This window comes from Homo sapiens, chromosome X (assembly GCF_000001405.40).
Source record: "Homo sapiens chromosome X, GRCh38.p14 Primary Assembly".
In the NCBI taxonomy this organism is placed as follows: domain Eukaryota; kingdom Metazoa; phylum Chordata; class Mammalia; order Primates; family Hominidae; genus Homo; species Homo sapiens.
In genome coordinates this window covers 76559366-77136081 of record NC_000023.11, presented here as the reverse complement: position 1 = coordinate 77136081, position 576716 = coordinate 76559366, and the positions used below count along the sequence as shown (strand labels likewise).

The window sequence follows — 576716 nt, the reverse complement described above, 5'->3', positions numbered from 1 at the left end:
GACCATCGAGACTAGGAAGAAACTGCATCAACTAATGAGCAAAATAACCAGCTAACATCATAATGACAGGATCAAATTCACATGTAACAATATTAACTTTAAATGTAAATGGACTAAATGCTCCAATTAAAAGACACAGACTGACAAATTGGATAAAGAGTCAAGACCCATCAGTGTGCTGTATTCAGGAAACCCATCTCACGTGTAGAGACACACATAGGCTCAAAATGAAAGGATGGAGGAAGATCTACCAAGCAAATGGAAAACAAAAAAAGGCAGGGGTTGCAATCCTAGTTTGGGATAAAACAGACTTTAAACCAACAAAGATCAAAAGAGACAAAGAAGGTCATTACATAATGGTAAAGGGATCAATTCAACAAGAAGAGCTAACTATCCTAATTATATATGCACCCAATACAGGAGCACCCAGATTCATAAAGCAAGTCCTGAGTGACCCACAAAGAGACTTAGACTCCCACACATTAATATTGGGAGACTCTAACACTCCAGTGTCAACATTAGACAGATCAACGAGACAGAAGGTTAATAAGGATACCCAGGAATTGAACTCAGCTCTACACCAAGCAGACCCAATAGACATCTACAGAACTCTCCACCCCAAATCAACAGAATATACATTTTTTCAGCACCACACCACACCTATTCCAAAATTGACCACATAGTTGGAAGTAAAGCTCTCTTCAGCAAATGTAAAAGAACAGAAATAATAACAAACTGTCTCTCAGACCACAGTGCAATCAAACTACAACTCAGGATTAAGAAACTCACTCAAAACCACTCAACTACACGGAAACTGAACAACCTGATCCTGAATGACTACTGGGTACATAACGAAATGAAGACAGAAATAAAGATGTTCTTTGAAACCAATGAGAACAAAGACACAACATACCAGAATCTCTGGGACACATTCAAAGCAGTATGTAGAGGGAAATTTATAGCACTAAATGCCCACAAGAGAAAGCAGGAAAATCCAAAATTGACACCCTAACATCAAAATTAAAAGAACTAGAAAAGTAAGAGCAAACACATTCAAAAGCTAGCAGAAGGCAAGAAATAACTAAAATCAGAGCAGAACTGAAGGAAATAGAGACACAAAAAACCCTTCAAAAAATCAATGAATCCAGGAGCTGGTTTTTTGAAAGGATCAACAAAATTGATAGACCGCTAGCAAGACTAATAAAAAAAGAGAGAAGAATCAAATAGACACAATAAAAAATGATAAAGGGGATATCACCACCGATCCCACAGAAATACAAACTACCATCAGAGAATGCTATAAACACCTCTATGCAAATAAACTAGAAAATCTAGAAGAAATGGATAAATTCCTCAACACATACACCCTCTGAAGACTAAACCAGGAAGAAGTTGAATTTCTGAATAGACCAATAACAGGTTCTGAAATTGTGGCAATAATCAATAGCTTACCAACAAACAAGAGTCCAGGACCAGATGGATTCACAGCCGAATTCTACCAGAGGTATAAGGAGGAAATGGTACCATTCCTTCTGAAACTATTTCAACCAATAGAAAAAGAGGGAATCCTCCCTAACTTATTTTATGAGGCCAGCATCATCCTGATACCAAAGCCAGGCAGAGACACAACCAAAAAAAGAGAATTTTAGACCAATATCCTTGATGAACATTGATGCAAAAATCCTCAATAAAATACTGGCAAACCGAATCCAGCAGCACATCAAAAAGCTTATCCACCATGATCAAGTGGGCTTCATCCCTGGGATGCAAGGCTGGTTCAATATACGCAAATCAATAAATGTAATCCAGCATATAAACAGAACCAACGACAAAAACCACATGATTATCTCAACAGATGCAGAAAAGGCCATTGATGAAATTCAACAACACTTCATGCTAAAAACTCTCAATAAATTAGGTATTGATTGGATGTATCTCAAAATAATAAGAGCTATCTATTACAAACCCACAACCAAGATCATACTCAATAGGCAAAAACTGGAAGCATTCCCTTTGAAAACTGGCAGAAGACAGGGATGCCCTCTCTCACCACTCCTATTCAACATAGTGTTGGAAGTTCTGGCCAGGGCAATCAGGCAGGAGAAGGAAATAAAAGGCATTCAATTAGGAAAACAGGAAGTCAAATTGTCCCTGTTTGCAGATGACGTGATTGCATATCTAGAAAATCCCATTGTCTCAGCTCAAAATCTCCTTAAGCTGATAAGCAACTTCAGCAAAGTCTCAGGATACAAAATCAATGTGCAAAGATCACAAGCATTCTTATACACCAATAACAGACAAACAGAGAGCCAAATCATGAGTGAACTCCCATTCACAATTGCTTCAAAGAGAATAAAATACCTAGGAATCCAACTTATAAGGGATGTGAAGGACCTCTTCAAGGAGAACTACAGACCAGTGCTCAATGAAATAAAAGAGGATACAAACAAATGGAAGAATATTCCATGCTTATGGATAGGAATAATCAATATCATGAAAATGTCCATACTGCCCAAGGTAATTTATAGATTTGATGCCATCCCCATCAAGCTACCAATGACTTTCTTCACAGAATTGGAAAAAACTACTTTAAAGTTCATATGGAACCAACAAAGAGCGTGCATTGCCAAGTCAATCCTAAGCCAAGAAAACAAAGCTGGAGGCATCACGCTACTGGACTTCAAACTATACTACAAGGCTCCAGTAACCAAAACAGCATGGTACTGGTACAAAAACAGAGATATAGACCAATGAAACAGAACAGAGTCCTCAGAAATAATGCCGCATGTCTACAACCATCTGGTCTTTGACAAACCTGACAAAAACAAGAAATGGGGAAAGATTCCGTATTTAATAAATTGTGGGAAAACTGGTTAGCTATATGTAGAAAGCTGAAACTGGATCCCTTCCTTACACCTTATACAAAAATTAATTCAAGATGGATTAAAGACTTCAATGTCAGACTTGAAACCATAAAAACCCTAGAAGAGAACCTAGACAATACCATTCAGGACATAGTCATGGGCAAGGACTGCATGTCTGAAACACCAAAAGCAATGGCAACAAAAGCCAAAATCGACAAATGGGACCTAATTCAACTAAAGAGCTTCTGCACAGCAAAAGAAACTACCATCAGAGTGAACAGGCAACCTACAGAATGGGAGAAAATTTTCGCAACCTACTCATCTGACAAAGGGCTAATACCCGGAATCTGCAATGAACTCCAATAAATTTGCAAGAAAAAAAACAAACAACCCCATCAAAAAGTGGGCAAAGGATATGAACAGACACTTCTCAAAAGAAGTCATTTATGTAGCCAAAGACACATGAAAAAATGCTCATCATCACTGGCCATCAGAGAAATGCAAATCAAAACCACAATGAGATACCATCTCACACCAGTTAGAATGGCGATCATGAAAAAGTCGGGAAACAACAGGTGCTGGAGAGGATGTGGAGAAACAGGAACACTTTTACACTGTTGGTGGGACTGTAAACTAGTTCAACCATTGTGGAAGTCAGTGTGGCGATTCCTCAGGGATCTAGAACTAGAAATACCATTTGACACAGCCATCCCATTGCTGGGTATATACCCAAAAGATTATAAAACATACTTCTGTGAAGACACATGCACACGTTATGTTTATTGCGGCACTATTCACAATAGCAAAGACTTGGAACCAACCAAAATGTCCAACAGCGGTAGGCTGGATTAAGAAAATGTGGCACATATACACCATGGAATACTATGCAGCCATAAAAAATGATGAGTTCATATCCTTCGTAGGGACATGGATGAAGCTGGAAACCATCATTCTCAGCAAACTATCGCAAGGACAAAAAACCAAACACCACATGTTCTCAGTCATAAGTGGGAATTGAACAATGAGAACACATGGACACAGGAAGGGGAACATCACACACCAGGGCCTGTCATGGGGTGGCGGAGGGGAGAGGGATAACATTAGGAGATATACCTAATGTTAAATGACGAGTTACTGTGTGCAGCACACCAACATGGCACATGTATACATATGTAACTAACCTGCCTGTTGTGCACAAGTACCCTAAAACTTCAAGTATAATAAAATAAAAAATAAAATAAAAAAAGAACTTTTTTTCTTTCAACTTTTACTTTAGGTTCAGTGGGTACATGTGTATTCTTGTTACATGGGTACATTGTATATCACTGGGGTTTGGTGTACAGATAATTTTGTCACTCAGGTAGTGAGCATTCTACCTGGTTGATTGTTTTTCATTCCTCACCCTCCTCCCACCCTACACCATCAAGTGACACTTGATGTCTATTGTTCCCTTCTTTGTTTCCATATGTACCCAATGTTTAGCTCCCACTTATAAGTGAGAATCTGCAGTATTTGATTTTCTATTCCTTTGTTAATTCATGTAGGATAATGGCCTCCAGCTGCATCCACATAGCCTCAGAGGACATAATCTCCTTTTTTTTCTTTGGCTGGGTAGTATTTCATATTGTATATACACCACATTTTCTTCATCTGGTCCACTGTTGATGGACATCTAGGTTGATTCCCTGTCTTTGGTATTGTGAAAGGTGCTACAATGAACATATGCATGTATGTGCCTTTAAGGCAGAACAATTTATATTGCTTTGGGTATATATCCAATAATGGGATTGCTGGGTTGAATGGTACTTCTGTTATAAGTTCTTCAAGATATGTACAAACTGCTTTCCACAGTGGCTGAACTCATTTATATTCCCACTAGCAGTAATGTGTGTTCCTTTTTTCCTGCAACCTCACTAACATCTCTTATTTTTTACTTTTTATTAATAGCCATTCTGAGGGTTGTGAGATGGTATCTCATTGTGGTTTTGATCTATATTTCTCTAGCGGTTAGCGATGTTGCACATTTTTTACACGCTTGCTGGTGGCATGTATGTCTTCTTTTGAGAAGTGTTTGTCCATGTCCTTTGCCCAGTTTTTATTTTTAAAAAATGTGTACATTATGTTTATCTTCTCTGTAAGAATCATACATTTTATTTTATCATTTCATTAGGTTTTTGGGAAACATTTGGTGTTTGGTTACATGAATAAGTTCTTTAATGGTGATTTCTGAGATTTTGGTGCACCTGTCACCCAAGCATTGCACACTCTACCCAATGTGTAGTCTTTTATCCCTCACCTCCCTTTCACCCAAAGTATATTGCATCATTCTTATGCCTTTGTGTCCACATACCTTAGCTTCTACTTATATGTGAGAACATACTATGTTTGGTTTTCCATTCCTGAGTTACTTCACTTAGAATAATGGTCTCCAATTCCAGTCAGGTTGCTGTAAATGCCATTATTTCCTTCCTTTTATGGCTAAGTAGTATTCCATGGTGTATATATATATATAACATATATATAATATATATGTTATATAATATATGTATATATTATATATAATATATATGTTATATAATACATATGTATATATTATATATGTTATATAATATATATGTATATATTATATATATAGATACATCACATTTTCTTTATCCACTCATTGAATGATGGTAATTTGCTTTGCCCATTTTTAAATGAGGTTATTTGTTTTTTGCTTGTTGAATTGTTTAAGTTTCTTATAGATGTTGGATATTAGAACTTTGTCAGATGCATAGTTCGCAAATATTTTCTCTAATTCTGTAGGTTGTCTGTTTACTCTGTTGATAGTTTATTTTGCTGTGCAGAAGCTTTTAAGTTTAATTACATCCCATTTGTCAATTTTTGTTTTTGCTGCAATTGCCTTTGGTGCCTTCATAATGAAATCTTTGCCGTTGCCTATGTTCTGAATGGTATTGCCTGGGCTGTCTTCCAGGGTTTTTATAGTTTTGGTATTTACACTTCAGTCTTTAATCCATCTTGAGTTGATTTTTGTATATGGTGTAAGAAATGGGTCCAGTTTCAATCTTCTGCATATGGCTGGGCAGTTATCCCACCAACATTTATTGAATAGGGAGCCCTTGTTCCCATTGCTTGTTATTGTCAACTTTGGCAAAGGTCAGATCCCTTTATTTGTGTGGCTTTATTTTTGGGTTCCCTAACCTGTTCCTTTGGTGTATGTGCCTGCTTTTGTACCAGAACTATGCTGTTTTGGCTACTGTAGCTTTGCAGTATAGTTTGAAGTTGGTGTGATGCCTCCAGCTTTGTTCTTTTTGCTTATGATTGCTTTGGCTATTCAGGCTCTTTTTTGGTTTCATATAAATTTTAAAATAGTTTTTTTCTAATTCTGTGAAAACTGTTGTTGATGCCAGGAATGAGTCCTGGTGCTTAAAAACCCAGGCCATGGTTCCCAGCTTCCTCCCTTTTCAGTCCAAGGTCTGCATCGTCCTGCCATCCACTCTCAATGCCTTAATTCCTAAGATCTGCTTGGAGTGTGCTGGTATTCTTGATGGTCTGGTCTGTCAGTGGGTGAAGCTCTTTCTGTCTGCATTTACTCAGACATCTCGGCATCTCCAGTCCACTGGAGCAGAAGCCCAGGAGTAGAGCCTGACTGGAACCAGTACTGATGGAAACATTTAAATTATCATTAGTAAATTTATGAAAGTTCAGTGTGAATGAGCTCAAAAACTTCAGGGGCCCAGTTTTGTTCGGGAGAGGTATCCAAGTCTAAGAACTCTTCACTAAGCCCTAGGTCCTGAGATGTTCTCCTATGTTTTATTGTAAAATTTTAGAGTTTTATATTGTACATGACTTATTTTGAGTTAATTTTTATATATGGTATGAGGTTCAGATGAAAGTTTTTTTTTTGTCTATGCATATGCAATTGCTCCAGCACAATTTGTAAAAAGACTTTTCTTTCACTATTGAATTCTTTTCATACCTGTATGTATTACTTCCTTCTCATGCTGCTATGAAGAAGTACCCAAGACTGGGTGATTTACAAAGGAAAGAGGTTTAATCAATTCACAGTTCCACAGGGCTGGGAAGACCTCAGGAAACTTACAATCATGGTGAAAGAGGAAGCAAACACATCCTTCTTCACAGGGCGGCAGCAAGAAATGCCAAGCAAAAAGGGGAAAAGCCCTTTATAAAACCATCAGATCTTGTGAGAACTCACTCACTATCATGAGAACAACATGAGGGTAACCAACCCTCATGATTCATTTACCTCCCATTTGTTCCTTCCCACAAGTGGGGATTATGAGAACTACAACTCAAGATAAGATTTGGGTGGGGACACAGCCAAACCCTATCACTTTGTGAAATATCAGTTGACTATACTTGTGTTGATCTATTTCTGGTTCTCTATTCTGTTCCATTGATCCATGTGTCTACTATTCCACCAATGCACTTAGTGTTGATTATTATAACTATATAATAAGTGTTAAAATCAGGTAATAATTCTTTCCACTTTTTTCTTCTTTTTGAAAATCAGTTTTAGGTATTCTAGTTCCTTTGCCTTTCCATAGAGTTCACGAATAAGTCTCCATACACCAATAAAAAATTTTGCTGGTTTTTGATAAAGATTGTATTAAATATGTTGCATTAGTCAGGGTTTCTAGAGGGACAGCACTAATAGGAGATATATATGTATATATATATATAATATATATCTTATTAGTTTATTAAGTATTAACTTACATGATCACAAGTTCCCACAATAGGCTGTCTGCAAGCTTGAGGAGCAAGGAGAGCCAGTCCGAGTCTTAAAACTGAAGAACTTGGAGTCTGATGTTCAAGGGCAGGAAGCATCCAGCATGGGAGAAAGATATGGGCTAGGAGGCTAGGCCAGTCTTCCTCCTTCCCTTTATTTTTCTGCCTGCTTTAAATTTGCTGGCAGCTGATGAGATTGTGCCCACCAGGTTAAAAGTGGGTCTGCCCTCCCCAGTCCACTGACTCAAATGTTAATGTGCTTTGGCAACACCCTCACAGACACACCCAGGGGACTAATACTTTGTATCCTTCAATCCAATCAAGTTGACACTCAGTATTAACAATCACATGTCCACCTCTTGTCAACTTGAACCCATACACATTTCCTGAGATTATACATAATCTTCAAATAAAGACAATAATAAGGCCATAGTTACCCCTAACATAACACAACTATCCTTCGCACAACCAGTAATGCATCATTTTCCAACCCAGATACTATTACATAAAGTTAACAATACTTAAATACTGATATGAAGTCAATAAATCTTACATCACATGATAAAGGAATAGGAAATAAAATCAAGATATTTTCTTAGTACAAGTGTATACATGCACAAACATGTTTTTAACAAAAGAAGGAAATACTCATGACAGTTGCAGTCCACGTTTCTGCATCTGGTCACGTGATCATAGCTGGAATTGATGACTACCTTCTTCTACTACCCATTCTGCATTCCCTTTGCCTTCAGCAAGCACCTCAGCAGGTCCTGGGTTTTTTCCTATTGAAGTGACCCAAACCTTTATTCCTGAGGGGTCTGGACCATTTGCAGTCCTGCCTGGATTGGGCTGTTGTAGTTTCCCATTGACCTTAATCACAGGGCATGGTAATACTAAGAGATGTCCTAATGGATATCCTGTATTCCATGCATACTCCTCCTTACCTCCATTGTGGAGTAGTAGACTGATTTTATCTTGGTGGTCTCAGTCAATAACCTCAGCCAACAGTGTAAATCCCTTCTTAGCCTATTGACTTAAAGGTAGGAGCCCAAAGTGGCCAGGTGGTAAACTTAATTTACAGTTTAATGGAATCGTTGTTGTGTCTTCTGGTGGCAGCATTCTTCTCTCTGGAAAGAAGACCTCTAGGCCAGCAGAATGTAATGTCGCGGGAACAGGAAGCAAACATTTTGCTAGTGAATCACTAGGGGTAACGGTGAGTGGTTCCACTTCCACGTCCACCCCTTGATTCCTGGACCTGTGAATCCTGGCTATGGGAGAAACAGTAACATATATTGAACGCTGATTCGGAGCATACATGGTCTTCTGGAGAGCTTTGCCCCAGCCCCGCAAAGTCACCTAGTTGGCATTGTACTTGTGATTTCAAAAGGCCATTCCACCATTCTATCAATTCAGCTGTTTCAGGATGATGGGGAACATGGTAAGAACAGTGAATTCCATGAGCAGGAGCCCACTGCCTCACTTGTTTAGCCATAAAGTCAGTGCCTTGGTCAGAGGCAATGCTGTGTGGAATACCATGATGGTGGATAAGACATTCAGTGGGTCCATGGATGGTGGTCTTGGCAGAAGCATTGCATGCAATATAGGCAAACCCATATTTGGAGTAAGTGTCTATTCCAGTGAGGACAAACCTCTGCTCTTTCCATAATGGAAGAGGTCCAGTATAATCAACCTGCCACCAGGTAGCTGGCTGATCACCCAGAGGAATGGTGCCATATCAAAGGCTCAGTATTGGTCTCTGATGCTGGCAAATTGGGCACTCAGCAGTGGCCATAGCTAGGTTAGCCTTGGTGAGTGAATGTCGATGTTGCTGAGCCCATGCATAACTTCCATTCCTGCCGCCATGGCCACTTTGTTTATGGGCCCATTGGGTGATGACAGGGGTGGCTGGGGAAAGAGGCTGAGTGGTGTCCACAGAACGGGTCATCCTATCCACTTGATTATTAAAATCCTCCTCTGCTGAGATCACCTGTTGGTGAGCACTCATATGGGATATGAATATCTTTACAGTTTTTGACCACTCAGAGAGGTTCATCCACATGCCTTTCCCCAAATTTCTTTGTCACCGATTTTCCAATCATGCTTCCTCCAAGTCCCTTATCAACCAGCCAAACCATTGGCTACAGCCCGTGAATCAATATATAATAGCACATCTGGCCATTTCTGCTTCCATGCAAAGTGCACAACCAGGTACACTGCTCGAAGTTCTGCCCACTGGGAAGATGTCCCTTCACTGCTGCCCTTCAGGGATGTCCTAGAAAGAGACTCTAGTGCTGCAGCTGTCCACTTTCAGCTGGTGTCTGCATATGGTGCAGAACCATCTGTGAACCAGACCCTAGTCTTTTCTTCCTCTGCCAACTGATCATAGGGAACTCCCCATAAGGTCACTGGTGCAGGCTGGGGGAGAGAAGGAAGGGTGGCAGGAGTGGAGACCAGGGGCATTTGAGCCACTTCCTCATGTAACTTACTTGGGCTTTCAGGACCTGCTGGAGCCCGATCATGTATATACCACTTCCATTTGATGATGGAATGCTACTGTGCATAGCCAACTTGTGGCTAGATGGTTCAGTAAGCATTCAGTTCATGATAGGCAGTTCAGTTCACAAGGTGACTTGATGATCCATAGTCAAATGTTCAGTTTCCATCAAAGCCCAGTAACAGGCCAAGAGCTGTCTCTCAAAAGGAGAGTAGTTTTCTGCAGAAGATGGCAGGGCCTTGCTTCAAAATCCTACAGGTCTCTGCTGTGATTCACCTATGGGAGCCTGCCAAAGGCTCCAAACAGCATCTCTATCTGCCACCAACAACTCAAACACCATTGGATCTGCTGGGTAATATGTCCCAAGTGGCAGAGCAGCTTGCACAGCAGCCTGGACCTGTTGCAGAGTCTTCTCCTATTCCCGACCCCACTCAAATCTGGCAGCCTTTTGGGTCACTCGATAAATGGGTCAGAGTAACACACTCAACTGAGGAATGTGTTGTCTCCAAAATCCAAATAGGCCCACCAGGTGTTGTACCTCTTTCTTGGATGGAGGAGGGGCCAAATGCAGTAACTTATCCTTCATCTTAGAAGGAATATCTCAACAGGTCCCACAGCACTGGAACCATAGAAAATTTTACTGAGGTAGAAGGTCCCTGAATTTTAGTCAGATTTTTTTCCCCACATCTGTCATGCAAATGTCTCACCAATAAGTCCAGTGTGTTTGCTACTTCTTGCTCACTGGATCCAATCAGTATGTCATCAGTGTAATGGACCAGTGTGATATCTTGCAGAAGCAAAAAGCGATCAAGGTCCCTCCTAATAAGATTATGACACAAAGCAGGAGAGTGGATGTACCCCTGAGGTGGGACAGTAAAGGTATATTGCTGGCCTTGCCAGCTGAAGGCAAATTGATTTTGGTGGGACTTATGGGCATTAATGGAGAAAAAGTCATTTGCCAAGTCAATGGCTGCATACCAGTTACCAGGAGATGTGTTAATTTGCTCAAGCAATGAAGCCACATCTGTTACAGCAGCTTCAATTGGAGTCACAACTTGATTAAGGTTATGATAATCCACTGTCATTCTCCAAGATTTATCTGTCTTCTGCACCGGCCAGATGGGAGTGTTGAATTGGCATGTGGTGGGAATCACCACCCCTGCCTCTTTCAAGTCTTTGATGGTGGCACTAATTTCTGCAGTCCCTCCAGGGATGGAATATTGTTTTTAATTTATTATTTCTCTAGGTAGAGGCAGCTCTAATTGCTTCCCTTTGGCCTTTCCCATCATAGTAGCTCTCACCAGTCAGGGAGCCAATATGGGGGTTCTACCAGCTGCTAAGTATGTCTGTGCCAATTATACATTCTGGCATTGGGGAAATAACTGCAGGATGAGTCCGGGTACCCACTGGATCCACTGTATGTCGGATCTGACCTAAAACTCCATTAATTACCTGACCTCCATAACCCCTATTTTATTTTATTTTTATTTTTTTTCTTGGTACCAACTCTTTTATATATATATGTATATATTTATTATGCTTTAAGTTCTAGGGTACATGTGCACAACCTGCAGGTTTGTTACATATGTATACATGTGCCATGTTGGTGTGCTGCACCCGTTAACTCATCATTTACATTAGGTATACCTCCTAATGCTATCCCTCCCCCCTCCCTCCACCCCACAACAGGCCCTGGTGTGTGATGTTCCCCTTCCTGTGTCCAAGTTTTCTCATTGTTCAGTTCCCACCTATGGGTGGGAACATGCGGTGTTTGGTTTTTTGTCGTTGCGATAGTTTTCTAGAATGATGGTTTCCAGCTTCATCCATGTCCCTACAAAGGACATGAACTCATCCTTTTTTATGGCTGCATAGTATTCCATGGTGTATATGTGCCACATTTTCTTAATCCAGTCTATCGTTGTTGGACATTTTGGTTGGTTCCAAGTCTTTGCTATTGTGAATAGTGCCACAATAAACATACGTGTGCATGTGTCTTTATAGCAGCATGACTTATAATCCTTTGGGTATATACCCAGTAATGGGATGCATAAGCCCCTGTTTTAACTGGAGGACCACAATGATGTTTTGGGTCCGCCGGAATCAATGTCAGCTCAGAGCCTGTGTCCAGCAGTCTCTGAAATGTCTGATTATTTCCCTTTCCCCAGTGCACAGTTATCCAGGTAAAAGGCTGGAAGTGTTCTTGGGGAAGAATGGGAGAAATATTCAATGCATAAATTGTCGGTAATGTAGTTGGGTCCTTCCTCAAAGGGACCCAGCCTCCGCTTCATTCAAAGAATTCTGCTTCTGTAAACTGGCTCAAGTCGAAATAGATTGAGGGACCATGATTTTCTATTTTTATAATTCAAATTAGTCTTTTGTCCATTTGACCTAGAAGTTTGCTGCTTATATAAATTAAGTAGAAATGCAGTAGGTTTCCTATCAGTTTCACTTCTAGGGACACCGTGATTAATTAGCCAATGCCAGAGCTCTATAGGAGTCAGAGTATTCTGATTGCCGCTTTGTCTCTGCTGTCCATTACAGTACCTATGGCCACCTTGCATTTGATGATTGACTGCTGCCACTTGGTTCCTGCCCCCTCAGGATCCAATTATTCCCATTGTACTTAAATTTTATAGTTGACTATGGTTCCCACCGTTAGATCTGAAATTCAGAGAAGAGTAATTAAAGGGCCCTTCAAAGATGCAAGTGTTGCTCTCACAAATATATTTCACAAGGCATTGGACAAGGGCATATCTTCTGGACCCTCCCAGCTGAGATGACTATGTCTAAAGTGACTAGTCCACTCCACCATCCCAATCTCCCTAAGCCTTTTGATCCCCTTCTCTACATTAAACCAAGGGAGACCAGGCATTATCATTATCAACTCACTCACAGTGGGCCATCTTTTAATCCATATTTCGGCTAACCAAGCAAATCAACTATTAGAACCTTTTTTTAACTCCACAAGCTGCAACATTAAATGCAGAGTCTCTACTTAGTGGGACCAAATCAATAAATTCAGCCTGATTCAACTCTATGTTTCTTCTACCATTATCCCACACCCTTAATATCCATTCCCATTCTTGTTCTCTGTATTTCTGTTTATATAAATTAGAGAACTCAAACAGTTATTTTCAAGTGTAGTGCACCTCCTCATGGGTCACATGCTCAACCTCACCTCTAGGGTCTTGCAAGGACTTTAGTCTAGTTATAAGTCTAGAAGCAAACAGGGATGATGGGGGTGGCTTCTGAAGAGAATCGACATCATTTTGCGTGGCAGCTGCCTCAGGAGAGGCCATCACTGTTGCCTCAGGCAGCGATAGATTTATCTCCTCAGATAAAGGTGGAAAGGCTGATGGCAGCATGGGTTAGGGAGGGGATGTTGTCATTACTGGGGATGGGGAAGATATTCCTTCTGGCAAAAAAGTTTCTTCAGAGTTTACAAACTCAGTGTCTCCATCTTCATCACGGTCCTCCCACACGTCCCCATTCCAAGTTGCAGTGTCCCATTCTTTTCCAATCAATGCCCTCACTTTAACAGTAGACACGTGGCGAGGCTGTGCATGCACCTTTCATTACAGGTCAGCCACTCTCATGATGAGAGCTTGTGTTTGTTTTTCCACAATTTCAGCTCTGTCTCTTCAGGTGATGACTCTCACTGAGAGCAATCTTAGCAGATTTGAGGCTCAGGATCTGCTTCTGAAGCTGGGAGACAGAATCTCTGAGTTCATCATTTTCTTTCATCACTTTGTCCACCGGAGCAACCAACCAGCTTCATTATGTTCCTTGGTTCTCCACATATAGTCAAAGGTATTATGAATAGAGTCACTAAACATTTTGCCTCTCCTGAGTGGTGAATCAGGAGTGTCAAAGGCATATATATATATATATATATATATATATATATATATATATACACACACACATATATATATATATACACATATATATATACACACATATACTCATATATGTGTATATATATACACATATATATGTATATATATACACATATATGTATATATATACACATATATGTGTATATATATGTGTATATATATGTGTATATATATGTGTATATATATGCACATATATGAGTTTATAAAGTTTTAGCTTACATGATCACAAGGTGTCACAATAGACTGTTTGCAAGCTTGAGGAGCAAGGAGAGCCAGTAGAAGTCTCAAAACTGAAGAACCTGGAGTCTGATGTTTGAGGGCAGGAAACATCCACCACAGGAGAAAGATGGCAGGGCCAGTAAAAAGCTCATGCTGATTGACATGTGGGACACCCAGTTTTGGGCAGGAACTGACACAGGAACTGTTGAACTACAGAGCTGAGAGAAGAATCTTGGCAGACTTACTGCAAAGGAGATAATGTGCTAATTTATTTTGAGGAATCCTGGCCAACACACTTTGCTATACTGCAGGCCATTCCAGTTGGATTTGGCAGAGAATTATCCAATAGAAAACACATAGGTAGCAGAGATTAGAAAATGTCACTATCAGGTCCCCCCTGTCCTTGTCAAGCTTGGCTGTGTGGCATGTTGAAGTCTGGTTACTTTAAGAAAACGAATAGCTATAGGGCTGTGAGATATTTTTTGGGACCTGCAAATGGAGGTTAGGAGCTATTTCTTCTTTGCCTAGAGTGCACCTAGAGTGTTTAGGCTGAGCTTTCTTCCTCTTTTTTTTCTTCTTGATCTTAAACTCTAAGTCCTCAAGGTATGTTAGAGCTTGACTTTAGAGACCTCCTGGTCTAATCACCTTTCCTTGCTTTTCCTTTCCTTCCACTTTCTTGGCTCACCCTCACCTCAATTTTAAAGATGAGGAAAATAAACCACATAGAAGGAAAGAAAGTACTGTATATTAGATGATACATCCAGTGAGTGGAAGAACTGGGACTAGAAGCCATGTCACCAGACTATTTGTGCCATATTCTTTCTACTACAGTGCTGCCTCCAATATTTTCTCAACTGAATACCAACTGAGATACTTGCTTTTTTTTTCCTCCAGACATTTTTCTCTCACTTCATTTGTGCTTATGACAAATCAGTAGCAAACCCACTGTGTGGGCTTAGGTCCATCTAGAGCAGAGGTGAAGAACCATTCATGTCAAGGGCTGTTGACATGGAAAAAACATGGACTCAACAAAAAAATCAATAAAATTCAGTATTAGTGAAAAGTAACCTAGTTTTTACTACTAAAAGCAAAACAAAATATCTAAGGCATGCAACTCGTTCATTTTTCAAGCTAGAGACCAGGAGCATAAAATTTTATTTAATAAACATGTCGTGGTAGTGAAAATATAACATCTGCTTTTGACAAGTCAAAGGGTATATTATTTTTCCTACCAATTTTTTTTGAAGAAGAAGTTTTAAAGAGCCAATCTGGATTTTTAAAGCAAGGTAAATGTTTCTAGATTTTTTTTTTTTTTTTAAAATGCGTTCTATTTTCAACCTGAGGACTAGAACTGCATGTATTCTTGAAATCTTTTCTGTTGTTCATTATTCTTGATGAAAAGCCCTTATTTTCTTCTCTGAAATGTGGGGGTGCAATTGAAAGGTGCTATTCCCTTTCACAAAGAAAGGACCATATATTTCTATGGTATTATATCTTTTGTATTCTTTAAGATAGCATTGCTAAAGATATTTATAGTTGTATTATACTCCTATGCCTTGGGTGTTTATTATTAAGAGGGTATTGGAGTAGATGATATATAGATAAGTTCTGGGCCATGTTAGTGAGTTTGAGGTTCCCCACTGTAGGAACAATGAGACAAAATACTGCCTGTTGTTCTTTGGAGGTAGTTCTATTTGCAATCCCTGAAAAGCAATGTTTTGTAGCTGTTATTCTTACCTATCCTGACTCCCTTTTTGAATTACACTGGAAAGTGAAAGAGATTATGTAAATGTGGGGGAAAGAAGACTGAGGCTGGGAAGTGTGTTGTAAGAAATACCTTTGTTCTTTGACAAGATGAATTGGTGATAGTCTAAGGGATTGTGTTCCTATTCCCAGATCTCATCTTCCCTACCTCCCACCCCTAAAACATACACACACACACACACACACACACACACACACACCCAGGCTTCCCGGAAGGGCTTAAAACAACACCATTTAGTCCAATAGTCCAAAGTCTTGTTAGCAAAGAAGAATCCCTTGAGTAGATAAACCTGTGTGGCTGTGCATTTTTATCATGCTTTGCTTCTAGGTGGAGATTCTTAGGCTCTACCTTTTCCCAGGGTGCCATTCCACAGGCAAAACTCTAGTTTTACTCTGTAGATACGCTGATCTGATGAATACCTTCTTCTAGAAGAAACGAGCCTGTTGCATAGTAAGCTAATCAAAAGATGAAGAAAAGGGTTTGCATTTCTAAAGGACTCTCCTGTCATTGCAGTAGTAATATGTCCTGGGCTTTAGAAAGAGACCAATTTTGTTGGAAGACTGACTCAGATAGTAAGGAATATTCCTTATTAGCTTGTGTGACTTAAAAAAATAACTTACCTTCTCTGATATCATTTTACTTGTATATAATATGAATATAATTGACCACGTTACAGGGATTGTTACTCTGGTATAGTCAATACTGAGTAACTTGGAGTTTATAATTATTAATATTTCCATCTGTGCATAAGAGTGCATGAATGACCAATGGTTATCACAATCTCCTTTTTTGTCTCCCAAAACTTGTTCATACGCAAGTGAACTTGTAAAAATCTCTAACTGACTTTACTGCCTATTCCTCTTGAAGCTTTTCTAGTGATTTGGCCTTAATCGAGGAATTTAGCAGATGTGCTTACCTTTTCTGTGAAATGCCGGTCAAGCTCCCAGGTCTTTACTGAGTACACACTATGTAGCTAGCCTGCGCATACAGTCCACATCATTTGGAATATTCAGAGATACCAAAGAGTGAAAATATGTTATCAAATGTCTGCCTAGTTCCCGTGTGTAGAGGGTAAGTAGACCTTTCCTTTGGAGGGTTGAGGAGTGGCTCTGTTAAAAGTGGAGACTTTGGTCTGCGACAGTCTGGCTAGGGAGTCTGAGCAGATGATGTCACTTCTTAAGTGAGTTATTTCCAAACATTGCTGTCTGTCAAAATCTGAGGGACTTTCCAAACATAGTGAAACAGAATCTCTGAGAGTAAGATTTGGCATCTGTATTATTAACAAGCCCACTAGATAATTCTTATTTAGCCAACACTGAGACCAGAGTTTGTGAGAGCAGGGTTTCATGGTTAATCATAGAGATGGAGGTGTAATTTCTTCATGAAAGCAAGACAGAGATGGGTGCATAGGAGGAACAGTATACTCCAAATGGAAAAGGCTTTGAGGTTAGTGTCTTTGGGGTCTGAGCAAAAGACAATGATTCAGTATGAACTAAAATGTTGAGCCATTGATGTTGGTTCCTGATGAGAACAGGGAGATCTGAGAGGGAATGAATCACATTTCTTAGCTACAAAGGGAAGATCTTTTAATTGTTTGCCAAAGCCTTACCTTTATCTTCTCCTTAAACTGAAGAGCTGCATGGAACTTGGTCGCTTCTTTTTTAGTTGATTAAAACCTCCTCTATCTAAGTTGACGATATAGGTTGAAAACTCTCTGCCCTTGATTCTTTCATGAGGAGCGCATATTCAGCTGCAAATCTAGGCTCTGGCCATGTTGATGGTCACTTTCTTTCACCGTAGCTCTAAGGGTCTTGTTTTGTTTTTCTGTGTGTTCTTTCCCTAAATTGGGTACATAATTCTGCTTGGTATAGGTGTGTGTCTTAGTCTGCTAGGGATACTATAACAAAATACCTTTGACTTGATAATTTATAGACAACAGAAATTTATTGCTCACAGTTCGGGAGGCTGGGAGGTCCAAGATCAAGGCATCAGCAGATTCCGTTTGTTGAAGGCTTGCTCTCTGCACCAAAGATAGCACTTTTTGGTGTGTTCTCACATGACAGAAGGAAGGGTCAAGGTAGTTTGCTCCAGCCTCTTTTATAAGAGCACTAATCCCATTTATGGGGATGAAGACCTCATGACTTACTTCCCCGAAGCTCCACTTGTTAATACTATCACCTCAAGCATTAGGTTTCAACATGTGAATTTTGGGAGACATCAACATTCAGACACTAGAAGTGAGCTTAGGAGTATTCTTTCATCTAAAATAAAATCTGAGGAATTGCTTTTAGGTACTCAATGACCTACTTGTCCATGAGTGACCATTAGAAGTGTCTGGAACCAAAACGGCATGCTGCTAAAATAATTATACAACGCTGCATATTAGTGCTTGAGAAAATTCCCATTTCAATAAGGCCTATAGCACTGTCCACAATCCCACTAATTAAGATGTCCAGTATTGGAATTTCTCAAACCTTGAATCCTATCCTGCAGAATAACTGAGGGGTAGATACAGAGGGAACACTGCAGTCAAATGCACATGTCAGTGGTAACTAGTGCTTTGACTCTCTAAATCATGATGTATTGTTCTACTCTGGGGAACTGAGCTAGACTCTGTTTGAGCTTTAAAGATTGTTTACCTGGGCTAGTGGTTCTCAAACTTGAGTATGCATCAGAATTATCTGAGGAGTTCGCTAAAACACAGATTTCTGGGTGCCACCTCCAGAGTTCTGATTCAGTAGGTCTGGCAGTGGCTGAGGATTTGTATCTCCAAAGTTCTCAGGTGACACTGATTTTATTAGCTTGGGTAACCAATATTGAGAACCATGGGCCTAGGCTATAAAAAAGGTGGAGTGGCTTGCTCATTCATCTCTTTTTCTCAGGAACATACTATAGACTTCTCTATATTGAACCATTGTCAGTACTGTGAGGCAAGGATTGAAACATCAAATGAGAAGCCTTCTCCCTTAACTGCCTGTCCTAGGCCTCCTTTCTCTCTGGTCCTGCTGGGTTATTCAAAGGTGGTGGTGTTGATGGGGCTTTTTCTAAGCAACCCTGGACCAATTTTATTGTAAAAATCATATGAGAGGGAAGAAAGAGAAAGAATCCAACTTAATAATATCCTAAGGAAGACAGAATTTTGAATCTTCATGCCCCTACAATGGAAAGCTACAATCCCTACTAACAAGGTCTCCTTGACCCACATCAGAGCTGTTTTTCTTTTGGATATTGGAAAGAATGATGGTTGGTTCTCAAATAAAGATGGGAATGTGGGGCCAATCATTTGCTACGTTTTATTTATTCTCTGTTAATTCAAATGGCTTTCAGCTAGGTCTGTGATCAGCCAAATTTGTTGCTGTCCCATTGAGGGAAGCGATCAGCATTATCTCAGGAAAATCTTTCTTGTAGCTCATGAGACTACTTTCTATTCCTCAGTTTTGCTTTGTCAATCCACCTGGGACCAATGGAATCTGTAAGACAGTCCTTTAAGGCATTTTACTAACATATTATTTAATGTTGGGCTTCAGAAGACACTGTATAAGAATAGTCCTGAGGAGGTGGAGCAAGATGGCTGAATAGAAGCCTCCACCAATGAAACAACAAATTTGACAACTATCTAAACAAAAAACCACCTTTATAATAACTAAAAATGGAGTGAGTGATCATAGTACCTGGTTTTAACTTCATATCATTGAAAGAGGCACTGAAAGGAGTGGAAAAGACAGTCTTGAATTGCCAACACCACCCATCCCACACCCCCCAGGAGCATCTATATGGCAGGATAATCTGTGCACTTGGGGGAGGGAGAGTGCAGCAATTGTGGGATTTTCCATAGGAACTCAATGCTGCCAACACCAGGCAGAACTCAGTTGATGTTCATGGAGGTAGCATTTAGACCAGCTCTAGCCAGTGGAAAAATATTCATCCCATTGGTAGGAGCTTGAGTTAATCCCCCAGGAGCAATTATGTGGCAGGGGAGAGAATCTGTGTACTTGGGGGAGGGAGAGTGTACTAATTGTGGAATTTTGCATAGGAACTCAGTGCTGCCAACCCTAGGCATAACTCAGCTGATGCTCACAGAGGTAGCATTTAGACCAGCCCTAGTCAGAGGAAAATGCTCATCCTAGTTGTCAGAGCTTGAGTTTGAGCCAGCCTTGCCACCTTGGACTAAAGTACCCTGAGGTTCTAAATAAACTTGAATGGCAGTGTAGGCCACAAGGACTGCAATTCCTTGCCAAGTCCTGGTGAGTGCTGTGTTCATCTTGGAGCCAGCGGACTTAGGGGGCACATGACCTATTGAGACACCAGCTGGTGTGGGTAAGGAAGTGCTTTTACCACTCCTTCCCCAACCCCAGGCAGCACAGCTTGGAACTCCAAAAGAGACTCCTTCCTTCCACTTGAGGAAAGGAGAGAAAAGAGTAAAGAAGACTTTGTTTTGAAACTTGGATATCAACACAGCCACAGTGAAGGATAGGGCGCCAGGCAGAGTTGTGAGGCCCTCATTTCAGGCCCTAGCTCCAGGATGGCATTGCTAGACACACCTTGTGCCAGAAGAGAACTCACTGCCCTGAAGGAAAGGACCTAGTTCTGGAAGGATTCATCACCTGCTGACTAAAGAGCCCTTGAACCCTGAATAATCAGCAGTGATAACCAGGTAGCACATGCCCTGGGCCTTGAGGGAGATCCTGAGATGTGCTGGTTTCAGGTGTGACCCTGTATATTCACAACTGTGGTGGCTATAAGAGACTCCTTCTGCTTGAGAAAAGGAGAGGGAAGAATAAAGAGTACTTTGTCTTATAGCTTAGGTATTAGCTCAACCATAGTTAGGAAGGGCATCAAGCAGGCTGTTGGGGTCCCTGACTCCAGGTCTTGGCTCTCAGATGACATTTTTGGATCTACCCTGGGCCATAGGAGAGCCCACTGCCTTGAAGGATAAGTCTCTGGCCAGGTTGCATTCACCACAAACTGACTAAAGAGCCACTTGGCCTTAAGTGAACATCAACAGTACACTCTCAGTTCTCCCTGTAGGCCTGTGGTGGTGGTGGACATGGGGAGAGACTCCTCTGCCTGGGAAAAGGGGAGGGAAGAGTGGGAAAAACTTTCTCTTGTGGTTTTGCTGCCAGCTCAGCTGCAGTAGAATACAGCACCAGGTAGATGTCTAAGGTTTCTGACTCCAGGCCCTGGTTCTCAGACAACATGTATTCCCCAGTTTCTCCTGGAGGACCTCGCTACCCTGAAGGAAAGGCCACAAGACTGGCTGGTTTCATTACCTGCTGATAGTAGGGCCTTGGGTACTTCAGTGAACACAGTGGGCTTTGGGTGAGACTCAGTGCTGTGCTGGCTTCAGGTTTGTCACAGTGCAGTTTCATGGTGGTGGCAACAGGGGTGCTGTGACACAATTTCCCCAGCTCCAGGAAGCTCAGCACAGAGAGAGACTCTATTCATTTGGGAGAAAGTAAGAGAAGAGAACAAGAGTTTCTTCCTGGTAATCCAGAGAATTCTTATGGATCTTTTGCAAGATCATCAAGGCAACACCTCTATGAGTCTGAAAGAATCACAGTGTTACTGGGATTGGCATGCCCTCTAAAGCAGATACAGCTTAGATCACAACACCCAGGTACCTTCAAATACCTGAAAAGCCTTCCCAATAAGGATGGATACAAATAAACCCAGACTGTGAAGAGTACAATAAATACCTAATTCTTCAGTATCCAGACATTGATGAACATCCATTAGCATTTAAGGCCGTCCAAAAAAATGTGACCTCACCAAATGAACTAAATAAGGCATCAGGGACCAATCCCAGAAAGATAGAGATATGTGATGTTTCAGACAGAATTCAAAATAGCTGTTTTGAGGAAACTCAAAGAAATGCAAGATAACCCAGAGAGAAATTCAAAATCTTTTTTTTCTAATTTGATTGTACTGTGGTCTGAGAGACTGTTATGATTTCAGTTATTTTGCATTTGCTAAGGAGTGCTTTACTTCCAATCACGGGATCTATTTTAGAGTAAGGACCATGTGGTGATGAGAAGAATGTATATTGTGTTATTTTTGTGTGGAGTGTTCTGTAGATATCTCTCAGGTCCATTTGATCCAGTGCTGAGTTCAGGTCCTGAATGTCTTTGTAATTTTCTATCTTGATGATCTGTCTAATATTGTCAGTGGGATGTTAAAGTCTCTCACTAGTGTTATGTCGGAGTCTAAGTCTCTTTGAAGTTCTCTAAAAACTTGCTTTATGAATCTCAGTGCTCCCCTGTTGGGTGGATATATATTAGGATAGTTAGCTCTCCTTGTTGAATTGAACACTTTACCATTATTTAATGCCTTTCTTTGTATCTTTTCATCTTTGTTTGTTTAAAGTCTGTTTTGCCAGAAACTAGGATTGCAACGCCTGCTTTTTTCTGTTTTCCACTTGCTTGGTAGATTTTTCTCCATCCTTTTATTTTGAGCCTATGTATGTCATTGTATGTGAGATGAGTCTCTGGAAGACAGTATACCAATGGGTCTTGTTTTTTTTTTATCCAGCTTTCCACTCTGTCTTTCCCTGGGTCCATTTAAATTTAAGGTTAGTATTGATATGTGGGGATTTGATCTTATCATGATGTTAGCTGGTCATTTTGCACGCTTGTTTATGTGATTGATTTACAGTGTCACTGGTCTTGTGTACTTCATTGTGTTTTTGCAGTGGCTGCTAACAGTCTTTTCTTTCCATATTTAGTGCTTACTTCAGGAGCTCTTGTAAGTCAGGTCTGACGGTAACCAGTTCTCTCAGCTTTTGCTTTTCTGAAAATAATTTTATTTATCCTTCACTTATGAAGCTGAGTTTGGCCAGATATAAAATTTTGGGTTGGAATTTATTTTCTCTAAGGATGTTGACTATTGGCCCCCTATCTCTTCTGGCTTACAGGGATTCAGCTGAGAGGCCCACTGTTAGTCTGATAAGCCTCCCTTTGTAGGTTACCTGGCCTTCCTCTCTGTCTTTCGTTAACACTTTTATTTCATTTTGATCTTGGAGTATCTGATGATTATGTGTCTTGGGGAGGATCTTCTCGTGGAGTATTTTACTGGGATTCTCTGCATTTTCTGAATTTGAGTGTTGGCCTCACTAGCTAGGTTGAGGAAGTTGTCATGGATGTTATCCTAAAATATATTTTTCAAGTAGTTTTCATGCTCCCCATCTCTTTCAAGTACATCAATCAGTCATAGATTCAGTATCTTTACATAATCCTGTATTTCTTGGAGGTTTTGTTCATTCATTTTCATACTTTTTTATGTATTTTTATCTGCCTGTCTTATTTCAGAAATTCAATCTACACTTTCTGAGGTTTCTTCCTCCACTTGATCTATTCTGCTATTAATATTTGTGATTTCATTATGTAATTCTTTTAGTGTATTTTTCAGCTCTATCAGGTCAGTTACATTCTTCTCTATACCGGCTATTTTGTCTGTCAGCTCCTGCAATGTTTTATCATGATTTTTAGCTTTCTTGCTTTGGGTTACAACATAGTCCTGTAGCTCAATGAACTTCATCCCAATCTACATTCTGAATTCTACTTCTGTTATTTTAGCCATCTCAGCCTCAGCCCAGTTATGATCTTTTGCTGGACAGATAATGTCATTTGGAGGAAAGAAGACACTCTGCGCTGACTCTTTCTCATCTTTGTGGGCTTATCTACCTTCAGTCTTTGAGGTTGCTGATCTTTGGATTTATTTTTTTGTAATTTTAACAGTCTGGCCCCTTTTTCATATGGTTGCTGCAGTATGTTGGGATCCACTCCAGTCTCTAGTTGCCTCAGATTTTTCAGTACTTGGAGGTATCACCAGTGAAGGCTGTGAAACAGCAAAGGTGGCAACTTTACCCTTCCTCTGGGAGTTTTGTCCAGGGAGTTACAGATCTTTTGCTAGCCGGAATGCACTGGTGGGAGGTGGCTGGAGACCCTGGATGTAAGGTCTCACCCAGTCAGGACTTGGTTAAAAATGTAGTCTGGTCACATTTTCATAGAGCAGCTGTGCTGTGCTGGGGTTCCTCTTTAGCCCCTGGTCACCACGGACACTCTGAAGCCCAATGGCTGGGCCAGCTAAGTCAACCAAAAGCAAAGATGATGGTCTGCCTCTCCTCTTGGGAGCTCCATCCCAGGGAGGCCTGAAACCTCTGTCAGCTGAAGAACACCAGTGGAGGTAGTCAGAGACCCTCATTTGGAGGCTCCAATCAGTGAAGCGGAATGGTGTCAGGAATCTGCTTAAAAAGCAATCTGGCCATGTTTTCATGGGGCCACTGTACTGTTCTGGGGTACTGCTTCCATGCCTGTTTGATTTGGGCTCTCCAAAGCCCAAAGGCTGAAACTGCTATCTCACCCAAACACCAAAGATGGCAGCTTGCCCCTCCCACTGGGAGTTCTGTCTCAGGGAGTTTTTGAATTTCTGTAGGCCAGATGACACCGGCAGGGGTGGCTGGAGGCCCTGGTTGGGAGGTTCTGCCCAGTGAGGAGGAGCTGGTTCAGGGACCTGCTTAAAGAAGCAGTGTGACCACACTTTCATAGAGCAGCTGTGCTGTGCTGGGGTATCACTTCTGCCCCAATTGTCTTTGGCTCTCCAAAGCCTGCAGGTTGGAATTGCTAAGTCACCCAAATGGCAAAGAGGGTGGCCCACCCCTCCCTCTGGAAACTCTGTCCCAGGGAATTTGAAATCTCTGTCAGCTGGAGAACACTGGCAGGGTTAACTTGAGGCCCCAGTTGGAAGGTCCTGCCTGGTGAGGAGACATAGATTGGGGACCCAATTAAAGAAGCAGTCTTGCCACGTTTTGTTAGAGTAGTTGTGCTGTACTGGGGGATCTTTTTCACCCCTGTTCAGCTTGGGCTCTCCAAAGCCTGCAGCCTGGAATGGATAAGTTGCTCAAACAATAAAGATAATGGCTCACCCATTCCCCTGGGAGCTCTGTACCAGGAAGATGCAACACTGCTACTGGTGGCTGGCTGGAATTCCAAGCCAGTGGGTCTTATCTTGTGAGGTGCCATGGAAGTGGGTACCACAGACCGTTGCTGCACTCAACCCCTTGAATTCAGCCTCTTTCCTAGGGTTGTGTAAAGAAGTCTAACTTCCCTCTTTGCTGGTGTTGCAGTTCCTTTTCCTGGAAGTCCAGGGCCAGAATATCTAAAGCTCTGGAGTTTTCATGTGTGCCTGAGCAGATGCTCTGCTGATACTCCATGTAGTTCTGTGTGTCAGACTGAAGGTCCTGGAGATGTTTGTTCACGAGGGAACCTCCTGACTCAAGGGTTGCAAATATCCATGGGATAAGAGTAGTTTCCTAGATTGCACATTCACTCATCACTTCCTGGGATGGGAGAGGTTCCCTTGGCTCCATGTCGCTCCTGGGTGGGCTGTCATTCCGCCTTGCCTTTCTCTGTTCTCTATGGGTCGAGTTGTGTCCTTGATTAGTACCAATGTAAGTACCTGGATGTTTCTGTTGAAGGAGCTGTGTTTACTTTCCCTTTTCATTCCTCTCTGTGAGAGCCACAAGCCTAAGATTCTTCTAGTCAGCCATCTGGGCCACTGTCCACTTCTTTATTCCTGTATATTTTAAAATAAATAAAAGAGTGAAATTAGATTGTTCGTAACACAAAAAATAAATGCTTAAGATGATAAGTACCTCATTTACCTTCATGTGATTATAACACTTTGTATATCTGTATCAAAATATCTGATATACCCCATAAATATATACACCTACTGGGTACAAAAAAGAATATTTCTTCAATTACATTTACTTCAAAGCTACCTTGTATACTTAGTCAGAAAGTGACATTTAGTGTATTGTATTATACATATTTATTCAACCAAACTTGCTAATTAGTTATTCAACATGCACAATATAATAGCATCAATATAGCCTAAGCCATAAAATGCCAGCACTATATAATGCCCCCCATTTTGTCCATCACATTGTAAAATGTATTTATATATCTTCATTTCATTTATTTATTTTCATTCATATATTTTTCCAGCTGTATTGAGGTATGAGTGACACGGATATTATATATTTAAGATGTATGAAATAATTTTTAATATGCATATATTGTATGAAATAATCACATTAATCTAATTAAATTATCCATCACCTCGATAAGTTATCATTTTAAAAATCATTAATTTTTACATTTTAAAACTTAAAGTATAGCTGACAAATAAAAATTGTACATATTTATGGTGTAAAATGTAATGTTCTCATGTATGTATACATTGTGAAATTGCTACATGAAACTAATTAACATTTTATCACCTCACATCTTTATTTTTTGTTGTAGTAACATTTAAGATCTACTCTCTTAACAATTATCAAGTGTACAACGCATTATTATTAACTATAGTCCCCATGCTGTAATAAAGATCGCCTGAACTTATTCATCCTAACTGAAACTTTGCACCGTTTAAGCAACATCTCCTCATCACCCAACCTCACTCCTACCTGCTGACAACCAGCATCCTACCCTCTGCTTTCATATATTTGATTTTCATTAGATTTCACATGTAAGTGAGACCATGCAGTATGTATGTTTCTGTATCTGGCTTATTTCACTTAGCATAAACGTCTCCAGTTTCAATTTTTTGTTGCAAATAGCAGAATTTCATTCTTTTTAAAGGCTGAATAATATCCTATTGTATTTATATAACACATTTTCTTTATCTGTTTATCTGTTGACAGACACATAGGTTCTTTCACATCTTGGTTATTATAAATAATCCTGCAATAAACATGGGAGTGCAGACATCTCTCCAAGATAGTGATCTTATTTCCTTTTAATGTATACCTGAAAGTGGGATTCCTGGATTATAAGGTAATTCTATTTATAATTTTTTTTGGGAAGCTCTGTACTGCTTTCCATAATGGCTGTACCTCTTTACACGCTCATCAACAGTGCATAAGGGTCCCCTTTTCTCTACATTCTTGCCAACTGTTATCCTTGGACATTTTTTTGATAACAGCCATTCTAACAGGTTAAGAGGTGATATCTCATTGTGGATTTTGATTTGCAATTCCCTGATGATTAATGATGCTGAGCATCTTTTCTTATACCTGTTGGTCATATTTATGACTATTTTGGAAAAATGCCTGTTTGGGTCTTTTGCTTATTTTAAAATTGGGTTATTTATTTATTATGCTATTTAATTGCCTGAGTTCCTGACGTATTTTGAATATTAACTCCTTACTGTATATATGGCTTGCAAATATTTTCTTTCATTCCATAGGTTGCCTTTTTCATTTTGTTGGTTGTTTCTTTTGTTGAGCAGAAACTTTTTGGTTTGATGTAGTTTCACTTGTCTATTTTTACTTTTGTTTGTTTTGCTTCTGATGTTATATTAAAAAATTATTTCTAAGAGCAATGTCAAGGAGATTTTTCCCTATGATTTTTTTTCAAGGAGTTTTTACAGTTTTAGGTCTTAGGTTTAAACTTTTAATCCAGTTTGAGTTAATTTTTGTGTATAGAGTAAGATAAATGTCCAGTTTTATTCTATTGCAAGTGGATATTCAGTTTTCTCAGTACAATTTATTGAAGAGACTATCTTTTATCCACTCTATATTTTTGGCATCTTTTTCAAAGATTATTTGACCACATATGAGTCAATTTATTTCTGGTCTTCTTATTCTGTTTCACTGATCTGTATGTGTGCTTTTAACCACTACCATACTGTTTCAATTACTATAACTTTGTAATATAGTTTGAAATCAGAACTATGATGCCTCCAGCCTTTTTCCTTCTTGCTCAAGATTGCTTTAGCTACTTGGTAGTGATCATAATTCCATACAAATTTTAGGACTGATTTTTCTGCTTCTGTAATAATTGCCATTGGAATTTTGATAGGAATTGCATTGAATCTGTAGTGTGCTTTGGGAAGTATGGATTTTTGATACTATTGATTTTTCTGAACTATGAACATGAGATATCTTTTTATTCATTTGTGCCTTCAATTTTATCAATTATAGTTTTCATTGTACAGGTCTTTTACTTCCTTGGTTTATTTCTAAATATTTTATTATTTTGGATGTTTTTGGAAATAAGATTATTTTCTTAATTTCTTTTTTGGATGCTTGTTAGTGTATATGAACACACCTTATTTTTGTATGTTAATTTTGTATCCCACAACTTTACTGAGTTGGTGGGTCTGTTTTTGAGTTTACTGAGTGAGTTTGGTGGAGTCTGTTGCACTTTCTACATGTAATATCACAGCATCTGCAAACAGACACCTTTACTTCTTTCTGTCAGTTTTGGATGCCATTTATTTATTTTTCTTGACTAATTGCGCTGGACAGCACTTTTAATATTGTGTTGAATACAAGTGACCAGAGTAGGCCTCTTTATCTTGCCCCTGATCTTAGAGGAAATTATTTCAGTTTTAAATTTTTGAGTATAATTTTACCTTTGGGCTTTGATATATGGCCTTTATCTACTGAGGTACATTGCTTCTATACCTATTTTGTTGAGTTTTGTTTTATTATGAAAGGATGTCTTATTTTGTCATTTTTTTCTGCATTTATTGAGATGATTATGTGACTTTTACCCTTATTCTTTTTTTGTTTGTTTGTTTTTGAGATGGAGTCTCACTCTGTTGCTGAGGTTGGAGTGCAGCTGTGTGATCTTGGCTTTCTGTAACCTCTGCCTCCTGGGCTCAAGCAATTCTCCCATCTCAGCCTCCTAAGTAGTTTCAACTACAGATACATGCCACCAAGCCTGGCTAATTTTTGTATTTTTAGTAGAGATGAGGTTTCACCATGTTGCCCATGGTGGTCTTGAACCCCTGAACTTAAGCAATCCACCCACCTCAGCCTCCAAAAATGCTGATATTACAAGTGTCAGCCACTGTGCCCAGCCTAATTTTTATCCTTATTCTGTTAATATGGTGTATCACATTTATAAATTTGAATCTGTCAAGTCATTTTCAATCCCAGGAACAAATCTTACTTGAGTATGTTTTATAATCCTTTTAATATGCTGCTGAATGTCATTTGCTATGTTTTTTTTTTAAGGACTTTTATGTTTATGTTTGTCAGGGATATTGGCTTGCTATTTTTTATAGTGTTATTTTCTATTTTTGGTATGGAGGTAATATTGGCCTTGTAAGATGAGTTTGGAAGTGTTTCTACCTCTTCACTTTATTTGGGAGAGTTTGAGAGAACTCAATATTAGTATTAGGTATTCCTTAAATGTTTGGTAAAATTAACCAGTGAAGTGATTTTGTCTTGGGTTTACTTTGTTGGGATATTTTTGAGTACTGTTTTAATCTTACCTGTCATTTGTTTTTTCAGATTATTTAATTCTTCATGATTCAGTCTTGGTGAATTGTCTGTTTCTAGTAATTTATCCATTTCTTCTAGGTTCTTTGATATATTGGCATATAATTATTCATACTAGACTCTAATGTTTCTTTTTATTTTTGTGGTATCAATTATAATATCTCCTCTTCATTTTCATTTTATTTATTTGAGTCTTATCTCTTTTTAAATTCTAGCTAAAGTTTGTTAATTTTATGTTGAGTCTTATCTCTTTTTTTTACTGTAGCTAAAGTTTGCTAATTTTATGTTTTCCAAAAATCAACTCTTAGTTTATTGATCTTTTCTATTGTTTCTCTAGTTATTATTTTAACTTGCTTCTGTTCTGATCTTTGTTGTTTTCTTCATTTTGTTATGTTTGGGCCTAGTTTGTTCTTTTTTTAGCTCTTTGAGGAGTAAGTTATTTTTGAGTTCTTTATTTTTCTTAATGTCAGCATGTATTTCTATAAACTTTCATCTTATAACTGCTTATGCTACATCCCATAAGTTTTGATTTGGTATGTTTCTATTTTTGTTTGTCTCAGGATATTTTTTAATTCTACTTTTGATTTATTTGACTCATTGGTTGTTCAGGAACATGTTGAATTTTTACATTTTTGTGATTTTTTTGCTTCTCATCGATTTCTAGTTTTATATCATTTTAGTCATAAAGGATACTTGATATAATTTCAGTCTCTTTAGATTTGTTAGGACTTGTTTTGTGTCCCAACATATAATCAATCCTGAGAATGTTCTGTGTGTGCCGCAAATAATATGTCTTCTGTTGTTGTTGGATGGAATATTTTCTATATGTTGGGTGTATTTGGTCTACAATGTTCAATTTTACTGTTTCCTCATTGATTTTTTTTCTTGAAGATCTGTTCATTGCTAAAAGTGAAGTATTGAAGCCTCCTACTATTATTGTACTGCAGTCCAGCTCCCCCTTCAGATCTATTAATATTTGCTTAATATATTTCAGTGCTCTGATGTTAGGTGCATATTTGCCTCTTGTGACAATTTTTGTCTTAAAGTCTATTTAGTCTGATGGAGGTATAGCTATCTCTCCTCTCTTTGATTACCATTTGCATAGCATATCCTTTTCCATCTCTTAAATTTCAGCCTATTTGTATTCTTACAAGTGAAGCAAGTCTCTTGTAGTCAGCATAGAGTTGGGTCCTGCTTTTTGCTTTTAAATATCTTTCAAGCCACTATAAATCTTTATATTGGAGAACTTAATTTATATACATTTGAAGTGCTTATTGATAGGTAAGGACTTACTATTGCTATTTTGTTGTTTTATAGTTTTTTCCCCTCTCTTGCTGTCTTCCTTTGTGATTTGATACCTTTTATTTTGCTGCTATACATTGACTTATTTATCTTTTATGTATCACTATAGGTTTATGAATATTGGTTACCATGAAGCTTACATAAAGGATCTTATAGTTGTAACAATCTACTTTATGCTGATAACAGCTTAACTTATTTTTTTTTGCTTTTTGATTGCCTGCTTAGGATTTTAACAGCTTAATTTTTATCACATACAAAAACTCAATACTTTTATGTCTCCCTTCACATTTTATGTTATTGATATCATAAATAACATAACATACAACATCAGTAACAATGTTACATCAGGAGTTTACATTTTTCATATTATGCATCCTTTGTCAAGTTATTGTAAATAAAATTATTTTTAATACTTTTGTCATTTAACCTATGCAGTAGCATTGATAGTGATTTTCACACCACCATTAGGTATAGGGAATTCTGAATTTGAGTGTATACTTATCTTTATCAGTGTGTTTCATACTATCATATGTTTTTATATAACTAGTTGGTGTTGTTTCAATTTAGCTTGAATAACTCTTTTTAGCATATTATGTAAGGCAGCTCTACTGGTGATGAACTCCCTCAGGTTTTGTTTGTCTGGGAAAGTCTTTATATCTCCCTCATTTTGTAAGGCAGATTTAACAGGTTATGTATTATTGGTTTGCAAGCTTTTCTTTTCTCTTTCAACACTTTTAACATATTATTCTACTCTCTCCTGATCTGTAGTGTTTCTGCTGAGAAATTTTCTAGTAGTCTTACAGGGATTTTCTTGTATGTGACTAGTGTCTTTTCTCTTGCTCCTTTCAAAATATTCACTTTGAATGCATATGCACTGCTGCTTGGAATGTAAATTAGTCCAACCACTGTGGAAAACAGTTTGGTGATTTCTAAAATAATTTAGAAGTACCATTTGACTCAGAAATCCCATTACTGGTTATGTACTCTAAAGAATATAAATCATTTTATCATAAAGACACATGCACACATATGTTCACTGCAGCACTATTAACAATAAGAAAGACATGGAATCAACCTGGATTCCCATTAATAGTAGACTCAACAAAGAAAACGTGATACATTTACACCACAGAATATTATGCAACCATAAAAAGAATGAAATAATGCCATTTGCAGCAACATGAATGCAGCTGGAAGTCATTATCCAAAGTGAATTAATGTAGGAATGAAAAACCAAATACTGCATGTTCTTACTTGTAAGAGAGAGACATTGGGAGCTAACCATTGGGTACACAGGGACACAAGAAAGGAAACAATAGACACCAGTACCTACTTAGGGATGGAGGGTGGAAGGAGGGTGAGGATCAAAAAATTACCAAACAGGTACTATGCCCATTACCTGGATGACAGAATAATCTGTACACCAAACCCCCATGACAGGCAGTTTACCTATGCAACAAACCTGCACATGAACCCCCTGAACCTAAGCTAAAACATGGAAAGACAAAAACAAAACAAAATAATATGTTTCTTTTATTATAATTTGATAATAATGTGTCTCAACAAAGTCCTCTTTGGGTTGCACTTATTTATACACTTTCAGATTCATGTATGTACCTGGATGTCACTTCTCAGATTTGGGAAGATTTTAGCCATTATTTCTTTCAATAAGCTTTTGCCTCTTTCCCTATCTTTTCTGTCAATCACTCCTATAATCTAAAAATTAGTTCTCTTGATGGTGCCCATCATTTCTATAGGCCTCCTTCTTTCTTTTTCATTCCTCTTCTTATTGGATAACTTCAAATGACCTATCTTTGAGTTTACAGATTCTTTCTGTGGAAAGATTTTTTCTTTGTGCAGTTTTTTGAGGCTTGAAATCTGTGGGTTTCATCATAGAATAATCTAACTTGAGCTTTTCCTTAAGAAATACCCAATGCTGACACTTGGAGGTGGAGCCAAGATGGCCAAAGAGAAACAGCTCCAGTCTACAGCTCCCAGCATGAGTGACACAGAAGATGGGTGATTTCTGCATTTCCAACTGAGGTACTGGGTTCATCTCACAGGGGAGTGTCCGACAGCAGGTGCAGGACAGTGGGTGCAGTGCACTGAGCATGAGCCAAAGCAGGGTGAGGCATTACCTCACCCAGGAAGCATAAGGGGTCAGGGAATTCCCTTTCCTAGTCAAAGAAAGAGGTGACAGATGGCACCCAGAAAATAGGGTCACTCCCACCCTAATACTGCACTTTTCCAATGGTCTTAGCAAACAGCACACCAGGAGATTATATCCCGTGCATGGCTCGAGGGTCCTACTCCCAAGGAGCCTCACTCATTACTAGCACAGCTGTCTGAGATCAAACTGCAAGATGGCAGCGAGGCTGGGGGAGGGGCACCTGTCATTGCCGAGGCTTGAGGAGGTAAACAGAGGACTGGAAGCTTGAACTGGGTGGAGTCCACTGCAGCTCAAGGAGGCCTGACTGCCTCTGTAGACTCCACCTCTAGGGGCAGGGCATAGCCAAACAAAAGGCAACAGAAACCTCTGCAGACTTAAATGTCAGTGTCTGACAGCTTTGAAGAGAGTAGTGTTTCTCCCAGCATGCAGCTTGAGATCTGAGAATGGACAGATTGCCTCCTCAACTGGGTCCCTGAGCCTGAGTAGCCTAACTGGGAGGCATCCCCCAATAGGGGCAGACTGACACCTCACAGGGCCAGGTACTCCTCTGAGACAAAACCTCCAGAGGAACGATCAGGCAACAACATTTGCTGTTCACCAATGTCTGCTGCTCGACAGCCTCCACTGCTGATAGCCAGGCAAACAGGGTCTGGAGTGGACCTCTGGCAAACTCCAACAGACCTGCAGCTAAGGGTCCTGACTGTTAGAAGGAAAACTAACAAACAAGAAATCCACACCAAAACACCATCTGTACAGCACCATCATCAAAGACCAAAGGTAGATAAAACCACAAAGATGGGGAAAAAACAGAGCAGAAAAACTGGAAACTCTAAAAATCAGAGCACCTGTCCCCCTCCAAAGGAATGCAGCTCCTCACCAGCAACAGAACAAAGCTGGACAGAGAATGACTTTGATGAGTTGAGAAAAGAAGGCTTCAGATGATCAAACTCCTCCAAGCTAAAGGAGGAAGTTTGAACCCATGGCAGAGAAGTTAAAAACCTTCAAAAAACAATAGACGAATGGCTAACTAGAATAACCAATGCAGAGAAGTCCTTAAAGGACCTGATGGAGCTGAAAACCAAGGCACAAGAACTATGAGACAAATGCACAAGCCTCAGTAGCCAATTTGATCAACTGGAAGAAAGGGTATCAGTGATGGAAGATCAAATCAATGAAATGAAGCAAGAAGAGAAGTTTAGAGAAAAAAGAATAAGAAGAAATGAACAAAGCCTCCAAGAAATATGGAACTATGTGAAAAGACCAAATCTACGTCTGATTGGTGTACCTGAAAGTGATGGGGAGAATGGAACCAAATTGGAAAACACTCTGCAGGATATTATCCAGGAGAACTTCCCCAATCTTGCAAGGCAGGCCAACATTCAAATTGAGGAAAGACAGAGAATGCCACAAAGATACTCCTTGAGAAGAGCAACTCCAAGACACATAATTTTCAGATTCACCAAAGTTGAAATGAAGGAAAAAATGTTAAGGGCAGCCAGAGAGAAAGGTCGGGTTACCCACAAAGGGAAGCCCATCAGACTAACAGCTGATGTCTCAGCAGAAACTCTACAAGCCAGAAGAGAGTGGGGTCCCATATTCAACATTCTTAAAGAAAAGAATTTTCAACCCAGAATTTCATATCCAGCCAAACTAAGCTTCATAAGTGAAGGAGAAATAAAATACTTTACAGACAAGCAAATGCTGGGAGATTTTGCCACCAACAGGCCTGCCCTAAAAGAGCTCCTGAAGGAAGCACTAAACACGGAAAGGAACAACCAGTATCAGCCACTGCAAAAACATGCTAAATTGTAAAGACCATCAAGCCTAGGAAGAAACTGCCTCAACTAATGAGCAAAATAATCAGCTAACATCATAATGACAGGATCAAATTCACACATAACAATGTTAACCTTAAATGTAAATGGGCTAAATATCTACAACTATCTGATCTTTGACAAACCTGACAAAAACAAGAAATGGGGAAAGAATTTCCTATTTAATAAATGGTGCTGGGAAAACTGGCTAGCCATATGTAGAAAGCTGAAACCGGATCCCTTCCTTACACCTTATACAAAAATTAATTCAAGATGGATTAAAGACTTACATGTTAGACCTAAAACCATAAAAATCCTAGAAGAAAACCTAGGCAATACCATTGAGGACATAGGCACGGGCAAGGACTTCATGTCTAAAACACCAAAAGCAATGGCAACAAAAGCCAAAATTGACAAATCGGATCTAATTCAACTAAAGAGCTTCTGCACAGCAAAAGAAACTACCAACAGAGTGAACAGGCAACCAACAGAATGGCAGAAAATTTTTGCAATCTACTCATCTGACAAAGGGCTAATATCCACAATCTACAATGAACTCCAACAAATTTACAAGAAAAAACAAAGAACCCCATCAAAAAGTGGGCAAAGGATATGAACAGATACTTCTCAAAAGAAGACATTTATGTAGCCAAAAGACACATGAAAAAATGCTCATCATTACTGGCCATCAGAGAAATGCCAATCAAAACCACAATGAGATACCATCTCACATCGGTTAGAATGGCGATCATTAAAAAGTCAGGAAACAACAGGTGCTGGAGAGGATGTGGAGAAACAGGAACACTTTTACACTGTTGGTGGGACTGGAAACTAGTTCAACCCTTGTGGAAGTCAGTGTGGGGATTCCTCAGGGATCTAGAACTAGAAATACCATTTGACCCAGCCATCCCATTACTGGGTATATACCCAAAGGATTATAAATCATGCTGCTATAAAGACACATGCACACATATGTTTATTGTGGCACTATTCACAATAGCAAAGACTTAGAACCAACCCAAAAGTCCAACAATGAAAGACTGGATTAAGAAAATGTGGCACATATACACCATGGAATACTATGTAGCCATAAAAAACGATGAGTTCATGTCCTTTGTAGGGACATGGATGATGCTGGAAACCATCATTCTCAGCAAACTATCGAAGGACAAAAAACAAAACACCACATGTTGTCACTCATAGGTGGGAATTGAACAATGAGAACACATGGACACAGGAAGGGGAACATCACACACCAGGGCCTGTTGTGGAGTGGGGGGAGGGGGGAGGGATATCATTAGGAGATATACCTAATGCTAAATGACGAGTTAATGGGTGCAGCACACCAACATGGCACAGGTATACATGTGTAACAAACCTGCACGTTGTGCACATGTACCCTAAAGCTTAAAGTATAATAAAAAAATAAAAATAAAAGTAAACTGAAAAAAAAAGAAAAAAAAAAGGAAATACTCAATGTCAGTACCTAACATCTTTCTTTATGGATGAGTCAAATTCTCCACATAAATCTCTCAAAATCTCCTGTCTTATGAAAAATGTCTCATTCTATTATTTAACTGGATTTTTGGAAGGAGATGAAGGTAAATGTATTTACTCCTTCATCTTTACCCAGAAGGGAAAATTGGTATATTTATAAGCATGTTGATGGGCAGTGGTATTCTCTTTACCACTGGACACGTTCTGTAATTTTTAATACTTCCAGGAAAAACATAAACTTATCCTTTTGAAATGGTCAATGATAGTGTCTGGGAATGGGTTGAAGATGTTGTGTATACCTTAGCTGGTAATAGCTGAATGACAAGGCTTGCTTCTAGCATTACTAGAAAGAGAATACAACCTGTGTTTCTAACCAGCAGAGGACAAATAATAAAAGCAAAGAATGAATGAAGTCCGGTGGATTACTTTCTCTTCGGACCTTGTGAACATTTGTAATGCTTGTACTTTGTGCATTGTTGTTCCCTAGACAAATAATTGGTCTGAATGAGAACTTAACCTAGGTAGATAGGAATCCATTCAACAAATATTTATTGCATTCCTACTTTGTATTTATTTTCCAAAGAAATAGTTATTGTATACTTACATATGCCAGGCACCATTCTAGGCCATGGAGATATAATAATAAAGATATCAAAATTATGCCTTTATGGCAGTTACTAAGTGCTAGACACTGTTCTAGTGGTAGGGAATACAATGTTGAACAAGATTTACACCGTCCTTATTCTTGCATAGTGTAAATTCTAGTTTGTTATGGGAGCACACTGATAATAAACAAGGAAAAAATGTTAATGATCAACGTTAAGGTTAAAGAAAACAAGATGATATGATATAGAGTACCTAGTTGACATTAAGCTGAGATCCAAATGACAAGAAAACTCAGCTAAGTGAAATCTAGCGGAGGTACCTTTACAGACAGAGGGAACAACTACAGTGAGTGTCACATGTAAGTGGGACAGAGAGGCCAGTATGGAGGAAGCATAGTGATAAAGAGAGAGTGACATGAGATGAAATGGGTAGGGACAGATTATGTAGGGTCTAGTTAATTGTATTAAAATGTTTAATGTTATTCTGAGAATAGTATTAAGCTATTGGACATCTTTAAATAAAAAATTAAATGATCCAAGTTATATTTTAAAAGAATGACTGACAGCTCTTGGAGAATAGTGGGGCAAGAATATATGCAGGGAGACATATGAGAAGGCTGTTGTGGTAATCTAGGTAAGAAAAATAATTTTTGTAAAGTGTTAGCAGTGGATATAGAGGGAAGTAGTTGGATTTGGGATATGTCTTCAAGGATTAATTTATAGCAAAATCTTATGAATCAGATGTAACCCATATGAAAAGTAAAGAATCAAGGATGACTCCTTTTTTGCCTTATTTCCTGACATGGGTAAAACTTGAGGAGGGGCAAGTTTTGTGTGTTTGGTGGGGGGAACAAGAGTTCTGTGTTGGAAACATTGAGTTTGAGATGGCTATTGAAGGTGCAAGTGGTGAGGTCAATTAAGTAGTTGAATATACCAGTCTGTATTTAGAAATATAGTTAAAATATACAACTCACCCTTATATAGTTGGTCTATATAAAGCCAAAGGATTGGATAAGGTTTTCTGGGAAGAGAATGTGAATAAACAAGAGAAGTATCCTGGGACCATACCTGAGGACATACCGACATTTAGACATGGAGCAAAGAAAGAGAAACTAGTAAAGAAAAATGAAAAGGAGATGCAAGGGAATTAGGAGAAGACCAGGTGAACATGGTGCCAAGAAGATGAGAACAAAATACTTCAGGAAAAAGAATAGAGATTAACCATATAGAAGACCAGAGGTTTCTACCCATTAGTACTATGGATGCCATTAGTGATTTTGAGTAATTTTAGTAGAATTTTGGAAACATAAGCCCAGTTCGAGTGGGTTAAGTTTAGAAACAGAGGTAAGAAAGTAGGAGACAGTGACTTTAGACAATACTTTGAAGAAATTTTCCTGTGATAATGAGCAGAAAATTTGGGCAGTAACAGAAAGTGTGCTGGGTCTTGAGAGGGTTCATTTTTTTTTCTTGTTTGTGTACTGGTGGGAAGGAACCACTAGGGAAGAATAAATTGGTTATGCAGGAAAGAAAGCTCAGATTACAGAAGATCTCAAGCTAGAAAAAAACTTGAGGACTTCAGATAGACCATTAAAAAATCCTTTGGGGTTTCCCTGTATTCAGCCCATGCCATGATTTCTTTCATTATTCTACTCCTTTTACCTCGGCACCTCTAATTTTCATAATAAAGAACACGGCAGTCCTGCTCCGTAATTTCTACCAGGCCTGAAGTATAATCACTGCTTTTGACTTGCTCAACCAACTTTTTAGTACTGCAAACTTTACAAAGTGGGTCCTTTTGGGGCTAACAGTGTTATCTGTGGACTTTTAAGAGGGTGTCCTAAATCAGATACAGGCACTGTCGACATAGATTTATGACATGTGGTCTCTATAATGTTCTACATGTGCATTTAAGCCTTACATATTTTGTGACCTAATAAAGAGATAGTCATTTAAATGATAATAATACTAATTACCATTTACTGGGTGGTTACCATGTGCCAGAAACTATGTTGAGTTATATATGCATCATATATATATATATCTACAACAAATTTAATATATATATATGGATATATACATATATATATGGATATATATATATACATATATATATATATATATGTATATATATATATATATCCCTACAACAAATTTAATACATTGGTACTTATATTAGTCCATTTTCACACAGCTATAAAGATACAAACTAATACAGGTAATTTATAAACAAAAGAGGCTTGACTCACAGTTCTACGTGGCTGGGAAGGCCTCATAAATCTTACAATCAGGGCAGAAGGCAAAGAAGAAGCAAGGCATCCTTACGAGGTGGCAGGAGAGAGAGAGAACGAAGGGAAAAGCGCCCATTTTAAATCCTTAGATCTCGTGAGAACTCACTATCATAAGAAGAGCATGGGGGAAATCATACCCATGATCTAATCACATCCCACCAGGTTCTTTCCTTGATACATGGGGATTAAAATTCGAGATGAGCTTTGGGTGGGGACACAGAGCCAAACCATGTCATTCTGCCCCTAGCCACTCCCAAATCTCACGTCTTTTTCACATTTCAAAATCAATCATGGGTTCTCAACGTTCCCCAAAATCTTAACAAATTCCAGCATTAACTCTAAAGTTCAAGTTCAAAGTCTCATCTAAGACAAGGCAAGTTCCTTCCACCTATGAGCATGCAAAATCAAAAACAAGTTAGTTACTTCCAAAATACAATAAAGGTACAGGCATTGGGTAAATGTTCCCATTGCAAATGGGAAAAATTGGCCAAAACAAAGGGGCCATACGCCCCTTGCAAGTCTGAAACCTGGCTGGGCAGGCATTAAATCTTAAAGCTCCAAAATCTCCTTTGATTCCATGTCTCACATCCAGGGTATGTTGATGCAAGGAGTGGGCTCTTACAGCCTTGGGCAGCTCTGCTTCTATGGCTCTGCAGGGTATAGCCCCTGTGGCTGCTTTCATGGGCTGGTGTTGAGTACCTGCAGCTTTTCCAGGAGCATGGTGAAAGCTGTCAGTGGATCTACTTTTCCAGCCCTCTTCTCACAGCTCCACTAGGCAGTGCCCTACCTGTGGAGTCTCTCCAACTCCACATTTCCCTTCCACACTGTCCTAGCAGAGGTTCTCCATGAGGGTTCTCCCCTTGCAGCAGACTTCCGCCTGGACATCTGAGCATTTCCATACATCCTCTGAAATCTAGGCAGAGGCTCCCAAAGCTCAACCCTTGTCTTCTGTGCACCTGCAGGCACAACACCAAATGGTGGTTACCAAGGCTTGGGGCTTGCGTGCTCTGAAGCAATGGGCTGAGCTGTACCTTGGTCCCTTTCAGCCATAACTGTAGCTGGAGTGGCTGTGACTCAGGGCACTGAGTCCTGAGGTTGTACAAAACCATTTCTCTGTCATATAATATCAGTACTATTATTGTTTCCATTTTACAAATCAGAAAACTGGTATATACCTCAGCTTAGTGTGCCACACCTTACACTGTGTAATACAAGAAAACTTTTCGGTTTGACTATGAAATTTATGTACTTAATTGCTGAAATATCTTCCTTTATTTATTCTAAGGGACTGACTAGGCTCAGCACACTCATGGCAATTCAAATCCTTAACTAAATTTGAAAAATGCAAATTTGATCAGGCCATTGTTATGATTTTGGTACAGACTATCTCCCCCTAGATTATTGTGATGGGCTCCCAACAAATTAATACATATTAGAGCTTCATATGTCACTAAACCCCAAGAGTTCGAACATTTCTTTGGAGTCTCATAAGATTTTGGAAAAATCACCTTATAGTTCTTCGATTTGACTAACAAAACCCTTTTGAAAATGCTATAGATAACTGGTCTTTTTTTTTTTCTGCTTTAAAGCAAAAAAGTTTATTTCTTGCTCACTCACATTTGTGTTCACTGCAGGTAAACTGTGTCTTCGTGGACTTTATCTCATGACCCAGGCTGAAGGAGCAGCCTCCGTCTGGAATATTTCTTTTTTTTTTTTTTTAATCATACTTTAAGTTTTAGGGTACATGTGCGCAATGTGCAGGTTAGTTACATATGTATACATGTGCCATGTTGGTGTGCTGCACCCATTAACTCGTCATTTAACATTAGGTATATCTCCTAATGATATCCCTCCCCCCTCCCTCCACCCCACAACAGGCCCCGGTGTGTGATGTTCCCTTTCCTGTGTCCATGTGTTCTCATTGTTCAATTCCCACCTATGAGTGACAACATGTGGTATTTAGCTTTTTGTCCTTGTGATAGTTTGCTGAGAATGATGGTTTCCAGCATCATCCATGTCCCTACAAAGGACATGAACTCATCATTTTTTATTGCTGCATAGTATTCCATGGTGCATATGTGCCACATTATCTTAATCCAGTCTATCATTGTTGGACATTTGGTTTGGTTCCAAGTCTTTGCTATTGTGAATAGTGCCGCAATAAACATATGTGTGCATGTGTCTTTATAGTAGCATGATTTATAATCCTTTGGGTATATACCCAGTAATGGGATGGCTGGGTCAAATGGTATTTCTAGTTCTAGATCCCTGAGGAATCGCCACACTGACTTCCACAATGGTTGAACTAGTTTCCAGTCCCACCAACAGTGTAAAAGTGTTCCTATTTCTCCACATCCTCTCCAGCACCTGTTGTTTCCTGGCATTTTAATCATCGCCATTCTAACTGGTGTGAGATGGTATCTCATTGTGGTTTTGATTGGCATTTCTCTGATGGCCAGTAATGATGAGCATTTTTTCATGTGTCTTTTGGCTGTATAAAAGTATTCTTTTGAGAAGTATCTGTTCATATCCTTCGCCCACTTTTTGATGGGGTTGTTTTTTTCTTGTAAATTTGTTGGAGTTCATTGTAGATTGTGGATATTAGCCCTTTGTCAGGTGAGTAGATTGCAAAAATTGTCTGCCATTCTGTAGATTGCCAGTTCACTCTGATGGAAGTTTCTTTTCCTGTGCAGAAGCTCTTTAGTTTAGTTAGATCCCATTTGTCAATTTTGTCTTTTGTTGCCATTGCTTTTGGTGTTTTAGACATGAAGTCCTTGCCCATGCCTACGTCCTGAATGGTATTGCCTAGGTTTTCTTCTAGGGTTTTTATGGTTTTAGGTCTAACATGTAAGTCTTTAATCCATCTTGAATTAATTTTCGTATAAGGTGTAAGGAAGGGATCCAGTTTCAGCTTTCTACCTATGGCTAGCCAGTTTTCCCAGCAACATTTACTAAATAGGGAATCCTTTCCCCATTTCTTGTTTTTGTCAGGTTTGTCAAAGATCAGATAGTTGTAGATAAGCAGCATTATTTCTGAGGGCTCTGTTCTGTTCTATTGGTCTATATCTCTGTTTTGGTACCAGTACCATGCTGTTTTGGTTACGTAGCCTGTAGCATAGTTTGAAGTCAGGTAGCATGATGCCTCCAGCTTTGTTCTTATGGTTTAGGATTGACTTGGCAATGTGGGCTATTTTTTGGTTCCATATGAACTTTAAAGTAGTTTTTCCCAATTCTGTGAAGAAAGTCATTGGTAGCTTGATGGGGATGGCATTGAATCTATAAATTAACTTGGGCAGTATGGCCATTTTCACGATATTGATTCTTCCTACCCATGAGCATGAAATATTCGTCCATTTGTTTGTATCCTCTTTTATTTCATTGAGGAGTGGTTTGTAGTTCTCCTTGAAGAGGTCCTTCACATCCCTTGTAAGTTGGATTCCTAGGTATTTTATTCTCTTTGAAGCAATTGTGAAGGGGAATTCACTCATGATTTGGCTGTCTGTTTGTTGTTGATGTATAAGAATGCTTGTGGTTTTTGTACGTTGATTTTGTATCCTGAGACTTTCCTGAAGCTGCCTATTAGCTTAAGGAGATTTTGGGCTGAAACAGTGGGGTTTTCTAAATATACAATCATGTCATCTGGAAACAGGGACAGTTTGACTTCCTCTTTTCCTAATTGAATACCCTTTATTTCCTTCTCCTGCCTAATTGCCCTGGCCAGAACTTCCAACACTATGTTGAATAGGAGTGGTGAGAGAGGGCATCCCTGTCTTGTGCCAGTTTTCAAAGGGAATGTTTCCAGTTTTTTTCCATTCAGTATGATATTGGCTGTGGGTTTGTCATAGATAGCTCTTGTTCTTTTGAGATACGTCCCATCAATACCTAATTTATTGAGAGTTTTTAGCATGAAGGGTTGTTAAATTTTGTCAAAGGCGTTTTCTGGATCTATTGAGATAATCATGTGGTTTTTGTCTTTGGTTCTCTTTATGTGCTGGATTACATTTATTGATTTGCATATGTTGAACCAGCTTTGCATCCCAGGGATGAAGACCACTTGATCATGGTGGATAAGCTTTTTGATGTGCTGCTGGATTCAGTTTGCCAGTATTTTATTGAGGATTTTTGCATCGATGTTCATCAGGGATATTGGTCTAAAATTCTCTTTTTTTGTGTGTGTGTCCCTGCCAGGCTTTGGTATCAGGATGATGCTGGCCTCATAAAATGAGTTTGGGAGAATTCCCTCTTTTTCCATTGATTGGAATAGTTTCAGAAGGAATGGTATCAGCTCATCCTTGTACCTGTGGTAGAATTCGGCTGTGAATCCATCTGGTCCTGGACTTTTTTTGGTTGGTAAGCTATTTATTATTGCCCTAATTTCAGAACCTGTTATTGGTCTATTCTGAGGTTCTACTTCTTCTTATTTTAGTCTTGAGAGGGTGTATGTGTCAAGGAATTTATCCATTTCCTCTAGATTTTCTAGTTTATTTGGGTGGAGGTGTTTATAGTATTCTCTGATGGTAGTTTTTATTTCTGTGGGATCAGTGGTGATATCCTCTTTATCATTTTTTATTGTGTCTATTTGATTCTTCTCTCTTTTCTTCTTTATTAGTTTTGCTAGTGGTCTATGAATTTTGTTGATCTTTTCACAAAACCAGCTCCTGGATTCATTGATTTTTTGAAGGGTTTTTTGTGTCTCTATTTCCTTCAGTACTGCTCTGATCTTAGTTATTTCTTGCCTTCTACTAGCTTTTGAATGTGTTTGCTCTTGCTTCTCTAGTTCTTTTAATTGTGATGGTACTGTGTCAATTTTAGATCTTTCCTGCTTTCTGTTGTGGGCATTTAGTGCTACAAATTTCCTTCTACACACTGCTTTGAATGTGTCCCAGATATTCTGGTATGTTGTGTCTTTGTTCTCCTTGGTTTCAAAGAGCATCTTTGTTTCTGCCTTCATTTTATTATGTACCCAGTAGTCATTCAGGAGCAGGTTGTTCAGTTTCCATGTAGTTGAGCAGTTTTGAGTGAGTTTCTTAATGCTGACTCCTAGTTTGATTTCACTGTGGTCTGAGAGACAGTTTGTTATAATTTCTGTTGTTTTATATTTGCTGAGGAGTGCTTTACTTCTAACTATGTGGTCAATTTTGGAATAAGTGTGGAGTGGTGCTGAGAAGAATGTATATTTTGTTGATTTGGGCTGGAAAGTTCTGTAGATGTCTATTAGGTCTGCTTGGGGCAGAGCTGAGTTCAGTTCCTGGATATCCTTGTTAACTTTCTATCTCATTAATCTGTCTAATGTTGATAGTGGAGTGGTAAATTCTGCCCTTATTATTGTGTGGGAGTCTAAGTCTCTTTGTATGTCTCTAAGGACTTTCTTTATGAAACTGGGTGCTCCTGTATTGGGTGTATATATATTTAGGATAGTTAGCTCTTCTTGTTGAATTGATCCCTTTACCATTATGTAGTGGCCTTCTTTGTCTCTTTTGATCTTTGTAGGCTTAAAGTCTGTTTTATCGGAGACTAGGATTGCAACCCCTGCCTTTTTTGTTTTCCATTTGTTTGGTAGATCTTCCTCCATCCCTTTATTTTGAGCCTATGTGTGTCTCTGCATGTGAGATGGGTTTCCTGAATACAGCACACTGATGGGTCTTGACTCTTTATCCAATTTGCCAGTCTGTGTCTTTTAATTGGAGCATTTAGCCCATTGACATTTAAGGTTAATACTGTTATGTGTGAATTTGATCCTGTCATTATGATGTTAGCTGGTTGTTATGCTCATTAGTTGATGTAGTTTCTTCCTAGCCTCGATGGTCTTGCAATTTGGCATGATTTTGCAGCGGCTGATACTCGTTCCTTTCCATGTTTAATGCTTCCTTCAGGAGCTCTTTTAGGGCAGTCCTGGTGGTGACAAAATCTCTCAGCATTTGGTTGTCTGTAAAGTATTTTATTTCTCCTTCACTTATGAAGCTTAGTTTGGCTGGATATGAAATTCTGGGTTGAAAATTCTTTTCTTTAAGAATGTTGAATATGGGACCCCACTGTCTTCTGGCTTGTAGAGTTTCTGCCAAGAGATCCGCTATTAATCTGATGGGCTTCCCTTTGTGGGTAACCCGACCTTTCCCTCTGGCTGCCCTTAACATTTTTTCCTTCATTTCAACGTTGGTGAATCTGACAATTATGTGTCTTGGAGTTTCTCTTTTTGAAGAGTATCTTTGTGGCATTCTCTGTATTTCCTCAATTTGAATGTTGGCCTGCCTTGCTAGATTGGGGAAGTTCTCCTGGATAATATCCTGCAGAGTGTTTTCCAACTTGGTTCCATTCTCCCTGTTCCTTTCAGGTACACCAATCAGACGTAGATTTGGTCTTTTCACATAGTCCCATATTTCTTGGAGGCTTTGTTTGTTTCTTTTTATTCTTTGTTCTCTAAACTTCTCTTCTTGCTTCATTTCATTCATTTGATCTTCCATCACTGATAACCTTGCTTCCAGTTGATCGAATTGGCTACTGAGGCTTGTGCATTTGTCACGTAGTTCTCGTGCCATGGTTTTCAGCTCCATCAGGTCCCTTAAGGAATTCTCTGCATTGGTTATTCTAGTTAGCCATTCATCTAATTTTTTTTCAAGGTTTTCAACTTCGTTGCCATGGGTTCGAATTTTCTCCTTTAGATCAGAGAAGTTTGATCACCTGAAGCCTTCTTATCTCAACTCATCAAAGTCATTCTCTGTCCAGCTTTGTTCCATTGCTGGTGAGGAGCTGTGTTCCTTTGGAGGAGGAGAGATCCTCTGATTTTTAGTTTCCAGTTTTTCTGCTCTCTTTTTTCCCCATCTTTGTGGTTTTATCTACCTTTGGTCTTTGAAGATGGTGCTGTACAGATGGGGTTTTGGTGTGGATGCCCTTTTTGTTAGTTTGTTTTCCTTCTAACAGTCAAGACCCTCAGCTGTAGGTCTGTTGGAGTTTGCCGATGGTCCACTCCAGACTCTTTTTGCCTGGGTATCAGCAGCAGAGGCTGCAGAACAGCAGATATTGGTGAACAGCAAATGTTGCTGCCTGATCGTTCCTCTGGAAGTTTTGTCTCAGAGGAGTACCTGGCTGGGTGAGGTGTCAGTCTGCCCTTAATGGAGGGTGCCTCCCAGTTAGGCTACTCGGGGGTCAGAGACCCACTTGAGGAGGCAGTCTGTCCATTCTCAGATCTCCAGCTGCATGCTGGGAGAGCCACTACTTTCCTCAAAGCTCTCAGACAGGGGCGTTTAAGTTTGCAGGGGTTTCTGCTGCCTTTTGTTTGGCTATGCCCTGCCCCCAGAGGTTGAGTCTATAGAGGCGGGCAGGCCTTCTTGAGCTGCTGTGGGCTCCACCCAGTTGGAGCTTTCAGGCCACTTTGTTTACCTACTCAAGCCTGAGCTATGTCAGTGGCCCCTCCCCCATCCTCACTGCTGCCTTGCAGTTTGATCTCAAACTGCTGTGCTAGCAATGAGTGAGGCTCTGTGGGCGTAGGACCCTCAGAGCCAGGCGTGGGATGTAATCTCCTGGTGTGCCGTTTGCTGAGACCATTGGAAAAGTGCAGTATTAGGGTGGGAGTGACCCGATTTTCCAGGTGCCATCTGTCACCCCTTTCTTTGACTAGGAAAGGGAATTCCCTGACCCCTTGCACTTCCCAGGTGAGGCAATGCCTCACCCTGCTTTGGCTCATGCTCGGTGCACTGGCCCCACTGTCCTTCACCCACTTTCTGACACTCCTCAGTGAGATGAACCCAGTACCTCCATTGGAAATGCGGAAATCTCCCACCGTCTGCGTCACTCATGCTGGGAGCTGTAGACTGGAGCTGTTCCTATTTGGCCATCTTGGCTCCACCCCCGAAAACTGGTCTTTTAAGTTGTCTCCTGAAGTCTGGGAAGGTAAAGAACTGGCTCCAGCTTAATTTTAATTGCTTTTTGCTTAGTATCAATTCTTGATGCAAATTTAGCTGGCATTCCTTGGCTATTTGACACCTGACTGTAGCATGTTTCTAAGTAAAAATTCACTCCAGTGTTTTACCACAGAGACGTATATTTTGGCTTCTCTATTTCCACCTCCTGGAAGGGGGCAGCCCTCCCTCAGTTAGATAGCTAGATAACTAGCAGCTAGAGGGCAAAATCCTTTTAGTGGTAGAGCAGACTATTCACATAAGTTACGGACAAGTAAGTAGCCCATTCAGTTATAGGTTAATCAGGAAGAATTCTTCACCTGAGCAGATGGAAACATTTTTAGGCCCTAGTTCCCTTTATAGCTCCAGGTATAACTCAGACTGAAAAGCTGTTAGATATAGTGTAACTAGAACTAAGCTATGTAGCTGGGCAAATTCTCTATGCCTCTGTCATATTGGGAGTGCTGATGCGACAAATATGTGGTGGAGAGAAAGGAAAGAGATCAGTCAAGGTAGTCAAGCAGTAAGACATTTTGCTTCCAGAGTTATAAGAAATGTTATTGATCAGGATGAAAGGCAGATTAGACAAGGATTAAGTATGAAGGGATAGAAGTTGAAGGCAAGAAATGAGCAATGAATATTGCTTTTCACCCATTGTTGGATTTTACAATGGCCTCTGGCTAAGTCCAAAAAACAGTGGTCCAGTTACACAGCTGAGCTTCCCTGATGTTTCCATTATCTTTTTTTTTTTTCCTGGTGGATTCTCTTCTCAGGCTCTGTGGGCTGGGTGACCTCCTGTCCTCTGTCCCCAGGCTTAAGAATCTTCGAGCAGACAAAATGGAACATTTATATGCAAGTTTGGTGACATAAATCAAGTGAGGAAAAGTCCATTTTCATGTGGTCATTGTGTCAACTGTTATTATTTCAGTTCAGCCTGGCCACATATATAAATCTCCTTTAAGAAACCAGAAAAGGAATATGTGAAATAACATTTCTAGTATGCATGGTCACTTGCTTCTATTAATAATTACTACTTGTAAAGCCTGGAAATGCTTAAGTTGTTCATATTTTTTGAGCGATTGACTGGCTCTTTTATTTATACATACAAGAAAAAAAGCCAAGTGGAGAGAGGAAATCATCTGTTGCTGCAGAAACATGAAAGTCACATTTTTGGCACTGTTCCCTGGTTGACGTAATTCTGGGGAATGTGCTAAAGGCCATGATTTTCCAGAGGGAGCAAATATTGTTTCATGACTGGCTGTTTGTGGGCACTTTTTGTCCCCCTCTGAAGTCAGGCCAAAACCAAGCTGGGGCTCTTTCTGCCTTGTTTGTCGGTACAGGTCAAGCCCACTTTGAAGCAGAAGTCTAAAATATTTGCTGGTCATTGTGCTCAACCACACCCTATGCCCTTTTATACCTTCTGAATCTTTTCTCCAGGGCCCTCTAAGCTGCTTGGCCTTTGCACAGGCTGCTGGGAAGGTTGCTTTTTCCCTGCTGTGTGGAAACACTAAGGGCTGCCAGTGATGTGTGTGTATGTAAGGGCCGTTCCTGAGCTGACTCCTTAGGTAGACCACAGCACAGTGTGGATTGGGATTTGGACCTAGTTGTTCTCATTCTCTCTTACATCCTAAATGGTCCAAAGCAAAATGGGCTACAGGTCCCAATGCCGTCTGTGAGTAGGCCGTATCCCTATCCGTTCATCTCTTACCCAGCCCAGTCTTCATGCTCCTATATGGAGCTGCCAAGAGACCCTGTAGTAGCTGCTTGTTATGGTCTTCAGGACTTTACTTGGATCCATTTGTCATAAAAGAAAGAAGCCTTTGTATCATGAAATTGGCTGGCAGTTCAGTCTGCGTCCCACAGGGTCATGCCTGGGTTCTCACTAGTTCCCCCACCTCCTCAACATATAGGTAGTCTCATGAAATTTAGGATAATTCCCACCTCTATGCCTTTACTCCAACGATAATGAACACTTGTTTTGCTATGTCCCTTGTACAAAAGTAATTGTTATCCCCCAATCTTGCTCTCATTCAGTTCAAGCCTCTCTGCTAAGTGTTTAAGACCCTCCAAGATTTGACTCTAACTTTTATCTCCTACTGTTTCTAACACATCCTTTACCTTATTTATAGCCATTTGTTCATTTCAGAAATGAAAAGCTAATTCAGAATTATTAGTGCTATAATAGAGGCATTTATAACAAGCATAGAGATGGCCTAAAGGAAGATGTAATCAGTTTTTTTCTGGGGAGTCAGAGAAGACTTCACAAATGATATGATGCTTAAAGCTGAGTCGTAAAGGTTCAAAAGTTGTCCATCAGAAAAACATGGTCCATTGAGGAGGGGAAGAGTAATTTTCTGAGTAATTTTCTGAGCAGGGCCCTGATCCTTGTCTTGGGGGACGGTGACTAGAGCTTTTCTTGTAGCCTCATTATCCCTGCATTCTGCCATAAGTTTGAATGGGGCTGACCACACCAGGAGCTCACGCTCAGAGAAAGGAGTGTAGCTCAGAATAACATCTCATAGAGCATCTTCAGTAAGGAACAAGTAGATAATGTGAGAGACAAACTCACCTGTCCAATCCCAAAAAATGGACTTAGATACCTGGGGAACAGCGAAAGCGAGATTTTTAATGACGATCTTGCAAGATTGGGTGTCTCATGACACCCAGCACAGTTTCAACAAGCAATTTATCCCCTAGTGTGCAAGTCCCTCCTCTGGTTCCTTATAGACCGAGTACTATGGGGTTACAATCTTCCCGGACGTTGTCTATTGATTGTAGGGTAAGGGGTTTCATGTGATTTTTTTAGGGTTGTCTTGCTGCATTTTGTTGCAGCCCACAGTGCATTGCAATCCTAGTTAGCTCTGGGGCTCTTCAGATATTTGACTTATGACCTAAGTAGCTGGGCAGGTTGATAAGAACAGACAAAATGAGCTATTTTGCAGGCTAGTAAACTTTCATCTTAGACTAAACTTCTTCGGTTTGGGTGAAGGCAACTAAGTGGGGGGAAGAAGGGGGAGGCCGATGAGCAGGCATCAGCTATCCAAGCAGGGGCCTAACATATCCTGTTTCTTCTGTAGTTTGCTGACCTAAGCCAATTCAAGGCATTTTGTCTTGGAAACGGAGCACCGTATACATTATTTCCTTCAATTTCCTCCTGTTTTTCTTTTTACTCCTATTGGTTCTATTTCCACACTTATTTTTGTGTTCTTTCATTTTTAAATTTATTAGTTACTCCTTTAGGGACTCCTATTGAGTTAATATAAATGTTGGGATTGAAAGAATTTGTTAGATCTCTCCAACTTCAGTGGCCATGTGGATTCTCAGGGATTTTATAGAATGCCAAGGTGAATGGAATGGAGCTAAGGCACAAGTCCCAGTCCAATTGGGTGGTAACAGGTCATGGAGGTTCCTCTTCCCACAATGCCAGCAGACGTTAGCTTGGGGTATATAAAAAGCCGAGTAGTTGCCTTTGTTTTACTCACCAGTAACATTTAGAATGTGGGTCCAAGTTGAGAATTTTCCCATGGGCTTATTGAACTCTGCCCCCTGCCTAGATAGGAAAGAAGAATGGTTCACATTCTCTATGGAGAATGAGGGGATTGCTCTAGGATCTGACCTCAGTAAGGCAGGAAACAACAATAATAAAATTTGCAAGTCCCATTTCCCCATGCATCTCTGTCCTGGTGTAGAGCCAACATGCCACACATTCCTCTGGGATTGGTATCCCTTCCTAGGGGAAACGGAACTACCTGTACCTGAGGCCGCCCAAGAGAGCATGCATAACAGTTGCTCTTATTAAGAGCTAGTACTGAAAATTTGACCCATTCAATCCAGGCGTTTACATCCCCATATCCAGTCTCAATTTCTAAAGTCTGCTTCAAGTCAGTTATTTTAATTATATTTACTCTCTTAGGGTCATTGTCTGGTGGATTAAAGGAAGTAGAGGGACCGGGAGTTATAATAATCCTGGGTGGGCTTGGGATGGAGTTGGTGACTAGCCTAAGAGCTAACCATGCTACAGGATCCTTTCCTGAGATATCTGTTCCTAATCTATACCTTCAAGGTTCCTGGTCTATAGTAGCTGGGTTGTTTATGGTAATTAACATATGATTGCATTTTAAATTACTACAGTTATGTAGTATAGGGCCCTTATACAAATATATTTTGTTCTTTAAGGGTTTGTTTTTGGAAGAATGACTTACCCAGCCTCAAAATTGGGTGGTCCACCAGACCTCATTCCAGCTAGAACAGGTCTTTCCCCAATAGTGACAAATTTCAGGACATAGATATTTGTTTGCTTGTGACAGCTGCCTTTGGTTCCCTAAATTCCCACAAAGTAAGACTTGGCAGGCATTAAATTATATAGTTTGGGGGCGGAGTAGAGGTCTTAGTTATGTTGACTATTAGTTTGATTGTATATTCCTTACTTTCTACCCCTAGTACTGGGCTCTATTCAATACTTAGGTTTTCTTTTACCCCTTGTGTTAGGATTAATCCTAACCATATCCACCCCCAATGATGAACCCTGCTTATAGCTTCTTTTTAGGTTTTTCTTAGAGCTAGCTTTAAGTGTTTCTTAGGTGATTTATACACTCCACATTCACCCTTTTCCCTTTCTTCCAGGGGTTCTTTTACCAGGGTTTTGACCCGTAGGTAATATGTTCACCCCCATTCAGCTGTTTGTACGGCTGTCTCAGTGATTAGATGCACTTGATAGGGACCTTCCCAGCTTGGGTGGAGCATATCTTCTTTCTAAGTTTTAATTAGCACCGAGTCACCAGGCTGGAAATGGTGTACTGTGAACTGAAGAGGCGGGGTTTGAGTTAGAAGTCCTTTTTTTTTTGAGACTGTCTCTCTCTGTCATCCAGGCTGGAGTGCAGTGGTGCAATCTCGGCTCACTGCACCTCTGCCTCCTGGATTCAAGTGCTTTGCCTGCCTCTGCCTTCCAAGTAGTTGGGGTTACAGGTACCCACCACCACACCCACCTAATTTTTGTATTTTTGGTAGAGACGGGAATTCATCATGTTGGTAAGGCTGGTCTCAAACTCCTGACCTCAGATGATTCGCCAGCCTTGGCCTCCCAAAGTGCTGGGATTACAGGCATGAGCCACCTTGCCTGGTCTTAGAAGTTCTTTTAACCTAAGAAATGACAGGGTGGAGGATATGGCCAGTATATAATGTCTTAAAAAGTGATCTTTTGTTTCCATAGTAGGAAGGTCAGTAGTCCTACCTAAATATGGGAGTTCATATAATAACTTGTAAGGGAACAATCCCCTAGTCTTTCCTTGGGGATGTCCTAATCCTAAAGAGTGCTATTGGGAGACATTTGGTCTAAGGCATTTTAGTTTCTAAGATTAGTTTAGTAATATGCTTTTTGAGAGTTTGATTTATTCTTTTGACTTTTCCAGAGGAAGGGAGATGCCAAGGGGAGTGGTAATTCCATCTAATGTGTAAACTTTTCATAATTCCCCTTAGCACACTTGAGGCAAAATGGCTCCCACTGTCTGAATCAATATTTTCTACCAGGCCAAATCTGGGTATAATTTGTTCTAAGATTATTTTGACCACATTCCTGGTGGTGGCAGTTAGGAGGGGGAAGACCTCCACCCAGCCAGAGAGGTGGTGTATCATTACCAGTAGATACTTTAGTCTCCCTATTTTGGACATTTCTGTAAAATCTACTTAAACGCTTTGAAATGGCCTTAACCCAGGAGGTCTCCCTCCAGTAGTCTGTTTTCTAACTATCTTTTTGTTTATTTTCTGGCAGGTCCCACAACCCCCACACACTTGTTTAGCAAGGGTATAAATCCCTTTACAGCCATAATTCTTGAGTATTGCATTACACATGGCCTGGGGACCTCAATGACTTCCCTTATGCAGTATGGACATCCGTTCTGTCATTATGGCTTTTCTTGTCATTCCTCTCCCGTCAGGGAGCATTCACCTCCCATCTTCAGGTTGAATGGCCCCTATCTTGCCCAGCTGTTCCTCCTCCTCTTTAGAAAATTGGGGTTTTAATACCACTTTAGGGATATCTGGGATTAGGCTAAACAGTCTAACTTCTTCCTCCAGGGAGGCTGGCTTGGCAGCTTCATCTTCAAGCCTGTTCCCACAGCTTCTATAGTGTTTCCTTTCTGATGGCCATTTACATGAACTATGGCTATCTACGCTGGAAGCAGGAGGCTTTCTAAAACTTGTTTGACCAGCTCCCCATGTACCAATTCTTTTCCCTGCTACTTATGTATGCCCTGTTTTGTCCAGATCTTTCCAAAGGTGTGTACTACTACATAGGCATATTGGAAATTAGTATATATAGTAACTTCTTGGCCTTTTAGGAGCTTTGGGGCCTTGTTAAGAACATGTAATTCACAGGTTTGTGCTCACCAGTTATTGGGTAATTTACTTTTTTCACATAAGGATTGTTTGTCTTTATTAATGACAACATAGCTATTGTGTCTTTTACCATGTATTACTTGGGATGACCCATTCACAAGCAGCCTCATCCCATTACATAGTGGAGTTTCTTTAAGGTCTGTTTTAATTTTAGTTTGATGTTCTATGACATTTAAACAATTATGTTTTGATACCTTCTTATCCTCCTCTTCTTTCCATAAGAAACCAGCTGGATTTAGGTTAGGAACCTCCCCAGGGCCCACTGACTCCAGGAGGAACTTGGGGAGGCAAGGGACTGACCAGCAGGCATCCCAGGATGCCTTGGACCAAACCCAGCTGGGTCTGGCTCTGAGCCAAGAGCTGCTGGTTTGAAGAGCTACCAGCCTGTGGTGACTCCCCTGACAGGCACTCTTATCAGCAAAGGCATCCCTGGCTCTGCCTGCCCTTCCTTTTTTTTTGCTTTGAATCCACCATCCATCTTTCTGGCAGACTGAGAGCTGCACTGTTAATATTCCATGCCACCCCTGATGGTGACCCAGCAACTGCAAAGGGTCTCCAGTTTGTCCCACTCTGGGAGGTGACTCAGTGACTTTTCCTCCTCTTCAGCTGCAAGGATCCTCCCCCAGCCCAGCCAGGCTCTGGGAAACAGAACTTTCATAGATCCCACTTAAGGCATTTTGGCTGATATCTCCCCAACACAGGCCCTCTCTACTTCAGGGATGGCAAACTGACATCGTCATTTGTCTGTATTGGGTTTTAAAGGTTTTTGAACTGATTACCAGCATTTAAAAATCCAATTTCCTGCTCTTCCTCTTGCTTCAGTCATGTAAGACATGCCTTCATCCTTTTTGCCTTATGTCATGATTTCTGTTGATTGATTTTTAAATATTGATCCAACCTTCCATCTGCAAAGACCAGCTCAGTCGGGGAGACCCTAACCCAGCGGCACTAGAGGAATTAAAGACACACACACAGAAATATAGAGGTGTGAAGTGGGAAATCAGGGCCCTCACAGCCTTCAGAGCTGAGAGCCCTGAACAAAGATTTGCCCACATATTTATTAACAGCAAGCTAGTCATTAGCATTGTTTCTATAGATATTAAATTAACTAAAAGTATCCCTTATGGGAAACGAAGGGATGGGCCAAATTAAAGTAATAGGTTGGGCTAGTTAACTGCAATAGAAGCATGTCCTTAAGGCACAGATCACTCATGCTTTTGTTTGTGGCTTAAAAATGCCTTTAAGAGGTTTTCCACCCTGGGCGGGCCAGGTGTTCCTTGACCTCATTCTGGTAAACCCACAACCTTCCAGTGTGGGCGTTATGGCCATCATGAACATGATACAGTGCTGCAGAGATTTTGTTTATGGCCAGTTTTGTGGCCAGTTTATGGCCAGATTTTGGGGGGGGCCTGTTCCCTACATGTCCCCCTTATTTGATTTGCAAAGCGATAAAAGCAAAGGCAGCTTTGTCATGGTGAGCTACTTCTCACAGGAGTCAGGATCCACATCTGCAGACTATACAAAGACAAACAACACAGATTAAAAGCACAATCATCATTGAAATTACAGAGCTTCCAAGTATTTTTATCCATTTTAATGGGTTACTAGCTGCTAATCTGTCTGCAGCTCCTTTAAACACTCCAGTTCCTGGCATTAAGGCCATGTGTGCTTGAGATGTTTTAAATATTTGTTCTTCTAATTTTGCCATATCCAAAAACAAGTTTGTAGTGTGTCCTTCTAGATACTTTTTTATTCTTTCCCAAATTTTGATCTTATTAAGAGCTATTAATAGTTTCCACAAATCCTTCATGTTTACCTCCTACAATAAGCCATATCATTTGAGGTTGAGGTGCCACTATACTGCCATGGTTTCAGATAATAGGAACTTTTGCCATACTTCTTATCATTTCTACCATCTGACCATTTTGTTTAGATCAGCTGAGCATAGTGTGGCCATGGCATGCAGACTGAGAGGTGCAATTTAGGTTAAACATCCCTTTAGGGGACCAATCAATAAAGATTCCATAGGAATCGTTATGCAGCCCCTCTGCCTGTTCTGTAAAGCAATCTTCCTAAACAAGTACATTCATTATTTCTGGCCAGGTTCTATTTTGTTTACAAATAGGTTTTTTAAGGTGGTATGCCTCAATTATAGGAACAAATTTATTAGGGTAAATACTGAGATCAGAAAGCATGTGTAACTGTGTCATAGAGTGATTATATTCAGGCATTATTACCATCCAGGATTGATATATATGCCCAGTAAGTATAATTGTTCTCTGTGTCAGCCCTTGTTGAAGGAATACTCATGGCAGGGTGATAACTGCTATCATAGCTACCATTAAATTACTCATTGTGACTGGTTGTCCTGCTTTTCTCAGGTTTTCTTCCACAATCTGTGACAGCTTCGTGATCTCTCCCCAGGTGGGTGGCTGTGTTAAACGGGTGTTGCTCGTGAAAGCTGGGGTCTTCCTCAACGTCAGTCTTGACATGGCTTCAACTGAGGGGTCCTCGGGATCCTCCCAGAATCTGGCTCATGATAAGGTTTCATTTGTCTTGATGGTATCCAAATTGGCTGTTGATTTTGGCCTGGAGAAACACAAGCATAATCTCTACCCCAAGTTATGATTTTACCTATTTTCCAACTTTTTGTTATTGGATCTCTCCACCAAATCAGTTGTTCTGCTTCTGTCTTTGCAGCTGGTTTCTGTAGATGCTGTTCAGCTGCTGATAGCATCTGGCTTTTGGGCAGGCTCAAAAAATATAAAGTTAATAATGCTAGATTCAGTTGCATCTGTGGGGTTCCATATTCTCTATTTCCCCCTTTCTGCTTTTGCAACTGCTGTTTTAGGGAAATATTCATTCTTCCCACTATGGCTTGTCCTTGAGAATTGTATGGGATACCAGTAATGTGTTTAATATTTGACATACAGAAAAATGTAGCTAGAGCTTGGCTTGTGCTCTCCATTGTTGTAATAAATATCTCCCCCATAAATTTATAGGTACAGAAGTTATGATTGGTTGAATAGTTCCAGGTGGTCTGTTAGGCCCTTCACAATGCAAAATATAACTACTGTGATACACTTTAGGGGCTTTACCAACTCCAACTATGTTAAATTGAGTGGTTGAATTGGCCACATGGACAGCCAGTGCTGTAGAGAAATGATTGAAATGTCCACTCCCGTATCTACCAAACCTTTAAATTTCTTTCCCTGAATAGTTATTTCACAGACAGGACATTTATCAATAATTTGATGTACCCAGTAAGCTGCTTTGCCTTGTTTATTTGTGATTCAAAATCCTCCTGTTCATTTAATTTCACTTTTCCCATTCCCACATATGGCACAATCAGGAGCTGTGCTGTGCACTCTCCTGGCTCTGTTTTCCAGGGAACAGAAGTAGATATAATGATTTGAATTTCCCCATTATAATCTGAATCAATGACTCCTCTATGTATTTGTACCCCTTTTAAACTTAAACTAGACCTGCCTAGAAGTAATCCTATTGTCCCCACTGGCAAGGGTCCACAGACTTCTGTTGGGACCTTTTTCAGGGGTTCCCCAGGCAGAAGACTCACAACTTTTGTGCAGCATAAATCTACTGTGGCACTACTGGCTGAGGCGGGGGACAGACATCGTACAGGGGTGAGGGAATGGCCTCAGCTGGAAATGCCCCAGTTTGGAACAGGGCCCAGGACGGGCCCCTCATGACGTTTCCTGAAATCAGGTTCCCTTCTTTATCAAACTTAGAGTGCACTGATTAGCCCAATGTTTTTCTTTTTCACATTTTGGACATACTTCAGGCTCAGCAGTTTTCACTTTTCCCCTATCTGGTGGCCTGACTCACTGATTTTTTCTACATTCTTTTTTAGTATGAATAGCTTGTTTGAATTCTTTGAGTAATTTAAAAGGAAAAGCCTCAAATGTAGCTATAATATTTCCCTGTTGATCTGGGGAGTGTATTCTAACAGGGAATTGCCATGCTCTAAATCACCCTCTCTTCTACAGTCACTGGAGCAACTACTTTTGGCCCAGTGTCCTCTGGAAAAGAAAGATCTGGAGGGTCAGGCCACTCTTTTTCTTCAAAATAATAATGAGGGGGTGCAGAAGGGTAGGGATGAACCTCTCCCTCCTTTGCCGCTTTAGCTTTAGCTGGCAAATAAACCTGGTCTGTAACCTCTTCTGTTACTTCATTATACTCTCCTTCCTCCTCATAATCAGTGTGAAAAAGTTCCAAGGTGGAACCAACCACAGCCCACACTTGTCCCATTGTTACCCTGATGCTTCTGAGCTCCCCTTCTTTTTTTTTTTTTTTTTCGATATGGTGTCTTGCTCTGTCACCCAGGCTGGAGTGCAGTGGTGCAATCTTGGCTCACTGCAAGCTCCGCCTCCTGGGTTCACAACATTCTCCTGCCTCAGCCTCCCAAGTAGCTGGGATTACAGGTGCCTGCCACCACGCCTGGCTAATTTTTTGTATTTTTAGTAGAGAGGGGGTTTCACCATGTTAGTCAGGATGGTCTTGATCTCCTGACCTCGTGATCTGCCCACCTCAGCCTCCCAAAGTGCCAAACTCCCCTTCTTACTCACCACAGGGATTGCTTTAAGAGTACTCAGGTGTCCTCTAGCTAGTTCCATGTTCTCCAACCATCCCTCTGGCAAACCTTTGACCTGGATTTGAGTCCCCATGATGGATGCCATTTGCTGATACCAGCTCAGTCGGGGAGACCCTAACCCAGCGGCACTAGAGGAATTAAAGACACACACACAGAAATATAGAGGTGTGAAGTGGGAAATCAGGGCCCTCACAGCCTTCAGAGCTCAGAGCCCTGAACAGAGATTTACCCACGTATTTATTAACAGCAAGCCAGTCATTAGCATTGCTTCTATAGATATTTGGTTAACTAAAAGTATCCCTTATGGAAAATGAAGGGATGGGCCAAATTAAAGGAATAGGTTGGGCTAGTTAACTGCAGCAGGAGCAGATTGCTCATGCTATTGTTTGTGGCTTAAGAATGTCTTTAAGCAATTTTCCGCCCTGGGTGGGCCAGGTGTTCCTTGCCCTCATTCTGGTAAACCCACAACCTTCCAGTGTGGGCATTATGGCCATCATGAATGTGTGACAGTGCTGCAGAAATTTTGTTTATGGCCAGTTTTGGGGCCAGTTTATGGCCAGATTTTGGGGGACCTGTTCCCAACATCCTTCTCTGGAATGAACCTCACTTGGTCATGGGTGGGGCCAAGATGGCCAACCAGAAGCTGCAGTGTTCAGAGACTCCCATCAAAAAAAACCTTAATAAGCATGTGAATGTTTCACTGGCAACCAAAGTATCTAGGTTCTCTCATCAAAATTGACTAGAAAGCTGGCATGAAACATGGAGAGAAGGAAGAGCATTGTGGTGTGGTGGCTCACTTGAGAACCACATGGGGAAGGGGAACCCCCTCCCCCCAGCCAAGGGAGGTGGTGAGTGAGTGCACTACCCAGTCAGGAAAATTGCTTTTTCCACGGAACTGTGCAACCCATGGATTGGAAGATCCCACCCATGAACCCATGCCACCATGGTTTAGTGTCCCGTGACCTATTGTCCCAATCTGTGTAAGAATGCACAGATTCTTACAGCCTCTCAGCTGGAATCTGCTAAAATATACCAAACTCCTGTGGGGAGGGACCCTAGCCTGTGACCAGCACAGGCTGCAGCTGCCAGTTGTCTAAGCCCTTTGAGCTCCTTGGGGGAGGGGCAGCAGCCAGCACTGGGACTGGCAACTGCCTAACACGTTAGGCTCACTGGGTGGGGGAAGGGTGGCACCCACTTCTATAACTCCAGGCTGTGCTTTTCCCCTGCTAGAGCCAGGGAGGCTGGATTGCTTGGCCCTAAGGCTTGTCCCCACAGCCCAGCAAACAGGCTGTGGCAGTCTGTGGCCAGAGTGACTCTTCAGGCCCAACCCTGACCCATCCTCCCTCAATGGGTGAGCCTTCCTGGCAGAATCTTCAATAACTCCAGCCAGAGGCTCAGGGACAGAATTTGGATCTCAATGGGCCTGAGCCCCTAGAGGGAGGGGTGGCTGCAGTCTGTGCAGATGAGCAGACTTAGCCTATCCTCCTAGTAGTTCTGAGAAATCTAGACAGCCCAGATGAGTGAGTTTCCCCATAGAGAAACAGATCCTTTCCACTGAGGGAAAAGATGCTTCATTAAATGGGTCCTGCTCCCTGTGCCACCCAATGGGGTTACACACTTTAACAGGGGTTGTCAGACGACCTATATAGAAGAAATCCTACTGGCATCAGTTTGGTGCCCCTCAAGGTCAGAGGTTTCACAAGAAGGAGGAGGCATCCATCATTGCTTCTCTCCAGCCTCCTTGAGTGACATCTCCAAGCATGAGCGTGAATCAGATGAACAGAGCCTGAGGTGAACCCCCAGCCAACTGCAGCAGCCCTACAGAAGAGGGACCTAACTATTGAAAGAAAAACAAACAAGCAGAAAGTGACAAAAACAACATCAACAACAAGAACAACAACAACAACAAAAAGACTCCCACAAAAATTCCATCCAAGGGATAGCAACCTCAAAGACCAAAACTAGACGAACTCATGAGTATGAGAAAGAATCAATGAGAAAATTCTGAAAACACAAAAGGCCAGAATGCCTGTTCTCTTCTTAATGATTGCAACATCCCTCCATCAGGGGCACAGAACTGGGTGGAAAATCAGATGGATGAACGGACAGAAGTAGGCTTCAGAAGATGGGTAATAAAAAAACTATGATGAACTAAAGGAGCATGTTCTAACCCAATGCAAATAAGCTAAGAACATTGATAAAAGGTTAGTGGAATTGCTAACTAGAATAACCAGTTTAGAGAGGTACATACATGACTTAATGGAGCTGAAAAACACAGCATGATAACTTTGTGAAGCATACACAAGAATCAACAGCCACATCAACCTAGTAGAAGAAAGGATATCAGAGTTTGAAGACCACCTTACTGAAGTAAGAAGTGCAGAGAGTAATAGAGAAAAAAAGAATGAAAAAAATTGAACAAAGCCTCCAAGAAATATGGGACTTCATAAAAAGACTGAACTTACGATTGATTGGAGTAACAGAAGGAGATGGGGAGAATGTAAACAAGCTGGAAAACACACTTCAGGATGTTATCCAGGAGAACTTCCCCAGCCTAGCCAGACAGACCAACATGCACATTCAGGAAATACAGAGAACACCATTAAGATACTCCATGAGATGATCTACCCCAAGACACATAATCATCAGATTCTCCAAGGTTGAAATCAAATAAAAACTGTTAAGGGCAGCTAGAGAGAAAGGCCAGGTCACCTCCAAAGGGAAGCCCATCAAACTAACGGTGGACTTCTCTGCAGAAACTACAAGCCAGAAGAGATTGGGGGCTAATATTCAACAATTAAAGAAAATAATTTCCAACCTAGAATTTCATATCCAGCCAAACTAAGCTTCATAAACAAAGGAGAAATAAAATCCTTTCCAGACAAGCAAATGCTGAGGTATTTTGTTACCACCAGGCCTGCCCTGCAAGAGATCCTGAAAGAAGCACTAAATGTGGAAAGAAAAAACCTGTACCAGCCACTGCAAAAACACACCAAAATATAAAGACCAATGACTCTACGAAGAAACTGCATCAAATAGTGTGCAAAATAACCAAATAGCAGCAGGATGATGGCATCAAATTCACACATAACAATACTAACTTTAAATGTAAATGGGGTAAATGCCATAATTAAAAGACACAGAGTGGCAAACTGGATAAAAGAGTCAAGACCCATCAGTGTGTTGTATTCAGGAGACCCATTTTACATGCAGAGACACACACAGGCTCAAAATAAAGGGATGGAAGAATATTTACCAAGCAAATGAAAAGCAAAAAAACAGCAGTGGTTGCAATCCTAGGTCCTGATGAAACACACTTTAAAACAACAAAGATAAAAAAAAAAAGGAAGGCATTATATAATGGTAAAGGGAAGAATTTGACAAGAAAAGCTGACTATTCTAAATATGTATAAGCACCCAATACAGGAACACCCAGATTCACAAAACAAGTTCTTAGAGACCTACAAAGAGACTTAGTCTCCTACACAATAATAGTGAGAGATGTCTACAGAACTCTGAACCCCAAATCAGCAGAACATATTCTTCTCAGTGCTACATGGCACTTATTCTAAAATCGACCACATAATTTGAAGTAAAACACTCCTCAGTAAATGCAAAAAACTGAAGTTATAACAGTCTCTCAGACCACAGTGCAATCAAATTAGAACTCAGTATTTAAAAACTCACTCAAAACCACACAATTTAATGAAAATTGAAAAACCTGCTCTTGTTTGACTCATGGATAAATAATGAAATTAAGGCAGAAATCAAGGAGTTCTTTGAAACCAATGAGAACAAAGAGACAACATACCCCTATATCTGGGACACAACTAAAGCAGTGTTAAGAGGGAAATTTATAGCACTAAATATTCAATCAGAAAGCTAGAAACATCTCATATTGACACCCTAACATCACAATTAAAAGTGCTAGAGAGGCAAAAGCAAACTAATCCAAAAGCTAGCAGAAGACAGGAAATAACCAAGATCAGAAAAGAATTGAAGGAGATAGAGACATAAAAAACTCTAAAAAAATCAACGAATTCAGGAGCTAGTTTTTTAAATTAACAAAATAGATAGACTGCTGGCTAGATTAGTAAAGAAGAAGGGAGAGAAGAATCAAATATACACAGTAAACATTGATAAAGGGGATATCACCACTGACTGCACAAAAATACAAATTACCATCGGAGAATACTATAAACACCTCTATGCAAATAAACCAGAAAATGAATAAGAAATGGATAAATTCCTGGACTCATACACCCTTCCAAGACTAAACCAGGAAGAAGAAGTTGAATCCTTGAATAAACCAATAACAAGCTCTGAAATTGAGGCAGTAATTAATAGCCTACCACACACACAAAAAAAAAACACCCACAACCAGATGGATTCACAGCTGAATTCTACCAGAAATACAAAGAGAAGTTGGTACCTTTCCTTCTGAAACTATTACAAACAATTGAAAAGAAAGGACTCCTCCCTAACTCATTTTATGAGGCCAGCATCATCCTGATACCAAAGCCTGACACAGACACAACAAAAAAAATTTCAGGCCAATATCCCTGATGAACATCGATGCAAAAATCCTCAATAAAATACTGGCAAACTGAATCCAGCAGCACATCAAAAACTTATCCACCATGATCAAGTCAGCTTCATCTCTGGGATACAAGACTTGTTCAACATATGCAAATCAATAAACATAATCCATTACATAAACAGAACCAAAGACAAAAACCACATAATTATCTCAAGAGATGCAGAAAAAACCTTTGATAAAATTCAATATCCCTTCATGTTAAAAACTCTCAATAAACTAGGTATTGATGGAATGTATCTCAAAATAATAAGAGCTATTTATGACAAACCCACCTTGTCTATATTATATTGAATGGGCAAAAGCTGGAAACATTCCCTTTGAAAACTGGTACAAGACAAGTATGCTCTCTCTCACCACTCCTATTCAAGATAGTATTGGAAGTTCTGCCCAGGGCAATCAGGGAAGAGAAAGAAATAAAAGATATTCAAATAGGAAGAGGGGAAGTTAAGTTGTCTCTGCAGATGACATACTTTTATATTTAGGAAATTGTATCATCTCAGCCCAAAAACTTCTTGAACTGATAAACAACTTCAGCAAAGTTTCAGGATATGAAATCAATGTGCCAAAATCACAAGAATTACTTTACACCCACAATAGGCAAATAGAGAGCCAAATCATTAATGAACTCCCCTTTACAATCACTACAAAGATAATAAAATACCTAGAAATACAGCTAACGAGGGATGTAAAGGAATTCTTCATGGAGAACTACAACCCACTGCTCAAGGAAATAAGGGAGGACACTAACAAATGGAAAAACATTCCATCCTCATAAATAGAATCAATATTGTGAAAGTGGCCATATTGCTCAAAGTAATTTATAAATTCAACACTATTCCCATCAAACTACCACTGACATTGTTCACAGAATTAGAAAAAATTACTTTAAATTTTATACAGAATCAAAGAAGGCCCCACATAGCCAAGACAATCCTAAGCAAAAGGAACAAAGCAGGAGGCATCACACTACCTGAATTCAAACTATACTACAAGACTACAGTAACCAAAACAGTATGGTACTGGTACCAAAACAGATGTATAGACCAGTGGAGCAGAATGGAGACCTCAGAAATAGCACCACACATCTACAATCATCTGATCTTCAACAAACCTGACAAAAAAAAGAAATGGGAAAAGGATCTACTATTCAATAAATGGTGCTGGGAACACTTGCTAGCCATATGCAGAAAGCAGAAACTGGACCCCTTCCTTACACCTTATACAAAAATTTTCTCAAGATGGATTAAAGACATAAATGTAAAACACAAAACCATTAAAAAAAGCTAGAAGAAAACCTAGGCAATACCATTCAGGACATAGGCATGGGCAAAGACTTAATTACAAAAACACCAAAGTCATTGCAACAAAAGTCAAAATTGACAAATAGGATCTAATTAAATAAAAAGCTTCTGTACAGCAAAAGAAACCAGCATCAGAGTGAACAGGCAACCTACAGAGTGGGAGAAAACTTTTGCAATCTACCTATCTGACAAAGGTCTAATATCCAGTATTTACAAGGAACTTAAACATGTTTACAAGAAAAAAAAACAACTCCATCAACAAGTGGGCAAAGGATATGAATTGATACTTCTCAAAAGAAAACACGTGGCCAACGATCATATGAACAAAAGCTCAACATCACTGATCATCAGAGAAATGCAAATAAAAACCACAATGAGATGCCATCTCACATTGGTCAGAATAGCGATTATTAAAAATTTAGGAAACAATAGATGCTGGAGAGGCTATGTAGAAATAGGATCACTTTTACACTGTTGGTTGGAATGTAAATTAGTTCAGCCATTGTGGAAGACAGTGCGGCGATTCCTCAAGGATCTAGAACCAGAAATACCATTTGACCCAGCAATTCCATTACTAGGTATATATCCAAAGGAATATAAATCATTCTACTATAAAGACACATGGACATGTATGTTTACTGCAGTACTATTTACAATAGCAAAGACATGGAACCAACCCACATGCCCATCAGTGATAGACTGGATAATTAAAATGTGGTCCATATACACCATGATATACTGTGTAGAAATAAAAAGGAATGAGATTATATTTTTTTGCAGGGACATGGATGAAGCTGGAAGCCATTATCCTTAGCAAACTAACACAGGAACAGAAAACCAAACACCACATGTTCTCACTCATAAGTGGGAGTTGAACATTGAGAACACATGGACACAGAGAGGGGCACAACACACACCAGGGCTAGTTGGGGGATGGGGATGAGGGGTGGAAACTTAGAGGATTGGTCATTAGGTGCAGCAAACCACCATGGCACATGTATACCTATGTAACAAACCTGCACATGCTGCATGTGTAACTGCCACTTTTTTTTTAGAAGAAATAAAGAAAAAAAATCCAATTTCACATAAAACATCAGAACTCTGGCCTCTGACAAAGCATGCAATTTGGTAACACAGGGCCATTACTGTAGAAACAGTTGAGCAGCCATGGCCCCTCTTCAGGGTGTGCCCTCTTCAGTTAGCCACAGTCCCCACACAGCCCTGCAGCCCTCCTCATCATTTGCCGGTTCTATACTCACTTGTTTACAACAGTAGTTCTGATCTTCCCTGTGTAGCTCTCCAGCCCCTCTGCAGCCTTAGTGACAGCTTCCCCTGGTGGATTTACAGCCTCTCAGTAAAACAACAAAACCTTAACGGTCATCTTATCGGTTTACCCTTTCATAACCTGAATCCTCTCTATTTACCTCCTGACATACAGCCATCTAGTCTTTGCTGTAGGCAGCCTACTATTCCTCAAGCAGCCTGATTCTACACTCTCCTCCACATCCCTTTCTCACTTGCATCCTCCAGTTCTCTGGCTCTGTCTCTCCTCAGTGGCCATGCTCCACCCTTTCCCTGCACCTCCTTGTTGCTTGAGCCTCTAGATCCTTTTCTCAGCCCTGCCAGCCTCTCTGCATCCTCTCACTTCCTCTTGTACTCTTTCTTCCTTTTACATTATCTCTCTCCCCAGTCTCACCTTCTGTGTCTCTCTTTGATCTCTGTCTTTCCCAGTCTCTCTCTTGCTCATTTTCTTTTTCTATCTCTCTCTGTCAACCCCTGTTTTCTTTCTCCCTTAGTTAGTTTCTTCCTCTTTTTGTCTCTGGGCACCTGGCTCCTCCCATCTGTCTGCAAAGACAGACAGCTCTGCCGAAATGACAAAGGTTCAGCAGCAGCTTTTATTAACAGCTTTCTCACACTGTCCACTTTTATCTCAACTGTCTGGTCCAGCTCTGCAGCTTCTGCCAGCCCCATGCCTGCAGCTGCATGGCCAGCTCTCCGCTGCTTTCAGGATCAGCAGCTTACCTCTTTCTCTCTCTGTCCTCTGTGTTTGCCGTTTCCTCCTCTTTCTCTTTCCAATTTCCTTTTTTACTTTTTCTTTTTCTTTCTTTCTCAGTTTCTCTTTTCTTTCTTCTTACAAAAACCTTTTGGGCTTCCCTCAGTAATTCTTAATCGGTTTTTCATTCCATCAATCAATCTTTTGCAGTTTCTTAGTAACATTAGACCAGCTTTCAGTCACAAAATTAACCTTTAAAAGGCCTTGCCTTACTTGGTCCTCTGCATCTAATCCTGAATATTTTCTCATTTGATCTCTGAGCCTCTGCAGAAAGGCAGAGGGAGTCTCCTCTTTTTCTTGTTGGGTCTCAAATGCTTTTGAGACATTTTGTGTCCTAGGAGTGGACTTTTTAATCTTTTAAATCATTGGTTTCCTTAGGTTCTGCATTTGGGCCCGATCTCTGGGGTTATTGTTATCCCATCTGGGATTCACATTTGGGAATTTCTACTTAGCTGGCAGGACTCCTTGCCTCAGAGGATGCTGCCTCTCCCAAATGGTTATGGTTGTCCTTCTAATCATTCCCCTCTCTTCCCCAGTAAACAGAATATTCACGATTGACATCATCTCATTCCAAGTATAAAAATTGGGTCCTAAAAACTGATTTATCTGCTCTGCTAAACTGAGGGGATTTTCCAAGAGTGGCCTCACTTCCTTTTTTCAAGTTCCTAACCTCACTACTTGTTACTCAAAAATCCAACTTCTCCCTGTCCCATAGGGCCTTCTCTAAGAGGGTACATGTTAGATACCTGCGGTTTAGAAGGAATAGGGAAATTTGTAATGTCCTTCTTATATTGTTCTAATTCTTTCCTCAAGTTTGGAAAAGGATTTAAGAAAGCATTGGGTTTAGCTCCTTCATGACCCCCAGATTCCTGTTTCTCTGACCTTTCTGATGCCCTCCGATCTCCCTGTCCTCTACTTTGTGAGATGTATGGGGGGAGGGAGAAAGTATGTTGGAGACTCCAGGGCTTTATATTGTGTGAGGGCTTTTTACTATGCTCTTTTTCTTTCTTTTTAAGGGGGAACATGGGGGTTAATTCACTAATCCAGCAAAGAGCATAACCCATCTCCTCTTGTGAGGATGGGGTTTTAGTATTCACATAGAGAATTAAAGCTTGGCACACCCAATCCTCATCTGAGCCAAACTCAGGCCAAAAGACCAAGGGCTGATGAATGGGCTTTTTGGGCCAGATAAAACAGCAATATTTTATCATCTTTTGCTTTTTCTTGTCCCTGGTTTGAGGATTATCCCTTCGAATCTGCAACATTCTCCTCAATGGACTATCTGGGAGAATGTCAGAGGGGGTCTTTTTAGTTCCCTCTTTCCTTTGTTCCCTTAGGCCTAGAATTCCTGTTTCCCAATTTTTTGTTAGTCTCTGTGTCTGAGTCTTTCCCTGTGTAATCAGCCCCCCTAACTGGAGGTTTCTTGCACACCCTGAAACCTCCAAGAATGCCCAACCACCAAGGCAGTACTTATAGTCCAATTTTCCTACCTTGGCTCATGCACGAGGTTGCCTGGTTGCCATGGCACCTGCTTTTCTCCAGGTGTCACTTTCGTTATTTCCTGAATAACAGCCTTGGCTTTTTCTATGGCTTCTATGGGGGGCTGGCACACCTGGGCAGAGTGGGCCACCTAAATTGGCTGGGACGCATCTCCCCTCTCAGTCGGAGTCTCACTCCACAAAGGCAGAGAGATCCCCATATGGCCCACCAGGTTGTGAGAAACAAACTCATCCATCCAAACCCAAAGAAAGGACTCAGAGAGACTCCGAGAACAGTGAAAGCGAGACTTTTAATGATTATCTTGCAAGATTGGGTGTCTGATGAGCAGGTAGACCCAGCACAGTTTCAACAAGCAATTTATCTCCTAGTGTGCAGGTCTCTCTCCCGGTTCCTCATAGGCTGAGTACTATGGGGTCACAATCTTCCCAGATGTCGTCTATTGATTGTTGGGTAGGGGCTTCAGGTGTTTTTTTTTGGGGGGGGGTGTTGTCTAGCTGCATTTTGTTGCAGCCCACAATGCATTGCAATCCTAGCTAGCTCAGGGGCTCTTCAAGTATTTGACTTGTGACCTAAGTAGCTGGGCAGGCTGATAAGGACAGAAAAAATGAACTATTTTGCAGGCCAGTAAACTTCCATCTTAGACTAAACTTCTTTGGTTCAGGTGAAGGCAACTAAGGTGGAGGGAATGGGGAGGTCGGCAAGCAGGCATTGGCTATCCAAGCAGGGGTGTAGTATATCCTGTTTCTTCTGTAGTTTGCTGACCTAAGCCAATTCAAGGCACTTTGTCTTGGAAATGGATCACTGTATACATTATTTCTTTTAGCAAATGTCTAGATCATTTATATTACTGATGAGGAATCTGAAACCCTAAAAGGTGAAGGGAACTGTCCAAGGCCACACAGCTAGTTAGTAGCAGAAGTAGACAGACTCTTGAACTCTCATTCCAGTGACCTTTTTACTAGGCTGCTTTGTGGCCTTAGCATGTCCCAATTGCCCCTTTTATCTCCTGTGAGGAATCCCACGAACCTCAATTCACTCACAGTGGTTCCCTTTTGATTCTAGACAACAATATTTATTGCCACTAGCTGTGTGATTATTGCCATTCTCTGTGTGACTTTAGGAAAATTACATTTCTTCTCTGGACCTTAGTTCTTAGTTTCTCCATCTAAAATGAGTGGGAGTTAACTAATAGATTTTTATATATAAGCCTTATCAAGAGGAGCACAGAGCCACTAATTTTCATAGTAGCTTCACTTGTTTGTACAATTGTTGTAGTGAAGTACAGGAATCTGAACTATCCTGCTAGAAAGTGGTGAAAAAACATAGTGGGCACTGAGACTCTGAAGGCTTCCTACTGGCTTAGGAACAGATACATTTTCCCAGTGCAACCATCTTATTTTTAATGTGATGAAACTGAGACCTGAGCTGGGAGTGGGAGTAATTTTCACAGAATGTTAGTGAGGCTTTGGGTCTAGAACCTAGGTCTTCTGACTCTAAGCCCAGTACTTTCCATGCACCCATACTGCTTCACTGAGCTGGGTATGTCCTGTTGAGGGCAGTTCCAAAAGGATTAAAAGCTCAGGAATCTGCTACAAATAGAGTACAGTTTTAAGATAGGCCAGAGTGTTTGCAGATGGCCATTATGAGGGAGGAGGGTTTAAAGCTTTGAGGGAAGGGGGTTGCAGTTGTCTCCACACACCCCATCTGAGTCTTTTGGAGATTTCCTTGGGCCTAAGCCCCAAGATGTGTGGGGGCTCAGGGACTCTTTATTCTCACTTTCTTCCATTCTAGTTGCTTCCTGATCATACTGTCTCTCTTCTCATAACTGCCTCCATTCCTAGCCCACCTCCTTCTACTCTCAGATATCATCAATCTCTGGGCTGGTTTACCTGTTTTTTATTAACATCCTTCATAGTCACTTCTTATTTATTTATTTAAAAAGCCTACAACACCCAGTATTCCCAGGAGGTCTCTCATCCAAGTACTAAACAGACCTGACCCTGCTTGGTTTCAGATATCAGACAAGATTGGGCACATCCAGGGTAGTACGGCCATAGACCATAGTTACTTTATTTTTTATTTTGTATTTTTTTTTTAGTATTTATTGATCATTCTTGGGTGTTTCTCAGAGAGGGGGATGTGGCAGGGTCATAGGATAATAGTGGACAGAAGGTCAGCAGATAAATACGTGAACAAAGGTCTCTGGTTTTCCCAGGCAGAGGTCCCTGCGGCCTTAACGGAGCATGCTGCCTTCAAGCATCTATTTAAAAAAGCACATCTTGCACCGCCCTTAATCCATTTAACCCTGAGTTGACACAGCACATGTTTCAGAGAGCATGGGGTTGGGGGTAAGGTTATAGATTAACAGCATCCCAAGGCAGAAGAATTTTTCTTAGTACAGAACAAAATGGAGTCTCCTATGTCTACTTCTTTCTACACAGACACAGTAACAATCTGATCTCTCTTTCTTTTCCCCAAATTTCCCCCTTTTCTTTTTGACAAAACAGCCATCGTCTTCATGGCCCTTTCTCGATGGTCGCTGTCTCTTCGGAACTGTTGGGTACACCTGCAGAAAGGCTGTCACTTCACACTTGGAAGATTGAACAGCAGCCAGGCAGAGGCGCTCCTCATTTCCCAGACAGGGTGGCGGCCGGGCAGAGGCACTCCTCACATCCCAGATGGGGCGGCCAGGCAGAGGCACTCCTCACTTCCCAGACGGGGTGGCCGGGCGACCATAGTTACTTTAAAAGGAGCAAAACATCTCACAAACCACTTTTGCATTTGCTTTTATTTCATGCTGTTTGGAATTAATTGATTTTGTGCTCTCCCAGAATGCTCTGGTGGAGAAAGGAGACAACTAAAGGCCAGCTTCTTTTTTGGAAAATAACTTAGCTTCTAGTTTTGGAACCCTGAGGAATTTGACCCAGTGGGTATATATCCAAAGGATTATAAATCATGCTGCTATAAAGACACACTCACAGTTATGTTTATTGCGGCACTATTCACAATAGCAAAGACTTGGAACCAACCCAAATGTCCAACAATGATAGACTGGATTAAGAAAATGTGGCACATATTCACCATGGAATACTATACAGCCATAAAAAAGGATGAGTTCATGTCCTTTGTAGGGACATGGATGAAGCTGGAAACCATCATTCTCAGCAAACTATCACAAGGACAAAAAACCAAGCACTGCATGTTCTTACTCATAGGTGGGAATTGAACAATGAGAACACATGGACACAGGAAGGGGAACATGACACACCGGGGCCTGTTGTGGGGTGGGGGGAGGGGGGAGGGATAGCATCAGGAGATATACCTAATGTTAAATGACGAGTTAATGGGTGCAGCACAGCAACATGGCACGTGTATACATGTGTAACTAACCTGCACATTGTGCACATGTACCCTAAAACTTAAAGTATAACTAAAAAAAAGAAAAAAAAAAGAAAAAAAAAGAACTTAGCTTATACCATATAGTCAACCTCTCATTGTCATTGTACTTACCAACAACTTTTATTCTTTGGGTTGGTTCAAATGGCCTCCAAGTTATTGGTGTTTCTTCCCTGTGGGTGGAGCAGGTGCTCTTTTTGGAAGGTGGAAGGGATCAGGAGTTTAGTTTTGGACATGTTGAATTGAAGTCTATTCAACATCTAAATGGAAATATTGAATCGGAAATTGCATATATGAATCTAGAATCTGGAAACAGTTTTGGCTGGAGATATAATTTTTGAGTGTTTGGCAAATAGACGGCATTTTATGCTGTCAGAACAGATGAGATAAATTAGGGACTAAGTGTATAGAGAAAAGAGAGTTCTGCAAAACTTCTCAGACAAATCCTATGCGAATGGTATAGAACTGCCATTGCTATGGTTATGTCCTACTTTATTTGTGGGATATTGATGTGTAAAGAGCACTGACTGGGGAGTCAGCACATCTAGGTTCCTCTCCTGGTTCTGGCTCTGAGTTGATATGCCACCTTGAATCTGACCTTTATCTTCTTTGGTCCTCAGTTTTCACATCTATAAAGTGAGGGACTTTGCTTTCTGCCAGTGACTTTCAATATTTTTAAAAGTGGAGAAACCCATTAAAAATGAAATTCATTTAGTTTCTCTGGTTGGAAAAGCAGATTGAGTAGATGGGGGAGGGTGTGGAAGCTCAGGCCACCTCAGAGTCATCCTCTGAATCAGTTCTAGAACCCCATGACACCAAGGAATGCAGTTTGATTCTCAACTTGGTTCTCTAGCTCCTTTTAGTTCTGATATTCTGTAGTTTGAGGGTTCCCTTGGCATCAGTTTATTGATCCAATTTGCTGATCAGTTTGCTGATCCAGGGGGTCAGCAAATATTTTCTGCAAAGGGCAGTATGGTAAATATATGAGCTTTGTGGGCCATTATGTGTCTCTCATCACTGCTGCTGCCTTGTCTTCCTCCACCCATTCTACTCCTCCTCCTCCACCTCCTAAAATTCTACTAAAAGTGTAAATAACCATTCTTAGCTCATAGGCATTACAAAACAAGGACTTAGACAAAATTCAACCTGTGGGCCATAAGTTGTCAATTCCTAGATAATCTATGGTGTGACCCAAGAACTAAGACCCCTGTACACATGACCAGGTGCACAGTGGGGAGAGTGTAGACCATCCTTGATCCCCAATAAGACCTGTGTATAGCCTGTAGTTTCCAAGCTATTCCTGGATGGGCCTGGAGATGGAGTAGGTGCAGTTCACTGGTGGACTCTGAGCCTCAGGCCCCTCTGGGACTATGCTTGAAGCAACCTAATGCCCCTCCCCCACAATCTCCTTGGCTGAGCTGGGCCATTTCATGGGCACATAGCCTTAGGGAAGGCACAGCTATTTACAGTGGCCCAAACTGTCTTGGGGCCAGGAAGTGGCTCTTGGTTTTCCACACAGCTGGGAGAAGGGAGGGGCAAATGGGATCATACAAATATCAGACTCCAGGCAAAGAAGAGAGGAGACCTAATTGCTATCAGACGTCTCCACAGAGCAATAACACTGCCACCTGGTTATGAGTATCTTAGTTTTGCAGAATACAAAGAGCTTTTCCAGACAGCATGTAATTTGTCTTCACAGCACCACTGGGAGGGAAGAAAGAAAAGGAGGAGGTTTAGCTGTGGTAGTGAAAAAGGACCTCTGGCTTAAGAGTCAGGAGTCACAGCTTGGTCACTGACTTGTGAGGTAACCTTGGAGAACCCTCTTCCTCTTTCTGTGACTCACTGGTAACGTGGACCAGTAAAGTAAGATAATAAGATTGGATCAGATCAGTGGTTCTCAATGTGTGATCCTCAGAGCAGCAGCAGCAGAGTCACCTGCAAACTTTTTAGAAATGCCAATTCTCAAGCTTTATCCCATACCAAGTGAATCAGATGCTCTGGGAGTGGGGTCCAGAAATGTATGTTTTAACAAATGCTCCAGGCAAGGTGAGCCACTGGACTGAAATCATCTAATGCCTTTGTAGCTTTGATTATCTGAATGTGTAAGATAACAAATGTACAAATACATTTTAAATCACACCCTAAATATTTCAGGGATGATGGTGGTGATGATGAGGATGATAAAATGATGTTGCTGTTGACTGTGCCATACCTTAGCAGCCAGGTTCCTACTCTATGCCTACCCTGCCCACCTGTCATGGCACTGCGCTCCATCACTGCCAGCTGGGCAGGACAGCTCCCTTCATTCCTCATCCCCTATGGAGTTTCTCTCAAAGCCTATAAGATAGAGAGATATCCTCAGGAGGGAGCTTATACATGGTATGAATAGGTAAGCTAGATAAGGCAAGCTCTTCCAGATGGTTGACAGAGAGGAAGTCACAAGATGACTCTTTAACAGCCAGTAAATAGACACAGCTAGTGTTAGAGATTAAAGGGAAGTGAATTCTCACTGTGGGCTGGGGAGTTGTGGCATTTGAAAGAATTCCTAGTATTAGTGGTGGTGGTAGGGTCTTGAGTTAGGTCTTGAAGTATGGGGAAGATTTAAACACTTTTCAGGAAGGCAAGAGAATGTTAGAAGAAGTGAATGTAAAGGAGAAGGCGCAGTGGCAGAAAAAAGCATGTGACCTCAGCATACTATAGTCTTAAATATGGAAGGAGCCTTACATTTATCAAAAATTCTGGGTGATTATGTGGGTGTTGGCTGTAACTCCAGTCATTTTTTTCCACTCTGGAAAACATATTTTTTAAAAATTGAATATGGTTGACATTATATGGAGAATCTAGAAGTCACTCAAAAAACATTTATACTTTAATTTAGTAACAAATTGATTTTGACACACTTCCTAAGTAATGTAAATACTCCCCAAATTATAGTTGAATGAATTACTTATATAAAGTCATAGAGAAAGTCAATGAATGAGCTGGGACTGAAACCCAGTTCTTCTGACTTCTGGTCTAGTATGTTTCCCTTGTAATCTGTATTTGCTCTGAGGCTTCTGGAATGAAGCAGTTTGGTGAAAATACAAAGGTACAGCTGGAAGGAGACTAAGGCATGACTATAGAGAACTTGGAATGCCAAGCTGAAGCTTTTGAATTATTTCCTGTAGGTAATGAGATGCTGTTGAAGATTCTGCAGCTGAGGTGTGGCACCATCTACAATTTAGGAAGATTATTCTAATGGAGGTAGGCAGCAGTACCTGACAGACTGGAGTGGGAAAGTACTTGGAGAGAGTAAAGCAACTAATAAGTAGCCCCAGATGTGGGTGGAAATGACACAGACCTGCTCCCCTTTTCCATGCCATGTGTGCATTTATATTTTTAACGGAAGAAATGATTTAGCTGAAAAATCCAGCTTTTCTTCTGGGATTTCAGCCATTAGTGATGGGGATATGTGGGAGCTGGAGCCTTCCTGCCCTGGAATATAATGCTGTGGATTTCTCCTCCCTGGACTACACTCAGACGAGCCCTTGCTAAAGCGCAGTGCTGCTCTCTGGTTTCATTTTGCACTTAAGTTTCTATGGGATATGAGTCCAGTGGCCAAAGTTTAGGGAGTACAGAGCTCCGCCCTTTACTTCTCTCACAAAGCCCCAGGCCCTGGGAGACTGCTTGTACATGTCATCATGCCAGTTTCATCACCTAGTCTGCTCCAAGAAACCCTAGCTACAACAAAGGGCCTTACAGTTCACAGCTTCTAAGGCTCACTTATAATCTCATTTGGTTTTCACAACAGTATTGTGAGGTGGGCAAGACTTATACTCATAATTTAATGGAATGAAACTGAATACCAGGGTCAGCTAAGTAAACTGTCATGCAGCCCAGTGAGTGGCACAGCTCACTTCTTCTGCCTTCCAGGCAATATTCCATGCACCCTTTTGTGTTGTTGGGGTTGTGGTGGTCATTTTTATGAGCATACCAAAAGTTGTCTCAGATTTCTGACAGGGCATGGAAGGAAAAAGTCAGGAGGCAAGATTTCTCTTTATTTCCAGTCCAGGTCCTTTGCCTCAATATCATATTGCCTCCCTTGACCTTGGTGAAAAAACCCTTGGCCCTGCCTGCCCACATCCTTGTGCCCTCCCCCTGTCTGATGCCAGTGATACTCTAGGTGAGAATGTGTCACCTTAGTCTGCAGTTTCCTTTTTACAATTTTCCCCTTTGTGTTGGGTCTCTGGAGCAAGGGTGCAACCAAGGGGCCCCCCTTCCCTGGGCTACTCTAAGTGGTGAGGCTCACAATCCCAGATCTTCCTTGGGCAGTATAAAAAGTCAGTCATTAACTCAGAGACCAGGTCAGCACTACACACAGATAGCTTTTAAAATATGGATGGCACAGGGTCTTTGGCTTAAGCTGCTTTGGCTGATCTTTTCTAGGACTCTGACTGTGTCTTCAGTGTGAGCCAAAGGCAACACCAACCAGAGTAGCATCAGCCTGCCTTTCAGAGTTCATACAATGTCATGCTGTCTAGATTTTCATCATGAATGTTCCCAAGACTCAAATGCAAAGGGAATTGAGTTGATTTCAACTGGAAAATATTCCTGCCATCTCAACATTCTCTGGAATAACCTGCTTGCAGCTGTCATGGGGCGGCCCCCTCCCTGCAGTGCATGGTTCTTCCAAGGCTCAAGCTCCAGGGATTTGGAGGGAAAAAGGAGGAGAGGACCAGATTCTGTACTGCCACCCTCTCCAAGCCTGGGTGGTGCTTACATTTTTCTGGCCTTGAATTGGATCTCTGTGGTTGGGGTCGGAGGTAGGGAAGAGGGGCTCATGGAACAGGACCCTGCTGGGTGGATCCCTGCTTGCAGCTGGTTGTATTTCTTTAATTGATTGGCTTCCAATAGGAAGAAGTCATCTTCTGATGAAGAAGCAGATTTCCTTGGACAGAGACTCTAGCTGGCTAGGTTGCAGGAGAAGTGGGTTTAGGTCCTGGATCTGCCATCAACTTGCATTTTGGCTTTAGGCAAGTCAGCCATCACCTCTCTGTATTTCAGCTTCTTCCCTTTAAAGTGGAACTACTAATACCTGCCGTTCACATATATGGAGTAAGAACAGAGTGTGAGGGACATTGATGAATGTGCTAGAGGAAATGAAGGAATATCAGGAATGTATTCTTACCTCTCTTCCTGACCCAGGGAACTAAACTAGTTGTACTTCTTTCCTTTCACACTGTCCCATGGTGTTGGCAGAATATCAGGTGATATAGTTTAGATATTTTTCCCCTCCAAATCTCATGTTGAAATTTGATCCCCAATGTTGGAGGTGGGGCCTAGTGGGAAGTATTTGAGTCATAGGGATAGATCCTTTATGAAGGGCTTTGTGCCATCCTTGCACTAATAAATGAGTTCTTTGTTAGTTCCTGCAAGAACTGATTGTTAAAAAGAGCCTGGCACCTCCCTCCTCTTTCTCTTCCTTCCTCTCACCATGTAACATGCTGGCTTCTCTCTGCTTTTCCTTCAGGTTTCAGACATGGCCCAGGTTGAGGTATGAAAGGACAAAGCCAGGAGACCACATTTCTCTTTATTTCCAGTCCAGGGTCCCTCCCTCAATATAAGTGGAGGATTCCTGAGGCCCTCACCAGAAGCAGATGCTGGTGCCATTCTTCTTGTACAGCCTGCTGAAGTGTGAGACACATAAAACTCTTTTTAAAAATAAATTACCCAGTCTCAAGTATTCCTTTACAGCAATGAAAAGTCAACTAAGACAGCAGGGTATGGGAAACTCTCCAGAGATTTAAATGGTCAGAAGGCAAGGGGAAACATGGTTGTAAAAGTGGTAACATAACCTGGAATGAAAGTGAGGATACCCTAAAATCTTATTAGGGAAATGATTACAGCCAGCTGGAAACAAAGTCCTGTGATAATGAGAAACTAGATATTGGAATTAGAGGTGAAAGCTAGGGTGCCATGAAGGTGGAGAGTGCTGCCAAGCTCCCACCACTCTTGCATTCTGAGCACTTAAAGACTTAGCACCATGTGGATGGCACCAAGACTTACTCTATGTGCCCTCTGGAGCAGTGGCCCAAGCAGTACCTGAGAACATTTAAGCCGTAATTAAAGACCCAGTGATTGGGATTTGGGGAGGAGTGTCCCAAGGTGGTACAGGTCAGTAGTGTCCCAGGCTGTTCTCCTGAAGCCATTCTGTCCTCTATGGTCTCTGGGTCTGTGATGGGAGCAGTGGCTTTGAAGATCTCTGAAATGCCTTTTGGACCTTTCCCCTATTGTCTTAACTATCAGCATCTGGCTCCCTTTTATCTATCATATAGTAAGTGGTTACTCAGCAGCACCTTTGGATTTGTCTCTTGAAAATGCTCTTCTTTCTGGCCAGACATAGTGCTCATGCCTGTAATCTTAACACTTTGGGAGGCTGAGACAGGTGGATCATTTCAGGTCAGGAGTTTGAGACCAGTCTGGCCAACATGGTAAAACCCAATCTCTACTAAAAATACAAATACAAAAAATTAGACTGGTGTGGTGGTGGGTGCCTGTAATCCCAGCTACTTGGGAAGCTGAGACAGGAGAATCACTTGAACCCTGAAGGCAGAGGTTGCAGTGAGCTGAGATTGCACCACTTAACTGCAGCCTACGTGAAAGAATGAAACTCCATCTCAAAAGAAAAAAGAAAGAAAAAGGAAAAGAAAGAAAGAAAATGCTCTTTCCATCTCTACCAAATGGCCAGCCTGCAATTTTTTTAATTTTTGAGATTCTGCTTCCGTTTTAATTATAAATTCCAATTTTAGATTATCCTCTTGCTTCTATATGTGACTGTAAGCTGCTAAAAGCAACCACACCATTTCTGGAACACTTGGATGCTTAGAAATATCTTTTGACAGATCTCCTAGGTCATTACTCTTGTTTGTCCTTCCGCAAAGCCCTAGGGCACGGACACAATGCAGCCAAGTTCTTTGCTAAGGTGTAGCATGGATAACCTTTGCTCTAGTTCCAAATAAGTTCCTCATTTCCATCTGAGACTTTGTCAGCATGGCCTTTACTATCTGTATTTCCATTAGCATTTTGGTCACGACTACATAACCAATCTAAAAGAAGTTCCTGGTCTTCCTGTCTTATTCTGAGTCCTCCAAACTCTTTCAACCTGTGCCCATTACCCAGTTCCAAAGCTATTTGCCCATTTTCAGGTACCTTTATAGTAATAACCCACTCTTGGTACCAATTTTCTCTCTTAGTCTGTGTTGCTGTAAAGAAATACCTGAAGCTGTGCAATTTATTAAAAAACAGGTTTATTTGGCTCATGGTTCTGCAGGTTGTACAAAAAACATGGTACCATCATCTGCTTCTGGTGAGAGCTTCAGGCTGCTTCCAATCATGGCAGAAGGATAAGGGGAGCCAGCATGTTCAGGGATCACATAGTGAAAAACAAGCAAGAGAAAGAGAGATGAGACATTCCAGGCTCTTTTTAACAACCAATTTTCATGGGAATGAATAGAACAGAAAGTTACTCATTACTGCGAGGACAGCACCAAGCCATTCATGAGAGATCTTCCCCCATGACCCAAACATCTCCCATTAGGCACCACTTCCAAAATTGGGAATCAAATTTTAACATGAGCTTTGGTTGGTCAAATATTCAAACTGTAGCAGATGGCTTAAGAAAGTACAGCTTTTCTGTGAGATCTGAGAGCTCATATCCTCCCAGGAGTAGAGTAAGGTGCTTATTCTTTACAAGAACTCTTTTATGAATCTTTGTTTTAAAAAAAAAAGAAAGAAAAGAAAACCTGGGAGAGTCTGATTGGACTAGGTTTCATGTTTTCTGTTGAGCACATGCTTACTTTTGCAGTGACGGTAAGCCCATGGGTTATCTTCTGGCCTGGTTCATAGCACTTTGTATGTTGGAAAGAGCATTCATAGCCCTTCTTTCACTTGAGTTGTCCAATATTGTGAAGAGAAATAGGACCAGATTTATCATATTTATTTGACACATAAAGATACTGATGCTTAGCAAGATAAAGTGATGGAGAAGAGCCCCTAGTTATTAAATGATAACATCAGGCTGATAATTGAACAAATTTGGACAGCATGCTTTCCTCCTTTCCCGCTATTTCCAGTCTACTGTCAAGTCTGGATGATTCCCTTTCCTCTGTTGTTCTGTTTTTTTTTTTTGTATAAATTTAGGGAGTATAATACAGTTTTGATATAGGGATATACTGTTAGTGGTGACCTCTAGGCTTTTAGTGTAACCATCACATGAATAGTGTACATTATACCGTTAGTAATTTCTTATCCCTCAACACCTCTCACCCTTCCAAGTCTCCAATGTCTACTATTCCACACTCTATGTCCATGTGTGCACATTATCTATTAATGGCAAAAACTGCACTTACATTTGCACCAACCTATATAGCCCCTGATTATAAGTGAAAAAATGTGGTATCTGACTTTCTGTTTCTAAGTTGTTCACTTAAAATAATGGCCACTAGTTCCATCTGTGTTTCTGCAAAAACCATTATTTTATTCTTTTTTATGACTGAGTAGTATTTCATGGTATACATATACTACATTTTCTTTATCTAATCCTCCATTGATGGACACTTAGTTTGATTTCATATCTTTGCTATTGTGAATAGTGCTGTGATAAACATGTGAGTGCAGATACCTTTTTGATATAATAATTTGTTTTCCTTTTGGTAGATACCCAGTAGTGGGATTGCTGGACGAAATGGTAGTTCTATTTTTAGTTCTTTGAGAAATCCCCATATAGTTTTCCATAGAGGTTGTGCTAATTTACATTTCCCCCAACAGTGTGTAAATGTTCCCTTTTCTCTGCATCTTTGTCAACATCTGTTGTTTTTTGGCTTTTTAATAATAGCTATTCTGACTGTGTACCTACCTTGTCTTAATCAGTCTACTTTTCTCCATCATCATTGTCACTGTGTCCCAAGCCCTTCAATCCACCCTTCAATCTATTTTCCATGCAGCAGTCAGAATAGTCTTTCTAATATGTAAAGCTGGTCATGACACTCTCCTATTTATTACATTTCCAGTTGCTCTTAGGATAAAGAACAATCTCTTGAACCCAGCCTATACATCTCCACATGGTATTACTAACTTAGCTCTCCACCCCTATCTCTTTCCATCCCTCCTTTGCATTCTTCTGTTCAATAACTTTGACATTTTTAAGGTTTTTGAAGATTCTTGGCTTTCTTCTGACTCCAATCTGTGCACTTCCTGTTCCCTCTGCATACCATGCTCTATTCCCCACTCCTCTTCACTTGGCAACCTTTTACTTGTCCTTCAAGACCTATCTCCAGCATTGCCTTCTCAGGGAAATTTTCACTGAAATTTCTTTCTACCCAAGCTGAGTTAAGTGTTCCTTCTCTGAACTTCCATGATACCCAGAACTTCTTATTAATATAGCTGTTATTATGCCATATTATAATCATCCATTGATATGTATTTTCCAGTAGATTGTGAGTACCATGAGATCAAGAGCCATGTCAATTTTAACTGTCAACAATTCCTCAGCAGCTAGCATAGGGTGTGGTGCAAAATGGATGCTTATAGGTATTTCTTGATTAATTGGATGAATGAGTGCATGAAGAAATGTGAGAATAAATGAATGATGAATACCATGTCACCCACCCTGCACCCTAGTGTTTTTTCTACTTGGAAGCAACATATTGGAATAAAAAGATAGTCATTTCGCCTTCTGGTTATCATTCTCAGTGAATATTTAGGGCACGTTTACTAGTAATAGGGCCTTAATCTTGGAGGAAGAGGCCTGGCATCTGTTGTGTGCCAGGCACACCCCTAAACTATCCACATACAATGCATTCATTCACCAGTTAAATCTTTAGTACCTACCCTATGCCAGTGGAAACTATGATTATCCTTATTTTATGGATTAGGAAACTGAAGATCAGAGAGGCTAAGTCATTTGCCAAAGACCACACAACCATTAAGTGGTAAAGCTGGGATTTAAGTGGTAAAGCTGGGATTTAAGTGGTAAAGCTCAGAAGCTGGGATTTGAATCTAACCTTGGGTGATTCTAAAACATACCTGCTGTATTGAACTAACCCAGACTATGGTTACTTGAGAACAAGATCTGTTCCCTATTCTCTGCATTATAGGATACCCAACAAAAGATTAACACTTAAATAATGATGTTATCAATGACTCATTAAGGCAATAGCTTTTCAGCAGTTCATAGATTTACAGAATGGAACAAATTTCTATGCACTGCCTTATCTTAGTCCTCTTCTCCTGGCAGCTGAAATAGAAATTTGTAATAGAGGCCAGTACAGAAAAAAAGGCTAGTATAATGGAAATTCCATGTTTGAACCCTATCTTAGGGGGCAGCTGCAGAGGAAAGGCTGGGGCTGCCTTTCTCAGAGCTTGGCTATAAGGATCCGACTGAGATTTTCTCTTATTATAATAATGACTCTCGGTTGTATAAGGAAATACAGTTTACAGATAATTTTTATATCTCTTATTGTATTTGAAACTTAGAACTTCATTTGATGGGTGAAGAAACAGGCTCAAAGATACCGTGTCGCTTGGTTAAGGTAACACAAAACTGGGATTTATAGGTTTCTCAACTCTAAAAAAGACTACACAAATAGAAGGACTTAATTTTATTGGGCTTATAATAATTTGCTGGGAAGAGAGGCTGGGCTGTTTCTCACAGCTATATGTGTGTTAGAAGACAAGTAGTGGAAGAGTCAGGCTGTAGACTGCTTGTAAACCAAGCATGAGTTTTTTACTTTCTTTGCTGTGTGAGGTATAGTCTGCTACCTGCTCAATATTAGTTCATCTATTCTGTAGTAATGAAAATTTTAACTGAATGCAAGGCAGCCCAGCTCAGGACTGTGTTTCCAAGCCTCTGTTGCAGCTAGGTGTTACCATTTGACTATGTTCTGGCCAGTGCCAGTGATGTTTACAACTTTTGCATTGCCTTTCTTTACTTCCTCTTTTTTTAAAAAATAAATTTGTTGTTTTTATTTAAGATATACAACAAGATGTAATAAGATATATGGTTACTATAGTGGAACAAATTAACCTATCCATCATCTAACGTAGTTACTCATTTCCCCCTCTACCCCTGGTAAGAACAGCTATAATCTATTCATTTAGCTAAAGTACTGAATAAAATACACTATTATTAATTATAGTCCTCATGTTGTACATTAGATCTTTCAAATTATTCATCCTACATATTTGCTACTTTGTATCCTTTGATCTACATCTCCCTATTTCCTACTTCTTTCTCACCCTGGTAACCACTGTTTTATTCTATATCTCTATATACTTGACCTATTTTTTTAATCACACATATAAATGAGATTATGCAATATTCTTCTTTCTGTGTCTGGCTTATTTTACTTAGCATAATGTCCTCCAGGTCCATCCATGTTGTGGGAAATGGCAGGATCTTCTCCTTTATTAAGGCTGAATGATACTCCATTGTATATGTACAGCCATGTATTACTTAATGATGGGAATACATTCTGATAAATGTGTTGTTAGGTGATTTCATCATTGTGGGGACAACATAGAGTGTACTTTCACAAACCTAGATGGTGTAATCTACTATACACTTAAGCTATATTGTATAACTTATTGTTCCTAGGCCATACACATGTACAGCCTGGAAGTGTACTGAGTACTGTAGGCAATTGTTACACAATAGTGTTTGTGTATCTAAACATAGAAAAGTACAGTAAAAGTAAGGTATTAAAGTCTTATGGGACCACCATTGTATATACAGTTCATTGTTGATCAAAAGTCCATTATGCAATGCATAACTGTATACCACAGTTTCTTTATTCATTTGTCCGCTGATGGATACCTAGGTTGTTTTTATATCTTGGCTATTGTGAATAATGCTGCAATGAACATGAAAGCGCAGACATCTTTATGAAGTTGTGATTTCACTTCCTTTTGGTATGTACCCAGAATAAGGATTGCTGGGTCATATGGCAGTTCTAATTTTATTTATTTAGGAACCTCCATACTATTTTCCTTAATAGCTGCACCAATTTACATTCCCACCAGTGGTATACAAGAGTTCCCGTTTCTCCATATCCTCACCAACACTTGTTATTGCTTGTCTTTTTGAAAATAGCTATCCTTATGGGTGTGTGGATTTGATTTGCATTTCCTTGATAATGAATAATAGTGAGCATCTTTTCATGTACCTGTTGACCATTTCTATGTCGTCTTTGGAAAAATGTCTATTTAAGTTCTTTGCCCATTTTAAAATTTGGTTATATATTGTCTATTGAGTTGCATGTGTTCTTTATAAATCATGACTATTAACCTCATTTTACTTATGGTTTACAAATATTTCTCTTCAAATATATAGGTTGCCCTTTCATTTTTTTGGCTGTTTTTGATGCTATGCAGAAGGTTAGTTTGATATAGACCTATTTATTTATTTTTGTTTTGTAGCTTCAGATTTTGGTGTGATATCCAAGAAATTGTTGCCAAGACCAATGTCAAGGAGATTTTCTCCTATGTTTTCTTCTAAGAATTTTATGGTTTCAGGTCTCACATTTAGGTCTCTTATCCATTTTGAATTAACTTTTGTATATGGTGAGTGATAAAGGTTTAATTTCATTTTTTTTGTGTATGGAAATCCAGTTTTCTCAGCACCATTTATTGTAGAGACTATCCTTTTCTCATTGTGTCTTTTGGGTGCCCTTGTTGAAATTAGTTGATGATTTTTTAAAATTTATTTCTGGTCTCTCTATTTTATTCCACTGATCTATGTGTCTGTTTTTATACAAGTACCACATTGTTTTGATTATTACAATTTTGTAATATAACTTGAAATCAGGAAGTGTGATGCCTCCAACTTCGTTTTTTCTTCTTAAAATTATTTTGGCTATTTGAAGTCTTTTGTGTTGTGGCTCCATTTGAATTTTAGGATTGCTTTTCCTATTTCTGTGAGGAATGCCATTGGAATGTTGATACAGATTGCATTGAATTTTTATATTGCTTTAGGTAGTATAAACATTTTAACAATATTTCTTCTTTTGATCATTGAGTATGGAATATAATTACATCTAATTGCATCCTCTTCAATTTATTTTATTAATGTTTGTTTTTCTTTATTTTATTTATTATTATTATACTTTAAGTTTTAGGGTACACGTGCACTATGTGCAGGTTAGTTACATATGTATACATGTGCCATGCTGGTGTGCTGCACCCACTAAGCCGTCATCTAGCATTAGGTATCTCTCCCAATGCTATCCCTCCCCCTCCCCCCACCCCACAACAGTCCCCAGAGTGTGATGTTCCCCTTCTGTGTCCATGTGTTCTCATTTTTCAATTCCCACCTATGAGTGAGAATATGCAGTGTTTGGTTTTTTGTTCTTGTGATAGTTTACTGAGAATGATGATTTCCAGTTTCATCCATGTCCCTTCAAAGGACATGAACTCATCATTTCTTATGGCTGCATAGTATTCCATGGTGTATATGTGCCACATTTTCTTAATCCAGTCTATCATTGTTGGACATTTGGGTTGGTTCCAAGTCTTTGCTATTGTGAATAATGCCACAATAAACATAAGTGTGCATGTGTCTTTATAGCAGCATGATTTATAGTCCTTTGGGTATATACCCAGTAATGGGATGGCTGGGTCAAACGGTATTTCTAGTTCTAGATCCCTGAGGAATGGCCACACTGACTTCCACAATGGTTGAACTAGTTTACAGGCCCACCAACAGTGTAAAACTGTTCCTATTTCTCCACATCCTCTCCAGCACCTGTTGTTTCCTGACTTTTTAATGATTGCCATTCTAATTGGTGTGAGACAGTATCTCATTGTGGTTTTGATTTGCATTTCTCTGATGGCCAGTGATGATGAGCATCTTTTCATGTGTTTTCTGGCTGCATAAATGTCTCCTTTTGAGAAGTGTCTGTTCGTGTCCTTCACCCACTTTTTGACGGGGTTGTTTGTTTTTTTTCTTGTAAATTTGTTTGAGTTCATTGTAGATTCTGAATATTAGCCCTTTGTCAGATGAGTAGGTTGCGAAAATTTTCTCCCATTTTGTAGGTTGCCTGTTCACTCTGATGGTAGTTTCTTTTGCTGTGCAGAAGCTCTTTAGTTTAATTAGATCCCATGTGTCAATTTTGGCTTTTGTTGCCATTGCTTTTGGTGTTTTAGACATGAAGTCCTTGCCCATGCCTATGTCCTGAATGGTAATGCCTAGGTTTTCTTCTAGGGTTTTTATGATTTCAGGTCTAACGTTTAAGTCTTTAATCCAACTTGAATTGATTTTTGTATAAGGTGTAAGGAAGGGATCCAGTTTCAGCTTTGTACCTATGGCTAGCCAGTTTTCCCAGCATCATTTATTAAATAGGGAATCCCTTCCCCTTTGCTTGCTTTTCTCAGGTTTGTCAAAGATCAGGTAGTTGTAGATATGCAGCGTTATTTCTGAGGGCTCTGTTCTGTTCCATTGATCTATATCTCTGTTTTGGTACCAGTACCATGCTGTTTTGGTTACTGTAGCCTTGTAGTATAGTTTGAAGTCGGGTAGTGTGATGCCTCCAGCTTGTTTCTTTTGGCTTAGGATTGACTTGGTGATGTGGGCTCTTTTATGGTTCCATATGAACTTTAAAGTAGTTTTTTCCAATTCTGTAGAAAGTCATTGGTAGCTTGATGGGGATGGCATTGAATCTATAAATTCCCTTGGGCAGTATGGCCATTTTCACAATATTGATTCTTCCTACCCATGAGCATGGAATATTCTTCCATTTGTTTGTATCCTCTTTTATTTCCTTGAGCAGTGGTTTGTAGTTCTCCTTGAAGAGGTCCTTCACATCCTTGTAAGTTGGATTCCAAGGTATTTTATTCTCTTTGAAGCAATTGTGAATGGGAGTTCCCTCATGATTTGGCTCTCTGTTTGTCTGTTGTTCGTGTATAAGAATGCTTGTGATTTTTGTACATTGATTTTGTATCCTGAGACTTTGCTGAAGTTGCTTATCAGCTTAAGGAGATTTTGGGTTGAGACAATGGAGTTTTCTAGATATACAATCATGTCATCTGCAAACAGGGACAATTTGACTTCCTCTTTTCCTAATTGAATAACTTTTATTTCCTTCTCCTGCCTAATTGCCCTGGCCAGAACTTCCAACACTATGTTGAATAGGAGTGGTGAGAGAGGGCATCCCTGTCTTGTGCCAGTTTTCAAAGGGAATGCTTCCAGTTTCTGCCCATTCAGTATGATATTGGCTGTGCATTTGCCATAGCTAGCTCTTATTATTTTGAGATACATCCCATCAATTCCTAATTTATTGAGAGTTTTTAACATGAAGCGTGTTGAATTTTGTCAAAGGCCTTTTCTGCATCTATTGAGATAATCACGTGGTTTTTGTCTTTGGCTCTGTTTATATGCTGGATTACATTTATTGATTTGTGTATATTGAACCAGCCTTGCATCCCAGGGATGAAGCCCACTTGATCATGTTGGATAAGCTTTTTGATGTGCTGCTGAATTCAGTTTGCCAGTATTTTATTGAGGATTTTTGCATCAATGTTCATCAAGGATATTGGTCTAACATTCTCTTTTTTGGTTGTGTCTCTGCCTGGCTTTGGTATCAGGATGATGCTGGCCTCATAAAATGAGTTAGGGAGGATTCCCTCCTTTTCTATTGACTGGAATAGTTTCAGAAGGAATGGTACCAGTTCCTCCTTGTACCTCTGGTAGAATTCAGCTGTGAATCCATCTGGTCCTGGACTCTTTTTGGTTGGTAAGCTATTGATTATTGCCATAATTTCAGATCCTGTTATTGGTTTATTCAGAGATTCAACTTCTTCCTGGTTTAGTCTTGGGAGAGTGTATTTGTCCAGGAATTTATCCATTTCTTCTAGATTTTCTAGTTTATTTGCATAGAGGTGTTTGTAGTATTCTCTGATGGTAGTTTGTATTTCTGTAGGATTGGTGGTGATATCCCCTTTATCATTTTTTATTGCGTCTATTTGATTCTTCTCTCTTTTTTTCTTTATTTGTCTTGCTAGCGGTCTATCAATTTTGTTGATCCTTTCAAAAAACCAGCTCCTGGATTCGTTAATTTTTTGAAGGGTTTTTTTGTGTCTCTATTTCCTTCAGTTCTGCTCTGATTTTAGTTATTTCTTGCCTTCTGCTAGCTTTTGAATGTGTTTGCTCTTGCTTTTCTAGTTCTTTTAATTGTGTTGCTAGGTTGTCAATTTTGGATCTTTCCTGCTTTCTCTTGTGGGCATTTAGTGCTATAAATTTCCCTCTACACACTGCTTTGAATGTGTCCCAGAGATTCTGGTATGTTGTGTCTTTGTTCTCGTTGGTTTCAAAGAACATCTTTATTTCTGCCTTCATTTTGTTATGTACCCAGTAGTCATTCAGGAGCAGGTTGTTCAGTTTCCATGTAGTTGAGCGGTTTTGAGTGAGATTCTTAATCCTGAGTTCTAGTTTGATTGCACTGTGGTCTGAGAGATAGTTTGTTATAATTTCTGTTGTTTTACATTTGGTGAAGAGAGCTTTACTTCCAAGTATGTGGTCAGTTTTGGAATAGGTGTGGTGTGGTGCTGAAAAAAATGTATATTCTGTTGATTTGGGGTGGAGAGTTCTGTAGATGTCTTTTAGGTCCTCTTGGTGCAGAGCTGATTTCAATTCCTGGGTATCCTTGTTGACTTTCTGTCTCATTGATCTGTCTAATGTTGACAGTGGGGTGTTAAAGTCTCCCATTATTAATGTGTGGGAGTCTAAGTCTCTTTGTAGGTCACTCAGGACTTGCTTTATGAATCTGGGTGCTCCTGTATTGGGTGCATATATATTTAGGATAGTTAGCTCTTCTTGTTGAATTGGTCCCTTTACCGTTAAGTAATGGCTTTCTTTGTCTCTTTTGATCTTTGTTGGTTTAAAGTCTGTTTTATCAGAGACTAGGATTGCAACCCCTGCCTTTTTTTGTTTTCCATTTGCTTGGTAGATCTTCCTCCATCCTTTTATTTTGAGCCTATGTGTGTCTCTGCACGTGAGATGGGTTTCCTGAATACAGCACACTTATGGGTCTTGACTCTTTATCCAATTTGCCAGTCTGTGTCTTTTAATTGGAGCATTTAGTCCATTTACATTTAAATTTAATATTGTTATGTATGAATTTGATCCTGTCATTGTGATGTTAGCTTGTTAGTTTGCTCATTAGTTGATGCAGTTTCTTCCTAGTCTCAATGGTCTTTCCATTTTGGCATGATTTTGCAGTGGCTGGTACCGGTTGTTCCTTTCCTTGTTTAGGGCTTCCTTCAGGAGCTCTTGTCAGTCAGGCCTGGTGGTGACAAAATCAGCATTTGCTTTTCTGTAAAGGATTTTATTTCTCCTTCACTTATGAAGCTTAGTTTGGTTGGATATGAAATTCTGGGTTGAAAATTCTTTTCTTTAAGAATGTTGAATACAGGCCCCCACTCTCTTCTGGCTTGTAGAGTTTCTGCAGAGAGATCTGCTGTTAGTCTGATGGGCTTCCCTTTGAGGGTAACCCGACCTTACTCTCTGGCTGCCCTTAACATTTTTTCCTTCATTTCAACTTTGGTGAATCTGACAATTATGTGTCTTGGAGTTGCTCTTCTCGAGGAGTATCTTTGTGGCGTTCTCTGTATTTCCTGAATCTGAATGTTGGCCTGCCTTGCTAGATTGGGGAAGTTCTCCTGGATAATATCCTGCAGAGTGTTTTCCAACTTGGTTCCATTCTCCCCGTCACTTTCAGATACACCAATCAGAGGTAGATTTGGTCTTTTCACATAGTCCGATATTTCTTGGAGGCTTTGATCATTTCTTTTTATTCTTTTTTCTCTAAACTTCCCTTCTCACTTCATTTAATTCATTTCATCTTCCATCGCTGAAACCGTTTCTTCCAGTTGATCACATCGGCTCCTGAGGCATCTGCATTCTTCATGTAGTTCTCGAGCCTTGGTTTTCAGCTCCATCAGCTCCTTTAAGCACTCCTCTGTTTTGGTTATTCTAGTTATACATTCTTCTAAACTTTTTTCAGAATTTTCAACTTCTTTGCCTTTGTTTTGAATGTCCTCCCATAGCTCGGAGTAATTTGATCGTCTGAAGCCTTCTTCTCTCAGCTCGTCAAGGTCATTCTCGGTCCACCTTTGTTCTGTTGCTAGTGAGGAGCTGCGTTCCTTTGGAGGAGGAGAGGGGCTCTGCTTTTTAGAGTTTCCAGTTTTTCCTGCTCTGTTTTTTCCCCATCTTTGTGGTTTTATCTACTTTTGGTCTTTGATGATGGTGATGTACAGATAGGTTTTTGGTGTGGATGTCCTTTCTGTTTGTTAGTTTTCCTTCTAACACACAGGACCCTTAGCTGCAGGTCTGTTGGAGTACTGTGCCGTGTGAGGTGTCAGTCTGCCCTTGCTGTGGGGTGCCTCCCAGTTAGGCTGCTCGGGGGTCAGGGGTCAGGGACCCACTTGAGGAGGCAGTCTGCTCATTCTCAGATTTCCAGCTGCGTGCTGGAAGAACCACTGCTTTCTTCAAAGCTGTCAGACAGGGACATTTAAGTCTGCAGAGGTTACTGCTGTCTTTTTGTTTGTCTGTACCCTGCCCCCAGAGGTGGAGCCTACCGAGGCAGGCAGGCCTCCTTGAGCTGTGGTGGGCTCCACCCAGTTGGAGCTTCCCGGCTGCTTTGTTTACCTAAGCAAGCCTGGGCATTGGCGGGCGCCCCTCCCCCAGCCTGGCTGCCGCCTTGCAGTTTGATCTCAGACTGCTGTGCTAGTAATTAGCGAGACTGCGAGGGCGTAGGACCCTCTGAGCCAGGTGCCAGATATAATCTCGTGGTGCGCCGTGTTTTAAGCCGGTCGGAAAAGCGCAGTATTCGGGTGGGAGTGACCCGATTTTCCAGGTGCCATCTGTCACCACTTTCTTTGACTAGGAAAGGGAACTCCCTGACCCCTTGGGCTTCCCGAGAGAGGGAATGCCTCGCCCTGCTTCGGCTGGCGCACGGTGCGCGCATTCACTGACCTGCGCCCACTGTCTGGCACTCCCTAGTGAGATGAACCCGGTACTTCAGATGGAAATGCAGAAATCACCGGTCTTCTGCGTTGCTCACGCTGGGAGCTGTAGACCGGAGCTGTTCCTATTTGGCCATCTTGGCTCCTCCCCCTATTTTATTAATGTTTTGTAGTTTTCAGTGTACAGGTTTTTTACCTCCTTGGATAAATTTACTTGTAAGTATTCTATTTTCTTTGATGTTATTGTAAATGGGATTGGTTTCTTGGTTTTCTTTTCAGTTAATTCCTTATGTGTATACAAATGCCACAGATTTTTGTATGTTGATTTTATATCCTGCAACTTTGCTGAATTTGTTTATTAGATCTAATAGTTTTTTGGTGGCGTCTTTGGGGGTTTCTACATATATGATCATGTCATCTTCAAATGGAGATAATTTTCCTTCTTTCTTTCTGATTTGTTTTTTTAGGTCTTATTTTTGTCTATTTGCTCTTGATAGCACTCCCACTAGTATGCTGAATAGAAGTGGCAAAAGTGGCCATCCTTGTTTTGCATCAGGTAGCAGAGGAAAGAAAGGCTTTTAGTTTCTCCTCATTGATTATGATGTTAGCTGTGGGTTTTTCATAAATGGCCTTTATTATGCTGAGGAATTTTCCTTCCATATCTAAACTGTTAAGGGTCTTTGTCAGTAAAGAATATTAAACTTTGTTGAACACTTTTTATGTCAATTGATGATCATGCTGTTTTTGTCTTTCAGTCTGTTGATGTGATGCAACACATTGATTGATTTGCATGTATTAAACCAGCTGTGCATACCAGGGTAAATCCCACTTGATCACGATGTATAATCTTTTTGATGTGCTGTTTAATTCAGTATGCTAACATGGTATTAAGGATTTCTGCATCGACGTTTATAAGAAATATTGGCCTTTAGTGTTCTTTCATTGTGTTGTCTTTGTCTGGCTTAGGTTTCAATGTTATGCTGGCCTTATAAGATGTGTTGGGAAGCATTCTCTCCAACAATACTTTTTTGAGGAGTTTAAGAAATATTAGTATTAATTCTTCTCTGAATTGTTGGTGGATTTCAGCTGTAAAACCATCTGGTCCAGGGCTTCTCTTTGAGGGGAGGTTTACAATTAATATTACAATCTCTTTGCTAGTGGTTTATTCAGGCTTTCTGTTTCTTCCTGATTCAACCTTGATAGGTTGTATTTTTTCTAGAAATTTATACATTTTCTGTAGGTTATCAGATTTTTTGGCATATAATTGTTTATGACAGCTTCATATAACCCTTTTTCATTTGCCCAGCTGAGATCAGAAGGACCATATGACCCTTTATATTTCTAATTTGTTTGTTGTAATTTATCCACTTTCTGTTAGTTTGTTCTTGTTTTTCTATTTCCATGAGACGTAAGGTTTGGCTATTTAGTTGAGATCTTCTCTTTTTAAATGAAGACACTTATCACTATAAATTTCCCTCCTAGAACTGCTTTTGCTGCATCTATAGGTTTTGGCATGTTATGTTTCCATTGTCATTTTTCTCAAGGTTTTAAAAATTTCCCTTTTGATTTCCTTCTTGACACATTTGTTAATCAGGAGCATTTTTTTAATTTTTACGCATTAGTGAATTTTCCAAAATTGTTACTGATTTCTAGTTTTCTGTCATTGTGGTGGGAAACAGTATGTGATACAATTTTGATCTTCTTAAATTTGTTAAGACTTGTTTTGTGACATACTATACGGTCTTTCAAGGGGAATGTAACATATACACTAGAGAAGAATATGTATTCTGCTGCATTTGGATAGAAGGTTTTGTATATATCCTTTAGGTCCATTTTGTCTAAAGCGCAGTTTACTTTCAGCAGTTCCTTATTAATTTTATGTCTGGTTAATCTGTTCATTGTTGAAAGTGGGGTATTAATGCCCCCCAATATTATTGTATTGATATCTATTTTTTCTTTATGTTCATTAATGTTTGCTTTATATACTTAGGTGTTCTAATGTTGAGTGGATCTACATGTACAGTTGTTATATTTTCTTGATGAATTGAGCCCTGTATCATTAAATAATGACCATGTTTTTTTTGACAGTTTTTGAATTGAAGTCTATTTTACTATAGCCACTTCTACCCTCATTTGATTATCATTGTCATGGAATATCTTTTTCCATCCCTTCACTTTCAGCCTATGTCCTTAAGGCTAACGTAGATCTCTTGTGGGCAGCATATAGTTAGTTGCGTCTTGTTTCTTTAAGTCCATTCAGCCACTCTATATCTTTTGATTGGAGAATTTAACTCATTGACATTCAGAGTAATTGACATGTAAGGACTTACTACTGTCATTTTGTTAACTATTTTCTGCTTGTTTTGTAGAACCTTTGTTTCTTCTCCTGTTGTTTATCTTTGTGATTTGGTTATTTTCTGTAGTGCTGTTTTGATTCCTTTCATTAAATTTTTTGTGTATATGCTATAGTTTTTGCTTTATGGTTACCACGAGGCTTACATAAAATATCTTATAGTTATAATAGAATATTTTGCAGCAATAACAACTTAACTTCAGTAGCATACAAAAATTCTAGAATGTTACCTTCCGCCTGATAATTTGTCATTTTGGTGCCAGAGTTTATATGTTTTTGTATTATATATTTCTTTTTTAAAATTTTATCTTATTATTTTAATTTTTAAATTTCTATTTTAGGCTCAGGGCTACATACGCAGGTTTGTTATATCACTAAATTGTATGTCATAAAGGTTTGGTGTGCAGATTATTTCATCACCCAGGTATTAAGTATAGTACCCAATAGGTAGCTTTTCAATCCACTTCCTCCCCCCACATTCCAGCCTCAAGTAAACCCTGGTGTCTGTTTTTTCCTTCTTTGTGTCCATGTGTACTCAATGTTTAGCTCCCACTTAAAAGTGAGAACATGTGATATTTGGTTTTCTGTTTCTGCATAGGTTTGCTTAGGGCAATAGCCTTTAGCTCCATCTATGTTGCTGCAAAGGACATGATCTCATTATTCTTTCTTATGGCTGGATAAAGAAATATAGCACATTTTCTTTATCCAGACCACCGGTAATGGGCAGTTAGGTTGATTCCACGACTTTGTTATTGTGAATAGTGCTGCAATGAACATGTGTCTTTATGGCAGAAGGATTTTTATGGTAGAAAGATTTTTATTCCTTTGGATATATACCCAATAATGGGATTGCTGGGTCAATGGTACTTCTGTTTTTACGTCTCTGAGAAACCAACATCCTGCTATCCACAATGGTTGAATTAATTTACATTCTCACCAGCACTGTATAAGCCTACCTATGTTTCTACAGCCTCACCAGCATCTGCTATTTTTTGACTTTTAATAGTAGTCGTTCTGACTGGTATGAGATACCATCTAATTGTGGTTTTGAATTGCACTTCCCTAATGATTAGTGATGTTAAGCATTTTTTCATATGCTTGTTGGCCACATGTATGTCTTCTTTTGAAAAGTGTCTGCTCACATCCTTTGCCCACTTTTTAGTGGGATTGTTTGTTTTTTGCTTGTTAATTCATTTAAGTATCTTATAGATTCTGGATGTCAGATCTTTGTCAGACTTGTAGTTTGCAAATATTTTCTCCCATTCCGTATGTTGTCTACTTACTCTGTTGATAGCTTATTTTGTTGTGAGGAAATTTTTTTTAGTTTAGTTAGATCCCTTTTATCAATTTTTGTTTTGTTGAAATTACTTTTGGCAACCCATCATAAAATCTTTGCCAGGTCCTATGTCTAGAATGGTATTGCCTAGGTTAGCTTTCAGGGTTTCTATATTTGTAGGTTTTACATTTAAGTCTTAAACCCATTTGAGTTGATTTTTATATATGATGTAATGAAGGAGACCAGCTTTAATATTCTGCCTGTGGCTAGCCAGTTATCCCAGTACAATTCATTGAATAGTGAGCCCTTTCCCCATTGCTTGTTTATATAAACTTTATGAAAGTTCAGCTGGTTTTATGTGTGTAGCTTTATTTCTGGGATATCTATTCTGTTCCATTGTTCTGTGTGTCTGTTTGTGCACTGGTACTATGCTATTTTGGTTACTTTAGCCTTGTAATATAGTTTGAAGTCAGGTAATGTTATACTTTCAGCTTTGTTCTTTTTGCTTAGGATTTCTTCGGCTATTCAGGCTCTTTTTTTAGTTCCATATGAATTTTAAAATAGTTTTTTCAATTGCTAAAAATGACATTGGTAGTTTGATAGGAACAGTGTCAAATCCATAGATTGCTCTGGTCAGTATGGCCATTTTAACAATATTGATTCTTCCAATCCATAAATATAGAATGTTTTTCCATTTGTTTGTGTCATCTCTGATTTCTTTGAGCACTGTTTTGTAATTCTCATTGTAGAGATCTTTCACCTCCCTGGTTAGCTATATTTCTAGGTATTTTATTCATTTTATCATGATTATTAGTTGGATTGCATTTTTGATTTTGCTGTCAGCTTAGAGATTGTTCGTTGAAAGAAATGCTATGGAGTTTTGTATATTCATTTTGTAGCCTGGAACTTTGCTGGAATTGGTTATCAGATCTAGGAGCTTTTGAGTGAAGACTGTGAGATTTACCTGGTGTAGAATCATGTTGTCTGCAAAAAGAGATAGTTTGACTTCCTCTCTTCCTATTTGGGTGCCTTTTATTTCTTTCCTTTGTGTGATCGCTCTGGCAAGGGCTTCCAGTACTATGTTGAATAACAGTTGTGAGAATGGGCATCCTTGTTTTATTACAGGTCTCAAGGGGAATGCTTCCAGTGTTTTGCTCATTCAGTATGATGTTGACTATGGGTTTGTCATACATGGCTCTTATTATTTTGAGATATGTTTCTTCAATGCCTAGTTTGTTGATGGCTTTTAAAATGAATACATGTTGAATTTCATTGAAATCCTTTTCTATATCTATTGAGATAATCATGTTTATATTTTTAGTTCAGTTTATGTGGTGAGTTACATCTATTTATTTGTGTATGTTGAACGAAACTTACACCCCAAGGATAAAGCCTTCCTGATCTTGGAGGCTTAGATTTTTTCATGTTTTGCTGGAGTTGTTTTGCTAATATTTTATTGAGTATTTCTGCACCTATGTTCATCAATAATATTGGCCTAAACTTGTTTTGTTGTGCCTCTGCCAGGTTTTGGTATCAGGATTCTGCTGGCCTCATAGAATGAGTAAGGGAGGAGTCCCTCCTCAATTTTATGAAAGAGTTTCGGTAGGAATTGTTTCAGTTTTTCTCTACATGTCTGGTAGGATTTGGCTGTGAACCCATCTGGTATTGAGCTTTTCCTGGTTGGTAGGCTTTTTATTATTGATTCAGTTTTGGACCTTGATATTGGTCTGTCTGGGGATTCAATTTCCCCTTGGTTTTATTATGGAAAATTATATGTTTTAAGAAATGTGTCCATTTTAAGGTTTTCTAGTTTGTGTGCATAAAGCTATTCACACTACTTCTTAGGAGTTTTTTTTTTGTATTTCTGTGTGATCAGAAACACTTTGTCATTTGTGATTGTGTTTATTTGGATCTTCTTTTGTTTTTCCTTATTATTCTAGCTAACAATCTATCAATCTTATGTATTCTTTCAGAATACTAGTTCTTGGATTTGTTGACCCTTTTTTCATTATACTTTAAGTTTTAGGGTACATGTGCACAATGTGCAGGTTTCTTACATATATATACATGTGCCATGTTAGTGTGCTGCACCCATTAACTCGTCATTTAACATTAGGTATATCTCCTAATGCTATCCCTCCCCCCTCCCCCCACCTCACAACAGGCCCCTGTGTGTGATGTTCCCGTTCCTGTGTCCATGTGTTCTCATTGTTCAATTCCCACCTATGAGTGAGAACATGTGGTGTCTGGCTTTTTGTCCTTGTGATAGTTTGCTGAGAATGATGGTTTCCAGCTTCATCCATGTCCCTACAAAGGACATGAACTCATCATTTTTTATGGCTGCATAGTATTCCATGGTGTATATGTGCCACATTTTCTTAATCCAGTCTATCATTGATGGACATTTGGGTTAGTTCCAAGTCTTTGCTATTGTAAATAGTGCCATAATAAACATACGTGTGCATGTGTCTTTATAGCAGCATGATTTATAATCTTTTGGGCATATACCCAGTAATGGGATGGCTGGGTCAAATGGTATTTCTAGTTCTAGATCCCTGAGGAATCGCCACACTGACTTCCACAATGGTTGAACTAGTTTACAGTCCCACCAACAGTGTAAAAGTGTTCCTACTTCTCCACATCTTCTCCAGCACCTGTTGTTTCCTGACTTTTTAATGATCGCCATTCTAACTGGTGTGAGATGGTATCTCATTGTGGTTTTGATTTGCATTTGTCTGATGGCCAGTGATGATGAGCAGTTTTTCATGTGTCTTTTGGCTGCATAAATGTCTTCTTTTGAGAAGTGTCTGTTCATATCCTTCACCCACTTTTTGATGGGGTTTTTTGTTTTTTTCTTGTAAATTTGTTGGAGTTCATTGCAGATTCTGGATATTAGCCCTTTGTCAGATGAGTAGATTGCAAAAATTTTCTCCCATTCTGTAGGTTGCCTGTTCACTCTGCTGGTAGTTTCTTTTGCTGTGCAGATGCTCTTTAGTTTAATTAGATCCCATTTGTCAATTTTGTCTTTTGTTGTCATTGCTTTTGGTGTTTTAGACATGAAGTCCTTGCACATGCCTATGTCCTGAATGGTATTGACTACGTTTTCTTCTAGGGTTTTCATGGTTTTAGGTCTAACATTTAAGTCTTTAATCCATCTTGAATTAATTTTTGTATAAGGTGTGAGGAAGGGATCCAGTTTCAGCTTTCTACATCTGGCTAGCGAGTTTTCCCAGCAACATTTATTAAATAGGGTATCCTTTCCCCATTTCTTGTTTTTGTCAGGTTTGTCAAAGATCAGATGGTTGTAGACATGCGGCATTATTTCTGAGGGCTCTGTTCTGTTCCATTGGTCTATATCTCTGTTTTGGTATCAATACCATGCTGTTTTGGTTACTGTAGCCTTGTAGCATACTTTGAAGTCAGGTGGCGTGATGCCTCCAGCTTTGTTCTTTTGGCTTAGGATTGACTTGGCAATGCGGGCTCTTTTTTGGTTCCATATGAACTTTAAAGTAGTTTTTTCCTATTCTGTGAAGAAAGTCGTTGGTAGCTTGATGCGGATGGCATTGAATCTATAAATTACCTTCGACTGTATCACCATTTTCACGATATTGATTCTTCCTACCCAGGAGCATGGAATGGTTTTCTATTTGTTTGTATCCTCTTTTATTTCATTGAGCAGTGGTTTGTAGTTCTTGAAGAGGTCCTTCATATCCCTTGTAAGTTGGATTCCTAGGTATTTTATTCCCTTTGAAGCAATTGTGAATAGGAGTTCAATCATGATTTGGCTCTCTGTTTGTCTGTTATTGGTGTATAAGAATGCTTGTGATTTTTGCATATTGATTTTTTATCCTGAAACTTTGCTGAAGTTGCCTATCAGCTTAAGGAGATTTGGGGCTGAGACGATGGGGTTTTCTAGATATACAATCATGTCATCTGCAAACAGGGACAATTTGACTGCCTTTTTTCCTAATTGAATACCCTTTATTTCCTTCTCCTGCCTGATTGCCCTGGCCAGAACTTCCAACACTATGTTGAATAGGAGTGGTGAGAGAGGGCATCCCTCTCTTGTGCCTGTTTTCAAAGTGAATGCTTCCAGTTTTTGCCCATTCAGTATGATAATGGCTGTGGTTTTGTCATAGATAGCTCTTATTATTTTGAGATACGTCCCATCAATACCTAATTTATTCAGAGTTTTTAGCATGAAGCGTTGGATTTGTTGAACTTCTGTATTTTTTTTGTTTTTGTTTTTGTTTTTTTTGCCTCTCAGTTTCTTTTAGTTGTGCTCTGAGTTTGGATATTTCTTGTCTTCTGCTAGCTTTGGGATTAGTTTGCACTTGCTTCTCTAGTTCCTTTTAGTGTGAAGTTAGGTTTCTAATTTGTGATCTTTCTAAGTTTTTGATGTTGGCGCTTAGTGCTATAAATTTCCCTCTTCACACTGCTTTAGTTGAGTTGCAGAGATTCTGGTATGTTGAATCGTTGTTCTTGTCAGTTTCAAAGAATTTCTTGATTTCTGCTCTAATTTCATTTCTTATCCAAAAATCACTCAGGAGCAGATTGTTTAATTCCCATGTAATTGTATGCTTCTGAGTGATTTTCTTAGTATTAATTTCTATTTTTATTGTGCTGTACTCTGTGTGTGAGTGCCATATAATTTTTCTATTTTTGAATTTGCTGAAGGTTGTTTTATGGCTTATTATGTGGTCAATTTTAGAGTTTGTGCCATGTGCAGATGCAAAGAATGTAATTTCTGTTATGTTTGCATGTATAGTTCTGTAGATGTCTGTTAAGCCCATTTGGTCTAATGTTGATTTCTGGCCCCGAATATTTTTGTTGGATTTCTCCTCGATTATCTTTCTAATAATGTTAGTGAGGAGTTGAAGTCCCCCACTATTACTGTGTGATTATCTAAGTCTGTTTGTATGTCTATAATAACTTGCTTTATGAATATGGGTGCTCCTGTGTTGGGTGCATACATATTTAGGATAGTTAGGTTTTCTTGTTGAATTGAAATTTTTACCATTATGTAATGCCCTTCCTTGTCTTTTTTGATCATTGTTGGTTTAAAGTCTATTTTTCCTGAAATTAGAATAGCAACACCTGCCTTTTCCTGCTTTCTGCTTTCTGTTTACTTGGTAGATTTTTCTCTGTTCCTTTAATTTAAACCTATGCATGTCATTACATACAAGATGGGTCTTTTCTAAACAGTTGGATCTTGATTCTTTAACCAACTTGCACTCTGTGGCTTTTAATTTAAAGTATCTAGCCCATTTACATTCAAGGTTCATATTAATATGTGCAGGTTTGATTCTGTCATCATGTTGTTAGCTGGTTATTATGCAGACTTGTTTGTATGGTTGCTTAAGATGTGCACTGCAAAAACACATTTAGGTACATAGAACATTGTCAATATACCATAGACAATTACCTATGTACCTAAGTGTGATTTCTAGTGACCAGTAATGGCCTTTCCTTTCCATATTTAGCACTCCCTTCAGGACCTCTTGTAAGACGGGTCTGGTGGTAACAAATTATCTTAGCATTTGCTTATCTGAAAAGGATTTTATTTCTCTTTTGCTTATGAAGCTTAGCTTGGCTGGATATGAAATTCTTAGTTGAAATTTTTTTTCTTCAAGAATGCTGAATATAGGACCCCTGTCTCTTCTGGCTTTTCACATTTCTGCTAAAAGTTCTGCTGTTAGCCTGATGAAGCACCCTTTGTACATAACCTGCGCCTTCTTGCTAGCTGCATTTAACATTTTTCCTTTTATTTCTTCGTTGGAGAATCTGAGGACTATGTGTCTTCAGTGTTGCAGGAAGTCAGGGACCCTGATTGGAGAGACTGGCTGGAGCCATGGCAGAATAACATAAATTGTGAAGATTTCATCTTAAATGGACATTAATGAGTTCCCAAATAATACTTTTATAATTTCTTATGTCTATCTTTACTTTAGTCTCTTAATCCTGTTATCTTTGTAAGCTTAGGATGTACATCACCTCAAGACCATTGTGATAATTGTGTTAACTGTACAAATAAATTGATTGCAAAACGTGTGTTTGAACAATATGAAATCAGTGCACCTTGAAAAAGAACAGAATAACAGCGATTTTTAGGGAACAAGGGAAGACAACCATAAGCTCTGACTGACTTCGAGGTTGGGTAAAAAAGCCATATTTTTATTCTTTCAGAGAGCCTATAAACGTATGTGCAAGTAGGAAAAAATCACTAAATTATTTTCCTAGCAAGGAATATTAATATTAATATCCTGGGAAAGGAATGCATTCTTGGGGGAGGTCTATAAACGGCCACTCTGGGAATGTCTGTCTTATGCAGTTGAGATAAGGACTGAGATATGCCCTGGTCTCCTGCAGAACCCTCAGACTTACTAGGGTGGGGAAAAACTCCACCCTGGTAAATTTGTGGTCAGACCAGTTCTCTGCTCTTGAATCCTGTTTTCTGTTGTTTAAGATGTTTATCAAGACAATACATGCACCGCTGAACATAGACCCTTATCAGTGGCTCTGCTTTTGCCCAGCCCAGCTGTAAATTTCTTCTCTTTGTACTGTCTCTCTTTATTTCTCAGCCAGCCGACACTTATGGAAAATAGAAAGAACCTACATTGAAATATTGGGGGTGGGTTCCCCTAATATTGGGGATGCTAATACTGGTCTTGTATAGTATTTCATGGCAGTTATCTGCATTTCCTGAATTTCCATGTTGGCCTCTAGTGAGGTTGGGGAAGTTTTCATACATTATATCCCAAAATATGTTTTCCAAGTTGCTTGCTTTCTCTCTGTCTCTTTCTGGGATGTCAATGAGTCGTAGATTTGGTCTCTTTACATAATCCCAAACTTCTCAGAAGTTTTCTTCATTCTTATTTATTTTTACTTTTTTCTCTTTCTTTCTTTCTTTCTTTCTTTCTTTCTCTCTTCTTCTTTTTTTTTTTTTTGACAGAGTCTTGCTCTGTCACACAGGCTAGAGTGCAGTGGCACGATCTCAGCTCTCTGCAAGCTCCACCTCCCGGATTCAAGCAATTCACCTGCCTCAGCCTCCTGAGTAGCTGGGATTACAGGTGCACACTACAATGCCTGGCTAATCTTTGTATTTTCAGTAGAGACAGCATTTCACCATGTTGGTCAGGATGATCTCAAACTCCTGACCTTGTGTTCTGCCCACCTCAGCCTCCCAAAGTGCTGGGATTACAGGCTTGAACCACCAGGCTTGGCCTGTTTTTCTCTTTATTTTTGTCTGGCTGATTTATTTTGGAGAATCAGTCTTTGACCTCTGAGATTCTTTCCTCAACTTGGTTGAAATGAGATTTTCAGCTCTTTCAGATCAGTTTGGTTCTCTCTTATAATGGTCCTTTTGTCTTTTATCTCCATCTTTTTATTGAATTCCTTAGAATTTTTGGAATTTGTTTTGACTTTCTCCTGAAGTTTGATGATCTTCATTCGTATTCATGTTGTGAATTCTATCTCTGATATTTCAGCCATGCCATCCTTAAGAACTATTGCTGGGGAACTAGTGCTGTCATTTGCAGATAAGGCCAGCTTTTTGAGTTGCTGCAGTTCTTGCACTGGTTTTTCCTCATCTGTGTGGGCTGATGTTTTTTTAATCATTGCAGTTGGTATTCTTTTGGTGAATTTTTTTTTGCTTTTATAATCTTTGATATCCTTTGGATTTTGATCATGGTATAAGGTGGATTCGTTCAACAGGCTTTGATTTTAATTTGGTACTGGGTCTTGGAGGAAACCCTTCCTATTAGTGTCTTTCTATTAATGTCTCCATGCCCATTTTTCTTTTTTTGGATACTTTGGGCCACAGAGCTCCCTCAGGCAGTGGTTACAATTGGCAAACAGGCCATATATATTTGATGATTCAGCTCTAATCTGCTGTCTACATGCTTCCCAAAAGAACATGGGGTTGCACCTGCCTGCAGAATTTAGACAGAAGTGGTACACTTGGGTTGGATGCTCTAGTGCTTTGGGCCCATTGGGCTACCAGAGGCAGGGGTGAGTGGAGTTACCTGCCCTGCCTCCTGGGTGTTTTCATGACAATATAAATCTGCACTCCTCATCAAATTCAGGAAGAAGAGTGACCACTGGCCTGGAACCTCTAGCAGGAATGGCTTATCTTTTTATGATAGATGGGGGTGATAGGGGTCACCCACCCTACCATTTGGGTGCTTCTTGGGACAACAGTAGGCTGCACCTTCTGGCTGAGTTTACACAGAAATAGGACCACTGAGCCAGAAGCTTTAGCAGGCTTTGCCCACTTGGCTAGCGGTGATGAGGATCAGTTTCCTGGGACAACAGGAGGCTGTGCTTCGGGCTCAGTTGACACAGAACTGGAACCACTGGGCCAGAAGCTCTACCAGGCATTGCTCACCTGGCTACCAGTGTTGACAGTGGGTGGGGTCACCTGCCCTGCCATCCAGGTGTTTCCCTGGACAACAGGAGGCCGTGCTGTCTGCCTGAGTTCACATGGAGATGGGACCACCGGTCTGGAAGCTCTAGCAGGCATTGCTCACCTGGCTACCAGTGGCAGGGGTGGGTGGGGTCAACCACCCTGCCATCTAGGTATTTCCTGGGACAACAAGAGTCTCCACCGTCTGGCTGAGTTCACACAGAAGCAGGCCCACTGGGCTGGAAGCTCTAGTAGTTGTTGTTTGCCTGGCTACCTGGGGCAGGGATCAGTGGGGACTCCTGCTCTGCTGTCTGGGTGTTTCCTGGGAAAGCAGGAGGCTGAGCTCTCTGGCTGAGTTTACACAGAAGTGGGATTGCTGGGCTGGAAGCTGTAGCAGATATTGTCTTACTGGCTACCAGGGGCATGGGTAGGTGGGGTTTCCTGTCCTGACATCTAAGTGCTTCCCAGGAAAACAGGAGACTGTGACCACCAACTGAGTCTACACAGAAGTGGGTCCACTGGAATGGAAAATCTAGAAGGCATCATTGCCTTGTTATCAGTGGTGGGGGTGGATAATGTTGCCCACCCTGCCTTCTTGGTGTTTCCTGGTACAATATGAGGCTGAACCCTCTCGCTGAGTTCACAAAGAAGCTCAATCGCTGGGCTGGAAGCTCTAACAGGTGTTGCCCACTTAGCTACCAGTTGTGGCAATGGGGGGGGGGGTCACCTGCTTTGCTGTCCAAGTGCTTCCTGGTATCACAAGAGGCTGCATCTGCTGACTGAGTCCACACAGAAGTGAGACTGTTGGACTGGAAGCTCTAGCAGGTATTGCTGCCTGGCTAGCAGTGCTAAGGATGGGTGGGGTCACTCATCTTGCCATCAGGGTGTTTTCTGGGACAACAGGAGGCTGTGCCCTCCTGCTTAGTTCACACGGAAGTGGAAACACTGGGCTGTAACTTCTAGCAGGTGTTACTCACCTGACTACCAGTGATGCAGGTGGGTAGAGTTGCTTTTCCTGTTGTCTGTGTACTTCTCAGGACAACAGGAGGCTGTGACTGCCAGCTGAATTCAGGCAGAAGCTGGACCACTGGGCTGGAAGTTGGTGCTGAAGGCCTGACTGGCAGGGGTGGAGGGGTGGGTGGAGCAATCTTACTACTCCCAGTACTGTGATTGCAGCCTCTATTGGGACTATGGTGCTGGTACTGGTCTGCTCTGGGGCCCAAGACTTATAGAGATTCCCTTGCACTTGAAAGTTGCCTCTGCAAAACATCCAGGTGGCTCTCTGCCTCAGTCTAGAAATGCAGTGGGGAGTGTGCAGGGGTCCAGAGGGATTCTCCCATTCCTAGTCTTGTACTGGTCCCTCTGAAGAGTGTGACTCCTCTAGGGGACTCTCATTCACTCACCCTTTCCCATGCTGGAGAGGTTCTCCTGGCTCCGTGCTGAGCCCAGAGAGGCTGGAGACCAGCTTCACTCCTCTCTGCTCTCTTTGTCCTATTGCTGCCTTGATGGATTCTGATGTGGTTTCTCAGATGATTGGCTGGCAGGATCAGTGTTATTTAGCCATTTTGTTTCCTCTCTGTGAGAGTGGCATACATGAGCTGCTATAGTCTGCCATCTTGGCCTCTCCTCCTTGTATTATGTATTTCTTAAGAAGTTATTGTAGCTATCATATTTGACTGTTTTGACTTTTAACCTTTATACTAGAGATTTATCTGATGTACAGAGCACTCTAACAGTATTGGAGTATTCCAGATTTGACTATATATTTACCTTTATCAGTGAATGTTATAGTTTTGTGCTTTCATGTTAGTAATTAGCGTCCTTTGGTTTCCAGTTTAAGAACTTCCTGCTGCATTTCTTGTAAAGAAGGTCTAGTGGTGGTGAATTCTCTCAACTTTTGCTTGTCTGGGAAAGAATATTTCTCCTTTATTTTGGAATAACAGCTTTGCTGGGTATAGTATTTTTGGCTGTCAGTTTATCTTTCATGACTTTGAGTTTATCATTTTATTCTCTCTTGGCCTATAAGGATTTCTGCTGAGAAATTTGCTTAGAATCTAATAAGGATTTCCCTATATGTCGCTTGACACTTTCCTCTTGCTGCTTTTAAAATTCTGTCTTTAAGATGGTGAATAGGAACAGCTCTGGTCTGTAGCTTCCAGTGAGATGAACACAGAAGGTAGATGATTTCTGCATTTCTAACTGAAATACCTGGTTCATCTCACTGGGATTGGTTAGACAGTGGGTGCAGCCCATGGAGGGTGAGCAGAAGCAGGATGGGGTGTCACCTCACCTGGGAAGTGCAAGGGGTTGGGGAACTCCCACCCCTAGCCAAGGGAAGCCATGAGGGACTCTGCCATGAGGGACAGTGCTATCCAGCCCAGATACTACACTTTTCCCAGTTTTTGCAACCAGCAGACCAGGAGATTCCCTTGGGTGGCTACACCACCAGGGCACTGGTGGAGGGAGGGGCGTCTGCCATTACTGAAGCATGAGTAGGCAGTTTTCCTTTCACAGTGTAAACAAAGCCACCTGGAAGTTCAGACTGTGCAGAGCCCACTGCAGGGTGGCATAGTCACTGTAGCCAGACTGCCTCTCTAGATTCCTCCTCTCTGGGCAGGGCATCTCTGAAAGAAAAGCAGCAACCCGGTCAGGCACTTGTAGATAAAACTCCCATCTCCCTGGGACAGAGCACCTGAGGGAAGGGATGGCTGTGAGCGCAGCTTCCAGACTCAAGCATCCCTGCCTGCTGAATCTGAAAAGAGCAGTGGATCTCCCAGAACAGCACTTCAGCTCTGCTAAGGGATGTAGTGTCTCCTCAGGTGGGTCCCTGACTCCCATGCCTCCTGACTGGGAGACACCTCCCAGCAGGTGTGGACAGACACCTCATACAGAAGAGCTCCAGCTGGCATCTGGTGGGTGCCCCTGTGGGACAAATCTTCCAGAGGAAGAAGCAGGCAGGAATCTTTGCTGTTCTGCAGCATCTGCTGGTGATACCCAGGAAAACGGGGTCTGGAGTGGACCTCCAGCAAACTCCAGCTGACCTGCAGAAGAGAGGCCTGACTGTTGGAAGAAAAACTAACAAACAGAAAGCAATAATATCAACATCAACAATGAGTATGCCCACACAAAAACTCCATCCAAAGGTCACCAGCATCAAAGATCAAAGTGAGATAAATCCATGAAGATGAGAAAAAAAAAGCACAAAAATGTTGAAAATTCCAAAAACCAGAATGCCTCTTCTCCCCCTAAGGATCACAACTCCTCACCAGCAATGGAACAAAACTGGATGGAGAATGTGTTTGATGAATTGAAATAAGTAGGCTTCAGAAGGTGAGTAACAAAAAACTCCGAGCTAAAGAAGCATGTTCTAACCCGATACAAGGAAGCTAAGAACTTTGATAAAAGGTTACAGGAACTGGCAACTAGAATAAGCAGTTTAAAAAGAATATAAATGACCTGATGTGGCAAAAACAGAGCACAAGAACTTTGTGAAGCATACACAAGTATCAATAGCCAAATTGATCAAGCAGAAGAAAGAATATCAGATATTGAAGATCAACTTAATGAAATAAAGCATGAAGACAAGATTAGAGAAAAAAGAATGAAAAGGAACAAACAAAGCCTCCAAGAAATATGAGATTACATGAAAAGACCAAACCTATGATTGACTGGTGTACCTGAAAGTGACAGGGAGAATGGAACCAAGTTGGAAAACACAGTTCAAAATATTATCCAGGAGAACTTCCCCAACCTAGCAAGGCAGGCCAACATTCAAATTCAGGAAATAGAGAACACAACTAATATACTCCTCAAAAAGATCAACCCTAAGGCACATAATTGTCAGATTCATCAAAGTTGAAGTGAAGGAAAAAATGTTGAGGGAAGCCAGAGAAAAGTTCAGGTTACCCACAAAGGGAAGCCCATTGGACTAATAGTGAATGTCTCTGCTGAAACCCTACAAATCAGAAGTTAGTGGGGGCCAATATTCAACATTCTTAAAGAAAAGAATTTTCAACACAGAATTTCATATCCAGCCAAACTAAGCTTCATAAGTGAAGGAGAAATAAAATCGTTTACAGACAAGCAAATACTGAGGGATTTTGTCTCCACCAGGCCTGCCCTAAAAGAGCTCCTGAGGGAAACATTAAATATAAAAACAAACAAACAAACAAACCAAAAACCAGTACCAGCAACTGCAAAAAACACACCAAAATATAAAGACCAATGACACTATGAAACAACTGCATCAACTAATGTGCAAAATAATCAGCTAGCATCATGATGACAAGATCAAATTCACCCATAACAATATTAACTTTAAATGTAAATGGGCTAAATGCCCCAATTAAAGACAGAGACTGGTTAATTGGATAAAGAGTCAAGACCCATTGGTGTGCTGTATTCAGGAGACCCATCTCACGTGCAAAGACACACATAGGCTCAAAACAAAGGGATGGAGGAATATTTACCAAGCAAATAGAAAGAAAAAAAAGCAGGGGTTGCAATCCTAGTCTCTGATAAAACATACTTTAAACAAGCAAAGGTCAAAAAGGACAAAGAAGGGCATTACATAATGGTAAAGGGATCAATGTAACAAGAAGAGCTAACTATCCTAAATATATATGCACCCAATACAACAGCACCAAGATTCATAAAGCAAGTTCTTAGAAACCTACAAAGATACTTAAGACTCCCAGACAATAATAGTGGGAGAATTTAACACCTCACTGTTAATATTAGACAGATCAACGAGACAGAATTTTTTTTTTTTTTGAGATGCAGTCTTGCTCTGTCACCCATGTTGGAGTGCAGTGGTGCGATCTCAGCTCACTGCAACATTTGCCTCCTGGGTTCAAGTGATTCTCCTGCTTCAGCCTCCTGAGTAGCTTGGATTACAGGTGTGTACCACCACACCAGGCTAATTTTTGTATTTTCAGTAGAGACAAGGTTTCACCATGTTGGTCAGGCTGGCCTCGAACACCTGACCTCATGATCCACCAGCCTCAGCCTTCCAAAGTGCTGGGTTTACAGGCATGAGCCACTGCACCCAGCCTAGAAAATTAACAGCAATATTCAGGACTTGAACTCAGCTCTGGACCAAGTGGACCTAATAGACATCTACAACACTCTCCATCCCAAAGCAACAGAATATGCTTTCTTGTCAGCACCATGTAGCACTTATTCTAAAATTGACCACATAATTGGAAGTAAAACTCTCCCCAGCAAATGCAAAATAATGGAAATCAAAAGAGACAGTGTCTCAGACCACAGTGCAATCAAATTAGAACTCAGGATTAAGAAACTCCATCAAAACCACACAACACACACACCACACAACAATTAAGGCAGAAATAAATAAGTTCTTTGAAACCAATGAGAACAAAGACATAATGTACCAGAATCTCTGCAACATAGCTAAAGCAGTGTTTAGAGGGAAATTTAGGGCACTAAATGCCCACATGAGAAAGTGGGAAAGATCTAAAATCAACAACTTAATATCACAAAAGAACTAGAGAAGCAAGAGCAAACACATTCAAAAGCTGGCAGAGGACAAAATATAACTAAGATCAAAGTAAACTGAAAGTGCTAGAGTCACGAAAAACTATTCGAAACTTCAATGAATATTTGTTTTTTTTTGAAAAGATTAACAAAATACGTAGACTGCTAGCCAGACTAATAAAAAAGAAAAGAGAGAAGAATCAAATAGACAAAATAAAAAATGATAAAAATAAAAACTGATCCCATGTAAATAAAATCTTCTATCAGAGAATATTATAAACACCTCTACATAAATAAACTAGAAAATCTCAAAGAAATGGATAAATTCCTGGACACATACAACCTCCCAAGACTAATCCAGGAGGAATTCGAATCCCCGAATAGACCAATTACAAGTTCTGCAACTGAGGCAGTAATTGATAGCCTACCAACCAAAAACGCCCAGGACCAGATGGAGTCACAGACGAATTCTACCAGAGGTACAAAGAGGAGCTGGTACCATTCTTTCTGAAACTATTCCAAACAATAGAAAAAGAGAGACTCCTCCTTAACTCAATTTATGAGGCCAGCATTATCCTGATACTAAAACCTGGAAGAGACACAACAAAAAAAGAAAATTTCAGGCCAATACCGCCTGATGAACATCGAAGTGAATATCCTCAATAAAATACTGGCAAACCACATCTAGCAGCATATCAAAAACGTATCCCCCAAGATCAAGTCAGCTTCATCCGTGGGATGCAAGGTTGGTTTAATATATGCAAATCAATAAACATAATCCATCATATACACAGAACCAATGACAAAAATCACTTGATTATCTCAATAGATGCAGAAAAAACCTTCCATAAAATTCAACACCCTTCATGCTAAAAACACTCAATAAACTAGGTATTGATGCACATATCTCAAAATAATAAGAGGTTCAGGATGTTGAAGCTGCAGTGAGCCATGGTTGCACCACTGTAATTCAGCTTGAGTGACAGAGGGGATCCTGTCTCAAAAAAAGGAAGAGGCAGAAAAAACTTCAGGGTTTTGAGCCTGGCAAATTGGTGATTCATCTACCAAAGATAATAAAGTAACTTGGGTGTTTTAGACCACATCTCCTCCTAGCATACAAACCGTCTTTTAAATGTGTCCAAGGCTAAAAAATGATGACATGATACAAATGATGTCTTTGAGCTGTGGAAATATATAGGATCCATAGGTGAAAATGATGAACCTATGAGAGAAATGAGTGTGCAAACCTAGATGAAACAAGGCAGCTTGATTACAGCAGAAAAGGATGGAGAGGATAATTAGGACACCTGGATTTGGACCACAAACTTGGTTTGTTACTGGGCAACTTTTTCTCTCTCTTTGTCCCAGTATTCTTATCTAAGAATGAGAATACTCATTTGGACAACTAATACTTGGTTGAGTAGATGCTCTGTGGCACACTGAGCTATGGAAAACGCTGTCAGGGGCTATTGAGGTAGAGATGCAGGGAGGAAAAGCAGCCAGGTCTATTGACTACTCCTCTGTTTTATCTAAATCAATCAGAAAACTACCTGGTATTTGGGTGTCTGCCAGTTCAGATCCTTTGTGACTCTGCTTGCCTGGCGACAGCACTGGGGAACTCTGCTCACCTTTCTTTATAGTCTATTGAAGAATTTTTGGTGGTTCCTTGAGTGATATGGGTGTCACAAGGATGAGTAAAAATTAAAGGGAGAGAGTTGTAGCCTGTGGCATTGGGAGTTTTCTCTTAGTGACAATACAGAGTGCGAATGATGACTCCTCAGGCTTGGAGGTTGGGTTGGAGGAACTTCTGCTGTGCTGATTATTGAACATTGGTCCTTTCCAATTGGGCCAATCTCAAATATTGCTAATATTTTCCACTTGTTTAGTCTTGGCTTGCAGGCTTAAATGTTGCAGAACTATCAGGCTTTAGTTAGCATGTCAGGGCTGCCCTATCTATCCATAGGAATAGAGCAACACATATGGGCTACCACATATAATGGTCTTTTGAGTTGACAGTCAATTCATCAGTGTGATTTTATCATGCCAGGCTGTCTTAAACTGTTACCAGTTCCTTTTCTCTAGTTGCTTGTGAAAAATAGGGGATAGGTAGGTCAAGAATCAGGAATAATAATTCCTTACCTCTGTATTCTACATTGTGTCTTACATAGTGTTCTTTAATCCAGGCTCTCAGCTGAGTTTCACAAGAATCCTGTGGAGTTTATAGGGCTTGGATTGTTACTCTCATGTGAGAGATAAAGACTCTATCTCTTTATCCTGTAACGTTTGTTTCAAGCTTCACCTCCTTTATGATAATTTCATCCACATACTTGATCCTGTCACTGCTCACCAACCACAGTACTTAAACTCTATATTCTGTGTGTAGCCACTTATTATTTTTTTATACTCTATTGTAGATATTTGTGTACCCTAAAAAAGCCATCATCATCTCTAACATAGCTCCGTAACTAGTTTCCTTGCTCCAACTCTTATTGCCCTCCCTACTACAGTCTATTTTGAAGACAGAAACTAGTTTGCTTCTTTGAGAAACAAGTCAGATGATGTCACTTCCTGTGAGCTAAACCTTGTAATAGTTCCCAATCTCACTCAGAATAAAATCTGAAGTCTTAACAGTGGCTTACAGGGCCTTTTCATGTTCTTTAGCCTGACTGGTATCTGTCTGACTTCCTCTCTTATTACTCCCCTTGCTAGCTCTGCTCCAACTACATTAGCCTCTTTGTTTTTTCTGGAATACATCTAGTACATTCTTTCTCAAGGCTTCTGTACTTTCTGTTCCTTCTGCTTAAATTATCTTTTCCCAATATCTACAGGGCTGGCTCTCTCACTTCTCTTATGTCTCTAATCAATGTAACTTTATAAAAGGTGTCTTTTTTTATTACTGTATGTAAGATAGTTAGATATACCTTAGCACTCCCTTTTCTTCTTGCTCTGTGATATGGTTTGGCTGTGTCTCCACCAAAATTTCATCATGGATTGTAGTTCCGATAATCCCCATGTATCAAGGGATTTACCTGGTTAGAAGTAATTGAATCATGAGGGCAGTTATCCCCATGCTGCTGTTCTCATGATAGTGAGTTCTCTAATATCTGACGGTTTTATAAGGGGCTTTCCCCCCTTTTGCTGGGCACTTCTCCTAGCTGCTGCCATGTGAAGAAGGACCTGTTTGCTTATCCTTTGACCATGATTGCAGGTTTCCTGAGGCCTCCCCAGCCATGCTGAACTATGAGTCAATTAAACATCTTTTCTGTGTCAATTACCCAGTCTCAGATATGTCTTTACTAGTAGCACGAGGATGGAATAATACATTAAATTGGCACCAGGAGTGGGGTGCTGCTGTAAAGATACCTGAAAATGTGAAAGTGACTTTGGAACTGAGTAGCAGGCAGAGATTGGAATAATTTGGAGGGCTCATAAGAAGATAGAAAAATGTGGGAAAGTTTGGAACTTCGTAGAGACTTGGGGGGCTCAGAAGACAGGAAGATGTGGGAAAGTTTGGAACTTCCTAGAGACTTAAATGGCTTTAACCAAAATGCTGATAGTGATATGGATAATAAGATACAGGCTGAGGTGGTTCAGATGGAGATGAGGAATTTGTTGGGAACTGGAGTAAAGATCACTCTTGCTATGCAAACAGATTGGTGGCATTTTCCCCCTGCCTCAGAGATCTGTGAAACTTGGAACTTGAGAGAGATGATTTAGGGTATCTGGCAGAAGAAATTTCTAAGTGGCAAAGCATTCAAGAGCAAGAAGAGAAGAAAAGTTTGGAAAATTTGCAGCCTGGTGATACAATAGAAAAGAAAAACCCATTTTCTGGGTAGAAATTCAAGCCAGTTGCAGAAATTTGCATAAGTAATGAGGAGCCAAATGTTAATCACCAAGACAATGGGGAAAATGTCTCCAGGGCATGTCAGAGACCTTCATGTCAGCTCCTCCCGTCACAGGCCCTGTGGCCTAGGAGGAAAAAATGGTTTAATGGGCCAGGCCCAGGACATCCCTGCTCTATACAGCCTTAGGACATGATGTTCTGCATACCAGCTGCTTCAGCTCCAGCTGTGGCTAAAAGGGGCCAATGTACAGCTCAGGCTGTTGCTTCAGAGGGTGCAAGCCACAAGCCTTGGTGGCTTACATGTGGTGTTGGGCCTGTGAGTGCACAGAAGTCAAGAATTGAGGTTTGGGAACCTCTGCCCCAGTTTCAGAGGATGTACAGAAATGCCTGGATCTCCAAGCAGAAGTTTGCTACAGGGTGAAGTCCTTATGGAGGACGTATGCTAGGGCAGTGCAGAAGGGAAATGTGGGATTGGAGACCCCACACAGAGTCCCCACTGGGGCACTGCCTAGTAGAGCTATGAGAAGAGGGCCACCATCCTCCAGACTCCAGAATGGTAAATCCACTGACAACTTGCATTGTGCATCCAGAAAGGCCAAAGACACTCAATGCCAGCCTGTGAAGGCAGCTAGGAGGGGGGATTTACTCTGCAAAGCCACAGGGGTGGTATGGCCCAAGGCTGTGGGAGCCCACCTCTCACATCAGCATGACCTGGATGTGAGACATGGATTCAAGGGAAATCATTTGAGAGCTTCAAGATTTGACTTCCCTGCTGGATTTTGGACTTGCATGAGGCCTTTATCTCCTTTGTTTTGGCCAATTTTATTCCATTTAGAATGGGCGTATTTGCCCAATGTTTGTACTCCCACTCTATCTAGGAAGTCACTAACTTGCTTTTGATTTTACATCTTTGATTTTAACTTGCTTTTGATCTCATCAGCCCTAGGCTCATAGGCAGAAGAGACTTGCCTTGTCTCAGGTGGGACTTTGGAGTCTGGCTTTTGAGTTAATGCCAGAATGAGTTAAGGCCTTGGGGGACTGTTGGGAAGGCATGATTGTGTTTTGAAATATGAGGACATGAGATTTGGGAGGGGCTGGGGTGGAATGATATAGTTTGGCTGTGTCCACACCCAAATGTCATCATGAATTGTAGTTCCCATAATTCCCATGTGTCGTGGGAGGGACCCAGTGGGAGGTAATTGAATCATGTGGCCATTATCCCCATGCTGCTGTTCTCATGATAGTGAGTGAGTTCTCATGAGATCTGATGGTTAAATAAAGGGCTTTTCCCCCTTTAGCTTGGTTCTTCTCCTTGCTGCCACCATGTGAAGGACATGTTTGCTTCCCCTTCCACTACAATTGTAAGTTTCCTGAAGCCTCCATAGCCATGCTGAACTGTGAGTCAATTAAACCTCTTTCCTTTATAAATTACCCAGTCTCAAGCATGTCTTTATTAGCAATGTGAGAACGGACTAATTCACTCTGCTTTTTTTGTTTTCCATTGCATTCACTGACATATTATGATTTTGCTTGTTTATTTGATTATAGTCTACCTTTCCTTACTAGAACATAAGCACTTGAGAATAAGGACTTTGTTTTGTTCAAGGTTACATTTTGAGTCTCCAGAACAGTGTTTGACATATAGTAGACATTCAGAAATTCTGTTGGAAAAATAAACAACTCCATAAAATACTTGAGGACAAGCACTGTTCAATGTCCCCTATTCATGTTCCTCATGCTAAACACACTTGCCTTAATCAAACAATGGAACTTAAAACAGAAAGACCCCTTAGAGACCTTGGAGTCTGCCTTCCTCAGTTAATAGATAGTAAAGCTGGATGGAAGCGTATTGCCCAGGGTCATACAGAAAGTTGTTGGCAGAGTCAGAATAAGAATCCAAATCATCTAACTCTAGCTCCACAACTTTTTCTATGCCATGCTAGACTCACAAATTAGTCTTATTTCCCAACTACAGGGCACAGGTAAGGCATTGTTAATCTGGAGAAGTAAGCGCTGGGAAAATTAATGTGGAGGTGGGAGGTTTTTGCTTTCCCACAAACAAGAGTTTCTCTGAACATTTTCTCTGGTTTTGGAGTGCAATAACAACTGTAATAAATATCACACAAACACTTGACCTCTTAAATCATAAAAAACATCATCACTCAATAAATCAATTAACAAGTCTTTTTAAGTACCTAACATGTGCCTAAACCTGTGCTACTTGCCTAGGAAGCTCTGAAGATGTTCAGCCCTGTTTCTTGGTCTGTAGGAGCAATCTAACAATGGAGGTAAGGCTCACCAGCCTGAAACAAGCATATACCAAATTGTGAGATACAGACAATAAACACTGTTGAGAAGAGTGGGAAACCATAAGAGGCTGACAAAGAAGTACCAGAAGACATTATGTGGGAAAGGAGACATCTTTGCACCTATTTCACAGGGTATTCCTGTCAGTGCTTTTTGTCTTCTTTCATTCAGAAGTGTTCATTTGCATCCATGGACCTGACCCTATCTCCATGTTTCTCTAGGGAAGGGTGATGCATTTGATGCAGTTACCAGGTCTCTTCCTTTCTCTTCCCCACACCCCACAATGAGATCTACGCTCAGTTCAATACATGTTTACTGAGCACCCCGTGGATACTAGGAACTGAGCAAGGGGCTTGGAATTTAAAGAAAACAAGATGAATAAGGTATGGTCATTTATTTCGAGTAGGTCAGAGTCTAATAGGACAGATATACACAGAGGTTTACAACATAATTTAGTATTTTTAGGAAAATTAGTTTATTTATATTCATCTTTATTTAAAAATGGATTTAAAGTGTCAAATACAGCAAGTTCTGCTTATGAGAAAAAATTGTTATCAGAACCCAGATGAGAGATGGAATGATGCAGAGAGTCAACGAAAACTTCTCAGACTAGGTGATATTTAAATTGAACTTAGATGATAATTAGAAATTTTCTAGAAACTCAGGAGTTGAGGGTGTGGGCAGAGGGAGGCATTCTAGATGAATGAAACAGTACACAAAGGTGGGAATTGCCTACCTGCCTGGGAAATTGCTAGTTGTTCTGTGCCTGAAGCCGGAATAAAAAATGCCTGCATGATCACCACTATAAGTTCCTCCCATGCCCATCAGAAATTGCTAATCAGGCATAATCTTTCTTCCCAATAAGCCTGGATATGACTTAGAATCATTCAAAACAGAGAACCGCAAATGGCTATTTGTAGTCAATTTGAATTGATCCATAAGATGAAACATATTTACCATCCTTGGCTGATCTGTAATGCCTTTAAAGTTACAGATTTTCAGGAAATAGAATCTGGTTGAGAATCTATGTCTTTAACAAACTATCCCCACCCCCTTGACCATGATTCTGATGTAGTGAGTTCATGGGCCTGTATTTTGTAGCTACTATGGTGTATCATGTTGCTGAATTTAGATTTTTCTCCTATGACCAGAAATGTTAAATCAGGGTAGGGTAAGTATTTTAGAAAGCTGTACTTGGCAATAACGTGGAGTATAGGCTGGAGGAATGAAAGACCGGTGGCAGAGAAACTGCTTAGTATGTAACTATAATGTTTCAGGCAAGAGATGACAGGTACCTAGGAGGAGAAGATAAATTGGAGAGACATTAACTGAGAGAGATGATAGAAAAGTAGTAATTGCCAGAAGCCAAGTGCTTTCAGAAGAACATGAAAGAAGGAGAAACAATTTGTAGGTGAAAGAAGGAATTTGGTATATAAGGAAAAATTTATAAAGGTAGAATTTGAGCCAGGCCTTGAAAGATAGTTAGCACTTGACATTAGGAAAAGTGTAGAAGGCCATTTAAGACCTCTGTACCAGCAAGAGGAATGATCTAAAGGTAGAAAAGTCATAAGGCATGTATGAAGAGCAATGAGTAGTTCGATTTGGCAGGCTTGGTTTGGCATTCAAAGGTGACATTTTTGCTATCATCATCTCTGTTCCTAGATGACTTCTTTCACTATCCAGCTTGCAGGTGCTCAGGAAACATAAATTGGTGTTAATATTAACTAAAGTGTGGCTCTCATCTGCAAGAACACCGTTCTAGAGTTGATTCTAAGAGGCTTTTGGTTTCTGTGCAGTTCTGGGTTGTTCCTACTGCCATTTGCCCACCTTGAACACTGCTGAAGGAGGTGGACTAAGGAAGGATAAAAGTTGTTTATTATTTAATGGAGGAAGCAGAATAGGTTTATTGCCACAAAAAAACTCCACAGGGAACATCCAGTATGTGAAATGGCAATCTCTGCAAAGCTCTGAAGGAATCCCCACTTATCCCTAGGCAAAAATAATTATGGAAAAAAACCCTCCTTCAATTAAGTTATGTTATAAATACACTTTTTCACAAGACATTACATTCACAAAGTACATTTATAATTGTCTTTATTGTGAGGGTGAAGAAACTAAGGTTCAAAGAGCTTACAGGCTTTGAGAAAGGACAATTGGCAAGTAATTCACTAAGATAGGCTCAAATCAACGTATTCTACCACCATCTCCAAATCCCACATGTTTCTATGGCAGGAGGAGGTATCAAGTACCAATTGGCATCAAATCTACCTCACTATTTTAAGGGAGACTTGACAATAATTAATTTCAAGAAACACTTTCTGAGCATTTATTCTGTTTTCGGTATATGGTAGGCCCACAGAATGCAGAGACTGAGACAACAAAATTCTTGTCCTCAAGGGCTCACAGTCTAGCGGGCAACACAGACACATATAGAAATAATCACAAGCCAATATGAGAAATGCTAATAGAAGAATGTGCTAAGTACTGTGAAAGTTCAGAAGAAGAGGAAATTATTGTACAGAAAGAAACTTGCTTTGAAGAAGGCCAAAGCCCTCTGTTAACACAATTAAATTCCTGTGATAGAATTGTAGGCTTGCAGATGGGACACAAAGGAGAGAATGGAATGGGTATGTTTTTGGGGCCTTCCTTAAAATACCATTGTACTACTCTGATTGGTTGCCAGCTTTGTGGTGGCCATGATTGTACTGCTACTCTCTGTCTGGGCTGGGTTCAGTGGGGCCCATGGTTTGTCTCAGCAACCTCTGCATTGATTTCTGCCAGGTCTGGTACAGGGTGTTGGATGCTGGAACAGCAGACTGGGTATTGCCATTTGTAGTTGTTCTGCCCATGCCTAGGGCTAAAATGGGACAAGTCTCTGGGCTGTCAGAATTTATAGTAAGAATGGGACCTATCTAGCATCATTCTGCCTGCCAGAGGAAAGAGAACTGAACTAACGTTGATTGAATGCTTAATGTTTCATTTTAGTTCAGAGCAACACACACTTATGGATGGTCTCCTGTGTGTTAGGCATTTTATAAGGCACCACAGTTTTACCTTATAGTGGGAAAAACATTAGGTAAAGAAGTATCTGTAAATAAATAACCCACAGTGATATACCATACAGTAAAGTTATATATAATGAGCTATGATACCCAAATAATGGAGCAATAAATTGTGTTTGGGGTTTAGAACATGCTTCAGTGGGGAATCAGCATTGGAACAGGGCTCTTATGGCTGAGTATACCAAGCATGGTGCTAGGTGCTTTAGGAAAGTAGCTTATTCAGGTTGCTTTGGTTGCAAATTACAGAAAACTCAAACTGATCAGAACAAAACAGAGGAATATTGGCTCATGTAACAGAAAAGTCCAGCGGTTGGACAGGTTTCAAGTATGGTTCAGTCATGACTCTGGCACCTTTCCTCTGTGATTCTCTTGATTCTGCCCTGCTTTGTATGTTGTCCTTGTTCTCAGGCTGAATTCCCTCAGGGTAATAAGAGAGAAACCAGTGGCAATTGGGGCTGATACTTTCTCTTTTATATTCAGTGAGATAAAAGACACTGCTTATCACACCAGAAAATAAAAGTGAACCTTGGGGATACAGAAAAACTAAAATTTAGAGTAAAATTATACTAACCATGGGGGATCTCCCAGGAATTAGTTCAAAAGCAGTTGAACGGTTGAAATAGCTTGGTGGGAATCCCAATTTCAGCTTCTGTTTCATATTTATTTAATTCTTAGTTTTAAATGGCATCCCTTTTATATACATTTTATAGTATATGTATTGATTAAGAGACAAATAAATTTTGGATTTCTAGACTAGTAATACTATTTCCGTAACACAAACATCACTTGTCCTATCAAGGCATTCTTTACAGCCTGCATATTCAATGAGCATGGTGTGCAAAGCTAATTATGGGAAAGCAGTATTATGAATGTTTTAGGAGTACAGTCCCTGGAGTCTACCATATCTATGTTTTCATCTCTGCTTTGCCATCATTTAGATGTGTACATTGGACAAATTACTTTATCTTTTGGAGCTTTAGTTTCTTTATCTACAAAATGCAAACAATATTAAGACCTACCTCATAATGTTGGAGAATTACATGAGTAATCCATGTAATCCATATAGCAAATATTCCCAAAGTTTCTTGGTTCACTGTGCCCTTAGTGTTTTCGTATTTTTTTCACAGCATCCCTAAGCCAAAAGAAATATAGAAATATACAACAGCTCTGTTTATTGAGTAATTAGGTGGAAAAAGCTTAATAGTAGTAGTTCACAGGCATCCAACAGATGTTAATATGTTTCCCTCAAAAATTTAAAATATCTTGCAGTACCTCTGCAAATTGCTTATGGCACGCTGGGGTGCCTTGGTGACAAGTTTGGGAATAGAACATTGCCAGGCATGTAGGTGGGGTTAATTATGGGGTATTTATTACTATTATTGTGAAATGTCTATGATTATTATTAGAGGGGACCTGTGTACTGAAGAGATAGCTTATAGTTTGAATCAGATGTTGACTATCTCTGATGAAGGATGTCTTTCTGTTTGATAGTAATCCTTTCTAGTCCCAGGTATCTTCTAAGTCAGTAACAACTCGTCCCAGTTTGGGAGAGGGGAATATTTTCTATGGATACAGACAAGACAATTTCATTCCCAAGGCAGTACCATTTTCTAGCTTTGCCACCATCAAAATTTTCCCACCTTCCTAATTGCACTCATTAGCCTAAAGTTGCTCTTTCAGAAGAAACTTCGGTATGTTCAATAAAAAATTCTTCCCTTTGTCTCTGCCTGGCCTTTCCCACTGTGCTTTTCTTTACCCATCCTTCTCTTCCTCTCTCCATGTTCCTCTCAGTCAGTTTCTGAAACCTGGCCCCTGACCTCTCATGATGAAGGGAGGCTGGCTACTTAATTCAAGAAGAATAATTCATTGGACTCTGTTTTGAGTCTTACCTTGGCCTGTGAACCAGCAAGAACAGTGGGTACTGATAGTTCATTCCTGCACACCTCCTTCCTTTCTCCTAAGGAAACAGAGAGAAGCAATTTCAACAGTGACTCCAGAAGGTGGCCTGTTGTCTTTGGCACCCTTGAGAGGCTGAGGGGATTGGAGGTGGGGGATGTGCTGAATCTCTAACTCTTAGCAATTGAGGCCAAAAGATCTTTGACTTTTTCCTAGAGGCTAGAGGTGACTTCAGTTCTTTTTGGTTGTTTAGACTCACCAAAGGGAAATCTGATGTCTGAGGAATGAGAAGGAATAAAATAGCAAACCTGTCCATGCACTGTTGACTCTGGGCCTCCTTGGTGCTGCCCGGCAAAGGTTGGGAGCAGCTGGCTGGCTTTCAGCTCTGGCCGGCGACATTTGCTTTGGCCATTGTGGGGAAAGAGCACTTTGTGGAAAGCCAGCCTTCCCAGCCAAGGGCCTATTTTCATCCTGAGTCTGTTGAGTCCAGCCTGAAGGCTGGGTCCAACATCAACAGAGGCCATGGAAAATGGGACTGGATACCTGGCAATCAGAACTGTGGGCTTTGTCTTTCTGACCATGACATTCATCCCTGAGCCTATGAAAGCAGGAATGATGGGGAGCCAGAGACTTTGTGGCATTAGGGCCAGAAAGAGCTATATGCTCTTTGTGTAGTCATTGTAGCCCAGGCCTGGCTGGGATACATCACTAGACCTCACCTCTTCACAGCCTACTTAGTTGAGAAAGGTGAGTGTGTAACGAGAGCAGACACAGCTCCCAAAGTGCCTGAGGTTCCCTAAGTGGGGCCTCCCTACACTGAGAGACCACTAAATCATTGGATCAATATCCTTCCCAACTAGCCAGATCCCATGGGAACACGGAAAAGTCTCAGTTATAATTCTTTTCCTCTGGGGTCTCAAGGTTTTTCTGGGGAAACAGGCCATTTTCACAAAGAGATACTTTCAATATTAGTAAGGGTATAAGTTAGGACCATGTGAGTGGTACAAAGAAGTCCTGAAGGAGTTCAGAGGAGGGCAAGAACCCTGCGGGAGGTATGGTTGAATTGGGTCCTGAAAATGAGTAGGAATCAGAGAAAGATGTGACAAGATGTTCTTATCACATCTCTTATGCCTTCTAAAGCAGAAATCCTTTGAAATTGACCCAATATACATCTTTCATTTACTGTAGGAGCCTGACCTCCAACCAGATTGCGTTCAGACTAGGGTAGCTGTATTGAGATGGTTTTGAACCTGAGTGACCAGAATGACCTGAACTTCTCAAACCAGTGCAACTTGTGTAGAACCAAGATAGAACTAGAATGATATCTAGAAGCATGAATCATCCTCATCAGGTCCTGCTTTTACCCTGTCAATCGACCCTATCACAACCTGAAACTCAATAGTGGCTCTTCTCTTGCTTTCAGGATGGCCAAGAAAATGTATTTTGTGCTCAAGGTCTTTAACAGTCTGACCCAAACCTTCACTTCCAGCTGTTCTTTATTCTTAGAGACTCCCTCTCTCCACACAAGCTAAATCTCTTCCTTATCCCTTGGAGACCATGGGAAATGACTTGAAGTTATTCAAGGTCTTGGAGGACCTTGGCACACATCTCCTTCCTCCCTTTGAGGATTTGGGATTCTCTGTGAGGTCTCTTAACTCTCTGTCATATATCTACTATCCCCATTACATTCTTACTTAAGCAGAGTCCTGTTGAAAACTGCTATTTTGTTGCTTTAGATCTGTGGTCAGCAAACTTACTCTGGAAAGGGCCACATAGTAAAATACTTTGGGCTTTGAGAGCCATAATGTCTACTACCACTCAACTACTACTACTAAACTCTGCTGTGGTAGCAAGAAAGCAGCCATAGATAATATGTAAATGAATGAGCATGGCTGTATTCCAACAAAACTTTATTCATGGACTGAAATTTCAATTTCATAAAATTTTTTATGTCACAAAATGTTATTCTTTTTTTATTTTTTCAACTATTTAAAAATGTAAAAACCATTCTTAGCTCATGTTCTCTACAAAAATAGGCAGTGAGTTGGGTATGGCCTGTAAGCCCTAGTTTGCCAACCCCTGCTCTAGAAGACAGGATTCAGACTTCTGGGTGAAATCCATAGGGAAGAAATTTGGGGCTCACAATTTTTAAAAATGACTAGAGTTATAGGAAAATGGAATAGGTTGTCCAGGAACTACTACTTTTTTCCAACTACTACTTTTTCACGTAAAGTATTCAAGCACCACTGGTTAGGGATGTCATAGGAGGACTCAGAAGTCTTATGTAGAACTGGGCTTGATGTTTTCTAAGTTTATAGGACTGTACTTTTGTCAAAGTGTTGCTTCTTCCACATAGCCATCATTCGCCAATTACTTTACTGTCTCCCTTTTATTTTCGAAGGTCTGTGAATTTGTCTTCCACTTCTCCCCACCTAGCATTTGATGTCATCATCTCACTTTGTTCCCCACTTTTTTCATTTATGTACATCTTATTTCCCTTCCAGTAACCCAGGGGTTAATGTCAAAAGGGCAAGGTTCATCCAGCAGCTGCCGCACTGTTGCCTAGCAACCATTAGGGGCAGCTGAGAATTACTGCACAAGCCTTTGTGGGAACATGGTCTGACCCAACCATCAGAGGGGAGAGTAAAGAACAAATGATAATAATAATATATATAAACACGCTTTATTAAATATAAAAGCAGGATTTGATTCTGTCTTACAGAACACCATATTCTTGTTTACTTCTCCTATAAAGAATTTATGTTTGCTTTAAGAAATTTCAGCTTCTTTTTGCTCCCCTCTCTTTCACAGTGGTTTAGTCCTGCTACTTAGAACAGCATCCCTTAGTCATCAATCCTCCACAGGGGTCTGACTCTGTCTTACACACTACTAGACCCTTTACGATCTCACTCTTCCTCTTCTTTTCCTTCCCTCTCCCAGAGTGGTTTGATGGCTCCTTATCGACAAGCATCCCCATTCAGCTCCATATGCATCTCAGTGGTTTGATCCTGTCTGGCGAGCATCAGCATCTTTCCTCCTCCTGTCTCACACCAGTGATTTGATCCTGCGTTATTGAGCATCAGTTTATTTTAGTCCTTCCCCCGGGGTCCACAGTAGTTTGATCCTACCTCTCGGACTATTAGGTCCTTTCTTATCCCCCCTCCAGCACCACCACCACAAATGGTATGATCCTTAGCATCAGGTCCTTTTTGTCCCCTCCTTGCTGGTCTTCTAAGCAGATTGAAGCAGCTTCATCTCATTCCTGGTTCATCCTGATTCCCTCAGTGGCTTGCTCCTGCATTAGTAATGTAAAACTGGCCCAAAAGGGTTTAAAATTGTCAGAAGTTGATCTTGATCAGTTCAAATATTTTTTGACAAAGAAAATCAGTTCTGGTCAGTTCAAATCTATTTTGACCAGTTTAAACCAATTCTGCAGAACTCGAGCCTGTGGTCGGTAAACCCAGGAAGATGGCTGAAGACTATGCTGATTCAAGCCAAAGCAAGGAATCAGGTACTTAACAGAAGTTGATACTCAGCTGAGAACCAGGATAGAAAACAGATCAAATAAGAAGACAGGAAAATACAGGGGCCAGGGTTTGTTGAGGGGAGATTCAAAAGAGGCTAGTTGCTAGTTGCACCCAAAGTTGGGCTTTTTTTTTTTTTGTGTGAGATATGAGAGGCCATTTTGAGGAGGTAATGCAGAGTTTTGGGCTCTGCCTTGGTTTGTCTGGGAAGCAGTATGTGACCTCACAGCATCCAGTAATTTCATCTGGCTGGAGCTGAGACTAGGTTGTATGTGGCCCCAGTGATTCCTGGCTCTGCATGCCAGCTCCTGAAGGCATTCTTTGTGTCTGGTCTCACTTCAGGCCAAAGTTAACGGAATACCAAACCGTGAATGAAAACTTTTCCATCTTTTTAACTGTAGACGGTCATAATGCTGTGTAGCTGTTTAGGGATGCTATTTAGGGTAGAAGGAGGGATTGGTAAATCTTGAAGAAAAGAGCTAATTATAATAGGTAAGGCAGGAAGTGAATGAGTCAGCTAATTAGAATTGAGTTGAGGAGTATACCTTGCGATGTTTTAGAGAGCTGTGTAAGAGAAAATGGTAGGCTTAGAACAGTATCTAATCTCTCATGTGCAAGACTGGCTACCTAGTTCCTTGTCGTTTGTGGGCTGAGGTAGAAATTGGCCTGCGTTATCTGGATTTCTCCCATGTGGTTGCCTTTCTGTCCTTTGTTGGGACTGCAATGTGAAGGGTAGGGGCTGACAAACATGGAGAATGAAGAATGAATTTTCATAGATTGCAGCATTTCTAATTTGTGCACAATCTCTGCAGTGAGACACTGGGCCAGATGCTTTGATAACGACTGACATAATGCTGCAAGATTGAAGGTGGGGTTGGAGCTCTGTTTGGTGCAATATATGTCAGCATCTTTTCTGCAGATGGATGAGGCTCTATGGCTGTATACCTGAAAGGTTAAAAAGAAAGGTTCTTCAGCATGGCATAGAAACTTGGTTGCCTGGAAAGGAAACTTACTCTTTTGTGAGATAACTTGGCTTAGGAACTTGTGAGTTGAAAGATGTCTTTTAGGAAGATGGCTTCAGTTAGCCACTGCCTGTTTCTTGACAGGGAGGATGTCAGGCATTTTAATCAAGGCAGTTGAATGGCACTTCGAAATGCTGAGGTAGAAAACAGAGCAGATGATTTGGAGTCAGAGTAGAGAGACTTTGACTCCTAGTTCTACTATTTGATATGTGGACTTTGAGCAAATTAACCTCACAGAGACTTGCTTTCCTTACCTGTAAAATAAAGTTAATATTATCTGTCCTAAAAGATAAGAAGCCTAGCGTTTCATGCCTTGTGGTGCAAAATAGCTGTTATTTAACTTTTTTTGATCAAACTAGATTGTGTGACAGAGATAATTATTGTATACGTGTGGAGGAATAATACATAATTAAGTTTGATGAAGATAATTAATTTTTAATTTTCCAGCAGTGTTTCCCTCAAATGAAGCTACTTAACTGTTCTGATAAACAAAGGAGAAAGTGCTCATTGAAGTATTTATTACTATTATTATTATTTTTTAATTTTATTATTATTATAACACCGCATGTTCTCACTCATAGGTGGGAATTGAACAATGAGAACACATGGACACAGGAAGGGGAACATCACACACTGGGGATCATTGAAGTATTTTATAAACCACAAAGCACAATATAGATGTGGGAAATTTTTGTTTTTATAATAATATGTCGATTACTATTAACGTGTCACTTAGAAAAGCCATAGCATACAATGTTTTCCAATGTTACAGACTTATAGATTTCTCTGGTTCCAGATTCAGTTCTTGTCCTACTTCAGCTTCCACTTTTGGCCACCAGAAGTCCTGAGATATGACATGCAAACCACAGTGACCCAAGGTGGGGGTTGGGAGATAGGGATATCATGATATGAGTGTGAACAGAGAGCTATGGGTATGAACAGGGTGGAGTATCACAATCTGTCCTGCAGCCATAGACATCTTGGAATTATCTTATTGCAAGGCAAATCTGGATTACCTTACCTGGATTCTGTCACCATTACTGAAAACAGCAGGATCAGGTAACGTTGCAACAGGAAGGGAAATGATGTGGGCCTTCAAAAATGTGGAGGTCTTGATTCTGCCATTCATAGTTGGGGCGGTAGGGGGTGAATGGGAGTCAGACAATACAGTAGAGCCTCAGCTTGAAAAAATTAAATTTTAATATATTTGTGGCTATAACAGCCCCTCAGGGGCTGTGTCCTGTACTCAGATTTGTGGGCTGGGAAACGTGGCCTTTTTGGATATGGTCTTTTAACGAATAGTTGCAGGTAGGTAATGACTATAGTTTACTTACGTTGCAGAAAGGAACATGACAAAAATGTTTATTTTTGTGACACCCTGGTGAACAAGATGGAGGAAACATAAGCTAGAACATTATTCCTTTAGTTGGAGTCTGAAAGGTTTTTTTTAAGTACTACTTATATTGAGCACTTATTACATACCAGGCATTGTGCTAAGTACTTTATATGTATTAGTCATTTAGTCCTCATAACAGCCCTAGGAGTTGTATATTATTAGCTCCAACACACAGATGAAGAAACCATTTACAAAAGTTGCTAATTATTTATTCTATGTTTCCCTGGGGTAGGAATTCTTAAAAAGGGCAAGAGATGAGGGCACATTCTCTGAGAGATTTATCAGAGTCACTTGGATAAAGGTTTCTCCAAGCCACACAGGCTTTTCCCCTAATTTTAGTTTTCCTCTAAGGAGTCCTGCCCCTCCTTGGGTATTGCTGGTGTTTTGTGAGCTATTGTGATTAATGTAAATCGATGGTGGAAAGGTCTATCAGGTATACTGAGGTAGGAGAAAATTGTGCTTCACTGTTGCAAAGAGAAGTCCTTGGTGGTGAGCTGTAGGGCTCTGTACCTGACTTTGTCTTGGTTTCAACATTTTAATTAATGGCTTGGATGGAGATGCAAGAACAGTATACTCATTGAGTGTTAAGAGAGAACTGTAAAAGGGAGGGTAAATATATACGATGGGTGATAGAACCAGGAATCCAAGAATGTACTAAATTGCAAAGATGGTCCAAAAATAACAAAATAAATTTGATAAGAAAAAATGTGGTATCTTGCACCAGTTTCATAAAACAAATTAAAAATTAAAAAAATAGCAACTCTACAGGATGGGTCTATGTTTAATATGGCTGCCGAAAAAGTTAACGGAAATTGAGGCTGCATTAATAGTAGTATAGTATCTAGAATGCAGGAGGTGATTATTTCCTTTGTTGCTGAGTTTGTAGAACCATACCTCAAGTATTTTGCTCAGATATGGCAGTTATCTTTTAAAAAGGAACACAGACAAAATAGAGATTAAGAAGAGAAGCCTTGAGGGTGGAGTGGGGGCAGGGTTACTGTCTTCCAGTTTCTACAGGGTTGTCATGAGAAAGAGAATTTTATTTGTAAAGTTTGACTCCAAGAGACAGAATTAAGATTATTGGGTGGAAGTTACAACAGAGCTGATTGAAGATGAAATGGGCTGTGTTAAAAGGGACTGAGTTCCCTGTCACAGGAAGCATTTAAGCAGATGCTTGCTGACTACATGTTATGACTTTAAGTTTGCTATAAGAACTCAAATGCAGCCTGAATTGCTACAGTTAAGTAAATTAAGAATCACCATGAGTGGCATTTCTTCAGATTTTTTTTTTTTTTTGATCTTGCTCCATTGTCCAGGCTGGAGTGCAGTGGTGGCGTAATTATAGCTCAGTGCAGCCTTGAACTCCTGGGCTCGAGCTATCATCCTGCCTCAGCCTCCTGAGTAGCTGGGACTACAGGCACATGCCACCACACCTGGCTAAATGTTCTTTGGTTGATACGGGGGGCGATGATCAAAAAATGTATAGATTAGACCTTGATAATAACTAGTGAATCCAAGGAAACACTGGCATGGTCCATTGAAGGATGACAATGAAGGAAGAAAACATTTATTAAGTACCTAGTATATGCCTGGTGCTCTTCCACACATTATTTCTTAATTTTTGCAATAATCAGGTGAATTACGTTTTATTAATCTCTCTTTTGCAGATGAGAAAACTAAGGGTCAGAGAGATTAAGTGACATGTCCAAGGTCATGCAGCTAGTAAGTGACTTTGTGGGGCACATATCAGAACCCTCTGTGGGGAAATATGTCATAGAATTTTCACTTTTACCTGATTACTTCTCCAGTTGAATAAAGAGCTGGTATTGCCAGAGGTGAGTCAGGGCTGTGTGGACAAGTGCGTCATGCTGGGCTGGGTGCCTGGAGTAGATGAGAATATCATGAAGATATATGATCAGCCTTTAGTCCAGCGGGTCCTGGAGAATGGTGTTGGAATGCAGCTGAGCTATTACACAGGCTGAATGGCATGAGCATTTATTCATAATGTCTGTACCTTATACAGAACTCTGTCTTCCATAGACTCTCATAATGGCACAGCTGTAAGAGAATGTAGAGATCTTTTTTAAATATCAGGGAAAATGTGATCCAAAGAGTGGAAGGGACTTCTCCAGCTTCTTCCACTTCATAATTTTGCCCCTGATTTTCCAGGGATTTATTTTTTAAAAAGTAATCCAGAAAATTTAGAATTCAAGCTTCTTAGAGCAGGAAGGATCAATTCCCCAGTGAAACTTGTTACTCTGTTTCAGAGCTACAAGATATATATGTAATGTTCTGGGTTTTTTTTCTCCCTAATATTATAAAAGGCAGTATAACAAAAATGGAAAGAACATAAGCTTCAGAGTCAGACAGATTTGGTTTAATTTCTTTACTGGGACCCAGGGGAAATTCTTCAACTTCGTTGAGCCTCAGATTCTTCATTTGTGAAAATAGGAAGAATAGTTTTATTTCAGTCAAGTAGAGTTTGAGGTTCCTGTGGAAAATCCACTTGGAGAGATCTAGGGAAGGCTGAAACTCCAGAGAATGATCCCATCTGGATACATAGATTTGAGAATCAATAGCCAAGGAGGAATTATATAAAACCATGAGCATAAATTACATAATAGTTGTACATATTTATGGGGTACATGTGATGTTTTTATACAAGCATATGATATATAATGATCAAATCAGGGTAATTAGGGAATCCATATCCTCAATAATTTATTATTTATTTGTGTTAGGAACATTCCAATTTCACTGTTTTAGTTATTTTGAAATATACAATAAATTATTGTTAACCATAGGCACCCTATTGTGCTACTGAACACTAGCTCTTATTCCTTCTATCTAACTATATCTTTGTATCCATTAACCAACCCATCTCTATCCCCTGACTTCCTACTACTCTTTCCAGCCTCTGGTAACTGTCATTCTACTCTGTATCTCCATGAGTTCTTTTTTTTAGCTTCCACATATGAGTGAGAACATGTAATATTTGTGTTTTTGTGTGGCTTAAATAAGGTGTCTTTAAACAGAAACACACATAAACAAAGATTGTGTTTTGATGGGTTGATGGAAATGTGACCAGAGGCTCACAGGAGCCTAACTATGTATTTCTCCAGGAGCAGTGGTTCAGTATTCATTAATTCAGTGTTTGTAGTGGCTTTATAAAACATAGCAACTGTGAATAATAAGAATCAACTGCATATAATAATTATAATCTAACATGTTGATTATATCAAAATACATATAACTAGTAAGAAAAACAGAAGATCTCAATAAAAATGGGCAAAGGAGATGTATAAGTAATTAACAGAACAGGAAAAACAAACCATGTATATTAACATTATTGAAAAACTCTTGTCCGGGCGTGGCGTCTCATGCCTGTAATCCCAGCACTTTGGGAGGCCGAGGCGGGCGGATCTCCTGAGGTCAGAGGTTCCAGACCACCCTGGCCAACATGGTGAAAACCTGCCTCTACTAAAAATAAAAAAAATTAACTGGACATGGTGGTGGGCTCCTGTAATCCCAGCTCCTCAGAAGGCTGAGGCAGGAGAATAGCTTGGACCCAGGAGGCGGGGGTTGCAGTGAGCCGAGATCGTGCCATTGCACTCCAGCCTGGGTGACAGAGTGAGACTCCATCTCAAAAAAAAAAAAAAAAAAAAAAAAAAGGAAAAGGAAAAGAAAAACTAATAATGGCATGTCATTTTTGTCACCTATCAAATTAGAAAAAAATAGAAAAGATAATAGTCTATGCTGGTGAGAGTGCAATGAGGTGGTCATTCTTGTACAGTGCCAGTGGATTAGATTGGTACATCATTTTTGGAAGTAGTTTGATGTTATCTATCAACATGTCTAAACATAAAGATTCAGATAAATAGAGATTCAGGTAAAGATTTACATACCTTCAAATAACATTATTTGTAAAAACAAAAATGGGAATAAAAAGAAAAATGCCCCAAAATAGGGGAACAAATATATTACGGATGGAAACAAGATGAGAGACTTACAAAACTATTAAAAAATATTTTAAAGAAAAGTTAATGACATGGGAAAATGTTCATGATTTAATTGAAATGAATCAGATTATGATATAGATAATAAAAATTAAAATATGCCAAAATCATTTATACAAAAGTAAATTAACCTGAAAATAAATAAGTTTATTCAAGATTAAAGTATATTTTATTTTATATGTCCTTAATTGTTAACCAGAAACTAGGGGGTCTAGGGGATACCCTTACCTGCTGTTTGGTAACCATCACTTTAACCTTACTCAATTAGGCATATTTTAGGAGGTGGGACAATGGGTTTTGTCAGAACGAGGATTTGGGTGTCACTCTCTCACTCCCCATCCCATGTCTTCCTTTGTCTCCCCTCTCCTCCCTCCCTTCCCTCCACATTTTGTAATGCAGAGAAAGGTAAGATTCATTAAGACTTGGGTGAAAAGAGTTAACATGGGCAGAATCCTGGAAGACTTCAAGAAGAAGGTGGAATTCAAACGGAGTCCTGAAGAATAGGTAAGGTTTTTCTAGGGGAAAAATATAGGTTAGATCATAACCTTTTTAGTTTCTACATGTCAATGATACTACCCTAGACTATAAAGGCAATGCCTTTGAGAGGTACTAAGAGTGGTTTTCCTTTGGGACAGCTGTATTTGGAATTTTCTAGTGCCTTTCCTCAGAGTTCAGGTAAGTTTTCATATTCTGAAGCTCTGATCTTGGGATCAATATAGGATAGATATAGAAAAATTTCAAGAATTCGACGTTGTTTTGATAAACCAAGTATGTAATATGGGGAGTGGATTAAGGTTGATGGGGTGGTGGGGTGGTATAGTGGCTGGGAGGTATTGGGGAGAAGAGAAAGGAACAAATATTTGTTGAGCCTGCTAATTGTTACCATGCTTATTTAATTTTACCAAATGTACCTAACAACCATATGAAGAAGGCAGTTACTTCAATTTTGAAGATAAGAAGTCACGAGGGCCTAATGGAGGCTGGGGTAGTGAAAGTGGTGAGGAGTAGATGTATGTGACTTATATTTTCAAAACAAAATTGAAAATAGCAGTGGCAGGTGTGGAGGGAATGTTAATTGGCTTAATTGTGATGTACAGAAAACCATTTTAGAAAACTAAACTCTGGTTAGTAACAGATTTCCTGCCAATGTTCAGAGGCTTTGAGCCTGGGTCATCTTGGGAGGATGGAAAGGCTATTAATGGAGGTGGGGACTTAAGAGGAAGAGTATGTTGGAGGGAAGATGATATTCCCTAATTCTTCAAAGCCTCTTCTGTGCTTGTCAGTTCACACTGCCCTTCTTATTGTGCTCTACCATATTGTATAGGCACTCCATATATGTAAATATTTACAAATGCATCTTTGGGAGGATACATAAGAAACTTTTAACAGTGATTGCCTCTAGAAAAGGGAACTTGGTGGGATTGGGAAGAACCCTTACTTTCATTTTGCATTTTTTGAACTATGTATCATATACATGTGTTACCTACTTAAAAAAAAGAATATTATAAAGCAGATGAAAAATAAAATAGAAAAACCTAATACCTCTCCAATACATTTCCATATTCTGCACTTTAATCACAAAATTCTTCTGCATCCTGTGCCCTTACTTGTCCATGAAACCCTTCCCTGACCATTCTAATTCATATCCTAGCCTTTCTGACTATTTGGTGTGGGAATGAATGGGAAGAAGGAAATGGGACTAGAAAGTTCAGACTATTCTTGCAGAAGATTAGTGGAGAAAGGAAGGATATTAGGTAATGTGAAACCTTGGAGTCCAGGGAGGTTTTCTAATTTAGGTCTTTCCTTATTTGTGACTAGGAGAGATATTTGCACCTGTCTAATAGGTGTAGGGGGAAAGACTGGAGAGAGGGGAGAGAAGTTGAAGACAAAGGAAATGGAGAGGTTGTAAACGGGTTTACCAAAACCTATCAGCCATGTTGGGATAGAGTTGCAAATGAATGTATTTCTAGAGAACTGCTCAGAAATGGTTCTGAAAGCCTGAAAAGCTCTCTGTAAGGAACCAGATTTCAGAACAGGCCTCTCTCTGGCCATTTCCTACAGCAACTCTTCACAATTAGTCCTTTTGGGTCTGCTGAGTTCTATCAAGCAATCATTCAACAAATGTTGAATGACCATTATGAGTAAAGTCACGGCACGGGACAGGGATTGTATGGCTTAATTAAATATACTGACTTGACATTCACAAAGGAAAGAAAGGTTCTGTGAGAAAAAGTTGCTTAAATATAGGTTTTGAGATGGATTCAAGTCCACAGAACCAATACAGTGCTTGGTTCCTAGTAGGTGTCCAGTAAGTGTTTGTGACATAATTTGTTTATTGAGGACCTCCTATCAATCAAGCACTGTGCTAGGCTCTGGGACTACATAGATAAGTTATTCAACATCCTACATTTTGAGGTACTTAGGCCTAGTGGTGGTTACAGTAGAGTGATTAATATTTTGACAAAGGTACAAACGGGTAGGAGAGGATCTACCCCAGAAACAGAACCAGATTTCAGTGTGTTGAGGGGTGAAAAGGAAAAGAGTAAGTGAAGATGGTGAATGTAAATGGTTCTTTAAAAGTTTTTAAACTGTTCTTAAACTGCTTTTAAAAAGCTTGGTTAGAAAGAAAAGGAGAGACAGGGCAACAAACAGAGAAAGAGATAAGGTGGAGGGACTGTTTCTTAAATGATGGGAGGTTTCAGCATATTGTTGTGCAGAGGACAAAGAACCATTGGAGAGGGAAGGAGTGAAGATTCGAAGTTAGGACAGTGATTGATGAAAAGAGATGTCTGAATATATAGGAAGAGATGGAAGAGAAAGTTGGCCAGGAACTCCTGAAGAAGTTATCATGTGGTGCCAATAACTCTCCTGAAGAAGGAAACCATAAATTTTCAGGTGGTACCAGGTCAAAATGTGGTTAAAACTAGAGAAAAGAAAATGGTTGCAATAATAGATTATAGAGCCTAGGCAAGTCAGAAAAAATAATTAGGATGGACTGATAAACTGACAGAAACCAGGAGCCCATAGAATAGGAGTAGTATGGGCAAGGAAGTAAAAGCCCTCACTGGAAAATAAAAGTAGCTGAAGAGTAGGGTATACGAATTTAAGATTTCAGAAGTAGAGCTGTTCTGGATGATGAAAAGACCCTGCATGGGCCATGGATGTGGATAAATGAAGTGTAGAAAAAGTCACTGGAATTGAGTCAAGCAAGTGAGGCTTTATGGTTAATCCCCATGGAAGCCCCTCTGTGATGGTACAAAGATTTGTACCAGAAGTCGAATGTTCAATTTATGTTTGTGAGAAACCAGGAAGTAAAGAGATGTCAGTGATGAGACTCTTTGGTAGGGAAATGCTAGTTGTCTTAGTTGTCATTCACCCACCCTCCCAAATAAAGAGACAGGTGAGAGAAGGTGTGCTGCATATCTGTGAACTTGGCTTCCCCTTCTCTAAGAGCTTCAAAGGGAATGAGATGGCAGACTCAGGCTGCTTAGGGAGTTTAATCTGTGAATGTGTAGTTCAGCCTGTCCTAGTGGTACCAGCTGCATGCAGATGTAGCCAGCAAGATAAGGCAGTTCAATGTCTGCGGCTAGCTGGAAACATGTAACTCCTCAGAAGTGGTGAGAGGTGTAGGAATGAAGAGGAACTGAATCACACAAAGGAGATGAAAACAACACGTCTGGGCTGAGTAATTCTGCAGAAAGTGTGGTGAGCTGGCGGTCTGTCCATGTATTTCCATGGTCTTTACAAGAATAGTAGTGAGTAATAACATATGAAACAGTTTATCACTGATGCTTTGAGATGAACATCAGGCAGAGAAGCCAAGTTTTCCATGTGTCTAGGAGAGCTTTTGAGGTACAATTTTGGCTACCAACTGGCTCCACAGTTTAGATCTTGGTGGGGAAAATATTCTAGAAGAAGAGTAGTGACAGCAACTCCCATCTTTGGAGGTACCTGTGAAGAAAACCCAGAGAAAATAGGGAATAGCTTCAGGAAGCCCTAAGCTGTCCTCTTTCACAATAGCAACAATAATAGTGATGATGACAACAGCTGAAACTTATGTAGCACTTACTCTATGCCAGGCACTGTTTTAAGCACTTTATTCATATTATTTCTTTCAGTGCTTAAAATAATCCTGTGAGGTAGGTACTAATATCCTAATTTTCCTAAGAGAACGATACTTTGTTACAATTCCCAGGATCCCCTCCTACTTACCCCTACCTACTATGGCTTGGCTTCTGAGTATGTAACATAGAGGTAGAGGCCAGTGGCCTGGCTGAATCTTTGAAGATGATTTTGGTCACATGGTAAAGACCATGCCACGGGAATCTGGTGTTGTTCTGAAGTAAACCTGACAGACAGAGAAGCCTTCACAAAGGTTTTATAAGATCCAAAATTATAATTATGGTGTGTGTGTGTTTCTAAATGTAGATTAGATTATCTCTGGTATCACAAAGTAACACAAGGAACTTTTAACAGTGTTTTCTTCTAGCAAAGTTAACTGACTTTCAAACTGTATATAGCCTTTTGAATATGTTAGAATTGTTTACCATGTGCATGCATTTCCCTTTCAAAATCTAAAACAAAACAAAAACCTCCAAACAAATGTTAAAAAAGAATAAATTTCCAAATAATCTTTTGAAAACTCCATTTCCTCATCTTCCCATTTTCCCCTGTCTCACTCCTATACTTATGACAGGACTTTGGATAGAGGAAAGAAACTTAGCAGGAGCGAAGCTTGCTGCTGCAATTTTTGCCATGTTTTCTGGGAAGTCATATTGCATCCTGTAACATTCCAAATAAGCCCATAACAAACCTCAAAAGTGTACATTCTCAATTTTATATTCCAAATAGTATAACATCGTGAATATGTCCATAACAAACCTCAATAGTGTACATTCTATACTTTATATTCCAAATAGAGAAACAGAGAGACTTTTGCAGCCATTTCTATCTATTTTTATTTGAATGGAGGTTATAACCAGGTTTGAATTCTAGTGAGTGTTTGCTTAACTGAAACATTCCATTCCAATTAGCCCGAGCGACTTAAAGCAAAGAAAACCATCAAGTAGAAGTCTGGCCTTTCAAAAGAATTTTCTGTACCCTTGGAATTCATTGCAAATTCTGTTTTAATATTAGACACACTTATGCTACATGCACTGGCTTAGTTTTGCCTGTGCTCCTTCATCTTTGCCAATACCATCTTGCATCTTCCCTTCAAGGTCATGTGCCAGTCCTCCTAACAGTGAAATTATTTTCCTGGTTCAACTTTCCCACACAGTCCAGAGCCTCTCTCTATTCCCAGCTCAAACTCTTCCTCTCATTTCTGTTTGTCTGAGGGAACCGTTTATTATAGTTAAGTTTCAAGGTGAATTAAAAAATCTCTAAGGTCACCTCCTGCTCTATAATCTCTGGTTCACTTGAAGGAACTATTTCACATTCCAAAGGCAAACCTCCCTCTATTGGTTCTCCTCTACCTTCCTTATGATTTATTGTCAAGGGTTGAATATACTTCTTTTTCCAGGGACAGCCCTGGGAATTCACACACCTTAAACCAAAGAAATGGATTGTTAACATTAACAGTGAAATGTCTAGTCTCAAAGAGGCTGATGTTCAGGTGGAAGCCTTCATAGTGTCCCTCACATCCATCCACCCTTGTAAACAGCTGTTCTTCCCCTGCCCTAAGTAAGGAATAGATCAAAAAAACAAAACTCCATCCTTCTTGTGGAGCCTCCCTTGATATTCCTCCACATCTCAATATTATCTTTGCACTTTTGAGGTTATCTGCTAAAGCAGGCTTGCTTGGTCTGGTTACTGTGTAGATTACAGCCACATTGTTAAAAAGGCCTCCAACACCTGGGCCATTTGAAGCCCTTGTGGGTTCTTCTGGCTCCAGGTCCCTGGTTGGGGATTTCATCTTATGTATTTGTACTGCCCCAAAACTAGTTGTTGCTGGCCTCAGAATCAGATTGAGAATTCTGGGAAAATTAAATCCTTATGCTTTGCCCTAAGGCAAAACACTCCCTTTTATTATCTTAAGTGCCCGATTTCCATTAATCGCTTTATTTTTCTGGGTGAAAATTAATACCATATTTAAGGAAGATAAAGTCACATGGTCTCCAGTACCAATATCAAACATTGAGTGCTACATAGTGGGAAGTAAGAGACAGGAAGAATAGCTCTGCTCTCTAAGGCTAAGGTCCTGGACCTGTAGCACTATTCCAACTTAGGCTAGGTTAGAAGAGATCCCTTGCTTGGAAAGTTGGAACACACGCACGCATGCACGTACACCCTTCCCCGACCCCCGCCCCCCACATAAAATTGTCTCAGGCTTCTCTTCTAAACAGATGACATGACAACAAAAGGGAGAAGTAGAGGGCTCTGGTAGGATCTGGAATGATGTCTTCTCCTCTTCTTAGTCCTAAGGGTGATCCAGCTATGTCCTAGCTCATAAAGTCTGCTTGGCCTTGGTGTCAACCTTAATTGACAGCAATGGCAAAAGCCCACAGATGACTGAGTCACATAATCAGAAAGATGCTCTAGAGGTTATTTAATTGACCCCATTCTTCTTTCCTCTGCCCTTAGCTCCCATGAAGGATTATACCTAAAACAAGCTCTTACCTGCAGAACTTGTCAGGAAAGGCTGTAGGATTATTATTTTCATTGCCACTCAGGGAAAGTGGAGTCCAAAAAAAGCAAAGTAATTGGCAACTCAGCTTTACTTGCCAGCCTGGCTGCACATGGGATTAGGTTTGGAATGTCAACTTTCCAGAAAACATACATGGACAGAGAGAAAACAAGAAGAGAGTGAGGACAGAATGGGGCCTTCAAATAAGCCATCCAAGTTGTGAAGCTTCTGGTGTCTCCCTGCTGCTTTCTATCTATAAGAAAATTTCACTTCTGACAAAGTCTCCCTCCCCAAGGTCTCTAGGCCCCCAATCACTTCTTACTCATGGTTCTCAGTAGATCTCTGAGCTTTGAGGCAAAAAGCTTGTGGATGAGTGCACACACATATGTCCACTTTGTAGGACACTTCTTCAGTCATAACCAGAGAAAGTAATTTTTAAAAAAAAATTCTTCTAAAAATTGGGATACATATGCAGAATGTGCAGGTTTATTAAATAGGTATATGTATGCCACGGTGGTTTGCTGCACCTATTGACCCATCCTCTAAGATCCCTCCCCTCGCCCCCCACCTCCTAACAGGCCTTGGTGTGTGTTATTCCCCTCTCTGTGACCATGTGTCCTCCATGTTCAACTCCCATTTATGAGTGAGAACATGCATTATTTGGTTTTCTTTTCCTGTGTTAGTTTGCTAAGGATGATGGCTTCCAGCAAGATCCATGTTCCTGCAAAGGGCATGATCTCATTCTTTTTTATGGCTGCATAGTATTCCATGGTGTGTATGTACCACATTTTCTTTATCCATTCTAACATTGATGTGCATTTGGGTTGGTTCCATGTCTTTGCTATTGTAAATAGTGCTGCAATATACATACATGTCTATGTGTCTTTATAGTAGAATGATTTACATTCCTTTGGGTATATGCCCAGTAATGGGATTGCTGGGTCAAATAATATTTCTGGTTCTAGATCCTTGAGGAATTGCCCCACTGTCTTCCACAATAGTTGAACTAATTTACATTCCCACCAACAGTGTAAAAGTGTTCCTTTTTCTCCACAGCCTCGCCAGCATCTCGTTTCCTAACTTTTTAATAATCGCCATTCTAACTAGCTGAGATGGTATATCATTGTGATTTTGATTTGCATTTCTCTGATGATCAGTGATGTTAAGCTTTTTTGTTCATGTTTTTCGGCTGTGATGCTAGTTTCCTTTGCTGTGCAGAAGCTCTTTAATTAGATCCCATTTGTCCCATTTTTCAATTTTGACTTTTGTTGCCATTGCTTTTGGCATGCCCTGTATGGTATTGCCTAGATTTTCTTCTAGGGTTTTTATGGTTTTGGGTTTTACATTTAAGTCTTTAATTCATCTTGAGTTAATTTTTCTATAAGGTGTAAGGAAGGGGTCCAGTTTCTGTTTTCTGAATATGGCTAGCCAGTTTTCCCAGCACCATTTACTGAATAGGAGATTCTTTCCTCATTGCTTGTTTTTGTCATGTTTGTCAAAGATCAGATGGCTTTAGAAGTGTGGTGTTATTTCTGGGATCTCTGTTCTGTTCCATTGGTCTATATGTCTGTTTTGGTACCAGTACCATGCTGTTTTGGTTACTGTAGACTTATAGTATAGTTTGAAGTCAGGTAGTGTGATGCCTCCAGCTTTGTTTTTTTGTTCTTCTTAGGATTGTCTTGGCTCTATGGGGACTTCTTAGATTCCGTATGAAATTTAAGGGAGATCTGGCAAGAAGGCCGAATAGGACAACTCCAGTCTGCATCTCCCAGCGAGACCAATGCAGAAGGAGGTGATTTCTGTATCTCCAACTGAGGTACCCGGTTCATCTCATTGGAACTGGTTAGGTAGTGGGTGCAGTCCACACAGGGTAAGCAGAAGTAGGGTGGGGCATTATTTCACCTGGGAAATTCAAGGGTCCATGGACCTCACTCCCCAAGCCAAGGGAAGTGTGAGGGACTGTGCTGTCTGGTTGAGATACTATACTTTTCCCATGGTTTTTGCAACCCACAGACCAGAAGATCCCCTCATGTGCCTACACCACCAGGGCCCTGGGTTTCAAGCACAAAACTGGGTGACTGTTTGGGCAGACACTGAGCTAGCTGCAGGAGTTTTTTTTGTTTTGTTTTTCCCCCAGTGGCACTTGGAACCCCAGTGAGACAGAACCATTCACTCCCCTGGAAAGGGGGCTGAAACCAGGGAGCCAAGTGGTCTTGCTCAGGAGGTCCCACTCCCACAGAGCCTAGCAAGCTAAGAACCACTGACTTGAAATTCTCTCTGCCAGCACAGCAGTCTGAACTTGACCTGGGGTAATCACTCTTAGTGGAGGGAGGGGCGTCCACCATTACTGAGGCTTGAGTAGGCGATTATCCCCCAACAGTGTTAAGAAGGCTGGGAAGTTCGGACCAGGTGGATCTCACCACAGTGCAGCAAAGGGGCCATGGACAGACTGCCTCTCTAGAGTCCTCCTCACTGGGCAAGGCATCTCTGAAAGAAAGGCAACAGCCCCAGTCAGGGGCTTATAGATAAAACTCCCATCTCCCTGGGACAGAGTAACTAGGGGAAGGTGCGGCTGTGGGCACAGCTTCAGCAGACTTAAACATTCCTGCCTGCGGGCTCTGAGGAGAACAGTGGATCTCTCAGTGCAACGCATGACCTCTGCTAAGGGACATACTCCCTCCTCAAGTGGATCCCTGACCCCTGTGCCTCCTGACTGGAAGACATCTCCCAGCAAGAGTTGACAGACACCTCATACAGAAGAGCTCTGGCTGGCATTGGGCAGGCGCTTCTCTGGGAGGAAGCTTCTAGAAGAAAGAGGAGGCAGTAATCTTTGCTGTTCTGCAGCCCCTGCTGGTGATAGCCAAGCAAACAGGGTCTGGAGTGGACCTCCAGCAAACTCCAGCAGAATAGGGGCCTGACTGTTAGAAGGAAAACTAACAAACAGAAAGCAATAACATCAACATCAACAAAAAGGACCCCCATACAAAAACCCCATCCAAGGAACATTAGCATCAAAGATCAAAGGTAGATAAACTCATGAAGCTGAGGAAAAACCAGCACAAAAATGCTGAAAATTCCCCAAACCAGAATGCCTCTTCTCCTTCAAATGATTGCAACTCCTCTCCAGCAAGGACACAAAACTGGATGGAGAATGAGTTTGATGAATTGACAGAAGTAGGCTTCAGAAGGTGGGTAATAACAAACTCCTCTGAGCTAAAGTAGCATGTTTTAACACAATTCAAGGAAGGTAAGAACCTTGATAAAAAGGTTCTTGTAACCTTTTTGAGAAAAAGTTTCCTGTAGGAACTGCTAGCTAGAATAACCAGTTTAGAGAAGAACATAAATGACCTGATGGAGCTGAAAAACACAGCATGAGAACTTCATGAAGCATACACAAATATCAATAGCTGAATCAATCAAGTGGAAGAAAGGATATCAGAGATTGAAGATCAACTTAACAATTTAAAGTGTGAAGACAAGATTAGAGAAAAAAGAATGAAATGGAATGAACAAAGCCTTCAAGAAATATGAGATGGTGTGAAAAGACCAAACTAACAATTGATTGGTGTACCTGAAAGTGACGGGGAGAATGAAACCAAGTTGGAAAATATACTTCAGGATATTATCCAACAGAAGTTCCCCAACTTAGCAAGACAGGCAAACAGTCAAATTCAGGAAATACAGAGAACACCACTAAGATACTTTTCAAGAATAGCAACCCCAAGACACATAATAGTCAGATTCTCCAAGGTTAAAACAAAGGAAAAAATGTTAAGGGCAGCCAGAGAGAAAGGTCAGATTATCTACAAAGGGAAGCGCAACAGACTAACAGCAGATCTCTCTGCAGAAACCCTACAAGCTAGAAGAGAGTGGGAGCCAATATTCAACATTCTTAAGGAAAAGAATTTTCAACCAAGATTTCATATCCAGCCAAACTAAGCTTCATAATGAGAGGTGACAGCGTGCTGGCAGTCCTCATAGCCCTCACTCACTCTTGGTGCCTCCTCTGCCTGGGCTCCCACTTTGGTGGCACTTGAGGAGCCCTTCAGCCCACCACTGCAGTGTGGGAGCCCCTTTCTGGGCTGGCCAAGGCCAGAGCCAGCTCCCTCAGCTTGCAGGGAGGTGTGAAGGGAGAGGCACGAGTGGGAACTGGGGCTGCGCATGGTGCTTGTGGGCCAGCTGGAATTCTGGGTGGGTGTGGGTTTGGCAGACCCCACACTCAGAGCAGCCCCAGGCAATGAGGGGCTTAGCACCCAGGCCAGCAGCTTCAGAGGGTGTACTGGGTCCCCCAGCAGTGCCAGCCCACTGGAACTGCGCTCGATTTCTTGGCGGGCCTTAGTTGCCTTCCCGCGGGGCAGGGCTCAGGACCTGCAGCCTGCCATGCCTGAGTCTCCCACTCCCTCTGTGGGCTCCTGTGTGGCCTGAGCCTCCCCGATGAGCACCACCCCCTGCTCCACAGCACCCAGTCCCATCCACAACCCAAGGTCTGAGGAGTGCGGGTGCATGGCACAAGACTGGCAGGCAGTTCCACCTGCAGCCCCAGTGCGGGATCCACTGGGTGAAGCCAGCTGGGCTCCTGAGTCTGGTGGGGACATGGAGAACCTTTATGTCTAGCTCAGGGATTGTAAATACACCAATCAGCACTCTGTATCTAGCTCAAGGTTTGTAAACACACCAATCAGCACCCTGTGTCTAGCTCAGGGTTTGTGAAAGCACCAATTGACACTCTGTATCTAGCTACTCTGGTGATGACATGGAGAACACTTATGTCTAGCTCAGGGATTGTAAATACACCAATCGGCACTCTGTATCTAGCTCAAGGTTTGTAAACACACCAATCAGCACCCTGTGACTAGCTCAGGGTTTGTGAATGCACCGATCGACACTCTGTATCTAGCTACTCTGGTGGGGCCTTGGAGAACCTTTTTGTCGACACTCTGTATCTAGCTAATCTGGTGGGGAGGTGGAGAACCTTTGTGTCAAGCTCAGGGATTGTAAATGCACCAATCAGCACCCTGTCAAAACAGACCACTCGGCTCTACCAATCAGCAGGATGTGGGTGGGGCCAGATAAGAGAATAAAAGCAGGCTGCCCGAGCCAGCAGTGGCAACCTGCTCGGGTCCCCTTCCACACTGTGGAAGCTTTGTTCTTTCTCTGTTTGCAATAAATCTTGCTGCTACTCAATCTTTGGGCCCACACTGCCTTTATGAGCTGTAACACTCACTGCGAAGGTCTGCAACTTCACTCCTAAAGCCAGTGAGACCACGAACCCACCGGGAGGAAAGAACAGCTCCAGATGCACCACCTTAAGAGCTGTAACACTCACCGCGAAGGTCTGCAGCTTCACTCCTGAGCCGGTGAGACCACGAACCCCACCAGAAGGAAGAAACTCCGAACGCATCCGAACATCAGAAGGAACAAACTCCAGACATGCCGCCTTTAAGAACTGTAACACTCACCGCGACGGTCCACGGCTTCATACTTGAAGTCAGTGAGACCAAGAACCCACCAATTCCGGACACAATAAGAGAAGGAGAAATAAAATCCTCTACAGACAATCAAACGCTGAGGGATTTTGTCACCATCAGGCCTGCCTTACAAGAGCTCCTGAAGGAAGCACTAAATATGGAAAGAAAAAACCAGTGCCAGCAACTGCAAAAACACACCAAAATAAAAAGACCAATGACACTATGAAGAGACTACATCAACTAATATGCAAAATAACCTGTTATTATCATGAAGACAGGAGAAAATTCACGCATAACAATATTAGCCTTAAATGTAAATGAGCTAAATGCCCCAATTAAAAGATACAGACTGGCAAATTGGATAAAGAGTCAAGACCCATCGGTGTACTGTATTCAGGAGACCAATCTCACGTACATAGGCTCAAAAGAAAGGGATTGAAGAATATTTACCGAGCAAATGGAAAGCAGAAAAAAGCAGGGGTTGCAATCCTAATCTCTGACAAAACAGATTTTAAACCAACAAAGATAAAAGAAGACAAAGAAGGGCATTACATGATGGTTAAAGAATCAATGCAATAAGAAGAGCTAACTATTCTACATATATATGCACCCAATACAGGAGCACCCAGATTCATAAAAAAAGTTCTTGGAGACCTACAAAGAGATTTAGATTCCCACACAATAATTGTTGGAGACTGTAACACTCTACTGTCAATATTAGACAGATCAACGAAACAGAAAATTAGCAAAGATATTCAGGTCTTTAACTCAGCTCTGGACCAAGCGGACCTAATAGAGATCTACAGAACTTGCCACCCCAAATCAACAGAATATACATTCTTCTAAGCACCACATCACACTTATTCTAAAATTGACCACATAATTGGAAGTAAAATGCTCCTCAGCAAATGCAAAAGAACGGAAATCATAACAAACAGTTTCTGAGACCACAGTGCAATCAAATTAGAACTCAAGATTAAGAAACTCACTCAAAACTGCACAACTACATGGAAATTGAACAACGTGCTCCTGAATGACTACTCAGTAACTAACGAAATTAAAACAGAAATAAAGAACTTCTTTGAAACCAATGAGAACCAAGAGACAACATGCCAGAATCTCTGGGACACAGCTAAAGCAGTGTTAAGAAGGAAATTTGTAGCACTTCATGCTCTCAACAGAAAGCTAGAAAAATCTAAATTCATCAACCTAGCAACACAATGAAAAGAACTAGAGATTCAAGAGCAACCAAATTCAAAAGGTAGCAGAAAATGGAAGCTATTTATGACAAACACATAGCCAATATCATACTGAGTGGGCAAAACCTGGAAGCATTCCCTGTGAAATCTGGCACAAGACAATGATGCCCTCTCTCACCATTCCTGTTCAACATAGTATTGGAAGTACTGTCCAGGGCAATTAGGCAAGATAAAGAAATAAAGCATATTGAAATAGAAAGAGAGAAGTCAAATTATCTCTGTTTGCAAATGACATGATTGTATATTTAGGAAAACCCACCATCTCACTCCAAAAACTTCTTAAGCTGATAAGCAACTTCAGCAAAGTCTCAGGATACAAAACCAATGTGCAAAAATCACGAGCATTCCTATACATCAATATTAGACAAACAGAGGGCCAAATCACGAGTGAGCTCCCATTCACAATTGCTACAAAGAGAATAAAGTACGTAGGAATACAACTTATAAAAAAAGTGAAGGACCTGTTCAAAGAAAACTACAAACCACTGCACAAGGAAATAAGAGAGGACACAAACAAATGAAAAAACATTCCATGCTCATGGATAGGAAGAACGGATAATGTGAAAATGGCCATGCCACCCAAAGTAATTTATAGATTCAATGCTATTCCCATGAATCTACTGTTGACTTTCTTCACACAATTAGAAAAACTATTTTAAATTTCATATGGAACCAAAAAAAGAGCCCGTATAGCCAAGACAATTCTAAGCAAAATTAACAAAGCTGGAGGCATCATGCTACCTGATTTCAAACAATACTACCAGACTACAATAACCAAAAAGGCATGGTACTGGCACTAATTAGATATAAAGACTAATGGAGCAGAGCAGAGGCCTCAGAAATAACACCACACATCTACAACCATTTGATATTTGACAAACCTGACAAAAACAAGCAATGGGGAAAGGGTTACCTATTTAATAAATGATGCTGGGAAAATTGGCTAGCCATATGCAGAAACAGAAACTGGCCCCTTCCTTACACATTATACAAAAATGAACTCAAGATGGATTAAAGACTTAAACATAAAACCTAGAGCCATAAAAACCCTGGAAGAAAACCTAGGCAATACCATTCAGGACATAGGCATGAGAAAAGACTTCATGATTAAAACTTCAAAAGCAATTGCAACAAAAGCCAAAATTTACAAATGGGATTTAATTAAACTGAAGAGCTTCTGCACAGCAAAAGAAACTATCGTCAGAGTCAATTGGCAACTTACAGAATGGGAGAATATTTTTGCAATCCATCTGACAATGGTGTACTATCCAGAATCTACAAGGAACTTCAACAAATGTACAAGAAAAAGACAACCTCATCAAAAAGTGGGTGAAGGGTATGAACAGACACTTCTCAAAAGAAGGCATTTATGCGGCCAGTAAACGTATGAAAAAAGCTCATCATTACTGATCATTAGAGAAATGCAAATCAAAACCACAATTAGATACCATCTCATGCCTATTAGAATGGCGATCATTACAAAGTCAGGAAACAATGGATGCTGGAGAAAATTTGGAGAAATAGGAACGCTTTTACTCTGTTGGTGAAAGTGTAAATTAGTTTAACCATTGTGGTAGACAGTGTGGTGATTCCTTAAGGATCTAGAACCAGAAATACCATTTGACCCAGCAATCTCTTTACTGGGTACCTACTCAATAAATTATAAATCATTCTACTATAAAGACACATACATATGTATGTTTACTGCAGCACTATTTACAATAGCAAAGACTTGGAACCAACCCAAATGACCATCGATGATAGACTGGATAAAGAAAATTTGTCACATATACACCATGGAATACTATACAGTCATAAAAAGAATGAGTTCATGTCCTTTGCAGGGACATGGATGAAGCTGGAAACCATCATTCTCAGCAAACTAACACAGGGACAGAAAATCAAACACTGCCTGTTCTCACTCATAAGTGAGAGTGGAACAAAGAGAACAAATGGACACAAGGAGTTGAACATCACACACCAGGGCCTGTCAGGGGGTGGGGGCCAAGGGGAGGGAGAGCATTAGGACAAATAACTAATGCATACGGAGCTTAAAACCTAGATGACAGGTTGATGGGTGTAGCAAACCACCATGGCACATGTATACCTATGTAACAAACCTGTACGTTCTGCATATGTATCCCAGAACTTAAAATTAAAAAAATAGAAATTTAAAATAGTCTTTTCTAATTCTGTGAAGAATGTCAATGGTAGTTTGATGGGAATAGCATTTAATCTGTAAATTACTTTGGGCAGTATGGTCAAAATATTGCATGAGGATGGAATATTTTTCCATTCGTTTGTGTCCTCTCTTATTTCCTTGAGTGGTGGTTTGTAGTTCTCCTTGAAGAGGCCCTTCACATCCCTTGTTAGCTGTGTTCCTAAGTATTTTAGTCTCTTTGTAGCTATTGTGAATTGGAGTTCATTCATGATTTGGCTCTCTCCTTGTCTATTGGTGGTGTAAAGGAATTCTTGTGATTTTTGCACATTGGTTTTGTATCCTGAGACTTTGCTGAAGTTGCTTATCAGTTCAATAAGTTTTGGACTGAGATGATGGGGTTTTCTAAATATAAAATAATGTCATCTGCAAACAGAGACAACTTGAATTCCTCTGTTCCTATTTGAATACCTTTATTTCTTTCTCTTGCCTGACTGCCCCGGCAAGAACTTCCAATCCTATATTGAATATGAGTATTGAGAGAAGACATCATTGTCTTGTACCGGTTTTCAAAAGGAATGCGTCCAGCTTTTATCCATTCAATGTGATATTGGCTGTGTGTTTGTCATAAATAGCTCTTATTATTTTGAGATATGTTTCATTAATACTTAGTTCATTGAGTTTTTTTTTTTTTAGATGGAGTCTCGTTCTGTTGCCCAGGCTGGAGTGCAGTGGTGTGATCTTGGCTCACTGCAAGCTCCGCCTCCTGGGTTCCTGCCATTCTCCTGCCTCAGCCTCCCAAGTAGCTGGGACTAGAGGCACCCGCCACCACGCCTGGCTAATTTTTTGTATTTTTTAGTAGAGATCGGGTTTCACCATGTTAGCCAAGATGGTCTTGATCTCCTGACCTCGTGATCCACCTGCCTCGGCTTCCCAAAGTGCTGGGATTACAGGCGTGAGCCACCACCCCCAGCCGAGAATTTTTAATATGAAGGAATGTTGAATTTGATTGAAGGCCCTTTTCTGCACCTATAGAGATAATCATGTGGTTTTTGTCTTTGGTTCTGTTTATGTGATGGATTACGTTTGATTTCAATATGTTGAACCATCCTTTTATCCCAGGAATGAAGCCAATTTGATCCTGATGGATAGGTTTTTTGATGTGCTGCTGGATTCAGTTTGCCAGTATTTTACTGAGGATTTCACATTGATGTTCATCAAGGATATTGGCCTGAAGTTTTCTTTTTTTGTTGTGTCTCTTCCCGGTTTTGTTATCAGGATGATGGTGGCTTCATAAAATGAATTAAGGAGCCTCTCCTTTTCAATTTTTTTGGGGTAGTTTCAGATGGAATGGTACCAGCTCCTCTTTGTATTTCTGGTAGAATTCAGATGTGAATCTGTCTGGTTCTGGGCTTTTTTTGGTTGGTAGGCTACTAATTACTGCCTGAATTTCAGAATTGTTATTCGTCTATGAAAGGATTCTACTTTTTCCTGGTTTAGTCTTGGTAGGTCGTATGCATCCAGGAATTTATCCATTTCTTCTGGATTTTCCATTTTATTTGTTTAGAGGTGTTTATAGTATTCTCAGATGGTCGTTTGTATTTCTGTGGGGTCAGTGATGATATCTGCTTTATCATTTTTTATTGTCTCTGTTTGATTCTTCTCTCTTCTTCTTCTTTATTAGTCTATCTAGTGATCTATTTTGTTAATTTTTCAAAAAACCAGCACCTAGATCCATTGATTTTTGAAGGGTTTTTCATGTCTTTATCTCCTTCAGTTCTTCTATGATCTTAGTTATTTCTTGTCTTCTGCTAGCTTTTGGATTAGTTTGCCCTTGCCTCTCTAGCTCTTTTATTTGTGATGTTACAGTGTCGATTTGAGATCTTCATTCTGATGTGGGCATTTAGTGCTATAAATTTTCCTCTTAACACTGCTTTAGCTGTGTCCCAGAGATTCTGGTAGGTTGTCTCTTTGTTCTCATTGGTTTCAAATAACTTCTTGATTTCTGCCTTAATTTCGTTATTTACCCAGGAGCCATTCAGGAGCAAGTTGTTCAATTTCCATTAAATTGTGTGGTTTTGAGTGAGTTTCTTAATCCCAAGTTCTAATTTGATTGTACTGTGGTCCGAGAGATTGTTTGCTATTATTTCAGTTCTTTTGCATTTGCTAAGGAACATTTTACTTCCAGTTATGTGTTGGATTTTATAATAAGTGCCATGTGGCACTGAGAAAAATGTATATTCTGTCGATTTGGGGTAGAGAGTTCTGTAAACGTCTTCTAGTTCCAGTTGATCCAGAGCTGAGTTCAAGTCCTGAATGTACTTGTTAATTTTCTGTCTTGTTGATCTGTCCAACACTGAGAGTGGGGTGTTAACATCTCTGGCTATTATTGTGTGGGAGTCTAAGTCTCTTTGTAGGCCTCCAAGAACTTGTTTTATGAGTCTGGGTGCACCTTTTTTGGGTGCATATATATTTAGAATAATTAGCTCTTCTTGCTGAATTGTTCCCTTTACCATTATGTAATTCTTTTTTTTCTCTTTTTTGTTCTTTGTTGGTTTAAAGTCTGTTTTATCAGAGACTAGGTTTGCAACCCCTGCTTTTTCATGTTTCCATTTGCTTGGTAAATTTTCCTCCTTCTCTTTATTTTGAGCCTGTGTGTGTCTTTGTATGTGAGATGGGTCTCCTGAGTTCAGCACACCAATGGGTCTTGACTCCTTATCCAAATTGCCAGTCTGTGTTTTTTAATTGGGGCATTTATCCCATTTATTTAAGGTTAGTACTATTATGTGTGAATTTTTTCCTGTCATCATGATGCTATTTATTTATTTTGCACACTAGTTGATGCAATTTCTTCATAGTGTCATTGGTCGTTATATTTTGGTGTGTTTTTGCAGGGGCTGTATTGGTTTTTCCTCTCCATATTTAGGGGCTCTTGCAGGGTAGGCCTGGTTGTAACAAAATTCCTCAGTCTTTGCTTGTCTGGAAAGCATTTTATTTATCCTTTACCTATGAAGCTTAGTTTGGCTGGATATAAACTTCTGGGTTGAAAATTCTTTTCTTTAAGAATGTTGAATATTGGCCCCCAATCTCTTCTGGATTGTAGAGTTTCTGCTGAGAAGTCCACTGTTAATCTAATGGGCTTCCCTTTGTAGGTAACCTGGCCTTTCTGTCTGGCTACCCTTAACAGTTTTTCCTTCATTTTGGCCTTAGAAAATCTGATGATTATGTGTCTCGGGGTTGAACTTCTCATGGAGTATCTTAATGGTGTTCTCTATGTTTCCTGAATTTGTATGTTGGCCTGTCTGGCTAGGCTGGGGAAGATATCCTGGACAATATCCTGAAGTATGTCTTCCAGCTTGTTTCCACTGTCCCCATCTCTTTCTGGTACTCTGATCAATCATAGGTCTGGTCGTTTTATGAATTTCCATATCTTTTGGAGGCTTTGTTCATTCCTTTTCATTCTTTTTTCTCTATTCTTGTCTGCATGTCTTATTTCAGTAAGGTGGTCTTCAAACTCTGATATCCTTTCTTCCACTTGGTCAGTTCAGCTGTTGATACTTGTGTATGCTTCACAAAGTTCTTGTGCTATGTTTTTCAGCCCCATAAGGTCATTTATATTCCTCTCTAAACTGGTTATTCTAGTTAGCAATTCCTTTAACCTTTTATCAAGGTTCTTAGCTTATTTGCATTGGGTTAGAACTTGCTCCTTTAGGTCAGTGTAATTTTTTATTGCTCATCTTCTGAAGCCTACTTCTGCCAATTTGTCCATCTGATTCTCCATCCAGTTCTGCACCCTTGATGGAAAGACACTGTGATAATTTGGAGAGAAGAGACACTTTGTTCTTTTGGATTTTCAGCATTTTTTCGTTGATTATTTCTCATCTTCCTGAGTTTTTTTTTATTTTTGGTCTTTGAGGCCGATGCTTGGATGAGGTTTTTGTTGGGGCCTTTTTTGCTGTTGTTGATGATGCTGTTACTGTAGCTTTCTGCTTGTTTCTTTTTTCTTGCAATAGTCAAGTCCCTCTTCTATAGGGCTGCTGCAGTTTGCTGGGGCTTCACTTCAGGCCCTATTCATCTGATTTGCTCCTGAGCCTGGAGATGTCACTCAAGGAGGCTGGAGAACAGCAAAGATGGTTGCCTGCTCCTTCTTCTGGGACCTCTGACCTCGAGGGGCACCAACCTTATGCCAGTAGGATTGCTCATGTGTAGAGTGTCTACAACCTCTGTTGGAAGATCTCAGCCAGTTTGATGGCATGGGGAGCAGGACCCATTTAACAAAGCACTTTGTCTCTTGGTGGAGAGTGTGCACTTCACTGGGGAGTAACCCATTCGTCTGGGCTTCCTGGATTCCTCAGAACTACCAGGAGGAGAGGCCGTCTGCTGGTCTGCAGAGACTGCAGCCACCTCTCCCACTAGGGGATCAGGCCTAGGGAGATCCAAATTCTGTCCCTGAGCCTCTGGCTGGAGTTATTAGAGATACTGCAGGGAAGCCCCACCCAATGAGGAAGGATGAGTCAGATTTAGGCCTGAAGAGGCACTCTGGCTGCAGACTGCACAATCAGTGTGTTGAGCTGTAGGGACAAGTCTTGGGACCAAGCACTCCAGCCCCTCTGGCTCCAGCAGGGGAGAAGCACAGCCTGGAGCTATAGAAATGGGTACTGCCCTTCCCCACTCCCAGGGAGCTTAGCGTGTTAGGCAGTTGTGAGTCCCAGTGCTGGCTGCTGCCCCTCCCCCAAGGAGCTCAAATAGCTTAGACAGCAGGCAGCCACAGTTGGTGCTGGTAACCCCTCCCCCGGGGAGTTCAATAGGTTTTAGCAGATTCCAGCTGGGAGGTTGTAAGAATCTGCACGTTCTGGGGTTGGGACGTTAGGCCCTGGTGGCATGGTTTTGCGAGTGGGTTCTTATGATCCATGGGTTGCACAATTTCATGGAAAAAGCACAGTTTTCCTGGCTTGGTAGCACGCTCACTCACTGCCTCCCTTGACTGTGGGGAAGGGGTTCCCCTTCCCTGTGTGGCTCTCAGGTGGGCCACCACACCACACTGTTCTGCCTTCTCTCCATGAGTCACATCAGCCTTCTAGTCAACTTTGATGAGAGAACCTGGATACCTTGGTTGCTGGTGAAGGATTCATATGCTTATTATGGTTTGTTTTGAAGGGAGCCTCTGAAAGCAGCTGCTTCTAGTCAGACATATTGGCCCGATGGAGGAGGTAATTTTAATGGGATGTTTCTATGTAAGCAGGGTATTAAATGTCTGATTACTGCTTTGGCATTCCAGCCAATTTTCAGTATAATGTCTATGGCTACTGGTAGAACAGAGTTGTCAAGGAAGGTAGAAGACCCTCAGAAGTTACCACATTAGGTCCTTTGATCATTCCTGGGAGGAAATACAGAGCTTTACAAGAGTGCTATGAAATCCAGTAGGCGACCAACAATATTGGCAGTCATGCTGAGAAGGGGGAATGAGGGTATATTTTTATTTTTGGATGTTTACTTTGTTTCACTAGGTATGCAGCATATACCAGTTATGCAGAATATATTTTAATATTGTCACAAGGAAAATGTCACGTAAAAAGAAAAAATATAAAAAGAATGTTGGTAAGGAGAAAATTATTTTAAAAACATAGGTGGAAAAGTAAAAGGATAAGAAAAAGGAAATGAGAAAATATTAAAGCAAACAAAGGAGAGAAAAGAGGAAGAGGAGGGAAAATGGAAGAAAAATGGAAACAAATAAGGAAACAAACAAATGTAAAAGAAGAGAAAGAAATACTTTTCAAAAGTTAGAGGAGTTGAAAAAATATAAGGAAGGGGGCATGTTAAAGGAACACAGGAGCTGACCTGAATGGAATCCCAATCTCAAAGCTGGACCAGTTGGAGCAGCAAAATAAATAATGTGGTACCGGATTCTAAATCATTTTTATAGATACTCTCCCAAAAGATGGATCTTAATCTCAGTCATCCTAAGCATGGAGCAGACTTAGTAACTTGATCCAAAAAGCACATCATGCAAAGGGGGAAAAGTAACTTTATAGTAAAGAAACTTGGCAAACACACCTCAGCCGAGTGATAAGATTAACATCAATAGTGATAAATCATGTCGATAGTATGTACTCTTGTTTTAATGTGATGAGAAGAGCACTTCACCTCTGTAGTTTTCCTCTCCAAAACACATTACCTCAGTGTAATTATGAGATAACCATTGGAAAAATCCCATTGTAAGGACATTCTATAAAACACTTGACTAGTACGCCTCAAAACTGTTAAGGTCATCAAAAACAAGGAAAGTCTGAGAAGCTCTCCAAACCAAGAGCAGTCTAAGGAAACATGACAACTAAATGTAATATGGTATCCTATATGAGATCCTGGAACAGAAAAAAAAATTAGTTAAAAACAAAAACAAAAAAATGAATAAAATATAGACTTTAATTAAAAATTGTGTATCAAAATTGGTTCATTAATTGTAACAAATACATTAAAGTAATCTCATACTAACCATACTAATGTAAGATGTTAATAATAAGGGAAACTGGGTGTTGAATATATGGGAACCCACTGTACTGTCTTTGCATCTTTTTTGTAAGTTTAAAACTATTCTAAAATAAAAATACTATTTAAAAATGAAAAGACAAAAAGTGAAAAATGACAGACAAATAAGAAGAGACAAAAGGATTTTAAAAATTAAAAAAATAGCATAGAAAAAGGGAAAATTTTTTTTTAATTTCATTTGATTATTATTATACTTTAAATTCTAGGGTACATGTGCACAATGTGCAGATTTGTTATATATGTATACATGTGCCATGCTGGTGTGCTGCACCCATTAACTCGTCATTTAGCATTAGGTATGTCTCCTAATGCTATCCCTCCCCCCTTCCCCCACCCCACAACAGTCCCCAGAGTATGATGTTCCCCTTCCTGTGTCCACGTGTTCTCATTGTTCAATTCCCATCTATAAGTGAGAACATGCGGTGTTTGGTTTTTCATCCTTGCGATAGTTTACTGAGAATGATGATTTCCAATTTCATCCATGTCCCTACAAAGGACATGAACTCATCATTTTTTATGGCTGCACAGTATTCCATGGTGTATATGTGCCACATTTTCTTTTTTTTTCTTTTTTTTTTAGTGAGCACCAGCAGCACCTGAATTTATTCAAAACACGAAGATATCATGAGATCGTACTGACATTCCCAGTTCAAACTTACCTGTATATGGATTTTATTTTATTTCTTTGGTTTTATAAAGGTATCTCTCTGTTTACACTAAAATTCTGACACCTTAGCAATATGCACATAATTAATGAACTTGCTTATTTTTTATATAAGACTTTTAAAATGTAATAAGACTTTCAAACAAAATTTAAGATTGCTTGGCATCACTACTTGTGCTTTGAAAGTGTTGATGAAGGATAGTCAGTGAAATAACTCTATTCACTATGTAATGACCTCACTTTGTTTCCAATTATCATTTATCTTGGGATTTTTAAATTTTACTTATTTATTTATTTATTTTTTAGTATTATACTTTAAGTTTTAGGGTACATGTGCACAATGTGCAGGTTAGTTACATATGTATACATGTGCCTTGCTGGTGCGCTGCACCCACTAACTCGTCATCTAGCATTAGGTATATCTCCCAATGCTATCCCTCCCCCCTTCCCCCACCCCACAACAGTCCCCAGAGTGTGATGTTCCCCTTCCTGTGTCCATGTGTTCTCATTGTTCAATTCCCACCTATGAGTGAGAATATGCAGTGTTTGGTTTTTTGTTCTTGTGATAGTTTACTGAGAATGATGATTTCCAATTTCATCCATGTCCCTACAAAGGACATGAACTCATCATTTTTTATGGCTGCATAGTATTCCATGGTGTATATATGCCACATTTTCTTAATCCAGTCTATCATTGTTGGACATTTGGGTTGGTTCCAAGTCTTTGCTATTGTGAATAATTCTTCAATAAACATACGTGTGCATGTGCCTTTATAGCAGCATGATTTATAGTCCTTTGGGTATATACCCAGTAATGGGATGGCTGGGTCAAATGGTATTTCTAGTTCTAGATCCCTGAGGAATCACCACACAGACTTCCACAATGGTTGAACTAGTTTACAGTCCCACCAACAGTGTAAAAGTGTTCCTATTTCTCCACATCCTCTCCAGCACCTGTTGTTTCCTGACTTTTTAATGATTGCCATTCTAACTGGTGTGAGATGGTATCTCATTGTGGTTTTGATTTGCATTTCTCTGATGGCCCATGATGGTGAGCATTTTTTCATGTGTTTTTTGGCTGCATAAATGTCTTCTTTTGAGAAGTGTCTGTTCATGTCCTTCGCCCACTTTTTGATGGGGTTGTTTGTTTTTTTCTTGTAAATTTGTTTGAGTTCATTGTAGATTCTGGATATTAGCCCTTTGTCAGATGAGTAGGTTGTGAAAATTTTCTCCCATTTTGTAGGTTGCCTGTTCACTCTGATGGTAGTTTCTTTTACTGTGCAGAAGCTCTTTAGTTTAATTAGATCCCATTTGTCAATTTTGGCTTTTGCTGCCATTGCTTTTGGTGTCTTAGACATGAAGTCCTTGCCTGTGCCTATGTCCTGAATGGTAATGCCTAGGTTTCCTTCTAGGGTTTCTATGGTTTTAGGTCTGACGTTTAAGTCTTTAATCCATCTCTAATTAATTTTTGTATAAGGTGTAAGAAAAGCATCCAGTTTCAGCTTTCTACATATGGCTAGCCAGTTTTCCCAGCACCATTTATTAAATAGGGAATCCTTTCCCCATTGCTTGTTTTTCTCAGGTTTGTCAAAGATCAGATAGTTGTAGATATGTGGTGTTATTTCTGAGGGCTCTGTTCTGTTCCATTGATCTATATCTCTGTTTTGGTACCAGTACTATGCTGTTTCAGTTACTGTAGACTTGTAGTATAGTTTGAAGTCAGGTAGCGTGATGCCTCCAGCTTTGTTCTTTTGGCTTAGGATTGACTTGGTGATGCGGGCTCTTTTTTGGTTCCATATGAACTTTAAAGTAGTTTTTTCCAATTCTGTGCAGAAAGTCATTGGTAGCTTGATGGGGATGGCATTGAATCTATAAATTCCCTCGGGCAGTATGGCCATTTTCACGATATTGATTCTTCCTACACATGAGCATGGAATGTTCTTCCATTTCTTTGTGTCCTCTTTGATTTCATTGAGCAGTGGTTTGTAGTTCTCCTTGAAGAGGTCATTCACGTCCCTTGTAAGTTGGATTCCTAGGTATTTTATTCTCTTTGAAGCAATTGTGAATGGGAGTTCACTCACGATTTGGCTCTCTGTTTGTCTGTTATTGGAGTATAGGAATGCTTGTGATTTTTGCACATTGACTTTGTATCCTGAGACTTTGCTGAAGTTGCCTATCAGCTTAAGGAGATTTTGGGCTGAGACAATGGGGTTTTCTAGATATACAATCATGTCATCTGCCAACAGGGACAATTTGACTTCCTCTTTTCCTGATTGAATACCCTTTATTTCCTTCTCCCGCCTCATTGCCCTGGCCAGAACTTCCAACACTGTGTTGAAAAGGAGTGGTGAGAGAGGGCATCACTCTCTTGTGCCAGTTTTCAAAGAGAATGCTTCCAGTTTCTGCCCATTCAGTATGATATTGGCTGTGGGCTTGTCATAGATAGCTCTTATTATTTTGAGATATGTCCCATCAATGCCTAATTTATTGAGAGTTTTTAGCATGAAGGGTTGTTGAATTTTGTCAAAGGCCTTTTCTGCGTCTGTTGAGATAATCATGTGGTTTTTGTCTTTGGCTCTGTTTATATGCTGGATTACATTTATTGATTTGTGTATATTGAACCAGCCTTGCATCCCAGGGATGAAGTCCACTTGATCATGGTGGATAAGCTTTTTGATGTGCTGCTGGATTTGGTTTGCCTGTATTTTATTGAGGATTTTTGCATCAATGTTCATCAAGGATATTGGTCTAAAATTCTCTTTTTTGGTTGTGTCTCTGCCCAGCTTTGGTATCAGCATGATGCTGGCCTCTTAAAATGAGTTAGGGAGGATTCCCTCTTTTTCTATTGATTGGAATAGTTTCAGAAAGAATGGTTCCAGTTCCTCCTTGTACCTCTGGTAGAATTCGGCTGTGAATCCATCTCGTCCTGGACTCTTTTTCGTTGGTAAGCTATTGATTATTGCCACAATTTCAGAGCCTGTTATTGGTCTATTCAGAGATTCAACTTCTTCCTGGTTTAGTCTTGGGAGGGTGTATGTGTCCAGGAATTTATCCATTTCTTCTAGATTTTCCTGTTTATTTGCGTAGAGCTGTTTGTAGTATTCTCTGATGGTAGTTTGTATTTCTGTGGGATTGGTGGTGATATCCCCTTTATCATTTTTTATTACATCTATTTGATTCTTCTCTCTTTTTTTCTTTATTAGTCTTGCTAGTGGTCTATCAATTTTGTTGATCTTTTCAAAAAACCAGTTCCTGGATTCATTAATTTTTTGAAGGGTTTTTTTTTGTCTCTATTTCCTTCAGTTCTGCTCTGGTTTTAGTTATTTCTTGCCTTCTGCTAGCTTTGGAATGTGTTTGCTCTTGCTTTTCTAGTTCTTGCAATTGTGATGTTAGGGTGTCAATTTCGGATCTTCCCTGCTTTCTCTTGTGGGCATTTAGTGCTATAAATTTCCCTCTACACACTGCTTTGAATGTGTCCCAGAGGTTCTGGTATGTTGTGTGTTTGTTCTCATTGGTTTCAAAGAACATCTTTATTTCTGCCTTCTTTTCGTTATGTACCCAGTAGTCATTCAGGAGCAGGTTGTTCAGTTTCCATGTAGTTGAGTGATTTTGAGTGAGTTTCTTAATCCTGAGTTCTAGTTTGATTGCACTGTGGTCTGAGGGACAGTTTGTTATAATTTCTTTTCTTTTACATTTGCTGAGGAGAGCTTTACTTCCAACTATGTGGTCAGTTTTGGAATAGGTGTGGTGTTGTGTTGAAATAAATCTATATTCTGTTGATTTGGGGTGGAGAGCTCTGTAGATGTCTATTAGGTCCACTTGGTGTAGAGCTGAGTTCAATTCCTGGGTGTCCTTGTTAACTTTCTGTCTCGTTGATCTGTCTAATGTTGACAGTGGAGTGTTGAAGTCTCCCACTATTATTGTGTGGGAGTCTAAGTCTCTTTGTAGGTCACTCAGGACTTGCTTTATGAATCTGGGTGCTCCTATATTGGATGCATGTATATTTAGAATAGTTATCTCTTCTTGTTGAATTTATTCCTTTACCATTATGTAGTGGTCTTCTTTGTCTCTTTTGATCTTTGTTGGTTTAAAGTCTGTTTTATCAGAGACTAGGATTGCAACCCCTGCCTTTTTTTGTTTTCCATTTGCTTGGTAGATCTTCCTCCATTCTTTTATTTTGAGCCCATATGTGTCTCTGCACGTGAGATTGGTTTCCTGAATATAGCACACTGATGGGTCTTGACTCTTTATCCAATTTGCTAGACTGTGTCTTTTAATTGGAGCATTTAGTCCACTTACATTTAAAGTTAATATTGTTATGTGTGAATTTGATCGTATCATTATGATTTTAGCTGGTTATTTTGGTCGTTAGTTGATGCAGTTTCTTCCTAGCCTCGATGGTCTTTACTATTTGGCATGATTTTGCAGTGGCTGGTACCGGTTGTTCCTTTCCATGTTTAGTGCTTCCTTCAGGAACTCTTTTAAGGCAGGCCTGGTGGTGACAAAATCTCTCAGCATTTGCTTGTCTGTAAAGTATTTTATTTCTCCTTCACTTATGAAGCTTAGTTTGGCTGGATATGAAATTCTGGGTTGAAAATTCTTTTCTTTAAGAATGTTGAATATTGGCCCCCACTCTCTTCTGGCTTGTAGAGTTTCTGCCAAGAGATCTGCTGTTAGTCTGATGGGCTTCCCTTTGAGGGTAACCCGACCTTTCTCTCTGGCTGCCCTTAACATTTTTTCCTTCATTTCAACTTTGGTGAATCTGACAATTATGTGTCTTGGAGTTGCTCTTCTTGAGGGTATCTTTGTGGCATTCTCTGTATTTTCTGAATCTAAATGTTGGCCTCCCTTACTAGATTGGGGAAGTGCTCCTGGATAATATCCTGTAGAGTGTTTTCCAACTTGGTTCCATTCTCCCCGTCACTTTCAGGTACACCAATCAGATGTAGATTTGGTCTTTTCACATAGTCCCATATTTCTTGGAGGCTTTGTTCATTTCTTGTTATTCTTTTTTCTCTAAACTTCCCTTCTCGCTTCATTTCATTCATTTAATCTTCCATCACTGATACCCTTTCTTCCAGTTGATCGCATCAGCTCCTGAGGCTTCTGCATTCTTCAAGTAGTTCTTGAGCCTTGGCTTTCAGCTCCATCAACTCCTTTAAGCACTTCTCTGTATTGGTTATTCTAGTTATACATTCGTCTAAATTTTTTTCAAAGTTTTAACTTCTTTGCCTTTAGTTTGAATTTCCTCCTGTAGCTCGGAGTAGTTTGATCATCTGAAGCCTTCTTCTCTCAACTTGTCAAAGTCATTCTCCATCCAGCTTTGTTCCATTTCTGATGAGGAACTGCATTCCTTTGGAGGAGGAGAGTTGCTCTGCTTTTTAGAGTTTCCAGTTTTTCTGCTCTGTTTTTTCCCCATCTTTGTGATTTTATCTACTTTTGGTCTTTGATGATGGTGATGTACAGATGGGTTTTTGGTGTGGATGTCCTTTCTGTTTGTTAGTTTTCCTTCTAACAGACAGGACTCTCAGCTGCAGGTCTGTTGGAGTTTGCTAGAGGTCCACTCCAGACCCTGTTTGCCTGGGCATCAGCAGTGGTGGCTGCAGAACAGTGGATTTTCGTGTACTGTGAATGGTGCTGTCTCATCGTTCCTCTGGATGTTTTGTCTCAGAGGAGTACCCGGCCGTGTGAGGTGTCACTCTGCTGCTACTGGGGGGTGCCTCCCAGTTAGGCTGCTCAGGGGTCAGTAGTCAGGGACCCACTTGAGGAGGCAGTCTGCCCGTTCTCAGATCTCCAGCTGCATGCTGGGAGAACCACTGCTCTCTTCAAAGCTGTCAGACAGGGACATTTAAGTCTGCAGAGGTTACTGCTGTCTTTTTGTTTGTCTGTACCCTGCCCCCAGAGGTGGAGCCTACAGAGGCAGGCAGGCCTCCTTGAGCTGTGGTGGGCTCCACCCAGTTTGAGCTTCCCAGCTGCATTGTTTACTTAAGCAAGCCTGGGCAATGGTGGGCGCCCCTCCCCTAGCCTGGCTGCCACCTTGCTGTTTGACCTCAGACTGCTGTGCTAGCAATCAGGGAGACTCCGTGGGCATAGGACCCTCCAAGGAAGGTGTGGGATATAATCTCCTGGTGCACCGTTTTTACAGCCCGTCCGAAAAGCACAGTATTATGGTGGGAGTGACCCGATTTTCCAGGTGCCGTCTGCCACCCATTTCTTGGACTAGGAAAGGGAACTCCCTGACCTCTTGCACTTCCCAAGTGAGGCAATGCTTCATCCTGCTTCGGCTCACGCATGGTGCACTGCACCCACTGTCCCTTGCCCACTGTCTGGCACTCCCTAGTGAGATGAACCTGGTACCTCAGATGGAAATGCAGAAATCACCTGTCTTCTGTGTCGCTCACGCTGTGAGCTGTAGACCAGAGCTGTTCGTCTTCGGCCATCTTGGCTCAGGAATCTTAAAGTCTTAAATTCTAAAAAAAATCTGAAAACTCCGAACAAAAACCCTAAAAAACAAGAAAAACAATTAAAACCCAAATAAAGAAAGAAAGCATGGATAATAAAAAATACAGAAAAGAAAAAAAAAAACAAGCAAACAAGAGGAAGAATTTCAAAAATGGAAAATATAAAATAAAAGCGCCAAACAAAAAAGAAACAAAACAAACACAAAACTCACACAACACACAAAACAACAAAGCAAAAAGAGAATCCCAAACTGCCAAATCCCAAATCACAAAAATTTAAAACAAATCCCTGAAAACAGAAAAGGGAGCTGTCCTAAAAACACAAAAACAACAACAAAAGAAAACATGGAGAAATGAGAGGAAGGAAAGGCAAAAGAATCATCATCAACAACAATAACAAAGAAAAAAAATACCCCAACACTAAAAAGGATAATAAGAAAAAAAATCCAATAGACTAAAAGCAGAAGAGAAAGAAAAAAAGAAGAAGAAAAGAAAAAGCAAAGGAAAGGGAAAAATTCAATACATTGTTTTAAAGTTTGGGAGAGATTAAAAATGATCTGCTTTCTTTGGGTAGGTGTATGGAGTGGGATAGAGGTACCCACAAAGTGTGACTGTCCACAGCACATGGCCTTTGGGAGCTGTTGGAAGGAACGCAAAGAGCATGTTATTGTAACATAGGCAGACAGCTATTTAAGTGGCTTATTACCACCATATTAGCTTTTTCCTATGTGAGTCCAGGAAGCTGATTGTTTTACCCTGAGACCCTGAGCTCTGTTTTATTATTTGAGGGTCTGAGAGATAAACATCTACTGATGTGCCAGATCCAAGATCTGTATTGGGCTTGTGCCTGTTCAGATAGAGATACTGGTTTCTTTTTCAAACGTTATTGTTATGAATAAAGGCAGTTTTCTAGTTGGTCCACTGCTAAGTGACTATGCAGTTCCTTCCTATACTCTGCTGAGTCAGGACCCTGACAGTTGCTAACCACCAACTAACCAGGAGCCAGGAGGCCGTCTTTGCCATCTGCTTTTAAATGATTCCTGCCCACCTAAAGGGGTAAAGAAATGGAGATTATCCCAAACAGTCAGAATCCCAAATAGCAGCAATCCCAAATAATGAAAGTTCCAAATAGCAGGAATCTCAAAAGCATTTGGGTTTGGCTTTATAACATATTATGTGGTGTTTTTGGTTAGTATTATTTGCTTTAACTTTAAAATTCTGTTCAGTTTAGGATGATGCTAAAATCCTTTTAGATAATCAGATTGAGTCTTGATTGAGTGGTGGAAGGTGGTGGTGACTAGGATGAAATATGTGTCTTAGATAATCCATAAGCAAAGTAGTCTCAACGAAGACCATTGAAAGTTTTATGATAATGATGATACCTGGGCATGCATTTTGATACACAAGTACACTCCTCTGGCGTTCGTCTAACTAGAAGTGGTAGCAACAGATAGCTACAGCAATAGGACTGTTGGGGCACTTATCTCCCACAAATCACATCAGTGGGTGGCCAGGAGCCAGAGACATTTATACTCCCAGTAATCTTGTAATCCTCTTGGTCCTGGAGCCTGATGTTTCTTTGGCCTGGCAGCTAGAATTGTGATGCTGCACACAAGCATCTAGACAGCACATACCACAATATCGTTGCCCAGCTGATGGGTCATACCCAGAAACTGAGTTAACATGCATACAGAGTAAACATGTGGGCTCAACGAAGGATTATGAGATCTAGAATGAAGTTCTAGGATTTATTCCTGGCTCAATCCCCTATGTACCATGTGATCTTGGGCAAGTCACTTAACCTCTCTAAGCTTCTTTTATACAATGTACTTACCTCACAGAAATTGGGTGTCTGTTGCTTTTTTCCTCAAGATGAAAATTTGAATTAAGCCACAAAGGATAAATATAAATAGGTAATGGAAGAGCTATTGCTTATTAAATTAGGGTATTACAATAATTTGAAGTTGCTATAACAAAAAATAGGTATTGATCACAAGCCAGTTTGTTTCTCCATGTTCTGTCATGTGCTTCTTTTCTTTTTTTGGTTTATCCTCCAGCCCACATCCCAGCTAAACCAGTGTGTTTCTCGAATCTATGGGCTCAAGTGATGCTCCCGCCTCAGCCTCCCAAATAGCTGGGACTACAGATGCACACAATCACACCTGGCTCAAACCAGTTTTTTTCTAGTGCATTGTTCACCATGTAACACTTTTAAGTGGCATATTCAGTGGGTTCAAAAACTCTTAAGGTCAGAAGAGAAATTGGGTTGAGTGGTGATATTCTGCCTAATGGCAGGAGATTGGACTAGACTAGTGATACAAGACTTATGGTTTTCACATGCCAAATATTTTCCAAAAAATATCAAGGTGTCATATAAGGCTGCTAATTTATTATTTTGCTAATTAAGGACATCATAAAGCAACAGCTACTCTCTGTGATTTTCATCATTTCAAAAAAGAAGTATTTTCACATCAAGAAATAAGAAAAGACATAGTCTCAAAATTAAAAATAGTCAAAAGTTTTTAACTTTTTAAAGCAATCACCACATAGTTCTTATTTTGCTCATTTTTCATTTGGACCAGTGAAAATTTCATTATGAATTGATATTTAGGAACCACCCAACTAGATTTGGGTTCTATTCTTCACTCTGCCACTAACTTACTGTGTAACATGTTTTGGCCATGTTTCTTCCTAATTTGGGGCCTCATTTTTCTCATCTCTACAATGGGACAATTAGGTTAAAGGAGATTTAAAGGTTTTTTTTTTTTTTCCAGCTCTAGTGTTCAGGATACTGTGACTTTTAGAGGTTTTTTTTAGTCCTTGGAATCTGAATTTGTGCTGGAAAAAAAGAGACTTTACTTATAATTACAGACCCCAAATCAAGTAGCAGGTGATTCACATTCCTGGCATGCACATTGCAGACAGCATTTGTATCAGCCATGATGCAAGACATCAGGATTTTTCCTTTTTATATTCTTTACATTTTGTGAGGGAGAGTTACTTCTTGGAGATCAAGTTGTCACTTCTCTAACATTCCCTATGATCATTTCTTTTACTGTTTTACTTCATGTTTACTCCAAAATCATACAAACCCAAAACCTCCAGGCCATCCTCTGGTGTGTGTGTGTGTCTGTTTGGGCTTGGTTGCTATAGAAAGATTTTTACTTCTTGTCTCTTTCCTCTCCCGTCTGCCCCAATCCCCTAATATGCACTTTCCACGAATCCTTCCCTATTTATTTTTTCTTTCTTTTTTTTCCCTTTAGACAGAAAGCGTGACCTCAGCTGTTGGCATGGTCCATAAATGGCATTATCTAAATTCTTGGCAAAATCTCAATTGGGGAATGCTGGGCTTCAGTTAGTTCTAGGTAGCTAGAGGGAATATAAAATTAATTAGCAACATAATTTTGGGCTTTACCTGCCCTGTAAAAGTGCACTAGTGTTTGTACTAGAAAGCATGTTCTGGCCAAAATCCTACCCTGCTGTTTTAAGAAGAATTGGAGTTTAAATGAGACATTTTGAGCAAAGTGGTCATTTTATTGGCAACCCCAGCTTCATTAGTCCTGGGCAAAAAATGCAAGAGTAAATTCAGGACTTTAAGGCTACTGTCTTGAAGTTAAAGAAGAGTTCATTCTGCACTTGTCTTAAGAGGCCCTAAATCTCCAAAGATGAAGTTCTGCTTCCTTGCCTCCAGTTCTGCCTCCAGTGTCTCTCTTCATAGATTGTTTTCTTGGCATCTGTTTATGTGATATCTGAAGAGTGGTTCACTGTAAAGAAAAAATAAACATGGTATTCATGAAGTAGCCCAAATTATAGTGCTTTTAAAAATTGAATTTATTTTAAAATAAGTGATACAGCCCAAAATCCAATTTTGAATTTAGTTCCTCCGGTTGTTGACTGTTAAGGATGATACATTGTTTTGTTTCTGGGAAGGCTTGAGCTGAGGCCATTTCCATGTGATCCACAGCTTGCCCATTCCCCTGCTTGCCTTCCCACTCCAGCCTTCTTCATTGCCCTAGCACTGGGCCTTCACAGCCTGGGGTAGAGGGAGTGTGGCACACTGTACTTCTGGATTCTTCCAGCTGTACTCTCACTGGGGAAAAATCAACTTTGAAGAAAAGCTGGGGACCTGCCAAAGAACTGAAAAGAGGTTATTAAAAATGGTATTTTTCAAACCACGAATGATGTTTTGCTAGCAGAGGGTAACAGGTTACTTGGAATCTGAACTGCTTTGGGTTTTGGATTAAATTGCAAAGTTGGCTGAGATTTCAGACCCCCAGGGTCCTGAGGGCTGAGGGCACAATTGAGAGCAGATTAGATGCTGGCTGCATCTATACAATACCAACCAGCTAGTTAAAAATGGATAATTCACTAGAATCTATTTCTTTAGTGTCATGAACACAAAAACATAAAGTTTGAGTTTAGCCTTGTTCTTTTTTTGATATAGTTTTATTTATTTGGGTTTATTTTACTAAATTCATAATAGAATATATTTTGAGTATGGAAATAGCCTGTATTTTTATTGTAAGGATCATATTGTTTACGTTTTCACTATATTACCCCTCCTATTTCTACCCCCAACAGTTTTTAGTGGTGATGATTCTATATTAAGGAAAAAAAAGAGTTATATAGATTCTTTAGTAGGTCACTATCTTATTCTACTCTCCCAATTGTTTTCCCTACTAAACTATGACAGTACCTGAAATTTTACAAATAGCATTTTAACCTTTTGTTCATTCAGGTACCTAAAGGAGTTTTGATTTTCAAGACTCTTCATTTTAATCTTTGTTTGTAGTTTATCTAGCTCTTTTGCATCATCTCTTCTGGATCATAGTTGATAACCCCACAGCATGAAAGAGCTTTCTGTCCTTGTGTCCTACTGTTAGGTTTTTAGAGGTGTTTCCTTCTATCTGTCCTCAAGAACTTTCCCAGCCTCATGTTCCATGATTCCCTTCCATTAGATCATTTGCTGTTCCCTTAACATGGTTGGATGCATTACCTGAGCTCTGAGCACTGGCTGTGGTGGTCTTGAGCTGTGTTCTCTGGGATACCTCCTGTTCATATGGTAAGGTTTGCTAGGTAAAATTCTTAGGGAAAAGCTTACCTTATTATCAGCTCATAAACTGGCATTTATGGCTTGGAAACCTGCAGTTTTGAGTTGTTCTTGCTTTGAGCATGACTACCTGGATTTTTGTTGTGGGCATAGTCTTGAATTGCCTACTCTTCTTTCTCCTTTCCAGGGCTAGGAGATCCCCAAGAGAAATGGCTTGGGGAAGCTATGGCCAAACCCTGTTGAGATGGATGGAGGTTGGGAATGGGGTGGACAATAACTTTCCGAGTATCTAATCCCATTTGAGTGTTTTCCAGATTCAGAATCCCAGAAGTTACTTAATCTCCTAGGCTGTTAGATATCTTCTAGTTAAACCTCCCCATTTTTATGATGAGGAAACCAAGGTTGGAGTAGGAATTTCACCAAGGTCACATAGCTTGCAAGTGAGAGAACTGGGATGAGAGCCTTGAACTGTGGAATATGTTGTCTAATGTTATAGTTATTAATAGTAATCAATGGTGCTAGAGTCATTCCCTGGCCATTTGAACTCCCAAGCAACTCTTTCCACTCTTCCTCCCATTCTACTTGATAAGAGAAATGCTAACTGACAAAATAGTAAGAACACAGAAAATACCAACACAGGTGTTAGAAATTTTTAGGTCTTGATAAGAGAAATGCTAACTGACAAAATAGTAAGAACACAGAAAATACCAAAACAGGTGTTATAACTTTTTAGGCCTTGATATTTCAGCTACATCATCTTAGGCCCTGCCCTGCCTCCCACAGCCCCCCTCCCCATAAGATATCTGAGGTGGGAGCTCTTTACTGTCCAGGGTAGTCCATGGAGGGAAGGTGAGAGAATTTTTCTGCCTCCAAGGAAGACCAATACTGGCTTAAGACCAGCTTTCCTGATTTTCTCCCAGGCGGACTCCACAATAGATGGGGGTAGGAGAGACGTAATTAGCCCAGACTGTTTTTATTTGGTCTCAGTTTAGGAGATCAGAGGTCCTGAAAGAGAATTGAAAACACTTCTTTCTTTGGATTCCTGGGGCTGTGTAGGGGGAGGTTGGGCCCCCACTTGGCACAGAGTTTGTTACAACATTCAAAAAAAGCTCCAATATTGTTGCCCAAGGCTGAATGGAAAGTTTTCCTTCCAGTCAGGGCCGACTCCTAAACTCCAAGCTTCTTAAGCCTCTGATTAGCAGACACCTGCCACCAAGGAGACCAGCAAACAATAAAGCTGTGAGGGGCTGCTCCTGATCAGCATTAACAGAGCCTGGATGGGAGGAGTAAAATGATGTGACACCTCTGCCTGATCCTGAAGGACACAAAAACTCAGCACATTTTGCTGAGATTTAAAAAATCTTTCTTTGAATCTGTTGAAAGTAGTGTTTTCTGTTTTTGACTCATTCACATATACTGAACTTATAAAAGTTTCACTTTCTCAAATGCCACTGTGTCCAAAGAGTTAACCCATGTCTTCCATTTTTCATTTAGGGTGAGAATGCTAACCATCTCACCTTTTATCATCTCTTATTCAAAATGTTTTAAAGAGACTAGAGGTAGAAAGATTGCTATATTACTAATGACCACTTCAGGTTAATTTTTAGCTTAAAAGAAGGTGTTTGAAGAAAGTTATGATGAATTCAAAGGAAAAAAGAATAATGACTCACAAACAGGAACTTCAGACATACTGGGATGACTAGAGCTTTTCTAGAACCCTCAGCAACTTGCCTGCATATGAGACTATCTCTGGAAATAAGCCTCCTTTCATCAGCATAAATAACTATTTAAAATATTAATGGTTATTATTTATACCCATGTACTTTCAAAACATATTTTGGATTGCTAAGAGTAAGGATTTTTATCTGATGGGAGGTCATTGCAAAGAGGCTCCTTCTGCAACTGGCCCTGATGAGGTATTTACCCAGAGCAAAGCACATTGGCCTAGTTGTCTTGGTGATAGACAACTTGGCAGCAAGAGCTGTCTGCACAGCTCTGAGGTGGGGTTGAGCTGTCTGTAATGTCTCCATTCAAGTTTGGCTAATTGAAATCAGGAAGAAAAATTAATGTAGAAAGAAGGCAAAAAAATTACATCTCCAGTCGAGTTTTGCATGCCTGTAAATATGCTGGGTTAAAAAAAAGGTTTGGGGAGTTCCTGTTCTGTCATTTTTACTATGTTATTATTATACCTGAGCTGGCACATTAGCCTCCATGACAGGATTAGCAGCTGTGGCAACATGCCAGTCTCCTAAGGACCGCAAATGAAGTTGAGCTGTGTCACTATCCATACTTCATCAGCATAGTATCTGAAGAAGAGAGAAAGTAAGAAACATGTCTCTGGAAGTGACTCTGCTAATATCCAGCTAATAATGTTATATATTTAGCCAGGAAAGCAAGCTCAGGCCCAAAGGAACCAAGACAGAGGCCCTTAACTTCAAGTCTATGAAACCCTAGAAATCATAAGCAAAAAAATTTTTGTGTGTATATGCATATGTGCATTTTTCTGGAGTCCTTAGCTTTGATCAGATTCTCTAAGGATGTGGAATCCTCAAAAAGTTAAGAACCACTGCTACATAGATTCAGATTTACAGGCTTTGATCCAGTTATTTCCTCCAGGTTTTTAAGTATCGAGTGACAGGAGAATGGTGGAATCTTATATATTCGTCATGTAGACCCATTAGCAAGACATGCTGTAGTTTATGATAGTTGAGTGTGGAGATTATTTAGCATTTTATTCGTTAAGTAAAATAAAAGCATAATATTAATCTTTATTCTTTCTTAGATATGCTGTAGTATATTATGTAGAGTAAGGGTTAAAGAAATATAAACACATATGTACACATTTAAAATTTTCTTATCTATTTTTGTTGCTATTTAATCCTGTCTTCATTGCTTTATCTCTTGCTTCCATGCAGTATTGAAAGGCTTGTATCCACTTCTCCCTTTTATAAAGTCACTGTGCATCTTTATGTAGCTGTTGACATTAGTGGAGTCTCATTTGATGACAGTTTTCATCCTGATGATGTTCTTAGTTATTACTAGTTAATCAATCTCTTTTATTCTGGTATTCTATGTTTTCCAGTTCAGCCACCATCTCCTACTACCAAAAATCTAAAGCAAGACATTTTGACTTTGTCATTTCAATGAAACTGTTCCAACTAGGAGCAGTTACTATTGTTTTAAACTTCTCAGTTTTTGTGTGTAGCACACAGCTCTATCTAACTCCAATACTATTTAGTAGAGTTTTTCACTTTCTCCTGTATTAATTTCTTGCTTTAAAAAAATTGACATGTCTTTTATAATTAGGAAAAAAGAAAATTTAAAATACATATATATTGAGACAACTAGGCTAACTTCTAGGGAGTTATCAATTAAGCTTTTGAAAACCCTCAATTAAAGGAGCAGTATGATAGCAAATATATGTATTTTACTGAGATGCCCGAGATTACTGTGAGACATTTAACTGAAGATTTCCTGTACAGTCTGGATCTCAGAATAGGATATTATAATGTGGCTTGAATATCTTATCTCTCCAACATCTCTGATGTTTAGGGAAAAATCAGAATATTTGAAGGGTATATTAAGATACATGTAAATTCTCAGAATGAGAAGATAGTTTACTGAGTATGATTGTTGGCCACTTATGAGGTGACCAAGGGTGGTCAACACACAATTCTTGGTAAATGAAAAGTATAAATATGCCAAATCCCCACTCTATCCCTGAACCTCTCCTTCTTATAAAGACTAGCATTATGGTGAGTCTTGGGAGTGGGGTAAGGTAAGGTGTTTTACACATTATAGGTAATTTATAAAACAGCTGAAAGTGTAATGACATTTTTTTTTTTTTTAGGCCTCATCAAAATGACTGGGTTAAGGTAACCGGGTCAAAAAGTTCTTGGTATCAGAATGATTGTATAGCAATCTGAATTGATGCTCAGCTCAAGTGCTGTCTCTTTCAGGGGACTTTCCAAGATATCCCGAGTCACAATTAACTGCTCTCCTTCTACTCTCATAGTCCTTATTCTGGTACTGCATTGCAGCACTTATTTTAGATTTCAGTACACTGTATGTACAACTGATTCTTCTTATTATTTCATAAGCTTTTTGAGAGCATTAACTATGTCTTAGTGTCTTAGTCATCATTGCTGGCTACAAAGTACCTTTTATTAATTAATTAATTTGGTTATCAAATATTATTAAATGCATATTTATGCCAGATATTCTAGTGCTGGGATCTTAAGATGAAAATACATAATTCTTGCCCTCAAAGAGCCTAGAGTTTGACATAGTAGGAGCTTAAGACATATTGAACTACTACATTTTTCTGGATTCTTCTATTATTTTTGCTTAGAATAGAAAAAGATAATTGTATAAGGAAGTTTCCATTTTTCTAATTCCTGTGTCCTTCTGAAGAACATGCCATTTTTCTTTTTTAATCATTTCAAATAAACACTTTTGAAATACAGAAGTTTCTTCACAGCTACTACATTTCTTCACAGCTACTACATTTCTTTTGGGTGCCTGCATGTGCCCTAAATTTAAAGCATTTAGTGTGAAATCTTATTATTTAAATCTTAACTGGAAATCATAATACACTGGAATGGGAGGTAGGTTAGAGTCAACAAAGAACATATTCTAGAGAATCTTTAAATGTTGCAGTGACTGTACCAGGTAGATATGTGGTATGTGTATGGTAGGAGGAAGGGGAAGTGAGTGTGTAAGATAATCTGATTAAGTCAAGTTGGGTCTCCAACTTTATGAAGTCTTCTGGAATTAATGAGAGGAGAGGTGAAGACTCCCTTGGTATCACATTATTGAAACAGAAAAATATTTCTACTAGTTCTATCTTACTGCTATGGTAAAGAGTATGACCTGAATGCATATATCTTAGTGGTTGTTCACATCTTTCATTTAATGTTTTGATCTCATTTGTGTATATATATATATTTTCCTATAACTATATATTTGGCTCAACTTAGACTATGAGCTACCAGTGAGCATGCCTAAGCCTATGTAAATTTTGGTCCAATACCCCTGTGTGGTAAGTTTCTTACTAAATGCTTTTTGGTGCTACTGATTATGCAGATAGTGATTTATGGAATGTTATATTAAGAATGAAAACTGATTAAAGTCTTTCTCACAGTGAAGTGGAAAAATCTGCATCAGTATTTTAATGTGTGAATAACACATCTAAAAATGTTCCCATGGTCCATCTTGAGTATATCATGTTAACAATAAGTTACTATTTGCGATTTTATTTTCCATAAATTATCTCTTAATTCAGGGGTTTCTCTGAGTTTGCTTTGGCTTGGCACATTTAACATATACCAGAAAAAAGGGCAAATTCTTATGTTACATGTGAGAATCTTTCAGGAGCTCTGTGCCCCCTCCCCCAAGTATTTCTGTCTATTCTTATCAGTTTATTTAATGGAGTGAATATAATCTGTTAAATATGCTTGCTTGATAGATTAAATAAATTGATAGAACTGACAAGTAGTTATACTGAATTAATTAGTTGTGAGGCAGAACTGACCTAGTAGACTGAATTATCTATTTGAATGAACTAGTATTTTGCATTGGCTAGCAGAACGTTTCCTTGACCAAATTGATTTAATTTTGTTAGATCGACTTGAAAAATTAATTCAACTGTTTGTATAACTAAATCAACTCTCTCGTTGCTAGAGACATCTAATTTGCTTAATTAAAATGGTTTATTTGATGGCCCATGTTAACCATAAGCAAAGTTGAAAAGAGTTGCAGAATTGGACGTATTCATCTTCTGGGACTGTAGAAGTTCAAAAGGAATGATTCTGAATTGAAAGTCTGAGTTTTGGGCTTGCAGTATGCCTCATATTTTCTATCTAGGCCTATTAACTCTTCCTAGAGAGGTCCATTGGACTGATGAATTGGAGTTTCAAGCTACACTCCTCTTTTGGGAGATTGCAGTTTTCCAAGAGCAATATGAGTTCTCTGTTGGGCACTGGCTCATTCCTGGAACCAGATGAAAAATTCAGAATTAGTTATTGGGAATTGTGTGTGATCTGAAGAAGCAACTGAAATCACTCATTTTAAAAATAACATTAGAAATAAATGTGTCAGAGGAGGGTAGAGAAAACACATACTAAAAATACACTTAGAATTTTCTGTAAGCATCATAAATTCTACTTTAACAGACTGCTGGAAATCAAGATGATGCTATCCTATCTGCTGGGAGATGAGTGACTGGTATGGGGATGAGGCAATCAGAATTATGCTGGCAGAGTGAACTCTCATCTTTGGATCTCATCTTTGGATTAGTTTTGGCAGAGGAAGCCGTTTGATGCATCCCTTTCCCTTTCCAGGTTTATTCTTCCAGCATTTAAAATAGGACTTAAATTTCTTTCATCTGTTTAAAATCACCCCTAGCTCCCACCCTGCCTTCAATTTACTTTTTTAAGTTCTCTTTTATTTTGAGACATGGCAAAAATCTTGTATCCCTGTGAGTCCGTGGCTTTATGATCAATAAGGGCTACTGATTGAACCTACCCTGTAAATTCAAATGTGTAAAGTCAAACACATTTACTTTCTGTGTACATCCCTTCCCGTTTCTTCTTGACTTCCTTTCCAGATCAAATTCTCTATGATATCTTCTTAACTGGACTTGGGAAAGTTTCATGATATACTCCTCACTGAGCTGGCTCAAGGGAGCTGGGCTACTCTATTTACAACTCTAAGAAGCAATAAACATAAAAAGTATGTGAAAGTTCTCCCCACCCTTTCATTCTTTGGAGCTGTTATGATTCAAGAGGGCTCTAACAATTGGTTTTCCCATCAGGCAGGAGGCCAGTGGGGCCAGAGAAGTTCAGTATGGATTTACTTGGAAACAGGTTTTGGGGAACCCCTTTATCACGCCTACTTGGGGGGAGTTGGCTCTCACATTTTTCATGGAAATATATAAACTTGGAACTGTCCCTGGTTACTGGAGCAAATTCACAGCTTCCAAATAAATAAAAATGTATTCAATCTTGATTACCAGGTGGCATACCTTAAGTGTTTGGAAAGTTCTCAAGAGTTGGCCATATATATTACATTTTAGGGTTGAGGATAGAATTTAGAGGCAAGTCCATCTCTGAGCATGCTAGGGTTTAGCTCTTAGGGCTTGGGCAGCCATCAGATATGTATAGCTGATATCTTTACTTGATGGATAATTTGACAGTCACTGCCACAATCAAGTTACAGATAACTGGAATAAAATGCCTAACATTTGTTGAGTATCTACTAAGTGCCAGGTAATATTCTAATTATTTTACATAAATTTACTCATTTATTCTTCAACACAACCCAAAGAAATAAGTACAATTATTATCTCTACTTTACAGATAAAGAAAGTGAGGAAAAGATAGTGCCTGATCGCAGGTGGCTGAGTCAAGATTTAAATCCAGCCAATCTGACTCTAGACTTAGTACAATTCATAGAAATTATTATTATAACTACCACTTTACATTGATAACATTTGCTTATTATAACACTTGTGCACATGGGTATTTATATATACCCTATCTCAGAGGTCCCTAACCTCTGGGCCATGAACTAAACTGGTACCGGTTCGTGGCCTGTTAGGAACTGGGCTGCACAGGAGGAGGTGAGTGGTGAGCGAGCAAGCATTACCATCTGAGCTCTGCCTCATGTCAGATCAGCCGCATTAGATTCTCACACGAGTGTGAACCCTATTGTGAACTGCACATGCAAGGGATCTGGGTTGTGTGCTCCTTATGAGAATCTAACTAATACTTGATGATCTGAGGTGGAACAATTTCATCCTGAACCCATTCCCCACTCCCTTGTCCGTGGAAAAATTGTCTTCCACGAAACTGGTCCTTGGTGCCAAAAAGGTTGGGGACCACTGCCCTATCTTATTCCAGAAAGTATATCAGCTTAGAACACTATGTCAGGTATAAAGTACAGGTGATATTATTTTTCTTTTATGAATAAAGACACAGGCATATATACATTCAAATAAATAGCAGGACTCCCAGGAAAAGAACCTGAGTTTACTAACTCATAAAGAGACATATGGAATTGTTTATTTGACAAATGTTTATAAGGGATGAAAATAATTAAATGTGTAGTAGCATTCCAGTGTCATTGGAGTGGTCTGGTACATAGATAATATTTTGTAAGTATTAGGACACGCTGTTTGGGGAACCGATGCCATACAGATAAATTAGACAAAATCTTTATCCTAAAAAAAACTTATGGTGTAGTCAGAGAGTTAACCATGGTTATAATAGTATAACTCATGATATGGTGAGAGATGAGGCAGGCAGAGAGCAAGTCATGGATGACTGTATACTATGCTTAAGAGATTCAGGATTTTGTCCCCAAAGCAATGCGGACCTATTTAACTAGGGCAGTAATCTGATTATATTTGTGGGAAAGTTTACTCTGATAGAAGTATAGAGAGTACATTGGAAAAAGATGAGATTAGAAGCTTTCAACCTTGACTAATTTTTGATTTTGTTTTATGTAGTTCATATATGTCTTCTATTTGCTAATTTTTTGATTCATTCAAACATTTCATTGGGTATCCACTATATTTGTTAGGTATAATGGAAATATAAATGTAAAGAACTGCCCTCAAAGATCCCACAACACACCTCGAGGGGCATTCATTATGGACATACATTTGACAATACAACCTCTGAAATGTTTAGTTGTCCTATAAACACCAAGCATACATTTGACAATACAACCTCTGAAATGTTTAGTTGTCCTATAAACACAGTGTTAGGAAAGCACAAATTGGAGTGTCAATAGGGTTATTGAATTGTAAGAGTTCCTTGAGGAAACATGACTGTGTCTTTTGATTTCCTGTATCCATTGAAAACAGCGTAGATTCACAGCTAAAACTAAATAAAAATGTGTTGTTGTTGTTGTTGTTATTCAGGGTCTAGTATTTCCACCAACAGTGAGCCCTATAGTGGCAGCTCAGGGCTTAGGTCTGTTACGCTTCCTTCTCATCTTAGTCAACTCTTTTCACCTCTTGGTAAAGTTATGTATATGAAATCATAAATAAAAATACTTTTATGGATCACCCTCCTCTTCCTAATGCAACATGCGTAGTAATTGGAAATATTCAGTAACACATTAGATAAGACCCTACTTTAGATACCCAAATTTAAGCCTTTTTTTTTTTTTTGGTTTTGAAAGCCTTGCTAGACAGGGTTTCATGCCACATAAACTCAGAACCATTGACACCCAAAAGAACAGGCTTTGAGAGTCAAGTTCCTTTTTTGTAATATCAAGATGATATCCAGTAGAGGAATTGCAGCTGGACACAGAGAGAACTAGATTCACTGATTTAGTAATAGCCCTTTGGGAAGTCTTTGGAGGACTTAGACTTCAAAGAAATCTGCTCAAAATTTATGCTGGAAGCTTTTCAGTCACATCTTGTACTGGAAAAAGACTGTTGGTTATGGACAACTGCTTTTGTTTTCCACTGATTCACAGGCATTCACAATAGGGCTGCAACTTGTGACTCCAGCTTGCCTTTAATTTATGGCCAAATAGTGATGACTGACCTTAAATATATTTTTCAAATGTTCAGATATGAACATTTTGTCATATCCTGGGTTTCCTTGCAAGATAATGAGGTTGGTAAAAATGCAGTAGGAGTGAACATCTGTGGCAGAGGTCAAGTTTGCTATTTTTTAAAATACTATTTTTCTTCTACATGTGTTTATCTGATTTCCCCAGCACCATTTGTTGAATAGAGTGTCTTCTCCCCAGTGCATGTTTTTGTCTGCATTGTTGAAGATCAGTTGGCAATAAGTATTTGACTTTCTGGGTTCTCTATTCTGTTTCATTGGTCTATATGTCTACATTTATACTAGTAACATGCTGTTTTGGTTACTATAGCTTGGTAGTATAATTTGAAGTCAGGTAATTTTAATGCCTCCAGATTTGTTCTTTTTACTTAGGATTAGTTTGGCAATTTGGGCTCTTTTTTCACTCTCTGTGAATTTTAGGGTCTTTTTTTTTCTAATTCTGTGAAAAACAGTGTTGGTATTTTGATGGAAATTGTATTGAATCTGTAGATTGCTTTGATCATTATGGTCATTTTCATGATATTGACTCTTTTAATCCATCTCTCACTACATGTAGAAATTAACCCAAGATGGATTGAAGACTTAAACTTTAAACCACAGAAATTCTAGAAGAAAATCTAGAAAAAACACTTCTGGACATTGCCACAGGCAAAGAATTTATAACGAAGTCCCCAAAAGCAAATGCAACAAAAACAGCAATAAATAAATGGGACCTAATTAAACTAAAAAGCTTCTGCACAGCAAAAGAAATAAAAAGAAGGTAAACAGACAACCTACAAAATGGGAGAAAATATCTGCAAACTATGCATCTGAAAGAGGATTAATATGCAGAATCTCAAACAAAGCAGCAAGAGAAATCAATCCCATTAAAAAACAGGCAAATGACATGAACAGACATTCCTCACAAGAAGATATACAAATGGCCAACAGACATATGAAAAAATACTCAATATAACTAATCATCAGGGAAATACAAATTAAAACCACAATGAGAAAACCACCTTACCTGAGCCAGAATGGCCATTATTAAACACCCAAAAACAATAAATGTTGGCATGAATGTGTTAATGAGGGAATGCTTATAAACTGCTAGTGGGAATAGAAATTAGTACAACCTTTATGGAAAACAGTATGGATAATTTTCAAAAAACTAAAAGTAAATCTACCTTTTGATTTAACAATCCCACTACTGGATATCTACTCAAAAGAAAAAAAAAGTCTTTATATAAAAAAGACACCTGCACACATATTTTTATTGCAGCACAATTCACAATTGGAAAGATATGGAATCAACCGAAGTTTCCATCAACTGAAGAGTGGATAAAGAAAATATGGTATATATACAGCATGGAATACTACTCATCCATAAAAAATAATCTAATAGTGTATTTTGCAGCAACTTGGATTGAATTGGAGGACATTATCCTAAGTGAAGTAACTCAGGAATAGAAAACTAAATACCTCATGTTCTTACTTATAAGTAGGAGATAAGCTATGAGTATGCAAAGGCATACGGACTGGTATAATGGACACTGGAGACACAGAAGGAGAGAAGGTGAGAGGAGGGTGAGTGATGAAAAACTTGTTGGGTACAATGTACACCATTCAGGTGATGGGGTTACTAAAATTCCAGATTTCATCACTGTACAATTTATCCATGTAATCAAAAACCACTTGTACCCCTAAAGCTAATGAAATTTTAAAAATATAAAAAAATATTATTTTAAGGCCCACTCTTAGCTGGGGAGCCTCAAGTGGTCAAATTGTGGTTGGTCTTTTCTGAATTAATTTATATTTAATTGAGGAGAAGTAGTTTCCATTTCTCATACATAATTATAAAAGGAAGTTTAGTTGGCTGACCGGAGCCCTTAGAAGCAGATATTTTTCTTCTTATTCTGTCTCACCACTTTTACTCATGTTGTACCTCAAATTTGGAATGCCATTTTATTCTCCTCTCAATTAATAAAAATCCTATTCATGCTTCAGGGCAGGATTCAATTTTGGCTTGATTATGAAGCCTTTCTTGGTCATTCTAAAACATGATGCTCTCTCCAAACCTGTGGAATCGATCGTACACATTACAGTATTTGCTTTAATCTTTAGGAAAAAAAACTTTTAAAGAAATTCCCCATTTATGGCATACCTACTATATGTGAGATTCTATGGGAAATATAAAACTGTCAACAGAGTCTTACAACATATACATGGGCATAGCTACTTATTTGGACTTGAGTCAAAACCATAATAATGGAGCAGCATAAATGTTTTAATTGTAGCTTCAACAAAGAGGTAGATGTTGATGGTGAAGCATGGGCGGTTTTGACCTGAGACTAGGTAAAGTGTGGAGTGAAGGGGATTCAAAACAAAGCAGGACAGACTTGAAAACTTGCTAGGACTAGGGATTCTAAGAGGAAGCTAAAGGGCACAGAGGTGAAAACAGATGGAAATGGAAAAAACAAGAACTTGTATGTTAAGGCAACTGATACTTCTGTGTCTACTCCAGCATGTAAAGCATTTGGAATTTATCATTCCCATCCTCATAATGAGGAAAGAAGAAGAAATGAAAAATCAGCAACTCTTCTCAGATGAATCAGAGAGCTGAGGTCACAGGGAAAACCACGATTCCCTAAATTGAGCACATAGGCAGCTAAAGAGAACCACAGCTTACTGAAGCAGAAGCTCAGGAGCAGAAATTACCACTGGAGCCAGTATCAGGGTAGAAAAACAAACTGTAATTGAAAAATTGCTGGAGGCATGGTGTGGACAAGCTTGATAGTAAAAACTCCAGAAGAGGGCAGTTTTAGAGGAGCCCTCACATTTTCATGAATTTTATCTCCAGGAGCCCTACTACGTTCTATAGTGAAGATCTGAGAATAGTCTTCTTGTGCTTTCTGCAAGTGGATGGGGGAAGTAGCTATCTTGAAATGCACCTGGAGCATTCTTCTCTCTGTGAAAAGGTCTGCCTGCAAAGGAAGCTATTCTACCAGAGACTAAATGGTTGGAGTTCTATGAGAGTCTAGCTGACCTGGGGGAAGGAAAATACCCAACTCCAGTCCCTTTATCCTTCCTGTCTTGCCTGAAGAAGAAAAAAGCTGAGAAGTGCTTGTGAAGGTCACAGTCCTGGGGCACAGGCTCATTAAAGGCTAAAGCCTAATTATAAGACTATAGAATACTTCCCACCATATCTGTAAGGTTCCTGTATAACAACAGGGGAGTATAACTGAAATAACTGCATGTCTCAGATCTTATTTGAGAAGTCTGTAGGAAAACCCAAAGGCAACTAAGAGGAATAATTTTAACCTTCAACATCTACAGCTATTGAAAACAGTAAACACAGTCTAATCTCTAGCCAGATAAACATAAAATCTCACACTAAAAGCTTATCTACCTCAGTTCCTTTTACCAACTACATCATGTCTAACTAACAAAAACAAAAAACTACAGAAGCATACAAAATGACAAAAAACACAGATTGAAGAGACAGGGTAAACACCAGATTCAAACTTAGATGTAACAAAGATGTTGAGATTATAGGGCTGGGAATTTAAATGAAATAGAATATGCTAAGGAATTTAATGGAAAAAGTGGATAACATGGAAGAACAGATAGGTAATATAAGCAGAGAGGTGGAAACTCTTGGAAATAATAAAAAGGAAATGGTAGAAATCAAAACCACTATAACAGAAATGAAGAAATATAGATAGACTCATTAATAGGACAGAGCAAAGAAAAAAAATAATGAGCTTGAAGAAATGTCAAGAGAGATGGCCAAAACTGAAATGAAGAGAAAATTAAAAACAAAAGAGGCAGAATGGAATACACAAGAACTGTGGAACAATTACAAAACGTGCAACATTTACATAATGCAAACATCAGAAGGATAAGAGAGAAACAGAAAAAATATTTCAAGTAATAATGGCTGGGGACTTTCCAAAACTAACGAAAGGCACCAAACCACAGATGTAGGGAGCTCAGTGAATACGAAGCAGGATAAATACAAAAAAAAAAAAAAAAATCAGTTTTTTAGGCAGATCGGAATCAAACTACAAAAAATCAAAGACAAAGGAAAAATCTTGAAATAATGAAATATTTAAAGTATTGAAAGAAAAAAAAACCCATGGACATAGAATTCTGCACCCAGTGAAATTACACTTCAAAACTGAAAAAGTACTTTCTTGGACAAACAAAAATGAAGGGAATTTGTCACCAGTTAACCTGCCTTGTGAGTGTGAGAAATGTTAAATAAGTTCTTCAGAAAGAGGGAAAATAATACAGGTCAGAAACTTGGATCTACATAAAGATAGGAAGAACATTAATAAAAGAATAAATGAAGGTAAAATAAGATTTATTTTTGTATTCTTAGTTTAGCTAATAAATAAATAGCAACATTGCAATTGAAGATTATATATTATGGGCCAAGCACAGTTGCTCATGCCTATAATCCCAGCACTTTGGTAGGCTGAGGCGGGTGGATCACAAGGTCAGGAGTTTAAGACCAGACTGACCAACATGGTGAAACCCTGTCTCTACCAAAAAAATTACAAAAATTAGCCAGTCATGGTGGCATGTGCCTGTAATCCCAGCTACTCAGGAGGCTGGGGCAGGAGTATCACTTGAACCTGGGAGGTGGAGGTTGCAGTGAGCCGGGATTGTGCCATTGCACTCCAACCTGGGCAACAGAGCGAGACTCTGTCTCAAAAAAAATTAAATTAAAATAAATAAATTGTTTAAGCTCTGTTATGCGATATTTGTACTACCCATGAAATGGTACAGTGTTATTTAAAAGTATACTTAGATTAGTTGTAAATGTATATTGTGAATTCTAGGGCAACAAATAAAATCAGTGAAAAAATAAGTATAACATATGCTAGGAAAAGAGATAGAAAGGAATCATATAAAGTGCTCATTTAAAACCAGAAAGAGCAGTAAAAAGGAGGAAAAAAAATAAAGAAAGGCAAAAGATAGAAAAACAGTAAAAAATGTGGTAGATATTAAACCAACAATATAAATAGTCACTTTGAATGTCAATAGTATAACTATCCCAAATAAAAGTCAGAGACTGTCAGAGTGGATAACAGAAGAAGACTCCAACTATATGTTATCTACAGGAAACCCACTTTATTTATAAATACACAGATAGATAAAAAGTAAAGGGATAGAGAAAGATACCATGCTACCACTAATCAAAAGAAAGCTGAATGGAGAGTGGGCAAGATGGCTGACTAGATGCAGCCAGGAGGAACATCTGCCACTGAGGAACCAGGATATCAGGACTGGTGCACTCCAACTTGATCTTTGGAGGCAAGGCATTGAGAGTGGACAGAGGGAGGACACAGATGCTGGGTTAAAGGGAGAGGAAGCTAAAAACCTTTCACGGGGCTACTGCACACCAGGACTCATTCCTAGCTCTCAATGTCTCCTGGGAAAAGGGTAAGTTGAACAGGCAAGGAGAGATATCCTGTCTCCACAGATCTCTGGAATCCTGGCAGCAGGAAATCCCATGACCCAATGGATACTCGAGCTGGCAGGCAAAGCTGCTTAGAGAGATGAGAGGGACAGGACTCTAACCTGTGAAGAGCTCAGGGGGTTTGTTGTGAGAACATTTGCAGTGGAGCATGGCCTGGGATGCCCATTTCTAAAGGCTCACCATGCTCCCCTAGGAGACTTTAGCCTTAGGGAAATGATTGGACTTGAGCAGAACAGGACAATCTTACCTGTAGGATGGGGTCAGTCCAACATCAGCACCCCCGTCTGCTGTTATTTTCCAGGGCCTCAGCCAAGCCATGCCTACTTGCAATGCATCCTCAGATGCCCAATGTCAGTGCCTCCTGGGGGCCCTGAACATAGATCCTGACTGGCAAACCACGCCTGACCTTCAGAGAGCTCCAGCAGAGTGACCGCCATCAATGCATAGCAGCTCACCTGTACCCTCCCCCTACTGAAGCCTCCCCTGTACCACTTTGCCAACACACATTCACGCATGGCCACCCCTCATTACTTTACTGGTGCATGAGCACATGGACCTCACTACTCCTCCCTGGATGGTGCATGTTCGCACATGCACCCCAGCACACAACTGCTGATGGTGTGAGGGCAGCACACCACCCCCTGCTGCACTGGCATTGTGAACCTGAATGCACACAGAAAGTCCAGTGCCCCCCAACCCTGTGCCACCACTGCTGCCAATGTGAACCCATGTATGAAGGCTAGTCCCATGTTGCCAAAGCCAATGGCATGAAGGCATGCATAGAGGCTGCCAGCCCTGCACTCACTAGCACCCTGTCCCAGTGCTGATGCTGCCACTTGGGTGAATGCATGCACAGAGACCACCAACAGTCCCACCACCCATACCATGACACCAATACTGCCTGTGTGAATGTGCAAACAGCAGCCATCAGTGGCCTTGGCCCCCCATGCCACCACTGTTGTCACCGTGAACATCACAGAATCTGGCAGCACTATGTTCACCAACACCCTGCTCCACCTGATGAGTGTGGACCCCACTGTGTTTCTACTGCTGGCATGTGTGAAAGATCACAGCCAGCATCTGATGAAGCACTTTGGCTGGCAGCACCCATTAGAGTGTTGTGGCCAGCAGTTGGAGACCACCATGGCCACTCCCCAAGAACAGCAGGTTTCTAATTTCAAGGGGCCAGAGAACAAAATGGTGGGCCTAAAAGCAGCCCCCTAGAGTGAGGTCACACAGCCCAGGTGTGCTGAACTGAGCCTTGGCCCCCTAAAATCTTTCAGAAATGAAGCCACTCAATGGAATCCATGTTATAACACAATAGAAACCCCAAGAACATAAAAGAAGATACAAAAAATAAAAAAGACAGCAAATTGAAAGATGAAAGGAACATCAGCCCACACAGATGAGAAAGAACCAGTGCAAAATTCTGGCAATTCTAAAATCCACAGAGTCTTCTTACCTCAAAATGACCACACTAGTTCCCCAGCAATGTTTCTTAACCAGGCTGAAATATCTGGAATGACAGAAATAGGATTCAGAATGTGTATAGGAACAAAGATCATTCAGGAAAAAGTAGAAACCCAATCCAAGGGTTCTAAGGAATAAAATAAAATGATACAGAGAATGAAAGATAAAATGGTCATCTTAAGAAGTAACTAAATTTATCTAATAGAACTGAAAAACTCACTTGAAGAGTTTCAGAATGCAATCAAAAGCATTAGCAACAGGATTAAGCAAGGTGAGAAATGAATCTCAGAGCTTGAAGACCAGTTCTCTGAAATAACTGTCAGAAAAAAAATGAAGAAAAAAGACTTAAATAAGAATGAAGAAAACCTCTGAAACATCCCTAAAAGAGAGTGAGAAAAAGTAAGCAACTTGGAAAACATGTATGAGAATATCGTCCATGAAAATTTAGCCAACCTGTCTAGAGAGGCCAGCTTCAAATTCAGAAAATGCAGAGACCCTCTGCAAAATACTTCACAAGACAGCCATCTGCAAGACACGTAGTCATCAAATTCTCCAAGGTAAAAATGTAAAAGGCAGTTAGAGAGAAGGGGCAAGGCATTTACAAAGGGAAACCCTTCAGGCTAACAGCATGCCTTTCAGCAGAAACCATACAAACCAGAAGATATTGGGGGACTATGTTCAACACTCTTATTTATTTATTTATTTATTTATTTGTAAATGTGTTTTTTAATTATATTTTAAATTCTAAGGCACATGTGCACAACGTGCAGGTTTGTTACATATGTATACGTGTGCCATGTTGGTGTGCTGCACCCGTTAAGTCGTCATTTACATTAGCTATATCTCCTAATGCTATTACTCCACCCTCCTCCACACCATGGCGGGCCCTGGTGTGTGATGTTCCTCACCCTGTGTCCAGGTGTTCTCATTGTTAAATTCCCACCTATGAATGAGAACATCTGGTGTTTGGTTTTCTGTCCTTGCCATAGTTTGCTCAGAATGATGGTTTCCAGCTTCATTCATCTCCCTACAGAAACAAGAACTCATCTTTTTTAAGGCCGCATAGTATTCCATGGTGTATATGTGCCACATTTTCTTAATCCAGTCTATAATTGATGGACATTTGCGTTCGTTCCAAGTCTTTGCTATAGTGAATAGTGCCACAATAAACATACGTGTGCATGTGTCTTTCTGGTAGCATGATTTATAATCCTTTGGGTATATACCCAGTAATGGGATGGCTGGCTCAAATGGTATTTCTAGTTCTAGATCCTTGAGGAATCACCACACAGTCTTCCACAATGGTTGAACTAGTTTACAGTCCCATCAACAGTGTAAAGGTATTCCTATTTCTCCACATCCACTCCAGCACCTGTTGTTTCCTGACTTTTTAATGATCGCCATTCTAACTGGTGTGAGATGGTATCTCATTGTGGTTTTGATTTGCATTTGTCTGATGGCCAGTGATGATGAGCATTTTTTCATGTGTCTTTTGGCTGCATAAATTGTCTTCTTTTGAGAAGTGTCTGTTCATATCCTTTGCCCACTTTTTGATGGGGTTGTTTGATTTTTTCTTGTAAATTTGTTTAATTTCTTTGTAGATTCTGGATATTAGCCCTTTGTCAGACGGGCAGATTGTAAAAATTTTCTCCCATTCTGTAGGTTGCCTGTTCCCTCTGATGGTAGTTTCTTTTGCTGTGCAGAAGCTCTTTAGTTTAATTAAATCCCATTTGTCAATTTTGGCTTTTGTTGCCATTGATCTTGGTGTTTTAGATATGAAGTCCTTGCCCATGCCTATGTCCTGAATGGTATTGCCTTGGTTTTCTTCTAGGGTTTTTATGGTTTTAGGTCTAACATGTAAGTCTTTAATCCATCTTGAATTAATTGTTGTATAAGGTGTAAGGAAGGGATCCAGTTTGAGATTTCTACATATGGCTAGCCAGTTTTCCCAGCACCATTTATTAAATAGGGAATCCTTTCCCCATTGCTTGTTTTTCTCAGGTTTGTCAAAGATCAGATTGTTGTAGATGTGTGGTGTTATTTCTGAGGGCTCTCTTCTGTTCCATTGGTCTACATCTCTGCTTTGGTACCAGTACCATGCTGTTTTGGTTACTGTAGCCTTGTAGTATAGTTTGAAGGCAGGTAGCATGATGCCTCCAGCTTTGTTCTTTTGGCTTAGGATTGTCTTGACAATGCAAGATCTTTTTTGATTCCATATGAACTTTAAAGTAGTTTTTTCCAGTTCTGTGAAGAAAGTCATTCGTAGCTTGATGGGGATGGCATTTAATCTATAAATTACCTTGGGCAGTATGGCCATTTTCACGATATTGTTTCTTCCTATCCATGAGCATGGAATGTTCTTCCATTTGTTTGTGCCCTCTTTTATTTCATTGAGCAGTGGTTTGTAGTTCTCCTTGAAGAGGTCCGTCACATCCCTTGTAAGTTGGATTCCTAGGTATTTTATTCTCTTTGAAGCAATTGTGAATGGGAGTTCACCCATGATTTGGCTCTTTGTTTGTCTGTTACTGGTGTAAATGAATGCTTGTGATTTTTGCACATTGATTTTGTATCCTGAGACTTTGCTGAAGTTGCTTATCAGCTTAAGGAGATTTTGGGCTGAGACAATGGGGTTTTCTAGATATACAATCATGTCATCTGCAAACAGGGACAATTTGACTTCCTCTTTTCCTAATTGAATACACTTTGTTTTTTCTCCTGCCTAATTGCCCTGGCCAGAATTTCCAACACTATGTTGAATAGGAGTGGTGAGAGAGGGCATCCCGGTCTTGTGCCAGTTTTCAAAGGGAATGCTTCCAGTTTTTGCCCATTCAGTATGATATTGGCTGTGGGTTTGTCATAAATAGCTCTTATTATTTTGAGATACATCACATCAATACCTAGTTTATTGAGAGTTTTTAGCATGAAGGGCTGCTGAATTTTGTCAAAGGCCTTTTCTGCATCTATTGAGATAATCAGGTCTTTGGTTCTGCTTATATGATCGATTGCGTTTATTGATTTGTGTATGTTGAAGCAGCCTTGCATCCCAGGGATGAAGCTAACCTGATCGTTGTAGATAAGCTTTTGATGTGCTGCTGGATTTGGTTTGCCTGTATTTTATTGAGGATTTTTGCATTGATGTTCATCAGGTATATTGGTCTAAAATTCTATTTTTTGTGTGTATGTCTCCGCCAGGCTTTGGTATCAGGATGATGCTGGCCTCATAAAATGAGATAGGGAGGATTCCCTCTTTTTCTATTGATTGGAATAGTTTCAGAAGGAATGCTACCAGCTCCTCTTTTTACCTCTGGTAATATTCAGCTGTGATTCTGTCTGGTCCTGGGCTTTCTTTGGTTAGTAGGCTATTAATTATTGCCTCAATTTCAGAGCCTGTTATTGGTCTATTAAGGGATTCAAATTCTTTCTGTTTTAGTCTTGAGAGGGTGTATGTGTCCAGGAATTTATCCAGTTCTTCTAGATTTTCTAGTTTATTTGCATAGAGGTGTTTATAGTATTCTCTGATGGTAGTTTTATTTCTGTGGGATAGGTAGTGATATCCCCTTTATCATTTTTTATTGGGTCTATTTCATTCTTCTCTCTTTTCTTCTTTATTGGTCTTGCTAGTGGTCTATCAATTTTGTTATATTTTCAAGAAACCAGCTCCTGGGTTCATTGATTTTTTGAAGGTTTTTTTTGTGTCTCTATCTCCTTCATTTCTGCTCTGATCTTAGTTATTTCTTGCCTTCTGCCAGCTTTTGAATGTGTTTCCTCTTGCTTCTCTAGTTATTTTAATTGTGATGTTAGGGTGTCAATTTTAGATCTTTCCTACTTTCTCTTGTGGGCATTTAGTTCTATAAATTTCCCTCTACACACTGCTTTAGATGTGTCTCAGAGATTATGGTATGTTGTGTCTTTTTTCTCATTGGTTTCAAATAGCATCTTTATTTCTGCCTTCATTTCGTTATGTACCCAATAGTCATCCAGGAGCATGTTGTTCAGTTTCCATGTAGTTGAGCAGTTTTGAGTGTGTTTCTTAATCTTGAGTTCTAGTTTGATTGCACTGTGGTCTGAAGACAGTTTGTTATAATTTCTGTTCTTTTACATTTGTTGAGGACTGCTTTACTTCCAACTATGTGGTCAATTTTGGAATAAGTGTGATGTGGTGCTGAGAAGAATGTATATTTTGTTGATTTGGGGTGGAGAGTTCTGTAGATGTCTATTAGGTCTTCTTGATGCAGGGCTGAGTTCAATCCCTGGATATCCTTGTTAACTTTCTGCCTTGTTGATCTGTCTAATGTTGACAGTGGGGTGTTAAAGTCTTCCATTGTTGTGTGGGACTCTAAGTCTCTTTGTAGGTCTCTAAGGGCTTGCTTTTTTGAATCTGGGTGCTCCTGTATTGGGTGCATATATATGTTTAGGATAGTCAGCTCTTCTTGTTGAATAGATCCCTTTATCATTATGTAATGGCCTTCTTTGTCTCTTTTGATCTTTGTTGGTTTAAAGTCTGTTTTATCAGAGACTAGGATTGCCACCCTGCTTTTTTTTTGTTTTCCATTTGCTTGGTAGATCTTCCTCCATCCCTTTATTTTGAGCCTGTGTGTGTCTCTGCACATGGGATGGGTTTCCTGAATACAGCACACTGATGGGTCTTGACTCTTTATCCAGTTTTCCAGTCTGTGTCTTTTAATTGGAGCATTTAGCCCATTTACATTTAAGGTTAATATTATTATGTGTGAATTTGGTCCTGTCATTATGATGTTAGCTGGTGATTTTGCTTATTAGTGCCTGCAGTTTCTTCCTAGCATTGATGGACTTTACAATTTGGCATGCTTTGCAGTGGCTGGTATCAGTTGTTCCTTTCCATGTTTAGTTAGTCTGTTGGGCTGTTAGTCTGATGGGCTTCCCTTTGTAGGTAACCTGACCTTTCTCTCTGGCTGCCCTTAACATTTTTTCTTTCATTTCAACTTTGTGGAATCTGACAATTATGTGTCTTGGAGTTGCTCTTCTTGAGGAGTATCTTTGTGGGGTTCTCTGTATTTTCTGAATTTCAATGTTGGCCTGCCTTGCAGGTTGGGGAAGTTCTCCTGGATACTTCCTGAAGAGTGTTTTCCAACTTGTTTCCATTCTCCCGATCACTTTCAGGTACACCAATCAGACCTAGATTTGGTCTTTTCACATAATCCCACATTTCTTGGAGGCTTTGTTCATTCTTTTTACTCTTTTTTCTCTAAACTTCTCTTCTTGCTTCATTCCATTCATTTGATCTTCAAGCACTGATACACTTTCTTCCACTTGATCAAATCAGCTACTGAAGCTCGTGCATGTGTCACGTAGTTCTCGTGCCATGGTTTTCAGCTCCATCAAGTCATTGAAAGTCTTCTCTATGCTGTTTATTCTAGTCAGTCATTCATCTAATCTTTTTTCAAGGTTTTTAGCTTCTTTGCAATGGGTTCGAACATCCTCCTTTAGCTCAGAGAAGTTTGTTATTACCGATCGTCTGAAGCCTTCTTCTCTCAACTCATCAAAGTCCTTCTCCATCCAGCTTTGTTCCATTACTGGCGAGGAGCTGCACTACTTTTGAGGAGAAGAGGCACTCTGGTTTTTAGAATTTTCAGCTGTTCTGCTCTGTTTTCTCCCCATCTTTGTGGTTTTATCCACCTTGGTCCTTGATGATGGTGATGTACAGATGGGGTTTTGGTGTGGATGTCCTTTCTGTTTGTTAGTTTTCCTTCTAACAGTCAGGACCCTCAGCTGCATGTCTGTTGGAGTTTGCTGGAAGTCCACTCCAGATCCCATTTGCCTGAGTTGCACCAGCAGGGGCTGCAGGACAGCAAATATTGCTGCCTGATCCTTCCTCTGGAAGCTTTGTCTCAGAGGGGCACCCAGCTGTATGAGGTGTCAGTCAGCCCCTATTTGGAGGTGTTTCCCAGTTAGGCTACATGGGGGTCATGGACCCACTTGAGTAGGCAGTCTGTCCATTCTCAGATCTCAAACTCCATGCTGGGAGAACTACTACTTTCTTCAGAGCTGTCAGACAGGGACATTTAAGTCTGCAGAAGTTTCTGCTACCTTTTGTTCAGCTATACCCTGCCCCTGAGGTGGAGTCTGCAGAGGCAGGCAGGCCTCCTTGAGCTGCAGTGGGCTCCACCCAGTTCAAGCTTCCTGGCCTCTTTGTTTACCTACTTAAGCCTCAGCAATGGTGGACTCCCCTCCACCAGCCTTGCTGCACCTTGCAGTTCGATCTCAGACTGCTGTGCTAGCAGTGAGTGAGACTCCATGGGTGTGGGTCACTCTGAACCATGCTCAGGATATAATCTCCTGGTGTGCCATTTGCTAAGACTATTGGAAAAGCACAGTATTAAGGTGGGAGTTTCCCGATTTTCCAGGTACCATCTGTCACGGCTACCCTTGGCTAGGAAAGGGAATTCCCTGACCCCTTGCACTTCTTGGTGAGGCAATTCCCCGTGCTGCTCCATGGGCTGCACCCACTGTCTGACAAGCCCCAGTGAGATGAACCCACTACCTCAGTTCGAAATGCACAAATCACCTGTCTTCCACATCACTCATGCTGGGAGCTGTAGACTGGAGCTGTTCCTATTCAGCCATCTTGGAACCTCCCCCCCTCAACACTCTTAAATGAAATGAATTTCAACCAAGAATTTCATATCCAGCCAAACTAAACTTCATAAATGAAGAAGAAATAAGATGTTTTTAAGATAAACAAATTTTGAGGGAATTTATTACCACCAGACTTGCCTTACAGGAGGTCCGGAAGGGAGTGTTAAATACCGAAAAGAAAGACTGTTACTGGCCACTACAAAATCACACTGAAATATATAGACCAGTGAAACTATAAAGCAACCACACAAACAGGTCTGCATAATCACCAGCTAACAGCATGATGACAAGGTCAAATTTGCAAATATCAATGCTAACCTTGAATGCAAACAGGGAAAACACCCCACTTAAAAGGCAAAGAGTGATAAGTTGAAAAAAGAAGCAAGACCCAATGGTATGCTGTCTCACATGCATTGACACCCATAGGCTCAAAGTAAACGGATGGAAAAAAAAATCTACCAAGCAAACAGAACACAGAAAGCAGTAGGGCTTGCTATTTTAATTTTAGACAAAACAAAGTTTAAACCAAGAAAGATCAAAAAAGACAAAGAAAGGCATTACATAATGGTAAAGGGCTCATTTCAACAAGAAGAATGAGCTAGCCTAAATATATATGCATCCAATACAGGACCACCTATATTAATAAGTAAGTTCCTAGAGACCTAGGAAGAGATTCAGATAACCACATGATAATAGTGTTGGACTTCACCTCTCCACTGACAGTATTAGAAACATAATCAGAGTCAAAAACTCACAAAAATAAAGCATACCAGAATCTCTGGGACACAGCTACGGCAGTGTTAAGAGGACAGTTTATAGCACTAAACACCCAAATCGAAAAGTTAGTAATATGTCAAATTAAAAACCTAACATAACACCTAGTGGAGGTAGAGAAACTAAAGGAAATCAATCCCAAAGATAGAATACAATAAATAAAAATCAGAGCTGAACTGAAGGAAATTGAGATGTAAAAAAAAAAAATACAAAAGATAAACAAATTCAGGAGTTGGTTTTTTGAAATAATAAGATAGGTAGATCAGTAGCTAGACTAATAAAGAAAAAATTAGAGAAGATCCAAATAATAAGATAGATAGACCACTAGCTAGACTAATAAAGAAAAAAAGAAAATATCTAAATAAACATAATTAAAAATGAAAGAGAAGATGTTACCACTAACCCCACATAAGTACAAAAAAAAAAACCCTCAGAGACCACTACATAAACCTCTATGTACACAAGCTAGAAAATCTAGAAGAAATGAATAAATTCCTGGGAACATACAACTTTCCAAGCTTGAACCAAGAAGAAATTGAATCCCTGAAAAGAACAATAATGAGTTCCGAAATTGAATCAGTATAAAGTAGCTTACCAACCAGAAAAAGCCCAATGCTAGAGAGATTCACAGCTGAATTCTACCAGATTTATAAAGAAGAGCTTGTAGAATTTCTATCAAAACTATTCAAAATAATGGAAGAGGAGGGATTCATTCCTAACTCATTCTGTGAGGCCAGCATCATCCTGATACTAAAACCTAGCAGACACAGACACACACACACACACACACACACACACACACACACACACACACACACACAGAGAGAAAAATTCTGGCCAATATCTCTGATGAATGTATGTGCAAAAATCCTCAACAAAGTAATAGCAGGCTGAATCCATCAACGCATCTAAAAGGTAATCCATCATAATCAACTAGGCTATCCCTGTGATCCAAGACTGATTCAACATATGCAAATCAATAAATATGATTTGTCACATAAAGAGAATTAAAAACAAAAAACAAATGATTATCTCAACAGATGCAAAATAATCTCCTGATAAAACTTAATATCACTTCATGTTGAAAACCCCTCAACAAACTAGGCATTGAAGGAGGAATATACTTCAACATAACAAGAGCCATCTATAGTAAACCCACAGCCAATACGATACTGAATGAGAAAAATCTTGAAACATTCTGCTTGAAACCCAGAACAACACAAATATGCCCACTCTCACCAATACTATTCAATATAGTACTGAAAGTCCTAGCCAGTACAATCAGACAAGAGAAAGAAGTAAAAAGCATCCGAATAGAAAGAGAGGAAGTCAGACAGTCCCAGTTTGCATATAATATGATTTTATACCTAGAAATCTCTGCCCAAGAGATCCTTGGTATGATAACCAATTTCAGCAAAGTTTCAGAATATAAAATCAGTATACAAAAATCATTAGCATTTCTATACACCAACAATATTCAAGTTGAGTCAAATTAAGAATGCAATGTCTAAGTCTTTAATCCATCTTGAATTGATTTTTGTATAAGGTGTAAGGAAGGGATCCAGTTTCAGCTTTCTACATATGGCTAGCCAGTTTTCCCAGCACCATTTATTAAATAGGGAATCCTTTCCCCATTACTTGTTTTTCTCAGGTTTGTCAAAGATCAGATAGTTGTAGATATGCGGCGTTATTTCTGAGGGCTCTGTTCTGTTCCATTGATCTACATCTGGATCAATGCTGGTACCAGTACCATGCTGTTTTGGTTACTGTAGCCTTGTAGTATAGTTTGAAGTCAGGTAGTGTGATGCCTCCAGCTTTGTTCTTTTGGCTTAGGATTGACTTGATGATGTGGGCTCTTTTTTGGTTCCATATGAACTTTAAAGTAGTTTTTTCCAATTCTGTGAAGAAAGGCATTGGTAGCTTGATGGGGATGGCATTGAATCTGTAAATTACCTTGGGCAGTATGGCCATTTTCACGATATTGATTCTTCCTACTCATGAGCATGGAATGTTCTTCCATTTGTTTGTATCCTCTTTTATGTCATTGAGCAGTGGTTTGTAGTTCTCCTTGAAGAGGTCCTTCACATCCCTTGTAAGTTGGATTCCTAGGTATTTTATTCTCTTTGAAGCAATTGTGAATGGGAGTTCACTCATGATTTGGCTCTCTGTTTGTCTGTTGTTGGTGTATAAGAATGCTTGTGATTTTTGTACATTGATTTTGTATCCTGAGACTTTGCTGAAGTTGCCTATCAGCTTAAGGAGATTTTGGGCTGAGACAATGGGGTTTTCTAGATATACAATCATGTCGTCTGCAAACAGGGACAATTTGACTTCCTCTTTTCCTAATTGAATGCCCTTTATTTCCTTCTCCTGCCTAATTGCCCTGGCCAGAACTTCCAACACTATGTTGAATAAGAGTGGTGAGAGAGGGCATCCCTGTCTTGTGCCAGTTTTCAAAGGGAATGCTTCCAGTTTTTGCCCATTCAGTATGATATTGGTTGTGGGTTTGTCATAGATAGCTCTTATTATTTTGAAATACGTCCCATCAATACCTAGTTTATTGAGAGTTTTTAGCATGAAGAGTTGTTGAATTTTGTGAAAGGCCTTTTCTGCATCTATTGAGATAATCATGTGGTTTTTGTCTTTGGCTCTGTTTATATGCTGGATTACATTTATTGATTTGTGTATATTGAACCAGCCTTGCATCCCAGGGATGTAGCCCACTTGATCATGGTGGATAAGCTTTTTGATGTGCTGCTGGATTCAGTTTGCCAGTATTTTATTGAGGATTTTTGCATCAATGTTCATCAAGGATATTGGTCTAACATTCTCTTTTTTGGTTGTATCTTTGCCAGGCTTTGGTATCAGAATGATGCTGGCCTCATAAAATGAGTTAGGGAGGATTCCCTCTTTTTCTATTGATTGGAATAGTTTCAGAAGGAATGGTACCAGCTCCTCCTTGTATCTCTTGTAGAATTCGGCTGTTAATCCATCAGGTCCTGGACTCTTTTTGTTGGTAAGCTATTGATTATTGCCACAATTTCAGATCCTGTTATTGGTCTATTCAGAGATTCAAATTCTTCCTGGTTTAGTCTTGGGAGAGTGTATGTGTCGAGGAATTTATCCATTTCTTCTAGATTTTCTATTTTATTTGCGTAGTGGTGTTTGTATTATTCTCTGATGGTAGTTTGTATTTCTGTGGGATCGGTGGTGATATCCCCTTTATCATTTTTTATTGCATCTATTTGATTCTTCTCTCTTTTTTTCTTTATTAGTCTTGCTAGTGGTCTATCTATTTTGTTGATCCTTTCCAAAAACCAGCTCCTGGATTCATTAATTTTTTGAAGGTTTTTTTGTGTCTCTATTTCCTTCAGTTCTGCTCTGATTTTAGTTATTTCTTGCCTTCTGCTAGCTTTTGAATGTGTTTGCTCTTGCTTTTCTAGTTCTTTTAATTGTGATGTTAGGGTGTCAATTTTGGATCTTTCCTGCTTTCTCTTGTGGGCATTTAGTGCTATAAATTTCTCTCTACACACTGCTTTGAATGTGTCCCAGGGATTCTGGTATGTTGTGTCTTTGTTCTCGTTGGTTTCAAAGAACACCTTTATTTCTGCCTTCATTTCGTTATGTACCCAGTAGTCATTCAGGAGCAGGTTGTTCAGTTTCCATGTAGTTGAGCGGTTTTGAGTGAGTTTCTTAATCCTGAGTTCTAGTTTGATTGCACTTAGACCTAAAACCATAAAAACCCTAGAAGAAAACCTAGGCAATACCATTCAGGACATAGACATGGGCAAGGTCTTCATGTCTAAAACACCAAAAGCAATAGCAACAAAAGACAAAATTGACTAATGGGATCTAATTAAACTAAAGAGCTTCTGTACAGCAAAAGAAACTACCATCAGAGTGAACAGGCAACCTACAAAATGGGAGAAAATTTTTGCAACCTACTCATCTGACAAAGGGCTAATATCCAGAATCTACAATGAACTCAAACAAATTTAGAAGAAAAAAACAAACAACCCCATCAAAAATTGGGCAAAGGACATGAACAGACACTTCTCAAAAGAAGACATTTATGCAGCCAAAAAGCACATGAAAAAATGCTCATCATCACTGGCTATCAGAGATATGAAAATCAAAACCACAATGAGATACCATCTCACACCAGTTAGAATGGCAATCATTAAAAAGTCAGGAAACTACAGGTGCTGGAGAGGATGTGGAGAAATAGGAACACTTTTACACTGTTGGTGGGACTGTAAACTAGTTCAACCATTGTGGAAGTCAGTGTGGCCATTCCTCAGGGATCTAGAACTAGAAATACCATTTGACCCAGCCATCTCATTACTGGGTATATACCCAAAGGGCTATAAATCTTGCTGCTATAAAGACACATGCACACGTATGTTTATTGTGGCACTATTCACAATAGCAAAGACTTGGAACCAACCCAAATGTCCATCAATGATAGACTGGATTAAGAAACTGTGGCACATATACAATATGGAACACTATGCAGCCATAAAAAATGATGAGTTCATGTCCTTTGTAGGGACATGGATGAAATTGGAAATCATCATTCTCAGTAAACTATCGCAAGAACAAAAAACCAAACACCACATATTCTCACTCATGGGTGGGAATTGAACAATGAGATCACATGGACACAGGAAGGGGAACATCACACTCTGGGGACTGTTGTGGGGTGGGGGGAGGGGGAGGGATAGCATTGGGAGATATACCTAATGCTAGATGGTGAGTTAGTGGGTGCAGCGCACCAGTGTGGCACATGTATGCATATGTAACTAACCTGCCCAATGTGCACATATACCCTAAAACTTAAAGTATAATAATAAGAGAAAAAAAAAAGAATGCAATGTCATTCACAAAAGCCAGAAAAAGAATAAAATACCTAGGAATACATCTGACCAGGGAGGTGAAAGATCTCTACAATGAGAATTATAAAACATTGCTCAAAGAAATCAGAGATGACACAAAGAAATGGAAAAACATTCCATGTTCATGGATTGCAAGAATCAGTATTTTTAAAATGGCCTCACTGCCCAAAGCAATTTACAGATGCAATGCTATTCTCATCAAGCTATCAAAGACATTCTTCACAAAACTAGAAAATTGTATTTTAAAATTCATAGGAAACCAAAAAAAGTGCTCAAAAGTCCAATGTAATGGTAAGCAAAAAATCCAATGCCAGCCACATCACTTTACCTGACTTCAAACTATACTACAATGCTTTGATAACCAAAACAGTATGGTACTGGTGAAAAACAGACACATAGAGCAAAGGAATAGAATAGAGGAAAGGCCCAGAAATAATGGCACACACCTAAAATAATGTAATCTTTGACAAAAAAAAATAAGCAATGGGGAAAGAACTCCCTGTTCAATAAATGTTGCTGGGATAACTCGCTAGACATATGAAGAATACAGAAACTGGACCCCTTATTTATACCATATACAAAAAATAACTCAAAGTGACTTTGGTGTAAAACCTAAAACTATAAAAATCCTGAAGGATAATCTAAGAAATACCATTTGGGATATAGGACCTAGCAAAGATTTCATGATAAAGATGCCAGAAGCAACTGCAACAAACCAGAATTTGACAAATGGGACGTAATTTACTGAAAGAGCTTCTGCAGAGCAATAGAAGCTATCAACAGAGTAAGCAGATAACATAGAGAACAGGAGAAAATATTTGCAAACTATGCATCCAACAAAGGTCTAATATCCACAATCTATAAAGAACGAAAACAAATTAACAAGTAGACACCAAACAATCCCTTTAAAAAGTGGGCCAAGGACATGAACAAACACTTCTCAAAAGAAGACATACATGCGGCCAATAAACATGAAAAAATGCTCAACATCACTAACCATTAGATAAATGCAATTCAAAACCACAATGAGATATCATCTCACATCAGTCAGAATGGCTGTTATTGCAAAGTCAAAAATAACAGTTGTTTGCAAGGTTGTGGAGAAAAAGGAATGCTTATAGACTGCTGGTGGGAATGGAAATTTGTTCAGCCATTGTGGAAAGCAGTTTGGTGATTTCTCAAAGTACTCACAGAAGAATTACCATTCGACCTATTATTGGGTATATACCAAAAGGAATATAAATTGTTCTACCATAAAGACACATGCATGCATATTTTCATTGAAACACTATTCACAAAAGCAAAGACATGAAATCAACCTAAATGCTCATCAATGCTAAACTGGATTTTAAAAATGTGGTACAAATATATCATGGAATACTACACAGTCATATGCAAGAATTAGATCATGTTCTTTGTAGCAAGAAAGATGGAGCTGTAGGCCATTATCCTAAGCGAACTGACATATTACACAGGAACAGAAAATAAAATACTTTATGTTCTCACTTATAAGTGGTAGATAAACATTGAGTACATATGGACACAAAGAAAGGAACAGACACTGGGCCTACCTGAGCATGGAGGGGGGATGAAGGTGAAAACCGAAAAACTAGCTATGGACTATTATGCTTATTACCTAGGTAATAAAATAATATGTACATCAAACAAAGCCCTGTGATATGCGATTTACCTATATAACAAACTTGCCCATGTTCCCCTAAATCTAAAATAAAAGTTAAAAAAAAGTAAGTAAAAATAAGGACAGAGTAGCAACATTAATTTCAGAATAAGCAGATTCAGAACAAGGAAAATTAACAAGGATAAAGAGAGGCATTAATAATATAACATTACAAGGGTTCACTTCTTCATAAAGACATAAAAATCCTTACGTATATGCATAAAAACAAAGAACGTGAGGCAAACACTTATAGCACTGCAAGGAAAAATTGAGAAGCCCACTGTTATATTGGCAGATTTCAACCCCTGTGTATTAGTTCTTGACAGATCTATAAGGCAGAAAATCAGCAAGAAGATCAGTGAGCTGAATAGCTCCATCAATCAATTGGATCCAATTGACATCTATAGAATACTTCGTTCAACAACAGTAAAATATACTTTCTTTTTTTTTAATGATACTTTAAGTACTGGGATACATGTGCAGAATGTGCAGGTTTGTTACCTAGGTATACAAGTGCCATGGTGGTTTGCTGCACCCATCAGCCCATCTATTCTAATGCTATCCTCCCCCCGCTCTCCACCCTTCTGACAAGTCCTGGTGTGTGATGTTCCCCTTTCTGTGTCCATGTGTTCTCATTGTTCAACTCCCACTTATGAGTGAGAACATGAGGCGTTTGGTTTTCTGTTCCTCTGTTAGTTTGCTGAGAATGATGGTTTCCAGCTTCATTCACGTCCCTGCAAAGGACATGAAATCATTCTTTTTTATGGATGCATAGTATTCCATGGTGTATATGTGCCACATTTTCTTTTTCCAGTCTATCATTGATGGGCATTTGGGTTTGTTCCAAGTCTTAGCCATTGTAAATAGTGCTGCAATAAATACATGTGCTTGTGTCTTTATAGTAGATTAATTTATCATCCTTTGGATATATGCCCAGTAATGGGATTGCTGGGTCAAAAGGTATTTCTGATTCTATATCCTTGAGGAATCTCCACACTGTCTTCCACAATGGTTGAACTAATTTCTATTCCCAGCAACAGTGTGAAAGCATTACTATTTCTCCACATCCTCTCCAGCATCTGTTGTTTCCTGAATTTTTAATGATCACCATTCTAACTGGTGTGAGATAATATCTCATTGTGGTTTTGATTTACATTTTTCTAATGACAGTGATGATGAGCTTTTTTTCATATGTTTGTTGGCCATACAAATGTCTTATTTTTAGAAGTGCCTGTTCATATTCTTCACCCACTTTTTGAAGGGGTTTTCTTAATTGTAAATTTGTTGAAGTTCCTTGTAGATTCTGGATATTAGCCCTTTGTCAATTGCAAAAATTTTCTCCCACTGTGTACGTTGCCTGTTCAGTCTAATAAAAGTTTCTTTCACTGTGCAGAAGCTCTATAGTTTAATTAGATCTCATATTGTCTATTTTGGCTTTTGTTGCAATTGCTTTTGGTGTTTTAGTCATTAAGTCTTTGCCCATGCCTATGTTCTAAACGGACTACCTAAGTTTTCTTCTAGACTTTTTATGGTTTTAGGCCTTACATTTAAGTGTTTAATCCATCTTGAGTTAATTTTTGTAAAAGGTGTAAGGAAGGGGTCCAGTTTCAGTTTTCTGCATATGGCTAGCCAGTTTTCCCAACACCATTTATTAACTAGGGAATCATTTCCCCATTGCTTTTTTTGTATAGTTTGCCAAAGATCAGATGGTTATAGATTTGTGGCATTATTTCTGAGGCCTCTGTTTTGTTCTATTGGTCTATATATCTGTTTTGGTACTATTACCATGCTGTTTTGGTTACTGTAGCCTTGTAGCGTAGTTTGAAGTCAAGTAACCTGATGCCTCCAGCTTTGTTCTTTATGCTTAGGATTGTCTTGGCTATATGGGCTCTTATTGGTTGTGTATGAAATTTAAAGTAGTTTTTTCTAATTCTGTGAAGAAAGTCAATGGCAGCTTGATGGAAGTAGCATTGAATCAATAAAGTACTTTGGGCAGTATGGCCATATTCACTATATTGATTCTTCATATCCATGAACATGAAATATTTTTTCATTTGCTTGTGTCCTCTCATTTCCTTGAGCAGTGGTTTGTAGTTCTCTTTGAAGAAGTTCTTCACATCCCTTGTAAGTTGTATTCCTAGGTATTTTATGCTCTTTGTAGCAATTGTGAATGGGAGTTCACTCATGATTTGGCTCTCTGTTTGTCTGTTATTGGTGTACAAGGATCCTTGCGATTTTTGCACATTGATTTTGTATCCTGAGACTTTGCTGAAGTTGCTTATCAGCTTAAGGAGTTTTTGGGCTGAGGTAATGACGTCTTCTAAATATACAATTATGCTATCTGAAAACAGAGACAATTTGACTTTCTCTCTTCCTATTTGAATAAATTTTATTTATTTCTCTTGCCTGATTGCCTTGGCCAGAACTTCCAATACTATGTTGAATAGGAGTGGTGAGAGAGGGTATCTTTGTGTTGTGCCAGTTTTCACAGGCAATGCTTCCAGTTTTGCCCATTCAGTATGATATTGGCTGTGTGTTTGTCATAAATAGTTCTTATTACTTTGAGATATGTTTCATCAGAACCTAGTTTATTGAGAGTTTTTAGTATGAAGGGGTGTTGAATTTTATTGAAGGTTTCTTCTACATATATTGAGATAATCACGTGTTTTTTCCATTGGTTCTGTTTATGTGATGGATGACGTTTATTGATTTGTGTATGTTGAATCAGCCTTGCATCCAAGGCATGAAGCCGACTTGATAGTGGTGGATAAGTTTTTTGATGTGCTGCTGGATTTGGTTTGCCAGTATTTTATTGAAGATTTTCTCATTGATGTTCATCAGGGATATTGGCCTAAAATTTTCTTTTTTTATTGTGTCTCTGCCAGGTTTTGGTATCAGGATGATGCTGGCCTCATAAAATGAGTTAGAGAGGAGTCCTTCTTTTTCCATTTTTTGGAATAGGTTTTACAGAAAAAAACATATGATTTATCTCAATAGATGCAGAAAAGGCATTTGACAAAATTCAACAACTCTTCATGCTAAAAACTCTCAATAAATTAGGTATTGATGGGACATATCTCAAAATAATAAGAGCTATCTATGACAATCCCACAGCCAATATCATACTGAATGTTCAAAAACTGGAAGGATTCTCTTTGAAAACTGGCACAAGACAGGGATGGCCTCTCTCACCACTCCTATTCAACATAGTGTTGGAAGTTCTGGCCAGGGCAATCAGGCAGGAGAAGGAAATAAAGGGTATTCAATTAGGAAAAGAAGAAGTCAAATTGTCCCTGTTTGCAGATGACATGATTGCATATCTAAAAAACCCTATCATCTCAGCCCAAAATCTCCTTAAGCTGATAGGCAACATCAGCAAAGTCTCAGGATACAAAATCAATGTACAAAAATCACAAGGATTCTTATACACCAATAACAGGCAAACAGAGAGCCAAATCATGAGTGAACTCCCATTCACAATTGCTTCAAAGAATAAAATACCTAGGAATCTAACTTACAAGGGATGTGAAGGACCTCTTCATGGAGAACTACAAACCACTGCTCAATGAAATAAAAGAGGATACAAAGAAATGGAAGAACATTCCATGCTCATGGGTAGGAAGAATCAATATTGTGAAAATGGCCATACTGCCCAAGGTAATTTACAGATTCAATGCCATCCCTATCAAGCTACCAATGACTTTCTTCACACAGTTGGAAAAAACTACTTTAAAGTTCATATGGAACCAACAAAGAGCCTGCATCGCCAAGTCAATCCTAAGCCAAAAGAAGAACGCTGGAGGCATCATGCTACCTGACTTCAAGCTATACTACAAGGCTACAGTAATCAAAACAGCATGGTACTGGTACCAAAACAGAGATATAGACCACTGGAACAGAACAGAGCCCTCAGGAATAACACCGCATATCTACAAACATCTGATCTTTGACAAACCTGACAAAAACAAGAAATGGGGAAATGATTTCCTATTTAATAAATGGTGCTGGGAAAACTGGCTAGCCAGATGTAGAAAGCTCAAACTGGATCTCTTCGTTACACCTTATACAAAAATTAATTCAACACGGATTAAAGACTTAAATGTTAGACGTGTAACCATAAAAACCCTAGAAGAAAACCTAGGCAATACCATTCAGGACATAGGCATGGACAAGGACTTCATGTCTAAAACACCAAAAGCAATGGCAACAAAAGACAAAATTGACAAATGGGATCTAATTAAACTAAAGAGCTTCTACACAGCAAAAGAAACTACCATCAGAGTGAACAGGCAACCTACAGAATGGGAGAAAATTTTTGCAATCTACTCATCTGACCAAGGGCTAATATCCACAATCTGCAATGAACTCCAACAAATTTACAAGAAAAAAACAAACAACCCCATCAACAAGTGGGTGAAGGATATGAGCAGACACTTCTTAAAAGAAGATATTTATGCAGCCAAAAGACACATGAAAAATGTTGATCGTCACTGGCCATCAGAGAAATGCATATCAAAACCACAATGAGATACCATCTCACACCAGTTAGAATGATGATCATTAAAAAGTCAGGAAACTACAGGTGCTGGAGAGGATGTGGAGAAATAGGAACACTTTTACACTGTTGGTGGGACTGTAAACTAGTTCAACCATTGTGGAAGTCAGTGTGGCGATTCCTCAGGGATCTAGAACTAGAAATACCATTTCACCCAGCCATCCCATTACTGGATATATACCCAAAGGGCTATAAATCTTGCTGCTATAAAGGCACATGCACACATATGTTTATTGTGGCATTATTCACAATAGCAAAGACTTGGAACCAAGCCAGATGTCCAACAATGATAGACTGGATTAAGAAAATGTGGCACATATACACCATGGAATGTTATGCAGCCATAAAAAATGAAGAGTTCATGTCCTTTGTAGGGACATGGATGAAGCTGGAAACCTTCATTCTCAGCAAGCTATCGCAGGGATGAAAAACCAAACACTGCATGTTCTCACTCATAGGTGGGAATTGAACAATGAGAACACATGGACACAGGAAGGGGAACATCACACACTGGGGCCTGTTGTGGGGTGGGGGGAGGGGGGAGGGATAGCATTAGGAGATATACCTAATGTTAAATGACGAGTTAATGGGTTCAGCACACCAACATGGCACATGTATGCATATGTAACTAACCTGCACATTGTGCACGTGTACCCTAAAACTTAAAGTATAATAAAAAAATAGAAAAGGAAATGGTACCAGCTCCTCTTTGTACCTCTGGTAGAATTCGGCTGTGAATCCGTCTGCTCCTGGGCTTTTTCTGGTTGGTAGGTTGTTAATTACTGCCTCAATTTCAGAACTTTTTATTGGTCTATTCAGGAATTCGACTTTTTCCTAGTTTAGTCTTGGGAGGGTGTATGTTTTCAGGAATATATCCAATTCTTCTAGATTTTCTAGTTTATTTGCCTAGGGGTGTTTATAGTATTCTCTGATGGTAGTTTTTATTTCTGTGAAATCAGTGGTGATCCCCCCGTTATCAATTTTTATTTTGTCTATTTGATTCTTCTCTCTCTTCTTCTTTATTAGCCTGGCTAGGGGTATATCTACTTTGTTAATCTTTCATAAAAACAGCTCCTGGATTCATTTAGTTTTTGAAGTTATTTTGGTGTCTCTATCTCCTTCATTTCTGCTCTGATCTTAGTTATTTCTTGTCTTCTGCTAGATTTTGAATTTGGTTGCTTTTGCTTCTCTAGTTCTTTTATTTGTGATGTTAGGGTGTTGATTTTAGATCTTTCATGCTTTCTCATGTGAGCATTTAGTGCTATAAATTTCCCTCTAAACAGTGCTATAGATATGTTCCAGAGATTCTGGTATGTTGTGTCTTTGTTGTCATTGATTTCAAGAAACTTAATTTCTGCAGTAATTTCTTTATTTACCCAGTAGTCATTCAAGAGCAGATTGTTCAGTTTCCACGTAATTTTATGGTTTTGAGTGGGTTTCTTAATCCTGGGTTCTAATTTGATTGCACTGTGGTCTGAGAGACTGTTTGTTATGATTTCTATTCTTTTGCATTTGCTGAGGAGTGTTTTACTTCCAATTATGTGGTCAATTTTAAAATAAGTGCAATGTGGTGTTGAGAACAATGTATATTACATTGATTTGGGGTGGAGTGTTCTGTAGATGTCTATTAGGACTGTTTGGTCCAGAGCTGAGTTGAAGTCCTTAATATCCTTGCTAATTTTCTGTCTTGTTGATCTGTCTAATATTAACAGTGGGGTGTTAAAATCTCCCAGTATTATTATGTGGGAGTCTAAGTCTCTTTCTAGGTCTCTAAGGACTTGCTTTATGAATCTGGGTGCTCCTGTATTGGGTGCATATATATTTAAGATAGTTAGCTCTTCTTATTGTGCTGATTGCTTTACCATTATGTAATGCTCTTCTTTGTCTTTGTTATCTTTGTTGGTTTGAAGTCTGTTTTATCAGAGACTAGGATTGCAGTCCTTGCTTTTTTTTTTTCGCTTTCCATTTTCTTGGTAAATATTCCTCCATTTCTTTGGTTTTAGCCTATGTGTGTCTGCACGTGAGATGGGTCTCCTCAACAAAGCACACCAATGGGTCTTGACTCTTAATCCAATTTGCCAGTATGTGTCTTCTAACTGGGGCATTTAGCACGTTTACATTTAAGTTTAATATTGTTATATGTGAATTTGATCCTGTCATTATGATACTAGCTGGTTATTTTGCTCATTAGTTGATGCAGTTTCTTTATAGTGTCGAGGATCTTTACAATTTGGTGTGTTTTTTCAGTGGCTGGTACCAGTTTTTCCTATTCAAATTTAAAGCTTTCTTCTGGACCTCTTGTAAGGTGGGCCTGGTGGTGACAAAAATCTCTCAGCATTTGCTTCTCTGTAAAGGATTTTATTTCTCCTTCGCTTATGAAGCTTAGTTTGCCAGGATATGATACTCTGGGTTGAAAATTCTTTTAAGAATGTTGAATATTGGCCATTACTCTTTTCTGGCTTTTAGGGTTTCTGCAGAGAAATCCACTGTTAATCTGATGGACTTCCCTTTGTGGGTAACCTGACCTTTTTCCCTGGCTGCCCTTAACATTTTTTCCTTCATTTCAACCTTGGTGAATCTGAAAATTATATGTCTTGGGGTTGTTCTTGTCAAGGAGTATCTTTGGGGTGTTCTCTGTATTTTTTGAATTCGAATGTTGGTCTGTCTTGCTAGGTTGGGGAAGTTCTCCTGGATTTTATCCTGAAGAGTATTTTCCAACTTGGTTCCATCCTCCCTGCCACTTTCAGGTACACCAATCAAATGTAGATTTGGTCTTTTCACATAGTCTCATATTTCCTGGAGGCTTGGTTCATTCCTTTTCATTCTTTTTTTCTCTAATTTTGCCTTCACAGTTTATTTCATTAAGTTGATCTTCCATCTCTGATATCTTTTTGTCTGCTTGATCAATTCGGTTACGGATATTTGTGTATGCTTCACGAAGTTCTAGTGCTGTGTCTTTCAGCTTCATCAGGTCATTTATGTTCAATAAACTGTTGTTCCAGTTAGCAATTCCTTTAACCTTTTTTCAAGGTTTTTAGCTTCCTTGCATTTTTTTAGAACATGCTCCTTTAGCTCAGAGGAGTTTCTCATTACCTTCCTTCTGAAGCCTACTTCTGTCAATTCATCAAACTCATTCTCTGTTCAGTTTTATGTCCTTGCTAGAGAGGAGTTGTGATCTTTTGGAGGAGAAGAGGCATTCTGATTTTTGGGATTTTCAGTCTTTTGCACTGGTTTTTCATCATCTTTGTGGATTTATCTACCTTTGGTCTTTGATGTTGGTGACCTTCGAATGGGGTTTCTGTATGAACGTCCTTTTTGTTGATGTTGATGCTATTCTTTTCTGTTTGTTAGTTTTCCTTCTAACAGTCAGGCCTCTCTGCTCTAGGTCTGCTGGAGTTTGCTGGAGGTGTACTCCAGACCCTGTTTACTTTGGTATCACCAGCAGATGCTGCAGAACAGCAAAGATTCCTGCCTGTTTCTTCCTCTGGAAACTTTGTCCCAGAGGGGCACCCACCAGTTGCCAGCTAGAGCTCTCCTGTATGAAGTGTCTGTCAACCCCTGCTGGGAGGTGTCTCCCAGTCAGGAGGCACAAGGGTCAGGGACCCACTTGAGGAGGCAGTCTGTCCCTTAGCAGAGCTCAAATGCTGTGCTGGGAGATCTGCTGCTCTCCTCAGAGCCAGCTGGCAGGAATATTTAAGTCTCCTGAAGCTGCACCCATAGCCGACCCTTCACACAGGTGATCTGTCCCAGCGAGATGGGAGTTTCATTTATAAGCCCCTGACAGGGGCTGCTGCCTTTCTTTCAGAGATGCCCTGCCCAGAGAGGAGGAATCTGGAGAGGTAGTCTGGCTACAGTGGCTTTGTGGAGCTGCAGTGGGCTCTGCCCAGTTCAAAACTCCTGGTGGCTTTGTGTACACTGTGAGGGGAAAACAGCCTACTCAAGCCTCAGTAATGGCAGATGCCCCTCCCCACACCAACCTTGAGTGTCCCAAGTTGACTTCAGACTGTTGTGCTGGCAGCAAGAATTTCAAGCCAGTGGATCTTAGCTTGGTGGGCTTTGTGGGGGTGGGATCCGCTGAGCTAGACCACTTGGCTCCCTGGCTTCAGCTCCCTTTCCAGGGGAGTGAACAGTTCTGTTTCACTGGCATTCAAGGGGCCATTGGGTTATGAAACAAACTCCTGCAGCTAGCTCAGTGTCTTCCCAAAAGGCCACCCAGTTTTATGCTTGAAACCCAGGACCCTGGTGGCATAGGCACCTGAGGTAATCTCCTGGTCTACAGGTTGTGAAAACCATGGGAAATGCATAGTATCTGGGCCAGAATGTGCTGTTCCTCCTGGCACAGTCTCTCACAGCTTCCCTTGGCAAGGGGAGAGAGTTCCACAACCCCTTGCACTTCCTGGGTAAGGCAACACCCAACCCTGCTTCAGCTTGCCATCCATGGGCTGCACCCACTGTCTAACCAGTCCCAATGAGATGAGCCAGATACCTCAGTTGGAAGTGCAGAAATCACCTGCCTTCTGAGTTGATCTCATTGGGTGCTGCAGACCAAAGCTGTTCCTATTCGGTCATCTTGCCAGCCACCTTGAATATACTTTCTTCTCTAGCTCACATTTGGTCACACTTCAGGCATAAAAGGCACCATAACAAACTTAAAAAATATATAAATTATACAATGTCTTCTCTTAGATAATAATAGAATCAAACTAGAAATAAATAACAGAATGATAGAAAACTTCAAAATACTTAGAGATTAAACAACTCACTTCTACTTGTTATTATACTTTAAGTTCTGAGATACATGTGCAGAACATGCAGGTTTGTTACATAGGTATACACATGCCATGGTGGTTTGTTGCACCCATCAACCCATCATCTACGTTAGGTTTTTCTCCTAATGTTATCCCTCCTCTAGACCCCCACCCCCCAACATGCCCCAGTGTGTGATGTTCCCCTCCTTGCGTCCATGTGTTCTCATTGTTCAACTCCCACTTATGAGTGAGAACATGTGTTTGATTTTCTGATCCTGTGTTAATGTGCTGAGAATGATGGTTTCTGGGTTCATCCATGTCCCTGCAAGGGACATGAACTCATCCTTTTTTATGGCTGCATAGTATTCCATGGTGAATATGTGCCACATTTTCTTTATCCAGTCTATCATTGATGGGCTTTGGGGTTGGTTCCAACTCTTTGCTGTTGTGAATAGTCCTGCAATAAACACACGTGTGCATGTGTCTTTATAATAGAATGATTTGTAATTCTTTGTGTAAAAGTCATGAAACAACAGATGCTGGAGTGGATGTGGAGAAATAGGAATGCTTTTACACTGTTGGTGGGAGTGTAAATTAGTTCAACCACTGTGGAAGACAGTGTGGTGATTCCTCAAGGATCTAGAACAAAACACTTCTAAATAACACATAGGTTGAATAAGAGCTCTGGAGAATAAGAGCTCTGAGAAATTTAAAAATATTTTGCATCAGATTAAGATGAAAATATAGCACATCAAGTTTTGTTGCATACAGCCAAGGCAGTCATTAGAGGGAAATGTATGGCACTTAATGTGTATATTAGAAAATAATGATCTAAAATTAGTCATCTGAGCTTCCACCTTAAAAGACTATAAAATGATTAGGTTTAGTCCAAAGAACCATAAGCAATAAAATAATAAAAGAGTAGAAATCAACAGAGAATATCAATAAAGCTAAATGTTTCTTTGAAAAGATTAACAAAATTGATAAACCTCTAGTGAGGTTAGCTGAGAAAAAAGAGAGAAGGCCGGGTTCGGTGGCTCACGCCTGCAATCCCAGCACCTTGGGAGGCTGAGGTGGGTGGATCACGAGGTCAGGGGTTCGAGACCAGCCTGATCAACATGGTGAAACCCTGTCTCTACTAAAAATTTACAAATTAGCCAGGTTTGGTGGTGCACGCCTGTAATCCCAGCTACTCAGGAGGCTGAGGCAGGAGAATCTCTTGAACCCGGGAGGTGGAAGTTGCAGTGAGCCACGATTGTGCCACTGTACTCCAGCCTGGGCGACAGAGTGAGACTCCATCTCAAAAAAAAAAAAAAAAGAGAGAGAGAGAAAGAGAGAAAATATCTAAAATGAAACAGGTACCATTACTATTAATCCCATAAATATTAATAGGGTAACCAAGGAATATTATGAACAGCTCTATGACCACAAATTTGATAACCTATTTGAAATGGGACAATTCATTGAAAGACAAAAATCTACCAAAACTCACACAAGGAGAAATAGATAATCTTAATAGGCATGTGTCTATTAAATAAATTGAATTAATAATTAATAACCTTCCCAAACAGAAAGTATCAGACCCAGATAGGTTCACTGGTGAATTCTGCCAAACCCTTAAATATTTTTTTAACCAATTATCTACAAATTCTCCCAAATAAAAAATAGAAACAGAAGGAGCAATTCTTAACTCATTTTATAAGGCAACATAATATAATACAAAGAACGCAAGACCAGGGGCTAACAGTTCTGAGTTCTAGTCTTGACTTCTATTACTTACTAGTATGTGAAAATCACTAAACCTCTTTGAGATTCAGTTTATCTTTTAATCAGCGAAGTATGGTTAATAATACTGTTACGAACTGAATTATATCTCCTCAATCCCCAAATTCATATGTTGAAGCTGTAACCTCAGTGTGACTGTATTCGGAGATAGAACCTTTAGGGATATAATTAAGGTTAAATGAGGTCATAATGGTGGGGCCCTAATGCCCCCCTGGTGTCATTATAAGAAGAGGAAGAGAAACCAGAGGTTGCTCTCTTTCTCTTCGTGCGTGCACAGAGGAAAGGCCGTGTGAGAACACAGTGAGAAGGTGATATTTATAAGCCAGGAAGATAGTCCTTATGCAAAATCAACCCTGACATCTTGACCTTGGACTTCTAGACTCCAGAACCATGAGAAAACAAGTATTTGTTGTTTAAGCCATCGAGTACATGGTATTTTGCTCAATCTGAGTTGTATTACAGTCTAAAGAGCAGATCTTCTAAGCTTGGGCGGTGGCAGTGGAATATACTGACATGTGGGGTGCCCCTGGTTTGAAGATTTTATTTGTATGTTGCTCTTTAGGTCTCATTTAGGACCCGAATTAAAGACTAGAACATATTTTGTTCAACCTCCTCTCCATTTTGCCATTCTTCCCTCTTTAACTCCAAGGTATTCAAACTATATACTCTCTGCTTTTTTCCCCCCAAGAGGCATTATCCAGGCACCAAAAACAGAGATGGAAAGAGACAGGTTTAATCCAAAGCACCAGTTTCCATTACTTTAAGCTGCCTCAATGATTTTTCTGATGGAGTATAATTCCTCACACTTGGTCTGAAGCCCAAGATATATGCAATACTTCAATCAAATTGCTTGCAACATATTGGAGTGAGTGCCTGGGAACGATGAGTTCCTCAAATATATTTTTTAAGAAAGGCTGAATACTTAATATACAGGCACTGAACTAAAGGAGGAACGGTTTTCAAAGTTTCTACATTGTGGGGAGTTACCCCAATGTTGAAGTTGTTCGGTTTTGCATGGCACACAAAGGTGTAGAGTCATAGCCTATGTCAGAAATTATAGATTCGAGGAGCTTCATTTCAAGCCCTCAATATTCTTGCTCTGGCTTCCTATTGCATTCTAATCTTCTATTACATTCACTCTTTTATCACTCTTTTAGTAGAGTGTCATATACATGTATTTGAGTGATTGCATCGTATTTGATGGCCACATGCTAGGCCCCAGAGATAGACAGATGAATCTATACAGGCCTTTCTCTTTTTTCAAAATTTTGGGAATGTAAGTCTCTCTATTGCTTTCCAGGCTGTAGTTCAGCAGCTATTCACAGGCACTATCGCAGTACACTGCAACCTTGAACTTCTGGGCTCAAGAGTTCCTCCTGCCTCATCCTCCTGAGTAGCTAGGAATACAGGCATGTACCACCATGTCTGGCTCTACAGTTCCTTCTCTTTTTTTTATTTTTTAATTTTATTATTATTCTACTTTAAGTTTTACGGTACATGTGCAAAATGTGCAGGTTAGTTACATATGTATACATCTGCCATGCTGGTGTGCTGCACCCATTAACTCGTCATTTAGCATTAGGTGTATCTCCTAATGCTATCCCTCCCCCCTCCCCCGACCCCACAACAGTCCCCAGAGTGTGATGTTCCCCTTCCTGTGTCCATGTGTTCTCATTGTTCAATTCCCACCTATGAGTGAGAACATGCAGTGTTTGGTTTTTTGTCCTTGCTATAGTTTGCTGAGAATGATGATTTCCAATTTTGTCCATGTCCCTACAAAGGACATGAACTCATCACTTTTTATGGCTGCATAGTATTCCATGGTGTATATGTGCCACATTTTCTTAATCCAGTCTATCATTTTTGGACACTTGAGTTGGTTCCAAGTCTTTGCTATTGTGAATAGTGCCACACTAAACATATGTGTGCATGTGTCTTTATAGCAACATGATTTGTAATCCTTTGGGTATATACCCAGTAATGGGATGGCTGGGTCAAATGGTATTTCAAGTTCTAGATCCCTGAGGAATCGCCACACTGACTTCCAAAATGGTTGAACTAGTTTACAGTCCCACCAACAGTGTAAAAGTGTTACTATTTCCCACATCCTCTCCACATCTGTTGTTTCCTGATTTTTTAATCATCGCCATTCTAACTGGTGTGAGATGGTATCTCACTGTCGTTTTGATTTGCACTTCTCTGATGGCCAGTGATGATGAGCATTTTTTCATGTGCTTTTTGGCTGCATAAATGTCTTCTTTTAAGAAGTGTCTGCTCATTTCCTTCACCCACTTTTTGATGGGGTTGTTTATTTTTTTCTTGTAAATTTGTTTGAGTTCATTGTAGATTCTGGATATTAGCCCTTTGTCAGATGAGTAGATTGCAAAAATTTTCTCCCATTTTGTAGGTTGCTAGTTCACTCTGATGGTAGTTTCTTTTGCTGTGTAGAAGCTCTTTAGTTTAATTAGATCTCATTTGTCAATTTTGGCTTTTGTTGCCATTGCTTTTGGTGTTTTAGACATGAAGACCTTGCCCATGCCTATGTCCTGAATGGTAATGCCTAAGTTTTCTTCTAGGGTTTTTATGGTTTTAGGTCTAACGTTTAAGTCTTTAATCCAACTTGAATTGATTTTTGTATAAGGTGTAAGGAAGGGATCCAGTTTCAGCTTTCTACATCTGGCTAGCCAGTTTTCCCAGCACCATTTATTAAATAGGGAATCCTTTCCCCATTTCTTGTTTTTCTCAGGTATGTCAAAGATCAGATAGTTGTAGATATGCAGCGTTATTTCTGAGGGCTCTGTTCTGTTCCATTGATATATATCTCTGTTTTGGTACCAGTATCATGCTGTTTTGGTTACTGTAGTCTTGTAGTATAGTTTGAAGTCAGGTAGCGTGATGCCTCCAGCTTTGTTTTTTGGCTTAGGATTGACTTGGCGATGCGGGCTCTTTTTTGGTTCCATGTGAACTTTAAAGTAGTTTTTTCCAAGTCTATGAAGAAAGTCATTGGTAGCTTGATGGGGATGGTATTGAATCTATAAATAACCTTGGTCCGTATGGCCATTTTCACAATATTGATTATTCCTACCCATGAGCATGGAATGTTCTTCCATTTGTTTGTATCCTCTTTTATTTCATTGAGCAGTGGTTTGTAGTTCTCCTTGAAGAGGTCCTTCGTGTCCCTTGTAAGTTGGATTCCTAGGTATTTTATTGTGTTTGAAGCAATTGTGAATGGGAGTTTCCTCATGATTTTGATCTCTGTTTGTCTGTTGTTGGTGTATAAGAATGCTTGTGATTTTTGTACATTGATTTTGTATCCTGAGACTTTGCTGAAGTTGCCTATCATCTTAAGGAGATTTTGGGCTGAGACAATGGGGTTTTCTAGATATACAATCATGTCATCTGCAAACAAGAACAATTTGACTTCCTCTTTTCCTAATTGAATACCCTTTATTTCCTTCTCCTGCCTGATTGCCCTGGCCAGAAATTCCAACACTATGTTGAATAGGAGTGGTGAGAAAGGGCATCCCGGTCTTGTGCCAGTTTTCAAAGGGAATGCTTCCAGTTTTTGCCCTTTCAGTATGATATTGGTTGTGGGTTTGTCATAGATAGCTCTTATTATTTTGAGATACGACCCATCAATACCTAATTTATTGAGAGTTTTTAGCATGAAGAGTTGTTGAATTTTTAAAAGGCCTTTTCTGCATCTATTGAGATAATCATGTGGTTTTTGTCTTTAGTTCTCTTTATATGCTGGATTACATTTATTGATTGGTGTATGTTGAACCAGCCTTGCATCCCAGGGATGACGCCCACTTGATCATGGTGGATAAGCTTTTTGATGTGCAGCTGAATACGGTTTGCCAGTATTTTATTGAGGATTTTTGCGTCAATGTTCATCAAGGACAGTGGTCTAAAATTCTCTTTTTTGGTTGTGTCTCTGCCCAGCTTTGGTATCAGGATGATGCTGGCCTCATAAAATGAATTAGGGAGGATTCCCTCTTTTTCTGTTGATTGGAAAAATTTCAGAAGGAATGGTACCAGCTCCTCCTTGTATCTCTTGTAGAATTCGGCTGTGAATCCATCAGGTCCTGGACTCTTTTTGTTGGTAAGCTATTGATTATTGCCACAATTTCAGAGCCTGTTATTGGTCTATTCAGAGATTCAACTTCTTCCTGGTTTAATCTTGGGAGGGTGTATGTGTCAAAGAATTTATCCATTTCTTCTAGATTTTCTAGTTTATTAGCATAGAGGTGTTTGTAGTGTTCTCTGATGGTAGTTTGTATTTCTGTGGGATTGGTGGTGATATCCCTTTTATCATTTTTTATTGCGTCTATTTGATTCTTCTCTCTTTTCTTCTTTATTAGTCTTGCTAATGGTCTATCAATTTTTTTGACCCTTTCAGAAAACCAGCTCCTGGATTCATTAATTTTTTGAAGGGTTTTTTGTGTCTCTATCTCCTTCAGTTCTGCTCTGATTTTAGTTATTTCTTGCCTTCTGCTAGCTTTTGAATGTGTTTGCTCTTGCTTTTCTAGTTCTTTTAATGGTGATGTTAGCGTGTCAATTTTGGATCTTTCTTGCTTTCTCTTGTGGGCATTTAGTGGTATTAATTTCCCTCTACACACTGCTTTGAATGTGTCCCAGAGATTCTGCTATGTTGTGTCTTTGTTCTCGTTGGTTTCAAAGAACATCTTTATTTCTGCCATCATTTCAATATGTACCCAATAGTCATTCAGGAGTAGGTTGTTCAGTTTCCATGTAGTTGAGTGATTTTGAGTGAGTTTCTTAATCCTGAGTTCTAGTTTGATTGCACTGTGGTCTGACAGTTTGTTATAATTTCTGTTCTTTTACATTTGCTGAGGAGAGCTTTACTTCCAACTATGTGGTCAATTTTGGAATAGGTGTGGTGTGGTGCTGAAAAAAATGTATATTCTGTTGATTTGGGGTGGAGAGTTCTGTAGATGCCTATTAGTTCCACTTTGTGCAGAGCTGAGTTCAATTCGTGGATATCCTTGTTAACTTTCTGTCTCATTGATCTGTCTAATATTGACAGTGGGGTGTTAAAGTCTCCCTCATTATTGTGTGGGTGTCTAAGTCTCTTTGTAGGTCACTGAGGGCTTGCTTTATGAATCTGGGTGCTCCTGTATTGTGTGCATATATATTTAGGATAGTCAGCTCTTCTTGTCGAATTGATCGCTTTACCATTTTGTAATGGCCTTCTTTGTCTCTTTTGATCTTTGTTGGTTTAAAGTCTGTTTTATCAGAGACTAGGATTGCAACCCCTGTCTTTTTTGTTTTCCTTTTGCTTGGTAGATCTTCCTCCATCCTTTTATTTTGAGCCTGTGTGTGTCTCTGCACATGAGATGGGTTTCCTGAATACAGCACACTGATGGGTCTTGACTCTTTATCCAAATTGCCAGTCTGTGTCTTTTAATTGGAGCATTTAGTCCATTTACATTTAAAGTTAATACTGTTATGTGTGAATTTGATCCTGTCATTATGATGTTAGCTGGTTATTTTGCTCGTTAGTTGATGCAGTTTCTTCCTAGCCTTGATGGTCTTTACAATTTGGCATGATTTTGCAGTGGCTGGTACTGGTTTTTCCTTTCCATGTTTAGTGCTTCCTTCAGGAGGTCTTTTAGGGCAGGCCTGGTGGTGACAAAATCTCTCAGCATTTGCTTGTCTGTAAAGTATTTTATTTCTCCTTCACTTATGAAGCTTAGTTTGGCTGGATATGAAATTCTGGGTTGAAAATTCTTTTCTTTAAGAATGTTGAATATTGGCCCCCACTCTCTTCTGGCTTATAGAGTTTCTGCCGAGAGATCCGCTGTTAGTCTGATGGACTTCCCTTTGTGGGTAACTCGAGCTTTCTCTCTGGCTGCCCTTAACATTTTTTTCTCCATTTCAACTTTGGTAAATCTGACAATTTTGTGTCTTGGAGTTGCTCTTCTTGAGGGGTATCTTTGTGGTGTTCTCTGTATTTCCTGAATCTGAATGTTGGCCTGCCTTGCTAGATTGGGGAAGTTCTCCTGGATAATATCCTGCAGAGTGTTTTCCAACTTGGTTCCATTATCCCCGTCACTTTCAGGTACACCAATCAGACATAGATTTGGTCTTTTTACATAGTCCTATATATTTCTTGGAGGCTTTGTTCGTTTCTTTTTATTCCTTTTTCTCTAAAGTTCCCTTCTCACTTCATTTCATTCATTTCATCTTCCATCACTGATACCCTTTCTTCCAGTTGATCGCATCGGCTCCTGAGGCTTCTGCATTCTTCACGTAGTTCTTGAGCCTTGGCTTTCAGCTCCATTGGCTCCTTTAAGCACTTCTCTGTATTGGTTATTCTAGTTATACAGTCGTCTTAATTTTTTTCAAAGTTTTTAACTTCTTTGCCTTTGGTTTGAATTTCCTCCTGTGGCTCGGATTCGTTTGATCGTCTGAAGCCTTCTTCTCTCAACTTGTCAAAGTCATTCTCCATCCAGCTTTGTTCCATTGCTCGTGAGGAGCTGCATTCCTTTGGAGGAGGAGAGTTGCTCTGCTTTTTAGAGTTTCCAGTTTTTCTGCTCTGTTTTTTCCCCATCTTTGTGGTTTTATCTACTTTTGGTCTTTGATGATGGTGATGTATAGATGGGTTTTTGGTGTGGATGTCCTTTCTGTTTGTTAATTTTCCTTCTAACAGACAGGACCCTCAGCTGCAGGTCTGTTGGAGTTTGCTAGAGGTCCACTCCAGACCCTGTTTGCCTGGGTATCAGCAGCGGTGCCTGCAGAACAGCGAATTTTCATGAACCGCAAATGCTGCTGTCTGATCATTCCTCTGGAAATTTTGTCTCAGAGGAGTACATGGCCGTATGAGGTGTCAGTCTGCCCCTACTGGGGGGTGCCTCCCAGTTAGGCTACTCGGGTTCAGGGGTCAGGGACCCACTTGAGGAGGCTGTCTGCCCATTCTCAGATCTCCAGCTGCATGCTGGGAGAACCACTGCTCTCTTCAAAGCTGTCAGTCAGGGACATTTAAGTCTGCAGAGGTTATGGCTGTCTTTTTGTTTGTCTGTGCCCTGCCCCCAGTGGTGGAGCCTACAGAGGCAGGCAGGCAGATCTCCTTGAGCTGTGGTGGGCTCCACCCAGTTTAAGCTTCCTGGCTGCTTTGTTTACCTAAGGAAGCCTTGGCAATGGCGGGCGCCCCTCCCCCAACCTCGCTACCGCCTTGCAGTTTGATCTCAGACTGCTGTGCTAGCAATCAGCGAGACTCCATGAGTGTAGGACTCTCTGAGCCAGGTGCGCGATATAATCTCCTGGTGCATCATTTTTTAAGCCCATTGGAAAAGTGCAGTATTAGGGTGGGAGTGACCCAATTTCCCAGGTGCTGTCTGTCACCCCTTTCTTTGAATAGGAAAGGGAACTCCCTGACCCCTTGCACTTCCCAAGTAAGGCAATGTCTCGCCGTGCTTCAGCTCGTGCACAGTGCACTGCACCCACTGTCCTGCACCCACTGTCTGGCACTCCCTAGTGAGATGAACCCAGTACCTCAGATGGAAATGCAGAAATCACCCGTCTTCCGCATCGCTCATGCTGTGAGCTGTAGACCAGAGCTGTTGCTATTCAGCCATCTTGGCTGCCAGCCTATGGGTCCTTCTTTAAGCAGCTTACAAGCTAATAGTCTCAGAGGGGAAAATTTTAAAGTGTCATGCATGATGAATAGAACTATAGAAGCTTGCTCCACATAAAGAAACCATACATGAGGGAATGGGGTCCACCCCTGCTCCATTTCTGACCACTAATTTCTCTAACAGCCTTGGGAGGCAGTACAAAACAGAAAATGGATCTTTTTCATGGGAAGTGTAAATTTTGGGTTCTAAGTCTTCTGTTGTATTGATTTTGATCAAGTCACTTCTTGTAGCATATACAAATGTAATATTATTTTCTTTCTTTACCATAGGGAAGGAGTTTAACAAACTTTAAGGAATGAGATATGCCCATCAATACTTTTTCTCCCAGTAGTGAGTCTCTGCCCCTGAGCAGGAGGTTTGGTCTTTTCAACAATTTAAAAAAAAAAAAAATCATGGAAAGCAGGAAAACATGGAAAGCAGGAAGTGTGCTGACATTTCAGCAGGATGGATGTGTGCAAAGGTCTTAAGTTTTAGGCATCTGAGAATGAAATTCTGGGAATAACAGGTACCCAGGTTTCACCTGTGTTTCCCCTTGATGTCCCATTTGACGCTAAGACACTTGCTGTAACAGAGGTGTAGATGTTTCAGCTGAGAAGAGGAAAAGATACTTGGGTGAGGGGAGGGAGTGATGCTGCTATATAGCACGGAAATTTGAGATGATGGGCATTGGGGGCTCCATACTTTTGCACTGTGTCCTCTTAATGGCGAGCCCCATTTCTCTAGGGATTTCCAAGGCCAAGGGCAGGAAGGAGATGTGAAGAAGGAGAGGAGGGGCTGTTGCCCAAATGGAAGTTTGGAGATCAGGATACCTGGATTCTAGTCCTAGTTCTGCCATTGACTTGCTGTGTAACCTTTGGCAAGCCATTTCTTAGGTCTGGTCCTCAGTTTCTTTATATGGAAAAAAGTGGTTCAATTTATTGATCTCCAAGGTTCTGACTCACTCTGACCTTCGATACTTTTGTGTCCTCAAGTTCTTTAGAGAGGAAGCAAATATCAAGACTGTTAGGCATCCTAACCTGGAAGTTATATAATATAGAATAATTTTAATAAACAATTTTAGAGTACAAAAACATGAGGTATGTGGCCGGGTGCAGTGGCTCACGACTGTAATCCCAGCACTTTGGGAGGCTGAGGCAGGCTAATCACTAGGTCAGGAGATCGAGACCATCCTGGTTAACACGGTGAAACCCCGTCTCTACTAAAAATATAAAAAAATTAGCCAGGTGTGGTGGCGGGCGCCTGTAGTCCCAGCTACTCAGGAGGCTGAGGCAGGACAACGGCATGAAGCTGGGAGGTGAAACTTGCAGTGAACAGACATGGTGCCACTGTACTGCAGCCTGGGCGACAGAGTGAGATTCCGTCTAAGGAAGAAAAAATAAAGAGGTATGCTTTGTGTTACTAGTTTTCTACTCTATGCACTTCCCAGAGTTTCCAGGATAAATACTCTGTCCTTTTGTCCCTAGAAACAATCCAAATATCTGGAAAATTGCAATGTTTCACCATTCCAATTACATCTCCAAAATTGCCCCATTCAATCAAAAAGGACTTCAGAATATCAAAGTTTTTTTTTTTTTCAACAGGAGTCAATGAACAATTTTTGCTTCAGAAACTAGAGTCGCCATAATTCTGTAGCACTTATCTGATCTTTTCTTTCTAGGTTTTCCTCATGTATATCAATTTCTTTATCAGTATAAATAATTATCAAAGCAATTGAAAGTTTGATCAATGTAATCAGTATGGATCACTTATTACTCATAAATGACATGTGCTTGGGAATATGAAGAACCAGTCTTAAAATTATACATTTACAATAAATGCTTGGAGTAGACAAAGAGGTCAACTAGGTTTCTCCACTGTAAGGTTCTGAAGATAATTAGAGAGCAGAAAAATTTGGGAAGTGGGGAGGACTAGCAACAAACAGGGAGAAGCTGGAAGTTTCAAATAGCCTTTGTATGTGGTCTTCACTTGTAGGGACTGGAAATTAGCAGGTTTGGACTTAGGTGAAGGATTGCGCAAGTGATGCCTGCCTGAAATTTTATCTTTAGCCCAAATCTCTATCCTCAGAATTTCACAGTGCCTGTTCTATCTCTCGATTTGACACCTCAAACTCATTTATCTTCCCTCCCAGACCCCTTTCCTTCTGTTACTGGCACCACTATTTTTTCCTGATCACTAAGAATAATAATCTTGGCAATATCTCTGAATCTTCCATTGCCCTGCTAAATCCAGTCAGTTGCCAAGTTCTATGGATATTCCTTTATAATCTTTCTCACAATCAGCAACCCCTTTCCATACTTACTGCCACCACTCTCATTTAGGCCTTCATGACTTCCCATTCTAAATACTATATTAACATATCTCATCCATTCCCTTTAAACCTTGTCATCTTCAATCAATAAAAATCTGCAGAAGCCTTTAGCTTAGTTTCTTTTTCTACCCTTAGTATTAGACCAAGTGTATGGGGAGATTACATTGTCAATTTTCAGTGGTATGGGTGCATTTTGCATAGAGGGAGGTAGAGAAAGAATAGCATTCTCAGTTACAAGGAACAGCATCAACTTGTGCAATTTCCTGGAATAGTTGGAGGCAATTTCAGAAGTACAAAGTAGCCTAGTGAAAGATTCTCCCGTACTTACATTAGTGTCAAACTTTGAAACACTCCCATTGTATATTTTACCTGCTAATTTGAACGTTAAAACAGACCTGACACCTATAATTTTCCTATGACAACAACCCCATAAGATTTAATCTTCTTTGCTTCTTTTATTAGATACTTATATCAGCTGAATGTTTTTCTGTTGCTTTTTGTCCTCTAGCCTCATCTGATCCATCTCACAGATGTTGGGGATTCAGGGATTTCCCTTAGGTTTAAGTATCTCCCATCATTACCAGCATTGGCCTCTTCCCACAGTCATGTTCCCATCAATCACATGGACTTGGCCACATGGCAGCTTTGCTGAAGGGCCCTGCAGCCATCTCCCACAAACCCTTGCCAAGAGGTGACATTCAATCTATCCACAGAGAATATTTCCATTCTGCCAAAACTGTAAAACTGTCTGGGATTGTAGTACCTTCCAGTTATGTGCACTAGGAGGCACCTTTTAAAGACATTAATCAGTTCCCTAATGATTTCATGGTACAGCAGGTGGAGCTCAGGTGACTTGTGGCAGGAAAGTAAGGCCACAGCAATGCTGGCCTAGTGGTTTAAGGTCAGAGCCCCTGAAACTCTTAAGTCACAAGGCAAGAAAAGTCCACTGGGCATTTCTGGGACCTGTCCCAAAGATGAGAGAATATCCTAAATACTAGGAGAACACAAATGTCCTAGTTGTCAGGTGAAGGATGCCCCCTAAATGGGGCTTATAGGATTACTCAGCCTATTACTGATCTCAGCCCCATCATTCTAGGGCTGCCATCTCCTCAGTGGGCCTTCTTGGCTGGATCTAGAAGCATCTCTGGAGGGCTTGCCCAGTGTCTCAGGCACGTACAATACTTCCACCTAACTCAAACCACATGCAGAAAGATTATGTCATACTTGGCATTTAACCAGTTGAGAAAGGCATCAGAGGGTGTCCAGACTTCAACTTGTTTGAACAAATGTTCAAAAAACATTTCTAAGGGGATATTCCAGAAAAACATACCCACTTAAGCTCTTAAAACAGATGGTCATTCTCTAGGATTGTGTTGCTTTTCAGCCATTATTATTGAGTGCTGTAAGTGATACCAAATCACTTTAAAGTTTGAATTATGATGGCTCTTCAGATTTTTCTTGCAGGTTTATTGTGGGTTAGGAGAAGGATGTGGCAGAGAGCAGTACACAATGCTGAGAAAGAAACATATTGTTGTACTTCAGAGTCTGGGCTTCAGAGTTGGGCAGGTAAAGGCTTAGATCCCTGACTAACTGGGTGACTTAACTTCTTCAAACCTCAGTTTCTTTATTTATAAAATTAAGATAATAACATTGCTTACTTGATGGGTTTGTGAAAGGAACTAAAAGAGATATCACATATAAAGGGTCACCATACTGCATGCTATGTAGTAGTAGTAGTACTGTTGCTGCTGCTATTTCTAATACAGGCAGTGGGGGCTATTCCCAAATTAGATGGAGAGTTGAAGAGGGCCTCAGGGTCATGATTTTCTAGCCTAAGAAGAAGGTGGTCAGACCATGGAGAAAGATTCCAGGACTGCAATTTTAGCTTGGAAAAGGGTAAATGCCAGAGCATGCAGGGACCTGATATTTGATTTTCCTCATCTGAGAACGAAGCTCTTCTTCCCTTCATTAGTTTGCTATGTGCCCTAGCTCAAGCCACTGTAGATCTCTGGGTTTCAGTTCCCACACTTGAAAACAAAACCCTATGGCATGTATTTGCAAGCTAGCTGGCCTAAACCAGTCTTAATCTGTGAATGGAACATGGCATATGCAAACTCGTCCACAAGGGACATGATATTAGTCTCTGAAGGCACTAAGCTAATCTAATCAGCTCCTAATCCAGAGATATGCTATAGCCATCACCAGCCATCATCATCATCTTTGTTAACAACAGCCAAGCAGTGATATCTTGGGCTCATTGCCAGAAGGAAGCATGTTCTTACTTTCAATATAGCCATCATGTTGGTATTTCACGTTGTAAAATGTTAGATTTTTAAATATGTATCATATGTTTGGACTTATGGTTGTACAACTCAATAAGAAGTTTTATAACTTTCTTTAAAAAGGACTGAATCAAAATTTTCTTTGCACTTACATTCTTTCATTTACTTTATGTAGTCTTCTACACATGCGTCTTAAAAAATACAGTATAGTTATTTGGCTATTACCTATGCTGTATTACATTTTTTATAGATAATCAATTATCTGGTTATATGTCAGGCCTGCAGAAATAGTGCCTTCTGATTTGATGCCAGTGTATGATCAAGTTCCTTGCCTTTTAACTAGTATTTATGTTATAGGCAGAATGTTAAATCAGGAATTTTAAACAATTCCTAGACAATATGTATAATGTTCATAAGTCATTCCTAGAAATTGTTCATAATGCCTGTAACATATATGCAAATAACAAGATGCCTGAAATACATAGGAAACCTTCAAGATGCTAACTGGCCATCTCTATGACATCTTTGGATTGCAACATTTGTTTTAGCAATTCTACTTATTTGTCTGTTTATATGTCTACATATTAATCATAATTCTAGTAATAATAATGCTACTTAATTTTTATAGCTCTCACAAATTCCTGAATTTTTACTAGCTGTTTGGTGATTCAGGGCTTTGAACACGCTCATTTTAAGAGGCACTAGAAATAAAAGAAACCAACAAACAGATATAAAGGGAAGCTTGTTTATCAGATCCTCTAAAGCCCCATCCAAATTTTCTTATTCCTGTTCACAAGCTTTAGCTCAAGCTTCCTTTCCTTTTCCCTACCTTACTCGACTCCATGTAAGCAGTTTTTAATATCCTAACTCCTCCAAGTTTTCCTAGGCTACTCAAAAGAAACCCAATAAATTGTACCAACCTCCTCTGTGTCAACATGAAACTTCCTTGCCTTTCCCTGCTCACCTCCCTGTTAATGGGCCTGAGTATGCACATGGTGTAATTGTTTTATCTATATATTTGATTCCCATCTGTATTTATCTTATTTTCATTTACTATTTTGAAATGATCTACACATTGGTTTATGTCAACATTGTCTATTATAGGTTATCTCTATATAATCATCCCCGACAATTTGGAGATGAAGAAGAAAAATGTTGAATTAGTTTAGCCTTTGAGAGTTAAGATCATATTGCATCACCGACTGGAATTCTTTTCTCTCTCAGGCTGGAGTATCTCCAGTCCATTCCAACAATTAAGCCATTTTGGTTAACTTCTGATTGACTAATGTAACTGGACCATCTCAGGAAGCCCAGTAAAATGAGGCCAGGGAATGAGCTAGCAACATGGGATGTGGAACCAAGGGGTAAACCTCTGATTTATTAGGCAGGGCCTTCTAACAATTGACATCAGAATCTATTATAGGTGCCAAGGAATTGACTGATGTTGTAAGATGCTGTTGAGCAATATTTGACAGTCATATAAATGGGTGCTTAAACCTGCTCAGATGAGAAACCTCACTCCCATTTTCATCTCTACTGTATCCAGAGATGACTCAACTGTCAGGGACCAGCTCAGATGTCTTTTCTTTGTGAAACTCCTCTAGTTGCTTTGGGTCAGACTGGCCTATCTTTTATTTTTTTTCTTTTTTCTTTTTTCTTTTTTATTTTTTTTGAGACGGAGTCTCATTCTGTCGCCCAGGCTGGAGTGCAATGGCACGATCTCTGCTTCCCGGGTTCACGCCATTCTCCTGCCTCAGGCTCCCAAATAGCTGGGACTACAGACGCCCGCCACCATGTGCGGCTAATTTTTTGTATTTTTAGTAGACACGGAGTTTCACCGTGTTAGCCAGGATGGTCTCGATCTCCTGACCTCGTGATCTGCCAGCCTTGGCCTCCCAAAGTGCTGGGATTACAGGCTTGAGCCACCGCGCTGGCCTGGCCCATCTTTAAAAAAAAAATAACAAAAAACTCCTCCAGCCCTTTAAGTTCATTTTGTCTCTAGCACTGAGTTTTGCCAATCTAATTATATACTGTATATACTTTTTATGTATGATAGTTTCATGTATGATTTTTTCACCTATGGTGACCATATTTTCCAAACTAAAAGTTGGAATACATTATCTGAAAATGTAGGTAGCCTATTTGAAATTAATAGTGCCTTGGAAAATGGATGCTCCTTCCCCTCTGTGTGCCTCACCTACTAAATATTCAATATTGGCTGCTATTGATGATACAAGGATAAAGAATGATGCAAGGTGGTATCTACTAAGTGTCAAGTGAAGGACACTAATATACTTTGGACTTTTTAGTACAGAGAACCATTGACCAAATACGTTGCTACTATGCTTGAGGAATGATGCATTGATTCTGAAAAAGAAAAGAAATATGGTGTGGGAAGGGAATAATGGCAACAAAAATACTAGTAGCGAGAGATATTACGTAAGAAACATGTCATATAAAACATCATATGAGGATAGTCTAAAAAGATGGGTGCTTGTTATTCAGAAAGACAAAAGTAAAAGGGGTATCACTGAAGTCTGTAAAAGGGTGGATCAGGTGGACTTGGATTTGTTTACTGGACTAGCTATATTCCTGAATACCAAAATTTCAAGTAAATTTAGGAAAATGAAAGGGGTGATGAGCACTTGGAATTTGTTATTTTGAGAAGTGGTAAAGGCTGAGAATATAGCTTAGGAGAAGAGTTTAGTTTTATTTAAGGCAAGGATATTAAACTGTTTTTATTCATTAACCTTTTAGCTGAATTAGTTAAGAAGGTAACTGGTTAATCCATTTTAGACAAGAAAGCAGTCATTTTATTTGGAGTCAGCTCTGATGATAGCAACAAGAAGAAATGTCTTTTTTTATTATTATACTTTAAGTTTTAGGCTACATGTGCACAATGTGCAGGTTAGTTACATATGTATACATGTGCCATGCTGGTGTGCTGCACCCATTAACTCGTCATTTAGCATTAGGTATATCTCCTAATGCTATACCTCCCTCCTCCCCCCACCCCCATGTCTTGCAGTGAGGGTAAGATAAATGTGGAGAAAATTATTAAAGAACAGCAATCAGGAATCAGCTTAGGGGATAACTTTCCTGCATACCTTAATTACCCTTAAGAGTAGCACAGCATAGTACAGTGATTCATTTTTATAATAGTAACCTTGAAACATTAAGGCAAATTTAGATTACATTCCATGTACTCAGTTCATGTGTACTTCATGGTTTTTAAAAATAGGACTCCAAGAAATTGTTTCTAATCAAATTGGAAACCTCATCACAACACCTTGGATGTTTTCATATCGAGAAAGAGGACTATAAGGTACAAATGATTTCCAAACATAGGAAGGAGTTATTTTTTTTAAGATTAACAGTCCAGTTGATGGAAGGCAAGATAGTATATTCCTGCTAGTAAAGCCGATTGAACTTTGAAAGGTCACAAACAAAAACTTATTTACATAGTACTGTTTTGACCCTTCTGCCAAATGCTAATAGCATTTTTTTTGGCAATTCAGGGAAATTAGAGAGCTCTGAAGTTCCAGCAGAGAGAGAGCAATCGTTATAGATATTCTTTAGATTGGATATCATCAACAAATACCAGAGTCCTTAGGAAAGCATTTTCAAATCTATTTTCTCTACTGAACAGTGCTCATGACTAATGGGCCCAAGGGACGGTGGCATTTGGAGGCCGTCATTCACTATGACAGCCTGCAAGCCAGCCACAGAGTAGGTGGTGGTATGCCAACAAAAACTGAAAGGAGGAGAGAAACACTTTTCGTTATGTAGCAAACCACTGGGTAAATTTAAGATTTATTGGAAAAGTTGGTTTTATTCCTTTTTCTCAGGAGGGTAAGCCATGCTTCTCATTATACCTAGCTTGGTAAATGATCTTTGGCATCAATGGTTTGTCCTGTATTTTTCACCAGTAATCCGGTCTACTAGATGTTAAGCTCATTGAAAGTAATGTTTATATCTGATTTTATCCTCTCTCCCCATTCATCCACCTTCCCCTCCACCTACCCAGCCACAATAGTGCCCTGCACATATTAACAGTTGCATAATTATTGCTAAAATAATAAATTTATTAAACAGTTTGTTAACTGCTATTAGCATATAAATAGAGTGTTATTAAACTGTAAGGGTTGGGGCACAAATGATCCCATCACCCAGGTACTTAGCATAGTATTCAGTAGATAGTTTTACAGCTCTTCCCTACCTCCCTCACTCCCACCTCTTGAAATTCTCATTGTCTATTATTGCCATCTTTATGTCCATGAGTGCTCAATGTTTCACTCCCATTTATAAGTGAGACCATGGGGAGTTAGGTTCTCTGTTCCTACATTAATTTGTTTAGGATAAAGGTGCATTCATGTTGCTGCAAAAGACATTATTTCCTTCTTTTTAAAATAGCCTCATAGTATTCCATGGTAGATATGTACCATATTTTCTTTAACCAGTTCATCATTGATGGGCACCTACGTTGGTCCTATCTTTCTGCTACTGTGAATAGTGTGGCAATAAACATATGACTGCATGTGTCTTTTTGGTATAATGATCTATTTTTCTTTGGATATATAGCCAGTAATCGGATTGCTGGGTCAAATGATAGTTCTGTTTTAAGTTATTTGGCAAATATCCAAACTGCTTCCCACAGTGACTGAACTAATTTAAATTCCCACCAATAGTGTATAAGTGTTTCCTTTTCTCTGCAGCCTCACTGGCATCTGTTATTTTTTGACTTTTCAGTAATAGCCATTCTGATTGGTGTGAGATGCTATCTCATTGAGGTTTTGACTTGCACTTCTCTGATGGTTAGTGATATAAAACATTTTTTTGTGTGTTTGTTGGTGGCTTGTGTGTCTTCTTTTAAGAAGTGTCTGTTCATGTCTTTTGCCTACTTTTTAATAGGGTTTTCTTTGTTATTGTTGTTGTTGAAATGTTTAAGTTCTTTATAGATTCTGGATATTAGACCCTTGTCAGGATGCATAATTCGCAAATATTTTATCTCATTGGGTAAATTTTCTGTTCACTCGATTGATGATTCCTATTGTTGTGCAGAAGCTCTTTAGTTTAATTAGGTCTCACTTGTCAATTTATGTTTTCTTTGCAATTGCTATTGAGGGCCTAGTCACAGACACTTTCTCAAGACCAATGCCTAGAATGGTAGTTCCTAGGTTTTCTTCTAGATTCTTATAACTTGAGGTTTTACATTTAAACCTCTAATCTAGTTTGAGTTAATTTTTGTATATGGTGAAAGGTAGGGGACCACGTTTAATTTCTGCATATGGCTAGCCAGCTATCCCAGAACCACTTATTGAATAAGGAATCCTTTCCTCATTGCTTGTTTTTGTTGACTTTGTCGAGGATCATATGGCTGCAGGTGTGTAGCTTTACTTCTGGGTTCTCAATTCTGTTCCATTGGCTTATGTGTCCATTTTCATACCAGTACCATGCTGTTTTGGCTACTTATAGTTTGAAGTCAGCTAATGTGATGTGACTGGCTTTGTTCTTTTTGCTTAGGATGGCTTTGACTATTTGTGCTCTTTTTTTGATTCCATATACATTTTAGAATAATGTTTTCTAATTCTGTGAAAAATGACATTGGTAGTTTGATAGAAATAGCGTTGAATCTTTAAATTGCTTTGGGCGGTATGGCAATTTAGTGATATTGATTCTTCCGATACATGAGCATGAAATGATTTTTGATTTTTTCATACCATCTATGATTACTTTGAGCAATGTTTCATAATTCTCATTGTAGAGATCTTTCATCTTCCTGGTTAGGTGTATTTCTAGATATTTTAATCTTTTCGTGGCTATTAGGAATGGTATTGTATTCTTGATTTGGCTCTCAGTTTTGACATTATTGGTGTATGGGAATGGTACTGAGTTTTATACATTGATTTTGTGTTCTGAAACATTGCTGAAGTTGGTTATCAGATCTAGGAGCTCTTGAACAAAGACTATGGGTTTTTCTAGATAGAAAATCATATTAACTGCAAAGAGAGAGAGAGAGTTTGATTTCCTCTCTTCCTATCTGGAGGCCTTTGATTTCTTTTTCTTGTCTGATTGCTCTGGCTACAACTTCCAGTACTATGTTGAATAGGGTTGGTGAGAGTGGGACATCCTTGTCTTGTTCCACTTCTCAAGAAGGAATAGTTCTAGCTTTGCCTGTTAAGTATGACATTGGCTGTGGGTTTGTCATAGATGGCACTTATTATTTTGAAGTATGTTCCTTCAATGCCTAGTTTTTTGAGGGGTTTTAACATAATGACATGTTGAATTTTATTGAAAGCCTTTTCTGCATCTATTGAAAAACGTTTTTTTTTGTTGTTGTTTTTTTTTGTTTTTGTTTTTTTTTTTTTTTTTTTTGAGACAGAGTGTTGCTCTGTTGCCAAGCTGGGGTGCAGTGGTGCAATCTTGGCTCACTGTGATCTCCACCTCCCGGGTTCAAGTGATTCTCCTTCCTCAGCCTTCCAAGTAGTTGGGACTACAGGCACACTCCACAATGCCCAGGGCTTTTTTTTTCGTATTTTTAGTAGAGACAGGGTTTCACCACATTGGCCAGGATGGTCTCGGTCTCTTGACCTCATGATCCACCCGCCTTGGCCTCCCAAAGTGCTGGGATTACAGGCATGAGCCACCACTCCTGGCCAATGTTTTTAGTTCTCTTTATTTGGTGAATCATATTCATTGGTCTGTGTATGTTGAACTAACCTTGTATTGCAAGAATAAGGCCTACTTGATCTTGGTGGATTAGGTTCTTGATGTGCTGCTGGATTCAGTTTGATAATATATTGTTGAGGAGTTTTGCACCTATATTCATTAGAGATATTGCCCTGAAGTTTTCTTTTTTTTGTTTTATGTCTGCCAGATTTTAGTTTCAGAATGATGATGGCCTCATAGAATGAGTTAGGGAGAAGTCTTTTCTCCTCAATGTTTTTTGGAATAATTTCAGTAGGATTGGTACCAGCTCTTCTTTATATGTTTCTTAGAATTTGTCTGTGAATCCATCTGGTCCAGGGTTTTTTTCTTGTTGATAGGCTTTTTATTACTGATTCAGTTTCAGAACTCATTATTGGTCAGTTCAGGGTTTCAGTTTCTTCCTGGTTCAATCTTGGAAGGTTGTAAGTTTCAAGAATTTATCTATTTTTTCCATATTTTCTAGTTTGTGTGCATAGAGGTGTTTGTAATAATGTCTAAGGGTTTTACAACCCCATTATAAAGTGGGGCAAAGGACATGAACAGACACTTCTTTTTTTATTGTACTTTAAGTTCTAGGGTACATGTATACAACATGTAGATTTGTTGAATAGATATACATGTGCCATTTTGGTTTGCTGCACCCATCAACTCGTCATTTACATCAGGTATTTCTCCTAATGCTGTCCCTCTCCGAGTCCTCTACCCCCTGAAGGCCCCAGTGTGTGATGTTCCCCTTCCTGTGTCCATGTGTTCTCATTGTTCAATTCCCACCTATAAGTGAAAACATGTGGTGTTTGATTTTCTGTTCTTGTGATAGTTTGCTGAGAATGATGATTTCCAGATTCATCCATGACCCTGCAAAATACATGAACTCATCCTTTTTTATGGCTGCATAGTATTCCATGGTGTATATGTGCCACATTTTCTCAATCCAGTCTATCATTGATGGACATTTGGGTTGGTTCCAAGTCTTTGCTATTGTGAATAGTGCCACAATAAACATATGTGTGCATGGAACACACACTTCTTAAAACAAGACATTTATGCTGCCAACAAACATATGAAAAAAAGCTCAACATCACTGATCATTAAATGGAAATCAGAGCCACAATGAGATACCATTTCATGCCAGTCAGAATGGCAATTATTAAAAAGTCAAGAAATAACAGATGCTGGCACAGCTGTGAAGAAATAGGAACGCTTTTACAGTGTTGGTGGGAATGTTAATTAGTTTAACCATTGTGGGAGACAGTGTGGCAATTCTTCAAATACCTAGAGGCAGAAATACCATTTGACCCAGCAATCCCATTACTGCATATATACCCAAAGGAATAAAAATCATTGTATTATAAAGAGACATGCATGCTTATGTTCACTGCAGCACTATTCACAATAGCAAAGACATGGAATCAACCCAAATGCCCACCAATGATAGACAAGATAAAGAAAATGTGGTACACATATACCATGGAATACTATGCAGCCATAAAAAAGAATGAGATCATGTTCTTTGCAGGGACATGGATGGATCCTGAAGCCATTATCCTCAGCAAACTAACACAGGGACAGAAAACCAAACACCACATATTTTCACTTCTACGTTGAAGCTGAACAATGAGTACATATGGACACAGGGAGGGGAACAACACACATTGGGGTCTCTGGGGGTGAGGTTGGGGGTTAGAGAGTATCAGGATAAATAGCTAATGCATGCATGGCTTAATACCTGGGTTTGCTGCAATTGATTGGTGTAGCAAATCACCATGGCACATGTTTACCTATGTAATAAACCTGCACATCCTGCACATGTATCCTGGAACTTAAAATTAAATTAAATTTTAAAAAGACAAAAAAATCTCTAAGCGTTTTTATACTTCTATGGGGTTGGTGGTAATGTCCATTTGTCATTTCTGATTGTGTTTATTTGGATTCTCTCTCTCTCTTTTCTTGATTTGTTTAGCAGTTGCTCTATTAATCTTATTTGTTCTTTCACAGAAGCAACTTTTGATTTCATTTATGTTTTGTGTGGTTTTTCTTGTCTCAATTTCATTGAGTTTAGCTCTGATTTTGGTCAGTTTTTTTCTGTTAGGTTTGAATTACTTTTCCCTTGTTATTCTAGTTCCTCTATTTATGAGTTTAGGCTGTTAATTAGAGATCTTTCTAACTTTTTCATGTGGGCATTTAACAGTACAAAGTTTCCTCTTAATATTGCTTTTTCTGTGTCCCAGAGATTTTGTTATGTTGTATCTTCATTGTCATTAGTTTTAATGAATTTCTTGATTTCTGCTTTAATTTTATTGTTTATCCAGAAGTCATTCAGGAGCAGATTGTTTAATTTCAATGTCATTGTATAGTTTTGAGACACCTTCTTAGTATTGATTTGTTTTTATTGTGGTGTGGTCTAAGAGTATGGCTGGTATGATTTTAGTTTTTTTGAATTTTTTGAGAATTGTTTTATGGCTAAAAATGTGGTCAATTTTAGAGTATGTGCCATGTGCATATGAGAAAATATATATATTCTGTTGTTGGGCAGAGTGTTTGGTAGGTGTCTGTTAGGCTCATTTGGTCAAGTGTCAAGTTTAGGTTTTAAATATCTTTGTTAATTTTCTGCCTTGATGATCCATCTAGTAATGTCAGTGAGGTATATATATTTAGGTTAGTTAAGTCTTCTTGTTGAAATGAACACTTTATAATTATCTAATGCCCTTACTTGTCTTTTTTTGATTATTGTTAGTTTGAAGTCTGTTTTGTCTGAAATTAGAATAGCAATCCCCACTCTTTTTGTTTTCTATTTGCTTGGTAGACTATTTTTTTTTTTTGACACAAAGTCTCACTCTATCCCCCAGGCTGGAGTGCACTGGTATGAACTCGGCTCACTGCAACCTCCACCTCCTGAGTTCAAGAGATTCTGCTCAGCCTCCTGAGTAGCTGGGATTACAGGCACATGCCACCATGCCTGGCTAATTTTTGTATTTTTAGTAGAGATGAGGTTTCACCATTTTGGCCAGGCTGGTCTTGAACTCTTGACCTCAGGTGATCCACCCACCTCAGCCTCCCAAAGTGCTGGAATTATACAGGTGTTAGCCACTGCAGCTGGCCTTGGTAGACTTTTTTTCCATCTCTTTACTTTGAGCCTATGGGTATCATTGTATGAGAGATAGGTCTCTTGAAGACAACATACAGTTAAGTCTTGCTTCTTTATCCAGCTTGTCATCTGCTTTTAAGTGTGGGCATTTAGTCCATTTACATTCAAGGTGAATATTGGTATGTGCAGCTTTCATCCAGTCATCATGTTTTCAGCTGGTTGTTATGTAAACTTGATTGTGTAGTTGCTTTCTATTGTCAATGGTCTGTGTACACTAAGTGTGCTTCTTTGTTGGCTGGCAATCGTCTTTCATTTTCAGGTTTAGCACTCCTTAAGGACCTCTTGTAAGGCAGATCTCATGGTAAAGAGCTTCCTTAGCATTTGCTTGTCAGAAAAGGATCTTATTTCTCCTTCACTTATAAGGCTTAGTTCAGCTGGATATGAAATTTTTGGTTGGAATTTCTTTTCTTTAAGAATGGTAAATGTAGGCTCCCAATGTCTTCTGGCTTGTAGGGTTTCTGCTGAAAGCTCTGCTGTTAGCCTGATGTGATTCTCATTGTAAGTGACCTGCCCCTTCTCTCTAGCTGCCCTTAATATTCTTTATTTCATGTTGACCTTCGAGAGTCTGATGACTATGTGTCTTGGGGATAGTCATCTTGTAGGGTATCTCACAGGGGATCTTTGTATTTCCTGAATTTGAATGTTGACCTCTGTAGTGAAGTTGGGGAAATTTTTGGGGACTATATCCTCAAATATATTTTCTAAGTTACTTGTTCTTTCTCCTTCTTGTTCATGGATGCCAATGAGTCACAGATTTATTTTTTTTCATATAATCCTGTATTTCTCGGAAGTTCTGTTCATTCTTTTCTTTACAAAAAAATATTTTTTCTTTATTTTTTGTATAACTGAGTTGATTGAAGGAACCAGTCTTTGAGCTTGAGATTATTTCCTCAGCTAGGTCCATTCCTCTATTAATACTTCTGATCATATTATAAAATTCTTATAGTAGGTTTTTATTAGCTCTATCAGTTCAGTCTTGTTCTTTCTTAAAATGACTATTTTATCTTTAAGCTTGTGAATCATTTTATGGGGCTCCTTAGATTCCTTGGATTTGGTTTTGACTTTCCCTTGAATCTTGAAAGTCTTCATTCTTATCCAGATTCTGAATTCTATGTATATTATTTTAGCCATTTCAGCCTGGTTAACCATCATTGCTTTGGAACTAGTGTGGTCATTTGGAAGTAAAGAGACACTCTGGCTTTTTGCATGCCAGAGTTCTTGTGCTGGTTCTTTCTCATCTGTGTTGGCTGATAGTCCTTTAATCTGAAATTAATGTCCTTTGGATGGTTTTTTTGCTTTTATATTCTTTGATGCCCTTGAGGGTTTGATTGTTGTATTAGGTGAGTTAAATAGACTTGCTTAATTTCTGGAAGATTTCAGGGGGCCAAGGCTCATCTCAGCACTCCTTGGCTGAATGCGCTAACACTGGGGTGCTGGTTCCAAGCCCACAGCTTTGTTCCCTGGCTCCTTGAGGTTAAGAAACTGCTGCACAGGAGGGCCTGAGGTGTTTCTGGTCCAGTGGTAACAACACTTTGATGGGGGAGTTCCAGTTAGTGAACTTAATCAGGGCATTGGCCGCAGAGTTCACATTCACATGTACGTGCCAAAAGCAGTGGTGGTATGGCATGGCGCATGTATGTTGGTGGCAGTGGGCCGCCTGGGGAGGTGAGGCAGTCACACTTATGTGCACATATGTGTGCCAGCAGGAGCAGTGGTGATGCAGAGTGTACATGCATGCTGGAGGTTGCAGTGCAGTGGTATCTGTGCACTTGGCCATGCCAGCCATGGCTGTAGTAGTGTAGCAGGGGACATGTGCATCAGCAGGGAAGTGGTGTCTGTGGGCTTGAGGTAGATGTCTCTGCATATGCACATTAATGCTGGTGTGTTGAGGCTTTTTATGATGAATGGATATTAGATTTTATCGAAAGCTTTTCTGCATCTATTGAGATGATTATATAGTTTTTGTTTTTAATTCTGTTTATGTAGTGAATCATATTTATTGATATGTTAAACCAACCTTGCATTCAAGGAATAAAGCCTACTTGATTGGGATGAATTAGCATATTGATGTGCTGCTGGATTCAGTTTGCTCATATTTTGTTGAGGATTTTTACATCTCTCTTTTCAGGAATGTTTTGGATCCATGCTCAGCCCCACAGGGGTAGACAAAGATGGGCAGGGCTGGACTGGGAAGGCCCTCCTATAGGTGTCCCAGTGGCAGGCACAACTACCAGCACCAAGGGAGGGTCCAGTGGGTAGCCACCATGCACCCAAATGTATGCCAAGGTGTGGATCTGGGAAATCTCCTTAGTCCCAATTTCTCTTTCTGGCAAGGGGAGGGTGGCCTAAACTCCTAATCCAGGAGAATGGGTGTTCCAGATGTCTGGAGATATGACTGGGCATGGAGCATAGAGTGCTCTGCTACATCACACTCTTCACAGGAATGGTTGGGTGGTTCAGGCTGCTGATCCAGGTGAGTGGGTGCTCTGAATGCCTGGAGACCTGCCTGGGCATGGAACAGAAGGGCCCCACTTCAACACAGACTCTGCATATGAAGGGTGAGACAGCTCAAGATCATGATTTTGGTGAATGAGTACTCCAAATGTCTGGAGATATGGTGGACATAAAGCAGAGAGGGCCTCCCTGCACCTGGACCTCTGCACATGAAATTTTGGGCAGCTCAGGCTGCCAATTCAAGTGAGCAGATGCTTTGCATGCCTGTATATCTGCCTGGGCATGGAGCAGAGAGGGTCCTATTGTACCAGGATTTCTGCACTGAGAGGGTGGGGCAGGTCTGGCTGCTATTCTATGTGAGTGGGTGCTCTGAATTCCTGGAGATCTGCCTGGGCATGGAGCAGAGAGGTCTCCACTGTACCATGATCTATGCACAGGAAGGGTGGGCTGGCTCAGGCTGCTAGTCCAAGAGAACAGGTACTGTGAGAGCCTGAAGATCTTTCAGGGCATGAAGTAGAAATGAACCTCTTGCACTCAAATATTTGCACAGGAAAGATGGGGTGACTCAGGCTGCTAGTCTATGTAAGCAGTTGTTCTGAAGTCCTGGATTTCTGCCTGGTTATGGAGTTGAGAGTGCCCCATTGCACAATAATCACAGGAGAGCAGCCCGGGGTACCCAGAGATGACACAAACAGACCATTTCTGGGTTGCCAGGCTGGCTCTGGCTGAAAGACTCATTACCCAGGAGAAAACATGGCTGTAGCAGCTCTCCTCTCTCCCCAGGCCTGTAGTAGGGGATAGCATAACTCCAGTGCCGACTGCTGAAGCACTTTCTACAGCTTTGTCTGTGGAGACCCCTACCCTGCTCCAGAGAAAGTGCTCCAATTTCTGGCCTAAAATTAAACGGCCTGCATGGCCATGCTGCTGAGTCAACAATGATCGATTGACTTACTATGTACCCAGATTAAAAATGGCATCCTGCTCTTGATCCCAGGTCTGGGAAAATGCCTGACATTTTTCCTGGTGTCTTTCCCTGTCAGCATCTCCAAGCCTCTCCCCAAATTAGCTCCAGGGCTTGGGAGAAACAAAGTGTTCTCCCTTGGCCTTGGTTTCTCATATCTGCAGTGGAAAAGTGAGTCACAGAAGGGAACCTCTCTGTCCCTCTCACATACTGGGGTTTCACTCACTTTTATCAACTGGACACCATCATAGGGGCTTTCCTCTACATTCTCCTCCTGGCATGTGGTGTGTTCTTCATGATTTTGGTAGATTCCCATTTTCCTTCTTGAATTAAAGCTCACAGAATTGATCATTATGCACTATTTTTCTATTTCCAAGTGGCTGAGCCATTCTAAAAGACTCTAATATGCCATTCTTGGAAAAAAACAGGATGTACTTTATGATAGAAGCAAGAACAGAAAATATGGTCCATGAAATGAGAGTTCTAATCGAAAGATTCATGAAAATCTCTCTGGAAGTCCTGCAAGTCTTTTGCTAAAGCCTAGTCCTGCCTTGTTAGTAGGGAATGACAAATTAATCCTTTATCAAAAAACCAAGAGCTTAATGTTATTTAAATCAGACTTTTTGACTCACTTGAAATATTTCTGGGGGACTTCTTTATGCTCAATTTTGTGTTACTTCAAGTGAAAGCTAGCTTAGAAACCTTAGTAGAACCAAGAACTTCCTGAATCTTCAACTATTATTGCTTAGTGGGTCCTATGCCTCTTTTGAGCCCAGCAAAGAACTGGAAATTATAGGAGACAGAAAAAGGTGTAAGGCTTTGTATTTGCCCTGGGAAGGCTTAAGGAAGAGCCACGTGGTTATCTCGATATTGCTTTCCTGCAAAGTACCACTCATCTTTCTCTGCCCCATTCCTTATTTTCTCATTCCATTCTCATTTTCTTCTTGGAGGAGAAATTCAGGCTCTCATCACCTTCTGTTTAGATTTCTGCAATAACTTCCCAAAAAGCTTCTCTGCTTCTAGGCTGCTCTCCTAAAATCTATGCTTTACATTGTAGCCAGAGGTTTTGTCCTAAAGCACAGATGTGATCATTTCACACCCTAGTTTACAAATCCTCAGTGGTTATCCATTGCTTATGGATTAATTTCTAACACTGGGAATAGCATTCAGTGCCTTTCACAGTGTGAACCTAAACTACTTTAGGTTGAACTCCCACCATATAAATGATCCTCTAGCCTCATCCAACTACTCCTTATTTTTTCAATACAGCACATTCTTACATACTGGTATATTACTTTATATATTTTACTCTTTACCTGGAATGTCCTTCTCTATCATTTGCTACCTGGAAAAATCCTACTTGTCCTTTCTGAAGTTTTTTTCAATGTTCCTAGGTGAAGTGAAGAGCTTATATTCATAGTCAGCTTTGTTCATAAACAGCCAAAATAGCCTTTGTGGTGTAACCTGAAGCCTGTTTGGAAGGTCTCCATCATTGGCAATTCATAAAATTTAAGTCTGAAAGAAACCTTAAAGTAAGCTGATTGAAACCCTTTCATAGCAATGAATGGTCTCCAAAATAGAAAGGAAAATAACTTCTTCACATTTGCACTGTTTGTGTTAAGTCCTTCTGGGTAAATCAGTGACAGACTTTCATTCTGTTTTCCACTTTGATCACATTGTCTTTTGTGATGGACCAAAGTTGCTTTCCAGAATTGTCAATGTAGTTACATTCTCTAGTTTTGTGTTTGTCATTGCCTTCTTCCAGCATCTTTTAAAATGCAATAATCCATGAAGGAATATCATCCTAAGTCTTTTGTGCTTCAATCTAAATATAGTTATATTTTATATATATACATATATTTTATATATATACATATATTTTATATATATGTATGATATATTTATCAGATCAATTTCTTCTGCAACAGGAGGCATTAGCAGCAGCATGTGAGTATATAGGATAAAATGGGAATGAAAGACAACTTGGACCAACATCATGATTTTGATCCTGAATAATATCCCACTGAGAAACCAAGGAATGAATAGGCACAGGAAGATTAGAATTTAAGAGGTGAAATGTGGCATTTTCATCAGTTTCTGAATTCTGTTGTCACAAAAATACTCTATAGATTCTAGTACTGTGCCGGTACTAGAAGTATTCAGGGAAGGCCTTCATTTTTTATTTTATTTTATTTAAATTTTTATTTTTTTAATTTTTGGGTAAATATTAAGTGTATATATTTATGCATTACTGAGATAAATTGATACAAGCATGCAATGCATGACAATAACATCAGGGTAAATAGAGTATCCATCACCTCAAGTATTTATCTTTTGTGTCTCAAAAATTCCAATTATACTTTTTTAGTTACTTAAAAATGTACAATTAAGTTTTTTTTTTTTTTTTTGGGACAGAGTCTTGCTCTTTCACCCAGGCTAGAGTGCAGTGGCATAAACTCAGCTCACTACACCCTCTGCCTACCAAGTTCAAGCAATTCTCATGCCTCAGCCACCCAAGTAGCAGGGATTATAGGTGTGAGCCACCATGCCTGTCTAATTTTGGTATTTTTAGTAGAGATGGGGTTTTGCCCTGTTGGCCAGGCTGGTCTTGAACTCCTGGACTCAAGCAATCCACCAGCCTCAGCCTCCCAAAATTAAGTTATTTTTATTATAGTCACCCTGCTGTGCTGGCAAGTACTACTTCTTATTTATTTTTTCTATTTTCTGTACCCATTAACCATCTGCCCATCCCCAATACTTTGCTACCCAACTACCCTTCCCAGCTGCTGGTAACAGTCCATCTACTCTCTACCCCCAAGAGTTCAACTGTTTTAATTTTTGGCTCTCACAGATAAATAAGAACATGCTATGTCTGTCTTTCTGTACATGGTTTATTTCACTTAACATAATGATCTCCAGCTTTATCCATGTTGTTGCAAATGACAGGATCTCATTCTTTTTTATGGCTGAATACTACTCCATGGTATATAAGTACCACATTTTCTTTATCCATATGTGTGTTGATGGACACTTAGGTTGCCTCCAAATCTTGGCTATTGTGAATAGTGCTGCAATAAACAAGTGAGTGTAGATATCTCTTTGATATACTGATTTTCTTTCTTTTAGGTTGATACTTGGAAGTGGGATTGCTAGATGGTATGGTAGCTCTACTTTTAGTTTTTTGAGGAATCTCCAAACTGTTCCCCATAGTGGTTGTAGTGATTTACCTTTCCACCAACAGTGTAGAAGGGTTTCCTTTCCTCCACGTCCTCACCAGAATTTGGTATTGCCTGTTTTTTGGATAAAGGCCATTTTAACTGGGATGAGGTGATATCTTATTGTAGTTCTGATTTGCATTTATCTGTTGATCAATGATGCTGAACACCTTTTCATATACCTGTTGGCAAGTTGTATGTTATCTATTGAGAAATGTATATTCAGATCTTTTGCCAAATTTTTGATGGAATTATTAGATGTTTTCCTATAGAGTTGTTTGAGCTCCTTATATATTCTGATTATAAATCCCTGGTCAGATGAGTAGTTTCCAAATACTTTCTCTCATTCTGTGTGTTGTCTCTTCACACTGCTGATTGTTTCCTTTAATGTGCAGAAGTTTTTGACTTGATGTGATCCCATTTGTCCATTTTTACTTTGGTTACCCGTGTCTGTGGAGTATTACTCAGAAAATCATTGCTCACTGCAATGTCTCAGAGAGTTTTCCCAGTGTTTTCTTGTGGTAGTTTCATAGTTTGAGGTCTCAGATTTAAGTCTTTAATCTTTTTTTATTTGACTTTTGCATATGGTAAGATATAAAGGTGTAGTTTCATTCTTCCACACATAGATATCCAGTTTTCCCAGCACCATTTATTGAAGAGACTGTTCTTTCCACAATATATGTTCTTAGAATATTTGTTGAAAATGAGTTCACTGTATATGTATGGATTTATTTCTGGGTTCTCTATTCTGCTCCATTCGACTATGTGTCTGTTTTTATGCTAGTACTATGCTGTTTTGCTTGCTATAGCTCTAGTAAAATTTGAAATCAGGTAATGTGATTCCTCCAGTTTTGTTCTTTTTGCTTAGAATAGCTTTAGCTATTCTGAGTCTATTGTGGTTCCATATAAATTTGAGGATATTTTTCTCCATTTCTGTGAAGAATGTCATTGGTATTTTGATAGGAATTGCATTGAATCAATAGATTGCTTTGTGTAGTATGGACATTTAAAAATATTAATTCTTCCAATTCATAAACATGGAATATCTTTTAGTTTTTTGTGTAGTCTTCAATCCTTTTGAACAATGTTTATAGTTTTTATTATAGAGATCATTCACATCTTTGGTTAAGTTAATTTCTATGTATTTAATCTTATTGGTGACTATTGTAAATAGAAATACTTTTTAACATTTTCTCAGTTTGTTCACTGTTGGAATATAGAAATGGTACTGATTGTTGTATGTTTATATTGTAACCTGCCATTTTACTGAATTTGTTTATCAGTTCTAATACTTTTTTAGTGGAGTCTTTAGGTTTTCCAAATAAAATATCATATTATCTGCAAACAGAAGTAATTCAAATTTTTTCTTTTACTTCTTTTTTTAAACTTTTGTTTCAGTTTTTGGGGTACAGATGAATTTTTTTATTATTCTTTAAGTTTTAGGGTACATGTGCACAACGTGCAGGTTAGTTACATGTGCCATGTTGGTGTGCTGCACCCCTTAACTCATCATTTAACATTAGGTGTATCTCCTAATGCTAAATGCTAGCCCTCCCCTCCACCCCTCCCCACAACAGGCCCCAGTGTGTGATGTTCCCCTTCCTGTGTCCATGTGTTCTCATTGTTCCATTCCCACCTATGAGTGAGAACATGTGGTGTTTGGTTTTTTGTCCTTACGATGGTTTGCTGAGAATGATGGTTTCCACCTTCATCCAACTCTATACAAAGGGCATGAACTCATCATTTTTTATGGCTGCATAGTATTCCATGGTGTATAAGTGCCACATTTTTTATTTATTATACTTTAAGTTTTAGGGTACATGTGCAAAATGTGCATATTTCTTACATATGTATACATGTGCCATGTTGGTGTGCTGCACCCATTAACTCGTCATTTAGCATTAGGTATATCTCCTAATGCTATCCCTCCCCCTCCTCCCACCCCACAACAGGCCCCAGTGTGTGAAGTTCCCCTTCCTGTGTCCATGTGTTCTCATTGTTCAATTCCCACCTATGAGTGAGAACATGCGGTGTTTGGTTTTTTGTCCTTGAGATAGTTTGCTGAGAATGATGGTTTCCAGCTTCATCCATGTCCCTCCAAAGGAAATGAACTCATCCTTTTTTATGGCTGCATAGTATTCCATGGTGTATATGTGCCACATTTTCTTAATCCAGTCTATCAGTGTTGGACATTTGGCTTGATTCCAAGTCTTTGCTATTGTGAATAGCGCCACAATAAACATACATGTGCATGTGTCTTTATAGCAGCATGATTTATAATCCTTTGCGTATATACCCAGTAATGGGATGGCTGGGTCAAATGGAATTTCTAGTTCTACATCCCTGAAGAATCGCCACACTGTCTTCCACAAAGGGCGAACTAGTTTACAGTCTCACCAACAGTGTAAAAGTGTTCCTATTTCTCCACATCCTCTCCAGCACCTGTTGTTTCCTGAGTTTTTAATGATCGCCATTCTAACTGGTGTGAGATGGTATCTCATTGTGGTTTTGATTTGCATTTCTCTGATGGCCAGTGATGATGAGCATTTTTTCATGTGTCTTTTGGCTGCATAAATGTCTTCTTTTGAGAAGTGTCTGTTCATGTCCTTTGCCCACTTGTTGATGGTGTTGTTTTTTTCTTGTAAATTTGTTTGAGTTCATTGTAGATTCTGGATGTTAGCCCTTAGTCAGATGAGTAGATTGCAAAAATGTTCTCCCATTCTGTAGGTTGCCTGTTCACTCTGATGGTAGTTTCTTTTGCTGTGCAGAAGCTCTTTAGTTTAATTAGATCCCATTTGTCAATTTTGGCTTTTGTTGTCATTGTTTTTCGTGTTTTAGACATGAAGTCCCTGCCCATGCCTATGTCCTGAATGGTATTGCCTATGTTTTCTTCTAGGGTTTTTATGGTTTTAGGTCTAACATTTAAGTCTTTAATCCATCTTGAATTAACTTTTGTATAAGGTGTAAAGAAGGGATCCAGTTTCAGCTTTCTACATATGGCTAGCCAGTTTTCCCAGCACCATTTATTAAATAGGGAATCCTTTCCCCATTGCTTGTTTTTCTCAGGTTTGTCAAAGATCAGATAGTTGTAGATGTGTGGCATTATTTCTGAGGATTCTGTTCTGTTCCATTGGTCTATATCTCTGTTTTGGTACCAGTACCATGCTGTTTTGGTTACTGTAGCCTTGTAGTACAGTTTGAAGTCAGGTACTGTGATGCCTCCAGCTTTGTTCTTTGGCTTAGGATTGACTTGACGATGCGGGCTCTTTTTTGGTTCCATATGAACTTTAAAGTAGTTTTTTCCAATTCTGTGAAGAAAGTCATTGGTAGCTTGATGGGGATGGCATTTAATCTATAAATTACCTTAAGCAGTATGGTCATTTTCACGATATTGATTCTTCCTACCCATGAGCATGGAATGTTCTTCCATTTCTTTGTGTCCTCTTTGATTTCATTGAGCAGTGGTTTGTAGTTCTCCTTGAAGAGGTCCCTCACGTCCCTTGTATGTTGGATTCCTAGGTATTTTACTCTCTTTGAAGCAATTGTGAATGGGAGTTCACTCGTGATTTGGCTCTCTGTTTGTCTGTTATTGGTGTATAAGAATGCTTGTGATTTTTGTACATTGATTTTGTATCCTGAGACTTTGCTGAAGTTGCTTATCAGCTTAAGAAGATTTTGGGCTGAGACGATGGGGTTTTCTAGATATACAATCATGTCATCTGCAAACAGGGACAGTTTGACTTCCTCTTTTCTTAACTGAATACCCTTTGTTTCTTTCTCCTGCCTGATTGTCCTGGCCAGAACTTCCAAAACTATGTTGAATAGGAGTGGTGAGAAAGGGCATCCCTTTCTTGTGCCAGTTTTCAAAGGGGATGCTTCCAGTTTTTGCCCATTCAGTATGATATTGGCTGTGGGTTTGTCACAAATAGCTCTTATTATTCTGTCTCATTGATCTGTCTAATATTGACAGTGGGGTGTTAAAGTCTCCCATTATTATTGTTTGGGAGTCTAAGTCTCTTTCTACGTCTCTAGGGACTTGCTTTATGAATCTGGGTGCTCCTGTATTGGGTGCATATATATTTAGGATAGTTAGCTCTTCCTGTTGAATTGATCCCTTTACCATTATGTAATGTCCTTCTTTGTCTCTTTTGATCTTTTTTGGTTTAAAACCTGTTCTGCATTTAGGGCCTAAAGGTAGAAGACAAGTTACCTCCTTGAGCCAACTGCCTGCATTTCTGGACTTCATCAAGTAGGGTTGCTTTATGTGAACTATGACTTTGGAAAAAACTTGATCATTCCATGTAGATTTTAGTGTGAGGACAAGAAATAAAACTCTTAATAAAACAATTAGGAATTTAAAAAAAAACCTGTTTTATCAGAGACTAGGATTGCAACCTCTGCCTTTTTCTGTTTTCCATTTGCTTGGTAGATCTTCCTCTGTCCCTTTATTTTGAGCCTATGTGTGTCTCTGCACGTGAGATGGGTTTCCTGAATACAGCACACTGATGGGTCTTGACTCTTTATCCAATTTACCATTGTGTGTCTTTTAATTGGAGCATTTAGCCCATTTACATTTAAGGTTAGTATTGTTATGTGTGAATTTGATCCTGTCATTATGATGTTAGCTGGTTATTTTGCTTGTTAGTTGATGCAGTTTCTTCCTAGCCTCGATGATCTTTGCAATTTGGCATGTTTTTGCAGAAGCCGGTACCAGTCATTCCTTTCCATGTTTAGTGCTTCATTCAGGAGCTCTTTTAGGGCAGGCCTGGTGGTGACAAAATCTGTTAGCATTTGCTTGTCTGTAAAGTATTTTATTTCTCCTTCACTTATGAAGCTTAGTTTGGCTGGATATGAAATTCTGGGTTGAAAATTCTTTTCTTTAAGAATGTTGAATATTTGCCCCACTCTCTTCTGGCTTGTAGAATTTCTGCCGAGAGATCCGCTGTTAGTCTTTTTTTTTTTTTTTTTTTTTTTTTGAGACGGAGTCTCTCTCTGTCGCCCAGGCTGGAGTGCAGTGGCGCGATCTCGGCTCACTGCAAGCTCCGCCTCCCGGGTTCACGCCACTCACCTGCCTCAGCCTCCCAAGTAGCTGGGACTACAGGCGCCCGCCACCACGCCCGGCTAATTTTTTGTATTTTTAGTAGAGACGGGGTTTCACCATGTTAGCCAGGATTGTCTCGATCTCCTGACCTCATGATCCACCCGCCTCGGCCTCCCAAAGTGCTGGGATTACAGGTGTGAGCCATCACGCCCGGCCCGCTGTTAGTCTTATGGGCTTCCCTTTGTGGGTAACCCGACCTTTCTCTCTGGCTGCCCTTAACATTTTTTCCTTCATTTCAACTTTGGTGAATCTGAAAATTATGTGTCTTGGAGTTGCTCTTCTCGAAGAGTATCTTTGTGGTATTCTCTGTATTTCCTGAATCTGAATGTTGGCCTGCCTTGCTAGATTGGGGAAATTCTCCTGAATAATCTGTGGCATAGTGTTTTCCAACTTCGTTCCATTCTCCCCGTCACTTTCAGGTACACCAATCAGACGTAGATTTGGTCTTTTCACATAGTCCCATATTTCTTGAAGGCTTTGTTCATTTCTTTCTATTCTTTTTTCTCTAAATTTCTCTTCTCACTTCATTTCTTTCGTTTGATCTTCCATCACTGATACCCTTTCTTCCAGTTGATCGAATCAGCTACTGAGGCTTGTGCATTCGTCACGTAGTTCTCGTGCCTTGGTTTTCATCTCCATCAGGTCCTTTAAGGACTTCTCTGCATTGGTTATTCTAGTTAGCCGTTCATCTAATCTTTTTTCAAGGTTTTTAACTTCTTTGCCATAGGTTGGAGCTTCCACCTTTAGCATGGAGTAGTTTGATTGTCTGAAGCCTTCTTCTCTCAACTCGTCAAAGTCATTCTCCATCCAGCTGTGTTCCATTGCTGGTGAGGAGCTGTGTTCCTTTGGAGGAGGAGACACACTCTGATTTTTAGACTTTTCAGTTTTTCTGCTCTGTTTTTTCCCCATCTTTATGGTTTTATCTACCTTTGGTCTTTGATCATGGTGACATACAGATGGGGTTTTGGTGTGGATCTCCTTTCTGCTTGTTAGTTTTCTTTCTAACAGTCAGGACCCTCAGCTGCAGGCCTGTTGGAGTTCGCTGGAGGTCCATTCCAGAGCCTGTTTGCCTGGGTATCAGCAGCGGAGCCTGCAGAACAGCAGATGTTGGTGAACAGCAAATGTTGCTTCCTGATCGGTCCTCTGGAAGTTTGATCTCAGAGGAGTACCCTGCCATGTGAGGTGTCTGTCTGCCCCTATTGGGGGGTGCCTCCCTTTTAGGCTACTTGGGGGTCAGGGACCCACTTGAGGAGGCAGTCTGTCCATTCTCAGATTTCCGGCTGTGTGCTGGGGGAACCGCTACTATCTTCAAAGCTGTCAGACAGGGACATTTACGTCTGCAGAGGTTTCTACTGCCTTTTGTTTGGCTATGCCCTGCCTGCAGAGTTGGAGTCTATGGAGGCAGGCAGGCCTCCTTGAGCTGCAGTGGGCTACACCCAGTTCAAGCTTCCCAGCCACTTTGTTTACCTCCTCAAGCCTCAGCAATTGCCTGCGCTCCTCCCCCAACCTCACTGCTGCCTTGCAGTTTGATCTTGGACTGCTTTCTAGCAATGAGTGAGGCTCCGTGGGCGTAGGACCCTCTTAGCCAGGCCCAGGATATAATCTAGTGTGCCGTTTTCTAAGACCATCAGAAAAGCGCAGTATTAGGGTGGGAGTGACCTGATTTTCCAGGTGCCATCTGTCCTTGGCTAGGAAAGGGAATTCCCTGACCCCTTGTGCTTCCCAGGTGAGGTGATGCCTTGTCCTGCTTTGGCTCAGGCTTGGTACACTGCACTCACTGTCCTGCGCCCACTGTCCAACAATTCCCAGTGAGATGAGCCCAGTACCTCAGTTGGAAATGCAAAAATCATTTGTCTTCTGTGTCGCTCATGCTGGGAGCTGTAGACTGGAGCTGTTCCTATTCAGCCATCTTGGCTCCACCCCCCGAATGTTTGTTATACTGGTAAAATCGTGTCATGGACGTTTGTTATAAGTATAATTTCATCACCCAGGTATTAAGCCTAGTACCCAATGGTTATTTTTTCTTGTCCTCTCCCTCCTTCTACCCTCCACCCACAAGTAAACCCAGGTGTCCATTGTTTCTTTCTTTGTATTAGTGAGTTTTCATCATTTAGCTCCCACTTATAAGAACATGCAGTATTTATTTTTCTGTTCCTGTTTTAGTTTGCTAAGAATAACAGCCTCCAGCTCCATTCATGTTCCCCTAAAAGACATGATCTCATTTTTTTTAATGGCTGAAGAGTATTCCGTGGTGTATATGTACCACATTTTCTTTATCCAGTCTGTCATTGATGGACACTTAGGTTGATTTTATGTCTTTACTATTGTGAATAGTGCTGCAATAAACATTCATGTTCATGTGTCTTTATGGTAGAATGATTTATATTCCTCTGAATATATAAACCCAATAATGGAATTGCTGAATTGAATGGTGGTTCTGCATTTAGCTCTTTGAGGAATCACTATACTACTTTCCACGATGATTGAACTAATTTATGCTCCACTACCTGTATATAAGTGTTACTTTTCTCCACAACCTCACCAACAGCTGTTTTTTTTTAACTTTTTAATAATAGCCATTGTGACAGGTGTGAGATGCTATCTTATTGTGGTTTTGATTTGCATTTCTCTAATGATCCGTGATATTGAGCTTTTTAAAATATAGTTATTGGCCACATATATGACTTCTTTTGAAAAGTGTCAGTTCATGTTGTTTGCCTACTTTTTAATGGGGTTGTTTAGTTTTCTCCAGTAAATTTGTTTAAGTTCCTTATAGATGCTGGATATTAGACCTTTGTCAGATGCATAGTTTACAGATATTTTTCCCATTCTGTATGTTTTCTGTTTACTCTGTGGAGAGTTTATTTTGCTGTGCAGAATCTCTTAAGTTTAATTAGATTCCATTTGTCCATTTTTGCTTTTGTTTAGATTGCTTTTGGTGTTTTTGTCATGAAATCATTGCCTGTTCTTATGTCCAGGATGGTATCGCCTAGGTTATCTTCCAGGATTTTTATAGCTTTGGATTTTACATTTAAGTATTGAATACATCTGCAGTTGATTATTGTATATGGCGTAAGAAAGGGGTCCAGCTTCAATTTTCTGCATATGGCTAGCCAGTTATCCCAGCATGATTTATTGAATACGGAGTCTATCCTCCATTGCTTGTTTTTGTCAGCTTTGTCGAAGATCAGATGGTCATAGGTGTGTGGCCTTATTTCTGGGCTCTCTATTCTGTTCCATTGGTCTGTGTGCCTGCTTTTGTACAAGTACAATGCTGTTGAAGTTACTGTAGCCTTGTTGTATAGTTTGAAGTCAAGTAGTGTGATGCCTCCAGCTTTGTGCTTTTTGCTTAGGATTGCCTTGGCAATTCAGTCTCTTTTTGGGTTGCATGTAAATTTTAAAATATTTTTTTCTAGTTCTGTGAAGAATGTCAGTGGTAGTTTGATAGGAATAGCATTGAATACGTCAACTGCTTTGGGCAGTATGGCCATTTTAATATTGATTCTTCGTATCTGTGAGCCTGGGATGCTTTTCCATTTGTTTGTGCCTTCTATGTTTTCTATGTTTTTGTTTTTGTTTTGTTTTGTTTTTTTAGCTGTGTTTTAAATTCCCATTGTAGAGGTCTTTCACCTCCTGGTTAGCTGTATTTCTATATATTTTATTATTTTTTTGGCAGCTGTGAATTGAATAGCCTTCCTGATTTGGTTCTCATCTTGGCTGTCATTGGTGCATAGGAATCCTAGTAATTTTTGTACATTGACTTTGTATCCTGAAATTTTGCTGAAGTTGTTTATCAGCTGAAGTAGCTTTTGAGCCAAGACTATGGGGTTTTCTTGATATAGAATTATGTCATCTAGAAACACGGATATTTTGATTTCCTCTTTTTCTATTTGGATATCCTTTATTTCTTTCTCTTGCCTTACTGCTCTGGCTAGGACTTCCAATATTATCTTGAATAGGAGTGGTGAGAGAGCATCTTTGTATTGTGCCAGTTTTCAAGGGGAACACTGCCATCTTTTGCCCATTCAGTATGATGTTGGCAATGACTTTGACATAGATAGCTCTTATTATTTTGAGGATGTTCCTTCAATACCTAATTTATTGAGAGTTTTTAATGTTAACGGATGTTGAATTCTATAGAAAGCCTTTCTGCATCTATTGAGATAATCAGGTAGTTCTGTTTATGTAATGAAACACATTTATTGATTTGCATATGTTGAACCAAACTTGCATCCTGGGGATGAAGCCTACTTGATCATGGTGGATTAGATTTTGATGTGCTGAAGAATTCAGTTTGCCAGTATTTGGTTGAGGATGTTTACATTGCTGTTCCTCAAGCATATTTGATGGGCTTTCTTTTGTGTGTGAGTGTCTCTGCCAGGTTTTGGTATCAGGAAGATTCTGGACTCATATAACGAGTTGGGGAGGACTCCTCAATTTTGGGGGGATAGTTTCAGTAGGAATGGTACCAGCTCTTTGTACATCTAGTAGAATTTGGCTGTGAATCCATCAGGTCCTGGGATTTTTTTGTTTTTTTTTGGTTGGGAGAGTATTTATTACTGATTTAATTTTGGAGCTCATTATAGATCTGTTCCGGAAATGAATTTCTTCCTGCTTCAATCTTGGAAGCATGTAGGTGTCCAGGAATTTATTTATCTTTTCTAGGTTTCCCAGTTTGTGTGCATTGCATTGTTCATGGTACTTGCAGATGGTTATTTTTATTTCTGTGGAATCAGTGGCAACATCCTTTTTGTGGTTTCTCTTTGTGTTAATCTCATCTTGAATTGTCATCCTCACATGTTAAGAGAAGGACCTGGTGGGAGGGGATTGGATCATAATGGCAGTTTCTCCCATGCTGTTCTCATAATAGAGAGTGAGTTCTCATGAGATCTGATGCCTTTAAAGTGCTTGGCAGTTTCCTACCCTATCTTCTGCCACTATGTTAAGAAGATCGTTGCTTCTCCTTCACCTTTTGCCATAATTGCAAGTTTCCTAAATTCCTCCAGATAAATGGAACTGTCACTCAATTAAATAATTTTTCTTCATAAATTACAAAGTCTCAGGCAGTTCTTTTTTTATTATTATACCTTAAGATCTAGGGTATATGTTCACAATGCGCAGGTTGGTTACATGTGTATACATGTGTCATGTTGGTTTGCTGCACTAATCAACTTGTCATTTACATTAGGTATTTCCCCTAATGCTATCCGTCCCTCAGCCCCTGACCCCCCAACAGGCCCCAGTGTGTGATGTTCCCTGCCCTGTGTCCAAGTGTTCTCATTGTTCAGTTCCCGCCTATGAGTGAGAACATGTGGTGTTTGGTTGTCTGTCCTTGTGATAGTTTGCTGAGAATGATGGTTTCCAGCTTTATCCATGTCCCTGCAAAGTAGATGAACTCATCCTTTTTTATGGCTACATACTATTCCATGGTGTATATGTGCCACATTGTCTTTATCCAGTGTATCATTGATGGGCATTTGGGTTGGATCCAAGTCTTTGCTATTGTGAACAGTGCTGCAAAAAACATATGTGTGCATGTGTCTTTATAGTAGCATGATTTATAATCCTTTGGGTATATACCCAGTAATGAGATTGCTGGGTCAAATGGTATTTCTAGTTCTACATCCTTGAGGAAACACCACACTGTCTTCCACAATGGTTGAACTAATTTACACTCCCACCAACAGTTTAAAAGTATTCCTATTTCTCCACATCCTCTCCAGCATCTGTTATTTTGTGATTTTTTTTTTTTACCAGTAAGTTGATTTTATTGAGGTTTTCAGATTTTCTCTTCCTCTTTAGTTTTCTGCAGTTTCTTTATTTTTTAAACTTTTAATTGTTATACTTTAAGTTCTAGGGTACATGTGCACAACGTACGGGTTTGTTACATAGGTATACATGGGCCATGTTGGTTCACTGCACCCATCAACTCGTCATTTACATCAGGTATTTCTCCTGATGCAATGCCTCCCCCAACCCCCACCCCTGACAGGCCCCTGTGTGTGATGTTCCCCGCCTTGTGTTCAAGTGTTTTCATTGTTCAATTCCCACCCACCTAAGAGTGAGAATATGCAGTGTTTGGTTTTCTGTTTTTGTGATAGTTTGCTGAGAATGATGGTTTCCAGCTTTATCCATGTCCCTGCAAAGGACATGGACTCATCATTTTTTATGGCTGCATAGTATTCCATGGTGTATATGTGCCAGATTTTCTTAATCCAGTCTATCATTGATGGGCATTTGGGTTGGTTCCAAGTCTTTGCTATTGTGAATAGTGTCACAATAACCATGCGTGTGCAGGTGTTGCATGATTTATCATCCTTTGGGTATATGCCCAGTAATGAGATTGCTGGGTCAAATGGTATTTCTAGTTCTAGATCCTTGAGGAATCACCACACTGTCTTCCACAGTAGTTGAACTAGTTTACTGTCCCACCAACAATGTAAAAGTGTTCCTATTTCTCCACATCCTCTCCAGCATCTGTTTTTTCCCAACTTTTTAATGATCGTCATTCTAACTGGCATGAGATGGTATCTCATTGTGGTTTTGATTTGCATTTCTCTGATGACCAGTGATGATGAGCATTTTTTCATGTGTCTGTTGACTGCACAATTATCTTCTTTTGAGAAGTGTCTGTTCATATCTTTTGCCCATTTTTGAAGGGTTTTTTTTGTTTTTTTGTAAATTTGTTATGTTCTTTGTAGATTCTGGATATTAGTCCTTTGTCAGATGGGTAGATTGCAAAAATTTTCTCCCATTTTGTAGGTTGCCTGTTCACTCTAATGGTAGTTTCTTTTGCCATGTAAAAGCTCTTTAGTTTAATTACATCCCATTTGTCAATTTTGGCTTTTGTTGCCATTGTATTTGGTGTTTTAGTCATGAAGTTTTTTCCATGACCATGTACTGAATGGTATTGCCTAGATTTTCTGCTGGGGTTTTTACGAGTTTAGGCCTTACATTTAAATTTTTAATGCATTTTGAGTTAATTTTTTTATAAGGTGTAAGGAAGGGATCCAGTTTCAGTTTTCTATGTATGGCTAGCCAGTTTTCCCAGCACCATTTATCAAATAGGGAATCCTTTCCCCATTGCTTGTTTTTGTCAGGTTTGTCAATGATCAGATGGTTGTAGATGTGTGGTGTTATTTCTGAGGGCTCTTTTCTGTTCCATTGGTCTATATATCTGTTTTGGTACCATAACCATGCTGTTTTGCTTACTGTAGCCTTGTAGTGTAGTTCAAAGTCAGGTAGCGTGATGCCTCCAGCTTTGTTCTTCTGGCTTAGGATTGACTTGGCTATGCAGGCTCTTTTTGGTTCCATATGAACTTTAAAGTAGTTCTTTCCAATTCTGTGAAGAAAGTCATCATTAGCTTGATGAGGATAGCATTGAATCTATAAATTACTTTGGGCAGTATGGCCATTTTCACGATATTGATTCTTCCTATCCATGAGGATGGAATGTTCTTCCATTTTTTTTTTGTCCTCTTTTATTTTGTTGAGCAATGCTTTGTAGTTCTCCTTGAAGAGGTCCTTCACATCCATTGTAAGTTGGATTCCTAGGTATTTTATTCTCTTTGTAGCAATTGTGAATGGGAGTTCACTCATGATTAGGCTCTCTGTCTGTCTATTATTGGTGTATAGGAATACTTGTGAGTTTTGCACATAGATTTTGTATGCTGAGACTGCTGAAGTTGCTTACCAGCTTAAGGAGATTTTAGGCTGAGATGATGGGGTTTTCTAAATATACAATCATGTCATCTGCAAACAGGGACAATTTGATTCCTCTTTTCCCATTTGAATACCCTTTATTTCTTTCTCTTTCCTCATTAACCTGCCCAGAAATTCCAGCACTGTGTTGCATAGGAGTGGTGAGAGAGGGCGTCCTTGTCTTGTGCTGGTTTTCAAAGGGAATGCTTCCAGTTTTTGCCCATTCAGTATGATATTGGTTGTGGGTTTGTCATAAATAGCTCTTATTATTTGAGATGTGTTCCATCAATACCTAGTTTATTGAGAGTTTTTAGCATGAAGCGATGTTGAATTTTGTTGAAGGCCTTTTCTGCATCTATTGAGATAATCATGTGTTTTTTTGTTGTTGTTGGTTCGGTTTGTGATGGATTATGTTTATTGATTTGTGTAGGTTGAACCAGCCTTGCGTCCAAGGATTGAAGCACACTTGATCATGGTGGATAAGCTTTTTGTTGTGCTGCTGAATTCAGTTTTCCAGTTATTTTATTGAGGATTTTCACATCAATGTTCATTAGGGATATTGGTCTAAAATTCTCTTTTTTTGTTGTGTCTCTGCCAGGCTTTGGTATCAGGATGATGCTGGCCTCATAAAATGAGTTAGGCAGGATTCTCTCTTTTTATGTTGTTTGGAATAGTTTCAGAAGGAATGGTACCAGCTCCTCTTTTTACCTCTGGTAGCATTCAACTGTGAATATGTCTGGTCCTGGACTTTTTTTGTTTGGTAGGCTATTAAGTATTACCTCAATTTCACAGCTTATTATTGGTCTATTCAGAGATTCAACTTCTTGCTGGTTTAGTCTTGGGAGGATGTGTGTGTCCAGGAAGTTACCCATGTCTTCTAGATTTTCTAGTTTATTTGTGTAGAGATGTTTATAGTATTCTCTGATGGTAGTTTGTGCTTCTGTGGGATCAGTGGTGATGTCCCCATTATCATTTTTCATTGTGCCTATTTGACTCTTATCTCTTTTCTGCTTTATCAGTCTTGCTGGTGGTCTATCAATTTCGTTGATCTATTCAAAGAAAAGCAGCTCAAGTATTCATTGATTTTTTGAGTTTTTTTGTGTCTCTATCTCCTTCAGTTCTGCTGTGATCTTAGTTTTTTCTTCCCTTCTGCTAGCTTTTGAATGTGTGTGCTCTTGCTTCTCTAGTTCTTTTGTGATGTTAGAGTGTCAAGTTTAGATCTTTCTTGCTTTCTCTTGTGAGCATTTAGTGCTATAAATTTCTCTCTAAACACTGCTTTAAATGTGTCCCAGAGATTCTGGTACACTGTGTCTTTTTTCTCATTGGTTTCAAAGAACATCTTTATTTTTGCCTTAATTTCATTATGTACCCAGTAGCCACTCAGGAGCAGGTTGTTCAGTTTCATGTAGTTGTGTGGTTTTGAATTAGTTTCTTAATCCTTAGTTCTAATTTGATTGCACTGTGTTCTGAGAGGCAGTTTGTTATTATTTCTGTTCTTTTACATTTCCTGAGGAGTGCTTTATTTCCAAAAATGTGGTCAATTTTAGAATACGTGTGATGTGGTGCTGAGAACAATGTATATTCCTTTGATTTGGGGTGGAGAGTTCTGTAGATGTCTATCAGGTCAGCGTGGTGCAGAGCTGAGTTCAAGTCCTGGATATCCTTGTTAAACTTCTGTCTCATTGATCTGTCTAATATTGACAGTGGGGTGTTAAATTCTCCCATTGTTATTGTGTGGGAGTCTAAGTCTCTTTCTAGGTTTCTAAGGACCTGCTTAATGAATCTGGGTGCTCCTGTATTGGATGAATATATATATTTAGGATAGTTAGCTCTTCTTGTTAAACTGATCCCTTACCATTATATAGTGGCCTTCTTTGTCTCTTTTGATCTTTGTTGCTTTAAAGTCTCTTTTATTAGAGAGTAGGATTGCAACCCCTGCTTTTTTTTGTTTTCCATTTGCTTGGTAGATCTTCCTCCATCCCTTTATTTTGAGGCTACACGTGTCTCTGCATGTGAGAGGGGTTTCCTGAATACAGCATACTGATGGGTCTCGACTTTTTATGCAATTTGCCAGTCTGTGTCTTTTTTTTTTTTTATTATACTTTAAGTTTTAGGGTACATGTGCACAATGTGCAGTGCAGGTTTCTTACCTATGTATACATGTGCCATGTTGGTGTGCTGCACCCATTAAGTCGTCATTTAGCATTAGGTATATCTCCTAATGCTATCCCTACTCCTCCCCCAACCCGAAAACAGGACCCGGAGTGTGATGTTCCCCTTCCTGTGCCCATGTGTTCTCATTGTTCAATTCCCATCGATGAGTGGGAACATGCGGTGTTTGGTTTTTATCCTTGCGATAGTTTGCAGAGAATGATGGTTTCCAGTTTCATCCATGTCCCTACAAAGGACATGAACTCATCATTTTCTATGACTGCATAGTATTCCATGGTGTATATGTGCCACATTTTCTTAATCCAGTCTATCGTTGTTGGACATTTGGGTTGGTTCCAAGTCTTTGCCATTGTGAATAGTGCCGCAATAAACATACGTGTGCATGTATTTTTATGGCAGCATGATTTATAATCCTTTGGGTATATACTCAGTAATGGGATGGTTGGGTCAAATGGAATTTCTGGTTCTAGATCCCTGAGGAATCGCCACACTGACTTCCACAATGGTTGAACTAGTTTGCAGTCCCACCAACAGTGTAAAAGTGTTCCTATTTCTCCACATCCTCTCCAGCACCTGTTGTTTCCTGAGTTTTTAACGATCGCCATTCTAACTGATGTGACATGGTATCTCATTGTGGTTTTGATTTGCATTTCTCTGATGGCCAGTGACGATGAGCATTTTTTCATGTGTTTTTTTGGCTGCATAAATGTCTTCTTTTGAGAAGTGTCTGTTCGTATCCTTTGCCCACTTTTTGATGGGGTTGTTTGTTTTTTTCTTGTAAGTTTGTTTGAGTTCTTTGTAGTTTCTGGATATTAGCCCTTTGCCAGATGAGTAGGTTGCGAAAATTTTCTCCCATTTTGTAGGTTGCCTGTTCACTCTGATGGTAGTTTCTTTTGCTGTGCAGAAGCTCTTTAGTTGAATTAGATCCCATTTGTCAATTTTGGCTTTTGTTGCCATCGCTTTTGGTGTTTTAGATATGAAGTCCTTGCACATGCCTATGTCCTGAATGGTATTACCTAGGTTTTCTTCTAGGGTTTTTATGGTTTTAGGTCTAACATGTAAGTCTTTAATCCATCTTGAATTAATTTTTGTATAAGGTGTAAGGAAGGGATCCAGTTTCAGCTTTCTACATCTGGCTAGCCAGTTTTCCCAGCACCATTTATTAAATAGGGAATCCTTTCCCCATTTCTTGTTTTTGTCAGGTTTGTCAAAGATCAGATAGTTGTAGATATGTGGCATTATTTCTGAGGGCTCTGTTCTGTTCCTTTGATCTGTATCTCTGTTTTGGTAGCAGTACCATGCTGTTTTGGTTACTGTAACCTTGTAGCATAGTTTGAAGTCAGCTAGTGTGATGCCTCTGGATTTGTTCTTGTGGCTTAGGATAGACTCGGTGTTGAGGGCTCTTTTTTGGTTCCATATGAACTTTAAAGTAGTTTTTCCAATTCTGTGAAGAAAGTCATTGGTAGCTTGATGGGGATGGCATTGAATCTATAAATTACCTTGGGCTGTACGGCCATTTTCACCATATTGATTCTTCCTAACCATGAGCATGGAATGTTCTTCCATTTGCTTGTATCCTCTTTTATTTCATTGAGCAGTGGTTTGTAGTTCTCCTTGAAGAGGTCCTTCATGTCCCTTGTAAGTTGGATTCCTAGGTATTTTATTCTCTTTGAAGCAATTGTGAATGGGAGTTCACTCATGATTTGGCTCTCTGATTGTCTCTTATTGGTGTATAAGAATGCTTGTGATTTTTGTACATTGGTTTTGTATCCTGAGACTTTGCTGAAGTTGCTTATCAGCTTAAGGAGATTTTGGGCTGAGACAATGGGGTTTTCTAGATATACAATCATGTCGTCTGCAAACAGGGACAATTTGACTTCCTCTTTTCCTAATTGAATACCCTTTATTTCCTTCTCCTGCCTAATTGCCCTCGCCAGAACTTCCAACACTATGTTGAATAGGAGTGGTGAGAGAGGGCATCCCTGTTTTGTGCCAGTTTTCAAAGGGAATGCTTCCAGTTTTTGCCCATTCAGTGTGATATTGGCTGTGGGTTTGTCATAGATAGCTGTTATTATTTTGAGATACGTCCCATCAATACCTAATTTATTGAGAGTTTTTAGCATGAAGGGTTTTTGAATTTTGTCAAAGGTCTTTTCTGCATCTATTGAGATACTCACGTGGTTTTTGTCTTTGGTTCTGTTTATATGATGGATTACATTTATTGATTTGCATATGGTGAACCAGCCTTGCATACCAGGAATGAAGCCCACTTGACCATGGTGGATAAGCTTTTTGATGTGCTGCTAGATTCGGTTTGCCAGTATTTTATTGAGTATTTTTGCATTAATGTTCATCAAGGATAGTGGTCTAAAATTCTCTTTTTTGGTTTTTCTCTGCCAGGCTTTGGTATCAGGATGATGCTGGCCTCATAAAATGAGTTAGGGAGGATTCTCTCTTTTTCTATTGATTGGAATAGTTTCAGAAAGAATGGTACCAATTCCTCCTTGTACCTCTTGTAGAATTTGGCTGTGAATCCATGTGGTCCTGGACTCTTTTTGGTTGTTAAGCTATTGATTATTGCCACAATTTCAGAGCCTGTTATTGGTCTATTCAGAGATTCAATTTCTTCCTGGTTTAGTCTTGGGAGGGGGTATGTGTCGAGGAATTTATCCATTTCTTCTAGATTTTCTACTTTATTTGCATAGAGGTGTTTATAGTATTCTCTGATGGTAGTTTGTATTTCTGTGCGATTGGTGGTGATATCCCCTTTATCATTTTTTATTGTGTCTATTTGATTCTTCTCTCTTTTCTTCTTTATTAGTCTTGCTAGTGGTATGTCAATTTTGTTGAACCTTTCGAAAAACCAGCTCCTGGATTCATTAATTTTTTGAAGGGTTTTTTGTGTCTCTATTTCCTTCAGTTCTGCTCTGATTTTAGTTATTTCTTGCCTTCTGCTAGCTTTTGAATGTGTTTGCTCTTGCTTTTCTAGTTCTTTTAATTGTGATGTTAGGGTGTCAATTTTGGATCTTTCTTCCTTTCTCTTATGGGCATTTAGTGCTATAAATTTCCCTCTACACACTGCTTTGAATGTGTCCCAGAGATTCTGTTATGTTGTGTCTTTGTTCTCGTTGGTTTCAAAGAACATCTTTATTTCTGCCTTCATTTCGTTATGTACCCAGTAGTCATTCAGAAGCAAGTTCTTCAGTTTCTATGTAGTTGAGCAGTTTTAAGTGAGTTTCTTAATCCTGTGTTCTAGTTTGATTGCACTGTGTTCTGAGAGACAGTTTGCTATAATTTCTGTTCTTTTACATTTGCTGAGGAGTGCTTTACTTCCAACGGTGTGGTCAAGTTTGGAATAGGTGTGGTGTGGTGCTGAAAAAAATGTATTTTCTGTTGATTTGAGGTGGAGAGTTCTGTAGATGTCTATTAGGTCTGCTTGGTGCGGAGCTGAGTTCAATTCCTGGGTATCCTTGTTAACTTTCTGTCTCGTTGATCTGTCTAATGTTGACAGTGGGGTGTTAAAGTCTCCCATTATTATTTTGTGGGTGTCTAAGTCTCTTTGTATGTCACTGGGGACTTGCTTTATGAATCTGGATGCTCCCATATTGGGTGCATATATATTTAGGATATTTAGCTCTTCTTGTTGAATTGATCCCTTTACCATTATGTAATGGCCTTCTTTGTCTCTTTTGAACTTTGTTGGTTTAAAGTCTCTTTTATCAGAGACTAGGATTGCAACCCCTGCCTTTTTTGTTTTCCGTTTGGTTGGTAGATCTTCCTCCATCCCTTTGTTTTCAGCCTATGTGTGTCTCTGCACGTGAGATGGGTTTCCTGAATACAGCACACTGATGCATCTTGACTCTTTATCCAATTTGCCAGTCTGTGTCTTTTAGTTGGAGCAGTTAGCCCTTTTACATTTAAAGTTAATATTGTTATGTGTGAATTTGGTCCTCTCATTATGATATTAGGTGGTTATTTTGCTCTTTAGTTGGTGCAGTTTCTTCCTAGCCTTGATGGTGTTCACATTTTGGCATGTTTTCCCATTGGCTGGTACCAGTTGTTCTTTTCCATGTTTAGTGCTTCCTTCAAGAGCTCTTTTAGGGCAGGCCTGGTGGTGACAAAATCTGTTAGCATTTGCTTGTCTGTAAAGTATTTTATTTCTCCTTCACTTATGAAGCTTAGTTTGGCTGGATATGAAATTCTGGGTTGAAAATTCTTTTCTTTAAGAATGTGGAATATTGGTCCCCACTCTCTTCTGGCTTGTAGAGTTTCTGCCAAGAGATCCGCGGTTACTCTGATGGGCTTCCCTTTGTGGGTTACCTGACCTTTCTCTCTGGCTGCCCTTAACATTTTTTCCTTCATTTCAACTTTGGTGAATCTGACAATTATGTGTCTTGGAGTTGCTCTTCTCGAAGAGTATCTTTGTGGTGTTCTCTGTATTTCCTGAATCTGAATGTTGGCTGCCTTGCTAGATTGGGGAAGCTCTCCTGGATAATATCTTGCAGAGTGTTTTCCAACTTGGATCCATTCTCCCTTTGACTTTCAGGTACACCAATCAGACGTAGATTTGGTCTTTTCACATAGTCCCATATTTCCTGGAGGCTTTGTTCATTTCCTTTTATTCTTTTTTCTCTGAACTTCCCTTCTCACTTCATTTTATTCATTTCATCTTCCATCACTGATACCCTTTCTTCCAGTTGATCACATCGGCTCCTGAGGCTTCTGCATTCTTCACGTAGTTCTCGAGCCTTGGCTTTCAGCTCCATCAGCTCCTTTAAGGACTTCTCTGCATTGGTCATTCTAGTTATCCATTTGTCTATTTTTTTTTCAAAGTTTTTAACTTCTTTGCCATTGGTTTGAATTTCCTCCTGTAGCTCAGAGTAGTTGGGTTGTCTGAAGCCTTCTCTCAACTCATCAAAGTGATTCTCTGTCCAGCTTTGTTCCATTGCTGGTGAGGAGCTGCATTCCTTTGGAGGAGGAGAGGCGCTCTGCTTTTTAGAGTTTCCAGTTTTTCTGCTCTGTTTTTTCCCCATCTTTGTGGTTTTATCTACTTTTGGTCTTTGATGGTGTGATGTACAGATGGGTTTTTGGTGTGGATGTCCTTTCTGTTTGTTAGTTTTCCTTCTAATAGACAGGACCCTCAGCTGCAGGTCTGTTGGAGTTTGCTAGAGGTCCACTCCACACCCTGTTTGCCTGGGTATCATCAGCGGTGGTTGTAGAACAGCGGATATTGTGACCCACAAATGCTGCTGCCTGATCGTTCCTCTGGAAGTTTTGTCTCAGAAGTGTACCCGGCCGTGTGAGGTGTCCATCTGCCCCTACTTGGGGATGCCTCCCAGTTAGGCTGCTCGGGGTTTGAGGACCCATTTGAGGAGGCAGTCTGCCATTTCTCAGATCTCCAGCTGTGTGCTGGGAGAACCACTACTCTCTTCAAAGCTGTCAGACAGGGACATTTAAGTCTGCAGAGGTTACTGCTGTCTTTTTGGTTGTCTGTGCCCTGCCCCCAGAGATGGAGCCTGCAGAGGCAGGCAGGCCTCCTTGAGCTGTGGTGGGCTCCACCCAGTTCGAGCTTCCTGGCTGCTTTGTTTACCTAATCAAGCCTGGGCAATCACAGGTGCCCCTCCCCCAGCCTCACTGCTGCCTTGCAGTTTGATCTCAGACTGTTGTGCTAGCAATCAGAAAGACTTCTTGGGCGTAGGACCCTCCAAGCTAGGTGCGGGATATAATCTCCTGGTGTACCGTTTTTTAAGCCTGTTGGAAAAGCACAGTATTAAGGTGGGAGTGACATGATTTTCCAGGTGCCATCTGTCACTCCTTTCTTTGACTAGGAAAGGGAACTCCCTGACCCCTTGCGCTTCCAGAGTGAGGCAGTGTCTTGCCCTGCTTTGGCTCATGCACAGTGCACTGCACCCACTGTCCTTCACCCACTGTCTGGCACTTCCTAGTGAGATGAACCCGGTACCTCAGATGGAAATGCAGAAATCACTGGTCTTCTGTGTCGCTCACACTGGGAGCTGTAGACCGGAGCTGTTCCTATTTGGCCATCTTGGCTCCACCCGAGTTTGTGTCTTTTAATTGGAGCATTTAGCCCATTTACATTTAAGGTTAATATTGTTATGTGTGAATTTGATCCTGTCATTATGATGTTAGCTGGTTATTTTTCTCGTTAGTTGATGCAGTTTCTTCACAGCATCGATGGTCATTACAATTTGGCATGTTTTTGCTGTGGCTGGTACCAGTTGTTTTTTTTACCATGTTTAGTGCTTCCTTCAGGAGCTCTTGTAGGGCAGGCCTGGAGGTGACAAAATCTCTCAGCATTTGCTTGTCTTTAAAGGATTTTATTTCTCCTTCAGTTATGAAGCTTAGTTTGTCTGGATATGAAATTCTGTGTTGAAAATTCTTTTATTTAAGAATGTTGAATATTGGCTCCCACTCTCTTCTGGCTTGTAGAGTTTCTGCCGAGAGATCCGCTGTTAGTCTCATGGGCTTCCCTTTGTGGGTAACCCAACATTTCTCTCTGGCTGCCCTTAAAATTTTTTCCTTAATTTCAACTTTGGTGAATCTGACAATTATGTGTCTTGGAGTTGCTCTTCTCGAGGAGTATCTTTGTGGTATTCTCTGTATTTCCTGAATTGGAATGTTAGCCTGCCTTTCTAGGTTGGGGGTGTTCTCCTGGATAATATTCTGCAGAATGTTTTCCAAGTTTGTTGCATTCTCCCCATCACTTTCAGGTTCACCAATCAAACTTAGATTTGGTCTTTTCACATAGTTCCCTATTTCTTGGAGTCTTTGTTCATTTCTTTTTACTCTTTTTTCTCTAAACTTCTCTTCTTGTTTCATTTCATTCATTTGATCTTCAATCACTAATACCCTTTCTTCCACTTGATTGAATTGGCTGCTGAATCTTGTGCATGTGTTACGTAGCTCTCATGCCATGGTTTTCAGCTCCATCGGGTCATTTAAGGTCTTCTCTGTGCTGGTTATTCTAGTTAGCCATTAGTCTAATCTTTTTTCAAGATTTTTAGCTTCCTTGTGATGGGTTTGGACATCCCCCTTTAGCTCGGAGAAGTTTGTTATTACCGATCTTCTGAAGCCTACTTCGGTCAACTCGTCAAAATCATTCTCCATCCAGCTTTGTTCCATTGCTGGTGAGGAGCTGTGCTCCTTTGGAAGAGAAGATGTGCTCTGGTTTTTAGAATTTTCAGCTTTTCAGCTCTGGTTTCTCCCCACCTTTGTGGTTTTATCTACCTTTGGTCTTTAATGTTTGTGACCTACAGATTGGGTTTTGGTGTGGATGTCTTTTTTGTTGATGTTGGTGCTATTCCTTTCTGTTTCTTAGTTTTTCTTCTAACAGTCAGGTCCCTCAGCTGCAGGTCTGTTAAAATTTGCTGGAGGTCCACTTCAGACTCTGTTTGCCTGGGAACCACCAGCAGAGTCTGCAGAACAGCAAATATTACAGAACAGCAGATATTGCTGCCTGATCCTTCCTCTGGAAGATTTGTCTCAGAGGTGCACCCACCTGTGTGAAGTGTCTGTTTGCCCCTACTGGGAGATGTCTCCCAGTTAGGCTATACTGGGGTCAGGGACCCACTTGAGAAGGCAGTCTGTTTTCTCTCAGAGCTCAAAGCCCATGCTGGGAGAACTGCTGATCTCTTCAGAGCTGTCACACAGGGATGTTTAAGTCTACAGAAGTTTCTGCTGCCTTTTGTTCAGCTATGCCCTGCCCCCAGAGGTGTAGTTTGTAGAAGCAGTAGGCTTTGATGAACTGTGGTGGGCTTCACCTTGTTTGAGCTCCCTGGCTGCTTTGTTTACCTACTCAAGCCTCAGCAATTGCGGACGCCCTTTCCCCCTGCCAGGCTTCTGCCTTGCAGGTCAATCTGAGACTGCTGCACTAGCAGTGTGCAAGGCTCCATGGACGTGGTACCCACCGAACCAGGCATGCGGGAGAACCTCCTTGTCTGCTGGTTGCCTAGACCATGGGAATAACACAGTATTTGGGCAGGAGTGTCCAGTTTTTTCAGGTGTAGTCTGTCACGGCTTTCTTTGGCTAGGAAAGGGAAATTCCCCAATCCCTTGAGCTTCCCAGGTGAGGCGATGCTTTGCCCTGCTTTGGCTCACCCTCCATGGTCTGCATCCACTGTCCAACCAGTCCCAATAGGATAAACCAGTTGCCTCAGTTGGAAATGCAGAAATCACCCTTCTTCTATGTTGATCACGCTGGGAAATGCAGACTGCATCTCTACCTATTTGGCCATCTTGGCTCCAGTTTCTCAGGCAGTTCTTTATTGCAGTTTGAAAATGGACTAATACAGAAAATTGGTACTAGGAGTGGGGTATTACTATAAAAATACCCCAAAATGTAAAAGTAACTTTGGAACTTAGAAATGGGTGGAGGTTGGAACATTTTGGATGACTCAAAAGACTGGAAGATGTGGGAAATATCAGTACTTCCTAGAGACTTGTTGAATGGTTTTGATCAAAATGCTAATAGTAATATGGACAATAAAGTTCAGGCTGAGGCCATCTCAGATTGAGATGAGAAACTTATTGGGAATTGGAGCAAAGGTAACTCTTCTATACTTTAGCAAAGACTGGCAGCATTTTGCCATAGAGATTTGTGGAACTTTGAACTTGGGAGAGATAATTTAGGGTATCTGGTGGAATAAATTTCTAATCTGCAAAGCATTCAAGAGGTGACCTGGCTAATTCTGAAAGCATACAGTGCTGTGCATTCACAAAAGATTATCTGAAATTGGAACTTTTATTTAAAAAGGAAACAGGGCATAAAGTTTTGGTAGTTCCCAGGCTACCACATGGAAAGCCTGACCATGTGGTAGACAAGAAAACCCATTTTTCTGGGGAGAAATTTAAGCCAGCTGCAAAAATTTTCATAAGTAACAAGGAGCTGAATGTTAATCACCAAGACAATGGGGAAAATGTCTCCAGATCATTTCAGAGATCATGGCAGCCCCTCCAATACAGGCTCAGAGACCTGGGATAAAGAAATGGTTTAGTGCCCCAGGCCCAGGGTGCCACTGCTCTGTACAGCCTCAGGACAGGGTGCTCTACATGCCAGCCACTCCAGCTCCAGTCATTGGTAAAAGGGGCCAACGTACAGCTCAGGTTGTTTCTTCAGAGAGTTCAAGCCCCAAGCCTTGTTGGTTTACATGTGGTGTTGGGCTTGTGAGTGTGCAGAAGATAAGAATTGAGCCTTGGGATCCTCTGCCTAGATTTTAAAGGATGTATGGAAATGCCTGAATGTTCAGGCAGAATTCCGTTGCAGGATCAGAGCCCTCATGAGGAAACTTTGCTAGGGCAATGCAGAGGGGATATGGGGGTTGGAGCTCCCACAAAGAATCCCCACTTCCACTGGGGCACTGCCTAATCGAGCAGTGAGAAGAGGACCACCATCCTCCAGACCGCAGAATGGTAGAGTCACTGACAGCTTGCACCATGCCCCTGGAAAATATGCAGGACTCAACACTTCCCATGAAAGCAGCCACAGGGGCTGTACCTTGCAAATCCACAGGGCTGGAGCTGCCCAATGCCTTGGGTGTACACCCCTTGCATCAGCATGCCCTGAATCTGAGAAATTGAATCAAAGGAGATTATTATAAAGTGCTAAGATATAATGTCTGCCCTTCTGGGTTTTGGACTTGCATGGGCCTTGTTGCCCCTTTGCTTTGGTAAATTTCTCCCTTTTGGAATGGGAGCATTTACTCAATGTTTGTGCTCCCATTATGTCTTGCAAGTAACTAACTCGTTTTTTATTTTACAGGCTTATGGGTGGAAAGGACTTGCCTTGTCTCAGATGAAGATTTTGCACTTGGATGTTTGAGTTAATACTGGAATGAGTTAGGCCTTTGAGGACTGTTGGAAAGGCATGATTGGTTTTAAAATGTAAAAATAACATTAGATTTTGGAGGAGCCAGAGGCCAAATGATATGCTTTAGCTCTGTGTCCCCACCCAAATTTTATCTCAAATTGTAATCCCCACATGTTGAGGGAGAAACCTGATGGGATGTTTCCCCCATGCTGTGTTCATAAAAGTGAGTATGTTCTCACAAGATTTGATGCTTTAAATGTGTTTGGCAGTCCCTTTCAATCCTGCCACCATGTGAAAAGTCCTTGTTTCCCTTTCGCCTTCTACCATGATTATGTTTCTTGAGGCCTCCCCAGCACGTGGAACTGAGTCAACTAAACCTTTTTTGCTTCATAAATTACCCAGTCTCAGGCAGCTCTTTATAGCAGCGTGAAAACAGACTAATAGAGAAAATGATCTTCTGTTTTATCTTCTTTCTTAGTCTAGCTACTAGCCCATCTATATTATGAGTTTTTCAAAAAAACAACTCCCGTATTCATTGATTTTTTGAATGTTTTTTCATTCTCCATCTCCTTCAGTTTAGCTCTAATTTTGGTGATTTCTTGTCTTCTTCTAGCTTTGGGGTTGATTTGTTCTTGCTTCTCTAATGCTTTCAGTTGTGATGGTAGGTCATTTAAGTTGAGATCTTTCTAAGTTTTTGATGTGGATATTTAGTGCTATTAATTTTTCTCGTAACACTGCCTTAGCTGTGTCCTAGAGATTCTGGTATGTTTTGTCTTTATACTCATTACTTTCAAAGAACTTTTTGATTTCTGCCTTAATTTTATTATTTACCCAAAAATCATTCAGAAGCATGTCGTTTCATTTCCATGTAATTTCATGGTTTTGAGTTACTTTCTTAGTCTCAACTTCTTTTTTTATTGAGCTGTGCTCTGAGTGTGCATTTATTATGATTTTGGTTCTTTTGTATTTGCTGAGGATTTTTTTTATTCCCAATTATGTGGTTGATTTTAGAGCATATGCCATGTGGCTATGAGAAGAATGTATTTTTTATTTTTTTGGTTTGAGAGTTCTGTAAATGTCTATTAGATCCACTTGATCCAATGTTAAGTTCAGGTCCTGAATATATTTGTTAATTATCTGCTTCACTAATTTGTCTAATACTGTCAGTGGAGTGTTGAAGTCTCCCACTATTTTTGTGTGGGACTCTATGTCTTTTTGTAAATCTCTAAGAACTTGCTTTATGTAGCTGAGTACTCCTGTGTTAAGTACATATGTATTTAGAATAGTTAGATCTTCTTGCTGAATTGAACTCTTTACCATTATGTAAGCCTCTTTTTGTCTTTTTTGATCTTTGTTGGTTTAAAATCTGTTTTATCTGAAATTAGGATTGCAACTCTTGCTTTTTTCTGTTTTCTATTTGCTTGGTAGATTTTCCTTCATCCCTTTATTTTGAGCCTAGGATTTCATTACATGTGAGTTGAGTCTCTTGAAGAGAGCATACCAGTGGTCTTGGTTCTTTATGCAACTTGTTACCCTGTGCCTTTTACTTGGGGGCATTTGGCCCATTTATATACAAGGTTAGTATTGATATGTGTGGATTTGATATTGTCATCGTGTTGTTAGCTGGTAATTATCTGGCTTACTTGTGTGGTTGCTTTTATTTAAGTGTGTTTTTGTATGATCTGGTAGTGGTCTCTTCTTTCTATATTTAGTGCTTTGTTCAATATCTCTTGTAAGCCAGGTATGGTGGTAATGAACTTCCTCGATATTTGCTTATCTAAGAAGCATCTTATTTCTCCTTTGCTTAGCAAGCTTAGTTTGGCTGCATATGAAATTCTTGGTTGAAAACTTTTGACTTTAAGAATGTTGAATATAGGACCCCAATCTTCTCTGGCATGTAGGGTTTCATTCAGTAGAGTGGTTCACTGTTAGCCTGGTGGGGTTCCCTTTGTAGGTGACCTGCTCTTTTTCTCTTGCTGACTTTAGCATATTTTCATTTTGACCTTGGAAAATCTGATGATTATGTGTCTGGGGATGATCTTTTGTAGAATCTTGCAGGAATTCTCTGCATTTTCTGAATTTGACTGTTGGCCTCTCTAGTAAGGTTAGGAAAGTTTTCATGGACAATATTCTAAAATGTGTTTTCCAAGCTATTTGCATTTTCCCCTCCCTTTCAGAGATGCCAGTAATTCATAGATATGACATATTTACATAATCTCATACTTCTCAGAGTTTTTGTTTGTTTCTTTCTTTTTCTTTTTGTCTGATTGTTTTATTTCAGAGAGCCAGTTTTCAAGTTCTGAGATTAGTTCCTCTAGTTGGTCTATTATGCTACTAATATTTATGGTAGCATTGTAAAGATTTTGTATTGTATTATTCAGCTCTGTCATGTCCATCAGGTTTTTTTTTTTTTTTTAATATACTGACTGTTTCATTCTTCAGCTCCTGTATCATTTTATTGGGATTCTTGGTTTCCTTAAATTAGGTTTTGCCATTCTACTGAATCTTGATGATCTTTCTTCCTATCCATATTCTGAATTTAATTTCTGTCATTTCAGTAAGCTTAGCTTGGTTAACAGCTCTTGTTGGAGAACTGGTGCAATCATTTGGAGGACACACAACACTCTGGCCATTTGAGTTACTGCAGTTCTTGCGTTGGTTGTTTCTCATCTCTGCATGTGAGTGTTCTTTCAACTGCAGTGTAGATTGAGTACAGTCAATAGACTGCTTTTTTTGGATGTTTTCACAGGTATGAGGCTTTGTGCAAGATGTTTATTTGAAGCTGACTTTTTGTCTTTGGTTTCAGAGGGGGTATATTAATGAGGTATTTTTGGTGTTGAAGCTTTGGGGTATGATCCAGTAGGTGGTACTAGGCATATTTGTCAGTTGGTAGACTTCTGCTCTGTTGTATAGTTTTTCTATGTTGCATAAGATCTGCAGCTGTTTTCGCTCTCAATGCTCTGAAATTGTGGGTTCTTCTCCCCATTTAGTGCTGGCTGTAGATTATGGCTCGGCATGCCTGGTCTGCCCAATGCAACTCTAAGGCAATCTCAGGGTTTATGTGTTTTTTCTCCCAACTTCAAGGCAGCAGAAGGGACCTTAGTAGTGATTGTGGCCATGGGTCTTTTGCTTGTCTCCCAGAGGCATTACCCCAGAAAGATGCAGGTCAGCAATTTCCCAGTACAATCAGCCCAGGATGGAAGATCTGTGCTGTGGGTCCCAAGCTGGGTGTTTCCTGTGTGGTGGCAAGCAGGTGGAGGAGAGGTGGGTGGACCTGTGGGAAATGTACTAGCCTCTTCTTGTGTCTACTGCAGGTTGTTGGTGGTGTGGATAAGGCACTTAGGGCCTTTGCTCCTTTGTTAGTCTGGGAATAACAAGGGAGTTTCACTGCAGAGGCAGTGGCAGAGAGGCTTTCACTTGCCCCTCGGACCTCTGTCTAGGTAGTTGCAGAGCTGCTACTGGCTTGATAGCTCTGGCACAGGGTGACTGGAGGCCTAGACTGGAGGACCTGTCCAGTGAGGAGACATGGGAACGGGCACCCACATAACAGTCTGGTTACTTTTCCATAGTACTGCTGTGGTATGGTGGCGGTCTGATCCTGTCCCTAGTTACCTCGGATTTTTCAGTGCCACCTCCCTAGGTGGGAAAGGTTCCCCTGGCTCCACATTGCTCTTGGGTGAGCCATCAGTTTTTCTTTCTTTTCTCCATTCTCCATGGGTCAGGCTGTTTTCTTGATTAGTTCCACTCTGTGGACCTAAATGTTTCAGTTAAAAGTGTCTATTAACTCACCCCTTCCATTCCTCTTCATGACAGCAGTGCACGCTAGCTGCTTCTAGTTGGCCATCTTGGCCAGCAGCTTCTTCCTTTTCAATTTGGATATCCTTTTTTTCTTTCTTTTTTCTGATTGCTCTAGTTAGGTCTTCCAGTATTATGTTGAATAACAGAAGCAAAAGTGGGCATCCTTGTCGTGTTCCAGATCTTAGAGGAAAGGATTTCAGTTTTTCCCCATTCAGTATGATACTAACTGCGACTGTCATACATGGCTTTTATTATGTTGAGGTATGTTCCTTCAATCACATTTTTTTTTTTTTTTTTTTTTTGAGACGGAGTCTCACTCTGTCGCCCAGGCCGGACTGCGGACTGCAGTGGCGCAATCTCGGCTCACTGCAAGCTCCGCTTCCTGGGTTCACGCCATTCTCCTGCCTCAGCCTCCCGAGTAGCTGGGACTACAGGCGCCCGCCACCGCGCCCGGCTAATTTTTTGTATTTTTAGTAGAGACGGGGTTTCACCTTGTTAGCCAGGATGGTCTCGATCTCCTGACCTCATGATCCACCCGCCTCGGCCTCCCAAAGTGTTGGGATTACAGGCGTGAGCCACCGCGCCCGGCCTCAATCACATTTTATGAGGGTTTTTTTCATGAAGGGATATGAAATTGCATCAAATGGTTTTTCAGCATCAATTTAAATAATCATATGGTTTTGTCCTTCATTCTGTTTCTATGATGTATCACACTGATAGATTTGTGTATATTGAACTATTCTTGCCTCCCTGGCATAAATCCTACTTGGTCATGATGAATGATCTTTTTAATGTGTTGTTGAATTTGTTTTGCTAGTATTTTGTTGAGGATTTTTGCACCAATATTGATCAGAGATACTAGCCTGTAGTTTTCTTTTTTTGATGTGTCTTTGTCTGATTTTTTAAAATCAGGTTAATACTGGCCTTGTAGAATGAGTTTGGAAGTATTCTCTCCTTTTTTATTTTTCAGAATAGTTTGAGTAGGATTGCTATTAGTTCTTCTTTCAATGTTTGGAAGAATTCAGAAGCAAAACTGTCAGTCTCTAGTCTTTGCCAGAAGACTTTTTATTATGGCTTTGATCTTGTTACTTGTTATGGATCATTTCAGGCTTTCGATTTCTTCCTCGTTCAATCTTGGTAGGTAGTATTTGTCTTGGAATTTATGCATTCCTTCTAGAGCTTTTAGTTTATTGACAAATAGTTGTTCATAGTAGCCACTAATGATCCTTTGAATTGCTGCAGTATTAGTTGTAATGTGTCCTTTTTCATCTTTAATTCTATTTATTTAGGTCAGCTGTCTTGTTTTATTTGCCTGGCTAATGATTTGTCAGTTTTATTTAAAGTTTCAAAAATCAACTTTTTGTTTCATTGTTTTTTTTGTTTTCTTCATTTCAATTTCATTTATTTTTGCTTTGATTTTTGTTTCATTTCTTCTACTAATTTTGGTTTGGTTTGCTCTTGCATTTCTAATTCTTTAAGATGCATTGTTAAGTTGCTTATTTATTTATTTTATTTTAAGTTCTGGGGTACATATGCAGAACATGCAGGTTTGTTACATAGGTATACATGTACCATGGTTGTTTGGTGCACCTATTATCTCGTCATCTAGGTTTTAAGCCCTCCATGCATTAGGTATTTGTCCTAATGTTCTTTGCCCTCCCATCTGCTGACAGGCCCTGGTGTGTGATGTTTCCCTCCCTGTGTCCATGCATTTTCATTGTTCAACTCCCACTTATGAGTGAGAACATGTGATGTTTGCATCTCTGTTCCTGTGATAGTGTGCTGAGAATGATGGCTTCCAAGTTCATACGTGTCCCTGCAAAGTACATGGACTCATTCTTTTTTATGGCTATATAGTATTCCATGGTATATATGTGCCACATTTCTTTATCCAGTCTACCATTGATGGGCATTTTGGTTGGTTCCAAGTCTTTGCTATTGTAAATAGTGCTGCAATAAACATACATGTACATGTGTCTTTATAATAGAATGATTTAAAATCCTTTGGGTATATACCCACTAATGGGATTGCGGGGTCAAATGGTATTTCTGGTTCTAGATCCTTGAGGAATCACAACACTGTCTTCCACAATGGTTGAACTAATTGACATTCCCAGCAACAGTGCAAAAGTGTTCCTCTTTTTACATAGCCTCTCCAGCATCTGTTGTTTCTTGACTTAATGGTCACAATTCTAACTGGCATGAGATGGTATCTCATTGTGGTTTTGATTTGCATTTCTCTAATAAGCAGTGATGATGAGATTTTTTTTCATATGCTTGTTGGCCACATAAATGTCTTCTTTTGAGAAGCATCTGTTCATATCCTTTCCCCACTCTTTGATGGGCTTGTTTGATTTTTTTTCTTGTAAATTTGTTTAAGTTCCTTGTAGATTCTGGATATTAGACCTTTTTCAGATGAGTATATAGCAAAAATTTTCTCCCATTCTGTAGGATGCCTGTTCACTCTAATGATAGTTTCTTTTGCTTTGCAGAAGCTCTTTAGTTTTATTAGATCCCATTTGTCAATTTTTGCTTTTGATGCAATTGCTTTTGGTGTTTTAGTAATGAAGTCTTTACCCATGCCTGTCTTAAATGGTATTGCCTAGGTTTTCTTCTAGGGTTTTTATAGTTTTGGGTCTTACATTTAAGTCTTTAATTCATCTTGAGTTAATTTTTCTATAAGGTGTAAGGAAGGGGTCCAGTTTCAGTTGTCTGCATTTGGCCAGCCAGTTTTCCGAGCACCTTTTATTAAATATGGAATCCTTTCCCCGTTGCTTCTTTTTGTTTGGTTTGTCCAAGATCAGATGGTGTTAGGTGTGTGGTGTTACTTCTGAGGTCTCTGTTCTGTTCCATTGGTTTGTATATCTGTTTTGGTACCAGTACCATGCTGTTTTGGTTACTGTAGCCTTGTAGTATAGTTTGAAGTCAGGTAGCGTGATGCTTCCAGCTTTGTTTGTTTGTTTGTTTTTGCTTAGAATTGTCTTGGCTATGCAGGCTCTTTTTTTGGTTCCCTATGAAACTTAAAGTAGTTTTTTCTAATTCTGTGTAGAAAATCAATTATAGCTTGAAGGGAATAGCATTGAATCTATAATTGACTTTGGGCAATATGGCCATTTTTATTGATTCTTCCTATCCATGAGCACGGAATGCTTTTCTACTTGTTTGTGTCCTCTTTTATTTCCTTGAGCAGTGGTTTGTAGTTCTCCTTGAAGAGATCCTTCACATCCTTTGTAAGTTGTATTCTAGATTTTTTATTCTCTTTGTAGCAATTGTGAATGGGAGTTCACTCATGACTTGGCTCTTTGCTTGTCTATTATTGGTGTACAGGAATGCTTGTGATTTTTGCACATTGATTTTGTATCCTGAGACTTTGCTGAAGTTGCTTATCACCTTAAGGAATTTTTGGGCTTAGGCGATGGGGTTTTCTAAGAATACAATCATGTATTTTGCAAACAGAGACAATATGACTTCCTCTCTTCCTGTTTAAATATGCTTTGTTTCTTTCTTTTGCCTGATTGCCCTGGCCAGAACTTCCAAAACTATGTTGAATAGGAGTGGTGAGAAAGGACATCTTTTTCTTGTGCTGGTTTTAAAGGAAATGCTTCCAGTTTTGCCCATTCAGTATGATATTGGCTATGGGTTTGTCATAAATCGCTCTCATTATTTTGGGATACATTCCATCAATACCTAGGTTTTTGAGAGTTTTAGTATGAAGGATGTTGAATTATATCAAAGGCCTTTTCTGCATCTATTGAGATAATCGTATGGTTTTTGTCTTTGGTTCTGTTTATGTTATGGATTACATTTATTGATGTGCATATGTTGAACCAGCCTTGCATCCCAGGGATGAAACCGACTTGATCGTGGTGAATAAGCTTTTTGTTGTGCTGCTGGATTTGGTTTGCCAGTATTTTATTGAGGATTTTTGCATCAATGTTCATTAGGGATATTGGCCTGAAATTTTTTTCTTTGTTGTGTCATTGCCAGGTTTTGGTATCAGGAAGATGCTGGCCTCATAAAATGAGTTAGGGAAGAGTCTCTCTTTTTCTGTTGTTTGGAATAGTTTGAAAAGGAATGGCATCATTTCGTCTTTATACCTCTGGTAGAATTCAGCTGTGAATTCGTTGGTCCTGGGCTTTTTTTGGTTGGTAGGCTAATAATTACTGTCTCAATTTCAGAACTTTTTTTTTTTTTTTTTTTTTTTTTTTTTTTTGAGACGGAGTCTCGCTCTGTCGCCCAGGCCAGACTGCGGACTGCAGTGGCGCAATCTCGGCTCACTGCAAGCTCCGCTTCCCGGGTTCACGCCATTCTCCTGCCTCAGCCTCCCGAGTAGCTGGGACTACAGGCGCCCGCCACCGTGCCCGGCTAATTTTTTGTATTTTTAGTAGAGACGGGGTTTCACCTTGTTAGCCAGGATGGTCTCAATCTCCTGACCTCATGATCCACCCGCCTCGGCCTCCCAAATTTTCAGAACTTTTTATTGGTCTATTCAGGAATTTGACTTCTTTCTGGTTATTTCTTACAAGGGTTATGTGTCCAGGAATTTATCCATTTATTTTAGATTTCCTAGTTTATTTTCATAGAGGTGTTTATGGTATTCTCTGATGGTAGTTTGTATTTCTGTGGGATCAATGGCAATATCCCTTTTATCATTTTTATTGTGTGTATTTATTCTTCTCTCTTTTCTTCTTTATTATTCTAGCAGTAATCTGTCTATTTTGTTATTATTTTTTTTTGTCAAAAAAGCAGCTCCTGGATTGATTGATTTTTTGAAGGGTCTTTGCTGTCTCTATCTCCTTCAGTTCTGCTCTGATCTTAGTTATTTCTTGTCTTCTGCTAGCTTTTGAATTTGTTTTTCTAATTCTTTAAGATGCATTGTTAGATTGTTTATTTAAATTTTTCACATAGGCACTTACGTCTACAAACTTCCCTCTTAGTACTACTTTAGCTGTGTCCCATAGGTTGTATGTTGTGTTTTCCTTATCATTTGTATCACAAAATGTTTCAATTTCTTTCTTAATTTCTTCCTTGACTCACTGGTTATTCAGAAGTATACTGTTTAATTTTTATCTATTTGTATAGTTTCCAAAATTCCTCTTGTTATTGCTTTCTAGCTTTATTCCACTGTGATCAGAGAAGATGCTTGATATTATTTTCATACCTTTTGAATGTTTTATAACTTGTTTTGTGACCTAACTATGATCTATTCTTGATAATAATTCATGTGCTGAGAAAGAGAATGTGTATTCTGTAGCTATTGGATAAAATGTTCTGTAAATATTTGTTAGATTCATTTGGTCTCTGGTGAAGATTAAATTCAATGTTTCTTCTTAAATTTCATGTCTAGAAGATCTATTTAGTGCTGAAATGGGGTGTTAAACTCTCCAGCTATTACTCTATTGGAGCCTATTTCTGTCTTTAGCTCTGATAATATTTGCTTTATATATCTTTGTGCTCCAATGTTGGGTGCATATATATTTATAATTGTTATATCCTCTTACTGAATTTATTCCTTTATCATAATACAGTGTGCTTCTTTGTCTCTTCCTGCATTTTTTGTCTTGAAATTTAGTTTGTATAGGTATAGCTTCTTTTGCTTTTTTGGTTTCCAGCGGCATGTAATTTTTTTTTCATCCCTTTATTTTCAGTCTATCTGTGTATTTGTATGTGGAGTGTGTTTCTTACAGTCAACAGATTATTGGGTGTTGTTATTTTATCTATTCAGCCTATCTATGTATTTTTTCTGAGGGCTTAGTCCATTTACAGTCAATGTTATTTTTGATACGTAAGGACTTAACTCCTACCATTCTTTTATTTGTTTTCTGGTTGTTTTGTGGTCTTCTTTCTTTCCTTTATTCCTGTCTTCTTTTAGTGAAGGTGATTTTCTCAGGTGAAATAATTTAATTACTTGCTTTCTTAAATCCATTCTGTGACTTATATTTGAGGTTACCATGAGGCTTGGAAATACCATTTTATAATGTTATTTTAAGCTGATAACATATGGAAGGCCTTTAAAGAGAAGTCATCAAATTGGAGAAATTTAAAAACAGTTATTGAATGATAACCAGAATCAGACAAATAGAATCTAGGACTTCTTGATGGATGAAGGCAGCTTGGGGCTCTAGGGATAGGGAGATTGACTTACTGCCTACTAAGGTCTGAGAGGAAGGAGGGGAATATGATAATATCCCACAAATACAAGAAATTGAGAAGAATTCTTTGGACTGGTAACAGGGAAGTAATTGAGACAAATAATATAAAATTAATAAGAGTTGGTAGAATATATAATGACAAGTTAGAACAGATCTTAGCAAACAGAAGTAATTAATGATGGTATTATCATTTCCTGGGAGAAGTTAGATAATCTGGGACTTGACGCAAGCCCAAGGACATAAAGCACAGCATAGAAGTATGTTGGGAATAAACCTGAGGAGTTCTAGCTCAGGTGACAGAATGGGTATTTTTAAAGTTAGAACTTCAGGACTCAGGAAGCCTTAGCATATCTGCTCCTCAGTCTTTTAGATTTTATGGAAATAGCACTGATGTGAGGCAAATGGTAACTATGAAGTGAAGGGTAAAATTATTGGTAGATGTTGTCTTTGGGTTGAATGTTTTCCAGATCTCGAGGTAGAGAAACCACCAATGGTGATTGTGTAAATATAGAAATAACTAAATCTTGATATATTTTCTTTATTTCCATTCAAGATATTTTCTTTGTCGTTAGATTTTCCAGAAGTTTAATTATAATGTTTGTTGACATGCATTACTTTGGGTTTTTCTATTTGGGATTTGCTCAGCTTTTAAAATCTGTGCATTTAGGTCTTTCAATAAATATGAGACATCTTAAACTCTACTCTTTCTCTTCTTCTTCTGGAACCTAATGATATAAATGTTTGATCTTTTACTATTGTCCCACGAGTCCCCAAGACTCTATTCATTTCCCCCCCCCAGTCTATTTCTTCTCTTTTGTTCATGTTGGTTAAATTCTATTGATATTTTCTCAAGTTTAGTGATTCTACCCTCTGACACCTATGCTTGATTACTGAGCCTATCCAGTGAGTTTTTAAAATATTTTCTGTTTTTCTATTTTCAGTTCTATGATTTTCATTTGGTTTTTATTATGATTTTTATTTATTTGCTTAGGTTTTATGTGTCTTCTTGTATCTCAAGAGAATTTATTGTGCTTGTTAAACTATTTTATGATATTAAATCCTTATTCCTTCAAAATCTTCATCAGATGATTCCAACATCTGATTCATTTTGGTGTTGATATCAGTTGATTGTCTTTTCTCATCCAAGTTGTAGTTTTCCTTTTTCTTGGTAAGACAGGTAGCTTTTTATTGCATGCTGGACATTTAATCTATTATGTTAGCAGATTCTGTGTCTTGTTTATATTTTTTTTATTTTAGCAGGTAGTTAGCTTGTTTAGGTTTAGCACACAAGACCTACTTGCTTACTTTTGTAAGCTGTGGTTTTAATGGAAGTCTAATTTCCTGAACATTTTCAGTCCTATTCTGATCTGCTTGGTTTACCTTATACTGCTGGATCTCCCACTGGTCTCAGCCAGTGCTGCTTGAAGTGGCAGAAGAGGCTTCCCCAGGCAGGTCTATCTGGTGCTTCTAAATAGGAGAATACAATTTCTGGACTGTGGGGATGGAGAGTGCTTCCTACTCAGGTTCTTGTGTTTGGATCCTTTTGTCAGTAGCACCCAGGCACTCAGTTCACTTGGTGATGTTGGGAATTTCAGACCCTTCAGAGAAAGCAACTTTCCCTGGCCACTTGCTATCAGTGGAGAGATTAATCCACTTTTCCTGTGGTGCTGTTGTTGCCCGGTGTTACAGGCAGGATTCTGTGTGATCTGGGAGAGAAATTAACCTATCTGCACCACCTTCTGGTGTTAAGTTAGGGGTAAGAAAATGCCATGCCGGATTACTTTCTCTTAGTGGTGTGATGTAAGGCACCTTACATTGTGTTATTCCTACAATCCTGTGGTTCCCTAACAAGTTCTACTTTTCTTAGTTTTCACTTGCTAGTCTCAATGTACCTAGTGGGGAAAGGGAGAAAGATGTGATTCTATGCTATCTTGTATGGATAGGAAGTCATATATATATATATATATATATATATATATATATATATATATTCCTCTTATACTTTTCTTATACTTTTACTTGTTCAAAGAATGGCAACATCAAAATGCCTAGAGTGTTGGACTGACTTTGGCTGAGGATCAGTGCAATATAAAGTAGATCTTGAGAATATGTGATAGTTTTAACTAAAAGGTTATGGAATTTACATGAGGAATAGAAATTGACTGGGTAGCTATATCTTGTTTCCAGGGTAGTAAGATTCCTTAGAGAGTATTGTTTCCATATAGTCATTTATGTAAGTCCTTAAAACTTTGGAGGACTAATTGGAAGTCAGCCTACATTGCTCTGAGTACCTGAGACAATTGCACACAATAAGGAAAGTTGTGGAAAGAGGCAGAGAGCAAGAAGTCCTTGGAGTTTGACCTGTAGTTGGCATACAAGCTAGTATTCAGATGAAGTTCATTGCAATGCTGTATAAGACCTCAGCCCTAATGAGAAAGGCTACCTAGTTATTGTAGCTAGTGTTGCTCAAGTGTGATGTTTGTGTGCTTTGCTTGGTTGTCAATTTGAAATTAACATGTTCTGGACAAGTATACTAAACACTGCAGAAAACAGAGTTTCCAAGTTCGCTCTGAAACAGAATATGGATCATCGGGTCTCCAAGGTGTCCTCTAGCTTTAGATTCCCAAGACACTTGGGGGAAGTGACCATTTTAGTCAGTTGTCATTTTGAGTCACCCTCTCAAAAGCTTTATGTTTTTGAAGGAGCCATGACATAGCTAGCAAGGTAGAACTTAATTGGCATTGCTGTTCTGGCATGGCTACTTTTTCTCTCTGGGGTCTCCTAACTGGACTTTGTACGCTACTGTGCATCTTTTTATTTTATTGTATTTTATTTTATTTTTTTGGTTTTCAGACAGCATAGTCTGGAATTCCACCTTGACTTATCTTTGTCCGTCATGAAGTTTAAAGTATGGTATCCAGAAATAAAAACAATGATCTCAAGTATAGTCTTAACAACTCAGATTAGAGTGGAACAATCATCTCCCTCATTCTGAATATTATGCTTCTGTTAATGTAACCTAATTTTCTTGACAGCCTGCTAACTCATTCTGAACTTAAAAAACTAACTGGGCCTTAGTCTGAAAAGTCTGTGCTATTGCAAAGTTGTATCTTTCCAGTTCTATCTTTGTACTATCTTTTTTTAAAGCTACATGCATTGTCTGAGCTATCTCTATCTCTATCTCTATCTCTCTCCATCTCTCTATCTCTCTCTATCTCCATCTCTATCTCTATCTCTAATGTTCCAAGCATTTGGGAACTGTGTGGAAATTTTTGACACAAATATTAAGCTCCAAGACATAAAGCAGTTCCTTGCACTGTCTCTCTGACAGGCAATTAGTGAAAATGTTTTTTAAAAAGTTAGTTATTGATCTGTTTTTCCTATTTTCCATACCTCATCCTTCACTTCTAGCCTTCAAATTTACTGTTTGTGCAATAAAGACAGTAGCTGGAATCCCCTACCTTCAGTTTCTATGCACCTGTTTACCATGAGCCTTCAGCTTTTTTCCCTGCTGAGCCTGCTCAAAACCATGAAAGAGTTTGCCGTAATTACCTTCTTGGCCAAGAACAACAGAGACAGTTATTCCAGATAAGGCAGAGACTAATGGGAACTTTGGCTCCAAGATGTAAGTAAATTACTTAAGGAGTCATCAGGGATAAGCATCCTGGAGCCAACCCTTAGCAAGCTCTTACTAGAGGCTCACCCCATCTAAGAGGTCATCAGAAGGATGAGTCGAGGGGAACTAATACAGTGTGATTAAGTGTTTCTGAACCCCAAACCTAAGCCCAGGCAGACAGACCATCTAAAGGAAATTGGGTTTTGTTGGTATCGAAGAAAGATGTGGGTTTGACCAGAGGACGAACTTCTTGGTTATGGAATGAGTAAGGGAGGACAAAACCTTCTTCTGTAAGCCTTTAGCAATAGGTTAGCATTTGTACATATGGCAGGTATTTTATTTTCTAGTGCTCTATGCTTAATTGGCAGGCAGAGGGAAGATATACACCTGAGAATTTTGTGACAGATGGATCAGTTTCTTTGTGATTTCTCTGGTGGAATATATCCAAGAAGTCAGATTCTTTTCTGCAAACCTGTCATTATATTATTTGGGTCAGGAGAGAAGTGTTAGATTGTATGTTGTCTTCCTTTTGTCACTCCCTTCTTGAAATAGATGTATACCCTCTGTTCATGCACTGTTCACTCTCTTCCATCCTCTCCCCAGTACTCACACTTTTTGCCCTCATTTATCCCATGTGATGTGAAACAGATCTGACCGATGTGTTCTTTTAAGATGATATCTTCCACAGAAACCTTACCACAGAATTCATTGGCCAGGTAGCCTCTCTGTCCCATTTGCTGGCAGAGTTATTGAGGTTTGCAGCATTACCATCCACTTGAGACTGAATTCTACCTTCAAGGTAGAATTGGGAAGCAACTTTTCTTAGCAGAAATACTGCTGACAGCCTAGGCATTAGGAAACACACATTGATGGGAAATTGAGGTGGGAAATCATCGTGGGAGAAATAGTATGTTCTTATGTTTTGAAATGATTGCAAAGACTCACTTTTCCCAAAAGGTAGATTCTTCTACTTCTTGGATTGTTAAATTGTGGAGATGGCAGTGACAGTGGGGGGTGAAGGTAGGATGAGTAACACTTTTGGAGCATAAAGCTCAAAAGCTCAGTAGAAATGTTACATTTTTTCCACTTTATATCTTGTTAAGACTGTATTTAAGATACCAAAAAATCAAAATTATCCCAAGAAACTTCCCCTAGAACATTTTATATTGTACTATCTTGTGAAGAAATCTAACAAAAATTCAAGTTTAGTCTCTCCATCTCTCCTTTATGAAAAAATTGTGGCTTTTGCTTTTTCTTCCTATGGTGGGATAAGTTTCTCTGAGTTTAAGGGAAATATAGAGTCCCCAAATAGACTCCAATTTTATTTCCTTACTTTTTGCTTACTGCCTTTCATTTTAGGTTAGTAGAGACATCCTGGGAATACTATTTAATAACCATAAATGATGTGGGAACAAGAGTAAAGTGATTAAGAGTCTAAATTCTCAAAATAAATTGAGTTCAAACCTTGGCTCAGCAACTCACTACCTTTTTAATTATGGATGTCAGTTAATCTCCCTACCCCTTATTTTCCTCATCTATAAAGTAGAGATAATAACATCTATCTGTTAGAATTATGGTGTGGATTAAATCTCTCTCTCTCTCTTTCTCTCTCTCTCTCTCTCTCTCTCTCTATATATATATATATATATATATAATCTTAGATCAGTGATACAATACTATATATCAGTGATACTATACTCTCTATATATATAATCTTAGATCAGTGATACTACACATGATTGCAGTCATCAAAGTTGGATGCAGCTCTGCTTGGAGGTAGGAAATGGATAGTGTGACTTCTGAAAACCCTTTCAAATGAAGAATTATAGGTCTCTTAGAAAAATTTACGCATTTATATCCAATAATGCTCCTAGAGATTTATTTAATAAGAATTATTCGGTAGTGATACCTCTGTGAATGCCTCAAATATTTCAACACTATCCACTTCAGGGCCTGCAGCATTGTAAGTTATATGCTTATTGCGATGATGAATAAGTGAATTACTGAATGTCATATACTATACATTCTATCAGCTATAAGAATTTACAAAAATCTCTTTTAAGTGCCAGGATATTCTGATATTTGTGAGGAAACATGATATGAGATATATACTATGTGGTCTAGAGAAATAGCACCCAACCAGGAAGAATAAACTCTAGGTTTCAGTTTCAGCTCTGCTGTCTTAGTTGAGTCACTGCATTTCTTAGGTCCTCATTACTCTAGTCTGTAAAATGAGGCTATTAGTACTTTAAATACACCTCTGTCAATAATGTCTTCTTATTCCTGTGGGTAGGTCAGGTCCTACTAATTCCTTTTTACAGGTGGGTAATTTTTTTAAGCCAGTCTGTGGGCAGAAAAGTGTGTGTAAATTCATGGTAGATGGCTTAGACCTGATGTATGAAGATCTGGAGGTTCAGTCAGTTATTATTAAGCATCAGAATAAGACTAAGTGTCTGAAATATAAAGGTCAGATTCATACAGGCCTGGTGGTAAAAAATTTAGGGATGTCTTGCAAACATAGAAAAATTACTAAACATTGCCCAAATTTGACAAATTCTGGAAACCTAGTGAATTTTTTAAATCTAGTTTAAGTACAAGTCCTTTGTCAGATATATAGTTTGCAAGTAATTTTTCCAGATATAAGGTTCTTGGCTGTGTTAGTCTGCCAGGGCTGCCATAAAAAAATACCACAGACTGAGTGGCTTAAACAATAGAAATATATTTTCTCATAGTTCTGGAAGCTGGAAGTCCATGATCAAGGTGACAGCAGGGTTGGTTTCTCCCAAGGCCTTTCTTTGGCTTGCAGATTGCCATTTTCTCATTGTGCCCACACATGGTCTTTTATCTGTATGTGCATACTCCTGGTGTTTCTTCTTCTTCTTATAAGGACAGCAGTAGTGTTGGGTTAGGGCCCCCCATGACCCATTTAACTTTAATTACTTCCTTAAAGACCCTATCACTAAGTACATTCACATTGGTGTTAGGACTTCAACATACAAATTTTAGGAGATACAGTTAATTCCATAACATTCTGCCTTCTGTGTCCCTCAAATTTATGTCCTTTTAACATGTAAAATATGTTTACCCTATCCCAACAGCCCCCAAAGTCTTAAGTTATTCCAGCATCAATTCTAAGTCCCAAATCTCATCTACATATCATCTAAATCAGGTATAGTTGAAATTCAAGGTATGATTTATCTTAAGGCAAAATGCCTCTCCAGCTGTGGACCTGTGAAACCAGACAAGTTATATGCTTCCAAAATACAATGGAGGACAAATACAAAATAGACATTCTAATTGCAAAAGGGAGAGATCAGAAAAAAGGAAAGAAATGTTGGTTCCAAGCAAGTCTAATACCTAGTAAGGCAAATTTTATTTAGGTCTCAAGAAAAATCCTCTTTGGCTTGATGCTTTGCCTTCTGGGCCCACTGGGGTGGCAGTGTTTTCTTTTCCTTAGGCAATTGCCCTGACCCCTTAGCTTTGTGTGCTGGGGCTGAGAATCTGGGTGGCAGCCTTGTCCTTGAAACCCTGGGTTGAGGCAGGTGATCCTCTGAAACTGAGGATGTGGCCCCACCCTCTGAAACAGGATGAGACACCCTTGACTCTTGGAATTGTGCTCTCCGGGCCTGTGGAGAAAATGGCAGCCCTACTGATTTCTGAATCACCTTTGGAGTCATTTTTCCTTTTCTTGAAGGATAATGAACACTTGCCCCTGAATAGCTGTATTCTTCCATTCTGTAGAATTCAAGAAATCTAGCAGCCTTTCTTCATTTTGTCCTGCCTCTGTTCCCTTTAGCAGTGTTTCTGGTAGTATGACCCCATAATCTCTTTATCCAGTGATAGTCCAGCCACCCTCTAGGTATTCTTTCCAGAACATAATCTCTCACTTCTTGCAATATAAACTGGCCAATAATTTTTCAAGTCTTTAGCTTCTGTCCCTTTTTGCTTAACAATTTCTTCTTCAATTCATTTCTCACCTCTTGCATTTTACTATAATTATTAAGGAGAAATCAGACCATAACTTCAACAGTTTGCTTATAAATCTCCTCAGTTAAATATTTAAGGTCATCCTTCATGAATTCTACCTTCCACAAAACACTAGAAGACAATGAAGCTAAGTTCTCTGCCACTTTATAGTAAAGAACACCTTTCCTTCAGTGTCCAACAGCATGTTTCTCATTTCCACATGTGACCTCACCAGAATAATTTTTAATATCCAGATTCCTACCAACAATTTCTCCATGACAATCTAGGCTTTTTCTAACACAAGCTTCAAAATTCTTCCATCTTCTTCTCATTACCCAGTTCCAAAGCCATTTCTACATTTTTAGTATTTGTTACAGCAGTACCCAATTCATTGTACCTTAATCTGCAATAGTCTGGGCTGCCATAACAAAATGTTTAAGGTAGTTTTTGCTATGGCAGCCAAAGCAGACTAATGAAGACATTTAGCTTCAGAATGTCTATTTGGTTCCTTTATATAATTTTAGTCTTTTTATTCATATTGTCATTTTGTTTATATATGGTTTATTTCTGTGCCTCAAACAACAGAAATGTATTGTTTTCACAGCTTCAAAGGCTGAAAGTCCAAGATCAATATGCCAGCAATGGTGCTTTCTCCTGAAGCCTTCTTTCTTGGATTACAAATGGCCATCTTATTGCTGTGTTCGCACATGGCCTTTTCTTTCTGCGTGCACATTGCTGGTATTTCTTCCTCTTATTATGAGGACATTAATCCTATTGGATTAGCTCCTTCATTATCAAATTTAAACATAATTACTTCCTTAAAGACCTTATATCTCTAAATAAAGTCACTTCAGCAGTTAGGGCTTCAACATATAAATTTGGGGAGAACACAATCCAGTCCATAATACTGCTTTAAATTCCCCCCCCAGCTTTTTAAATATATAATCCAACTGCTTTGAGGACTCCAGTTTCAGATGAGAAATAAGCTGTTAATCTTATTTTGTATCCCTTGTATGTGATGAATTACTTCTCTCCTGCTGCTTTCAAGATTCTTCTTTGGTTTTTGACAATTCGACTATAATATGTCTTGTGGATCTCCATTTGAATTTTTCCTTCTTGGTGTTTTTGAGTGTCTTGGATGTGTTGTTTCATATCTTTCACCAAATTTGGAAGTTTTTGTCTATGACTGCTATGATTTCTTCAAATAATCTTTCTGCATTGCTTTCTCTTCTCCTTTCACTATTGATATAATATGTATGTTGGTCTGCTTGATGGACTCCCACAAGTTCCTTAGGTTCTGTTAACTTTACTTCATTTTTTTTTCCTTTCTGTCCCTCAGACTGGATAATTTCAATTGTCTTATCTTCAAGCTTAATCATTTTTGTCTCCTTATTAAAATCTGCTGTGGGTCCTTTCTAGTAATTATTTAATTTCTGTCATGGTACATTTAGCTTCAGAATGTTAAGTTGGTTCCCTTTTATAATTTCAGTTTTTTAATTCATATTCACATTTTGTTCATATATGACATTTTTGGTTTACTTTAGTTCTTTGTCTCTGATTTCCTTTAGCCTTTGAGTATACTGAAGACAATTAATTTAAAGTCTTTTCCTAGTAAGTTCAATGCTTGGGCTTCCTCAGGAACAGTTTCTTTGAATTAATTTTTTTCCTTTGAATGGGCCATACTTTCCTGTTTCTTTGCATGCTTTGTGGTTTTGTGTTGAATATGGGGCATTCAAATGTCATAATCTGGTAACTCTTGATTTCAGATTTTTCTTATTCCCTAGGGTATGTTGTTTTCAGTTGTTGAAAGCTTAGCTTGTGTTCAACCTGTGTTGTGGCTGGGTTTTCCTTGAACTTCAGTAGCTTGGATGGGGGTGGGGGGGAAGGCCAGGCATGGTGGCTTATGCCTGTAATCCCAGCATTTTGGGAGGCTGAGGTGGGTGAATCATGAGGTCAGGAGTTCGAGACCAGCCTGGCCAACATGGTGAAACCCCATCTCTACTAAAAATACAAAAAATTAGCTGGGTGTGGTGGCGGGCACCTGTAATCCCAGCTACTAGGGAGGCTGAGGCAGGAGAATCACTTGAACCCAGGAGATGGAGGTTGCAGTGAGCCAAGATCATACCATTGCACTCCAGACTGGGTAACAATGTGAGACTCTGTCTAGAAAATCAAACAAACAAACAAACAAAAAACCCGCCTTTCCCAGTCTTTGCAGGTTGACTTTATTCCAGGCCCTTCTTTTATATTTAGCCAGGACATTTATAATTTTGCCTAAGCCTTCACTTCCTTACTTCCCTGAGCATATAGATAAGCCAGTGGTGAAAACTTAAGAGTCTTTTGAGGTCTTTTCTGAGCATGTTTCCTATCCTGGGTGAGTATGTGGGGTTTCTAAATTCCTTAGTATACCATGAGTGCTCTTTAACACCCTCATTTCCCAAAGAAACTTTCTCCATGGCTTTTACTCCCAGCTATGGGTGACATATTGTTTTCCTCATCTGTAATCTTTTGCTCTATGATTTTCTGAGTTTTTCAATTGCCTTACAACGTTTTTGAGCAGGCCTGCCCCTTTTCTGCTCCAAGTGCGTTCCCAGTTAGGTGACACAGAGTCAGTTGCCTTGTGCATTTCCCTAGGCAGTTTAGGATAGAGAAACAATTATTTTTGAGAAAAGCCTGCTTGGCTCCCTCTGGAAACAGGGACCAAGGTCCCACACTGGGAATATGGGCACTCAACTTTAAGACTGTGGCCAATCTTGGTAAGGCAGCAGAGAGCTGCTGAGAGGTGAGAGAAAAAGCAAGTAAAAATGACACAGTTTTTCTATTATTTTTAAGTTGCCTTTTTCTTGACTCAGCATTTGCTTAGTTGATATAAACTTTTGTTATCCAGAGTTCTAACAGTTAGTTTGTGAGTTTTTCCTCATTGTTTCTGTAGAGGGATGGGAGTTCAGAGCTGCCTACTTGCCATTTTGCTGACATCATTCTCATTCTGTTATTTAACTAATGCATTTAGACTATTTGCATTAAATAATTATTAAAATGCAAGAGCTTATATTTACCATTTTTTGTTTCTCCATTTTATTTTTCTGTCATACTGTGAGTTACATGAATATTTTTAGAAATCCATTTTTACTTTTCTTTGGTGTTATTGTATGTATGCCTTTGAATGACTTTTTTAGTGGTGGCTCTTAGTACATTATATATACCCAACTTAACACAGTTTACTGGTGTCTATATTTCACAAACACTAGTGAAACATAAAAAATTGTACCTCCTTTTATATACTTTTCTCTCCCTCATTTATAATTTAATTGTCTTAAATAGTTAATCTACATTTATTGAAAAGCATATCAATGTTATTGTAATATTTTGCTTCAGCTGTCAAACATAATGAAGAAGACTTACCATGAGATGTTTTCCACAGCCAGAACTGCACTAATCATGAATAATATCCTCTGCATTCTTTCCTTACCAACTATTTTTGCTTTTGTCATAAAAAATGTCTTCTACATTCAGGTTTTATCTAGCTATCTATGCTCTGCCCAAGAAAGAAAGCTTTCAACTCCGCTTCTACCACAGAGGTAATCTTATATAGGTTATAAAGGAAGTTTACTATTTTCATATTCTCATCATCTTTATTTATTGTAGTCTATATGGTTTGGCTGTGTCTCCACCCAAATCTCATCTTGAATTGTAGCTCCCATAATTCCCATGTGTTGTGGGAGGGAGCTGGTGGGAGATAATTGAACCATGGGGGTGGTTTTCCCATACTGTTCTCATGGTGGTGAATAAGTCTCATGAGATCTGATGGTTTTAGAAGGAGAAATCCCTTTTGCTTGGCTCTCATTCTCTCCTGTCTGCTGCCATGTAAGACTCGACTTTCACCTTCCACCATGACTGTGAGGCCTCCCCAGCCATGCAGAATTGTGAGTCAATTAAACCTCTTTCCTTTATAAACTACCCAGTTTCAGGTATGTCTTTATTAGCAGTGTGAGAATAGAGTAATGGAGTAAATTGGCACTAGGGGTGGGGCACTGCTGTAGAGATACCCAAAAATCTGGAAGTCACTTTGGAACTGGGTAACAGGTAGAGGTTGAAGCAGTTTGGAAGGCTCAGAAGAAGATAGAAAAGTGTGGGAAAGTTTGGAACTTCCTAAGACCTGGAGGGCTCAGAAGACAGGAAGGTGTGGGAAAGTTTGAAACTTCCTAGAGACTTGTTGAATGGCTTTGACCAAAATGCTAATAGTGATATGGACAATAAAATCCTGGCTGAAGTGGTCTCAGATGGAGAAGAGGAACTTGTTAGGAACAGGAGTAAAGGTCACTTTTGCTATGCAAAAAGACCGGCACCATTTTTCTTCTATCCTAGAGATCTGTAGAACTTTGAACTTGACAGAGATAATTTAGGGTATCTGGCAGAAGAAATCTCTAAGCAGCAAAGCGTTCAAGAGGAAGCAGAGCATAAAATTTTGGAAAATTTGCAGTCCAACAATGTGATAGAAAAGAAAACCCCATTTTCTGGGGAGAAATTCAAGCTGGCTGCAAAAATTTGCATAAGTAATGAGGAGCCAAATGTTAATCACCAAGACAATGGGGAAAATGTCTCCAGGGTATGTCAGAGACCTTCACAGCAGCCCTTTCTATCACAGGCCTGGAGGCCTAGGAGGGAAAAATGGTTTTGTGGGCTGGGCCCAGGGCCTTATTGCTCTATGCAACCTCAGGACGTGGTGCCCTGCATCCCAGCTGCTTCAGCTCCAGCACTGGCTAAAATGGGTCAATGTACAGCTTAGGCCATTACTTCAGAACGTGCAAGCCCCAAGACTTGGTGGCTTACATGTGGTGTTGGGCCTGCGGGTGCACAGAAGTCAAGAATTGAGGTTTGGGAACCTCCACCTAGATTTCAGAGGATGTATGTAAATGTCTGTATGTCTGGGCAGCAGTTTGCTGAAGTGGTGGGGCTCTTATGGAGAACCTCTGCTAGGGCAGTGCAGAAGGGAAATCAGGGTCAGTGTCCCCCTCCTACAGTCCCCAATGTGGCACTGCCTAGTGGAGCTGTGAAAAGAGGGCCACCATCCTCCAGACCCCAGAATGGTATATCAACCAACAGCTTGCACTGTGCACCTGGAAAAACTGCAGACACTCAATGCTACCCCTTGAAAGCAGCCAAGAGTTGGGCTACACCCTGCAAAGCCACAGGGGTAGAGCTGCCCAAGAAAATGGGAACCCACCTCTTGCATCAGCATGACCTGGATGTGAGACATGGAGTCAAAGGAGATCATTTTGGAGCTTTAAGATTTGACTGCCCCAGCGGATTTTGGACTTTCATGGGGCCTGTAGCCCCTTCATTTGGGTCATTTCTCCCATTTGGAATGGGCATATTTGTCCAATGCCTATACCTCCATTGTATCTAGGAAGTAACTAACTGGCTTTCGATTTTACAGGCTCACAGTCAGAAGGGACTTGCCTTGTCTTGGATAAGACTTTGGACTGTGAACTTTTGATTTAATGCGGAAATGAGTTAAGATTTTGAGGACTATTGGGAAGGCATTATTGGATTTAAAATGTGAGGACATGTGATTTTGGAGTGACCAGGGGTGAAATAACATGCTTTGGTTGTATCCTCATTCAAATCTCATCTTGAATTGTAGCTCCCATAATTCCCACATGTTGTGGGAGGGACCCAGTCAGAGATAATTGAATCATAGAGGTGGTTTCCCCCATACTGTTTTTGTGGTAGTGAATAAAACTCATGAGATCTCATGATTTTGGAAGGGGAAACCCCTTTTGCTTGGCTTTCATTGTCTTTTGTGTGCTGCCATGTAATATGTGCCTTTTGCCTTCCACTATGATTGTGAGGCCTTCCCAGCTATGTGGAATTGTGAGTCAATTAAACCTCTTTCCTTTATAAATTACCCAGTCTCGGATATACCTTTTTTTTTTTTTCGATGGATTCTCACTATGTCACCCAGGCTGGAGTGCAGTGGCAAGATCTCGGCTCACCACAACCTCCACCTCTCAGGCTCAAGTGATTCTCCTGCTGCAGCCTCCCAAGTAGCTGGGATTACAGGTGCCCACCACCGCCCCCAGCTAGATTTTTGTGTGTGTGTTTTTAGTAGAGACAAGTACACCATGTTGGCCAGGCTGGTTTTGAACTCCTGACTTCAGGTGATCTGCCCACCTCAGCCTCCCAAAGTGCTGGGATTACAGGCGTGAGCCACCACCCCTGGCCGGATATGTCTTTATTAGCAGCATGAGAACAGACTAATACAATAGTCAAGATAAAAATTTTCCGATTACATGTCTTCTACAGCTGTATTTATTTTGGTCACAAAAGAAGCCTTCAATATCAATGTCTTCCCAAGTTATAGCTGCCTCTAATTCATAATATAGCTGCCTCTAATTCATAAAAAAAAGACAGGGATAAAAATAATAATAATATTTAACTTATGGAGTTATTTTCAAGGTTAAATACATTAATGTATGTAAAATACCTAAAATGCACAGTAAATGCTAGAAGTGTCATCTAGTATTATTTTTGCATATTACATATTAATGCGAATCAATAAGAGAAAGAAAATATATAAAGAGCTCAAGCTATAAGTGCTTTTGTTCATGAATAGTTGTTCAACCTCCCATGACTACAATAACCATGGGTACATTTTTATTTTTATTTTTATTTATTTATCTACTTATTTATGTATTTTTGAGACAGGGTCTTGCTCTGTCACCCAGGCTGGAGTGCAAGGGCACTATCTCAGCTCACTGCAACCTCTGCCTCCCAGGTTCAAGCGATTCTCCTGCCTCAGCCTCCCAAATAGTTGGGATTACAGGCATGTGCTACCACGCCCAGGTAATTTTGTATTTTTAGTAGAGATGGAGTTTCACCGTGTTGGCCAGGTTGCTCGTGAACTCCTGACCTTAGATGATCCTCCTGACTCTGACTTCCAAAGTGCTGGGATTACAGGCATAAGCCACCACACCCAGTCCATGGATACATTTTTTAATGAAAAATCTTCCCTGTTGTTCCTTGAATTGGCCATGGCTATCTTGCTTAGGAAAAAAGTCTTTCACCTCTTTGTCAGCACCACTGGTGATGCTTTATTAACAAAAGATGTTTGCTTTCTAGTCCACAGTAGCTGTTTCTCCTGGTTCATAAAATAAATCTTTGATCTCCCAAATTGAGCTAACCATAGCTTCATAAAGTAAATCTTCCATCAACCTGTTTGCACTTCTTACATGGCTACTTTGTTCTAGAAAAAACTTTCCTCCTCACCTTGCTTCTCCAGCAACTGTGTCTACTTTGCTCATGAACAAGACTATCGTCTCTTTGTTGGCATTGCCCATGGCCAATTTGATCACAAAAGAAGTCTTCAAGTTTCAGTTTGGTTACTTTTCTTCATGAAATAAGCATCTGTGCTTCATTTTTCTGCATCTGTGTCAGTCATGGCTGCATTGATTATAAAATGTCTCCCATCTTTTTCTCTGTCCTGTTAATGGTTATGTTGTGTATAAAACAAATCATCTAACTCCATGGCTACCATGTTCATGGGAAGTATACTCTTTCATCTCCTTTACAGCATAGACCATGGCTACTTCATTTATGAAGAAAGTCGTCCACCATTATGGGATCCCCAGATCTCACACCTTGACTTCTGTGCCTAGTTTTTATCCTTTGTTTCTACTGCATATTTAAATCTTGCTGGTGAAAGTCCTGCATATCAACATCTTTCTGTCTATAGTCAAACACCTGTAGACTAATTACCAGATCATTTCTATTAAACCAGATACTAGAATATGACTGCTGCTATGACTCTTAGTGATAATCCAGCTGGGTTATCTATTTTGCTATTCTGATATTTCCATAAAAATAAATTTTATTATGTATATTGGAGGTTTACAACATGTTATGGGAAACATATAGATAGTAAAATGGTTGCTATAGTGAAACAACTTATCTGTTATCTCACATAGTTTTCTTTTTGTGACAGAAGGAGCTGAAATCTACTTATTTAACAAAATCTCAAGTTTTTCCCCCCAAGATGATGGATTAGAGGCTTTTAGCTTGCTACAGCCACTTGTACATGGGAAAGTAGTGCATAAAGATCAACTCTGTGAGTTTTAATTCAAGAAGGAAGATAGGAGTCCATGGAATCATGAAAGACTCCCCAGATCCTAAGGAGTAGAATGCCAGCAAACAGCCCCTGTGATGGTGTGAAGCTGATAAAAGTGAGTGAAAACCTAGTACAAGAGAGAGGCAGAGAGTCTCTCTCTAAGACTAATTTTTCCACTGGAGAGCCAAGCAACCCAGGCTGAGGGAAGACACCTTGTTTCTCCCAAGCCTTGGAATGGATGTGGAGAAAGGCTTGGAGATAGTATGAGAGAAAGACACTGGTAAAAGCTGTAGACATTTTCCCAGACCTAGGACCAAGAGAAGGATGCCATTTTAAAATCCAGGCACATACAAACTCAGCCATTTTTCTGGTGACCTGGCAGCATGGCCACAAAAGCATGTTAGTCTCAGGCCAGAGATTGGTAAGCCTGCTCTGGAGTTGGATAGAGACCTCCATAGCCAGAACTGGTGACAGTGCCTCATCAGTGGGTGCTGAAATTGTGCTCTCCCCCATCAAAATCTTAAGGTGGGAGGAGAGCTGCTACAGCTGCAGTTTTTCCTGGGTGGCAAGACTTGCAGTCAGGGCCAGCTTGGCAACCTGGAACGTGTCTGTATGTGCAATTGCTGGGTGCCCCAACCTGCTCCCCTGAGATTGTGGTGCAGGGTGACCCTCTATACTTCATGCTGAGGCAGATGTCCAGGCATTCAGAGCACCCATTTACCTTGTTCAGCAGCCTGAACCACCCCACTTTTCCTGGGCATACATGACGATACAGTGAGGCTTCCTACACTCCATACTCAGACAGATCTTCAAGCATTTGGAGCACTTCCTCATCTGATTCAACAGTCTGTCCCACCCCACCTTCCTGTGCAGAAATGTTGGTGCAGGGAGGCCCTGTCTGCTTCATGCACAGGCAGATCTCCAGGCATTCAGACCACCAGATTTCCTGGATCAGCTTGAGCTGTCTCATCTTTTCTGTGCAGAGATCCTGGTGCAGGGGGGCTCTCTCTGCTACATTCCCAGGCAGATCTACAGGCATTCAGAGCAACTGCTTGCCTGGTTCAGCAGCCTGAGTCACCCCCACCCCTCCTACACAGAGTTCTTGGTGCAGGGGGCCTTCTGAGATCCATGTACAGGAAGATCTCTAGGCATTCAGAGCAACCACTCATTTGGTTCAGCAACCTGAGCCACCAGACCCTTCCTGAGCATAGATTATGGTGCAGTGGGGCTCTCTACACTCCACATGCAGGCAGATCTCCAGGTGTTCAGAGTACTTGCTTGCCTGCTTCAGCACTAAATTGCCCTACTCCTATTGTGCAGAGATCTTGGTGCAGGGGAACTCTCTGCTCCACACCCACACAACTCTTTAGGCATCTAGAGCACCCACTCTCTTGGATGAGGAGTTTAGGCCACCCTCCAACCCCATGCAGAGAAGTTGGGGCTGAGGAGGTTTCCCAGCTCCACACCTAGGCACACCTCAGGGCACTAGGTTGTCTTCCACTGGATTCTTCCTCGGTGCTGGCAATTGTGCCCACCATCAGAGGATCTGTAAGCAGACCTACCTGGCCCAGGCCCACTCAGCATGGCTCTGCCCCATGAGTTGTGCAGAGAATTCAGAACGCTATGCATTCCATGCATCAGCCCATTTTCTGAGGCAACAGAGAGCTACTCCCAGCAAATTAGGATCAAGTAAATACCCAGTCGCACTGGCTGTAGCTGGCTCGTACCTATAAGCGCCATCTACTGGCTTGTAGGTCACTCTGCACAGCTCAATACAAAACCTGCCAAAAAAGTTCATAGGGCTATAGAAGCAAACCAAATGACCATACCCAGCATTCTGTATAGTCACACCACCTAGGGAGGAAGAGAAAGGAAAGGTAAGGAACAACCCAATAATATTATAGGGAAAGAAAGAAAAGAAAAAACCCTACCCTTATGAAAATAATTACAAAAATTAGAAGTGCCAGGGTCTCCAGATGAGAAGGAACCAGCACAAGAATTGTGACACCATAAAAAATCTGAATGCAGTGACACAACCAAAGGATTGCTTAGTTCTCTAGCTATGGCTCCTAATAAAAATGAAAACTCAGAAATGACAGACAAATAATTCAAAGCATGGATTGTGATATGGCTTGGATCTGTGTCCCCACCCAAATCTTATGTTCAATTGCATTCCTCACTGTTGAAACTTGGACCTGGAGGGAAGTGATTGGATCATGGGGGTGGTTTCTAATGGTTTAACACCACTCCCTGGGGGCTGTTCTCATGATAGTGAGTGATTTTTCACAAGATCTGGTTGTTTGAAAGTGTGTAACACCACCCCCCTCTCTCTGTTCCTCCTGCTCTGGCCATGTGAAGATGTGCCTGCTTCTCTTTCAACTTTTGCCATAATTGTAAGTTTCCTGAGGCCTCCCCAGTCATGCTTTCTATACAGCCTGCAGAATTATGAGCCAATTAACCTTCTTTTCTTTATAAATTCCCCAGTGTCCGGTATTTTTTATAGCAGAGTGAGAATGGACTAATACAGAAAATTGGTACTGAGAGTGGAGTTTGCTATAGTTACCTGAAAATGTGAAAGTAGCTTTGGAACTGGGTAATGGGCAGAGTTTGGAAGAGTGTGGAAGGCTCAGAAGAAGAAAGGAAGACAAAGGGAAATTTGGAACTTCCTAGAGAGAATGGGAAAAATTCCTTGAAGGCATTTCAGAGGGCTTTGAGGCAAACCCTTGCATCACAGGCCCAGAAACCTAGGAGGGAATAATGTTCTGCACCATTCCGCATTGCTCTGAACAACCTCAGGACATAGCTGTCTGCATCCTAGCCAATCCAGATCCAGCCATGGCTAAAATGGCCCTAGATAAAGCTTAGGCTACTGCTTCAGAGCATGCAAGCCATAAGCCTTGGCAGCTTTCACATGGTGTTAAGCTTCCAGGTACACACAGCACAAGAGTCGAGGCGTGGGAGCCTCTGCCTAGATTTCAGAGGTTGTATGAAAAAGCCTGGATGTCCAGGCAGAGGCCTGCTGCAGAGGTGGAACTCTCATGGAGAACCTCTACTAAAGCAATGTGAAGGAAAAATGAGGGGTTGGAGCCTGCACACAGAGTCCCCACTGGGGTAGTGCCTAGTGAAGCTGTGAGAAGGGGGGCCACTATTTTGGAAACCCCAGAATGGTAGATCCACTGACAGCTTGCATCATGTACCTGGAAAAGCTGTAGGCACTCAGTGCCAACCTGTGAAAGCAGCTGTTGTGCCTATACCTTGCAAAGCCTCAGGGGTGGAGATTACCAAGGCCTTGGGAGCCCACCTCTTGCATCAGTGTACCCTGGATGTGAAGCATAGAGTCAAAGGAGATTATTTTGGAGCTTTAAGACTTAATGACTGTCCTGCTGGATTTCAGACTTGCATGGGGCCTGTAGCCCCTGCCTTTTGGTCAATATCTTTCTTTTGGAATGGGAATACTCAACCAATGCCTATATCCTCAATGTACTTGTGAAGTGACTAACATGAGTTTGATTTTAAAGGTTCATAGGTGGAAGAGACTTTCTTTGCCCCAAATGAAACTTTGAACTGCGGACTTTTGAGTTAATCCTGGAATGAGTTAAGACTTTGGGGAAGGCATGATTGTATTTTTCTTTTTTTTTTTATTAATTTTTTTTTAATTTATTATTATTATACTTTAAGTTTTAGGGGATATGTGCACAATGTGCAGGTTAGTTACATATGTATACATGTGCCATGCTGGTGCGCTGCACCCACTAACTCGTCATCTAGCATTAGGTATATCTCCCAATGCTATCCCTTCACCCTTCCCCCACCCCACAACAGTCCCCAGAGAGTGATGTTCCCCATCCTGTGTCCATGTGTTCTCATTGTTCAATTCCCACCTATGAGTGAGAATATGCAGTCTTTGGCTTTTTGTTCTTGTGATAGTTTACTGAGAATGATGATTTCCAATTTCATCCATGTCCCTACAAAGGCCGTGAACTCATCATTTTTTATAGCTGCATAGTATTCCATGTTGTATATGTGCCACATTTTCTTAATCCAGTCTATCATTGTTGGACATTTGGGTTAGTTCCAAGTCTTTGCTATTGTGAATAATGCCACAATAAACATAAGTGTGCATGTGTCTTTATAGCAGCATGATTTATAGTCCTTTGGGTATATACCCAGTAATGGGATGGCTGGGTCAAATGGTATTTCTAGTTCCAGATCCCTGAGGAATCGCCACACTGACTTCTACAATGGTTGAACTAGTTTACAGTCCCACCAACAGTGTAAAAGTGTTCCTATTTCTCCACATCCTCTCCAGCACCTGTTGTTTCCTGACTTTTTAATGATTGCCATTCTAATTGGTGTGAGATGGTATCTCATTGTGGTTTTGATTTGCATTTCTCTGATGGCCAGTGATGGTGAGCATTTTTTCATGTGTTTTTTGGCTGCATAAATGTCTTCTTTTGAGAAGTATCTGTTCATGTCCTTCACCCACTTTTTGATGGGGTTGTTTGTTTTTTTCTTGTAAATTTGTTTGAGTTCATTGCAGATTCTGGATATTAGCCCTTTGTGAGATGATTAGGTTGCGAAAATTTTCTCCCATTTTGTAGGTTGCCTGTTCACTCTGATGGTAGTTTCTCTTGCTGTCCAGAAGCTCTTTAGTTTAATTAGATCTCATTTGTCAAGTTTGGCTTTTGTTGCCATTGCTTTTGGTGTTTTAGACATGAAGTCCTTGCCCGTGCCTATGACCTGAATGGTAATGCCTAGGTTTTCTTCAGAGTTTTTATGGTTCTAGGTCTAACATTTAAGTCTTTAATCCATCTTGAATTGATTTTTGCATAAGGTGTAAGAAAGGGATCCAGTTTCAGCTTTCTACATATGGCTAGACATTTTTCCCAGCACCATTTATTAAATAGGGAATTCCCCATTTCTTGTTTTTGTCAGGTTTGTCAAAGATCAGATAGTTGTAGATATGTGGCGTTATTTCTGAGGGCTCTGTTCTGTTCCATTGATCTATATCTCTGTTTTGGTACCAGTACCATGCTGTTTTGGTTACTGTAGCCTTGTTTTCTTCCTTTTTTTTTTCCTTTTTTTTATTATTATTATACTTGAAGTTTTAGGGTACATGTGCACAATGTGCAGGTTAGTTACATATGTATACATGTGCCATGCTGGTGCGCTGCACCCACTAACTCGTCATCTACCATTAGGTATATCTCCCAATGCTATCCCTCCCCCCTCTCCCCACCCCACAACAGTCCCCAGAGTGTGATGTTCCCCTTCCTGTGTCCATGTGTTCTCATTGTTCAATTCCCATCTATGAGTGAGAATATGTGGTGTTTGGTTTTTTGTTCTAGCAATAGTTTACTGAGAATGATGATTTCCAATTTCATCCATGTCCCTGCAAAGGAGATGAACTCATCCTTTTTTATGGCTGCATAACATTCCATGGTGTATATGTGCCACATTTTCTTAATCCAGTGTATCATTGTTGGACATTTGGGTTGGTTCCAAGTCTTTGCTATTGTGAATAATGCTGCAATAAACATACGTGTGCATGTGTCTTTAAAGCAGCTAGATTTATAGTCCTTTGGGTATATACCCAGTAATGGGATGGCTGGGTCAAATGGTATTTCTAGTTCCAGATCCCTGATGAATCACCACACTGACTCCCACAGTGGTTGAACTAGTTTAGAGTCCCACCAACAGTGTAAAAGTGTTCCTATTTCTCCACATCCTCTCCAGCACTTGTTGTTTCCTGACTTTTTAATGATTGCCATTCTAACTGGTGTGAGATGGTATCTCATTGTGGTTTTGATTTGCATTTCTCTGATGGCCAGTGATGGTGAGCATTTTTTCATGTGTTTTTTGGCTGCGTAAATGTCTTCTTTTGAGAAGTGTCTGTTCATGTCCTTCGCCCACTTTTTGATGGGGTTGTTTGTTTTTTCCTTGTAAATTTGTTTGAGTTCATTGTAGATTCTGGATATTAGCCCTTTGTCAGATGAGTAGGTTGTGAAAATTTTCTCCCATTTTGTAGGTTGCCTGTTCACTCTGATGGTAGTTTCTCTTGCTGTCCAGAAGCTCTTTAGTTTAATTAGATCCCATTTGTCAATTTTGGCTTTTGTTGTCATTGCTTTTGGTGTTTTAGACATGAAGTCCTTGCCCATGCCTATGTCCTGAATGGTAATTCCTAGGTTTTCTTCTAGGGTTTTTATGGTTTTAGGTCTAACGTTTAAGTCTTTAATCCATCTTGAATTGATTTTTGTATAAGGTGTAAGGAAGGGATCCAGTTTGAGCTTTCTACATCTGGCTAGCCAGTTTTCCCAGCACCATTTATTAAATAGGGAATCCTTTCCCCATTGCTTGTTTTTCTCAGGTTTGTCAAAGATCAGATAGTTGTAGATATGCGGCATTATTTCTGAGGGCTCTGTTCTGTTCCATTGATCTATATCTCTGTTTTGGTACCAGTACCATGCTGTTTTGGTTACTGTAGCCTTGTAATATAGTTTGAAGTCAGGTAGTGTGATGCCTCCGGCTTTGTTCTTTTGGCTTAAGATTGACATGGCGATGAGGGCTCTTTTTTGGTTCCATAAGAACTTTAAAGTAGTTTTTTCCAATTCTGTGAAGCAAGTCACTGGTAGCTTGATAGGGATGGCATTGAATCTATAAATTACCTTGGGCAGTATGGCCATTTTCACGATATTGATTCTTCCTACCCATGAGCATGGAATGTTCTTCCATTTGTCTGTATCCTCTTTTATTTCGCTGAGCAGTGGTTTGTAGTTATCCTTGAAGAGGTCCTTCACATCCCTTGTAAGTTGGATACCTAGGTATTTTATTCTCTTTGAAGCAATTGTGAATGGGAGTTCACTCATGATTTGGCTCACTGTTTGTCTGTTGTTGGTGTATAAGTATGCTTGTGATTTTTGCACACTGATTTTGTATCCTGAGACTTTGCTGAAATTGCTTATCAGCTTAAGGAGATTTTGGGCTGAGACAATGTGGTTTTCTAGATATACAAGCATGTCGTCTGCAAACAGGGATAATTTGACTTCCTCTTTTCCTAATTGAATACCCTTTATTTCCTTCTGCTGCCTAATTGGTCTGACCAGAACTTCCAACACTATGTTGAATAGGAGTGGTGAGAGAGGGCATCCCTGTCTTCTGCCAGTTTTCAAAGGGAATGCTTCCAGTTTTTGCCCATTCAGTATGATATTGGCTGTGGGTTTGTCATAGATAGTTCTTATTATTTTGAGATATGTCACATCAATACCTAATTTATTGAGAGTTTTTAGCATGAAGGGTTGTTGAATTTTGTGAAAGGCCTTTTCTGCATCTATTGAGATAATTATGTGGTTTTTGTCTTTGGTTCTGTTTATATGCTGGATTACATTTATTGATTTGCGTATACTGAGCCAGCCTTGCATCCCAGGGATGAAGCCCACTTGATCATGGTGGATAAGCTTTTTGATGTGCTGCTGGATTCGGTTTGCCAGTATTTTATTGAGGATTTTTGCATCAATGTTCATCAAGGATATTGGTGTAAAATTATATTTTTTTTGTTGTGTCTCTGTCCGGCTTTGGTATCATGATGTTGCTGGCCTCAAAAAATGAGTTAGGGAGGATTCCCTCTTTTTCTATTGATTGGAATAGTTTCAGAAGGAATGGTACCAGTTCCTCCTTGTACCTCTGGTAGAATTCGGCTGTGAATCCATCTGGTCCTGGACTCTTTTTGGTTGGTAAGCTATTGATTATTGCCACAATTTCAGATCCTGTTATTGGTCTATTCAGAGATTCAACTTCTTCCCGGTTTAGTCTTGGGAGAGTCTGTATGTCGAGGAATTTATACATTTCTTCTAGATTTTCTAGTTTATTTGCATAGAGGTATTTGTAGTATTCCCTGATGGTAGTTTGTATTTCTGTGGGATCGGTGGTGATATCCTCTTTATCATTTTTTATTGTGCCTATTTGATTCTTCCCTCTTTTTTTTTTTATTAGTCTTGCTAGCGGTCTATCAATTTTGTTGATCCTTTCAAAGATCCAGCTCCTGGATTCATTAATTTTTTGAAGGGTTTTTTGTGTCTCTATTTCCTTCAGTTCTGCTCTGATTTTAGTTATTTCTTGCCTTCTGCTAGCTTTTGAATGTGTTTGCTCTTGCTTTTCTAGTTCTTTTAATTGTGATGTTAGGGTGTCAATTTTGGATCTTTCCTGCTTTCTCCTGTGGGCATTTAGTGCTACAAATTTCCCTCTACACACTGCTTTGAATGTGTCCCAGAGATTCTGGTATGTTGTGTCTTTGTTCTCTTTGGTTTCAAGGAACATCTTTATTTCTGCCTTTCTTTCGTCGTGTACCTATCGCGGGGCCTGCCCTGATAATCACGTAGGTTCTTTTCTGTTTTCCTAAGCGTCGACTGGCTTGAGAAATAAAAGGACAGAGTACAAAAGAGAGAAATTTTAAAGCTGGGTGTCCGGGGGAGACATCACACTTTGGTAGGATCCGTGATGCCCCACAAACCACAAAACCAGTAAGTTTTTATTAGGGAGTTTCAAAAGGGGAGGGAGTATATGAATAGGTGTGGGTGACAGATATCAAGTATTTAACAGTGTAATAGAATATCACAAGGCAAGTGGAGACAGGGCGAGATCACAGGACCACAGGACCGAAGTTAAATTAAAATTGCTTATGAAGTTTTGTCACCATTGTCATTTATAACATCTTATCAGGAAACAGGGTTTTGAGAACAACTGGTCTGACCAAAGTTTATTAGGTGGGAATTTCCTCCCCCTAATAAGCCTGGGAGCGCTATGGGAGACTGGAGTTTATTTCATCTCTGCAATCTCGACCATAAGAGACAGGTACACCCCGGGGGGTCCAGTTCAGAGACCTACCCCTAGGTGCTCATTCTCTTTCTCAGGGACGTTCTATGCTGAGAAAGGGAATTCAGCGATATTTCTCCCATTTGCTTTTGAAAGAAGAGAAATATGGCTCTGTTCTGCCCAGCTCACCGGCGGTCAGAGTTTAAGGTTATCTCTCTTATTCCCTGAACAACTGGTGTTATCCTGTTCTTTTTTCAGGGTGCCCACATTTCATATTGCTCAAACACACATGCTGTACAATTTGTGTAGTAAACGCAATTATTACAGGGTCCTGAGACGATATACATCCTTCTCGGCTGACAGGATTAAGAGATTAAAATAAAGACAGGCATAGGAAATCACAAGGGTATTGATTTGGGAAGTGATAAGTGTATATGTAATCTTTACAATTTATGTTTAGAGATTGCAGTGAAGACAGGCATAAGAAATTACAAAAGTATTAATTTGGGGAACTAATAAATGTCGATAAAATCTTCACAATCTACGTTGTTCTGCCATGGCTTCAGCCGGTCCCTCCGTTTGGGGTCCCCGACTTCCCGCAACATGTACCCAGTAGTCATTCAGGAGCAGGTTGTTCAGTTTTCATGTAGTTAAGCGGTTTTGACTGAGATTCTTAATCCTGAGTTCTAGTTTGATTGCACTGTGGTCTGAGAGATAGTTTGTTATGATTTCTGTTTTTTTACATTTGCTGAGGAGAGCTTTACTTCCAACTATGTGGTCAATTTTGGAATAGGTGTGATGTGGTGCTGAAAAAAATGTATATTCTCTTGATTTGGGGTGGAGAGTTCTGTAGATGTCTATTAGGTCCTCTTGGTGCAAAGCTGAGTTCAATTCCTGGGTATCCTTGTTGACTTTCTGTCTCATTGATCTGTCTAATGTTGACATTGGGGTGTTAAAGTCTCCCATTATTAATGTGTGGGAGTCTAAGTCTCTTTGTAGGTCGCTCAGGACTTGCTTTATGAATCTGGGTGCTCCTGTATTGGGTGCATATATATTTAGGATAGTTAGCTCTTCTTATTGAATTGATCCCTTTACCATTATGTAATGGCCTTCTTTGTCTCTTTTGATCTTTGTTGGTTTAAAGTCTGTTTAATCAGAGACTAGGATTGCAACCCCTGCTTTTTTTTGTTTTCCATTTGCTTGGTAGATCTTCCTCTATCCTTTTATTTTGAGCCTATATGTGTCTCTGCACGTGAGATGGGTTTCCTGAATACAGCATACTGATGGGTCTTGACTCTTTATCTAATTTGCCAGTCTGTGTCTTTTAATTGGAGCATTTACTCCATTTACATTTAAAGTTAATATTGTTATGTGCGAATTTGATGCTGTCATTATGATGTTAGCTGGTTATTTTGCTAATTAGTTGATGCAGTTTATTCCTAGTCTCGATGGTCTTTACATTTTGGCATGATTTTGCAGCGGCTGGTATTGGTTGTTCCTTTCCACGGTTAGCACTTCCTTCAGGAGCTCTTTTAGGGCAGGCCTGGTGGTGACAAAATCTCTCAGCATTTGCTTGTCTGTAAAGTATTTTATTTCTCCTTCACTTATGAAGCTTAGTTTGGCTGGATATGAAATTCTGGGTTGAAAATTCTTTTCTTTAAGGATGTTGAATATTGGCCCCCACTCTCTTCTGGCTTTTAGAGTTTCTGCCGAGAGATCCACTGTTAGTCTCATGGGCTTCCCTTTGTGCGTAACCCAACCTTTCTCTCTGCCTGCCCTTAACATTTTTTCCTTCATTTCAACTTTGGTAAATCTGACAATTATGTGTCTTGGAGTTGCTCTTCTCAAGGAGTATCTTTGTGGTGTTCTCTGTATTTCCTGAATCTGAATGTTGGCCTGCCTTCCTAGATTGGGGAAGTTCTCCTGGATAATATCCTGCAGAGTGTTTTCCAACTTGGTTCCATTCTCCCCGTCACTTTCAGATACACCAATCAGACGTAGATTTGGTCTTTTCACATAGTCCCATATTTCTTGGAGGCTTTGCTCGTTTCTTTTTATTCTTTTTTCTCTAAACTTCCCTTCTCGCTTCATTTCATTCACTTCATCTTCCATCACTGATACCCTTTCTTCCAGTTGATTGCATTGGCTCCTGCGGCTTCTGCATTCTTCACGTAGTGCTAGAGCCTTGGTTTTCAGCTCCATCAGCTCCTTTAAGCACTCCTCTGTTTTGGTTATTCTAGTTATACATTCTTCTAAACTTTTTTCAAAGTTTTCAACTTCTTTGCCTTTGGTTTGAATTTCCTCCTGTAGCTCGGAGTAATTTGATCGTCTGAAGCCTTCTTCTCTCAGCTCGTCAAAGTTATTCTCCGTCCAGCTTTGTTCCGTTGCTGGTGAGGAACTGCGTTCCTTTGGAGGGGGAGAGGCGCTCTGTTTTTTAGACTTTCCCTATCTTTGTGGTTTTATCTACTTTTGGTTTTTGATGATGGTGATGCACTGATGGTTTTTTGGTGTGGATGTCCTTTCTGTTTGTTAGTTTTCCTTCTAACAGACAGGACCCTCAGTTGCAGGTCTGTTGGAGTACTGTGCCGTGTGAGTTGTCAGTCTGCCCCTTCTGGGGGGTGCCTCCCAGTTAGGCTGCTCAGGTGTCAGGGGTCAGGGACCCACTTGAGGAGGCTGTCTGCCCATTCTCAGATCTCCAGCTGCGTGCTGGGAGAACCACTGCTCTCTTCAAAGCTGTCAGACAGGGACATTTAAGTCTGCAGAGGTTACTGCTGTCTTTTTGTTTGTCTGTGCCCTGCCCCACAGCCGGAGCCTACAGAGGCAGGCAGGCCTCCTTGAGCTGTGGTGGGCTCCACCCTGTTCAAGCGTCTGTGCTGCTTTGTTTACCTAAGCAAGCCTGGGCAATGGCGGGCGCCCCTCCCCCAGCCTCGCTGCGGCCTTGCAGCCTGATCTCAGACTGCTGTGCTAGCAATCAGCGAGACTCCGTGGGCGCAGGACCCTCCAAGCCAGGTGGGGGACACAATCTCCTGGTGCGCTGTTCTTTAAGCTCGTCGGAAAAGCGCAGTATTCGGGTGGGAGTGATCCGATTTTCCAGGTGCCATCTGTCACCCCTTTCTTTGACTAGGAAAGGGAACTCCCTGACCCCTTGGGCTTCCCGAGTGAGGCAATGCCTCACCCTGCTTCGGCTCGAGCATGGTGTCTGCACCCACTGACCTGCGCCCACTGTCTGGCACTCCCCAGTGAGATGAACCGGGTACCTCAGATGGAAATGCAGAAATCATTCGTCCTCTGCGTCGCTCACGCTGGGAGCTGTATACCAGAGCTGATTCCACTCAGCCATCTTCTATTTAACTCATGATTGTATTTTTCAATGTGAGAAGAACATGAGATTTTGGAGGGGCCCAGGGTGGAATGATATGGTTTGGATGTGTGTCTCTACCTGAATCTCATTTTCAACTGTAATCCTCACTGTTGTTGGTGAGGCATGGTGGAAGGTGATTGGATCATAGAGGTAATTTCCCTCATGTTGTTCTCATGATAGTGAGTGAGTTCTCACAAGATCTGATGGTTTTATAAGAGTTGACAGTTCCATCTATTCACACATACTCTCTCTCACCTTTTGCCATGCAATACATACCTCTTCTCCTTCTGCCATGGTTGTAAGTTTCCTGAGGCCTTCCCAGCCATTCAGAACTGTGAAGCAATTAAACCTTTTCTAAAATAAATTACCCAGTGATATGGTTTGGCTGTGTCCCCCCGAAATCTCATTTTGAATTGTAGTTCCCATATTACCCACATGTCATGAGGTGGGGCTGGTGGGAAGTAATTTAATCATCATGGGTTGTTACCCTCATGTGGTTATCATGACAGTGAGTGAGTTTTCATGAAAGCTGATGGTTTTATAAGGGGCTTTCTCCCTTTGCTTGGCACTTGTTTTTGCTGCTGCCAAGTGAAGAAGGACGTGTTTGTTTTCCCTTCCTCCATGATTATAAGTTTCCTGAGGCCTCCCAAGCTATGCTGAACTTGAGTCCATTACACCTCTTTTCTTTATAAATTAACCATTCTCGGGTATGCGTTTTATTAGCAGAATCAGAATGGACTAATACAGTAAATTGTTACCACAGACAGTGGGGCGCTGCTATAAGGACACCCAAAATGTGGAAGTGACTTTGGAACTGGGTAACAGGCAAAGGTTGGAACTGTTTGAAGGGCTCACAAGAAGAGAGGAAAAGGTGGGAAAGTTTGGAACTTCCTGGAGAATTAGAGGGCTCAGAAGACAGGAAGATGTGGGAAAGTTTGGAACTTATTAGAGACTTGTTGAATAGCTTTAACCAAAATGCTGATAGTGATATGGACAATAAAGTCCAGGCTGAGGTAGTCGCAGATGGAGATGAGAAACTTGTTGGAAACTGGAGCAAAGGTGACTCTTGTTATCTTTTAGCAGAGAGACTGGCAGCATTTTTCCCCTGCCCTAGAGATCTGTGGAACTTTGAACTTGAGGAAGATGATTTAGGGTATCTGGTGGAAGAAATATCTAAGCAGCAAAGCATTCAAGTGGAAGCAGAGCATAAAAGTTTGAAAAATTTGCAACCTGATGATACAATAGACAAGAAAAAACCCACTTTTTTGAAATAAATTCAAGTCTGTTGCAGAAATATGCATAATTAACAAGAAGCTGAATGTTAATCACCAAGACAATGAGGAAAATATCTCTAGGGTATGTCAGAGACCTTCAGAGCAGCCTCTCCAATCACAGGCCTAGAGGTCTAGGAGGAAAAAAATCATTTTGTAGACTGGGCCCAGGGCGCCCCTTCTCTATGTAACCTCATGACCTGGTGCCCTGTGTACCAGTTGCTTCGGCTCCAGCCATGTCTATAACGGCCAATGTACAGCTCAGGCCTTTGCTTCAGAGGGTTCAAGCCCCAAGCCTTGGCAGCTTACATGTGATGTTGGTCCTGTGGTTGCACAGAAATCAAGAATTGATGTTTGGGGAACTCTGCATAGATTTCAGAGGATGCAAAGGAATGCCTGAATGTCTGTACAGAAGTTTGCTGCAGGAGTGGAGCCCTCATGAAGAACCTCTGCTAGGGCAATATGGAAGAAAAGTTTGGAGCCCCCACACAGAGTCTCCACTGGGGCACTGCCTAGTGGAGCTGTGAGAAGAGGGCCACTGTCCTCCATACCTCAGAATGGTAGATTCACTGACAGCTTTCACCATGCACGTGTAAAAGCCACAGATAATGACAGGCTGTTAAAGCAGCTGGGATGGGAGCTGTACCCTGCAAAGCCACAGGGGTGGAGCTCCTTAAGACTGTGGCACTTCACTTCTTGCATCGGCGTGCCCTAGGTGTGAGACATGGAGTCAAAGGAGATGATTTCAGAGCTTTAAGATTTAATGACTGCCTCACTGGATTTCCGACTTGCATGGGGACTGTAGCTCCTTTGTTCTGGCAAATTTCTTTCTTTTGAAATAGGAGCATTTATTCAATGCCTGTACCTCCATTGTGTCTTGGAAGTAACTAACTTGCTTTTGATTTTACAGGCTCCTAGATGAAAGGGTCTTGTCTTGTCTCAGATGAGACTTTGGATTTAGATTTTTGAGTTAATGCTGAAATGAGTTAAGACTTTGGGGGACTATTGGGAAGGCATGATTGGTTTTGAAATTGAAGACATGAGATTGAGAGGGGCAAGGAGCAGAATTATACGGTTAAGCTTTGTGTCCCCAACCCAGTTTCATCCTAAATTGTAGTCCTGATAATCCCCACATGTCATAAAGGGGACCCGGTGGGACATAATTTAATCATTGGGGTGGCCACCCTCATGCTGTTCTCATGATAGTGAGTGAGTTCTCACGAGATCTGATGGTTTTATAAAAGGCTTTTTCCCCTTTTGCTTAGCAATTCTTTTGCTGCCGCCATGTGAAAAAGGATGTGTTTGTTTCCCCTTTCCTTATGATTTTAAGTTTCCTGAGGGCTCTCCAGCCATGCTGAACTGTGAGTCAATTAGATCTCTTTTTTATATATATTACTGAGTTTCAGGTATGTCTTTATTAGCAGCATCAGAATGGACTAATACACCCAGTCTTTTGTATCTCTTTATAGCAATGTGAAAATGGACTAATACAATGGCGTTGGTTTCTAATGGTTTAACACTATCACCCTGAGTGCTGTTCTCCTAACAGTGAGTGAGTTCTCATAATATTTGGTTGTTTTAAATATGTGTAGTACCTTGCTCCCTTCTGTTTCTCCTGGCTGGCCATGTGAAGATGTGCCTGCTTTTCCCTTACCTTCTGCAATGATTTTATGTTTCTGAGGCCTCCCTAGCCATCCTTTATGTACAGCCTGCAGAATTATGGGCTAGTTAAACCTCTTTTCTTTATAAATTACCCAATCTCGGGTATTTCTTTATGGCAGTGCAAAAATGTGCTAATACAGATGGCAAGGAAACTCAAAGAGATTCTAGACATAGTTGAAAATCAACACACAAAAAAACTTCTAAAGCAATACAGGAAATAAAGCAGAGATCAATATCTTTAAAAGAAGTAAACCAGTGCTTCTGGAATTGAAGCACTCATTTAGGAAATTTCAAAAATACATTGGAAAGCTTTATCATTTGCCTGAATGAAGCAGAAGAAAGAATAATACAGTTTGAAGAACAGTCTTCTGGACTAAACAAGTCAGATGGAAATAAAGAAAAAAAGGCTTTCCTTTTATCATTTAAATTTAACTTTTATTTTAAGTTCAGGGGTACATGTTGTGTGGGTTTGTTATATAGGTAAATTTGTGTCATATGTGTTTGTTGTACAGATTATTTCATCATCCAGATATTAAGTTTAGTACTCATTAGATTTTTTCCTGATTCCACCCTTTGATAGGCCACAGTGTGTGTTGTTTTCCTCTATGTGTCCATGCATTCTCATCATGTAGCTTTCACTTATAAGTGAGAACATGTGGTATTTGGTTTCATGTTTCTGCATTTGTTTGTTAAGAATAATTACCCGGGCTCCATCCATGTTCCTGCAAAGGGCATAATCTCATTCTTGAAAAAAGAAATTTTAAAAATGAACAAAGCTTTTGAGAAACATGTGATTATGTAAAATGACCAAAGATACAAATTATTGGCTCTCCTGAGAGTGATAGAGAAAAAGTAAACAACCTGGAAAACATGTTTGAGGAAATAATTTAAGAAAAATTTCTTAATCTTGCTAGAGAGATAGATATCCAGATACAAAACGTCTGGTGGAGAACGCCTGCAAGATACTACACAAAATGAACATCACCAAGCTATATAGTCACCAGACTGTCCAAGATCAATGCTAAAGAAAAGAAAAATCTTAAAGGCAGCTAGAGAAAAAGGTCAGATCACATACAAAGGGAACATCATCAGGCTAACAGTGAACTTCTCAGCAGAAACCTTACAAGCCAGAAGACATTTGGGGGCCTACTTTTAGTATTATTAGAAAAAAATAAACCAGGAATTTTTATAACCTGCCAAACTAAGCTTCATAAGTGAAGGAGAAATAAAATATTTTCCAGACAAGCTACTGCTAAAATAATTTATTACACTAAACCAGCCATACAGGAGATTCTTAAGGGAGTTCTAAACATGGAAATAAAAGAGCAATACCTGCTATGACAAAACCATATTTAAGTACATAGCTCACAGATTCTATAAAGCAACTATACAATAGAAACTACAAAGGAACTAGCTAACCACTTTATGATAAAATCAAAGCATCACATATGAATATTAACCTTGAATGTAAACAGTCTAAATGTCCCATGTAAATGGCGCAGAGTGGCAAACTGCATTAAAAAGTGACCCAATTATCTGCTGTCTTCAGGAGACCCATCTCATTTACCAACAACCATAGGCTCAAAGTAAAAGGTTGGAGAAGGATTTACCAGCCAAACAGAAAACAAATAAGCACAGGAGTGTTATTCTTATATGAGATAAAACAGGCTTTAAACCAACAACAGTAAAAAAGAACAAAGAAGGGCATTAAATAATGGTAACAGGTTCAATTCTCTAAGAAGTTTTATCTATTTTAATATATCTCTACCCAACTTTGGAGCACACAGTTTTATAAACCAAGTACTTCCAGACCTACCAAAGACTTAGGTAGCCACACAATAATAGTGAGGGACTTTAACACCCCCATTAACAGCATTAGGGAGATCATTGAGGAAGAAAATTAACAAATAAATTCTTTAGTTAAATTCAACACTTGGCCACTTGGACCTAATAGATATCTGCAGAATAATCCACCCATCAACCACAAAATATATATTCATGTCATTCACACACTGAACATACTCCAAAATCAACCACATGCTCAGCAACAAAGTAGGTCTCAATTTAATTGAAAAAAAAAAAAAAAAAAACAAAATGAAACCAACCATACTCTAAGACCACAGTAGAATAAAAATAGAAATCAATATCAAGGGGATCTTGGAAACTACAGAATTACATGGAAATTTTAAAAACTTGCTCCTGAATGACTTTTGGGAAAACAACAAATTTAAGGTAGAAATTAGAACATTCTTTGAAATTAATGAAAACGGAGACACAACATTCCAAAATCTGTGGGATACAACAAAAGCAGTGTTAAGAGAAAAGTGTATAGCGATAAATGCCTACCTCAGAAAGGCTTCTCAAATTACCAATCTAACATAAAACTTAGAAGAACTACAAAAACAATAACAAATTAACCCCAAAGCAGGTAGAAACAAAGAAATAACTAAAATCAGAGCAGAACTGAACAAAATTGAGTCCCAAAAATCCATACAAAGGGTCAACAAAACCAAAAATTGGTTTTTTGAAAGAATAAACAAGATGAATAGACTACTAGCTAGATTGACAGAGAAAGAAAAGAGCCAAATAAGCACAATCAGAAATCACAAAGGTGATATTACCACTGATCCCAGAGAAATACTGAAAATTCTTAGAAACTATGATGGGCACCTCTATGTATCTAAACTAGAACATGTAAAGGAAATTGATAAATTCCTGGTAACAAAGTTTCCCAATATTGAATCAGGAAGAAATTGACATCCTGAACAGACTAATATCGAGTTCCAAAATTGAATCAGTAAAAATAAAAATAAAAAACATACCAACCAACCAAACAACAACAACAACAATGAAAAACTCCAGACCAGGTGATTTCAGAGTTGAATTCTGCCAGACATACAAAGGAGAGATGGGACCAAGTCTACCTAAGCTATACATAAAAATCAAGGAGGAGGGACTCCTTCTTGACTTATTCTATAAAGCCAGCATTACTCTAATACCAATACCTGGCAAAAACATAAAAGGGGGAAAAAAACTAGGCCACTATTCCTGATGAACATAGACACAAAAATCCTCAACAAAATATTAGCAAACCATATCCAGGAGCACATCAAAAAGTTAATTCACCATGTTCAAGTAGGCTTTATTGCAGTGATACAAGGAAATTGTTTCAAAATACACAAATCAATAAATGGGATTCATCATATAAACAGAATTAAAAACAAAGACTATATGATCATCTCAATAGGCTTGGAAAAAGCTTTTGATAAAATCCAACATCCATTCATGGGAAAAACCCTCAACAAACTAGGAATGAAAGGAACATACCTCAAAATAATAAGCATCACTTATGACAAACCCACAGCCAACATTGTACTGAATCGGCAAAAATTGGAAGCCTTACTTTGACAACTGGAACAAGACAAGGGTTCCCACTCTCAATACTCCTATTTAGCATAGTACCGGAAGTCCTACCAGAGCAGTCAGGCAAGAGAAAGAAATAAAATGTATCTGAATAGGAAAAGAAGAATAAAAATACTGTTTTTCATGAACAATGTAATTCCATACCTAGAAAAGCCCGTAGTCTCTGCCCAAAAGCACCTAGAACTTATAAATAACTTCATCAAAGTTTCAGGAAACAAAATCTAGGCATAAAAATCAGTAACATTTGCATACACCCATAATGTACATGCTGAGAACCAAATCCAGAATGCAATCCCATTTACAGTCCTACAAAAAAGTAAAATACATAAAAATACATGTTACCAAGGAAGTAAAACATCTCTACAAGGAGAACTAAGAAACACTGCTAAAAGAAATCATAGATTACACAAACAAATGGAAAAATATTCTATACTCATGGATTGGAAGAATCAATATCATTGAACTAGCCATACTGCCCAAAGCAATGTACGGAATTAATGTTATTCCTACAAAAATACCATTAAAATTCTTCACAGAACTAGAAAAAGTATTTTAAAATTCATATGGAACCAATAAATAGCCTGAATAGCCAAAGCAATCCTAAGCAAAAGGAACAAAGCTGGAGGCATCATATTACCTGACTTCAAACTCTACTATAAGGCTATAGTAACCAAACCAGTATGGTACTGGTACAAAAACAGTCATATAGACCAATGGAACAGAATACAGAACCTAGAAATAAAGCCAACCATTTCCACTCATGTGATCTTTGACAAAGTCGATCAATATAGGTAATCATGAAAGGACCCATTATTCAATAAATGGTGCTAGATAGCCACATGCAGAACAATGAAACCAGATCATTAACTTTAACCATATACAAAAACTAACTCAAGATGGTTTAAAGATTAAAATGTGTGACCTCAAACTATAAGAATCCTAGAAGAAAACTTAGGAAACACCATTCTGGACATCAGCCTTGGGAGAGAATTTATGACTAAATCCTCAAATGCAATTGCAACAAAAACAAAATTGACAAGTGAGACCTGATTAAGCTAAAGAGATTTTGTACAGCAAAAGAAACTATCAAAAGAATAAACAGACAACCTACAGAATGGAAAAAATATTCACAAACTATGCTTAAGGCAAAGGGGTAATATCCAGAATCCATAAGATGCTTAAACAATTGATGAACCAATAATAATAATAATAATAATAATAAATAATAATGACATACAATTGGCCAATAAACATATGACAAAATGCTCTGTATCATTAATCATCAGAGAAATGCAAATCAAAATCACAATTAGATATCATTTCACACCAGTCAGGATGATTATTATTTAAAAAATGAAGAAACAACAGATGTTGGTGAGACTGCAGAGAAAAGGTAATGCTTATACTCTTTTGGTGGAAATGTAAATCAGTTCATCCACTGTGGAAAGCAGTTTGGAGATTTATCAAGGAACTTAAAACTGAACTGCCATTTGACCCAACAATCCCATTACTTTGTGTATATCCAAAAGAAAACAAACCATTGTCCCAAAGAAAGACACATGCATTTGTATGTTCATTGCAGCACTAGTCACAACAGCAGAAACATGGAATCAACCTAGGTGCCCATCAATGGTGGATTGGAAAAAGAAATGTGAAATATGTGTATATATATATATATATATATATATATATATATATATATAGAGAGAGAGAGAGAGAGAGAGAGAGAGAGATCTATATCTATATATCTATATATATAGATATAGAGATCCATATATATAGATATAGAGATCTATATATATATATACACACACACATCTCACATATATATCTATATATGCACCATGTAGTGCTACTCAGTCCTAAAAGGAATAAAATCATGTCCTTTAGAGCAAGGTGCATGGAGTTGGTGGCTTTTTTTTTAAGTAAATAAACTCACGAAGAGAAAACCAAATACTGCATGATCTCTATTATAAGTGGTAGTAAATATTGGGTACTCATGAACATATTAATGGCAACAGTAGAAACTGGGACTACTAGAAGGGAGACTGAGAGGGAAAGCCAGGGTTGAAAAACTGTCTACTGGGCACTATGCTGAGTAACGGGGTGATGGGATCATCTGCACCCCAAACCTCAGCATTCTGCAATATACCCAGGTGACAAACCTGCAGAAGTAACCCCTGAATCTAAAATAAAATTTAAAAATTAAAGAAATAAAAATTCCAAATGCAATAAAATTCAAGTCATTTTTGAGGGCCTCCCATAAGTCATAGAATAATGTGAAAATTTCACTTCTAATATGAGGTTATAGAAAATAAATAAATAAATACTGAAAAAGTATATAAAAGCCTTATGTGGTGCTTAAATAATGGGGTTATCAATAAAATAAGCATTATCTATGTCTGCTTATTACACTTGAAATCTGGTGGCTCTGTGGTTTCTGTATTAACCTTGGGTGAGAAGTTTTTTTTTAATTGGAAAATGAAATATTCTGTAGTTATCCACTGGTTTTGGTTCTAACTCCTCTGAGGCAATACAGCACAAAGAATTTGACTCTGTTTTTGAAATGGAGTAGGACAAAATACATCGAGAAGGAAAACCCTGAAAATTAATGACTTAATACATTATACTGCTACACATGTGAAACTTAGAGCTGTTGAGTAGACATTTCAGTGATACCCATACGTTAATCTCCCCAGATCTCTGCAATGTCTCCTTTTATGGTTACTACTTTGTTCTAATCTACAAAGCTGAGCCCAAATCCACAGAGATGGGCCTTACTCAATGTGATGGTCATTTTTTATATGTCAAGTTGGCTGGGCTGCAGTTCCCCATTATTCAATCAAACACCAATTGCTGCTGTAAAGGTGTTTTGTATATGTGATTAAAGTCCACAGTCAGTTAACTTTAAGTAAAGGAGGCTATCCTAGGTAATCTGGAAGACTCTTATCTACTTAGTTAGAAGGCCCTAAGAAAAGAGTGGAAGATTCCCTGAAGAAAAATAAATTTTGCCTGTGGATAATAGCCTCACATTGTGCCCAACAGGTTTCGTCTATCCTTCCTGATTATCTGCGCTCTGGATGTTTTATTTGACTAGCCAGATCTCACAGTCATGTAAGCCAATTCCTTACAACAAACCTCTTAATATATATCTTACATGTATTATTATTTATAATACCTCTATGTCTCTACATTTATTATCTATAAAATAGTCTTTACCACTTAAAAAGTATTATATAATCCTGTTCCCATTCTTCCCAGGCATACCTGATGGATTCAGAGATAGATACACCTAATTCAAACAAGGGCCAATCAGATTCTGTCTCTTGTAAGGTTGTAATTTTGAACTCAGACATAGGGAGGCCAAAAGTAGGTAACTGAATCACTTTCATGGCAATGTATTAGAAGGAAGACTCAGCAACTCCTATTGCTAAGGTCCCAGAGCTTCTGTGGTACCTCCAATTCTGTACATTTATATTTTTTTTGCTTAAGTAAGATAAAGTTGATGTCTGATTTTTGTAACCTGACAATTATAAAGAAAGGTACATGGGAGTACCTGGAGTAGTATGACTCTTGGTAGTATTTTTTTTCTTACCACAGTATAAAGTATTAGCTCTCCCTGATGTTCTCCACTGTAATTCTGGCTTACATATAAATATAATTAAAACTAAATACCTAAGGCCAGAAGTGGTGGCTCATGCCTGTAATCCCAGCACTTTGGGATTGCCAAAGCAGGTGGATCACCTGACATCAGGAGTTCGAGACCAGTTTGACCAACATGGAGAAACCCCATCTCTACTAAAAATACAAAATTAGCTGGGCGTGGTGGCATGCGCCTATAATCCCAGCTACTCAGGAGGCTGAGGCAGGTGAATCACTTGAACCAGGGAGGGAGAGGTTGCAGTGAGCTGAGATTGTGCCATTGCACTCCATCCTGGGCAACAAGAGTGAAACTCTGTCTCAAAAAATATATACTAAATATCTAAAGAATAATATAAATAATCAGAGTAAAAATAAATAGAACTCCAGAAAACAATTACAGGATTTCCTAATGAATATTAGAAGATATCCAGAAGGAATATGTGACTATGGATTTTAAAGATTCTCTACCAAGAGAAGCAAAACATAATTTTGGATTGGGCTGACACTAGAGACATCTCATTCAATATGCTAGCCAGGCCTCAGGCTAAGGTTCTCATGGTTTTCTGAGTTGGCTGATGCAAAACAGGTTCAGAGATGGCTACTCTAGCTGCCACTGAAGGAATAAGAATGAGTTCATATATTACAGGACAAGAAAACATAGTGAAACAAGTAACACCAAGGGTCCATCCCTCAAAAGAAATGCAAAATAATTGAGCAAGAATCTGTCAAAGCCAACTTTTTAAGAGCTCAGGAAAATAATCAAAGTTTAACAACAACCAAGAAAAACTGGATCAAGAAAAAGACAACTTATAAATGGGATAAAAGCTTTACAGCATTTTTAATTGCCCTTACCCTAATGCCTCCCCAGATAAGCTATAGTCTTGGAGTGAGCAATATGCATTTCCAGTATAATTTCTTGTTCCTGGTTCCTGAGAAAACAGAATAGATCTTATTCTAAAATAATTCTGTTTTTCTGTCTTGACCCGCCTGGGGGCTAGCTGAAGGACTGATGCAAGGGACTCATCTCTGCATCATCTATGTAGTAACCTTCTCAATAAGGAAACGTGGCTATGCAGAGAACATTTCTAAAAAGCATTGCAAGCCAAATGAACAACCTGCTGCCACCTCTGGCAAAACATTAGTGGACATTGTTAAAGAAAAATAATTCATGATACCTGTTGAACACAGTAAAGCATATTTTATTCAAGAGGACCACAAAAATGGGGTATTGTAGTAGATGAGAGAGATTGAACTCAAATCCAAATACAACAAGTGGAGATTTATAGCCAAGAAGCAGGATGGAGATCAGTGGATGGAATATTATTAAGAAGAAACATTATGGGTAAGGAAGATTTTGGCCATATTGAGTTGACAAGATTATTACTGAAGCCACGTCAGAGTGATAAGTTATTGGGAATGAGGGATAATGAATTTGATAACATATCAAGGGTGAGGAATTTTTGCTAAACTGATCCAGCAGTATTTTTGCTGTGAACTAAGCAGGCAAAGACACTAGACTAAGTACAGAGCCTAAGGTTAGGGAATAGTCAGAAAGAGGACTCAGAGAAGCCCAACTCAAATTTTATCAAAGGATAGAGTTCTTACCTTTGTCAAAATAATCAATAGACATGTTGAAAGCTTGTAAGGAAAAGCTGGGGAGAGTTTCTGTGGGAAGTTAAGGCATTCTAAAGCATGCACATATATTTGGAAAGCTAGAAAGATACAAATATACCAAAGGCAGGACACAGCTCACAATACAGCTTAAGAAGACTCTAAGCTTTCCACCTTTGGCTGATCTCTAGGCTCAGCACAAACAGCAGGGTAAGGATAAGGTAGAGTTGCAAACAGCTTGGTTAAGTGTTGAAGGAGTGCCCCAACACAAAGCGAATCTGCAATACGTGAGAGATTTTTTTTCTTTCTTTTTCTTTAAATACATACACTCAAGGAAATCTCTGTTAAGAAAATAAAAAAAAGAAAAACACTAGCTGACCACAAGGTATAAGGAAAGAGACTTCAGAGACCACATGGACACTACAAAAATAGTTTAGAAAAGCCACTAAACAAACAACCACAGCCCACAGTGAGCAAGAAAAACAAACCCCGAAGCAGGGACATATCTAATTTTCAGAATTCCCATATTATAATCTTTAAAATGTTGAGATGCTATCAAAAATTATGAGTCATGAAAATAAGAAAGTATAACCTATGCACAGAACATTTTAACTAAAATGTCCCTGAGGAGGTCCAGACACACTGGATTTATTCCACAAAGATTAGTAACTCTCCTGTTTTATATACGCACAAAGAGCTAAAAGAAACCAGGAAAATGATGTCTCAATAAATGTAGAATATCAATAAAGAAATAGAAATTATAAAAAGGAACTGAAGTTCTGAAATTGAAAAGTACAATAAGTGAAAAGACAAAAAATCAGTAGACAAGCTCAGCAGCAGACCTGACCATGCAAAAGAAAGAAACAGCATATTTGAAGATAGGACTACTGAAAATTATCCAATTTGAGGAGCAGAAAGAAAAAAGAATGAAGAAAAATGAACAGAGTTTAAAAGACCAGTGGAACATCATCAAGTGTGCCAAAAAGCACACAATGGAAGTTTCAGGAGAGGAGAAAGAGAAAGGGAAAGCAAAAATGTTTTAAGAAATAATGACCAAAGCCTTCCCAAATTTAAAAAGTAGTGATGAATCTACTATTCCAAGAAGCTCAATGAATCCCAAGAAGGATACATTAAAAAATATTAGGTTGGTGCAAATGTAATTGCGGTTTTTGCATTGTTGGAATTTGCTGTTTGATATTTGAATACATTCTTAAATAAATGTGGTATGTTATACATCATTTTAATGGGCTTTTCTCATTTTATTTTTTGCCAATAATTTATTACTTGCTGTTTATTTTATGTTTATTTTAGACAATGTAAATGATGTTAGACAAAAACCAAATTTGAGTAATTTAATTATTTGGATTCAAAATGGGGTCGTAAAGCAGCAGAGACAACTTGAAAAATCATCAATGGATTTGGCCCAGGAACGTCTAACAACTGTACAGTACAGTGGTGGTTCAAGAAGTTTTACAAGGAGACAAGAAACCTGAAGTTGAGGAGCTCAGTGGCTGTCCATCAGAAGTTGACAATGACCAACTGAGAAAAATTATCGAAGCTGATCCTCTTACAACTGCATGACGAGTTGTTGAAGAACTCAACGTTGGTCATTCTACAGCGGTTTGGCATTTGATGAAAACAGGAATAGTGAAAAAGCTCAGTAAATAGGTGCCTTATGAGCTGAGCGAAAATCCAAAAAATGGTCCTTTTAAAGTGTCGTCTTGTCTTATTCTATGCAACAACAATGAACCATTTCTCAATCGGATTGTGATGTGTGACAAAAAGTGGATTTTATACAGCAACCAGTGATGACCAGCTCAGTGGTTGGACTGAGAAGAAGCTTCAAACCACTTCCCAAAGCCAAACTTGCACAAAAAAAGTCACGGTCACTCTTTGGTGGTATGCTGCCTGTCTGATTTACTATAGCTTCTTGAATTCTGGCAAAACTATTACGTGTGAGAAGTATGCTCAGCAATTCAATGAGATGCACCAAAAACTGCAACACCTGCAGCTGGCATTGGTCAACAGAAAGGGTCCAATATTTCTCCACAACAACACCTGACCACATGTCACACAACTAACTTTTCAAAAGTCGAACAAATTAGTCTACAAAATTCTGCCTCATCCACCATATTCACCTGACCTCTTGCCAACTGACTGCCACTTCTTCAAGCATCTCGACAGCTTTTGGCAGGGAAAAATGCTTCCATAACTTGTAGGATGCAGAAAATTCTTCCCAAGAGTTGATCAAATACTGAAGCATGGATTTTTACAGGAATAAACAAACTTATTTCTCATTGGCAAAAATATGTTGATTGTAATGGTTCCTATTTTCATTAGTAAAGATGCATTTGGGCCTGGTTGTAGTAATTTAAAGTTCATGACCTAAAACCACAATTACTTTTGCAGCAAACTAATATACATACACCAAGACACATTGAATTTTTTTTGAGACAGAGTATCACTCTCTTGCACAGGCTGGAGTGCAGTAGCTGCAATCATGGCAAACTGCAGCCTCCACCTTTCTGGGCTCAGATTATCCTCCTACTTCAGCCTCCCAAATAGCTGGGACTACAGGCATGCACAGCCATGCCCAGTTAATTTTTGTATTTTTTTTTTTGGTAGAGACAGGGTCGCCCTATGTTGCTCAGGCTGGTCTCAAATTCCTGGGCTCAAATGATTCATCTACTTCAGCCTCCCAAAGTGCTGGGATTACAGGCATGAGCTCCCATACCTGGCTGACACACTGAATCTTAAAAGCAGCAAGAGAGAAGTAACTTACCACATAAAAGGGATCCTCAATAAGATTAACAACCAATATCATGAAAAACCATGGAGGACAGAAGGAAATGTGATAGCATAATTACAGTGCTGAAGGAAAAACAAAAACATGTGAACCAAGAATTTCATTTATAGCAAAATTTCCTTCAAAAAATGAAGAAATTGAAACATCCCAGATAAACAAAAGCTGATGGAATCTGTCAGTAGTACACTCACCCTAAAAGAAATGCTGAAGAGAGTCCCTCTGGCTGAAATGAGAGGGTACTGGATAATAACTTTAAGACATACAAGAAATTGGGTAAAATTATTATAGCTACCTAGGTAAACATAAAAGTATTATTGTATTATATAGTATTATTTGCATTATTGGTTTGTAATGCTGCTTTTTCTCACATATGACATTTTTTTGAGACAGAACCTTACTCTGTCACCCATCAAGAGATGCTCCTACCTCAGCTTCACAAGTAGCTGGGGCTATGGACATAAATCATCATGCCCAGCTATTTTTAAAAAATTGTAGAGATGGGGTGTTACTATGTTACTCAGGCTTTTCTCAAACTCCTGAGCTCAAGTGATCCCCTGCTTCAGCCTCCCTAAGTGCTGGGATTTCAGGCACACAATGGTTTTAAAAAGAAATGCATAAAATAATAATTATCAATGTATGTTAACGGATAACCAATGTAAAAATGGTAAAAACTTTTTATGACAACATTGCAAAAAGAGGAATGGAGCTCTATAGGAGCAGAGTTTTTGTATGCAATTAAAGCAAAGGTGGTATTAATTCAAAATATATTGTTATAAATCTAATTGTATATTTATTTGTTATATATTACACATATATACTACAAAAATAATTGTAACCCCCAAGGCAATTGTTAAGAAAATAACTAAAATATGCACTAAAGTAAATGAGAAAGGAATTAAATGGGACTCTACAATGAAATACAAAGAGAGGCAGTAATGGAGGAAATGAAGGAACAAGAAAGATATAAGACATATAGAAAACCAATAAAAAATAGGCAGAATTCCTTCCTTATGAATAATTACTTTAAAAGTAAATGGATACCACATCACACCCATTAGGATGGCTACTACGATATTTAACCATATATGTCAACTTAACTGGGCAACAGGGAAACCAGATATTTGGTCAAACAGTATTCTGTGTTTCTGTGAAGGTGTTTTTAGATTAAGGTAGCATTTCAACCAGTAGACTGAGTAAAAAAGATTGCCCTCAATAATGTGAGGAAGCTCATACACTTAATTGAAGACCCAAATAGAACAAAAAGGCTGACTCTTCACTGAGCAAGAGAGAATTCTTTCTGCCTGATGGACTTCTAACTGAGACAATTACTTTATTCCTTCTTCAGAATTGAAGTAAAACACTGGATATTCCTGGGTCTAGAGTCTGCCAGCCTTTAGACTGGAACTAAACCATTGGCTCTTCTGGGTCTGCAGATTGCTAATGCAGCCTGTAGATCTTAGGACTGGCCATCCATAATTGCATGAGCCAATTCCTTATGATCTTATAATAAATCATATATAAATAAACAAATAAATCATATATATAATACATATGATTATATATATAATTTTATATATTATATAATTGTATGTTTATATAATTATATAAATTATATAAAATTTATAAAATTTTAATTATATATACATAAAAAATTCAGGGTTCTCCAGAGAAACAGAACCAATCATCTATGTATGTATGTATGTATATATATATCTATCTGAATAATACAGCCACTATCTTGAAAACAAGGCAGAAAACAAGTGGTGGTGAGGATGTGAGGAAATTGGAACCCTTGTGCACTGTAGACTGGAATGTAAAATGGTGTGACCAGTATGAGAAACAGTATGGTGATTTTTAAAAAATATTTAAAAATTTTGCCATATGATTCAGCAATTCCACTTTTGGATATACACTCAGAAAAATGGAAAGCAGAGTCTCAAAGAGACGTACAGGGTCTCAAAGAGGTGTACTATTTGATGTTTTAATATATGTATACATTGTGAAATGATTACCAATATCAAACTAATAAGCATATCCATCACCTCCTATAGTTACCATTTTTTATGGTGATAAATTAAGGGACTCATTTTAGATACAAAGGCACAAATACATTAAAAGTGAAAGGATCAAAATGATATTTCATATAAATAGTAACAAAGTGAGAGTTGGGATGGATTTATTAATATCTGAAAAAATAGACAGATCAAAAGCTGTTAAAAGAGATAAAGAAAACATATAGGTATATAGATGATAGATAGATAGATACATAGATAGATAGATAGATGGATAGATAGATAGATTGATCAATCCACCAAGAAGATACAATAATTATAAACATATGCACACAAAAAATCAAGGACTAAAATATATAAAGCAAACTGATTGAACTAGAGGGTGAAAAACACACTTCTAAAATATTTGGAGACTTTAATATTCCAATTTCAATAATGAACAGAATAACTACACAAAAGATAATTAAAAAAATAGTGGACTTGAACAACACTGTAAGCCAACTAGACCTAACAGACACATACAGGATATTCTCCTCAACAATACTGAAATACGTGTTTTCCTCAACTTCACATGTAACATTCTTCTGGATAGATCATATGTTAGGTCACAAAATAAATCTGAATGAATTTAAAAAATTGAAATAGCACCAACCACAATGGAGTGAAATTAGATATCAATAATGGAAGAACATTTCCGAAATTCACAAATATGTAGAAGTTAACACACCCACAAATAATCAATGGTTCTATGAAGAAATCATAAGGGAAATTACAAATACTTTGAGATAAATGACAATAAAACCTCAACATAACAAAACTTATGGGATACAGTGAAAGCAGTCCTTAGAGGAAAATTCATAGTTGTAGATGCTTACATTAAAAAAGAAATAAAAACTTTGTGCCAGCAAGATGGTAGAATAGGACTTACTGGCACTCATCCCCTATCAGAAACATCAATTTGCAAAATCATCCATGCACACACACAAAAAAAACCTTCCTTCACAAGAGCTAAGGAAACTAGGTGAAATATTATAGTATCTGGATATAGCACAGAAATAAGAAAAGATGGGTGGGGTGCAGTGGCTCATTCCTGTAATCCCAGCACTTTGGGAGGCCGAGGCAGGTGGATCACCTGAGGTCAGGAGTTCGAGACCTGCAGGGAGACCCCCTGAAACTATTTCTATGGAATAAAAGATGAAATGCTCCTGATTATTGTAAATACAAAATTGCATGCAGGATTGTGTAAAGACAATGCCAGGTTGGACTGCCAGAACGAGCCAACAGCGCGTGATGTGCTTCCCCCTGCAGAGAGCCTATGAATGGACGTGCAGCCAGGGAGGTTTCACATCACCAAGATTCCTATCCCAGAAAAGCAGATGTTCATAGCTCTGGGAATGGAATGCGACCCTTGTGGAAAGCCTATAAACGGATGTATGGGGGACGCCTGTCCATGTGGATAAGATAGGGCTATAAACACCCTCATCTTGCCACGGCTCTTCTAGGCCTCTTTAGGGTTAAAGCATACTCCCTTCTGAGAATTTCTGGTCTAACCAGTTGTCTAGCTTCAAGTCCTGTTTCCATGGATTATTTGTAACCAGATTTTGTTGCAGTTGTTACTGCTGATTAATATCTTGCTAATCATAGGTTATGGAAAGACTGTGTTTCTGTTCTAAGGCTGTGTTAGAAATTACTGATGCACACACTATATTGTAAATTCTTACCTCTGTATACTGTACTTCTACATACAAATGTACTGTACTTCTACATAGAAATGTTATGTTAAAGAATTACTTCATCCCCATGTGACCATCTCACCTCATAATCAAATGACCCTAAATCCCTCACTAGCCTACCGCCGCCCTCACTAAGCTTAATAATAAATGCTGGTATATCCAGTGCATTGTTGGCACCGTGGGACCAGAAGGCAGTGACCCCCCCTGGACCCAGCTTTCACTATCTTTTGTGTGTCTATTATTTCTCATCCTGCCGATCTGCCTAGGAGCAGAGAGAGAGCCCCGTTGCATTGTGGGCTGCTGGCCAGATCCCTCAATAGAGACAAGCCTGGCCAACATGGTAAAACCTCGTCTCTACTAAAAATAAAAAAAATTAGCTGGGTGTCGTTGTTGGTGCCTGTAATCCTAGCTACTTGGGAGGCTGGAGCAGGAGGATCGCTTGAACCCAAGAGGTGGAGATTGCAGTGAGACAAGATCGCATCATTGCACTCCAGCCTGGGCAAGAAGAATGAGACTCCATTTCAAAAAACAAAACAAAAAAAAAAATAGAAAAATAAATGATGCATTGAAAAGAATAGGAAGGACAGTTTGCATTACCTGCATCCCCCCCATCCCCAAGCAGAGCAAGACTCCTTTAAAAAAGAAAAATAAAAAGAAATGATGCATTGAAAAGAATAGGAAGGACAGTTTTACATTATCTGCATCAGCCCACCGCCAATTCCAGGTGGCACATTGTGGACAGAGATACCGTCTGTTTGGAGAAAGGAGAAGGAAGTGAGCACAGAACATTGCCTTGACCCCACTAAGAGGCACATCCCAGTAAAATTCAGCACCTAGCAGGATCCTACAGCCCTACACTCCAGGCCAGTGCTCTAGGACTTATTCTCTAGGCCTGCCATGGCACCGGTGGGATTCTGTAGCCCTAGGCTCCAGACCTGTGTGGTGAGCTAGGACTTTGTGCTGCCCCAGGGTCAAGGTAACCCCAGTACCCCTAGGCTCTGGACTGGCCAAGGCACTGGGCCAGCACCAGTAGCCCTAGGCTTTAAGCCTGACCTCTTGCCAGGCCAGGCTCCATAGACAGACTCCAGGTCTGCCTCAGGGCCAGGCTGGGCCAAGCATCCCTGGGTTCTGGACTACACTCATGTGCTGGGCTGACACTTATGGCAACAGGCTTTAGGCCCTTACCAGCACCAGGATGCAACCCAAATCTCTATGTATCAGCCAGAACACATGGAACTAGCTTTCAAGATGACCCCTGCAGACACAGGCTTTAGGCACACCCATTGCCAGGCCAGCTTGTGGTTCCAGGCTCCAGGACCAACTCAGGTTTCAGATCACTCTAGAGCCGGGTCTGCCCACAGAGGCCCAGGCTTCAGGTCATTGGGCTTCCAAAGAGAGTAGGGAAGGACAAAGGGATAAAAGCCTTATTTAAAGAAGTAATAGCAGAAAACTCTCCAATCTGGGGGAAAGACATAAATACCCAGGTAAGGAAGACGTCACCAATCAGATCCAACCCAAATAATACTACCCCAAGACATATTAAAATCAAACTGTCAAAAATCAAGGACAAAGAATTATCATATGACATATATATTATAAGAACTACTGTGTGAGTCAGTAATCCCACCACCAGGCAAGTATCCAAAAGAAAGGAAATCAGTGTATTGAAGAGATATGTGCATTCTTATGTTTATTGCATCACTATTCACAATATCCAAAATATGGAATCAACCTAAGTACCTATCAATGAATGGATAAAAAAGTGGTACATTTACACAATGGGAAAAATAAAATCATGTCATTTGCAGCAATATGGATGGTACTCTAGGTCATTTTGTTAAGTGAAATAGGTCAGGCACAAAAAGACAAATATCGCATGTTCTCACTCATATGTAGGAGCCGAAAAAGTTGATCTAATAAAGGCAGGGAGTGGAAAAATAGATACTAGAATCTGAGAAGTGTGTGTGGGTTAGAAGAATGAAGATAAGTTGGTTAATGGGTAGAAACATACAGTTAGATAGAAAGAATAATTTCAAATGTTCAATAGCAGAGTAGGGTGACTATAGTTAACAACAATGGATTGTATACTTTAAAATACGTAGAAGAGAGGACTTGAAATGTTCCCAAAACATAGAATGATAAAAATTCAAGGTGATGGATACCCTAAATACACTAAATTGATCATTAAATTGTATGCACATATAAAATATTACAAATATTTTATAAATGTGTATGCATATTATGTAACCATAAAAATTTAAAATAAAAAAATTGTAGTCAGCATGGGCTTTGACATTCCAGGGTTGGCAAGTGTGGGAGATGTTGATCACAAGAAACAAAATTTTAGTTAGATAGGAAGAATAAGTTCAAGATATTTATTGTACAACAAGGTGACTATAGTTAATAACAATATATTGTATTGCTGAAAATTGCTAAAATAATTTTAAGTGTTTACCCCACAAAAAATGACAAGTATATGAGGTAACATATATGTTAAGTAGCTCAATTTAGCCATTTTATGGTATATACATGTTTCAAAACATCATATTGTATGCAATAAACATATCATTTTATTTTTCAATTAAAAAATCACCTTAATCAACAAAACTCAAACTACTTTATGCCATAAAGTACTAGAAAAAAGAAAAAACCTCAAATACAATGAAAGGAAGGAAATAAAGATTACAGCAGAGATAAGTGAAATAACAAACAGAAAAACAATGGATAAAATTAATAAAATCAAAATTGGTTATTTGAAAAAATCTATAAATTGAAAAATCTTGAGCTATATTAACTAAAACTTAAGTAGACTCAAGTTAGTAAAACCAGAATTTAATGTGGGGACTTTACTACTAAAGTTACAGAAATAAAAATGATTATGAGAGTATACTATTATAAAAACAATTGTATCCCAACAAACTAGATAGCATAGATGAAATGAAAAAATTTAGATAAACACACAAACTATACAATTAATTCAAGAAGAAATAGGGAATTGGAACAGACTTATAACAAGTAAAGAGATAAAATCATTAATTAAAAGCCTCCTAACAACAACAACAAAAACCCAGGACCATATCACTTCACTTATGAATGCTACCAATCATTTAAAGAGGAATTATGATCCATCCTTCTAAATTTTTTCAACAATTAGAAGAGAAGAAAACACTCCTTAACTAATTCCATTTGGCCAGCATGACCCTGATATCAAAGCCAGACAAAAATATCACATGAAAACCACAGAGAAATATTTTATAAATGTAGTTGTAAACATCCTCAACAAAATTTTAACAAATTCAGCATCATATTAAAGGAATTATATACATCATGATCAAGGGGATTTATCCCAGAAATTCAAGGGTGGCTCATAATATAAAAAAAATCAATGTCATACAGTATGTAAGTAGAATTAATGGGAAAAGCCACGTATAATGAACTCCACTGATGGAGAAAAAACTCTTGGCAACATCCATTACTTATTTATGATAAAAACACATAGCAAATTAGAAATATAAGGGAACTTCCTCAACCAGATAAAGGGCCTTTATGAGAAATTCACAACTAACATCACAGTCAACGTGAAGGATTGAAAGCTTCCTCTCTAAAATTAGGAACAATACATGCATGTCTATTTTTACCATTTTAATTCAAGTACCTGGAAGACCTAGCCAGATCAATCACAAATGAAAAATACCATCATTCAAATTGGAAAGGAAAAAATAAATCTATTTTGTTTGCAGATGTTATGAACTTATACATAGAAAATCTTGAAGAATCTACAAAAAAGTTATTAGAGCTAATAAATTCAATAAAGTTGTAGGATTCAATAAACACACAAAAATTTGATGTATTTTATACACTTACAGTGAGAAATTCTAAAATAAAATTAAGGAAAAAATAATTTATAATAGCATTCAAAAGAATAAAATACCTAGGAATAAATTTCACCAAGCTGATAAAAGACTTGTAAACTAAAAACTGCAAAACAATGCTGAAAGGAATTTAACAAATTCTAAATAAATGGAGATATATCCAGTATTTATGTATTGGAAGACTTAACATTGTTAGGTTGGCAATACCACCGAAAGTGATCTAAAGATTCAAAGATATCCTTATTAAAATTCCAATATCCTTTTTGTTTTTCTGCAGAAATGGAAAAGCCAGTTCTCAAATTGATATGGAATTGCAGTGGCTGTAACAAGTCCAAACAATATTGAAAAAAAAAAAAGAATAAAGTTGGAGGACCCATACTTCTGATTTTCAGACTTACTAAAAAGCTACAATGATCAAAAGAGTATCATATTGGCATATGGATAGACACATAGACTAATGGAATAGAATTGAGAGTGCAGAAATATGCCCATATATCAATGGCCAAATGATTTTTGACAAAGATTCCAAGGTCATTCAATGGGGAATCTATAATGAACTCAAACAAATTTACAAGAAAAAAACAAACAACCCCATCAAAAAGTGGGTGAAGGACATGAACAGACACTTCTCAAAAGAAGACATTTATGCAGCCAAAAAACACATGAAAAAATGCTCACCATCACTGGCCATCAGAGAAATGCAAATCAAAACCACAATGAGATATCATCTCACACCAGTTAGAATGGCAATCATTAAAAAGTCAGGAAACAACAGGTGCTGGAGAGGATGTGCAGAAATAGGAAAACTTTTACACTGTTGGTGGGACCATAAACTAGTTCAACCATTGTGGAAGTCAGTGTGGCGATTCCTCAGGGATCTAGAACTAGAAATACCATTTGACCCAGCCATCCCATTACTGGGTATATACCCAAAGGGCTATAAATCATGCTGCTATAAAGACACATGCACACGTATGTTTATTGCAGCACTATTCACAATAGCAAAGACTTGGAACCAACCCAAATGTCCAACAATGATAGACTGGATTAAGAAAATGTGGCACATATACACCATGGAATACTATGCAGCCATAAAAAAGGATGAGTTCATGTCCTTTGTAGGGACATGGATGAAATTGGAAATCATCATTCTCAGTAAACTATCACAATGACAAAAACCAAACACCATATGTTCTCACTTGTAGGTGGGAATTGAACAATGAGAACACATGGACACAGGAAGGGGAACATCACACTCTGGAGACTGTTGTGGGGTGGGGGTAGGGATAGCATTAGGAGATATACCTAATGCTAAATGAGTTAATGGGTGCAGCACATCAGCATGACACATGTATACATATGTAACTAACCTGCACATTGTGCACATGTACCCTAAAACTTAAAGTATAATAATAATAAAATTTTAAAAAGAAAATTAAAAATGCTTAAAATGAAAAAAAAAAAAGAAATGTCTCTTCAACCAATGGTGCTGGGATAACTTGCTATCCACATAAAAAAAGAATGAAGCTGGAGCCTTAACTCACACTACATAACAAAATTAACTAAAAACAAATCAACAATCTAAATTTAAGAGCCAAACCTCTGTATATACCTTTGTATTAGTCAGGATTTACCAGAGACACAGAACCAATAGAATATGTGTACATATACAGAAAAAAATTATTTTAAAAAATTGGCTCATGTAATAATGGAGGCTAGCAAGTCCAAAATTTGAAGGGCGGACTGGCAAGCTGGATACTCAGGGAAGAGCTAATGTTTCAGTTCAACACCAAAGGCCATCAGACTGGAGACTAAAGAAAGAGCCGATGTTGCAGCTCAAGTCCAATGTATGTCTGTTGCAGAATTTCCTCCTACTCAGAAGAGGTTAGAGTTTTGTTCTACTCTCTTTTAACTCATAGCATGAGCCCACTCACATTATAGAGGGCAATCTTCTTTACTTAAAGCCCATCAATTTAAATGGTAACTTCATCCAAAAACACTCACAAAGAAACATCCAAAATAATGTTTTACCACACATCCTGGCACTGTGGCCCAGCCAGGTTGACACATAGAATTAACCATCACAATCTCTTAGAAGAAAATATAGAAGTAAATTTTTATGACCTTGTATTTGGCAATGAATTATTAGGTATGACACCAAAAGCAAAAAGAACAAAAAATAAATAAATCGCACTGCTTCAAAATTAAAACTTCTGTGCATCAAAGAATATTTTCAACACAATGAAAAGATAACCCATAGAAAGGGAGGAAAATTTTTCAAATCACATATCTGATAAGGATCTAGTATTTAGGATATATTAAGAATTCTTAGCATTCAACAACAGAAAGATAAACAACCCAATTAAAATTGGCAAAGGACTTGACCAAATATTTCTCCAAAGAAGATCTGTAAATGGCCACTAGAACATGAAAAGATGCTTCATATCACTATTTATCAGGGAAATGCAAATCAAAACCACAAAGAGATACTACATCACACCAACTAGGTTGGCTATAATTTGGAAAAAGGAAAATAGGTGCTGGTGAGGATGTGGAGAAATTGGAACTCATACGTTGCTGGTAACAATGTTATATGGTTCAATTACTGTGGAAAATAGCATGGCGGTTTCACAAAAATTTAAACATGATTACCATATGACTCAGCAATTTCACTCCTAGGTGTATGTCCACAAGAATTAAAAACAAGCACTCAAATACTTGTACACTAGTTCATAGCAGTTAAAAGTGAAAGAAGACCCAAACGTTTATTAATGGATAAATGAATAAATAAATGTGGTATATTCATATAATGAAATAATATTAGCTGTAAAATGAACTGAATTATTCATACTGGCTAAAACATGCATGAACCTTGAAAGCATTATGCTAAGTGAAAGAAGAGCAAAGTCACATCTTGTATTATTTTATTTATATAAAATATCCACAATAGGTAAATCTATAAAGACAGAAAGAAGATTGGTGGTCATCGGGGTGTGCAAGTAGTAAGAAATTGGATATACCTGCTTAAATGAGTGCAGGAGTATATTTTGGGGGTGACAAAATGTTTTCAAACTTGATATAAGTGGTGATTGCACAACGCTGTGAATTAACTAAATGCCACCACGTGGTAAACTTTAAAATGGTTAATTTTATATTATGTGAATTTTACCTTAATAAAATAAAAATATTGGAGGAGGATGAGATTGGCTCTATTATGGGTCCTGTTCACCTGTCTACCTTTATTTTGTACTTCCTAGGGCCTAGAAGATTCTACTTTGTACTTTTCTTTCTCTTATATTATATTTAGATTGATGAAGGAAAACCAACCAATGTCTTTGAAAGGTGCTCCCTCAGCCTTTCTTTCCAGGTCAAGGATGTTGGTGAAAGGGGCTGCAACTCCAATAGAATCACTTATCTCAGTGAGAATAAAGTTATTTTGAATGAATAGAGTTGATGAATTGAATGAGGGGGAGCATGAATTAGGTTTAGAAAGGAACTAAGTTTTATTTGGAGTAAATGGGCTTATGAAGCTGCCATTTAAGAAGATGGGAAAGACTGGAGAGAATAAAGTTCAGTGGCAAAACTTCTAGAGTCCTCTTTAGGCCATGTTAAATTGAGATGCCTACAAAACAGTACAGATATAGAGAATTGAGTGTGTGACATACCTACTGCCAGTTAGAGAAGATTTCTCAGAACTCTGTCTTCATAACCTTGATGTGCTCTTGGATCCTGAAATAATTTATTCATCAGTCAGTCAGTGAGTATGTGTCAGATGTTGTGTTAGTCTATGAATATGCAGAGATCAAAAAATCCCTGTCCTCAAGGAGCTGATGGAGTGGAGTAGGGAGAGGTAGACAAAAGGGCCAATTATTTAAAAAGCACAATACAACCTACAAGAGAATTAAGTATAAAATGCTGTTGGAGCATAGGGAAAGAAGTACTGAATCATGTCTCCAGGAGTCTGACAAGTATTCACAGAGGAGGTAACGTTAGTGCACAGTAAAGGTTTTTCTCGGGTCATGCTTTCTCCCCTTGGAACGTGTAGTAAAAAAACATGATTACTGAGAGAAGTTATTGGAACCCAGGCTCAATCTTTTGACTCAGAATTCCTAGGGCTGTGACCCCAGAAGCTTCTCCAGTTATTCTGATGCAGTCAGGTTTGGGAAACACTAGTTGTTATAGTGATAGATAGATGGGAAGGGCATTCCACATGGGATATAGCATGTGTAGAAGAAATAACTTGGAGAATGACATCCATGGTATAGGGGAAAGTTGAATTTGTATAAAACCCAGAGTATATCTGGTCAATTAACAGTAGATAAAGAGAGAATGATAGAATGGGACTCAGTTGCAAATAAGATATGTCAGGGAGGCTGTTTGGAGCTCAGGAGAAAGGTCTTAGTTAAAGATTTCAATTTGAGAGTCATCTGCAGAGAGATGGTGTTTAGTTTAAATCCATGGGTGTAGATTGGATTACTTAGATGGAGAGTATAGCCAGAGAGGAAAAGAGGGCCAAGGAAGGGGCCTGGGCTACTTGATATTTAGAAGTTGAGTGGAGAAGGAAGAAGTAGCAAATGAGTCAGAGAAAGAAAAGTTAGTGGTGTAGAAGGAAATCCATGAGAGTATGGTGTCACAGAAGCTAAGAGGAGAGTAATTTAATGAGAAGGTAGTGGAAAATTGTGTTAAATTACATTAGCAGGTTAAGCAAGAGGAGAATTTGAAAATTAAATTTGGTCATATGAAAGAAAGTGAGAACTTTACAAGAGCAATTTCACTGGAGTGTTGCGGTTGAAAGCCTAATTGGTGTCATTTTGAGATAGTGGGAGGAGATTATAGACAGTATGTAACAACAACCCATTCAAGAAACTTTGAATTGGAGAGTGAGATAGGGATTAGAAGGAGAAGGTAGGGGGAACAAGAAAGTGGATGTCGTTTTTTTCCTTTTTGAGGTAGAATCTCACTCTGTTGCCCAGGCTGGAGTGCAGTGGTGCAATCTTGGCTCAATGCAACCTCCACCTTTTGGATTCAAGCGATTCTCCTGCCTCAGCCTCCCGAGTAGGTGGGATTACATGCATGCATCACCACACCTGGCTAATTTTTGTATTTTTAGTGGTGATGGGGTTTCACCATGTTGGCCAGGCTGGTCTCTAACTCCTGACCTCAAGTGATCTGCCCACCTTGCCTTCCCAAATTGCTGGGATTGCAGGTGTGAACCACCACACCTGGCCTAGAAAGTAGATGTCTTCTAAAGATGTAAGATATTTATGATAATGAGAATGATATGGTAGAGATGAAGAAATTGATGATGCAACTGAAATGGAGGATAATTGTAGGAGTATAGCTTATGGGAAAGTTTGAGGCATTGATATCTACAGCACAAGTGGAGGGGTTGCCCTTAGAAATAGTGATTCTTTTCTTACTGTAACTACCCTTCCCAGCTTCTAGTAACCATCCTTTTATTTTCGATTTCAATTGTTTTGAACTTTAGTTATCACAAATAAGCAAGAACATGTGATATTTCTCTTTCTGTGCCTGGCTTATTTCACATAACATAATGACCTCCAGTTCCATCCATGTTGTGGCAAATGACAGGATCTCATTCTTTTTTATGACTGAATGGCAATTCATTGTGTATATGCACAAAACTTTCTTTTTCCATTCATCTGTTGATGGACACTTAGGTTGCTTCCAAATTTGGGCTATTGCAAACAGTGCTGCAACAAACATGGGGGCACAAATGTCTTTTCAATATATTGATTCCCTTTCTTTTGGATATATACCCAGCAGTGGGATGAATGCTGGATGGTATGATAGCTCCAGTTTTAGTTATTTCGAGGAACTTCCAAACTGTTCTTCATAGTGGTTGTACTAACTTACACTCTCACCAACAATATACGAGGGTTCCCTTTTCTCCACATCTTTGCCAGCATCTGTTATTGCATGTCTTTATAAGCCATTTTAACTGAGGTGAGATGATATCTCATTGTAGTTTTGATTTGCATTTCACTGATGATCATTGATATTGAACATCTATTCATATGCCTATTTGCGATGTGTTCTTTTGAGAAATATCTATTCAAATCTTTTGCTCATTTTTTATATTGGATTATTAGATTATTTTTCTGTAGAGTTGTTTGAGCTCCTTATATATTCTGATTATTAATCCCTGGTCAGATGGATAGTTTGCAAATATTTTCTCTCATTCTGTGGGTTGTTTCTTCACTTTGTTCATTGTTTACTTTGCTGTGCAGAAAATTTATAACTCAATGTGCTCCCATTTTTCCATTTTTGCTTTGGTTGCCTGTGCTTGTTGGATATTACTTAAGAAATTTTTGCCAAGACCAATGCCTTGAAGGTTTTCTCCAATGTTTTGTTGTAGTGGTTAAATAGTTTGAGGTATTAGATTTAAGGCTTTAATCCATTTTGGTTTGATTTTTGTATATGGCAAGAGATAGGTGTCTAGGTTTATTCTTCAGCATATGGATTCATAGCACCATTTATTGCAGAGACTTTTTCCCCAGTCTATGTTTCTGTCACCTTTGTCAGAAATGATTTCACTACAGGTGTGTGGATTTGTTCGTGGATTCTCTATTCTGTTCCATTGGTCTATGATGAGTCTGTTTTTATGCCAGTACAATGTTGTTTTGCTTACAGCTCTATAGTAAAATCTGAAATCAGGTAGCTCTATAGGTCTATAGTAGAATTCGAAATCAGGTAATGTGATTTCTCCAGTTTTGTTCTTTTTGCTTAGGATAACTTTGGCTATTAGGGGTCTTTTGTGGTTCCGTATAAATTTGGGGATTTTTTTTTTCTATTTTTGTGAAGGATGGCATTGGTATTTTGATAGGGGTTGCATTATACTCTAGATTTGTTTGGGTACTATATTTTAACAATATTGATTCTTCAAATTCCTAAACATGAAATATCTTTCCATTTTTTGTTGTCCTCTTCAATTTCTTTCACCAATGTTTTATAGTTTTATTATAGATATTTTTCACTTCTTTGGTCAATTCCTAGATATTTAATTTTATTTGTGGCTATTGTAAATGAGATTACTTTTTTGATTTCTTTTTTCAGATTGTTCAATATTAGCATATAGAAATGGCAAATATAAATGCCACGAATTTCTGTATGTTAATTTTGTATCCTGCAACTTTACTGAATTCATCAGTTTGAATAGGTTTTTGGTGGAGTCTTTAAGATGTGAGATGATATCAAATGCAAACAAGGATAATTTGACATCATCCTTTCCAATCTGGATGCCCTTTCTTTCTTTCTCTTTTCTGGTTGCTCGAGCTAGGACATTCAGTACTATGTTGAATAACAGTGGTGGAAATCATTGTCATGTTCCAGATCTTATAGAAAAGTCTTTTAGTTTTTCCCCATTCAATATGGCACTTGTTGTTGGTCTGTCATACATGGCTTTTATTATGTTGAGGTATGTTAATTGTATTACATTAGTTGATTTGTGCATATTGAATCATTCTTGTATTCTTGGGATAAATACCACTTGATCATGATAAAATGATCTTTTTAATATATTGCTGAGTTTGATTTACTATTATTTTGTTGAGGATTTTTGCATCAATAATGATTAGAGGTATTGATCTGTAGATTTCTATTTTTGATGTGTTTTTGTCTGGTTTTCGTATCAAGGTAAAACTGGCCTCACAGAATGAGTTTCGAAGTATGCTCTTCTGTATTTCTCGCAATATTTTGGATAGGATTGGTGTTAGTTTTCACTTAAATATTTGGTAAAAATTCAACAGTGAAGCCGTGGCACCCTGGGCTTTCTTTTACTGAGAGACTTTTTATGACAGCTTTGAGCTCATTACTTGCTATTGGTCTATTCAGATTTTGGATTTCTTCCTGGTTCAATCTTGGTAGGTTGCATGTGTCTAGGATTTTGTTTGTTTCTTCTAGACTTTCCAATTTATTGACATATAGTTGGTTATGGTAATCACTAATGATCCTTTAAATTTTCATAGTATCAGTTGTAATGTCTCCTTTTTCATCTCTGGTTGTATTTTTGGATCTTCTCTCTTTTTTATTAGTCTGGCTTAAGGTTTGTCAGTTTTGTTTATCCTTGCAAAAAGTCAATTTTTTGCTTTATTAATATTTTATTTTTTTGTTTCCATTTGATTTATTTCTGCTCCGATATTTAGCATTTAATTTCTTCTACTAATTTTGGGTTTGGTTTCCTTTTGCTTTTCTAGTTTTTTAAGATGATAGATTGTTTATTTAAAGCTTTTTTTCTCTTTCTTGATGTTGACACTTATAGCTATAAAATTCCCTTTTTGTTCTGCTTTCACTGTATCCCATAGGTTTTGTTATGTTGTGTTTCCATTATCATTTGTTTCATAACATTTTTCACTTTCCTTTTTAATTTCTTCATTGACCCACTAGTCATTCAGGAGCATATGTTTAATTTCCATGTATTCATATAGTTTCCAAAATTCCTGTTGTTATTGATTTCTGTTTTATTTCATTGTGGTCAGATAAAATGCTTCGTATTATTTTAAATTATTTTGCATGTTTAAAACTTGCTTTGTGATCTAAAATATAGTCTATCATTGAGAATAATCCATGTGCTGAGTAAAAGAATATGTATTCTGTAGCACTGGATGAACTGTTCTGTAAATACCCATTAGGTCCTTTTAGCCTACAATGCGGATTACGTGTTCTTTCCAGACTTTCTGTCCAAAAGATCTGTCCAATGCTGAAAGTGCGGTGTTGAGGTCTCCAGCCATTATTGCATTGGAGTCTCTCTCTTTCTTTAGCTGTCATAATATTTCTTACATATATTTGGGTGCTCCAATATTGGGTGCATATATATTTAAAATTGTCATATCCTCTTGTGGAATTGACCCCTTTATTATTACATCATGACTTTCTTTGTCTCTTCTTATAGTTTTTGTCTTGAAACCTATTTTATCTAAGTATAGTTACTCCTGCACTTCTTTTTGATTTCCAATGACATGGAATATCTTTCTCCATCCATTTATTTTCATTCTGTGTGTGTCTTTATATGTGAAGTGTGTTTCTTGCAGGCAACAGGTCATTAAGTCTTCTTATTTTATTCATTCAGCCACTCTGTGTCTTTTGTTAGAAAAGTTTAGTACATTTACATTCAATATTATTGCTGAGTAAGAACTCACTTTTCCTCTTTTGTTATTTGATTTCTGCTTGTTTGTGGTTTTCTCTTTCTTCTTTCTTGCCTTTCTCTCTTCCTTTTAATGAAGGTGATTTTGTCTGGCATATAATTTAGTTTCTTGCTTTCTGTTTTTTTGTGTATCTGTTGCATATTCTTGGCTTTGAAGTTATCATGAGACTTACACATACTATCTTTTAAATTATTTTTTAATTTTTGTGAGTACATAGTAGGTGTATATGTTTATGGGTTACATGAAATTTTTTGATACAGGCATGCAATGTGAAATAAGCACATCAGGAAGAGTGGGGTATCCATCACCTCAAGCGTTTATCCATTGAGTTTCAACAAATCCCATTATACTCTTCAAGTTATTCTAAAAAGTACCATTAATGTAATATTGACTTAAGACACCCTGTTGTGCTATCAAATAGTAGGTCTTCTTCCTTCTTTCTAACTATCTTTTCTACTCATTAACCATCTCCACCTCCCCGTCAATATCCCACTGCCCTTTCCAGTCTCTGGTAACCATCCTTCTACTCTGTATCTCCATGAGTTCAATTGTTTTGATTTGTAGGTCCCACAAATAAAAGAGAACATGTGATGTTTGTCTTTTTGAGCCTGGCTTGTTTCACTTAACAAAATGACTTCCAGTTTCATCTATGATGTTGCAAATGACTTGTCCTCATTCTTTTTTAATGGCTAAATAGTGCTCCATTGTGTAATTGTACCACATTTTCTTTATCCAATTGTCTGTTGATGGACAGTTAGGTTGCTTCTAAATCTTAGCTATTGTAGACAGTGCTGTAACAAACGCAGGAGTGCAGATATCTCTTTCATACACTGATTTCCTTTCTTTGTATATATACCCAGCAGTGAATTTGCTGGATCATATGGTAGCTCAATTTTAAGTTTTTTGAAAAACCTCCAAACTGTTATCCATAGTGATTGTACTAAATTACATTCCCACCAACAGTGTACAAGAATTCCCTTTTCTCCACATCTTTGCCAGCATTTGTTATTGCCTATCTGTTGAATGTAAGCCATTTAAACTGGGGTGAGATGATATCTCATTGTAGTTCTGATTTGCATTTCTCTGATGATCAATGATATTCAGCATCTTTTCATTATGCCTGTTTGCCATTTGTTTTTCTAATCTTTTGCTCAGATGTTGATCAGATTATTAGTTTTTTTTTAGAGTTGTTTGAGCTCCTTGTGCATTCTGGTTATTAATCACTTGCCAGGTCATTTGCAAATATTTTTTTCCCATTGTGTGGGTTGTTTCTTCACTTTGTTGTTTCTGTTCTTTCCTGTGCAGAAGCTATGAACTTGAAGTGATCCCATTTGTTCATGTTTGCTTTGGTTGCCTGTGCTTGTGGGGCATTGCTCAAGAAGTCCTTGCCCAGACCCATGTTCTGGAGATTTCCCCCAGTGTTTTCTTGTATAAGTTTCATGGTTTGAAATCTTAGATTTAAGTCTTTAATCTATTTTGATTTGAGAGATGCGGTCTAGTTTTATTTTTCTGCATATGGATATCCAGTTTTCCCAGCACCATTTATTGAAGAGCCTATGGCACCTTTGTCAAAAAATGAGTTCACTGTAGGTGTGTGGATTTGTTTCTGAGCTCTCTGTTTTGTTCCATTGGTCTATGTGTCTGTTTTCATGTCAGTACCATGTTGTTTTGGTTACTATAGCTCTGTAACATAATTTGAAGTCAGGTAATGTGATTCTTCCAGTTTTGTTCCTTTTGCTTAGAATGGTTTTGGCTATCTGGGGTCTTTTGTCATTCCATATAAATTTGAGAATTCTTTTTGTTTCTATTTTTGTGAAGAATGTCATTGGTATTTTGATAGAAATTACATTGAATCTGCAGATTGCTTTGGGTAGTATGGACATTTTAACAATATTGATTCTTCTAATCCATGAACATAAAATATTTTCCAATTTTTGGTGTCCTGTTCAATTTCTCTAATTACTGTTTTATAGTTTCCATTATAGAGCTCTTTCACTTCTTCAGTTAAGACAATTCCTAGGTATTCAATTTTATGTGTGTCTATTGTAAATGGGGATTACTTTTTAATTTCCTTTTCAGTTTGTTCACTGTTGGCATATAAAAGTGCTACGGATTTTTGTATGTTGGGTTTGTATCCTGAAACTTCACTGAATTAGTTTATCAGTTTGAATAGTTTTTTGATGGAGTCTTAAGTGTTTTTTGTTAGTTTTTGGTTGAGGATTTTTGCATCAACATTCATCAAAGTTATTGTGTGTAGTTTTTTTAATGTGTCTTTGTCTGGTTTTTGTATTACGGTAAGACTGGCCTCATAGAGTATGTTTGGAAGTGTTTCCCTCTCTTCCATTTTTCGGAATAGTTTGAGTATGTTCTTAAAGATAACCCTTTATCAAGTTGATGAACTTCCCTTTCATTCATAATTTTTTTTGCGTTTTCATCATGATTGGGTGTCAAATTTTCTTGTATGCTTTTTTATACCTGTTGAGATGACAATATGTGTTTTCTTTTTTATTCTATTAGTATCACAAATTATGTTAATTTATTTTTTAAAATGAAACTACATTTGCATTGCAATGCCCCTCTTGTTACTCTCTTGTGCAAGTGTAACTATGCTGGATGTGCACAGTAATTCCATCCTGAGAAGTGTACAATTTGTTCAGGAACTCACACCCTTCAGGAATAAAGGTTTAGGTCAGGCAATGAGGTGGATCACCAAGATGTGCACAAGTGATAGTTTAGAATGAGGGAACTTTACAATGGAGAGTAAAAGATGGACACGTGTATCAATTGTTGTCTGAAGACCAACTATAGCAATGAAGGTTATAATTCATCCCACTCACTTTCGCTTTTTAAACTTTCCCTTAGAAGTAGATTCCTATAGGAGCCATGGAAGAAACTGCTCTCAGGGACATGGATGGAAAATATTAGTGTGACACTAGGATGGACTTTGACAGTCATGAGAATGTTCCTCTCAGATCTTCTTTCAAATATAACCTGCTATGACAAGTGTAGTTAGCTGGAAACCAAAAGCTGCTACACTTTCTGGGTCCAATTCAGCATTTATGTAATGGCCTAAGTATCTCCAGTATATTCCCAATCTATGACTGAGCATGGTGGTGGTACCAGAGCTGGGACATTCATGCCTAACGTGGCATAAATTCCTTTTGTGGACAACCTTTGTTCCAGTGCTTCCATTAGCTTGGTCGATATTCTCTCAGACCATGGTACAGCCTGAGGCTCTTTCTATCCTCCTTCCTTTCCTTTCTCTTGTGCCAGATGTCAGACCTGATTATAGTCTGAAGCCCTCTCTGCCTACTCGTGCCCCTTCTCTTTAATCATTCAAGGGCATATTCCCCAATCGTTCTCTTACCTTCTAATTCCATCTTGGTATCTATTTTTTGGATGATTTTAACTAACAAAATATATCTGATAAAAAACTTGTATCCAGAATTTTAAAGAACTCCCAAAATTCAATAATAAATAGAATAGCCTCTTTCCCTGCTCAAAGTGGGCAAAACCCTTGAACAGACATTTCACAAAATAAGATACATAAGTGGCCAGTAGGCATATTGACCATCATTTTTATTAGATAAATGCAAATTTAAAGCATAATAATATACCAGTACCCATCTACTAGAATGGCTAAAATGACTGGCATCAGTGAAAATGTGGAATGATGAGAAATATTATACATTTCTGTAAGAGTGTAAAATGATACATAGTGAGACCAAAATCTCATCTCTAAAAAAGAAAAATGTTTCAGTCACTTTAAATAAAGTATTGGGAGTTTGTTATGAAGTTAAATATGGACCTTCCATATAATTCAGTTATTCTATTTTTAATGCATGTTCCCAAGAGAAGTGGAAACACATGTCCACACAAAGACTTTTGCATGAATATTTAGAGCAGCTTTATTCAAAAGAGTTAAACAGCAGAACAATCCTCAATATCTTTCAAGGGGATAATGGATAAAGAATGTGTAAAATATTTTTTAAAAAACTTTTAAATTCAGGAGCAGCTTGAGAAATAAGGAGAAAAAGGCAGGGGCATAAAACAGTGCCAAAGATACTGGTTCTGGGAGAAGAGAAACAAACATAGCCAGTAATGGGTTAGACTATTGGACATAGGTATAGAGCAGCAGTATAGAATGAGTTGGAAAGTTAGCAACTAGATAAGTCTACATGATAGCAGACACACTGCTCCACATCTTATGCTCTGGGCCTTAAAATTCTTTTAGATATAAAATGAAAAAGAAATAAAGAGAAGTAACTGATGACATTCCATTTACCACTGGTGATTTCCTAAGTGCCCAAACTAGGAATCCAAATGTGATAGGAGAATAAAGCTACTTTTTCAAACCTTCTTTCATTGCTTCTCACTTTAAAATTCTGAGATAAGGGCCAGGTTCTGTGGGGAACATCTGCCTACTAGTCATCTCTTCTAAGCAGCTATTGCAGTGTGGGGACAATGTGGATGAATCTATAAGCAGTTGGTGATATTCCAGAAGTGGAGTGAATGCAGGAGGGTGTCAGTCTGGAGTTGGCATGCTGCCTCTGGTCTCATGTTCCTGCCATATCAAACTATTTGTAGTTTCCCAAATGCAGTATGCTCTTTTATCGTTTTATACCTTTGCATATCCTATCCCTATCCCTGGAATGCTCTTTCCACCTGCTTGGCTGAAGTGGTCGAATATCACCTCTTCTGTGAAGCTTTTGACCTGCTCCCACTCAAACTCTGAGGAGTTACATTGAATTATTTATCTACATGTCTGTTTTCCCCCACCCTTGCTTATAAGCTCTAAATCCATTTGGAGGGCCTGATAAAAACTACAGATTCACACAGAAAAATGCATCATGATCACATAGCCCCTATTACTCAGATCTATGGACAGCGCCATGCCGGGATTCCATCTATTAATTCCAATTCAGAATCGATTTTACACTGTGACCTTCATGAGACTGAAAATCATGTCTTGTTTGTGTTTTTATGCCCAGTACGTAGTGTAGAGCCTGAGAAATCAATAAAAGAATAAATGAATTAGTGAATGTTGGGTATTATGAGGGAACATAGAAGAAGTGTGAGTAATTATTGCTGTCATCAAAAGGTTTATAGTTCGATTGGAGGACCATTTTACATATATAATATTACATTTAACAGTAAAATATAATGTGTGATGAGATGACTTGGACACATGTTGGGTACTCATAAAAGCCCTGTTGTGGTCTCCTTGCTTTTTCTCCACTATCTCCAGAATTAATTCTAGTTGTCTCCAAGTTTTCCACTGTTCTTTACTTTCACCATCCCTAGTCCTCTAACACCAGTTCAGATTTGAAATTTACTTGTCTCTGGTAAGTTATCTCAGACTCTCTTGTTGAATGCTCCATTTGTACATGTTCTCCTGGTTTGAGTGGAGCACACTCTATCAGAACATGTTTGTGATTTTTCTTCCTAGTGCATACTCTGAAAATATGGCTAACCTCCTTCCCAGAAGCCTATCTTGCCACTACACCTATTCCCTATTGTGCCTAGTAAGTCTAACTATCCAGGGCCTATCCTTTTGTGTTCTTGCCCCTAGTATAGTATCTTAGTTTATTTTCATGTTGCTATAAAGGAACAACTAAAAGTGGATAATTTATTTTTTAAAAAAGAGGTTCATTTGGTTCACAGTTCTGCAGGCTGTACAAGAAGCATGGCACCAGCATCTACTTCTGGTGAGAATTTCAGGCTGCTTCCAGTCATGGTGGAAGGCAGACAGGAGCTGGCATGTGCAGATCACATGGTGATAGAGAAAGCAAGAGAGAGGGAGTAGAGAGTGTCAGGCTCCTTTCAACAACCAGTTCTTGTGGGAACTAATAGAGTAAGTATTCATTCATTATAATTAGAATGGCACCAAGTCATTCCTGAAGGATCCACCCCACCTGATTCAAACACCTTCCATTAGGCCCCACCTCCAGCATTTGGAATTGAAACTCAACATGATATTTGGAGTAGTCAACTACTCTGTTAGGAAAGGGGGCCATGCATACTTTTATGATTAAGTGCATAGACTTTGAAATTATACCTCTATTTGAATCATGGCTCTGCTGCTTGCTAACTTTGTGGCTCCAGGGAAGTTACTAACCTTCCTACACTTCAGTTTCTCATTAAAATGGGAATAACAAAATGAACTCCTTTAGAAGGTGAAGTGAGATAATATGAGTAAAGATATCTTTAAATAAAGGACACTTCAGTATACTAATGAAACTATAAACTCATGGTAACTTTCCAATGTTGAAAATTTTGGAATTTTATTTTGGATAGTTTCAGCTTCAAGCCCCAGCTGAGGTCCGAGGGGAGTGGGTGGATGGGAGTCAGGGAGCTGGAAGAACACTTGAGAGACAGCAGGGAGATGAGACATGGGTTTATTCAGCAGCTCTTTCACAGTGTCAATGTTGCATTTATACACCTCACAAACAATAGTGGCTTGGAGCCAGATGATGAGCCTCCCATGTTATGGTTATGTAGCTGTGATTACATAACGCATGGAATTATGCAACTGAGCTCCAATCCCACTGAGTCATGAAGAATGTTTACCTCAGCCTATGCCTGCCTGGCTGCAGCAGAGCAATGTTCCTTACACTACATCCCCTAGGATGAAGGGGTCCTCTTAGTGGTGACCCGTGCCCATAGGGCAGCACCCTGAACCCATAGGCCATAGCAATAATACAGAGAGGAACAACGTACCACTGATATTCCCGCTATGCTACCTATGATTATGACAGCCCAACATAGGCCAAAGCTCAGGGATGCCCACCGTCTCTACAGGGGGTCATCAGTAAAGCATTCAATCACTTTAATTTACCATGACACCCCCTGTAAAGCTGCTGTTATGTTCTGGTGGTTGTTAGGGATAAATGTACAACATCGTGTCCCTACAAGGGCACAGTGCCACCTTGGGCAGTGGTGACTATGTCTAAGGACATCCGGTTTTGCAGCACCGCCTTCCTAATGTGATCAACCTCATCAGTAAACAAAAGGAGGATAACATGGGTGCAATTCAGGTTCTGAGCTCTGTGCTCTGAAAGGGCTGTAACCTGCATTTCTACAGTGATTACACCCGCTCCAAGCATAGTTATTGCTAAAGAGTAGAACCACCAGGGGCCCGGCCACACTCACAAAAACTGGGAATGCAATGCCTCCCAGTTGTGAGAGCGACTAGGCAATGTGGGAAGCACATAAGGCCACCCCCAGGTACAACATTCGGTCCAATTGGCTGGCAGATATGGCCATCCTATGTCCCCACAGACCCATAAACTCCCAGAGGGCACAACGTCCATTGGGGACCAGCCTTGGTAAGACTGCTTGTTCCACTACACCCTTGGTGTTGTGACACGTGTTATGTTTGCACAGGCCTCGGTGGGCAACCTTCTGACATTGACTTTACCCCAGTGTTGCTCTATACATTGTGGTGCCTGCAATGAGGGCACCATGTTTTCTCCCATTAGCCAGCATCATCCATCATGGACACTATGAGTCAGCAAGGGGAGAGGCTTGCCATGGGTTTTACAACACCCCCTATCCAAAGCACACCGTGTTGCATCCCATCCGTTGTCTGTGGGACCCCAAGTCTGTAGCCATGTCCAGTTCTGCACAGAAGCTGGATGTATGTGCCAGGGCAAGCCATCTGCAGCTGCTGCTGGAAAGGTGGTGCAGATCCAACAGTTGGAGACATTGGTCACCTCAGCATAGGTGTGGGCCTAGTCCACGATGCTGTTGTAGCATGTCAACCTGTGGCCAAAATGGCAAAGCAGGCACAGGTACTAAGAGGGGTAAATCACGTCCCTCAGGCAAAATACGAGCCCACTTTTTATTTCTGGATAACTATGCAGTCACCAATGGCTTCTTCCCTAGGCGATGGTACCACATCTTATCAGCTCTCCGTGGTTATTTTGTGTCTTGTGCTCATGCTAAAGTCACAGGGGAGCTGGGTCACACAGACAGTACCTATGTCCCCCAGGGGAGGGTCCCTTCCCTGGCCATTCCCCTATGAATTGTCAATTGTGGAGGCCACACAGTAAATACCCTAGGAGTAACATGTAAGTCACACTGCAGGTCCTCCCCACAAGGGGCTATGATAGCCAACCATCTGCAATAGTGTGCTTGGAGGGTCCATGGTCAACACCAGGTTTTCTGTTCTCCTGCCTTCTGGGGCATTGGGGCAGGCAACAACAGATGACCATTTGTCCCCATACCTGGTCAGAGGAGGTCATCCTTGGTCTGTATCTGTGCTGGATAGGGGCAGTGGCCCAGTGTAACAGTGCCTCCACTGGGGCTGGGCCACCTTTCCGTGGCCACTCATTCAAGATTTGGAGCACCAAGTCCAACCTGGAACTCCAGCCCCACAAAGATGGGTGAGTAACATGCAAATGTAACCCATTCTTCAGGATCCACTATGTTGCTCAATCATGCCAGTGATTTGTGGGTTATAAGAAACATGAAACCCCTATTGTATGTCTATCTGCTCTGCCCATTGTTGTACCTGCTGTCCAGTGAAATGTGTTCTCCTATCACTTTCAATGGCCAGGGAATGGCTGTATAAGGCACATACATGCTCCAAGGTTTAAATAGTGTGTTGCTGGTCGGCCACCCTGCAAGGGTAGGTGAACAACAAGCCGGTGGCCATGTCTACAGCCATCAGTGCATGTGTGTAGCCCTGAAATTTTGGCAGTGGCCCAATGTAATCTATTTGCCATGTGGTCAAGGGCATCTGCCTTACCATCACTTGTTGTGTCACACTGGGCAGTTGTCTATATCTCGGGTATGCCTGAGTGCATGCTGAGCACTTCTGGCAGGCCTCCAAAATGTCCTGTGAGGGCAAAGACAAACCTCAGCACCCACTGACCTGTTGCACCAGTTTACACCCCCACCCCCATGTCTCAGTTTTCTGTGTAGCCACAAAGCCACATCTCATGTAGGTGCCAACTCTAACCATTGAACTTTGGTCAATGCATTTGCCTCATCATTACTGGGGGTGGTCAAAGGCATATGGCCTGACACTTGATGACCCATTTCCCAGATGTCTTGCCACATGGTTTGGCCCCAAATGGGCCGATGGCCTACAAGCCAATTCTATAACTTCCAGGTAGTCAACTACCAGGTTAACCCTCAATAGACTGCCCAGCTATTGGTACAGATTACCATAGGTGACTCCTCCTTGGTAATCACCATCCACACCACTCTGAGTTCAGCCCATTGGCTGCTTTGTCCACATCCAGTATAAAACCATATGGTGTGAGTGGTCGGCTGGACTGCTACAGCAGTCCAGGCAGCAGTAGCAACTTGGCTGGACCCATCTATATACTATGTCCATCAAGAATGAGAGGGCACCCTTCCTTAAATGATGATGGCTCATGGTCTAGGGGTGCCTCAGGCCCCATGGCCTTACCCTGCCTTAGGACTACATGCCCCAAGACTTCTGGTAACTCTGCTGCTAAGGGACTTGTATTCAGCGTACTCTGCTGCTCTAAGTAGGCACCCCACTTTGCTAAAGTGGATGTCTGCACTCTCCCTGTCTGAGGGGTTATTACCCATGAACCTACCCACTCCGCTATTGGATAAGTCATCTGCATGACAACTGTAGGCCATCCTGTCAGGTTCTCACAGGCCTGAAGAGCAGCATATGCAGCAGCTAATTGCTTCTCTAACAATTATTACCATAGCTTAGCTCTCTTCCGTAGGTGGGACAAAAGCCTACTGGCATTCTAAAATGCTCAATGCACTGCCATAGGCCCCAGCCAAAACCATCTGTAGCCACATGTACATCAAATTCAAATGGGCGCCCCGATCAATCACTTGTAAGGCTCATGTCTAATGAATAGCCTGCTTGGTGGCCGGAAAGGCTATTTCAGCCTCATCAACCCAATTCCAGGTAGCCCCTTGTTTTGTTAACTGGTACAATGGTTTTATCATTTGAGCCAAATGGGACACTAATGCCTGTCAATACCCCAAGAAGCCCACAAAAGTCTGCAGCTGCCTCACCGTGGTGGGTCAGGGGTATGCCTGTATTTTATCAGTGATGGCCTCTGGTATGGCCTTTGTCTTATCCAACCAAATAACTCCCAACAATTTGGCAGACAATCCAGGTCCTTGGACCTTGGATTCATTGATGGTCCACCCACATGCTGCCAATTGTTGCTGCAAGAGGGGCCCTGCACCTTCTAGATCTGCAAGAGAATCATAATATCATCAATATAATGAAACAGGCTGACCCCTTTTGGACAATTCCAGGCGGCTAAGTCCATGGCAACAAAACCATGACAAATGGTGGGGCTATGCACATAGCCCTGAGGCAGCATGGTGAAAGTCCATTGTGATCCTTCCCATGTGAAGGTGAACTGTTCCTGGCTCTCCGGAGCAATGTGATTGGAGAAGAATGCATTAGCTAAGTCCACCACAAAGTGGTACTGTCCCAGTTCTGTTGTTAAGTGTTCCATAAAATCCATGATGGAAGGTACAGCTGCATGCAGAGGGGGTGTTGCTTCATTCAGTTCCCGATAATCCACTGTCATGCGCCAAGTCCCATCAGGCTTTCTGACTGGCCATACTGGGAAATGGTAGGGGCGATGAGTGCCACTCACTATTTGCAGCTCCTCTAACTTCTTAATAGTCTTAGTTATCTCTGTATGCCCCCCTGGCAAATGGTATTGATGAGTGGAGGTAACACGTTGGGGTTGTGGCAGAACTTGGGGCTGGTGGTGTGTATATCCATGCATTACTGGCTTTATTACATGAACTCAGAGTCTGAATTCTCTGGCCATGGTGTTTTAGTCCAGACCATGCAAAATGTCCACCCCCAGAATATATTTAGGTATGGGAGAGACATACACAGTATATAGGCAGGGAGCCAAGCAGCCAAGGCCAAGATGCAGAGACACAGGTTTCACCTTCACTGACTGACCCCCATAACCATCAATGAATGCAGCTTTTCCTGGAAACTTATCCTGGAATTTATTGCTACTCTATAAACTGGATTCCTATAAGCTAGACTGCAGTCTGCACCAGTATCTACCAGTACAAGGACCCTGCTATATATTAGTGGGTTACCAGTGGATCACCAGTTTCACATGTGACCTCTGGTTGGCTGGCATCCTTCAAAGACGGGCACCTCAGCCAGTTCCCTAATTAAACAGGAAAGGCCCCATATTGCTGCCCATCTGCAAATAGTCCTTGAGCTGAAGCATCTGGGCAGGATGAGGTTGAACAACATTGTTTTGCCCCCTCTTGAGCATTTTCTGGAATTGTTGCTCCGGGGATAATTGCTTCCACGGAGCCAACAGCATTCTGTTGCATTGCTTGTCAATTTTATTTCATGGAACCCCAGCTGCAATTAAATCAAACCACATCTGCATGGAAGTTACCTGCTGGGACCCTCTTTTATCTCATGGGATGGTTACCTGAGGAGGGGGCAGCTTCCCCTTCTTTATGGTGCAGATTCCCTGGTCCCACCAATGGCTTTCTGTCTCCCTGAGGACTGCCATAGAAGTAGTCACTTCATGTCTGTGGCTCCCCACATACGGGTTGGGGACAGTGGCCAGAAAGCCAAACGCGTTGAGTGGGAGCCACTGAGCCCAACACAAGATCCCTCATATGGGAGGTAAAGCGTTCATCATCTGGCCCCTGGGTATTCAAATCAAACATGGCCTGCTGCATATCCATCTACTGGAATATCTGCACCAACTCAGTATATGATTTCTATTTACTCACAGATTCTGGTATTTCTCCAGCATCATTCCACACGTCCATATGGCTACCATCAGCCACTCAATGAAAGTGTGGTCACCTTGCCTCTGTGCTAACTGTTGGCATAGCTGCAGCTGCTAATGAAGGAAGAGGTGAGTTGTGATAGAAGCCAGCTTCTCTATCTCGGAGGTGGAGCAGAAAATGCTATCAGCTCCTTCAGCCCAAAGGCAAAGTAACCAGGCAGGAAAGGGCTCCCTCACATGATGCCAGTACTGCTTGACTAACTCTGGCAACTCCGTGGGGGTATAAACACTACGGGAAGTGTGTTCCACCATGGTGGGGTGGGGGGCTCCCTGGGCTCTCTCCTGGAGTCCCATTGGCTGCTCATGTTCTACCTTCTGACAGATTGTGGGGTGAGATCTCAGCAGAGGAGCCTCCTCCTCCTTGGCATCAGACCAAATGGGAGTGTCTGGTCAGGAGGACAGGCTCAAGGTTACACTGACAGCTGTTTCTAACTCCTGTTCCAGGCTGTTTATCTGGGCCTATAAGTGCCCTATTTGTGCCTGGAGGTCCTTCACCCCCAAGTTTTGCTCCAAGCTGTGCATTTAGGTGCCCAGGCATGCAGCTTGTGCCTGGAGGTCCCTTACCTGTGCAGTGTCCCACAGGAACTGAGCATGTACTTCCTGCAGTGCAGTCATAAATGCCCACTTGACTCTGCCAGCAGAGGTGCATTTCTTCTTGGTGCTGTGTGCTTCCAGCTGCTTCAGTGCCTTTCCCACACTCATGGGAGACCCTTCCATTGCCTCCCATGTTCCCATTGGGGCCCATCCAAGCAGTACCTCTGCCACCAGGTACCACAGCCCATGCTGCAGCCACGTAGCTGACCTGGGAGTCTCAGGGGCTGAAAACCCACTCATCTCATCCTGACGACTACACCTAATGTCAGGGTCAGTCCCCAGCTGAGGTCTGAGGGGAGTGGGTGGTGGGGGGCAGCTAGCTGGAAGAACACTTGAGAGACAGCAGGTAGATGAGACATGGCTTTATTCAGCAGCTCTTTCAATGTCAGTATTGCATTTATACGCTTCACAAACAATAGTGGCTTAGAGCCAGATGATGAGCCTCCCATGTTATGGCTACATAGCTGTTGATTATATAATGCATGGAATTGTGCACCTGTGCTCCGATCCTGCTGAGTCATGCAAGATGTTTACTTCAGCCTATGCCTGCCTGGCTGCACCACAGCTACATTCCTTACAGATGATTATGACTAAGACACTGAGTCTCAGAAAATAGGCACTCTATAGGGGATTTTAAGAAGTCCTTGCCAAATCTCTGTGAAGGTTTTCCTGTAGCAAAGAAGATTTGAAAAGGGTTGCCAATGAGAATGAGGGCTCTGGGTGCAGAGAAAGCAGCATAAAGGTTTTCAGTAAAAAAAGAGGGAGAGCTTTCTTGAATGAATACTGGAATCTCTGAAACCCTGCCCATCTCCTACTGCAGTCTTCTATGGCTGAGTGGAAGCCAATCTTGTCTGAAGGCGAGGAATGGCATAGAGCAGTTCTCACATTTGAGTAGGCATCAGAATCCCCTGGATGGATTCTTAAAACACGGATTTCTGGGCTTCATCTCCAGAGTTTTTCATTCATAAGTTCTGAGGTGGGACCCCAAGAAAGTGAGTTTTTGACATGTACTCAGGTGATGCTAATGCTGTTCTTGGGACCACACTTTAAGAACCACTGGTTCAGACCTGGATATCTTAGTTAAATTGCAGATTATCTTTTAGCAGATCTGGCATGGGGACTTAGATCCCCCGATGATATATATGCACATTAAAGTATGAGAAACAATCCAGCTTGGAGGCTTTTCGGCTTCACTGTGAATTAATGGAAAGTATTATTCTATCATGTCTACACATATATTTGCATCTATCTGCATAACAGCCTTAGAGGAAACAGGTAAAACTCAATATTTCAGACTTCTCTCATCTTCCTCCTGCAAGATTTGATTACTTTAGGTATAAAACGGGGTCAGCAAGTTTTCTTCAATGCTGAATCAATCTTTATATATCCCTGGTACAGATGGAAATAAGTGGCACGTTAGAGATATTGGCAACCTACTGCTTGCACCTACCCATGCTGAGCCCAACTGATTGTCCTGGCTGAGCCAATGAGGGGCAATCCAGTGCAGATCAAGTCAAGTGAAAGCAGCTGAGATATTTAACAGTGAATTTAGAGAAGACATTCCCAAATCCAACATATATGCATCAATGTCTATCATAACTCTAATCACAATACCTTCAGAATTTCTGCAGCATACTCCTCAACATGCAAACCATAGACCAGTAGTTTTTAAACTTGGATGCATAATAGAATCACAGATGATACTTATGAACAATGATTTCTGACTCCATTCCCTGATTGACTAAATCAGAATATTTAGGATGAAGCCAAAGTATTTCAATTTTTCACAAGCAGCCTATTATTCAGTGTTTATCAATGTTTAAAAAGGATCACCACAGTGAGAAACTCTTGAGATAAAGTTTTCTCTCTTCTAAGGCTTTTATGAGATGGCTCCATTTACCTTCAAATCTTGAATAGTCAAGAGAGTGACAGCTGTAGAAGAAAGATAGATAACTACTCACCTATGCTTTAGCAGGAGGAGATGAAAGAAGTAAGATAATTCCTGGTCTTCTATTTATCCCAAAAAAAAAAGGTTGTGTTTTGCAATGGTCACACAGAAGATTGAACTGGAATAAACACTGTTCCATGAATTCTGGCCTAAAAAATTTATGGCCTTTGAAATTGATTGAGCTTAACACCTGGAGTCATAATCCACAGCAAACAAGCAGCTGCTTCGGACTTTGCAGAGAATGAAAATCATATGTTTGGAACAGCCTTATTCTCAGGGGATAAGAAAGAAGGATATTCAGCTGGGATTGATGATGGGAAATCTCTGTCTGGAGATATTCTTTTATTACCAAACTTTGGGTCTTTCACCTGCATCTCTGTAGCCTGTTCCAGCAATACATAAAACACACACAGAAAAGGGTGCCCTAAGTGTGAAATTTTCGACTTGCTATGTCATTTGGATTTTAGGGATTTTGCATTTCAATAGGCTTTCCTGAAAAACTCCAGTTCTAATATTGAGAGAGGCAGACTTCACTTTTGCTGGAAGAGTAGCAAAGTACAATAAAATAAACACTGAATTGGGAATCAGGAGGCCTATGTTCTACCCAGACACTTTTACTAATAAACTCTCTGACATCATGATATCCTGATCCTCAGTTTCATCATTTCACAGTAAGAGAGTTGAGCAAATTGCTTTAGAAGGCCTCTCAGTTATAATGCTCTTATTTAGTAGATACCCAATATCAAGGATCAAGTAGTAAAGTGCTTAAGCACATAAGATTTGGTGTCAAGCTGTGTAAGTTCAAATCCAAGCTCTACTACTTAGCTGACCCTGGGCAAACTTTTTAAACTCTAAGAAACCCGGTTTTATTATCTATAAATGGGAATAATAGCAATATACCTGATAGATTTATGTCTGGCACATGACAAGTTTTCAGTAAGTTTATTATTCTTATGCTTATTCTTATTCTTATTGATTCTTCCCTGAATTGCCATACTCATTTTATAAGATGTCAGTAGATATTGAAAATGTGGTAGCAACCATGAGGGTCCCTGACAAAACTACTTTTTCTACCATGTCAAATGACAGTTCTAAAGAATTATTTTTAGTTTTCTTACTCTTTGCTAAATAATTAAACTGATCACGTCATTGTGCTACATTTTTTCAATGGCTCCCTATTATCTACAAAGAAAAGTCTCAACTCCTTGGAGTGGTATACAAGGCCCTCCATTATTTGGTCCTTGCACACGTCTCTAGCTTCACCTTTCACTGCTCTTTTCATAAGTTTTTGTTCTGGTCATAGAAGACTAATGGTGCAGTTCCTCACATACATCCTTTCCTGTTTCCAAAAATATCCATGCCATAGTTCTAGCTGTTCCTTCTAACTAAAGTGGTTTATCCTGATATTTTCAACTTCTAAATTTTTCCAGGGCCATCTTGTTACTTCAGTCTGTAGTCTTCTCTCTTTCTTCCAGATTCTCAAAGATTTTTGTATACTTCAGTCCTTAATTATCTTGAAAAGGAGGCGCCTTATCCTATGCCTTGTTCACTGCAGTATCCAGGGTATGGAGTAAATGCTAAGACTAGAACAGCTGGGTCTGACGTAGGGTAAACCATATAATTTGGCTAGTGCAAAGGTTGGAGTGGGGCAGGGGTTGATTTAATTTAAAAAATACTTTTTTTTTTTTTTTTTTAAAGGGAGGATGGTTCAGTGCACTGACATGAAAATAACTGATTTGGAGAGAGGTTGGGTGGTTTTGGGAGGTTGGGGAGATGTTGGTAAAAAGATAAAAAATTACAGTAAATAGGAGGAATAAATTCAAAAGATATACTATACAGCACAGTAACTATAGTTAATGATGCTAGATTGTATTGAAATATGCTAACAGTGGAGAAATATTCTCATCACAAAGTGATAACTATGTGAGGTAACTCATGTGTTAATTAGCTAGATTTAACAATGCCACAATTTATATATGTTTTAAAACATCATGCTGTTCATAGTAAACACAAAAAATGAAATTGTATCATTTTCAGCCACATGGATGAATCTGGATATTCTCACTTATGTTGGAGCTTAAAAAGTTTGTCTCATGGAGGTAGAGAGTACAGTGAAAGTTACCAGAGGCTTGAAAGGGCTAGGGGGCAGTTTAACTGTCAATTAAAATTAAAAAATAAATACATTTAAATATTCTAACAAAAGATTAATTTCAAGTTGGAGTAGGGATAAACCAATTTGCCCTAGCTGGCAGAACAAGCTTATATTAGAGAGTGATAGAATATTTTAAAAAGTCCTACTGTTCCCTATAAAAACATTATTATCTTTGTAGATTAAATGGATAAATTTAGCTCTGGTAATATTAATTAGAAGGATTCATACTGAACAAAATTTAAAACCATTAGCTACTGAATCAATGTTAGTCTGGTGTATGCTTTTTTTTTTGTATTTGACTCTCTCCTACTCAAAGTTTGGATATCTTACTCATAGATGAGAAATTTCCAATACTCAGATGGACAGTGTCAACAAAAAAGGAGATTCCCATCCCCGGAGATAATCAGTAAGAGGCAAAACTTTTTATTGCTTTTAATTTTAACATTTAGATTTTTTTAAATTGATACACAATAATTTTACATATCCATTGGGTAAATGTGATATTTTGATACGTACATACAATGTGTAATGATCAAATCAAGTTAATTAAGATATCCATCGCTTCAAACATTTATTGTTTCTTTGTGTTGGGAGTATTCCTTTTTTATTATTATACTTTAAGTTTTAGGGTACATGTGCACAATGTGCAGGTTAGTTACATATGTATACATGTGCCATGCTGGTGCGCTGCACCCACTAACTCGTCATCTAGCATTAGGGAATATTCCAAACTTTTTCTTCTAGCTATTTTGAAATTCACAATAAATTATTGCTAACTATAGTCACCCTACTGTGCTGTCAAACACTAGAACTTACTCTTTCTATCTAACTGTGTGTTTGTACCTATTAACCATCTCTTCATGCCCCCCTCCCCCCTCTGATGCTTCCCAGACTCTGGTAACTTTCATTCTACTCTCTATCTCCATGAGACAAACTTTTTAATCTCCCACTTAAGTGAGAACATCCAGTTCCATCCAAGTGGCTGCAAATGATGCGATTTCATTTTTTATTTTATTCCAATGTGGGTATATACAATATTTTCTTTATCCATTCATTCATTGAGAGACACTTAGGTTGAGTCCATATTTTGGCTATTGTGAATAGAGCTGCAATACACATGAAAGTGATGGTATGCCTTTGATATATTGATTTCCTTTCTTTAAAATAAATACCCAGTAGTAGAATGCTTGATCATATGGCAGTTATAATTTTAGTTTGTTGAGGAAGCTCCATACTGTTTTTCATACTGGATAGGATAATTTAAATTCCTACTAAGAGTGAGAATGGCTTCTTTTTATTCCACATTCTCACTAGCACTTGCTATTGTCTTTTTGATAATAGCCACTCTAAATGGAATGAGATGATAACCTTATTGTCGTTTTAATTTTCATTTCTCTGATGACTAGTGAAGTTGACCATTTTTTTCAAATGCCTGTTGTCCATTTGTATGTTTTCTGTGTAGAAATGTCTATTCAGGGGCCGGGTGCGATAGCTCATGCCTGTAATCCCAGCACTTTGGGAGGCCGAGGAGGGTGGATCACGAGGTCAGGAGATCGAGACCATCCTGGCTAACATGGTGAAGCCCTGTCTTTACCAAAAATAAAATAAAAAAAAAAAATAGCCAGACATGGTGGCAGGCACCTGTAGTCTCAGCTACTCAGGAGGCTGAGGCAGGAGCATCTCCTGAACCCGGCAGGCAGAAGTTACAGTGAGCCGAGATTGCGCCACTGCACTCCAACCTGGGCAACAGAGTGAGACTCCATCTCTAAACAACGACAACAACAAAACAAAAATAAATGTCTATTCATATCCTTTGCCCAACTTTTTAAAAAATATTTTTTTTTTTGAGACAGAGTATCACTCTGTCACCCAGGCTGGAGTGAGGTGGCATGATCTCAGCTCACTGCAACATCCGCCTCCCAAGTTCAAGCGATTCTCCTGCCTCTTCCTCTTAGAGTAGCTGAGATTACAGGTATTTGAGATCATACCTGGCTCATTTTTGTATTTTTTGTAGATGTGGGGACTCACCATGTTGCCCAGGCTGATCTTGAACTCCTGGCCTCAAGTGATCTGCCCACCTCAGTCTTTCAAAATGCTGGGATCACAGGCACAAACCACCATGCCCAACCAATTTGCCCACTTTTTAATGGGGGTTTATTTTCTTATTTTCTTTCTTTTTTTTTTCTTTCTTTCTTTTTTTTTTTTTTTTTTTTTTTTGAGACGCAGTCTCACTCTGTTGCCTAGGCTGGAGTGCAGTGCCATGATCTCAGCTCACTGCAAGCTCCACCTCCCGGGTTCATGCCATTCTCCTGCCTCAGCCTCCCGAGTAGCTGGGACTACAGGCACCCACCACCACACCCGGCTAATTTTTTTTGTATTTTTAGTAGAGAAGGGGTTTCACCGTGTTAGCCAGGATGGTCTCGATCTCCTGACTTCCTGATCCACCTGCCTCAGCCTCCCAAAGTGCTGGGATTACAGGCGGTGAGCCACCGCACTCGGCCCTTTAATGGGTTTATTTTCTAATTGTTTTGCCTTTGAGTTATTTCAGTTCCTTGTATTTTCTGGTTATTAGTGCCCTGTCAGATGAATAGTTTGCCAATATTTTCTCCCATTCAAGAAGTTATTTCTTCACTCTGTTGAATGTTTCCTTTTCTGTGCAGAAGCTTTTAAGTCTAATACAGTCCCATTTGTTTATTTTTGTTTTTACTATGTGTGCTTTTGAAGTTTTAGCCATAAAATTGTTGTCCAGACTAATGTCCTGCAAATTTCCCCCATTGTTTTCTTATAGTAGTTTTAACATTTCTGGTCTTATGTTTAAATCTTTAATCCATTTTGAATTGATTTTTGTATATGGTGAGAGATAGGGACCTAGTTTTATTCTTCTGCGTATGGATATCCAGTTTTCCTAAAACCATTTATTGTAAAGGGTGTTGTTTCCCCAATGTATGTTCTTGGTATCTTTCTCAAAAATCAGTTGGCTGTAAATGTATGGACTAATTTCTGGGTTCTCTATTCTGTTCCATTGGTCTATGTGTTTGTTGGTATGCCAGTACTATGCTGTTTTGGTTACTATAGCTTTGTTGTATATTTTTGAAGTCAGATAGTGTGATGCTTCCAGCTTCATACTTTTTGCTCAGATTTGTTGTATCTATTTGGGGTCTCTTGTAGTTCCACACAAATTTTAGGATTGTTTTTCTATTTCTGTGAAGAATGTCATTGGCATTTTGACAAACATTACATTGAATCTGTACATTGCTTTGGGTAATATGGTTATTTTAACAATATTAATACTTTTGATTCATGAACATGGGATGTCTTTCTATTTATTTGTGTCCTTTTCAATTTATTCCACCAGTTTTCTCTGCATGGTCTTTCACCTCCTTAGTAAAATTTATTCCTAGGGGTTTTTTCTTATAGTTATTGTAAATGGGATTGCTTTCTTGATTTCTTTTACAGCTAGTTAATTATTGCATTATAGAAGTGCTACTGATTTTTTATGTTGATTTACTGTCCTCCTGAAAGTTTACTGAATTCATTGACAGTTCTTAGAGTTTTTCTTGGTGAAGTCTCTAGGGTTTCTTTTTTATTTATTTATTTATTTTGCATATAAGATTATGTCATCTGCAAAATAAATTGACTTCCTCTTTTGCAATTTTTTTTGTTTTAGCTGTTATTTGTAACTCTATGACATAAATATTGCATATCTTTTTTATTTTTCACCAAACAACTCATGAACAGGTACTGAGGACTCACCAGATCAAATCGACAGGTGTTTAACTTAATTTCGTTGAAACAACAGCAACAGCAAAAACAAACCACTGGCTGAGGATGAGCTGTGTGCCAGGCCTTGTGCTAAGTCTGAAAGTTCATGAGGTGTAAAGCAAGATTCCCTTTGTGGAGAGCATACCTGCAGTGAGTAAACAGGAGGGCAACGGAGAGGAAAACATGGAAATGCCAGGAAGCATAAAATAGGATCCCAATTATTAAGAGGACAGTAGTTTCCAAATATTGTTCTATGAAACACATTTTTCAGAGGCCTTCAAGAGGGAATCCTCAAACTTTTCAATTCAAATTTCCTTTTTTTAAATTTTTATTCCAACTTTTGTTTTAGGTTCAGGGAGTACATGCACATGTTTGCTACATGGGTAAATTGTGTGCCATAGGTGTTGGGTGTAAAGATTATTTTATCACCCAGGTAATGAGCATAGTACCTGATAGGCAGTTTTTTGACCCTCACTCTCTTCCCACCCTGCACCTTCAAGAATTAGCTAGTGTCTATTGTTATCTTCTTTGTGCCCATGTGTACTCAAAGTTTATCTACCACTTATAAAAGAGAACATGTCGTATTTGGTTTTATCCTCCTTCATTAATTCACTTAGGGTAATATGAACCACATTTTCTTTACCCAATCTGCCATTAATGGACATTTAGGTTGATTCTATGTCTTTGCTGTTGTGAACACGGCTGCTATGAATATATGCATATGTGTGTCTTTATGGTAGAGTAATTTTTTTTTCTTTACGTATATATATGCAACAATGGGATTGCTGAATCAGTTGGAAGTTCTGTTTTAAGTTTTTTGAAAAATCTCCAAACTGCCTTCCAGAGTAGCTGTACTAATTTACATTCCCACCAAAAGGGTATAAGCATTTCCTTTACTCCATAGCCTCACCAGCATCTGTTTTTTGACTTTTTAGTAACAGCCATTCTGACTGGTGAGAGATGGTATCTCCTTGTGGTTTTTATTTGAATTTCTCTTATAGTTAGTGCTGCTGACCATTTTTTTTTCATATGCTTGTTGGTCGCATGTATACCTTCTTTTGAGAAGTGTCTATTCATATCCTTTGCCAATTTTTAATGGAGCTTTTGCTTTTTGCTTGTTGATTTGTTTAAGTTTTGCATAGATTCTTCATATTAGACCATTGTTGGATGCATACTTTGAGAATATTTTCTCTCATTCCGCTGGTTTTCTGTTTACTCTGTTGATCGTTTCTTTTGCTGTGCAGAAGGTCTTTAGTTTAATTAGGATCCACTTGTCAATATTTGTTTCTGTTGCAATTGTTTCTGGGGCCTTAGCCACATATTCTTTGTCAAGGTTCATGTCAAGAAGGGAATTCCCTAGGTTGACTTCTGGGATTTTTATAGTTTGAGGTCTTACATTTAAATTTCTAATTCATCTTGAGTTAATTTTTCTATATGGTGAAAGATAAGGCTTTAGCTTCATTCTTCTGCCTATGGCTAGCCAGTTATCTCAGCACAATCTATCGAATAGACCCTTTCCCCATTGCTTGCTTTTGTCAGCCTTGTCAAAGATCAGATGATAGTACATACGTGGCTTTATTTTGGAGTTTTCTATTCTGTTACATTGGTTTATGTGTTTGTTTTTGAGGAGTACCATGCTGTTTTGATTACTCTAGCATTACTGTATAGTTTAAGTCAGGTAGTGTGATGCCTACAGCTTTTTTATTTCTTATGATTGCTTTGACTATTTGGGGTATTTTTTGGTTCCATATGAATTTTAGAGTAGATTTATTTCTAATCCTGTGAGGAATGACATGGTAGTTTAATAGAAATAGCATTCAATCTGTAAATTACTTTGGGCAGTATGGCCATTTTAATATTTATTTTTCCAATCCATGAGCATGGAATGTTTTTCCACTTATTTGTGTTGTCTGTGATTTCTTTCAGCAGTGTTTCATAGTTCTTTTTGTAGAGAATTCCCATCTCCTTGGGTGGCTGTATTCCTAGGTATTTCATTTTCTTTATGGCTATTGTAAATGGGATTGTATTCTTCATTTGACTCTCAGCCTGGGTATTATTGGTGTATAAAAATACTACTCATTCCTGTTGATTGATTTTGTATCCTGAAACCTTGCTAAAATCACTTATGAGTTATAGCAGCCTTCTGAAAGAGTCTTTCAGGTTTTCTAAGTACAGAATTATATAGTCAGTGAGGAGAGATAGTTTGACTTCTTTTCGTATTTGAATGTTCAGATTCTATTTCTGATTTGACTTCTCTTGCTATTTCTACCACATCTGCAGTTATTTATTCCACTAAAAATTTAAAGCTCTCAAAGTCAACCATGAATGTTAGAATCAACTTCTTCCAAAGTCCTGTTAATATTGATATTTTTACTTCCTCCCATGCATCACGAATGTTCTTAATAGCATCTATAATCTTCAAATTTTTCAGAAGGTTTTTAATTTACTTTAAATTAAATTCGCCAGATTCGCCAGAAAAAAAAATCATTATCTATGGCATCTATTGCCTTATGAAATGTATTTCTTATATAAGAAGACTTGAAAATAAAAATTGCTCCTGATTCATGGGCTGAAGAATAGATGACATGCTAGTAGGCATAAAAACAACATTGTCAATGATCAGTAATGTTTTTAAATGAATATTTCTTTTCTGAGCAACAGGTCTCAACAGTGGGCTTATAATATTTAGTAAACCATGCTGTAAACAGTTTGCTGTCATCCAGGCCTTGTTGTTGCATTTAAGAAGCACAGGTAGAATAGATTTAGCATAATTCTTCAGGGCCCTATGATTTTTTGAGTGGTGAATTAGCATTGGTTTTAACCTAAAGTCACCATCTGAATAATCCATAATAAGAGTCAGCCCATTATTTGAAACTTTGAAGCCAAGCATTGACATTTCTATAGCTACAGAAGTCCAAGATGGCATCTTCCTCCAATAGAAGGCTGTTTCATTTACATTGATACTTGCTGCTCTACCTTGGCCTTTTATGTTATAAAAATGGCTCCTTCCCTTAAATCTCATGAACCAATGCCTGCTGGCTTTAAAGTTTTCTTCCGTAGCATCCTCACGTCTCTAAGCTTTCACAGATTTGAAGAGAGCTAGGGTCTTTCTCTGTGTTGGGCTTTTGTTTAAGGGAATGTCACGATTGATTTGATCTTCTATCCAGACAACGAAAGCTCTCTTGATATCAGCAATAAAACTATTTAATTTCTATTCATTAATCTGTTCACCGAAGTAGCACTTTAAATTTCCTTCAAGAACATTTCTTCTGCATTTTTTTTTCTTTTTTTAATTTTAATTTTAATTTAATTTTATTATTATTATACTTTAAGTTTTAGGTTACAGGTGCACAATGTGCAGGTTAGTTACACATGTATACATGTGCCATGCTGTTGTGCTGCACCCATCAACTCGTCATTTAGCATTAGTTATATCTCCTCATGCTATTCCTCCCCCCTCTCCCCACCCCACAACAGTCCCCAGAGTATGATGTTTCCCTTCCTGTGTCCATGTGTTCTCTTTGTTCAATTCCCACCTATGAGTGAGAATATGTGGTGTTTGGTTTTTTGTCCTTGTGATAGTTTACTGAGAATGATGATTTCCAATTTCATCCATGTACCTACAAAGGACATGAACTCATCATTTTTTATGGCAGCATAGTATTCCATGGTGTATATGTGCCACATTTTCTTAATCCAGTCTATCATTATTGGACATTTGGGTTGGTTCCAAGTCTTTTCTATTGTGAATAGTGCTGCAATAAACATACGTGTGCATGTGTCTTCATAGCAGCATGATTTATAGTCCTTTGGGTATATACCCAGTAATGGGATGGCTGGGTCAAATGGAATTTCTAGTTCTAGATCCCTGAGGAATCGCCACACTGACTTCCACAATGGTTGAACAAGTTTACAGTCCCACCAACAGTGTAAAAGTGTTCCTACTTCTCCACATTCTCTCCAGCACCTGTTGTTTCCTGACTTTTTAATGATTGCCATTCTAACTGGTGTGAGATGGTATCTCGTGGTGGGTTTGATTTGCATTTCTCTGATGACCAGTGATGGTGAGCATTTTTTCATGTGTTTTTTGGCTGCATAAATGTCTTCTTTTGAGAAGTGTCTGTTCATGTCCTTCACCCACTTTTTGAGGGGGTTGTTTGATTTTTTCTTGTAAATTTGTTTGAGTTCATTGTAGATTCTGGATATTAGCCCTTTGTCAGATGTGTAGGTTGCAAAAATTTTGTCCCATTTTGTAGGTTACCTGTTCACTCTGATGGTAGTTTCTTTTCCTGTGCAGAAGCTCTTTAGTTTAATTAGGTCCCATTTGTCAATTTTGGCTTCTGTTGCCATTGCTTTTGGTGGTTTAGACATGAAGTCCTTGCCCATGTCTATGTCCTGAATGGTAATGCCTAGGTTTTCTTCTAGGGTTTTTATGGTTTTAGGTCTAACGTTTAAGTCTTTAATCCATCTTGAATTAATTTTTGTATAAGGTGTAAGGAAGGGATCCAGTTTCAGCTTTCTACATCTGGCTAGCCAGTTTTCCCAGCACCATTTATTAAATAGGAAATCCTTTCCCCATTGCTTGTTTTTCTCAGATTTGTCAAAGATCAGATAGTTGTAGATATGTGGCATTATTTCTGAGGGCTCTGTTCAGTTCCATTGATCTATGTCTCTGTTTTAGTAGCAGTACCATGCTGTTTTGGTACTAAATTCTGTAGCCTTGTAGTATAGTTTGAAGTCAGGTAGCGTGATGCCTCCATCTTTGTTCTTTTGGCTTAGGATTGACTTGGTGATGTGGGCTCTTTTTTGGTTCCATATCAACTTTAAAGTACTTTTTTCCAATTCTGTGAAGAAAGTCATTGCTAGCTTGATTGGGATGGCATTGAATCTATAAATTACCTTGGGCAGTATGGCCATTTTCACAATATTGATTCTTCCTACCCATGAGCATGGAATGTTCTTCCGTTTCTTTGTATCCTCTTTTATTTCATTGAGCAGTGGTTTGTAGTTCTCCTTGATGAGGTCCTTCATGTGCCTTGTAAGTTGGATTCCTAGGTATTTTATTCTCTTTGAAGCAATTGTGAATGGGATTTTGGAACTGGTTCCATTCCTTCTGAAACTATTCCAATCAATAGAAAAAGAGGGAATCCTCCCTAACTCATTTTATAAGGCCAGCATCATCCTGATACCAAAGCTGGGCAGAGACACAACCAAAAAAGAAAATTTTAGACCAATATCCTTGATGAACATTGATGCAAAAATACTCAATAAAATACTGGCAAACCGAATCCAGAAGCACATCAAAAAGCTTATCCACCATGATCAAGTGGGCTTCATCCCTGGGATGCAGTGCTGGTTCAATATATGCAAATCAGTAAATATAATCCAGCATATAAACAGAACCAAATACAAAAACCACATGATTATCTCAATAGATGTAGAAAAGGCCTTTGACAAAATTCAACAACGCTTCATGCTAAAAACTCTCAATAAATTAGGTATTGATGGGATGTATCTCAAACTAATAAGAGCTGTCTATGACAAACCCACAGCCAATATCATACTGAATGCGCAAAAACTGGAAGCATTCCCTTTGAATACTGGCACAAGACAGGGATGCCCTCTCTCACCACTCCTATTCAACATAATGTTGGAAGTTCTGGCCAGGGCAATTAGGCAGGAGAAGGAAATAAAGGGTATTCAATTAGGAAAAGAGGAAGTCAAATTGTCCCTGTTTGCAGATGACATGATTGTATATCTAGAAAACCCCATTCTCTCAGCCCAAAATCTCCTTAAGCTGATAAGCAACTTCAGCAAAGTCTCAGGATACAAAATCAATGTGCAAAAATCACAAGCATTCTTATACACCAATAACAGAAAAACAGAGAGCCAAATCATGAGTGAACTCCCTCTTCTGCATTTTCAACTTTGTTAATTATTTGGTTCAAGAGGCCTAGCTTTCAACCTATCTTGAGTTTCAACATGCCTTCCTCAGTAAGCTTAATCCTTTTTAGCTTTTGATTTTAAATACAAGTTGTGTGACTCTTCCTTTCACTGGAACTCTTGGAGACCATTGTAAGGTTATTACTTGGCCTAATTTAAATATTGTGTCTCAAGGTCTCCAGGAATATGGGGTTCTTAGGACAAGGAGAAAAATGGGAAACAGCTTCTTGGTGGAGCAGTCAGAACACACACAACATTCATTAAGCTCACAATCCCCTGTGGTTTGTGGCACCCCCAAGCAATTACAATAGTAACATCAAATATCACTAATCACAAATCACCATAGCAGATATATTAGTGAAAATGTTTAAAATGTTGTGAGAATTACCAAAATGTGACATGAAGATATGATGTGATCACATGCTCTTGGAAAAATTGTGCTGGAAGACTTGCTTGATACAAGGTTGCCACAAATCTTCAATTTTAAAAAACAAAATATCTGAAAAGGACAATAAAGTAAATGAAATAAAATAAGGCATTCTTTTGCTACTATAAGAAGTTCATATTGGGAGAAAATAGGTGCTGAACATATGGAAACTCTGTGTTATCTTCACTTTTTTTGTAAATCAAACTGTTCTAAAAATAAAGTTTATTAAAAATGTCACAGGGTTGGGTGCGGTGGCTCACACCTGTAATCCCACCACTTTGAGAGGTCAAGGTGGGCAGATCGCTTGAGTTCAAGAGTTTGAGACCAGCCTAGCCAACATGGCGAATCCCCATCACTACTAAAAATCCAAAAATTAGCCGGGTGTGGTGGTGCACTCTGTAGTTCCAGTGACTCGGGAGGCTGAGGCAGGAGAATCACTTGAACCCAGGATGCAGAGGTTGCAGTGAGCCAAGATTGTGCCACTGCACTTCAGCCTGGGTGACAGAACCAGACTCCATCTCAAAAGAAACAAACAAACAAAAAATGTCATGGGAAGCCATTTGTGTATTTTAAGTAGGTATGGGATAATGAAAGTGATGTGATTATGTTTACGCTTTGAGAAGATCACTCTGGCTGTTGGAGTCAAGACCTGTAGAGCAGTGTGGAAATAAGTAAAGACCAATGGCATGAGAACAAGAAAAGTCTATTTATTCAGAATTTGCTATAGAAAGGGAGTCAACTATCATCACTTGCATTTTGGCAGACACTCAAAGGCAGGCAGAGAAGTGTAAAAGTTTTATAGTGAAAAAATGGAAGGCTTCAAATATGTCCTTGTTAGAGGCTGTTGGCATGGAGAAGCTGTAGGCAGGTTAACTGGAAGTGGAGCATCGTAGGTGATTGGCTAGAGATGCATATTTGACTTTCTCTTTTTGGTCTTAAGTTGAAAGCAGGCCCTAAATTTAAAACTTCTCCAAGATTAGGGAGGCTATAAGTTATCAATCATTCCCAGGCCATTTGGGAACAATTATTCCAGGGGTTATTATTTGGCTTTCTGGGCCACTTAGGAGAAATGGTAGCCAGACTTTCTACAAGTTTGACATAGATAGTTGGCTTCCTGTGTTGGTCACTGTAGAAAATGGACTGGTTTCCTAGGCACGTTGCTGCAGGTTGTGAATCAGAGTTCTAACTTTATATATGGTCTGGTCATGTTTTGTTAGTATGTTTAGTCTCTCTGCAGTACAAATGAAATCTATGGATGCTTAGAGTCTACACAAGGCTGCAAAAAAGAGGAGCTAGTGAAAAAAAATGAGTGATATCTAAAACTGTAAGTTGAATGTGACTCTACTTTGACCTTTAAAAAGATACTTGACCTGCAGTGTTATAACAAAAGTGTTGAAGTAGGTGACTTTATCTATTGGGTTCTCTTGCCTTTTTGATGTTCTGGCATTTGTGTTGGTTCATACTCTTTTGGGGATCTCCTTATGTCAAGCATCTTATTTTATATGTACCATCCTCCCTAGCTTCTGCTGATCCTGCTTTTTGGAATTAAGAATTCCCAAACAGGTTGCTTCCAAGACGGCTGAATAGGAACAGCTCCAGTCTACAACTCCCAGTGAGATCGATGCAGAAGGTGGGTGATTTCTGCATTTCCAACTGAGGTACCTACTTCATTTCATTGAGACTGGTTGGACAGTGGGTGCAGCCCATAGAGGGTGAGCAGAAGCAGGGTGGGGTGTCACCCCACCTGGGATGTGCAAGGGGTGGGGAGATTTCCCTTTTTTAGTCAAGGTAAGCTGTGAGTGACTGTACCTGGAGGATCAGTACACTGCTGCCCAAATGCTGGTCTTTTCCCACAGTCTTCACAACCAGCAGACCAGGAGAGTCTCTCCTGTGCCTGGCTCTGTGGGTCCCACACCCATGGAGCCTTGCTTGCTGCTAGTGCAGTAGTCTGAGATTGACCTGGAATGCTGAAGCTTGGTGAGGGAAGGGACATCTATCATTGATGAAGCTTGAGTAGGCAGTTCTATGCTTACAGTGTAAACAAAGTGGCAGGGAAACTAGAACTGGGCAGAGACCACCACAGCTCAGCAAGGCCTACTGCCTCCCTAGATTCCACCTCTGGGGGCAGGGCATATCTGAACAAAAGACAGCAGACAGCTTCTGCAGACTTAAACGTCCCTGCCTGACAGCTCTGAAGAGAGCAGTGGTTCTCCCAGAAGAGTGTTTGAGATCCAATAAGGGACAGACTGCCTCCTCAAGTGGGTCCCTGACCCACGTATAGTCTGACTGGGAGACACCTCCCAGTAGGGGCTGACTGACACCTCATAAAGGCGAGTGCCCCTCTGAGATGAAGCTTCCAGAGGAAGGGTCAGGCAGAAATATTTGCTATTCTGCAGCCTGCGCTGGTGATACCCAGGCAAACGGTCTGGAGTGGACCTCTGGCAAACTCCAACAGACCTGCAGCTGAGGAGCCGGTATGTTAGAAGAAAACCTAACAAACAGAAAGGGATAGTGTTAACATCAACAAAAATGACATCCGCACCAAAACCCCATCTATAGGTCACCAACATCAAAGACCAAAGATAGATAAAATCACAAAGATGGGGAGAAACCAGAGCAGAAAGGCTGAAAATTCCAGAAACAAGAATGCCTCTTCCCCTCCAAAGGAACACAACTCCTCACCAGCAAGGGAACAAAACTGGATGGAGAATGAGTTTGACAGGTTGACAGAGGTAGACTTCAGAAGGTTGGTGATAACAAACTTCTCCAAGCTAAAGGAGCATGTTCTAACCCATAGCAAGGAAGCTAAAAACCTTGAAGAAAGGTTAGACGAATGGCTAACTAGAATAACTGTATAGAGAAGACCTTAAATGACCCGATAGAGCTGAAAACCACAGTACAAGAAATTCATGAATCATACACAAGCTTCAATAGCTGACTTGATCAAGCAGAAGAAAGGATATCAGTGATTGAAGATCAAATTAATGAAATAAAGTGAGAAGACAAGATTAGAGGAAAAAGAGTGAAAAGAAACAAACAAAGCCTCCAAGAAATATGGAACTATATGAAAAGACCAAATCTATGTTTGATTGGTGCACCTGAAAGTGACAGGGAGAATGGAACCAAGTTGGAAAACACTCTGCAGGATATTATATAGGAGAAATTCCCCAACCTAGCAAGGCAGGCCAACATTGAAATTCAGAGGAAATACAGAGAACACCACAAAGATACTCCTCGAGATTATCAACCCAAGACACATATTTGTCAGATTCACCAAGGTTGGAATGAAGGATAAAATGTTAAGAACAGCCAGAGGGAAAGGTCTGGCTACCCACAAAGGGAAGCCCATCAGACTAATAGCAGATGTCTCAGCAGAAACCCTACAAGCCAGAAGAGAGTAGGGGCCAATATTCAACATTCCTAAAGAAAAGAATTTTCAACCCAGAATTTCATATTCAGCCAAACTAAGCTTCATAAGTGAAGGAGAAATAAAATTCTTTACAGACAAGCAAATGCTGAGAGATTTTGTCACCAATAGGCCTGTCTTACAAGAATTCCTGAAGGAAGCACTAAACATGGAAAGGAACAACCAGTACCAGCCACGGCAAAAACATGCCAAATTGTAAAGACCATCCATGCTATGAAGAAACTGCATCAATTAGTGGGTGAAATAACCAGCTAGCAACATAATGACAGAATCAAATTCACACATAACAATATTAACCTTAAATGTAAATGGGCTAAATGCCCCAATTAAAAGACACAGAGTGGCAAATTGGATAATGAGCCAAGACCCATCGGTGTACTGTATCCAGGAGACCCATCTCACATGCAAAGACACACATAGGCTCAAAATAAAGGGATAGAAGCAGGTCTACCAAACAATTGGAAAGCAAAAAAAAAAAAAAAAAAAAAAATAACAAGAGTTTCAATCCTGGTCTCTGATAAAACAGACTTTAAACCAACAAAGATTAAAAAAAGACAAAGAAGGGCAATACATAATGATAAAGGGATCAATTCAACAAGAAGAGATAACTATCCTAAATATATATGCACTCAATACAGAAGCACCCAGATTAACAGAGCTAGTTCTTAGAGACCCACGAAGAGACTTAGACTCCCACACAATAATAATGGGAGACTTTAACACCCCACTGTCCATATTAGACAGATCAATGAGACAGAAAATTAACAAAGATATCCAGGAATTGAACTCAGCTCTGGACCAAGCAGGCCTAATAGACATCTACAGAGCTATCCACCCCAAATCAACAGAATATACATTCTTCTCGGCACCACATTGAACTTATTCTAAAGCTGACCACACAAATGGAAGTAAAACACTCCTCAGAAAATGTAAAAGATCAGAAATAACAAAAACTGTCTCTCAGGCTACAGAGCAATCAAATTAGAACTCAGAATTAAGAAACTCACTGAAAACCGTACAACTACATGGAAACTGAATAACCTCCTCCTGAATGACTACTGAGTAAGTAACAAAATGAACGCAGAAATAAAGATGTTCTTTGAAACCAATGAGAACAAACATACAACGTACAAGAATCCCTGGGATACATTTAAAGCAGTGTGTAGAGGGAAATCTATAGCACTAAATGGCCACAAGAGAAAGCAGGAAAGATCTAAAATCAACACCCTAATGTCACAATTTCAAGAACTAGAGAAGCAAGAACAAACACTTCAAAAGCTAGGAGAAAACAAGAAATAACTAAGACCAGAGAAGAACTGAAGGACATAGAGAAACAAAAAACCCTTCAAAAAATCAATGAATCCAGAAACTGTTTTTTTCGAAAGATCAACAAAGTAAATAGACCACTACCCAGATTAATAAAGAAGAAAAGAGAGAAGAATCAAATAGACTCAATAAAGAATGATAAAGGGGATATCACCACCGATCTCAGAGAAATACAAACTACCATCAGAGAATACTATAAACAACTCTACGCAAATAAATTAGAAAATCTAGAAGAAATGGATAGACTCCTGGACACATACACCCTCCCAAGACTAAACCAGGAAGAAGTTGAATCTCTGAATAGACCAATAACAGGTTCTGAAATTGAGGCAATAATTAATAGCTTACCAACCAAAAAAAGTCCAGGAGCAGACAGATTCACAGCTTAATTGTACCAGAGGTACACAGAGGAACTGGTACCATTTCTTCTGAAGCTATTTCCTTTTTTTTTTTATACTTTCAGTTTTAGGGTACATGTGCACAACGTGCAGGTTAGTTACATATGTATACATGTGCCATGTTGGTGTGCTGCATCCATTAACTCGTCATTTAACATTAGGTATATCTCCTAATGCTATCCCTCCCCCCTCCCCCCACCCCACAACAGGCCCCAGTGTGTGATGTTCCCCTTCCTGTGTCCATGTGTTCTCATTGTTCAATTCCCACCTATGAGTGAGAACATGCGGTGTTTGGTTTTTTGTCCTTGCAATAGTTTGCTTAGAATGATGGTTTCCAGCTTCAATAGAAGCTTCAATAGAAACAGGAGTCCTCCCTAACTCATTGTATTAGGCCAGCATCATCCTGGTACCAAATCCTGGCAGAGACACATAAAAAAAAGAGAATTTTAGGCCAATATGCACATGAAGATTGATGTAAAAATCCTCAATAAAATACTGTCAAACTGTATCCAGAAGCACATCAAAAACCTCATCCAACACAAACGAGTCGGCTTCATCCCTAGGATGCAAGGCTGGTTCAACATATGCAAATCAATAAATGTAATCTGTCACATAAACAGAACCAACGAAAAAATCATATGATTATCTCATTAGATGCAGAAAAGGTCTTCGACAAAATTCACAGCTTTTCATGCTAAATACTCTCAATGAACTAGGTATTGATGGAACATATCTCAAAATAATAACAACTACTTAGAGCAAACCCACAGCCAATATCATACTAAATAGGCAAAAATTGGAAGCATTCCCTTTGAAAACTGGCACAAGACAGGGATGCCGTCTCTCACCACTGCTGTTCAACGTAGCATTGGCCAGGGCAATGAGGCAAGAGAAAGCAATAAAGCATATTCAAACAGGAAAAGAGGAAGTCAAATTGTCTCTGTTTGCAGGTGACATGATTGTATATTTAGAAAACCCCATCATCTCAGCCCAAAATCTCCTTAAGCTGATAAGCAACTTCAGCAAAATCTCATGATACAAGATCAATGTGCAAAAATCACAATCATTCCTATACACCAAGAACAGACAAACGGACAGCCACACGATGAGTGAACTCTCATTCCTAATTGCTCCTAAGAGAATAAAATACCTAGGAATCCAACTTACAAGGGATGTGAAGGACCTCTTTAAGGAGAACTACAAATCACTGCTCAATGAAATAAAAGAGGACAGAAGCAAATGGAAGAACATTCCATGCTCATGGGTAGGAAGAATCAATATCGTGAAAATGGCCATACTGCCCAAGGTAATTTATAGATTCAATGCTATCCCCATCAAGCTACCAATGACTTTCTTCAGAAAACCAGAAAAAACTACTTTAAATTTCATATGAAACCAGAAAGGAGCCCGCATAGCCAAGACAATCCTAAGCAAAAAGAACAAAGCTGGAGGCATTACACTACCAGACTTCAAACTATACTGCAAGATTACAGTCACCAAAACAGCATGATACTGGTACCAAAACAGAGATATAGACCAATGAAACAGAACAGAGGCCTCAGAAATAACATCACACATCTACAACCATCTGATCTTTGACAAACCTAACAAAAACAAGCAATGGAGAAAGGATTTGCTATTTAATAAATGGTGCTGGGATAACTGGCTAGCCATATGTAGAAAGCTGAAACTGGATCCCTTCCTTACACCTTACACAAAAATTAACTCAAGATGAATTAAAGACTTAAATGTAAGACCTAGAACCTTAAAAACCCTAGAAGAAAACCTAGGCAATACCATTCAGGACATAGGCATGGGCAAAGACTTCATGACTAAAACATCAAAAGCAATAGCAACAAAAGCCAAAATAGACAAGTGGGATCTAATTAAACTAAAGAGCTTCTGCACAGCAAAAGAAACTACCAACAGAGTGAACAGGCAACCTACAGAATGGGAGAAAATTTTTGCAATCTATCCATCTGACAAAGGGCTAATAGAACTTAAACAAATTTACAAGAAAAAAAACAAAAAACCCCATCAAAAAGTGGGCAAAGGATATGAACAGACACTTCTCAAAAGAAGACATTTATGCAGCCAACAGACATATGAAAAAATGCTCATCATCACTGGTCAACAGAAAAATGCAAATCAAAACCACAATGAGATACCATCTCACACCAGTTAGAATGGCGATCATTAGAAAGTCAGGAAACATCAGATAATGGAGACGATGTGGAGAAACAGAAATGCTTTTATGCTGTTTTTGGAGTGTAAATTAGTTCAACCATTGTGGAAGACAGTGTGGCAATTCCTCACGGATCTAGAACTAGAAATACCATTTGACCTAGCAATCCCATTGTTTGATGTATACCCAAAGGAATATAAATCATGCTAGTATAAAGACACTTGCACATGTATGTTTACTGCGGCACTATTCACAATAGCAAAGACTTGGAACCCACCCAAATGTCCATCAATACTAGACTGGATAAAGAAAATGTGGCACATATACACCATGGAATACTATGCAACCATAAAAAAGGATGAGTTCATGTCCTTTGCAGGTACATGGATGAAGCTGGAAACCATCATTCTCAGCAAACTATCACAAGGACAAAAAACCAAACACCTCATGTTGTCACTCATACGTGGGAATTGAACAATGAGAACACATGTACACAGAGAGGGGAACATCACACACTGGGGCCTGTTGGACAGTGGAGGGCTGGGGGAGGGAGAGCGTTAGGAGAAATAGCTAATGTAAATGATGAGTTGATGGGTGCAGCAAACCAACATGGCATATGTATACCTATGTAAAAAACCTGCATGCTCTGCACATGCACCCTAGAACTTAAGGTATAATAATAATAATAAGAAGAAGAATTCCCAAACACCCCATGTCCCTATTGTACTGTTGGTCATTTTATACTTTCTAGTTCAGGAGACAGAATTGTCAGGGTTATCAACTGGTCAAAAAAACTTATGATGAGCTTATAAAAGAAGGCTAGAGGTTTCGTTTATCTAGCTACAGTTGCATTTTTATTTATTTTATAGATTTATTTATTTAGTTTTCATGTCTCCTGAATATCTTTTATTTCTTTATTTTATTTTGTTTTTATAGATTAGGGGGTATTATTGCAGTTTTGTTACATGGATATATTGCATAGTGATGAAGTTTGGGCTTTTAGTGTAATCATCACCTTAATAGTGTATATTTTATCCATTAGTAATTTCTCTTCTCTCAAAATTCTTCCACCCTCCCATCTCTCAGAGTCTCCAATGTATATTATTCCACTCTCTGTGTCCATATGTATACATTATTTAGCTCCCACTTATAAGTGAGAACGTCTGGTATTTGACTATCTGTTTCTGAATTATTTCACTTAATATAATGGCCTGCAGTTCCAAGTTCCACCCATGTTGCTTCAAATGACATGATTTTATTCTTTTTTATGGCTGAATTGTATTCCGTGTGTGCGTGTGTGTGTGTGTGTGTGTGTGTGACATTTTCTTTATCCAATCATCTGTTGATGGCGGACACTTACGATGATTCCATATCTTTGCTTTTGTGAATAGTGCTATTATAAACAGGTATCTTTTTGATATAATGATTTCCTTTCTTTTGGGTAGATATCCAGTAGTAAGATTTCTGGGTTGAGTGGTAGTTTTATTTTTAGTTCTTTAAGAAATTAATTTGGCTTTATGAGAAATTATACTTTTTCCATGGGGACTCTACTAATAAACATTCCAAGCAGCAGTGTATAATTATTCACTTTTCTTTACATTTTTGCCAACATCTTTTTTTTTTTGACATTTAATAGTAGCCATTGTTACTGGTATAAGATGATATTTCATTGTGGTCTTAATTTGCTTTTTCTGATGATTAGTTATGTCAAACTTTTTTTTAACATGCTTGTTGACCATTTGTACATCTTCTTGTGAAAAATGTCTACTAATGTCTTTTGACCACTTTTTAATGGGGTTATTTGCTTTTATCTCTTCAGTTGTTTGTGTCTGGATCTTACTCCTTTGTCAAATGCATAGTTTGCAAATACTTTCTCCCATTTTGTATGCTGTCTGTTCTCTCTGTATCTTTTGCCATGCAGAAGCTTTTTAGTTTCATTGAATCCCATTAGCCTACTTTTGTTTTTGTTGCATTTGCTTTTGAGGTCTTAGTTATAAACTCTTTGCCAAGGCTAATGTCGAGAGAACTTTTTCCAAAGCTTTCTTTAAATAAAGTTTTTATAATTACAGGTATTATAATTTAAGTATTTAATCCATCTTGAGTTAATTTTTATACATGGTGAGACATAGGAGCTTAGTGTCATTCTTCTGCATATGGCTATCCAATTTTCACAGCACTATTTATTGAATAGGGTGTCCTTGCCACAGTGTATGTTTTATTGTCAACTTTATAAAAATCAGTTGGTTGCAGGTATGTGGCTTAATGTCTGGGTTCTCTCTTCTGTTTTATTTATCTCATGTGTCTATTTTTATTTCAGTACCATGTTGTTTTGGTTCCTATAATCTTGTGGTATAATTTGAAGTAAGGTAATATGATGCTTCCAGTTGTGCTATTTGTGCTTAGGATGGCTATTTGGACTCTTTTATTTTCTGGTTATGTTTTTATTTTTGGATTATTTTTCTAACTGTGTAAAATAATAATATATTGATAAGCACTGCATTGTCTGTAGATCGCTTTGTGCCATGTATTCATTTTAATGATATTGATTCTTCCAACCCATGAGCTTGGGAAATTTCACCATTTATCTTTGTCTTCTACAGTTTATTTACCAACCTTCAGAAGGTTGGTAATAACAAACTTCTCCTAGCTAAAGGAGCATGTTCTAACCCATAGCAAGGAAGCTAAAAACCTTGAAAAAAGGTTAGATGAATGGCTAACTAGAATAACTGTATAGAGAAGACCTTAAATGACCTGATAGAGCTGAAAACCACAGTACGAGAAATTCATGAATCATACACAAGCTTCAATAGCCGATTCGATCAAGCAGAAGAAAGGATATCCGTGATTGAAGATCAAATTAATGAAATAAAGTGAGAAGACAAGATTAGAGAAAAAACAGTGAAAAGAAACAAACAAAGCCTTGTAGAGAGGCTTCATCACATTGGTTAAATGTATTTCTAGCTATTTTATATTTATGTAGTTATTGTAAATGGGATTGAGTTTTTGATTTGGTACTCAGCTTCTCCTAATTGGTGAATAGAAATGCTACTGATTTTTGTACATTGATATTGTACTCTCAAACTTTATTGAAGTACATAGATATTGTATTCTCAAACTTTATTGAAGTCATTTATTAAACTAGGAATCTTTTGGCAGAACCTTTAGAGTTTTCTAGGTGAAAGATCATATAATCAGCAAACAAAGATAATTTGACTGTCTCTTTCCAAATTTGGATTTTTTTTTCTTTCTTTTGCCTGATTGCTCTGGCTAGAACTTCCATACTATGTTGAATAGGAGTGGTGAAAGTGGGCATTCTTGTCTTGTTTCAGTTTTTAGGGGAAATATTTCAACTTTCCCCATTTGGTATGATGTTGACTGTGGATTTGCCATGTATGGCTTTCTTATTTTGAGGTATGTTCCTTCTATGCCTAGTTTGTTGAATGTTTTTATTATAAAAATTGCTGAATTTTATCAAATGCTTTTTCTGCATCTATTGAGAGGATCATATGGTTTCTGTTTTTTAATTCTGTTTATGTGGTGAATCACATTTACTGATTTGCATATGTTGTACTATCCTTGCGTTTCTGAAATAAAACCCACTTAATTGTGGTGTATTATCTTTTTGATGTGCTGTTGGATTCAATTTGCTACTATTTTGTTGAGAAGTTTTGCATCGATGTTCTTCAGATATATTGGTTTGTAGCTTTCTTTTTTTGTTGTTTCCTTGTCTGGCTTTGGTATCACAATGATATTGGCTTTGTAGATTGAGTTAGAGAGGATTTTGTCCTCCTCTAATTTTGGAACATTTTCAAGAGAATATGTACCAGTTTTATCTTGTATATCTTGAAGAATTCAGCTGCAATTCCATCTGGTCCTGGGCTTTTTCTTGGCAGGTGGAGAAATATGTTTTTAATTACTGACTCACTACCTGTTATTGATCAGTTGAGGATTCTATTTCTTCCTGGTTTAATCTTGGTAGGTTGTATGTTTTTAGGAATTTACTCATTTTCTTTATGTTTCCTAGTTTGTGAGCATAGACATGTTCATAGCAGTTTTTGATTACCTTCTGTATTTATGTGGTATCAGTTGTAATGTCTCCTTTTTCATTTCTCACTGTGCTTATTTGAATCTTCTATCTTCTTTTCTTGTTTATTATAGCTAGTGGGCTATCAGTTTTGTTTATCTTTTGAAAGAACCAACTTTTCATTTAGTTAATCCATTGTATTGTATTTTTGTCTCATTTTTACTTAGATCTAATTTGATCTTTGTTATCTCTCTTTTGCTGGCATTGGTTGGGTTTTTTCTTGTTTTTCTAGTTTCTAGAGGTGCAGTGTTAGGATATTAATTAGTGATCTTCTTATGTTTTTTACATAGGTATTTAATGATAAAATCTCCCCTCTTAGAACTTTTTTCTCTGCATCCCAGAGGTTTGGGTATGTTGTGTCTCTATTTTCATTCATTTCTACAAACTTTTTGCTTTCCATCTTAATTTCATAATTGAATCCAAAGATCATTCAGAATCAGGTGGTTTAATTTCCATGTATTTGTATAATTTTGAGAGTTCCCATCAGAAATCATTTCTAGTTTTATTCTACTGTGGTCTGAGAAGATATTTGATATGATTTCAATTTTTTAAAATTTATTAACACTTGTTTTGTCCTTGGGGGTTTATCTTCACTCTAGATTACATTGCAAATCTCAGTTGGCAGCCTCTCCCAGCATGTGACTACTGCCTGAGTTGGCTGGCAGATTTCCCCAAGGTACCCTGGAATTAGGATCAGAGATGGCTTTTTCTTTTCTGTTGACACTGGGGTCTAAGAGTTATGCAAAATGCTACATTTTTTTCTGCAAAATGCTACTTTTTTTCTGAAGACTCCCCTCTCTCACCAAGTAAGATCCAGTGCTGGGTAGTGTCAAGGAACTCTCCTGTGGCCTGGATTGCCCAGTTCCCTGGTGGGAATGTGTATCATCAAGATAGTCTCTCCTACTTCACTCTATGAAGACTTACGGTTTCTCCTTCCTTCCTTCTTTCCTTCCTTCCTTCCTTCTTTCCTTCCATTTTTTCTTCCTTCTCCTCTCTCCTTCCCACCCCACTCTTTCTTTCTCCCTCTCCCTCTCCCCCTCCCTCTCCCTCTCCTCTCCGTTCTTTTCCTTTCATTTCCTCTCTTTCTCTCTTTCTTTCTCTTCTTTCTTAAATGGGGTTTTACTCTGTCTTCTAGGTGGAGTGCAGTGGCATGATCATGGCACACTGCAACCTCAATCTCAGCTCACTGTAGCTTTGACTCCTGGGCTCAAGTGATCCTTCCACCTCCACCTCCTGAATACTTGGGACTACAAGCACGTACCACCATGCTTGTTTTGTTGTTGTTGTTGTTGTTGTTGTTTGTTTTCTTAGTAAAAATCAGGGGTCTTGCAATGGTGCTCAGACTGATCTTGAACTCCTGAGTCAAGCAATCCCATCCACCTTGGCCTCCCAAAATGCTGTGCCCAACCAAGATTTGCAGTTTTCTGCTGGACCCTTGGGTCAGGCAGCTGTCCACAGTTTCTTTCAAAGTATCCAAACTTTCTTTCACTTTTTCTGTTGAGCTCCCATGTTCTTTCTTGGATAAAATTTCACAGTGTGAGGGCTGGGTGCTGTGACTCATGCCTGTAATCCAAGCACTTTGGGAGGCCAAGGCGGGTGGATCACCTGAGGTCAGGAGGTCAAGACCAGCCTGACCAACATCGTGAAACCCCATCCCTACTAAAAATACAAAAATTAGCTGGGCATGGTGGTGTATACCTGTAATCCCAGCTACTTGGCATGCTGAGGCAGGAGAATGGCTTGAACACAGGAGGTGGAGGTTGCAGTGAGCTGAGATCATGCCATTGCACTCCAGCCCGGGTGACAAGAGCAAAACTCCGTCTCAAAAAAAAAAAAAAAAATTAACATCACACACCAGGGCCTGTCAGCGGGTGGAGGCCAAGGGGAGGGAGAGCATTAGGACAAGTACCTAATGCATGCAGGGCTTAAAACCTAGATGATGGGTTGAAAGGTGCAGCAAATCACGATGGCACATATATACCTATGTAACAAACCTGCACGTTCTGCACATGTGTCCCAGAACTTAAAAAAAAAATCACAGTGTGAAAGTTTCTACACACGGTTTTGCTCTTTCCAAGAGGGTAAGGTGTGCTAACAAAGCCTCAAATCCACCATCTTGGGGAAGAAAAACCATTTTGCATTTTTAACTGGAAGGAGGCTTTTTGTTCTTTGACTCTGAAGAATATTTAAAGTATACGGATTTGAGACTGGTATGAGAAAAGAGTAGGATGTAATACTGGAAAAAGATATTTGGAGGCAAGTATGAAGCTGTGGACTTCAAATAAGCATAGATAGATACCTATTCTGCTTTTGTATAGAATAGCTTCATGACTTAGATAGACTTTAAACCAATCTCCCTTTAACAAGACTCCCTTTCTGGAGTACCTTCCTGAATTTCTTCATACTTCTAATAGGTGCTTTTGGGACTTCAAATTACATATTACACTTCCATGAGAGTACTGGCATATTTGAAATCTCGTTCACTTCCAACCACATAGGTATCTAGAGCAGGTACCTTACCAATTTAGGGGTGCCTTTATTTTCTCTTTCTTTTAATCCACAGCTGAGGATTCAATATTTCTTCTTCCTTTACCTCCTTGTTTCTATAAGAAATAGCTAAGCAAAAAAAGTGATTATACCCTGAGACAGAAATCCAGAACCACAGCTGATTTGAGTAATAGATGTGCTTTATTTTTATTTTTCCTCTTCCAACACACCACAGCCATTTTAGTCCCATGAAGTGGAGAGCAGGGAAAGGTGACTTTCATTTGAGGCTAATAAAACAAGACTACTGAAACTGCCACAGAAGTAGATGCAAACTAGGAAAAATCAGTGGGTTCAGCCTGAAGACCTTAAAGTCAACTTCAACAATATTACAAAAGAAGGAAGTAATGCCTATCCTTGAAGAGCTCCCTGGGTGTTTCACTGGTTACCTCGAGGTACCACCTGTGGACAATTTGAGCTCATCCAAGATTTGATGTCCAGAGTTAAAAGAAAGGTGGTAACATTTTGTTTGCTATCCAAGGCCACATAGTAGACTTTATCAGAAATGTGGTGACTTCTAAATATGGCAGAAGAGTGACATAAATAGAAGTTAATTGCTATAAAAACATTTCCCCAAAACAGAATGCTGCCTTTGCTTCCAAGCTGTGAAGCAGTGACTCATATTATTTTTGAAATTATAATTAATGATTAAGACAGATTAAAAAAAGATAAAATCCAAACACTCCAAACTCACTGGGGGAGAAATCAACTCAATTTATCATTAAGAATTGGAGCTCAACCACACAGACATACTTTACATCTTGCATTTTTATGATTCATTATAAAGACCTTAATTGAACAGCAATAGTTCTATCATTTTGTTTAATGGAGATGATTCGTCACTCATTTCTATTCCAAAAGAATTTTGTTTGTCTTTGCTTTCCAGAAGATATCATTTCTTCTGTGAAAAAGTCAAGCAGAAACATTGATGTAAGTCCCACTTAGGCACTTTGGAGTGATTTTAAACATTTGCACTGCAATGTACTTGTAAGACAAGTGTTCTTTCCTCTAAGGAAACAGTGTTAATCAAAATATGTATTCACATCATTTCAGAGTACAAACACAAATATCACTGGAGAAGCTGAGCCTGTTGATTATATAGGAGGAAAGGGGAAAAAGTGATGGGGGAGGGTAAGGTGGGGAGATGGAGTTTGGTGAGGGAGGGAGTAAAACACAACTCACTATGGCAAAAGTGCTTTTTAATTGGTAGTTTCTTCACATCCATATGCACAAGACAGAAGCCTCATAATTGTCTCCATAAACCACATGCTACATAGTTGTTTATTTTTTATATTTTCCAAAATACTTGACAGAGTGATTTACATATAGAATGTTGCTTGTATAGATAGCACAAAAAGTCTTGGAAAACTGAAATTGGCAATGGTTTCAGCTAAAGGCTAAAGGGAGCAGGTCAGTGGAGTTTATTTGGTAATATTGGTCCTAGATTGAGTTTATTTGTTAACATATTCTGAATAACTTTGGAATTCAAAGTTACTCACAATTGTGTCCCAGTTTTTATAAAGCAATCTCTATTTCCAATAATAAATCATCTACTGAGGTAAGCTTTTCTACTCATTGTCAAAACATGTCATGTGCACACCTACCTTCAAATTTCTACTTATGTTATATTCACAGCCAGACCTGAATTTCTCTTATTCATCTTCTCTCCATTTGTCTACATCGTCAATCAAAAGGAAGAAGCTGAAAAAAATTAATATAAGTAGAAAGTTTATTTGGGCCAAGCTTGAGGATTGTAACCTAGAAGCATAGATTCATGTTGCCCTGAATATACACTTCAATTAACAACAGTTACAAGTGGATTTTTAAAGCCAGAAAAAAGGGGGGCAGGGAGTGAGCTGAGACAAAGCTGCTCGTCAGAAATTCTTTTTGGTTTATAGAAATAATATTGATTAGTGATTGGTTATATATTGTTAAGCTATAGGATATATGTTATAGTGTCTGGTGTGACATTATTAGGTTAATTTATAGCTACTTGAGGCAAAAACAAACAGTTTGAAGATATAAGCTCTTAGCTCAAAATGGGAAATGGAGCATGATTGAGGTCTCATTTTAATTTCTCTCTGGGCCTGATAATTAAAAAGAACTCGCATTCCTCAGATAAAAGTTTCTTTCTTTTCTCAACATGTTTCTTAGACATCAAGACTCAGACTACACTACCTCTTCTCCAATACTTTTTTCTAATATTCAACACTATCACTGGCTCATGGTGGCAGCCTCCTCTGACATGATAATCTGTACCAGTCATTTTGTTCTTAGCAGCTACACTGATAAGCAATGACCTCTTGCTTACCTCTCAGATACTGGGCATTGTCTATAGTGAACACAAACTAAGGGTCAATTTAGGCTAAATATGTGTTTTGTTTGGCTTAAACAGTGTTTGAAATTCAGCCAATATTTTTATTTAATTGGCAAATTTAACATTTAAAAATGAACATTTCTTTCTTTTGAAAACCAGAAGATTTGACAAACCTGGGCTTCTATTCCTACATGGTAGCAATTGGCTGGAACTAAGTAGTAGCCACTCCCTTTAGACTGGGTATTTGCCCTCTTCCTGGCTTTCCTTATTGATCTATATTATCTACTTAATTTCTGTATATTTGAGTTTTCAACTTGTACTCTTAGACGTAAGACATCTACTTAAGCTGACTTCATAGGACTTATTTCCTCCCCCTTTACTGAGATATAATTGACAAATAAAAATTGTATGTATTTAAGTTGTACAACCTGATTATCTGTAATATGTACACAATGTGAAATAATTACCAAAATCAAGACATATCCATCACCTCACAAAGTAATTTCTTGTTTTTATCCTTGTTTCTGCGGTGAGAACACTTAAGATATATTCCCTTAGCACATTTCAAGTATACAATACATTGTTAACTATAGTCACCATAATATATATTAGATCCCCAGAACTTATAAAACTATAAATGAAAGTTTGTTCTCCAACAACACCTCTCCATTACTGCCACCCAACCAGTCCTTGGTTACCACCCTTCTGTTCTGTTTCTATGAGTTCAACTTCTTTAGGTTTCTCATATAAGTGAGATCATGCAGTATTTGTCTTTCTGTATCTGGCTTATCTCACTTAGCACAATGTCTTCTGGGCTCACCCATGTTGTTGCAAATAGCAGGTTTTCTTTCCTTTTTAGGGCTGAATAATATTCCATTGTGCATGCGTGTGTGTGTGTGTATTCATTTTTTTATCCATCCATCCATGGATACTTAAGTTGATTCTTTTGACTGTTCTGAATAATGCTGCAATAAACATGGGAGTGCAGATATATCTTTGAGATTCTGAATTTATATCTTTCAGATACACATCAAGAAGTGGGATATGGGATTGATGTATCATATGGTGGTTCTATTTTTAATTTTTTAAAGAAGGTCAATACTGTTTTCCATGATGGATCTGATAATTTACATTACCACCAACAGTGCACAAAGGTTCTCTTTTCTTCACATCCATGACAACACTTGTTATCTTTTCATGTTTTGATCATACTCTTCCTAATAGGTGTGAGGTGGTATCTCAGTGCGTATTTGATTTGTAGTTCTGTGATCAATAGTGATTTTGAGTATTTTTTCATATACTTGTTGATAATTTTTATGTCTTCTTTTGATAAATGTCTATACAAGCCTTTTGCCTACTTTTAATACTATTATTTGCTTTTTGGTATTGAATTGTATGTTTCCCTTACATGTTTTGGATATTAACTCATTATAGATTTTGGTTTTATAGTTTGCAAATATTTTGTCCTATTCTGTAGGTTACTCTTTCATTTTGTTGATTCTTTCCTTTGCTGTGTAGAAACTTTTTAGTTTGATGTGGTCCCACTTGTTTACTTTTGCATTTGTTACCCGTGCTTTTTGGGTCATATCCCCAAAATCATTGCTAAGATGAATGTCAGGAAGATTTTTTCCCTGTGTTTTATTGTATATTCTTGTATTTGTAGATAATATTTTGCATATTTATGGAGTACATGTGAGTGTTTGTTATGTGTATAGAATGTGTAATAATCAAGTCAGGGTATTTGGGGTATCCATCACCTTGAATATTTATCATTTCTCTATGTTGGTATCATTTCAAGTCCTCTCTTCTAGTTATTTTAAAATATACAAAATATTCTTAAGTATGGTCACCTCAGTCTGCTATCAAACATAAGAACTTATTTCTTCTATCTGTGTTTGTACCCATTAACCAAGCTCTCTCATTCCCCACCCTACCCCACCCACTCACCTTTTCCATTCTCTGGTATCTGTCATTCTGTTCCCTAGGCCCACAGGATCAAGGTTTTTAGCCCCGACATATGAATGAGGACGTGCAGTATTTGGCTTTCTGTGGCTGGTTTATTCACTTAACATAATGATCTCCAGTTCCATCCATGTTGCTGCACATAATGTGCTTTCATTGATTTTGTCATCTATTTATTACTATTATGGCAGAATGTTATTCCATTGTGTGTATATATGTGTATATATCATACTTTTTTATTCATTCATGGAAACTTAAATTGATTCTATATCTTTGCTATTGTGAATAGTGTTCTGATAAACAGGCAAGTGTGGGTATTCCTTTGATATGCTGATTTCTTTTGCATAAACAGTAGTGAAATTGCTGGATCAAAGGTAGTTCTATTTGTAGTATTTTCAGAAATTTCATACTGTTTTCAACAGTGGTTGTATTAAGTTATGTTCCCACCAACAGTGTATGGTTCCCTTTTCTTCACATCCTCACCAGCATCTCTTATTTGTTGTCTTGTTAATAATAGCCACTCTAACTGGGGTGAAATGATGTCTCATTGTGGCTCTCATTTACATTTTCATGATGATTAGGCATGTTGAGCATTTTTAATATACCTAGTGTCATTTACATGTCTTCATTTTAGAAATGTTTATTCATGCTCTTTGCCCATTTTAATAGGATTTTTTTGTTGTTGTTGAGTTGCTTGAGTTTCTTGTACATTCTTATTAGTCCCCTGTTGGATGAGTAGTTTGCAAATATTTCCTCCCATTCAAGAGGGTGTCTCTTCACTCAATGTTTTTGTTCTGCAGCAGCTTTTTAATTTAATATAGTCCCATTTGTCTATTTTTGTTTTTGTTGCCTGTGCTTTTAAGGTCTTATCTGTAATATCCTTCCCTAGACTAACTGTCCTGAAGCGTTTTCTCTTAGTAGTTTTACAATTTTGGGTCTCTCATTTAAGTCTTTAATCCTTCTTGAATTGACTTTTGTATACCGTGATATATATGGGTCCAGTTTCATTCTTCTTCATATGGTTATCCAGTTTTCCTACACAATTTATTGAAGAGTGTTTCTTTTTCCCAATATATATTCCTGATGGCTTTATCAAAGATAAGTTGGGTTAGGTATGTGGATTTATTTCTGCATTCTCTATACTGTTTTATTGGCCTGTAGGTCTATTTTTATACCATACTACAGCCTTGTAATATATTTTGAAGTTAGATAGCGTGATGCCTTCACCTTTATTCTTTTTGCTTAAGATTGGATTGGCTATTCTGGCTTTTTCTTGGTTTCATATGAATTGTAGAATTATTTTTTCTATGTATTTGAAAAATGACATTGGTACTTTGATAGGGATTGCATTAAATCTGTAAATAGCTTTGGGCAATATGGACATTTAAATATTAATTCTTTCAATCCATGACCATGGTATGCCATTCCATTTCCTCCGTCCTCTTTAGTTATTTTCATCAGTGTTTTGTAGATTTCCTTGAAGAGACCTGTAACCTCCCTTGTTAAATTGATTTCTAGTTATTTTAATTTTAATTTTTTGGTATAAATTGTAAAAGGAATTGGAATCTTAATTTATTTTGGCCATTTCATTATTGGTTTATATAAATGCTACTAATTTTTGGATATTGATTTTCTATCCTGTAACTTTACTGAATTCATTTAGCTATTCTAAGGTTTTTTTTTTTTTTTTTTTTTGGTAGAGTCTTCATGTTTTCCTAAATGTGATATCTTGTCATCTGCAAAGAGGAACAATTTGTTGACTTCCTGTTTTCTAATTTGGATACTTTTTCTTTCTTTATTTATTTTTTCCAGATTACTCTGACTAGGACTAGTATTATGTTGATTAGGAGCAGTGAAAGTGGGAATCATTGTCTTGTTCTAGTTTTTAAAGAAAGGACCTTCAGCTTTTCCCCATTTCTTATTATGTTAGCTGTGTGTTTGTCATGTATGGCTTTTGTTGTTTTGAAGTATGTTCCTTTTACGACTAATTTGCTTTGAGGTTTATAATGAAGGGGTGTTAAATTTTATCAAATGAATTTTCTGCATCTGTTGAGATAGTTGTATGGTTTTTGGTCTTCATTCTGTTGATGTGATGTATCTTATTTTATTTTATTTTATTTTATTATTATTATACTTTAAGTTTTAGGGTACATGTGCACAATGTGCAGGTTTCTTACATATGTATACATTTGCCATGTTGGTGTGCTGCACCCATTAACTCGTCATTTAACATTAAGTATATCTCCTAATGCTATCCCTCCCCCCTCCCCCCACCCCACAACAGTCCCCAGAGTGTGATGTTCCCCTTCCTGTGTCCATGTGTTCTCATTGTTCAATTCCCACCTATGAGTGAGAACATGCAGTGTTTGGTTTTTTGTCCTTGCGATAGTTTGCTGCTGAGAATGATGGTTTCCAGTTTCATCCATGTCACTGCAAAGGACGTGAACTCTTCATTTTTTATGGCTGCATAGTGTACCATGGTGTATATGTGCCACATTTTCTTAATCCAGTCTATCATTGTTGGACATTTGGGTTGGTTTCAAGTCTTTGCTATTGTGAATAGTGCCACAATAAACTTACGTGTGCATGTGTCTTTATAGCAGCATGATTTATAATCCTTTGGGTATATACCCAGTAATGGGATGGCTGGGTCAAATGGTATTTCTAGTTCTAGATCCCTGAGGAAGCGTCACACTGACTTCCACAATGGTTGAACTAGTTTACAATCCCACCAACAGTGTAAAAGTGTTCCTATTTCTCCACATCCTCTCCAGCACCTGTTGTTTCCTGACTTTTTAATGATCGCCATTCTAACTGGTGTGAGATGGTATCTCATTGTGGTTTTGGTTTGCATTTCTCTGATGGCCAGTGATGATGAGCATTTTTTCATGTGTTTTTTGGCTGCATAAATGTCTTCTTTTGAGAACTGTCTGTTCATATCCTTTGCCCACTTTTTGATGGGGTTGTTTTTTTCTTGTAAATTTGTTTGTGTTCATTTTAGATTCTGGATATTAGCCCTTTGTCAGATGAGTAGGTTGTGAAAGTTTTCTCCCATTTTGTAGGTTGCCTGTTCACTCTGATGGTAGTTTCTTTTCCTGTGCAGAAGCTCTTTAGTTTAATTAGATCCCATTTGTCAATTTTGTCTTTTGTTGCCATTGCTTTTGGTGTTTTAGACATGAAGTCCTTGCCCATGCCTATGTCCTGAATGGAATTGCCTAGGTTTTCTTCTAGGGTTTTTATGGTTTTAGGTCTAACGTTTAAGTCTTAAATCCATCTTGAATTAATTTTTGTATAAGGTATAAGGAAGGGATCCAGTTTCAGCTTTCTATATCTGGCTAGCCAGTTTTCCCAGCACCATTTATTAAATACGGAATCCTTTCTCCATTGCTTGCTTTTGTCAGGTTTGTCAAAGATCAGATGGTTGCAGATATGTAGCATTATTTCTGAGGGCTCTGTTCTGTTCCATTGGTCTATATCTCTGTTTTGGTACCAGTATCATGCTGTTTTGGTTACTATAGCCTTGTAGTATAGTTTGAAGTCAAGTAGCCTGATGCCTCCGACTTTGTTCTTTTGGCCTAGGATTGACTTCGCGATGTGGGCTTTTTTGGTTCCATATGAACTTTAAAGTAGTTTTTTCCAATTCTGGAAAGAAAGTCATTGCTAGCTTGATGGGGATGGCATTGAATGTATAAATTACCTTGGGCAGTATGGCCATTTTCATGATATTGATTCTTTCTACCCATGAGCATGGAATGTTCTTCCATTTGTTTGTATCCTCTTTTATTTCATTGATGTAGTTCTCCTTGAAGAGGTCCTTCACATCTCTTGTAAGTTGGATTCCTAGGTATTTTATTCTCTTTGAAGCAATTGTGAATGGGAGTTCACTCATGATTTGGCTCTCTGTTTGTCTGTTATTGGTGTATAAGAATGCTTCTGATTTTTGTACATTGATTTTGTATCCTGAGACTTTGCTGAAGTTGCTTATCAGCTTAAGGGGATTTTGGGCTGAGACAATGGGGTTTTCTAGATATACAATCATGTCATCTGCAAACGGGGACAGTTTAACTTCCTCTTTTCCTAATCGAATACCCTTTATTTCCTTCTCCTGCCTAATTGCCCTGGCTAGAACTTCCAACACTATGTTGAATAGGAGTGGTGAGAGAAGCCATCCATGTCTTGTGCCAGTTTTCAAAGGGAATGCTTCCAGTTTTTGCCCATTCAGTATGATTTTGGCTGTGGGTTTGTCATAGATAGCTCTTATTATTTTGAGATATGTCCCATCAATATCTAATTTATTGAGAGTTTTTAGCATGAAGTTTTTGAATTTTGTCAAAGGCCTTTTCTACATCTATTGAGATAATCATGTGGTTTTTGACTTTGGTTCTGTATATATGCTGGATTACATTTATTGATTTGTGTAGGTTGAACCAGCCTTGCATCCCAGGGATGAAGCCCACTTGATCATGGTGGATAAGCTTTTTGATGTGTAGCTGGATTCTGTTTGCCAGTATTTTATTGAGCATTTTTGCATCAATGTTCATCAAGGATAGTGGTCTAAAATTCTCTTTTTTTGTTGTGTCTCTGCCAGGCTTTCGTATCAGGATGATGCTGGCATCATGAAATGAGTTAGGGAGGATTCCCTCTTTTTCTATTGATTGGAATAATTTCAGAGGAAAGGTATCAGCTCCTCCTTTTACCTCTGGTAGAATTCGGCTGTGAATCCATCTGGTCCTGAACTGTTTTAGGGTGGTAAGCTATTGATTATTGGCACAACTTCAGAGCCTGTTATTGGTCTATGCAGAGATTCAATTTCTTCCTAGTTTAGTCTTGGGAGAGTGTATGTGTCGAGGAATTTATCCATTTCTTCTAGATTTTCTAGTTTATTTGCATAGAGGTGTTTGTAGTATTCTCTGATGGTAGTTTGTATTTCTGTGGGATTGGTGGTGATATCCCCATTATCATTTTTTTTGCATCTATTTTATTCTTCTCTCTTTTCTTCTTTATTAGTCTTTTTTATTTTTTATTTTATTTTATTATTATTATACTTTAAGTTTTAGGGTACATGTGCATGATGTGCAGGTTAGTTACGTATGTATGCCTGTGCCATGCTGGTGTGCTGCACCCATTAACTCCTTATTTAGCATTAGGTGTATCTCCTAATGCTATCCCTCCCCTCTTCCCCCAGCCCACAGCGGTCCCCAGAGTGTGATGTTCCCCTTCCTGTGTCCATGTGTTCTTATTGTTCAATTTCCACCTGTGAGTGAGAACATGCGTTGTTTGGTTTTTTGTTCTTGTGATAGTTTACTGAGAATGATGATTTTAATTTCATCCATGTCCCTACAAAGGACATGAACTCATCATTTTTTATGGCAGCATAGTATTCCATGGTGTATATGTGCCACATTTTCTTAATCCAGTCTATCATTGTTGGACATTTGGGTTGGTTCCAAGTCTTTGCTTTTGTGAATAGTGCCACAATAAACATACGTGTGCATGTGTCTTTATAGCAACATGATTTATAATCCTTTGGGTATATACCCAGTAATGGGATGGCTGGGTCAAATGGTATTTCTAGTTCTAGATCCCTGAGGAATTGCCACACTGACTTCCACAATGATTGAACTAGTTTACAATCCCACCAACAGTGAAAAAGTGTTCCTATTTCTCTACATCCTCTCCAGCACCTGTTGTTTCCTGACTTTTTAATGATTGCCATTCTAACTGGTGTGAGATGTTATCTCATTGTGGTTTTGATTTGGTAGTGGTCAATCAATTTTGTTGACCTTTCAAAAAACCAGCTCCTGGATTCCTTAATTTTTTGAAAGGTTTTTTTGTGTCTCTATTTCCTTCAGTTCTGCTGTGATTTTAGTTATTTCTTGCCTTATTCTAGCTTTTGAATGTGTTTGCTCTTGCTTTTGTAGTTCTTTTAATTGTGACATTAGCATGTCAATTTTAGATCTTTCCTGTGTTCTCTCGTGGGCATTTAGTGTTGTAAATTTCCCTCTACACACTGCTTTGAATGTGTCCCAGAGATTCTGGTGTGTTGTGTCTTTGTTCTCATTGGTTTCAAAGAACATCTTTATTTCTGCCTTCATTTCGTTATGTACCCAGTAGTCATTCAGGAGCAGGTTGCTCTGTTTCCATGTAGTTAAGCAGTTTTGAGTCAGTTTCTTAATCCTGAGTTCTAGTTTGATTGCACTGTGGTCTGAGAGACAGTTTGTTATAATTTCTTTTCTTTTACATTTGCTGAGGAGTGCTTTACTTCCAACTATTTGGTCAATTTTGGAATAGGTGTGGTGTGGTGCTGAAAAAATGTATATTCTGTTGATTTGGGGTGGAGAGTTCTGTAGATGTCTATTAGGTCCGCTTGGTGTTGAGCTGAGTTCAATCCCTGTGTATCCTTGTTAACTTTCTGCCTCATTGATCTGTCTAATGTTGACAGTGGGGTGTTAAAGTCTCCCATTATTATTTTGTGGGAGTTTAAGTCTCTTCGTAGGTCACTAAGGACTTGCTTTTTGAATCTGGGTGCTCCTGTATTGGGTGCATATATATTTACCATAGTTAGCTCTTCTGTGTTGAATTGATCCCTTTACCATTATATAATGGCCTTCTTTGTCTCTTTTGATCTTTGTTGGTTTAAAGTCTGTTTTATAAGAGACTAGGATTGCAACCCCTGCCTTTTTTTGTTTTCCATTTGCTTGGTAGGCCTTCCTCCATCCCTTTATTTTGAGCCTATGTGTGTCTCTGCATGTGAGATGGGTTTCCTGAATACAGCACACTGATGGTTCTTGAATCTTTATCCAGTTTGCCAGTCTGTGTCTTTTAATTGGAGCATTTAGCCCATTTACATTTAAAGTTAATATTGTTATGTGTTTATTTGGACCTGTCATAATGATGTTAGCTGGTTATTTTGCTCGTTAGTTGATGCAGTTTCTTCCTAGCCTTGTTCGTCGTTACATTTTGTCATGTTTTGGCAGTGGCTGGTTCCGGTTGTTCCTTTCCATGTTTAGCACTTCCTTCAGTTCTTTTAGGGCAGGCCTGGTGGTGACAAAATCTCTCAGCATTTGTTTGTCTGTAAAGGATTTTATTTCTCCTTCACTTATGAAGATTGGTTTGGCTGGATATGAAATTCTGGGTTGAAAATTCTTTTCTTTAAGAATTTTGAATATTGGCCCCCACTCTCTTCTGGCTTGTAGAGTTTCTGTCGAGAGATCTGCTGTTAGTCTGATGGGCTTCCCTTTGAGGGTAACCCGACCTTTCTCTCTGGCTGCCCTTAACATTTTTTCCTTCATTTCAACTTTGGTGAATCTGACAGTTATGTTTCTTGGAGTTGCTCTTCTCGAGGAGTATCTTTGTGGCATTCTCTGTATTTCCTGAAACTGAATGTTGGCCTGTCTTGCTAGATTGGGGAAGTTCTCCTGGATAATATCCTTCAGAGTGTTTTCCAACTTGGTTCCATTCTCCCCGTCACTTTCAGGTACACCAATCAGACGTAGATTTGGTCTTTTCACATAGTCCCACATTTCTTGGAGGCTTTGTTCATTTCTTTTTATTCTTTTTTCTCTAAACTTCCCTTCTCACTTCATTTCATTCATTTCATCTTCCGTCACTGATATCCTTTCTTCCAGTTGATTGCATCTGCTCCTGAGGCTTCTGCATTCTTCACATAGTTCTCGAGCCTTGGCTTTCAGCTCCATCAGCTCCTTTAAGGACTTATCTGCATTTGTTTTTCTAGTTATACATTCATCTAATTTTTTTTCCAGTTTTTAACTTCTTTGCCATTGGTTTGAATTTCCTCCTGTAGCTCAGAGTAGTTTGATCGTCCGAAGCCTTCTTCTCTCAGCTCATCAAAGTCATTCTACATCCAGCTTTGTTCCATTGCTGGTGAGGAGCTGTGTTCCTTTGCAGGAGGGGAGGTGCTCTGCTTTTTAGAGTTTCCAGTTTTTCTGCTCTGTTTTTTCCCCATCTTTGTAGTTTTATCTACTTTTGGTCTTTGATGACAGTGTCGTACAGAAGGGTTTTTCGTGTGGATGTCCTTTCTGTTTGTTAATTTTCCTTCTAACAGACAGGACCCTCAGCTGCAGGTCTGTTGGAGTTTGCTAGAGGTCTACTCCAGACCCTGTTTCCCTGGGTATCAGCATCAGTGGCTGCAGGACAACAGATCTTGGTGAACCACAAATGCTGCTGTCTGATGGTTCCTCTGGAAGTTTTGTCTCAGAGGAGTACCCGGCCATGTGAGGTGTCCATCTGCCCCTACTGTGGAGTGCCTCCCAGTTAGGCTGCTCAGGGGTCAAGGAGCCACTTGAGGAGGCAGTCTGCCCGTTCTCAGATCTCAAGCTGTGTGCTGGGAGAACCACTACTCTCTTCAAAGCTGTCAGACAGGGACATTTAAGTCTGCAGAGGTTACTGCTGTCTTTTCCTTTGTCTGTGCCCTGCCCCCAGAGCTGGAGCCTACAGAGGCAGGCAGGCCTCCTTGAGCTGTGGTGGGTTCCACTCAGTTCGAGCTTCCAGGCAGCTTTGTTTTCCTAATCAAGCCTGGGCAATATCAGGCGCCCCTCCCCCAGCCTCGCTGCCACCTTGCACTTTGATCTCAGACTGCTGTGCTAGCAGTCAGTGAGACTCCATGGGCGTAGGACCCTCCAAGCCAGGTGCAGGATATAATCTCTTGGTGTGCCATTTTTTAAGCCCGTTGGAAAAGCACAGTATTAGGGTGGGAGTGACCCAATTTTCCAGGTGCCGTCTGTCACCCTTTTCTTTTACTAGGAAAGTGAACTCCCTGACCCCTTACACTTCCCGAGTGAGGCAATGCCTCACCCTGCTTCGGCTTGCACACAGTGTGCTGCACCCACTTTCCTGCACCCACTGTCTGGCACTCCCTAGTGAGATGAATCCTGTACCTCAGATTGAAATGCAGAAATCACCTGTGTTCTGTGTTGCTCACACTGGGAGCTGTAGACCGGAGCTGTTCCTATTCGGCCATCTTCGTATCTTTTTTTTTATCTGTGTATGTTGAAACTTCCTTGAATCCGTGGTATAAGGCCCAGTTGATTATGGTACATTATATTTTTGAGTTGTTGTTGAATTCAGCTTGCTACTATTTTGTTGAATATTTTTGCATCTATCTTCACCAGGTATACTCAGTACTCATTATTGGTCTATTCAGGTGTTCTTTTTCTTCCTGATTCAATCTTGGTAGGTTATATGTTTCCAGGAATTTATCCATTTCCTCTAGGTTTTTCAGTTTGTTAGTACATAGTTGTTCATAATAGTCTCTGATGATCCTCTGTATTTCTGTGATATCAGTTGCAATTTTTTTTTTCTGATTTTGCTTATTTGGGTCCTCTCTCTTTTTTGGCTATTCTAGCTAGTGATAGATAAATTTTGTTAATTTTTTAGAAAATCAAATTTGGTCTTGTTGATTTTTTGGTATTGTTTTTCAGTTTTGATTTTATTAAGAAGTTCTGATTTTATTATTTCTTTTCTACTGCTAATTTGGATTTCGCTTGTTCTTAATTTTTTTAAAAAAAGTATTGCATTTTACTTCATTTTATTACAAATAAACTCTTTTTTTTTTAATTTGTTTTTTTGAGACCTAGTTTCACTCTTGTTTCCCAGGCTGGAGTCCAGTGGTGTGATCTCAGCTCACTGCAACCTCTGTCTCCTGGGTTCAGGCGATTCTCCTGCCTCAGCCTCCTGAGTAGCTGGGATTTCAGGTCCAGCCAGCACACCTGACTAATTTTTTGTATTTTTAGTAGAGACGGGGTGTCACCATGTTGGCCAGGCTGGTCTCTAACTCCTGATCTCAGGTGATCCACCCACCTTGGCCTCTCAAAGTGCAAGGATTACAGGTGTGAGCCACTGTGCCAGGCCTATTTTTTCTCAATAATTAAAAAGTTACATATTTTATGTAGAGCTATTTATATATTGTTGAGGGTTAGAAATTTGCTATTATTAGAAAAGAACAGAAACATGAGTTAAATATAACTATGATGTTTCCTAATCTCAGAACTATATTAACAGTTTTTTATTCATTTTAGATTCAAGGGTACCTGTGGAGTTTTGTTACATATATTTATTTTATAATACTGAGGTTTGGGCTTCTGTTGAAACCATCACGCAAATAATAAAAATAGTATGAGAAAAGTAGTTTTTCAACTTTTGCCCTTTCCTCCCTTCCACATTTTAGAATCCTGTGTGTTTATTGTTTCCATCTTTATGTCCATGTATACCCATTGTTTAGATCCCATTTATAAGTGAGAACATGCAGTATTGGATTTTCTGTTTCTGTGCTAATTCATTTAGGATAATGACCCCAGCTGCATCCATGTTGCTGTGGAGGACATAATTGCATTCTCTTTTATGGCTGCATAGTATTCTATAGTGTATATGTATCACTTTTTAAAAATCCAATCCACTGTTGATGGGGACCTACATTGATTCCATGGCTGTGCTATTGTGAACAGTGGTGCAATAGACATAATAGTATAGGTATCTTTTTGGTAGGATGATTTATTTTTCTTTGGGCAGATAGTCAATAGCGGGAATGGTAGTTCTGTTTTAAGTTCTTTGAGAAATCTCCATACTGCTTTTCCCAAGGGCTGAACTAATTTACACTCTCACCAACAGGGTATAACATTTCCCTTTTTTTTCACATCCTGACCAACATCTGTTATTTTTTTGACTTTTTTGTAATAGCCATTCTGACTGGTGTGAAATGGTATATCATGGTGGTTTTCATTTGTGTTTATGTGATAATTAGTATAATTAGTGATGTTGAGCTTTTTTCTTCATGTTTTTAGGTTGCTCGTATGTCTTATTTTGAGAAGTGTTTATTCATATCCTTTGTCCACTTTTTAATGGAGTTATTTGTGGGGATTTTGTTGAGTTCTTTCCCTAAATCAATGTCCAGCTGGGTTTCACTTAGTTTTCATTTGTTCTTGCTTTTTATTTCCTTGAGGTACACTGTTAGGCCATGGAACATGTTTAATTTTCATTTATTTTGTAGTTTCAGAGTCCTTCTTTGTATGGATTTCTAGTTTTATTTCATTGTGTTCTGAGATAACAATTGGTATAATTTTGATTTTTATAAGTTTGATCACAGTTGTAATGTGGCCTATTATATAGTCCATCCTGGAGAATGTTCCATGTGCTGATGAGAAGAATGTGTTTTCTGTAGTTGTTGGATAACATGTTTTGTAAATACATGTTAGGTTCATTTGGTCTAAAGTGTAGTTGGAATCCAATGTTTCTTTGTTAATTTTCTGTCTAGATTATCTGTCTAATGCTGAGATTGGTTTGTTGAAATTCCCCCCTATTATTGTATTGGTGTCTCTCTTTCTCCCTAGATCTAGTAATATTTGCTGTATGACTCTGGGTGCTCCAGCATTGTGTACATATGGATTTAGAATAGGTGTATTATCTTTCAGGAGTGATCACTTTATCATTATATAATGATCTTCTTTGTAATTTTCTGTTTTTGACTTAAAGCCTATTTCATCTGAAATGAGTCTAACAACTGCTAACTTTTGGTTTATGTTTGCATGAAATATCTTATTCTATCCCTTTACTTTCAGTCTATATGTGTCTTTACATATGAGGTGATTTTCTTGTAGGCAGTATATAGTTGGGTTATGTTATTTATTTCTTTAGCCAATCTAGGTTTTTTAAGTAGAGATTTTAATCCATTTACAGTCAACGTTATTATTGATATGTGAGACTTTTTTCCTTCATATTTCTGTTTGTTTTCTAATTTGTGTATTATTTTTTCTTTTTCCTTTTTTTTTTTTTTTTTTTTTGAGATGCAGTTTTACTCTTGTTGCCCAGGCTGGAGTCCAATGGTGGAATCTCGGCTCACCACAACTTCCGCCTTCTGGACTCAAGCGATTATCTTGCCTCAGCATCCTGACTAGCTGGGATTATAGGCATGTGCCACCACCCCTGGCTAATTTTGTATTTTTAGTAGAAACACGTTTTCTCCATGTTGCTCAGGCTGGTCTCGAACTCCCAACCTCAGGTGATCTACCCATCTCAGCCTCCCAAATTGCTGGGATTACATGTGTGAGCCACCACACCTGATCATGTATTCTTTATTCTTTTCTTTTTCTCTTATTGTTTGTCCTTGTGGTTTGGTAGCTTTGTGTAATGTTACCATTTAAATCTTTTCTTTTCCTTATTTTTATATTTTCTTTGCCAGTAAGTACTGTTGTCCTCTCTCTTCCATGTTTAGAAATCCTTTGAGCCTTTCTTCTAGGACCAGTCTAGTGGTGATGAATTCCTTTAGTAGTTGCTTGTCTTTGAAATACTGTATTTATTCCTCATTCGTGAAGAATAATTTTGCTGAATATAGTATTTTAAATGGCTATGTTTTTCTTCCAGTGCTTTGAATAAATCATTTCATTCTCTCCTGGCTTGTAAGATAGCTGCTAAGTCCACTGTTAGTGTGGTGAAAGTTGTTTATAGATGACTAGATGGTTTTCTCTTGCTGTTTCTAGGATTTGCTCTGTCTTTGACTTTAGAGTGTCAAAAGAGTTGTTGTGCCTTGGAGAAGATCTTTCTGTATTTATCTTTTTGGTGTTTGGAGAGCTTCCTGTATCTGGATGTCTAAATGTCTTCCTAGACTTGGAAACTTTTCATATATTACATGTCCTTACATTGTTTTCTGCACATCTGGTGTAATAGTTGCTTCTTCTAATCTTTTTTTTTTTTGGTGAGTACACAGGTGTTCAGTTTATTATTATTCTCCATACACATGAATAATGGTTTTTTGAAAATACTTAATATTTAACAAAAATTAATGTAAGAAATAGAGCCTAACCATAGTTCTCTATGTTTTTGACTCACAGTAGAGAATAGTAAAAGGAACATGAGTTCCTTTGGCATTAAGTAGATCCGAATTCAAGCCACAAAGCTGTATAACCTCTGGGATGTTACAGTCTCTTAGTAATAGGTTTCTCACCAGTAAAATGGTTTTGGTAATAGTTACCCAGCAGGGTCATAGTAAGGATTAAATGAGACAATTTACATAAGTTTTATAGTCAGTGCCTGGCACCTATCAGGCGCTTAAAAATATTAGTTGCTATTCTATAACTTTGTCCATGCTTCCCATTTTTCCCCCTTTTAGAAAGCTTTCATTTTCATCATTTAACTTCATTCAATTTAATGATTTCCTGCAAGCAAAGCATTATGTGGGTGGGCTATACTTTAAAGTGTGGGTTTTTTTTTTTTTTTTGGTATTTTAAGTCAGTTTTCAAAATGTCATTATCTCATCTGATTCTCAGTTTCAATCCTCAGTGCCTAGCACAGGTTGGAACATGGAAAGAGACCAATAAATCTAAGCAAATTAGTGAATGTAATAGGTAGGTGTTAGGGGCTGAATTGAATTCTCCTAAAATTAATATGTTGAAGTGCTAACCCCCAGTTGTTCAAAATGTAACTGTATATAGTGATAAGAAGCCTCAGGAGCCGATGCGATCAACTGGAAGAAAGGGTATCAGCAATGGAAGATGAAATGAATGAAATGAAGTGAGAAGGGAAGTTTAGAGAAAAAAGAATAAAAAGAAATGAGCAAAGCCTCCAAGAAATATGGGACTATGTGAAAATACCAAATCTACGTCTGATTGGTGTACCTGAAAGTGACGGGGAGAATGGAACCAAGTTGGAAAACACTCTGCAGGATATTATCCAGGAGAACTTCCCCAATCTAGCAAGGCAGGCCAACGTTCAGATTCAGGAAATACAGAGAACACCACAAAGATACTCCTAGAGAAGAGCAACTCCAAGACACATAATTGTCAGATTCACCAAAGTTGAAATGAAGGAAAAAATGTTAAGCGCAGCCAGAGAGAAAGGTCGGGTTACCCTCAAAGGGAAGCCCATCAGACTAACAGCGGATCTCTCGGCAGAAACCCTACAAGCCAGAAGAGAGTGGGGGCCAATAGTCAACATTCTTAAAGAAAAGAATTTTCAACCCAGAATTTCATATCCAGCCAAACTAAGCTTCATAAGTGAAGGAGAAATAAAATATTTTACAGACAAGCAAATGCTGAGAGATTTTGTCACCACCAGGCCTGCCCTAAAAGAGCTCCTGAAGGAAGCGCTAAACATGGAAAGGAACAACCGGTACCAGCCACTGCAAAATCATGCCAAAATGTAAAGACCACCGAGACTAGGAAGAAACTGCATCAACTAACGAGCAAAATAACCAGCTAACATCATAATGACAGCTTCTTCTAATCTTTTGAATTGGCTTTTGTAGGGAAGAGCTTCTCCTGAAGATATATCTGTGGTGTTTATTGGGTACGGCATTTTGGCTTTTATTCTCAGGGCTTGAAGTAGTGTACTGTCTGTATGATTTCTTAGGGTGAAGACATCAGTGGTGTCTGTGATTTCCTTGGTGGCTTATGTTGTGATTATTAGTGGAGGCTGAAGTGATGTTTTGCTGTGGACGGGGTGGCAGGTGGGCCAGGCTGTGGGCCCCAGTGGTGGCAGAAGTGGGCTTAGAATGCCTGTCTTTGAGCCCAGAGGGTTGTATACTGGTCCTGGTGCTAGTGGGTCCAGGTGGGCCAATTCATGAGCCTCTAGGTTTGTTGCTTAGATGCCAGTAATGATAGTGGTGAGCTGGGAAGGTGTACAGGTTCTTGAAACACTGGGAAGTTGATGTGGCATGGATGATGGCAGTGACAATTGTAGGACAAGTCTCTGGGTCCCAAGTGGTACATGCTGGTTTTGGCAGTGGCTGCAACAGGCAGTTACCAGGCTTCTAGGTGTTATGTGTGAGTAGGTGTTGTCTGTAATACTGGCGGCTGGCTGAGTGGGCCAATATTCAGGTTTCTGTGATAAGTGCACAAATGCCAGAGGTGGTAGAATGGATGGTGTGATCCCCGGGTCCTCAGGCAGTGTGCTTAACCACTGCAGGGGGTGGTTCCAGGCCAGGTGGGTCTGACCTGAGGCCCCAGGTTGTTTGCAGAGGTGTAGGCTACAGTAGGCAAGGCAGGGTAATCTATTGCAATGGGTGTGGAGAACCTGACCTCAGGTCCAGTGTTAGAGCATGAGGGTTTTCTGTTGGTGTTGGTGGGTTTGCTATCAGAAGTTCCCCAGCAGGCAGCTCTCAGGCTTGAGGGAGTTCACTCTTCATCTTTCAGATCTTTGAGGAAAGGCTTTTAGTTTTTCCACATTGAGTATAATACTAGCTGTGGGCTGTCATAAATGGCTTTTATTATGTTGTGGTATGTTTCTTTTATACCCAGTTACTTGAGAATTTTTCTCATGAAGGGATGTTGAATTTTATCAAATGCTTTTTCAGCATCAATTGAAATGATCACATGGTTTTTGTCCTTCATTCTGTTGATAGAATGTATCACATTGATTGATTTATATATCTTGAGCCATCCTTGCACCCCAGGGATAAATCCCTCTTGGTCATGATGAATGATCTTTCTAATATATTGTTGAATTCAGTTTGCTAGTAATTTGTTGAGAATGTTTGCATTTATATTCATCACAGATATTGGCCTGTCATTTTCTTTTTTTGGTGTGTCTTTGTCTGGTCTTGGTATCAGGTTACTACTGGCCTCATAGAACGAGTTTGTAGTGTTTCCTCCTCCTCTATTTTTTGGAATAATTTGAGTTGGATTGCTATTACTTTTTCTTTAAAAGTTTGGTAGAATACAGCAATGAAGCCATAGGGTCTTAGACTTTTCCTTACTGGGAGACTTTTTATTACAGCTTTAGTTTTGTTACTTGTTATTTTTCTGTTTAGGTTTTGGATATCTTCATGGTTCAATCTTGGTAGATTGCATGTGTCTAGAAATCTGTCAATTTTATCTAGATTTTCTAATTTATTGTCATGTAGTTTCTCATAGTAGCTACTAATGATCCTTTGAATTTCTGTGGTATCACCAGTTGTAATGTCTTCTTTTTCATTTCTAATTTTATTTGTATCTTCTCTCTTTTTTCTTTGATAATTCAGCTTAAAGATTGTCAATTTTGTTTAACTTTTCCAAAAACCAACTTTTTGTTTTATTGATCTTCTGTATTGTTTTCTTCACTTCAATTTTATTTTTTATGCTCTGATCTTTATTCTGTTTTCTTCTACTTATTTTGGGCTTTGTTTGATCTTGCTTTTCTAGTTATTTAAGATTCATCATTAGCTTGTTTATCTGATGTTTTTCTTTTTTTTGATGCAGTCAATTTTAGATACATTTTAGCTATAAACTTCCTTCTTAGTACTGCTTTAGCTGTATCCCATAGGTTTTGGTATGTTGAGTTTCCATTATCATTTGTTTCAAGGATTTTTTCAGTTCCCTTCTTAATTTCTTCTTTGACTCACTGGTCATGCAGGAGCATATTCTTTAATTTTCATATATTTGTATAATTTCCAAAATTCCTCTTGTTAATTTCTAGGTTTTGTTCATTGTGGTCATAGAAGATGCTTGAGATTTATTTAATTTTTTGAATGTTTTAAGAATTGTTTTGTGACCTAACATAAGGTCTATCCTTGAGAATAACCAATGTGTTAAGAAAAACCATAGGTATTCTCTAGCTCTTGTATAAAATATTCTGTAAATATTTATTAGATCCATTTGGTCTATAGCACAGACTAAGTTCAATGCTTCTTTATTGATTTTCTGTCTCAAAGTTCTGTCCAGTGCTAACAACGGGGTTTCAAAACATCCAGATATTAATATATTGGAGCCCAACTGCTCTGTAATAATATTTGCTTTATGTATTTGGATTTTTCAGTGTTGGGTGCATACATATTTACAAGTATTATAGTCTCTTATTAAATTGACCTTGTTATCATTATATGGTGACATTCTATGTTTCTTCTTCTAGTTTTTGTCTTGAAATCTATTTTGTTTGGTACGTGCATTGCTATTTCTGGACTTTTATGATTTTCACTATCATCATAGAATACTATTTTCTATCCCATTATTTTCAGTATTTTATATGGAAAGTGTGTTTCTTTTAGTCACTAGATCAATGATCCTTTTGTAAAAACTCATCCAGCCAGTCTGTGTCTTTTATTAGGACGGTTTAGTCCACTTACATTGCTTGTTATTATTGATAAATAAAGACTTGTTTTTGTCATTTTGTTGTTTTATTGTTGTTTCACTCTCATCTCTTCCTTCTTCCCCTCATTCTTGTCTTCCTTTAGTAAATGTAATTTTCTCTGGTGATATAATTAGGATTTTTAATTTTTTTGCATCTCCATTGTATTTTTTTTTTAATTTTAGGTTACCATGAGACTTGCAGATAATATCTTATAATTTGTTATTTTAACCTGATAACAACAGTGTTTGCATAAACAAGCAAGAGTAAATCCAATTAAAACTCGATGTCTTAACATTATACTCTCACTTTTAAACTTCTTGTTACAATTTGTATATCTTATTGTACTGTCTATGCCTTGAGATGTTTTTGTAGTTGTTATTTTCTATTGTTCATTATTATTCTTATTTTTTATTTTTCATTTCAATAGGTTTTTGGGGAGCAGGTGGTGTTTGGTTACATGAATATGTTCTTTAGTGGTGAATTCTGAGATTTTGGTGTACCCATTAGCTAAGCAGTGTACACTCTACCTACCCTTTCCCCAGTGTCCCCAACATTAAATGTATTATTCTTATGCCTTTGCATCCTTATAGCTTAGCTCCCACATGTGAGTGAGAACATAAGATATTTGGTTTTCCATTCCTGAATTAGGCTGGTTCTGTAGTTTTGCAATGGCAAATTGTGCTGCTACAAGCATGTGTGTGCCATTATCTTTTTTCGTATAATGACTTCTTTTCCTTTCGGTAGATACCCAGTATTGGAATTCTTAAATCAAAAGGTAGATCTACTTTTAATTCTTTAAGGAATCTCTACACAGATTTTCATGATGGTTATGCTAGTTTACATTTCCACCAACAGTGTATAAGTGTCCCCATTTCACTGCATCTACATCAACATCTATTTTTTTTTATTTTTTCATTATGGCCGTTTTTGCAGGAGTGATGTGGTATCTATTGAATTGTGGTTTTGATTTGCATTTCCCTGATAATTAGTGATGTTGAGCATTTTTCCATATGCTTGTAGGCCCTTTGTATAACTTCTTTTGTGAATTGTCTATTCATGTCCTTAGCCGACTTTCTGATGTGATTTTTTTTTCTTGCTAATTTGTTTGAGTTATTTGTAGATTCTGGATATTATCCTTTGTCAGATGTATAGATTGTAAAGATTTTCTCCCACTCTCTGGGTTGTCTGTTTACTATGCTGATTATTTCGTTAGCTGTGCAGGAGCTTTTTAGTTTAAGTCACATCTATTTATATTTGGTTTTGCTGCATTTACTTTTGGGTTCTTGGTCATAAAGTTCTGGCCTAAGCCAATGTCTAGAAGGGTTTTTCGGATGTTATCTTTTATAATCTTTATGGTTCCAGGTCTTAGATTTAAGTCTTTGATCCATCCTGAGTTGATTTTTGTATGAAGTGAGAGATGAAGATCCAGGTTCATTCTTCTCCATGTGGCTTGCCTATTATCCCAGCACCATTTGTTGAGTAGGGTGTCATTTCCCCACTTTATGTTTCAGATTGCTTTGTCAAAGATCAGTTGTCTGTAAGTATTTGAGTTTATTTCTGGGTTTTCTATTCTGTTCCATTGGTCTGTGTTCTTATTTTTATACCAGTATCATGCTGTTTTGGTGACTATGGCGTTATAGTATAGTTGGAAGTCGAGTATTGTGATACCTCCAAATTTGTTCTATTTGCTTAGTCTTGCTTTGACTATGCAGGCTCATTTTTTGTTCAATATGAATTTTAGAATTGTTTTTCTTAGTTCCATGAAGAATGATGGTGGTATTTTGATGGGAATTGCATTGAATTTGTAGATTTCTTTTGGCAGTGTGGTCATTTTCATAATATTGATTCTACCTATCCATGAGCATAGAATTTTTTTATTTGTTCTTGTCATTTATTATTTTTTCAGCAGTGTTTTGCAGTTTTCCTCGTACAAGTCTTTCACGTCCTTGGTTAGGTATTTTTCTAATTATTTTATTTTCTTTGCAGCTATTGTGAATGTGGTTGAGTTCTTGATTTGATTCTCAGCTTGATCGCTGTTGGTATATAACAGAACTACTGATTTCTGTACACTGATTTTGTAACCTGAGACTTTACTGAATTTGTTAATCAAATTGAAGAGTGTTTGGGTGGAATCTAGAATTTTATAGACATATGATTATATCATCAGCAAACAGTGACAGTCTGACTTCCTCTTTACTGATTTGGTTGCCCTTTTTTTCTGTTGTCTGATTGCTCTGGCTAGAACTTTCAGTACTATATTGAACAGAAGAGTTAAAAGTGGACATTCTTGCCTTTTTCCAGTTCTCAGAGGTAATGCTTTAAACGTTTCCCCATTCAGTATGATGCTGGCTGTGGGTTTGTTGTAGATGGCTTTTATTACCTTAACGTATGTCTCTTCTATGCCAATTTTGCTGAGGGTTTTAATCATAAAAGATACTGAATTTTGTCATATGTTTTTTCTGCATCTATTGAGATAATCATTTGATTTTTTTTCAATTCTGCTTATGTGGTGTATCACATTTATTTACTTGTGTATGTTAAACCATCCCTGCAACCCTGGTATAAAATCTACTTGATCATGGTGGATTATCTTTTTGATATGCTGTTGGATTTAGTTCGCTAGTATTTTGTTGAAGATATTTGCATCTACATTCATCAGGAATATTGGTCTGTAGTTTTCTTTTTTCTTATATCCTTCCCTGGTTTTGGTATTAGGGTGATACTGGCTTCATAGAATGATTTAGGGAGGATTCCCTTTTTTTTGTCTTTTGGAATAGTGTCAATAGGTATTGGTACCAAATCTTTTTTGAACGTCTTATAGAATTCAGTTGTGAATCCATCTGGTCCTGGATATTTTTGTTGTTGTTTTTGTTGGCAACTTTTAAATTACCATTTCAATCTCACTGCTTGTTTCTGGTCTGTTCAGAGACTCTATGTTTACCTGGTTTAATCTAAGAGGGTTGTATATTTCCAGGAATTTATCCACCTCCTCTAGATTTTCTAGTTTATGTGCATAAAGGTGTTAATAGTAGCCTTGAATGATCTTTTGTATTTCTGTGGTATCACTTGTAATATCCCTTGTTTTATTTCTAATTGAGCTTATTTGCATCTGCTCTCTTCTTTTCTTGGTTAATCTTGCTAATCATTTATCATATTTATTTGTTTTTTTCAAAGAACCAGGTTTTTGCTTTGTTTATATTTTGTTGGGTTTTTTTTCAATTCCATTTAGTTCTGCTCTGATCTTGGTTATTTTCTTTCTTCTGCTGAGGTTGACTTTGTTCTTGTTTCTCCAGGTCCATGAGGTGTGATCTTAGTTTGTCTATTTGTGCTCTTTCGGGTTTTTTGATGTAGGCATTTAATGCTATAAACTTTCCTCCTAGCACTGCTTCTACTGTATCCCAGAGGTTTTGATTGGTTTTCTCACTGTTATCATTCATTTCAAAGAATTTTTTATATTTTTATCTTAATTTCATTTTTGACCTAACAATTATTCAAGCACAGGTTTTAAAATTTCCATATGTCGGCATGGCTATGAGGGTTCTTTTTGGAGTTGATTCCTAATTTCATTCCACTGTGGTCTGAGAGAGTACTTGATATGATTTTGATTTTCTTAAATTTACTGAGACTTGTTTTGTGGTCTATCATATGGTCTATCTTGGAGAATGTTCCATGTGCTTTGAATAGAATGCATATTCTGCAGTTGTTGGGTAGAATGTTCTGTAAATATCTGTTAAGTCAATTTTTGTATGGTATAGTTTAAATTCATTGTTTCTTTGTTGAATTTCTGTCTTATTGACTTGTCTAGTGCTGTCAGTGAAGTATTAAAACCCCCCCCTCTATTATTGTACTGCACACTATCTCACTTCTTAGGTCTACTAGTAATTGTCATATTAATTTTTGGAGCTCCTGTGATAGGTGTATATATATTTAAAATTGTGATATTTTCCTGTTGGCCTAGTCCTTTCATCATTATATAATCTTCCTCCTTGTGTTTCTAACTGCTGTTTCTTTAAAGCTTGTTTTGTCTGATGTAAAAATAGCTAATCCTGCTTGCTTTTGCTGTCCATTTGCATGGAATATCTTTTTTCATTCCTTTGCCTTAAGTTTGAGTCTTTATGTGTTAGGTGAGTCTCTTGAAGACAGCAGAAACTTGGCTGTGACTTATGCATTCTGCCATTCTGTAACTTTCAAGTGGAGCATTTAGGCTTTTTACATGCAATGTTAGTATTGAGATGTGAGGTAGTATTTTATTCATCATGCTATTTGTTGCCTGAATTCCTTGTTTTTTGTTTTTATTATTTTTTTCTGTTTTTTGGTGTGTGTATTATTGTTATATAGCTACTGTGAGATTTATGCCTTAAATAAATTCTATTTGTGTTTATTTTTATTATTTGTTTCAAGATTTAGAGATCCTTTTAGCATTTCTTGTAGTGCTGGCTTGGTAGTGATGAATTCTCTCAGCATTTGTTTGTCTAAAAAGAGTGTATCTTTCCTGCATTTATGAAACTTAGTTTTGCTGGATAAAAAATTCTTGGCTGGTATTTGTTTTAAGAAGGGCACAATCCCTTCTAACTTGTAGGGTTTCTGCTGAGAAATCTGCTGTTAATCTGATAGGTTTTCCTTTGTAGGTTATCAGATGCCTTTGTCTCACAGCTCTTAATATTCTTTCCATCATCTTGACTTTAGATAACCTGTTGACTATGTGCGTAGGCAATAATCTTTTTGCAATGAATTTCCCAGGTGTTATTTCAACTTCTAGTATTTTGATGTCTAGACCTATAGCAAGGCTAGGGAAGTTTTCCTCAATTATTCCCTCAAATATATTCTCCAAACTTTTGGATTTCTCTTCTTTCTTAAAAACACCAATTATTCTTAGGTTTGGATGTTTAATATAGTCCCAAACTTCTTGGAGAATGTTTATTTTCATTTTAATTATATTTTCTTTGTCTTTGATGGACTGGATTAATTCAAAAGCCTGTCCTTAAACTCTGAAGTTCTTTCTTCTAATTTTTTTATTCCATTGCTGAGAGTTTCCAGTGCATTTTGCATTTATCAAAGTGTGTCCTTGATTTCCCGAAGTTGTGATTGTTTTTTATTTATGCTATCTATTTCATTGAAGAATTTTCCTTTTGTGTCATTTATCATGTTTTTTATTTCTTTACGTTCAACTTCACCTTTCTCTGGTGCCTTCTTAATTAGCTTAATAATTGACCTTCTTAATTCCTTTTATGGCAATTCAGAGATTTTTGTATTGATTTGGGTCCATTGGTGGTGAGCTGGTATAATCTTTTCAGGGTGTTAAGGAACCAAGTTTTGTCATATTACCAGACTTGTTTTTCTGGTTTCTTCTCATTTGAAGAGGCTATGTCAGAGGGAAGATCTGGGATTTAAGTGCTGTTGTTCTAATTCTTTTGTCCTACTGTGTGCTCTCTTGATGTGGTGTTCTCCCCATTCCCCTAGGAATGGGGATTCCTGAGAGCCAAACTGTAGTGATTGTTTTTGCTCTTCTGGGTCTAGCCACCCAGTGGAGCTACCAGGCTCTAGGCTGAAACTGGAGAGTGTCTGCAAAGAGTCCTGTGATGTGATCTGTCTTCAGGTCTTGCAGACATGTATACCAGCACCTGCTCTGATGGAGATAGCAGGGGAGTGAAGTAGACTCTGTGAGGGTCCTCGATTGTGTTCTTGTTTAGTGGGCTTGTTTTTTATTGATTGGCCTTCAGCCAGGAGGTGACACTTTTAAAAGTGCATCAGCTGTTGTACTATAGGTAGGAAGCAAACTTGCACTAGGGTCAACTGGTTAAGTATTCAGGTTTCTTAGGTGGTGGGCAGGGCCATAGAACTCCCAAGAGATTATGATCTTTGTCTTTTGCTGCCAGGGCAGGGAGAGAAAGACCACCAGGTGCGGGCAGGAATAAGCTTTTCTGAGCTGAGCCTCTCCTTGGGTGCGGTTGCTGTGAAGGATGGGGGTGTGGTTCCCATCCCAGTGGAGTTTGTATTCTCAGGGGGGTTATGGCTGTCTCTGCTGAGTCATACTGGTCTCCATGAAAGCGGGGGAAAGCCGGCAGTCAGAGGCCTCGCCTTGCTCCTATGTAGCCCACAGCCCTTAAGGCTGATCTCTCTCCCATCACTCCCCACCCCCAACAGCACCGAGTCTATTTCCAGGCAGCTGGTGACCAGGGCCGAGAACTTGCCCCAGACTGTGAGCCTCCTCATTGAGAAAGCAAACAGACTCACAGTTTTTCAGTGTCTCAGATAGCCTGCAGCAGTGATACAGTTTTTTCAAAGGGTCTGTGGATCCTTGCAGCTTTCTGATACGTTTCTGCAGTAGTTCTTGGAGCAAAAGTTCACTCTGTGAGTCTCCACGCACTGGTGTGTCCATCCGATCAGGAGCTGCAAGATAGTCTAGCCTCCTATCCACCGTCTTAATCCATTTCTGATTGGTTTATTATTTAGTCTTTGTAATTCAGATAAGAGAAGTTTACATACCACAGTTACAGTGTTATGATATTCAGTGGTGTTTTTTGTTTGTTTGTTTGTTTTTTCTTGAGTCTTGCTCTGTCACCCAGGCTGGAGTGCAGTGGTGCCATCTCAGCTCACTGCAACCTCTGCCTCCTGGGTTCAAGCAATTCTCCTGCCTCAGCCTCCCGAGTAGTTGGGATTACAGGCACATGCAAACGTGCCCAGGTAATTTTTGTATTTTTTTTAGTAGAGACAGGGTTTCACCATTTTGGCCAGGCTGGTCTCAAACTCCTGACCTTGTGATCTGCCCACCTTGGCCTTCCAAAGTGCTGGGATTACAGGCGTGAGCCACCAAGTGCAGAAGTTTTTTTTTTTTTTTGTACTTACTATATTACCAGTGAGTTTTGTACCTTCATGTGATCACTAATTGCTCATTAATGTCTTTTTGTTTCCGATTGAAGTACTACATTTAGCATTTTTTTGTAGGACAGTTCTGGTGTTGAAATCCCTCAGCTTTTGTCTGTCTGGTAAAGACTTTATTTCTCCTTCATGTTTGAAGAATATTTTCACCTGATAAACTATTCTAGGTTAAACATGGCTTTTTTTTTTAGCACTTTAAATATGTCATGCCTCTTGACGTATTTAAATATGTCACTCTCTCTTGGCCTGTATGGTTTCCATTGAAAAGTCTGCTGCCAGGCATATTTCAGCCCCAATATATGTTGTTTGTTTGTTGTTTTCTTGCTGAGTTTAGAATTCTTTATTTATAATAAGTCTTTTGGAGTTTAATTATTAAATGCCTAGAGTCAGTCTTCTTTGGGTTAAATCTACTTAATGTTCTATAACCTTCTTGTACTTGAATTGTGGTATTTTTCTCTAGGTTTGAGAAATTCTCTGTCATTATCTTTTTGAATAAACATTCTAGCCCTCTCTTTTTCTCTATATATTCTCTTTAATGCCAACAACCCTTAGATTTGCTTTCTTGAGGCTATTTTCCAGTTCCCGTAGGTGTGCTTTATTTTTAAAACTTTTTTCTTTTGTCTCCTCTGACTAAAAACTTTCAAATAGCCTGACTTCATGCTCAGTATTTCTACTGTTAAAAGACTCTGATACTTTCTTCAGTATGTCAATTGCATTTTTAACTTTAGAATTTCTGCTTGATTCTGTTTAATTATTTCAACTTTTTGTTAAATTTATCTTATATAATTTTGAATTCCTTCTCTGTGTTATCTTGACTTTTTTTTTTCAGGTTGCCCATTACAGCTATTTTGAATTCTCTGTCTAAACGGTCACATATCTCTGTCTTCCCAGGATAGGATTCTTGTACCTTATTTAGTTCATTTTTTGAGGTCACATTTTTCTGGGTGGTGTTGATGTTAGTAGATGTTCTTTGGTGTCTGGGAAGTGAAGAACTAGGTATTTATTGCAGTCTTCACTGTTTGGGTTTGTTTCTACCCATCCTTCTTGGGGAGACTTTCCAGATATTTGAAATGACTTGGATGTTGTGATCTGAGCTATATCTGCTTTAAGGGACATCCCAAGCAGAGTAATGCTGTGGTTCTTGAGAACTCATAGAACTACCACCTTGATGGTCTTAGACAAGATCTGGTAAAATTCTCTTGATTACCAGGTAGGAACTCTTGTTCTTTCCTTTCACTTTCTCCCAAACAAATTGAATCTCTCTCTCTGTTCTGAGCCACCTAAAGTTAGAGATGGAGTGACACAAGTAACCCTTTGGCCACCACTACTAGGACTGTACTGGATCAGACCTGAAGCCAACACAGCACTGGGTCTCATCCAAGGGCGATGATACCCACTCCCTGGCTACTGCCTATGATCACTCAAGGCACTGACGCTCTACAGTTGAAAATTGGCAAATCCAGCCAGACCTGTGTCATTCCCCTCAGGTTGACAAGTTCCCCCAGCCTGGGTTCATCCAGAGGTGCCCTTTGGGAGTCAGGGACTAGAGTGAAAAACCTTAAATCTACATGGTGTTCTATTGTACTATGCCTAAGTTGGCAATCAAACCACAAGATGCAGACCTTTCTATTGTTCCCTCCTTTCTCCAAAGACAGAAGAGCCTCACCTTGTAGTCACTGCCACCGCAGACCATGGGGAGTACTGCCAGACTATCACTGATGTTCCCTTAAGGCACAAGCATTCTTAAGTCAGCTTTTGGTGAATGCTAACATGCCTGGGACTCATTTTTCAGAGAATTAAGCTCCTCTGTGGCCCAGGGTGGGTCCAGAAATGTCATCCAAGAGTCAAGTCCTGGAATCAGGGACCCCAAGGGCCTGTTGGCACACTACCCATGCCCCAGATGGCAATGCTGTTAGCTAAGGTGCAAGACAAAGTCCTTTTTACTTTACTCTCTCCTTTTCTCAAGCAGAAAATGATTTGTATAATAGCCACCACAGCTGGTAATGTGTTGAGTTTCACCTGAAGCTCACAAGTCTTAAGGGCTCACCCAAGTCCCTCAACATAGAACCTGGGTATCACTGCTGATTATTCAAGGCCTAAGGGCTCTTCAGCTGCAGGTGATGAATGCTGCCAGGACTGGGTCTTTTCTCTCAAGGCAAGCAGGTTTACTTCTGGCCCAGAGTGCATCTAGAAATACTGTCTGGGAGTTAGGGCCTGGATAGGGGACCTCACAACTCTGACTAGTACCCTATCCTGCTGTGACTGAGCTGGTATCCAAGATGCAAGACAAAGTCCTTCCCACTCTTTCTTCTCTTCTCCTCAAGTGAAAGGAAGGTATATTTTTAGGAGTCATGAACTGTGCAGCCTGTGGTTGGGGGAGGGGTGATGCGAGCACTACTTTTCCCACCCCCAGCTTGTGTCTCAGTAGATTGTATGTCCTCCCAGTTCCACTGTCTCTGGGCCCAGTTCACCACTAGAACTCACCTAGAGTTGTTTTCAGGAACTCACGTTCTAACTTCTGGGATTACAATTTTTCTCTGGCTAGGTCTGATTTTAATTCTCCTGCTGTGGGCAGGCATCAGCTGAGTTTGGTCTGGTTTTTCTTTCTGCTCCAGAAGGACAGCACTGAGTTCAGTGATTCACAATTTCTGGCACTGTTTCCCCTAGAGCCCAGAGAAGCTCCCTGAACTATGCTGCTGCTGCCAGGGGGTGTGAGAGGGCTAGCTTCAGTGATTCAAGGTTTTTTTTCTATCTTTTCAGTGTGTCGTTCAGTGATACGAAGTTAAATACAGGTACTATGAGGGCTCACCTGATTTTTGGTTCTTATGAATGTAATTTTTTTTTTTTTTGTCGATAGTTGATCAATTAGTGTCATTGCAGGGTAACCAGTTGATTGTCATCTAGCTCTGCTTCTGCTTTTTGCTTTTTTTATTGTTTGATGCCCTTGATGGTTTGAGTGTGTTATCCATTTGGTTTAGCTAATTGGTTTGTTTCTGGAAGATCTGGAAGATTTTATGGGTCCAAATCTCAGCTCAGCACATCTGGGCTGCATGCTCCAGCCCTGGGACATGCAGAGCTTTTTTTCTCTGGCCACTGGAGGTTAAGCACTTGCTTCACTGGAGGGGCTAAAGTATTGCCAGTCCATTGGTAACAACATTCATAAGGGAATTGCTGACAAATGCACTTAACCAGGGCTGTGGTAGGTGGTGGTTCTTGCCTATGCATGCTTGCCCAGTAGTGGGATGAGATGGTGGTGGGGTCAGCATGTGTGCACATGCCAGTCAAACAGCCGTGGGATACTGTGGGTGAACACTCCCTGGTGAATTAGCGGGGGACATTGTGGGCTACTGTATTCCAGTGAAGGCAGTGGGACTAGTGTATTCCAGTGAAGGTAATGGGAGGCCGTGAGCAAGTGTGTGCCAGTGAGGCAGGGTTCTTGTTCGGTGTGCATTGGTGGTGGTCTGCCCACAGATGCTATTAGGTGGACTCTGCCAGCAAAAGAGCTATAGTGGTGGCCGCTTACAAGTGCTTTGGCTGGGCAGCTGAGTCTGCACTGAAAGTGGGTGCAGCCTGGCAGGGAGCCTGAAATAGCAAATAGGAGTCACTCAGATCAGATTGGCCCTGTTCTATGGGCAAGATAATGCTGTTGTGTCCAGGTCTGACAGCAAAAAAAGGCTAAAGCTACCTAGAAGTGTATGACAAGCATTGAGTGATGGATGCCCATGGCCATTCTCCACTGCAGCTGTTCGAGCATCAAACTTTCTTGGCTCTTTGCAGGCTGGGGTTCTGTCTCTGCCATCTCTCTGGCAGTTCTCCCTGCCAGCTCAGATGTCCATAGGGGTTGTGGGTTCTCCTACAGCTAGAATTTTTGAGGTCCACAGTGAGAGTGGGCCACTCCATGCCTCTTTCACTCACCCCTCTTTAGGAGCTGCTTGGAGCTAGGAATGAGTTATGGTTTTCAGCAATCCCATGCAGCATTTCCAGCTTTCTCCCTTTTCAGCCTGTGATCTGTGTCCTCTCTTCACCCGCTCTCAATGCTTTCTTTCTGAAGATCTGTTCAGAGTGTGCCAATCTCTTTGATGGTCTGGTCTCTTGGTGGGAGAAGCTCTTCCTGTCTGTATCTAGTTGGCCATGTTGGCTCCAAGTTAAATTTTATTATCTTAACTATATATTTTTTTGTTTACAGCTAAGAAGTGTTAACTACATTCACATGGTGGTGCCATATGTTTCTATGTCTTTTTTATGTTGCAGAACTGAATCTCCACATTCATTAAACAATAACTCCCCTTTTCCCTTCCTTTCAACCCTGGCAATGACTACTCCTTCTTTTTATAAATTTGACTATTTTAGAAACTCATATAAGTGAAATCATTCAGTATTTGTTTTATTGGGACAGCCTCATTTCACTTAGAATAGCATCCTTAAGGTTCATTCAAGTTTTTGAAGAACCACTAATTATTAAGCATCTATCTTGTGCTACAAAATTCCTACAAATTACTTCATTCAATCCTCCCAACATCTCTATAAATTAGTTTTATTCTTCTATATTGCAGTTAATATAATTAAGACTCAAATTAGTTAAGTGACTTTCCCAAGGGTCACCAAGTCAAACGTGTGTTTTTCCCAAATCCTTTGTTTATCCCTTAGGCCACTTTGTGGCAGCTATTTGCAGTTGATCTATGTCCGTAAGGAAGACAATAAAAACAAAATTTATTGAACAATTCAATTTTATGTTCCCTTAATCCCTGATTATTTGTTTTGTTTTCATTTGGGTAAGAAGTAGGCATCATATGTAGATTTTTTGAAGAGATGCTGCTAAGAAACACAACAGGCTATGTGAAAATCGTGGGCCTGAAATGCTCATAATACAGCTCTAACATTACATGTTTATATGAACAAATTATTTTGGCATATTTTGGTTTAAGTGCAAATCATAGAACATTTATTATTATAGGTATAAAAAAAGGTTGCCAAACACTTTGGGCCTAGTGCTTATGAAACAATACCACTCAATGCTTCAAAATACTAAATAACACAATAAGCAAAATCTTAGCTTCTGACCAAGTAAACAAGTCGAATGATCCAGAGATCTAATGGCTTAGGTTTTTAGCCTATTTTTGGGATTAATGTGAATGTGTACTTTATGTCTGTCTTCTTCTTGGCAGAATCTGCAACCTGGCACATTTCCCATTTACCTGGAATACTGAGCACTTGCCTCACTGTGTATTCAGCCCAGTCAGAGTGAACAGAAGTGAGAATTTTCAGGAGTAGAATACGTGTAGGTCAAGATTCTGGATATTGTTACGTACTGTGTGTTAATAAGACTAACTCCATTTTGAGAAGTATAAATGTTAGCCAAACTAAACTTAATTGAGCCTGCTCATACATGTGAGGACTCATGGTCTCATATGTATTGGGGGTGGGAAAGAATAAAATGTGGATCCCTCTAAGTTAGCATGTCCTAAAACTTTCCAGGCAAAATTTCTGTCTTAGCGTAATTTACAAAATTCTTTTTTTCTCTGAATTTTTCTCTTCTTTACAAGCTGAACTTTAACTAAAGAGAAGCAATATTCTCTCTTAGGTTAGTAGTATCAACTATAACAATAAGCCTGAGAGGCAAAAATTCAGTATCAAACATAAGGTAATTTATACATTTTATTGGTTGTGCAGTGTATCATTGAAAATAAAGTGTGGAGTAATATCCGTCATTGAAAGCAGAGATAGTTTAATCTTTTGGTGTCCAGCTGCTGTTTTGGGTGCGTTTGCTAAAGGAATAATCCCATTAGTTATATAAAACAAAATTTACCAAAGTTAGAATGGAGAAGAATTCTGGGAAATAAGTCACCAAATGGTAGGCTATAGCTTACAATAGTTTCTCCCTTGTACATTTATTTAAAAATTCACACTGCATATGTATTCCAGAACTTAAAGTAAAATTAAAAAAATAAAAAAATCACATCAAAAGATACTTCTCTATTCCACTAAGATTAATTTTGGACACCAAAATATGTCTTTGCCTTATAACTTTATCAACGCCAAAACACTGTACTTGTAAAACAAAAACAAAAACAAAAGCAAAAGCAAAACAAAACAGCATTACTAAAAACAAAGAATAAGTAGGCCAGTGACAGTGGCTCATGCCTGAAACCCCAGCACTTTGAGATGCCGAGGTGGGCAGATCACTTGGGTCCAGGAGTTCAAGACCAGCATAGGCTACATGATGAAACCCCTTCTTTAAAAGAAATACAAAAATTAGCCAGGCGTGTAGTCCCAGCTACTTGGGAGGCTGAGGTGGGAGGATCACTTGAGCCTGGGAGGCAGAGGTTGCAGTGAGCCAAGATCATGCCACTGCATTCCAGGCTGGGTGACAGAGTGAGACTCTGCCTCAAATAAAAAAATAAGAAGAAAACATATAAGAGAGCAAATAAAGGAAAAATTAAGTATTAAAAGATCAAGTTTACAAAAGGCTGACATTCTCATCTGTCATAGATTTTCTGATTCACAGATTCTATTTCACATGGTCTAAGGAAACCAGGAGAAATGTCTTCTAAATTCTTAGACTTATATCTTCACTTTCATTTTCTTCTTTGTGCCTCCCCTGTACTTTAAAAATATACATCATGGTAGGCAACTACTTTTAAAGGAAAGAGTGGGTAAAAAATTCAGATAATTTTCTTTTCCATGAGTAAGCATAAAATTCCCATATTACTTTAGGAATAACAAAATGGAAAGAGGCATTGAAACTTCCTATTATTTCTTTTTCACTTAGAAAGGATAAAGAGTTCTTTTTTTTGTTTGTTTTGCAGAACCACAAAGAGTGAGGCTTCAGTAAGAAAATTAAAAATATATAGGTAATTTTGAAGATCCAATGATAGAATGGATATAAAATAAAAAGATAGTAGATTATCCTGGTGATTAGCAAGCCCCTCAAAGTATTATACATCCACTTTGCTATCTGTCTAGTCATTCTTCTTCTATACTTACAACAACAAAGACTGATCAGGGAGTCCAAGGCAACTGTAGGCAGGAGAGCTCCCCCAGCACAGCCTAGTGCTCTAAGGAGAAGTGATCAGGCTGCTTAGTCACATGGATCTTGAATCCCATTTCTCTTCACTGGGTGGAATCTCTCAACCAGGGTGTCCAGTAAACCCTGCTGGTGTTTTCCAACCAAAAACAGTTTAAAACCTCCCTGGGACACAGCTCCCAAGGGGAGGGGTGGGCCACCATCTTTGCTGTTTTGCCTGCCTTGGCTGTTTTTGCCTTTGTGCTTTGGAGAGTCCAAAGCAACTGGGGGCTGGAGTGGAACCCCAGCACACATAGATGCTCTACAAAAATGCGATTAGGCTGAATATTTATTTTATTTTATTTTTATTTCCATAGGTTTTGAGAAACAGGTGGGATTTGATTAGATGAGTAACTACTTTAGTGGTGATTTCTGAGATTTCAGTGCACCCATTAACCTAGCAGTATACACTGTACCAAATTTGTAGTCTTTTCTTCCTCAACCCCCTCCCACCCTTTCCCCCAAGGCCCCAACGTCCATTGTATCATTCCTACGCCTTTGCATCCTCATAGCTTAGCTCCCACTTATGAGTGAGAACATAGGATTTTTGGTTTTCCATTCCTGAGTTACTTCACTTAAAACAATGGTCTTCAATTTCATTCAGGATGCTGCAAATGCCATTAATTTTTTCCTTTTCGTGGCTGAACAGTATTCCATTCTATATGTATACCACAATTTCTTTATCCACTAATTGATCAATGGACATTTAGGCTGATTTCATAATTTTGCAACTGTAAATTATGCTGCTATAAACATGTGTGTGCAAGTATCTTTTTTGCATAATGACTTATTTTCCTCTGGGTAGACACCCAGTGGTGGGATGGATGTATCAAATGATAATTCTACTTTTAGTTCCTTAAGATGTTTCCACATTGTTTTCCACAGTGGTTGTACTACTTCACATTCCCACCAACAGTGTAAAAGTGTTCTCTTTTTACCACATCCCTGCCAAGATCTATAATTATTTTTTTTTAATTTTTTCATTATGGCCATTCTTGCAGGAGTAAGGTGGTAACACACTGTGGTTTTGATTTGCATTTACTTGATCATTAATGATGTTGAGCATTTTTTCACATGCTTGTTGGCTATTTGTACATCTTCCTTTAAGAATTGTCTATTCATGTCCTTAGCCTATTTTTTGATGTCACTCTTTTCTTTTTTTATCTTGCTAATTTCCTTGAGCTTCTTGTAGATTCTGGATATTAGTCCTCTGAAGGATGTACAGATTGTGACAATTTTCTCCAACACTGTGGGTTGTCTGTTTACTCTGCTCATTATTTCTTTAGCTGTGCAGGAGCGTTTTATTTAAGTCACATCTATTTATCTTTGTTTTTGTTACATTTGCTTTTAGGTTCTTGGCCATGAAGTCTTTGCCTAAGCCAATGTCTAGAAAAGTTTTTATGATGTTATCTTGTAAAATTTTTATAATTTCAAGTCTTAGATGTAAGTTTTTGATGCAGCTTGAGTTGATTTTTGTATAAGTTGAGAGATGAGAATCCAGTTTCATTTTTCTCCATGTGACTTGCCAATTATCCGAGCAACATTTGTTAAATAGGATGTGTTTTCCTCAGTTTACGTTTTTATTTGCTTTGTCAAAAATAAATTGGCGTTAAGTATTTGGGTTTATTTTCGGATTCTCTATTTTGTTCCATTGGTCTGCATGCTTAATTTTATACCAGTACCACACTGTTTTGGTGACTATGGCCTTATAGTATAGTTAAAAGTTGAGTAATGGGATGCCTCCAAATTTGTTCTTTTTGCTTAGTCTTGCTTTGGCTATGTGGACTCATTTTTGTTCCATATGAATTTTAGGATTTTTTTTTTTTTAGTTCTGTGAAGAATGATGGTGGTATTTTAATGAGAATTGCCTTGAATTTTTAGATTGCTTTTGGCAGTATGGTCATTTTCACAATATTGATTCTACCCATCCATGAGCATGGGATGTTTTTCCATTTGTTTAGTTCATCTATGATTTCTTTCAGTAGTTTTGCAGTTTTCCCTGTAGAGGTCTTTCACCTCCTTGGTTTGTATATATTTGATTTTTTGCAGCTATTGTAAAAGGGGTTGAGTTCTTGATTTGATTCTCAGCTCAGTTGCTGTTGGTGTGTGGTAGAGCTACTGATTGTGCACATTAATTTTGTATCCTGAAACTTTGCTGAATTCATTTATCAGTTCTAGGACCTTTTTGAAGGAATCTTTAGGGTTTTCTAGGTATACAATCATATCATCAGCAAACAGCAACAGTTTGGCGTTTTTTGTTTGTTTTTAACTGATTTGGATGCGCTTTATTGCTTTCTCTTGTTTGATTGCTGTGGATAAGACTTCGAGTACTATACTGATTGAAAGTGGTTATAGTGGGCATCCTTGTCTTGTTCCAGTTCTCAGGGGGAATGCTTTCAGCTTTTTCCCATTCAGTATTATGTTGGCTGTGGGTTTATCATAGATGGCTCTTATTACGTTAAGGTATGTCCTTCTATGCTGATTTTGCTGAGGGTTTTAATCATAAAGGGATGCTGGATATTGTCAAGTGCTTTTTCTGCATCTGTTGAGATAATCATGTGATTTTTGTTTTTAATTCTGTTTAAGTGGTGTATCACAATTATTGACTTGCTGATGTTAAACCATCCCTGCATCCCTGGTATGACACACACTTGATCATGGTGGACTATCTTTTTGATATGCTGTTAGATTAGATTAGCTATTATTTTGTTAAGGAGTTTTGCATCTCTGTTTATCAGAGATATTGGTCTGTAGTTTTCTTTTTTTTGTTATGTTCTTCCCTGGTTTTGGTATTAGTGTGATGCTGGATTCATAGAATGATTTAGGGAGGATTCCTTCTTTCTCTATCTTGTGGAATAGTATCAAATAGATTGGTACAAATTCGTTTTTGAATGTTGATAGAATTCAGTTGAGAATCTCTCTGGTCCTGGACTTTTTTATTTTTGGAAATCTCAAAATTACTATTTCAATCTCGCTGCTTGTTATTGGTAGGTTCAAGGTTTCTAATTCTTCCTGGTTTAAGCTAGGAGGGCTGCATATTTACAGCAATGTATCCATCTTCTCTAGGTTTTTTAGTTTATGCTTGTAAAGTTGCTCATAGAAACCTTGAATAATCTTTTGTATTTATGTGGTGTTGGTTGGTTCTAGTATTTCCCATTTGTTTTCTTTCTTTTTCTTTCTTTTTCTTTTTTTTTTTTTTTTGGAGACAGAGTCTTGTCTTGCACTGTCACCCAGGATGGAGTGCAGTGGTGCAATCTCGGCTCACTGCAACCTCTTGCCTCAGCCTCCTGAGTAGCTGGGATCACAGGCGCCTGCCACCAAGCCCAGCTAATTTTTTATTAGAGACGAAGTTTCACTATGTTGGCCAGACTGGTTTTGAACTCCTGACCTCGTGATCTGCCTGCCCCGGCATCCCAAAGTGCTGGGATTACAGGCATGAGCCACTGCGTTTTGTCCCCATTTCTTTTCTAATGGAGCATATTTGGATCTTCTATGTTGTTTTCTTGGTTAATTTTGCTAGTGGTCTATCAATATTATTTATCTTTTCAAAGAACCAGAGTTTTCTTTCATTTGTCTTGTGGATTTTTTTTTGTTTCAATTTCATTTAGTTCTGTTCTGATCTTGTTTTTTTTTTTTTTTGTTTTTTCTTCTGCTGGGTTTGGGTGTGGTTTGTTCTTGTTTCTCTAGTTGCTTGAGGTGTGACCTTAGATCATCAATCATGTTCTTTCAAACTTTTTCATGTAAGCATCTAAGGCTATGAACTTTTCTCTTAGCACTGCCTTTGCCATATCCCAGAGGTTTTGATAGATTGTGTCACTATTATTGTTCAGTTTAGATAATTTTTAAATTTCCATCTTGATTTCATTGTTGACTCAACGATCATTCAGGAGTAAATTATTCAATTTCCATTTATTTGCACACTTTTGAAGGTTCCCTTTGGAATTCATTTCGAATTTTATTCCACTATGGTCAGAGAGAGTACTTCATATAATATCAATTTTCTTAAGTTTATTGAGACTTGTTTAGTCATCTATCATAAGGTCTGTCTTAAAAAGTATTCTACGCACTGATGAATAGAATGTATATTCTGCAGTTGTTGGGTAGGATGTTCCGTAAACATCTGTTAAGTCCATTTGTTCTAGGTTATAGCTTATGTCCATTATTTCTTGGTTAAATTTTATCTTTATAACCTGTCTAGTTCTGTCAGTGGAGTATTGAAGTCCCCCACTATTATTGTGTTGCTGTTTATCCCATTTCTTAGGTTTAGTAGTAATTGTTTTATAAATTTGACAGCTCCAGTGTTAGGTGCATATATATTTAGAATTCTGATATTTTCCTGTTGGACAAGAACTTTGATCATTATATAATGCCCCTCTTTGTCTTTTTTTTTTTTTATTATACTCTAAGTTTTAGGGTACATGTGCACCTTGTGCAGGTTAGTTACATATGTATACATGTGCCATGCTGGTGTGCTGCACCCACTAATGTGTCATCTAGCATTAGGTATATCTCCAACCACTGTTTCTATGAAGTTTGTTTCGTGTGATATAAGAATAGCTACTCCAGCTCACTTTTGGTCTCCATTTGCATGGAATGTCTTTTTCTCCTCCTTTGCCTTAAGTTTATGTAAGTCCTTATGTGGTAGGTGAGTCTCTTGAAGACAGCAGATACTTGGTTGGTAAATTCTTATTTATTCTGCCATTCTGTATTTTTCAAGTAGAGCATTTAGGCCATTTTCATTCAATGTTAGTATTGAGATGTGAGCTACCATTTTATTCATCATGCTATTTGTTGCCTGAATACCTTGGTTTCTTAAAAATGTATTGTGTTGCTATTTTATAGGTCCTGTGAGATTTAGGCTTTAAGGAAGTTTTGTTTTGATGTATTTCAATAATTTTTTTCAAGATTTAGAACTCATTTTAGCACCACAGCACAATAAAAATAGAAGTCAAGACTTAAAAAAATTGTTCAAAACCATGCAATTGCATGGAAATTAAACAACATGCTGCCAAATAAACCTTGGGTAAATAATGAAATTAAGACAGAAATCAAGAAGTTTTTTGAAACTAACAAGAACAAAGATACAACTTACTGGAATATCTGGACACAGCTAAGGCAGTGTTAAGAGGGGAATTCATAGCACTAAATGCCCACATCAAAACAATAGAAAGATTCTAAATGAACAACCTAAAATCATAACTGAAAGAATTAGAGAAGCAAGAGCAAACCAACTCCAAAACTAACAGAAGACCAAAAATAAAAATAAAAATCGGAGCTGAACTGAAAGAAATCAAGACACAAAAACCATTCAAAAAATAAACAAATCTAGGAGTTGTTTTCTTGACAAAATTAATGATAAACCATTAGCTAGACTAATAAAGAAAAAATATAGAAGATTCAAATAAACATAATTAGAAATGAAAAAGAGAATGCTACCACTGACACCGCAGAGAAAAAATAACTATAGAAAACTGCTATAAACAACTCTATGCACACAAAGTATAAAATCTAGAAGAGGTGAGTAAATTTCTTGACACAAACACCCTTCCAAGACTGAACCAGGAAAAAATTGATTCCCTGAACAGACCAAGAAAGAGCTCCAAAATTGAATCAGTAATAAATACAGTGTCAACCAAAACAAATCCAAGACCAGATGGATTCATAGCTGAATTCTCCCAGATGTACAAAGAAGATCTGGTGCCATTCCCACTAAAACTATTCCACAAAATTTAGGAGGAGGGACTTTTTCCCAACTCATTCTATGAGGCCAACATCATTCTGATACCAAAACCTGGTAGAGACACAGCAGAAAAAGAAAACTTCAGGGCAATGTCTTTGATGAACATTGATGCAAAAATCCTCAACAAAAAAAATTGCAAACCCCATCCAGCAGCAAATCAAAAAGCTAACCAAACAGAATCAAGTAGGCTTCATCCTCAAGATGCAAGATCAGTTCAACATACAAAAATCAGTATATGTAACAGTAATCATGTAAACATAAAGACAAAATCCACATGATTATCTCAATAGATGCAGAAAAGACTTTCTATAAAACTTAACATCCCTATCTGTTAAAAACTCCTTATGAACTAGATATTTAAGGAACATACCTTAAAATAAAAGAGTCATCTATGACAAACCCACAACTAACATGATACCAAATGGACAAAAGCTGGAAGCATCCCCCTTGAAAACTGGCAAAAGACAGGAATGCCTTTTCTCATCAATAATCTTTAACATAGTATTGGAAGTCCTGGCTAGAGCAATCAGGCAAGAGAAAGAAATAAAGGGCATCCAAATAGGAAGAGAGGAAATCAAACTATCCCTGTTTGCAGATGACATGATTCCATATATAGAAAACCACATAGTCTCAGCCCAACAGCCATATAAGCTGAAAAACAACTTCAGCAGTTTCAGGATACAAAATCATGTACAAAAGTCACAAGGATTCCTATGCACCAACAGCAGCCAAGTTGAGAGTCCGATCAGGAATGCAATGTTATTCACAATTGCTACACAAACATAAAGTCCCTAGGAATACAGCTAACCAGGGAGATAAAAGATCTTTACAATAAAAATTACAAAATACTGCTCAAAGAAATCAGAGATGACACAAATAAAAAGAAAAACATTTCATGTTTACAGATAGAATCAATATCATTAAAATGGTCATACTTCCCAAAGCTATTTACAGATTCAAGCTATTTCTATCAAACTACCAATGACATTCTTCAAAGAACTAGAAAAAGCTATTTTAAAATTTATATTAAAAAAAACCCTGAATAATCAAGGCAATCCTAAGCAAAAAAAACAAAACTGGAGGCATCATACTACTCAACTTCAAAGTATACTACACGGCTACAATATACAAAACAGCATGGTACTAGTACAAAAGCAGACACATAGACCAATGGAAAAGAATAGCGAGACCAGAAATAGTGCTGCACACCTACAACCAACTGTTCTTCGACAAAGATGACAAAAACAAGCAATGAGGAAAAGACTCCATTTTAAATAAATGGTGCTGGGATAACTGGCTAGCCATATGCAGATGACTGATGCTGGACTGCTCTCTTGTATCATATACAAAAACCAAGTCAAGATAGATTAAAGATTTAAATGTAAAACCCAAAGCTGTAAAAACTCTGAAAAAAGACCTATGCATTCCATTCTGGACATAGGAATGGGCAAATATTTCACAATGAAGACACCAAAAGCAATCACAACAAAAGCAAAAATTGGCAAATTTGATCTAATTAAACTATAGATCTTCTATACAGCAATAGAAGCTATCAACAGATTAATCGACAACCCACAGAATGGGAGAAAATATTTGCAAACTATGAAGCTGAAAAATTTTAATATCCACCATATATAAAGAACTTACAGCAGCTTACAAGAAAGAAACAACCCCATTAAAAACTGGGCAAGGGACATTAACGGACATTTTTCAAAAGAAGACATACATGTGGCCAAGAAGCGTATGAAAAAAACCTCAATATCACTGATCATTAGAAAAATTCAAAGCAGGAGGGAGGAGCCAAGATGGCGGAATAGGAACAGCTCTGGTCCACAGCTCCCAGCCTGAGCGACACAGAAGATGAGTGATTTCTGCATTTCCATCTGAGGTACCGGGTTCATCTCACTAGGGAGTGCCAGACAGTGGGTGTGCACACCGTGCGTGAGCAAAAGCAGGGCGAGGCATTGCCTCACTCGGGAAGCGCAAGGGGTCAGGGAGTTCCCTTTCCTAATCAAAGAAAGGGGTGACGGACGCACCTAGAAAATCGGGTCACTCCCACCCAAAAATAATGCGATTTTCCGACAGGCTTAAAAAACGGCACACCACGAGATTGTATCCCGCACCTGGCTCGGAGGGTCCTACGCCCACGGAGTCTCGCTGATTGCTAGCAGAGCAGTCTGAGATCAAACTGCAGGGCGGCAGCCAGGATGGGGGAGGGGTGCCCACCTTTGCCCAGGCTTGCTTAGGTAAACAAAGCAGCCAGGAAGCTCGAACTGGGTGGAGCCCACCACAGCTCAAGGAGCCCTGTGTGCCTCTGTAGGCTCCACATCTTGGAGCAGGGCACAGACAAACAAAAAGACAGCAGTAACCTCTGCAGACTTAAATGTCCCTGTCTGACAGCTTTGAAGAGAGCAGTGGTTCTCCCAGCATGCAGCTGGAGATCTGAGAATGGGCAGACTGCCTCCTCAAGTGGGTCCCTGAACCCTGATCCCCGAGCAGCATAACTGGGAGCCACACACCAGTAGGGGCACACAGACACCTCACACTGCAGGGTACTCCAACAGACCGGCAGCTGAGGGTCCTGTCTGTTAGAAGGAAAACTAACAAAGAGAAAGGACATCCACACCAAAAACCCATCTGTACATCACCATCATCAAAGACCAAAAGTAGATAAAACCACAAAGATGGGGAAAAAACAGAACAGTAAAACTGGAAACTCTAAAAAGCAGAGCAACTCTCCTCCTCCAAAGGAACGCAGCTCCTCACCAGCAACGGAACAAAGCTGGATGGAGAATGACTTCGATGAGCTGAGAGAAGAAGGCTTCAGATGATCAAAATACTCTCAGCTAAGGGAGAACATTCAAACGAAAGGCAAAGAAGTTGAAAACTTTGAAAAAATTTAGAAGAATGTGTAACTAGAATAACCAATACAGAGAAGTGCTCAAAGGAGCTGATGGAGCTGAAAACCAAGGCTCGAGAACTACGTGAAGAATGCAGAAGCCTCAGGAGCCTATGCGATCAACTGGAAGAAAGGGCATCAGCAATGGAAGATGAAATGAATGAAATGAAGCGAGAAGGGAAGTTTAGAGAAAAAAGAATAAAAAGAATTGATCAAAGCCTCCAAGAAATATCGGACTATGTGAAAAGACCAAATCTACGTCTGATTGGTGTACCTGAAAGTGACGGGGAGAATGGAACCAAGTTGGAAAACACTCTGCAGGATATTATCCAGGAGAACTTCCCCAATCTAGCAAGGCAGGCCAACGTTCAGATTCAGGAAATACAGAGAACGCCACAAAGATACTCCTCGAGGAGAGCAACTCCAAGACACATAATTGTCAGATTCACCAAAGTTGAAATGAAGGAAAAAATGTTAAGGGCAGCCGGAGAGAAAGGTCGGGTTACCCTCAAAGAGAAGCCCATCAGACTAACAGTGGATCTCTCGGCAGAAACCTTACAAGCCAGAAGAGAGTGGGGGCCAATTTTCAACATTCTTAAAGAAAAGAATTTTCAACCCAGAATTTCCTATCCAGCCAAATTAAGCTTCATAAGTGAAGGAGAAATAAAATCCTTTACAGACAAGCAAATGCTGAGAGATTTTGTCACCACCAGGCCTGCCCTAAAAGAGCTGCTGAAGGAAGCACTAAACATGGAAAGGAACAACCGGTACCAGCCGCTGCAAAATCATGCCAAAATGTAAAGACCATCGAGACTAGGAAGAAACTGCATCAACTAATGAGCAAAATAACCAGCTAACATCATAATGACAGGATCAAATTCACACATAACAATATTAACTTTAAATGTAAATGGACTAAATACTCCAATTAAAAGACACAGCCTGACAAATTGGATAAAGAGTCAAGACCCATCAGTGTGCTGTATTCATGAAACCCATCTCACATGCAGAGACACACATAGGCTCAAAATAAAAGGATGGAGGAAGATCTACCAAGCAAATGGAAAACAAAAAAAGGCAGGGGTTGCAATCCTAGTCTCTGACAAAACAGACTGTAAACCAACAAAGATCAAAAGAGACAAAGAAGGCCATTACATAATGGTAAAATGATCAATTCAACAAGAAGAGTTAACTATCCTAAATATATATGCACCCAATACAGGAGCGCCCAGATTCATAAAGCAAGTCCTGAGTGACCTACAAAGAGACTTAGACTCCCACACATTAATAATGGGAGACTTTAACACCCCACTGTCAACATTAGACAGATCAATGAGACAGAAAGTCAACAGGGATACTCAGGAATTGAACTCAGCTCTGCACCAAGTGTACCTAATAGACATCTACAGAACTCTCCACCGGAAATCAACAGAATATACATTTTTTTCAGCACCACACCACACCTATTCCAAAATTGACCACATAGTTGGAAGTAAAGCTCTCCTCAGCAAATGTAAAAGAACAGAAATTATAACAAACTATCTCTCAGACCACAGTGCAATCAAACTAGAACTCAGGATTAAGAATCTCACTCAAAACTGCTCAACTACATGGAAACTGAACAACCTCCTCCTGAATGACTACTGGGTACATAATGAAATGAAGGCAGAAATAAAGATGTTCTTTGAAACCAATGAGAACAAAGACACAACATACCAGAATCTCTGGGACACATTCAAAGCAGTGTGTAGAGGGAAATTTATAGCACTAAATGTCCACAGGAGAAAGCAGGAAAGATCAAAAATTGACACCATAACATCACAATTAAAAGAACTAGAAAAGCAAGAGCAAACACATTCAAAGCTAACAGAAGGCAAGAAATAACTAAAATCAGAGCAGAACTGAAGGAAATCGAGATACAAAAACCCTTCAAAAATTAATGAGTCCAGGAGCTGGTTTTTTGAAAGGATCAACAAAATTGATAGACCGCTAGCAAGACTAATAAAGAAAAAAAGAGAGAAGAATCAAATAGACGCAAGAAAAAATGATAAAGGGGATATCACCACCAATCCCACAGAAATACAAACTACCATCAGAGAATACTAAAAACACCTCTACGCAAATAAACTAGAAAATCTAGAAGAGATGGATAAATTCTTTGACACATACACTCTCCCAAGACTAAACCAGGAAGAAGTTGAATCTCTGAATAGACCAATAAAAGGATCTGAAATTGTGGCAATAATCAATAGCTTACCCACCAAAAAGAGTCCAGGACCAGATCAATTCACAGCCGAATTGTACCAGAGGTAAACGCAGGAACTGATATTATTCCTTCTGAAACTATTTCAATCAATAGAAAAAGAGGGAATCCTCCTTAACTCATTTTATGAGGCCAGCATCATTCTGATACCAAAGCCGGGCAGAGACACAACCAAAAAAGAGAATTTTAAACCAATATCCCTGATGAACATTGATGCAAAAATCCTCAATAAAATACTGGCAAACTGAATCCAGCAGCACATCAAAAAGCTTATCCACCATGATCAAGTGGGCTTCATCCCTGGGATGCAAGGCTGGTTCAATATACACAAATCAATAAATGTAATCCAGCAAATAAACAGATCCAAAGACAAAAACCACATGATTATCTCAATAGATGCAGAGAAAGCCTTTGACAAAATTCAACATCCCTTCATGCTAAAAACTCTCAATAAATTAGGTATTGATGGGACATATTTCAAAATAATAAGAGCTATCTATGACAAATCCACAGCCTATATCATATTGAATGGGCAAAAACTGGAAGCATTCCCTTTGAAAACTGGCACAAGACAGGGATGCCCTCTCTCACCACTCCTATTCAACATAGTGTTGGAAGTTCTGGCCAGGGCAATTAGGCAGGAGAAGGAAATAAAGGGTATTCAATTAGGAAAAGAGGAAGTCAAATTGTCCATGTTTGCAGATGACATGATTGTATATCTAGAAAACCCCATTGTCTCAGCCCAAAATCTCCTTCAGCTGATAAGCAACTTCAGCAAAGTCTCAGGATACAAAATCAATGTACAAAAATCACAAGCATTCTTATACACCAACAACAGACAAACAGAGAGCCAAATCATGAGTGAACTTCTATTCACAATTGTTTCAAAGAGAATAAAATACCTAGGAATCCAACTTACAAGGGAAGTGAAGGACCTCTTCAAGGAGAACTACAAACCACTGCTCAAGGAAATAAAAGAGGATACAAACAAATGGAAGAACATTCCATGCTCATGGGTAGGAAGAATCAATATCGTGAAAATGACCATACTGCCCAAGGTAATTTACACATTCAATGCCATCCCCATCAAGCTACCAAAGCCTTTCTTCACAGAATTGGAAAAAACTACTTTAAAGTTCATCTGGAACCAAAAAAGAGTGTGCATTGCCAAGTCAATCCTAAGCCAAAAGAACAAAGATGGAGGCATCACACTACCTGACTTCAAACTATACTACAAGGCTACAGTAACCAAAACAGCATGGTACTGGTACCAAAACAGAGATATAGATCAATGGAACAGAACAGAGCCCTCAGAAATAACACCGCATAGCTACAACTATCTGATCTTTGACAAACCTGACAAAAACAAGAAATGTGGAAAGGATTCCCTATTTAATAAATGGTGCTGGGAAAACTGGCTAGCCATGTGTAGAAAGCTGAAACTGAATCCCTTCCTTACACCTTATACAAAAATCAATTCAAGATGTATTAAAGACTTAAACGTTAGACCTAAAACCATAAAAACCCTAGAAGAAAACCTAGACATTACCATTCAGGACATAGGCATGGGGAAGGACTTCATGTCTAAAACACGAAAAGCAATGGCAACAAAAGACAAAATTGACAAATGGGATCTAATTAAACTAAAGAGCTCCTGCACAGCAAAAGAAACTACCATCAGAGTGAACAGGCAACCTACAAAATGGGAGAAAATTTTCGCAACCTACTCATCTGACAAAGGGCTAATATCCAGAATCTACAATGAACTCAAACAAATTTACAAGAAAAAAACAAACAACCCCATCCAAAAGTGGGCGAAGGACATGAACAGACACTTCTCAAAAGAAGACATTTATGCAGCCAAAAAACACATGAAAAGATGCTCATCATCACTGGCCATCAGAGAAATGCAAATCAAAACCACAATGAGATACCATCTCACACCAGTTAGAATGGCAATCATTAAAAAGTCAGGAAACAACAGGTGCTGGACAGGATGTGGAGAAATAGGAACACTTTTACACTGTTGGTGGGAATGTAAACTAGTTCAACCATTGTGGAAGTCAGTGTGGCGATTCCTCAGGGATCTAGAACTGGAAATACCATTTGACCCAGCCATCCCATTACTGGGTATATACCCAAATGACTATAAATCATGCTGCTATAAAGACACATGCACACGTATGTTTATTGTGGCATTATTCACAATAGCAAAGACTGGGAACCAACCCAAATGTCCAACAATGATAGACTGGATTAAGAAAATGTGGCACATATACACCATGGAATACTATGCAGCCATAAAAAATGATGAGTTCATGTCCTTTTTAGGACATGGATGAAATTGGAAATCATCATTCTCAGTAAACTATCGCAAGGACAAAAAACCAAACACCACATATTCTCACTCATAGGTGGGAATTGAACAATGAGATCACATGGACACAGGAAGGGGAACATCACATTCTGGGGACCGTTGTAGGGTGGGGGGAGGGGGAGGGATAGCATTGGGAGATATACTTAATGCTAGATAACGAGTTAGTGGGTGCAGCGCACCAGCATGACACATGTATACGTATGTAACTAACCTGCACAAAGTGCACATGTACCCTAAAACTTTAAGTATAATAATAAAAAAAAAACTAAAAATTGAAATTAAAAAAAAGGAAAATTTAAAGCAAAATCACAATCAGATACCATCTCACACCTGTCAGATGGCTGTTATTAAAATGTCATAAAATAGCAGATGCTGGCGAGGTTGCAGACAAAGGGGAGCACTTTAACACTGTTGTTTGGAGTGTAAATTAGTTCAAACAATGTGGAAATCAGTGTGGGGTTTCCTCAAACAATTAAAATCAGAACTACCATTCCACCCAGCAATCCCATTACTGGGTATATACCCACAAAATTATAAATCATTCTACCACAAAGACACATGCATGTGAATGTTCATTGTAGCACTATTTACAATAACAAGGATATGGAATCAGCCCAAATGCCCATCAATGACAGATTGGATAAAGACAATGTGTTACATATACACCATGGAATACTATGCAGCTATAAAAAGAATGAGATCATGTCTTTGCAAGAACACAGATGTAGCTGGAGGCCATTATCCTTAGCAAACTAACACAGAAACAGAAAATCAAATACCGAATGTTCTCACTTATAAGTGGGAGCTAAATGATGAGAACTCATAGACACACACAAAAGAGAGAACAACAGGCACTGGGGTCTACTTGAAGGTGGAGGCTGGAAGAAGGAAAAGGAGAAGAAAGAAACAACCGTTGGGCACTAGGCTTAGTACCTTAGTGACGTAGTAATCTGTACAAGAAAACACTGTGACGAGTTTATCTATAAAACAATCCTGCACTTGTACCCCTAAAACTAAAATAATTTTTTTTTTTGGGACAGAGTCTCGCACTCTCTCCCAGGCTGGAGTGCAGTGGCGCAATGTTGGCTCACTGCAAGCTCCGCCTCCCAGGTTCACACCATTCTCCTGCCTCAGCCTCCCAAGTAGCTGGGACTACAGGCACCTGCCACCACGCCCGGTTAGTTTTTTTTGTTTGTTTGTTTGTTTTTTTTTTTTTTGTATTTTTAGTAGAGACAGGGTTTCACCGTGTTAGCCAGGATGGTCTCCATCTCCTGACCTCGTGATCTGCCTGCCTCGGCCTCCCAAAGCGCTGCGATTACAGGCGTGAGCCACCCCGTCCGGCCTAAAATACATTTTTTTTTAAAAAAGATGCTTCCCATTTCCTATTCTTGGTCTCATAACATTGGTTTTGTTATGTTGGGCATATCATGATTGATGGTCCAAGAGATAAAATTATTCATATTGCAGTAATCCAGAGAAGTTCATCTATTACTTGGTTATGGGATAAGTTTCAAGTAAGTTATCTGGCATGGTATTATACCATTAAGTAAAATACAGATAGGCCATAAATTTACTATGTCAACTTATTTTGTTGTCATGAAATTAAATTATGGCCACCAGTTTTCAAAACTGGCTTATCTTTTTTCTTCATAAGGCGCCATGATAATTGGAATGTAACCAGACTAATGGAAATTACTCTTAGTAAGGTCTATAACTCGTGAGAGTTCTAATACGATGTCTGACAACAATGTCACAGGACTTAATTCACAAATGGAGGTGAATCCGGTCTCTGAACACATATCAGAATCTTCTAAACTCTTCAGCCAAAATGAAGGAAAGATGTATTTGTGTGTGTGTGTTTTTGTGTGTAGTTCAGGAGCTCCTCTAATATACCACAGTACCTCTCATGTAGTCCAATATCAAATTGTTCAGATAAGCTTTGGGCTAGACATAAAGATTGATCAAGTAACTACAGAAGTATTTTGTGCTGTTTCTCATAAGCTATGCTGAGCCCTATTTTGATGCTGTGGAAAGACCATTAATTTTGAAATCAAACAGATCTAGTTTTGAATCTCAGGCCCACTATGTTATATCTCTGTGATCATATGGAAGTGTCTTAATCCATTCAGATCTCAGATTTCATATTTTTAAATGGCAGTAATAACAGCCTCATGGAGTATTGGCCATGGAACAGAATGTTTCAGGGGCCAAAAGAATTTCTCTGAGAGTGTGATAAGCATTTGTAACCTCTAGAAAGCAATAAACACCAAAAAAAGAACAGAAAGGTTTAGGGAGGTCCTAGATAAACTAACCAGTAGTAATGTGCTGAACCAAAATAAAATAAATATTATTCCAGGGAATGGGAATATTTGAAAGCAAGTTGTATACAATATGGAATGATATTTCTCAAGGAAAGATATAGAAGGCCCTTGGCTTGAGTCATTTCACATTGAATCAAAGTAAAGCAAAGTAAAATCTATTTTGAGGAGCAATCTTTCCCTGGCTAGGAGACTAAGGAGATGAGCTAATAAAGGCTTTGCATCTGTCTTTTTTTCTAAGCTGGGAATGGAAAAGTCTTCTGGATGCACATCTTCCTGGAGTCTGACTCAGCTGGGGATAAAAAGAAGCAAAAGAAATGCATAGGGAGGAGAGAAAAAAGAAGGAATGCAAGACAGGAATAATAAACAAGAACCAGGAAAGAAAAGATAAGCAAAGTGAAGAGGAGAAGAAATGAGAAAAGAGTAGAGTGAAGCAGAAGGCAAAAAGAAAAAGAAGAAAGAATAGTAGCTGAGAAGGGGTTTAACCAAGGTGTCACTAGGCACAGTGCTGCTAATATCCACTGTTCACTCATGATACCTCCTCCCATTACAAAAGCCTTGTGACCTGGAACTTGACTTCAGAAAACAGCTAATAAATAAACAATCCCAAACCAAGAGATGATCAACAGAAATATCTTTTTAATCCTTCCCAGCAAAAGAAATGTCATTTTTTCTTCTGTTCTTCAAGAGGTAAACAAGTCTTGTTTCCTAGAAACAGTTGGGAATGTAAGGAGGAATATTATCTGTTCTTGCCAGCCCCTAAGTTTATTCCAGGGATCCAATTTCCTTTTTCCATCATACCGGTTCTTTAGACAACCAATTTGCAGATACAAAACTCCACACCCATCAGATATGTGCCAAAGTAGAGACATTTGTATTCCATCAGAGACCCGAGGCTTTGAACAATGCTCTCTGTCTTGAGGTGGCCCCACCTAAATACTTTTATACAAAAGAACAACTAATTTCTACAAGTTTTTTTTTAAGAAAAATACTGTAAACATCTGCATAGACACTCACTGTCTTACCTTGGCTTTTATATGTTTGATTCCTGGTTCTGCTGTACTCATTCCTCCTCTCCCAATATCTTTTATAGCTGTTACATTTCTACTCTAAACCCTTGTACCCTCAACTGTCTATAGCCTCCAGCCATCTCTCTCCAGCTTCTCATCACATGGCTCCAGTGGGAAAAGTAAATTATAAAGGAAATCATTAGTCAAGTAACCCTAGAAAGAATCACTCAGCAAACCATCTGCTTTTTTCTACCTTGAGGAATCTGTCCTTATTTAAACTCTATCAGAGATCAAATTGTACCAAGACATACAGTTAGATAGAAGAAATAAAACCTAGCATTTGATTAATCAGTAGGATGACTTTAGTTAACATTAATCTACTGTACATTTCAAAATGGCTAGAAGGGAATCATTTAAATGCTTTTAGCATAAAGAAAAGAGAGAGATGTTCAAGCTGATGGATGTATTAATCAGTTTTCACACTGCTAATAAAGACCTACCTGAGACTGGGAAATTTACTAAAGAAAGAGATTTAGTGGACTCACAGTTCCACATGGCTGGAGAGGCCTCACAGTCATGGCAGAAGGTGGAAAGAACATATTACATGGTGAGAGAAGAGAAGTTGCATGAAAGAACTTCTCTTTATAAAACCATCAGATCTCATGAGATTTATTCACTATCATGAGAACAGCATGGGAAAGACCCACCTCCATGATTTGATTACCTCCCACGGGGTCCCTTCCACAACACGTGGGAATTCAAGATGAGATTTGGGTGGGGACACAGCCAAGCTATATCAATGGACATCTCAATTACTCTGATTTGATATTATATTAATGTATTGTCACATTTACCGCAAAATATGTACATCTGTTATGTATGAATAAGAAATAATAAAAAAGCTAAAACCAACCAAACAAAATTGTACTCAGGCCAGTGAATATAATAACACCAACAACAATAATCCTGTATTTATTTTTTCTGAGATGGAGTCTCACACTGTCACCCAGGCTGGAGTGCAGAGACGTGATCTTGCCTCACTGCAACCTCTGCCTCCTGGGTTCACGTGAATTATTCTGCCTCAGCCTCCTTAGAGGCTGGGATTACAGGCACACACCACCACACCCGGCTAATTTTTTGTATTTTTAGTAGAGACGGGGTTTCATTATGTTGGTCAGACTGGTCTCAAACTCCTGACCTTGTGATCCGCCCACCTCGGCGTCCCAAAGTGCTGGGATTACAGGCATGAGCCACCGCACCTGGCCAATCCTGTATTTTTCTATGGCACTTTACAACTTACCAAACAGCTTTGTATTCACTATCATACGTAAAACTCAACAACTTTGTGATATTCTGATTCAAATACTCAATTTACACTTGAGGAAGCAATAAGAATAAGAATGTACAAACTGAAAAAAGATGTACAATTTGAGTTGTTGGAAACAATGACAAAAGTACTTGGGTCTTCAAGATAACAATCAGATGTTAATTCAGTGGACAGTGCAGTGGGGAACCAATCTTATAATCGGTGGTATATAAGTGTTCCCCTGCTTGGAATTTCAGACCCTGTGATTAGAATCTCCTTTCCACTAGCTTAACCACTAATCTGGAATTATTTACCCTTGGAATTTAGAAGGAACTTAAAGAATTTAATCCAACTCCTTGCCTGACCTCTGACCCTATCGATATTATTTCTATTAGATGGTATTTTGGCCTTTCCATATAAACTTTCAACAAAAACTCACTAATTCTTGAGACATCCTATGCTTCTAATACTTAGTAGTATCTTTCTATTAACTTGAAATATGTCCCTGTGTTACATCTACCTACCAACAACAGTATACCTTTTTATTCAGATTTTAAGTCACTCCTATTTCCCACAAGAACCCTTGAGATGCTAAGAACAGGGGCCAAGACTTTTCTGGAGGTCTTCTGACTACTCACCCCTATGTCTGTCTGCTCTTCCTTATGTGGCATAATTCAGAGTACTCCCATCATCCTGGTCAAAGCCCTGAAACCTCTCTATCCTCTTTTTCTTCCCCTAAAATGTGATGCCTAGCTTTTATAACCACACTCATTCTTTGCTATGAGAGGTAAGAAGCAGATTGGGCCTATTATCACCTTCTCCCTGGATTCTGAATTCCTGTCTATGCAGCCTCACCACAAGACTTACTCACACCAGCTCTGCTAATTAAGAATTGCTTTAGATCTTGAACTAGAAATACCATTTGACCCAGCCATCCCATTACTGGGTATATACCCAAAGGATTATAAATCATGCTGTTATAAAGACACATGCACAAGTATGTTTATTGTGGCACTATTCACAATAGCAAAGACTTGAAACCAACCCAAATGTCCAACAATGATAGACTGGAGTAAGAAAATATGGCACATATACACCATGGAATACTATGCAGCCATTAAAAATGATGAGTTCATGTCCTTTGTAGGGACATGGATGAAGCTGGAAACCATCATTCTCAGCAAACTATCTCAAGGACAAAATACCAAACACCGCATGTTCTCACTCATAGCTGGGAATTGAACAATGAGAACACATGGACACAGGAAGGGGAACATCACACTCTGGGGCCTGTTGTGGGGTGGGGGGAGGGGGGAGGGATAGCATTAGGAGATATACCTAATGTTAAATGATGAGTTGATGGGTGCAGCACAACAACATGGCACATGTATACATATGTAACTAACCTGCACATTGTGTACATGTACCCTAAAACTTAAAGTATAATAATAATAAAAAAGAATTGCTTTAGGAGATATGCATTTAATTCAGAAAGCATTTTATATCCACTGGGAAGGTGGCACTTTACTCAGCCTATTCATTTCTTTGCTCAAACCATTATCACCCTGAGCAAGACAATTCCCAGTACTATTAAGCTTTCATGAATTACAGAATAATTGAGCCAGAAGGGCTTTTAGAACCAAGAGGCTCGGGGAGGTGAAGTTGTATGCCGAAGGTCACACAGGGTGTTAGTAACTAAGCATAGTCTAGGACTCAGATTTTCTGAAGCCCAGGCAAGAGCTCCTTAGGGCCTTAGAGAGGTTATCCTCAGCTGCCTTTTCTACAGCCCTTGTCTTTCAGGTTATACCTTAGTAGTGGAAACACAGATCCCCAAAGCTGCCAAATACTTCTCCTGACCTCATACATTCCCCATATCTTAAAAACTACTGCCTGACTTCCTGAGGAGCCAAAACATGGAGAATCTCAATGTGTATTAACAAAGGGCCTAAGGAATCTCAGGGAAAACATAAGCTTGTGCCAGAACTGTGGCCACAAGGAAATCAAAAACTCTACAGGACACATAGTACTTGATTGGCTCTATTCTTTGTAGGTTGATGCCAGACCCAAGAGCTAAGGTAAGTATTTTCAGGAGAGGATGTCAATTATACTTTAGTATGGTAAGTACATTCAAGCCCTAGATCCTTCATGCTAAGCACAGACACTTACCAGACTATACCTTTCTTGAGAATAAGAAAACAAAACAAACTTATATACCATCATTTATAACACTGATCCTGGCCACTGCCTACTAAACAAATATCTGATTGTTATCTTGAAGACCCTGGCATTTTTGTCATTATTTCCCACAACACAAAAAGTACATCTTTTTTTTCAGTTTGTTCATTCTTGTCTCCCTCCTCAAGTATAAATTTAATATTTGAATCAGAATATCAGAAAGGTGTTGAGTTTCAACTATGATAATGAATACAAAGCTGTTTGGTAAGTTGTAGAGTAACATAGAAAAATACAGGATTATTATTGTTGGTGTAATTATATTCACTCACAAGAGTACAATTTTGTTTGTCTGAATCAAGAGGTATACAGTGATTTGGGTGGTAACCTTTGGCACTCAGGAGTGGTTTTCTCCAGCTCAAATTGTGGCAGATGGCAGAAGTCCAAAAGAGGTAAAGGTGTGGTTTCAAAAAGCAACGTGTCTGTCAATTTTTCTTCATATTCTTAGTGTTTCAAGTTCCAATAGAACAAGGGGAGTTTGGGGTGGGTGTGGGAGAAATGAGTGTGCAAGTTGGGTAAGGTGAAACTTCTGAGTAAAGATAGCAGATTGAACACACACACATCTAATTTCATTATCTCTTGAAACCTCAATAATATTGGAGAAATGTAATACTTTTGAAGGAAAAAAACCTACAAGCAGGGGAGGAATAAAAATAGAGAGAGAAGTCACTAAATTTTGTCAGCCAGAGTGCAGATGGATACATTACAACCAAATAAATATGCCTAAGAAAACACAATACAGGGGTATTAGAAATAGAGAAGAGCTGAGAACACATTTTATACTTACCCTCAAAAAGCTCAGGAATGGTGATATGACAATAGTTAAATCAAAAGTAAAGATTAAAGGGAGTCAGTTACAATAGGCTAAGTTTTACTGTAGTAACAAACAATCCCAGAATCTCAGGCTTAAAACAAAAAGATATATCTATTGCTCATACTAGTTATCTAATGTAAAACATACACAGTCAGGCTTATGGTGGATCCATATTAAAACATACTTCTGTGACTACCATAGTGGAGAAAAAATAACATGGAAAATCACACACTCACTTTTAAACCTTCTGCCTAGAAATGTCACTTGTCATCTGCTCACATTTAATAGTCAAAACAAGTCACATGGTGTACTTAACATCCAAAGGGAATGCAAAAGTGAAATCCTACCATATGCTTCTAATAAGAAAAACTGGATTATTGTTATATTGCCCTAATATCTACTATAAAGGAGGTTGAAATAAAAATTATTGGTTGAAGGATTTTTAGCAAGCAGGTTTGGATCCTAGATTCTTCCCTCCTGCACCCCCAGATCCATGTTGCTGGGCTACCTTATTTTTCCACCTTGGCAGAAATCTAAGCATTTATTTACTGGAGAAGGTAAAGCAAAAAGTAACTTGACTGAAGGAAAACAGGCATCGTTAAGGACAGGAACGTTGAAGCCATCTGAGACTACCTCCTTCAAGTCTTCTTCCTTTTCTGGGTTCCCAGAAAGCTAGCACATAGGCCTATGCCTTTCAGCTGGGAAGCTGGAAATGTAATGTGGGTGCCATCTGACCATCTTTAAAAGAAAGATATAATCATACTAACAGCTTAAAATGAAGTCCACAGTCAATAAGTTCTTAATGAAAACTCAGAGATTCTTAGCTTAAAGGCAAGAGCAGTCAACTAAAAACTGTAAGACAACCAAGGAGACTAATGGAAAATGCAATTTAAAGCAAACAGAGATTATGTAGGGAGAATTATGAACAGATAAGAACAGGATATTAAAAAAATGGAATATTCAGAGAACAAAAAAGACTCTTGGAACTTAAAAACAGTAAAAATTTTAAAACTTGATACAAATTTTTGAAGATGGTTGAAGAAATCTCCCAGGAAATGGAAGAAAACAACAGAAAATAGGATACAGGAGAGAAAAGATGGGCAAAATTAAAGAAAAATTCAGAAGATACAACATTCTTATAATAGGAGTTACAGAGGAAAAAAACTGTGAAAATGAAAACAGAGAAATGATTCAATTATCAAAAAAACTTAAAAAAAAACTCAGGACTAAAACGTGTAAGTTTCTAGACTGAGAAAGCCTACAGAGTGCCTAGGAAAATGGACAAAAATAGATCCACACCAAGTAATGTTCTTATAGGACTTCAGAGTGCTTACAGCAAAGAAAATATATAAAAGCTTCCAGAAAGATATAAACAGGTTATATATTTAAAAATCACTAATTAGAATGTGTTCAATCTGCTATCTTTACTCAGAAGTTTCACCTTACCCAACTTGCACACTCATTTCTCCCACACCCAACCCAAACTCCCCTTGTTCTATTGGAACTTGAAACACTAAGAATATGAAGAAAAATTGACAGGCACGTTGCTTTTTGAACCCACACGCTTACCTCTTTTGGACTTCTGCAATCTGCCACAATTTGAGCTGGAGAAAACCACTCATGAGTGCCAAATTATTAGATTTCTCAATAAGCAAGAAGTTTACTGAGCAAGCAAGCTAGACAACAATGAGGCAATATTTTCCAAATCTGAAGAAAATTTATTTCTGACATTGAATTTTATGACCAGTCAAATTTTAGTTTGGAATGAAAATATTTTCATACATCTGACTTGCTATGCATTGAATTGTGTCTCCCTAAAATTCACCTGTTGAAGTCCTGAATCCCAGTATCTTAGGACATGACCTTATTTGGAAGTAGGGTTGTTGCAGCTGTAGTTAGTTAAAATGAGGTCATACTGAAGTAGGGTGGACCCTTAATCTAATATGACTGGGATCCTTATTAAAAGGGAAAATTTATATAGACACACACATATTGAGACTGCCATGCAAAGATAAAAGTAGAGACTGGAATGGTGTGTCTACAAGCCAAGGAATGCAAAGGATTTTAAGCAACCCACCAGAAGATAGAAGAGAGATATCAAACAGTTTCTCCATCACAACCCTCAGAAGGAACAAAACCTGCCAACCCCTTGATTTTGAACTCCTAGCCTCTATAACTGTGAGACAATAATGTATGTTGTTTAAGCCACTCAGTTTGTGGTACTTTATTATGGCAGCCCTAGCAAACTCATACATGAAGTTTTAAAAACTTCACCTACTGTGTACCATTTTTCACGTAGAAACTAGAAGTTGTACTCTACCAAAATTAGGTAGTAAATAATAAAATAGAAAAGCATAGGATGCAGGAAACTAGAATCTAATGCATGAAAGAGTCAGAAGGAATCCCCAGGAAAATGGTAAAGGGAGATCTTTGCTTTGCACTGAGTATTGAAGGCAACCAATTTAGACTGGCACAATGTGGTTCAGAACAGACATTAACAAGATTCCTGCTGGGATGATATTATTTATTTTTATAATCTGAGGACAAAATTCATTGGAGGGTCTGGCTCAGATTCTTCTGAGGTACTTGGTTTTCCTAGATCATGTGTTGATGAAGTTCCTATTTTCCCTTTTATGTTCTATAAATCAACTAAGGATGGTGGCAGAGAATGCTCACCCTGCCTCCACACATTGTACTGTGATGTGTTTAAAATAAAATTTTATCGTGATAAACTATCAAAATTTTGTTTATTGCAGTCACTGGTCTACCCTGACTAATGCATCTCAAGTAAAGTGTTTTGCTTTGATCTGCTCCTGAGAGAGGTAGATTGACCATGGTGGTTTTAGACTGAAAAAAATATAGATTAGCCCACCCCTCCATCATATTTGTCAGATGTCCAGTACCAGACCCACATTACTGCTCTGGCATATATCCTCACTTCGATGAGCCTGTTTCCTGGGACTCACTCAAAACTTTGCCTAGAAAGAATTTATAAATTCTTGGAGAAACTGAAGCCAGACTTTGAAACTTGAAGACTCTTTTCAGCCTTCATCTGCGGCAGCACTGTTCTTTCCTTCCATGATAGGGGCTGTGCTAGCTCTCAGTTTTTGTATTGATTATCTTTAGCATTCTTATATTTACATATTTGTTCAGAAATACAACATTTGAAATAAATAGAATAATAATGGGAGAAGCAAATCAAGAAGGCTTTAGATGTCCGATGATATGGGTAATGTAATGAAGAGTTTTTTATTTTCTCCAAAACTTTTTTTTAGGCTTTTGTGGACTATTTCACTCTCCATTTCTGACATTTCAGACTTTATTGATGATACCAGTTCACACTGCCAAATTTAACACATGTAAAAAAATGTAAAAGTAGTATAGTTTACCCTCTGTGTTTTACTGGTACACAAATTGAGAAGTGTATTGTGCAAATCCACATAGACATTAAATGACTGAGCTGGAATTTGAGATCAGTCTGTAAACATGTCTTTTAAATCATTATACTTTACTGTGTCCTCAGACTTAATGTCTAGAAAGGTGGATCTTCATGAAAAAATAGTCTATATAATCTAGAGAGAAAATGAGTATTTGAGATGGGGTGAAGGTTTGAGGGAAAAAAATAAATGTACAATGAAGTTTTAAATGGCATTGATAGAAAAGCATTCAGAAGGACTAAACTAGCATATCTGTAATTTTGTCAGAATCTTAAACTTTTCTCAATGCCCATATTTGCTATTTTTGTTTCCTTCATCTATTTGTCAATGGTTAATATACCTAAAACACAAAGAAATCAGTGAGCTTATTTGAAGGAATAATAGGAAGGAAGATAGGAGTTTAATAAATAATGGCCTACTTTTCAGGCAAGTATGATATGAAGAAATGAAGAGACTTTCCCAAAATATGTAGATGGCCCGTGACTTACAGTGATTTGATTTATGATTTTTTTTTACTTTACAATAGTATGAAAGTGATACACATTCAGTAGAAACTGTACTTTGAGTACTCATACAACCATTCTGTTTCTTACTTTCAGCAGAGTATTCAATAAATTATATGAGATATTTAACACTCTATTTCAAAATACATTTTGTTTTGGATGATTTTCTCCAAGTGTAGGCTAATGTAAGTGTTCTGAGTACATTTAAGATAGGCTAGGCTAAGCTATGATATTTGATCGGTTTGGTTTAGCAAATGATTTTTTGACATAATACTTTTAGCTTACAATGGGCATATACAATGGGTTTAGCAGGACATAAACCCATTATATGTCAAGGAGAACCTGTACTTAGTAATAGAAGCTCTGAATATATATCAGCTATGATCTAGGAGTGATGGGTTCTGCACCAATTAAAAGCACAGGAAGACTGAGTTAGAGCTGGAACTGAGAAGTGGACCAGGGACTGAAGTGATTTGGTATTCATTTGCATGTTGGAATGCTCTGATGCATTCTGGGCCATTATTTAAGTGATATTTGGAGTCCCATGGTTACTCTTCTAGGTTAAACTCATCCCAGGTGTCACAATTGGCTATGGCACTAGTGGCATCCTATACTTCCTTTAATAGCTATTCTTCCATCTCTGTCTGAGATGGTTATCTGGCTATGGCTAAATGATTGGAAATTCATGACCTGGACATTGAAGAGTGATGGAAGACCAGGTGGATCATTATAACTGGTGGAGTTGGAGACAGAATGGTAACTTTTTGACAACTTTTAGGGTATTAAATCAGGGGGAAAAAATCCCAAGCAAACTCCCTCAGCTCTCCTAGAATGGATTGAATTTTCTGATTAGCTATGCCAGCCCCAGGTGCCAAGCACCTGGTAGCTGATAAAAACATGCCTCTAAGAATTGTGGGTTCAGTTCCAGACCAAAGCAATAAAGCAAATAAAGCAATACAATGTCATACAATATTTTCCTTTTATTTTTAGTTGACATCTAACAACAGTGCCTATTTATGGGATACAGAGTGAGATTTTGATACATGTGTAATATATAATGTGTAAGGATCAAATCAGGATAATTAGCATATCCATCACCTTGAATATTTATCATTTCTTTCTGTTGTGAACATTGAAAATACCCTCTTCTAGCTTTATGAAAACATACACTAAATTTTGGTTAACTATATTTACCTCACAGTGCTACAGAACATTACAACTTATTCTTCCCATTTAGCAGTAACTTTGTATATGTTAATCAACCTCTCCCTATCCTTTCCTTTCTCGATTATTTCTAGGCTCTAAGAACAATTCTCCTCTCTACTATGAGCTCAATACTTTTTAGCTTCCACATATGAGTGAGAATATGTGGTATTTATAATTCTTTTTTTTAACTTTTATTTTAAGTTCAGGGATACAAGTGCAGGTTTGTTATACAGGTAAACTTGTGTCATGGGGGTTTGTTATACAGATTATTTCATTACCTAGGTATTAAGCCTAGTACCCATTAGTTATTCTTTCTGATTATCTCCCTCCTCTCACCCTCCAACTTCCAAAAGCTTCCAGTGTGTATTGTTCTCCCTTATGTGCCCATGTGTTCTCACCATTTAGTTCCCACTTATAAGTGAGAACATGCAGTATTTGGTTTTCTCTTCCTGTGTTAGTTTGCTGAGGATAATGTCCTCCAGTTCCACCCATGTCCCTGCAAAGGAATTGATCTTTTTCTTTTTTGGCTGCATAATATTCCATGGTGTATACGTACCACTTTTTTTTTAATCTAGTCCATCATTGATAGGCATTTATAATTATCATTTAACATAATGTCTTACAGATTTATGTATGTTGCTCTGAATGACAGGATTTTATCCTTTTTATGGGTGAATAATATTTCATTGTGTATACATACCATGTTTTCTTTATCAATTCATCATTTAATAGATATATATTGAGCCTATATCTTGCCTATTGTGAATAAACTGCAATAAGCATATACTGATTTCCTTTCCTTTGAATAAATACCCAGCAGTGGAATTGCTGGGCTGTAAGGTACTTATATTTTAGTTTTTTGAAAAACTTCTATACTATTTTTCACAATAGCTGGATTAAGTCACATTCTCACTGATACAGTTTGGATGTTTATCCCCTCCAAATCTCATGTTAAAATGTGATCCCCAATGTTGGAGATGTGGTCTGGCAGGGGGTGATTTTGTCTTGGGGGTGTATCCCTCATGAATGCCTTGGTGCTGTCCTCATGCTAATGAGTGGGTTCTCACTCTATCAGTTGACATGACAGCTGGTTGTTTAAAGGAGGCTGGCATGGCCGGGCGCGGTGGCTCACGCTTGTAATCCCAGCACTTTGGGAGGCTCAGGGGGGAAGATCACGAGGTCAGGAGATCCAGACCATCTGGGCCAACATGGTGAAACCCCATCTCTACTAAAATACAAAAAAAATTAGCTGGGCGTGGTGGTGCATGCCTGTAGTCCCAGCCACTTGGGAGGCTGAGGCAGGAGAATTGCTTGAACCCGGGAGGTGGAGATTGCAGTGAAATGGGATCATGCCACTGCACTGCAGCCTGGCGACAGAGAGAGACTCCATCTCAAAAAAAAAAAAAGGCTGGCATTTGTCTTGCTCCCTTTTTCACCGTGTGGCATGCTGGCTCCCTGTCCACCTTCTTCTATGACTAAAAGCTCCCTGAGGTCTCACCAGAAGCTTCATATGCTGGTTCCATGCTTGTACAACCTGCAGAACTATAAGCCAAATGATTTTCTTTATAAGTTATCCAGTCTCAGGTATGCCTTCATAGCAACCCATAATTGTCTAATACAACCACAAACAGTGTATGAGTTTTCTTTTTTATGCATCTTCCCCAGCATTTGTAAGTTTTTGTGCTTTTGATAATAGTCATTCTAAGTCGGATGAGATGACATGTCATTGTAGTTTTGATTTGCATTTTCCTGATGATTAGTGATGTTGATCATTTTACATACATTTGGCCATTTGTTTATATTTTTAAGAAAAAATGTATATTCAGATATTTTGGCCATTGTTTATGTTTTAGCTGTTCAGTTGTTTGAGTTTTTTGTATAGCTTGGCTATTAGGTCCCTGTTGGATGAATAGTTTGCAAATATCTTCTCCCATTTTACAGGTTGTCTCTTCACTCTGTTTATTGTTTTCTTTGCTGTACAGAAGGTTTTTATTTTGATATAGTCTCATTTACATATTTTTGTTTTTGTTGCCTGTGTTTTTGAAAACTTACCCATAAAATATTTGCCTAGACCAACATCAAGAAGCCTTTCTTCAAAGGTTTCTTCTAGTAGTTGTATAGTTTTGGGTTTTACGTTTTAGTCTTTTATCTATTTTAAGTTGATTTTGGTAGGAGACAATGATCTAGTTGCATTATTGTGCATATGAATATCCAGTTTTCCTAGCACCATTTATTGAAGAGGGTATTCTTTCCCCAATGTATGTTCTTGGCACCTTTGTTGAAAATGAGCTGGCCATAAATGTGTGGATTAATTTCTGGGTTCTCTATTCTTTTCCATTGAACTATGTGTCTGCTTTTATATCAATACCATGCTATTTGCTTACTATTGTGTAGTAAGATATTATGAAGTGAGATAGTGTGATGCATCTAGCTTTTTTTCTTTTTGCTTAACATTGCTTTGGCTATTTGGGGTCTTTCCTGGTTCCATACAAATTTTAGAATGGTTTTTCTATTTATGTGAAAATTTTCTTTGGTGATTTCATAGGGATTGCATTCAATCTGTAGATCGCTTTGGGTAGTATGGCCATGTTAATAATATTAATTCTTCTAATTCATGTACATAGAATGACTTTCCATTTGTTTGTGTCCTCTTCAATTTATTTCACCTATGTTTTAAAATTTTTATTGTAGAAATATTTCACCTTTTTTTTAACCTTATTCCTAGGCATTTTATTATTTTTGTAGCTGTCCCTTTTAGGGACTGGTTTCATGAAATCTTTTCAGCTGATTTATTATTGTTATGTAAATGCACTACTGACTTTTGTATGTTGATTCTCTATCCTGCCACTTCAGTGAATTTGTGTATTAGTTCTAAGGGAATTTGGGTGGAGTCTTTAGGTTTTTCTACTTATAAGATCAAGTCATCTTCAAAGAGAAACCTTTTGACTTTCTCTTTCCCAATTTGAATGTCATTTATTTACTTCTCTTACCTAATTGCTTTGGCTAGGACTTCCAGTACTATGTAGAATAAGACTAGTGAAAGTGAGCATAGTTGCCCAGTTCTTAGGGGAAACACATTCAGGTTTTCCCCATTCATTATGATGTTTGCTGTGTGTTTATCATATATGGTCATTATTGTGATGAGGTATGTTATGGTTATTATTGTGATGATGTATGCTCTTTCTACAACTAATTTAACAAGAGTTTTTATCATGAAGCATAGTTCAGTTTTATTTTTTATTATTTTTAATTTTTGTGGGTACACAGTAGGTGTATATATTTATGGGGTACTTAAGACGTTTTGATACAGGCATGCAATGTGAAATAAGCACATCACGGAGAATGGGGTATTCATCACCTCAATCATTTTCCTTTGAATTACAAACAATCCAATTGTAATCTTTAAGTTATTTTTAAATGTACAATTAAGTTATAATTTACTATAGTCACTCGGTTGTGCTATCAAACAGTAGGTCTTATTCATTCATTCTAACCAACTTTTTTTGTACCCATTAACCATCCCCACTTTTCCTCAGCCCCTCCACTACACTTGCCAGCTTCTGGTAACGATTCTTCTACTCTCTATGCCCACTAATTCATTTTTTTAAATTTAGATTCCATAACTAAGTGTGAACATATGATGTTCGTCTTTCTCTTCCTGGCATATTTCACTTAACATAATGATCTCCAGTTTCATCCATATTGTTGCAAATAACTGTATGTCACCTTTTTATGGCTAAATAGTACTCCATCGTGTATATGCACCATATTTTCTTTATCCATTTGCCTGTTGATGGACACTTAAGTTGCTTCCAAATCTTAGTTATTGTACATAGTGCTGCAACAAACATAGGAGTGCAGACATCTCTTTGATACACTAATGTCCTTTATTTTGGGTGTGACCCAGCATCAGAATTGCTGGGTCATATGTTATTTCAATTTGTAATTTTTGAGGAGTCCATAAACTGTTCTATATAGTGGTTGTACTAATATACATTTCCACTGACAGTGTGCAAGTGTTCCCTTTTCTCCACATCTTATCCAGCCCTTGTTATTGCCTATCTGTTGAATATAAGCCATTTTAACTGGAGTAAGACAATATGTCATTGTAGTTTTGATTCGTATTTCTCTGACAATCAATGATGTTGAGCACCTTTTCATATGCTTGTTTCGATTTATATGTCTTCTTTTGAGACATACTCAAATCACTCGCCCATTTTTAAAAATCAGATTATTAAACTCTTTTCCATAAAGTTGTTTGAGCTTTTTATATATTCTGGTTATTAATCCCTTGCCAGATGGCTGGTTTGCAAATAGTTTTTTTTTAATTCAGTGGGTTGTCTTTTTACTTTGTTGTTTCTATTCTTTCCTGTGCAGAAATTGATGAACTTGATGTGATCCTATTTGTCCATCTTTGCTTTGGTTGCTTGTGTTTGTGAGGTACAGCTCAAGAAATCTTTGCCCAGACCAATGTCCTGGAGGTTTTTCCTAATGTTTTCTTGAAGTAGTTTCATAGTTTGAAGTCTTAGATTTAAGTCTTTAAACCACTTTGATTTGATTTTTGTATATGGTGCTGAAAGAGAGGGGTCAAGTTTTATTTATCTGCATGTGGATATCCAGTTTCCCCAGCATCATTTATTGAAGAGACTGTCTGTAGTGTATGTTATTTGCACCTTTGTTTAAAATGAGTTCACTGTACGTGAGTGAATTCATTTCTGGGTTCTCTATTCTCTTCCATTGGTCTATGTGTCTGTTTTTATGCCAATACTGTACTATTTTGGTTACTAGAGCTGTGTAGCATAATTTGAAGTCAGGTAGTGTGATTCATCCAGTTTTGTTCTTTCTGATTAGGATAACTTTTGCTACTCTGGGTCTTTTGTGGTTTTGTATATATTTTAGAATTACTTTTTCTATTTCTGTGAAGAATGCCATTGGTATTTTGATAGGGATTGCACTGAATATGGAGGCTGCTTTGGGTAGAATGGACATTTTAACAATATTGATTCTTTCAATCTGTGAACATGGACTATTTTTCTATATTTGGTATTCAATTTCTGTCATCAATGTTTTATAGTTTTTATTATAGAGGTCTTTCACTTCTTTAGTTAATTGCTAGGTATTTAATGTTATGTGTAGCTATTGTATTTGGGATTACTTTTTGAATTTCTTATTTAGATTGTTCGTTGTTTGCATATAGAAGTACTGATTTTTATATGGTGGTTTTGTTTCCTGCAACTTTACTGAATTTGTTTATTGGTTCTAATAGTTTTTTTTTTGTAGTCTTAAGGTTTCTCCAAATATGAGCTATATCATCTGCAAACAAGGATAATTGGACTTCTTTTTTTCCAATTTGGATGTCTTTTATATCTTTCTCTTGTCTAATTGCTCTAGCTAGGACTTCCAGTACAATGCTGAATAACAGTGGTGACAGTGGGCATCCTTGTCATTTTTTAGGAAAGGCTTTCTTTCAGTTTTTCCTTATTCAGTATGATACTAATTGTGGGTTTGTTGTATAGGGTTCTGTTATGCTGAGGTATGTTTCTTTTATCTCCAGTATTTTGAGGGTTTTTCTCATGAAGAAAAGTTATGTTATTTCAGCATTAATTGAAATGATCATATGGCTTTTATCCTTCACTCTGTTGGTATGATGTATCACATTATTTCTATGTTGAACCACCATTGTATCCCATGGATAAACCCAACTTGGATAATGGATGACCTTTCTAAGTATTGTTGAATGCAATTTGCTAGTATTTTGTTGAGGATTTTTGCATAAATATTGATTAGAGATATTGGCCTGTTGTTTTCTCTTTTTTTGATGTATCTTTGTCTGGTTTTGGAATCTGGGTAACAATGGCCTCATGGAATGAGTTTGGAAGTATTCCTTCTTCCTCTATTCTTTTGGGAGAGGTTGAGTAGGGTTGGTATTAGTTCTTCTTTAAGTGTTTGGTAGAATTCAACAGTGAAGCTTTAGGGTCCTGGGCTTTTCTCAACTGGGGGAATTTTATCATGGCTTCGATTTTGTTACTTGTTATTGATATGTTAAGGTTCTGAATTTCTCCCTGGTTCAACTTTGGTAAGTTTTATGTGCCTAGAAATTTGTCCATTTCTTCTAGATTTTCCAATTTATTAGAACATAGTTGCTCAGTAGCTACTAATAATTTTTTGAATTTCTGTGGTATCAGTTGTAACGTCTCCTTCTTCTTTTCTGATTTTATTTATTTTTATCTCCTTTTTTATTAGTCAGTCTATGTAACATTTTGTCAATTTTGTTTAACTTTCCAAAAAATAACTTTTCATTTCATTGATCTTTTGTATTGTTGTCTTCATTTCAATTTAATTACTTTCAGCTCTGATCTTTATTACTACTTTTCTTCTACTAATTTTGGTTTTGATTTGCTCTTGCATTTCTAGTTCTTTAAGATGCATTGTTAAATTGTTTATTTGAATGTTTTCCTCTTTTTTCTTGTAGGCACTTATAGCTATAAACTTCCATCTTAGTACTGCTTTTGGTGTATCTCATAAGTTTTGGAATTTTGTGTTTCCATTAGCATATGTTTCAAGAAATTTTTCAGTTTCTGTCTTAATTTCATCATTGATCCACATGTCATTCAGGAGCATATTGTTTAATTTCCATGTATTTGTATAGTTTCCAAAATGTCTCTTGTTATTAATATCTAGTTTTAGTTCCTTGTAGTAAGAGAAGATATTTGATATTATTTCAGTTTTTGAATATTTTTAGACTTGTTTTGTGATCTAACATATAGTCTATTCTTGAGAATAATTTATGTGCTGAAAAAAAGAATGTGTATTTTGCAGCCGTTGGATAAAATGTTCTGTAAATGTCTATTAGATCCATTTAATTTATAGTTAAGACTAAGTCTGATGTTTCTTTATTGATTTTCTGTCTGGAAGTTGTGTCCAATGCTGACAGTTGGGTGTTGAAGTCTCCAGCTATTATTGTATTGGGGCTTCTCTCTCTCTTTATCTCTAATAGTATTTCCTTTATATATCTCTGATAAAAGAAATACTTCAGTTCAATTAAATGTAAAGGAGTTTAATTGAGCAATGGATGATTCACAAATCGGTCAGCCTTCTGAGCCACAGTAGGCTCAGAGACTGCAGTGGAGCCACATGATGGAAGAAGATTTATGGATAGAAAAAGGAAAGTGACATACAGAAAATGGAAGTGAGGTACAGAAACAGCTGGATTGGTTACAGCTTGGCTTTTGCCTTATCTGAACAAGGTTCAAACAGTTGGCTACATTGATTGGCCAAAACTCGCTGACTGGCACAAGTGTAGACTACTGTCTGTTTACACCTCCACTTGTTATAGTTCACAATGTGCAAAAATACCTTTAGGCTGAACCTAACTATGTAAGGAGGTGGTTTTAGGCTAAATCTGATTTAACATCTTGTAGCTCCGGTGTCAGGTGTTTATATATTTAAAATTGTTGTATGCCTTTGCTGAACTGACACCTTTTTCATTATATACTGACCTTCCTGTCTCTTCTTATAGTTTTCATCTTAACATCTATTTTCCCTGATATAAGTAAAGCAACTTCTGCTCCTTTTTGGTTTCCATTGGCTTGGAATATTGTTTCCATTCATTTATTTTCAGTCTGTTTGTCTTCCTAGGTGAAATGTGTTCCGTTTTTTTATTTTTGTAGGCAACAGATCAATGGGTCTTTTTTTTATTCCAGCTAATCAATATCTTTCAGTTTGAGTGGTTAGCCCATTTACATTCAATGTTATTATTAAGTAAGGACTTACTCCTGCCATTTTGTTATTTGTTTTCTTTTTTTATGGTCATCTCTTTCTTCTTTCTTTCTTTCTTATCTTCTTTTAGTAGAGGTGATTTTCTCTGATGACATGATTTAGTTTCTTGCTTTTTATTTTTTGTGTCTCCATTGTATGCTTTTTGGTTTGAGGTTACAATGAAGCTTGCAAATACTACCTTACAATCCATTATTTTAACCTGATAACAACTTGAAATTGTTTGCATAAACAAACAAGCAAAAAAAATTAATAAAAACTCTATGCTTTAACTTTCTACCCTCAGTTTTTATCTTTTTTTGTTTCTAGTCATATCTTAATGTACTATGTCTTGAAAAGTTGTTGTAGTTATTACTTTGATTCTTTTCTTTCGTCTTTCTACTTTGGATAAGAGTAGTTTACACACGACAGTTACAGTGTTATGATATTCTGTGTTTTTCTGTGTACCTACCATTACCAGTGAGTTTTCTACCTTCAGGTAATTTCTTATTGCTCATTAATCTCCTTTTCCCTCTGACCGAATGACTCTCTTTATCATTTCTTTTAGGACAGGACTGGTGTTAACAAAATCCTTCAGTTTTCATTTGTCTGACAATGTCTTTATTTCTCTTTCTCATTTGAATAATATATTTGCTAGACATACCATTCTAAGGTAATAGTTTTGTTTCCTTCAGCACTTTAAATATGTCATGCCATTCTTGTCTGTCCTGTAAGGTTCCCACTGAAAAGTTTGCTGCCAGATGTATTGGAGCTCTATTGTGTGTTACTTGTTTCTTTTCTCTTGCTGCTTTTAGAAATCTTTCTTTATCCTTGACCTTTCAGAGATTGATTATTAAAAGCCCTGAGGGAGTCTTTCTTGGGTTAAACCTGCTTGGTGTTCTGTAACCTTTTTTTTTTTTTTTCCTTGAGTATTGATATCTTTCTCCAGGTTTGGAAAGTTCTTTGTTATTATTCTTTAAAATAAACTTTCTACCCCTATGTCTTTCTCTACCTCCATTTTAAAGCCAATAACTCTAAGGCCAAAAAATTTTCCTTTTGAGGCTATATTCTAAATCCTGTAGTCATGTTTCATTGTTTTTTAAGTATTTATTCTTTTTCATGTGTATCCTTAAGTAGCCTGTTTCCAAGCTCATTATATACTTAAATTCTGGGATACATGTGCAGAATGTGCAGGTTTGTTATGTAGGTATACACATGCCATGGTTGTTTCTTGCACCCATGAACCTGTCATCTACATTAGGTATTTCTTCTAATGCTATTCCTCCTCTAGCTCCCCCCACCCCCGACAGGCCCCGGTGTGTGATGTTCCCCTCCCTGTGTCCATGTGTTCTGATTGTTCAACTCCTTATTTCTTTTTTTTGCTTTGAACAATTCTGCTATTTAAGGACTTTGGTGTATTTTTCAGTATGCCACTTGCATTTTCCAGCTCTAAAATTTCTGCTTGGTTATCTTTAATTATTTCAACCTCTGTTAAATTTATCTGATAGAATTGTAAATTCCTTGTTTTTGATATCTTAAATTTCTTTGATTTTCCTCAACACAGCTATTTTGTACTTCCTGTTTGAAAAATCACATATCTCTTTCTCCAGGATAAGTCCCTGGTGCTTTAAGTATTCATTTGGTGAGATAATGTTTTCCTGGATGTTGTTGATGTCAGTAGATGCTCATCAGTATCCAGGCATTGAAGAGTTAGGTATTTATTGTGGCCTTCACTGTCTGGGCTTATTTGTACTCATCCTTCTTGGGAAGGCTTTCCAGATATTTCAAAGAACTTGGGTGTTGTGATCTAAGCAGTATCTGCTTTAGGGGGTGCTCCAAGCCCAATAACATTGTGGTTCTTGCAGACTCCCAGAGGTATCACCTTGATGGTCTTGGAAAAACTCTAGGGGATTTCTCTGGATTACCAGATGAGGACTCTTATTTTCTTCTCTTACTTTCTTCAAACCAAAAGAATTTCTGTCTCTGTTCTGAGCCACCTAAATCTGGGATGAAGTGACACAAGCCTCTCTGTGACCACAATCACTATGATTGTACTGGGTCAGACCTGAAGCCAGAACAGCACTGGGTCTCACCCAAGGCCTGCTGTAAGCGCTTTCTTGCTAATGCCTATGTTTTCTCTAGGCCCTGGGGCTCTAGAATCAACCAGTGGCAAAACCAGCCAGGCTTGTGTTCTTCCCTCCAGAGTTGTGAGGTCCCCCAAGCTCCAGGTGGGTTCAGAGCTTTTATACAAGATTCAGGGACTAGAGTAAAAAACCTTAGAAATCCACTTTGTGTTCTATTGTACTGTGGCTGAGCTGTCAGTCAAATCACAGGATGCAGCCTTTCCCACTCTTCCCTCCCCTTTCCAAAGGCAGAGACGCCTCACCCCATAGTTACCACCACCCCAGGCCATGAAGAGTACTGCCAGACTACTGCTTATGTTCCCTTATCCCCAAGGTCTCTTAAGTCAGCTTGTTGTAAATGCTGACTGACTTGAGACTCACCCACAAGGCAGAGGGCTCCCCTCTGGCCTAGGGCATGTCCAGAAATACTGTCCAAGGGCCGAGTTCTAAAACCGGGGATCCAAAGATGTTGCTTGTTGCTCTACCACCTGGTGGTCTTGCTAGAGCCTAAGTTGCAAGACAAAGTCCCCTTTACTTTTTCCTATACTTTTCTCAAGCAGAAATTTTGCCCTGTAGCCACCACAGCTGGTAATCATTGAGTGTCACTTGAAGCCAGCAAGTCTCAGAGGCTTACTGAAGGCCCTTGACATAGTACTTGGCTATGTTGCTGCCGGTTATTCAGGGACTAAAGACTTTTCAGTTAACAGGTGATGAATGTTGCCAGGGCTGGGTTATTTCCTCCAAAGAAGTGTGCTTCCTTCTGGCCCACTGTTTATCTGGAATTGTTTCCTGGGATCTGGGGACTAAAACAGGAGCCTCAGCACTCTCTTATCAGTGCCATATCTGGCTGCAGCTGAGCTGATAGCCAAGATGAAGGCAAAGATTACCCCATTCTTCCCTCTCCTCTCCTCAAGTGGAAGGAAGGGGTCTTTTTTGTAGCTGTGAGCTGTGCACCCTGGATTTAGGGGAGGGGTAATGCCAGCACTCTCTTAACCACATTAACTGATGTCTCAGTAGGTTATGTGTCCCTCCAGTCCACTTTCTCTAGGCCTAGTTCAGCAATATGACTCACCGAAGAGTTGCAGTCCTTATAGCCCAGATTGTCTTTCAAGTTCATTTAGAGACACAGAGCACTGTAGTCCATAATAATGAGGTTTGTGAAAACTCAAGTTTGGTCTGCTGGGATTCGTAATTCTCCTCTGGCTAGGGTTGGTTTAAATGCTCTCTCCATGGGTGGGTGTCAGCTAAGTTTAGTCTGGATTTGTTTTCTCCTCTAACAAGACAGGACTGAGTTCAGTGCCTCACACTTGCTGTGTTCTCCCTCCCTCAGCATTCAGTGATGATCTCTGCACCAAGCCACTGCTGCATGGGGTGTGGGAGAGAGAGGTGGAATTTGTAACTTAACACTTTTTTTTCTATCTCTTTAGTGCCTTTTTCAGTGATACAAAGACAAAACAAGGTACTGTGAGGGCTCACCTGATTTTTGTTTCTTAGGGAAGTTACTTTTTTCTGTGCAGATATTTGTTAAAATTGTATGCCAGCAGGGGGAACGATCAATGGAGCTTTTCATCCCACCATCTAACTCCCCCTTTCTCCATTGTTGAGTATTATCAAATACTTTTTTGGTGTCTATTGAGATAATCTTATAATTTTTGTCTTTAATTTTGTTGATGTGATGTATCACATTAAATTGTATATGTTGAACCATCCTTGCATTCCTGGAATAAATCATACTTGATCATATTGTATTATCTTTCTGATGTATTGTTGAATTCAATTTGCTAGTATTTTGCTGACAACCTTTGCATTTATTTTCATCAGGGATATGTAGTTTTCTTTTTTTATTGTGCTCTTGTCTAATTTTAATATCAGGATAAGGCTAGCCTTATAGATTGAGTTACAAAGAATTCCCTCCTCTTCAAGTTTTTGAAATAGTTTGAGTAGAATAGCTGTTAGTTCTTTTTTCAAAGTTTGGTAGAATATAACATTAAAGTCAGTCCTGAGTATAGTTTTCTCTTGTTATTGGGACACATTTTGTTACTGTTTCAATTGGATTACTCATTACTGGTCTATTCCATTTTCTATTTCTTTATAGTTTAATCTTGATAGATTATATGTATCCAGGAATGTATTCATTTCATCTAGGTTTTCTAATTTGTAGAGTAAAATTAGTATATTTCTTAAGAGCCCTAGGATTTTTGGAATAGTGAATGACCATTGGCTTCAATTTAAAGTCACCAGCTGCTTTAGCTCCTAACAAGAGTCAGTCTGTTTTGTTACAGCTTTGAAGACTGGAATTGAGTTGTCTCCAGTTGTGAATGTCCTGGCATCTTCTTCCAATAGAAGGCAGTTTTCTTTAAATTGACAGGGTTGTTTAGTGTATCCACCTTCTTCAATGATCTTAGCTAGATATTCTGGATACCTTGCTGTAGCTTCCACATCAGCACTTGTTGCTTCACCTTTCACTTTCATGTTATGGAGATGGCCTCTTCCTTTAAATCTAATAAACCAACCTCTGCTAGTTTCAAAGTTTTCTTCTGCAGCTTTCTTAACACTCACCACCTTCACAGAGTTGAAGAGAGTTAGGGCCTTGCTCTGGTTTAGGCTTTGTTTTAAGGGAATGTTGTGACTTGTTTGATCTTCTATCCAGACCAGTAAAGCTTAATTCTTGTTAGCAATAAGACTGTTTTACTTTCGTATCATTCTTGTGTTCACTGGAGTAGCATTTTAAATTTATTTTAAGACTTTTTCTTCTGTATTCACACCTTGGTTAACTGTTTGGCTCAAAAAGCCTAGTTTGGCTTTTCTCACCTTTCGATGAGGTTACTTTCAGTAAGCTGATTAGTCTCAGTAAATGTAATTATTTCTAGCTTTTGATTTAAAATGATAAAGGTATGACTCTTTCACATGAACACTTAGAGGCCATTTTAGGGTTACTAGCTGATTTAATTTAAATATTGTTGTGTCTCAGCAAATAGAGAAGCCTGAGGAATAGAGAGAGAGATGGAGGAATGACTGGTCAGTGGAGCAGTCAGAACACACACAAAATGTATTAAGTTCGCCATCTTATATGAGCGTGGTTCATAGCACCTCAAAACAACTACAACAGTCTGGGCATGGTGACTCGCACCTGTAACCCCAGCTCTTTGGCAGGCCAAGGAGGGTGTATCATCTGAGGTCAGGATTTTGTGATCAGCCTAGCCAACATGGTGAAACCTCATCTCTACTAATAATACAAAAATTAGCCAATCATGATGGGGGTCACCTGTAATACCAGCTACTCAGGAAGCTGAGACAGGAGAATTGCTTGAGCTCAGGAGGCAGAGTTTGCAGTCAGCTGAGATCACGCAACTGCACTCCAGCCTGGGAGAGAGAACAAGACTCTGCCTGAAAAGAAAAAAAAAAAATTACAACAGTAACAGCAAAGATCACTGGTTACAGATTACCACAACAGACACAATAATAATGAAAAAGTTGGAAATATTTTGAGAATTACCAAATTGTAGCAAAGAAACAATAAGCGAATACATGGTGTTGTAAAAATGACAATGATAGACTTTCTTGGTACATGGTTGCCACAAACCTGAAAGCAATATTTGTGAATTGCAATAAAGTGAAAAGCAATAAAATGATGTATGCATGTATCTCATTATTTAAGGTGACCCTCATCATCAAAAATTCTTTGGTTCTGGAGGATAGGTTTTCTTGGCTAGGAGAAGAGTAATTTTGTTTAAAAATATGTGCAAGGTTGCCAATTCCATGGATTTGGACCATTTTAGAAAGGCACAATTTTATCACAGCCCTGGGTAAACCAATTTCAAAAATTCACAGCTAGTTTGTTTCAGAATAGATCATAATTGAGAGAAAAAATGATCAAAATTTTTGTGCTCAGGAAAAGCTCTACAGGAATTTCTTCTCTTCCTTAAATGGGTGAGTTGTGGAGACTAAATGATAAAATACCTCACAGATTGGCATTCTCCAATTAGGTGGATACTTGGGTCAACCAGTCTTTCTTTTTCCAGGGATGCATTTTGCCTGAAATTCAAGTAAGAAAGCACTCAGTTTACTTAGTTTATAGAAATATTATTTATATATTATTTAAAATAATAATGTTTTATAAGCAATCTATGTTGGTATTATTTAAAATACCAACGTTTTGTAAGCAATCCCAATTAACTGATGATTCATTTATACGGTAGATAATTCCACAGGCATTAAATGATATAATTAAAAGTTTTAAATTATAAAATCTTTTTAACAATTTTAGAAGAATATGTAAACATGCTTATGAGATATAAACAATACAAAATCAGATAATTAAATTATGTGTACAATGTGATCACAATTATATCAAAATGTACACAAAGAAAACTCACTGGAGAGATTGCTTTAGATTTTTAACAGTAGTGCTCTCTCTTGTTTATGGGATAAATGATGATGTTATTTTTGTCTTTAACATTTTCTGTTTTTCAAATTTTATATAATGATTGGTGTATATTTTACAGCTATAGAAAAGTTATTAAAAAGAAAAAATCATGAAGAAAAGAAACAGAAAGTAGATCATGGAATCTGTCTGATCTTCTTTTCCTATGTAATCAAGAAAGCCTGGACAGAGAATTATTAGTGGTAAGTTCTGGAAAATCTCCCTTAGATGCAAATCCCAGATGAAAAATACTCTTATCAAGTGAAATATACTTGTTTCAACTGTAGGTGTTTTTCAAAAACAAAAGGTGGGAGAAAGAGATGGCTCTATCAGTGGAGCAATACTGCCACCAAAAGAAAAATATTGAAAAAATCTCCATGACAAGAGAAAGAAAAAGAGAGCAAGAGAAGAGTAGAAGAGAAAATTGGGAGGTTTCATACGTAGACTACCTGATTTTCTGCTTTAGCTGACGTCACTCATCAGTGATCATAAAGGAACCAGTCTTACCCCTTAGTTGTCACTAATAAAATAGGTATGGCTGGTCCAGTCTTGAGCCATTTAAGAGGTTGGAAGGAGGCAGATCTCTGAGTGGCTGGGAGTTCTCACTAGAGAAATTAAAAGTCCGTATGTCAAAGGGATGGGATGATGGGATTTGCTAAACAAGCAGATTAGAATCAAGATCTCTTGGGGAGGTTGCAGAACACTGAGTTGTCTAATTGTATTTCCTGGAGTGCTAGGGTTTCAGCAAAAGTGGCACAGAAAACTCCTACATTTCAATAGTGTCTCTTTTTTGTGTATTGAATATGTACATGCAATTTTGTTTGAAGAATAAAGCAATACCAAAACCAGTAGCCTAGAGTGCCATCTAGTTTTTTCTGCTTGATTTTTATATGTTTACAGGGTCATAACAAATGGGAAGTTCAATTTGGTTTATGGGACTAGGACTGGAGCATTCATCTGCTTCACTTGCTCCTTTCCCCATAATTAGATTAAATCAGGAAGTCCCTAGGTTCATTCACTTTTTGGAATACACTATACATTTTGGGGTACTCTGGAAGTAAAAGATGGGTTCCAGTTATGACGTTAGCACTTCCCATAGCACCACTGGGAATTCAAAGCTCACTTCGCTATGTACTCTGATTTCTCACCTGAGGTTGTTGTGACAAGTCATAAAAGGTATAATAAAGAGGAAAGTACTGAGTATTTTAAGCAGTGGAATGACATGATAAAGATTCTATTTTTATGTAATTAAATATTTCTAAATACTACCTGCATAAATGAAACATTTAAAAATAGTAGTTCAATTCTGAAAAAATTTTAAATAATGAGGGACAGTCCTACCAAATATTGAAACATAAATCCATGGTAATTAAAATAATATAAGTACAGAAATAGTCTGACAGAACACTGGGACAGAGTGCATTAGCTCATTTTCACACTGCTATACAGATACTACCTGAGACTGGATAATTTTCAAATCAAGTAGTTTTAATTGACTCTCAGTATGGCACGGCTGTGGAGGCCTCAGGAAACTTACAATTATGGCAAAAGGCAAAGCAGAAGCATGCATCTTCTTCACAAGGTGGCAGGAGAGAGAGAGAGGGAACTAAGGGGAAGTGCCACACTTTAAAACCATCAGATCTCATGAGAACTCCCTCACTATCATGAGAACAGCATGGGGAAAACTGCCCCCGTGATCCAATTACATTCCATCAGGTCCCCCCCTTGACACATGGGGATTACAATTCAAAATGAGATTTGGATGGGGACAGAAGAGCCAAACCATATAACAGGTTTAAAACAGGTCCAAGTTTATGTAATTTAATATATAACACAGGAAATATTTTAAATTATTAGGTAAAGGATAGACTAACAATTTATTGATATTGAAACAATGAGCTGGCCACTAGAAATACATTAATTTACCAAATAGTTAAATATTTTAAATGTACAAAATGAAACTCCAGAGGTATTAAAAATAAATATTGATAAGGATTTTAAAAATCATGGTTTGGGGAAAGATTTTTTCCTAAATATGGCATAAAAGCCACAAACTGTAGTAAAAATGATTGACAGATTTGCCTATATAAATACTGTAAAACTTCTTAAAAGCCCATAATGAATAACAAGAATTATAAAATATAATAAACAAAATTAAAATGTATACAAAACACTGAAAATTGTAACATATACAACAAACAGTGGTGAATATATCTAGTATAAAATATCTATTGCTAATTAATTAAATAACAGATGAACATCCCTGTATCATTTAGCTTACATTAAATTGTACTAGAGTAAAAAAAATTGCCTAAAAATACCTGTAGTTTACAACCACAAATGTTTATTTACATCTCAGGTTACATGTCTCTATCAGATCAGCTGTGGTCCTGCTGTCTGTCATCTTCACTTTAAAACTCTAGGTGAGAAAACAGCCTCTATCTAGGACATTACTAATCTTATGGCAGAGAAAAGTTGGTGAATTATAAAAGTTTTCTTAAACCTTTCTCCTAAGTGCCATATTTCATGTCCAAATGCATTCCATTGACCATGGTAGTCACATAGCCAAGTCTGATGTCTGTGAGACAAGAATATAAGCCCATTCTAGGGAGGATCCCCATTGAGAAGAATACCAAGTATTTTAAACAATAATACAATTTATATAAACTCTATAGAAAAATATAAAAAGAACACAATTGTCAATACTTTTTTAAAAGCTGAATTTCATCACACAAATGCAAATTAAAATAATTATCACCTGTCATATTGAAGCTAAGGCAAAAAAATTTTTTTTAATTGATAACTGTTTAGTGTGAGTGAGAATGAAGGGAAATGAACATTGTTATGCACTGGTTTTAGGAGTATAAATTGTTTAAGCATTTTAGGAGAATAATTTGATAGTACCTACAAAAGTTTTAAATATTCAAAGACTATGCATCAACAATTCTACTTCGCAGAATCTCTCCTACATACTTGTCTCCTAGAATCTTGTGCAACTTACTAATAACAGATATGATGATAGTCTAATTTTCATTTCTCTCATGTTATCTGTCCCTGTCCCCTACTTTGGAATTTTTATTTTTACCAGTTCCTCCTTATTCTTGTTCTAAAATTTTGTTGAGATGCACGATGTTGCGGGGTCTTTTCCTATTTACTCCAGTCACCACTCTAAAGGCCATTTCAATTTGAACCATTTCAGCAATGAGAAACCTTATATAACCTTATATAATTTCTTGATAGTTTTCTTTGCCTTATTCTTTTCTTCTCTCCTGTCTTGAACTCCTGTAAGTTGGATGTTGTGCATCTTGAATTGTTTCTCAATATCTCATGTATTTATTGTCACAATCTTCCTCTTTGTTCTAGATTTCCTCATATTTATCTTCCAATTTTTCTTTTTCTTTTTTTTCCTTTTTCTTTTTTGATGGAGTCTCACTCTGTCACCCAGGCTGGAGTGCAGTGGCATGATCTTGGCTCACTGCAACCTCCACCTCCCAGGTTCAAGCAATTCTCCTGCCTCAGCCTCCCAAGCAGCTGGGACTACAAGCATGTGTCACCACGTCAAGCTAATTTTTGTATTTTTAGTAGAGATGGGGTTTCACCATATTGGCCAGGCTGGTCTCAAACTCCTGACCTCGTGATCCACCTGCCTCGGCCTCCCAAAGTGCTGGGATTACAGGAGAGAGCCATCATACCCAGCCCCAATTTTTCTTTAATACTAGTGTAAATCATGTTGTTTATTGATTTTTCAACCTATACACATAGCAAGGAATATTTTATTATGATTTTGGATCATTACACAACTATAAAATTAAAGACACAGCTGACAGAAGGTGATAGGAGGAAATTGGTGGAGAAAAGTGAAAGAAAATATAGGAATACTGTTAGCTTCTTTTTATTAAGCTGAGCAATCTGAATTTTCTGATATCCAACCATTTTTCAACTAAAATTAGGAGTTTCATATTGTTCAACAAAATGCATAATGGGCAGATGAGAGATACTTTTAAATACAGATGGAACAAGATGAACTAAAATAATATAATTAAAATTTTGAAGAGTGAGTGTGACTTAAATTCTCACTTTTCTTGCAAAAGAGTAAATAAGTGACATCTTAAGCTAATAAACCAAGAAATTCCAAAATAAGTAAATTACTTAGAGTTAAGGAAGTTACTACCCCAAGAATAGAAACAGACATATTTAAATGTTGAGGAATAAAGGAGAAAACAGGCATTCAGGATAGTTTATTATGAGCCCTTGTGAACAATGGAATTTTATTATTTGTGTGTGTGTGTGTGTGTGTGTTACACACACATATTACTTTGATAAAAATAAAATAAAATAAAATAAATTTCTTTATTGGAAGCCAGACACTGTCAGATTGGGCAAAACAAACAAACAAAATATAAACCCCCAAACATAGCTGTTTATAAGAAATGTACCTAAAAAAATGGCATAAATTGGAAAAAAATAAGGATGTAAAAGTATATACCAGGCGTATGTAGCAACCTGAATTTTAGACAAAATAGAATTCATGGTAAAATTATTAGACAATAGAAATGAATTAACGTGGCTTTTTTCCCTCTAAGATGACAGATTAGAGGCTTTGTTGTTGCATCTCATTTACTTGGAAATAGCAAAATTGTGTGTAGAGATTAATGCTGTGGACTTTTATCCAAGAAGAAACACAGGAGCTCAATATAAAAACAAAGGAAACTTCAGATATTTTGAAAAACATGGCAGGCAGCAGACCATGCCATGGGTCTGGCAGAAAACTGGGAGTGACTCCCCAGTGCACAAGAAGGGCAGGAAATGTCTCTCTGACACATATTTCCACTGGAGAGCCAGGCAATCCAGGCCACAGGGGAGCTCTTTGACCCTACCCAGTACTGAATCTGACTTGAGGAGCAGTGGGGAGACTGTGAGAAGGAGTGGCAGTGGGAAGTCTTTTGCACATGTTTCCAGACCCTAGCACAAATAAAGCATGATCATTCCTGATTCTTTTTTTTTTTTTTTTTTTTTTTGAGACGGAGTCTCGCTCTGTCGCCCAGGCCGGACTGCGGACTGCAGTGGCGCAATCTCGGCTCACTGCAAGCTCCGCTTCCCGGGTTCACGCCATTCTCCTGCCTCAGCCTCCCGAGTAGCTGAGACTACAGGCGCCCGCCACCGCGCCAGGCTAATTTTTTGTATTTTTAGTAGAGACGGGGTTTCACCTTGTTAGCCAGGATGGTCTCGATCTCCTGACCTCATGATCCACCCGCCTCGGCCTCCCAAAGTGCTGGGATTACAGGCGTGAGCCACCGCGCCCGGCCGATCATTCCTGATTCTAACTCACAGTGGGCTGCATGGGAACCTCCCAAACAGCACAAGCAGCAGTCATTGGTTTGGAGAGTCTCTGGACTGAGATTTGAGATTTAGTCTTGAGTTGGGGAAGAACCCCCAGAATCAGACTTCAGAGGTGAGTGTGGCATGAGATGGAGCCACAGGCACAGGAGTTGGGCAACCCCCCTTCGTAGGACTGGACTGAAAGGGGTGTGGTTTGGGAGCCATGGATTTTGTGCTGGGCAAGGAGTTTTGTGGCCTGGGGCACTTCTCTGGTCTGAAGACAGACTGCTTGTAACTTAGATAACTGTTTTAGCTTTCTGCCAGCGGCAAGGCATAATAGGGGGCTCCACCAGATTGATAGTATGGGAATGAATCAGGTTTCACTATTGCCTGCTAGGTTATGGAGCATGAGCTGCCCTTCTTTCCCTGTGTGGGCTCTTTGGCATTGCAGATGTTGCACCTGTCCTCCCTGGAACATAGCACCGGCAGCCTGAGAACTATCTTCTGACTACTGTCAGGGCTAGTGCTTGCACTTGATGTCAGGAAGCCTGAATTTGGGCTTTCTTGGCCCAGCCCCATCTCACAGCTAATCACACAGCCCATTATAGCATCTACACAGCCCATTACAACATCTGTTGACACAATTGCACAGTAATCAGAAAGGAAACAGGCATTTTGTGACCTCTGCTATCATCATTGCCCACACCACACCAGATACGCAGGAAGACTTGAGCCTACTTATCCACCTGGTAAATTACTACTACAACTAACATTTGAGAAAGCCACCACAGTAAGTTATGTACAATTGAGGAAATCATAGAGAGGCTAGGAAAGTCCCCTGCCACTCCCACCAGGGCTGTTGTCTGTGCCTGATATTAGCATACCTGTGGGCAGGCCAGCCCAACCCAGCTCTGCCCAGCTGTGACCCCTTCTGAAGCTGAGCACAAAGCCCAGGCCACTGTGTGTTCTACAGAACAGCCCATTGCTTGAGACATTAGAGAGCTTCTTTCTGGAAAAAAAAAAAAAAGTCAAGCATAAACCCTACTGCTTGCTACCACCACAGCTAGCTATTGCCTGCCAGTGCCACTTACTGCCATGGGGTCAAACTGCACAATCTAATACAAAATCTGCTAATGTAAGTGCACAGAGCTTGGAAACAAGAAGAGCTTATGCAGACCTCTGCCACCTCAGCTCTCCAGGATGCCATGAGCATGCTTACATGTCCAGTATACCACTAGTACAAACAGCACTTGAGAAATCCACCACACTAGGCAGTCTGTAACAAAGGAATTTATACAAAGTCTTTGCCACTGAGACCATTCAGAACTAAAGCCAAACAAGCCCACTCAACATATATTATAGTCACATTTCAAAGGAAAATATTAAAAAGTCCTGACCAAATGAAAGTATATTAAAAAATAAAAAGACATGACAATTTCTCCAGATGAGAAGGAATAAGAATAATAATTCTGGAAGTATAAAATAAAAGAGCTGTGTGAGGCCCCCAAAGGATCAAAATACCTCTGTAGCAGTGGATCATAACAAAAATGCAATTTTAAATACCAGAAAACGAATTCAAAATATTGATATTAAAGAAGCTCAGTGAAATGCAAGAAAAATATGAAAACAAATACAAAGTAATCAGAAAATTAATTAATTAATTTAGGATATGAATGAGAAATTTACCAAAGGGATATATATTTAGAAAAACAAAATAGAACTTTTGGAAATAAAAATGTATGTAAAGAAAATCCAGAGGAAATAGATGAATCTCTGAAAATGTACAACTTTCCAAGATTGAACTAAGAAAAAGTGGAAATTTTGAACAGACCAGTAACAAATAGTGATATTTATCCAGTAATAAAATACCTTTAAACGAAAAAAATCCCAGGCAAGACAGATGCACAGTCAAATTCTACCAGACATGCAAAGAAGAACTGATGCCAATCGTTCTGAAATCATTCCAAAAAATGGGGAAGGATGACATCCTTCCTCACTCATCTACTACAGCAGCATGATCTAGATACCAAGGCCAGATGAGCACACAATAAAAAGAGGAAAACTACAGATCAATATTTATGATGAACATAGATGCAAAAATTCCCTACAAAATACTAGCAAGCAAAATTCAATAGCACATCAAAAAGATAATACATCATGATCAAGTGGATTTTATTCAAGGAATGCAAGGATGGTTTAACATATGCAAATAAATAAGTGTGATTTACCACATAAACAAAATTAATAACAAGTAAGGCTAAGGTCATGTCAATAGGTATAGACAAATAATTTTATTCAGCCTTTCTTTATCATAAAAACCCTCAACAAACTAGGCATAGAAGGAACATACCTCAAAAAAAAAAAGCCATGTATAAAAAACCTGGAGACAATATCATATTGAATGGGGAAAAGTTGAAATCATACCTCTTAAGAACTGAAAAAAAACCCAAGAATGCCAAATTTCCCCACTCCTATTCAACATAGTATTGGAAGCCTTAGACAAAGCAATCAGGCAAAAGACAGAAATAAAATGTATCCAAATTGAAAAGAAGGAAGTAAAATTATTCCTGTTTAACAATGATATAATTGTATACCTAGAATACCCTAAAGACCTCACTAAAAGACTCCTAGATTTGACCACTGAATTCAGTAAAGTTTCAGGAATCAAAATCTGTGTTCAAAAATCAGCAGCATTTCTATGCAACAATAATGATCAATACAAGAACCAAATTAATAGGTTAATACCATCTACAATGGCTACAAAAAATAAGATACCTAGGAATATATTTAACAAAACAAGTAAAAGATCTCTGCCAGAAACTATAAGACACTGATTAAAGAAATTGCAGAAGATACAAACAAATGTAATACATTCCATGTTCATGGATTGGAGAAAAAAATCACTAAGATTACCATACTGCTCAAAGCAATTTACAGATTCAATAAAATTCCTATCAGAATACCAACATCATTTTTAACATGATTTGAAAAATGATCCTAAAATTCACATGGAACAACAACAACAAAAAGCCTGAATAGCCAAAACAATCTTAAGCAAAAAGAACAAAGCTGGAAGCATCACATTACCTGACATCAAATTATACTACAACACTATAGTAATGAAAACACCATGATACTCGTATAAAAATAAAGATATAGATTTAAAAAACAGGATAGATAATGAAGAAATAAAGTGACATACCTACAACCAACTGATGTTTCACAAATTCAACAAAAACATGCACTGGGAACACCCTCTTCAATAATTGGTGCTGGGAAAATTGGATTGCCATGTGCAGAAGAATAAAACTGGACCACTATTCCTCACCATATACAAAAATTAACTCAAGATTGATTAAAGACTTAAATATAAGACTTGAAACTATAATAATACTCAAAAATAATCTGGTAAAAGTTCTTCCGGACATGGGCTCTGACAAAAAATTCATGACTAAGATCTCAAAAGCAAATGCAACAAAAAATAGAAAAATGAGACAATGAAACTAAAAAGCTTTTGCATAGCAAGAGAAATAATCAACAATATGAAGAGATAATCTGCAGGATGGGAGAAAATATCTTTAAACTATGCATCTGATGAAGAGCCAGCATCCGGAATCTATGAGGAACTCAAGCAAATCAACAACAACAAAAAGCCCCACTAAAAAGTAGGTAAAAGACACTAATAGACATTTTGAAAAAGACATGTAAATGGCCAAGAAGCATATGAAAAAATGCTCCACGTTACTAATTTTCAGGGAAATGCAAATTAAAACCACAATGAGGTACCATCTTATACTAGTCATAATGGCTATTATTAAAAAGTCAATATATAACAGATGTTGGCAAGGATATGGAGAAAAGGAGACCCTTTTACACTGTTAGTGTGAATTTATATTAGTACAGTCTCTTTGGAAAACAGAAAAGATATTTCTCAAACAACTAAAAACACAACTATCATTTGATCCACTAATCCCACTACTCGGTATTTACCCAAAGAAAAAGAAATTAAAAAGATAGCTAGATTCATGTGTTTACCACAACGCTATATAAAATATCAAGGACATGGAAAAAAACTTAAGTGTCCGTCAACAAAATATTGGATAAAAAATATTATATATATATCATATATATCCTATATGTATAGATCGCATATATGATCATATAGATCATATAGATCACATATATGATCATATAGATCACATATATGATCATATAGATCATATAGATCACATATATGATCATATAGATCACATATATGATCATATAGATCACATATATGATCATATAGATCACATAGATCATATATATGATCATATATATATATGGCATGGAACCCTACTCAACCATAAAAAATAATGAAATAATCTACTTTGCAGTAACATGAGTAGTACTGGGGACCATTACCTTAAGTAAAATAACTCAGAAACAGAAAGTCAACTACCACATGTTCTTAAGTGTAAGTGGAAGCTAAATAATTTGTACACATGGACATAGAGAGTGGAATAATAGTCATTGGAAACTTGAAAAGATGGAAAAATGGGTGTGGGTGAGAAATGATAAATTGCTTAATGGGTACAATATACACAATTTGGGTGATGACTACACCAAAAGCCCAGACTTCACCACTATGCCATATATCCATGTAAAAAAAAAACTGTAGTTGTATCTAAATCTATTTTAAAACCAAATAGATATGCATTATATTGTCCAGGAGGAAGATATGGTAATAGTTACCATCCTCTATCCACCCAACATGATTTCAAAATATAAAAAACAAAACTGCAAGAAATGTTAGGTGGAACCAGCAAATTTACAATCATAGTGGAGTATTTATTTATTTTTTAAATTACACTTTAAATTCTGGGATACATGTGCAGAACGGGCAGCCTTGCTACATAGGTACACACATGCTATGGTGGTTTGCTGCACCCATCAACCCATCATCTGCATTAGATATTTCTCCTAATGCTATCCCTCCCCTAGATCACCACCCCTACACAGGCCGTGGTGTGTGATGTTCCTCTCCTTCTGTCTATGTTTTCTCATTGTTCAACTTCCACTTATGAGTGAGAATATGTGGTATCTGGTTTTCTGTTACTGTGTTAGTTTGCTGAGAATGATGGTTTCCAGCTTCATCCATGTCCCTGCAAAGGGCATGAACTCATCCTTTTTTATGGCTGCATAGCATTCCATGGCATATATGTGCCACATCTTCTTAATCCAGTCTATCATTGATGGGCATTTGGGTTGGTTCCAAGTCTTTGCTGTTGTGAATTTTGCTGTAATAAACATACATGTGCATGTGTCTTTATAGTAGAATGATTTATAATCCTTTGGGTATACACCCAATATTGGGATTGCTGGGTCAAATGGTATTTCTGGGTATAGATCCTTGAGGAATTGTTACACTGTCTTCCACAATGGTTGAACTAATTTACACTCCCACCAACAGTGTAAAAGCGTTTCTATTTCTCCATAGTGGAGTCTTTAATACATCTCTTTTCGAAATAGACATCTCAAAAGCACACAAAAAGTAAAACTATAGGGTATTTGAATACCAACAAACTGGTTTGAGAAGGTAAAGTGTATAAAACATTATATCTAACAGAGAATTAGCCATAAAGAATACATCTTTAATTTTCCTGCTTTCAAGAAAACAAAACAAAACAAAACAAAAGGTTTTCTTGGTCTCAGAGAAAACAAAAGAGCTGCCAGGGTCATGCAAGCAGTTAATGTACAAATTCCGATTCCTGGTATAGGTGGCTTCATATGCCCGTCCCTGTTTCCACTCATAGAACAAAGTTGCTGTAGAATTTTCAACTGAAGAGAAAGTGGAAAAAAGGAGAGTGTGAGCTTATACAGCACACTACCTTTCTCTCTTTTCTACTTTGGTTTGGAGGATTATTATGTGCAATTAAGTGTGAAGTAGGAAAAATGATACACATAGGGGTATATGTGGGCAAGGCAAGGACTTATACTTCCCAAGCAAAAGATATATGGCTTAAAACACATTCAAAATACCACTGATTATAGTAACCCCAAAATTTGTTTTAACATGTTTGTTGTCACTATCATTTCTCAGATCACATCCTCATAGCTGTCAGGGATTAGACACTGTAGATAGTTCTAGTTAAGGTGAGCAAAGGGAGTTCTTGTTTAGGAAGCCCATCTTGGTATACAGAGCAAAACAACACAAGTAGAGATGGGCAAGAACTCACTATCTCCATTCCAAGGAACTACCCCAAATCAAAATCCGTGTTTTTATGCCTCCTTCTTTCCAACTGTTGTCCTATGTTTTGGAGTCTAGAGTGACTACTCTTACAATGAAAGCATGTTCTTCAAATTAGAACTTCATCACTGTTTTCAACAAATATTTGATATGCAATTGTTCAGATTCACAAAAAATACATTCACAACGTCACAGGAAATTTGAATTTAATTTTCGTTAGCAAAATAAAAATGGGTTGGTAGTTTATGTGAGTATAATTTTACTAATATGCCTTTGAATGGTGGTAAAAATGTTTTTATATTGTTGAATTTGTTTATTTTTTATATCCAGTATAACAAGCTTTGACTTTTTATTCACTTATTTTGTAGGTTTTATTTTACATTCAGGGGTAAATGTGCAGGTTTGTTATATAGGTAAATTGTATGTCATGGGAGGTTGGTGTACGTATTATTTTGCCACACAGGTAATAAGGATAATACCCAATAGGTAGATTTTTTTTTATCTTCACCTTCCTCCCTTCTTCCACGTACAAGTAGGTCCAGTTTCTGTTGTTTCCTTTTTTGTGTCCACAGTCATCAATATTTATCTACCACTAAAAAGCGAGAACATGTGATTTTCTCTTCCTCTATGTTCGATTAGGATAAAGACATCCAACTCCAACAATGTTGCTGCAAAGGACATGATCTCATTCTTTATTATGACTGTGTAGTATTCCATGTTGAATATGTACCACATTTTTAAGTCCAGTTGGTTTTGAGCATTTAGGTTGATTCCATGACTTCAATATTGTGGATAGTGCTGCAATAAACATACGTGTACATGTGTCTTTATGATAAAATGGTTTCTATTCATTTGGATATATACCCTGTAATGGGACTGCTAGGTCAAATGGTAATTCTGACGTGATTTCTTTGAGAAATTGCTAGCATTAGACTTCTGGTAGAATTTGGCTGTGAATCCATTTGGTTGGTCCTGTGCTTTTCCTTGTTGGTAGGCTTTTTATTACTGATACAATTTTGAAACTCATTACTGGTCTGTTCAAGAATACACTTCTCCTGATTCAATCTTGGAAGGTTGTAAGTGTCCAGAAATGTATCTATTTCTTCTAGATATTCTAGCTTTTGTGCATAGAAGTGTCTGTAGTAGTCCCTGAGGGTTTTTTTTGTTGTTGTTGTCGTATTTTCGTGGGGTCAGTTGTAATGTCCCTTTGTCATTTCTAACTGTATTTATTTGGATCTTTTCTCTCTTTTTTCTCTATTCATCTAGCTGGTGGTCTGTCATCAATTTTTTCAAAGGTCCAACTCCTGGATTTTTAAAAATCTTTTTTATTTATTTATTTTTTGCATCTTAATTCTCTTCAGTTCAGCTTCAATTTTGTTTCTTTCCCATCTTCTGCTAGTTTTGTGGTTGGTTTGCCATTGTTACTCTAGGTCCTCTATTTATGATGTTAGGTTGTTAACTGAGATCTTTCTAGCTTTTTCATGTGTGCATTTACAGCTATAAACTTCTCTCTTAATACTGTTTTAGCTGTATACTAGAGATTCTAATATTTTGTATACTTGTTCTCACTAGTTTCAAAGAACTTCAGGATTTTATTGTTTACCCAAAAGTCATGCAGAAGCAAGTTGCTTAATTTAAATGTAATTTTGTTTTTAAGTGATTCATTTTTTATTATTTCATATTTTTATTACACTGTGGTCTGTGACCATGGCTGGATTATTTATTTTTTTTAATTTCCAGAGGATTGTTTTATGTCCAATTGTGTGGTTGATTTTAGAGTATGTGCCATGTGCAGATGAGATGACTGTATATTCCTTATTTTGGGATGGAGAGTTCTGTAGATGTCTATTATGTAAATTTAGTCAAGTGTCCAGTTAAGGTCTTGAATATCTTCTTTAGTTATCTGCCTTGATGATCTAATACTGTCAGTAAGCTGTTGAAAGGTGTTGAAGTCTTCATCTATTATTGTGTAGTTATCTAAGTCTCTTCACAGGTGTCTAAAAATTTGCTTTATGAGTCTGGATGCTCTTGTTTAGGTACATGTATATTTAGGATAGTTAGATCTTCTTGTTGAAATTAGTCTTTTATTCTTTCTTTATTATTATTACTTTTTATTATACTTTAAGTTCTGGGATACATGTGCAGATCATGCAGGTTTCTTACATATGTATACATGTGCCATGGTGGTTTGCTGCACCCATCAACCTGTCATCTATATTATGTATTTCTCCTAATGCTATCCCTCCCCTAGACCACCACCCCCCAACAGACCACTGTGTGTGATGTTCTCCTCTCTGTGCCCATGTGTACTCATTGTTCAACTCCCACTTATAAGTGAGAACATGCAGTGTTTTGTTTGCTGTTCTTGTGTTAGTTTGCTTAGAATGATGGTTGCCAGCTTCATTCATATCCCTGCAAAGGACATGAACTCATGCTTTTTGATGGCTGCGTAGTATTCCATGGTGTATATGAGCCACATTTTCTTTATCTAGTCTATCATTGAAAGGCATTTTGGTTGATTCCAAGTCTTTGCTATTGTAAATAGTGCTGCAGTAAACATACATGTGCATGTGTCTTTATAGTAGAATGATTTATAATCCTTTAGGTATATACCCAGTAATGGGATTCCTGGGTCAAATGGTATTTCTGGATCTAGAAAATTGAATAATTGCCACACTGTCTTCCACAGTGGTTGAACTAATTTACATTTCCACCAACAGTGTAAAAGCTTTCCTAGTTCTCCACATCCTCTCCAGCATCTGAAGTTTTCCAACTTTTTAAAGATCACCATTGTAACTGGCATGAGATGGTATCTAATTGTGGTTATGTTTTGCATTTCTCTAATGAACAGTATGATGAGCTTCTTTTTACATGTTTTTTGGCCAGATAAATATCTTCTTTTGAGAAGTGTCTGTTCATATTATTTGCCCACTTTTGGATGGGGTTGTTTTATCTTGTAAATTTGTTTAAGTTTCTTGTAGATTCTGGATATTATCCCTTTGTCTGATGGATAGATTGCAAAATTATACTCTGATTCTGTATGTTGCCTGTTCAATCTCATGATAGTTTCTTTTTCTGTGCAGAAGCTCTTCAGTTTAATTAGATCCCCTTGTCAATTTTAGCTTTTGTTGCCATTGCTTTTTCTGTTTTAGTCATGAAGTCTTTTCCCGTGCCTATGTCCTGAAAGGTATTGCCTAGGTTTTCTTCTAGGGTTTTTATGGTTTTAGGTCTTATGTTTAAATCTTTAATAAATTTTGAGTTAATTTTTGTATAAGGTTTAAACAATGGGTCCAGTTTTAGTTTTCTTCCTATGGCTAGCCAGTTTTTCCAACACTGTTTATTAAATAGGGAATCATTTCCCCATTGTTTGTTTTTGTCAGGTTTGTCAAAGATCAGGTAGTTGTAGATGTGTGACGTTATTTCTGAGGCCTCTGTTTTGTTCCATTGGTCTATACACCTGTTTTGGTACTAGTACCATGCTGTTTTGGTTACTGTAGCCTTGTAGTATCGACTGAAGTCAGGTAGCATGATGCCTCCAGCTTTGTACCTTTTGCTTAGGATTGCCTTGGCTATATGGGCTCTTTTTTTGTTCCACATGAAATTTATTTATTTATTTTTATTTATTTTATTTTTTATTATAATTTAAGTTTTAGGGTACATGTGCACAATGCAAAAGATAGTTACATATGTATACATGTGCCATGTTGGTGTGCTGCACCCAGTAACTCATCATTTAACATTAGGTATATCTCCAAACGCTATCCCCCCCTCCCCACCCCACAACAGGCCCTAGTGTGTGATGTGCCCCTTCCTGTGTCCATGGGTTCTCTTGTTCAATTCCCGCCTGTGAGTGAGAACATGCAGTGTTTGATTTTTTCTCCTTGCAATAGTTTGCTGAGAATGATGGTTTCCAACTTCACCCATGTCCCTAAAAAGGACATTAACTCATCATTTTTTATGGCTGCATAGTATTCCATGGTGTATATGTGCCACATTTTCTTAATCCAGTCTATCATTGTTGCACACTTGGGTTGGTTCCAAGTCTTTCCTATTGTGAATAGTGTTGAAATAAACATACGGGTGCATGTGTCTTTACAGCAACATGTTTTACAATCCTTTGGGTATATACCCAGTAATCAGATGGCTGGGTCAAATGGTATTTCTAGTTCTAGATCCCTGAGGAATCACCACACTGACTTCCACAATGGTTGAACTAGTTTACAGTCCCACCAACAGTGTAAAAGTGTTCCTATTTCTCCATATCCTCTCCAGCAACTGTTGTTTCCTGACTTTTTAATCATCGCCATTCTAACTGGTGTGAGATGGTATCTCATTGAGGTTTTGATTTGCATTTGTCTGATGGCCAGTGATGATTAGCATTTTTTCATGTTTTTTTGGCTGCATAAATGTCTTCTTTTGAGAAGTGTCTGTTCATATCCTTTGCCCACTTTTTGGTGGGGTTGTTTGTTTTGTTCTTATAAATTTGTTTGAGTTCATTGTAGATTCTGGATATTAGCCCTTTGTCAGATGAGTAGGTTGCAAAAACTTTCTCCCATTCTATAGGTTGCCTGTTCACTCTGAGGGTAGTTTCTTTTGCTGTGCAGAAGCTCTTTAGTTTAATTAGATCCCATTTGACAATTTTGGCTTTTGTTGCCATAGCTTTTGGTGTTTTAGACATGAAATCCTTGCCCATGCCAAGGTCCTGAATGGTATTGCCTAGGTTTTCTTCTAGGGTTTTTATGGTTTTAGGTCTAACATTTAAGTCTTTAATCCATCTTGAATTAATTTTTGTATAAGGTGTAAAGAAGGCATCCAGTTTCAGCTTTCTACATATGGGTGGTGAGTTTTCTCAGCACCATTTATTAAATAGGGAATCCTTTCCCCATTGCTTGTTTTTGTCAAATTTGTCAAAGATCAGATGGTTGTAGACATGCGGCATTATTTCTGAGGGCACTGTTCTGTTCCATTGGTCTGTATCTTAGTTTTGGAACCAGTACCATGCTGTTTTGGTTACTGTAGCCTTGTAGTATAGTTTGAAGTCAGGTAGTGTGATGCCTCCAGCTTTGTTCTTTTGGCTTAGGATTGACTTGGCAATGCAGGCTCTTTTTTGGTTCCATATGAACTTTTAAGTAGTTTTTCCAATTCTGTGAAGAAAGTCATTGGTAGCTTGATGGGGATGGCATTGAATCTATAAATTACCTTGGGCAGTATGGCCATTTTCATGATATTGATTCTTCCTACCCATGAGCATGGAATGTTCTTCCATTTGTTTGTATCCTCTTTTATTTCATTGAGCAGTGGTTCGTGGTTCTCCTTGAAGAGGTCCTTCACAGCCCTTGTAAGTTGGATTCCTAGGTATTTTATTCCCTTTGAAGCAATTGTGAATGGGAGTTCACTCATGATTTGGCTCTCTGTTTGTCTGTTATTGGTGTATAAGAATGCTTGTGATTTTTGTACATCGATTTTTTGTCCTGAGACTTTGCTGAAGTTGCCTATCAGCTTCAGGAGATTTTGGGCTGAGACAATGGGGTTTTCTAGATATACAATCATATCTTCTGGAAACAGGGACAATTGGACTTCCTCTTTTCCTAATTGAATACAATTTATTTCCTTCTGCTGCCTGATGGCCCTGGCCAGAACTTCCAACTTTATATTGAATAGGAGTGGTGAGAGAGGGCTTCCCTGTCTTGTGCCAGTTTTCAAAGGGAATGCTTCCAGTTTTTGCCCATTCAGTATGATATTATCTGTGGGTTTGTCATAGATAGCTCTTATTATTTTGAGATACATCCCATCAATTCCTAATTTATTGAGAGTTTTTAGTATGAAGTTCTGTTGAATCTTGTCAAAGGCCTTTTCTGCATGTATTGAGATAATCATGTGGTTTTTGTCTTTCGTTCTGTTTATATGCTGGATTACGTTTATTGATTTACATATGTTGAACCAGCCTTGCATCCCAGGGATGAAGCCCACTTGATCATGGTGGTTAAGCTTTTTGATATGCTTCTTTGCCATGGTTTCGAACTTCCTCCTTTAGCTCAGAGTAGTTTGATCGTCTGAAGCCTTCTTCTCTCAACTCGTCAAAGTCATTCTCTGTCCAGCTTTGTTCCATTGCTGGTGAGGAGCTGCGTTCCTTTGGAGGAGGAGATGCACTCTGATTTTTAGAGTTTCCGGTTTTTCTGCTCTGTTTTTTCCCATCTTTGTGGTTTATCTACCTTTGGTCTTTGATGATGGTGATGTTCAGGTGGGGTTTTGGTGTGGATGTCCTTTCTGTTTGTTAGTTTTCCTTCTAACATTTAGGACCCACAGCTGCAGCTCTGCTGGAGTTTGCCGGAGGTCCACTCCAGACCCTGTTTACCTGGGTATCAGCAGCAGAGGCTGCAGAACAGCGGATATTGTTGAACAGCAAATGTTGCTGCCTGATCGTTCCTCTGGAAGTTTTGTCTCAGTGGAGTACCCGGCTATGTGAGGTGTCAGTCGGCCCCTGCTTGGGGTGTCTCCCAGTTACGGTACTCAGAAGTCAGGGAACCACTTGAGGAGGCAATCTGTCCGTTCTCAGATCTCCAGCTGCATGCTGGGAGAACCACTATTCTCTTCAAATCTGTCAGACAGGGACATTTAAGTCTGCAGAGGTTTCTGCTGCCTTTTGTTTGGCAATGCCCTGCCCCCAGAGGTGGAGTCTACAGAGGCAGGCATGCCTCCTTGAGTTGCAGTGGGCTCCACCAAGTTCAAGCCTCCTGGCCACTTTGTTTACCTACTGAAGCCTTGGCAATGGCGGGCACCCCTCCCCCAGTCTGGCTGCCGCCTTGCAGTTTGATCTCAGGCTGCTGTGCTAGCAATGAGCGAGGTTCCATGGGTGTAGGACCCTCTGAGGATATAATCTCCTGGAGTGCCATTTGCTAAGACCATTGGAAAAGTGCAGTATTAGGGTGGGAGTGACCCGATGTTCCAGGTGCCATCTGTCACTGCTTTCTTCGACTAGGAAAGGGAATTCCCTGATCCCTTGTGCTTTCTGGGTGAGGCAATGCCTCGCCCTGCTTTGGCTCACACTTGGTGCACTGCACCCACTGTCCTGCACCCACTTTCCAACACTGCCCAGTGAGATGAACCTGGTACCTCAGTTGGAAATGCAGAAATCACCTGTCTTCTGTCGCTCACGCTGGGAGCTGTAGACTGGAGCTTTTCCTATTTGGCCATCTTGGCTCCACCCACCTCCATATGAAATTTAAAATATTTTTTTTTTCTAATTCTGTGAAGAAGGTCAGTGGTAACTTGATGGGGATAGCACTGAATCTATAAATTACTTTGGACATTATGGCCATTTTCACGATATTGATTCTATCCATGAGCATGGAATATTCTTCCATTTTTTTGTGTCCTCTCTTGTTTCCTTGAGGAGTGGTTTGTAGTTCTCCTTGAAGAGGTCATTCACATACCTTGTAAGTTGAATACCTAGGTATTTTATTCTCTTTGTAGCAATTGTGAATGGGAGTTGACTCATGATTAGGCCCTTTGTTTGTCTATTATTGGTGTATAGGAATGCTTGTGATTTTTGCACATTGATTTTGTATCCTGAGATTGCTGAAGTTGCTTATCAGCTTAAGGAGATTTTGGGCTGAGACGCTGGGGTTTTCTAAATATACAATCATGTCATTTGCAAACAGAGACAATTTGACTTCCTCTCTTCCTATGTGAATACTCTTTATTTCTTTGTCTGTCCTGATTGCCTTGAACAGAATTTCCAATATTATGTTCAACAGGAGTGATGAGAGAAGGCATGCTTGTCTTGTGCCTGTTTTCAAAGAAAATGATTCCAGCTTTTGCCCATTCAGTACGATATTGGCTGTGGGTTTGTCATAAGTACTTTTATTATTTTAAGGTATGTTCCATCAATACCTAGTTTATTTTTTTGTGATACGTTCCATCAATACTTCCAGGTTTGCCCATTCAGTATGATATTGGCTGTAGGTTTGTTGTAAATAGTTCTTATTATTTTGAGATACATTCCATCAATACCTTGTTTATTGAGAGTTTTCATTGTGAAGGAATGTTGAATTTTATTGAAGGTCTTTTCTGCATCTATTGAGAAAATCATGTGGATTTTGTCATTGATTCTGTTTATGTGATGGTTTATGTCTATTGATTTACGTATGTTGAAACAGCTTTGCAGCCCAAGGATGAAGCCAACTTGATCATGGTGGATAAGCTTTTTGATGTGCTGCTGAATTCAGTTTGCCAGTATTTTTTTGAGAATTTTCGCATCGTTGTTCATCAGGAATATTGGCTTGAAATTTTTTTGTGTGCTTCTCTTCCAGGTTTTAGTATCAGGATGATGTTGGTCTCATCAAATGATTTAGGGAGGAGTCCCTCTTTTTCTATTTTTTGGAATAGTTTCAGAAAAAATGGTACCAGCTCCTCTTTTTACCTCTGGTAGAATTCGGCTGTGAATCCATCTGGTCCTGGGTGTTTTTTGGTTCATAGGCTATTAATTATTGCCTCAATTTCCAAACTTGTTATTGGTCTATTCAGGGATTTGCCTTCTTTCTGGTTTAGTCTTTGGAGGGTGGATGTGTCCAGGAATTCATCCGTTTCTTCTAGATTGTCTAGTTTATTTGCATAATGGTGTTTATAGTGTTCTCTGATGGTGGTTTGTATTTCTGTAGGATCAGTGGTGATTGCTCCTTTTTCAATTTTTATTGTGTCTATTTGATTCTTCTCTCTTTTCTTCTTTATTAGTCTGGCTAGTGTTCTATATATTTTGTTAATCTTTTCAAAATCCAGCTCCTGGATTCATTGATTTTTGAAGGGTTTTTCATGTCTCTGTGTTCTTCAGTTCTGCAATGATCTTATTTTTTGCCTTCTGCTAGCTTTTGTATTTGTTTTCTCTTGTTTCTCTAGTTCTTTTCATTGTGTTATTAGGGTGTTGATTTTAGATCTTTCCCACTTTCTCCTGTGGGCTTTTAGTGCCATAAATTTTTCACTGCTTTAGCTGTGTCCCAGAGATTCTAGTACACTGTGTGTTTGTTCTCATTGGTTTCAAAGAACTTATTTATTTATGCCTTAATTTCATTATTTACCCAGTAGTCATTCAGGAGTAGGTTGTTTGGTTTCCATGTAGATGTGTAGTTTTGAGAGTTTCTTAATTCTGAGTTCCAATTTGATTGCACTGTGTCTGAGAGACTGTTAAAATTTCTGTTCTTTTGCATTTGCTGCAGTGTGTTTTACTTTCAATTATGCTTCATGAATTTCTCATGCTGTGATTTTCAGCTTTATCAGGACATTTATGTTCTTCTCTGAACTGGTTATTCTAGTTAGCAATTTCCTCTAATCTTTTTTCAAGTTCCTTTGCTTTCTTGCATTGGGTTAGTACATGCTCCTTTAGCTCAGAGGAGTTGGTTATTACCCACCTCTGAAGCCTACTTCTGTCAATTTGTCAAACTCATTTTCCATCCAGTTTTGTTCCCTTGCTGGTGAAGAGTTGTGATCCTTTGGTGAAGAGGCATTCTGGCTTTTGGAATGTTCAGCCTTTTTGAGCTGGTTTTTTCATGTCCTCTTGGATTTATCTACCTTTGGTCTTTGATGTTGGAGAACTTCGGAAGTGATTTATGTGTGGATTCCCTTTTTGTTGATGTTGATGCTATTGTTTTCTGTTTGTTAGTTTTCCTTTTAACAGTTAGGACCCTCTGCTGCTGGTGTGCTGCAGTTTGCTGTAGGCCCACTCCAGACCCTGTTTTCCTGGGTATCACCAGAGGAGGCTGTAGAACAGCAAAGATTGCAGCCTCTCCCTTCCTCTGGATGCTTAATCCCAGAGGGGCACCTGCCAGATGCCAGCTGGTGCTCTTCTGTTCGAGGTGTCTGTTGATCCCTGCTTGGAGATGACTCCCAGTGAGGAGGCATGGGGGTCAGGGACCAACATGAGAAGATAGTCTGTCCCTTAGCAGAGCTTGAAGGCTGTACTGGGAGATCCACTGCTCTCTTCAGAACGTTTAAGTCTACTGAAAGTTTAAGTCTACTGAAGCTGTGCCCACAGCCACCTCTTCCTGCAGGTGCTGTGTCCCAGGGAGGTGGGAGTTTTATCTATAAGCCCCTGACTGGGGCTGCTGCCTTTCTTTTGGAGATGCCCTGCCCAGAGAGGAGGAATCTGGAGAGGTAGTGTGGCTATAGTGGCTTTGCAGAGCTGTGGTGGGCTCCGCCCTGTTCGATCTTCCAGGTGGCTTTGTTTATATTGTGAGGGAAAAACGGCCTACTCAAACCTCAGTAATGGCAGATGCCCCTCCCCCCACCAAGCTCAAGCATCCCAGGTCAACTTCAGACTGCTGTGCTAGCAGCAAGGATTTCAAGCCAGTGGATCTTAGCTTGAAGGGCTCCATGGGCATGGGATCCGCTGAGCTAGACCCCTTGGCTCCCTGGCTTCAGCTCCCTTTCCAGGAGAGTGAATGGTTTTGTATTGCTGGTGTTCCTGGTGCCACTGGGTTATATAAAAAATAATCTCCTTCAGCTAGCTAGGTTTCTGCCCAAACAGCCACCCAGTTTGTGCTTGAAACCCAGGGCCCTCGTTGAGTAGGTACCCAAGGGAATCTCCTGGTCTGTGGCTTGAGAAGCCCATGGAAAAACCATAGTATCTGGGCCAGAATGCACCATTTTTCAGGGTACAATCCCTGACGGCTTCCCTTGTCTAGGGGAAAGAGTTTTCTGATCCCTTCCTCTTCCCAGGTGAGTTGATGCCCCACTCTGCTTCTGCTCACCCTCCATGGGCTGCACCCACTGTCTAACTAGTCCCAATGAGATGACCCATGTACCTCAGTAGGAAATGCAGAAATCATCTGCCTTCTGTGTTGATCTCACTGAGAGCTTCAGACCAGAGCTGTTCCTAGTTAGCCATCTTGTCTGGTAATCAAGTCCTTTACTTTTATGTAATGTGTTTTTTTGATCTTCATCATTTTAAAGTCTGTTTTTTTTTTTTTAAATAAGAATGATAACACCTGCTTTTTTCTGTTTTCCACTTGCTTGGAAGTTTTTTCTCCATCCCCTTACTTGGTGTCATTGCATGTGAGATAGATCTCTTGAAAACAACATACCATTGGGTCTTGCTTCTTTTTCTAACTTGCCACTCTGTTTCTTTTAATTGGATCATTTAACCTGTTTACACTTAAGGATAGTATTGATATGTGCAGATTTGTTCTTGTCATCATATTAGCTGGTGATTCTGCTGTTAATACTTGTGTTTGTATTTTGAAGTTCTTAAAGTGAATTTTTCAACTCCATCAGATCAGATTGGTTCTTTTTAAAAATGGCCCTTTTGTTTTTCATTTTCTGTATCATTTTATTGTATTACTTAGAATCCTTGAGTTGGGTTTCTACTTTCTCTTGAGTCTTGGTGACGTTAATTCCTTTACATATTCTAAATTCTACTTCTGTCATTTCATCTATTTCAGCCAGGTTAAGAAACATTGCTGGGGAATTTGTGTGATCATTTGGTGGTAAGAAAACACTCTGGCTTTTTAAATTGCCATAGTTCTTGCACTGATTCTTTCTCATTTTTGTGTGCTGCTGTTTATTCAGTCTTTGTTGTTGTGTTCCTTTGTATGAGTTTTTTTTTTTGCTTTTATCTTCTTTGATGCCATTGGGTGTTTAATTGCGGTGTAAAGGAGGGGAATTAAGTGAACTGGCTTTATTTATGGAATATTTTACAGGGTCATGGCTTACCTCTGCATTCTTGGGCTGCATACTTCAACTCTGTGGGGCTGTTATCAGGCCCCTGGATGTTCTTTGGCCCTTTGAATTTAGCAAACTGCAGTACTGGAGGGGCCAAGGAGTTCCCAGTTTCCACTGGCCACAATACTCTGATGGATAGTTCTGGCTAAAGTGTTCCCACAGGTAGTAGCTGGTGGATCCATGCTCATTCATATATTCCAGTAGCAGTAGCAGTGTGGCAGGCTGCATGCTCATCAGCTGGGTTGGGGTAGTGGTGGGCATGGTGGGACAGTCTCTGTGCAGACATTTGCAGCAGTAGCAATGATGGCATGGCAGGGGATTATGGATGCTGACATCTATGGCAGTGTCAGCATGAGAGAGGCACTGGTGTGTGTGAACCTCGTGTCCTTCATGTGCACATTCATGCTAGCAGTAGGGGTGGTGCAGAGTGGGTGCCTGGGCCACTGACATCCATGTGTGCATTTGCATAGCAGAGGTGTCAGCTTGGGCATGGAGGCTGACTAGCATAGGGCTGGTTGCCTCCTTGTTCATGTCCATGACACAGTTAACAACAGCACAGGGTGGTAGCTAAAAAAGTGGCTTTAAATAATATTGCATCCACATGGAAAAGAAAAAAACAAAGGTTTTTGCTGGTGATGAATGATATGATTTGGATATTTGCATCCTCAAAATTTCATGTTGAAATGTAACTCCCAGTGTTGGAGGTGGGGCCTGGTGATAAGTGTTTCAGGCATGGGGCTGGATTTCTTATGAATGTCTTGGTGCTGTGCTCATGTTAGTGAGTGAATGTGTTCACTTCAGAGCTGGTCATTTAAAGGATTCTGAATCTTTCTCCTTTCCCCCATGCTTACTGTATAACCATGTGACATGCCAGCTCCCAATTTGACTTTTGATTGTATGCTCCCTGAAGCCTTCACCAGAAGCAGATGCAGGCACTATTCTTCTTGGACAGCCTGCAGAGCTGTGAGCCAAATAAACCTCTTTTGTAAATAAATTGCCCAGCCTCAGGTATTTCTTTGTAGCAATACAAAACATAGTAACCCAGAAAATCGGTACTTAGAAGTGTTGTGCTATTACAAAGAAAGTTAAAAATGTAAAAGTAGTTTTGGAACTGGGTAACAGGCAAGGTTCAGAAGAGGTTGGAGGGTTCAGAAGAAGTCAGGGAGATGAGGGAATGTTGGAGCTTCTTAGAGACTGGTTAAGGGGTTCTGATTAAAAATGTTAATAAAAATATGAACAGTGAAGTCCAGGTTGATGAGTTCTCAGATGGAGATGAGGAGGTTCTTGTGAACCAAAGTAAAGGTCAGCCATGGCATGCCTTAGCATCAACTACAAACAATGGCTGTATTGTGTTCATGCCCTAAGGATCAATGGAAGTTGGAACCTAAGAATGACAATCTAAGGTATTTTGTGAAAGAAATTTCTAAGCAGCAAAGCATTCAAGATGTGGTCTGGCTGTTTCTAACATCCTATAGTCAGATCCAGGAGCAAATAAATGACTTAAAGTTGAAATTTATAACTAAAATGCAAACATAAAAGCTTGGAAAATTAAAAAGAAACCATCAAAGTTTGGAAAATTTGCAGCCTGACCATGTAGTTGAAAAAGAAAGAACATTTTATTATTATTGTTATTATTATTATTATCATTATTATTATTATACTTTAAGTTCTAGGGTACATGTGCACAATGTGCAGGTTAGTTACATATGTATACATGTGCCATGCTGGTGTGCTGCACCCATTAACTCTTCATTTAGCATTAGGTATATCTCCTAATGCTATCCCTCCACCCTCCCCCAACCCCACAACAGTCCCCAGAGTGTGATGTTCCCCTTCCTGTGTCCACGTGTTCTCATTGTTCAATTCTCATCTATGAGTGAGAACATGCAGTGTTTGGTTTTTTGTCCTTGCGATAGTTTACTGAGAATGATGATTTCCAATTTCATCCATGTCCCTACAAAGGACATGAACTCATCATTTTTTGTGGCTGCATAGTATTTCATGGTGTATATGTGTCACATTTTCTTAATCCAGTCTATCATTATTGGACATTTGGGTTGGTTCCAAGTCTTTGCTACTGTGAATAGTGCCACAATAAACATACGTGTGCATGTGTCTTTATAGCAGCATGATTTATAGTCCTTTGGGTATATATCCAGTAATGGGATGGCTGGGTCAAATGGTATTTCTAGTTCTAGATGCCTGAGGAATTGCCACACTGACTTCCACAATGATTGAACTAGTTTACAGTCCCACCAACAGTATAAAAATGTTCTTATTTCTCCACATCTTCTCCAGAACCTGTTGTTTGCTCACAAGAAAGAACATTTTTAAGAGAGGAATACAAACGGGCTGTGGAGCAATAACTTTCTAGAGAGATTCATGTGACTAAAATGGATAAAAGTGCTAATAGCCAAAACTATGGATAAAAGACCTTGAAGGCATTTTAGAAAACTTTTAGACAGCTCCTCCCATCACAGGCCAATAGGCCTAGAGTTAAAGAATAATACAGGCATGAAGCCCAACACCCTGAGGCTGCCTTGTACAGCCTCAGGACACTGGTTGGTGCATCCACGCCACTTCGGCTCTATCTGTGGCTCAAAGAACCACAGATAGAGCTCAGGCCACCATTCCAGAAAGAGCAAATTCAAGCGTTGGTGGTTTCCATGTACTGTTAAACCTGAAGTTGTACAGTATGCAAGAGTGAAGGAAGCTTGGTAGATTTCACCTAGATTTCAGAGGATGTGTTGGAAAGCCTGGGTGCACAGGAAGAAACACAGACAGCAGCAGGAGTGGAACCCTTGATCAGAGCCTCTATTAGGTCAGTGTAGAGGTGAAATGTGGAGTTGGAGGCCTCACAAAGAATCCCCATTGGGTCACTGCCTAATGGGGCTATGAGAAAGTGACAACCACCATCCAGATCACAGAATGGTAGAGCCAACAAAAACTTACACCCTGAGCCTGGAAAAGCTGCAAGCACTTAACTCCAACCTGTGAGAGTAGTCCCAGGGGCTGCATCCTGCAAAATCACAGGGGTAGGGCTGCCCAAGGCCTTGGGATTGCACCTCTTATATGAGTGTGCCCAGAATGCAGAATCTGGCATCACAAATTTTGCTGAGGCTTTAAGGCTTAATGTCCATCCTACTGGGTTTCAGATATTGTGGAGCCTGTTGCCCCTTTCCTTCGGCCAGTTTCTCTCTTTAGGAATTGGAATGTTTTCCCAATGCTTTTGCCACCATTGTATCTTGGATATAGATAACTTGTTTTTTATCTCACAGGATCATAAGTAGTAGAAGTATGACTTGAGCCTCAAATTAGACTTTTGACTTTTGAGTTAATGCTGGAACAAATTAAGACTTTGGTAAACTATTGGGAAGGGATTATTGTATTTCACAATGTGAGAAGAGTATGAAATCTGGGGTGGGAGAACAGTGGTAGATATGGTTAGGATATTTGCCCCCTCCAAATCTTATGTTAAACTGTCATCCCCAAGATGGCCGAATAGGAACAGCTCCGGTCTACAGCTCCCAGCATGAGCGACGCAGAAGACGGGTGATTTCTGCATTTCCATCTGAGGTACCATGTTCATCTAACTAGGGAGTGCCAGACAATGGTCACAGGACAGTGGGTGCAGCGCACTGTGCATGAACTGAAACATGGTGAGACAATGCCTCACTCAGGAAGTGCAAGTGGTCAGGGAGTTCCCTTTCCTAGTCAAAGAAAGGGGTGACAGACGGCACCAGGAAAATCGGGTCACTCCCACCCCAATACTGTGCTTTTCCGACGGGCTTACAAAACGGCTCACCAGGAGATTATATCCCACACGTGGCTTGGAGGGTCCTATGCCCACGGAGTCTTGCTGATTGCTAGCACAGCAGTCTGAGATCAAACTGCAGGGCTGCAGCGAGACTGGGGGAGGGGCGCCCCCATTGCCCAGGCTTGGTTACATAAACAAAGCATCCCGGAAGCTCGAACTGGGTGGAGCCCACCACACCTCAAGGAGGCCTGCCTGCCTGCCTCTGTAGGCTTCACCTCTGGGGGCAGGGCAAAGACAAACAAAAAGACAGCAGTAACCTCTGCAGACTTAAATGTCCCTGTCTGACAGATTTGAAGAGAGCAGTGGTTCTCCCAGCAGGCAGCTGGAGATCTGAGAACGGGCAGACTGCCTCCTCAAGTGGGTCTCTGAACCCTGATCCCCGAGCAGCATAACTGGGAGCTACACACCAGTAGGGGCAGACTGACACTTCACATGGCTGGGTACTCCTCTGAGACAAAACTTCCAGAGGAACGATCAGACAGCAGCATTCCCGGTTCACGAAAATCCACAGTTCTACAGCCACAGCTGCAGGTACCCAGGCAAACAGGGTCTGGAGTGGACCTCTAGCAAACTCCAACAGACCTGCAGCTGAGGGTTCTGTCTGTTAGAAGGAAAACTAACAAACAGAAATGACATCCACACCAAAAGCCCATCTGTACATCACCATCATCAAAGACCAAAAGTAGATAAAACCAGAAAGATGGGAAAAAAAAAAGCAGAAAAACTGCAAACTCTAAAAAGCAGAGCACCTCTCCTCCTCCAAAGGAACGCAGCTCCTCACTAGCAATGGAACAAAGGTGGACGGAGAATGACTTTGATGAGTTGAGAGAAGAAGGCTTCAGACGATCAAACTACCCCAAGCTACAGGAGGAAATTCAAACCAAAGGCAAAGAAGTTGAAAACTTTGAAAAAAAAATTTAGACGAATGTATAACTAGAATAACCAATAGAGAGAAGTGCTTAAAGGAGCTGATGGAGCTGAAAGCCAAGGCTCGAGAACTACGTGAAGAATGCAGAAGCCCCTGGAGCAGATGCGATCAACTAGAAGAAGGGGTATCAGTGATGGAAGATGAAATGAATGAAATGAAGCAAGAAGGGAAGTTTAGAGAAAAAAGAATAAAAAGAAATGAACAAAGCCTCCAAGAAATATGGGACTATGTGAAAAGACCAAATCTACGTCGGATTGGTGTACCTGAAAGTGATGGGGAGAATGGAACCAAGTTGGAAAACACTCTGAAGGATATTATCCAGGAGAACTTCCCCAATCTAGCAAGGCAGGCCAACATTCAGATTCAGGAAATACAGAGAACGCCACAAAGATACTCCTTGAGAAGAGCAATTCCAAGACACAAAATTGTCAGATTCACCAAAGTTGAAATGAAGGAAAAAATGTTAAGGGCAGCCAGAGAGAAAGGTCGGGTTACCCACAAAGGGAAGCCCATCAGACTAACAGTGGATCTCTCGGCAGAAACTCTACAAGCCAGAAGAGAGTGGGGGCCAATATTCAACATTCTTAAAGAAAAGAATTTTCAACCCAGAATTTCATATCCAGCCAAACTAAGCTTCATAAGTGAAGGAGAAATAAAATCCTTTACAGACAAGCAAATGCTGAGAGATTTGTCACCACCAAGCCTGCCCTAAAAGAGCTCCTGAAGGAAGCACTAAACATGGAAAGGAACAAAAGGCACCAGCCACTGCAAAATCATGCCAAATAGTAAAGACCATCGAGGCTAGGAAGAAACTGCATCAACTAATGAGCAAAATAACCGGCTAACATCATAATGACAGTATCAAATTCACACATAACAATATTAACTTTAAATGTAAATGGGCTAAATGCTCCAATTAAAAGACGCAGACTGGCAAATTGGATAAAGAGTCAATACCCATCAGTGTACTGTATTCAGGAAACCCATCTCACGTGCAGAGACACACATAGGCTCAAAATAAAGGGATGGAGGAAGATCTACTAAGCAAATAGAAAACAAAAAAAGGCAGGGGTTGCAATCCTAGTCTCGGATAAAATAGACTTTAAACCAACAAAGATCAAAAGAGACAAAGAAGGCCATTACATAATGGTAAAGGGATCAATTCAACAAGAAGAGCTAAGTATCCTAACTATATATGCACCCAATACAGGAGCACCCAGATTCATAAAGCAAGTCCTCAGTGACCTACAAAGAGACTTAGACTCCCACACATTAATAATGGGAGACCTTGACATCCCACTGTCAACATTACACAGATCAATGAGACAGAAAGTTAACAAGGACACCCAGGAATTGACTCAGCTCTGCACCAAGTGGACCTAATAGACATCTACAGAACTCTCCACCCCAAATCAACAGAATATACATTTTTTTCAGCACCACACCACTCCTATTCCAAAATTGACCACATCGTTGGAAGTAAAGCTCTCCTCAGCAAATGTAAAAGATCAGAAATTATAACAAACTGTCTCTCAGACCACAGTGAAATCGAACTAGAACTCAGGATTAAGAAACTCACTCAAAACCGCTCAACTACATGGAAATTGAACAACCTGCTCCTGAATGACTACTGGGTACATAACGAAATGAAGGCAGAAATAAAGATGTTCTTTGAAACCAACGAGAACAAAGACACAACACAACAGAATCTCTGGGACACATTCAAAGCAGTGTGTAAAGGAAAATTTGCAGCACTAAGTGCCCACAAGAGAAAGCAGGAAAGATCAAAAATTGACACCCTAACATTACAATTAAAAGAACTAGAAAAGAAAGAGCAAACATATTCAAAAGGTAGCAGAAGGCAAGAAATAACTAAAATCAGAGCAGAACTGAAGGAAATAGAGACACAAAAAAACCCTTCAAAAAATTAATGAATCCAGGAGATAGTTTTTTGAAAGGATCAACAAAATTGATAGACCGCTAGCAAGACTAATAAAGAAGAAAAGAGAGAAGAATCAAATGGACGCAATAAAAAAAGGTAAAGGGGATATAATCACTGATCCCACAGAAATACAAACTACAATCAGAGAATACTACAATCACCTCTGTGTAAGTAAACCAGAACATCTAGAAGAAATGGATAAATTCCTTGACACATACACCCTCCCAAGACTAAACCAGGAAGAAGTTGACTCTCTGAATAGACCAATAACAGGCTCTGAAATTGTGGCAATGATCAATAGCTTACCAACCAAAAAGAGTTCAGGACCAGATGGATTCACAGCCAAATTCTACCAGAGGTACAAGGAGGAACTGGTACCATTCCTTCTGAAACTATTCCAAACAATTGAAAAAGAGGGAATCCTCCCTAACTCATTTTATGAGGCCAGCATCATCCTGATACCAAAGCCGGGCAGAGACACAAGCAAAAAAGATAATTTTAGGCCAATATCCTTGATGAACACTGATGCAAAAATCCTCAATAAAATATTGGCAAACCAAATCCAGCAGCACGTCAAAAACCTTATCCACCATGATCAAGTGGGCTTGATCCCTGGAATGCAAGGCTGGTTCAACATACGCAAATCAATAAATGTAATCCAGCATATAAACAGAACCAAAGACAAAAACCACATGATTATCTCAATAGATGAAGAAAAGGCCTTTAACAAAATTCAACAACACTTCATGCTAAAAACTCTCAATAAATTAGGTATTGATGGGACGTATCTCAAAATAAGAGCTATCTATGACAAATCCACAGCCAATATCATACTGAATGGGCAAAAACTGGAAGCATTCCCTTTGAAAACTGGCACAAGACAGGGATGCCCTCTCTCACCACTCCTATTCAACATAGTGTTGGAGGTTCTGGCCAGGGCAATTAGGCAGGAGAAGGAAATAAATGGTATTCAATTAGGAAAAGAGGAAGTCAAATTGTCCCTGTTTGCAGATGACATGATAGTATATCTAGAAAACTCCATCGTCTCAGCCCAAAATCTCCTTCAGCTGATAAGCAACTTCAGCAAAGTCTCAGGATACAAAATCAATGTACAAATATCACAAGCATTCTTATACACCAATAACAGACAAACAGAGAGCCAAATCATGAGTGAACTCCCATTCGCCATTGCTTCAAAGAGAATAAAATACCTAGGAATCCAACTTACAAGGGACGTGAATGACCTATTCAAGGAGAAGTTCAAACCACTGCTCAATGAAATTAAAGAGGATACAAACAAATGGAAAAACATTCCATGCTCATGGGCAGGAAGAATCAATATCATGAAAATGGCCATACTGCCCAAGGTAATTTATAGATTCAATGCCATCCCCATGAAGCTACCAATAACTTTCTTCACAGAATTGGAAGAAACTACTTTAAAGTTCAAATGGAACCAAAAAAGGGCCTGAATCGCCAAGTCAACCCTAAGCCAAAAGAACAAAGCTGGAGGCATCACGCTACCTGACTTCAAACTATACTACAAGCCTACAGCAACCAAAACAGCATGGTACTGGTACCAAAACAGAGATATAGATCAATGGAACAGAGCAGAGTCCTCAGAAATAACACTGCATATCTACAACTATCTGATCTTTGACAAACCTGAGAAAAACAAGAAATGGGGAAAGATTCCCTATTTAATAAATGGTACTGGGAAAAAGGGCTAGCCATGTGGAGAAAGCTGAAACTGGATCCCTTCCTTACTCCTTATACCAAAATTAATTCAAGATGGATTAAAGACTTAAACGTTAGAGATAAAAGCATAAAAACTTTAGAAGAAAACCTAGGCATTACCATTCAGGACATAGGCACGGGCAAGGACTTCATGTCTAAAACACCAAAAGCAATCGCAACAAAAGCCAAAATTGACAAATGTGATCTGATTAAACTAAACAGCTTCTGCACAGCAAAAGAAACTACCTTCAGAGTGAACAGGCAACCTACAAAATGGGAGAAAATTTTCGCAACCTACTCATCTGACAAAGGGCTAATATCCAGAATCTACAATGAACTCAAACAAATTTACAAGAAAAAAACAAACAACCCCATCAAAAAGTGGGCAAAGGAGATGAACAGACACTTCTCAAAAGAAGACATTTATGTAGCCAAAAAACACATGAATAAATGCTCACCATCACTGGCCATCAGGGAGATGCAAATCAAATCCACAATTTGATAGCATCTCACACCAGTTAGAATGACAATCATTAAAAAGTCAGGAAACAACAGGTGCTGGAGAGGATGTGGAGAATAGGAACACATTTACACTGTTGGTGGGACTGTAAACTAGTTCAACCTTTTTGAAAGTCAGTGTGGCGATTCCTCAGGGATCTAGGACTAGAAATACCATTTGACCCAGCCATCCCATTACTGGGTACATACCCAAAGGACTATAAATCATGCTGCTATAAAGACACATGCACACGTATGTTTATTGCGGCATTATTCACAATAGCAAAGACTTGGAACCAACCCAAATGTCCAACAACGATAGATTGGATTAAGAAAATGTGGCACATAAACACTATGAAATACTATGCAGTCATAAAAAATGATGAGTTCATCTTTGTAGGGACATGGATGAAATTGGAAATCAGCATTCTCTGTAAACTATCGCAAGGACAAATAACCAAACACCGCATGTTCTCACTCATAGGTGGGAATTGAACAATGAGAACACATGGACACAGGAAGGGGAACATCACACTCTGGGGACTCTTGTGGGGTTGGGGGAGGGTGGAGGGATAGCATTAGGAGATATACCTAATGCTAAATGAAGAGTTAATGGGTGCAGCACACCAGCATGGCACATGTATACATATGTAACTAACCTGCACATTGTGCAAATGTACCCTAAAACTTAAAGTATAATAATAATAAAATAAAATAAAATAAAAATGTTGTTATAGTTATTATTTTTGATTAGCTCATTATTTAATCTTTCTAGTTAGGATAGGAGTAGTTTACATAACACAGTTACAGTGTTATATTTTGAGTTTTTTTTAAATTTCTGTGTACTTACTATTAGCAGCAAGTTATGTACCCTCAGGTGATAATTTATTGCTCACTCATGTTTTTTTCTTTCTAATTGAAGTATTCCCTGTGACATTTCTGTTAGCCAGGTATGGTGTTGATAAGATCCCTTAGACTTTCTTTGTCTGGGAAGGTCTTTGTTTCTCCTTCATGTTTGAAGGATATTTTTGCTAGATATACTATTCTAGGGTAAATGTTTTTCCCTTTAGCACTTTAAAAATATCATGCCACTCTCTCCTGTCCCGAAAGGTTTCCACTGAAAAGTCTTAGGTCAGATGTATTGGAGTTCCATTTTATGTTATATGTCTCTTTTCCTGCTTTCAGGATCCTGTCTTTATTTTCGACCTTTGGTAGTTCAATTATTAAATGATTTGAGGCAGTCTTCGTTGGGTTAAATCTGCTTGGTGTTCTAGAAACTTCTTATATTTGAATATCAATATCTTTCTCCAGGTTTAGGACATTCTCTATTATTATATTTTTGAATAAACTTTCTACTCCCGTCTCTTTATCTCCTCTTTAAGACTAGCAACTCTTCTAACAACTCTTAGAATAACCCTTTTGCAGCTATTTTCTAGATCCTCTAGGCATGCTTCATTGTTTTTTATTCTTTTTTCTTTTGTTCCTCTGACTGTGCATTCTCAAATAGCCTGTCTTCAATCTCACTAATTCTTTCTTTGGCTTGATGAATTCTACTAATAAAGGACTATGATGCATTCTTCAGTATGCCAATTACATTTTTTTCAGTTCCAGAATTTCTGCTTGATTCTTTTAAATTATTTCAATTTATTTACTAAGTTTATCTGATAGAATTCTGCATTCCTTTTCTGTGTTATCTTGAATTTCTTTGAGGTTCCTCTACACAGCTACTTGGAATTCTTTGAAATGTAACATATCTCTGTTTCTCCAAGATTGGCCCCTTGTGCCTTATTTATTTCATTTGGTCAGGTCATGTTTTCCAGGTTGGTGTTGTTAGTAGATGTTCTTCAGTGTCCAGACATTGAAGAGTTAGGTATTTATTGTAGTCTTCACTGACTGAACTTATTGTACCTTTCTTTCTTGGGAAGGTTTTCCAGATATTTAAAATAATTTGGGTGCTGTGATCTAAGTTGTTTCTGCTTTAGGGGACATCCAAACCCAGTAATGCCGTGGTTCTTCCAGACTCTGAGATTACCCACTTGATGGTCTTGGACAAGATCTGGGCAAGTTCTCTGGATTATAAGGCAGTGATCTTTGTTCTTTTCTTTTGCTTTCTCTCAAACAGAGTCTTTGTCTCTGCTCTGAGCCGCCTGATGCCACAACTATGACTGCACTGGGTGAGACCTGAAGCAAACACAGCATTAGGTCTAATTCAAGGCCTTCTGTAACCACTCCTTGGCTGCTGCCTATGTTTACTCAAGGCCCTGGAGCTTACAATCAGCAAGTGGGAATGCAAGTCACACCTGTTTTATTCTCTTCAAGGTGGTGAGGTCTCTCAACCTTCAGATGGGTTCAGAGGTGCTGTCCAGGATTCAGGGTCTTGCAAAGAGATACGTAAATAGAATGCTCCACAATATGTGAAGATATTAGTGTCCCTTGTGAATGCTCAACAAAGACTGACATGAGCAGAGGAGGATTTGAATTATCAGGTAAATAAAATGAAACATTCTGTGGATATCAGTCAGGCTTCATCACAAGGAACTCCTCTTATTTTCCAATGGAATCATGAACAAAGTTGACATGTTGGCAGGGATGGATGTTATTGATGGATTTGTAATGTATCAACTTTGCTGAGCCAAACTACATTTCCTGGAATTTCATTTATTGTATTTTTCCATTTAGGATGGGCCGCAAAGGAGATTCTTCCAAGATTTCAGAAGTTGGAAGGGAAGCAGAATCCATTTGATAACACAAACACATTGTTGCTTATCTGTTGACTCAACTTGGGATGAAGAAGCAGTTGAGCCAGTTGTGTGTGTAGAGCTCAAGGACAAAGGTCCTTAGCTTCTGCAGAATACTATCATCACCAAGCTCACAGGCTTCTAGAGCAGACATGTGCTTCAGTCCATTCTGTGGGCTTCCAGCTTCTACTCTTGGAGTTCCATCCTTTTTTATGATATTACCTTTCTAACTGCATATGCTGTGGACTTCAAGCACTTGAATCAGATGTAGAGACATTATATGGACTGCTTGAGTAGCCCCCACAACTGTGTAAGCCAAATCCCTGTAACAAGTATTTATCCGTCCATCCATTCATCTGTCTGTCTATCTATGAATCTATTGATCTATCTAGCTATATTAGTCCATTCTTGCACTCTATAAAGCACTACACAAGACTGGATAATTTATAAAGAAAAGAGGTTTAATTGACTCATAGGTCCACAGGATGTATAGAAGGCATGGCTGGGGAAGCCTCAGGAAATGTACAGTCATAGCTGAAGGTGAAGAAGAAGCAAGACATGTCTTCACAAGGCCAACAGGAGAGAGACAGTGAGTGAAAGGGGAAGTGCTACACACTTTCAAACAGACCTCATGAGAACTCTGTCATGAGACTGCACTAGGGGGATGGTGCTAAACCATTAGAAACCAGCCCCATGATTCAGTCACCCCCCACCATGCCCTACCTCCAACAATTGGGATCACAATACAACATGAGATTTTGGTAGGAACACAGACAAACCATATCACTATGTATCTATCTTTCACTGGTTCTACTTCTCAGGCTGGACACTGACTGATATAGGAGTTATTCTGAAGCCAGGCCCTTTCCTCTGTGTACTGTCCTTTTTTTGTTCTGGGCCTGCCTTCACCCCCTCATTTCCCCAGTGACCATAGCCAGTAGGTGTATTAAACATGGTTTCAAAAATTGCCTATATTTTATGATGCTTTGACCTTTTGGGGCCTTGATGGATGAGGAGAGACTTCCCTTCCCAGGGCTAGCTAATTCCTAGAGATAGAAAACAACTGCCATCTGAGCACACCTGTCATATGCAAACAAACCAACCCAGAGCCCATGCCTGCTAACTATCTAATTTATTGAGTCACTATCCTCCTGTCTTAGTATTATCCCAGGACCAGGCACTAGGCAACCAGGGGTAGTACCTACAGCTCTGAGCCTACTGACATTGTTTAAACTACTCAATCCTAAGTTACTTCCCTTGAACTGCCTTGTCTTTGTCATGGAAGCCACAACATAGTCCTGTACCTGTGCTTTCCCCTGGCTGCTTCTGCCTCCTAATAGAACCTCGTGCTTCCTCATGTGGCTCTGTGAGGAGCATCGTCCCCTCTTTTCTTGGGAATTGTAAGTAATAAATTCCTCTTGCCAAGGTGGTTTTCTCTGTCTGTCATCTTACCATGCCTGATTAAGACAAATCCTGGGTAAATTTTAAAACAATAGGAAAAAATTGTCATTAAAATGGAAAATAATCCACACAGACAGGAGATCTTTATGACACTCAAATGATACCGTCTACTAGGGTGATACTGTCTACTAGGCATAGTTTGTTAACTAATTTTCTAGTCACGTATGAAGAGAATGACTTACCTGGTAATTTCTTTAATCAGCTAATCAGAGGTGATCCTCCACCAGAAATGTGAATGCTTGAGGGAAAAATTGAAATGAACATAAATCCTTAGAACTATATTTTTGAGAGAGGTAAAAAATTATGGTTATATGAGTATTTCCAAAGATAGCAATTAAGTTGCAAAAATCATATTGAAAATGATGATATTCAAACAAGTACTTAACCCTTACATGTTTTGGTCTCCATGGCTATAGTGGCAGAACTTGTACCCCATTGTTGTATTGATGATGTCATCTGACGTGTAACAGGCATTGGAAGAGTTGTCCTTATGGGTTTAGTGTTTATTCAGCTCAGTGTGGAGAAAAAAATGTTTTTTTAGGAAACTGTGCTTATTTTCTTTCCTCTCACAATTGGATAATAAAACCAAGTTTTACAATTCAGAGAAGAATGACTTATTTCTCGAAATCTAGATTCGGAATACTTCATCTTCAACTGTGTTTATACAAAGTATTTCCTTTATGTAATCTGATATGCACACTGGAAAAGAATTAAATACTGTCAACCAAGATGGAGAAAATCAATGTACATTTGGAACAACGACATTTTTGCAGTCAATGGAAGGACGCCAGTACTTAGACCATGTTCAACTCAAGCAGAAATATTCAGAGGAAGCTGGTATCATTAAGGGACTAAGAGAAATGGGAAAATTGGATATAGTGTGGAAAAGAAATCTAGGTGAAATGGCAATGCTACAGACAATCCAACTTTTAGGAGAGTCTCCAGGTTATGAAAATATGAGGCTGTCTTTGGAGATAATCCCAGATTCTGTAACTAGAAGAGCCTTTTCACATTACCTGCAAAACAACAAACTGCAGTGATAGGAAAATGAAATTGATTTTGAATATGTGTGATACAGATTCTATTCATTGTTATGGAAGTTCACGAAGGTATCTTGGAAAGCTGCCTTCATGTTCATCTCTCTGCTTTACCTAAACACTACTATTTTTAAAACCAGGCCTGCAAAGTGTCTCTGAGATACAGCTAACAGACAAATTACTACAGAAAACATATGACTATGATAATGTTGCAAATGTCTGTGTAATACCTTCCAATGTTAAAATGAAAAGCTGAAGTTATGCTTTCTAGGAAATTTTACAGAAAATCTTTTCATACTTTTGTCAGCAGCAAAATGATCAACTAAGAGCAAGTACAAAGGCTAATTATTTTAATTTACTTCCTTTGAGATTTTGAGTGCCTTTGAAAATTAAACATTTGCTGATTTTTAAAAAATCTGATAATTTTCATGTTATGTGAAGTACTTTCTAATTCCTTATATAATTTATTGTCTATTTCCTAATTTTTATAACTTTGTTAATATTATTACGGATAGTCATTGGATTTTTTTCCTTTTAGAATGATTATAACTGCTTTTCATAAATGCATACAGCATTTGACCCTTCCTGTTTCAGTGAAGCGGTAATAGAAAACATAACATATTAGTCTACGGCCATACAACCCTGAAGATGCCCAATCTTGTCTGATCTCAGAAGCTAAGCAGGGTCAGGCCTGGTTAGTATTTGGAGGGGAGAAAATATAAAATATCAGACATATTTTGATAATTTAATTTAAATAATTACTATAGTTTATTTGATAAGATTTCAACATGATCTTGTTTAGTTATTTTCCCCTCCCCTCTCAGTCAACAGTTAACTATGGCAGTGCTTCATATAATCGAGGATGGCCTTTATTATTTAAACTTGCTGACATTTTCTACCTTGGAAAAAACGTGACCTTTTCTAATGGCATTCTATATTATTGGGGCTGGAGAATTGCATTTATGCAACACACTGACCTGGCTTCTTCACATTTACTTCTTTGGTAAAATTCTATGAACTGAGGAGTTGGTTTATTTTCATCAGTTGTTATTTTTGCAGGGACCCTTATGAAAACTACTTGAATCACACAGTTGGTTCTTAAAAATTAGCATAATGCATACTTTTACTTTTATTCAAAGCTAGGAATCAGACTTATTTAAAAAAAACTAAAAACTTGCCGCTTTCTTTCCTAAGGTAAATTTAGTAGGTTCATACATGTTGGTATAAGGTCTGAAACTCTAAACCACAATGGTTACCTAAACAGCAAGTGGAAGAACAAGGATTTGCTCTCATCTCTGTCTGTCACAAAGTTCTGAGGTCCTAATCATAAATAAAACTGCATCTGAAGAAGTGTGTAATGGAGTTGTTTTACTGCTTTCTTTAAACAAGTTATTCTTCAATCCTTCATTCACAAATTAATTTTTCTTTAGAAAAATTAAGCCATTTTAGATATCAGCTAATTACTGACTTTTGAGCATGCAAGATTTATCATCTTCAATGATATGTTTTCCTTAAGCTTCTGCCCTTTCACATTGCTTTTCTTTTAAAATTTAAGCATTGACTTCTTAGTGTAGAAGCAATTCATGTATGCATTATCTATGAAAATAACAGAAGTTGCATGCTTCTTTCAATTGTTTCTCTAAGGCCAGGAATGGTAATGAAGCTCCAGTTAATATTATAGCTCTGAGTTACTGCATTATACTCTCTCTAGCTTTCCTGACTCACTTGCAACATTTTGGACATAATTTCTTTATCAATTGTGACCCTATTCTTTCTTTTATCTTGAGAACCTGACAGATAAACACACAGACACACACACACACACCAAGCACAAATACATTCCCCACATGTCCATAATAGACCTACATGTTTGTATGTTAGACTTAACTTTGCAAATGACCATAGTTATGGTTTGAATGTGTGTATTCCCCTCAAATTCATATGTTGGAAACTAAGACCCAATGTAATAGTAATAGAAGGGTGCACCCTCCAGCTGAGTTTACACAGAAGCAGGATCACTGGGCCAGAAGCTCTAGCAAGTGTTGCTTACCTGGCTACCAGCGGTGGGAGTTCACTGGGTCACCTGCCCTGCTGTTTGGCTGTATCCCAGAACAACAGGAGGAGGCTGTGTCCTCCAGCCAAATTCACATGGAATCAGGTTAAGAAAGTTTTCTTAACAATCCTAGTTTGTTGAATATTTCTATTATGAAATAGTGTATGGTATTATCAAATGCTTTTCATGCATCTCTTAAAATGATCATGACTTTCCCCCTTTATTCTATTAATATGCTGCATTGCATTGATTGAGATTCAGTTGTTATTTTATAGAATTAACCAGTGAAGCCATCGTCTGATAGGTTTTTCTTTTTGGAAGTTCTTTTAATACTATTATTAGCTCAGTCTTTTTACTTCTTATAGATTCATTTAGACTTTCTGTTTATCTTCGGTCATTTTTGTAGTTTATGCCTTTTTAGGAATGTCTCCATTTAATAAGTCAATCAAGTTTCTGTTATTTAGTGAATCAACTTTGTGATCTAGTATGACAACTAGCCTTTTGGTCTATAATTGTATATAATATTCATTGATTACACATTTTAGTAATTTTTCTTCCCATATTTTCATCAACCTAGCTGAAAGTTTATTAATTTTGTGGATATTTTCAATTAAACAGCTACAGCGTTTGTTGATTTTGTATTCTTTGCTTTACATATTTGCACTAAAAATTTTATTTATTTCTTCCTATTTCATTTGGGTTTAGCTTGTTCTTTTCTCTAGTCTTCAAAGGATACAGTTAAGTTATTCATTCAAAATCTTTCTTCTTTTTAAATATAGACATCTGCACAAGACAGGGATGTCCTCACTCCTATTCAACATAGTGTTGGAAGTTCTGGCCAGGGCAATTAGGCAGGAGAAGGAAATAAAGGGTATTCAATTGGGAAAAGAGGGAGTCAAATTGTTCCTGTTTACAGATGACATGATTGTATATCTAGAAAACCCCATTGTCTCAGCCCAAAATCTCCTTAAGCTGATAGGAAACCTCAGCAAATTATCAGGATACAAAATCAATGTGCAAAAATCACAAGCATTCTTATACACCAATAACAGAGAAACAGAGAGCCAAATCATGAGTGAACTCCCATTCACAATTGCTTCAAAGAGAATAAAATACCTAGGAATCTAACTTACAAGGGATGTGAAGGACCTCTTCAAGGAGAACTACAAACCACTGCTCAATGAAATAAAAGAGGATACAAACAAATGGAAGAACATTCCATGCTCATGGGTAGGAAGAATCAATATCGTGAAAATGGCCATACTGCCCAAGGTAATTTATAGATTCAATGCCATCCCCATCAAGCTACCAATGACTTTCTTCACAGAATTGGAAAAAACTACTTTAAAGTTCATATGGAACCAAAAAAGAGCCTGTATTGCCAAGTCAAACCTAAGCCAAAAGAACAAAGCTGGACGCTTCATGCTACCTGACTTCAAACTATACTACAAGGCTACAGTAACCAAAACAGCATGGTACTGGTACCAAAACAGAGATATAGACCACTGGAACAGAACAGAGCCCTCAGAAATAATGCCACATATCCACAACTATCTGATCTTTGACAAACCTGACAAAAACAAGAAATGGGGAAATGATTCCCTATTTAATAAATGGTGCTGGGAAAACTGGCTAGCTATATGTAGAAAGCTGAAACTGGATCCCTTCCTTACACCTTATACAAAAATTAATTCAAAATGGATTAAAGACTTAAATGTTAGACCTAAAACCAGAAAAACCCTAGAAGAAAACCGAGGCAATACCATTCAGGACACAGGTATGGGCAAGGACTTCATGTCTAAAATACCAAAAGCAATGGCAACAAAAGCCTAAATTGACAAATGGGATCTAATTAAACTAAAGAGCTTCTGCACAGCAAAAGAACCCACCATCAGAGTGAACAGGCAAACTACAGAATGGGATAAAATTGTTGCAATATACTCATCTGACAAAAGGCTAATATCCAGAATCTACAATGAACTCAAACAAATTTACAAGGAAAAAACAACCTCATCAACAAGTGGGCGAAGAATATGAACAGACACTTCTCAAAAGAAGACATTTATGCAGCGAAAAAACACATGAAAAAATGCTCATCATCACTGGTCAACAGACAAATGCAAATCAAAACCAAAATGAGATACCATCTCACACCAGTTAGAATGGGGATCATTACAAAGTCAGGAAACAACAGGTGCTGGAGAGGATGTGGAGAAATAGGAACACTTTTACACTGTTGGTGGGACTGTAAACTAGTTCAACCATTGTGGAAGTCAGTGTGGCGCTTCCTCAGGGAGCTAGGACTAGAAATACCATTTGACCCAGCCATCCCATTACTGGGTATATACCCAAAGGATTATAAAATATGCTGCTATGAAGACACATGCACACGCATATTTATTGCAGCACTATTCACAATAGCAAAGACTTGGAACCAACCGAAGTGGCTATCTATGATAGACTGGGAGGGATAGCATTAGGAGATATACCTAATGTTAAATGATGAATTAATGGGTGCAGCACACCAACATGGCACATGCATACATATGTAACAAACCTGAACATTGTGCACATGTACCCTAATACTTAAAGTATAATAAAAAACCAAAGTTGCGTTCAGATAAAAATAAATAAATAAATATAGACATTTAAAATTATAGATTTTCTTCTGAGCAGTGCTTTAGTTGCATCTCATTAGTTTTTGTATGATGTGTCTTCATTTTTATACAAAGCGGGAAAGATCTACATTTGACACACTAACACCACAATAAAAGAACTAGAGAAGCAAGAGCAAACAAATTCAGAAGCTTACAGAAGACAAGAGATAACTAAGATTGTAGCAGAACTGAAGGAGATAGAGACACGAAAAACCCTTCAGAAAATCAACGAATCCAGGAGCTTGTTGTCTGAAAAGATTGACAAAATAGATAGACTGCTAGCCAGATTCATAAAGAGGAAAAGAGAGAAGAATCAAAAAGACACAATACAAAATGAAAAAGGGGTGATCACCACTGATCTGACAAAAATACAAACTGCCATCGGAGAATACTATAAACAAATCTATGCAATTAAACTAGAAAATCTTCTCAGCTAACTATCGCAAGGACAGAAAAACCAAACACCGCATGTTCTCACTCATAGATGGGAATTGAAAAATGAGAACACTTGGACACAGGAAGGGGAATATCACACACTGGGGCCTGTTGTGGGGTGGGGGAGTGGGGAAGGATAGCATTAGGAGGTATACCTAATGTAAATGACGAGTTAAGGGGTGCAGCACACCAACATGGCACATGTACACATATGTAACAAACCTGCACGTTGTGCACATGTACCCTAGAACTTAAAGTGTAATAAATATATATATATATATAAATAAAATAAAAAATAGACTAGAAAATCTAGAAGAAATGGCTAAATTCCTGGACACACACACTCTCTCAAGACTAAACCAGGTTCCAAGTCTTTGCTATTGTGAGTAGTGCCGCAATAAACATATGTGTGCATGTGTCTTTATAGCAGCAGGATTTATCATCCTTTGGGTATATACCCAGTAATGGGATGGCTGGATCAAATGTATTTCTAGTTCAAGATCCCTGAGGAATCGCCACACTGACTTCCACAATGGTTGAACTAGTTTACAGTCCCACCAACGTGTAAAAGTGTTCCTATTTCTCCACATCCTCTCCAGCCAAATGTCCAACAATGATACACTGGATTAAGAAAATGTGGTACATATACACCATGGAATACAATGCAGCCATAAAAAATGATGAGTTCATGTCCTTTGTAGGTACATGGATGAAGCTGGAAACCAACATTCTCAGCAAACTATCTCAATGACAAAAAAAACAAACACTGCATGTTCTCACTCATAGGTGGGAATTGACCAACGAGAACACATGGACACAGGAAAGGGAACATCACACACCGGGGCCTGTTGTGGGGTGGGGGGAGGGGGGAGGGATAGCATTAGGAGATATACCTAATGTAAGTGACGAGTTGATGGGTGCAGCACACCAACATGGCACATGTATACATATGTAACTAACCTGCACATTGTGAACACATACCCTAAAACTTAGAGTATGATAATAAAAAAAGAAAACAACAACAACAAAAAGACTAAACCAGGAAGAAGTCGAATCCCTCAATAGACCAATAATAAGTTCTGAAATCGAGGCAGTAATTGATAACCTACCATCCAAAAAAAGTCCAGGACCAGACGGATTCACAGCCAAATTCTACCAGAGGTACAAAGACGGGCTGTTACCATTTTTTTCTGAAATTATTCCAAGCAATAGAGAAAGAAGGCCAACCTCACCCTGATAACAACACCTGGTGTTTTCTAATCTTCTTTCTGATTTCTTCTTTAAAGTGTTGATTAATTAAAAGTGTAATTTTTCAATGTTACATATTTGTGGATTTCCTAATATTTATTTTGTTATTTATTTCTAATTTTATTCCATTGTGGTCGGAGAACTGACTTTGTATAATTTCATTCGTCCAAAATATGTTGAGCTGTGTTTTAAGGCCTAATATATCATTTATCCTGGAGAATGTTTTATGTGCACTTGAGAAGAACATGTATTCTTTTGTGGTTCAGTTGGTTGGTCTATGAATTTCTGTTATGTCTTATTGCTTTTTAGTATTTTTATGTCCTCTATTTCCATTTTGCAATTTCGTGTACTTGTTTAATCTATTATTGTAAGTGGGATATTATAAGTATTCGTCTGTTATTAGAGAACTGTATATTTGTCCCTTCAACTCTGTCAATGTTTTTCTTTATATGTTTTGGAGCTCTCTTGTTAGGTGTTTTGGGTTTAGATTGTTTTTCTTATTTTAATTTCTTAAGGTACAAATTTAGATTATTGATGTGAGATCTTCCTGTTTAGATACAGACATATAAACTACAAATTTTCTTTGAGCATTTCTTTACCTGCAGCCCAAAAGATTTTATACGTTGTGTTTTCATTTTTATTTTTCTCAAAATATTTTCTAATTTTCCTTGTAATTTCTTTATTCTCCCTTTGAATTTTAAGAGTTTTCTTTAATTTCTACATATTTTTGGATTTCTCATTTTTTAAATCAATTTGTAGTTTCATTCCATTATAATTGGACAATTTACTTTGCATAAGTTCAGTAATTTTAATTTTTTGAGGCTTGTTTTACGGCCTAGAACATGATCTATCCTGGAGAATGTTCCATAGTACTTCAGAAGAATGTGTAGTCTGCTGTTATTGGTTAAAGTGTTCTATACATGTCTGTTACGTTTAGTTGACTTATAGTGTTGTTCACGACTACTATTTTCTTTTTGCTATAGTTTCAATGCTTGTTCCCTTCAAAATTCATGTGGAAATTTAATTGTAATTGTGGCAATATTGAGAGGTGGAACTTTTAGAGGTGTTTAGGTCATAAGGGCTCTACCCTCATGAAGGTACTAATGCCATTATCACAGGAATGGGTTTGCTATTGCAGAAGTGGGCTTGCCTCCATCTTGCTCTTTCTCTTGCTCTGTCTTTCCCTTCTTCCTTCTCCCATGATGTGATGCAGCACAAAGGTCCTAGCCAGATGCCAGTGTCTCAGTCTTTGATGCTCCAGGCTCCAGAACTGTGAGCCAATAAATTTCTGTTTATTATAAATTGCCTATCATATGATATTTTGTTACAGCAGTGCTAAATAGACTGAGACAAAAAATGATGCCAGAGAATGCAGTGTTGCTATATCAAATACCTGAATATGTGGAAGTGGCTTTGGGACTGGGTAATGAGTAGAGAATGGAACAGTTTTGAAATGAATGCTGGAATAAGCCTGTATTACTATAAATGGAGAATTAAGGGCAACTCTGGTTAAAACACAGAAGAGAATAGCTGTAAAGAAAGTCTGAATCTTCCTAGAAATTATTCAAGTGGTTGTGATCAGAATGTTGGTAGAAATATAGATGGTAATAATTATTCTGATAAGGTCTCAGACGATAGTGAGGATTATCTCATTGAAAACTTCAGTAAAGACTATACTTGTTAGAAAGTGCCAAAGAACTTGTCTGAATTGTGTCCAGGCCTGAGGGCTTTCAAGAAAGCAGAATGAGAAACTGCCCCCAAAATCCAATTACCTCCCACAAGACCCCACCTCCAACATTGGGGATTACAATTCAACACAAGATTTGGGTGGAGACACAGATTTAGGCCAAAAAAAAAAAAAAATCAACGAACTGGAATATCTGGTAGAAGAAATTTCTAAGCAAAATATTGAAGGAGCTGCATGGATTATTTTAACTGCATATACTCAAATGAAAGAAGAGAAAAACTAAAGAATCAATTTATAATTAGAATGGGAAAAAGAACATAAAGATTTGGAAAATATTCAGTCTGGTCATGTAGTGATTGAAAAGGTATGTTTAGGAGAGCAAACAAAATTGGCGCCAACAACTCCTTGTTAAAGAGAGTAGTATGACTAGAAGGAAGACAGGTGTTATTCATCAAGACAATAGGCGAGTGACCCTGAAAGCATTTTAGAGATCTTCAAGGCAAGCTAGTACTTTAAAAGTAAGGTTTCAAGAGAAGCACACATGGGACGTCAGCATTTACTGCTCTGTACTGCCACAAGTCTCTACTCCATGTATTCTGGTGAAGCACCCCTTGGCCTCCTCAATCATGGTTCAAGCGGGCCCTGCTGCTACTCTGGCCACCACTCCAGCCATTACTCTATAATGCACAGTCCATAAACCTTAGCATTGTTTATGTGGTTTTCATCATGCAGGCAAGCATAGTGTACAAGTTGTGGAGGCATAGCTGCCTTTATCAAGATTTCAAATAATGATGCAGAGATCTATGATAGGGGTGAAGCCACCATAAAGAGTCCCCACTAGGGAAATGTCTAGTGGGGTTGTGAGGAGTGAGAAAATCCAGAACTATAAGCCTACCAGTGATCACATTGGCCTGGGAGAGCTGCAGGCACAAGCCTCCAAGTTATAAAAGCTGTTGTGTAGGCTGAGTCCAGCAAGACCACAGGGTTTGGGCTGCCTTGGGAATGGGAGCCCAACTCTTGCCCCAGTGTGTCCAGGAGGTAGGACATAAAGTCAATGAAGATTATCATCAAGACTTAGGATTTAGTTTTGTTTTCTTTTTTGGGGGGTTTTATACTTACTTGGAACCAGTTACTCCTTTCCTCTTGCCTATTTCTTTTGGAATACAAATATCTATTTTATGCCTGTGCTGTCACCGTATTTTAAAATTAGGTAACCCATTTGATTTAACAGACACAGATAGAGAGGAATTTGCCTCAGGATAAATTTTGCCTTGAATTTCACCCATATCTAATTTAGATGACACTCTGGACTTAGGACTTTTGAGCTGGTGCTGGAACAAGTTAAAAATTTGGGGGCTACTGAGATAAAATAAATGTATTTCATATGTGGGAAAGACATGAGTTTGTGGTGCTGAGAGCAAAATGCTATGTTTTGAATGTTTGTTTCCTCCAAAACTCATGTTGAAATTTAATTGCCATGTTGACAATATTTAAAAGTGAGACCTTTAATAGATGTTTAGGTCATGAGAGCTTCCCACTCATAAATGAATTAATTTCATTATTGTGGGAGTGGCTTTCTTCTTGTGAGAGTGGGTTTGCCTCCTTTTGCTCTCTTTTTCACTCTCTCTTTGCCCTTCTGCTATGTTATAATGCAGCGAGAAGACCCTGACTAGATGGGGGCGCCTTGATCTTGAACTTTCCACTCTCCAGAACCATGAGAAATACATTTGTTATTATTATAAATCACTCCGTCTGTGACAAAACTGCCATAGCAGTACAAAATGAACTAAGAAAATTGTTGATATTCTGTCTAGTTATTCCATTTATTTTTAAAATGAGGTAGTGACATCTCCAACTACTTGTGTTGAATTATCTAGTTCTCCTTTAATTATGCCAGTTTTACTTTATGCAAAAGGTCTCTGTACATACTCAAGTTTAAAATTGTTGTGAATTCTTTATGAGTTTACCCCATTATAAAACATTTTTTGTCACTATTAACAGATGTTTTTGCTTAAAGTCTATTTTATCTGATATAAGTATAGTATAGCTAAAAGCAAAATCTCCCAACACAGAAATCTTCTCCATGAAAGTAGTAAAAAAGAAAATACTTTAATTATTGTTTAAGCATTAAAGCAGAATGTCATGCATATCACAGGCAATCCACTGAGAACAAAAACAGAAAAGAATCTCAACTCCTGATATAGCCAAGCAGATATTAATACAACCTGCTTTATACATGTTTTCAATATAAAAAATAATAACAAGTCTTCAAGTAAGAGGACTTGACATCACCTTTTGTAACATATAGCTAATCATAACTTTACAATGGAAACTTTAGTGGACCACTCATGTTAGCTAATTAGCTTTTATACAGAAAAAAGAAACTCTTTTTTATATCTTTACAACAGGACGTATTTTGCATACTGAAGCAAGGTGCCCACAGAAGTTAGGCTCTTACAATCTCACAAAAACTGGGAGAAAAGGGGCTTTCTCCCTAGGTGTCTGATTTCAAAACAATGCCTCCCAGGTTCCTGAGAAAGACATTCATAAATTGTGAGACTGGCAAGAACTTTATTTCTCTATGACAAAAATTTGCATATATTTGAAAAGAAATGATAAAAATGCTGAAAGAAAAAAGAGCAAGAAGTCTCTTCCTTTTTTTAATAGAAAAAAATTAAGCCTCTGACAGGTAATTTGTATTTGGCCTTACACAGCCACTCTGTGTCTTCTTGAGTTACTGTTTGCATAATATTTTGTATTAGTCCATTCTCATGCTGCTAATAAGAGTAATTTATAGCAGACTGAGCAATTTATAAAGGAAAAAGGTTTAATTTACTCACAGTTTGCATGGCTGGGAAGGCTTCAGGAAACTTACAATCATGGCAGAAGGGGAAGCCAACACATCTTTCTTCACAAGGCAGAAGCAAGGAGAAGTGGTGAGTGAAAAAGGAAAAAGCCCCTTATAAAACCATCAGATCTCATGAGAACTCACTATCATGAGAACAGCATGACAGTAACCATCCTCTGCCTTTCCAACAGTTCTCCAAAATCTCAACTCATTCCACCATTAACCAAAAAGTCCAAGTCCAAGGTCTCATCTGAGACAAAGCAAGTCCCTTCCACCTATGAGCCTGTAAAATCAAAAGCAAGTTAGTTACTTCCTAGATATAATGGAGGTACAGGAAATGGGCAAATACACCTGTTCCAAATGAGAGAAGTTGGGCACAACAAAGAGCCCACAGGCCCCAAGCAAGTCTGAAATTCAATAGGGCAGTTCTTAAGCCTTAAAGTTTCAAAAATATCTCCTTTGACCCCATATCTCACATTCAGGGCATGCTGATGCAAGAGATGAGCTTCCAGGGCCTTGGGCACTATTGTCCCTGTGGCTTTGCATGGTACAATTCTATTTCCAGCTGCTTTCACAGGCTGGCATTGAGTGTCTGGAGCTTTTTGAGGTATGTGGTGCAAGCTGTTGGTGAACCTATCATTCAGGGATCTGGAGGACAGTGGTCCTCTTCTCACAGCTTCACTAGGCAGTACCCCAGTGGGGAGTGTGTGTAGGGACTTCAACCCCATATTTTCCTTCCACCCTGCCAGCAGAGGTTCTCCATGAGGGCCCAGCCCCTGCATCAAGCTTATGCCTGGACATTCAGGTGTTTCTACACATCCTCCGAAATCTAGGTAGAGGTCCCAAACCTCAATTCTTGAGTTCTTTGCACCCACAGGCCCAACACCAACTGGGAGCCACCAAGACTTGGGGCATGCATTCTCTGAATCAATGGCCTGAGCTGTACCTTTGCCCCTTTTAACCGTGGTTGGAGCTGAAGCAGCTGGGGTGCAGTGTGCCGTGTTCCAAGGCTGCATAGAATGGGGCCCACAAAACCATTTTTCCCTCCTAGGCCTCCAGGCCTGTGATGGGACAAGCTGCTGTGAAGGTTCCTGAAATACCCTGGGGACATTTTTCCCATTGTTTTGGTGAGTAACATTCAGCTCCTCATTACTTATGCAAATTTCCACAGCTGCCTTGAATTTCTCCCCAGAAAATAAGGTTTTCTTTTGTATCACATGGTCAAGCTGCACAATTTCCAAACATTTATCTTCTGCTTCCCCTTGAACACTTTGCTGCATAAAAATATCTTCAGCTAGATACCCTAAATCATCTTAAATTTCAAAGTTCCATAGATCTCTAGGGCAGGGGTAAAATGCTGCCAGTCTGTTTGTTAAGCATAACAAGAGTTACCTTTACTTTAGTTCCCAACAACTTTCTTATGTCCATCTGAGACAATCTCAGCCTGAACTTTATTGTCCATATCGCTATTAGTATTTTGGCCAAAGCCATTCAACAAGTCTCTAGGAAGTTCCAAACTTTCCCACATCTTTCTGTCTTCTGAGCCCTCCAAGTCTCTATGAAGTTTCAAACTTTCCCACATTTTTCTGTTTTCCTCTGAGCCCTCCAAACTTCCAACCTCTGCCTGTTACCCAGTTCCAAAGTTGCTTTCACATTCTTGGGTATTCTTATAACAGCACCCCACTCTCTGCCATACCAATTTACTGTATTAGTTCATTCTCATGCTCCTAATAAAGACATACCTGAGACTGGGTAATTTATAAAGAAAAAAGGTTTCATTGACTCACAGTTCAGCATGACTGAGGAGGCCTCAAGAAACTTACAATTATGATGGAGGGGAAGAAAATATGCCCTTCTTCACATGGCAGCAGCAAGAAGTGCTGAGCGCACAGGGGAAAAGTCCCTTATAAAACCATCAGATCTTGCAAGAAGTCACTCACCATCCTGAGAATAGCATGAGGGTAACTGTCCTCATGATTAAATTACTTCCCAACAAGTCTCTCCCATTACATGTGGGGATTATGGGAACAACAATTCAAGATGAGATTTTGGTGAGTACACAGCCAAACCATATCATACATCCTTTCTCATTCTTCTTCTTTAAACATGTTTTAAATCTAAAATATAGACAGCATTATCATGGTTTTAATTCATACCACCAACTGTTCCTTTTAGTTGGAGAGTAATTACATTAAGTTTAAATAGATTAAATTTATCTTCCTGCCATTGTGCTATTTATTTTCCTATATCTTGTATCATTTTTATTCCCCAATTTGTTTATTACTACTTTCCTTTCTGTTATATAGATATTTTCTAGTATAACATTTTAATTCATTCATAGTAGCTATACTGTTTGTATTTTTTTCTGCTCACCCACTGCCCAGAAATAAACTTGGTGCTGTTGGAGGGAGGCATGGTGGGAATGAGATCAGTCTTTTCAGACCACCCTTTTGGGCTGTTTAGGAGCTGGGTGAGGCCTGTAACTGCTGGCTTTCCCCAACTTCCCTGATGATCCACATGACAAAGCAGAGGCAGCCATAATCCCTCTGGGAACATAACTCTTTTGGCCTGAGAACAACAACCCCACCTCCAGCAGCAGCCACAGCAAGCCCCACCCAAATAGAGTCTGAGCTCAGACAAGTCTATACCTGCATCCACCTGATGGTCTTTCTCTACTTGCCCTTGTAGCTGAAGACAAAGCTCCTGGGAGCTCTAGGTCCCACTGCCTGATCATCCCTATACAATCTCAGCAGATGTTCTCTTTGGAGCACTCACTCCTGGATGGAAGCTAACCAACACAAAACTAGTGCAATAAACAAAACTGCAACTAAGGACCTTCACAGAGTCCATTTTACTCCCCACTGCCACCTGCACCACAGCAGCTAATGCTATTCATGGCTGAGAGACCTGAGGATAGTTCACATCACTGTGGGGTTCAGACAGCCCCCAGTACCAGCTTAGAGCCTGGTAGTCTGCTGACTGGCTAGATCCAGAAGAGAAATAACAATCACAACAGTTTGGCTCTCAGGAAGCCCCATCTCTAGGAAAAGGGAGAGAGCACTAAATCAATGGAGCACCCTGTGGGACAAAGTAATCTGAACAGCATCATTTGAATCCCAGATCTTCCCTCTGACATAGTCTGTCCAAATGTGAAGAAACCAGAAAAAATAATTCTGGTAATATGACAAAACAAGGTTGTTCAACACACCCGAAAGATCACACTAGCTTACCAGTAGTAAACCCAAACCAAGAAGAAATACCTGAATTGCCAGAAAAAGATTTCAGAAGGTTGATTATTAAAACAATCAAGAAGGCACCAAAGAAAGGTGAAGTTCAACTTAATAAAATTTTAAAAAGGTACAAGATATAAAGGGAAATATCTTCAATGAAATAGACGTCATAAATATAATACAATAACAACTTCTGGAAATGAAGGACATCCTTAGAGAAATACAAAATGCACTGGAAAGTCTCAGCAATAGGATTGAACAAGCAGAAGGAAGAACCTCAGAGCTCGAAGACAAGGTTTTTGAATTAACTCAATCCAAAAAAGGCAATAAAAAAGAATCAAAAACATAAACAAAGGCTCCAAGAAATTTGGGATTATGTTGAATGATGAAACTCAAGAATAATTGGGGCTCCCAAAGAAGAAGAGAAATCAAAAGTTTGGAAAACATAATTGAGGGAATAATTGGAGAAAACTTCCCTGGCCTTACTAGAGATTTAGACATTGAAATACAGGAAACTCAAAGAACAACTCAACTGGGAAATTCTGCACAGAAAGATCATCATCTAGAAACACAGACATCAGGTTATCTACAGTCAAGATGAGGGAAAGAATCTTAAGACATGGGAGGCAAAAGCACCACGTAACCCATAAAAGAAAATCTGTCAGATTAATGGCAGATTTATCAGCAGAAATCTTATAAGGTAGAAGAGATTGGGGTTCCAACTTCAGCCTCCTTAAATAAGACAATTATCAGCCAAGAATTTTGCATCCAGCAAAACTAAACTTCATAATTTAAGGAAAGATACAATCTCTTCCAAACAAATTCTGAGAAAATATGCTACTACCTAGCCAGTACTACAAGGAGCTATAAATCTTGAAAAAAGTCCACAAAATAAAAAATAACATGCCCTTAAAGCATAAATCTCACAGGACCTAGAAAGCAAAAACACAATATAAAAACAAAGAATTCAGGCAACAAATAGCACGATGAATAAAATACTACCTCACATATCAATATTAACATTGACTGTAAATGGCTTAAATGCTCCCCTTAAAAGCTATACAATGGCAGAATACATAAGAGTTCACCAATAAAGTTTCTGCTGTTTTCAGGAGACTCACCTAACACTTACAGACTCATATAAACCTAAGATAAAATAGCGAAAAAGATATTCCATGCAAATGGACACCAAAAGCAAGGAAGAGTACCTATTCTTATATCAGACAAAACAAACCTTAAAGCAACAACAGTTAAAAAAGACAAAGGGACAATATCTAATGATAAAAGTACTAGTCCAAAAGGAAAATATTGCAATTCTAAATATATATGAGCCTAGTGGCATAGCTTCCAAATTTATAAAACAATAACTACTAAACCTAAGAAATTAAATAGACAGCAACACAAAATTAGTGGGGGACTTCAATACTCCACTGACAGCACTAGAAAGGTCATCAAGACAGAAAGTCAACAAAGAAACAATGGATATACACTACACCCTAGAACAAAGGAGCTTAATAGATATTTACAAAACCTTTTACTCAAAAACTGCAGAATATACATTCTATTCACCAGCACATGGACTATTCTCCAAGATAGACCATATTATAGGCCACAAAACAAGTCTTAATCAATTTCAATAAATTGAAATTATATCAAGTACCCTCTCAAACCACAGTAAAATAAAATTGGAAATAACTCCAAAAGGAACCCACAAAAAAATGCCAATATAGAGGAATTAAACAACTTATCCTGAATGATAGTCGGGTCAATAATAAAAATCCAGAAAAAATTTTAAAACAAAAATTTTGATCTGAATGCTAATAGTGACACCACCTATCAAAACCTCTGGGATACAGCAAAAGCAGTGCTAAGAGGAAAGTTCATAGCCTTAAATGCGTACATCAAAAAGTCTGAAAGAGCACATATAGACAATCTAAAGTCACACCTCAAGGAACGAGAAAACAAGAAAAAAAACAAACCCAAACCCAGCAGGAGGAAAGAAATAGTGAAGATCAAAGCAGAACTAAATAAAATTGAAACAAAAAGTACAAAAAAAGAAAAAAAGCGGGTTTTGAAAAGACAAATAAAATTGAAAGACTATTAGCGAGATTAACCAAAAAAAGAAGAGAGAAGATCCAAATAACCTCAATTACAAATTAAAGAGGAGAAATTACAACTGATACCACAGAAATACGAAAGATAATTCAAGGCTACTATGAACACATTTATGTGTATAAAGTAGAAAACTTAGAAGAGATGGATGAATCCTGGAAATATACAATGATTCTAGATTAAATCAGGAAGAAATAGAAACTGAACAGACCAATAACAAGCAGCGAGACTGGAATGGTAATAAAAAAAATGCCAACAAAATTAAAAGTCCAGGACCAGACAGATTCACAGCTGAATTCTATCAGACATTCAAAAAAGAATCGGTACTAATTATACTGACAATATTGCACAAGATAGAGAAATAGAGAATACTGTCTAAATCATTCTATGAAGATGATACGACACTAAGACCAAAACCAGGAAAAGACATACAAAAAAATAAAACTGCAGGCCAATGTCCCTAATGAACATAAATGAAAACATCCTCAATAAAATACTAGCAAACCGAATCCAACAGCATTATCAAAAATATAATTCACCATAATCAAGTGGGTTTCATACAAGGGATGCAGGGTAGGTTTTACATAAAAAAGTCAAAAAATGTGATACACCACATAAACAGAATTAAAAACAAAAATTCTTTTATGGCTGCATAGTATTCCATGGTGTATATGTGCCACATTTTCTTAATCCAGTCTATCATTGTTGGACACTTGGGTTGGTTCCAAGTCTTTGCTATTGTGAATAGTGGCGCAATAAACATACATCTGCATGTGTCTTTATAGCAGCATGATTTATAACCCTTTGGGTATACACCCAGTAATGGGATGGCTGGGTCAAATGGAATTTCTAATTCTAGATCCCTGAGGAAGCTTCCAGAGGAATGATCAGGTAGCAATATTTGCTGCTTACCAATATCCGCTGTTCTGCAGCCTCCGCTGCTGATACCCAGGAAAACAGGGTCTGGAGTGCACAACCAGCAAACTCCAACACACCTGCAGCTGACTGTTAGAAGGAAAACTAACAAACAGAAAGGACATCCACACCAAAACCCCATCTGAACTTCACCATCATCAAACACCAAAGGTAGATAAAACCACAAAGATGGGAAAAAACAGAGCAGAAAAACTGGAAACTCTAAAAATCAGAGTGCATCTCCTCCTCCAAAGGAACGCAGCTCCTCACCAGCAATGGAACAAAGCTGGACAGAGAATGACTTTGACGAGTTGAGAGAAGAAGAATTCAGACGATCAAACTACTCCAAGCTAAAGGAGGAAGTTCAAACCCATGGCAAAGAAGTTAAAAACCTTGAAAAAAAATTAGACGAATGGCTAACTAGAATAACCAAAGAAGAGAAGTCCTTAAAGGACATGATGGAGCTGAAAACCACAGCAGGAGAAGTAAGTGATGAATGCACAAGCCTCAGGAGCTGATTTGATCAACTGGAAGAAAGGGTATCAGTGATGGAAGATGAAATTAATGAAATGAAGTGAGAAGAGAAGTTTAGAGAAAAAAGAATAAAAAGAAATGAACAAAGCCTCCAAGAAATATGGGACTATGTGAAAAGACCAAATCTACAACTGATTGGTGTACCTGAAAGTGACAGGGAGAATGGAACCAAGTTGGAAAACACTCTGAAGGATATCCAGAACTTCCCAATCTAGCAAGTCAGGCCAATATTCAAATTCAGGAAATACAGAGAACACCACAAAGATACTCCTCGAGAAGAGCAACTCCAAGAAACATAATTGTCAGATTCAACAAAGTTGAAATGAAGGAAAAAATGTTAAGGGCAGCCAGAGAGAAAGGTCGGGTTACCCACAAAGGGAAGCCCATCAGACCAACAGCTGATCTCTCAGAAGAAACTCTGCAAGCCAGAAGTGAGTGGGGGCCAATATTTAACAATCTTAAAGAAAAGAATTTTCAACCCAGAATTTCATATCCAGCCAAACTAAGCTTCATAAGTGAAGGAGAAATAAAATCCTTTACAGACAAGCAAATGCTGAGAGATTTTGTCACCACCAGGCCTGCCCTAAAAGAGCTCCTGAAGGAAGCACTAAATATGGAAAGGAACAACTGGTACCAGCCACTGGAAAAACATGCCAAATTGTCAAGACCATTGAGGCTAGGAAGAAACCACATCAACTAATGAGCAAAATAACCAGCTAACTTCAAAATGACAGGATCAAATTCACACACAACAATATTAACCTTAAATGTAAATGGACTAAAAGCTCCAATTAAAAGACACAGACTGGCAAATTATATAAAGAGTCAAGACCCATCGGTGCTGTATTCAGGAAACCCATCTCACGTGCAGAGACACAAATAGGCTCAAAGTAAAAGGATGGAGGAAGATCTACCAAGCAAATGGAAAACAAAAAAAGGCAGGGGTTGCAATCCTAGTCTCAGATAAAACAGACTTTAAACCAAAAAAGTTCAAAACAGACAAAGAAGGCCATTACATAATGGTAAAGGGATCAATTCAACAAGAAGAGCTAACTATCCTAAATATATATGCACCCAATACAGGAGCACCCAGATTCATAAAGCAAGTCCTTAGAGACCTACAAAGAGACTTAGACTCCCACACAATAATAACGGGAAAATTTAACACCCCACTGTCAACATTAGACAAATCAATGAGAAAGAGAGTCAACAAGGATATCCAGGAACTGAACTCAGCTCTGCACCAAGCGGACTTAATAGACATATACAGAACATACATTCAACAAATCAACAGAATATATATTCTTTTCAGCACCACACCACACTTATTCCAAAATTGACTACACAGTTGGAAGTAAAGCACTCCTCAGCAAATGTAAAAGAACAGAAATCATAACAAACTGTCTCTCAGACCACAGAGCAATCAAACTAGAACTCAGGATTAAGAAACTCACTCAAAACCGCTCAACTACATGGAAACTGAACAACCTGCTCCTGAGTGACTACTGGGTACATAACGAAATGAAGGCAGAAATAAAGATGTTCTTTGCAACCAACGAGAACAAAGACACAACATACCAGAATCTCTGGGACACATTTAAAGCAGTGTGCAGAGGGAAATTTATAGCACTAAATGCCCACAAGAGAAAGCAGGAAAGACCTAAAGTAGACACCCTAAAACCACAATTAAAAGGACTAGAGAAGCAAGAAAAAACACATTCAAAAGCTAGCAGAAGGCAAGAAATAACTAAGATCAGAGCACAACTGAAGGAAATAAAGATACAAAAAACCCTTCAAAAAATCAATGAATCCAGGAGCTGGTTTTTTGAAAGGATCAACAAAATTGATAGACCGCTAGCAACACTAATAAAGAAGAAAAGAGAGAAGAATCAAATAGATGCAATAAAAAATGACAAAGGGGATATCAACACCGATCCCACAGAAATACAAACTAATATCAGAGAATACTATAAACACCTCTACGCAAATAAACTAGAAAATCTAGAAGAAATGGATAAATTCCTCGACATGTACACCCTCCCAAGACTAAACCAGGAAGAAGTTGACTCTCTGAATAGGCCAATAACAGGCACTGAAATTGAGGCAATAGTTAATAGCTTACCAACAAAAAGAAGTCCAGGATCAGATGGATTCACAGCCGAATTCTACCAGAGGTACAGGGAGGAGCTGGTACCATTCCTTCTGAAACTATTCCAATCAATAGAAAAAGAGGGAATCCTCCCTACCTCATTTTATGAGGCCAGCACCATCCTGATACCAAAGCCTTGCAGAGACAAAACAAAAAAAAGAGAATTTTAGATCAATAACCCTGATGAACATTGATGCAAAAATCCTCAATAAAATACTGGCAAACTGAATCCAGCAGCACATCAAAAAGCTTATCCACCATGATCAAGTGGGCTTCATCCCTGGGATGCAAGGCTAGTTCAACATACACAAACCAATAAACGTAATCCAGCATATAAACAGAACCAATGACAAAAACCATAAGATTATCTCAATAGATGCAGAAAAGGCCTTTGACAAAATTCAACAACACTCCATGCTAAAAACTGAATAAATTAGGTATTGATGGGACGTATCTCAAAATAGTAAGAGCTATCTATGGCAAACCCACAGACAATATCATACCGAATGGACAAAAGATGGAAGCATTCCCTTTGAAAACTGGCACAAGACAGGGATGCCCCCTCTCTCCACTCCTATTCAACATAGTTTTGGAAGTTCTGACCAGGACAATCAGGCAGGAGAAGGAAATAAAGGGTATTCAATTAGGAAAAGAGGAAGTCAAATTGTCCCTGTTTGCAGATGATATCATTGTATATCTAGAAAACCCCATCATCTCAGCCCAAAATCTCCTGAAGCTGATAGGCTACTTCAGCAAAGTCTCAGGATACAAAATCAATGGGCAAAAATCACAAGCATTCTTATACACCAATAACAGACAAACAGAGAGCCAAATCATGAGTGAACTCCCATTCACAATTGCTTCAAAGAGAATAAAATACCTAGAAATCCAACTTACAAGGGATGTGAAGGAGCTCTTCAAGGAGAACTACAAACCACTGCTCAATGAAATAAAAGAGGATACAAATGGAGAACATTCCATGCTCATGGATAGGAAGAATCAATATCGTGAAAATGGCCATACTGCCCAAGGTAATTTAGAGATTCAATGCCATTCCCATCAAGCTACCAATGCCTTTCTTCACAGAATTGGAAAAAACTACTTTAAAGTTCATATGGAGCCAAAAAAGAGCCCACATTGCCAAGTCAACCCTAAGCCAAAAGAACAAAGCTGGAGGCAGCACGCTACCTAACTTCAAACTATACTACAAGGCTACAGTAACCAAAACAGCATGGTACTGGCACTAAAACACAGATATAGACCAATGGAACAGAACAGAGCCCTCAGAAATAATGCCACATATCTACAACTATCTGATCTTTGACAAACCTGACAAAAACAAGAAATGGGGAAACGATTCCCTATTTAATAAATGGTGCTGAGAAAACTGGCTAGCCATATGTAGAAAGCTGAACCTGAAACCCTTCCTTACATTTTATACAAAAATTAATTCAAAATGGATTAAAGACTTAAACATTAGACCTAAAACCATAAAAACCCTAGAAGAAAACCTAGGCATTACCATTCAGGACATAGACATGGTCAAGGACCTCATGTCTAAAACACAAAAAGCAATGGCAACAAAAGCCAAAATTGACAAATGGGATCTAATTAAACTAAAGAGCTTCTGCACAGCAAAAGAAACTACCATCAGAGTGAACAGGCAACCTACAGAATGGGAGAAAATTTTTGCAATCTACTCATCTGACAATGGTCTAATATCCAGAATCTACAATGAACTCAAACAAATTTACAAGAAAAAAAACAAACAACCCCATCAACAAGTGGGCGAAGGATATGAACAGACACTTCTCAAAAGAAGACATTTATGCAGCCAAAAGATACATGAAAAAATGCTGGCCATCAGACAAATGCACATGAAAACCACAATGAGATACCATCTCACATCGGTTAGAATGGCAATCATTAAAAAGTCAGGAAACAACAGGTGCTGGAGAGGATGTGGAGAAACAGCAACACTTTTACACTGTTGGTGGGACTGTAAACTAGTTCAACCATTGTGTATGTCAGTTTGGCAATTCCTCAAGGATCTAGAACTAGAAATGCCATTTGACCCAGCCATCCCATTACTGGGTATATACCCAAAGGGTTATAAATCATGCTGCTATAAAGACACATGCACACGTATATTTACTGCGGCACTATTCACAATAGCAAAGACTTGGAACCAACCCAAATGTCCAACTATGATAGACTGGATTAATAAAATGCGGCACATATACACCATGAAATTCTATGCAGCTATAAAAATGGATGAGTTCATGTCCTTTGTAGGGACATGGATGAAGCTGGAAACCATCATTCTCAGCAAACTGTCACAAGGACAAAAAAAAACAAACACCGCATGTTCTCACTCATGTTCAATTGGAAATTGAACAATGAGAACACATGGACACAGGAAGGGGAACATCACACACTGAGGCCCTTTGTGGGGTGGTGGTAGCAGGGAGAGATAGCATAGGAGATATACCTAATGATAAATAACTAGTTGATGGGTGCAGCACACCAACATGGCACATGTATACATATGTAACAAACCTGCACGTTTTTCACATGTACCCTAAAACTTTAAGTATAATAAAAAAATAAAAATAAATAAAAAAATTATACTGCCCTAATATTAAAGTACTTACATCTACTTACAAAGAAAAAAACCCTCAGCAAAGTTGGCGTGGAAGGGACATACCTTAAAGTAATAAAAGCCATCTATGGCAAACCAATGGCCAGCATAATACTGAATGGGGAAAAGTTGAAAGCACTCCCCTTGAGAAATGGAACAAGACAAGGATGCTTACTCTCACCATGTCTATTCAACATAGTAGTGAAATTCCTAGCCAGAGCAATCAGACAAGAGAAAGAAATAAAGAACATCCAAATTGTTAAAGAGGAGTCAAACTGTTGTTGTTTGCTGATGGTATGATCGTATACCTATAAAATCCTAAAGAGTCATCCTAAAAGCTTCTAGAACTGGTAAATGAATTCAGCAAATTTTCAGGATACAAAATTAATGTACACAAATTAGTAGCTCTGCTATACACTAATAGCGACCAAAATGAGAATCAAATCTAGAATTCAACCCCTTTTACAATAACTGCAGAAAAAAAAAATCTTAGGCGTATACCTAACCAAGGACGTAAAAGACCTCAACAAAGAAAACCACAAAACACTGCTGAAAGAAATCATAGATGTCACAAACAAATAAAAACACATCTCATGCCCATGGATGGGTAGAATCAATATTGTGAAAATGACCATATGGCCAAAAGCAATCTAAAAATTCAGTGCAATTCCCATGAAAGTGCCATCATCATTCTTTACAAAATTAGATAAAAACAATCCTAAAATTCACATGGAACCAAAGAGAGCCCACATAACCAAAGCAGTATTAAGCAAAGAGAACAAATCTGGAGGCATCACATTACCTGACTTCAAACGATACTATAAGGCACTAGTTACTAAAACAGTATGGTACTAGTGTAAAAATAGGCACATTGACAAATAGAACAGAACAGAGAATCCAGAAATTAAGCCAATTATTTACAGCCAACTTGATCCTTGACTAAGCAAACAAAAACATAAAGTGGAGAAATAACACCCTATTCAACAACTGGTGCTGGAATAATTGGCAAGCCACATGTAGAAGAATAAAACTGTATCCTCATCTCTTACTTTTTGCAACAATCAACTCAAGATGGATCAAGGGCTGAAATCTAAGATCTGAAACCATAAAGATTCTAGAAGATAACTTCGGAAAACCCTACAAGACATTGGCTTAGGCAAAGACCTCATAACCAAAAACCCAAAAACAAATGCAATAAAAACAAAAATAAGTAGATGAGACTTAATTAACCAAAAAAGCTTCTGCACAACAAAAGAAATAATCACTAGATTAAACTGACAACCCACAGGGTCGGAGAAAATCTTCACAATCTATACATTCAACAAAATATAATATCAAGAATCTACAAGGAACTCTAACAAATCAGAAAGAAAAAAACATCCCCATCAAAAAGTGGGCTAAAGACATGAATACAAAATTCTCAGAAAAAGATATACAAACGGCCAATAAACATAGGAAAAAATGCTCAACATCACTAATGATCAGGGAAATACAAATAAAAACCACAGTGTGATACCACTTACTCCTGCAAGAAGGGCCATAATAAAAAATAAAAAAATATATATATGCTTGCCTGGATGTCATGAAAAGGGAACACTTTTACAATACTGATAGGAATTTAAGCTAGTACAATCACTATAGAAAACAGTGTGGGGATTCCTTAAAGAACTAAAAGTAGCAATACCATTTGATTCAGCCTTTCCACTATTGGGTATCTACTCAGAGGAAAAGAAGTCATACGAAAAAGATATTTGCACACACATGTTTATAGCAGCACAATTTGTAATTGCAGAAATATGGAACCAGCCCAAATGCCCATCAATCAACGAATGGATAAAGAAATTGTGGTGTATATATACACATCATGGAATGCTACTCAGCCATAAAAAAAACCAATGGTCTTCATAGCAACCTGGATGGAATTGGAGACCATTATTCTAAGCGAAGTGGCTCAGGAATGGAAAACCAAACATCCTATGTGCTTACTCATAAGTGGGAGCTAAGCTATGAAGATGCAAAGGCATAAGAATGATAAAATGGACTTTGGGTACTCTGGGAAAAGGGTGGGATGGGGGTGAGAGATAAAAGACTACACATTGGGTACAGTGTACACTGCTCAGGTGATGAGTGCACTGACATCTCAGAAATCACCACTAAATAACTTATTCATGTAATCAAACACCACATTTTCCCCAAAAATCTATTGAAATTAAAAAAGAGAAAATAAATAAAAATTTAAAAGTTACTCTTTTATAGCTTCATTTTCTTCCCCTCTCTTATGCTATTATTTTCATGGCTTGGATCTTTATACATTATTTGACCATAAGCAATGATAAAAAATTACTCCTTTGTAAAGTTGTGTTTTAAATCATATAAGAGATTAAAAGGCAGTACAAGCAATAAATATATTTATAATGTCTTTTATATTATCTATATGTTTCAATTACTGGTGCTTTTGTAATCATCACGGAAATTCAAATTAAAACCACAATGAGATACCACCTACTCTTCTAAGAAGGGCCATAATTAAAAAGTCAAAAAACAATAGATGTTGGCATAGAGATGGTGAAAAGGGAACTATTTTACACTGCTGGTGGGAAGGTAGATTAGTAAAACCACTATGGGAAACAGTATGGAGATTCCTTAAAGAACTAAAAGGAGAAGTAGCATTCAATACATCTATCTCACTACTGGGTATGTACCCAAAGAAACAGAAGTTATTATATCAAAAAACACATGCACACACGTTTGTAGCAGCAAAATTTACAATTGCGAAAGTATAAAACCAACTTAAATGCCCACCAACCAATGAGTGGATAAGAAAAATGTGGTATATCTATCTATCTATCTATCTATCTATCTATCTATCTATCTATCTATCTGAAATACTACTCAGCCATAAAAAGAAATGAAATAATGTCTTTTGCAGCAACTTGGATAGAGTTAGAGGCCATAATTCTAAGTGAATTAACCCAAGAATGGAAAACCAAATGCTGTATGTTCTCACTTATAAGTGGAATCTAAGCTATGAGGATGCAAGGACATACAGAATAATATATTGAACTTGGGAGGCTCAGTGGGGGATCTGGGGAAGGGTGAGGAATAAGACTACGTATTTGGTATGTGTACACTGCTTGGAATACACATATACTAAAATATCAGAATCCACAACCTTAGAATTTATCCATGTAACCAAAAACAACGTGTATCCATTTATATTCAGAATCTGTTGAAATAGAAAAAAATTACTAGTTCTTTTATTCATGTGGTTTCTAGTTACTACATAGAGTACTTGAATTTCAGCCTAAAGGTCACATTTTAGCATTTTGTGTAGGGCAAGTGGCTGCTAGCAACAAGCTCTCTTCTTAGTTCTTGCTAATATAAGAATTTCTTAATTTCTCTCTCATTCTTGAAAGTGTTTCTGTGTATGAAACAGTCTTTCAGCACTTTGATGTCATCCCATTGCTTACAGGCTCTATGGTTTCTGTCAGAAATCATCTATAAATCTTACTGAGAATCCTTATTAATGAGGAACTTATCTTCTGATGCTTTCAAGATGCTCTATTCATCTTTGTTTCTCAAAATTTTGATTATCATGTCTAGGTGGGGATCTCTGAGTTCTGAGTTTATCGTATGTAGAGTTTATTGAGCTTCTTGATGTGTAGATTAATGTTTTCCATAAACTTTGAGAAAATTTAAGCCACTATTTCTTTTTTCCTCATAAACTTGCTTTTTCTTTTTCTAGATGTATAGGGTACACTTGCAGTTTTGTTACATGGATATATTATGTAGTGGTGAAATCTGAAATCTGGGCTTTTAGTGTAACCATCATTCGAATAGTGTACATTGTACTTATTAGGTAATTCTTCATCCATCACCCCCTCTCACTCTCCTACCCCTCTGAGTCTGCAGTGCCTATGATTTTGCTCTCTATTTCCATGAGTACAGATTATTTAGCTCCCAATTATAAGCAAGAGAATGTGGTATTTGACTTTATGTTACTGGGCGATCTTATTTAAAATAATGGCCTTCAGCAGCGTCCATTTTGTTGCAAAGCACATAATTTTATTATTTTTAATGGCTGAATAGTATTTAATGGCATGTTTGTGTGTCTGTGTGTGTGTGCATGTGTGTGTATAGTTATTCAAACAACTGTTGATGGACACTGAGGTTGATTACATATTTTTGAGACTGTAATGTTGCTGTGATAAACATATGAGTGTAGGTGTCTTTTTGATATAACATTTTTTCTTTGGGTAGGCATCCAATAGTTGGATTGCTGAGTGGAATAACAGTTCTATTTTTACTGTTTTGAGAATTCTCCAACCTGTTTTCCATACAGGTTTTACAAATTTACATCCCACCAACAGTGTATAAGCATTCTATTTCTTCACATCCTCACTAAAATCTGTTGCTTTTTGACTTTGTAGTAATAGCCATTCTGAGTAAGGTAAGATAGTATATCCTTGTAGTGTTAATTTGTATTTATCTGATTATTAGTGGGTTTGAGCATTTTAAAATTTTTATTTCAATAGTTTTGGGGAAACAGGTGGTTTTTTGTTATATGGACAAGTTCTTTAGTGGTGATTTTTGAGATTTTGGTGCACCCATCACCCTAGCATTGTACATTGTACCCAATATGTAGTTTTTTATACCTCACCCCACTCTCATCATTCCTCCTGGGTCCCTAAAGTGCATTCTATTATTCTTATGCCTTTGCATTCTCATAGCTTAGCACCCAGTTATAAGTAAGAACACACAGTATTTGCTTTTCCATTCCTGAGTTACTTCACTTAGAATAACGGCCTCCAACTCAATCCAAGTTGCTACAAATAATATTGTCTCATTCCTTTTTATGACTAATATTCCATGGTGTATCTAGACCATATTTTATCCACTCATTAGCGTTTGAGCATTTAGGTTAGTTTTACATTTTTGCAATTTTGAATTGTGCTTCTATAAACATGTGTGTGCATGTGTCTTGTTCATATAACTTATTTTTCTTTGGATAGACACCCAGTAGTGGAATTGCTACATCAATTGGTAGTTCTCCTCTTTGTTTTTAAGGATTCTCCATACTGATTTCTATAGTGGCTGTACTAGTTTACATTCCCACCAGCAGTGTAAACATTTTCCTTCTTCACCACATCCATGACAACATTTTTTTTTTATTTTTAAATTATGGTCATTCTTACAAGAGTAAGGGGATATCTCATTGTGAGTTTAATTTGCATTTCCCTGAAATTAGTGAAGTTGAGCATTTTTTATATGTTTGTTGGTTGTTTGTATATCTTATTTTGGGAGTTGTCTATTCATATCCTTTGCCCACTTATTGATGGGATTTTTTTTTCTTACTGATTTGTTAGAGTTCCTTGTAGATTCTGGATATTAGTCTTTTGTCAGATGTATAGTTTGCAGAGATTTTCTCCCACTCTTGTCAGTTTAATCTGTTAATTATTTCTTTTGCTGTGCAGAAATTTTTTAGTTTAATTAGGTCTAGTTTATTTAATTTGTTTTTGTTGCATTTGCTTTTGGGTTCATTGTCATAAATTATTTGCCTAAGCTAATGTCTAGAAGGGTTTCTCTGATGTTATCTTCTAAAACTTTTATGATTTTAGGTCTTAGATTTAAGTGCTTCATCCATCTCGAGTTGGTTTTTTTATAAGATAAGAGATGGTGATTCAGTTTCATTATTCTATATATGGCTTGCCAGTTAACCCAACATCATCAGTTGAATAGGGTGTCCTTTTTTCAATTTATGTTTTTGTGTGCTTTGTCAAAGATCAGTTGCCTTTAAATATTTAACTTTATTTCTGGGTTCTCTATTCTGTTCCATTGGTCTACATGCTTATTTTTATACCAGCAGCATGCTGTTTTGGTGACTATGGCTTTATTGCATAGTTTGAAGTCAGGTAATGTGATGCTTCCAGATTTGTTCTTTTTGCTTAGTATTGTTTTGGCTATGTGGGCTCTTTTTTGGTTCCATATGAATTTTAAAATGTTTTTTCTAGTTCTGTAAGTAATAATCATAATATTTTGATGAGATTTGCATTGAATCTGAGGATTGTTTTTGGCAGTAAGGTAATTTTTACAATATTGATTCTACCCATCCATGAGCACGGAATGTATTTTCATTTGTTTGTGTCATCCATGATTTCTTTCAGTAGGGTTTTGTAGTTTTTCCATGTTGAAATCTTTCACGTCCTTGGCTAAGTGTATTTCTAAATGTTTTATTTTATTTTTTTGCAGTTGTGATAAAAGGGGTTGAGTTCTTGATTTGATCTTCAGATTGGTCATTGTTGGTGTATAGCCATGCTATTGATTTGTGTATATCATTTGCCTGTCATGCAGGTTTGAATCTGGGGGATGTTCCTTCTGTGGGGCTGCACTCACCCTAGATTGTTCTAAGAAGGCTGTCTGTAGGTGCATCTATGCTGCATTTCTGTAGGGGGGAGCCCCAGATCTGTCTGCAGTGGAGTGCCGGAGGGGAAAAAGGACCTCTTCTTCAAAGCCCTTCGTGATCACAGAGGCTGCCTGGCTGTTGGGGTAGAGGTGCAGACATTCCATACTGCACCCAGCACTGAAATTGTCTCTGCTGTGAGAAACTTTCCACCAGGAAAAGGTCTGGATCTCAAGCCTGCTGTTCAGATTCTTTTGTCCTACCAGGTAATCCCTTGATGTGGTACTCTCCCTCTTTCCCTAGGAATGGGGCTTCTTCAGAGCCAGACTGCAGTGATTGTTATTGCTGTTCTGGGTGTAGCCACCCAGTGGGGCTGTTGGGCTCCAGTCTGGTGCTGGGGAATGTCTGCAAAGAGTCCAATAATCAGACCAGTCTTCAGGTCTCCCAGCCATGGGTACCAGTACCTGCTATAATGAGATGGCAGGGGAGTAATATAGATTCTGATTTTCCTTGGCTGTAGATGGGATTACTGTGCTGGCTTTCTCAAATGCTGGTTTTGCTAGCAGTGATGTTGTCAAGTGGACAGACTCAGGACTTCTTATTAGTCACTGAGTTGCATGCAGTGGTGTCAGCTGTTATTTTCTCCTTCTTGGGAGCAGTGTTATTCTGCCACGAGTTTCTTTAATAGCCTGAGTTTAATGGCCTCCAGTGAGGAAGTGACACTTGTAAGACAGCACCAGCTGTGGTAGTAGTAGTGGAATTTGAGCTTACCCTTTGTTGGTCAGGGGAAGTATTCTGGTTTCTCAGGTGATTGGCAGGGACATAAATCTCACAATAATTTATGCCTTTTGTGTTAAGCTAACAGGGTGGGTAGAGCAATACCATTAAGTCTGGGAATGGTTAGCCAGGTCTGAGCTCAGACACTCCTTGGGCAGGGCTTTTCACAGCCCCTGTGGGGGATTGTGGGGTATGGTTCTCAGGCCAATGGGGTTGTGTTCCAGAGAGGAGTATGACTGCCTCTGCAAGAAAAGTAAGAAATAGCCAGTAGTGATAGGCTTCACCCAGCTCCCACGAAGTTGGTGAGGCTGGTCTTGCTCTTGCAGTGCTCTACTAACAACACCGAGTTTAGAATCAGGCAGCCTGTGCAGAGAACTCAGATCTGACCCCAGCCATATTCTTCCCTGTTGAGAAAGCAAGCATGGCTTTCAGTCCACACAACTTTCCATTTGCCTGCAATGCTGGGTGCCCAGCTCCTGTGCTCATATTTACAGTACTTCTCGCTTGCCCCCCAGATTCTGTTCAAGTGAGTTTATGGCCACTCAAAATTACACCACAAAATTCAGTTGGAAGCTTCTTTCACCCTGTGACACTTCCCTGAGTTCACTGGCTGACTTACCTATGGGTTCTCTGTGGGATATACTCAGTGATAGCTTCCACTTCCCTTGGCTCAAGCTGAAGACTAGGAATAAACAGAAGACTCTTCCTACAACTCTATTTTTATACTTCACGCCACTTTCTAAATCTATTCTTGCTCTAGGTAGGGTTAAAGCCTTTCCCCTTGGTCTGGATTTTCATATTCCCCAGTGTAGATTTGTGTTAAGAGGTAGGGTCTCCCCTTCTCACACTCTGGAAACAGTTTTTCACCTTTGTCATGGAGTTTGCCGTGGTATGCCACTTTTTAAAAAATAATCTGTAAATTCTTTCAGTTTTCAGGGTATGTTCCTGCAGTGGTTCTTGAAAGAAAAGTTCACAGTGTGAATCTTCACACTGTTCTCTCCTTCCAAGTGGAAGAGACATGCTAGCAATGCCTTCTATCTGCCATCTTGAAAAATAAAAAAAGATTGAGCATTTTTTAATGTGTGTCGGCCATTGGTATATAAATAAATTGCCAATATCTCATATATTTCTTTATATGACCTTTGTTGGAAGTATAGTTTGCAAATATTTTCTCTCAACCTGTAGGTTGTCTGTTTATTCTTTTGATACTTTATTTGTTGCACAAAAGCTTCTTAGTTTAATTAAGTCCCACTTATCAATTCTAATTTTTGTTGGATTTGCTTTTGAGGAGTTCATCATAAATTTTTTGACACAGTCAATGTCCAGAAGAGTATTTCCTAGGTTTAATTCTAGGATTTTTATAATTTGAAGTCTTACACTTAAATCTTTATTCCATGTAGAATAAATTTTTGCATATGGTAAGAGACAGGGGTCCAATTTTTTTCATCTTCATATAGTTAGCCAGTATTCCCAGCACCATTTATTGAATAAGACATCCTTTCTTCATTGCTTATTTTTCTTGAGTTTGTCAAAAATCAGTTGGTTTTAGGAGTGCAGTTTTATTTCAGGGGTCTCTATTCTGTTTCATTGGTCTATATGTCCATTTTTCTATGAGTCCATGTTGTTGTGGTTACTATAACAGCGTAGTGTAGTTTGAAGTCGGGCGTGATGTCACTGGTTTTGTTCTTTTTGCTTAAGATTGCTTTGGCTAGTTTGGCTCTTTTTTTTGGTTCCATATGATTTTAGAATGGCTTTTTCTAATTCTGTGATATATGATGTTGATTATTTGTTAGGAATAGTGTTGAACATGTAGATTGCTTCAGACAGTATGACCATTTTAATGTTTAATATGCTAATGTCTCATTAGCATATTAAATTTCCACATAGTGCTGTGTCTTTTTTATAATTATAATGAGCATTTATCAGCCCAAGGACACTAATCATGGGTTTCTGCACTTATGCACATTTGAGGATGTTCTCTTTTGTTCTACATCCTTGCTGCAGGATGTTCTAACCAAGAACCCATGATGTGGTTTGTGCACTGTTGGGTGATTTTTTTCCCTCCATCTATTTAGCCAGTTTGTTCACCTTTAAGAAAGGCTATAACCACACTATCTAACCTACCTCATACCAAGTAATGAACCTGCATATGTGCCCTCTTAATATAAAATAAAATAAATAGAAGTACGTATGGTTTATGGCTATGGTTATGTTAAATGGGTGGAAATAAAGAAATTTGTAAGAAAAAATGTATGTATTTATTGTGTACATTTTGTTTTGAAATATGTACACATTGTGGAATGTCTAAATCAAGCTAATTAACATATGTGTTATCTCACATAATTATCACTTTTTTGTGGTGAGAACACTTCAAATCTACTCTCTCAGCAATTCTCAAGACTACAATGCACTGTTATTAATGTATTGTCTCTAGCTGAAAATTTTTGTCCTTTGATCATCTCCCCTAATGGCCCTTCTCCCCCAAGCTCATGGTAACCACCATTTTACTATCTGATTCTATAAGATCAACTTTTTTATATTCCACATATAAGTGAGACCATATGTTATGTGTGCTGCTCTTATTTCATTTAGCATAAGGTTCTCCACTTGTATCCATGTCATCACAAAGGACAAGATTTCCTTCTTTAAAGCTAAAGCATATTATATCGTGCATTGATACCAGATCTTCTTTATCAATTAATCCACTAATGAACACTTTCACTGTTTCTGTATCTAGACTACTGTGAATAGTGCTGCAGTGAACATGAGAGGGCTGATATCTCTTTGATGAACTTATTTTGTTTCCTTTGGGTATATATTGAATAGTAAAACTGTCTTCTTTTGAAAAGTGTCCATGTCTTTTGCCACTTTTTAATGGGGTTGTTTGTTTTTCTCTTGTAAATGTGTTTAAGCTCTTTAAAGATGGTGGATATTAGACCCTTGTCAGATGCATAGTTTGCCAATATTTTTTCCCATTCTGTAGGTTTTCTGTTTATTCTGTTGATAACTTCTTTTTCTGCACAGAAGCTCTTAAGTATAATTTAATCCCACTTGTCAAGTTCCGCTTGTATTGCAAATGCATTTGGTGTCTTTGTCATGAAATCTTTGCCCTTTCCTATATCCAGGATGGTATTGCCTAGGTTGTCTTCCAGGATTTTTATAATTTTGGGTTTTACAATGAAGTATTTAATTTATACTGAGTTGATTTTTGTATATGGTGTAAAAAAAGCTGTCCTGCTTCAATTTTCTGTATATGGCTAACCAGTCATCCCAGCACCATTTATTGAGTAGGGAGTCTTTTCCCCATTGCTTGTTTTTGTCAGCTTTGTTGATGATCAGATCATCATCAATTTGTCACCTTATTTCTGGACTCTCTATTGTGTTCAATGGGTCTATTGACCTGTTTTTGTACCAGTACCGTGCTGTTTTGGATACTGTAGTCTTGTAGTATAGTTTGAAGTCAGGTAGCATATCTCCACCCTGCTCTTTTTGCTTATGATTGCTTTGGCTATTAAGGCTCTTTTTCAGTTCCATATGAATTTTAAAATAGTTATTTCTAGTTCTGTGAAGAATGTCACTTGCTGTTTCATAGGAATAGCACTGAATCTGTAAATTTCAATGGGCAGTATAGCCATTTTAGTGGTATTGATTCTTTCTACCCATAAACAAGAAATGTTTTTCCATTTGTTTCTCTGATTTCTTTGAGCAGTGTTTTGTAATTCTCACTGTAGAGATCTTTCACCTCCCTGGTTAGCTGTATTCCTAGGTATTTTATTCTTTTTGTGGCAACTGTGAATAAGATTACATTTCTGATTTGGCTCTCCATTTGGCTGTTGTTGGTGAGAGAAATGCTAGTAATTTTTGTACACTGATTATGTACCCTGCAACTTTGCTGAATTTATCATCTGAAAGAGCTTTTGAGCTGAGACTATGGGGTTTTCTATATATAGAATTATGTTGTCTGCAAGCAGAGGTAGTTTGACTTCCTTTCTTCCTAATTGGATGCCTTTATTTCTTTATTTTGCCTTACTACTGTGACTATAACTTCCAATACTATGGTGAATAGAAGTGGTGAGAGAGGGCACCCTTGTCTTAGGCAGTTTTCAAGGGAAATGGTCTCAGCTTCTGCCCATTAATTATAATGCTCACTGTGGATTTGTCATAGATGGCTCTTATTATTTTGAGCTATGTTTCTTTAATACTTAGTTTGTTGAGACCCTTCAACATGAAGAGATGTTGAATTTTATCAAAAGACTTTAATGGATCTATTGAGATAATCATACGGTTTTTGTCTTTAGATCTGTTTATGTGGTGAATCACATTTATTGATTTGCATATTTTGAACCAATGTTGCATCTAGGGAGTAAACCCTACTTGATCTTGGTAAATTCTCTCTTTTCTTTTTATGTGCTGCTGGATTCGGTTTTCAAGTATTTTGTTGAGGATTTTTGCATTGATGTTTATCAGGGATATTTTTCTGAGGTGTGTCTGTGTGTGTGTGTGTCCTTGCAAGGTTTTGGTATCAAGATGATGTTTGCCTCATAGAATGAGTTTGGGAGAAGTCCCTTCTCCTCCATTTTTTGGAATAGTTTTTGCAGGAGTAGTATTAGCTCTTCCTTGTACATCTGGTTGAATTAGGCTATGAATCTATCAGGTTCTGGGGTTGTTTTGATTGGCAGGCTATTTATTGCTGATTAGATTTTAGAGCTCTTTATTGGTCTCTTCAAGGAATAAGTTCTTTCCTACTTCATTCTTGAGAGAGTGTATGTGCCCATGAATGTATCCATTTCTACTAGATTTTCTAGTTTGTGACCAGAGGTTTTTGTAATATTTTCTGATGGTTGTTATTATTTCTGTGGGTTCAGTAGTAACATTTCCTGTCATTTCTAATTGTGTTTATTTGGACTTTCTCTCTTTTCTTCTCTATTAGTCTAGCCAGTGGCCTATCCATTTTATTAGTTTATTTTAAAAGACGAACTTCTGGAGTCATTGACTTTTTGGATGGTTTTTTGTGTCTCTCTTTTTGTCAGTGTAGCTCAAATTTTTATTTCTCATCTTCTGCTACCTTTGGGGATGATTTGTTCTTGCTTCTCTAATTCTTTTGGTTGTGAAGTTAGGTTGTTAATTTGAGATCTTTCTAACTTTCTAATGTGGGTATTTGGTGCTAAGAATTTCCCTCTTAACACTGCCTCAGCAGTGTCCCAAAGATTCTAGTATGTTGTATCTTTGTTCTCATTATTTCCAAAGAACTTCTTTATTTCTGCCTTAATTTCATTATTTATCCAAGTCATTCAGGAGCATGATGTTTAATTTCCATGTAATTGCATGTTTTTGAGCAATTTTGATAGTCTTTACTTCTATTTTTATTGCACTGTGATTCAAGAGTGTTTTTGGTAGAATTTTGTTTTACATTTGTTGAGGATTGTTTTATGTCCAATTATGTGGTCGATTTTAGAGAATGTGCCATGTGGCAATGAGAAGGATGTATATTCTGCTGCTTTTTAAAGGAGAATTCTGTAGAGGTCTATGAGATCCATTTGGTCCAATGTTGAGTTTAGGTCCTGAATTTTTTTTAATTTTCTGCCTTGATGATCTGTCTAATACTGTCAATGGAGGAGCCTATGTGTCTTTGAAGGTCTCTAAGAACTTGCTTTATGAATCTGGGTGTTTCTGTATTGGGAGCACATATATTTCTGATAGCTATTCTTGTTGAATTGAATCCTTTCTCATTATGTAATGCCCTTCTTTGTCTTTTTCATCTTTGTTGTTTTAAAGTCTGTTGTTCTGTCTGAAATTAGGATGGCAACCCCTGCTTTTTTTCTGTTTTCCATTTGATTGGTAGATTTTTATCCTCCCCTTATTTTGAGCCTATGAGTGTCATTACATGTCAGGTGGGTCTCTTGAAGACAGCTTACCATTAAGTCTTGCTTTGTTATCCAGCTTGTCAGTCTGTGCCTTTTAGGTGGGGTATTTAGACCATTTACATTCAAGTTAGTATTAATATATGTATATTTGATTCTGTCATTGGGCTCTTAGCTGATTTGTATGTTTGCTTCTTTGTGTGGTTGCTTTATACTGACACTGGTCTGTGTATGTAAGTGTGTTTTGTATTAGTTGGTAGTGGTCTTATATTATTTCTCCTTCACTTAGAAAACTTAGTTTGGCTGGATATGAAATTCTTGGTTGAAAAAAATTTTTTCTTAAAGAGTGTTAAATATAGGCCCCCAATCTCTTCTGGATTTTAGGGTTTCAGCTAAGAGGTCTGCCTTTAGGTCTGATGAGTTTTCCTTTGTAGGTTACCTGTCTTTCCTTTCTAGCTGCCTTTAGAATTTTTTTTTTTTAATTTTGACTTTGGAAAAATCTGATGATTATGTGACTTGCAGATGGTCTTCTTGTGTAGACTCTTGCAGGAATTGTCTGCATCTCCCGAATTTTATTGTTGGCCTCTCTAGCAAGATTGGGTAAGTTTTCATGGATGACATTCTGAAATATTGTTTCCAAGTTGTTTGCTTTCTTTCCCTCCCTTCCAGGCATATCGTTGATTCATAGATTTGGCCTCTTTACATAGTCACATACTACTCAGAGGTTTTGTTTATTCTTTTTTATTCTTTTTTCTTTTTTTCTGTCTTACCCTCTTATTTCAGAGAACCAGTTCTGACCAGAAAGAACCAGATCTTTAATTACTGGGATTCTTTTCTCAGCTTGGTTTATTAACCAGTTAATACTTGTGATTGCATTGTGAAATTTTTGTATTGTGTTATTCAGCTGTTTCAGACCTGTTAGGCTCTTTTTTTATACTAGCTATTTTGTCCTTCAGCTCCCATATTGCTTTGTTGTTATTTTTTAATTTTCCTTGGGTTGGGTTTTGCCATCCTCCTGGATCTCAATGATCTTTGTCCTTAACCATATACTGAATTATATTTCTGTCATTCCATCCAGTTCATCCTGGTTAGGAACTCCTGTTGGAGAACAGATGTGGTCATTTGGAGGACATATGACATTTAGGCCATTTCAGTTACCAGACTTCTTGCATTGGTCCTTACTCATCTCTGCATGTGGGTGTTCCTTTAACTGCAGTGTAGATTGATTACAGTCAATAGGCTTCTTTTCTGGATGTTTTCACCAGGCCAAGGTTGTATGCAGGGTCTTTATTTGAAACTAACTTCTTGTCTCTGGTTTTATAGGGGGGTATGTGAGTGAAGTAGTTTTGGTGTTGAAGCTCTGAGGTGTGATCCAGCAGGTGGCACTTAGGCTTATTAGCCAGTTGGTAGACTCTTACTCAAGTTGTCTGACTCTGCTGTTTCCTTACAGTTGCAACCATTTTCCCTCTCAATGCTCTGAAAGTGTGGATTCGTCTCCTTCTTGAATGTTGGCTATAGATTATGACTTGGGATTCCTGGGCTTCCCTCTGCAGTTCTAGGATGGTCTCAGTGTTTATGTTCTTTCCCTAACTTGGAGGCAGCAGAGGAAGGGATCTTAGTAGTGGTTGTGGCTGAGGGTTTTTTTGTCTCCTGGGGGCTCCTCCCCAGAGAGGTGCAGGTCAGCAATTGCTCAGTGCAATCATTCTAGGACAGAGGGTCTGTGTTATGGACCCAAGCCAGGGTTTCCCTCTCTTGTGATGAGCAGTGGAGTGTGTGCTAGACCCGTGGGGGATGAATTGTTCTTCTCTCCTGGGTCAATTGCAGCTTGTTGGAGGTGTGGATAAAGCACTAAGGATCTTTGCTCCTTAGTTAGTCTGGGGGTGGCAAGGGTAGTTTCATTGCAGAGGCAGTGACAGAGAGGTTTTCAACTACCCCTGGAGGAGGCTCTGTCCAGGGAGTTGTCAACTTGTTACTGGCTCAGTATGTCTGGCATGGGTTGGCTGAAGTCCCAAGCTTGGAGGATGCACCTGATGAGGAGATATGAGAGTGGGCACTCACGTAACTTTTTCATAGGGCTGCTGCAGCATGCTGGGGGCCTGCTTCAGTTTCTACTCACCTTGGATTTTGCAGTACCTGGAGGTATCACCAATGAAGACTGCAAAACAGTGAAGATGGAAGCCTGTCCATTCCTTTGAAAGCTACATCACAGGGAGGTACAGGCCTGTCACCAGCCCGAAGACACCTTTAGGAGGTGGCTTCAGACCCTGGTTGGGAGGTCTCACCCCGTGAGAAGGAACTGGATTGGGTACCCGCTTAAAAAAGCAGTCTGGCCACGTTTTGGTAGAGCAGCTGTGCTTTTCTGGGAGTCCTTCAGCCCATGGTCCATTCGGACGCTCCAAAACTCAAAGGCTAGAATAGCTAAGTGACCTAAAAAGCAAAAATGATGGCCTGTTCATCCTCTGGGAGCTTTATACTAGGGAGGTTACAAATCTCTGTAGGCTAGAAAACACTGGCAGGGGTGGCTGGAGGCCCCAGTTTTCAGGTCCACCCAGTTAAGAGGAATGGGATCAAGGACCCACTTGGAGAATCAATCTGGCCACGTTTTGGTGGAGCAGTTATACTGTGCTGGGAGCTCGTTTTTGCCTCTGGTTGCCTTGGACTCTCCAAAGCCCAAAGGCTAGAATGACTAAGTCACCCAAATAGCAAAGATGGTGGCTCACCCTTCTCTCTGGGAGCACTCTACCAGGAAGAATTCTACCCTTTTTTCACTGGAGAACATGGGCGAGTGTGGCTGGAAGCCTTGCTTGGGACATCTGTCCAGTGAGGAGGAGCAGGATCTGGTACCCACTTAAAGCAGCAGTCTGGTCACATGTTGATAGAGCAGCTGTGTTGTACTGGGGGATCCCTAACATCCCCAGTAGGCTCGGACTCTCCAAAGCCTGAAGGCTGAAAGGGCTAGGGTGCCCAAACGGTAAAGATGGAGGCCTGTGCCTAGCTTCAAGAGCTCCTTCTTAGGGAGATGCAATATCGCCATTGGTGGCTGGCTGGAATTTCAAGTCAATGGGTCTTATCTTGTGAGATGCCATGGAAGTGGGGCCTTCAGGCTGTCACTGCTCAGGCCCAAGGAGTAAGCCTCTTTTATAGGAGTATGTATGGGTGTCTAACCTCCCACTTTGCTGGAACTTTATTTGTTGGAAAGGCCAAGTATCTTAGGCTAGCTGTGCATGCATGAGTGGCTGCTCTGCTGAGACTCCTTTTAGCTCTGTTTCCCAGACTGAAGGCATGGGTGGAGTGGGTTTACAAAGAGACATCCTGACCCTAGAGTTGGAAAGATCCATGGAAGAAGCATGGTTTCCTGAAGTCGCACATTTACTCACTGCTTCCCTGGGTGGAGGATGTTCCCCTGGCCCTGTGTTGCTTCTGGATGGCCTGTTGTTTTGCCTTGCTTTTCTTCATTCTGTGTGGGTCAAGTTGTTTCCTTGATTAGTCCCAATGTGAGTACCCGAATGTCTCAGATGAAGGTGATGTATTTACTCACTCTTTCCGTTCCTCTCCATGAAAGCCACATACAGTAGCCACTTATAGTTGGCCATCTTGGCCACTCTTCTCGAAACCAATTGTTTATTTTTTATTTTTTAAATTTTACTTTAAGTTCTGGGACACAAGTGCAGAACATGTAGGTTTGTTACATAGGTATGCCATGGTGGCTTACTGCACCTATCAACCCGTCATCTAGGTTTTAAGCCCTGCGCGCATTAGCTATTTGTCCTAATACTCTCCCTCCCCTCACCCCCTATTTCTCCACTGGCCCCAGTGTGTGTTGCTCCCCACTCTGTGTCCGTGTGTTCTCATTGTTTAACTCCCACTTGTGAGTGAGGTGAGAACATATGGTGTTTGGTTTTCTGTTTCTGTGTTAGCTTGCTGAGAATGATGGCTTCCAGCTTCATCCATGTTTTTGCAAAGGACATAATATTATTTCTTTTCATGGCTGCATAGTATTCCATGGTGTATATGTACCAGATTTTCTTTAACCAGTCTATCATTGATGGGCATTTGAGTTGGTTCAGTGCCTTCACTATTGTAATTTGTGTTTCAATAAACATACATGTGCATGTGTCTTTATAGTAGAACGATTTATATTCCTCTGGGTATATACCCAGTAATGGGATTGCTAGTTCAAATGGTATTTCTGGTTCTAGATCCTTGAGGAATTGCCACACTGTCTTTCACAGTGGTTGAACTAATTTACATTCTCACCAACAGTGTAAAAGCATTCCTATTTCTTCACAGTCTCGCCAGAATCTCTTGTTTCTTTACTTTTTAAATAATTGTCATTCTTAGTGGCATGAGATGGTATCTCATTGTGGTTTTGATTTGCTGTAATGATCAGTGATGTCAAGATTTTTTTGATATGTTTGTTGGGCACATAAATGTCTTCTTTTAAGAAGTTTCTGTTCATATCCCTGGCCCACTTTTTGATGGAATTATTTGTTTTTGTCTTGTAAACTTGTTTAAGTTCCTTGTAGATGCTGGATATTAGACCTTTGCCAGATGGGTAGATTGCAAAAATTTTCTCCCATTCTGTAGGATGCCTGTTCACTCTGATTATAGTTGTTTTTTCCTGTTCAGAAGCTCTTTAGTTTAATTATATCCCATTTGTCAATTTTGGCTTTTGTTGCAATTGCTTTTGGTGTTTTCCTCATGAAGTCTGCCCATGCCTATACCCTGAATGGTATTGCCTAGGTTTTCTTCTAGGGTTTTTGTGGTTTTGGGTTTTATATTTAAGTCTTTAATTTATCTTGAGTTGATTTTTGTATAAAGTTTATGGAAGGGGTCCAGTTTCAGTTTTCTGCATATGGCTAGCCAGTTTTCCCAGCACCATTTATTAAATAGGGAATTCTTTCCCCATTGCTTGTTTTTGTATGGTTTGTCAAAACCATACAAATAATTGTAATCTATTATTTTAGGGGTGTGGTGTTATTTCTGAGGCCTCTGTTCCGTTCCATTGGCCTATATGTCTGTTTTGGTACCGGTACCATGCTGTTTTGGTTACTGTAGACTTGTAGTACAGTTTGAAGTCAGGTAGCGTGATGCCTCCAGCTTTGTTCTTTTTGCTTAGGATTGACTTGGCTCTACAGGCTCTTTTTTGGTTCCATGTGAAATTTAAAGTAGTTTTCTTTCTAATTCTATGAAGAATGTCAATGACAGTTTGATGAGAATAGCATTGAATCTATAAATTACTTTGAGCAGTATGGCCATTTTCATGACATTGATTCTTCCTATTCATGAGGATGGAATGTTTTCTTATTTGTTTGTGTCCTCTCTTTTTCACTTGAGCAGTGGTTTGTAGTTAACCTTGAAGAGGTCCTTCACATCCCTTGTTAGCTGTATTTCTAGGTATTTTATTTTCTTTGTAGCAATTGTGAATAGGAGTTCATTTATGATTTGGCTCTCTGTTTTTCTGTTGTTGATGTATAAGAATTCTTGTGGCTTTTGCACATTGATTTTGTATCCTGACATTTGGCTTAGGTTGCTTATCAGCTTAAGGAGTTTTTGGGCTGGGACGATGGGGCTTTCTAAATATAGAATTGTGTCATCTGCAAACAGAGACAATTTGATTTCCTGTCTTCCTCTTTGAATACCCTTAATTTCTTTCTCTTGCCTGATTATCCTACCCAGAACCTTCAATACTATGTTGAATAGAAGTGGTTAGAGAGGGCATCCTTGCGTTGTGCTGGTTTTCGGAGGGAATGCTTTCAGCTTTTGCCCATTCAGTATGATATTGGCTGTGGGTTTGTCATAGATAGCTCTTATTATTATGAGATATGCTTCATCAATACCTAGTTTATTGAGAGTTTTTAACATGAATTGATGTTAAATTTTATCAAAGGCCTTTTCTGCATCTACTGAGATAATCATGTGGTTTTTGTCATTGCTTCTGTTTTTGTGATGGATTGCGTTTATTGATTTGCATATGTTAATCCAGCCTCATATCCCTGAGATGGAGCCGACTTCACCGTGGTGGATCAGCTTTTTGATATGCTATATGGTTTGCCAGTATTTTATTCAGGATTTTCTCATCTATGTTCATCAGGAATATTGGACTGAAGTTTTTGTTGTTATTGTGTCTCTGCCAGGTTTTGGTATCAGGATGATGCTGGCCTCATAAGATGAGTTAGAAAGGAGTCTCTCCTTTTCATTTGTTTGGAAGAGTTCCAGAAGGAATGGTGCCGGCTGCTCTTTTTATCTCTGGAAGAAGTCGGCTGTGAAGCTGTCTGGTCCTCGGCTTTTTTTTGGTTGGTAGGCTATTCATCACTTCTTCAGTTTCAGAACTTGTTATTGGTCTATTCATGGATTCGAATTCTTCCTGGCTCAGTCTTGGGAGGGTGTATGTGTCCAGTACTTTATTCATTTTTCCCAGATTTTCTAATTTATTTGCATAGAGGTGTTTATAGTATTTTTTGTTGCTTGTGCTTTGGGCTCATATCCAAAAAGTTATTGTTCAGAGCCACATAATGGAGCTTTTCTCCTGTATTTCCTTCTAGTATTAACACAGTTTCAGATCTTCCATCTAAGTTTTTAATTCGTTTTGAGTTAAATTTTATATAAAATATAAAATAAAGGCCCAATTTCATTTAATGCATGAATTTTTTTCTGGGTTCTCTTGTTCCATTAGCACATGTGTTTGTATTTATGCTGTTCTGATTATTATAGTTTTCTCCTAGAGTTTGAAAAAAGACAATGTGATACCTCCAGCTTTGTTCTATTTGCTCCATCTAGATTTCCTGACTATTTGGGGCCTTTTGTGGCTATACATGACATTTGGGATTTAGTTTTCTATTTCTGTGAAAACTGTAATTGAAGTTTGATGGAAATTACACTGATTCTGTAGATCACGTTGATAGTATGTACTTTTAACAATATTAATTCATTCAAACAATGAACACGATATTTTCATATTTATTTGTGTTTTCTTCCATTTCTTTCATTAATGTTTTATTGTTTTCATCATACAGCTCTTTTATCTCCTTGGAGGGAATGTCCTGTTTATTTCTTTTCTGGATAGGTTCTTGTAAGTCTGTAAACATGCTACGTTTTTCTTTATTTTTTTAATTTTTATTTTTGTGGGTGTATACATTTATGGGGTACATGAGCTATTTTGATACAGGCATGCAGTGTGAAATAATGATATCATGGAGAATGAGGTATCCATCCTCTCAAGTATTTATCCTTTGTGTTGCAAGCAATCGAATTATACTTTTTCATTATTTTAAAATGTACAGTTAAGTTATTATTGACTATAGTCACCCTGTTCTGCTTTCAAATAGTAGGTCTTATTCATTCATTCTATTTTTATTTTTTATAGCCATTAACCATCTCCATCTCCGTCTTCCTCCCCTTTACCCTTTCCATCTTCTGGTAACTATCCTTCCTTTCTTTATGTTGATGATTTAAATTGTTATGATATTTAGATGCCACAAATAAGTGAGAACATGCAATTTTTGTCTTTTGGTGCTGGCTTATTTCACTTAATGATCTCTAGTTCCATCCACTTTGTTGCAAATGACAGAACATCACTCTTTTTTATGGCTAAATAGTACACCATTATGTACATGTGTGCGATTTTGTTTATCCATTTATCTCTTCATGAACACTTAAGTTGCTTACAAATCTTTGCTATTGTGAACAGTGCTACAACAACAAACATGGGAACACAGATATCTCTTGGATATACCAATATTCTTTCTTTTGGGTATATACCCAGCAATGGGATTGTTTGATCATATGGTAGCTCAATTTTTCTCATTTTGAGGAACCTCCACACTGTTCTTTGTAGTGATTTTACTAATTTACCTTCCCACCAACAGTGTTTCAGGGTTCTTTCTTTCCCACATTTTCATAAGCATTTGCTATTGCTTGTCATTTGACTATAAGCCATTTCAACGGGGGTGAGAAGTTTTCTCATTGTAGTTTTGATTTGCATTTCTCTGAAGATTAATGATGTTGAGCACCTTTTTATGTACCTGTTGGCCATTGTATGTCTTCTTTTGAAAATTTCTATTCAATTATTTTACCCACTTTTTGATCAGATTGTCAGATTTGTTATAGAGTTTTTTGAGCTCCTTATGTATTCTGGTTATTAACTTTTTGTCAGACGGGTGGTTTGTAAATATTTTCTTTCATTCGGTTTGTTGCATCTTTGTTGACTGTTTCCTTTGTTATACATAAGTTTTTTAACTTCTTATTATTCCACTTGTCCATTTTTGCTTTGTTTGCCTGTGCTTGTTGGGTATTAATCAAGAATTTTTTTGCCTAGACCAATGTCCTGGAGAGTACCTCCACAAAGTTTTCTTGTAATAGTTTCACAGTTTAAGGTCTTAAATTTAAGTCTTTATTTTGATTTCATTTTTGTACATGGCAAGAAGTGAGTATCTATTTTGATTCTTATGAATACGAACTTTCAATTTTTTCAGCACCATTTATTGAAGGCACTGTCTTTTTCTCAGTATATGTTCTTGGACTATTTGTCAAAAATGACTTCACTTTGGGTATGTGGATTTGTTTCTGGGTTGTTATTCTTTTCCTATGAACTATGTGTCTGTTTTTATGCCAGTAACAACCATGCTTCTTTTGCTACTATAGATCTGTAGTATAATTTGAAGTCAGGTTATGTGATTTCTCCAGTTTTGTTCTTTTTGCTTAGAATAACTTTGGCTATTGGGGGTCTTCTTTGGTTTCAGATAAATTTTAGAATTTTTTTTTTGTTTCTGTGAAAAATGTCATTGGTATTTTGATAGAGATTGCATTGAATCAGCATATTGCTTTGGGCAGTATGGACATTTTACCAATATTCATTCTTTCAATCCACGAACATGGAATATCTTTTCTTTTTGTGTCTTCTTCAATTCTCTTTATCAATGTTTTGTAGTTTTTATTGTAGAGAAATTTCACTTGTTTGGTTATGTTAATTCCTAGGTATTTAATTTTATTTGTGGTTACTGTAAATCAAATTATCTTTTTTATTGCTTTTCCAGATTGTTCACTGTTGGCATATAGAAATGCTATAGATTCTTTGTGTTTTACAACTTTCCTGAATTTATCAGTTCTAATAGGTTCTTGGTGGATTCTCTACATTTTTTGAAATATAAGGTCTTATCTTCTGCAAGCAAGGATAATTTGACTTCTTGCATCTCAATTTGGATAACCTTTATTTTATTCTCTTGTCTGATTTCTCTGGGTAAGACTTACAGTACTATGTTTAATAACAGTGGTGAAAGTTTTTTGTCATGTCCCAGATCTAAAAGGAAATGCTTTCAGGTTTTTTTTATTTTATTCTGTATGATAGTAGCTGTAGTTCTGTCACATATGGCCTTTATTAGGTTGAGGTATGTTCCTTCTATACCCACTTTATTAAGGGTTTTTTTAAATGAAGGGATGTTGATCTTTATCAAATATTTTTTCAACATTAATTTAAATTATCATATTCTGCTGATATGATGTATCACTCTAATTGATTTGCATATGTTGAACCATATTTGCATCCCAGGCATAAATCTCACTTGGTCTTGATGAACGATTTTTTAATGTGTAGTTGAATTTGAATTTGTATAATCTTGTGAATTTTTTCATCAATATTTATCAGATATATTGGCATGTAATTTTTTTTTCTTCATGTGTCTTTGTCTGGTGTTAGAGTTACGCTAGTCTTGTAGAATTAGTTTGAAAGTATTCCCTTTTTTTCTATTTTTCAGAATAGTTTAAGTAATGTTGGTATTAGTTTTTCTTGAAATGTCTGATAGAATTGAGCATTGAAGCCATTGGTTCCTGGTCCTTCCTTTTCTAAAAGACTTTATTATGGCTTTGATTTTATTATTTGTCATTCATCTGTCTATGTTTTAATTTTTTTAATTCAATCTTTGTAGGGTGTATGTGTCTGGGAATTTGTACATTTCTTTTATATTTTCTAATTTATTGAAATATAGTTGCTCATAGTACCACTAATAGCTATTCGAATTACTCTTGTATCCCCTGCAATGTTTCCTTTTCCATCTCCGATTTTGTTTATTTTGGTCTTCTCTTTTTTCTTAGTTATTCTGGCTAAAGGTTTGTCAATTTTATCTTTTCAAAAAACCAACTGTTTGTTTCATTGATCTTTTGTATTGGTTCCTTTATTTCAATTCTATTTATTTATATACTGATTCTTTTTCTTTTCTTCTATTAATTTTAGGTTTGTTTTCTCTTTCTTTTCTAGTATTTGAGATGCATCAATAGCTTATTAATTTGAAGTTTTTCATTTTTTTATGTGGGCACTTACAGCAATACATTTCCCTCTTGTACTGCTTTTACTGTATATCTAGGATTTGATACGTTGTGTTTCAATCAGCATTTGCTTCAAGAAGTTTTCAATTATGTTTTTAATTCCGTCGTGAACCCTCTGGTCATTCAGGAGCATGTTATTTAATGTCCATGTGCCTGTATAGTTTCCAAAATTTTTCTTGTTAATGATTTCTAGTTTTCTTCCATTGTGGTCATAAAATAACTTGACATTATTTCAATTTTTGAATGTTTTATTACTTGTTTTGTGACCTAATATAGAATCTATCCTTGAAAATGTTCCATGGGCTGAGAAGGATGTGTATTCTGGAGCCACTAGATAAATTTTTCTGTACATGTCTATTAGATCTATTTGATCTATAGTGTGGATTAAATCCAATGTTTCTTTGTTGATTTTCTATTTGGGAGATCTGTTCAATGCAGAAAATGTGGTGTTGAAGTTTTCAGCTATTATTGTATTGGAGTCTATCTTTCTTTCTAGCTCTAATAAAATTTTCTTTATATATCTGGGTGCTCCACTATTAGGTGTATATATAATTAATTACAGTCATTATATTTTCTTGCTGAATTTGTCACCTTTATTATTATATAAGGACTTTCTTTGTTTTCTATTATAGTTTCTTCTTGAAATCTATTTTGTCTAATGTAAGTGTAGCTACTCCTGCTCTGTTTTGATTTTCATTGACATGGAGTATCTTTTTTCATCACTTTATATTTTATTTATGTGTATCTTTATAGGTGTAATGTATTTCTGGTAGGCGAGAGATCACCGGGTCTTGGTTTTTCATCTATTCATTCACTCTATGTCTTTTTATTGGAGAATTTCATCTATTTACATTCAACTTTTTTCTTTTCTTTTTTTTTTTTTTTTTTTTGAGACGGAGTCTTACTCTGTTGCTCAGGCTGGAGTGCAATGGTGTGATTATTGCTCACTGCAACCTCTGTCTCCTGGGTTCAGCCTCCCGAGTAGCTGGGATTACAGGCACCTGCCATCATGCCATCATGCCCGGCTAATTTTTGTATTTTTGCAGAGACGGGGTTTCACCATGTTCGCCAGGATGGTCTTGAACTCCTGACCTCAGGTGATTCGCCTGCCTCTGTCTCCCAAAGTGCTGGGATTATAGGCATGAGCCATTGCGTCCAGCATCAATGTTATTTTTGATAAGTAGGCAACTATTCCTGTAATTTTGTAGTTTGTTTTCTGGTTGTTTTGTTGTCTTCTCTTTCTGATTTTTTTCCTTATTATCTTCTTCTTAGTGAAAGTAATTTTTTCTGGTGCTTTGATTCAATTTATTGGTTTTTATTTTCGTGAGTCTGTTGCATGTTTTTAAATTTGAGGTTACCATGCTGCTAGCAAATGCTATCTTATAAATCATTATTTTAAACTGATAACAACTTAATACAGATTGCATATACAAGCAAACAAACATGCAAAAAAGGTGATAAAAAGTCGACACTTTATCTTTTTCTCTTCATGTTTTAATTTTTTGTTGTTTCTATGTCTTATTTTATTGTTTATATATTAAAACATTGTTTTAGTTATTATTTGTGATAGGTTCATCATTTAGTCTTTCTACTTAAGACAAAACTAGTTTACACAGCACCACTACAGTGCTATATTTTCCTGTGTACTTACTGTTACCACTGAGTATGGTCCCTTTTGGTGATTTCTTCTTGCTCATTAACATCCTTTTCTTTCTGTTTGAAGAATTCTCTTTAGCATTTCTTGTAGAACAGGTTAGGTGTTGATTAATGCTTGAAGGTGTTCTTAATGCTTGAAGGATATTTTCACCAGATATACTATTACGGAGTAAAATGTCTTTACATTTTCAGCACTTTAAATATGTCATAACACTCTATTCTGACTTGTAAAATTTCCACTAAAATGTCTGCTCCACTGATGTATTGAAGCTTCATTTTATGTTGCTTCTTTTATCTTGCTGCTTTTAGGATTATTTCTTCATCCTTGACCTATAAGGTTTAAATATGAAATGCCTAGAGATAGCCTTCTTTGGGTTAAATACACTTGGTTTTCTATAACCTTCTCATAGTTGAAGGTTGATATCTTTCTCCAGTTTTGGGAAGTTCCCTTATTTCTTTGAATAAACTTTATACTTCTTTCTCTCTCTCTACCTCCTAATTAAGGCCAATAACTCTAAGATTTACCCTATGGAAGCTATTTTCTACATCTTTTAGGTGCAGAAAACTGTTTTTTATTCTTTTTTTGTCTCCTCTGACTGTATTTTCAAATATTCTGACATCAAGTTCACTAACCCTTTCCTCTGTTTTATCAATTCTGCCATGAAGAGACTGATACATTCTTCATTATGTCAATTGCATTTTTAACTCTAGAATTTCTGCTTGATTCTTTTTGATTATTTTAATCTCTCTGTTAGATTTATCTGTTATAATTCAAATTATTCCTCTGTTTTATGTTGAATTTCTTTGGGTTTCAACAAAATAGCTGTTTTGAATTTTCTGGCTGAAAGGTACTATATCTCTGTTTCTCCTTGATTGGTCCCTGATGTCTTACGTAGTTCATTTGATGAGGTCATATTTTCCTGGATGGTGTTGATCCTTATAGATGTTTCTTGGTGTCTGAGAATTGAATAGTTAAGTATTTTTTTGTAGAGTTCAGTCAGAGCTTGTTTTTCTTAGAAAGATTTTTTTCATGTATTTAGAGACTTTGGCCTCAAACCCAATAATGCTCTTGTATTTTGCAGAATCATAAAAGTACCACCTTAGTACCCCTATCACCAGTGGGACTGCACTAGGTCAGACTTGAAGCCAGCACAGCACTAGATCTTGCCCATGGTCTTTCCCTTCAGAGTGATAATTTTTCTCTGGCCCTGCGTATGTTCAGAGATGTTTTCTGGGAGCCAGGGCTTGGAGTCAAAAACTTTACAAGTTTACCTGATGCTCTATTCTATGATGACTAAGGTGGCACTCACACCACAATACAAAGTTCTTCCCACTTTTCCTTTCCTTTTCCACAGCCAGATGAGAATCTCTTGGTGGCCACCATGACCACTGGTTTATGTGGTTTTTCCAGGCCTTCACTGGTGCTCACTTAAAGCTCAAGGTTTTCCATCAGCTTGTGATAAATACTGCCAGGCCTAGGACCCACCTTCAGGGCAGTGGAATGCCTTCTGACTTAGGGAAAATCCATAAACGCTGTCCAAGAGTCCAGGCCTGAGGCTGCTTGTTGTTCTACCTACCGTTGTCTATCTGGTATCTAAGGTGGAAGACGAAGTTTTCTTTATATTTTCCTCTGCTTTTCTCACATGGAAGGCATCTTTTACCATTACTATCACAGTTGGGAATGTGTAAGAACACCCCTAAAGCCAGCACATCTCAGAGCTCAAAGCCCATGAACTGTGCCTGAACGGATATCTAACATGCAAGACATAGTCATCTTTACTCTTCACTCTCCTCTCCTTAAGCAGAAGGAAGAAGTCACTTTTACTGCTGCAAGATGCACTGCCTGGGATTGTGGGAGAGGTGGCACAAGCACCTTCTTAGCTGTGCCAGCTGGTGTGACCCTAGGTCAGGTTTCACCCTAATCCACTAGCTCTAATCCCAGCCGAGGACTAGGAGTTGCCTAGGAATGACAGTCTATGTGTCCTAGACTGCCTTTCAAGTTTAATTAGGACCTCAGAGAACTTCAGCCTGCATTGGCTAAGGTTGCTGAGAAACTTAAGCTCTGACTACTAGTGTGGGCAATTTTTCTCTGATTATGTCTTGTCCAAATGTTTCCTCTGTGCACAAGTGACTGAATCCAGCATGTCTGTATTCCCCACTGTGACAAGGCACCACTGAGTTCAATGTAAGACCCCCCCCATCACCAAGTTCTCTCTCTCCAGAATGCACAGATTCTCTTTCTGTGCCACATGGCCGCTGCTGAGGGATGGAGGAGGGGTGACATTGGCAATTAAAGACTGTCTGTCCTGTCCTCCTTCATGCCTTTTTTAGCAATATGAAGTTAAAACCAGGTACTGTGATTACTCACCTAATTTTTGGTTCTTGTAATGGTGCTTTTCTTGTGGTCAGAGAGTTGTTAAGATTTAATTTTCCAGCATGGGAGACAAATGGTGTAGGCTTTTATTCCATATTTCTATACTCTCACAATTTTGCTTTAAAGAATAGATAAATGGGATATTCGTTGAAAATAAATTATAATCATTGAAAATAAATAACTAACCTGCACAATGTGCACATGTACCCTAAAACTTAAAGTATAATAATAAAAATAAATAAATAAATAAATAAATAAATAAATAAATAAATAATGGCAAAAAAAAGAGTTATTTTCAAACATGGGCTAAATAAAAACATGACTCTACACAAATAGATAAATAGAACAAAATAGTGTACATAAATTCTTTCCTTTGAGAGAAGGAAAGAAATTCCTATAGCAACAATTTTGAGTCCATGATAAGGCATGGAATCTAGTTCATACATGGAGGTATTTGCCTCATGTAGGTGTATGAACACTTAATCTCTAGAAATTTAAGAGACCATGTTTGAGTATAGGTAATGGAAAATGGGTAGATGTGGTACTGTAAGCTTGTGGAAATGAGGCACTTATTAATTCTATTTTTTGTGGAAATGGAAAGATACGAAGAAAAAGAAGAAAAACATTAGGGAAAAGTGGAAGTGAAGCTGAGATGTTGGCAGACTGAGGAGAGAGAAGAAAATGTGGAAAAAATGTCTAAGAAAGGCAGAGTAATTAGATATTAGAAATATATTATGATTTATGGCCAGATTTAGTAGACATACATAGGGTTACTTGTTATAAATTGAGGGTAAGAAAAGTTGACATATTCTGTGTTTTATTTCCAACCACATTTATTTGTGTGGATGAAGGCTGGAAGCAGCCAGAAAGTGTTGTTTTTAAATAGGGTTGTTATTTTACCAAATGTATTATGAAGTGAAAAAGAAGAAAATATCTGGATAGAACGGTGAGGATAAAGAGAGATGATTTTGATTGAAAATTTTTATCAATTATAAGCTCAAGAGGATGTGACTAATTGCATGAGTTTAGATATGAGAAGAGTAATCTGGAAAAAGAGCAAATGGGGTATTTAAAATGAAATGCAGAAAATTCTGGATGGGTTTCTTCCAATTGTGATGACAAAGTCTAGGATGTGAGTATGGAAATGAATGGCTAAAAGAGGTTGGAAGAACCAGTATTGGAGAAGAGGAGATTCAGCAGTTAAAAAGACAGTGTCATAGAAGAATCACCTATGTGAAAAAATGTCAGTTAAAAATTTGTAAAAGGAGAAATGTCGGAGGAATAATGAATCCAATTGTAAAATTTTTTTATGAGTAAGAAAGAATCAAATATTTGGCTTATAGATAACTGAAATTGGCAGGGATAAGGATGTCAAATAAGTTGCTGAATATACATTTCCAGACTCAGAGAACAAGAGTTTCCCGGTGACTGGAGATATAAATGTGTAATTTATTGTGTTTAGGTGATGATTGAAGCAGAGAATATGTGTAAACTTCTTTAGAGAGAGAGAGTATAGAATGAGAAAAGAACTGATCCTTGAGGATTCAAAATAAAATGGGTGGTACAAACAGTGTACTGTTGTGAAAGAAAAAAATAAGAAGATAAATGTGTCACGAAGTAAAAAATATAATTTTCTTAGGAAGGAGAGAATATTCAAAATTCTATAATTATTCTAAAAATACAAGTAAAAATACTGCATAGAACTTATTAAATTTAGTGACTTAGAGATTAGTGATAATATTAACAAAAGCTACTGTGTGCTAGCACAGTTACAGAAGACATTAGGGTGGAAACAGTAGTTAGTATGACTTGAGATTATTGTGTCAGTTAGTAAAAACGACAGTTAGAACATTTTAAGAGAATATAAGAGTAATAAAATTAAAAAGCAAGGTTCAATTATAATTGGTTTAAAGGTAGAGATTTGAACATACTTAACAGGTAATGGGAGAATATTCAGATGAGAGAGCCAAGCCAAAGTGAAAAGAAATAGAAGGCTAAAGGGGAAATAAGTCAAAGTACTATGTTGTTGTAAAGAGTTAGTTTAAGAAGGAGGAACAGCTACTCTATTGTATCATGAAAAACAGAGGACTAGAACATACATAAATGCAGACAAGTGCAAGTGGTGTAGAAGGGAAGCACAGATATTAGAGCAGAAAGATTGCAATAGTAGTTATGAGAGAAAAAAAGTAGCATTGCAGAACAAAGTTGAGGACCACTATCTGACATTGGTGATTACAAATTTCTAACATAACTAAATTGCCCGATTTGGAAAGGTTTTCTCAGCAACCTTAGTTGCCCAAGTGGTGGGATAAAAAAATAATAAGTGGGGGTATCATTCAAGGCTTTGGCTTAGACATATTAGTTTTTAAAAAAAATAAAAAGAGGCAAAGGAATATAAAAAAATAGAACGAGGTGAGGAGTACCAGAAAGGTTATTACTACAATAATAGACTGGAATATAAAGTAGATGAAGAGTGAAATAAATACAAAAATAATTTAGTGGAAAGGGAGAATATAAGTGACTTAACGGTGTGTACATATATCTGGGGTGAATGGAGAGTAGTGAGAGTAGTTGCACAGATGAGCTAAAGGGAAACAAAGTAGTGGATACAGAGTGATGTGTTAGAATTCATTATTTGTGAGGTTATGGGTGATGGTGAGATTAAAATGCTACTTTGAAGGAGGCAAAGCAAGATGACTAAATAGAAGTCTTCACCAATTATCCTCTCCACAGAAACACCAAATTCAATAACTATCCACACAAAAAAGCACTTTCATAAGAACAAAAACCAGGTGAATTATCACACTACCAGGATTTAGCTTCTTATTACAGAAGAGGCAATGAAGAAGGTATAAAGGACAGTCTTGAATTACCAATGCCAACACTCCCCCATTACCCAACAGGCATGAAAAGAGACATCTGGCTTAAAAAATGGCGCACCAGGAGATTATATCCCGCACATGGCTTGGAGGGTCCTACACGCACGGAGTCTCACTGGTTGCTAGCACAGCAGTCTAAGATCAAACTGCAAGGTGGCAGCAAGGCTGGGGGAGGGGCGCCCGCCATTGCCCAGGCTTGCTTAGGTAAACAAAGCAGCCAGGAAGCTTGAACTGGGTGGAGCCCACCACAGCTCAAGGAGGCCTGCCTGCCTCTGTAGGCTTCACCTCTGGGGGCAGGGCACAGACAAACAAAAAGAAAGCAGTAACCTCTGCAGAATTAAATGTCCCTGTATGACAGCTTTGAAGAGAGCAGTGGTTCTCCCAGCACGCAGCTGGAGATCTCAGAACGAGCAGACTGCCTCCTCATGTGGGTCTCTGACCCCTGACCCCTGAGCAACCTAACTGGGAGGCACCCCCAAGTAGGGGAAGACTGACACCTCACACAGCTGGGTACTCGTCTGAGACAAAACTTCCAGAGGAACCATCAGACAGCAGCATTCGCGGTTCATGAAAATCTGCTGTTCTGCAGCCACCGCTGCCGGTACCCAGGCAAACAGGGTCTGGAGTCGACCACTAGCAAACTCCAACAGACCTGCAGCTGAGGGTCCTGTCTATTAGAAGGAAAACTAACAAACACAAAGGACATCCACAACAAAAACCCATCTGTACATCAACATCATCAAAGACCAAAAGTAGATAAAACCAGAAAGATGGGGAAAAAACAGAGCAGAAAAACTGGAAACTCTAAAAAGCAGAGCACCTCTCCTCCTCCAAAGGAACGCAGCTAATCACCAGCAATGGAACAAAGGTTGATGGAGAATGACTTTGACGAGTTGAGAGAAGAAGGCTTCACACGATCAAACTACTCTGAGCTACAGGAGGAAATTCAAACGAAGGCAAAGAAGTTGAAAACTTTGAAACAAATTTAGACGAATGTATAACTAGAATAACCAATAGAGAGAAGTGCTTAAAGGAACTGATGGAGCTGAAAGCCAAGGCTCGAGAACTACGTGAAGAATGCAGAAGCCTCAGGAGCCGATGCAATCAACTGGAAGAAAGGGTATCAGTGATGGAAGATGAAATGAATGAAATGAAGTGAGAAGGGAACTTTAGAGAAAAAAAGAATAAAAAGAAACGAGCAAAGCCTCCAAGAAATATGGGACTATGTGAAAAGAACAAATCTGTGTCTGATTGGTGTACCTGAAAGTAATGGGGAGAATGGAACCAAGTTAGAAAACACTCTGCAGGATATTATCCAGGAGAACTTCCCCAATCTAGCAATGCAGGCCAACATTCAGATTCAGGAAATACAGAGAACGCCACAAAGATACTCCTCGAGAAGAGCAACTCCAAGAAACATAATTGTCAGATTCACCAAAGTTGAAATGAAGGAAAAAATGTTAAGGGCAGCCAGAGAGAAAGGTCAGGTTACCCACAAAAGGAAGACCATCAGACTAACAGCAGATCTCTCAGCAGAAACTCTACAAGCCAGAAGAGAGTGGGGGCCAATATTCAACATTCTTAAAGAAAAGAATTTTCAACCCCAAATTTCATATCCAGCCAAACTAAGCTTCATAAGTGAAGGAGAAATAAAATACTTTACAGACAAGCAAATGCTGAGAGATTTTGTCACCACCAAGCCTGCCCTAAAAGAGCTCCTGAAGGAAGCACTAAACATGGAAAAGAACAACTGGTACCAGCCACTGCAAAATCATGACAAATTGTAAAGACCATTGAGGCTAGGAAGAAACTACATCAACTAACGAGCAAAATAACCAGCTACCATCATAATGACAAGATCAAATTCACACATAACAATACTAACTTTAAATGTAAATGGACTAAATTCTCCAATTAAAAGACACAGACTGGCAAATTGGATAAAGAGTCAAGACCTATCAGTGTTCTGTATTCAGGAAATCTGTCTCATGTTCAGAGACAAACATAGACTCAAAATAAAAGGATGGAGGAAGATCTACCAAGCAAATGGAAAACAAAAACAGGCAGGGGTTGCAATCCTAGTCTCAGATAAAACAGACTTTAAACCAAAAAAGATCAAAAGAGACAAAGAAGTCCATTACATAATGGTAAAGGGATCAATTCACCAAGAAGAGCTAACTATCCTAAATATATATGCACACAATACAGGAGCACCCAGATTCATAAAGCAAGTCCTCAGTGACCTACAAAGAAACTTAGACTCCCACACAATAATAATGGGAGACTTTAACACCCCACTGTCAACATTAGACAGATCAATGAGACAGAAAGTTAACAAGGATACCCAGGAATTGAACTCAGCTCTGCACCAAGCAGACCTAATAGAAATCTACAGAACTCTCCACCACAAATCAATAGAATATACATATTTTTCAGCACCACACCACACCTATTCCAAAATTGACCACATCGTTGGAAGTAAAGCACTCCTCAGCATATATAAAAGAACAGAAATTATAACAAACTGTCCCTCAGACCACAGTGCAATCAAACTAGAACTCAGGATTAAGAAACTCACTCAAAATCACTCAACTACATGGAAACTGAACAACCTGCTCCTGAATGACTACTGGGTACATAATGAAATGAAAGTAGAAATAAAGATGTTCTTTGAAACCATCGAGAACAAAGACACAACATACCAGAATCTCTGGGACACATTCAAAGCAGTGTGTAGAGGGAAACTGATAGCACTAAATGCCCACAAGAGAAAGCAGGAAAGATCCAAAATTGACAACCTAACATCACAATTAAAAGAACTAGAAAAGCAAGAGCAAACACATTCAAAAGCTATCAGAAGGCAAGAAATAACTAAAATCAGAACAGAACTGAAGGAAATAGAAACACAAAAAACCCTTCAAAAAATTAATGAATCCAGGAGCTGTTTTTTTGAAAGGATCAACAAAATTGATAGACCGCTAGCAAGACTAATAAAGAAGAGAGAAGAATCAAACAGATGCAATAAAAAATGTTAAAGGGGATATCACCACCAATCCCACAGAAATACAAACTACCATCAGAGAATACTACAAACACCTCTACACAAATAAACTAGAAAATCTAGAAGAAATGGATAAATTCCTCGCCACATACACCCTCCCAAGACTAAACCAGGAAGAAGTTGACTTTCTGAATAGATCAATAACAGGATCTGAAATTGTGGCAATAATCAATAGCTTACCAACCAAACAGAGTCCAGGACCAGATGGATTCAAAGATGAATTCTACCAGAGGTACAAGGAGGAACTGGAACCATTCCTTCTGAAACTATTCCAATCAATAGAAAAAGAGGGTATCCTCCCTAACTCCTTTTATGAGGCCAGCATCATCCTGATACCAAAGCTGGGCAGAGACACAACCAAAAAAGAGAATTTTAGGCCAATACCCTTGATGAACATTGATGCAAAAATCTTCAATAAAATACTGGCAAACCGAACCCAGCAGCACATCAAAAAGCTTATCCACCATGATCAAGTGGGCTTCATCCATAGCATGCAAGTCTGGTTCAATATACGCAAATCAATAAATGTAATCCAGTACATACACAGAACCAAAGACAAAAACCACATGATTATCTCAATAGATGCAGAAAAGGTCTTTGACAAAATTCAACAGCACTTCATGCTAAAAACTCTCAATAAATTAGGTATTGATGGGACGTATCTCAAAATAATAAGAGCTATCTATGACAAACCCACAGCCAATATCATACTGAATAGGCAAAAACTGGAAGCATTCCCTTTGAAAACTGCCACAAGACAGGGATGCCCTCTCTCACCACTCCTATTCAACATAGTGTTGGAAGTTCCAGCCAGGGCAATTAGGCAGGAGAAGGAAATAAAATGTATTTAATTAGGAAAAGAGGAAGTCAAATTGTCCCTGTTTGCAGATGACATGATTGTATATCTAGAAAACCCCATTGTCTCAGCCCAAAATCTCCTGAACCTGATAAGCAACTTCAGCAAAGTCTCAGGATACAAAATCAATGTACAAAAATCACAAGCATTCTTATACACCAATAGCAGACAAACAGAGAGCCAAATCATGAGGGAACTCCCATTCACAATTGCTTCAAAGAGTATAAAATACCTAGGAATCCAACTTACAAGGGACATGAAGGACCTCTTCAAGGAGAACTACAAACCACTGTTCAATGAAATAAAAGAGGATACAAACAAATGGAAAAACATTCCATGCTCATGGGTAGGAAGAATCAATATCGTGAAAATGGCCATACTGCCCAAGGTAATTGATAGATTCAATGCCATCCCCATGAAGCTACCAATGACTTTCTTCACAGAATTGGAAAAAACTACCTTAAAGTTCATATGGAACCAAAAAAGAGCCCGCATTGCCAAGTCAATCCTAAGCCAAAAGAACAAAGTTGGAGGCATCACGCTACCTGACTTCAAACTATACTACAAGGCTACAGTAACCAAAACAGCATGGTACTGGTACCAAAACAGAGATATAGATCAATGGAACAGAACAGAGCCCTCAGAAATAATGCCACATTATCTACAACTATCTGATCTTTGACAAACCTGAGAAAAACAGGCAATGGGGAGAGGATTCCCTATTTAATAAATGGTGCTGGGAAACCTGGCTAGCCATATGGAGAAAGCTGAAACTGGATCCCTTCCTTACACTTTATGCAAAAATTAACTGAAGATGGATTAAAGACTTAAACGTTAGACGTAAAACCATAAAAATCCTAGAAGAAAACCTAGGCATTACCATTCAGGACATAGGCATGGGCAAGGACTTCATGTCTAAAACACCAAAAGCAATGACATCAAAAGACAAAATTGACAAATGGGATCTAATTCAACTAAGGAGCTTCTACACAGCAAAAGAAACTACCATCAGAGTGAACAGGCAGCCTACAAAATGGGAGAAAATTTTCGCAACCTACTCATCTGACAAAGGGCTAATATCCAGAATCTACAATGAACTCAAACAAATTTACAAGGAAAAAACAAACAACCCCATCAAAAAGTGGGTAAAGGGCATGAACAGACACTTCTCAAAAGAAAATATTTATGCAGCCAAAAAACACATGAAAAAATGCTCACCATCACTGGCCATCAGAGAAATGCAAATCAAAACCACAATGAGATACCATCTCACACCAGTTAGAATGGCGATCATTAAAAAGTCAGGAAACAACAGGTGCTGGACAGGATGTGGAGAAATAGGAACACTTTTACACTGTTGGTGGGACTGTAAACTAGTTCAACCCTTGTGGAAGTCAGTGTGGTGATTCCTCAGGGATCTAGAACTAGAAACACCATTTGACCCAGCCATCCCATTACTGGGTATATACCCAAAGGACTATAAATCATGCTTCTATAAAGACACATGCACACGTATGTTTATTGCGGCACTATTCACAGTAGCAAAGACTTGGAATCAACCCAGATGTCCAACAATGATAGACTGGATTAAGAAAATGTGGCACATATACACCACGGAATACTATGCAGCCATAAAAAATGATGAGTTCATGTCCTTTGTAGGGACATGGATGAAATTGGAAATCATCATTCTTAGTAAATTATCACAAGAACAGAAAACCAAACACCGCATATTCTCACTCATAGATGGAAATTGAACAATGAGAACACATGGACACAGGAAGGGGAACATCACACTCTGGGGACTGTTGTGGGGTGAGGGGAAGCTGGAGAGATAGCTTTAGGAGATATACATAATGCTAAATGACGAGTTAATGGGTGCAGCACACCAGCATGACACATGTATACATATATAACTAATCTGCACATTGTGCACCTGTACCCTAAAGCTTAAAGTATAATAATAATAATAAAATAAAATAAAATAAAATAAAGAAAAATCCATTTTCTGAGAAGAAATTCAAACCAGCTGCAGAAATTTCCATAAGTAATGAGAAACTGAATATTAATTCCCAAGACAATAGGGAAAATGTCTCCAGGGCATTTCAGGGGTCTTCACAGCAGCCCCTCTAATAACAGACCCAGGGACCTAGGAGGAAATGGTTTTGTGAGTCAGACCCAGGGTCCCCATGCTGTATGTATCCTAGGGACTCGGTGCCCTGAGTCCCAGCCACTCCAGCTGTGGCTGATAGGGGCCAACATAGAGCTTGAGCCATGCCTTCAGAGGGTGAAAGCCCCAAACCTAGGCAGCTTCCACGACGTGTTGAGCCTGCAAGTGCACAGAATTCAAGAATTGGGGTTAGGTAGCCTCCACCTAGATTTTAGAAGATGAATGGAAATGCTTGGATGTCCAGGGAGAAGTTTGCTGCAGGGGCAGGGCACTCATGAAGAACCTCTGTTAGGGCAATGCAGAAAGAAAATGTGGGGTTGGAGCCCCTACACAGAGTCCCTACAGAGGCACCACCTAGTGGAGCTGTGAAAAGAGGGCCACCATTTTCCAGAACCCAGAATGGTAGATCCACTGACAGCTTGCACTGTTTGCCTGGAAAAGTCACAGATACTCAATGCCAGCCCATGAAAGCAGCTTGGAAGGAGGTTGTACCCTGCAAAGCCACAGAGGTGCAGCTGCCTAAGATGATGGGAACCCAACTCTTGCATTAGTGTGACCTGAATATGAGACCTGGAGTCAAAAAAGATCATTTTGGGGCTTTAAAATTTGACTGCCTTTCTGAATTTCAAACTTGCATGGTCCTTGTAACTCCTTTGTTTTGGCCAATTTATCCCATTTGGAATGGCTGTATTTACCCAATATCTGTACCCCCTTGTATCTAGGAAGTAACTAGCTTGCTTTTGATTTTATAGGCTCATAAGTGAGAGGGACTTGCTTTGTGTCAGATGAAAGTTTGCCCTGTGGACTTTTGGGTTAATGCTGAATAAGAATTTGTGGGACTGTTGCAAAGGCATGATTGGTTTTGAAATGTGAGGATATGAGATTTGGATGGGATGAATGATATGGTTTGGCTCCTTGTCGCCACCCAAATCTCATCTTGAATTGTACTCCTATAATTCCCATGTGTTGTTGGAGGGACCTGGTGTGAGATAATTTGTCATGTGGGTGGTTTCCACCATATTGTTCTTATAGTAGTGAATAAGTCTCATGAGATCCGATGGTTTTATCAGGGGTTTCCACTTTTGCATCTCCCTCATTTTCTCTTGCTCCCACCATGTAAGAAATCCCTTGCACCTCCTGCCATGATTCTGAGGCCCCCCCGGTCATGTGGAACTGGAAGTCCAATGAAACCTCTTTTTCTACCCAGTCTTGAGTATATCTTTATTAGCAGCATGAAAACGGACTAATACAGATGGGTACAAATAAGGCCAGAGAGTAAAGATAACAATAAATACCTCACCCTTCAATGCCCAGATGCTGAAGTACATTTTCTAGCATCAACACTATTCAGGAAAACATGACCTTATCAATAAACTAAATAAGGCACCAGGGACCAATCCTCGAGAAACAGAGATTTGTTACATTATAGACAGATAATTCAAAATAGTTGTGTTGAGAAAACTCAAAAAAAATTGGAAAAAAACAGAACAAATTCAGAATTTTATCAGATAAATTCAACAAGAAGATTGAAATAATACAAAGTCAATGGAGAATAAAAAAATAAAGCACACGTTCAGGATATATAAAATAGACTCAAAAAGGCAAATCTAAGACTTATTGGCCTTAAAAAGGAGGTAGAGAAAAAGGTAGGGGTAAAAAGTGTATTCTAAAAGACAATAACAGATAACTTCCCAAACTTAGAGAGAGATATCAACATTCATTGACAAGAGGTTTATAGAACAAGCAGGGGATTTAACCCAAAGACTACCTCAAGGCATTTAATAATCAAACTGCCAAAGGTCAAGGATAAAGAAAGGATCCTACAAGTAGAAAGAGAAAAGAAACAAATAACATAAGGGAGCTTCAATACATCTGGCAGCAGACTTTTCAGTGAAAACTTTGCAGTCCAGAAGAGAGTGGCATGAAAAATTGGAAATGCTAAAGAAAAAGTCTTTTTACTCTAGAATATTATATCTGGTGAAAACATCTTTCAAAACTAAAGGAAAAAAATATGCATCTTCCAGACAAACAAAAGCTGAGGGATTTCATCCACACCACTTCTATCCTGCAAGAAATGCTAAAGGGAGTACTTCAATCAGGAAAAAATAAATAAATGAGCAATACATAATCACCTGGTGAAACAAAACTCACTGGTAATAGTAAGTACACAGAGCACACAGAATACTATAATACTGTAACTGTGGTTTGTAAACTAACTTTATTCTAAGTAGAAAGAGTAAATGATTAACCAATCAAAAATAATAACTGCAAAAACTTTTCAAAAAATTAGCACATATACAATATATTATAAATATAATGTATATGCAATATAATAAAATATATTTTACAATATAATAATATAATATACATCACAATACAATAGAAATAGAAATAAAAAGCTAAATAGTGGGGGGTGAAGCTAAGGCACAGAGTTTTTATTCATTTTCTTTTGGCTTGCTTTTTCATTTATGCAATGTTAAGTTGTTTTCAGTTTAAAATAATGGCTTATATGATAGTGCTTGCAAGCCTCATGGTAAACCTAAACCAAATAAAATACAATAAATACAGAAAAAATAAAAGGCAAGAAAGTAAATCATATACCAGAGAAAATCATCTTTACTAAAAAAGGACAGGAAGGAAAGAAAGAAGGAAGAGAAGGCCACAAAACAACCAGAAATAAAACAATAAAATGGCAGGAGTAAGTCATTACTTATCAATAATAACATTGAATGTCAATAGACTAAACTCTCTAATCAAAAGACATAGACTGGCTGAATGGATGCAGAAACAACTCATAGATCTGTTGCTACAAGAAACAAACTTAACCTATATAAACTCACGTAGATTGAAATAAACGCATAGAAAAAAATATTCCACGACAATGGAAACTAAAATAGAATGGAAGTCAATATACTTACATCAGACAAAAGAGATTTAAAGACAAAAACTGAAAAAAGAGAGAATGAAGAACACTACAATATAATGATAAAGGGGTCTACTCAGCAAGATGATATAACACATTTAAATATACGTGCACCCAACACTGGAGCACCCAGATATGTGGAGGAAATATTATTTGAGCTAAAGAGAGAGATAGGTCCCAATACAATAATATCTGAAGACTTCAACATCACACTATCAACACTGAGCAGATCTTTCAGATAGAAAATCATCATAGAAATGTCAGACTTAATGTACATTATAGAATAAATAGATTTAATAGATATTTCCAGGCCATTTTATTGAATGGCTGCAGAATACACATTCTTTTACTCAGCACATGAAATATTCTCAACGATAGGCCATATGTTAGGTCACAAAACAAGTTCAAAAATTTTACATAATATCAAGCTTCTTTGATGACCACAGTGGCATAAAACTAGAAATCAACGACAATAATTTTAGAAACTATAGAAATACATAAAAATTAAACAATATACTCCTAAATGACCACTATGTCAGTGAAGAAATTAAGAAAAAAATTGAAAAAAATTTTGAAACAAATAATAATAAAAACACAAAATACTAAAACTTATGGAATACAGCAAAAGCAGTACTAAGAAGAAAGCTTATAGCAGTAAGTGCCGAAATTTTTTAAAAAACTTTAAATAAATAACATAATGATGCATCTCAACGAACTATAAATGAAAAAGCAAACCAACTCCAGAATAGAAAAAGAGAAACAAATAAAATCACAGCAGAATAAATAAAATTCAGATAAAACACCAATACAATGTATCAATAAAACAAAAAGTTGGTTTTTCAAAATTGAAACAAATTAAATTAGTTTAAAGATTGTGGAAGACAGTGTGGTGATTCCTCAATGATCTAGAACTAAAAATATCATTTGACCCAGCAATCCCATTACTAGGTATATACCCAAAGGAATATAAATCATTCTATTATAAAGAACACATGCATACATATGTTTATTGACACACTGTTCACAATAGAAAATTCTTGAAACCAACACAAATGCCCATCAATGATAGACTGGATAAAGAAAATGTGGCACATATACACCATGGAATACTATGCAGGCATAAAAACGGATGAGTTCATGTCCTTTGCAGGGACTTGGATGAAGCTGGAAACCATCATTCTCAGAAAACTAAAACAAGAACAGAAAACCAAACACCACACGTTCTCACTCATAAGTGAGAGTTGAACAATGAGAACACATGAACACAGGGAGGGGAACATCACACGTTGGGGCCTGTTGGAGGGTGGGGGGCTAGGGGAGGTACAGCATTAGGGGAAATACCTAATGTAGATGACAGGTTAATGGGTGCAGCAAATCTCTATGGTACATGTATACCTATGTAACAAACCTGAACGTTATGTACATGTACCCCACAACTTAAAGTATAATAATAAAAAATAATAATATATATATTGTTTCATTTAATTGCACAAAATTTTGATTTAAACAGTGAAACAAAATTGACAAACTTTTAGCTAGACTAAGAAAAAAGAGAGGAGATACAAATAAATAAAATCATAAATAAAAAAGTCATTACAACTGACACTGCAGAAATTTAAAGGACTATAAGTGGCTACTATGAGCAGCTATATGCCAATAAATGAGAAAGCCTAGAAATATGGACAAATTCCTAGTCACGTACCACCTACCAATATTGAACCACAAAGAAATTTAAAACCTGAACAAATCAATAACAAGTAATGAGATAGAAGCCATAATAAAATTCTCTTATTAAAGGAAAGCCTGAGACCTGATGGCTTCACTGTGGAATTTTACCAAACATTCAATGATGAACTAATATCAGTTTTTCTGAAATTATTCTAAAAAATACAGGAAAAGAAAATACTTTGAAAATCATTCTATGAAGCCAATAGTCCTGATACCAACACCAGACAAAGACACATCAAAAAGTTAAAAAGTACAAGCCAATATTACCGATAAATATTTATGCAAAAATCCTCAACAGCATACTAGCAAACAAAATTCAACAATACATTAGAAAGATCACTCAGGATTGCTGGCAAGATGGCCAAATAGGAACAGGTCCAGTCTGCAGCTGCCAGTGAGATCAACAAAGAAGGTGAGTGATTTCTGCATTTCCAACTAAGGTACCCTGTTCATTTCACTGGGACTGGTTGGACAACGGGTGCAGCCCACAGAGGGTGACCCAAAGCAGGGTGGGGTGTCACCTTACCCAGGAAGCACAACGAGTCCGGGAATTTTCTTCCCCGCCCAAGGGAAACTGTGAGGGACTGAACCTGAGGAACCATGCACTCCAGCCCAGATACAGCTCTTTTCTCGTGGTCTTCACAATGCACAGACTAGGAGATTCCTTCAGGTGCCTACCTCACCAGGGCCCTGGGTTTTAAGCAAAAAACTGGGTGGCCATTTGGGCAGACAGCGAATTACTTGTAGGAGTTTTTCTATTTTCATACCCCAGTGGCACCTGCAATGCCAGGGAGACAGAACCATTCACTCTCCTGTACAGGGGGTTGAAGCCAGGGAGCAAAATGTTTTGGCTCAGTGAGTCCCACCTGCACAGAGCCCAGCAAACTAAGATCCACTGGCTTGAAATTCTTGCTGTCAGCACGGCAGCAATCTGAGATTGACCTGGGATGCTTGAACTTGGTTGGTGGGAGGGTCATCCCCCATTGCTGAGGCTTGAGTAGGCGGTTTTACCCTCACAATGTAAACAAAACTGGTGGGAATCTCAAACTGGATGGAGCCCACTGCAGCTCAGCAAGGCCAATGCAGCCAGACTGCCAGAATTCTCCTTTCTGGGCAGTGCATCTCTGAAAAAAAGGCAGCAGCCCCAGTCAGGGACTTATAGATATAACCCCCATCTCCCTGGGACAGAGCACCTGGGGAAAGAGGCAGCTGTGGGCGCAGCTTCAGCAAACTTAAAAGTCCCTGCCTGACAGCTCTGAAGAGAACAGCGGACCTCACAGCACAGAGCTCAAGTTCTGCTTAGGGTCACACTGCCTCCTCAGGTGGGTCCCTGACCCTCATGTATTCTGACTGAGAGACACCTCTCAGTACAGGACAACGGACACCTCATACAGGAGAGCTCCAGCTGGCATATGCCAGGTGCCCCTCTGGGAAAAATCTTCCAGATGAAACAACAGGAAACAATATTTCCTGTTCTGCAGTCTCCGCTTCTGATACCCAGGCAAAGAGTGTCTGGAGTGTACCTCTAGCAAACTGCAGCATACTTGCAACAGAGAGGCCTGACTGTTAGAAGGAAAACTAACAAACAGAAAGGAATAGCATGTTCACTCAGAGAACTCATCTGAAGGTCACCAACATCAAATACCAAAGGTAGATAAATCCATAAAGCTGGAGAGAAACCAGCGCAAACCTTTGAAACCTTTGAAAAAAGGTTAGACGAATTGCTAACTAAAATAAGCAGTTTAAAGAACATAAATGACCAGATGGAGCTGAAAAACACAGCACAAGAACTTCATGAAGCATACACAAGCATCCATAGCCAAATTGATCAAGCAGAAGAAAGGATATCACAGATTGAAGATCAACTTAATGAAATAAAGCGAGATGACAAGATTAGAGGAAAAAGAATAAAAAGGAATGAACAAAGCCTCTAAGAAAGATGGAACTATGTGAAAAGACCAAATCTACATTTGATTTGTGTACCTGAAAGTGATGGGGAGAATAGAACCAAGTTAGAAAACACTCTTTAGGATATTATCCAAGAGACCTTCCCCAACATAGTAAGACAGGCCAACTTTAAAATATAGGAAATACAGAGAACACCACAAAGATACTCTTCAAGAAAAGCGACCCTAAGACACACAATCTTCAGATTCACCAAAATTGAAATGAAGGAAAAAATGTCAACTGCAGACAGAGAGAAAGGTTGGGTTACCCACAGAGCTAAGACCATCAGACTAATAGCATATCTCCTGACAGAAACCCTACAAGCCAGAAGAGACAGGGAGCCAATATTCAACATTCTTAAAGAAAAGAAATTTTAATCCGGAATTTCATATCCAGCCAAATTAAAGCTTCATGAGCGATGGAGAAATAAGATCCTTTACAGACAAGCAAATCCTGAGAAATTCTGTCACCACCAGGCCTGCATTACAAGAGGTCCTGAAGGAAGCACTAAATATGGAAAGGAACAACGAGTACCAGCCACTGCAAAAACATACCAAATTGTAAAGAACATTGACACTATGAAGAAACTGCATCAACTAATGGCAAAATAACTAGCTAGCATCTTAATGACATGATAAAATTCACATATAACAATATTAACCTTAAATGTAAATGGGCTAAATGCCCCAAATAAAAGACTCAGACTGGTTAACTGGATAAAGAGTCAAGGCCCTTCAGTGTGCTGTATTCAGGAGACCCATCTCACGTGCAAAGACGCACATAGGCTCAAAATAAAGGGATGGAGGAATATTTACCAAGCAAATGGAAAGCAAAAAGAGCAGGAGTTGCAATCCTAATCTCTGATAAAACAGATTTTAAACCAACAAAAATCAAAAGACCAAAGAAGGGCAATACATAATGGTAAAGGGATCAATGCAACAAGAAGAACTAAATATCCTAAATATATAAGCACCCAATACAGGAGCACCCAGATTCACAAGGCAAGTTCTTAGAGATCTATAAAGAGATTTATACTCCCACAAAACAATACTGGGAAAATTTAACACCCCACTGTCAATATTACACAGATCAATGAGACAGAATTATACAAGGATATACAGGACTTGAACTCAGCTCTGGACCAAGCAGAACTAATAAACATCTACAGAACTCTCCACCTCAAATCAACAGAATATACATTCTTCTCAGCACCACATCGCACTTATTCCAAAATTGAATACATAGTTGGAAGTAAAGCACTCCTCAGCAAATCTAAAAGAACAGAAATCATAACAAACAGTCTCTCAGAACACAGTGCAATGAAATTAGAACACAGGATTAAGAAACTCACTCAAAAGTGCACAACTACATGGAAACTGAACAACCTGCTCCTGAATGACTACTGCAAATAAAGAAATTAAGGCAGAAATAAATAACTTTTTTGAAACTCATAAGAACAAAGACACAATGAACCAGAATCTCTGTGCACAACTAAAGCAGTGTTTAGAGGGAAATTTATAGCACTAAATATCCCCAGAAGAAAGTGGGAAAAATCTAAAATTGACACCCTAACATCACAATTAAAAGCACTAGCGAAGAAAGAGTAAACAAATTCAAAAGCTAGCAGAAGACAAAAAACAACTAATATCAGAGTAGAACTGAAGGAGATCAAGACACAAAAAAAATTTTAAAAAAATCAATGAATCCAGAAACTGTTTTTTTGAAAAGATTAACAAAATACATATAGACCAGTAGCCAGACTAATAAAGAAAAAAAGAGAGCAGAATCAAATAGATACAATAAAAAGTGATAAAGGAGATACCACCACTGATCCTACAGAAATACAAACTGCCATCAGTGAATACTATAAACACCTCTACACAAATAAACTAGAAAACCTAGAAGAAATGAATAAATTCCTGGAAACATACACCTTCCCAAGACTAGACCAGTAACAAATTGAATCCCTGAATAGACCAATAAAAAGTTCTGAAGTTGAGGGAGTAATTATTAGCCTACCAACCAAAAGAAGTCCAGGACCAGATGGATTCAGTCGAATTCTACCAGAGGTACAAAGAGGGTCTTGTACCATTCATTCTGAAACTATTCCAAACAATAGAAAAAAGAGGGAATTCTCCCTAACTCATTTTATGCGGCCGGCATCATCTTGATACCAAAACCTGGCAGAGACACAATAAAAATGGAAAATTTCAGGCCAATAACCCTGATGAACATAGCTGTGAAAGTCCTCAATAGGGCAAACCAAATCCAGCAGTACATCAAAAAGCTTATCCACCATGACCAAGTTGGCTTCACCCTGGGATGCAAGGCTGGTTCACCACATGCAAATCAATACATGTAATCCATCACATAAACAGAACCAATGACAAAAACCACATGATTAACTCAATAGATGCAGAAAAATCATTTGATAAAATTTAACACCGCTTCATGCTAAAAACTCTCAATAAACTAGGTATTGATGGAACATATCTGACAATAATACAAGCTACTTATGATGAACCTACAGCCAATATCATACTAAATGGGCAAAAGCTGGAATAATTCCCTTGGAAAACTGGCACAAGACAAGGATGCCCTCTCTCACCACTCCTATTCAACATAATATTGGAAGTTCTGGCCAGGGCAATCAGGCAAAAATAAATAAATAAATAAAGAAGGGTATTCAAATAAAAATTGAGGAAGTAAAATTTTCTGTTTGTATATGATATGATTGTATATTTTATATTGACATGATTGTATATTGATTGTATGACAAAACCCCATTGTCTCAGTCCAAAATATCCTTAAGCTGATAAACTTCAGCAAAGTCTCATGATACAAAATCAATGTGCAAAAATCACAAGAATTTCTATACACTAATAATAGATAAACAGAGAGACAAATCATGAGTGAACTCCCATTCATAATTGCTGCAAAGAGAATAAAGTACCTAGGAATACAACTTACAAGGGACGTGAAGAACCTCTTCAAGAACTACAAACCACTTCTCAAAGAAATAACGGAGGACACAAACAAAGGTACAAACTTTCTATGCTCATGGCTATGAGCCATCGATATTGTGAAAATAACCATACTGCCCAAAGTAGTTTATAGACTCAATGCTATCCCCATCAATCTACCATTGACTTTCTTCACAGAATTAGAAAAAAAAACTAATTTAAATTTCATACAGAACCAAAAAAGAGCCCGTATAACTGAGGCAATCCTAAACAAAGAGAACAAAGCTGGAGGCATCATGCTACCTGACTTCAAACTGTAGTACAAGGCTACAGTAACCAAAACAGCATGGTACTGGAACCAAAACAGATATATAAACTAATGGAACAGAACAGAGGCCTCAGAAATAACAACCAAAACAGATATACAAACTAATGGAACAGAACAGAGGCCTCAGAAATAACACTACACTGCTACAACCATCTGATCTTTGACAAATCTGACAAAAAGAAGCAATGAGGAAAGGGTTCCATATTTAATAAATGGTGTTGGGAAAACTGGCTAGCCATAGGCAGAAAACTAAAACTGAACCATTTTCTTACACAGTATGCAAAAATTACCTCAAGATGGATTAAAGACTTAAATGTAAGATCTAAAACCATAAAAACCCTAAAGAAAACCTAGGCAATACCATTCAGGACATAGGCATAGGCAAAGACTTCATGAATAAAACGCCAAAAGCTATGACAAGCCAAAATTGACAAATAGGATCTAAATAAACTAAAGAGTTTCTGCATAGCAAAAGAAACTATCATCAGAGTGAACAGGAAACATACAGAACAGGAGAAAATTTTTGCAATCTATCCATCAGACTTTGGCTAATATTTAGAATCTACAAGGAACTTAAACAAATCTACAGGAAAAGTAAAAACGACCCCATCAAAAAGTGCACAAAGGATATGTACAGACATTTGTCAAAAGAAGACATTTATATGGCCAACAAACATATGAAAAAAAGCTCATCATCACTGGTCATCAGAGAAATGCAAATCAAAACCCCAATGAGATACCATCTCATGCCTGTTCAAATGGCAATCATTAAAAAGTCAGGAAACTACAGATGCTGGAGAGGATGTGGAGAAATAGGAACACTTTTACACTGTTGGTGGGAGTGTAAATTATTTCAACCATTGTGGAAGACAGCGTGTCGATTCCTCAAGGATCTATAACCAGAAATATCATTTGACCCGGCAATTCCATTACTGGGTATATATCCAAAGGATTATAAATCATTGCACTATAAAGACACATGCACACGTATGCTTATTGTGGCACTGTTCACAATATTGAAGACTTCAAACCAACCCAAATGCCCATCAATGATAGACTAGATAAAGAAAATATGACACATATACACCATGGAATACTCTGCAGCCATTAAAAAGGGTGAGTTCATGTTTTTTGCAGGGACATGGATGAAGTTGGAAACCCTCATTCTCAGCAAACTAACACAGGAACTGAAAACCAAACACCACATCTTCTCACTCATAAGTTGGAATTGAACAATGACAACACATGGACACAGGGCAGGGAACATCACACACTGGGGCTTGTTGGGGTTTGTGGGGCTAGGGAATGGATAGCATTAGGAGAAATACATAATGTTGATGACGGGTTGGTTAGTGTAGCAAACCACCATGGCACGTGTATACCTATGTAACAAACCTGCACTTTCTGCACATGTATTCCAGAACTTAAAGTATAATTTTAAAAAACTCAATAGTTTAAAGTCTGGGACCTGATGGTTTCACTGCTAAATTTTACACCAAACAATTAAAGAAAAACTGACACCAATCTGACTCAAAGTACTCTAAAAAATACAGGAAAATTAGTGAATAATAACAGATTTATTCTGTAAGGCCAATATTACCCGAATACTAAAATCGGACAAAGACACCCCAAAAAAGAAAACTACAGACGAATATGCAAAAATTCTTAACAAAATGCTAGCAAACAGAATTCAACAATAGATTAAAAATCTTCATCAAGATTAAGTGGGTTTTATCCAAAGGATGCAATATATTTCTCTGTATGCAAGTTAATCAATGTGATACATCATATCAGCAGCATAAAGGAAAAAAACATATAATTACATCAATTCATGTTGAGAAGGAATTTAATAAAATTCAACATTCCTTATAATAAGAAACCCTCAAAAGTTATGTATAGAGGAAACATACCTCAGTACTATAAAAACCATATGTGACCGACCCAGAGCTAGTATAAAAATTAATGGGAAAAAATCTGCAAGCCTTTCTTTTACTACCTGTAACCTGATAAGGATTCCTACTGTCAACACTTTTATTCAATATAGTACCAGGAATTCTAGCTAGAGAAACCAGAAAAGAGAAAACAATAAAAGGCATCCTAATTAGACAGGAACTAGACAAATTATCCTTGTTTGCAGATGATATAATCTTATATCTGGATAAAACTAAAGACTAGAACAAAAACTTTTAGAACTGACAAAGAAATTTAGTGAAGTTGCAGAACACAAAATCAAGATACAAAAATCAGTAGCATTTCTAAATGCCAACACTGAACCATCTGAAAAAGAAATCAAAAAGTAATCTCATTTTCAGTGGCCAGAATTAAAATCACTTAGGAATTAACTTAATTGAGAAAGTTTTATCTCTACAATAAAAGTTTTATCTCTACAAATAAAGTTTTATCTCTACATAAAAACTATAAAACACTGATGAAAGAAATTGAAAAGGACACAAGAAAATGGAAAGATATTTCAAGTTCATGGATCTAAAGAAACAATGTTATTAAAATAACAATACTTCTCAGAGAAATCTACAGATTCAATGCAAACCTTATCAAAATACAAATGATAGTTTTCACAGAAATAAAAATAATTTTAAAATTTACATGAAAACAAAAAAGACTCAGCATAACCCAAGCTATCCTGCCCAATAAGAACAAAATGGGAGGGCCAGGCACGTTGGCTCACACCTGTAATCCCAGCACACTGGGAGGCTGAGGTGGGTGGATCACGGAACATGAGGTCAAGAGATCGAGACCATCCAGGCCAACATGGTGAAACCCCATCTCAACAAAAAATACAAAAATTATCTGGGTGTGGTGGTGCATAACTATAGTACCAGCTACTCAGGAGGCTGAGGCAGGAGAATCACTTGAACCCAGGAGGTGGAGGTTGCAGTGAGCTGAGATCATGCCATTGCACTCCTGCCTGGCTACAGAGCAAGCCTCCATCCAAAAAAAAAAAAAAAAAGTGGAGGAATCACATTACCGGACTTCAAATTAAATTGCCAAGCTGGGGTGGGTGGAGCCAAGATGGCTGAATAGGAACAACTCCGGTCTACAGCGCCCAGCATGAGTGACACAGAAGATGGATGATTTCTGCATTTCCATCTGAGGTACTGGGTCCATGTCTCTAGGGAGTGCCAGATAGTGGGTGCAGGACAGTGGGTGCAGCCCACCGTGTATGAGACGAAGCAGGGCAAGGCATTGTCTCACTTGGGAAGCACAAGGAGTCAGGGAGTTCCCATTGCTAGTCAAAGAAAGGGGTGACAGAAGGCTCCTGGAAAATCAGGTCACTCCCATCCCTATACTGCACTTTTCAGAGGAGCTGAAAAAATGGTGCACCAGGAGATTATATCCCGCACCTGGCTCAGAGGGTCCTACACGCACGGAGTCTCACTGGTTGCTAGCACAGCAGTCGGAGATCAAACTGCAAGGCAGCAGCAAGGCTGGGGAAGGGGCACCCGCCATTACCCAGGCTTGCTTAGGTAAACAAAGCAGCTGGGAAGCTTGAACTGGGTGGAGCCCACCACAGCTCAAGGAGGCCTGCCTGCCTCTGTAGGCTCCACCTCTGGGGGCAGGGCACAGACCAACAAAAAGACAACAGTAACCTCTGCAGACTTAAATGTCCCTGTCTGACAGCTTTGAAGAGAGCAGTGGTTCTCCCAGCACGCAGCTGGAGATCTCAGAACTGGCAGACTGCCTCCTCAAGTGGGTCCCTGACCCCTGACCCCGAGCAGCCTAACTGGGAGACACCCCCCAGTAGGGGCAGACTGACACTTCACACGGCCGGGTACTCTTCTGAGACAAAACTTCCAGAGGAACCTTCAGACAGCAGCATTCGCGGTTCATGAAAATCTGCTGTTCTACAACCACCACTGCTGGTACCCAGGCAAACAGGGTCTGGAGTGGACCTCTAGCAAACTCCAACAGACCTGCAGCTGAGGGTCCTGTCTGTTAGAAGGAAAACTAACAAACAGAAAGGACATCCACACCAAAAACCCATCTGTACATCAACATCACCAAAGATCAAAAGTCGGTAAAACCACAAAGATGGGGAAAAAACAGAGCAGAAAAACTGGAAACTAAAAAGCAGAGCACCTCTCCTCCTCCAAAGGAACGCAGCTCCTCACCAGCAATGGAACAAAGCTGGATGGAGAATGACTTCGATGAGCTGAGAGAAGAAGGCTTCAGACGATCAAATTACTCTGAGCTATGGGAGGACATTCAAACCAAAGGCAAAGAAGTTGAAAACTTTGAAACAAATTTAGAAGAATGTATAACTAGAATAACCAAAACAGAGAAGTGCTTAAAGGAGCTGATGGAGCTGAAAACCAAGGCTCGAGAACTACATGAAGAATACAGAAGCCTCAGGAGCCAACGCGATCAACTGGAAGAAAGGGTATCAGCAATGGAAGATGAAATGAATGAAATGAAGTGAGAAGGGAAGTTTAGAGAAAAAAGAATAAAAAGAAATAAGCAAAGCCTCCAAGAAATATGGGATTATGTGAAAAGACCAAATCTACGTCTGATGGTGTACCTGAAAGTGATGGGGAGAATGGAACCAAGTTGGAAAACACTCTGCAGGATATTATCCAGGAGAACTTTCCCAATCTAGCAAGGCAGGCCAACGTTCAGACTCAGGTAATACAGAGAACGCCACAAAGATACTCCTCGAGGAGAGCAACTCCAAGACACATAATTGTCAGATTCACCAAAGTTGAAATGAAGGAAAAAATGTTAAGGGCAGCCAGAGAGAAAGGTCGGGTTACCCTCAAAGGGAAGCCCATCAGACTAACAGCGGATCTCTCGGCAGAAACCCTACAAGCCAGAAGAGAGTGGGGGCCAATATTCAACATTCTTAAAGAAAAGAATTTTCAACCCAGAATTTCATATCCAGCCAAACTAAGCTTCATAAGTGAAGGAGAAATAAAATCCTTTACAGACAAGCAAATGCTGAGAGATTTTGTCACCACCAGGCCTGCCCTAAAAGAGCTCCTGAAGGAAGCACTAAACATGGCAAGGAAAAACCGGTACCAGCCACTGCAAAATCATGCCAAAATGTAAAGACCATCGAGACTAGGAAGAAACTGCATCAACTAACCAGCAAAAGAACCAGCTAACATCATAATGACTGGATTAAATTCACACATAACAATATTAACTTTAAATGTAAATGGACTAAAAGCGCCAATTAAAAGACGCAGACTGGCAAATTGGATAAAGAGTCAAGACCCATCAGTGTGCTGTATTCAGGAAACCCATTTCACGGGCAGAGACACACATAGGCTCAAAATAAAAGGATGGAGGAAGATCTACCAAGCAAATGGAAAACAAAAAAAGGCAGGGGTTGCAATCCTAGTCTCTGATAAAACAGACTTTAAACCAACAAAGATCAAAAGAGACAAGGAAGGCCATTACATAATGGTAAAGGGATCAATTCAACAAGAAGAGCTAACTATCCTAAATCTATATGCACCCAATACAGGAGCACCCAGATTCATAAAGAAAGTCCTGAGTGACCTACAAAGAGACTTAGACTCCCACAGAATAATAATGGGAGACTTTAACACCCCACTATCAACATTAGACAGATCAACGAGACACAAAGTTAAGAAGGATATCCAGGAATTGAACTCAGCTCTGCACCAAGTGGACCTAATAGCCATTTACAGAACTCTCCACTCCAAATCAACAGAATATACATTTTTTTCAACAACACACCACACGTATTCGAAAATTGACCACATAATTGGAAGTAAAGCTCTCCTCAGCAAACGTAAAATTATAGAAATTATAACAAACTGTCTCTCAGACCACAGTGCAATCAAACTAGAACTCAAGATTAAGAAACTCACCCAAAACCGCTCAACTACATGGAAACTGAACAGCCTACTCCTGAATGACTACTGGATACATAACGAAATGAAGGCAGAAATAAAGATGTTCTTTGAAACCAACGAGAACAAAGACACCACATACCAGAATCTCTGGGACACATTCAAAGCAGTGTGTAGAGGGAAATTTATAGCACTAAATGCCCACAAGAGAAAGCAGGCAAGATCTAAAATTGACACCTTAACATCACAATTAAAAGAACTAGAAAAGCAAGAGCAAACACATTCAAAAGCTAGCAGAAGGTAAGAAATAACTAAAATCAGAGCAGAACAGAAGGAAATAGAGATACAAAAAACCCTTCAAAAAATTAATGAATCCAGGAGCTGGTTTTTTGAGAGGATCAACAAAACTGATAGACCACTAGCAAGACTAACAAAGAAAAAAAGAGAGAAGAATCAAATAAACACAATAAAAAATGATAAAGGGGATATCACCACCAATCGCACAGAAATACAAACTACAATCAGAGAATACTACAAACACCTCTATGGAAATAAACTAGAAAATCTAGAAGAAATGGATAAATTCCTCGACACATACACCCTCCCAAGACTAAACCAGGAAGAAGTTGATTCTCTGAATAGACCAATAAAAGGCTCTGAAATTGTGGCAAAAATCAATAGCTTACCAACCAAAAAGAGCCCAGGACCAGATGGATTCGACAGTCGAATTCTACTAGAGGTACAAGGAGGAATTGGTTCCACTCTTTGGAAACTATTCCAATCAATAGAAAAAGAGGAAATCCTCTCTAACTTATTTTATGAGGCCAGCATCATCCTGATACCAAAGCCAGGCAGAGACACACAAAAAAAGAGAATTTTAGACCAATAACCTTGATGAACATTGATGCAAAAATCCTCAACAAAATACTGGCAAACAGAATCCAGCAGCACATCAAAAAGATTATCTTCCATGAACAAGTGGGCTTCATCCCTGGGATGCAAGGCTGGTTCAATATACACAAATCAATAAATGTAATCCAGCATATAAACAGAAGCAAAGACAAAAACCACATGCTTATCTCAATAGATGCAGAAAAGGCCTTTGACAAAATTCAACAGCACTTCATGCTAAAATCTCTCAATAAATCAGGTATTGATGGGACGTATCTCAAAATAATAAGAGCTGTCTATGACAAACCCACAGCCAATATCATATAGAATGGGCAATAACTGGAAGTATTCCCTTTGAAAACTGCCACAAGACAGGGATGCCCTCTCTCACCACTCCTATTCAACATAGTGTTGGAAGTTCTGGCCAGGGCAATGAGGCAGGAGAAGGAAATAAAGGGTATTCAATTAGGAAAAGAGGAAGTCAAATTGTCCCTGTTTGCAGACGACATGATTGTATGTCTAGAAAACCCCATTGTCTCAGCCCAAAATCTCCTTAAGCTGATAAGCAACTTCAGCAAAGTCTCAGGATACAAAATAAATGTACAAAAATCACAAGCATTCTTATACACGAACAACAGACAAACAGAGAGCCAAATCATGAGTGAACTCCCATTCACAATTGCTTCAAAGAGAATAAAATACCTAGGAATCCAACTTACAAGGGATGTGAAGGACCTCCTCAAGGAGAACTACAAACCACTGCTCAAGGAAATAAAAGAGGATACAAACAAATGGAAGAAAATTTCATGCTCATGGGTAGGAAGAATCAATATGGTGAAAATGGCCATACTGCCCAAGGTAATTTACAGATTCAATGCCATCCCCATCAAGCTACCAATGCCTTTCTTCACAGAATTGGAAAAAACTACTTTAAATTTCATATGGAACCAAAAAAGAGCCCGCATTGCCAAGTCAATGCTAAGCCAAAAGAACAAAGCTGGAGGCATCACACTACCTGACTTCAAACTATACTACAAGGCTACACTAACCAAAACAGCATGGTACTGGCACCAAAACAGAGATATAGATCAATGGAACAGAACAGAGCCCTCAGAAATAACGCAGCATATCTACAACTATTTTATCTTTGACAAACCTGAGAAAAACAAGCAATGTGGAAAGGATTCCCTATTTAATAAATGGTGCTGGGAAAACTGGCTAGCCATATGTAGAAAGCTGAAACTGGATCTCTTCCTTACACCTTTTTACAAAAATCAACTCAAGATGGATTAAAGATTTAAACATTAGACCTAAAACCATAAAAACCCTAGAAGAAAACCTAGGCATTACCATTCAGGACATAGGCATGGGCAAGGACTTCATGTCTAAAACACCAAAAGCAATGGCAACAAAAGCCAAAATTGACAAATGGGATCTAATTAAACTAAAGAGCTTCTGCACAGCAAAAGAAACTACTATCAGAGTGAACAGGCAACCTATAAAATGGGAGAAAATTTTCACAACCTACTCATCTGACAAAGGGCTAATATCCAGAATCTACAATGAACTCAAACAAATTTACAAGAAAAAAACAAACAACCCCATCCAAAAGTGGGTGAAGGACATGAACAGACACTTCTCAAAAGAAGACATTTATGCAGCCAAAATACATATGAAAAAATGCTCATCATCACTGGCCATCAGAGAAATGCAAATCAAAACCACAATGAGATACCATCTCACACCAGTTAGAATGGCAATCATTAAAAAGTCAGGAAACTACAGGTGCTGGAGAGGATGTGGAGAAATAGGAACATTTTATACTGTTGGTGGGAATGTAAACTAGTTCAACCATTGTGGAAGTCAGTGTGGCAATTCCTCAGGGATCTAGAAGTAGAAATACCATTTGACCCAGCCATCCCATTACTGGGTATATACCCAAAGGACTATAAATCATGCTGTTATAAAGACACATGCACATGTATGTTTATTGCGGCATTATTCACAATAGCAAAGACTTGGAACCAACCCAAATGTCCAACAATGATAGACTGGATTAAGAAAATGTGGCACATATACACCATGGAATACCATGCAGCCATAAAAAATGATGAGTTCATGTCCTTTGTAGTGACATGGATGAAATTGGAAATCATCATTCTCAGTAAACTATCGCAAGAACAAAAAACCAAACACCGCATATTCTCACTCATAGGTGGGGATTGAACAATGAGATCACATGGACACAGGAAGGCGAATATCACACTCTGGGGACTGTTGTGGGGTGGGGGGAGGGGGGAGGGATAGCATTGGGAGATATACCTAATGCTAGATGACAAGTTAGTGGGTGCAGCGCACCAGTATGGCACATGTATACATATGTAACTAATCAGCACAATGTGCACATATACCCTAAAACTTAAAGTATAATTAAAAATAAAAATAAAAATAAAAAATAAATTGTAAAACGTTAAAAAATAAAAAATAAAAAGACTTCTTAAACAAAAAAAAACCGCTCAACTACATGGAAACTGAACAACCAGCTCCTGAACGACTACTGGGTACATAAGGAAATGAAGGTAGAAATAAAGATGTTCTTTGAAACCAACGAAAACAAAGACACAACATACCAGAATCTCTGGGAAACATTCAAGGCAGTGTGTAGAGGGAAATTTATAGCACTAAATGCCCACAAGAGAAAGCAGGAAAGATCCAAAATTGACACCCTAACATCACAATTAAAAGAACTAGGAAAGCAAGAGCAAACACATTCAAAAGCTAGCAGAAGGCAACAAATAACTAAAATCAGAGTAGAACTGAAGGAAATAGAGACACAAAAAACCCTTCAAAAAATTAATGAATCCAGGAGCTGGTTTTGTGAAAGGATCAACAAAATTGGTAGACTGCTAGCAAGACAAATAAGGAAGAAAAGAGAGAAGAATCAAATAGACGCAATAAAAAATGATAAAGGGGATATCACCACCGATCCCACAGAAATACAAACTACCCTCAGAGAATACTACAAACACCTCTACACAAATAAACTAGAAAATCTAGAAGAAACGGATAAATTCCTCAACACATACACCCTCCCAAGACTAAACCAGGAAGAAGTTGAATCTCTGAATAGACCAATATCAGGCTCTGAAATTGTGGCAACAATCAATAGCTTACAAACCAAAAAGAGTCCAGGATCAGATGGATTCAGAGGCGAATTCTACCAGAGGTACAAGGAGGAACTGGTACCACTCCTTTTGAAACTATTCCAATCAATAAAAAAAAAGGGTGTCCTCCCTAACTCATTTTATGTGACCAGCATCATCCTGATACCAAAGGCGGGTAGAGACACAAACAAAAAAGAGAATTTTAGACCAATATCCTTGATGAACATTGATGCAAAAATCCTCAATAAAATACTGGCAAACAGAATCCAGCAGCACATCAAAAAGCTTATCCAGCATGATCAAGTGGGCTTCATCCCTGGGATTCAAGGCTGGTTCAATATACGCAAATCAATAAATGTAATCCAGCATATACACAGAACCAAAGACAAAAACCACATGATTATCTCAATAGATGCAGAAAAGGCCTTTGACAAAATTCAACAGCACTTCATGCTAAAAACTCTCAATAAATTAGGTATTGATGGGACGTATCTCAAAATAATAAGAGCTATCTATGACAAACCCACAGCCAATATCATACTGAATAGGCAATAACTGGAAGCATTCCCTTTGAAAACTTGCATAAGACAGGGATGCCCTCTCTCACCACTCTTATTCAACATAGTGTTGGAAGTTCTGGCCAGGGCAATGAGGCAGGAGAAGGAAATAAAGGGTATTCAATTAGGAAAAGAGGAAGTCAAATTGTCCCTGTTTGCAGATGACATGATTGTATATCTAGAAAACCCCATTGTCTCAGCCCAAAATCTCCTTAAGCTGGTAAGTAACTTCAGCAAACTCTCAGGATACAAAATCAATGTACAAAAATCACAAGCATTCTTATACACCAGTAACAGACAAAGAGAGAGCCAAATCATGAGTGAACTCCCATTCACAATTGCTTCAAAGAGAATAAAATACCTAGGAATCTAACTTACAATGGATGTGAAGGACCTCTTCAAGGAGAACTACAAACCACTGCTCAATGAAATCAAAGAGGATACAAAGAAATGGAAGAACATTCCATGCTCATGGGTATGTAACTTATAGATTCAATGCCATCCCCATCGAGCAACCAATGACTTTCTTCACAGAATTGGAAAAAACTACTTTAAAGTTCATATGGAACCAAAAAAGAGCCCGCATCGCCAAGTCAATCCTAAGCCAAAAGAACAAAGCTGGAGGCATCACACTACCTGACTTCAAACTATACTACAAGGCTACACTAACCAAAACAGGATGGTACTGGTACCAAAACAGAGATATAGACCAGTGAAACAGAACAGAGCCCTCAGAAATAATGCCACATATCTACAACTATCTGATCTTTGACAAACCTGACAAAAACAAGCAATGGGGAAAGGATTCCCTATTTAATAAATTGTGCTGGGAAAACTGGCTAGTCATATGGAGAAAAGTGAAACTGGATTCCTTCCTTACACCTTATACAAAAATTAATTGAAGATGGATTAAAGACTTAAACGTTAGACCTAAAACCATAAAAACCCTAGAAGAAAACCTAGGAATTACCATTCAGGACATAGGCATGGGCAAGGACTTCATGTCTAAAACACCAAAAGCAAAGGCAATGAAAGCCAAAATTGACAAATGGGATCTAATTAAACTAAAGAGCTTCTGCACAGCAAAAGAAACTACCATCAGAGTGAACAGGCAGCCTACAAAATGGGAGAAAATTTTCGCAACATACTCATCTGACAAAGGGCTAATATCCAGAATCTACAATGAACTCAAACAAATTTACAAGGAAAAAACAAACAACCCCATCAAAAAGTGGGCAAAGGATATGAACAGACACTTCTCAAAAGAAGACATTTATGCAGCCAAAAAACACATGAAAAAATGCTCACCATCACTGGCCATCAGAGAAATGCAAATCAAAACCACAATGAGATACTATCTCACACCAGTTAGTATGGCAATCATTAAAAAGTCAGGAAACAACAGGTGCTGGAGAGGATATGGAAAAATAGGAACACTTTTACACCGTTGGTGGGACTGTAAACCAGTTCAACCATTGTGGAAGTCAGTGTCGCGATTCCTCAGGGATCTAGAACTAGAAACACCATTTGACCCAGCCATCCCATTACTGGGTATATACCCAAAGGACTATAAATCATGCTGCTATAAAGACACATGCACATGTATGTTTATTGTGGCACTATTCACAATAGCAAAGACTTGGAACCGACCCAAATGTCCAACAATGATAGACTGGATTAAGAAAATGTGGCACATATACACCATGGAATACTATGCAGCCATAAAAATGGATGAGTTCATGTCCTTTGTAGGGACATGGATGAAACTGGAAATCATCATTCTCAGTAAACTATCATAAGAACAAAAAACCTAACACCGCATATTCTCACTCATAAGTGGAAATTGAACAATGAGAACATATGGACACAGGAAGGGGAACATCACACTCTGGGGACTGTTGTGGCATGGGGGGATGAGGGAGGGATAGCATTAGGAGATATACCTTATGCTAAATGACGAGTTAACGGGTGCAGCACACTAGCATGGCACATGTATACATATGTAACTCTCCTGCACATTGTGCACATGTACTCTAAAACTTAAAGTATAATAATAAAAAAAATAAAAAAAGAAAAAATAATAAGAAAACTGGCAGAAGACAAAGATATCATCTCTCACCACTTCTATTCAACATAGTATTAAAAGTTCTGGCCAGGAAAATCAGGCAAAATAAATAAAAGGCATCCAAATATGAATAGAGAAATTCCAACTATCCCTGTTTGCAGATGACATAATCCTGTAACTAGAAAAACCCATAGTCTCAACCCAAAAGCTTCTTAAGCTGACAAACAACTTCAGCAAATTCTTGGAATACAAAACCAATGGGCAAAAACACTAGTTTTTTTTTTTCTTACTATTATTTAAATTCTATGGTACGTGTGCAGAATGTGCAGTTTCGTTATATAGGTATTTATGTGCCATGTTGGTTTGTTGCACCCATCAACTCGTCATTTACATTAGGTATTTTTCCTAATGCTATCCTTCCCACAGTCCCAAACCGCACAACAGGCCCCAGTGTGTGGTGTTCACCACCCTGTGTCCATGTGTTCTAATTGTTCAACTCCCACCTATGAGTGAAGACATGCCATGTTTGGTTTTCTGTCCTTGTGATAGTTTGCTTAGAATGATGGTTTCCAGCTTCATCCGCTTCCCTGCAAAGGACATGAAATCATCCTTTTTATAGCTGCATAGTATTCCATGATATATATGTGCCACATTTTCTTAATCCAGTCTATTATTGATGGACATTTGGGTTGGTTCCAAGTCTTTGCTATTGTGAATAGTTCCGCAGTAAACATACATGTGCAAGTGACTTTATACTAGTATAATTCATAATCTTTCGGTATATACCCAGTAATGGGATCACTGAGTCAAGTGGTATTTTTAGTTCTAGATCCTTGAGGAATTGCCACACTGTCTTCCACAATGGTTGAACTAATTTAAACTCCCACCAACAGTGTAAAAGCGTTCCTATTTCTCCACATCCTCTCCAGCATCTGTTGTTTCCTGACTTTTTAATGATCACCATTCTAACTGGCGTGAGATGGCACCTCACTGTGGTTTTGATTTGCATTTCTCTGATGACCAGTGATGATGAGCATTTTTTCGTATGTCTGTTGGCTGCATAGATGTCTTCTTTTGAGAAGTGTCTGTTCATATCCTTTACCCACTTTTTGATGGAGTTGTTTTTATCTTGTAAATTTGTTTGGGTTCTTTGTAGATTCTGGATATTAGCCCTTTGTCTGATGGGTAGATTGCAAGGATTTTCTCCCATTCTGTAGGTTGCCTGTTCACTCTGATGATATTTTCTTTTGCTCTGCAGAAGCCCATTAGTTTAATTAGATCACATTTGTCTATATTGGCTTTTGTTACCATTGGTTTTGGAGTTTTAGACATGAAGTATTTGCCCATGCCTATGTCCTGAATGGTATTGCCTAGGTTTTCTTCTAGGATTTTTATGGTTTTAGGTCTTACATTTAAGTCTTTAATCCATCTTGAGTTAATTTTTGTACATGATGTAAGGAAGGGATGCAGTTTCAGCTTTCCACATATGGCTAGCCAGTTTTCCCAGCACCATTTATTAAATAGGAGATCTTTTCCCATTGGTTGTCTTTGTCAAGTTTGTCAAAGATCAGATGGTTTTAGATATGTGGTTTTATTTCTGAGGCATCCATTCTGTTCCATTGGTCTATGTATCTGTTTTGCTACAAGTACCATGCTGTTTTGGTTACTGTAGGCTTACAGTATAGTAACCAAAGTATAGTTTGTAGTATATTGTTTGAAGTCAGGTAGTGTGATGCCTCTAGCTTTGTTCTTTTTGCTTAGGATGGTCTTGGCTATGTGGGCTCTTTTTCGGTTCCATATGAACTTTAAAGTAGTTTTTTCCAATTCTGTAAAGAAAGTCCATGGTAGCTTGATGGGGATAGCATTGAATCTAAAAATTACCTTGGGCAGTATGGTCATTTTCCCAATATTGATTCTTCCTATCCATGAGCATGGACTGTTCTTCCATTTGTATGTGTCCTCTTCTGTTTCATTGAGCAGTAGTTTGTAGTTCTCCTTGAAGAGGTCCTTCACATCCCTTGCAAGTTGGATTCCTAGGTATTTTATCCTCTTTGTGGTAATTGTGAATGGGAGTTTACTCATGATTTGGCTCTCTGTTTGCCTATTATTGATGTATGGAATGCTTGTGATTTTTGCACATAGATTTTGTATCCTGAGAATTTGCTGAAGTTTCTTATCAGCTTAAGGAGATTTGGGGCTGAGACAATGGGGTATTCTAAATACACAATCATGCTATCTGCAAACAGAGACAATTTGACTTCCTCTTTTCCTAATTAAACACCCTTTATTTCTTTCTCTTGCCTGATTGCCCTAGCCAGAACTTCCAACATTATGTTGAATAGGAGTGGTGAGAGAGGGCATCCTTGTCTTGTGCCAGTTTTCAAAGGGAATGCTTCCAGTTTTTGCCCATTTAGTGTAATATTGGCTGTGGATTTGTCATAAATAGCTCTTATTATTTTGAGATGTGTTCCATCAATACCGAGTTTATTGAGAGTTTTTAGTATGAAGGGCTGTTGCATTTTGTCAAAAAACCCTTACTGCATCTATTGAAATAATCAGGTGGTTTTTGTCATTGATTCTGTTTATGTGATGGATTACATTTATTGATTTGCGTATGTGGAACCTGCCTTGCATCCCAAGGATGAAGCGAACTTGATCGTGGTAGATAAGCTTTTTGATTTGCTGCTGGATTTGGCTTGCCATTATTTTATTGAAAATTCTCACATCGATGTTCATCAGGGATATCGGCCTAAATTTATGTTTTTTTGTTGTGTCACTATCGGGCTTTGTCATCAGGATGATATTGGCCTCATAAAATGAATTAGGGAGGATTCCCTCTTTTTCTACTGATTTAAACAGTTTCAGAAGGAGTGATACCAGATCCTCTTTGTACCTCTGGTAGAATTAGGCTGTGAATCTGTCTGGTCCTGGACTTTTTTGCTTGGTAGGCTATTAAATATTGCCTCAATTCGAGAACATATTATTGGTCTATTCAGAGATTCAACTTCTTCCGGGTTTAGTCTTGGGAGGGTGTATGTGTCCAGGAATTTATCTATTTCTTCTAGATTTTCTAGTTTATTTGCATAGATGTGTTTATACTATTCTCTGGTGGTAGTTTACAAACTGTGGAATTTGTGGTGATATCCCTTTTATCATTTTTATTGCACTGATTTAATTCTTCTCTCTTTTCTTCTTTATAAGCCTTGCTAGCAGTCTATCTACTTTGTTCATCTTTTTCAAAAAACCAACTCCTGGATTCATGGATTTTTGAAGGGTTGTTTGTGTGTATCTCCTTAAGTTCTGCTCTGATCTTAGTTTTTTCTTGTCTTCTGCTCTCTTTTGAATTTGTTTGTTCTTGCTTATCTAGTTCTTTTAATTGTGATGTTAGGGTGTCAATTTTAGATCTTTATGGCTTTCTTTTGTGGACATACAGTGCTATAAATTTCCCTCTACACACTGCTTTAATTGTGTCCCAGAGGTTCTGGTATGTTGTGTCTTTGTTCTCACAGGTTTCAAAGAACATCTTTATTTCTGCCTTCATTTCATTATTTATCCAGTCGTCATTCAGGTGCAGGTTGTTCACTTTCCATGTAGTTGTGTGGTTTTGAGTGAGTTTCTTAACCCTGAGTTCTAATTTGATTGCACTGTGGTCTGAGAAACTGTTGTGATTTCTGTTCTTTTTCATTTGCTGAAAAGTATTTTACTTCCAATTATGTGGTCAATTTTAGAATATGTGTGATGTTGTGCTGAAAAGAATGTGTATTCTGTTGATTTGAGGTGGAGAGTTCTGTAGATGTCTATTAGGTCTGCTTGACCCTGAGCTGAGTTCAAGTCCTGGATATCCTTGTTAACCTTCTGTCTTGTTGATCTGACTAATATTGACACTGGGTTGTTAAAGTCTCCCATTATTATTGTGTGGGAGTCTAAGTCTCTTTGTAATTCTCTAAGGACTTGTTTATGAATCTGGGTGCTCCTGTATTGGCTGCATGTATATTTAGGATACTTAGCTCTTCTTGTGGAATTGATTTCTTTACCGTTATGTGTGATCTTCTTTGTCTCTTTTGATCTGTGTTGGTTTAATATCTGTTCTATTGGAGACCAGCATTGCAACCCCTGCTCTTTTTATGCTTTCCATTTGCTTTTTAGGTCTTCCTCCATCCCTTTATTTTGAGCCTATGTGCATCTTTGAATGTCAGATGGGTCTCCTGAATACAGCACACCAATGGGTCTTGACTCTTTATCCAATTTGCCCGTCTGTGTCTTTTAATTGGGGCATTTAGCCCATTTACATTTAGGGTTAATATTGTTATGTTTGAATTTGATCTTGTAATTATGACGTTAGCTGTTTATTTTGCCCATTAATTGATGAAGTTTCTTCATAGTGTTGATGGTCTTTAAAATTTGGCATGTTTTTGCAGTGGCTGGTACCAGTAGTTTCTTTCCATGTTTAGTGCTTCCTTCAGGAGCTCTTGTAAGGCAGGCCTGGTGGTGAGAAAATTTCTCAGCATTTGCTTGTCTGTAAGGATTTTATTTCTCCTTCACTTATGAAGCTTATTTTGGCTGGATGTGAGATTCTGGTTTAAAAATTATTTTCTTTAAGAAGGTTGAATATTGGCCCCCACTCTCTTCTGGCTTGTAGGGTTTCTGCCGAGAGATCCCCTGTTAGTCTGATGGGCTTTCCTTGTGGGTAACCTGACTTTCTCTCTGGCTGCCCTTAACATATTTTCCTTCATTTCAACCTTGGTGAATCTGACAATTATGTCTTGGGGTTGCTCTTCTCAAGGAGTATCTTTGTGGTGTTCTCTGTATTTCCTGAATTTGAATGTTGGCCTGCCTTGCTAGGTTAGGGAAGTTCACCTGGATAATATCCTGAAGAGTATTTTCCAACTTGGTTCCATTCTCCCTGTCACTTTCCAGTACACCAATCAAACCTAGATTTAGTTTTTTCACATAGTCCCATATTTCTTGGAGGCTTTGTTCATTTCTTTTCACTCTTTTTTCTCTAATCTTGTCTTCTTCCTTTGTTTCATTCATTTGATCTTCAATCACTGATATCCTTTCCTCCACTTGATCAAATCAGCTATTGAAAATTGTGCATGCAACGCAAAGTTCTTGTGTCAAGGGTTTCAGCTCCATTGGGTCACTTAAGGTCTTTTATACACTCTTTATTCTAGTTAGCCATTCGTCTAACCTTTTTTCAAGTATTTTAGCTTCTTTGCAATGGGTTAGAACAAGCTCCTTTAGCTCAGAGAAGTTTGTTATTATGGACCTTCTGAAGCCTACTTCTGTCAACTTGTCAAACTCATTCTCTGTCCAGTTTTGTTCCCTTGCTGGTGAGGAGCTGTGATCCTTTGGAGGAGATGAGACCCTCTGTTTTTTGGAATTTTCAGCTTTTCTGCTCTGGTTTCTCCCCATCTTTGTTGTTTTATCTAACTTTGGTGTTTGACATTGGTAACCTACAGATGAGGTTTTAGTGTGGATGTTCTTTTTGTTGATGCTGATGCTACTCCTTTCTGTTTGTTAGTTTTTCTTCTAACAGTCATACCCCTCTGCTGCACGTCTGCTGGAGTTTGCTAGAGGTCCACTCCAGACCCTGTTTGCCTGGGCATCACTAGCAGAGGCTGCAGAACAGCAAATATTGCAGCCTGATCCTTCCTCTGGAAGCTTTGACCAAGAGGGTCACCCGCCTGTTTGAAGTGTCTGTCTTCCCCTACTGGGAGGTGTTTCCCAGTCAGGTTACATGGGGGTCAGGGACCCATTTGAGGAGGCAGTCTGTCCATTCTTGGGGATCAAACCCTGTGCTGGGAGAACAACTGCTCTCTTCAGAGCTGTCAGACAGGGACGTTTAAGTCTGCAGAAGCTGTTTACTGCCTTTTGTTCTGCTATGTCCTGCCCCCAGATGTGGAATCTAGAGAGGAAGTAGGCCTTGCTGAGCTGCAGTAGGCTCCACCCAGTTCATGCTTCCCGGCTGCTTTGTTTATACTGTGAGCTACTCAAGCCTCAGCAATGGAGGATGCCCCTCCCCCTATCAAGCTGCTGCATCTCAGTTTGATCTTAGAATGCTGTGCTAACAGTGAGCAAGTCTCCTTGGGCATGGGACCTGCCAAGCCAGGCACGAGACGGTATCTCCTGGTGTGTTGCATTGCTGAGACCATGGGAAAAGCAGAGTATTTGGTCAGGAGTGTACCGTTTCTTGAGGTACAGTCTGTCACAGCTTCCCTTGGCTAGAAAAGGAAAATCCCCCAACCCCTTGTGCTTCCCAGGTGAGGTGATGCCCTGCCCTGCTTCAGTTCACCCTCCATGGGCTGAACCCACTGTCCAACAAGTCCCAATGAGATGAACCAGGTATCTCAGTTGGAAATGCAGAAATCACCCACCTTCTGCACTGACCTCACTGGGAGCTGCAGACCAGAGCTGTTCCTATTCAGCCATCTTGGAAGTGTGGACGAAAAAACCTAGTATTTCTATACACCAACAATAGTCAAGCCAAGAGTCAAATAAGGAATAAACTCCCATTCACAATTGCCACAAGAAGAACAAAATACCCAAGAATACAGGTAACTAGGAAGCTAAAAGATGTCTACAAAGAGAACTAAAAACCCCTTCTTAAAAAAATCAGAGATGACACAAAGAAATGGAAAAACATTTTATGTTCATGGATAGAAAAAATACTATTTTTAAATTAAAATTGCCATACTGTCATAAGAAATTTATAGATTCAATGCTATTCCCATTAAACTAATCAACATTCTTCATAGAATCATAAAATACTATTTTAAAATTCATGTGGAACCAAGAAAGAGCCTAAATAGCCAAGGTGGTCCTAAGCAAAAAGAACGAAGCTGGAGGCATTACACTACCTGAATTCAAACAATACTACAGGGCTACAGTAAAAAATAAAACAAAAACAAAAACAAAACAGCAGAGTACTGGTAAAAGAACAGAAACATGAACTAATGGAAGAGAATAGAGAACCCAGAAATAAGACTGCACATTTACAACTATCTAATCTTTGACAAACCTGACAAAAGCAAGCAATGGGAAAGGATTCTCTATTCAATAAATGTTTCTGGGATAACTGACTTGTTATGCAAAAGATTGAAACTGGACACCTTCCTTACACCATATACAAAGATTAATTCAATAGCTGGGCATGGTGGCATGCACCTGTAGTCCCAGCTACTTGGGAGGCTGAGGCAAGAGAACTGTTTGAATGTGGGAGGAGGAGGTTGCAGTGAGCCAAGATTGCACCACTGCACTCCATCTCAAATAATAATAATAATAATAATTAATAACTCACGATGGATTAAAGGCTTAAATGTAAAACCCAAAACTGTAAATACCCTTGAAGACAACCTAGGTAGTATCATTCAGGACAAAGGCACGGGCAAGGATTTAATGAAGATGCCAAGATCATTTGCAATGAAAGCAATAATTCACAAATAGGATCTAATTAAAGAGCTTCTGTGCAAATATATATATATAATATATATATATATATATTATATATATATGAACAGAGTAAAGAGACAACCTACAGAATGGAAAAAAAAAATTTGTATACTATTCATCTGACAAAGGTCTAATATACAGCATCCACAAGAAACTTAAATTTACAAGGAAAAAAATCTATAAAATGGTCCAGAATCATGAAATTACACTTTCAAATGAGACATACATGTGGCCAGAGGTCATATGAAAAAAAGCTCAACATCACTGATCATTAAAGAAATGCAAATCAAAACCAAAATGATATACCATCTAACACCAGTCAGAATGGCTATTACTAAAAAAGTAATAAAATAACAGATGCTGGCAAGGTTGTGGTAAAAAAGGAATGCTTACACACTGTTGGTGAAAGTGTAAATTTGTCCAGCCATTGGGGAAGACAGTGTGACATTTCCTCAAATATCTAAAAACAGAAATACCATTTGACCCAGCAATGGTACTAGTGGGTATATACCCAAAGGAATATAAATTATTCTATTATAAAGACCCATGCAAGCATATGTTCGCTGTAACACTATCCACAATAGCAATAACACAGAATCAATCTAAATGTTGATAAATGTTAGACTGGATAAAGAAAATGTGGTACATCTACTCCATGGAATACCACACAATGATAAAAATTCTTCCATGTTCTTTGCAAGGAAATGGATGAAGCTAGAGGCTTAAAACCAAATATTGCATGTTTTCACTTCTAAGTGGGAGCTAAATAATGATAACATATATATATACAGAGAGGAACAACACATACTGGGATTTTCAAGGGCTGAAGAGTAAGAGGAGAAAGAGGATTAGGAAAAACAATTAATGGTACTAGGCTTAATACCTGGGTGATGAAATAATCTGTATAACAAACCCCCATGACACAAGTTAACCTAGGTAACAACCTGAAATTAGAATAAAAGCTAAAAAAAAAAAAGAAGAAGAAACAAAAAGCCTGGGCAGACCAATAACAAATATGGAAATTGAATCAGTAATCAAATACTCACACAAACAAAAAATACAGGGCCAGATGGATTCACAGGTCAATTTTACCAAATATTAAGAATTAATACCAATCCTTTTTAATTGTTGTAAGAAAAAGAAAAAGGAGGGAAGACTTCCAAACACATAAGGCCAGCATCACTCTAATGCCAAATAAAATCAAAGACACCATGAGAAAAAACACTACAGACAAATAACTCTGCTGAGTTTGGTGCAAAATTTTTCAACAAAATATTAGCTAACCAAATTCAACAGCACATTAAAAAGATATATAAAAATACAGTGGAATCTTTTTAAATATACTTTAAGTTCCAGGGTACATGTGCACAAAGTGCAGGTTTGTTACATATGTATGCATGTGCCATGTTGGTGGGCTGTACCAATTAACTCGTCATTTACATTAGGTATATCTACTAATGCTATCCATCCCCACTTCCTCCACCCCACGACAGGCCCCAGTGTGTGATGTTCCCCTTCCTGTGTCCAAGTGTTCTCATTGTTCAATTCCCACCTATGAGTGAGAACATGTGGTGTTTGGTTTTTTGTCCTTGCGATAGTTTGCTGAAAATGATGGTTTCCAGCTTCATCCATGTTCCTGCAAAGGACATGAATTCATCCTTTTTTTATGGCAACATAGCATTCCATGGTGTATATGTGCCACATTTTCATAATCCAGTCTATCATTGTTGGACATTTGGTTTGGTTCCAACTCTTTGCTATTGTGAATAGTGCCACAATAAGCATACATGTGCATGTGTCTTTATAGCAGCATGATTTATAATCCTCTGGGTATATACCCAGTAAAGGAATGGCTGGGTCAAATGGTATTTCTAGTTCTAGATCCTTGAGGAATCGCCACACTGACTTTCACGATGGTTGAACGAGTTTACAGTCCCACCAACAGTGTAAAAGTGCTCCTATTTCTCTACATCCTCTCCAGCACCTGTTGCTTCCTGACTTTTTAATAATCGCCATTCTAACTGGTGTGAGATGGTATCTCATTGTGCTTTTGATTTGCATTTCTCTGATGGCCAGTGATGATGAGCATTTCTTCATGTGTATGTTGACTTCATAAATGTCTTCTTTTGAGAAGCGTCTGTTCATCTTCTTTACCCACTTGTTGATGGGGTTGTTTGTTTTTCTCTTGTAAATTTGTTTGAGTTCATTGTAGATTCTGGATATTAGCCCTTTGTCAGATGAGTAGATTGCAAAAATTTTCTCCCATTCTGTGGGTTGCCTGTTCACTCTGATGGTAGTTTCTTTTGCTGTGCAGAAGCTCTTTAGTTTAATTAGATCCCATTTGTTAATTTTGGCTTTTCCTGCCATTGCATTTGGTGTTTTAGACATGAATTCCTTGCCCATGCCTATGTCCTGAATGGTATTGCCTAGGTTTTCTTGTATTGTTTTTATGGTTTTAGGTCTAACGTTTAAGTCTTTAATCCATCTTGAATTGATTTTTGTATAAGGTGTAAGGAAGGGATCCAGTTTCAGCTTTCTTCATATGGCTAGCCAGTTTTCCCAGCACCATTTATTAAATAGGGAATCCTTTCCCCATTGCTTGTTTTTCTCAGGTTTGTCAAAGATCAGATGGTTATAGATGTGTGGTATTATTTCTGAGGGCTCTATTCCGTTCCATTGGTCTACATCTCTGTTTTGGTACCAGTACCATGCTGTTTTGGTTAGTGTAGCCTTGTAGTATAGTTTGAAGTCAGGTAGCGTGATACCTCCAGCTTTATTATTTTGGCTTAGGATTGTCTTGGAAATGCAGGCTCTTTTTTGGTTCCATATGAATTTTAAAGTAGTTTTTTTCCAATTCTGTGAAGAAAATCATTGGCAGCTTGATGAGGACGACATTGAATCTATAAATTACCTTGGACAGTATGGCCATTTTCATGATATTGACTCTTCCTATCCAGGAGCATGGAATGCTCTTCCATTTCTTTGTGTCCTGTTTTATTTCATTGAGCAGTGGTTTCTAGTTCTCCTTGAAGAGGTCCTTCACATCCCTTGTAAGTTGGACTCCTAGGTATTTTATTCCCTTTGAAGCAATTGTGAATGTGAGTTCATTCATGATTTGGCTCTCCGTTTGTCTGTTATTGGTGTGTAGGAATGCTTGTGATTTTTGCACATTGATTTTGTATCCTGAGGCTTTGCTGAAGTATCTTATCAGCTTAAGTAGATTTTGGGCTGAGATGATGGGGCTTTCTAAATATACAATCATGCCATCTATTAACAGGGACAATTTGACTTCCTCTTTTCCTAATTGAATACTCTTTATTTCTTTCTCCTGCCTGATTGCCCTGGCCAGAACTCCCAAAACTATTTTGAATAGGAGTGGAGAGACAGGGCATCCCTGTCTTGTGCCAGTTTTCAAAGGGAATGCTTCCAGTTTTTGCCCATTCAGTATGATATTGGCTGTGGATTTGTCATAAATAGCTCTTATTAGTTTGAGATACATCCCATCAATACCTAATTAATTGGGAGTCTTTAGCATGAAGTGCTGTTAAATGTTGTCAAAGGCCTTTTCTGCATGTATTGAGATAAGCATGTGGTTTTTGTCTTTGGTTCTGTTTATAGGCTGAATTACATTTATTGATTTGCAAATGTTGAACCAGCCTTGCATCCCAGGGATGAAGCCCACTTGATCATGCTGGATACGCTTTTTGATGTGCTGCTGGATTCGGTTTGCCAGTGTTTTATTGAGGATTTTTGCCTCGATGTTCATCAGGGATATTGGTCTAAAATTCTCTTTTTTTGCTGTGTCTCTGCCAGGCTTTGGTATCAAGATGATGCTGGCCTCATAAAATGAGTTAGGGAGGATTCCCTCTTTTCCTATTGATTGGAATAGTTTCAGAAGGAATGGTACCAGCTCCACCTTGTACCTCTGGTAGAATTCAGCTGTGAATCCATCTGCTCCCAGACTTTTTTTGGTTGATAGGCTACTAATTGTTGCCTCAATTTCAGAGCCTGTTATTGGTCTATTCAGGGATTCAACTTCTTCCTGGTTTAGTCTTGGGAGGGTGTATGTGTCGAGTAATTTATCCATTTCTTCTAGATTTTCTAGTTTATTTTTGTAGAGGTGTTTATAGTATTCTCTGATGGTAGTTTGTATTTCTGTGGGATTGGTGGTGATGTTCCCTTTATGATTTTTTTTACATCTATTTGATTCTTCTCTCTTTTCTTCTTTATTAATCTTACTAGCAGTCTATCAATTTTGTTGATCTTTTAAAAAAACTAGCTCCTGGATTCATTGATTTTTTGAAGGGTTTTTTGTGTCTCTATCTCCTTCAGTTTTGCACTGATATTAGTTATTTCTTGCCTTCTGCTAGCTTTTGAATGTGTTTGCTCTTGCTTCTCTAGTTCTTTTAATTGTGATGTTAGGGTGTCAATTTTAGATCTTTCCTGCTTTCACTTGTGGGCATTTAGTGCTATAAATATCCATCTACACACTGCTTTGAATGTGTCCCAGAGATTCTGGTACCTTGTGTCTTTGTTCTCATTGGTTTCAAAAAACATCTTTATTTCTGCTTTCATTTCGTTACATACGCAGTAGTCAATCAGGAACAGTTTGTTCAGTTCCATGTAGTTGAGCTGTTTTGAGTGAGTTTCTTAATCCTGAGTTCTAATTTGATTGCACTGTGGTCTGAGGGACAGTTTCTTATAATTTCTATTCTTTTACATTTGCTGAGGAGTGCTTTACTTCCAACTATGTGGTCAGTTTTGGAATAAGTGTGTTGTGGTGCTGAGAAGAATGTATATTCTGTTGATTTGAGGTGGAGAGTTCTGTAGATGTCTATTAGGTCCACTTGTTGCAGAGCTGAGTTCAATTCCTGGATATCCTTGTTAACTTTCTGTCTCATTGATCTGTCTAATGTTGACAGTGGGGTGTTTAAGTCTTCTATTATTATTGTGTGGGAATCTAAGTCTCTTTGTATGTCTCTAAGACTTGCTTTATGAATCTGGGTGCTCCTGTATTGGATGCATATACATTTAACACAGTTAGCTTTTCTTGTTGAATTGATTCCTTTACCATTATGTAACGGTCTTCTTTGTCTGTTTTGATCTTTGTTTATTTTGAACTTTAAAGTCTGTTTTATTATAGACCAGGATTGCAACCCCTGCCTTTTTTTGTTTTCCATTTGCTTGGTAGATCTTCCTCCATCCCTTTATTTTGAGCCTATGTGTGTCCCTGCACGTGAGATGGGTCTCTTGAATACAGCACACTTATGGGTCTTGACTCTTTATCCAATTTGCCAGTCTGTGTCTTTTAATTGGAGAATTTAGCCCATTTACATTTAAGGTTAATATTGTTATGTGTGAATTTGATCCTGTCATTATGATGTTGGCTGGTTATTTTGCTAATTAGTTGATGCAGTTTTTTCCTAACATCAATGGTCTTTATGATTTGGTATGTTTTTGCAGTGGCTGGTACTGGTTGTTCCTTTCCATGTTTAGTGCTTCCTTCAGGAGCTCCTGTAGGGCAGGCCTGGTGGTGACAAAATCTCTCAGCATTTGCTTGTCTGTAAAGGATTTTATTTCTCCTTCACTTATGAAGCTTAGTTTGGCTGGATATGAAATACTGGATTGAAAATTCTTTTCTTTAAGAAAGTTGAATATTCACCCCCACTCTCTTCTGGCCTGTAGAGTTTCTGCCAAGAGATCCGCTGTTAGTCTGATGGGCTTCCCTTTGTGGGTAACCCGACCTTCCTCTCTGGCTGCCCTTAACATTTTTTCCTTCATTTCAACTTTGGTGAATCTGACAATTACGTATCTTATAGTTGCTCTTATTGAGGAGTATCTTTGTGGTGTTCTCTGTATTTCCTGAATTTGAATGTTGGCCTGCCTTGCTAGGTTGGGGAAGTTCTCCTGGATAATATCCTGCAGAGTGTTTTCCAACTTGGTTCCATTCTTCCTGTCACTTTCAGGTACACCAATCAGACATAGATTTGGTCTTTTCACATAGTCCCATATTTCTTGGAGGCTTTGTTCATTTCTTTTTATTCTTTTTTTCTGTAAACTTCTCTTCTCACTTCATTTCATTCATTTTATCTTCAATCACTGATACCTTTTCTTCCAGTTGATCGAATCAGTTACTGAAGCTTGTGCATTCATCACATAGTTCTCATGCCATGGTTTTCAGCTCCATCTAGTCATTTGAGGACTTCTCTACTCTGGTTATTCTAGTTAGCCAATTGTCTAATCTTTTTTCAAGGTTTTTAGCTTCTTTGTGCTTGGATTTGAACTTCATCCTTTATCTCGGAGAAGTGTGATCATCTGAAGCCTTCTCTCAACTTGTCAAAGTGATTCTCTGTCCAGCATTTTTCCATTGCTGATGAGGAGCTGTGTTCCTTTTGAGGGGAGAGGCACTCTGATTTTTAGAATTTTCAGCTTTTCTGCTCTGTTTTTTCTCCATATTTGTGGTTTTATCTACATTTGGTCTTTGATTATGGTGACATACAGATGGGATTTTGGTGTGGATGTCCTTTCTGTTTGTTAGTTTTCCTTCTAACAGTCAGGACCCTCAGCTGCAGGTCTGTTGCTGTTTGCTGGAGGTCCACTCCAGACACTGTTTGCCTCAGTATCAGTAGTGGAGGCTGCAGAACAGCAAATATTGCTGAACAGCAAATGTTGCTGCCTGATCGTTCCTCTGCAAGCTTCATCTCAGAGGGGTACTGGGCCATGTGAGGTGTCTGTCTGCCCCTACTGCAGGATGCCTCCCAGTTAGGCTACTTGGGGTTCAGGGACCCACTTGAGGAGGCAGTCTGTCCGTTCTCAGATCTCAAACTCCGTGCTGGGAGTACCAATACTCTCTTCAAAGCTATCAGACAGGCAGATTTAAGTCTGCAGAGGTTTCTGCTGCCTTTTGTTCAGCTATGCCCTGCCCGCAGAGGTGGAGTCTAGAGAGGCAGGCAGGCCTCCTTGAGCTGCGGTGGGCTCCACCCAGTTCAAGCTTCCCAGTGGCTTTGTTTACCTACTCAAGCCTCAGCAATGGCATGCACACCTCCCCCAACCTCACTGCCACCTTGCCGTTCGATCTCAGACTGCTGTGCTAGCTATGAGTGAGGCTCCGTGGGCATGGGACCCTCCAAGCCAGGCACGGGATATAATCTCCTGGTGTGCCGTTTGCTAAGACTGTTGGAAAAGTGCAGTATTAAGGTTGGAGTGACCCAATTTTCCAGGTGCCATCTGTCACACCTTCCCTTGGCTAGGAAATGGAACTCCCTGACCCCTTGCACTTCCTGGGTGAGGTGATGCCTCACCCTGCTTTGGCTTATGCTCATTGGGTTGCACCCACTGTCCTGCACCCACTGTCCAACAAACCTCAGTGAGATGAACCTGGTACCTCAATTGGAAATGCAGAAATCACCCATCTTCTGTGTCACTCCTGCTGGGAGCTGTAGACTGGAGCTGTTCCTATTCGGCCATCTTGGAACCTCCTCCTATATTGGGATTTATCTCTGAGATGCAAGGAATGTGCAACATACAAAAATTGTCAATGTCGAGGGTTGTTGAACATAATGGTGGAGTAAAAGGCTGCGCTGAATGTCCTCACTGCAAAGAAACAAATTTGACAACTATCTACACACACACACACACACACACACACAACCTTCATAAAAACTAAGT

The 576716-nt window shown here is 38.8% G+C and overlaps 2 long non-coding RNA genes, 2 other non-coding genes and 3 pseudogenes across 10 annotated transcripts, besides 5 other annotated features; 5 read left to right on the top strand and 2 right to left on the bottom strand.

The window, feature by feature from the left end:
- Positions 47876–48170: an enhancer, noted in NCBI's record as "tiled region #14264; HepG2 Activating non-DNase unmatched - State 5:Enh". NCBI's record gives its function as "activates a minimal TATA promoter and a strong SV40 promoter by Sharpr-MPRA in HepG2 cells {active_cell/tissue: HepG2}" and the evidence as "EXISTENCE:reporter gene assay evidence [ECO:0000049][PMID:27701403]".
- Positions 54229–65483, bottom strand: LOC105373254 (uncharacterized). Its single transcript, XR_938449.3, has 3 exons — positions 65021–65483; positions 57835–57988; positions 54229–55837 (listed from the first exon to the last, which is right to left on the bottom strand). It is a non-coding gene; the product is annotated as an uncharacterized LOC105373254 (long non-coding RNA).
- On the bottom strand, positions 69255–69373 carry RNA5SP509 (RNA, 5S ribosomal pseudogene 509; annotated as a pseudogene).
- Positions 89068–89568: an enhancer, noted in NCBI's record as "H3K27ac hESC enhancer chrX:76266939-76267439 (GRCh37/hg19 assembly coordinates)". NCBI's record gives its function as "activates a minimal SCP1, AML or CMV promoter by ChIP-STARR-seq in naive H9 embryonic stem cells {active_cell/tissue: H9 hESC(naive)}" and the evidence as "EXISTENCE:reporter gene assay evidence [ECO:0000049][PMID:30033119]".
- Positions 89569–90069: an enhancer, noted in NCBI's record as "H3K27ac hESC enhancer chrX:76266438-76266938 (GRCh37/hg19 assembly coordinates)". NCBI's record gives its function as "activates a minimal SCP1, AML or CMV promoter by ChIP-STARR-seq in naive H9 embryonic stem cells {active_cell/tissue: H9 hESC(naive)}" and the evidence as "EXISTENCE:reporter gene assay evidence [ECO:0000049][PMID:30033119]".
- On the top strand, positions 121550–478284 carry MIR325HG (MIR325 host gene). Of its 7 annotated transcripts, none has more exons than NR_110400.2 (4): positions 121550–121855; positions 442995–443115; positions 477414–477580; positions 477774–478284. It is a non-coding gene; the product is annotated as an MIR325 host gene (long non-coding RNA). The 7 variants fall into 7 exon arrangements; NR_110403.2 differs by lacking the exon at positions 477414–477580 and adding an exon at positions 298190–298272; NR_110401.2 differs by lacking the exon at positions 442995–443115 and adding an exon at positions 128702–128806.
- Positions 130581–130678, top strand: MIR325 (microRNA 325). The gene has a single exon (NR_029905.1). It is a non-coding gene; the product is annotated as a microRNA 325 (primary transcript).
- Positions 216722–216809, top strand: MIR384 (microRNA 384). The gene has a single exon (NR_029909.1). It is a non-coding gene; the product is annotated as a microRNA 384 (primary transcript).
- Positions 409868–410353: an enhancer, noted in NCBI's record as "H3K4me1 hESC enhancer chrX:75946137-75946636 (GRCh37/hg19 assembly coordinates)". NCBI's record gives its function as "activates a minimal SCP1, AML or CMV promoter by ChIP-STARR-seq in naive H9 embryonic stem cells {active_cell/tissue: H9 hESC(naive)}" and the evidence as "EXISTENCE:reporter gene assay evidence [ECO:0000049][PMID:30033119]".
- Positions 410354–410855: an enhancer, noted in NCBI's record as "H3K4me1 hESC enhancer chrX:75945635-75946136 (GRCh37/hg19 assembly coordinates)". NCBI's record gives its function as "activates a minimal SCP1, AML or CMV promoter by ChIP-STARR-seq in naive H9 embryonic stem cells {active_cell/tissue: H9 hESC(naive)}" and the evidence as "EXISTENCE:reporter gene assay evidence [ECO:0000049][PMID:30033119]".
- On the top strand, positions 479347–480577 carry TRAPPC13P1 (trafficking protein particle complex 13 pseudogene 1; annotated as a pseudogene).
- On the top strand, positions 480955–481073 carry RNA5SP508 (RNA, 5S ribosomal pseudogene 508; annotated as a pseudogene).